Source organism: Hyla sarda, chromosome 4 (genome assembly GCF_029499605.1).
Source record: "Hyla sarda isolate aHylSar1 chromosome 4, aHylSar1.hap1, whole genome shotgun sequence".
In the NCBI taxonomy this organism is placed as follows: Eukaryota; Metazoa; Chordata; class Amphibia; order Anura; family Hylidae; genus Hyla; species Hyla sarda.
This window is the reverse complement of record NC_079192.1, coordinates 122,375,870-122,952,585: the sequence shown is the minus strand read 5'-3', so window position 1 is coordinate 122,952,585 and position 576,716 is coordinate 122,375,870. Positions and strand designations below refer to the sequence as shown.

The following is a 576,716-nucleotide window of genomic DNA, read 5'->3' as shown; positions in this document are numbered from 1 at the left end:
AAGCATCCCAGAGTTATTAATGCTTAAAGTGACAGTGGTCAGATGTGCAAAAAATGCCCGGGTCCTTAACCCCTTAAGGACCGGGGGTTTTTCCCGTTTTTGCACTTTCGTTTTTTGCTCCTTGCCTTTAAAAAATCATAACTCTTTCAATTTTGCCCCTAAAAATCCATATGATTGCTTATTTTTTGCGCCACCAATTCTACTTTGTAATGACGTCAGTCATTTTGCCCAAAAATCTACGGTGAAACGGAAAAAAAAATCATTATGCGACAAAAATTTTTAAAAAATCTGTCGTTTTGTAACTTTCGGGGGCTTCCGTTTCTACGTGGTAAATTTTTCGGTAAAAATGACACCTTATCTTTATTCTGTAGGTCCATATGATTAAAATGATACCCTACTTAGGCTGGGTTCACACTACGGTTTGTAATTACGGTTCCCGTATACGGCTGGGAGGAGGGGTGGGCGGGGCTTAATCGCGGCGCTCGCACTCAGCCGTATTCGGGAACCGTAGTTAATGTATGTCTATGAGCCGACTGGAATGAACCGCAGCCTCCGGTCGGCTGCTTTCTCGGCCGTATGCGGTTTCCCGACCGCAGGCAAAAACGTGGTCGACCACGTTTTTGCCTGCGGTCGGGAAACCGCATACGGCCGAAAAATTGGGCGGTATGAGGGCTCATCTTTTGCGCCGTGATCTGAAGTTTTTAACGGTACCATTTTTGCATTGATAGGACTTATTGATTCCTTTTTTCATGATATAAAATGTGACCAAAAGGGGGGGTGTCCTGCAGTGCATGGCGGCGGTCGCATAATCCCTGTGCTCCTCTCTCCTCTGGGCTTGCTAGCGGCTACATGGCGTCTGTACCTGCCTAATCTGCTCCTCAAGGACTGCCACCGGTTGGGGGACTACCTGTCAGCGGAACCATGACTCGTACAAGGGGCAACAGGAAGAAAAGCCCCATGAAACTTACGGCGTTAATCCCCGCTGCCGAGATCACACAAGATGGCGCGGCGGTCTTCCCGCCTCGGCAAGCTGGAGTGCCCTCTACAAGTGGATCAACATCACCGTCGGCGGGGAATGCCTCTCCGGCTTCGGCCTCCTCCAGGGCAAACAGCGATCATAATCTGGCTCCAGCATCCACGGCTCTGTCCGCTCCCGGCGGCTCTGCAACGCTGACCGGCTCACCTCAGGTACGACTCTCTCCTGTGCCTTCAGATAAGCAACTGCCAAGGGGTCTGCCTATGAGAGATACTGAGGGGGGTGCCCAAGCCCCACTCACAGAGCAAGTCATGAGAGGCTTACTATCAGAAATGAAACGCTCCATACAGGCTGACCTGAATACGGCGGTTACAAGTATACAGACTGAGCTTGCTAATGTAGGGCACCGTACCTCTCATATTGAGACTAAAATGGCAGAGCTCACGGCCTCGCATAATACAGTGGTGGATGTGACTAACTCCTTGGAGGATGAGGTGCTGGCCCTTAAACTAAAGCTCGCGGATGTAGAAGACCGCTCCCGCCGCAACAACCTTAGGGTTAGAGGAGTGCCGGAGTCTGTCAAAACGGATGACCTTCATGACTACCTAACCGACTTCTTCACCTTGCTTCTTCCTCAATCCACTGCTCTTGATTTGCTCATAGACAGGGTGCACAGACTGCCTAAGTCGAAGTCTCTCCCCAGCTCTGTGCCGCGTGATGTGATTCTCCGAATGCATTTTTATCACATTAAAGACCAACTTATGCAAGCTGCTCGTACTGCCTCGGACCTGCCTGAACGATTTGCTGCCCTGCAATTATACACGGATCTCTCGGCGGCCACTCTTGCCAGGCGACGGGAATTCAGTGCTGGTGCTAAAGTACTGCGGGAGCAGGGGATTCCCTACAAGTGGGGTTTTCCTGTCAAGATGATTGTCACTCATGAGGGCACTAAGAAAGTGGTGTCCACGCCAGCCGAGTTGGAGCGCTTATGCATTGAATGGAACTTACCTGCTACTTCACCGTCCCTGAAGGCCGCTGGAACTTCTTCCATCCCTGCAGTGGAGGAGGAATGGAGTGTGGTCACTAACCGCAAGCGAAAGAACCCTAAGTGATGTGATGGTGCTGTGATCTCTGGTTTTTCCCTAAGCTGTGTGGACTATTTGCTACAGGTTGCTGCGTCTGGAACTGGTACAATTTTCCTGGTCCTGTTTAGCCTTTTTCTGCCTTGTGCTAGGTACCTCCTAGACGGATTTCTTTTTGCAGGCCCAGCTGCGGACATTACGATTTCTCCTGTCCCCCATTGAGGCTTACCACATGGCCTTCATTGCTCTTTGTGTTCTTGTGGTTTCCCTGTTTTTGTTCTCCCCTTTTTTGTGTTTTACCCCTGTATGTTGGTCTGTCCTGTCTAGATCATTAAGGTACATGTCCTCAAGTCCTGACGATTGTTTTTGCACAAAAGTGACGAAGTTTCTAGTACTGATGTTTATTACTGTTAAGAAGTTATTAGCGGTGACTGTGAATTTTTCTATGTCTAGCAATGGTGCTTAACTTGGTCTCTATTAATGTTAGAGGATTGAACTCGCCATTCAAGCGCTCCCGTGTATGGCATGAAGCCAAGCGCTTGCATACCGATGTTCTCTCCTTGCAAGAAACTCATTTAAATGTAGAAGACGCCGGACGTCTTAAACATTCTAGGTACCCCCACATGTTTCACTCTCACGCCCACCACAAGAAGAGGGGGGTGGTCATTGCCATACGGGACTCGGTGGCTTTTTCTGTACAACATACTCAGATTGACACTGATGGCAGATACATAATTTTAATATGCACGCTCAATGGTGTGCTATACACGCTAGTGGCTCTGTATGCACCTAATCGCCGTCAGTGTAGGTTCCTTAAATCACTCCTACGTCAGGTGGAGAAAGTAGCAATGGGTCACACGGTATTGTTGGGTGACTTTAATATGTCTATGTGGCCGCAGGTTGACACTACAGCTGTACCCTCTAGGTCGGGCCCGACTAGCTTTTTTTCTATGATCTCTGCCTTTGGGTTGTATGATGCGTGGAGGGTGACCCATCCTACTGAGAAAGACTTTACATTTTATTCTACTGCACATAGGACCTACTCCCGCATAGACTACACCTTGGTGTCTAGATCTCTGCTCCCTTTAATAGCACAAACTAAGATCATGTCGTTGGAGTGGTCTGATCACTCCCCCATTAGTATCTCCATCAGGGAAGCGTACACACACCACCCAGCTTCGGTCTGGCGACTTAACCCCATGATCTTGCATAATCCTGAGTATGCTGAAGCCACAGCTGCAGTTGTCCCTGCCTTTTTCCAGATTAATGATGATAGATCTGTGGCCGACACTACCTTGTGGTGTGCCTTTAAGGCTACCATTAGGAGCCATTTCATTAGCCAGACGTCACATGAGCGAAAAGTGAGGGTGTCCAGGACTTTGCAACTGCAACAGAGGATAGCTGAGTTACATAGACATAACAAAGAATGCTTCTCACCTACTACTGCTGCCGACCTCACGCGGCTGCATGCTGAACTCCACGCCTTGTCTTTACACTCACACGAGTTGGCACTTAGAAGGCTTAAAATGACGTACTATTGGCAGGGAAATAAGACAAGCTCTACATTAGCCAAGCAGTTGAAGAAGAAGATGGCTAGGTCTAGAATAGCTTACCTGACTAACCCACAAGGTGTCAAGCTTACTGATCCGAAGGGAATGGCTGATTGCTTCGCGGGTTACTATAGCAACTTATACAACCTACGCCAGGACCCCTTGACACACCAACCATCTGCTGACACTATCTCTTCATTCCTTTCTTCTGTATCTCTGCCCACTTTGTCACCTGACCAGGCAGAAGAACTTAGTAGGCCTTTCTTGGAGGAGGAGGTGGTTTCTTGTATCCGCTCCCTCAAAAAAGGCAAGTCACCGGGACCAGATGGTCTCCTGAATGACTTCTATAAGAGGTTCGACACGCTGGTTGCCCCCTATCTAACCAGGGTCTTTAATAATATTAGTGACTCCGGTCAGCCCCCAAAAGAGATGTTAGAGGCCTTGATAGTCACCATCCCTAAGGAGGGTAAACCCCCTGATGACCCGAGTAGTTATAGGCCCATCTCGCTGCTTAACAGTGATATCAAGCTATACGCTATGGTGTTGGCATCCCGACTTAACGTCTATCTCCCTTCCCTTGTGAATAGAGATCAGGTAGGCTTTGTGCAGCGACGTCAGACCCTAGATGGCACAAGACGCCTTCTGAGCCTGATTACTAAGGCCCGCGCTGATCGGACGCCTTCTCTGCTCCTTTCCTTGGATGCGGAGAAGGCGTTCGATCGGGTTCATTGGGGATATCTGCGAGCGGTTCTCCTTAAATTTTGCATTCCTCCCGCATTTGGGCGAGCGATCATGGCCCTCTACACCTTACCTTCGGCGAGAGTGTTCTCGTCCGGTGCCCTCTCTGAGGGATTTTCCCTGACTAATGGGACTAGACAAGGGTGCCCCCTGTCCCCAATAATTTTTACCCTTGTTATGGAGCCGTTTGCACAACGGGTTAGAGAATCTCCCGTTATCACCGGCATTACAGTGGGCCCCACGGATCACCGAATCGGCCTCTTTGCCGATGACGTTATACTGTGCCTCTCCCGCCCTCAAATCTCCCTACCGGCTGTGATGGAGATACTTGAGAACTTCAGCCACGCTAGCTATTATAAACTGAATGCTTCTAAGTCCAATATCTTGGCACTTAACATACCTGTAGACTTGGAGAATAGACTGAAAACGCAGTTTCCCTTTAGGTGGGCTTCAGAGAAGATACTGTCACGATGCCGGCTGGCAGGTAGTGGATCCTCTGTGCCAGAGAGGGATTGGCGTGGACCGTGCTAGTGGACCGGTTCTAAGCCACTACTGGTTTTCACCAGAGCCCGCCGCAAAGCGGGATGGTCTTGCTGCGGCGGTAGTGACCAGGTCGTATCCACTAGCAACGGCTCACCTCTCTGGCTGCTGAAGATAGGCGCAGTACAAGGGAGTAGGCAAAAGCAAGGTCGGACGTAGCAGAAGGTCGGGGCAGGCAGCAAGGATCGTAGTCAGGGGCAACGGCAGAAGGTCTGGAAACACAGGCAAGGAACACACAAGGAACGCTTTCACTGGCACTAAGGCAACAAGATCCGGCAAGGGAGTGCAGGGGAAGTGAGGTGATATAGGGAAGTGCACAGGTGAACACACTAATTGGAACCACTGCGCCAATCAGCGGCGCAGTGGCCCTTTAAATCGCAGAGACCCGGCGCGCGCGCGCCCTAGGGAGCGGGGCCGCGCGCGCCGGGACAGAACAGACGGAGAGCGAGTCAGGTAGGGGAGCCGGGGTGCGCATCGCGAGCGGGCGCTACCCGCATCGCGAATCGCATCCCGGCTGGCAGCGGAATCGCAGCGCCCCGGGTCAAAGGACGTGACCGGAGCGCTGCCGCGGGGAGAGTGAAGCGAGCGCTCCGGGGAGGAGCGGGGACCCGGAGCGCTCGGCGTAACAGTACCCCCCCCCTTGGGTCTCCCCCTCTTCTTAGAGCCTGAGAACCTGAGGAGCAGACTTTTGTCCAGGATGTTGTCCTCAGGTTCCCAGGATCTCTCTTCAGGACCACAACCCTCCCAGTCCACTAAAAAAAAATTTTTCCCTCTGACCTTTTTGGCAGCTAAAATTTCTTTGACCGAGAAGATGTCCGAGGAGCCGGAAACAGGAGTGGGAGGAACAGATTTGGGAGAAAAACGGTTGAGGATGAGTGGTTTGAGAAGAGAGACGTGAAAGGCATTAGGGATACGAAGAGAGGGAGGAAGAAGAAGTTTATAAGAGACAGGATTAATTTGACACAAAATTTTGAAAGGACCAAGATAGCGTGGACCCAACTTGTAGCTAGGGACACGGAAGCGGACATATTTAGCGGAGAGCCATACCTTGTCTCCAGGGGAAAAAACGGGGGGAGCTCTTCTTTTCTTATCCGCGAACTTCTTCATGCGTGATGAAGCCTGTAAGAGAGAATTTTGGGTCTCTCTCCATATGATGGAAAGGTCACGAGAAATTTCATCCACAGCGGGCAGACCAGAGGGCAAGGGAGTAGGGAGGGGGGGAAGAGGGTGACGGCCGTACACCACGAAAAATGGGGATTTGGAGGAAGACTCAGAGACCCTGAAGTTATACGAGAATTCGGCCCATGGGAGGAGATCTGCCCAGTCATCCTGGCGGGAGGAAACAAAATGTCGCAAATAATCACCCAAGATCTGGTTAATCCTTTCTACTTGTCCATTGGACTGGGGATGATATGCAGAAGAAAAATTTAATTTAATCTTGAGTTGTTTACAGAGAGCCCTCCAGAATTTAGACACGAATTGGACGCCTCTATCCGAGACAATCTGCGTAGGCAACCCGTGAAGACGAAAAATGTGTACAAAAAATTGTTTAGCCAACTGAGGCGCAGAAGGAAGACCAGGAAGAGGGATGAAATGTGCCATTTTGGAGAATCGATCAACGACCACCCAAATAACAGTGTTGCCACGGGAAGGGGGTAAATCAGTAATAAAATCCATACCAATCAGAGACCAAGGCTGTTCGGGGACAGGCAGAGGATGAAGAAAACCAGCGGGCTTCTGGCGAGGAGTCTTATCCCGGGCACAGATAGTGCAGGCTCGCACAAAGTCCACAACATCCGTCTCCAGAGTCGGCCACCAATAGAAGCGGGAGATGAGTTGCACAGATTTCTTGATACCCGCATGACCTGCGAGATGGGAGGAGTGACCCCATTTGAGGATTCCGAGGCGTTGGCGAGGAGAAACAAAGGTCTTTCCTGGAGGAGTCTGCCTGATGGAGGCAGGAGAAGTGGAGATCAGGCAGTCAGGTGGAATGATGTGTTGCGGAGAGAGTTCAACTTCTGAGGCATCCGAGGAACGAGAGAGAGCATCGGCCCTAATGTTCTTATCGGCAGGACGAAAGTGAATCTCAAAATTAAATCGGGCAAAGAACAGAGACCACCGGGCCTGGCGAGGATTCAGCCGTTGGGCAGACTGGAGGTAGGAGAGGTTCTTGTGGTCGGTGTAGATAATAACAGGAGAACTTGATCCCTCCAGCAGATGCCTCCATTCCTCAAGTGCTAATTTAATGGCTAGAAGCTCTCGATCCCCGATGGAGTAGTTCCTCTCCGCTGGAGAGAAGGTCCTAGAGAAAAAACCACAAGTGACAGCATGCCCGGAAGAATTTTTTTGTAGAAGAACAGCTCCAGCTCCCACTGAGGAGGCATCAACCTCCAATAGGAAGGGTTTGGAAGGGTCAGGTCTGGAGAGGACGGGAGCCGAAGAAAAGGCAGACTTGAGTCGTTTAAAGGCGTCTTCTGCTTGAGGAGGCCAGGACTTGGGATCAGCATTTTTTTTGGTTAAAGCCACGATAGGAGCCACAATGGTAGAAAAATGTGGAATAAATTGCCTGTAATAATTGGCGAACCCCAAAAAGCGTTGGATAGCACGGAGTCCGGAGGGGCGTGGCCAATCTAAGACGGCAGAGAGTTTGTCTGGATCCATCTGTAGTCCCTGGCCAGAGACCAAATATCCTAGAAAAGGAAGAGATTGGCATTCAAACAGACATTTCTCAATTTTGGCATAGAGTTGGTTGTCACGAAGTCTCTGAAGAACCATACGGACATGCTGGCGGTGTTCTTCTAGATTGGCAGAAAAAATTAGGATATCGTCCAGATATACAACAACACAGGAGTATAACAGATCACGAAAAATTTCATTGACAAAGTCTTGGAAGACGGCAGGGGCGTTGCACAGTCCAAAGGGCATGACCAGATACTCAAAGTGTCCATCTCTGGTGTTAAATGCCGTTTTCCACTCGTCCCCCTCTCTGATGCGGATGAGGTTATAGGCGCCTCTTAAGTCCAATTTAGTGAAGATGTGGGCACCTTGGAGGCGATCAAAGAGTTCAGAGATGAGGGGTAAGGGGTAGCGGTTCTTAACCGTGATTTTATTAAGACCGCGGTAGTCAATGCAAGGACGTAGGGAGCCATCTTTTTTGGACACAAAGAAAAATCCGGCTCCGGCAGGAGAGGAGGATTTACGGATAAAGCCCTTTTTTAGATTCTCCTGGACGTATTCGGACATGGCAAGAGTCTCTGGGGCAGAGAGAGGATAAATTCTGCCCCGGGGTGGAGTAGTACCCGGGAGGAGGTCGATAGGGCAATCATAAGGCCTGTGAGGAGGTAGAGTCTCAGCTTGTTTTTTGCAGAAAACATCCGCGAAGTCCATATAGGCCTTAGGGAGACCGGTTACTGGAGGAACCACAGAGTTACGGCAAGGGTTACTGGGAACCGGTTTTAGACAGTTCTTGGAACAAGAGGACCCCCAACTCTTGATCTCCCCAGTGGACCAATCCAGGGTAGGGGAATGAAGTTGAAGCCAGGGAAGTCCAAGGAGAATTTCCGAGGTGCAATTGGGGAGGACCAAAAGTTCAATCCTCTCATGATGAGATCCGATGCTCATAAGAAGGGGCTCCGTGCGGAAACGTATGGTACAGTCCAATCTTTCATTATTTACACAATTGATGTAGAGGGGTCTGGCGAGACTGGTCACCGGGATGTTGAACTTGTTGACGAGAGAGGCCAAAATAAAATTTCCTGCAGATCCAGAGTCCAAGAAGGCCACTGTAGAGAAGGAGAAGGCAGAGGCAGACATCCGCACAGGCACAGTAAGACGTGGAGAAGCAGAGTAGACATCAAGGACTGTCTCACCTTTGTGCGGAGTCAGCGTACGTCTTTCCAGGCGGGGAGGACGGATAGGACAATCTCTCAGGAAGTGTTCGGTACTAGCACAGTACAGGCAGAGGTTCTCCATACGGCGTCGTGTCCTCTCTTGAGGTGTCAGGCGAGACCGGTCGACCTGCATAGCCTCCACGGCGGGAGGCACAGGAACAGATTGCAGGGGACCAGAGGAGAGAGGAGCCGAGGAGAAGAAACGCCTCGTGCGAACAGAGTCCATATCTTGGCGGAGTTCCTGACGCCTTTCGGAAAAACGCATATCAATGCGAGTGGCTAGGTGAATAAGTTCATGTAGATTAGCAGGAATTTCTCGTGCGGCCAGAACATCTTTAATGTTGCTGGATAGGCCTTTTTTGAAGGTCGCGCAGAGGGCCTCATTATTCCAGGACAATTCTGAAGCAAGAGTACGGAATTGTACGGCATACTCGCCAACGGAAGAATTACCCTGGACCAGGTTCAACAGGGCAGTCTCAGCAGAAGAGGCTCGGGCAGGTTCCTCAAAGACACTTCGGATTTCCGAGAAGAAGGAGTGTACAGAGGCAGTGACGGGGTCATTGCGGTCCCAGAGCGGTGTGGCCCATGACAGGGCTTTTCCGGACAAAAGGCTGACTACGAAAGCCACCTTAGACCTTTCAGTGGGAAACAGGTCCGACATCATCTCCAGATGCAGGGAACATTGGGAAAGAAAGCCACGGCAAAACTTAGAGTCCCCATCAAATTTATCCGGCAAGGATAAGCGTATCCCAGGAGCGGCCACTCGCTGCGGAGGAGGTGCAGGAGCTGGCGGAGGAGATGACTGCTGAAGCTGTGGTAGTAACTGTTGTAGCATAACGGTCAGTTGAGACAGCTGTTGGCCTTGTTGCGCTATCTGTTGTGACTGCTGGGCGACCACCGTGGTGAGGTCAGCGACAACTGGCAGAGGAACTTCAGCGGGATCCATGGCCGGATCTACTGTCACGATGCCGGCTGGCAGGTAGTGGATCCTCTGTGCCAGAGAGGGATTGGCGTGGACCGTGCTAGTGGACCGGTTCTAAGCCACTACTGGTTTTCACCAGAGCCCGCCGCAAAGCGGGATGGTCTTGCTGCGGCGGTAGTGACCAGGTCGTATCCACTAGCAACGGCTCACCTCTCTGGCTGCTGAAGATAGGCGCGGTACAAGGGAGTAGGCAAAAGCAAGGTCGGACGTAGCAGAAGGTCGGGGCAGGCAGCAAGGATCGTAGTCAGGGGCAACGGCAGAAGGTCTGGAAACACAGGCAAGGAACACACAAGGAACGCTTTCACTGGCACTAAGGCAACAAGATCCGGCAAGGGAGTGCAGGGGAAGTGAGGTGATATAGGGAAGTGCACAGGTGAACACACTAATTGGAACCACTGCGCCAATCAGCGGCGCAGTGGCCCTTTAAATCGCAGAGACCCGGCGCGCGCGCGCCCTAGGGAGCGGGGCCGCGCGCGCCGGGACAGAACAGACGGAGAGCGAGTCAGGTAGGGGAGCCGGGGTGCGCATCGCGAGCGGGCGCTACCCGCATCGCGAATCGCATCCCGGCTGGCAGCGGAATCGCAGCGCCCCGGGTCAAAGGACGTGACCGGAGCGCTGCCGCGGGGAGAGTGAAGCGAGCGCTCCGGGGAGGAGCGGGGACCCGGAGCGCTCGGCGTAACAGATACCTTACTTGGGCATATCATTAACCCCCCATCCCAGCAACCTAGTGGCAGTGAACTTTTCCACCTTGAAGGCACAAATTGGGAAAGATATGGAACAGTACGGTTCCCTCCCTATCTCATGGGCGGGGCGGATAGCCACGGCTAAAATGATGGTATTACCCAGAATCCTATACTTCTTTAGAAATTTGCCGGTGATAGTACCAGCTTTCTATATAGCACAACTCCAGAGGATGGTACTCCGCTTTATATGGTCAGGGAAGAGATCCAGGGTTAGAGCAGCCTTACTGTATCAGTCTGTGGAGAGGGGGGGTATGGGAGTCCCAAATATTAGGGCTTACTACCAGGCGGTTATATTAGATCAATTGAAGAAGTGGTGGTGGCAGGTGGAATCGCCACATTGGGTGGATATTGAAGCATCTCTTCTGTCCTCTCCTTCACTTTTCTATTTCCTATGGACTCTCCGCTTCAACCCTACCTCTTCGCCCTCTTCTCCATACACTACGATAGCAGCTGCAATCAGACAATGGAGCAAGTCTGCAATATGCAATAGATTACTCCCCCCTAGAATAAGCCTGGTTCCTGTGGAGGCAATCGGTCTGCACCTTCCAGACATTGACTTTCGACACTGGGTGACTAAAGGTATCAGATTCCTTTCTGACGTAGTTGATGGGGATGGCTTGCTTTCTTTCTCCACGATAGTTGCTAGATATGGGGTCCCTAATAAGGACTTTTTTCTATATCTTAGACTGAGACATTTTATGCACTCCCTACAGTGGCCGGTGGTTCCCCTTAAAACGACTTACGAATCCCATTTCCTGGATGGGGGGACGTTTCGGAAAGGCATTACTATCGGATATTCTGAGATAGTGAGATTAGATCGCCCGGAGCGTTACCCCTTTCAGGACAAATGGGAGCGGGACCTGAATATGACATTCTCCTCCGAACAGTGGGAGCTTGCATTTTCTTTACCTAAAAAACACTCTAGGTGTGCTTCTCACTTTGAGGCGTCCCGCAAGCTCCTGTATAGATGGTACTACACCCCAGCTAGATTGGCTAGAATGTTCCCATCGGTACAGCCATTGTGTTGGAGATGCAGGGCAGCGGAGGGGTCGCTGTTGCATATCTGGTGGTCATGCCCCGAAGTGCGACCGTTCTGGGAGCAAGTGAGGAGCCTGCTTGACTCCTTACTCATGGTTCCCTTCCCATGGGGTCCGGAGGTGGCCCTGTTAACTCTGGGTGTAGAATTGTTGCTTCCTACACACATTACGATCTTGTTCCAGGTTCTCACTGTGGCTCGAACAGCGATTGCTAGGTGCTGGAAGTCAACAGACATTCCTGCCCTCCCAGCCATTAAAGCAGAAATACGCAATAACCTCACCCTTGAGGGCCTCATAGCTAAACGGTTAGGACTTTCTAAACAACGTAGTGATGTGTGGTTTACTTGGATTGAACAGTTGTAATGCCTTACATTACGATTTTTGTATTGCTCTCCTGTAATCCTATGTTTTTTTTTGTACCTTATTATGTATATTTGCATGGCTGCATACACCTTGAAGACTTGACATTGGATGGACCGTATTACTTTCCCTGTTTTTTTATCTGTGTTCCTTGTTGGAAATAATAAAACCAAAATAAAGTTTAAAAAAAAAAAAAATGTGACCAAAAATTTGGACTTTGGAATTTTTTTGCGCGTACACCATTGACCGTGCGGTTTAATTAACGATATATTTTTATAATTCGGATATTTCCGCACGCGGTGATACCATATATGTTTATTTTTATTTACACTGTTTTTTTATGGGAAAAGGGGGGTGATTCAAACTTTTAATAGGGAAGGGGTTAAATGATCTTTATTCACTTTTTTTTCCCCACTTTTTTTTGCAGTGTTATAGCTCCCATAGGGACCTATAACACTGCACACACTGATCTTTCACATTGATCACTGGTTTCTCATAGGAAACCAGTGATCGATGATTCTGCCGCTTGACTGCTCATGCCTGGATCTCAGGCACTGAACAGTCATTCGGCGATCGGACAGCGAGGAGGCAGGTAGGGACCCTCCAGCTGTCCTGTAAAAAGGGGTTGTGCGCTGCCCTGACTTTTGGAGCTCCGCTCACAGCGTCTGGAAGTTCATTACTCCGGTCCTTAAGGGGTTAAACAAAGGCCTCACAATAACTATGTAAGGCAGCTACAGCTCACATGTATGCACCATTCGGGTTTCTGGTCTTGGTAACTTGCTGGTTGCAGCTCAACCACACTCACTTGATGCTACAATATTTTGTTCTGCAATGTATGATGCTGCCTTACTCACCATGCATCCCTTGTCCAGGGGATATCCAGGTACAGAAACACTGGCTAATTTCTTTTAAAAACAGCAGCACCTCAGTACTTAAGTTGTATGTGGTACTGCAGCTCAGTTCCATTGAGGTGATAGAAGTCAAGTTGTAATATCTCACACAACCTGAGGATAGGGGTGGTGCTGTTTTTGGAATAAATTAGCTTGGTGTTACTATCCCTGGATGGCCCCTGTTAAAACAGGCTAAAATGGCCCAAATCTACTGCTCAATGCAACTGTAGATTTAAGTTTCTAAATTTAAGACTAGGTTCACACCACGTTCCTGCCCCCATTAATCTTTTTCCGTCAGCATCCCATTGTACTCTGTTATTGGGAGGAGCGAACCCCATACACTTCTATGGCTGAACGGTGTCTTCTAGTAATTCTTTAAAGCACTGTTTCTCAAGCGTGGTCCTCAAGCATCCCCAACAGGTCATGTTTTCAGGATTCCCTTAGTCTTTCACAGGTAATATAATTATGGTCAGTGCATCAGGCATCACCACAGTTGTGTCACCTGTGAAAGACTAAGGAAATCCAGAAAACATGACCTGTTGGGGGTACATGAGGACCGCACTTGGGAAACACTGCTTTAGAGACTTATGCGTTATTTCAAAATCTTAAAGGGGTTATCCAGGAATAAAAAAATAGAACTAATTTCTTTCAAAAACAGCTCCACGTCTGTCCCTAGGATGGGTGTGGTATTACAACTTGGCTCCATTCACTTCAATGGAACTGAGCTGCAGAACCACACCCAACCTGGAGACAGACTGGGAACAATTTTTGAAAGAAGTTAGCTGTTTTTCTATTCCTGGATAACACCTTTAACAGCCCCCGTTTTTGAGTCTGCCTAAATTAGCGGATACATCCCGAACGGAGTCACTAGGCGACTGCATCCAGCCATAGAAGTGACTGGGGTCCGCTGCTCCCGATTAGGGATCTCCAATTTAAGGCAAGCTGTTGCAAAACTACAACTACCAGCATGCTGGGACAGCCAACAGCTCTCCTGCTGATCATGGGAGTTGTAGGTTTGTAACAGCTGCAGAGCCACAGGTTGAAGAACACTGTGGTTAGCTAGCCCCAAGTGTCATTGTTAATAGAAGAGTGTATCAGAGCCAGATACCATGGTGTACACCAGAGTTTTCCAAAAAGTATGTCTCTATCTGTTGCAAAACTACAACTCCCAGCATGCCAGGACAGCCTAAGGCTGTCCGGGCATGCTGGGATTTGTAGTTTTGCAACAGCTGGAAACGTACTTTTCGGAAAAAACTGGCGCACACCAAGATTCTGCTACCTGTGGCCTCAACAGAAGGAGAGCCACAGCTTGGAGACCATTGGTGTCAAATAATTCCATCTTTATTATGAAAATCCTCAATAAAAATACATCTAAAAGTCGCATAACAGGACAAAACAACAGCCTCAAGTCATGTGCATCACTGTAAAAGTCCCCCCGCCATACTAACTGGCTCCCCTGTATATACAGCTCTACCACGTAGTGTCCCTCTATATTTCCACCTTCAGGAGAGAACAAGAAATAAGGAAATCCAATCCCAAAAGCTCATGTGATGCACCGGTACCTAACCGGAAGTGGCTCCACATGGGGGACGGCATTCTGTGGTGCACCGTGGTCGGATGCTGGTTACCGGTGCAGGAACTGGGATCAAAGCCGTACTGTCAGGATGATAAAAGCGATTCTGGTGTTCAATAACCATGGGAAGCCCCGCTTCATGCGCTTCTACCAGCATTTTGTGAGTGGCCCCCAGGGGCAGTTCTCGGGGCCCCGCTCCCCGGCCGGACACTGCGCTCATGTCTTGTCTCCTGTCTCTTGTAGGCTGAGGAGATGCAGCAGCAGATAGTAAGGGAGACCTTCCACCTAGTGTCCAAGAGGGACGACAATGTCTGCAACTTCCTGGAGGGAGGAAGGTAAAAGGGGGAGGCACAGTGCTGGGGGGGCTGCCATGTTGTGCCCATCACATCCTATACACGAGCTGGCCATATGAATAGAGGAGATAAGCAGATTCTAGGCAATTGCCCCTGCTAATTCGGGGGTTGTTCCAAGATAAAAAGGGACCCCTCTATAGGGCAATGTTTTCTAAACATCGTGTCTCCAGCTGTTGCAAAACTACAACTCTCAGCATGCCTGGTCAGCCAAAGGCATGCTGAGAGTTGTAGTTTTTCAACAGCCAGAGACACACTTTTTTTTTTTTAAACATTGCTATAGGGCAGTGGTCTGAAACCTGCAGACCACCAGATGTTCCAAAACTACAACTCCCAGCATGCCCGGACAGCCATCGGCTGTCCGGGCATGCTGGGAGTTGTAGTTTTGAAACATCTGGATGTCCGCAGGTTGAAGACCACTGCTACAGGGCATGGCCAGATGACTGAAGGGGCTCTGACTACTGGACCCCCACTCATCACCAGAACAGTGTTCTGTCAATTGTTACTCTCAGGCACGCTTGACCACCATGTCTCACATTCTTTAATTCATTCATTCTCTCATTTATTCTTTAAAGCAGTGTTTCACAACCAGAGTGCCCTTACAACTCCTAACAGGAAGGGGTGTCATTACTCTGCTCTGTCTGCTTAAAGGAGAACTCCAGAATAGAAAAATTGTCCTCCATGCTGCCAGCAGTAAAAAAAATAGATACGTACCTTCCTTTGCTCCTCCGGTAACCCACTCCGGTCTCCACCGCAATCCTCTTCCTGGTTGGCGAGTCATACTGCGCTCAGCCAATCACCGGCCGCAGTGAAGTCCCGACTCGGCCGGCGATAGGCTGAGCGGCAGTGTGACGTTTTCGGCCCTGGCAGCAGGTGCCGGTGTAGTGAAGAATTGTGTGTCTTGATGCTTTCTCACACTGCCACTCAGCCTATCGCCGGCCGAGATGGGACTTCACTGCGGCCGGTGATTGGCTGAGCGCAGTATGACTCTCCGACCACCAGCAACCAGGAAGAGGATTGCGGGAGAACGAAGTGGGTTACCGGAGGCACCGGGGGAGCAAAGGAAGGTATGTATCTATTTATTTTTTTACTGCTGGCAGTATGGGGACAATTTTTCTATTCTGGAGTTCTCCTTTAAAGGAGATATGTAGTGCAATATAACTTAGGGGATAAGTTATAGATCGTGGGGGTCCGAGCGCTGGGGCCCCTCGGGATCTCCTGGACAGGGCCGTGGCAGTATGCTGGAAAGGGGGGCGTTCCGTCCCCGCGTGACGCAGTGGCCAAACCCCCCCCCCTCTACCCCATAGACATACATGGAGGGGGCGTGTCTGCTGGGGACGAAACTGCACTTCCTGCAGACTGCCGCGGCCCCATTCAGGAGATCCCAGGGGGCCCCAGCGCTCGGACCCCCCGTGATCTATAACTTATCCTCTATCCTTTTGGATAGAGGATGTTATGTTGCTCTTGAGTACTCCTTAAGGGTACGTTCCCACACGGCGTATTTTGCTGCGTATTTGGTGCTGTGTATTTTCCTACCCATTGACTTCAACAGAGAAAATAAAATACGCAGCAGCAAATACGCCGTGTGGGAATGTACCCTTAAGGGGAAAAGTGGTGGGGCATGATTACAGGCAGAGCAGGGGGACTACTTACAGGACCAGCAGGGGACACTTATACACTATATGGTGGAGACTTATCAAAACCTGTCCAGAGCAACCAATCAGATCGCTTCTTTCATTTTTAACAAGGCCTCTGCAAAATAAAAGTATCAATCTGATTGATTGCTATGGGCAACTGGGAAACTTTTCCTTTACACAGGTTTTGATAAATCTCCCCCTATACTTTTACCATCCCTGCACGCAGGAATGTCTCCCAGGGATGGTGAGGCAGAACATTTTACCATATATAACGCATTACATATGGTAAACTCTAACAGATTTCCTTTAACCCCTAGAGGACGCAGGGCGTACAGGTATGCCCTGAGCACCTGGTACTTAGCGCACCAGGTTTTAACTCTACATCCTGACTCCCGCTGTGGCTATGAAGCGAGTGCAGGAGCACTGTCAGCAGTCAGGGACCTGCCGGTAATGCATTCAGCGTTCGGTAATGCTGCAGTCCAATGGGCTGATCTGATCAAGATGGTGGCCGGAGGTCTCCTTACCTGCCTCCTGCCATCATACTAGAGAAGTAGACTGCAGATAACACTGATCAGTATCTGCAATCTAAAGACTGCAAAATATTGTCCCCTATGGGGACTAAAAAAGTATTAAAAGTTTTAATAAAAGTAAATAAGCCCCTCCTCCAACAACAAAAAAAAATTTCCCTATTTTTCAAAAAAATAAAATAACAATACATCAACATATTTGGTATCACCGCTATGCAAAATTGTCAGATCTATTAAAATATATTAATTATCCCGTATGATGAGCAGTTTAAACGTAAAAAAAAAAAATACCAAAGTCCCCAAAAAAAGTAGTACCCATGAATACTACAGATTACAGCGCAAAAAATGAACCCTCATACAGCCCCGTATACGGAAAAATAAAGTTATAGGGGGTCAGAATAGGGCGATTTTAAAAATACTAATTTTGTTTAAAAAGTTTTTTTTATTTTTTTTTTATTTTTTAAAGCTGTACAATAATAGAAAAGTGTGTTAAGATATGTATCATTTTAGAGGTATTCGAGGAAAAGGGGTAAAAAAAGGCAGAGATGGCGCTATATAGTGCAGTTAATCCTAGTTTTTGTGGCTGGATTATGTTCTCCCCCCCCCCCATAACAGATTTGCTCACCTGTAGGTGTTGTGCAAGCAGGCACAACACTGATGATCGCATATAGTAGGTTTCAGTGTTGGGAGGATGCTGGCCGTCGGTCCCGCTGTGCCAGCGATGAAGGTACAGGACAAAAAACAGCTGGTGCTGAAGAAACCTGGCGAGGTTTCCACAGTAATCAGGCAAAAAAGTCTGATGTCTGCTAAGAGGTGCACACCGGAGGATAGTGAAAAATTGTTGTCTTTGAGTCATAAAACAGGTAGTTCAGGTAGGACAATGCATTTTAAAAGGTACATCCTTCATCAGGTCCTTTACATAATGAACACCAACACCATATATATATATATATATATATATATATATATATATATATATTACAAACAAAGAATAAGCTGGCCAGCACTATTGACTCCAAACTATTATACGGACCTGGCTTACAGGTGCAGGCTGCTGGGCTAAATATACAGTAACAGGAGAATACAGCAGCACACTGCTAGCACAAAGATATAGATAAAGCATGAGTATATAGATACAACATGAGAAGCTATTGAGCTATGGTGCAGTAATGAAATTGTGAGATACTTAGCTTGCAATTTGGCGGCCAAATAGCTTGGACCGTCCCACCACGGTAAGGTGATCTCATTGGGACAGACCCTACACTATGAATATGCCTCTGTGTGAATAGATCAGAGAGGCATATTCATAGTGTAGGGTCTGTCCCAATGAGATCACCTTACCGTGGTGGGACGGTCCAAGCTATTTGGCCGCCAAATTGCAAGCTAAGTATCTCACTATTTCATTACTGCACCATAGCTGAATAGCTTCTCATGTTATATCTATATCTTTGTGCTAGCAGTGGGCTGCTGTATTCTCCTGTTGCTATATATATATATATATATATATATGTGTGTGTGTTATGAAAAGAAATTCAAGAATTGGCGGGAGTGTGGATAACGGGGTCAGGGGTGACGTTATCCCGCCCCCTCGTCCAGGGCACTGAATGTGAGCTGTTAGTAGTGTACACTTTCTTACTATAACACTGTTGGAATATGTCCATAGAATACAATAGGCTGGTTACAGCCTATGGGAGGAGCGAGGCTAAGTTGGAAAGATACACAGAGGGATGTGTGGCTGAGTTGTGTATGGGGGACTTATGAGCCAGATCGAGTCATAGATAGTTTTTGACCTGCTTTCGGACCATTAATGATGATGGATAGATGTGTGTTACTGGGTTAATAAGGGGACCAAATATGGTGATGTGGGTCCATAGAGATTGACATATATGTGTCAGTTGGCGTGGGAAAGTAAGCAAAACTGCTTATGAATGTAACTAGCAATGTGGGAAAGGTGTATTGCAAAGATTGGTCTGTAGATGGCAGCAGATGATAATGTAAGGTAATATGGGTTATTGTAGAAAACAGTACTGGCATTGCGGAGGACTAAGCTGAAAGGTAGAAACCATACATTTTGTTGAGCTGGATGGAAAAAAGCAGTACTAGATTGGTGGTTAGATAATGGAGGACAGTGATCTGCTGGATCAAGCAGCCATGGTACCAAGGAGGACAATAAACCAGTGGGGACAGGGGGTAATGATGTGGGAGGGTAGAGGCCAGTTTCTATGCATACCATGGAGGGTTTAGCAGCCTGTCAGTTCAGTATGACCTACCTGACTGGGCACACAGTCCTCCGCAATACCAGTACAGTGGTCCCTCAACATATGATATTAATTGGTTCCAGGAGAACCATCATATGTTGAAACCATCATATGTCGAGTACATATGTCTATGTAAAAATGGTAATTGGTTCTGGGGCCTTGGAACCATTGTATGTTGAATACATATCTCTATGGGAAACTGCTAATTGGTTCTGGGATGACCATTGTATGTGGAGCGTATGGGGAGTGTTTAACAAAACAGGGTGCTTCCAGCTGTTGCACAACTTCAACTCCCAGCATGCATGTACAGCCATTGACTGTCTGGGCATGCTGGGAGTTATAGTTTTGCAACAGCTGGAGGCACACTGATAGGGAAACATTGATGTATTGGGTGTATATGTATTGTATGTGATGTGTGACATTGCATACAGTACTGTACAGTTCTTTAAATACCTTCAGGGGGGACAGAATGTCCTCCATTACGATCCTGCCGACTACAGCTCTATAGGAAAGGAAGGGGAGGGCAGCCAGCAGCTCATTGGATGCCTGCAACAAGATGCTCCAGGCTATTGGCTATGGCTGCACTGGGGGCGGGGCTTACACGGAGCTCACAGTGGAAGCCTGTATGAGTTAGCAGGACAGCATGTGAGTAACAGGAGGCAGAACGGGGCACACGGGGCACATTAAACAACTATCTGTCTGTTGCTGAAGTTGTCAGCGCTGTCAAATAGCTGTTTGTACGATGGCCCCGACACACAGCAGCATCATATGTCGAGGCTGCCTTCAACATACGATGGGCTCTGAGAGGCCATCATATGTTGAAATGATCATATGTCGGGGCCCTCATAAGTCGGGGTTTTTTCTACAATAACCCATGAATTCTTATTACCTTACATTATTCTCTGCTGCCATCTACAGACCATTCTTTGCAATACACCTTGCCCACAATGCTAGTTCCATTCATAAGCAGTTTTGTTTACGTTTCCACACCATTTGACACAGATATGTCAATCTCTATTGACCCACATCACCATATTTTGTCACCTCGTTAACCCAGTAACACACATCTATCCATCATCATTAATGGTCCGTAAGACCGTGACTCGATCTGGCTCACAAGTCCCCCATACACAACTCAGCCACACATCCCTCGGTATAGCTTTCCAACTTAGCCTCGCTCCTCCCATAGGCTGTAACCAGCCTATTGTATTCTATGGATAGATTCCAACAGTGTTATAGTAAGAAAGTGTACACTACTAACAGCTCACATTCAGTGCCCTGGACGAGGGGGCGGGATAACGTCGCCCTGTCCCCACTATCCACACTCCTGCCAATTTTGGAATTTCTTTTGTGTGTGTGTGTGTGTGTGTGTGTGTGTATATATATATATATATATATATATATATATATATATATATATATATATATATTATGTATGTGGTGCTGGTGTACATTATGTAAAGGACCTGATGAAGAAGGATGTACCTTTCAAACGCGTTGTCCTACCTGAACTACCTGTTTTATAACTCAATAAAGACAGCAATTGTTCGCTATACTCAGGTGTGCGCCTCTTAGCTGACATCAGGATATAGGGAAAGAAAAGGAGGAGACAGAGATGGCGCTATATAGTGCCGATTATCCATGATTGTAGCGGAAAATAGGTGTAAAGGTAGGAGAACTGCTCACCTTTTGGAGGTTGCGCTGAATGCAGGCACAACACTGTCAAGCGTATTGAGCAGGTTCTTTAGGCTGGTACGTTGGGAGCAGCTGGCCGTCGGTCCCGTCGAGGATGGTGGACAATGTAGGGATACAGATGTGGAAGGTGGCCAAAATTCAAGTCTAATGGGATAATGTATTCATGTACCTATATATTAAACAATTGGTCACACCAAAAACAAGCCCTCATATGGGTCTCCAGCTGAAAAAGATAAAAGCATTATGGCTCTAAGAAGGTGAGGAGAAAAAAAATGAAAACACAAATGAAAATGGGCTGTGTCCATACAGGGTTAATGGTCAGGTCACACATGGCTTAACTGCAGCATTTACAGAGGGAAATTCATTCTTAACCATACGACAAAAAAAATAAATGCAGTATGTCAGATCCATTGCAGATCAATTGAACTTTTTCCCATCAAGTAGAAATCAGATTTTGCTGCTAATGTGCTGTGGACTCACAGTAAAATCCACAACTGTGGATTTGGCGCACTATTACTTTTTTCAAATCCTAGCACAGTCCTCTTTAATTCCACGCTGATTTGCCACTGCAGAATTGCTATTGAAATGCTGTGGAATTTTCCACTGCATAAATTCCACTATGTGTGGCCACACCCTAAATAATGCTCATTGTTGGTCAATGATTCACATTGCTTTCCTTATTTTCTTTGTATTTGCAGCTTAATTGGTGGATCTGACTATAAACTGATCTATCGCCATTATGCCACTCTGTACTTTGTATTCTGTGTGGATTCCTCCGAAAGTGAACTGGGAATTCTTGACCTTATCCAGGTAAATGTCACTCACAGGGTGGAAAAGCTGAGTAGGCTTTGCACACAATTTGTAATTCAGAGGATCTGGTTCTGACTTTAGGGTTCATTTTTCCTGTGCTTGGTTTAAGCATCATGCGTTGCTGTGACCATGCCCTGCCAGATCAGCAAGCTTGCACCTAGAGCCTGTTGCATCTCATTTCAGTGCCCATACCCTTCTAAAGTACATATATTAAATACCTGACTAGTCTGCCCAGTCCTTGCCTGTGTTCAGTTCATCTGCACTATCTCTTATTCTACTCCTAGTGTGTTCTTTTTTGTGTATTTTTGCCTCTGCTTGTTACACGTTTTATTCTCTTAGTGATTTGGTACCTCTGTCGCTATCTCTGTTTGGACCTGGCTTGTTAGACTACTCTCTATTAGTGTTGAGCGGCATAGGCCATATTCGAATTCGCGAATATTCGCGAATAAATGGACGAATATTCGTCATATATTCGCGAATATTCGCATATTCGTTATATTCTCGTTTTATTTTCGCATATGCGAAATTTCGCGTATGCGAAAATTAACATATGCGAATATTAGCATATACAGAATTAACATACGCGAACATTCGCATATACGAAAATTAGCATATGCTAATTTTTCGCATATGCGAATTTCCGCACGCCAGTCTCACACAGTAGTATTACAGCCTTCTTTACACCACACAAGCTGGAAGCAGAGAGGGATGATCACTGTGATGTGTACTGTGAAGAAAAAAAAAAAAAAAAAACGAATATTCGTAATTACGAATATATAGCGCTATATTCGCGAAATTCGCGAATATGCGATATTCGCGAATAATATTCGAATTGCGAATATTCGCGAGCAACACTACTCTCTATCTGTTTGTCTGTTTATTTCTGATATTTTGTACCTTTTTCTGTGACTGTTAACCGTTTGTGTCCTGACATGTTTCCCTGACTTTCGTACTATGTTGTTTGTTGTTTTGGATTTCGTTACTGAGAACAGGGACCGCCGTCCAGTTGAAGATATGTTGCTTAAGGCGGATACTCAAGTAGGCCGTGATACTGGCTGTGGGTGAGCTCAGCACTGCATATATCTCTGCCCTACGTGACAGCTTCTCTGTTATATTACAAGTGCTTCCAGGAAACCCTGTAGCAGCACAGAAACTCCCTACTTGTTTCTGTCATTTATTAGTGATGTCATCAAGGAAGAGCAAAGTACACTGGATAGCTAATACACTGTTTGTATATGACACTGTTCACATATAGGAATAATCTTAGGTAATATTTGAATCACAAACAAATTGAAACTAACATCTAGATTAGAACGGTGGTCGAAGATAGCAAAGTGTAACACCCCAAATGCCCCTGGTCAATACATACATGAGTGGTCTACAATCTAAGCCGCGGATACTGTGGGATTTGTGTGGTTGAATCCACATATGGTTCACAGTATATGATAGGTCCATCCTGAGGGGGAAAAAAAGAGGCCATAGAGTCATTCTAGTATCAACTGCCTCTATGTCCGGACTAGATACAAGTTGGAAGGTACAAACCTGCAGTGACCTGATGCTGTGAATGTGCAGCTGCTGGACACTGCATTATTTGAGTCCTGACATAAGTCTATGTGGTATGTTATTTTCTTTCTTATTATTTTGGTTGTGGGTTACTGGTGGATTTTAATTGCGATTTTTGCCATGTGTGATTATGGGCACCCCAAAATGCTGCGATTATCACCTCAGAACCATATTAAGGGGGATGGGACATGAAATGGAGGATTATATTAAAAGGGGTTGGACATGAAAAGGAGGTGATAGGACATGAATGAGGTAGGGGGATATTGGTCATGAAATGTACATATTTTTCCATTTGTTTGTTATGTCGCAAATCAAAATTGCAATATTTACTTCTATCTTCATATTTGCAACATGACATTTTCTCCAAATCGTGCAGCCCTAGTATATAGTCTTTTTATGTATAGCAAACCAACACACGTAGTCTAGGTTTCCACTTACATTTTTCTAGTGTTTTTATTTTTTTATTTTTATTTTTTTGACAAAACAAATGGCAGAAACATTTTTTGCTTATTTTTTTTCTGCCATTTTTACCTTTGTGTGGAGGTTACATTTTTTTGTGTTTGACAGTTTTTCCCGATCATCTTCCTTCAACTCTCCATTCCATTTGTACATAGCGGTAAGTTACACTGGAGATCAAAATTGGAGAACAATTTATGAACACTTGATTTTTTTCAGAAATAATATAATCTACATTGATCATCATTTGAAGGATTTTTTGTAAGGGGTACACCATGCCATTAGAACAACATTTTACAAAATAACCAAAGTATATCAACATAAAAATTATGATCATGATTAGAGAACAGCAATGAAAGATTGTAAGTAAATTTTCTGAAGGTAACAACAGTCACCAATCAGTAGGAAGTGGTAGGAAGTGTACAGGCCCTTGCTTTGAATGACTTCAGCACTGATGTTTCCCATCAGACCCAAATAAATTGAACTTGCTTTCATCACTAAAATGAACTCTGGACCACTTCTCATCTGTCCACACAACATGCTCCTCAGCAAAGGTGAGTCTAGCCTTTTGACTTTTTATGCTAATGAGAGGTTTGGTCACTGCAGAGTGGGCTTTCAGTCCAAATGCTCTTAAACATTGAGACACTGTATGACGAGACAGATCCTTACCCTGTTCAGTGCTGAACTGGCGAGCAATTCCAGCTGCAGGGTTAAAATGATTACCCATGGAGATTCTCTGCATTATCCTGTCCCCTCTTGCATTTGTCTTTTGAGGGCGACCAGCCTTCTCTGGGGGCTTGACTGAGTTTGTGATGTTGTAAAGATGAAATATTCTAGAAATCACAGACTTGGAACGACCAACTTCTCTTGCTATGGCTGATAGGGTCGGCCCTTTGGCCTTCATCTGGACAACCTGATCCCGGAGGGTTTCAGTCACTTTGGAATGGCACACCATTTTGGTAAAGTCAGCGAAAACTGTAAAGTTAGGCTGCCAGTTAAATAGGGTTTGTCAGATCATTAGAGGGGTACTCTGGTGGAATACTTTTTTTTTTTTTTTAAATCAACTGGTGCCAGAAAGTTAAACAGATATGTAAATTACTTCTATTAAAGGAGAACTCCAGACCATAAAAATTGTCCCCCATAGTGCCGGCAGTAAAAAAATAAAGATGTACATACCTTCCTCCGCTCCCCCGGGGCCTCCGGTAACAGTCTCCGGTCTCCGCCGCAATAAAATTTCTGGTTGCCAGTGGTCGGATGAATCAACCAATCACCAGCCGCAGCGCAGTCCGACTCGGCCGACAATAGGCTGAGCGGCAGTGTGACGTTCTCGGCCCTGGCCGCAGGTGCCGGTGTAGTGAAGAATTTTGTGTCCTGAAGCGTTTTCACACTGCCGCTCAGCCTATCGCCAGCCGAGTCGGACTGCGCTGCAGCTGGTGATTGGCTGATTCATCCGACCACTGGCAACCAGGAAGTGGATTGCGGCGGAGACCAGAGCCAGTTACCGGAGGCCCCGGGGGAGCGGAGGAAGGTATGTACATCTTTATTTTTTACTTCCGGCACTATGGGGGACAATTTTTATGGTCTGGAGCTCTCCTTTAAAAAATGTTTCTCCTTCTAGTACTTATTAGCAGCTGCATGCTACAGAGGAAATTCTTTTAGAATTTTTTTTTGTCTTGTACACAGTGCTCTCTGCTGACACCTGATGCGTGTATCAGGAACTGTCCAGTGCAGGAGAAAATCTCCATAGCAAAACATATGCTGCTCTGGACCGTTCCTGACAAGGACATCAGGTGTCAGCAGAGAGCACTGTGGACAAGAAAAAAAGAAATTCAAAAAGAAAATAATTTCCTCTTTAGCATACAGCTGCTAATAAGTACTGGAAGGACAAATATTAAGATTTTTAAATAGAAGTGATTTACAAATCTGTTGAACTTTTTGGCACCAGTTTATTTAAAAAAAATATATATATATTTCCACCGGAGTACACCTTTAGGGAAATTAGCACCAGTTGCCAAATTAACACCAATAACTTGCAGGTATCGGAAAGTGTTCTCTCATTTTGATCAGTGTTCTTTTTCAATTATCTTATTTACATTTTTATTCTGTGCTTTAGAATAAATACAATTTATGAAATAAGCTTAAATAAGCTGCTATTTAGGATATTTTCACATAGGACTATACTATGACCTTGACATTTAGGAAATCGTGTGTTGTTCTCTAATTTTGATCTCCAGTGTATTTTCATGTATTATGTCCTAGGGGTATTGTCTCTTCTTTTTAGAAACTTTTACATCATTGATGCTTTTCAGTAATAAAAAAAAAAAAGGCTAGGCTTATCGGGGTACTGGTGATCAGTGGGCATATGACCACTGAGAACCCAACTAGTTTATTTTGGATATATTAAATGGTAACTTAAAGCAAATATATGTATTATCCAGCTCACCACCACATCTGCTGTGTCACGGACACGTGTGGACCGCCCGTCTTAAAGGAATACTCCAGAATAGGAAAATTGTACTCCATACTGCCAGCAGTAAAAAAAATAAAGATGTACATACCTTCCTTCGCTCCCACGGTGCCTCCGGTAACCCGCTCCGGTCTCCGCCGCGATCCTCTTCCTGGTTGCTGGTGGTCGGCGAGTCATACTGCGCTCAGCCAATCACCGGCCGCAGCGAAGTCCCGATTTGGCAAGCGATAGGCTGAGCGGCAGTGTGACGTTTTCGGCCCCTGCAGCAGGTGCCGGGGAGGAAACCGTCACACTGCCGCTCAGCCTATCGCCGGACGAGTCGGGACTTTGATTATGGCGTTATATCTATGTCATTACACTGTGAGTGTTAAATTCTAAACATATATCTAATTGAATATCGAAATAGAAATATTTACCTCCATAATCGTAATCCCGCATTTTGCCCAAATAATGCAACTCTAGTGTCTTTTTAATAATTCAGCTGTGAAGATAGTTTCAGAACTTCTTTTGCTATTGTGTGTCATGCCCAATAGATGGCGAAAGATCTATTAAAACCTATCTGCTGAAATGTATCACAGAAATGTGGCATACCAAATATAAATGTTAGAGAAACTTGGTGGAGGATTTTTGGCTTTTTGTCTCTGTCTTTTTTGTGGCAGTGGTAAGAGGCTTTCACTGCAATGTTTTCTCACCTCCTATAGAATTGTATAAAGCTCTTCAACTTCTCCATCTTCCATGTGTGTGCTGGTGGTGAGAGATGAAGGACTACAGGGTCCCACTTTCTAGAGTGCACCCCCCTAACATCTCAAATTCCATGGATGGGTGATATAGGTCAATGCTTGAAAGAGTCCTTTAAGAGAACTGATAATTGAAACAGCTGTCAAGCCCCCTCCCATAGGCTTTCATTGAGGGGGCGGAGCCGTGGCGTCACTATGCTCCGTCCCCGTGATTGCCAGTAATCAGACCCGGAGCGAGCACGCTCCGGGGGCTGATTCTAACAGGGTGCTGCGTGAAAGATCACGGGGGTCCCCAGCTGCAGGACCCCCACGATCAGGCATCTTATCTCCCTATCCTTAGGATAGGGGATAAGATGTATTAGCACCAGAGTACCCCTTTAACTTAATATTTGGTTGCACAGCCTTTGGAAAGAATAACTGAAATCAGTCGCTTCCTTTAACCATCAATAAGCTTCTTACACCTCTCAGCCGGAATGTTGGACCACTCTTCCTTTGCAAACTGCTCCAGGTCTCTTATTGGAAGGGCGCCTTTTCCCAACAGCAATTTTAAGATCTATCCACATGTGTTCAATGGGATTTAGATCTGGACTCATTGCTGGCCACTTCAGAACTCTCCAGCGCTTTGTTGCCATCCATTTCTTGGTGTTTTTTGACGTATGTTTGGGGTTATTGTCCTGCTGGAAGATCTCGGACGCAAACCCAGCTTTCTGACACTGGGCTGTACAGTGTGACCCAAAATCTGTTGAACCTCCACCATATTTTACTGTAGGTACTGTGTTCTTTTCTTTGTAGGCCTCATTCCGTTTTCGGTAAACAGTAGAATTATGTGCTTTACCAAAAAGCTCTATCTTGGTCTCATCTGTCCACAAGACGTTTTCCCACAATGATTTTGGCTTACTCAAGTTCATTTTGGCAAAATGTAGTCTTGCTTTTTTATGTCTCTTGTGTCAGCAGTGGGGTCCTCCGGGGTCTCCTGCTATAGCATTTCATTTAAATGTCGAAGGATGGTTCGCGCTGACCCTGATGCTCCCTGAGCTTCAGGACAGCTTGAATATCTTTGGAAATTTTTTTGGGCTGCTTATCCACCATCCGGACTATCCTGCGTTGACACCTTTCATCAATTTTTCTCTTCCGTCCACGCCCAGGGAGATTAGCTACAGTGCCATGGGTTGCAAACTTCTTGATAATGTTGCGCACTGTGGACAAAGGCAAATTTGTCGCCGCAGCACAAACCCCTGGCGATAAACTCTACACAACACTACACTAACACATAATAAAGAGTAAAACACTACATATACACCCCCCCCCCCCTTACACTGTCCCCCCCCCCCCCCCCAATAAAAATGTAAAACATATCGTACGCCACGGTTTCCAAAACGGTGCCTCCAGCTTTTGCAAAACAACAACTCCCAGCATTTCCGGACAGCCACTGACTGTCCAAGCATGCTGGGAATTTAGCAACAACTGGAGGCACCCTGTTTGTGAATCACTGGCGTAAAATCCCCCTATGTCCACCCCTATGCAAACCCTATGAAGCCCTCAAATGCGCATGGCGCTCTCTCACTTCAGAGCCCTGTTGTATTTCAAGGAAACAGTTTAGGGCCACATATGGAGTATTTCCATACTCGGGAGAAATTGCACTACAAATTTGGGGGGCGTTTTATCCTTTTACCCAGTTATGAATAGGAAAAGTTGGAGTCTATACCAGCCTGTTGGTATAATTTTTATTTTTTACACTAACATGCTGGTGTTGCCCCATACTTTTTATTTTCACAAGCAGTAAAAGCAAAAAAAAGGCCGCCAAAATTTGTAACGCAATTTCTCCTGAGTACGATAATACCCCATATGCGGGTGCACAACAAGGCTCAGGAGTGAGAGCGCACTATGTACATTTGAGATACAGTATATTAATAAAAAGAAGGCGGCGCGCTCTAATCCCAAAATATATGAAATGAGGTCTGTGTTACTCACCCGGTGTGAGTGGGGGTCACACTGAGTGTGTACTCCCCGACAAACACCCTGGGTCCTCTTCAAACGTAAAATTTATCTCCCAGTCTCTGACACAAGGACATCCCTTTCAGGAGTGCGCAGGGTATTCCGGAAGACCGTTAGGGAATCCGTAGTGAAAATAAAAACAGATATATCTGTTTCTATGTACATTTGAGGTCTAAATAGGTGATTTGCACAGGGGTGGCTGATTTTACAGCGGTTCTGACATAAACGCAAAAAAAAAAAAAATACCCACATGTGACCCCATTTTGGAAACTACACCCCTCACAGAATGTAATAAGGGGTACAGTGAGCATTTACGCCCCACAGGTGTCTGACAGATTTTTGGAACCGTGATCTGTGAAAATTAAAAATAAAATTTTCTATTTGCACAGCCCACTGTTCCAAAGATCTGTCAAATGCCAGTGGGGTGTAAATGCTAACTGCACCCCTTATTAAATTCTGTGAGGGGTGTAGTTTCCAAAATAGGGTCACATGTGGGGGGGTCCCCTGTTCTGGCACCACGGGGGGCTTTGTAAATGCTCATGGCCCCTGACTACCATTCCAAACGAATTCTCTTTCCAAAAGCTCAATGGCGCTCCTCCTCTTCTGAGCATTGTAGTTCGCCCGTAGTGCACTTCAGGCCAACTTATGGGGTACCTCCATACTCAGAAGAGATGGGGTTACAAATTTTGGGGGTATTTTCTGCTATTAACCCTTGCAAAAATTTGAAATTTGGGGGGAAACCGTGAAATTTTTATTTTTTTATTTTACATATGCAAAAGTCGTGAAACACCTGTGGGGTATTAAGGCTCACCTAATTCCTTGTTGCGTTCCTCAAGGGGTCTAGTTTCCAAAATGGTATGCCATGTGTTTTTTTTTTTTTTTTTTTTTGCTGTTCTGGCACCATTGGGGCTTCCTAAATGCAACATGCCCCACAAAAACCATTTCTGAAAAACATACTCTCCAAAATCCCCTTGTCGCTCCTTCGCTTCTGAGCCCTCTACTGCGCCCGGCGAACAATTTACATAGACATATGAGGTATGTGCTTACTCGAGAGAAATTGGGTTACACATACAAGTATACATTTTCTCCTTTTACCTCTTGTAAAAATTCTAAAATTGGATTTACAAGAACATGCGAGTGTAAAAAATGAAGATTGTGAATTTTCTCCTTCACTTTGCTGCTATTCCTGTGAAACACCTAAAGGGTTAGAACACTTACTGAATGTCATTTTGAATACTTTGGGGGGGGGGGGGGGGGGTTCAGTTTTTATAATGGGGTCATTTGTGGGGTATTTCTAATCTGAAGACCCTTCAAATCCACTTCAAATCTGAACTGGTCCCTGAAAAATAGTGAGTTTGAAAATTTTGTGAAAAATTGGAAAATTGCTGATGAACTTTGAAGCCCTCTGGTGTCTTCCAAAAGTAAAAACTTGTCAATTTTATGATTCAAACATAAAGTAAACATATTGGAAATGTGAATAAAAAAGTTTTCACCAAGAAAGGATGCAAGTTACCACAAAATGTTACCACTATGTTAAAGTAGAATATGTCACGAAAAAACAATCTCGGAATCAGAATGATAACTAAAAGCATTCCAGAGTTATTAATGTTTAAAGTAACAGTGGTCCAATGTGCAAAAAACGCTCTGGTCCTAAGGTGTAAAATGGCCTGGTCCTTAAGGGGTTAAAGGAACATCACATGCTTGAAACAATCTTATTTTTCCCCAATTTTGAAAGGGTGCCAATAATTTTGTCCAGACCATTTTTGGAGTTTGGTGTGACATTATGTCCAATTAGCTTTTCTTCCTCCCTTTTTTGGTTTTGTTCCAATACACACAAAGGCAATAAACATGTGTATAGCAAAACATGTGTAACTGCAATCCTTTTCTGTGAGAAATACTTCATTTTCTAGAAAAATTTCAGGGGTGGCAACATTTATGGCCATGACTGTAAAACAACAAATGGGACATGTTTTCCGCTTCTCCCTGCTGTGTCCCTGTATCAGCACTCTGGACCTCCGCTGCCATCTTCTTCCTGGATCCCATGGTCAGCGCGTCACATTGCAAGCTCAGCTAATTGCCGGCCGCAGAGATGTCCTGCCTTGGCCTGCGATAGACTGAGCAGCAGTGTAATGCATTGAGACCACGCAACTAATGCAGGGGCGCAATGTATCACATCTGGCAGGTGAGTCCCATTTGTTGTTTTATGTTCTGGCAGACCGGGCATAATGGCCTCAAAAACTTCTCCTTTTATTCTAGGAAGTATTCATTATTTCTTAGAAGATATTGAAAGATTGTTTTACATTGGCATTTTACATTGGCATCTTCAACATATCGTAGGTTCTACTACTTTAGACAACAAGAATAGCACAGGATGCTGCATTACGCATGCTGTAAAACAGAATACTTGGTTAATATGAATCACTGGGGATATTTTATGTATAACAGATGTGGCACCAGATGCTATTGTAGGTTTATTGATGTCTAGTAGAGGCCCTTAAACACCTTCAAATTAGTTTCATGCATAGTCACTTGAGGCAGGAGGACGGTACTGGTGGCTTATGACGATAATATAAGTGAAGAAATGCTGTACGAACTCTGGTCATCTTGCAGCATTACCAGTTGAAGGTTACATATACAGACACATACAAAGGACACACTAAACGTTTTAGCAAATAAAGTTTTACTTTACGGTTTAAGGGTTTTTCTAGGCAAATAAACTACTTTTCCCATAATCCTCACTGTGCACTAAAAAGTGAAGAGTAAATACATTAGCATATTTATGAGAGTGAGAGGCAGAGCAGGGAATATTAAGGAGGCAGGAGAGTATTGTGAGTCGGCTCCCTGCCTCCCATTTTGCATAGCAGCGCAATAGCAAGATGAGTTTAAAGCAACTTAACTCTGGCAATACTGGACCTATTGTAAGGGACCACTCATTTGAATGCTGTTCACCTGCACTATAAACCAGTTTATTATCAGTTTCCCTTTAAAATGCCTTTTAAAATTACCAAGAGGAGTATTTTTACTCTGCTAAAAAATTTGTTTATTGCAACTTATAAAAAAAATTTCCACTACTGAGATCAAATCAAAATATTTATGAAAAAAATCAGATGGATGAAACACCACAATAGGCTTCAGGCAGGAAGCTGAACACCATGCATTGCGTTCAGCTTTCTCTTCTGATAAGTGCTGGGTGGGGAGAAAGAGAACGTTATGGCAGACTTCTCTCCATGACAGACCAACTCCATATGCACATAGAATTCAGCTTCTCCGACTAATCTGTACTGATCAGACAAATAAGGGCCTGGTAATAAGAAAGAGAACTGTGCAGTTAAAAACAGCCGCACAGCTTTATCAATGATCTGCAGAAGCTCTTTACTTGTGACCACTAAGGAAGCAGGCAGTCACCTTACTGTGGGCTAAAAGATGTGGGAATGTTTTTGTTTTTTATAGTTGAAGCTTTTTGATAAATTACTCATTTTGAGCTTATCGCCCCCATTTCCAAGTCCTTAAGGACTCAGGGCATACAGGCACGCCCTTCATTCCTCCGGTCCCCTCTGCTCGCCGGGCGGGGACCGGACCGGGATGCCTGCTGAGATCCTTCAGCAGGCATCCCAGCATATCGCCCAGAGGGGTCCTGAGGTCACCCCCCATATTGGCGATCGCCGCAAATCGCTTGTCAATTCAGACCGGCGATCTGCAGTGATTCCGGGTCATACGAGTCTCCGGTGACCCAGAAAATAAGGGGGATCGGGGCTGTCCAAGACACCCCCGATCCCCCTGAAGGGATAGGAGGGAGGTGGCAGGGGTACCACCCCTCCTATCCCTGCTTTTGGTCGGTCAGAAGTGACCGACTAATAGAAGATTGGGTGGCAGGGGGGTTAAAGTTCGGTTCCCCAGCTCTGCCCACCCATGGTAGTCAGGGCAGAGTGGGGGAACCTGGATGTGACAGGCGGTCACTTACCGGCAGCGGCATGCAGCGATGATGTGCGGCTCCCTGGTGCAGACTACGGAAGCCAGTGAGTTGTCGCCTAGCAACATCTGGAGGGCTACAGTTTGGAGACCACTATACAGTGGTCTCTAAACTGTAGCCCTCCAGATTTTGCAAAACTACAACTCCCAGTATTCCCAGACAGCTGTTTGGGCATGCTAGGATTTGTTGTTTTGCAACATCTGGAGGGCTACAGTTTGGGGATCACTGTGCAGTGGTTTCTAAACTGTGGCCCTCTAAATCTTGAAAAACTAAAACTCCCAGCATGCACGAACAGCAAATGGCTGTCTCGCCATGCTGGGAGTTGTAGTTGCGTACCTCCAGCTGTTGCATAACTACATATTCCAGCATGCCCTTCGGCGATCAGTACATGCTGGGAGTTGTAGTTTTGCAACAGCTGGAGGCACACTGGTTGGAAAATACTGAGTTAGGTAACAGAACCTAACTGCAGGTTTTCCAACCAGTGTGCCTCTAGCTGTTGCAAAAGTACAACTGCCAGCATGCACGTTCTGTCAGTGCATGCTGGGAGTTGTAGTTTTGAAACAGTTGGAGGTTTGCCCCACCATGTGAAGGTACAGGGTACATTCACACGGGCAGGTTTACAGTTTGAGCTGTGCCAAATTTTCCGCGGCAGCGCAAACTCCTAGCGGGAAACTCGCCATAAACCCCCGCCTGTATGAATGTACCCTAAAAACACTACACTACACTAACACAAAATAAAGGGTAAAACCCTACATAAACACCCTCTAACCCCCACTGACTGTCCAGGCATGCTGGGAGTTTAGCAACAGCTGGAGGCACCCTGTTTGGGAATCACTGGCATAGAATACCCCTATGAAATCCCTAATTAAGTCCAGAAATGCACATGGCGCTCTCTCACTTGGGAGCCCTGTCGTATTTCAAGGAAACAGTTTAGTGCCACATATGGGGTATTTCCGTACTCGGGAGCAATTGCGTTACACATTTTTGGGGGGATTTTTCTCCTTTTACCCCTTATGAAAAGGGAAAGTTGGCGTCTACAAATTTTTTACACTAACATGCTGGTGTTGCCCCATACTTTTTATTTTCACAAGAGGTAAAAGGGGAAAAAAAGACCTCCAATAAATACTCAGGAGTGAGAGCACATTATGTACATTTGAGGCCTAAATTGGTGATTTACACAGGGGTAGCTGATTTTACAGCGGTTCTGACATAATCGCAAAAAAAAAAAATACCCACATGTGACCCCATTTTGGAAAAACATTTTTTTTACTAAAGTGCTGGTGTTACCCTAAATTTTTCATTTTCACAAGGGAAAATAGGGGAAAAAAAGCCCCCCCCCCCAAATTTGTAACCCCATTTCTTCTGAGTAAGAACATATCCCATATGTGGATGCAAAGTGCTCTGCGGGTGCGCTACAATGCTCAGAAGAGAGTGAGCGCCCTCCACATGTGACCCCATTTTGGAAACAACACCCCGCAAGTAACGTAATAAAGGGTACAGTGAGCATTTACACCCCACAGGTGTCGGACCACTGTTCCAAAAATCTGTCGGTGAAAATGAACATTTTTTCATTTGCTCAGCCCACTGTTCCAAAGATCTGTCAAGTGCCAGTGGGGTGTAAATGCTCACTGCACCCCTTTATTAAATTCTGTGAGGGGTGTAGTTTCCAAAATGGGGTCACATGTGGGGGGGTCCACTGTTCTGGCACCATGGGGGGCTTTGTAAACGCATATGGCCCCTGACTTCCATTCCAAACAAATTCTCTCTCCAAAATCTCAGTGGAGCTTCTTCGCCAGCAGAGCACTTTACATCCACACAGAAAGAAATGGGGTTACAAATTTTGTCTGTCATTTTCTCCTACTACCCCTTGTAAAAATGTAAAATTTGGGGAAAAAACTGCATTTTAGTGAGAAAAAAAAAATATTTTCATTTACACATCCAACTTTAACGAAAAGTCGCCAAACACCTATGGGGTGTTAACCCCTTAAGGACCCGGGGTTTTCTGTTTTAGCATTTTTGTTTTTTTCTTCTTTTTAAAAAGTCATAACCCTTACAATTCTGCACCTAAAAATCCGTATGATGGATTATTTTTGCACCACCAATTCTACTTTGTAATGATGTCAGTCATTTTACCCACAAATCTACAGCAAAACGGGAAAAAAAATCATTGTGAGACAAAATTGGAAAAAAAACACGCAATTTTGTAACTTTTGGGGGCTTCCATTTCTACATAGTACATGTTTTGGTAAAAATTACACCTTCTCTTTCTTCTGTAGGTCTATACGGTTAAAATGAGACCCTACTTATATAGGTTTGATTTTGTCGCACTTCTGGGAAAAATCATAACTACATGCAGGAAAATGTATATGTTTAAAATTGTCATCTTCTGACCCCTATAACTTTTTTAATTTTCCGCGTATGGGGCGATATGAGGGCTCATTTTTTGCGCCGTCATATGAAGTTTTCTAGCGGTACCATTAATATGACTTATTGATCACTTTTTATTCATTTTTTCATGATATATAAAAAGTTACCAAAAATACAGTTTTTTTGCGCATACGCCATTGACTCTGCGGTTCAATTAACAATATATTTTTATAATTCGGACATTTCCGCACGCGGCGATACAACATATGTTTGTTTTTATTTACACATTTTTTTTTTTTAATGGGAAAAGGGGCTGATTCAAACTATTAGGGAAGGGATTAAATGATCTTTATTCCCTTTTTTTTTTCCCACTTTTTTTTATTTTTTGCAGTGTTATAGCTCCTATAGGGACCTATAACACTGCACACACTGAACTTTTACATTGATCAATGGTTGCTCATAGGAAACCATTGATCAATGATTCTGCCACTTGACTGCTCATGCCTGGATCTCGGGCACTGAGCAGTCATTCGGCAATCAGACACAAGGAGGCAAGGTAAGGGACCCTCCTGCTGTCTCACAGCTGTTCGGGATGCCGGGATTTCGCCGCGGACATCCCAAACAGCCCCCTGAGCTAACCGGCAATTATTTTCTTTCACTTTAGATGCGGCATTCAACTTTGAACGCCGCTTCTAAAGGTTTAATAGCGCACGGCACCGCGATCAGTGCCGAACGCTATTAGCCACGGGTCCCGGCCCCGCGTTATAGAACGGGAGGGAATCGTGACGTACCGGTACGTCATGGGTCCTTAAGGGGTTAAGGCTCACTGTACCCCTTGTTACGTTCCTTGGGAGGTGTAGTTTCCAAAATAGGGTGCCATGTTGTGTTTTTTTTTTTTTTTTTTTTTTTTTTTTTGCTGTTCTGGCACACTAGGAGCTTCCTAAATGAGACATGCCCCCAAAAACCATTTCAGAAAAACTCACTCTTCAATATCCCATTGTCACTCCTTCCCTTCTGAGCCCTCTAGTGCACCCACAGAGCACTTAACATCCACATATTAGGTATTTCCTTACTCGAGAAATGGAGTTACAAATTTTAGGGAGATTTCTCTCCTTTTACCCATTGTAAAAAAATCAAAAACTGGGTCTACAAGAACATGCGAGTGTAAAAAATTAAGATTTAGAATTTTCTCCTTCAGTATGCTGCTTCCTGTGAAACACCTAAAGGGTTAACACACTTACTGAATGTCATTTTGAATACTTCGAGGCATGCAGTTTTTATAATGGGGTCATTTATGGGATATTTCTAATATGGAGGCCCTTCAAATGCACTTCAAAACTGAACTGGTCCCTGAAAAATTCAGATTTTGTGAAAAATTTGAAAATTGCTGCTGAACTTTGAAATCCTCTTATGTCTTCCAAAAGTAAAAACATGTACTTTTCATGATGCAAATATAAATCAGACATAATGGGGGAGATTTTTCAAAGGATTTAGACCGGTTTTTCTTGTCTAAATTTGTCGCACAGAAAGTCGCAGTCTAAATATGTGCGACTTTTCTGCGACTTTTGCTCTAGAGGATTTTTAGAACATGATGCATTCTAGTCTATTTTAGACTGAAATGCATTGAAGAATGCATTGGTGCTGAATTTATCAAAAGCGACTTTTCAGCGACAAGTCGCATAGGCTGAAAGTACGACGAAATGTCAGACCATGTTGGAGCAGGTTTAAATATAGACTAAAGCATAGATCATGCAGTCTGTGCACAGAATTTATCAAGAGCTGTGCGCCATTTGATAAATTAGGCACACAATAGACCAGACTAACCCTCTGTAGTTTGGTCTATATTGATGCGGGACATAGACAACTTTGATAAATATCCCCCATTGTATATGTGAATCAATATATAATTTATTTGGGATGTCCATTTTCCTTATAAGCAGAGAGTTTCAAAGTAAAACAATCATAAAATTTAGGCATTTTTTTTTACCAAGAAAAGTATAAACGAAAATTTACCACTAACATAAAGTAGGATATGTCACGAAAAAACTATCTTGGAATCAGAACCAGAGTTATTAATGCATAAAGTGACTGGTCAGAATTGCAAAAAAGGGCTCAGTCCTAAAAGTGAAAAAGGGCTTAAGGACCATTTGGACCTTAAAAAAATCTCGATCGCAGACCAGAGCAGAAGACACGTGGAAGGCCGCGGAGGCAGGTGAGGGGACCTCCGGCTGCCATGCTGGACGATCGGATCGCCACGGCAGCGCTGCGGGCGATCCTATCATCCATTCATAGTACAGCCATGCTGCAGATGCCATGATCTGTATTGATCACGGCATCTGAGGGGTTAATGGTGGACATCCGCGGATATCCACCATTACGGGCGGGTCCCTGGCTGCTTTCAGCAGCTGGGACCTGCCGTGCATGACGCGATCATCGCTCCGATGCTTGCGGTTATGCACAGGACGTAAATGTACGTCCTGGTGCGTTAAGTATCTGCTCACCAGGACGTACATTTATGTGCTGCATCGTTAAAGGGGTTATCCAGGAATTTTTTATATATATATATATATATATCAACTGGCTCCAGAAAGTTAAACAGATTTGGAAATTACTTCTATTAAAAAATCTTAATCCTTTCAGTATTTATGAGCTCCTGAAGTTGAGTTGTTCTTTTCTGTCTAAGTGCTCTCTGATGACACGTGTCTCGGGAACTGTCCAGAGTAGAAGCAAATCCCCATAGCAAATCTCTTCTACTCTGTGCAGTTCCCGAGACAAGCAGAGATGTCGGCAGAGAGCACTGTTGACAGACAGAAAAGAACAACTCAACTTCAGCAGCTTACAATTATTGGAAGGATCACGTTTTCTTAATAGAAGTAATTTACAAATCTGTTTAACTTTCTGGAGCCAGTTGATTCCTGGAATACCCCTTTAAGGGGTTAATGTTCTATTAGGTTCATGATGAGACACATTTTAAAATAAATGGGGAAAAATAATCACTAAGTTCTGTCTGATGAGCTGCCAGAGCAGTAGTTTATAGTAGCAGGAAAGTGCTCCATTCATAGACGATAAACTGCTCCATTCACACCCTTCTCATAATAGTATTGATAGTAGTATTGATTTTTCCCTTTGAACCGCTTCCATTAACATACTGCATACAGAGTATGCTCCACAGGGCAGGTAGTTGGCGGCTGACTTCATTCTGAGCTAAATTTCCCATCAATATGTTTGTTGATTATTAGCCCATGTAAATAGAAAATAAATTTACAACAAATGATAAAATTATCATTAATCTTAATACATCATGATTAATCTTAATCAATCATGTTATATTCATTAATAGTGACCTTTACAGGAGGCATTGCTGGCTAGAATATGGCTTTTGTGCGAGCCATTGCTAGACTAAAATGATGTTCCATGTCAAGGGTAGAAGTGATTCTTTCTGACGATTATTTAGGGTAATTCTGAAAGAAATGGCCTTAATATCCTTCAGATTGTCACTATTTTAAATGTTTGTCCTGTGTAAAAAAAAGTCTTATAGAATATCTCTCATTTGCCGCAGACAGTAGAATCCGAGCACAAATTTCTGTCAACTCTTGTTTAAATGAGAGAAATCCTTTAAAACTTCAAACCGTATTACACAGTGTAAAGGGAAAATGCCTATATTGGGTACTATACACACTACAGGTAGCCCTAGGCATACAAAATTATCAAAAAATATATACTGCTTTTACACCACTTGTGAACAACAGAATAACCTACAAAAATGTTGCAATAGACCACAAAATTAAAAGGATATATAATTATTTTTATAAAAAAATATGAAAACACATTTCAGTGTATAAAAGCATAGAAAGGACGTACATCAGCAATTCGTAGAAGCACCAGGGGGACTTCCCATTCCATAATAGAGCACATTAATTGACAGTATCGGCTTAAATGCAGGAAGTCTTTCACAGCACAAAAGATAGTATTTAAGGGGTACTCCGCCCCTAGACATCTTATCCCCTATCCAAAGGACAGGGGATAGGATTTCTGATCACGGGGGTCCCGCCGATGGGAACCCCGCGATCTCTCCATGCCTGATGACAGGCGATACAGGGGCCAGAGTATTGTGACATCATGGCCCCGCCCCTCGTGTTGTCACGCCCCACCCCCTCAATACAGGTCTATGGGAGTAGGCATGAAGGCCCCCTCCCATAGACTTGCATTGAGGGGGCGGGGCATGACATCACGATACTCCGGCCCCTGTATAGCCAGTCATCAGGCACAGAGCGAAGTTCGCTCCGTGCAGCAGATGACACAGGGGTGCTACAGGAGAGATTGCTGGGGTTCCCAGCGGTGGGACCCCCACAATCAGACATCTTATCCCCTATCCTTTGGATAGTGGATAAGATGTCTAGGGGTGGAGTACCTCTTTAAGTATATATAGCAAGGCTATTGCTCAAGTGCCAAATGCAAAATGAGGTAAAGTGCAAGTGCAGACCAAAACAAAAGGGGGCAAAGAAAAGTGCAATAACAATGGAATCTAAGTGCTGGAAATTCATGAGAACCCGAACCCCAACACACATTTTTTCCCAGAGTGCTGATGCTTGTCCTATATTTTTTACATTGGAATGTGTTATATATATTTTTTTTTTATAAATTCTATATTATTTTCATTCTGTGGTCTGCTGCAATGTTTTTTGTAGGTTTTACAATGCCAGAATTTAGGCTTCAATACCGATACTTAATGAAGTATCCCGATTTTTTTATTTTTTTTTGTACTAACACAATAGTTTGTCAAAAATATAAATATAGAAATATAATGGTAATGCAAAGCTGTTGCTGTTGCTTTTTTTTATTTATTTATTTTTTGCAGTGGAGGGATTTATAAGCTCTGTATACTCCCCAGACTCCACCTGTATACCTCCCTTTTATATACCCCAGTCCACCTCTGTACAGCGTTAGCCACATTCCCTCTGAAATCTAGACAATCTCTCTTCAGTCCTCCCGGCCAGTCCCATGTTTCCGCCCTAGTTTCTTGCCTCCAGATAGGGCTTAGCTTCCTCCTCAAAGTCTAAGCCCAAGTCTAGTTTCTGGACAACTTTATCAGGTTATAAGATGTTGGTTCTGGCTGTGCCACTCTATGTGAAATCTTCCCTGTTTTGGGTCCTCTAATGGGCAGTATCATTCATGTGGCCCATCTGCACAAATTATTGTACCTTATAAAGGCTCTGTACACGATTGGAAAACTTCTGTGATGTTATCGTGCGCCTGTGTAAAAGGGCCCTAAGATTCATAGCTCTTGGGGGCAGTTGCACACTTCCATATGAACTTATACTGTTACTTTAGCACCCGGCAAATTTCCCAATCTTCACCTTCCAGTTTGTGAGTGGATGCAGTATGTTGAGGCTATATATTTTATGGCCCTTCAATTATTACCACAGTCTTTAGTTCATATGAATTTAGATATACTTATACCATTTGCCCTTTTATTTTCTTTATTTATAGTGGAAGGTGATAACATTGGTCAGCTTAACTGTCCATGTTCTTATGTAATAAACAGCTTAATATTTGGTAACATTATATCTTACACTCTACCCTTATATTATATATTTTCTTCAGATTACGGATTAGTGAAAAAATAAAAAAGGAGGAGAAAAACCTATACTTAATTTCATTGTATAGGGAAGAGAAGGGGCCCCATAGCCAAGAATAAAATGGGCCTCTCATTATGGAGTCTGGTTTGGCCACCCAAGACAGAAGGACCACCCACCCCTTGTATGCAGACAGTGCAGATTCACTGAAGAGGGGAGTCTATGGGTATTAAAGGTCGGCCACTATGGCATATGCATCATTGGACAAGGCACAAAATGACACTTTCCATTTACCGTATGTATTTTTATTTTTAAGACGTATGTCTAGGGAATGTCTCTATAGAAAGCCATTTTGCTTTCCATAGTACATAGACCTAACATTAGCCATCTTATCTCCATCCTTGGTGACTGGGCAGGCTCTTCCAGCTGTGAGGTAAGAGCTGTGCTTTTCCAGGGATATTTCATTGAAATATTGAGGACACGTTTACTTGAAGGATTTTTTGAGGAATCTAAGTCAAACCTGGCACCTGAATACATGCAATAGTTTATACATTGTGGATGTATAAATTTATATGCAGAAATGTCACATGTCACTACATCCTTTGATATTCCAAATGTTTGACTATTCCTATTAGTCAGGGGAGGGGGATATCAATTTGCGATCCTTTTCTCTTTGTCTGCTGTGTGTAGGCTCTCTCTGGTCTGATACTAGCACGGTGCTCTTCCCCATTGCTCATCATCCTTCCTACAGCAGAAGAATAAAGAAAATGAAGCTGTTCTCCTTGTCTTCCGGTTAATGTAGACTGATAAGACTGAGGAAGTTCCTTAAAGGTTAGGAAGATATAAATTATAATTGACTTTTCTTCCACCAGGGATGAAAATAATAGATAACTCTCTAATCTCCAGTTTGGCACCATTGTCACTTTGCCCCCTATACAGCCCTCTAGATTGTGATATAACTACAGTAGAGATGCTTATTGCCCATCCATAAAACAATAACATTTGCCCTGCTGACATTCACTGAATTGCTTTAATGTCTTTGACTTTTGTTAAAGCTGCTTCAAGTAAAAATTATTTAAAATAAAAAAATAATTCTATAGATTTGTGTTAGGCTAAATACTCGTTAGCGTTTTGCTCTGTTCTGGTCGATGTCATTTTAGCTTTTTTTTTTTGTGCCAGACAGACCCTGAGCACAACAAACACTGCCATGTCCCATTGACTTTAAATGGGGTCCATTATAGTCTTTGGTGGACTGTCTTCAGCTCGCCCAGGCAAAGTCAGGAAAAGCTGCCAGCATCTGAAGCAGATATAGATAGATAAACAGTAGCATGAAAGACCTAGATATATTTATCTTAAAATAGCATACAGTGCTATTTTAGTCTAGTAGAATGCTGAATCCATGCATGATTCCACCTGCACAAATTTTTTTTTTCTATAAATAACATTAAAATGTAGTGCAGCTCACGTGTTAGGCGGGGTTCACACTACGATTTCACTCTACAGCTGTCTGATCCGGATTTCACTCTAAAGCTGCCGTATCAAATTCATTTCAATGAGCCAACCAGAGTCAAACGGTCACTCCGGTCGGCTCATTTTTGTCCTGTATCCGGTTTTCTGACCGGACCTAAAACCGTGGTATACTCATTGTAATGGATTAGATACAGGCTGGGATATTGGAGCACGCAGTTTTTGCTGCCCCCCCCCAGCTGGATCCAGCAGCCATAGAGTGAAATCCTATTGTGATCCAAGCCTTATACACAGCTGAAAAGTGCCAAATACCCAAAGCACAAAGAAGTCAAGAGTGAAGTAGGACCAGAGGGTACAGTTCTTAAATGGGTACTCTCATTAAACATTACTTTTAAAACAATATAGATTATGCATAAATAACAATCTTTGTAATATACAGTATTTTATTTAAAAAAAAATGTACCTTTCACACTTTTTTTTTTACATTTGTAATCCTGGCCACTAGGTGCCACCCTACATGGTCCAGGAAGCATATTCCCTCCCCCCCCCCCCCCCCCTCACGCAGGGCACGTTCGGACCACTGCTGGCCGGGCAGCGTGGTCCAGCATGGTCCGAAAAGCATGTCCTCGGCTCGCTCTCAGCCTGTATATGAAACAGGCAGAGAGCGAGCACAGTTCTCGTGTCTGCGCGGCGCGCCTAATTTACATATCTTCGCCCCTGCGCCTCCCCCTTCTACTCATTGCATCTCGAGCTGCAGTATAGATTGTGAGAGAGAGAGGGGACGGAGAGAGGAGAAATCTGCACCACACCCCCATGGGAGGAAGAATCACATTTGGGTAAGTATAATCTCTCATACATATATATATATATATAATTATAATATAGAGATGCAAATCATCTGCATCACTGGACTAATACGTCTACTCAAATTTACTATGGGTGAAGAGGAGAGACAGCACCGGTCCAATCAGCATGTGCAGGTGATCATCCGGGAATGCCAACCCGGAAAGGCATACAGAAATTCGGGGTGGATACAGCACCAAATAGCTGAGGACTCAGGCTGGTAGATGGAACAAGACTTTATTTGCCATCCATGTGCAACGTTTCGGCAATAAACTGCCTTTTTCAAGCATCATGCTTGAAAAAGGCAGTTTATTGCCGAAACGTTGCACATGGATGGCAAATAAAGTCTTGTTCCATCTACCAGCCTGAGTCCTCAGCTATTTGGTGCTGTATCCACCCCGAATTTCTGTACTCAAATTTACTATATATATATATATATATATATATATATATATATATATATATATATATATATATATATATAATATATATTAGTAAATTTGAGTAGCCGTATTAGTCCAGTGATGCAGATGCAAATCATAAAATGTTGCAGTATCTTGTAATACCTTTTTTATTGGACTAACAGCATTTTGTAGAGACAAGCTTTCGGGATTCCTCCCTTTATCAGGTCCAAAGCTTAGATTTCCTTTGGACTTGATAAAGGGAGGAATCCCGAAAGCTTGTCTCTACAAAATGCTGTTAGTCCAACAAAAAAGGTTATTACAAGATACTCCAACATTTTATGATTTGCATATATTATGTGTAGCTATCTATCTCTATATCTATCTATCTCTATCTCTCTATATCTATTTATCTATCTATCTAATATCTATCTATATCTATCTATCTCATATCTATCTATCTATCTATATATCTCTCTCTCTCTCATATCTATATCTATCTATCTCATATATATCTATCTCTCTCTCTCTCTCTCTCTCTCTCTCTCTCTCTCTCTATCTCAATCTCATATCTATCTATCTCATATCTATCTATCTATCTATCTCATATCTATCTATCTAAAAAGAAAATATTTGCAGCACACTTTTTTCACCATAACCTTACTTTGAGTGCTGCAAATATTTCATTTTTGTATTTCAAGGGTCCTGGACCAAGACTGTTCTGTTTGCTGGCACCTACTCCTATGCATTTCTGGTAGTGCTGTTTCTCAACTTTGGATATCTATCTATCTATCTACCTATCTACATATATTGAGCCAGCAATGTATGTACGCTCATTTTCATGTAATGAGCCAGCATACTATGCACGCTCAATATCAGGTATTGAAACAGCATGATATGCACGCTCAAGTTCATGTATTGAGCTTGCATAGCATGCTGGCTCAATATATGATAAGCGTGCATAGCATGCTGGCTCAATACATGTAATGAGCCAGCTTGGCATGCACGCTCATTATCAGGTATTGAGCCAGCATGCAATGCATGCTCATTTTCACATATGGAGCCAGCATGGTATGCACTCTCATTAACATTAATTAAGCAACCATGCTGGCTCAATACATGAAAATGAGCGTGCATACCATTCTGGCTCAATAGCTGATAATGAGCATGCATAGCATGCTGACTCAATACATGTAATGAGCCAGCATGCTGTGCACTCTCAATATCATGTATTGAGCCAGCATGCTATGCACACTCAATATCATGTATTGAGCCAGCATGCTATGCACGCCCAATATCATGTATTGAGCCAGCATGCTATGCACGCTCAATATCATGTATTGAGCCAGCATGCTATGCACGCTCATTATGAGGAATTGAGCCAGCATGCTATGCACGTTTATTTTCATGTATTGAGCGTGATTAGCAGGCTGGGTCATTGCATGATATTGAGCATGCATAGCATGCTGGCTCAATACATGTAATGAGCCAACGTAGTATGCACGCACAATAGCAGGTTTTGAGCCAGCATGGTATGCATGCTCAATTTCATGTATTGAGCGTGCATAGCATGCTGGCTCAATACATGAAAATGAGTGTGCATACCATGCTGGCTCAATAGTTGATATTGAGCGTGCAGAGCATTGCTGGCTCAATAGCTGATGTAATGAGCCAGCATGGTATGCGCGCTCATTATCAGGAATTGAGCAAGCATGGTATGCACATTTATTTTCATGTATTGAGCGTGCATAGCATGCTGGCTCAATACATGATATTGAGCGTGCATAGCCTGCTGGCTCAATACATGTAATGAGCCAACATTGTATGCGCGCTCAATATCAGGTATTGAGCCAGCATGGTATGCACGCTCATTTTCATGTAATTAGCAAGTATGGTATGCACGCTCTTTTTCATGTATTGAGCGTGCATAGCATGCCAGTTCAATACATGAATATGAGCGTGCATACCATGCTGGCTCAATACCTAATAATTAGCATGCATACTATGCTGGCTCATTACATGATATTGAGCGTGCATAGCATGCTTGCTCAATAGCGGATATTGAGCATGCATAGCATGCTGGCTCAATACATGGTATTGAGTGTGCATAGCATGCTGGCTCATTACATGTAATGAGCCAGCATGCTATGCACGCTCAATATCATGTATTGAGCCAGCATGCTATGCACACTCAAGATCAGCTATTGAGCCAGCATATTATGCATGTATTCAGCCAGCATGCTATGCACACTCAATATCAGGTATTGAGCCAGCATGGTATGCACGCTCAATTTCATGTAATGAGCCAGCATGGTATGCACGCTCATTATCAGAAATTGAGCAAGCATGGTATGCACATTTATTTTCATGTATTGAGCGTGCATAGCATGCTGGCCCAATACATAATATTGAGCGTGCATAGCATGCTGGCTCATTACATGTATTGAGCCAGCGTGCTATGCATGCTCAATATCTGGTATTGAGCCAGCATGGTATGCACGCCCATTTTCATGTAATGAGCCAACATGGTATGCACGCTCAATTTCAGGTATTGAGCCAGGATGGTATGCACGCTCATTTTCATGTATTGAACCAGCATGCTATGCAAGCTCAATATCATGTATTGGGCCAGCATGCTATGCACGCTCAATACATGAAAATAAATGTGCATACCATGCTTGCTCAATTTACATGATATTGAGCGTGCATAGCATGCTGGCTCAATACATGTAATGAGCCAGCATGGTATACATGCTCATTAACAGGTTATAATTATTATGCATATTTTTGGATGAAACAAATTCACTGTTATCATCACCGTCTATACTGTAAGGCTGCAGTTTTACCTTCTACATAAGCTTACTAGGTAAAACTGCAGCAATACAGTATAGATAATGATGAAAATAGAAAATTTATTCCATCCAAACTATAAATGTATACAGTATTATGTTTTTATTTTCTTCATGCAGGGCACGGCAACTCTGTACTCCGACATTCCTCCACTATGTATGGCACGTGCAAGGAGGAGGAGACACAGAAGCTGCCGTCCATGCCTTGTACTTAGCCTGTATGCGCGCTCCCGAGAGTGAGAGCAGCATACAGGAAGAAGGGCGGAAGCCAGCCCTGTGAAGCCTCACATGACGTCTAGCCTGCCGGGCCACGCCCACGTCCTCCCTCACTGAACCACCAATGAATGTGCAGGCTGATAAGCCTGGAAAAGAGGTACAAAGGGGGGGGGGGGGGGGGGGTTTGAACAAAATAAAAGCCAGGATTAGTGTCAAGGTTAGTCAGGGACTTATGCTGGAGGGTTTTAGGGACAGATTAGTTTATGATAGCTACTCTTTAAAGCTTAACTAAGGTGGGGCAGGTACAGAATGGCATAATGATGTTTGTAAAAATATGTATTTTTATTAGTAAAATATAAATAAAAATATATAGATAGTCTCTGCCACAGGGCCCTTGTGTACGCGAAATGCGGCAAAAATATATAAAAGTAAATAAAACAAGTAATAAAATAATGTATTAAAGCGCAACTGTCATGAAATCTGGGTGCAATAACCTGCACACAGCCTTTGTACTGTGTGCAGGTGGTGGGTATAGCAATGTTTTTACCTAATATTTGCAGGCTTTCATGACCCCAAAAAATGCTTTTGATCAAAGCCACTGATGGTCGGATAGGCATGGCGTGAGGTACACGCGCATGCGCCCTTCAGCTAATCTAATGTGCCGCAGCGTGTCATCCAGCTAGCACTGAGGAGGAAGACGGTGGCGGGAGCGAGCGCTTGCTGGATGACACACAGCGGTGTTCATGTTAGATTAGCTGAAGGGCACATGCGCTGGGACCTGTGTCAATCACAGAGCGGTCCCAGCGCTGACATACAGGGGGTGGGTGTGGCGGCGTTGGGGCATCGCGTACCTCACGCCACATCTATCCGACAGTCAGTGGCTTTGATCAAAAGCATTTTTTGGGGTCATGAAAGCCTGCAAATATTAGGTAAAAACATTGCTATACCCACCACCTGCACACAGTACAAAGGCTATGTGCAGGTTCTTGCACCCAGATTTCATGACAGTTGCTCTTCAAGTATATTAAAACTCCAATATAAATTTGTATAAACTTACATCCGTATCTAAAACGTATAGGTACACAATTAATGAATTTAAGTGTACACGCACAGTCCAGTTGAGTGTGCGTATAGCGTGTTGTAGATATGTTGTGGATACCTTAGTTCTGTAAATAAGACAGCTCTTTGTCAATATCACTAATCTGGTGGGCTGGAAAAGGTGGATACAGTCCTAGGAGACTCTTTTCTAGGACTGTATCCACCTTTTCCAACCCACCGGAGCACCTGAAAGCTGAACTAATTTATGCAGGATAAGACATAAACTGCCGAGCCGAGAAGTTCGTGACGATTTGAATTTACTGTAAATTCGCTCATCTCTACTTGTGAACCAAACAGAACTTTGGAAATATTGATATTCCTATAGAAAAGGAGTAATTCTATAGAAGGCAAGGTTTGTTGTAGTAAAGTCTCTGATGTAGTTCAGTGCCTGTAAGCACAAAATAGGTGCTCTTGTACCGCTCACCCTTTATGTAGTTATGATGCTCCTGATGTGCTCAGCTCAAGCGGCACTCGTGGTCGCTGCCGGATAGCAGGCCATCCGGATGTGCAAGCCGGGAGGTAATGCAAGAGCCAAAGAAGGATAATCACTACAAGCAGAGCAGATGGTTGACCATTGCAGGAGGCTGGTGCATCGGCCACTGCGTAGTAGCAGTGTGTAGAGAAAAGTTTTTACTGCAAATTGCTAGTTAATGGGATATTCTGGTGGGGAAATTTTTTTTTTTTCGAATCAACTGGTGCCAGAAAACGATACAGATTTGTAAATTACTTTTATTAAAAAATGTTAGGCCTTTCAGTACTTATCAGCTGTTGTGTACGAGGTGTCAGCAGAGAGCACTGTGGTCAGACTGGAAAAAACTACACAACTTGCTCTGGAGCATACAGCAGCTGATAAGTACTGGAAGGATTAAGATTTTTAAATAGAAGTAATTTACAAATCTGTATAACTTTCTAACAACAGTTAATTAAAAAAAAAAAAGTCTCCAAGTGGGGTACCCCTTTCTAACCCCTTAAGGACTCAGCGTTTTTCAGTTTTTGCATTTTCGTTTTTTTCTTCCTTACCTTTTTAAAAATCATAACCCTTTAAATGTTCCACCTAATAATCCACATTGTGGCTTATTTTTTGCGCCAACAATTCTACTTTGCAGTGACATTAGTCATTTTTCCTAAAAATCTACGGCGAAACGGAAAAAAAAATCGTTGTGCTACAAGATTGAAGAAAACCGCTATTTTGTAACTTTTGGGGGTTTCCGTTTATACTCATTTATCGGTAAAAATGACATCTTATTATTCTGTAGGTCCATACAGTTAAAATGATCCCCTACTTATATAGGTCCTCTGGGACTTGCACCTATCACATGAATGAGGATCTGGAATGAGAAACATTACACACTTTACATAACACCCATAAAGTTAACACTGCGTGCTAGCAGTGCTCCGCTGTTTATGTAACTTCTTTCAATCTCTCCTGGAGTTGTGTAAAATGTATTCCAATGATCTCTGGCCTTTGAAAACAGGCTGGATTGGGTAGGTGGCCCTTTGTTCGTGGGTCTTTGACATTTCAGCCGGGTAGTACAGGACACTCCTACTATATAGAATACTTAAGAATACTTTCTTTCCTGCACCATATGTTTATTTTGGTAAGTATAGGGTCATCATATGGTGAATATGAAGTTTTAGGACTAATGCACATGATGGCAGCATATGGAGCTTATATGACTCCTTCAGTCTTCACGGGCCAGCATCAACATAGGCACAGGAGGAGCCCACCGCTGACATAGGTGGGGGTGTTGTTGAGCTAAATTGCTGTACTGGTAGAAGGTTCCTAGAAGGAAGTTGTTACGCCCCTCCCATAGACATGAATGGAGGGAGCATGGCGTGAGATCATGACCACGGCCTCCCTAACCGAGCATTCTGAACATAATGTTCAGAACCGCAGGTGTCTGCACAGCGATCGTGGGGGTCCCAGCCATATGGATAGGATGTCTAGCAACGGAGTACCCCTTTAACGAGTGCCTTATATGAAAATATCTGTTCCTGCAAGTGATGGGATCTTTATTCTAGAATCTGTGTTCAGAAGGATGGAGAGAGTATTGAGCTGGGAGAGAAGTTTTATAATTACATTAATGTTTTAAGACTAAATTCACACATGGTGAAAAGTAAAATTTTACATGCAGATTTGCATAGGTAAAATCTACAGTGGATTACAGTGACAGGTAGGAGGAAGAGAGTTTTTATGGAATTGTGTAACTTTTGGAAATACTGAGTCATTGGCAAACACACATTGTTCATATCAAGGGCTACAAGTGTTTTGTTAAGTAACCCAGTCAAACACTATACCGTGACCAAGCTCATAGTAATAATTGATTATATAGAAAGTCAATGTTAATATTCAACTATGACCTCGTGACCAAGACATGTAGTATAAAGAAGATAACGCTATTAACACGGAAACTCTCATGTTTATCTACTAGCAGTTAATAACTATCTCCAGAAAGATAATAATTGTGCCCCAAGTATTGATAAAGTCCACATCAGACAATTTCTAAACCTTGGCGTGATTCTATAATAGGTGTAGTCTTAGTAATGTGAGCAGTATTGACATTTGGGATAGTGAATAAAGCTCTTCATGTTTTCTTTAGTTTTCAAGTAGCCAGCTAAGTAAGGGAGTGACATCGGGACCCACCCTGTGGATTGTGAATACCAGTGACAGCACATTGATGGGCACACATTACCAGACGGTGGCATGTTTTAAAGTCTGTGATCTGATTTACTATAGAGACACTCCACCCTAAATCCTTGAGAACTAAACTTTGTAAATGTATCACATTACATTTGGACAGATTTTGTGTTTGAGCGGTTATTGATCCTCAAATGGTCAACAACTTAATTGACACATATCCCTATCAACTTTCTGGAGCTGACTGCTCAGTACTGTGGTTACTATTTCCCATTGTAGATTATTAGTGCCTGATATCAAGGCTACATTTTTTGGATTCCAATTTACTTTGGCAAGATCGGTTCCTTAGGCTGGAGCAATGCTAGCTAAATGATGCAGTGTATTCAAGCTCCCTATAGGGATATTGCAACCAGCAATTTTATTTTTGCATATTCACCTCATATCTTTAAAAGGAAAATGCTACACTAGGGCTTTGTAATAGAGATCGTAAATACCTCGTAGACTATCAATACCAACGTCAAATATACTACTAGATACAGGTATGTGGAATTCCTATTGCCCGACGCCCAGAACATGCAGTTCCGGGGCGCCGGGCAGGTACATTTTTCAAGTCCCTTGGCCCTGCTTCGGGCAAGCAGGGCCAGATTTGAAAGCCCCCAACAAGCACGGCGGCGCTCAGAGGGGTGTATGGAGTGGGCTCCGGACGCGTGCCACCTCCATACTATGCAGCCCCCAGCTGTTTTCTGTAGCTGGGGGCTGCCATTAATAGCCAGAATGCGGCGATCGCCATGGCTGGCTACCCTTTAGATCGCCACTGTCAAAGCTGACAACAGCGTCTAAAGGGACATGTAAATGCTCCCTGGTGGGGTGGATTGTGGGGGGGATCCACTGTAGGGGGGGGGCAATCCACTAGAGGTAGCCTGAGGGCTTACCTCTGCTTCCCTGGCGTCCGTGGCTCTGAGATTGATAGAGCCTGGCTGGACTTGCAGAGCACACAGATCAATGGAGTTCAATAGAATTGAAGGAGTAGGTCAACCACGGTTTTGACTACTGTTTAAAAACCGTACTGCAACTGCATACGTCTTTTTAACATGGACGTCAATGGGAAACGCACATGTATACGGTTCCATACGGGAAAATGTATACGGTTTTTACTTTGCACATGCGCATTTGCATCCTAAAGTTCCCACCCAAGACCCCTTCTATAAAAAATGGACATTTTGAAACACGTATGGATTTTTTTTTTCTATAAAAACGGACAGAACTGTATGCACTTTTAAAAACAGTATACTGTTTAAAAACGCATATGGTTTACTTTTTTTTCCATACTGTTACATCTGTTTTTTTGCCATACGGTTTTCTTTAGAAAAACGGATTGAAAACAGTATGACAAGAACTGAAACTTCGCGCTCCCGTATGCCTTTCTATGCGTTCCTTTATGTAATTAATTTCAATGAGCCGGCCGGAGTGAAACGCTCGGTTCAATCTGCTCATTTTTGCGCCGTATGCGCTTTTACAAACGGACCTAAAACCGTGGTTGACCACAGTTTTAGGTCCGGGGAAAAAGCGCATACAGCGCAAAAATTAGCCGACCGGACCGAACGTTTCACTCCGGCCGGCTCATTGAAATGAATTCCATACAGGGGCGCATAGAAAGCCATACGGGAGCGCGAGGTTTCAGCTCCCCCCTGCCGTATGTGCTCCCGTATGAGGGAAAACGTGATGTGAACCCAGCCTAACATAGCATGAACATTGTTTTATTTTTGTTGAAGGATTGTTTGCTTCAGGATCAATTCCAATGAGTGCAAATTTGCCCAAGTTACCTCTCTCTTCCTGACCCAAAAGTAGTGTGACAGATACAAGACTGACATATTGTGAAAATGTTTCCAGCTAAGGCATTGTGCATGGTAGAATTTTATATCACCAAGTTACATGATACCCTCTGTCAGTAGCAAAAAACCCTCTTGAAGAGAACCCATTCCTTCTAACCAGTACTTATAGGCCTTCCTTATTGAAGTTTAAAGGAGTACTCCGCTGCTCAGCATTTGGAACAAACTGTTCCGAACACTGGAGTCGGTGCCGGGAGCTTGTGATGTCATAGCCCCGCCCCCTCAATGCAAGTCTATGGGAGGGGGCGTGACGACTGTCACGCCCCCTCCCATAGACTTGCATTGAGGGGGCAGGGCGTGACGTCATGAGGGGCGGGGTTATGACATCACAAGCTCCCGGCTCCAGCGTTCGGAACAGTTTGTTCCAAATGCGGAGCAGCGGAGTACCCCATTAATGCCAATGTGTTTTGTTGTGTGAAGAAAACCTTTCAGGCGTTGCTATTAATCTATGTGTTCTGTACTTGCAGGTTTTTGTGGAAACCTTGGATAAATGCTTTGAAAATGTATGTGAGCTTGACCTGATCTTTAATGTGGATAAGGTGAGTTACGAGGGAACATTATAAAACGGTAAAATAATGCATGTAAATCTAACAAAACGTTATACATAAAGCGTACCTTTTACTTTTCATGAGAGGAGTGTTCTGATCTTATAAAGTGATGGCATATGTCTATGATGTCTGGGACTCCTGTTTATCCTTAGAAGAAGGGGTTTATACAGCTTTCATATGGTGATATTCTACATTCACAGAACATCTGGTTCTCCTTCAAGCAGTAAAGTATTATGTACATCCTGAAAACACACTTTTTTTTAGGGTATGTCACCATGTGCATATTTTAATGCGAATTTTGCTGCAGATTTTCTACAGCATATTTTGTTACCCATTGAAGTCAATGAGCATGTAAAATCTGTACATGTGAACGTACCTGAAAATAAAAATGTTTGCCTTGTTGCTCAACACATAAATATTGCGCTGTCATAGTGATAGCACACATGCCATTTGTGATCCATCCTTACAGACCTCTGGGATCTGTCCATAACATAGCAATAAAGTAATCTAAGTCAAATTAGGTGTTGTATTCAGTAATAATTACAGATGAAATACCAGGTATAAGACGAGTATTACTGTAGGTTTCGATTCTTTATGGTTCAGTGTAATTCCATTATCTCTTGAGATAAAAAGAAATGCTGACATTTGTTAAATTTTTAACTGTTCCTGAAAAAAAGAAAACTTGCATAATACAGTATATTGCTCCGTAGCCTGTAGAATAAACTTTTATGGTCTATAACAGCCTGTATTATTGCCTTAATGAAGTTAATGTGTTTTAGTGTTACATTTATTGGATTAAAGGGGTTATCCAGGAAAAACTTTTTTATATATATATCAACTGGCTCCAGAAAGTTAAACAGATTTGTAAATTACTTCTATTAAAAAATCTTAATCCTTTCAGTACTTATGAGCTGCTGAAGTTGAGTGGTTCTTTTCTAAGTGCTCTCTGACTACACCTGTCTCGGGAATTCTCCAGAGTAAAATCAAATCCCCATAGCAAACCTCTTCTATTCTGTGCAGTTCCCGAGACAAGCAGAGATGTCAGCAGAGAGAGACTAGGTCCTATAGGCAATAAGCTAGTATGAAGTTATCCTAAGGCTGTACTTACACATTGTCATTTTGTTGAGGTACTGTTGCAGTTTTGCTGCAGTTTTCTGAGTTTTCCCTTTAAAGAACCTATTACTATTGGGTTCCTACTAAACTGGGGACCCCGCCTTTTATAGAGGAAATGCTTTTAATGAGTTACAAAATTCTGTTTATCTAGGGGGAACCTAAGGTCACATTCACACATGGCTGGATACAGTACAGTGCAAGAATTTTAGTAAAACACTACTGATATTTAGAATATGTTGTGGAAATGTATGTTAGCAGCCTGTACTAACTGTTGTAGTTTTCATCTATTTGTTGTATTGGCTTGTGGACAGAGCAGTGTGTGAGAACTGACCCTGGTGGCAGAAGATACTGTGTTCTGTGAGGATGATCCACCCCTGTTCATCATTGATCACAAGAATGTGAAATCTACAGATTTTGATCTCTAATTTCATAGTTTTGGATGTGGATTACAGTGCAGACAGTCAATGTTGACATACCATGTAAAAGTCTCAAAATATCTATATATATATAAAAAGAGAGGGCCTGACTCACTGACTCATCAACGTCCAGCCTAAACCCTTGGACCTAGAAAGCTGAATTTTTTCACAGGTGTTGTTTTTAAGACGTAGACGAGGAATAAGAGGATTTTTTGAAACTCAACCCTTAAGGGGGTGAAAAAGGGGTTGAAAGTTTGTATGGAAGTCTGTCATTTTTGAAGCTAGAAGCATTAAACTTTTTTTTTTTTTTAGCCTAACAATTAGAGATAAAGAAACACGTGTTTTAACGTTTTCAAAAATTCCACCCCTGAAGGGGTGAAACGGGGGTTCAAAGTTTGTATGAATTAAGATTAGGTTGATTTTTTAATTTGAAAATTTGCACCATTACTCTTAGATAAAACAACATCTGTCTGTATCTGTATTTACATAATAATAATCCTCAGAAAAATCAATCAAAACACGAAAAAATTTGCACGCGTTGCATCCGGACAGTACATAAGCAGCGCGAGAAGGCGAGCCACCTCATTATAAATGAGACATGCATGCACTGCACCCGGACAGTATATAAGCAGCTGGAGAAGGCGGGTTCCCCCTTTTTGTTTCTTTATTCTGACTATAATTTACCTTTTTAGTTTGGTATTTATCACAATGAACGTAGAATTGTTGAAAATAGATGGGACTATGGTGCCCCACAACATTATTCCTGTAATTGGAGATGGAGCCTGTTTGTTTCAGGCCATTTCTTGTATATTGTATGACACACAAGTGATGGCCAGGGAGGTTTGCGAGCAAATCGTTAGCCATGTAGTAGCTAACTGGGAAAAGTTTTCTATTATGTCCCACGAAAGTAACGGAGACAATTACTTTAGTGCCGCAGAGTACTTCAGTGACATGTCACGCTCTTTTACTTATGGTAGTTTATGTGAGCTGGAAGCTGCTGGACAACTTTTTTCATACATCTTTGAAGTTTACCACAGTCTGCTGTGTCCAAGAATCAAAAAAATAATGCTGTGATGAGCAGAAAAGCAGTGGCTAGGTACCAACAAGCTCACCCTGAAGTACATAGGAAGTCGCAGTCTCGATATGAGCAAAATAATCCTGGAATACGAGCAGAAAGGAAGGGACGTTCCTGGAAAACCAAAGCTCTCTGGTATGGCATATGACATTAATATAGAGTATGAAAGCGACAGCATGGTGTTCTTGGGTGCCACGGTGGTGTAATGCTCTCAAGTGGAAGGAGGAGGCACCCGGCATGTGCTGTAGCGCTGGTAAGGTGCAGCTTCCACCCTATGAACAGTTACCGGAGCCTCTCTACAGTTTGATTATGGATTTACATCCAGAATATGACCACTTTATGAACAGTATTCGTAAATACAATAGTTGTTTTCAAATGACATCTTTCAGAGCTAAACAAATCAAGGACGGTTTTATGCCAACTTTTAAAGTTCATGGTCAGGTATACCACTTGGTTGGGAGTTTGCTGCCAGCACCTCAACAGGAACCACAATTATTACAAATATATTTTGTTGGCGAGGACGATAGAGAAGTACAATTCAGGTGCAGTAACTTATGTAAAAACCTGGCTTAGTCAGGCAACTACAGGCAATGCTACATATGTGCAATTCTTATATAAAAGACTTTGAAAGTCGCCCTAGACAAAGTGCCTGAGACTTCTGACACAAAGTAGACATCAATGCAGAGAAGAAGCCACAAGAAGGCCACAGAGGGCGTTTCAATCCTCTGACATCAAACTAAGTGGCCTTAGAAATAGTTGGCCAACAATTCGAGAAATGTGACATTGTCCTTGAGAGCCACAATAGCATATTGCAGCGCATTAGCAAGATCCACCGTTCGTACGATGCCCTAAAGTATCCGCTTTTATTTAGTCGTGGGGAAGAGGGATACTCCATTTCGTTACCTCAACGTGATCCCGAGACCAAAACAATACTCACAAAGACAGTTTCCGTAGCGAGTTTTATTCTTTTCATATCATGATTAGACATGGCGAAGATAATCACCTGGTGTATTTCCGTTCTCTGTTTAGTCAGTTCTTGGTTGATATGTACGCCAAAATAAAATTGGAAAGGTTGGCCTACATCAGGAACAACCAGGCGCTACTAAGAGCTGACAGCTACATACACTTAAGGGATGCTATAGGGAGACAAGATGTTGATGGTGAGCAGCTGGTTTAAAAGGTGGTGCTTCCATCTTTTATGCATGAGCGTACTCAAGACGCTATGACGTAAGGGCGTCAATATGTCCGCCCTGACCTCTTTATCACATTTATGTGTAATCCCCGTTGGCAAGACATTACAAATGTACTTTCACCTGGCCAAAAGCCACACAATCAACATGACATCATAGCCAGGGTATTCTACCTAAAGGTGAAAAAGATGATGGCTCTTATAAATAAAGGCTGTCTGTTTGAGGAAATGCGTTGCTTTATATAATCAGTGGAGTGTCAAAAACAAGGTCTTCCTCACGTTCACATCTTGTTATGGTTAGAGCAACGTATTACCCCAGACAAAATCCACAATGTAATCTGTGCAGAAATACCTAACCCTGAGCAAGGCCCTTGTGGTAGCTTAAACTACAAATCTCCCTGTATGAAAGATAAAAGCTGCAGTAAGAAATATCCACAACCACTTTTTAAGGACACCCAAACAGGATACGATGGATAACTGCAATATAGGAGAAGATCACCTGATGACGGGGGTCACACAATAAAAATTAAAGGGGTATTCCAGGCAAAACCTTTTTTTTTATATATATATATATCAACTGGCTCCGGAAAGTTAAACAGATTTGTAAATTACTTCTATTAAAAAATCTTAATCCTTCCAATAGTTATTAGCTTCTGAAGTTTTCTGTCTAACTGCTCAATGATGATGTCACGTCCCGGGAGCTGTGCATGATGGGAGAATATCCCCATAGGAACTGCACAGCTCCCGGGATGTGAGTCATCAGAGAGCAGTTAGACAGAAAACAACTCAACTTCAGAAGCTAATAACTATTGGAAGGATTAAGATTTTTTAATAGAAGTAATTTGCAAATCTGTTTAACTTTCCAGAGCCAGTTGATATATAAAAAAAAGTTTTGGCCTGGAATACCCCTTTAAGGATATTGAGCTGGGGAGTGCCTTACAGTCCTATTCTGTTACGTACTTTCAATGCTCATATCTATGTAGAGTACTGCAACTTTGTTAAATCTATTAAATATATTTGCAAGTACGTAAATAAGAGTAGTGATCAAGCAGCGTTTGCTCTGGAGAATGAGAAAGATGAGGTGAACATCTATGAAACTGGCCGATATATAAGAAGTTCTGAAGCAGTTTGGAGGATCTTAAGCTTTCCTATACATGAAAGATTCCCTCCTATCATATATCTCGCTGTTCATCTTGAAAACGGTCAACGTGTTTACTTTACCTCCACTAACCTGTCCGACAAAGTGAACAATCCACCTCAGACAACACTGCTAGCTTTTTTGTTTAAATCTGTAAAACGGATAATTTTGCAAAAAACGCTGCTGTACTCTGAAGTCCCTTCTTACTTTGTATTTAATAACAGAAAGTTTCTAGGAGGAAAAGGGGGAAAGTCATAGAGGGTTGGCCCAGAGTAAAAAAAGAGCATGCTCTGGGTAGAGTCTACACGATTCATCCCAACAATACTGAGTGCTACCACTTGCATTTGCTGCTCCATGAGCTTAGAGGGCCTACATCCTTTGAGGACTTGAAGACTGTGAATGGTGTCCTCCATCCAACATTTCAGTCTGCGTGTAAGGCCCTAGGATTGCTGGAAGATGACAAACATTGGGATACAACTTTAGAGGAAGCTGCATTGTGTGAGGCTCCTTTCAAGTTCCGAGAGCTGTTGATAATACTGTTCGTTTTTTTGCCAGCTCTCTGATCCTTTAAGTCTTTGGGAGAAATACAAAGACAGTCTCTTAGAGGACATCAAACGACAACTGGAGAGAGAGTTGCAAGGTGGTGCGCAGCTGCTTATAGACCAGATCTACAATAGATGCTTGATACTAATCAAAGATGCAGTGTTAGCTCAAGCGGGACAAGATTTGACACAATATGGGTTACCTCAACCAAAAAGATCTGTGACAAATTTGTATAATCGCAAATATCTGAGGGAGACCAATTATGTTTCTTGCACCCTGTCTGAGGTAGTGTCGAATAATGAAAAGCGACATATAAGTGAACATCTTTACGTTTACCAGCAGATCCTTGGCAGTATCGAGGAAGGAATTGGGCAAATATTTTTCTTGAAATGCTCCTGGCAGGCATCGGTAAGACTTTTCCTTATTAATTTGCTGTTTGCTAAAGTAAGGAGTAACCGTGGCATTGCCCTAGTTGTCGCATCGACAGGGATAGTAGCAACACTGTTGGATGGAGGGAAAACCGCTCACGCTGCCTTCAAGCTACCGCTAAATCTCACCCATGCTGAAATGCCACTTTGTAACATATCAAAGCAGAGTAATGCGGGCCAAGTACATTTTACGCGATCGTAAACTTATAGTTTGGGAAGAAAGCACAATGACACATAAAGGTGGTTTCGAAGCACTTAACAGAACTTTAAAGGGCATCAGAGGAAATGATGACATGATGGGGGGGCGTAACCATATTATTAGCTGGAGACTTCAGTCAGACTCTGCTGGTAGTGCCGAGAGGATCTCAAGCTGACGAAGTTGAGGCTTGCATTAAAGCATCAAATCTTTGGCCCTTATTAAAAAAAAACTGTACCTTAACAAAAACATGGGGGTGCATTTGAACGGCGATGTTTGTGCTGGGCAATCTGATCTTCTCCTTTTAAAATAGGAAATTGAGAATATCCGGAATCAGAAGGCAAGATTGCGATCCCGTCGGACCTTGCTACAGTTGTGTCAGCTGCTGACAATCTCATAGACCGAATATATACCTGGATGTCCAAAATCTACACAGTAAATCGATGGAGTGGCTGTGCGAACGTGCGGTTTTGACACTTAAAAAATATCAGGCTTCTCTGAACAATGACACTTTGTTGAAGTCGTTCGAAGGTGCAGAATACCAGTACAAGTCTGTGGACACTGTAGTCGATACTGATGATGCTGTATACTATCCTGTGGAGTTTCTACATTCTCTAAACCCACTTGGTATGCCGTCCCACACACTTATCCTCAAAGTGGGTGCTCCAGTAATGCTCCTGCGAAATCTCAATCCGCCCAAGTTGTGCAATGGGACCAGGTTACGTGTGAAAGCCTTACATAAAAACGTGGAAGAGGCCACTATATTTACTGGCTGTACTCGAGGTGAATCTGTGTTTATACTATGAATACCACTTATACCGTTGGATTATCCATTCGAGTTCAAAAGGCTGCAGGTTCCTCTTAAGGTCTGTTTTGCAATGATGATTAATAAGTCATAGGGTCAATCACTGAAAACTGCAGGAATTAATCTTAGGGACTGCTTCTTGCATGGCCAGTTTTATATGGCCTGCTCAAGAGTTAGTTCACCTAACAGCCTGGTCATATTAGCACCTGAGGGCACAACCTCGAATGTAGTATACAAAGAGGTACTATAAATATTTTGGCTGCATAAGTATTCTGAAATGTTGGATGACTTCAAGAATCAGAGAACTAACAAAAAACTAACATTGTGGTAAATAATTCTTGCAGCTAGAAAGGAGAATCGTGCAATGCAGGTTCCTCTAAAGGATGTCGATCTTCAATTCCACAGCAGATGTAATGTTTGTTAGAATTCGGGTTGTTTGGATGCCCGTAGACTTTACCCGGTGTGGCCTCATTACTATAGGATAGTAAAAAGTAGATCTATGTTACCCCAAATTTAACGCGAGCGAAGCCGCAGGCAAAGGCTTGTGTGTGTGTGTGTGTGTGTGTGTGTGTGTATATATATATATATATATATATATATATATATATATATATATATATATATAATATATATAAATTATTATTATTTTTTTGTAATGTGGATTGAGGTGCAGATTTTCAGCCATGTGAACATACCCTACTAAATAAAAAACATTTATCAGTTTTATGATTGTTATTACAATCTTTATCCTAATGCTGTTGTGTGTATTGATTCAGTTCCATTGCCAGAGGATTAGATCGGAAGCATTGTTCTTTCCTCTGACTTGGACTTTACAGCCTGCGACAAAGCCTATGTACATGATTCTCCCTATGCACCACTTCTTCTTTCATTAGGCTTTGGCACTTGAATACAATGGCTAAATATGACTGTGGATATTTTTGATGCTCCTGTCAGAAAGAGATTACTGATGTTTGTGCAGGGCCATGTATTACATTATTATAGCCACTTATATGCAGTAATTGACATGAAACAGGAAAGATACAGTGTTTGCATTTCCAATACATTGGTTAACTGGCTAAATGCCATGCTTAGAAAACCATGCAATGTTTTTAGCATAAAAGTAGCAAAGCTCAATCAGCTCATCCCCAATGCCTGTTGCCGAGCACGGAGCAGAGTGGACTCTACTGAATAATGAATTGCAACAAGGAAGGAAGAATCCAGCTCAGTCCCTGATCAGCGGTGAAGGTAGACTTTATTAGAACACAGCTACATGGAACACAGGTACAAGTAGCGGGATGTGACTTGTTTCGGCCAGGTGTTGGCCTTACTCATACATAGTGTGTATGATTAAGGCCAGCACCTGGCCAAAACGCATCACATCCCCTACCTTTACCTGTGTTCAAATAAAGTCTACCTTCATCGCTGATCTGGGACTGAGCTGGATTCTTCCTTCCTTGTTGCAAGGTTTTTTTTTAGCGCAAATCTGTTCTGTTAGATAAAAGGGAAAAAAGGTAGGGACCCTCCCCAATAAGTAGAGCATACAAAGCATGCAACACTTCCTTACACTAGACAGTTCAATTGAAAATGATAACTGACACTTCTAGGCTAATACAACATAAAAATTTTTTATTGAAAAAGAAATAGTAGACAATAATATAAAAAAGTGGACAATAATTTGGTATAAAAAATACATTTTGGCCTTTTTGGACTAAAGGAATGATGAAAGTATGCACATATTTTAACCCCGTGGGGACGGAGCCCATTATAACCCTAAGGACGGGAGCATTTTTTACACATCTGACCACTTATGCATTAATAACTCTGGGATGCTTTTACTTATAAATTTGATTTCGAGAGAGTTTTTTAGTAACATATTCTACTTTATGTTAGTGGTAAATTTACGTTGATACTTCTGGTTTACTATTAGAGTGTATTGCCGGGGCTTTTTAGTGACGCTCCCTTATGATGTCATCAGCATCATGTGAGTTGTCACATGAACTGCCCCATTTTCATTCAGTAATTACGCTCCTGCTATCTGTTTACAAGAGAGTCACGTGATCACGTATGCGTCACATGATCTACTAAAGTAAACAGACGATTACAGTTATAGTAAAGGGAGTGATATTCAACCATAATAAGGATAACCTTGCAGGGTAGGATTACTTAGGTATCAATGCATGGCTGGATGGCATCGATGATATTCGCGGTAGCAGCAGACCATAACAGACCTGCGGTAATGGATATATAGAGTAACAATAGTGATCAGCTTAAAGGGATAACTAGATTGTGTGGCTCGAGTATGAATGCCACAATTTGGTGTATATAGCACATATATTCTATAGCAGACCTATGACACCTATATTATATAGCAGACCTATTGATATCCATAGTAAGTTACCTCTTTCCCTAATTGCTGCAATATATATCAGACCAATTTTTTAATATTACTTATGCTACTATTATAAGAGGGGAGGGGGATTTATCGGCCCTGTCACACTCATGATCGCTTCATCAGTTTAGATATTGACACCTCATAGTTGCATTAGTGAGGAGAAAGATTAAAAGAAGAATTAAATTAAAGCCGGAGACAGTGGTGCCCCCTAAATCTTACTCCCCAATCCTCTTACCCTGACTTTTAAAGGACCCACCTCCTTATCAGGGTGGCCTCAACCACAATAACATTCCCCGGAAAAAATGATATCTAATGAAAATCTTTTTTCTAACAAAATTTTTAGTAATTTTTAAAACAGGGATCAATTTATGTGTGCGGGCAGGGCACTAAAAATGTAGCCGACAATAAAAATGTAGTGTGTGTGTGTGTGTGTGTTTTTCACTTTCCCCCCCCCCCACATTTTTTTAGGTAGTACTACTACTCCCAGCATGGAACACACTTTTCCATGTTGGGAGTAGTAGTTCCTGTACTAATTGACAGATCGCCCTGGGTCCGTTGCGATCCTATGATCCCCTGCACTGACGTGTATGTGTGTGTGTGTGTGTGTGTATATATATATATATATATATCTATTTGTATTTCCCGCAGAGAGCTGTGGTTGGCCAGATGGTTCCAGCCAATCACAGCTCTCTGTGGGAAATATAAATATGTAATATATATATGTATATATAATACGTCAGTGCAGGGGACCATAGTAGAGCGGCCGGCCACATCTATACATTATACAGGAGCATCGCAGTGGGTGTCAGGAGTGACATCCGCTGTGATCTTTCCTTAACTGCAGGTACTACTACTCCCAACATGGAGCACACTCTGCTCAATGCTGGGAGCTGTAGTATCTGCATTAATAGATCGCAACAGGTGTCAGAAGTTAAACTCGCTGCGATCTGTCTATTAATGCAGGTACTACAGCTCCCAGCATGGAGCAGAGTGTGCTCCATGTTGGGAGTAGTAGTACCTGCAGTTAAGAACATATCACAGCAGGTATCTCTCCTGACACCCGATGCGATTGTCCTATCTATTGCAGAGATGTGGAGCGGCTCTATACAGCGCTCGCATGTCTGCACATCACTCGCTCATATCTCCAGCTGAGAGCTGTGATTGGCTGCAACCATCCGTCCAATCCCCACTCTGTGCGCAAAATATGAATGAGTGATGTTCTATTCACATCACTGGCCGGAGTACAGAGCAGAGATGAGAGTGCTGTATAGAGCAGTTCCGCATCTCTGCAATTTTATGGATGATCGCATCGGGTGTCAAGACTAACACCCGGGCGATATGTCTATTAGTACAGGTACTACTACTCCCATCATGGAACAGTCTGGTCCATGCTGGGAGTAGTAGTACTACCTAAAAAATGTAAAAAATAGAGAGGGAAAAAGTGAACCACACAGACTTTATTAAAAAGTTATAAAAATGTCGTTATATAGAATACATTTTCGTAAAATAATTTATTTTCCATCACTGCATGTTTTTTTTTTTTTTTGTTTTTTTGGTACCCAACAAATTTTGGGTACCAAAAAAAAAAATCCAAAGGGGCCAGAAATGCAATTTCCACTCAAATGCAAAAAATGCCAGAATTTCCTTTCTGCCTGATGACAGTTCTCTCTGCTGACACCTCTGTCCATGTCAGTTACTGTCCAGAGCAGGATAGGTTTGCTATGGGGATTTGCTTCTACTCTGGACAGTTCCTAAAATGGACAGAGGTGTCAGCAGAGAGCACTGTGGTCAGACAGAAAGGAAATTCAAAAAGGGAAGAACTTTCTGTGCAACATATAGCAGCTAATAAGTACTGGAAAGGTTAAGATTTTTTAATTGAAGTAATTTACAAATCTGTTTAACTTTCTGGCAACAGTTGATTGGAAAAAAAAATGTTTTCCAGTAGAGTACCCCTTTAAGGGGACTCAGCCCCTTATGCATTTTTGGTTGTGCGTAAAATGTTGCTACCTGGGTTTTTTTTTGGTAGCAAGATGCTGAATTTGTCTCTATCTATTAATCTTTTGTCAAGGGCATCTACCAAAATACTCTCAAGTTCAGCCAAGTGCTGCTCAGTTGGATCAGATGAAAGAATAGTACAACCTTCTCTATCTTTTAAGAGGTCGACACATTTCTCTATATTGGTTAGAGGATAGAATCACTATTTTGGTGGGACTTGCCGGATCTATATAGTTGTCTCAGACTCTCCCCCTAATGTCACATGTTGAGGCAGAGCGGGATCAGGCATATTGAATTTCAGCTGTCCAATTGTTTTGTTTAGGGGAGATAAGGCGCTGCCAGAGGAGTCTGACTTATTCACAGTGGGGCATGTTCTCCACCCGGTTTGCTTTTACTACAGTTTGTAATGTTGTAGTGTAAGCGCCATACATTGGTTGACCGATCCTCAAACTTGTAGAAATGCCATGTGTTTTACATATTTATTGGTTTTATTCTCCAATGAAGTGTGTTCATATGGATTTGATTTAGATTTTATCTGGAGATTATCTCAGGTAAGATCTACAGCAAGTTACCTTGAATATGGAGATTTTACAAATTTGCTGACGAGTCAACCACCATATGGTGCTAATACCACAATGGGTTCATCCCACACGTCAGGTTTGTCTAATGTGCTTTAGTTGCATCATTCCATTCTGAAAATGTGTTGTATACCTCAACTAGTCTCAGCCCTTATTGTATTGGTAACACATTTTCTAATTCTTTTATAGCATTAATTATTTATTTTATTTGTGTGTTGATTTGGGGACAATTGTATATAATAAATATATAGATTTGTTTAGCATTTGTGTGTGTCTATTACTATGGAGAAAAAAAATCTGTTTTTCATTTACAGATATTATTTGTATCTTAAGATAAGTTACTATCAATCTCCACAAAGTTATATGATTATGTTTTTAGAATTTAGATGATATGCTGACCTGTTGTTACCTGTTGTCTTATGATTAGACAATGTTTATGTGCCTGTTTATATATAGATATATCTTGTCCTATTGATTGACAGTGATAGTTGCTGATCTGTAGAATAACATCAAAAGGTAAACAATAACTAATAATGATAATGAAAATAGGTATTGGGCTATGTTCACACATAAAAGTCCATCATGGGCCAGGTATACACTGGCATACCAAGAGACTTGTACAGCAGTGTACCCAAGCCAGGCCCATTGAGTTCATTGGACTGCACTTAATTTACTAGTGACTGATCAGACCATTTCTGCATGTACACGATTATTTTACAGATGTTACTTTTTTTTTTTTAGCTTAAAAAATAAGTTCTAATAAAACTGTCTAATAAAATGTATAATAAAAGAACTATGCTATTTGTCTCATTTGTGGAAAATATATCATATACCATTTCATTATAGAAATAGTAAAAGTACAATGTGAGCCAGTAGCCGTGATTATTCTCTGCTCTGCCTGCAGGTACATTACATACTGCATGAAATGGTCATGGGTGGGATGGTTCTGGAGACAAATATGAATGAAGTTGTAGCCCAAGTAGAAGCTCAGAACAAACTGGAGAAATCTGAGGTGAGTAATCTAAATTTAACTTTTGGTATGTCCTAGAGACAGGTCAAAGGTTACATGTTGGTTTATAATATAGCCTATGGGTAAGAGTGGCACTGAGAAAGAGATACCAAGAAAAGTCCATGACATACACATTACCTCCAGGTGAACATAACATGCTGTCTTTATCCGGACTTTATGACTGCCTGTTATCATAATGGACTTTACAGATAAAGCTGCTTCCTTTTTTGATCCTGCGTCATCACAATCTGTACTCATGTAATCTTTATGAATGCCTTTATTTAATAAAGGGTTATTTCTACAGAACATTTTAATGCAGTGTCCAGCACTAATTTATTACCTAAATTTGCATTTAAACAATCACTTCTTCAATTTTGAACAGATTTATTATATCATTATTTTTGTATATTAGGTTAGGGTCACACGCTGCATATTTGCATAGCAAAGTCTATGGGAGTAATAATGAACACCCATAGATTTTGCTAGCACTTAAATACGCAGTGTCAGATATGCAGCGTATACACTACATGGGAGCCTACCCTTAGGGGAGACTACCAGCAGGTAAGCACACACTTACCTGCTGATATTGGCTAATAGGGCACTGTACGATAATTAACGTGTGTCCTGTGCGCAGTTCATTTATCAAAAGCTGTTTTGTAAATATTCAAATGAGGGGGGTTCAGTGCCTGAGGGTGTTACGCTGCATATTTAGAAATCAGCATTAAATAGTGTACAGGACACATACATGAAAGGTAACATGTTAATCCCCGGACCTTGCCTTATCAGCCTGTATTGACAAGTTGGCATGCTTTAACCCATCAAAGGGGTATTCCAGGCAAAAACTTTTTTTATATATATCAACTGGCTCTGGAAAGTTAAACAAATTTGTAAATTACTTCTATTAAAAAATCTTAATCCTTCCAATAGTTATTAGCTTCTGAAGTTGAGTTGTTGTTTTCTGTCTAACTGCTTTCTGATGACTCACGTCCTGGGAGCTGTCCAGCTCCTATGGGGATATTTTCCCATCATGCACAGCTCCCGTGACATCATCATTGAGCAGTTAGACAGAAAACTTCAGAAGCTAATAACTATTGGAAGGATTAAGATTTTTTAATAGAAGTCATTTACAAATCAGTTTAACTTTCCGGAGCCAGTTGATATATAAAAAAAAGTTTTTGCCTGGAATATCCCTTTAATGATTTTTGAGTTTTGCTCTTTAATTTTTTTTTTCCTTCTCTCCTTTTAGCAGCCATGACATCTTTATTTTTGTAATCGACAGAGGGCTTTTTCTATAGTTTCCATGTAAATAAATAAATACATAAAATTGCTATTATCTGACTCCTATAACTTTTTTTTTTATCTATAAGGGGCAATTTTTTTAGCACCATGATGTGCCGTTTTTAGCTGTACCATTTTAGCATTGCTCAAGCTTTTTGATCACTTTTTATTCCATTTTTTGTGTGATGTGAGCAAACAACCCAGTTCTGGCATTTGGTTTTTAAGTTTACACCATAACATTATATATTGTTTGTTCTGACATTTCCACACGTGGTGATTCCAAATGTGTGCATGTTTGTTTTTTATTCGAAAAATAGAAAAACAAAATTTTTTTTGGGGGGGGGGGGATGGTTGTTAATTTTGTATTATGGGAAGATTATTATTTTTTTAGATTTGTAAAAGTTTTTTTTGTTTTTTTTTTACTATTTTTGTATACTTTTTAAGTCTTTATAAGAAGTCTTTTGATTGCTTATTCAATTAAATGCATTTTCTTGGATTTCTGGAGAGAAATGTTATACTGCATGAAATCAAAGGAGTTTTCATGTAGTGCATAGACAACAAGAGGCCTCCAGGGGAACTGATACTTTATAGCAAATCTCTGCATTGACTTGTAGAGGAAGGTGCCAACAGGAGATCTCCTTTCCCATGACAACAGACATGGACAATAGATTTTCACACTATAGAACTCCCCTCAAATGTTGTCAGGTTCTGTATCTGGATAATTTCTGTTTATAAATAATTCCGAAAATTCCAGAAAATATAAATGGTCTCAATACAGCATAGTGATGGCGAGGTTAGTGATGGCTGTTGTCTTACAGCTTAAGGATTCTGGTTCAGATCAGAATAAAAACAACATCTGCATAGGGTTTGTATGTTCTCCAGTGTTTGCCTGGGATTTCTCAATTACTCTGAATTCCTTCCACGCTCAAGAAAAAAACATTTTGATAAGTTATTTGGCTTTCCTATTAAATTGATCCTATTGTATAAAAAGTCTATTACTTAGACGTGGTCTAAGATGGCAGGAGGTGCTCAACACCAAATGCGGATGTGCCTTTATGCTGGGGGGCAGATCCTGCACTTGTGGTCCGTTGCTATGGGCGATCCCCAGCATAAAAATGCATACAATGGAGGATGCCTGCAAACGACCACAAGTACCACAATGGCATCCCTCACCAGGTGTGGATGCGAAACATATAGAATAATACAACAACACTACAGGAATATAGGTGCACTACTGTGGTGGATGTAAACAGTGACATTGACTAATCCTCAAAACTGATGTAAAATTGAGACAATAACCAGTATATCCTTATATGAAGGACATACCTGAGCCCACACACCAACGCCAAGGTTTCTACCTGTGTATGATAAACAAAACCAGGGGCCAATGGGCAATTACAGCAGCATTAGGTCGACTCGCATGCTGCTTCCAGGTAACCTCCAATGTGACTTGGGCACACATACAATGGGAGGAGGGAGGCAGACTACAAGCCCCACCCAAGTTGGCTGATATGTTGCTGGCCTCACTGGTGTACCTTAATGCTACCTAAAATATGGATGTGCATTTATGCTGGGGGGCAGATCCTGCACTTGTAGTCCGTTGCTATGGGCGATCCCCAGCATACAAGTGCATACAATGGAGGATGCCTGCAAACGACCACAAGTACCACAATGGCATTCCTCACCAGATGAATAGGTCTTGGATGTGAAACATATAGAATAATACAACAACACTACAGGAATATAGGTGCACTACTGTGATCCTATTGTATGTAAGATAAGGGATTTAGATATTAAGCCCATTGGGGACCAAGGCTTATGAGAGTGAGGATAGCACCAATATTTTCTGGAAAGCTGCATAGAGATCTATCTAAGCAACCAGGTACATGCAGCAAATAAATACAGTACACAGTGTATGCTAAGATGACAGTGAAGGTATAGGACTCTAAATGGTTCATCTCTCATAAACCTTATAGGAATCCACTCTCTTTTCTTTCTTTTTATGTCAATTTCTATCAGAAAAAGTAATAACTTGAAAGGAACAAATACTTCAGATTTTTGGAAATATTCCATTATTTCCTATTTGGGACCTGTTCCTTTTTAAAGAAAAATAGCACAAATAGAAAAGAGCAAAATGAGAGCCCTGGAGGGATAATTAATATGTCACTGGCACACTGTAACAGAAGCTCAATGTTCACTCCCCAGATTGGAGGGGGAGGAGGTTATACTGTAACACCTATCCTCAATGACCAGAAAAGCCTTATGCTACACCAAGGATGTCCAGTAAATCAATGTATTCTCATGACAAATCCAGTAAAGGTGCAAATATTTATTGGTAATAAGATGTAAAACACATAAGTCAGTGATATAAATAATAGGACTCAAAGCATTTTGGTGGTCCTTATCCAACTCAAGGGAATCTTGTTAAAAAATTGGAAAGAAGTGAATTAATGTTTTAAGTGGTATTGTACATGTTATATTATATTTGGCATATTACACTGACTGTTGTACCACCAGGAATAGGGATACTTGTCCTTCAGGTAAAAGTTCTGGAAGCTGGTATCTTTCATTGGACTGTGAATTGCACTGTGAAAAACAGTCATAGCAAGAGTGTTTCCAGTAGGAGCTGCTAGGGCCTGTTATTCTAGCCAGTTTTTCTGCCTTAATTCTGTGCAGTATTTTGGCTTATATAAGTTTTGAGCTGGCATTACGTACTGTATCTTATACTTAAAGGGGTACTCAGCTGCTCAGCGTTTGGAATAAACTGTTCCTAACACTGGAGCTGGCGCCGGGAGCTCGTGATGTCATTGCCCCGCCCCCTCATGCCATCACGTCCCACCCCCTCAATGCAAATCTATGGGAGGGGGCGTAACGGCTGTCACACCCCCTCCCATAGACTTGCATTGAGGTGTGGGGTGTGACATCATGAGTGGGGCGGGGCTATGACATCACAAGCTCCCAACTCCAGCATTCGGAACAGTTTGTTCCAAACGCTGAGCGGCGGATTACCCCTTTAAGCATGTATTTTCGTGCTAGAAAAAGCTGCAGAATATTATTTTTTTTTTTTGCAGGGGAGGGGATAGGAGAGTAATACATGTCTCTTTTTTTATTACATTACTTTGCAGTACAATAGACTTTCTGTATTATTTTCAATAACATGCTGATTATTATTTTTAACTTGGATTAAGTTAGAAAAACCAAGGAGTTTTGAGTTCCTGTGCCTGTTCCAGTTTGTTTTATGACTCTTTTATTTAATTTTTTTCTTGCCTTACCATTCTGCCAGTTACAAAATTATGTGCAGAGCCTGGCAGGAAAGACTATAGAGCATGTTGCTGAATTATAGAATCTTATTAAATCATAAGAATAGATTCCCTTTGTTACTGTTATATTAGCGTGTTATTGTTGAGAGCCACACATGTTAGAAAGAAATTGTTTCCACATTGTCTTCTGGTGGCTAAATCTTGATAAGTATTGTTAAAATGTTTTGTTATTTTATTTATTAACTAGCTGAGTACCCGGCATTGCCCGTTTTTTCCTTCCTAATCCTTGTTGGGGAGGAAAATAAACAAAGGAGGAAGCTTTTGACTTCATATCCAGTCCTCATATATTGTTGTCATATCCCGACCTCCTGTCCCGACCTCCTGTCCCGACCTCCAATCTCAAGCTCCTATCTCTACCTCCTTTCCCGTCCTCCTTTCCCGTCCTCCTTTCCCGTCCTCCTTTCCCGTCCTCCTTTCCCGTCCTCCTTTCCCGTCCTCCTATCCCGTCCTCCTATCCCGTCCTCCTATCCCGTCCTCCTATCCCGTCCTCCTATCCCGACCTCCTATCCCGACCTCCTTTCCCGACCTCCTTTCCCGTCCTCATATCTCGATCTCCTATCCTGACCTCCTATCCTGGCCTCCTCCTATCCCGACCTCCTATCCCGACCCGTAATATGAGTACCAGGTTTTGAAATATCTCCATCCGTACGGAAGTTATATGGGAACACACATTTCCCCATTGATTTGCATGGGACTTTAAACAAAAACCCAGACCCTCACAAATTGGGGTAGTTAAGGGTTAAATTAACTATCCTATATTTCAAGTGGACATATAAGTAACGTGACCAAGTATTATTGAAATATCTCCAGCCGTTTGGAAGTTATGCAGTAACATATATTTCCCATTGACTTGTATGGGACTTTAAACATAAACCCCGCCCCTGGCAAATGTGGGTGAGTAAGGGTTAAATCACCTATCCTATGTTTGTTGTTGACATATAAGTAACATGTGTGCCAAGTTTCATGTTAATATCTTTAGCCGTTTGGACGTTTTTGTGGAACATACGCACATACATACACACACGCACATTGAGTTTTATATGTATAGATTAATTTTCTGTGATAAACAACAGTGACCATTTATTATACAAATATGATTCATTAAATGACCCAATAAACTGTTATTTCTAAGCAGATATTTTTGCTGTATTTAAGCGATCTTACCAACTTTCTTTCAATTTTTTTCTTTTTTTGCATGTATCTTCTGACACAGACTGGATTCTCAGCAGCTCCAGCCCGAGCAGTGTCTGCAGTGAAAAGTATGAACTTACCGGAACTGCCACGAAACATAAATATTGGTGACATCAATATCAAGGTTCCAAACCTCTCTCACCTGGTATAAAAGAGGCAGAGATTGTCTGGTTCTAATTGTAATTGTTCCTCCCTTCATCTCACGACTCTGGACTGTTCCATTATTATTTAAATACAAGTTGTTATAGACGTATTATAGAATTGTGACATTTACTGGAAAACAACAAATATATCAAAAATATATCAGTAGACTGTTTTGTGCTTAATGTAAGAATTCATTGAACTCCACAGCAATAAGAAATTATGGATGTAGAAAGTGTTACTGGCAGCTTTCTATAGAAGATATATATAATAGCACATTTATTTGAAATTTTGTGTTTTGCCAGTTTATACAGGTGACAGCACCCCCTACATTTTGGGCCTGAGAACCATTTTCAGCCTCACTTATGGAGTAATCTCTTAGTTATAAAACTATCAACATGGATTTACCTGCATAGTTGATGGGACTGCAAGACAAAGTTCTCTCTTCAGAACCAGAATAAGGGTTTTATTCACATCTGTGCCACAGAAGGTTCACACATTTAGTCCAAGAAAACGAGTCCTGCATGTAGCAAATATTGACCAGTCACAGACGTCTCCGTAGAACCTGATGAAAACCATTATAAGTTACTGGGATCTGACAGACATCTCTTACCCTTCATGTGATGTATACAGAACAGCTTTGTGGCTTCCAGTGTAATCGAATGCCACAACAAGGATCTATACAGAGCTTATACAGTATAATGTACATCATAATGTATCGCCATCTACTACTGCCACATTGCTCTTCATAGGAAATAAATCAAAAGGAAATGTAACATTGTTTTTTTAATTTAAGCATTTTTATAGGTGTATGTAATGTTTTATATATTGATATATAAAACACCAAATATTTGTTAGGTCAAGAAATATTCCTATATAGCCAACAGTGAAATAATTCTGTTTTCCATCCCGTGGATGTTTTTTTTAATTTGTTTTTTTTGTTTCCTAATAACTTATCTAAGGGAATTTTTAGGGAATTATCTAGTTGTTAAAAGAAAATTATAATTATTAAATGTGTCTTATTCAGTTAATTTGTTGATTCCATTAACTACCTTTGCCTGAAAATTAAATTCCATTAAATATAATCTTGAATTAAAATAAGCTGTTGAGTTTTTCATAATCTTTTCAGTATTGGGAAACCATGTTATATGGACATTCATTGCAAGGAAAGCATTTACATTCAACCAGGATACTCTGGGGCATTTATTACAACTCCACATGAGTTAAATGGGTTTTCTGGTATCTGCATATTGATGGTCTTACCTTAACCTCTTAAGGACGCAGGGCGTATGGATACGCCCTGCATTCCGAGTCCTTAAGGACGCAGGGCGTATCCATATGCCCGTGGGAATTCCGGTCCCCACCGCTAGCCGGTTCGGGACCGGAGCCGGATGCCTGCTGAAATCATTCAGCAGGCATCCCGGCATATCGCCCAGGGGGGTCATTATGCCCCCCCATGTCGGCGATCGCCGCAGATCGCTGGACAATTCAGTCCAGTGATCTGCGGCGATTCCGGGTCAATCGGGTCTCCAGTGACCCGGAATTACTGGCTGTTCGGGGCCGTCTCTGACGGCCCCGAACAGCCAGAGCCTGCAGGGGTGAGGTGGCACTGGTGCCACCTCACGATCGCCCTGATTCGTCGGCCGGATTACCGGCCGACCAATCAGGGCGCCTGCTGCGGGTGTCACTCCCGCACCCGCTCCGCCCCTCTTCCGGAGGGCATGAGCGGGTGCGGGAAGACGACCCCGGGTGCTGGGGACCCCGATCCCCGGCTTCCATGTTGGGATCGGGGCCCCAGGAGCGACGGCGGCGGCGAGGGACAGTCCTGCGATGGAGCAGCAGCAGGAGGTGAGTTACAGCCTCCTGCTGTTGCTTAGCAACAGCTCCCAGCATGCAAAAAGGGCATGCTGGGAGCTGTAGTTATGCAACAGCAGGAGGCAGACCACCACAACTCCCAGCATTCCCTTATGGGCATGCTGGGACTTATGGTTTTGCAACAGCTGGAGGCACATTTTTTCTATGGAAAAGTGTACCTTCAGCTGTTGTATAACTACAACTCCCAGCTTGCACAAACAGCTAAAGTGCATGCTGGGAGTTGTAGTGGTGCATCTGCTGGTTGCATAACTACAACTCCCAGCATGCCCGTTGGCTGTCGGTGACTGCTTAGAGTTGTAGTTTTGCAACAGCTGAAGGCACACTGGTTGTGAAACCCATTTTTTTTTTTACCTAACTCAGTGTTTCACGACCGGTGTGCCTCCAGCTGTTGCAAACTACAACTCCCAGCAGTCACCTTACACCATGCACCGTACATGCTGGGAGTTGTAGTTTTGCAACAGCTGGAGGCACACTGGTTTTGAAACACTGAGTAAGGTCACAAACTCAGTGATACATAACCAGTGTGCCTACAGCTGTTGCAAAACTAAAACTCTCAGCATGTACAGTCTGTCAGCGCATGCTGGGAGTTGTGGTTTTGCAACAGCTGGATGTCCCCCCCAATGTGAATGTACAGGGTACACTCACATGGGCGGAGGCTTACAGTAAGTATCGGGCTGCAAGTTTGAGCTGCAGCAAATTTTCTGCAACAGCTCAAACTGCCAGCGAGAAACTACTGTGAACCCCCGCCCGTGCAACTGTACCCTAAAAACACTACACTACACTACCACAAAAAATAAAATAAAAAGTAAAAAACACTACATATACACATACCCCTACACAGCCCCCCTCCCCAATAAAAATGAAAAACGTCTGGTACGCCACGGTTTCCAAAACGGAGCCTCCAGCTGTTGCAAAACAACAACTCCCAGTATTGTCGGACAGCCGTTGACTGTCCAGGCATGCTGGGAGTTTTACAACAGCTGGAGGCACCCTGTTTGGGAATCACTGGCGTAGAATTCCCTTATGTCCACCCCTATGCAATCCCTAATTTAGGCCTCAAATGCGCATGGCACTCTCACTTTGGAGCCCTGTCGTATTTCACATTCAAAAGAAATTTTATTAACAAAGAAATAACAGGTGTACATGAAATCATAGCAACTACTTTGGAGCCCATTGGTCTAAGGAGACCAAAAGTACAGAGGGCGTAGAGTTCAACTGGTACACGTTAACAGTAAAATATAAGTGCATCAAACAAGAAACAGAACATATGAAGCATATACTGCATAAGGTGCAGTTAGATTCAGCTTGCAGTACTATAAAAAGGAGAGAGAGAGTATAGACGAGAATGACTCGCTAGATACACAAGATGTAAATAGCAGACGTGCAATGAAGCGAAAAAACGAGAGGAAGGGGAGATAAGACAGCACACTCACAGACACACAGATACACAGGGGGAGAGAGGTTGGGGAAGAGGGACGTAGAAAATATACGGAAATAGACCACAGAAAAGAAAAAGGACAAGATTCCCTCCAGGCAGAGACCGCAAACCAAACCACCCAGGGGAGAGTGCGAGCTCACGGAGTACTGAACAAGGGCTCACGGCAGAGGTGGATGGCATATAGGTAAAGACACAGAGGAGCGAGGGAGGAATCAGGCCCACTCTACAACATTGAACTATATCGGCCAGAGGAGCAGAATTCGCCCCATGGAAGCCAGATGGCATCCACTCTTGAAACATCTTTTGGGAGGACAGCCAACAACTCCTCCATACGACGTGTCTGTGCCACCTCCGCCATCCATTCATCTATGGCAGGAGGGTCAGGGGATTTCCACTTTCGAGGGATGACTGATTTGGCAGCCTGCAGGAGATGTCTCGCTAAGGAACGTTTGAACTTCGCTTGCGCCATGGGAAACATGAAGAGAAGCACGGCTTCCGGGGTACAAGGTACCTTTATGCCCGTAACCTCCCCAACGACCCGGAGTACAGTGTCCCAAAACCCTTGCAGCCGTGGACACGCCCACCAAATGTGAGTCATCGTACCCTCAGCAGTACCACATCTCCAACATGCACTGGGCACAGACGGGTACCAGCGATGTAACATCGACGGCACTCGGTACCATCTGGACAAGACTTTGTAGCAGGTTTCTTGGGATTTAGAGGCAATGACCGCCTTGTGAGTTAGATAAAAGCATTTCGCCCATTCTTCCTCAGAAAACGATTTGCCTAATTCAGATTCCCAAGCACGACAATAGGCCGGAAGGGAACGAGATCTGGGTGATATCAGTAGATCATACATTAAAGAGATGGCATGCCGAGGGTAAGAGGAGGCAAGACAGAGTCGCTCAAAGGGCGACAGTGGGCGGTGTACCCTAGCCTGACATGGGAGCGAAGAAAAGAAATGTCGCAATTGAAGATAAGCGAACGGGGCACGCCTAGATGGGGGCCTATCAGCGAGCAATTCCTCCAGGGTTTTAAGTCTACCATCTTTCACTATGTGCAATAACCTAAGAGGATGTGTCAACGTGGCCCCAAAGAAGTCACCTCCCGAGGGGTCACCGGGCGGGAAGGATGGGTTACTTGATATCGGGAGGAGAGGGCCCAATCTGTCTATTAGACTCTCCTCGCCACCCGTCGCATACAGGGAAGCTAGAGTGTGGCGAGTGGTAAAGGAGGAGGGGAACGTGTCTTGTCGGGAGGGGGACCATGTCCACGGCAATGTAGCCAAGGCTCTCGGAGAGAGATCCTGGGCCAGGCGAACCCACAATTTAGTTTCCAGGTTGTGCGACCATTCGAGGACACGAGCATGCACACACGCCAAGTAGTATAGGCGGCAGTCCGGCAGTCCAGTCCCTCCTGACAGCTTAGGTCTGGAGAGAAGGTTGCGATTCAGACGTGGGCGTGTCGAGGACCAGACGAACAAGCCAAAACATTTACACCCCGAACGCCAAAAAGAAGAAGGGATATGGATAGGTAGGGTCTGTAGGAGATACAGCAGACGAGGCATAAGTACCATTTTTAAGATGTTCATTCAACCAAACCAAGAAAACTCCCTCCTATTCCATGTTGACAAGTCTGAATGGAAACGGGCCAGCAGTGGGGAAAAGTTCCCAGGTACAAAATCCCACTAGACGGCCAAGTGAAAGGAAATGCAGAACGAAGGGAGGCCTCCACATGCCCTGGTAATGAAACATTCAGAGCCTCCGATTTAGAGAAATTTATTTTAAAGTTTGACCATAAGCCAAACTCAGTAAGCCTGTGCATAAGGTTAGGCAGGGACACTATGGGGTCCGTCAAGTAGACCAGGAGGTCATCGGCAAACGCCGAGCACTTGTACTCATGACCACCTACCATGACACCATGGATGTTGGGGTCTGACCGGACGGAGGCCAAGAGATGCTCCATCACCAGAACATAGAGGAGCGGGGATAGGGGGCACCCCTGTCGAGTGCCGTTTTTAATCTGGAAGGGAGAGGACATTACGCCATTAATTTTAATTCGGGCCGCGGGGGAGCGGTAGAGGGCCATAATTTTTGACGTGAAAACGGGGCCCAAGCCAATGTGCCGTAGGGTCTGTGCCAGGGAGGACCAGGAGATTCGATCAAATGCCTTTTCGGCGTCTAGAGAAAGAATCATTAAAGGTAGTTTGGAAGACTTGGCATAGTGAATAATATCCAGAGTCTTGATGGTATTGTCCCTGGCTTCCCTCCCCGGCACAAACCCCACCTGGTCCAAGTGGATTAATCTGGGAAGAATAGAATTTAAGCGAATGGCCAACAATTTAGAGTAAATCTTGAGGTCTACATTCAAGAGGGAAATGGGCCGGTAGCTGCCGCAGACCTGAGGGTCCTTACCGGGCTTCGGGAGTACCACAATGTGGGCGAGAGTGGAAGAGTCAGGTATGGGCAATGAAGGGGAGACTGAGTTAAAGGGCTGGAGCATGAGAGGAGACAAGCTAGCAAAAAGGGTCTTATAAAATTTAGACGTGAAGCCGTCCGGGCCAGGGCTCTTCCCGCCCGGGAGGTCCCGAACAACACGGTCCAGTTCTTCCGGAGAGAAAGGAGCCTCAAGCCCCTCTACAACTTCCAAGGGCAGGGAGGGAAATGGAGGGGCAGGAGTGGGCGGAGAGGTGGTTGGAGAGGGAAGATTATAGAGATCAGTAAAAAAGGACCTAAAGGTGGAGGCAATGTCGTCAGTGACGTGAGTTACACGGCCAGAAGAGGTGCGAATGCAAGGGATATGTGATTGGGCTATTTTGGAGCGCAATGCCCTAGCCAACATGCGGCCACTTTTGTTCCCATATTCATAAAACTTACTGCGACCCATCTGAAGCCAACGTCCCCATGACTCTTCCAAAAGCCGTTTCACCTCAAGCCTAGCAAGCTGCAGGTCCCGGAGCACTGTCTGGGAAAGTGAGCGCTTGTGCAGAACTTCAAGGGAAGAAACTGCGGCCAAGGCGGTACGTAGCGCCTGAGCCTTGCTCCGCTTGAGGCGAGACCCATGTTTGATGAGGACCCCTCGGAGGACACACTTAAGAGCCTCCCACTGAATAAATGGATTGGTAGTGTCTCCCTCGTGATCTGTCACAAAACCGGCAACTGTCGCCGAAATATCGGCCAAGCAAGGCGGGTCTAGCAATAAGGATTCATTCAATCTCCACGACCAGGCCGACCGAGTCAGGAATGGAAGATGGAGAGAGCAATAGACAGGAGCATGGTCGGACCATAAAATGTTGCCAATTGAGGAAGAGACCACCCAGGGAAGGGCAGCATGTTGGAATAGCACACAATCCAATCGACAGTAAGTTCCGTGCGGGGAAGAGAAGAAACTATAATCTTTGTCCGCGGGATGCTGCAATCGCCATATGTCGCCTAACTGCAGCAGAGCCAAGGCCCGTTTCACGCGTTTGATAGCCGTATAGGACAAGCTAGATCGACCCGTGGAATTATCCAGAGTAGGGTCGAGAGTCAAGTTCAAGTCCCCGCACAGAACCACCGTCCCCCGAATCAAGGGCAACGCAACATCTATCAAGTTAATCAAAAATTCCACTTGGCCCTGGTTTGGAGCGTATGCATTGATGATAGTAAAGGGTCTACCGTTAAGCGATAAAGACAAGATAACATACCTTGCATGCGCGTCAAGTGTAACATCCAGGACCTGATGGGCCAGGGACCTATGTATAGCTACGGCAACCCCCTTAGCACGCGCCTCTGGGTTGTTGGCACAGAACCAGAGTGGGTAATGTCTATTATTGGTAAGCGCCGGCGCATGGCCTGTCTTAAAGTGAGTTTCTTGAAAGCAAGCAATTTGTATCTTACGATTATGGAGATGGTGTAGAATCTGGGTCCTCTTCGCCGGCGTGTTGAGCCCCTTCACGTTGAACGATGCTACATTAAGAGTCGCCATGAGGGGAGGGGTATCACACTCCGTGAGCCACAGACACCGTAAACAGATCAGGCAGCGGTCTCCGAGGAAGGAAAGAAGACAAGTAGAGGAGAGAACACCAACAAGTCAGGACAGACAAAAGCAACACTCACCAGAGAAGAGAAAGGGATAGCAACAGAGAAACTGCTGCAGCACCAACTAAAGAAGAAGTGGTAAGTAACCAAGGAGGATCACAATCCGAGAGGAACCCCCGGAGAGATCCCCAACCTACGTGGGGAAAAGTGGGTAGCGAAGAAGCAAGAGGGAGAGCCCGAGCCCAGCACCCCCAGAGGAAAGCTCAACAGAGAAGGGAAGTACAAAGGCGACACCAGCATACATGAAGAGAGCAGGTTATAGAGGAAACAAGGAAGCACGGAGAAAATGAAGGGACAAACCAGGACCTAAGAGTGAGGGAGTGAGATGCTAAACAAAATTGAAAAGGTGACAGTCCATTCCCATATCGATCTGCAAATACAAGAGAGAGAAAAGACAGTCAAGGCAATCAAAACAAATACATAGCAATAATCAAGCTAATCAGCCATCAGGGGCCCGGTCAACTCCAGGAGATGCGGGAACTGAGTCCCCTCGGGTGACCCATCTCTGGCGGTGGCGGCCCCGGGCAGGGGCACCCGAACGGGCCTGTTTGGGGGACTGTTGAGGGGACCGTGGCAACTGTCTCTTGGGTGCCGAGGTTGTCAGAGTAAGCCAGTCCGGGAGAGAAAGAGGGGGAATGTCCAGATCTTTCAGGAATCCGGGTAGGTCGTCTGGTGAACGTAGAGTGTGCATCCTGCCCTCCTTACGAACCAAAAGGGCGAAGGGAAACCCCCAACGGTAGGGGAGGTCTTTACTTCTGAGGATGTCAAGAAGGGGCCTCAGGGCTGCACGTTGGGCCAAGGTATGGCGAGAGAGGTCAGGAAACAATTGGATCTCAACGTCTTTGTACAAGATGCGTCGCCGTGATCTGGCAAAGCGAAGAATGTCCTCCTTGATGGCGTAGAAGTGCACTCTACAGATGACATCCCTGGGGCGGTTATCGTCAGGGCTTGGTGGACGTAGGGCTCTGTGGGCCCTATCCAATTCAATATGAGCATCCAGTGGCCTATCCAGTAAATCATTGAATATCGCCAAAAGAGCCAGGTACAGTTCATCAGGGCCCACCTTTTCAGGCAAACCACGAATTCTAATATTGTTGCGCCTATTACGATTTTCGACGTCATCCAGATGTTGTTGAAGCACAAACAACTGCTCACTATGTCTCTGAACCGTATCTTGGAGAGTTTTAACAGCAGTGGCGGTAGAGTCCTGAACAGTCTCAATCTGAAGCTGAGTAATGGGTAATGAATGAATTGGGGCATGGTAAAGGATATGGCAGAACAATATACATTTATGGTTCTATAAGCTTTACCTGAATCAATGGAATGAGAAAGAAAGAAAATTCAAAACTTGAATCGGGAGAAATTGGGAAATTGGGCTTCAAATTTTGGGGGGTATTTTCTGCTATTACCCTTTTTAAAAATGTAAAACTTAAGGGAAACCAAGCATTTTTTTTTTACATATGCAAAAGTCATGAATCACCTGTGGGGTATTAAGGTTCACATTACCCCTTGTTACGTTCCCCAAGGGGTCTAGTTTCCAAAATGGTATGCCATGTGTTTTTTTTTGCTGTTCTGGCACCATAGGGGCTTCCTAAAGGTGACATGCCCCCCAAAAACCATTTGACGCTCCTTCCCTTCTGAGCCCTCTACTGCGCCCGCCGAACAATTAACATAGACATATGAGGTATGTGCTTACTCGAGAGAAATTGGGTTTCAAATACAAGTAAAAATTTTCTCCTTTTTACCCCTTGCAAAAATTCAAAAATTGGGTCTACAAGAACATGCGAGTGTATAAAATGAAGATTGTGAATTTTCTCCTTCACTTTGCTGCTATTCCTGTGAAACCCCTAAAGGGTTAAAACGCTTACTGAATGTCATTTTGAAAACTTTGGGGGGTGCATTTTTTATAATGGGGTCATTTATGGGGTATTTCTAATATGAAGACCCTTCAAATCCACTTCAAACCTGAACTGGTCCCTGAAAAAAGCGAGTTTCAAAATTTTGTGAAAAATTGGAAAATTGCTGCGGAACTTTGAAGCCCTCTGGTGTCTTCCAAAAGTAAAAACATGGCAATTTTATGGTGCAAACATAAAGTAGTCATATTGTATATGTGAATAAAAAAAATATATTTTGAATATCCATTTTCCTTACAAGCAGAGAGCTTCAAAGTTAGAAAAATGCAAAATTTTCAAATTTTTCATCAAATTTTGGGATTTTTCACCAAGAAAGGCTGCAAGTTACCAAAAAATTTTACCACTAAGTTAAAGTAGAATATGTCACGAAGAAACAATCTCGGAATCAGAATGATAACTAAAAGCATTCCAGAGTTATTAATGTTTAAAGTGACAGTGGTCAGATTTGCAAAAAATGGCCGAGTCCTTAAGGTGAAAAAGGGCTCAGTTCTTAAGGGGTTAAAGGTGTATTCCAGGCCAAAACTTTTTTTTATATATCAACTGGCTCCGGAAAGTTAAACAGATTTGTAAATTACTTTGATTAAAAAATCTTCATCCTTGCAATAGTTATTAGCTTCTGAAGTTGAGTTGTTTTTTTCTGTCTAACTGCTTTCTGATGACTCACGTCCCGGGAGCTGTGCAGTTCCTATGGGGATATTCTCCCAGCATGCACAGCTCCCGGGACGTGACATCATCATTGAGCAGTTAGACAGAAAACTTCAGAAGCTAATAACTATTGAAAGGATTAGAAAAATGAAACTTGTTGAACCATAATATCTGTAAGGGTGCTCATATATGTTCAGGTTTTTAATGTAAATATCTTTTAGAATGGATACTACTGTGTTTTTATGGTTTTTATTTTTTGTTTTTTTAATCCACTCCTAGTTATACCTTCAGTGATTGTATCCAAAACAAGCCAAAACTTGTATAAGCAGCCTTTATGAGTAGAACTAATACCACAGCTTAATAAAGCTCCAGACATTAACATAAACTAGTTAAACACCCTAGGTGCGTGCTCAAACTGTCTATCAGGAAAGTCTTAACCTATCACTTTTATAAATGCCTTTAGAAATAAATATAGATCAGAAGCCAATATAGGCCCTGTAATATACTCGAATTGTCTGTGTTTCTTGTTTTTCCTATTGAGGGACATATATGCTATTCTTGGTTAGATGGGCTGTCCTGGCTGTCAAGTGGGAGGTACAAAGGTAGTTTAAAGGGGTACTCCACCAAAATATGGGGCTCCTGCAGCTGGGGACCCCCCGATTTCCCTGCTGCACCCGGCATTTATTTAGAGCGCCTGGTGCAGTGCTGGAGGCTTGTGATGTCACTGTCACTCCCCCCTCCTGACGTCATGGCCACACCCCTGAATGCAAGTCTTTTGGAGGCGGCGTGACAACATAGACTTGCATTGAGGGGGTGTGGCCATGACCGTGACGATACAAGCCTCTGCCCTGCATTGCCAGTAATCCGGCACAGAGCGAAGTTCGCTGCGTGCACCGGATGTCTGAGGTGCCGCAGCCGAGATCGTGGGGGTCCCCAGCGGCGGGGTACCCCTTTAAGGGCCCTTGTCAGTGAAATGATATCATAATTTCACTTTTATGCTAGGGATGCAAGTTGACTTTGGCCACAACGCTGATCGCATGAGCTTGAATCATTCTGCATCACAGCTTATAAAATCGAATGGGGTCTCATACTGACCCGTAGATGCTACTATGACCCGACAATCATCAGAAATCCATCCAGGATGGTTGGGGCCGTTCATGGGTTTCAACATAATTGGAGATTTTCCTATTTTTAATGAAAGACAATATAGATTTTATTAAAGACAGGAGGCAAGCATTATGCTTAAATGTTTCTTTACTTCTTCAAGCAGCAAACAAACGGTTAATAATTAGTTGCTAAGAAAAATATGTTACTTAGGTTAGGTCAGTAGCCAATCAGTGAATAGTCCAGTAACATAAAGACTCAGTCCAATAACTTCCTCTTTCTTTGTTGTAGAAGTAGATGTGTAGTTGATGTAACTTTTGCTTGAATAAAACAAAGTATCAAACTGGAACTTCTGAAGAATGTAGAAAACCATTCTTAAAACTTGAAACTTGTGAAGATTAAGAGATGAAATGATCCACTGAAGAGAAGATCATACTGAAAAATAATAAAATAATGTAAATAGAATGGGTAGGGTAGAAAAAGGGTGGGATAATGCTCGCCTCCTGTCTTTAATAATAACTATATTTTCCGTCATTAAAAATAGAAAAATCTCCAATTTTATTACAAGACGAGATGGCTCACATTATGCTTGTTTAAAGCTAATTAATAATACAATAGTATATAATAATTTAGAATAAAACAATAGAAATGTGATTCCGGTTTTAAATAAAAAGTTTTAAATGTGGATTCTGAAGACCAATTGGAAGCTTTCAGAATGTCTGTTAGAGAACCTCCTGACTAACTTTAGTAGACATTGCACTTCTGGTGGAATGAGCCCCAAAAAGGGAAATGTCTATGCCAGCTAAAGACGTGGTTTGTCTAATCCATCTAGCTAAAGTGGGTGAAGAGACTGGTAAGGGAGGTTTACAGAAAGAGATAATTAATTCAGAAGTAAAGTTTTTAAGCAACAAACAACACATAGGTTTTCTTGTTGGGGAAAATTTGGATAAAAGACAGAATGTAGATTAGTTTTGGTACGTCTGTAAATATGAAATGTAACACCTTGTGGAGAAATATGTCTATGAGATATGTCTAATGCACGGAAATCAGAAATCCCTTTGAAAGAAATGAGACACAACAACATAGTGAGTTTGAAAGATAATAGTTTCATGGGAAAAGAATCATTGTCTCCCCATGAAACTATTAAATCCAAAACTAAAGATACATCCAGAGTGGAATTATATTTAGGTAACGGGGGTCTTCTAAATTTTATACCTTTCAATAATTTGCATATCAGAGGATGTTTACCCATGGGTAATGAATGAATTGGGGCATGGTAAAGGATATGGCAGAACAATATACATTTATGGTTCTATAAGCTTTACCTGAATCAATGGAATGAGAAAGAAAGAAAATTCAAAACTTGATTTAAAGGTGCATGTACAGGATCCAATGCCCATTGTATGCACCAATTAGACCAAATTTTCCAGGCTGATCCGTAAGCAGATCTGGTACCTGGAGCCCACACATCTGAGAGGATGTCTCTAGTTGAATGAGAAACATCGAGGTCAGAGTCTGATCCCCCGAAAAGAACCAAGCAACCAGACACAGGAGACCTGATACAACAAGAGGATTAGGATTCCCGGATCTGTCTAGAAGAATGGAGTGGTGAGTTGGTAGAATGTGTGGGAAATCTATTAACATCCCTAGAATCTGAGGGAACCAAGTTTGGGTCGGCCATAATTGGTGTTATCAAAATCAAAGTGGATTTCTGGGTTCTGGTCAGTAAGAGTGTTCTCGGGATTAGAGTAAATGGTGGAAAGGCGTATAGATTTCCTGACGGCCGAAATTAAATTATGGCTTCTATACCTAAGGATTCTGGATCCGGACACCAACAGTAAAATTAAGGAATCTGCCGATTCAGACTGGATGCAAATAGATCTAGATGTATGGTACCCCATAGATAATTGAGTTGTTGAAAGATCAGAGGATCTAATTTCCAATTGCTGTTGTCGATTAGGAAAAGAGAATTCCAATCTGCTATGGGGTTGGATATACCTGGCAGATATTCTGCTTTCAGGGAAATGTCTTTGTCCAGACAAAAATGCCAACATTCTTTTGTGATGTTGGCCAATAATTTTGATCTGGTGCCTCCTAAACGATTGATGTATTGTACTGCGGAAATATTGTCCAAACACAGTAGGTCACAACAATGAGACATTTCTTTGATGAAACATTTGAGGGCAAAGAAACCTGCCAGAACTTCCAAGTAATTATGTGGAGAAGAGATTCTCGTTCTGACCATTTCCCTCCGGTGGAAAAGGAGCCGCAACGGCCTCCCCAGCCTAGAAGACTGGCATCTGATTCTATAATCAGATCTGGAATAGAATTGAAAATAGCTTTCCCATTCCAGCATTGTATGTGTTGATGCCACCATACAAGTTCCTCTTTGGTATCTGAATTGTGTGAAATCTCATCTGAATAACCCAGTCCCTCTCTTAAATGTTGTGCTTTGAGACGTTGAAGGCCCGGTAATGCAGAGGAGCAGGAAAAAAGGCTTGTATGGAAGAGGAAAGGAGACCAACAATGCGAGCTATGGCTCGAAGGGAAACAAATTGTTTGTTCAGAATTTATCTGATTTCTCTTCGTATTATCTTCAATTTTTTGGTAGGAAGACTCAAAGTGGTTAACCCCTTCATGACCCAGCCCATTTTCACCTTCATGACCTGGGCATTTTTTGAAAATCTGACCACTGTCACTTTAAACATTAATAACTTTGGAATGCTTTTACTTATCATTCTGATTCCGAGATTGTTTTTTCGTGACATATTCTACTTTATGTTATCGGTAAAATTTCACTGATATTTGTATCCTTTCTTGGTAAAAAATCTAAAAATTTCATGAAAATTTTGAAAATTTTGCATTTTTCTAACTTTGAAAGTCTCTGCTTGAAAGGAAAATGGATATTCCAAATAAATTACATATTGATTCACATATACAATATGTCTGCTTTGTGTTTGCATTAAAAAATAGACAAGTTTTTACTTTTGGAAGACACCAGAGGGCTTCAAAGTTCCGCAGCAATTTTCCAATTTTTCTCAAGATTTTCAAAATCGTAATTTTTCAGGGCCCAGTTCAGGTTGGAAGTGGATTTTAAGGATCTTCATATTAGAAATACCCCATAAATGACCCCATTATAAAAACTGCACCCCCCAAAGTATTCAAAATGACATTCAGTAAGTGTTTTAACTCTTTAGGTGTTTCACAGGAATAGCAGCAAAGTGAAGGAGAAAATTCGAAATCTTCATTTTTTACACTCGCATTTTCTTGTAGACCCAATTTTTGAATTTTTACAAGGGGTAAAAGGAGAGAAATCACCCTAAAATTGGTAACCCAATTTCTCTTGAGTAAGGAAATACCTCATATGCGTATGTAAAGTGTTCGGCGGGCGCAGTAGAGGGCTCAGAAGGGAAGGAGCGACAATGGGATTTTGGAGAGTGAGTTTTTCTGAAAGGGTTTTTGAGGGGCATGTCCCATTTAGGAAGCCCCTATGGTGCCAGAACAGTGGACCCCCCCCACATGTGACCCCATTTTGGAAACTATACCCCTCATGAAATTTAATAAGGGGTGCAGTGAGCATTTACACCCCACTGGCGTTTGACAGATATTTGAAACAGTGGACTGTGCAAATCAAAAATTTTATTTTTCATTTTCACAGACCACTGTTCCAAAAATCTGTCATACACCAGTGGGGTGTAAATGCTCACTGCACCCCTTATTACATTCCGTGAGGGGTATAGTTTCCAAAATGGGGTCACATGTGGATATTTATTGTTTTGCGTTTGTCAGAACTGCTGTAACATTCAGCCACCCCTGTGCAAATCGCCTCAAATGTACATGGTGCACTCTCCCTTCTGGGCCTTGTTGTGCGCCCCCAGAGCACTTTGCGCCCACATATGGGGTATCTCCGTACTCAGGAGAAATTGCGTTACAAATTTAGAGGGTCTTTTTTCCCTTTTACCTCTTGTGAAAATGAAAAGTATAGGGCAACACCAGCATGTCAGTGTAAAAAATTTATTTTTTTACACTAACATGCTGGTGTAGACCCCAACTTCACCTTTTCATAAGGGGTTAAAGAAGAAAAAGCCCCCCAAAATTTGTAAGGCAATTTCTCCCGAGTACGGCGATACCCCATATGTGTCCCAAAACTGTTGCCCTGAAATACGACAGGGCTCCAAAGTGAGAGAGCGCCATGCGCATTTGAGGCCTGAATTAGGGATTTGCATAGGGGTGGACATAGGGGTATTCTACGCCAGTGATTCCCAAACAGGGTGCCTCCAGCTGTTGCAAAACTCCCAGCATGCCTGGACAGTCAATGGCTGTCCGGCAATACTGGGAGTTATTATTTTGCAACAGCTGGAGGCTCCGTTTTGGAAACAGTAGTGTACCAGACGTTTTTCATTTTTTGGGGGGAGGGGGGCTGTGTAGGGGTATGTGTATATGTAGTGTTTTTTACTTTTTATTTTAGGTTAGTGTCAGTGTAGTGTAGTGTTTTTAGGGTACAGTCACATGGGCAGAGGTTCACAGCAAGTTTGCCGCTGGAAGTTTGAGCTGCAGCGCAAAATTTGCGCCATCTCAAACTTGCAGCACTCACTGTAAACCTCCGCCCATGTGAGTGTACCCTGTACATTCACATTGGGGGGAGGGGGCAAACATCCAGCTGTTGCAAACTCCGAGCATGCCCTTTGGCTGTCCGTGCATGCTGGGAATTGTAGTTTTGCAACAGCTGGAGGAACACTGGTTTGGAAACACTAAGTTAAGTAATAAACTTTCAAGTGTTTTGCAACCAAACTTAGTGTTTCCAAACCAGTGTGCCTCCAGCTGTTGCAAAACTACAACTCCCAGCATGCATGGTCTGTCAGTGCATGCTGGGAGTTATAGTTTTGCAACAATTGCAACAGCTGGAGGCACTGAGGTAGGAAACGGACAATGTTTCCCAACTAGTGTACCTCCAGTTGTTGCAAAACTACAACTCCCAGCATGCCCAGACTGCCCAGGCATGCTGGAAGTTGTAGTTCGGCAATATCTGAAGGATCAGATGTTGCCGAACTACAACTTCCAGCATGCTTGGGCAGTCTGGGCATGCTGGGAGTTGTAGTTTTGCAACATCTGGAGGTCCCCAGTTTGGAGACCACTGTATAATGGTCTCCAATCTGTGCTTTTCCAGATGTTAGAGAACTACAACTCCCAGCATGCCTGGACAGACTGAGCATGCTGAGATTTGTAGTTTTGCAACATCTGGAAGAGCACAGATTGGAGACCATTATACAGTGGTCTCCAAACTGTGGACCTCCAGATGTTGCAAAACTACAACTCCCAGCATGCCCAGAAAGCCAAAGGCTGTCTGGGCATGCTGGGAGTTGCAGTTTTGAAACTCCCAGAGGCAGCAGTGAGATCGCTTTACGGCGATCTCACTGCTGCCAATGAAGATGCCGCACTGCTGCCGGAAACTCACCTCCGGGACGCAGCGCAGCCGGGACCGCACGGAGGACGCCGGGACCGCTCGGGACACCGCTCCGACGGGTAAGTGACGCCGGGGGACGGGTCAGGGACACTTAGCAGAGCGGTGTGTGTCCCGATCCCCATGATCGGGACTCACACACCGCGCTGCTAAGTATTCTGATAGCGAAACACTGCTATCAGCTAGTCAGATTTGACCAGCTGATAGCAGCGATCGCTGGGGGGGGGGGGGGGGTGGGGGACGAAACCCCCCGTGGTCACAGGGTAAGATGGCTGGCTATCAGTGATAGCCACCATCTTTCCGGGCGCTGCGGGATGCCGCGAGTAGCGGCAGTAATGTCCATGACGTACCTGTATGTCATGGGTCGGGAACACCTTGCCACCCATGACGTACAGGTATGTCATAGGTCGGGAAGGGGTTAAACTAGTGTTGATTAAAAACCCTAGAAATTCAATTTCTTTTGATGGGATAAGAATAGATTTTTCTGAATTTATTTTGAAACCTAAATTTGAAAGGAGTGTTAAAGTCCAATGGGAATGAAGATGAATTAGCTGTACTGATTCGGCCATAATTAAAATGTTGTCTAGATGTATGATTAGACTAACTCCTCGGGCTCTTAGTAGAGCCGCTACTGGCTTCAATAGTTTTGTGAAGCACCATGGAGCTTAGGATAGATCGAAAGGGAGACTGGTAAACTACCATTTCTGACCTTCCCATAGAAATTGGAGGTATGGCTGTGAGTTCTGATGCATAGGCACTGTGAGATAGGTGTCTTTCAAATCTATTTTGATCAGCCAATCATCCTGTGACAAAAGGTCTCTTAAGAGATGGATGCCTTCCATCTTAAAATGATGATATAGGACATAATTGTTAAGGATTCTCAAATTTATTACAGGTTTGTGACCTCCATCTTTCTTTTTGACCAGGAAAAGGTTGCTTAAGAAACCTGGAGTGTCTATAGGTATCTGAATAATTGTAACTTTGGAAAATAGTTCCTTGATTTCTTGGTGAATAAGATCTCGGTCTACTTTGGAAAATTGTATTGGATGTGGTTTTTGAATGTGAACAGGAGGGGATATAAATTCTATTTGATAACCCATCACTGTGTTAAGAATCCACGCATGTGGACTAAACGTGAAAAAAAAAATTGCTATTCTCCCTCCTATGTGAATGTGAGAAAAATGTGGAAGTAGTGCACTTACCTGTAGTGGGTCTGGATCTGGTATATCCTCTATGACTTGTAGCCCTCCAAGGGCATCGCCTAGATGGAAAGAAGGTGGTGGTGTGGTAGGAAGGTGTGGGTACAGAGAATGTATCTGTACAGGGCATAGTGGGACCTCTGTAAGGGATTCTCACTTGGCGTTGATGGCTGGGAAACCGGCCCTTTAGTTTCCCAGCCCGACCAAAAATACAACCCTGGAAGACTCTTTTAAGAGATGTCTGGGCTTTATCTAGAGAGGAGAAGAGCTCTATGTACTTATTTAATTCTTTTATATAGGATTGGCCAAACAATTGGTTATTAGGAGAGGCAGTGGATTCAGAATTTGCAAGATGAACCTCTTCCTCTCCATACATAGGGCTGCATTGGCATTTCCGAAAAGACATAGGGCCCTCTGAGCCCAACCTTGGAGGGTATGCAAATCAGTTGGGTTTCCTGATGAGGAAGCTTCCTCTGTCAAGTCAAGAATCTTGGTCAAGGGACCAAGAAGGTCAAGAAATTTGTCCTGAATGGACCTAAAGGAGCTGTCAACTCCCTTTTTTGGGTTCTTACCAGATTTTGTAAGATAACGAACTAGGGTTGGGTCTAGGTCAGGAGTGGTAGATCATTTTTGGGGAAGGGTAGGTCTGGGACATTCAGATTTTAGTTTGCTACGGGCAGCCCTTTCTAAAGGTTTTTTCACCCAGTTGCAAATATATTGGGAAACTTTAGGATGAGGAATCCACTCACCCGACCGTGGGTGCTTAATATGGCCTGGGTCGAAATATGGGTTCCCAGCGCTATCAAGTAAAAGGGGTTCAGTAGAATCATCCCCGAAAAATTCTATGACATCCTCAGAAATGTCATCATATTTGGAATCTTTGTCTGATACAGAATATACCATGTTATCTTCCAAAGAAGAATGTATAGGAGAAGAAGGGAAAGAAATTGCCTTTCTTTTAGAAGAGGCTGTATTTGCCCGCTTAGTTTTTACTTCCTCAGGGGCTGAGGGTATACGATGTAAATAAGATACATCTAGATATCTGCTTTCTGGTAAAGCTGTAGATAAAACCTGATCCTTATGATGTTTATGTATTTTATGTTGCTTAGCAACAGAAGGATCGGTAGATAAATGGCGTTTCTTATGAGAAACCTTACCTTTTTTAAACCCACCTGCCATTTTTGAGGTGGAATCTTTAGCCGACCAGAAGACGTCTGACCACGTAGAAGGGTCTTTTTGGGGTAAAATATGATTATTAGAGTGATTTATTGCTGAAGTAACATTTGGAGATAACTTCATGAATATTGGACATAGCAGAACGGACAGCCGATTGCACCGACTTGTTGACCGATTGGTCAACCATGGATTTTAAGACATCTTCTACTACAAAATCAAAATTCTGTTTGTTTGATCCTTTTGCAGATTCTTCATTAGCCATGACTGACAATATATAATAAAGGTATAGGAAATAAATATATATAATATTTCTATATAAATAATTAAAGTAAAATGTAAATAAAATCCAGTAAATATAAAGTATATTTAAATAATAATGAAATGACTTAATAAATAATAAATTATGTAAAAAAATATATTTGTATATAGTTAATATATAAATAAATAAATATTAGTTGTTAATATTAATTAAATAAAAAATAATGAATAAATAAATAATGAAGATAAAGAATAATTTCATGCAAAACAAATCATGTGATATAATTAATGGTATATAAATACATAAATTGATGTTATAATAAGGATACTGAAGGTAGCAATATGTTGTGACAGGAACACAATAGAAGCTGACAAGCGCTGTTGCGGTCTGGAGCAGACAGGAGAGCAGCGGGAGTTGGCTGACAGGGTTTATTGCAGTCTATGACTGATAGGAGGAACAGTGGGGAAACAGCTGACGATGTGTCCGTTAAGCCGACGTAACTGAGGAGAGACCGTGGGGCTGTATGGAGAGGCACTGAGCAGTGATTACTATGTCTGACAGGAGCTGACGGGAACCGACAGATAGCAATGAGTTCAGTGAAGCGGAGGACCGCGAATGAGGTGAAAATTAAAACACGGGAATCACAGCTGGTCACCAGCTGCACTTGAGACCTCAGTGACACAGCAAGAGCTGCGTATGAGGAATACCATTGTGGGAAAAATCAATGTAAAGGAATAGGGGGAATATAAGGGGAACTAAGATGTAAATTTTAAGATAAATGGAATAATATATAAGTATTAATGAAATAGGAGAATGTATATAGTTAAAATTAACAATATATTAACCTGTTGTTTGCTTCTGAAGTAGTGAAGAAAGATTTAACCATAATGTGAGCCTCCTCGTCTTGTAATAAAATCATTTTTACTTGCATTAGCTGCAATACAGCATGACACAGGCACTGAGATTATAATGAAAATGTCTACAAATTTCTAAAGTGAATGAATGAGAACATTCTTGCCATGACACAGCGTTGAGGTGTTGGCAGCATGAGAAGACCATATCGTGTCTGAATGGCACAGCCTGGAGTTGGCAGCAGCATGAGTAGACACTAGGGCTTCACAATCCCTAAGATTAAAAGATGAATTTTGAAATTGAAATTGAAGATTTATGGTAGCTAGTGCTACCATAAAAAATGTTTAGGCCCAGGCCCAGCAGCATCAGTAAATAATATATTGGCTGAATGACACAGCCTGGAGGTGGCTGAAGCATGAGGAGACCATATAGTGTCTGAATGGCACAGGCTGGAGTTGGCAGAAGCATGAAGAGACCATTGAAATTTAAAGGGGTTATCCACCATAAAGTAATTTTAGTATGTACCTGGTAGACAGTAATGGACATGCTTAGGAAGGATCTGCGCTTGTCTTGGGGCTAAATGGCTATGTCATAAGATTACCATAACACTGTGGCTAGCTTTTTGTGAACTTGTATTTCCTGTTTGACTTATGTTTTTTTGACTACAAATCCCACAATGCCATTTTCCTCCCTCCCACACATCAGCCACCCCACCCATTGAAACAAAAGACCTGTGGTTTTCAATCAGGGTGCCTACAGCTGTTGCATTAGTTGCAGATTGATCCCTCCACCTATTGAAGCAGACAGGCTCCCTGTCATCAGCTCACTAGTGAGTCAGGTCCCGGCCGCATTGCAAGCTGGGAAAAATCTGAGACAACAGTCATTTTGTATGCTGGTAAAAATAAATAGTGGGTTGAAAATCACAGAAGAATTGTGAGAAAACCGTCACACACAGGTTCAGACACTATATTATGAACTACACTAACTTTACAGCCTCTGTAGCATAGTCAAATAAAAAAAATTCCTGGAATACCCCTTTAAGATTTTGAAATAGAAATTTAAGATTTTGAAATAGAAATTGAGAATTTTGAAATTGAAATGTAAACTCCCAAGTTTTAGTGTCCCAGGCCCTGGCGTGTGGGTACAATGGACCAAACTTAACAAGGAGTCACATGGCAGCACAATGACAGAGCCTGGAGATGGCATCAGTATGAGGAGACCATATAGTGGCTGAATGACAAGGCCTGGAGTTTGTGGCAGCATGGGCAGACCATATAGTGTCTGAATGGCACAGCCTGGATTTGGCTGAAGCATGAGGAGACCATATAGTGTCTGAATGGCACAGCCTGGAAGTGGCTAAAGCATGAGGAGACCATATAGTGGCTGAATGGCATAGCCTGGAGTTGGCTGAAGCATGAGAAGAGACCATATAATGGCTGAATGAGACAGCCTGGAGGTGACAGCAGCATCAGGAGTCCTGAAAGTGACCCAGTGACAGAGTGGTGTGGTGGGTGACAATACCAGTACCTGGTGACGAAGGTGTGTGAAAAAGGTCTGATGCAGAGGAATGTTTGTAACTGGGGAGCAGCACCTTAAATCTGTTTGGCACTATCCATATTTGTGAAGTGTTGGGGTGGCACCATGGTCAATCTACTCTCATGCATCAGGCATTGGTGGTTGGGAATCATGGCTGATCCATGCCTGATTCATCTTCACAAAGGTCAGTTTCTCAACATTTTTCATGGACAGACGAGTTCTCTTTGGGGTGACTATGGCCCCCGCCGCACTAAACACCTGCTCTGATGGCACACTACTGGCCGGGCATGACAGCTTTTCCAGGGCAAACTCTGCTTGTTGCGGCCACAAATCAAGTTTGGCTGCCCAGAAGTCCAGCGGATCTTCAAGGTGTGTTGGCATGGGCATGTCAAGGTATGCCACCACCTGCTGGTTCAGGTCCTGCTCCAGGTGTACCTGCTGCTGATGAGTTGCTTCACTATGCGGGTGAAGAAAGCTACTCATCAGCAACTGTAGACTGATGGAGCTGGTACTGCTCCTGCCACCCCACCCCTCCCCAGCAGTCATTGCAGTAGAAGGTGAGCAAAGGGGGCCCCCCGATTCAGACCTGCGAGAGGATGGACGATGGCGACAATAGGCATTAGCCAACTGACTACATAGGATGCCTCTGTAGTAGTTCACTTTGTCCTCCCTCTCAGTGAGTGTAAAAAGGCCTCTATTTTATGGCGGTAGTGAGGGTCCAATAAGGTGGAGATCCAGAAGTCATTCCGTTGCCGAATGGGGACAGTTCGGCTGTCACTAGGCAAGCAAGTGAGCATGCATCATGCCATTTGTGCAAGTGACTCGGAGGGACTCCCTGCCTTTATCTCCACTGCATACTGCCACAGTGTGTCTGGGGCCTCTGTCTCGCCTTCCTCATAACCCTCTCGCTCCTCTGGCTGCTCCTGGTGCTCCTCTCCTGTCAGATTACAAGAAAAAACGCCCATTTGGCGAAATCTAAACTGTGCTCCATTGTGCCCCTCTCCCTCCTCCTCAGGTTCAGCCCCACAGGGCTCATGTGGCCGTGAGATGTAGGCGCCACGTCTCCAGTGCCCTGACCAGCCACCGTTTCCAACACAAGTTGTAAGAAATAAAGCAGTGGAATGACGTCGTTCATTCCGTAATCCTGGCGACTTACTAATAATGTGGCGTCCTTAAAGGGCCTGAGCAAATGGCAGGTGTCACGTATGAGCTGCCTCTGGTTCACATTGAAGTTACACAGGGGAGCACCCCCACCCGCTTGGATCATCAAGAAATCGGTGATGTCGGTCCAACATATGGAGGGTGGAATTCCAACATGAGGCAATGTCACAAATCAGACTATGTTGGGGGATACCGTTCTGACACTGCACCTCAAGGAGGGTGTGCTTTGCGGTGTACGAGTGGCTGAAGTGCATGCAAAGTTTCCTTCCCATTGTTAGGATGTCTTGCAAATGGGGGGAACACTTCAGGAACTGCTTCACAACCAGACTGAACATGTGTGCCATGGAGGGCGCATGGCTCAGCCTTCCCAATTGCAGTGTATGCAAGATGTTCTTCCCGTTGTCAGTCACCATGGTTCCCATTTCTGGTTTTGTGGAGTAAACCATGCTCCGATTTCTTTATGAATGACTTTTAGCAGTTCCTCCCCTGTGTGACTCCATTCGCCAAGACAAACCATGTGAAGAACAGCGTGACACCGCCGTGCCCTGAACACATGGTATACTGAAGGGCCACTGAGACTTGTCTGGGCAGTGGAGGATGAGGACACGATGGAGGATGAGGAGGAGGAGTCGCACACTGTCACAGGACTAACGGCTTGAGAGCGTAAAGGAGGAAGTGGCGGGACCTGTCCAAGTTGGTGTTGTGGCTGTGCAGGAACAACATTCACCCAGTGAGCCCTAAAGGACATGTATTGTCCCTGACCATAGTTACAGCTCCAGACGTCAGCATTGCCATGCACTTTGGTACACGCCAACAGGCTCAAGGACTGGCCCACCTTCTCTTCCATAAAATTGTGCAGGGCTGGTACTGCCTTCTTCGCAAAGAAATTATGGCTTGGCACTCTCCACCTCGGCTTGGCACAAGCAATCAGTTCTCTGAAAGGTACAGAGCCCACCACTTGAAAAGGGAGGGACTGCAGCACCAGCTACTTGTGAAGAAGCATGTGAACCTCCTCCGAATGCTTGATGAAAAACTGCCACACCTCCGAGTAGCTTATTTTACCACCAACAGTCCGCACTAATTGACTGCTACTGCCGCCGTCTCCAGGAACCCCTGTTCCACTACCTCCTGGGAAGCTAGGCTGCCGCAAAGCAGGTGGTCTCCCCCAGGCTTGTTTGGCTCCAGAATTTCCACTTCTGCCACCATGCTGACTGCCAACCATGCTACCACCTTGCTGGCTCAGCTGCTGTCTCACGGCCAACCTTCAACTCTCTTCTCCTGATGATGATGAAGCCCCTTCTGCACCCGGCTCCCAATTGCGAACGGCTTCATCATCATCATCAACAAGTGTCTACACATCATTGATGTCCTCCTCAGGTTCCTCAACAGTGTCTGCTTCAGGACCCTGAATCCTGGCAAAACTGCCTCACATGTCACTCTCCTCATCACTACTTGCCCGCCTAGTGGGGGAAGCGGCAGATATCTACTCCACTTCTTGGCTGGGCAGTATCTGCTGACTGTCCTCTATTAGATTGTCCTCACTGAATAGAGGAGCTGAACCCACAGCATAAGATACTTCTTTAGGGGAGGGAACAGCATAAGACAGAAGCAATGGGAGCACAGAAGCAATGGGAGGACAGGGACTGCTCCCGGCCATGCCAACTGAGGGTTGTGTCTGAGGAACCCACCGACTGTTGACTGGGGGTGTCAGATGTCACTTGTGATAAAGTGGATGACCATGTTAACAAATCGATGATGGCAGATGGGTTGCTGGTCGAGATGCAACCGCTAGCTGATACTGGAAGATCAGACCTCTCACTGCGACTCCTGCTCGCCCCTAATCTGCTGTGACCTCTGCCCAATGAATTTAGGCCTCTGCCACTCCTCTGTGCACATCCTGGCACTTCTCTGCCTGACATACTTAGTGCGTATATGAGGGAAGTACAATACGCTTCACTACGCTTAAAACAGTTACATGTCTAGAACAGCAGCAGGTGTGTACTTTTGACTGTCCTTTCACAGGCCCTTGAAAGATTAACAGGTACAAAATGGTACACTACTTAGATGTAGGTATGTAGTATGCACTGATGAGGGAAGTAAAATGATCTACAGTACGCTTAAAAAGTATCTGAATACAACACCAGCCAGTGATTACTTTTGGCTGTACTTCCACAGTATCTAGGCCCTTGACAGATTAACAGGTACAAAATTGTACACTACTTAGATGTACGTACATGGTATGCAATTATGAGGGTAGAAAAATGGGGTACAGTACGCTTACAAAAACCTATTTTAGTAAAACACCAGCCAGTGATTACTTTTGCCTGGACTTTCAGAGTATCTAGGCCCTTGACAGATTAAGAGGTACAAAATAGTACACTACTTAGATGTACGTATGTGGTATGATCTTATGAGGGCAGAAAAATGCGGTACAGTACGCTTACAAACTCCGTATTTTTGTAAAACACCAGCTGGTGATTACTTTTGCCTGGACTTTCATAGTATCTAGGCCCTTGACAGATTGACAGGTACAAAATAGTACACTACTTAGATGTACACATGTGGTATACACTTATGAGGGCAGAAAAATGTGGTATAGTATGCTTAAAAAAATCGTATTTTAGTAAAACAGCAGCCAGTGATTACTTTTGCCTGGACTTTCGCAGTATCTAGGCCCTTGACAGATTAACAGGTTTAAAATAATACTCTGCTTAGATGTAGGTATGTGGTATGCACTTTTGAGGGCAGAAAAATGCGCTACAGTACGCTTAATAAACGTATTGGAGTAAAACACTAGCCGGTGATTACTTTTGGCTGTCCTTTCACAGGATATAGGCCCTTGACAGATTAACAGGTACAAAATAGTACACTACTTAGATGTATGTATGTGGTATGCACTTATGAGGGCAGAAAAATGTGGTACAGTACGCTTAACAAAGCGTATTTTAGTAAAACACCAGCGGGTGATTACTTTTGCCTGGACTTTCACAGTATCTAGGCCCTTGACAGATTAACAGGCACAAAATAGTACAATACTTAGATGTATGTATGTGGTATGCAGTTATGCACTTATGAGGGTAGATAAATGCAGTACAGTACGCTTAAAAAAAAACAACTTATTTTTGCACAACACCAGCAGTACACAACAGTGCTGCAGCACAAAAAAGCTGTGTATTAAACACAAAATTGCACTGTGTCAAAGACTATTAGGAATGGACTGCTGGGTATTATACCATCTACAGACTAGTATAATTAGCAGATGATTTGTTGTGGAAGAAAGACACTGAATTGCACGGAAATTTTTTTCCTGCCTCCTCTGCTAAAGTTTATGAAGTTGAGGCAGGTTGTTTAAATGTATGAGGCAACAAACAGCTATCTGCCCCTCTCTGTAATACTATACCGAAGAAAGTGACTGGGAGGTTAATGGCTGCAGTAAAAATCCTTTTCAGTGAAAAAAAAAACACTGCTCTCTGTCCACCAGAACGCTGATGTGACTAGGATGTCAAACGCTGCTGGAATGATCTTTTCTGTGCAACACACACAGCGATGTCCGTCCTATCTCTATGCAGTGTAATGAATGATATGACGAGCCGCAAAATGACTGCCGAATACATAGGGCTGTGACATCACAGGGGTGACTGGCTCCTGATAGGCTGTATCCTTCATGTGATTCAGGGTCATCCCGCCTACTTCCCTTCCTGCCTTGCCTTCCCGCATTCCCAGCATTCCTTGCCCCATATACTGACATTTGGATCTGCCATTTTAGATGCCCGGGAGCCTGGAACGCAGTAAATGGAGTTTAATGAAGCGATTTGCGCGAAATTCGCATTAGTTGCAAATCGAATATTTCATGAAATTCGGGTTCATCAGCTTCGATTCGCTCATCTCTACTTGTAAGTGCTATACAGCCAGCAAGATAGATGCTCCGTAAGGAAGGCCTTATAGGTAGTTGCTGTTGACCCTCAGAGCTTTAATCTTGCAGAAAAGGGTTGTGTGGTGGTGGTACAGATTGCTGATAATTCTTTGTATGAACTACCACCTACCAGTGTCTTAAAGGGGTACTCTGGTGGATAGGTTTGCTATGGAGATATTCTCTTGCTCTGGACAGTTCCTGACATGGACAGAGGTGTCAGCAGAGAGCACTGTAGTCAGACAGAAAATAATTTCAGAAAGAAATACAACTTCCTCTGGACCATACAGCAGCTGATAAGTACTGGAAGGATAACAATTTTTAAATAGAAGTTATTTACAAATCTGTTTAACTTTCTGGCACCAGGTGATTAAAAACATTTTTTTTTTACCGGAATACCCCTTTAAATATACAACCTAGTGTGGAAAGGGGTTTAAAGGCCAGTTACCAACACTATCCCAAAATCTTTTTTTAAGTGGTATTTACTTTTTGAGAAATGGATAAACCCCACCAACCTGAATATACAAGAAGTTAGTGTGGGTGATCCTGAGTAAAACTCTGTATCTCTTACCCCACTTGGTTAGGCCATTCCCAAAATACAGCACAATCTTGCAATATGCAAATTACCTCTTAGCTGCACTGGAGGCGTGTTTGAAGACTATTGCACCTCTGACGCTGTATCTGGGTCCTGTTTGCACTACTCTGCTTATCATCTCATCAAGAGATGAATATAAATGAGCTGTATGGCATGAACGGAACCCAGACACAGCGTCAGAGGTGCAGGTATTCTTCAAATCTGCCTCCATTGCAGTTAAGAGTTAATTTGCATATTGCAAATATTGCGCTACATCTCAGGAATGGATGAATGGATTGGGGGTAAGGAATGTATAGTTTTACCCTGGATCACCCAAACCTATAATCTGTATATCAGGTTAGTGGGGTTGATCCATCTGTCAGTTTCCCTTTAAGCATTTACAGCATATCCTCAGTGCCAGCCACACACAACCCTTTCTATTTACTTCACTAGACAGATGGCCTTGCCTGTGCATGCTCCTCTCCATTGAATTCTACACACATACTAAGTAAGCAGTGCTAACCAGACTAATCCTCCCAATAAGTGAGGGTCTCAGAAGTGGAACATGCACCACTTAGGCAATTATGGTATAACTTATGGATGTACACAACACTTCACATTCTTATACAGTGGTGTAACATTTTAACTTGACCCTGAATGACCCCCAAAGGTTTTAGGAATGGAACTGCTGATGGATGTAATTTTTCCATGTTTAAATAGTATAGGCATTGAAATCAACAGAAAAATGTTTCCTCTATGCAAGAGAGCAGTTTCTTAGTTTCTTAGTCATTTCCTTGAGGTTAGCTTAGCTTAGTTAGAAAAAATGTAAACTCAGGATACGGGTCAGATTTATAAAAATTGTGGCGGTGGGGCATAGCGTGCCTCGCTTCACGCCTATCCGACTGTGTTTGGCTGTGATCAAAAGCATTTTTTGAGGTGAAGAAATCCTGCAAAAATAAGGTAAAAACAAAGCTATACACTAAATCTGCACACAGTACAAAGGCTGTGTGTAGGTTATAGCACCCAGAATTCATGACAGTTGCGCTTTAAAGCATACCTGTCAGAATCCCCCCCCCCCCCCAAAAAAAAGAATTAATTTGTTACTCAGTACCTCATCTTGACCCTCTACATATAATTTTTATGCCTCTATCACCTATATTTACCCCTTTTCATTAGCTTACAGTTTAGAAATACCCTCAGGGAAAGGGGTTGTATCCCTCCTTGTGGTGGTGAGAGGTGATTGGTCTGTCTGCTCATGCAGCCTTGTCTATGAGTCATCTACTGCTGCAGAACAAGTAAGTGTCCCAGTAGGTATGGGGACCCCTAGTGGTGGGATTTTCAGGGGCCGCTTTATTGACTATTCAGAATTCAGAACAACCATATTGCAAAAGGTCATTAATTTTTATCAGTAACAACGTATAGAAGTTTTGGGATCTGACAGTATCCATTTAACGCACATTAACACCTTTTTGTTTCTTTTTCTTTTTTTCTGGATCTGTACTTCCAATACATCAGCTCTTTGAGAGCCTTTTTCTATAACTGCTTTTTGCTTCATTGGTGGAGCCTCTCGGCCATGTTCTGTCCCAAGCTTCCATCTCAAAATTGTTTGTGATCATCACAGTTATTGCGTAGTTTATAAGGTTAAAAAAAAAAAAACAGAAGAGTTCATTGAGTTCAACCTAAAACCCTACTGTATTGATCCAAAGGAACACCAAAAAAAACCCAGGTGGCTGATGCCGATTGCCCATGGCCGAGGAACAATTCCTTCCCGACTTTAATATGGTTATGTCTGGAGAAAAGACAGAATCATATTTTACTGAAGGAAGCATTCAGGAGGACATCAGTTGGTCACATTACACAGCATGTGTTACACAAGTCATGTTTTAGGCTTTATCTGTAATATATTATCTATATTTCTCAGAAGAGCAATTAGTAGATATACAAGTTGATCCTATTTCAAGCATGCATAGTCAGTGGCACTAGATAAATTACACACCAACATGCATTTCACTGTATGCCTGCTTACTTAAAGGAGTAGTCCAGTGGTGACTCAGTGGTGAGCAACTTATCCCCTATCCTAAGGATAGGGGATAAGTTGCAGATCGCGGGGGTCCGACCGCTGGGGCCCCCTGCGATCTCCTGTACGGAGCCCCGACAGCCCGCGGGAAGGGGGCGTGTCGACCTCCGCACGAGGCGGCGGCCGACACGCCCCATCAATACAACTCTATGGCAGAGCCGAAGCGCTGCCTTCGGCAATCTCCGGCTCTGCCATTGAGATGTATTGAGGATGGCGTGTCGGCCGCCGCTTCGTGCGGGGGTCGACACCCGCTATCTGGGCCGAGAGCCGGGGCCCCGTACAGAGAGATCGCAGGGGGCACCAGCGGTCGGACCCCCCGCGATCTCAAACTTATCCCCTATCCTTAGGATAGGGGATACGTTTTTCACCACTGGACTACCCCTTTAACCAGACTACACATAGGATTTGTACCATCTTTGTGTCAGGCTACATAATTTAAAATCCAAGCATGTAGGTATCCTTGTTTCCAACATTCTGTTTCTCAGGGGCATTGCTAGGTCTCCAAATGACCGGGGGCTAGATCCCATAGCACAATAACGTGTACAAATTCAGGTAGTCTGTACATGCTGAGATCTCACAGATAGTTTTAAACAAATGTTCTTACTTTCTAACTAAAAAGATCTACCATCATAGTGTTGATCAAAATTAAGACCAATAATGCTAATATTACCAGTGCAAAAAAAAAAAAATGTCATTACCTCCAAACAAAATTAAAAAAGGTGCTTGGTGCACACTGTTAGTTTTGTGTGTTAACGGTAAGGGACAAATACCATGACCAACAGTACCATTACCACTTACTAATACCGCTATATTGTTACTGAATAAAATTCATTATACAGAAGACCAATATTTCCACGTACAATCACCATTTAGAGGTAGACACCAACTCTACACAGGATCTGTATACCATATAAGTGATTATATACAGGACCATATAGAGGTATATACCAGCTGTACACAGGATCTGTATAACACATAAGTTATTATACACAGGACCATATAACGGTAGATATCAGCTGTGCACAGGATCTGTGCACCATATAAGTGATTATTTAACCTGTTAAGGATGCAGGGCATACAGGAACGCCCCCATTCTCGAGTTCTTAAGGACTTAGGGCGTACGTGCTGGTCCTGTTACCAGCATTTAAAGCGTTCTCACGAGCAGAGAGCATTTTAAATCCGGTGGGTCCCGACTGCTATCAGCAGCCAGGACCCAGGGTTAATGCCTGCATCACTGAACGGGCAGATGCCCGGCATTAACCCTTTAGACACCGCGATCAAAGTTGATCGTGGTGTCTAAAATGAAACTGAAAGTATCCCGGCAGCTCAACAGAGCTGATCGGGACTATCATGACGAAATCGCAATGTCCTGATCAGCTGAGCGGACAGCTGGAGGGTCCTTACCTCCCTTCTTGCTGTCCGATTGGTACTTTATTGCAGGCTGGAGCAGCAAAGCACCGATAGCACTGATCAATGCTATGATATGGCTTAGCATTGATCAGCATATGCATCCAGAATATTTATTAATAAAGTTATGTAATAAAAAATAAAAATAATCATATGTGGTACCGCCGCATGCGTAAAGGTCTGAACTATTAAAATATAAGGTTAGCTAAACCGCTAAAAATTGTGAATTTTTGGTCACTTCATATACCATAAAAATATTAATAAAAAGCGAACAAACAGTCCCTTCAAAACAAATATGGTACCAATAAAAACTACAAACCACAGTGCAAAAAATAAGCCCTGACACATCCCTGTATGCAGGAAAATAAAAAAGTAATAGGGGTCAGAAGAGGACAATTTTAAAAATACAAATTTTGGTGCATGTAGTTATAATTTTTAAGTAGTACATTTTTTTTAATAAAACCTACATAAATTGGGTACCCTTTTAACCGTATGGACCTACAGAATAAAGATAAGGTGTCTTTTTTTTACCGAAAAGAGCACTGCGTAGAAACGGAAGTCCTTAAAATTTGCTAAATGGCGTGCTTTTAAAAAATTTCACCCCACAAATACGTTTTTTTTTGTTTTGCCGCAGATTATGTTGTAAAATAAGTGATGTCATTACAAAGTACAATTGGTGATGCAAAAAACAAGCAAACAATCCCTTATATGGGTCAGTTGGTGCAAAATTGAATGCGTTATGATTTTTAGAAGAGGGGGAGGAAAAAACTAAAGTGCAAAAATGAAATTTGGCTAAGTCCTTAAGGTGAAAATGTCCTTAGGGGATAAAGGACAATATAGAGGTAGATACCAGCTGTACACATAATCTGTACACCATATTACTGATTATATACTGGGACATACAGAGCAGGGGTACTTAAATATTTTAAGTAAGGGTCCGCTTATCCAGATCTGCCATCCGGTGAATGCCCAAGCTGCATGCTAAGGCCTGGTTGACCTAGCAGCCACAGTGCCATGTAAGAAATGGGCCCTGCCTGTTATACCACATTATTATTACCCCAATAATATGTTATAGGGTAAAACGAGTGACATGTGGAGGATGTAAATCTACTATTCCCTGTATGACCTGAAAACTGCCACACACAGTACCTCTGAATATAATTCATATATTTATATTCATATATTACATTTACGGTGTGATTGGTGCTCCAATGATACATTCTGGCTAAGCCAGGCTGCATGAGTGAATCAGCGATCCAGCAGCTGGAGGCAGGTAAAGGGTCCAATGAGCCTACTCAGCTAGCCAGGATGTATTATTTAATACTTTAGATGCTGTGATCAGCATTGATCCTGGCGTCTAAAGTGTTAATGACTCTCCCCATCATTAGCGGTGAATGTCCGGATACGACTCTCACTGATATCTCCTGCACTCGTTCAAAGTAACTTACGGCTCCAGGACATACATTTATGCCCTGTTGTGTTAAGTTAAATTTTCACCCGGTCCTTAACAGGTTAAAGGGGTTGTCCAGGATCAGAAAAACAGAGCTCAAAAAACCAAAGCACTGCACCGGTCCTCAGGTTGTGTGTGTGGTATTACAGCTCAGTCTAAACAAGGGTAAAGATTTACTGTAAAGAGTGCACACCACAGAATCAATATTCATATAAGTAACATGTTTTATTTTATTAAATATCATATAAAGACGAAAAAAAGACAGAAAGAGCTAAAATCAGTTAAAAGGCTCTAAATTGAGCAACCTCTACAACATGGGAGAGGGGCCATGAACCCCCTTCTCGCCAAAGTCCCGTCCCTCTATAATGCAATACAATGGCTCAGGCAGTGGTGCTAACTAATAGGATAATACACATACAGCATAAAACTATGTCACCGAATAAATAATCCTAACATCAAATGAAAAAGGAATACACGATGTACAAAGAAAAGATATATAAATGCATATCACCAGTGCACAGCAACCACAGAACAAAGGAGCCAAAAAGATGGAAAGCGGGACGGGACCCCTAAAGCCCCACGCGTTCCGTCACCGTTTGTGACTTCCTCAGGGGTGTTGTAGTCCACCTGCCCTTGGGGTCTTTTATATCAGCATAATATGTTGGATAATACCTGTCAGGTGAGGCCATCGAGGGTCAGTCACGCTGTGTGTAGTGGAGCCGGCGTGAACTTCCGCCTCCGCCACCCACTTCCGCTATGCGTGCGTCACAAGTGCAGACCATGTGACCACCAAGTGGTCACATGATCTCCTCTCCTTGATATTTGCTGTCATGCGCAGTAGTGCCGTATCCGGGAATAAGTGCGTCCCACGTGACCAGAAGGTCACGTGGGGCGTCATGTGATCACATGTTGTTAAAGACTTTGTTGTGCCTTAGCGCATGCGCACCCCTTATGTCAGGACACCAGGTGAGTACATAACAATGTGTATTGACAAAAAGAGCTCATTAATAAAGCGGTACTGTACATGCAAATTGATGGTAAATAAATTAGACCGTAATATAATAGACATTATATATAAAAAAAAAAAAAAAAAAAAAAAATATATAAAAAATATATAAAAATATATATGTAAATAATTAGGAATAAATAGTATATATATATATGTGGATGATATGTGAAAAATGTGACGCACGCATAGCGGAAGTGGGTGGCGGAGGCGGAAGTTCACGCCGGCTCCACTACACACAGCGTGACTGACCCTCGATGGCCTCACCTGACAGGTATTATCCAACATATTATGCTGATATAAAAGACCCCAAGGGCAGGTGGACTACACCACCCCTGAGGAAGTCACAAACGGTGACGGAACGCGTGGGGCTTTAGGGGTCCCGTCCCGCTTTCCATCTTTTTGGCTCCTTTGTTCTGTGGTTGCTGTGCACTGGTGATATGCATTTATATATCTTTTCTTTGTACATCGTGTATTCCTTTTTCATTTGATGTTAGGATTATTTATTCGGTGACATAGTTTTATGCTGTATGTGTATTATCCTATTAGTTAGCACCACTGCCTGAGCCATTGTATTGCATTATAGAGGGACGGGACTTTGGCGAGAAGGGGGTTCATGGCCCCTCTCCCATGTTGTAGAGGTTGCTCAATTTAGAGCCTTTTAACTGATTTTAGCTCTTTCTGTCTTTTTTTCATCTTTATATGATATTTAATAAAATAAAACATGTTACTTATATGAATATTGATTCTGTGGTGTGCACTCTTTACAGTAAATCTTTACCCTTGTTTAGAAAGTTCTTTGCTTACTGAGTAGTAGCACCCACTGTATGATTTGGTGAGCCCCCCTACTTTTGTACTAACTATTACAGCTCAGTTCCTCTGAAGTGAATGGAGCAAATTTGTAAAATCACGCACAAGCTGAGGAGAGGTGGAATGCCAGGTTTAGATGCCATGCTGGATCTGAGTGTAGATAGGAAGACTGTTGTAGTCTATGCTGTCTTGTCTTCCACAGTAATTGGCATTTTAAATACTCACTGCAGGCTGCAATCTTAGTAACATAGTAACTAGTGTTGAGTGGCATAGGCCATATTCGAATTTGCGATATTTTGCAAATACAGTGATCCCCCGACTTATGATGGCCCCGACATATGATCATTTCAACATATGATGGCCTCTCGGAGCCCATCGTATGTTGAAGGCAGCTTCGACATATGATGCTGCTGTGTGTCCGGTCCATCATACAAACAGCTATCTGACAGCGCTGACAACTTCAGCAAATGACAGATAGTTGTTTAATGTGCCCCGTGTGCCCCGTTCTGCCTCCTGTTACTCACATGCTGTCCTGCTAACTCACGCAGGCTTCCACTGTGAGCTCCGTGTAAGCCCCGCCCCCCCCCCCCCAGTGCAGCCATAGCTAATAGCCTGCAGCATCATGCTGCAGGCATCCAATGAGCTGCTCCCCTTCCTTTCCTATAGAGCTGTAGTCGGCAGGATCGTAATGGAGGACATCCTGTCCCCCCCTGAAGGTATTTAAAGAACTGTACAGTACTGTATGCGATGTCACACATCACATACAATACATAGACACACAATACACCCCATACATCAATGTTTCCCTATCAGTGTACCTCCAGCTGTTGCAAAACTATAACTCCCAGCATGCCCAGACAGTCAATGGCTGTACATGCATGCTGGGAGTTGTAGTTGTGCAACAGCTGGCGGCACCCTGGTTTGTTAAACACTCCCCATACACTCCACATACAATGGTCATCCCAGAACCAATTGGCAGTTTGCCATAGAGATATGTATTCAACATACAATGGTTCCGAGGCCCCAGAACCAATTACTATTTTTACATAGACATATGTACTCGACATATGATGGTTTCAACATATGATGGTTCTCCTGGAACCAATTAATATCATATGTTGAGGGACCACTGTATATGGACGAATATTCTTCATATATTAGCAAAATTTGCATATTTGTAATATTCGCGTTGTTTTCGCATATGCGAAAAATTCGCATATGTGAAAAATTTATGAATAAGTATACCAATGTTACTTGATAGAAGCAGCAGAAGGGAGGGATCAATATTCGCGAATATTCGCATATGCGAATATTCGCCGGACGGTCTCACACAGTAGTATTAGAGCCTTCTTTACACCACACAAGCTGGAAGCAGAGAGGGATGATCACTGTGATGTGTACTGTGAAAAAAAAAAGCGAATATTCGTAACTTCGAATATATAGTGCTATATTCGTGAATATTCGCAAATTCGCTAATATGCGATATTCGCAAATTAAATTTGAATTGCGAATATTCGCGAGCAACACTAATAGTAATTTCTTTCATAAGGTTGAAAAAAGACCAGAGTCCATCAAGTTCAACCTATAACCCTAATGAGTCCCTACTGAGTTGATCCAGAGGAAGGCAAAAAACCCTCATACTCGAAGTAAAAATTCCTTCCCGACTCCAAATATGGCAATCAGAATAAATCCCTGGATCAACCTTCTGTCCATATAGATCTAGAATCCATAGCCTGCAATGTTATTATTCTCCAAAAATGCATCCAGACCCCTTTTTAAGCGTTAACCATGACCAGGCCTATAATTTCCGGGGTCACCTTTTGACCCTTTTTAAATATTGGCACCACATTTGCTATGCTCCAGTCCTGGGGAACAGTCCCTGTTACTATAGAGTCCCTGAATATTAAAAATAGGGGTCTGTCTATTACATTACTTAATTCCTTTTGAACACAGGGGTGAATGCCATCTGGACCTGGCGATTTGTCTATTTTGATTTTTTTGTAGGCAGCACTGTACTTCTTCCTGGGTTAGACAGGTGACCTGTACTGGGTAGTTTACCTTATCGCGCTGTATTTCACCTGGCATTTCATTTTCCTTGGTGAATACAGTGAAGAAGAATTTGTTTAACATATTTGCTTTTTTCTGATCCCCGTTTATAATTTCTTCCTCATCATTTTTTAAAGGACCTACACTTAAATTTTTAACCATTTTGCTATTTATATAGTTAAAAAAACATTTTGGGGTTCGTTTTACTCTCTTTGACAATGAGATCTTGGTGCTTTTGTTCCTCGATTCCCAGCTGGGGTCTTTCTATGAGTGGAGTCGGAGGTGGTATTTGTTTGGCGTCCACCTAAGTGTAAAGTATACATACTAAGCTGAATCCGTACGTAAAGAGGAAGGCTGTTGTAATCCTCATCACAGTGTGTGGTCCTGTGTGGTGGCAGCATCAGATACTTTGAGCTGGACATGTCTGGTTTATTTTGAGTGATAAATCTCCCCCAATAAGCTTAAAGAGGTACGCCCCCCCTAGACATCTTATCCCCTATCCAAAGGATAGGGGATAAGATGTTAGATCGCAGGGGTCCTGCTGCTGGGGTTCCCCGGGATCTCGGCTGCAGGACCCCACTGTCATTACTGCACAGAGCAAACTCACTCTGTGCATATTGATGAGCGATACAGGGCTAGAGCATCGTGATGTCACAGCCCCGCCCCTCATGACATCACGGCCACCACGCCCCCTCCCATAGACTTGCATTAAGGGGGCGGGTCATGACATCACGAGGGGCAGAGCAGTGATATCACGATGCTCTGGCCCCTTTATCGCCCATCATTATGCACATGAGTGAGTTTGCTCGGTGCAGTAATGACAACTGGGTGCTGCAGCCGAGATCCCGGGGGTCCCCAGCAGAAAGTCTACGTCCCACCCCTGGGCGTGGAAGCCAGGACTCCGTGCCGAATCCAAGGTGGAACCTAAGCGCTGGCCCCTTGTTGCCCAGGGGGGCGGCTGAAGAGGGTGCACTGCTGACGTGTTTCCGTCCGGCAGCCATCTTGCCGGAGTGCACTATAAGAAGCAGCGCACAGCCGTACCTCTTCAGACCACCGGAAGTGAGTGAATGAAGCAGCATGGCGGAGCCAGAGAAGTTGCGGTGGCCGCCGCGGAAATTTTCCAAGCACTATCGGATTGCCTTCAGAAGCTGTTGCTGGATGAGTGTGTGGTAGCCCTTGGGGGGTGTAGTGTAGTTGGGGTGTTGCTTAAGAATATAAGGGGTTAATTTAACCCCTGTCACTCGTGACGCCAGGGTGAGGGTTAGTACGCTGAGGTAAATCTCCGGCCTATCGCCACCCTTCCCAGGAACGATAGGTGCGTGCTTAAATGAATGAAGGTCCACAATGGAGATGAACTTGAACTTGTATAAACTTTACTGAAGTACTTGCGGTACATCCAATTAACAGCAACAGTCTTAGTAATACAGTCTCTATATAGCACGGCAGTGATTGACAGATGCTGAGGACCATTGACTTATCCAAAGAGTTATTAGATTTAGGATTTTTGCAGAGATCCGTCCGGATTTAGGGGAATATTTAGGTCCGGTGATCTTGCTGAGGTAATAGGAATTGAAGTAACTCACAGTTTTGAGAGATGACCGTTGCCGCAAGGCTTAGGCCTGGTTACTGCTGATGACAGCGGCGCAGATGCGTCCTCATCAGCAGCCCACGAGGAAAAAAGAGAGGCTAGTCATGGCCGCCGCTCCCTTATATGGGCAGGGCCGTTTTGGATTGGTCCGTGTCAGCTGTCACTCACCGTTACAAGGCATGGTGGGTGAACACGTCACAGGGACCTCCAAAGGTCCTTAAGCAAAACCATAGAGTTTCTACCTGATCACGTGACCCGCAGGTCCTGCTACGCTCCGTACAGGTAAATAACTAAATATATACAGTTTCTATACCTATAGCTATACAAATATAAAATAGAACCACTATATATCTACTGAATAAGTGAGAGGTGACAAGGGGAAGACTAGACAAGAGGGACCCCGACATCCTAGGGACTCTGGCTATGGGGACCTCTATACAGGTAACGTATAGGATACTGTACCGGGACACCACAAGTGGTGTCTCCAAGTCCCGCTCCACGAGGACGACAGCAGCTGGCCGGTAACCCCAGTCGGAGGAACCCCGGCATCGTCCAGAAGCCCATCGCCGGTGAGGCTGTCTCCACATCACCAGACCTGGGGATCCTGGGCTGAGATCGCTATGGAAGAATCTGAAGTGAGTACCCTGCCGGAAGCCACTTTTTCTACTCCTTCTACCCCTTCCAGCCCAGTGTCTGCACCCCAGGTCCCACCCCAGGCGAAGTCACCCACGCTGCCCCGGTGGATATTTGGCAATGAGCCCCAAATAGTCTGCTACATGCATCAATACCTCCTGCCCCTGCCGGGAAAGGAGCACCCCCCAATCCCTGCGGCCTTGTCTGAAAAGGCTGAGCGAGAGGCCCGAATAACTGCTATACTGGATGAAATGAGGGAGCAGCGGAGGTGAGAGTATGGTCCAAGAGACCTTCACTATGAGGTGCGACAAGCCCAGTAAGGAGATACTAAGCACGTGGAGCACCTGTATATCAGGATTTTAGAGCACCCCAGGGAAGGAGAGCCACCCCTAGTTCGGCAAAGAGCCACAGTGATTAAATTTGACAGAGTCAGGGGGTTTGGCACGTTGATGGACTGCCACCATGGTGGCACTATCTTGGTCAATAGAAGAACAGTGAAGAGAGACTCTCCCAATCCACCTACACTCCTTAGAGAGCGGTGAGATAGTGGAATACACACCGGTCAAAAGTGCTCGAGGAGAATGGGCGGCAGCTGTGAGCTGACCTAAGGACCCCACACAGTTCCCCTTCGTGTACTTCCCCTCAGAAGACTGGAATGCAGATTCTTTCAGCCTGCTGTCCCCTAAAGTGAAGGGTGAAGCTCAAGAGGAGCATTTCCTGCCTGAGATGCCAGTCACAGCTCCAAAGTACGTATCTGAGCCAAAGAAGAAGTCTGCTGCTGATGTACCCCAGCCTACTCCTGGCATGGAGGAGGTTTGGCTGCCCCAACTAAAGTGCCTCAGCCTACTCCTGCTGAGGAGGAGGTTTGGCAATCCATCAGGCACCAACAGTTTGTCCCCCAGTGGCGCAAGCTGTTGCTGTTCAAATGGTGGTTACAATAAGCCCCACCTTCTCCCATTCCAGTCTAAGCAAGGTGTTGTGGAACACCACTGTAAATCCAATGGAGGGGGTGCAATCCAGAGGACCCCGCTTCATGTCCCAGCCCAGGAAGACTGGAGACATCCAAGGTGGGTTAGTGTCAGACCAATAGTGGTAGTTTTGTTTGTTAACTTCACCGTTCACTGAACAAAATCTTCTGCAGAGAGCACTGTGGACAACACAAAAAAGAAATTCAAAAAATAAAGATTTCCTCTGTAGCATACAGCTGCTAAAAAGTACTGAAAGGATTAAGATTTTTTAATAGCAGTAATTTACAAATCTGTTTAACTTTCTGGAACCAGTTCATTAAAAAAAAAGTTTTCTACCAGAGTACCCCTTTAAGTTCTGAATCAGGGGTGGAACAGAAGTTAAAGGTGTTATGCAAGAAAAAACTTTTTTATATATATCAACTGGCTCCAGAAAGTTAAACAGATTTGTAAATTGCTTCTATAAAAATCTTCATCCGTTCAGTACTTATGAGCTTCTGATGTTGAGTTGTTCTTTTCTGTCTAAGTGCTCTCTGAACGCCCAGTTTAGAAGAAAATCCCCATAGCAAACCTCTTCTACTCTGTGCAGTTCCCGAGACAAGCAGAGATATCAGCAGAGAGCACTGTTGCCAGACAGAAAACAACAACTCAACTTCAGCAGCTGATAATTATTGAAAGGACTAATATTTTTTAATAGAAGTAATTGAAGTAATAGAAATCTGTTAAACTTTCTGGAGCCAGTTGATATAAATTTTCCTGGAATACCCCTTTAAGTTATGTTAAGTTCAGAGCTTCCAAGTCATTTATTTTAAATTCATTTTTACTGAAATTTCCTTGTAAAAATGAGGGTGCGTGTTACACACCAGTGCATGTTATACGCCAATGAATATGGAACATTTACAGTGAAGAATTCTACTGTATGTCAGAAATTTATGTTGGCTATGAGTTGCTATGTTGAAATTGCTAAATCTGTGTCATTCAAATGCATGGATATGTGGGACCTATAAAAATGATGTTTTGAGCAAGAGGAAGCAAGGGAAAACAATGTGGGCTGAGTGTATACTTACTGTGTGGGCATTCGAGTTATATTGAGGTATTAGTCACATGTCCATTTCCTGTACAAGAACATTGGTTATGAGGAAATATTTGCTGTGTGGGATTACTGAAAAACCATCCAAATGCAGCACTTTGGCTAGTAGAAGTCTTTTAAATGGCAGGAGGACACATTTTGCTGTTTAGAGGTAGAAAACAGGGCCAGAGCTAAGCTAGACTTTAATTGCAATATAATTCCCAGACTCCAGACTTAGCGTTCACACAATGTAAAATTAGCATGTATTTTAATTTACACACTGATTATCCCAGAGAATACAGCCATGCATAGTAAAAATGCATCCATATATTGTCTGGGAAAACTGGAGCTAACATTTTACATTGCGTGAACCCAACACCAGACACAAGGGGTGTAAATGTAATGCCACTGTTCAAATTTGTAGTTTCATGTATATATTATAGCTTTGAGCTGCAATGTTTTTCAGGTTTTATAGCTGACATCTCTCAGCACATTTCTTAATTGTTGTTCATTGTGTTAGTCTGTCACAGGGCTGCTACTCCCACTTTTTCCAATTTCTACTAAAAATGAGTCAGAAAAGATTAAAGGGGTATTCCAGGCCACAACTTTTTTTTATATATCAACTGGCTCCGGAAAGTTAAACAGATTTGTAAATTACTTCTATTAAAAAATCTTAATCCTTCCAATAGTTATTAGCTTCTGAAGTTGAGTTGTTGTTTTCTGTCTAACTGCTCTCTGATGACTTATGTCCCGGGAGCTGTGCAGTTCCTATGGGGATATTCTCCCATCATTCACAGCTCTCGGCACGTGACATCATCATTGAGCAGTTAGACAGAAAACTTCAGAAGCTAATAACTATTGGAAGGATTAAGATTTTTTAATAGAAGTAATTTACAAATCTGTTTAACTTTCAGGAGCCAGTTGATACATATAAAAAAAGGTTTTGCCTGGAATACCCCTTTAAAGTGTACCTAACATTCAGGTAAACTTCGGACATGTCGGGAGTTGTGATCGGTGGGGGTCTTGATGCTGAGACTTCCACCGATTGCTAGAATGCATCCCATAATTTATCTGCCATGCTCTGCTCATGAAAGCACAGCAAGCAGACTATGGATTCAATTAAAGTCTATGAGACTTTGTACAAAACTGTAGACTACTCTCTTTTATAAGCAAACTGCAGCAGAAAAACCAAGAGACACAGCACTCAGCCAAGTGCTTTTGTCCTAGCAGTCAGTGGGTGACTCAGCACCTGGACCTCCACCGATCACAACTTTTGACATGTAGCTTCTACAGAGAATAATTCTTTCCAGTTGGACCACAGTGCTCTCTGCTGACACCTCTGTCTATGTCAGGAACTGTCCAGAACATGAGCAAATCCCCATAGCAAACCTATCCTGCTCTGGACAGTTCCTGACAGGGAGAAAAGTGGCAGCAGAGAGCACTGTGGTCAGACTGAAAGAATTACACAAATTCCTCTATAGTAACAGCAGCTAATAAGTACTGGAAGGATTACGATTTTTAAAGTTACTTAAAAACCTGTTTAACTTTCTGCCCCCAGTTGATTTAAAAACGTTTTTTCCCCACTGGAGTACCCCTTTAAACAAAGTTTTTATATGCAGAAAAATGGCAATAGTACGTTGATCTCCACCATTGTATATAGCTGTAGTTTTTATACAATAGTTTGATGTTTAAAAACTTCACTACGTTACAGAAGCCCATTAGTGGTGTATCTGTTGGCAAACTTGTATGTAAGATTGCTGTCTTATTGTTATCAGAGGCTACATTTGGGTAATGTACGTCTTGGTAAGACGTTGACTGCTAAATCTGCCTCTACGCCAAACTCAAAAACATTTTGCCCAGTTTACTGATTCTGAAAGGATAAACATCATTGGACTCCCGGACGAAGGTTAGCGTGCCGAAAGCGTGTTGGAGTGGCGCCATCTCTCTGCTGTATACTCTCTTGTCGCACTTTAGTGGTACTGTATAATTTACACTATGCACTGATATGAATTGTACTTTATTATGCTTAGTGGCATTTTATGCATGTGGCACTTCATTCTACTTTGCACTGATGCTTATCTATGCTACTGCAACATCCGCGCGCCAGCCAGACACGCTGGCCGTGAGCGCTTTGTCATGTCCCCGCTGCCGGCGGGGCTGGGATTAGCATTGCGGGATGCGCCCGCATGCGAATCATAGCCCGTCACTCACCTCCCTGTCCTCGCAGCCCCAGTGCGCGTGCCCCCACCTCCTATGGCGTGCGTGAGCCAGAGCTCTAACTCTTAAAGGGCCAGTGCTCATTTAGTCAAGTATCTACACCTGCACTCTGGTTCTTAAATATCAGCTCATCCCTTGATTCCCTGCCGGATCTTTGGTTGTCTATTGCCATAGTGAAAGTTCTGTGTCTCTGTTACTGTGTACCTGTTCCTTGCTACCTTCCTACCCTGCACCTGTGTTCCTGCCCTGACCTACTGCCATCTTGTCACATCCTGCCAGTGTTCTACTGTGCCACGCCACCTCTCAGCTACCTGTGTGGACGAGTCGTGCCAGAGGATCCACCACCTGCCATGACCATAACAGTTACATATCCTGCCATTTGCTGCCCCTTAAGGACTGTTATGTATGTATGTAATTGTTACCCACATACCATCATCCACTTTCCAAGCAGCTGTGCTGGTGATGTCGCTGTTTCTTTCTTTTTTAAGTGTAATATTTTAACGCATACCAATAAAATCATATATTGTTATAGTGATTTCAGTGACTCCATAAGTCTTCTTTTTTTGGTTTGTTTGGTTGTGGGAGTTCACATAGTACTATGCCGATACATATGGGGGTTAATAACATTACTGGTACTCTATTACGCATCTGCTTTACTTTATAATATACCCCTGGGGTGAGTGTTTTGTATTTTGGGTTAAAATGATGTGCTATAGCATAGCATTGAGCAGTGTTATGTACACTCCACTTGTGCAGCATGCCATGACTTTCTGCACTAATGGAACACCGATTGGACGGTAAGGAGGCAGGTAAGGCACCTCCCACCATCCTCTCAACTGATCTGGACCCCACATTTAAATGCTAAAGGGTTAATTCCGGCCATCCGCCTGATATGCGATATTCAGCAGCTGTAGGTCATGTCTGCTCATAGCAGCTGGGCGCGCTTCAAACTGTAGGACGTAGATATACATCATGTGTCCTTAAGGGGTTAAAGAGACAGGTAACATTTAAGGGCTGACCCTGTAATGCAGACATTTTGCATACACTATATTTTAAAGAAAAGAAGTTTGATGCATTTCTTATTATGGGGAGTTATTTGGGGAGAATAGAAATTTTTATGCCAGTGATGCCAACTGTGTAGAATGGAGCCAGAAAGGCTTTTTCTAGGTTAGTGACAGGGCAGGATCCCTGCTTGGTGAGTCTGTTATCTCACACGTATGGATGTACAAGTTAACCTCATATGTTATAATAATATGTATATATATATATATATATATATATATATATATATATATATATTTATTTTTTTTTTTACTAATTGTTTCTACTGTTTTGCTATGATTTAATGGATTTATTTCCCTGGGAGCCAAGACAAACAAATGTTGTAATACCTTTCTTATAATAAATTATATTAAACTCATGAAGCTATTGTTTTTAATGGAGTCATTTTGCCTTGGGAAAAGTACTCAAACTTTGTAAAAGTATATCAAGTGCAGGTACGTCATCATTTTTGTGAGAGAATCAACAATATCAACAATTGCACTTAATTTCCAGAACTCGTCAGCTTGACTGTTCTGCCAATGTGTGTTCTTGTTTGTGCCTGAAGAAATTGACCAGGGAATGGGATTCTTTCTACTTCCTAGTCAGGGGTACCTAGTGAGTCTTAAACACCATGGGGGAGATTTATCAAAACCTGTGCAGAGGAAAAGTTGCCCAGTTGTCCATAGCAACCAATCAGATCGCTTCTTTCATTTTTAACAAGGCCTCTGCAAAATGAAAGAAGCGATCTGATTGGTTGCTATGGGCAACTGGGCAACTTTTCCTCTGGACAGGTTTTGATAAATCTCCCCCCATAACTTTAAAGAGGTTTGCCATGAATGATAAAGATGGGTGCCTGGCCATCTCCAGTCTGTTTATGGTCAGTGGAGATGGTTGGATGCAGAAAACAGACAAGATGGCTGTGTTACACAATTTGCATAAATTCCATTGACTTTTGTGAGAGGTGTGCAAATGGTGTAGCACCAGGAGCTATGTTATTGATGTAACTCTAGAAGTTACATAAACAGCTGAGCTCACAGGACTACTCCATTTGCACACCTCCCCTTAAAGGGGTACTCCACCCCTAGACATCTTATCCCCTATTCAAAGGATAGGGGATAAGATGTCTGATCGCGGGGGTCCCGCCGCTGGGGACCCCCGCAATATAGCACGCAGCACCCACCTGTTACTGCTCCGGAAGCACTGGAGGGTCTGGCTCCCGACCACGGGGACGGAAGATCGTGGCATCATGACTCCGCCCCGTGTGATGTCACGCCCCACCCCGCCCCCTCAATGCAAATCTATGGGAGGGGGCGTGACGCTGTCACGCCCCCTCCCATAGACTTGCATTGAGGGGGCGTGACGTGACATCACCCAGGGGCGGAGTTGTGATGTCATGATCTTCCGTCCCCGTGGTCGGGAGCCAGACCCTCCAGCTCTTCCAGAGCAGTAACAGGTGGGTGCTGCGTGCTATATTGCAGGGGTCCCCAACGGCGGGACCCCCGCGATCAGACATCTTATCCCCTATCCTTTGGATAGGGGATAAGATGTCTAGGGGTGGAGTACCCCTTTAATGTCAAATGGAGTTAGGAAAATTGTGTAACACAGCCATCTTTATCAACCATGGCAAATCCCTTTAATTAAGTTAAAACCTAAAGCTATGAACTATAATAAAACAGGATTCCTCTATTATACTATCTTTATAGACATCCAGGGTAAATTGTTTTGTATTTTATGCCATTTATGACCATGTAACTGTCAATGCTGCAGTTAGCCATACACATTAGATATCATTATAGTTGCCCCTTGTTAATTTGTATGCAGCTTCTTACTGTCATTAAAAACAAATTCTAACATTTCTCTGCATTCTGTGCAGAGAAATGGAAGAATCTCTTGGCCGGCTGAGAAGCGGAGCTCAATGCTGCCCACTTTCCCAGATTTTAATTCACAATCTCAGCGGGTTTCAATAGTGAGACCAGGTGCGATCATGTCAAAAGTAGTTTTTAATGACAGTGGCACTTCAAGCTAGCCATATACTTTTTATATATTGCTTTTTGTATATGTTGAATGCAGTTTCTGACCTTCATTATTATTAACGATAACACTACTATTATTATTCTGTAACTGTCAAGTCTTAAGCTAGCTATTAGGGATCGACCGATATCGTTTTTTTAGGGCCGATACAGATAATCGGTGGAGGTTAGGGCCGATAGCCGATAACTTATACCGATGTTCCGGTATAAGTTATCGGCTATTTATCCCCCCGCGACACCGCTGCAGATCATTGATTTAAAGCGGGTGCCATAGGCCGCCGCCGCCACCACCCGCTTCTCTCCCCCTACCTGTCAGGGTGGTCCGGGCCATCCTTCCTTCCTGTAGTGCCCGGCAGCATTCCGGGTGGAGGGTGAACCGGTACGGGCTGTCCTTCTTCTCCGGGGGTTCTCTTCTCCACTCCGGGCAGGCTCTGGCCTAGTAACGCAGCATAGACGCCGCTGCGCAGTGACGCCCGTGCGCAGCGACCCACCTGACGTCACGGCGTAGCGGCGTCTATGCAGCGTACTAGGCCGGAGCCTGCCCAGAGTGGAGAAGATGACCCCCGGAGAAGGACAGCCCGGACCGGTTTACCCTCCACCCGGAATGCCGCCGGACACTACAGGAAGGATGGATGGCCCGGACCACCCCCATTACGGGTAAGTTTAATTTTTTTTTGTTGACTCGGAGGGTGGGGGAGGGGCCAGATCGGTATAGCGGTATGGGCAAAAATCCATATCGGTATACCGCCCAGCACTACAGTGGGGGGTGCGACGCGGTGCAGTGGGTCGGGGGGGCGGTCGCGGTGCGGTGGGGGCGGTGAGGGGGGCGGGGCATTATCGGCAAGGTAATTGCCGATACGATAATGCCCAAAATCGTGATTATCGGCCGATAATATCAGCCATACCGATAATCGGTCAATCCCTACTAGCTATATACACGTGTTGATAGATATGTGTTGTCTAAATTCCATTTTAGATGGGGCTTGCCGAACTATTTTTACAGTATACAGGCGGAAATCACCAGCTGGTTTAGAGGTTGGCTGTACAGTTTGGCCATAACTCCACAGTATCATATCACACATCTAGCTGTTTGGTTATTTCACTTATTGTGCATTGACTGTGTTGAAATATTGGTTATTGTTTGTCATTGTTTCACATTATGATATTGATCTGTAGTAACCTTATCATTGTGATATATGTAGACAGCTGTCATTGCTACTTTCTCTATCTGGGTTCCATTTGTTTGAGCTGGACATGTAGCAATATCTGTGGCATTTAAAACTTGGTGAGATATATATGATGACACCTATGGAAGGAAGAATATATCTCTACCATTCTAGTATTCTAGTACATTACATGTAGCTGTTTAAAGAGGAATTCCTTTTTCCGCAAATAAATGTCAATGTACAAAGGAAGGTATCATCATTTTCAAATATACATATATTTATATTGCAAAGCAATTATTCTTAGTTTCAAAGATCTCTGCTTGCTGTAACACTATAGAACTATCTTTGTGTATGTCCAGTGAAAAAACATCTGTTCTGGTCATGTGATAGAGCAGTGGTCTCCAACCTGCGGACCTCCAGATGTTGCAAAACTACAACTCCAGGCATGCCCGGACAGCCGTTGGCTGTCCGGGCATGCTGGGAGTTGTAGTTTTGCAACATCTGGAGGTTCGCAGGTTGAAGACCACTGGTCTATAGTTTATAGAAAATTGTCTGACTACATACTTGCTACTATAAGCTTCTTTATAGGATTTGAAAAATACCAGAAATATTTGAAGTGTTAACAACACTGACAAAATGGTGTCTGGAGAAGTCCGAAAGGCATCTAATTTCCCCTAAGGTTATGTTCACACATGCGTATTTTGCTGCAGATTTTCTGCATCTGATTTTGATGGGTAGGAAAATCAGTTGCAGAAAATCTGCAGAAAAATATGCACGTGTGAATGTACCAATATGTTTGGCGATATGTCTCTCCTGTTAGATATTCTGTCCGGTCATGCTGGGAGTTGTAATTTTGCAACATCTGGAGGTCCCCAGGTTGGAGACCACTGTTGATAGAGGACTAATTACAGTTGTAGTTGTAGCTGTGTATTCTAACAAGCTGTGCCACTGTGTCTATCACATGACCAGGGCAAATTATAATACAGTGGTCCCTCAACATACGATGGTAATTCGTTCCAAACGACCCATCGTTTGCCGAATCCATCGTATGTTGAGGGATTCGTGCAATGTAAAGTATAGGAAGCTGTACTCATCTGTCCCCGCCGCTCCCGATGGTGTCCCCGCCGCTCCCGATGGTGACCCCGGGCCTCCGCTGTGCTCTCCGCTGTCTTCTCCGGTCCTCTGCTGTCTTCTCCGGTCCTCTTCTGTCTTCTCCGGTCCTCTGCTGTCTTCCGCAAGGCCTTACTGGGCCTGCGTAGCGACGTCATTACGCCGCTGCGTACGCCTTTCCAATTGGATGATGTGCGCAGCAGCGTATTGACGTCATCGGAGAGGGCCGAGAAGACACCGGAAGACAAGTGCTGGACCCGGAGGGCACCCCGGAGCATCGTGGAGGGGTAAGTAATACTTACCGCACCACACGGGGAACATTAAGCTGCTATCCGGCAGCAGCTTAAGCATTTGGCGCTGCCGGATAGCACTTAATGCGATGGCCCCGACATAACAAAGCATCGTATGTCGCTTTCATCATATGTCGGGGCCATCGTAGGTCGGGGGGTCACTGTACAAGTTATTTCAGCCCTGACTGGATCAGAAATACAGGTGCTGGATCATTGGATACCCTGAATTATTAAAACACAGGCTAGGGGTGCTGGGGATATGGGGGGAGATTTATCCAAATCCAGAGGAAAAGTTTCTGAGTTGCCCAGAGCAACCAATCAGATCGCTTCTTTCATTTTTGAAACGACCTCTGTAAAATGAAAGAAGCGATCTAATTGGTTGCTATGGGCAACTCAGAAACTTTTCCTCTGGACAGGTTTTGATTAATCTCCCCCAAGGTGTTTTTTTTATTACTTTTTCCGTGGCCTCTCAACAAGCCTTAAAAAAACACATATTTAAAAAAAACATATTTCAAATGTTACAAAACAAAAAATGCCAACAGATATGCTATTAAAAACACTTGAAATAAATGCTGAAAAAATTGTGTGTGAATAAGCTCTTAGGATGGAATCATACATGCAATTCTTTAAGTCAAATATAGGAGTGAATCCAAGAAGAATGAAAAATATAAAGAAAAGACTGATTGGGCAGAATTTTTCAATGCTGTATGGTTAACTTCAGACGTGAAAATTCTCTTTATTGCTCAAAGATTTCTGACTTTTGCCATCAATATGTTACCCACAAGTGCTCCACACTCTTTTAAGTATATATTAGCATAAATGCAAGATCTATGAAACTTTTTATACATGAAAAAGTGCACATTTTTGTGCAAAAATACTTAGAAGCTAACATATCCGTAAGCGATTTAAAACAATCACTGTACACATCAGTTCAGGTTCAAATATAATATACCATTTGTGCCTCTTAAATTATTTGCATGTATGCAAGTCATACACAGCCCTTATCTGTTATAAGAACAGCACATATGGAATTATCAACTGTTCTTGTTGTTGTGTCTCCTTAAAGTGTCCCTGTCATTTCAAGAACATTTGCCATGTCACAGATTCATGTCACAAATTCTGATCAATCAGGGTCTTAGTGCTGATCAGTAAAACAAGCTGGAGAGTGCATGTTGGTGCACTTCACTTCCCAGATCTCCATCCTGTGGCCCCATTATAAATGTATAATTCCATAGGGCTGTCCAGTGAAGGTGGATATATATTGCTCCAAGCTACCACACACTACCACAAAAGTAATGTTTAAAGCCCAAGACATAAGAAAGTTATAGCAAGTAAAGGAAAAGATCCTTCAGATCTCTAAGGAAATATTTACAGATGGCAGATTTGTTGCAGAAATTTTTGCAACAAATGACATGACATTATGGTATAATATTGATTATTATTATTACTATTATTTGATTTATAAAATTGAAAATAATTTCTGTTTAAACAACATAGGTCTCTTGTAAATGCTGTTCCAGCTTAAAGGGGTATTCCAGGAATTTTTTTTTATTTGGCTATGCTACAGGGGCTGTGAAGTTTGTGTAGTTCATAATATAGTGTCTGTACCTGTGTGTGACGGTTTTCTCACAATTCTTCTGTGATTTTCATATTTATTTTTAACAGCATACAAAATGACTGTTGTCTCAGATTTTTGCCAGGTTGCAATGCAGCCGAGACCTGACTCACTAGTCAGCTGATGACAGGGAGCCTGGCTGCTTCAATGGGTGGAGGGATCGCTTGGTGGGAGAGAGATCAACTGCAACTAATGCAACAGCTGTAGGCACCCTGATTGAAAACCACAGGTCTTTTCAATGGATGCAGCTCATTTATGTTTCAATGGGTGGGGTGGCTGATGTGTGGGAGGGAGGAAAATGGAATTATGGGATTTGTAGGCAAAAAAGAAAACTGTTATAACGGTTCACAAAAAGCTAGCCACAGTATTAGGGTAATCTCACAACATAGCCATTTAGCCCCAAGACAAGCACAGATAATTTCTAAGCATGTTCATTACTGCCTGCCAGGTACGTACTAAAATTAGAGATGAGCGAACTTTTCAATAATTCGGTTTGGCCGAATTTTTTCGGAAAGTTTTTTTCGGGTCGAATAAAATTGCGGCGAAACTATCTTAAAAACGTCTATTTCTGGCCTATAGAGAGCCCCAATAGGGGTGTAGAACACTTTGCCTTACTGTAACACGCATAGGGAGTGTGCTAGGTTAGTGAAATCATACTGTTATTCACTTTGGCATGCAGATTACAGGCATTCCATTAGAAAAATCGCTGCAGAGCAGAGTATCTATGGGGCAGCAGGGAGACCATAAGGTGTCAAAATCGAAGAGGATAAAGAGATATTTTATGTCATATTTAATGTAATTTGATGTGAAAATTTAATTTTAACATTACCCATTCTGGTGAGCATCGAGCTGGCGGTCCTCTGCCAGTCAAGATACCACCTGTTCCAACCCCTGCCTCTCCGTGCCCCCTGATTATGAAAGTGCTAATTTTTCATTTAATCAGTTATGGTTCATTGCTATTGCTCCAACATGTTTCATTGGATTCTTGTGATAATTCCACAGGTCTTATGATGTCGAAGGCCAAAGGGCCTCAGTCTTGAAAAAATTACAACCCCTAAGATTAAAAGATGAATGTTGAAATCTCTATTGAATATGTATGTTAGCTAGTGCTACCATCAAAAAATTTTTTGGGCCCAGCCCTAGCAGCAACAGTAAGCCAAGCAGTTCCTGAAACACACAGATTGGAGCAGGAAGCAGCATGAGTACACAAGAGGGGTTCACAACCTCTAAAATTAAAAAGTGAATGTTGAAATCTCTATTGAAGATGCATGTTAGGTAGTTTTACCATCCAAAAATTTAAGGTCCAAGCCTAGAAGCATCAGTAAGCCAAGTAGTTCCTGAAAGATACAGTCAGGAAAAGGCATCAGCAGTACCCAAGAGGGTTTCATAACCCCTTACATTGAAAGATCAATGTAAAAATTTCTATTAAAGGACAACTGTAGTGCAAGACTTTTATATATTCCTGTGCCCGGGCCTCAAAAATAAACAAAATATACTTTAACATACCTTCCTACGTTCCCCCATCGGTCCGGTACAGGCCTCATGGTCCAGCGGGGCTAACCTCATTCAACTTCCTGGGGACGGGGACGAGGCAGAGCCGTCGGCGTATCACCGGCAGCAGCGATGTCCCTACCCGGCAGGTGATAGGCTGAGCCCACTGTCCTGTAAGAAGCCGGACAGAGCTCCTTACATGACAGTGGGCTCAGCCTATCACCGGCCGGGGCGAGACTTCGCTGCGGCCGGTAATACGCCGATAGCTCTGCGGCATCCCCGTCCCCAGGGGGAACATAGGAAGGTGAGATAACGTTTATTTTGTTTATTTTTGAGGCCCGGGCACAGAAATATATAAAAGTCTTGCACTACAGTTGTCCTTTAAGCATGTATTTAACTAGTGCTAAACATCCAAAAATGTAAGGCCCAAGCCCAGAAGCATCAATAAGACAAGTAATGAATTACTTAAAGCCTACTGGAACTGAGGAACTTCAAAATGGTAAATCTACCACCTGGGATAGTCAGTCAATTCCAACAGCTGGTGGTCAGTATCCACAGTTCCCTGTTTCTGCTAGTCCTTGGAAATATTCCTTTTATTACTGGTCTGGTATCAACATGGCAATAATGCTGGGAGAATAACTCAAGGATAGCCACATGTTTCCTACAATACAAAGTCAATATATGGAGACCATATAGTGGCTGAATGACACAGCCTTGAGTTGGCTGAAGTATGAGGAGGCCATATAGTGTCTGAATGGCACAGCCTGGAGTTGGCGGCAGATGAGGAGACAATAGGGCATCACAATCTCTCAGAATAAAAGATGAATTTGGAAATTTCCATTGAAGATGTATGGTACCTAGTGCTACCATAAACATATATATAGGTAATGTCCTAGGCCCAGCAGCATCACTTAACCATGTAGTTGCTTAATGACACAGACAGGAGCAGTCAGCAGCAGGAGTGCACAAGAGGGTTTCATAACCCCTAAGATTTAAAGATCAATGTTGAAATCTCAATTAGGCATGTATGTAAGCTAGTGCTAACGTCCAAAAATGTAAGGCCCAAGCCCAGCAGCATCACTAAGCCAAGTACTTCCTGAAACACACAGCCTGGAGAAGGCATCAGCATGAGTTTACAAGAGGGCTTCACAACCCCTAACATTATGTTAATGTTGAAATCTGTATAGAAGATGTATGTTAGCTAGTGCTAACATCAAAAACATTTAGGCACAGGCCCAGCAGCATCAGTAAGCCAAGTAGTTTCTGAACACACAGCCTGGATCAGGCAGCAGGATGTTTACATAAGAGGGCTTCACAACCCCTAACATTAAAAGATCAATGTTGAAATCTTTATTGAGCATGTATGTTTGCTAGCATAAAAAATTGTAGGTAATATCCAAAACAGTCCCAGCAGCATCAGAAAGCAATATATTGGCTGAATGACTAAGCCTGGAGGTGGGGAAAGCATAAGGAGCCCATATAGTGTCTGAATGGCAGAGCCTGGAGGTGGCATCAGGAGTCCTGAAAGTGACCCTAATGCAAGGAATTTCTGGAACTGGGGACCAGCACCTTATTTATGTTTTGCAGTATCCATGGCAGCACAATGAGAGAGCTTGGAGGTGATAGCGTCAGCACGAGGAGACCATAGAGCAGCACAATTATAGAGCCTGGAGGTGGCAGCATCAGCATGAGGAGACCGTATGGCGGCACAATGACAGTGCCTGGAGGTGGTAGCATCAGCATGAGGAGACCATATGGTGGCACAATGACAGAGTGTGGAGGTGGTAGCATTAGCATGAGGAGACCATAGAGCAGCAGAATGAGAGAGCCTGGAGGTGGCAGCATCAGCATGAGGAGATCATATTGCAGCACAATGACAAAGCCTGGAGGTGGTAACAATAGCATGAGGAGACCATAGAGCAGCACAATGACAGAGCCTGGAGGTGGCAGCAGCAGCATGAGGGCCATGCCAACTGAGGGTTGAGTGTGAGGAACCCACCGACTGTTGACTGGGGGTGTCGGATGTCACTTGAGATGAAGTGGCTGACCAAGTGAACCGATCAATCATGGCTGCTGGGTTGCAGGTCGCGACACCACTGCTAGCTGACACTGGGAGCTCAGACCTTTTCCTGCGACTCTGGCTGGCACACACCCCTACTCTGCTGCGACCTCTGCCTGCGCCTGATGAATTTTGGCCTCTGCCACTCCTCTGTGCACGTCTTGGCAATACTCTTCCTGACATAATTATTGTGTAAATGAGGGGAGTACAATACTCTTCACTACACTGAAAACAGTATTTGTCTAGAACAGGAGCAGATGTGTACTATTGGCTGTCCTTTCACAGTATCTAGGCCCTTGACAGATTAACAAGTACAAAATAGTACACTACTTAGATGTAGGTATGCGGTATGCACTGATGAGGGCAAAAAAATTTGCTACAATACACCCAAAAAATCTGTATTTTTTTTAAACGCCAGCTAGTGAGTAATTTTGCTTGGACTTTAACAGTATGTAGGCCCTTGACAGATTAACAGGTACAAAATGGTACACTACTTAGATGTACGTATGTGGTATGCACTGATGAGGGCAGAAAAATGTGCTACAATATGCCTAAAAACTCAGTATTTTTTTCAAAACACCAGCCAGTAAGTAATTTTGCTTGGACTTTCACAGTATGTAGGCCCTTGACAGATTAACAGGTACTAAATGGTTCACTACTTAGATGTAGGTATGTGGTATGCACGTATGAGGGCAAAAAAATGCGCTACAGTACACTTGGAAAACGTATTTTTGTAAAACACCAGCCGGTGATTACTTTTGCTTGGACATTCACAGTATGTAGGCCCTTGACAGATTAACAGGTACCAAATGGTACACTACTTAGATGTGAGTATGCGGTATGTACTAATGAGGGTAGAAAAATCCGCTACAATACGCCAAAAAACTCTGTATTTTTGTAAAACACCAGCCGGTGAGTGCTATTGCTTGGACTTTCACAGTATGTAGGCCGTTGACAGATTAACAGGTACAAAATAGTAGACTGCTTTGATGTAGGTATGTGGTATATATGCACGTATGAAGGCAGAAAAATGCACTACAGTCTGCTGAAAAAACATATTTTTGAACAGCAGCAGGACACAACAATGCAGCACACCACAAAAAAAGAAGAAAATTGTGTATTAAACCCAAAATTGAACTCTGTCACAGAGTATTAAGAATGGTGTTTACTGCTGCTGGTTATTATACCGTCTACAGACTAGTATAAGCAGCAGATGATTTCTTGTGGTAAAAATACACAGAATTGCGCTGAAAAATCACTCATGCCTCCTGTTCATGAAGTTGAGGCAGCTTGTTGATATGGGTGAGGCAACAAAAAGCTATCTGCCCCTCTCTGATGAAATGCTGAATAAAGTGACTGGGAGGTTAATGACTAGAGTCAAAATCCTTCTCAGTGAGAACAAGCAAAGCACTGCACTGCTCTTTGTCCTAGCAGTGACTAGCAGTTGGAAGTGCAACGCTGCACTATGATCAATTCAGCGTGTCTGTGTAACACCTATCTCTGCAGTGTATGGCATGAAATGAGCAGCCCCAAAATGGCTGCCGATTATATAGGGCTGTGACATCACAGGGGTCAATGAATGCTGATAGGCTGCATCCTGCATGTGATTCAGGGTCATCCCGCCTACCTCCCTTCCCGTCTTGCCTTCCCAGCATCCCCTGCCCCATGTACTGGATCCGCCATTTTAGGTGTCCTGGAGCCTGGATTGCTGTTATATGGAGTTTAATGAAGCGATTCACGCGATAGAGTCGCAGTGATATTCGCATTCGTTGTGAATCGAATAAATCATGAAATTCTTAACGAATTTGGGTTCATCTGCTTCGATTCGCTATCTCTAACTAAAATCACCTTATGGTGGATAACTCCTTTAATAATACATATAACACATGCATTTGGTGTTCTAAATAAATCTTTAGGGTGAAAGATTTATAATTCTTTATTCCTCAGAAGCCAAGATTGTATTTCTTTTGGACTGTACTAACTAGCTTATCATTATGACTTATGGTTGTTCCTGTGTTCTCCTTACCTCAGGCTAAGAGGGAATTCATGCATAAATCATGACAGGAAAATAGTTATTGTTTTAGAACTAGATGATACCTTAAGATTAGTTCACTCTGCACTGCAGTGCATTTGATTACATCCAATGTTTGTATCATATATATGTGTATATATATATATATATATATATATATATATATATATAAACATAGAAACATAGAATGTGTCGGCAGATAAGAACCATTTGGTCCATCTAATTTTCCCAATAGTCTGAATCCTATGAATCTTATATGAAGGATAGCCTTATGCATATCCCATGCATGCCTAAACTCCTTCACTGTATTTGCAGCGACCACTTCTGCAGGAAGGCTATACAATGCATCCAGCTCTCTCTCAGTAAAGTCATACTTCCTGATATTACTTTTAAACCTTTACCCCTCTCAATTAAAACTATGTCATCTTGTGGTAGTTTTTCTTCTTTTAAATATGCTCTCCTCCTTTACCGTGTTGATTCCCTTTATGTATTTAAAAGTCTCTATCATATCCCCTCTGTCTCTTCTTTCTTCTATACATGTTAAGGTCCTTTAACCTTTCCTGGTAAGTTTTATCCTGTAGTCCATGTACTAGTTTAGTAGCTCTTCTCTGAACTTTCTCTAGAGTATCTATATCCTTTTGGAGATACGGCCTCCAGTACTGCGCACAATATTCCAAGTGAGGTCTCACCAGTGTTCTGTACAGCGACATGAGCACTTCTCTCTTTCTACTGCTTATACCTCTCCCTATACATCCAAGCATTCTGCTAGCGTTTCCTGCTGCTCTATTACATTATTTTCCTACCTTTAAGTCTTCTGAATTTATTACTCCTCAATCCCTTTCCTCAGATACTGAGGTCATGACTGTGTAAAATATTCTATATTCTGCCTGAGGGTTTTTACGCTCGAGGGTTTTAGAGGAATCAAGCAACTATAGGCTAGTAAGTCTGACATCAATAGTGGGAAAATTAATGGAAACCATACTAAAGGATAGGATTGTGGAACATCCAAAATCCCATGGATTGCAAGATGAAAAACAACATGGGTTTACAGGGAGATCATGTCAAACAAATCTTATAGATTTGTTTGACTGGGTGACTAAAATAATAGATGGCGGAGGGGCAGTAGACATCACATATCTAGATTTTAGTAAGGATTTTGACACTGTCCCACATAGAAGACTTATCAATAAACTACAGTCATTGAGCTTGGACTCCAATATTGTTGAGTGGATTAGGCAGTGGCTGAGTGACAGACAACAGAGGGTTGTAGTCAATGGAGTAGATTCAGAGCAAGGTCTTGTTACCAGTGGGGTACCTCAGGGATCTGTACTGGGACCAATATTGTTTAACCCCTTAAGGACCGGAGGTTTTTCCGTTTTTGCATTTTCGTTTTTTTCTCCTTGCCTTTAAAAAATCATAACTCTTTCAAATTTACACCTAAAAATCCATATGATGGCTTATTTTTTGCGCCACCAATTCTACTTTGTAATGACGTCAGTCATTTTGCCCAAAAATCTATGGTGAAGCGGGAAAAAAAATCATTGTGCGACAAAATTGAAAAAAAAAACGCTGTTTTGTAACTTTTGGGGGCTTCCGTTTCTACGTAGTACATTTTTCGGTACAAAAGACACCTGATATGTATTCTGTAGGTCCATACGATTAAAATGATACCCTACTTATATAGGTTTGATTTTGTCGGACTTCTGGAAAAAATCATAACTACATGCAGGAAAATTAATACGTTTAAAATTGTCATCTTCTGACCCCTATAACTTTTTCATTTTTTAACGGTACCATTTTTGCATTGATAGGACTTATTGATCACTTTTTATTAATTTTTAAATGATATAAAAAGTGACCAAAAATGCACTATTTTGGACTTTGGAATTTTTTTGCGCGCACGCCATTGACCGACCGGTTTAATTAATGATATATTTTTATAATTCGGACATTTCCGCACGCGGTGATACCACATATGTTTATTTTTATTTACACTGTGTTTTTTTTTTTATTGGAAAAGGGGGGTGATTCAAACTTTTAATAGGGGAGGAGTTAAATGATCTTTATTCACTTTTTTTTTTCACTTTTTTTTTGCAGTGTTATAGGTCCCATAGGGACCTATAACACTGCACACACTGATCTTCTATGTTGATCACTGGTTTCTCATAAGAAACCAGTGATCAACGATTCTGCCGCATGACTGCTCATGCCTGGATCTCAGGCACTGAGCAGTCATTCGGCGATCGGACAGCGAGGAGGCAGGTAGGGGCCCTCCCGCTGTCCTGTCAGCTGTTCGGGATGCCGCGATTAGCCGCGGCTATCCCCAACAGCCCGACTGAGCTAGTCGGGAACTTTCACTTTCACTTTTAGCCGCGCGGCTCAGCTCTGAGCGCGCGGCTAAAGGGTTAATAGCGCGCGGCGCCGTGATCGGCGCTGCGCGCTATTAGAGGCGGGTCCCGGCTTCACTATGACGCCGGGTCCGCCATGATATGACGCGGGGTTACTGTGTAACCCCGCGTTATATCAGAAGAGCAGGACCAAGGACGTACCGGTACGTCCTTGGTCCTTAAGGGGTTAATATCTTCATTAGTGATATTGCAAAAGGTCTCGATGGTAAGGTTTGTCTTTTTGCTCATGACACAAAGATATGTAACAGGGTCGATGTACCTGGAGGGATACGCCAAATGGAAAAGGATTTAGTCAAACTAGAAGAAATGAAATGATATATATATATATATATATATATATATATATATATATATATATATACATGTGTGTGTGTGTGTGTGTTTGTGTGTAAAAACATTATTACCCCTTAGCTTCTAAGCCAGCCAGTTGGCCAAATTTAATTAAAGTGCATCTGTCATATAAATTCTGTTACGCCGAGCGCTCCGGGTCCCCGCTCCTCCCCGGAGCGCTCGCAACATCCTCGCTACGGCAGCGCCCCGGTCAGATCCACTGACCGGGTGCGCTGCGATACCGCCTCCAGCCGGGATGCGATTCGCGATGCGGGTGGCGCCCGCTCGCGATGCGCACCCCGGCTTCCGTACCTGACTCGCTCTCCCTCGGTCCTGTCCCGGGTCTCTGCAATTTAAAGGGCCGCTGCGCCACTGATTGGCGCAGTGGTTCCAATTAGTGTCTTCACCTGTGCACTCCCTATGTATACCTCACTTCCCCTGCACTCCCTCGCCGGATCTTGTTGCCCTTGTGCCTAGTGAAAGCGTTCCCTTGTGTGTTCCTAGCCTGTGTTCCAGACCTCCTGCCGTTGCCCCTGACTACGATCCTTGCTGCCTGCCCCGACCTTCTGCTACGTCCGACCTTGCTTTTGTCTACTCCCTTGTACCGCGCCTATCTTCAGCAGTCAGAGAGGTTGAGCCGTTGCTAGTGGATACGACCTGGTTACTACCGCCGCAGCAAGACCATCCCGCTTTGCGGCGGGCTCTGGTGAACACCAGTAGTAGCTTAGAACCGGTCCACTAGCACGGTCCACGCCAATCCCTCTCTGGCACAGAGGATCCACCTCCTGCCAGCCGGCATCGTGACAGTAGATCCGGCCCAAGAGAGGACACGACGCCGCATGGAGAATCTCTGCCTGTACTGTGCCGGTACCGAACACTTCCTGAAGGATTGTCCTATCCGTCCTCCCCGCCTGGAAAGACGCACGCTGACTCCGCACAAAGGTGAGACAGTCCTTGATGTCAACTCTGCTTCTCCACGTCTTACTGTGCCTGTGCGGATATCTGCATCTACCTTCTCCTTCTCTACTATGGCCTTCTTGGATTCCGGATCTGCAGGAAACTTTATTTTGGCCTCTCTCATCAACAGGTTCAACATCCCGAGAACCAGTCTCGCCAGACCCCTCTACATCAATTGTGTTAACAATGAAAGATTGGACTGTACCATACGTTACCGCACGGAGCCCCTTCTAATGTGCATCGGACCTCATCATGAAAAAATTGAGTTCTTGGTCCTCCCCAATTGCACTTCCGAAATTCTCCTTGGACTACCGTGACTTCAACGCCATTCCCCAACCCTGGATTGGTCCACAGGGGAGATCAAGAGCTGGGGTACCTCTTGTTTCAAGGACTGCCTTAAACCGGTTCCCAGTACTCCCTGCCGTGACCCTGTGGTTCCCCCTGTAACCGGTCTCCCTAAGGCCTATATGGACTATGCTGACGTATTTTGCAAGAAACAAGCTGAGACTCTACCTCCTCACAGGCCTTATGACTGTCCTATTGACCTCCTCCCGGGCACTACTCCACCCCGGGGAAGAATTTATCCTCTGTCCGCCCCAGAGACTCTTGCTATGTCCGAGTACATCCAGGAAAATTTAAAAAAGGGGTTTATCCGCAAATCCTCCTCTCCTGCCGGAGCTGGATTTTTCTTTGTATCCAAAAAAGATGGCTCCCTACGTCCTTGCATTGACTACCGCGGACTTAATAAAATCACGGTAAAGAACCGCTACCCTCTACCTCTTATCTCGGAACTCTTTGATCGCCTCCAAGGTGCCCACATCTTTACCAAACTGGACTTAGGAGGTGCTTACAATCTCATCCGCATCAGGGAGGGGGACGAATGGAAAACGGCATTTAACACTAGAGATGGACACTTTGAGTATCTGGTCATGCCCTTTGGCCTGTGCAACGCCCCTGCCGTCTTCCAAGACTTTGTTAATGAAATTTTTCGTGATGTCTTATATTCCTGTGTTGTTGTGTATCTGGACGATATTCTAATTTTTTCTGCCAACCTAGAAGAACACCGCCAGCATGTCCGCATGGTTCTTCAGAGACTTCGAGACAATCAACTTTATGCCAAAATGGAGAAATGTCTGTTTGAATGTCAATCTCTTCCTTTCCTAGGATACTTGGTCTCTGGCCAGGGACTACAAATGGACCCAGACAAACTCTCTGCCATCTTAGATTGGCCACGCCCCTCCGGACTCCGTGCCATCCAACGTTTTTTGTGGTTCGCCAATTATTACAGACAATTTATTCCACATTTTTCTACCATTGTGGCTCCTATCGTGGCTTTAACCAAGAAGAATGCCAATCCTAAGTCATGGCCTCCTCAAGCGGAAGACGCCTTTAAACGGCTCAAGTCTGCCTTTTCTTCTGCTCCCGTGCTCTCCAGACCTGACCCATCTAAACCCTTCCTATTGGAGGTTGATGCCTCCTCAGTAGGAGCGGGAGCGGTTCTTCTACAAAAAAATTCTTCTGGGCATGCTGTTACTTGTGGTTTCTTTTCTAGGACCTTCTCTCCGGCGGAGAGGAACTACTCCATCGGGGATCGAGAGCTACTGGCCATTAAATTAGCACTTGAGGAATGGAGGCATCTGCTGGAGGGATCAAAATTTCCGGTTATTATTTACACCGATCACAAGAATCTCTCCTATCTCCAGTCTGCCCAACGGCTGAACCCTCGCCAGGCCAGGTGGTCTCTGTTCTTTGCCCGGTTTAATTTTGAAATTCACTTTCGCCCTGCCGATAAGAACATTAGGGCCGATGCTCTCTCTCATTCCTCGGATGCCTCGGAAGTAGAGCTCTCTCCGCAACACATCATTCCTCCTGACTGCCTGATCTCCACTTCTCCAGCCTCCATCAGGCAAACTCCTCCAGGGAAGACCTTCGTCTCTCCACGCCAACGCCTCGGAATCCTCAAATGGGGTCACTCCTCCCATCTCGCAGGCCATGCGGGCATCAAGAAATCCTTGCAACTCATCTCTCGTTTCTATTGGTGGCCGACTCTGGAAACGGATGTTGTTGATTTTGTGCGGGCCTGCACTGTCTGTGCCCGGGATAAAACTCCTCGCCAGAAGCCTGCTGGTCTTCTTCATCCTCTGCCTGTCCCCGAACAGCCTTGGTCTCTGATTGGTATGGACTTTATTACTGACTTACCCCCATCCCATGGCAACACTGTTGTTTGGGTGGTCGTTGATCGATTTTCCAAGATGGCACATTTTATTCCTCTTCCTGGTCTTCCTTCAGCGCCTCAGTTGACAAAACAATTTTTTGTACACATTTTTCGTCTTCACGGGTTGCCCACGCAGATCGTCTCGGATAGAGGCGTCCAATTCGTGTCAAAATTCTGGAGGGCTCTCTGTAAACAACTCAAGATTAAATTAAACTTTTCTTCTGCTTATCATCCTCAATCCAATGGGCAAGTAGAAAGAATTAACCAGGTCCTGGGTGATTATTTACGGCATTTTGTTTCCTCCCGCCAGGATGACTGGGCAGATCTTCTTCCATGGGCCGAATTCTCGTACAACTTCAGAGTCTCTGAATCTTCTTCCAAATCCCCATTTTTCGTGGTGTGCGGCCGTCACCCTCTTCCCCCCCTCCCTACTCCCTTGCCCTCTGGTTTGTCCGCTGTGGATGAAATAACTCGTGATCTTTCCACCATATGGAAAGAGACCCAAAATTCTCTCTTACAGGCTTCATCACGCATGAAGAAGTTTGCTGATAAGAAAAGAAGAGCTCCCCCCATTTTTTCTCCCGGAGACAAGGTATGGCTCTCCGCTAAATATGTCCGCTTCCGTGTTCCCAGCTACAAATTGGGACCACGCTATCTTGGTCCTTTCAAAATCTTGTGCCAAATTAATCCTGTCTCTTACAAACTTCTTCTTCCTCCTTCTCTTCGTATTCCTAATGCCTTTCATGTCTCTCTTCTTAAACCACTCATCATCAACCGCTTCTCTCCCAAACTCATTTCTCCTACTCCTGTCTCCGGTTCTTCAGACATCTTCACCGTAAAGGAGATACTGGCCTCCAAAAAGGTCAGAGGAAAAACTTTTTTTTTAGTGGACTGGGAGGGCTGTGGTCCTGAAGAGAGATCCTGGGAACCTGAGGACAAAATCCTAGATAAAAGTCTGGTCCTCAGGTTCTCAGGCTCTAAGAAGAGGGGGAGACCCAAGGGGGGGGGTACTGTTACGCCGAGCGCTCCGGGTCCCCGCTCCTCCCCGGAGCGCTCGCAACATCCCCGCTACGGCAGCGCCCCGGTCAGATCCACTGACCGGGTGCGCTGCGATACCGCCTCCAGCCGGGATGCGATTCGCGATGCGGGTGGCGCCCGCTCGCGATGCGCACCCCGGCTTCCGTACCTGACTCGCTCTCCCTCGGTCCTGTCCCGGCGCGCGCGGCCCCGCTCCCTAGGGCGCGCGCGCGCCGGGTCTCTGCGATTTAAAGGGCCGCTGCGCCACTGATTGGCGCAGTGGTTCCAATTAGTGTCTTCACCTGTGCACTCCCTATGTATACCTCACTTCCCCTGCACTCCCTCGCCGGATCTTGTTGCCCTTGTGCCTAGTGAAAGCGTTCCCTTGTGTGTTCCTAGCCTGTGTTCCAGACCTCCTGCCGTTGCCCCTGACTACGATCCTTGCTGCCTGCCCCGACCTTCTGCTACGTCCGACCTTGCTTTTGTCTACTCCCTTGTACCGCGCCTATCTTCAGCAGTCAGAGAGGTTGAGCCGTTGCTAGTGGATACGACCTGGTTACTACCGCCGCAGCAAGACCATCCCGCTTTGCGGCGGGCTCTGGTGAACACCAGTAGTAGCTTAGAACCGGTCCACTAGCACGGTCCACGCCAATCCCTCTCTGGCACAGAGGATCCACCTCCTGCCAGCCGGCAACGTGACAAATTCATCAAATCAAACCACCCTAATAGTGTTCCCATGCCAAACATACCTTTTTTAACCAATCCGGTTGTTTTATTCTAAATAAAAATATTTATATATAGCTTATTCTCACAGTGTCAGAAAGGCACAGCAAGGGGCAATATCACATCATTTTCATTGACACACAAGACTCGTCAGACACACTGCACATGCATTTTTTGATCTGTCACTAGAGGCAGGGAGTGGACTCTCTTCCTCTAGGGATTGTGATACATGCACAATGTGTCTGACAGGCTGCCAGACTCAGTGCACATGCGCTGACAAAACAAACAGTGTTGCCATCAGCAAGTGAGCACTGTATGTCAATCAAAACAGCCTGACATAGTGCAGAGAGGCATTTTGGCCCCAGGGGCACAGCGGACCCCTGGCAACACCTCTCTAACACTGTGAGTGCATGGAATAAAGGTATTTTTTGAGAATAATGTTTCTGTCTCTGTCTGGTTCCTGGATCCTAAAATTTTTTGTTTCAAATTAGTACATTATGGGGTAGCCATCTTACCTGAGATGTTTTTACCAGCATAAGGGATATGCTTTGGAGCAAGTGTCATGGACATAGGAACATTAGACTGGAGAGGACCCTAGTGACTTCTATAGCAGAGTTTTCTAGGCATGCTCTGTGATCTGTGCTGAGGTCATTGTGCAGGCATGGGAGGAGGAGAACTGTGGCCATCATCTATTGCGCATGGCCTGATCCCATTTATACTTATGTGTGACCTTCCATTGTAATCCTGTGACAAGATTACATCCTGTAATCCGTGACAATAAAGAGGTCACTGCTGGTTGTGTCACCCTTGGAATTAAAAATTCAAACATTTATGATAGCTTGAGATGAGTCTTTTACAGACAAATTTGAATGAATGTGGTCTTATTAGGGTTAAATTATTAAAATCTACCTAAATAGATTCTATTTTAGTCTTAGGCTTGGTTTCCACTGAGGTTTTTTTTCTGTCATTTTTTTTTTGAAAAACTGCCACTGCAGTTTTTGAGTCAAAGGCAGAGGTTTATTCAAAAGAAGGACGTATACTTATCCCCCACCTCCACAGGATTGGGGATAAGTAGCTGATTGTGGAGTATTTAGCAGCTAATGGAATAAGATTAAAAAAAAAGAAGTAATTTACAATTCTGTTAAAATGGGTACTCCGCTGCTCAGCGTATGGAATAAACTGTTCCAAACGCTGGAGCCGGCACCGGGAGCTCGTGACTTCATAGCCCCCCCCCCCATCATGATGTCACGTGAGACTTGCATTGAGGGGGCGGGGTGTGATGTTATGAGGGGCGGGGCCATGACGTCACAAGCTCCTGGCGCTGGCTCCAGCATTCGGAACAGTTTGTTCAAAACGCTGAGCGGCAGAGTACCCCTTTAACTTTTTGGCACCAGTTGATTTTAAAAATATTTTTGCCACCAGAGTACCCCATCAATGTCTTTTGAGGCACAGTAGAAGAGAAAGGTATATGCTTTATTACTACTATGTCTCTATGGAATTTGAAGGGGTTTTCCAGCACATTGGTAGCCCATCAATATTCAGTTAGCTATGACCCAATTTCTGCCACCCACGTTAGATGATTGAAGGGTCTGGGATGCTTAAGTGAACAGTGCAGCCTCTTTATTCCCAGATACAGCTCTATACATGTTGTAGTGACTGTGTCTTGTACTACACATGGCTTAGTCACATTTCTAGCATTTTCACTCAGGTGGATGATGGGAGTTTCAGGAGTTGGACCCGTACCAATTTAATATTTGTGGCCTTACCTAAGGATAGACCATCCCTAAGAAAGACCTCATGGCTATTAGAACTGCCTTGGAAATCTGGAATTCTTTAACAGTGCAATGCTACTTCTAGAACTTTGACTCCTAATTTAGAAAATTATTCACAGTGTAATCCAATTATTGATTTACAGAATTTGGCAACGTTTTACTTAACTAGGGAACTACAGGGCACATGAATAAAGCTGGTTTCTCACAACCCATGGATAACTATAATCATAAATTCACTTTATTACCCAAAGATAAAGCAAATGATTACTATAAAAAAAGGTACACTATGTTTCAAGCTATATTTAAAAATTCAGCTTTTTTGCAAGTATGGGGGCTGTCAGGTGTCATCAATCTTCTTCATCTCCTGTATAAATATATACTGTACATTGTTTAATATAGTATATGTGAAATAAGTCCTATGATCTTGGAATAAGAGCTTCACATTTCAAATTAATAATATGTATTAAAAGATCTCAATAATTTTTATTATATATTATAAGATTATTAATTAATTTAATGAAAAAAACACCCTTACTCTCGGGCTCCTTTATAGCTCCAAGAACACAACATACAGCATCAGGATGTAGTGTACAGTGGTGCATACAACACCCAGTGCTGCGGGAGGGTCCGACCACTGGGGCCCTCAGCGATCTCCTGTACGGGGCCCAGGCTCGCTGGCCAGATAGCGGGTGTTGACCACCGCACGAAGCGGTGGCTGACACGCCCCCTGAATGCATCGCTATGCCAGAGCCGGAGATTGCCGAAGGCTCTGCCATAGAGTTGTATTGAGGGGATGTGTCAGCCACCGCTTCATGCGGGCTGCTAGGGCCCCGTACAGGAAATTGTGGGGGGGGCCCTAGCGGTCGGAAGCCCCATAATCTGAAACTTATCCCCTATCCTTAGGATAGGGGATAAGTTTTTCAGCACTGGATATCTCTTTTAAAGCAGCAAAGGAGCTGCCAGGTGAGGCTCGGCTTGTCCAGCAAGAGATCAGGTGTATTGTCTGGTTAGCCTCTCAGCTAGCGTGAGCCTCTTCTTGTGTCTAGTTTAAATATAGACACAGTCATTCACTTTGTCTCTGTGGCTGTGCAAGTTCAAGATAAGATTTGTGTCAGCATAGCAGCAAGTCTGTCTTTTCCCTCCCTTAGCCGCCCTCATGAACTCACTTCTTACCATGTCAGCCTGCAGCTTTCTGATGAAAGTGTTCTCTTCACCCAAACTTACAACATTAATAGGATTCTATAATACTACCTTTGAAAGATACCATTCAAAAGTACAACTGTTCCTGCAAAAAAACAAGCCCCCATAGGGCTCTCATAGGGCTCTGTTGACAGGAAAAAAACACTTTTAGAAGAAGGAAAAAACTATAAAGTCAATGCAACATTTAATTGGCACTGTCCGATGCAAATACTTTTTATATGTTGTTACTGATGAAAATTAACAACCTTTTCTAATATGGTTGTTAATTTTTTTTTGAATGTTTAATAAAGAAAACTGCTCCTGAAAATCCCACTACTAGAGGGCACTACAACTTCTGAGATACTAACCAGTCCTGCAGCAGCATAAGCTTGTCCATGAGTCATGGACAAGAGATGACTCATGAACAAGACTGCATGAGCAGACACACCAATCCCCTCCCACCACCACAAGGGAGGGACAAGCCCCCTTCCCCATAGAGAATTTCTAACACTATGAGCTGATGAAAATACATATTTTTATAATAAATATAGGTGATAGAGGCATACAAATTAGATGTACATGGTCAGGATTAAGTTCTGAGTAACAAATTATTAATTTTTTGTGGGATGTGACAGGTACTTTTTAAGGGGTTAACCGCTTACCACACCTTGACATTACAGTACCATAAGGGCCTTAGATAGTAAGCACACAGTAACATACTATTACGTCATGGTAATCAACTATGGTAAGAGTATGTGATACTGTACATGAGACCTTAAAGTTATACAGTAAGGTAATATTTTCAAGTACAATGATAGGAAGAATGTTTGGCACTGGAGCCTTGAAGCCTGGTGCTGTGCGAGACACACAGAATCAATATAGGAAAAATCTCCTGGCACACGACAGATACTTTCAATGTGCTTTATTCAGCTTAACAGTTAAGCTAAATAAAGCACATTGAACATACCTGCCGTGTGCCGGAAGTTTTTTCCTATATTTTCAAGTACAGTGACCATTGGGTGGGATTTCAAAATCAATTCCACTAGTGGACCTTGGCACCCCAGTCTGGCACTGCATTCCACTTTACCACAGGCCACCTATTTATTCTTCATGTGTTATGGCACTGCCTATTTTAGCCTTTGGGGAGCTGTGTGAGACCAAGACCCACAGTGAGTGGAAGAACAGAATAAAAGCACAGGAAATGCTTCGGTGGCCTTAATATCTTAAAATGTATTTATGTACAGCTTATAGATGGGTCCCCATACTAAAAAAAATACCTCTCTCTTGGGGTTAGACCGACAAAATGAACTCAGGGAAGATTAAACCCAACTATACTGTGCTTTTATAAAATACTGCCCTGGTCAAACGGGAAAAAGAGGACAGCCAAAATGGAGGCAATAAAGACTCCAAATGTGCAGGTGCCATTATCTTAATGTTATACACTTAACCTATGAGAATAGAACATCCTGATGCAATCTTTTCCCCAAGTAAGTGGTGCACATGCACCAGGCTGTCCACATTATGCAAAAAATTTGATTAATCAGACCAGGTATATTGTTTCATTGCTGCATAGTCCAATTCTGATGCTGACATGACCATTTTAGGAGCTTTTGGTTGGGTGATGGACAGGGGTTATCATGTGCTTCTGGTTTAACCACTGTATACAAGGAACACCCTTTAGGATAGGTTCACATGTGCTGTATTTCTCTGCTTATTTGCTGCTGCATAGTTTCCTACCTGAGAATAGAGTTGGTATGTAGCTTGACAATGAGAATAGAAACAAACGAGAACTAGTGAAAAATTAGGTTGTGTACCCTATACAACCTAAAAGAACTAGTATGCAAGAGATAGACACTACCCTCTAGTATGTTCCCTATCTTAGTGTGTAGTGGATAGAATGTACAAGATGTTTAGAGGAAGTATCCAGTCAGTCTGGTAGTGTTGTTAAAATGTTGCAAAATAAGATACATTCATTGTAAAAAGTACAGAAATTGTTTCTTTAGGGCTCGTTCACATTGCCATCGGACTCGACTATTTGGAGTTCAGTCAGAAATATGAATAAAATAGCTGTGTATTATGCTACCCATTGACTTCAATAGTTAGGAAAGTACGCAGCAAGTACACAGCAAAATATGGCACGTGTAACCCTACCCTTAAAACTTCTGAGATGCTTTTATTCAGTTGTATAACCTTCACAACTTACCTTAGTCATAGTCACTCAGATTATTACATTTATCCATTTTATCCAGTTTCCAACACGGATTGTTCATCTGCTGCCTACTATTTCCCACCCCTTGACATATGTCGTTATGACATGGTGATGAATGACAGTAATACTTGTTTGTGCTATAAGAATTTATGAATATGAAGGTTTTAGAGGGGCATTAAGTTTGTGGGACACTTCATAAAAGGAAATGAAAACCCTAATAAATAAATAGAAAATTTACATACCACCTCTCATAGATAGTGGAGTCACTAAGCCACAATCTGATTGGCACTGGCTAAGGTCTGAAATCTCTCTGGTATTCAACCTTTAACCTTTATATGATAGCGGTCCCTTAGATAGTCTTGGATTGATGGTGATGTCTAGCAACAAAAAGTTGGTCACAGTCCAATGAGAGAAAACCAAAGATGTAATCAAAAGCTAGGAGAGGTCAGTAATCTTGAGAGGGTGACAATAAAAATGTGTGATGGATGAGATAACAGGGTCAAGATAAGATCCAAATTAACACAAAAGGAAAGGTAAAATGGAGCACAGTTGGTCATAAAATGGAGGCTCTTAGAGCACTTTTTGATCAAAATGTGTCCCCCATCCACCACGCGGAGGTGGCCTTATTTCGGATGGGACCCTAACACTCATTTCACTCACCTCTGCTGGGCATATGGCCTCTGACTGGGTGACATGTGCGCTAAGAGCCTCCATTTTTTGACCAAGAGTGCTGCTGCAACCTTCTTTTTTTGGATACTCTGTATTTTCCGCAGCAGCGTGCACCCATGTACTAGGTAGGTAGTTGTGCTGGCTATGTTTCTTTTTGTTTTTGCTGTACAATTTAGGAGGAGTGGCACCCTCTCTAGCCGTGCACCCCTCCCCTTTTTCACAGGAGGTTTTTAAATTTATAGTGGATCCAGCAGAGTGTTAGGGTCCCATCCGAAATGAGGCCACCTCCACGTGGTGGATGGGGGGACACGTTTTGATCAAAAAGTGCTCTAAGAGCCTCCATTTTTTTACCAAGAGTGCTGCTTCAACCTTCTTTTTTTGTATACTCTGTATTTGCCACAGCAGCGTGCACCCGTGTACTAGGTAGTTGTGCTGGCTATGTTTATTTTAGTTTTTGCTATATATCTCAGTTACCAGGCAGTGAGGGAGAGATCTGTATATAGCAAGTTTGACAAGGAACAGACCTACAAAGGAACCCACAAGTGTCTAAATAATATGGTATGGAGTGAATAGGGGATATAATAGAAACTTTTAAATACATAAAGAAAATCAACACTGTAAAAGAGTATATTAAAAAAAAAAAAAAAAAAAAATACCACAAGAGGACATAGTTTTTATTAGAGGAGCAAAGGTTTCTGCAGTAATATCAGGAAGTATTACTTTACTGAGAGAGTAGTGGATGCATGGAATAGCCTTCCTGCAGAAGTGGTCACTGCAAATACATTGAAGAGTTTACAGGGGTACTCCGCCCCTAGACATCTTATCCTCTAGCCAAAGGATAGGGGATTAGATGTCTGCTCAAGGGGGGGTCCCGCCACTGGGGACTCCCACGATCTAGGTTGCGGCACCCCAGACATCCGGTGCACAGAGCTTTGCTCCATGCCGGATAACTGGCGATGCGGAACGGAGGCTTGTGACGTCACAGTAATGCCTCCTCAATGCAAGGCCTTCACACCCCCTCCCATAGACTTGCTTTGAGGAGGTGTGGTTGTGACATCATGAGCGGGGTGCGGCCATGACATCATGTGCCTCCAAATGCTCTAAACAAACACCGGGTGCAGTACAGGGATTGCGGGGATCCCCAGCAGGGTCCCCCCATGATCAGACATCTTATCCCCTATCCTAGGGGATAAGATGTCTAGGGGCGGAGTACCCTTTTAAGCATGCATGGGATAGGAATAAAGCTATACTTCAAATAAGATAGGGATAGGGACTATTCATAGTATTCAGAAATATTGGGCAGACTAGAAGGGTTGAATGGTTCTTATCTGCCGACACATTCTATGTTTCTATGTTGTTTTCATATTTTTGTGTTTAAGAACTATACCGGATAGTGGGTATTCTTAGATTTGATATTATTGTGCTTTTTTTCTGATTATTGTCAAAAATCATCATTTAAAGGGGTTTCCAAGAAAAATAAAATTAAATATACTTAGCTGTATTCTACTTTCTGAATCCTGAAGCACCGTTTTGACCCTCCCTGCTGCTTCTGTGTGTTTCTACTGGATGACACACTCTCCCTGCTCTACTGATGATGCTTAGAATACACTGCAGACTACCGCAGAGGCCAGTCATTGTCTGCAGTGTGTGTGGAACGTCTTCAGGAAGATTAGTGAGTATAGTGTATTCTGTTATTTTATAACGATAATGGGCTATGTCTCTATCTCAGAAAACCCCTTTAAATCCAGAGTGTTCAAAGGGAAAAAAAAAATCCATGCTGAAATGCTGTTCCAGCAATTCAAATCTTCAAGTGACCCTTACAGCATTCTTTACCTAAAGTTTCAAAAACAGCACATGAGAAATAAAACATAGTAGTGAAGTGTTTTATCGCAGAAAGTACTTTGCACGTTGGAATATATTGTACAGCTTCCTGTTTTAACCTTTATCTTTTTTTACTAGTGGTGTCTTTGCACCGACTTCTTTCCACTTTGCCCTATTGTCCCTTTCTTGTGCTCATCTTATCCTTTTTGCCACTTACGTATTATATGACAGACAACCTTGTGACATTTTAAAGCTCGGCCAATAGATCATTTCAGCTGTGTATTATTATGCTGTTTCACACACACTGCTTATCATAAAATTACTTTTGTCTTATGTAAAGGTGGTGATGATCATAGTTCAGTGAATTGTCTCATCTTGGTAACCTCTTTCATATTTCAAAAGTAGTTTTTTTTGTTTTAATGTATTGTTTTAATAGAGAAATATGAATACCAATGTGTTATGAGGATAATACATTCCTCAACATTGAAATCACAACACCATGAATAGGCCTTCAATATGAATGAATGGCCTTAATGTGCTTCCATGGCCTACAGCATCTTTGAACTTGTCTCCCATTGAGAACTTTTCTCAGCCAACCATTAATAACCTCATCATTAACTTGTCTACCTATCCTGTTATTTCCATAATACCACTTGTGGTTGGGGGTACAAGAGCGTGTTCAACATAAACCTAACCCCTGACTGACCAAGACCCCACTATCTAATAATACTAAAATAGTCGTTTGAGGTCTGCCATAACCGCGAGACGAGGGCACGCCTATAGAGGGCATACCCTATTTAAGAATGTTGTGAAAAAGGGAGGGTTGGGTGGGTATGCAAAACGCACCATACGCCCCGAGGTAAGGGCAGGTGGGCATTATAAACCTCTCGCCCCTCCCACAAATACAGCCCCTTCCGGGCTTAATAATTGTGGTTGTGGCTGCAAGACCATGCGCAACCTAAACCTAAACCCTGACTGACCAAGACCCCACTATCTAATTATAATAACATATCTGTTTGAGGTGTGCCGTAACCACAAAATGAGGACACGCCAATAGAGGGCAAAAAAAGACAAATTCGGATATAATTGATTTTTCATTTAACAACAAGTTACAAAGCCAAGAAGGCTTTAAATACTTCGGACATTTCAAGCTGAAGATTGAGGATATAGCGGGCACAGCAGAATGATCTCCATCTGCCCAATTTCTTTATGACATGAGTAGGGATGTTGTGCCTTGATGCCGCAGACGCAGCTCCTATGTGAAAGGAATGTCCCGAAATGGGGGCTGGATTCAAACCTAATGAAGTAACCAGAGTTTGTACATGTTTAATGAATTGTGCCGTGGTCAGAGCAGCTGAGGAAAAAGGCAGTAGACGAAAATTTGCAGACAAATGATTAGTAACTAGACATAGGGAATCTAACACCTTAACCAGGCACCATTTGTTGTTGGATCTGAAATATTTGACCCCTATTTCTGGCAAGTTTTAGTAGCATGCAACGTAAGGACATAGTGATCACCCTTAAATACCAGCTGACTTTTTTAACACATGGAGAACGGACAAAAGAAGCAGCAAACTCTCCCGGACGCAGAAAACCATAGAAACTAAGAAACATTGCGACGTTAATGATAAGGATGGGTAAATAACTGAAAATATTCGCATCTAACAGATCTGACATACCCCTAAAAAGGTCCCCAAAGACTGGAAGCCTAAGAAGATTTGTAGTACTGGACGTTTTCTGAATTGCCTTAATGGGATGCACAGAAAACAGAGACGGACGCTCCGGGTGTTCTAACGAGAGAAAGTGTTGAATGCTGGCTAAATAGAGTTTGATAGTGCTGTAGGAAAGCTTGAGACTATAATGGCAAAAACTAACAAGACATAGTAAAAGAGAAATGTGCTCCGCAGAAGAGTGAGAATGAGACGCACAGAATTTGTTAAAAGGTTTCACAGCATCTTTCCACAATATTCTCACCATGCTAGGCATCTTAAAACACACACAAATGTCTAGCATGCCTGCCGGCTAGGTACTATTAGTTATTTGTTGCTAAACACGTCTGCACAAGCAAATCCTTACGACACACAGGCGGTGGTTACATTTCAGGCCGAACATATCTACTCAAGGAGAAGGGTGCGCTGCATAGTTAGTGTTTGACACATTTTACAACAATTGGGTCATGACGCATAGATGATTGGGTTTCCTGTCATGTCTGCCTCGGCGGCAGGGGATGCACAATGATTGTCACAAAGCAATGACACGCTGAAATAGGTGGTCGTTTCCTGTTATGCCTGCCACGTCTGCAGGGGGAGGCACCATGCAGGGCATTGTCACTGACACGCATTCAGAGCAATGACATTATGACACGCAGGTTGTTGTTGCTGACACGTCTTCAGAGCAATAACATTATTATACATAGGTGGTCATTTTTCCTGTTATGCCTGCCATGTCTGCAGGGGGAGGCACCACGCTTGTTATTGTTACTGACACGTCTTCAGAGCAATAACATCACGACACATGGGTGGTTGTTTATCTGTTATGCCTGCCATGTCTGCAAGGAGAGGCACCACGCAGGTTATTGTTACTGACACATCTTCAGAGCAATAACTTTACGACACTAGGTGGTTGTTTATCCGTTATGCCTGTCTTGTCTGCAGGGGGAGGCACCACGCAGGTTATTGTTACTGACACGGCTTCAGAGCAATAACATTACGACACATAGGTGGTTGTTTACCCGTTATGCCTGCCACGACTGCAGGGGGAGGCACCACGTAGGATGTTTTTACTGACATGTCTTCAGAGCAATAACTTTACGACACTAGGTGGTAGTTTATCCCTTATGCCTGCCATGTCTGCAGGGGGAGGCACCACGCAAGTTGTTGTTAATGATACGGCTTTAGAGCAATAACATTACGACACATAGGTGGTTGTTTACCCGTAATGCCTGCCATGTCTGCAGGGGGAGGCACCACACAGGTTATTGTTACTGACACACTTTCAGAGTAATAACACTTCGACTCATAGGTGGTTGTTTACCCATTATGCCTGCCACGTCTGCAGGGGGAGGCACCACACAAGTTATTGTTACTGACACGCTTTCAGAGCAATAGCACTTCCACTCATAGGTGGTTGTTTACCCATTATGCCTGCCACGTCTGCAGGGGGAAGCACCACACAGGTTATTGTTACTGACACGCTTTCAGAGCAATAACACTTCGACTCATAGGTGGTGGTTTACCCATTATGCCTGCCACATCTGCAGGGGAGGCACCACACAAGTTATTGTTACTGAATTATAGGCACATTGGTGCGCAAGACCAGTTCAGCCTAAGGGCACAATGGCTCATGCATGGGGCTGTAGTGTCGGCAGGTACGTTGGGAATGCAAGACTTTTCACGTCTATAGACATGATGGTAATGAAGGGATGGGTCACTCACAGTGGGACGCCACTCCCTAAATCAGTTGGGAGTCGGGAACTGGCCTGTTGGGATATGGCTCAGTCTTCAGGTAAGGTGTTTCGGATGTTGTTTGATCTACAGGCAACATGGCACAACAGGGCTGTTACCGCCAAAGGTCCATCGGGTAGTGGTGGTTGTGTCTCATCTTGCTAACAGTTCTTTTTTGCCCCTTAATACTAGAGACTTGGTGAGCTTCATTAGGCCTGGCAGGTTTACATATATTATGCCCCTGCCTCCTACTAGTGGGGTGTTCGTGTCATTTTCCGGACCCCTCCCAACCCTCCCCTTTTTTATTCATTCATCCATTACAGGGTATGTCCACTAAAGGCATGCCCTCCGTCGCGGTTATTGGGAACAAATCTGAGCGCTTTGCTAAGTTTAAATGTCCTATATAACAGGTAGGTATGTACCGTTGTAATAACGAACACGAGTGTGAAGCCCCTAACTCAAATGTGACTAACTCTTAGCCTCTAAAAATGCAGCATGAACCACCAAGCTAACAACAGCCCACTAAACCGCTAACCCTGGTTACTAACATGGTTTATTAGTGGAAGTGGTCTATTCTGCTAGAATGGTGCACTGAACCAAACAAAAACTAACCAGCAAGAAATTGCCGCACATGTCCGCTGTCACTTCTTGCTGGGATGAATTCCTGGAACTGTTTAAGGAGGGAATACACAGTACCAGTACCCCCAAGTATAATGTGTATAAATTAGAGACGTGAATAATTAGGTGATCTGTGACACTGGCGTGCAACAAGTGCAACTCGGGCGTAGTTGAGAACCTGGGATGCTCTCCCCCAAATTGCTCTGAACGCATCCAAGCAGGCATACCAATCCCCCTTTTCTTATTTTTTTTTCTCAATGATGCATAAATAGATTATAATAATGCTGTTGCCTCATAGCCAGGAACTCATAATGATTTCTGGGTATCACTGTACCTACTGCTGAAACCTCTGCGCCGAGCGGATATACATATAGTGCTGCATAGTAAGGGGTCAGCGGATATATATATATATATATATATACATACACACATATATATATAAAACGCTGCAGTGAGCGAGATCAGCAAATGTATACAGAGCTGGGGCCATCGGATATATATACATACACAGCGCCGCAGTGTACGGGATCAGTGTGCATGTATACCTGTACAGCACGGCAGAGTGCAGGGTCAGTGACTATACATACACATACAATCAGGTCCATAAATATTGGGACATCGACACAATTCTAACATTTTTGGCTCTATACACCACCACAATGGATTTGAAATGAACCGAACAAGATGTGCTTTACCTGCAGATTATCAGCTTCAATTTGAGGGTATTTACATCTAAATCAGGTGAACAGTGTAGAAATTACAACAGTTTGCACATGTGCCTCCCGCTTGTTAAGGGACCAAAAGTAATGGGACAGAATAATAATCATAAATCAAACTTTCAATTTGTAATACTTGGTTGCAAATCCTTTGCAGTCAATTACAGTCTGGAACGCATAGACATCAGCAGACATTGCTGGGTTTCATCCCTGGTGATGCTCTGCCAGGCCTCTACTGCAACTGTGTTCAGTTCCTGCTTGTTCTTGGGACATTTTCCCTCCATTTTTGTCTTCAGCAAGTGAAATGCATGCTCAATCGGATTCAGGTGAGGTGGCTGACTTGGCCATTGCATAACATTCCACTTATTTCCCTTAAAAAACTCTTTGGTTGCTTTTGCAGTATGCTTTGGGTCATTGTCCATCTGCACTCTGAAGCGCCGTCCAATGAGTTCTGAAGCATTTTGCTGAATATGAGCAGATAATATTACCCGAAACACTTCAGAATTCATCCTGCTGCTTTTGTCAGCAGTCACATCATCAATAAATACAAGAGAAGCAGTTCTATTGGCAGCCATACATGCCCACTGTGCCATGACACTACAACGCAATAATTTACTGCGTGCGGTTTTCTGTCCCACTACAGGAAGTCCTATGTCAGGACTGCAGTGGGGCTGTGACTTGAACTAGTGCAACCACCTGAAGCCGTCCAGCATCGAGCCTGCCGCCGACCAAGCCCCTGCCGGGCGCCGTTAACCAAGTGCCGGTGATTAACTCAAACACTTACCCCGTGCCTGTACTATTCTCCTGCTGCTGTCGGCAGCCTCTGACCCCAGCCGCCAGCAGTCCCGCCCCGACGTGCGGGACACGTGACCTGCCAGCGTGCTAGCCCGAGACCAACGAGGGGAGCGCACACATAACAACCATGAAAACTCTGGGTGCCGGGGTCTGACTGTGTCCCGTTTCCGAACCCTCCAGTTACACTTACCCCGGGCTTCTGCTTGCCAAACTGGAACTACAACATGAGTCAGTACCACTCCACTAGACATATTCACTCACTGCAACGGGACACTGCAAAACGTGCCATACGCCCTGAGGTAAAGGCGGGCGAGCGGGCGTTATAAACCTCCTGCCCTTCTCACAAATACAGCGCCTTCCGGTCTTAATATTTGTCCTTCTTGGTATTGCAATTGTAATGTTGAGGAGTGTGTAATGAATGTTCAAAGTTATTGTAAGAAGTGCTAGTCATATTCCAATTTTTGGAGAGTGAAATGCATTTTGAGGTAAAAGGATAAGAACATGCATTGAAGCCAATTTTCTAATTGCATCAGTGACCTCCTCCATGTGAATCTCAGAGTCCTTTAGAGTTTATTATATGGAGTTTAGAGTTAGGAAATTGAGATTAGCAAATAGTGATTTAAAATGGGATTAGGAAATATTCAGTGGTTTGACATTTAAAGAAGATGTTTACTTAATATTTAAACAGTTTTAGTGGGGTTGGATATAGAAGGGCCATCAGGATTTCTCAGCTTTGTAGAAAAAAAGTAAGTGACTGTCTATTGTCTATTTCTTAATTGTTTAGCTAATTGGGGACTTGGCTAGTTACTATGAGAATAAAAGTGTAGCTTAGTCCAGCAGAGGTGCTTCTCTACATTTGTGGCAAGCAAAAGGTTCAACTTTTAGGGCGTCAACTTTTGACTTGAGTTGGAGAATGGGGCAAGAGATCTATTCTCGTTTAATGTCCCAGTACAGAACATAGTCCTGTACTACACTTAGGCCCTTTCAGGTTGAGTCCCTCAGTGACCTGGTGGCTCTCCTGTAGTGTCTCCCCTGCTGTCAGTACAATGTTATTTATTGTAATAGGTATATAGTCAATATGCTAATGTATAGACAGTATAAAGGACCTTTGGAGAACTAATGTAATTGTCTAAAGGACCTGTGAGATGTCACATGTTATGTTTATGTTACCCAGAGAGTTACCAGCTTAACACATGAACCGCAGCTTGACCTATGGGCTTTTGGCTCATCCCCCCTTTATAAGTGGGCGGCCATCAAGATTCTCGCTCTTTCTACTGGGGTACAGTCAAGACCAGATGTCTCAGTGCTAGTGTCCAGCTACCTGGAAGGCCACAAATCTACTGTCACTTCCAGTAAGTCAAGTCTATGTCTGCTGGTGCTACCTACAGTCCAGTCAAGCCTAAAGTCAATGATCTAAAGTCTATTACAAGTATAATTGGTCTCAGCAAGCTGCAAGGTCCTTGTGTGTTCCTGGCCACCTCTCTGGGATTCTGGCGTAGCTGTAGAGACTATAACAACTGTCTGACCTCAGCCATTGGGATAGCAGAGATATCAATTGGGTGGTTCCCGATACCCAAAAACCACTCTGGCTTCACAAACATTAGGGGTTAATATGACCTTGCCCCTGGGGTTAATACCATCTGCCCCATCCACCTACTGAGTGCCCTGTTTACCTCTTGACAAAGCTGCGGATGCAGTGAAACATGTTGAGGGGGGGCTGAAGTGTAGTGTTTTAACCATAGTGACACATCTCTCCAGCGATAGCCACATAGCAACTGCAGTGCATGAGGCTTAATACTGTGTGGCCAGCAAGGCACGCTGAATATCTTGATCAGACTGGGGGTTTGATGTGCACTAATATTTAAATTCACAATTGATGTGCCATTGACAATAAAGCACTTTTTAATGGTATATGGGAAAAAGGGTTTTTTGCTGGATCACTAAGGTGATCTATAGGTGAACCCATCCACCTACAGCGCTACATCCTCACACTCGGATCTCTTGAGTTGGGATTTTAGGAATTTTATGACCAATTTTTTAGAGGGATTCTGATGTGAGCCTAATCAGCTTACTTTTAAGGGTACTCTTAGCAGATACACATTTTGACTGGGGAGGACAATTTACAATAAATTCAAAGAATGAATTCAACATGTTTTAAATGGACTCTTATAGGGATGTCCCAATACCGATACCAGTATCGGTATCGGGCCGATACCAGGTATTTGCATGGTATCGGGGACTCGTCTAATGTCCCCGATACCAAATCCAATACCTAATCCGATCACTGCCGCTGCCCCGTTCTGCCGTCTTCATCATTGCGTCTTATGGAGGAGCATATGACACACATGTCACTCCACTGCGCCCAGCGTAACACTACAGAGGAAGCAGAGTGACATGTATGTCACATGCTCCTCCATAAGACGCCATGATACGGACGGCAGAAAGGGTCAGCGGCAGTGATGAGTACAGGGCTGCAGAGCGGCAACACCGGACAGGTGCAAGTGAGAAACTACAAGGGGGGCCCTGCTATCTACAAGGGGAGTCCTGCTGGCTACAAGGGGAGGCCTGCTATCTACAAGGGGTGGGGGTGTCTGCTGGCTACAAGGGGGAGGCCTGCTATCTACAAGGGGAGTCCTGCTATCTACAAGGGGGGGGGGGGTCCTGCTACCTACAAGGGGGGTCCTGCTATCTACAAGGGGGGGGGGTCCTGCTATCTACAAGGAGGGTCCTGCTGGCTACAAGGGGGTCCTGCTATCTAGAAGGGGGAGGCCTGCTATCTACAAGGGGAGTCCTGCTATCTACAAGGGGGGGTCTGCTGGCTACAATGGGGGGGGGGGGGGCTGCGGTCTACAGGGGGGCTGCTACTAATGTCAGCACCTATTTATACTCCCTACTATTAAAGGCAATCTTACAGCAGATTCACTTGCACTAACTTGAATTTATAAGTGGATAGTGCAGGTGACCCGGTTTCTATCACTGCTCACCATGTGATCATCAGCACAATCGCACCGGAGACATTGGTTTCGCCGCCAATGCAAATTCCCTATTTTGCCCAATGGAGAAGAGAGAAATCATGGCTCATACTAAAGCAGCTGCCTCCATTGCACACAACAAGGAACCCACATATCATACGGTAAGCAGCGCCAGAAACCGCATCACCCTGGTGTCAGATTCCCTTTAAAATAAAAGTACTCGTACTTGGTATCGGAGAGAACTAGAATTAAAGTATCGGTACTCGTACTCGGTCTTAAAAAATGGTATCGGGACATCCCTAGACTCTTAAATGGTTTGTGAGACATCAGAGAGACAATGGGGGTATTTATGAAGCATTTTACCTTGTTTTGGGGGGTAAATTTGATGCAATATTTTGGCGCAGTGTGTTATTTGTGACTTTTCCTTGCACTTTTCATTTACCTGTGTTTTGGATTGTTGCTGTGATAGACGTGTTTTTGGTAGATTTTTTGCAGTAGTCAGGGATTAATGAAACTGTGACTTTAAAAAAAAAAGTTGAATACTTTGGCGCAACCCACCAAAAAGGGCTCTAATCACCCCAAATAAAAAAGAGCTTACAAACTAACTGTAGACAGCATTATTAAAAAGTCACGCAAAAAGTCGCAGAGAAAACACCATACAAAGTGGAGTGTTGATATAAGAAGTGTGATAAGCACCAGATTTATCACATGCGCTGCACCATGTGATAAATTCGGTGCAGGTACACAATTTCCACTACATGAGTTAAAGGCTCATGCCGACAGTACAGAAAAACGTATCCCCTATCCGCAGGATAGGGGATAAGTTTTAGATAAGTTTTAGATCCCGAGCGATGTTGCCCCCCGCGATCGTCTGTACAGAGCCTCGGCTCTCCCACAGAGTGGCGCGTCACGACCCCCTCCCGAAGTGGGGGTCACCACACCCCCTCGATATATCTCTATGGGAGAGCCGTTCTGCAATCTTCGGCTCTCCCATGGAGATATAAGGAGGGGGCGTTACGACCCCTGCTTCAGGCAGGGGTCGTGACGTGCTACTCTGTGGGAGAGCCGGTACTCTGTATAGACGATCGCGCTGGGCCACAGCACTCAGACTTCCCGTGATCTAAAACTTTTTCCCTATCCCGCGGATAAGGGATACGTTTTTCTGTACTGTCGGGCATGAGACTTGTCTCTTTAACTCATGTAGTGGAAACTGTGTACCTGTATCAAATTCATCACATGGTGTAGCGCATGTGATAAATCTGGTTCTAATCACATTTCTTACATCAGTACTGTATCCTGTGGATATGGGATACGTTTTTCTGTACTGTTGGGCATGACACTTCTTCTTTGATGGAGTAAAAAGATGTTCACCTACTCCATTTTTCATAAATACTCCCCAATGTTGAGAAGCCATATGGGATTGGTAGAGGTTGGAATGGAAGCCATCCTTTCAAGTAGAGAAAAAAAAATAAAGAAAAAAATAAATGAGGAGAAAAGGGAAACGGTGGTCACTCTCTTACCCCGACAGTAAGCAACTTTTGGAAAAACAGGAACAAATCAAAGACTGGTCAGCCTGAAGCCGAGTTATGAAGCCAGGGCTACAAGACCTTCTGGAAATCCTCCTCTTTATGGATAAGCATACTATGGAGAAAGTCCTTGATCATTATCCAGTTAATTTCAGCCCTTACTAAGTCCAGGGGGAATCACTGCTTTCTTACAAGAGGTTGCAATACCAACTTTAGCTGCTGAAAACAGAAAGGAGGCAAATTTCTGAGTACATTTAGTAGTATCTGGAATACGTTCATTCACTAAGGCATAAGTGGGAGACAAAGGCACATTAACCAGTGTAATAGAGAGCAAAATACGAAAGATCCGTCTTTAGGGCAAGTCCACCAGATATAGAATGGAGATCTATCAAAACCTGTTGAGAGGAAAAGTTGACCTGTTACCCACAGCAACCAATCAGATTGCTTCTTTCATTTTTGAGAGGCCCTTTTAAAAATGAAAGAAGTAATCTGATTGGTTGCTATAGGCAACTGGTCAACTTTTCCTCTGCACTGGTTTTGATCAATCTCCCCTAAAGGTGAGTAACTGGGAACCATTTTCGCTATGCATTCAGGAACCACTTACCACTGCAAAAACACTTTATAATTGGCCTCCACTAATGCTGCACTGATAAATACTTTAGTCCTCCTTTCTGCCATATCCTTCCACTACAGGATGTAAAATGTCTAGGAGATGGATGTAAAATGTCTTTGAAAAATGTAGACATAGTTACATCAGGGGTACTAGCCTTGAGAGAACCCAAGAAATGGGAAATTTGATTGTAGTGAAAGGTTTCAGATACTGGCATATGGTGAACTGTTCAAAAGTTATTATTTTCTAATCCCGAACCTATAAAGAAGTCACTGATCCGATACAGGCCTTTATCAAGCCACCATTGGAAAGCCTAAGAATGAAGGCCCGCATGAAAGGCAAGATAGGAGAACAAATTAGCAGCAGGTGTAAGAGAACAAGTCAAATGATAAACACTATTCAACCTGTTCCACAAAACCAAATTAGAGGAGAGGGCATAGAATGATCTATCTTTTTTTGTGAGATCCAAAGCAACAAGTCAGTAGGTATGGAAGGGCACACAGCTTGTTTGCCAACCACTGTGGAGAGGAGAGCTTGCAGAGAAAATGAACCAATGGCACCAGATCGGCAGCATAGTAATATTTGGTGAGGTAAAGAAGACTTAACCCCCATAAATTTTATGACCATACAAAACATTTTTGGTAACACGGCAACATCAAGTACACGGTATAAACCCCAAGGCATCTTTCTGTATTTGCTTAAAAAAGAGGAAGGGATATTCTCTGCAACAGAGCAAAAATAATATAAAGTTTTTTGAAAAAGATGAAATACAACCTAGCCATAATAAGTTCAAAGAAGACCAGGTCTTCAAATCCTCTTTCAAACACGTCCAGAGAGAACTGTTATAAGATGAAATAAAAAAGTGTCTTCTCTCCAGCGCAAGTTCTGTCTAATCAGATAAGCCATACGAACGGGGACAAAAAGATTAAGTGCTTCTAACTTGTCATAATTCTGACAGTCCAGGCACCCTGGAGAAATCCTTCAACACTTGATATACATTAAAACATGCATATAGAAAAGAGGAATGTCCAGCGGCAGTAAGATTCCATAATAACGCCTTTATTGGATCATAATTAAAAACAGGTTCACACACCTAGGACAGACAAGACAGAAAATACCTGCTCATAAGTGGAGTGAGCATTTCTGTTCCTGAGGGGGGGGGGGGGGGGGGGGAGACTCTTTGGGATATGTGTTCTGCTCAATGAGTGGGGGGTGAGTGTGGGACAGAGCAGTGGAAAAACGTGTATACCCTAACATGTCACTGTGGTCAGAGGCGGCTTTACCATTAAGTGTTAGGTGGCCGCCTAAGGCTTCGCACTTGCAAGTGCCTCGTGGCCGTCTAATTTTCCCCATTTCCGGTCTGATAGAGTAACTTGTTCCAGAACATGCTCCTTTACTTTAGCGCTGCTTCTCTCCCCAGGCTTGTGTTTATTGCTGGGCAGGGCATCTAATGCAGGCCATGCATGATGAGACGACCGATTGCGCTGTCATTAGAACCCCTTCGTCGCAATATACACAAGCCTGGGAGGGGAAGCAGTGGCGGCTTCGTAGAGTACACCGAGCACTGCACCATAGAATTCAACAGAGGCACCAGACTACAGGCAAGAGGGCACAGCAGGACAGAAAGAAGGGTGCAGAATCACTGTGGGGAAAGAAAAGGGGTCTAACAGGGGGGGGGGAGGTGATAGAAGAGATTAAGCTAAATTAATGGGATAGGAGGATATGTAAGGGGGAGATGAGGACAGGTTTTTAAGAGGGACAGGAGGGGAAGAGGGCTTTTTATTAAGGGTACAGCAGAGGTGGAGAGCTCCATATGGGGGGGGGGGGGGTACAGCAGTGGATGAGGGCTCTATATAAGGGTGGAAAGTAGGAGAGGATTGGAAGGGAAGGTGGCATTTATAAGGGGAGGGCAGAAGGGAAGGGAAGGATGTTGTCTTTAAGGGAGGGCAGAAGAGGAGAAAGGCGTTTATAATGGGGTACAGGAGAGTTGTTGTGGGGGTGCAGAGAGGGCAGCTTTTAGAAGATGATCAGGAGGAGGGGTCCATTCAAATGGGAGAGCAGGGAGTCTCTGTGAAGTGAGTGACTGGATATTTATAGGGCTTACAGGTGAGGAGCCAAAGGACAGGGGAAGGTTCTACAGAGGAGAGTCAGGGATAAAATGCATGGCAGTAGAGCCTTAGAGGGTGCCCCAGTCTGTCACTAAGAAGTTCCTTGAGGCCTTGTTTCTGCTGCTTCACTTCTACACCTCACATCACATGTCCTTTTTAGGATGTCCCCATTTGCACCACTGGGTTTATTGCTATTTGGGCTTTTATCTATCTGCATTGCTCTTCCTTCCCAGTGGCCACATCAACTGTACAAATGGGTACAACTGTACTGATGTGTGGAAAAAGTATGAATATTCATTGGTTCTTGGAAGATTTTAGACATCAAAAACAAACTCCTCGCTAATTCCCAGGGCAGATTAACTCTACAGCGGCAGTAAATACAAGTGCGCATATCATGAGCCTAATAAATTGGAAGGACTCTTAGGATAATTTTACAGGTAATCCAAGTAAGTAGAGCAATTATCCTGCTGTTTAGTGAAAGACATTCTGACAATAAAACCAGTGTTTAAACATTCTTGTTACAGGAGTCCACAATCTAATAGCTGGAAATTCCCCTCATGAGCCCAATGAGATTACAAGGAGCTGTGATTATATTGTTTGTACAGTGGTTTAACCTACTGCGAATCTAGTGTATTTGACTGTCGTTTTCATAAGAAAATGAGATCAATGTAGATATTCTATGGAATATTACCTTAACCCCTTATCAATAGTTTATATATACACTTCAAGATGTAAATCATTGAGCGTGAAGTGAACTTCAAAGAGCAAAGGCTGATACATATACAACGGAGGCGGCCAACTGTGCCATATAGGTGCTATACAGTTGACATAAAATACAGTATGTGCTCCTGATGCTTATCAATCACTTTTCCTCCTCTGTAACTACCTAATCGGAATTGTAATTCATTGTAGTGCACAATATCTTGTATTTCAAATAGAATACATTTCTCCAGTATTATCCATATTGGAATTTGACAAAGGGGTTCTGTACCCACAAATGCGTGGTTCTTAAAAACAATATGTGTTTCAAATTTTCAAAGTTACTGAAGCTGTGTTTGCTGTCTAGTGGTAATTTTTTCTAGTGGTAAGGTTTTCTAAGGGGTTCATGCAACATGATGCTCTTTCTATGCACCATAAGAGACAACTGGTAATCCTCATTTGTTCTATACCTACCCTTTCCACTCACTAAACTTAATACAATAAAGTTGCATCTAAACAAGAAGTGTTCTTAATCTATTTATGTCATTTTGTAATTGGAGATGTTTTGCACTGTGGATGCTTTTCTTTCTCTCCACATGCCTTTTATTCTTGTATTCTTACTTTATATGAGTGGTAGTGATCTACCACTCACATCCAGTTATCATGACTCTCCTCCTCCTTTTCCCAGCATGTTGCAATCTGATATTGAGGTCTTCTTTCCAGATTGTTTATAGGGGTACATCTTATCCACTATCCAAAGAATTGGCGATAAGATGTCTGAACATGGGGGTCCGTCTGCTGGGACAACTCCACAATCTCCAGGCTGGCACTGGGCCATTCTGAACACGGAGGGTTGGAGCTTCCGTGTGCGTGATGTCACCCTCTGTTCATGTCTATAGGAAGGAGCGTGATGGCTAGTAAATAGCTGTCACGCCTCCTCCCATAGACATGAATGGAGGGGGGCATGACTGCTGTGGTCGCCTGTCATTCAGCGCCGATTGGAGTGGCAACATGCACCGGATGACTAAGGTGCCACGCCGGAGATCACAGGGTGTGCCAGCGGCCGGACCTCCCTGAATAAGACATCTTATCCCCTATCCTTTTGATAGGGGTGGAGTACTTCTGATCCCCTATCCTTTTGTTAAGGGGTGGAGTACTTCTTTAACCACTTAGGGACCCAGGGCATACAGGTATGCCCTGATGCCCTGGTAATTAAGGACCCAGGGCGTACCTGTACGCCCGTGGGAATTTTGGTCCCCGCTGCACGCCAGGCGGGGACCGAACCGGGATGACTGCTGATATCTATCAGCAGGCACCCTGTGCAACCCCCCCCCCCCCCCCCCATGTCGGTGATCACCACAAATCGCCAGTCAATTCAGACTGGCGATTTGTGTCGATTCCGGGTCAATCGGGTCTCTGGTGACCCGGAAAAAAAGGGTGAATGGGGCTGTCCGAGACAGCCCCATTCACCCTTACCCAGCAGGAGTGAGGTGGCAGGGGTGCCACCTCACGATCACGTGGTTGATTCCTTCGGAACGACCGACCAATCACTGCCCTGCCGGACGGTGATCAGGGCGGTGATCAAGGTCGGCGAGGGTCTCCAACCTCCCCCTGGTCCAGCAAGGGTCCCCTCAGAAGCCCTCAGAGGTGCCGGTGGCAGGAGCGGTGGCAGCAGCAGCGGCGGTCCCGGCAGCAGGATACAGCTGGAGGTTTGCCCCCCCCCCCCCCATGTGAATGTACAGGTTACATTCACACGGGCAGGGGTTTACAGCGAGTTTTCTGCGGCAAGTTTGAGATGTAGCAAATTTTCCGCCGCAGCTCAAACTCCCAGCGAGCAACTCACTGTAAACCCCCGCCCATGTGAATGTACCCTAAAAACACTACACTACGCTACACAAAATAAAAAGTAAAACACTACATATATAGTGATGTCGCGAACATAAAGTTTTCAGTTCGCGAACGGCGAACGCGAACTTCCGCAAATGTTCACGAACCGCCATTGACTTCAACGGGCAGGCGAATTTTAAAACCCACAGGGACTCTTTCTGGCCACAATAGTGATTTAAAAGTTGTTTCAAGGGGACTAATACCTGGACAGTGGTGTGCTGGAGGGGGATCCATGGCAAAACTCCCATGGAAAATTACATATTTGATGCAGAGTCTGGCTTTAATCCATAAAGGGCATGAATCACCTAACATTCCTAAATTCTTTGGAATAACGTGCTTTAGTCCCCTTTAGGCATCACATAGTTAGATCCCCCCTTTAGGCAGCACATAGATTTCCCCATATTAGGCAGCACATAGTTAGAGCCCCCTTTAGGCAGCACATAGTTAGATCCCCCCTATAGGCAGTACATAGATTCCCCCATGTTAGGCAGCACATAGTAAGAGCCCCCCTTTAGGCAGCACATAGTGGGATTTGAACACAAGGACCCAGCGCTGCAAGGCAGCAGTGCTAACCTCTGAGCCACCATGCTACCCTTAGCATACATCTAATCTACACGGTTGCTAAAATGGACAGAGATGTCAGCAGAGAGTACCAGAAAAATTAGGCATGTACACATGGCTCAAAAAGTTGGTATAGTAGCAGCGGGCAGAAAAATTGCAGCAGCATAAAAAGTGCAGCACCAGAGGCCAGAAAAATTAGGCATGTACACATGGCTGAAAAATAAGAACAAGTCCAGAAGACTCTATAATGCAGGACGGAGAAACACACAAAGAAATTCTTTTCTAAATAAAAATTTTCATCAAATAAAGAAACAGAGTTCTTCCCTCTCTGTATTTTACTTTTGAAAATGTAAGTAAAAAAATCACACGCAACAAGCGTTCCTTTGTGTAATGGTTAGTACTCTTGAAAATTCAAGTTAAAATTATCATTATCACCCTGGGATGCCTGTTTTGGTTGGTCTTCCTCCTCCTCTTCAAAGCCACATTCCTCCTCTGACTCCTCTTCCAGCGTTGCCGCAGGTCCAGTAAGCGATGCTGATAAGGCTGTTTCTGGTGGTGATGGTGATCGCAACTCTTCCTCTTCACGCTCATCTACTGCCTGATCCAGCACTCTTCGCAGGGCATGCTCAAGGAGGAAAACAAATGGTATGATGTCGCTGATGGTGCCTTCGGTGCGACTGACTAGGTTTGTCACCTCCTCAAAAGGACGCATGAGCCTACAGGCATTGCGCATGAGCGTCCAGTAACGTGGCAAAAAAATTCCCAGCTCTGCAGATGATGTCCTAGCAACCAGGTCATACAAATATTCGTTAATGGCTTTTTCTTGTTGGAGCAGGCGGTCGAACATTAGGAGTGTTGAATTCCAACGTGTTGGGCTGTCGTAAATCAAGCGCCTCACTGGCATGATGCACAGAGCTGTCAGCAGAGAGTACCAGAAAAATTAGGCATGTACACATGGCTGAAAAATTTGGTATTGTTGCAGCCGCTTCTGTAGCAGCAGCCAGAAAAATTTCTGTTTGTTTCCCAGCCAGAAAGTGCCCTAAAACATTGCAGCTTGAACCATAGTTGGTGGCGGTTAAGTCATGCAAGTCATCCTTGGTCGCCACCTTACCCAGACGAAACATGATTGGTCGGATTCTTCAAAAATGAGTTGCCGCCGATGCCTCTTGGAATTCTCAAAAGAGGAAATACACGTCTCATCCCTGATTGGTCGCTGCCCGGACCTGCCCAGCAGCGATTGGTCGAATTCTTCAAAAAAGATTTGCTGCCGATGCCTCTAGAAATCCCCCAAAGAGGAATTATACCTTTTTAACCTGATTGGTCGCCACCCGGACCTGCCCAGCAGCGATTGGCTGAAAGATTTGAAAGACATCCTGCCACCACCAGGGGCAAAGACTTGCAACCTGAACTCATACGTCCCCTCTCTGATTGGCTCACTCGACATCCCGAACAGCCAATCAGAGTTAAGCCTACCATCCCCATATTTGGATGACATCCCCTCACCGACTTTTTCCTATGACCGCGTAACTGTACACAGCCATGTACAGTTCCTGATTGGTCACCCCCATACCATCCAGCAGCGAGCGACCAATCAGCTTCAAGAGGCCTGTCTTCATTCAAAATCCACCGCGGCAACCCTGCACAGCGTCACCAGGTTTACCCAATGTGCAGTGTAGGTGATATACCTGCCCTGACCATGCTTTGCAGATCAGGAATCAGTGGTCAGATGGACCCTTGCCCCAACACTGTGTGCCAGACATGCCATTACTTCCTGTTGCACAATCGAGTACCGGTTGGGGATTGCCTTTTGTGCAAAGAAATTTTGGCCGGATACCTTCCACTGTGGTGTCCCAATAGCTAAAAAACAATGTTTTGCTATTTAAAAAAATTTTTTTTTAATTTAAATATTTATTTTTTTAAATACATTTTTTAAAAGCTGGCGGGCTATGAGTTCAGACAAGCCAGCTGTCAGACGCCGGGCTAGGGGGTGACCTTGTGACATTGGCATCTTACGCTCAAACATGTCCTTGACAGACGTAGACGTAGAGTAGACGCTGTAGGCCTGACACACACGCTTGCAGACAACTAACCGCTATTCAATCTATTACAGTCCCAAAAAATTTTTGGGGTTAAATTTACACAACTGTCACGCCACATATGATTTGCACTAGTGTGACAATGAGCCCAGCAGGCCCAAAAACTCCTTGAGCACATGTGACAGACGTGACAGAGTCTGGAGACGCTGTGGAGAACATTCTGCCTGCAACATCCTCCAGAATGACTGGTTTGGCGGTGGGTCAGTAATGGTGTGGTGTGGCATTTCTTTGGGGGCCGCACAACCCTCCATGTGCTTGCCAGAGGTAGCCTGACTGCCATTAGGTACCAAGATGAGATAATCAGACACCTTGTGAGACCTTATGCTGATGCGGTTGACCCTGGGTTCCTCCTAATGCAAGGCAATGCTAGACCTCATGTGGCTGGAGTGTGTCAGCAGTTCCTGCAAGAAGAACGCATTGATGCTATGGACTGGCCCGCCCGTTCCCCAGACCCAAATCCGGTTGAGCACATCTGGGACATCATGTCTTGCTCCATCCACCAACGCCATGTTGCAACAAAGACTGTCCAGGAGTTGACAGATGCTTTAGTCCAGGTCTGGGAGGACATCCCTCAGGAGACCATCTGCCACCTCATCAGGAGCATGCCCAGGTGTTGTAGGGAGGTCATACGGGCACGTGGAGGCCACTCACACTACTGAGCCTCATTTTGACTTGTTTTAAGGACATTACTTCAAAGTTGAATCAGCCTGTAGTGTGGTTTTCCACTTTGATTTTGAGTGTGACTCCATATCCAGACCTCCTTGGGTTGATAAATTTGATTTCCATTGATAGTTTTTGTGTGATTTTGTTGTCAGCACATTCAACTATGTGAAGACCAAAGTATTTCATACGATTAGTTCATTCATTCACATCTAGGATGTGTTATCTTAGTGTTCCCTTTATTTTTTTGAGCAGTGTATGTAAACTATCTTTTCAATGTATGTTGGTTTGGTAGTCCATTAAATGTTAGTGTCTTTTAGTGGTTCTTCTAATTCTTCCGGGCTTAGGTTGCGTTCACACGGCCGTCTAGACCTGTCCTGTTCTTCTCCCCCTCAAAAATAAAAACGGACTTAAAAAAAAACCGGACAATAACAAATGCAAATGGATGTTATCCGTTTGTGTCATTTGGATCTGTTATTGTTAAGTGAATAAACAAAAAAACATTTTTTTTGTTCTGAGCATGCTCAGAAGTAAAAACGGATCAAAAAACAGATTGAAAAAACGGATGCAAATGGATAACATTAAAGGCTCATCTGTTTTCCCTAGACTTCAATGTTAAATTTACTGTATCCGTTTTTTCTTCCGTTTTTTGATCGGAGAGAAAAAACTGCATGCATCGTCGTTTCTCCTGTAAAAAAAAAAAAAAAAAAAGGAAATGAGCGTGAGCGCAGACAGGTGCAAACGGATGTGAAAGGATTGTGAAAAAATCCCATTGACATCAATGGGATTATTATACAACCGTTTGTAATCCTTTTACAAGCAGCAACAATGGAACCTAAACGTGGTTAAAAAAAATGGGGACAGACGGGCGTGTGAAAGTACCCTCAACATGGCAGGGAGCCTCTCAGTTTCTTCACAGTTTCATATGACCTTTCACTAGATTTTTCTCTACCACATACAAACGTAGCATCTACTCCTCAGGGTCTGATGTGTAAGATTTTTTTTTCATAATATGCATGGTTTTAAATGCCCAAATGTAAAAAAGCTTTCCGAGATTATGTGAAATTATACCCCAATGTAATTTGTTTATAGGAATCCCATTTTCTGCCCTCTTCCTTTCCAAAATTCTTACATCCCTAATACTCTATAGTGTATGCTGCTTCCTTTCGCACTAAACACGGGGGATGGTGGACTGGTTGGGGGGGGGAGTGATTTGCTTGGGCATTGTTGTTTTGCTTCCCAACTCTTTTCCTATGCAAGTTACTCATTTAGGGCCCTAAAGGTTCTTATATTGTCTTTTTAGGTTTTGTATGATATGTCTGTTTGTCTTGTGAATACATATGTTCCTACTGATGATCCCATTACTCTAACACAGTGTTTTCCAACCAAGGTGCTTCCAGCTGTTGCAAAACTACAACTACAACTGTCCAGGCATGCTGGGAGTTGTAATTTTGCAACAGCTGGAGAAACCCTGGTTGGGAAACACTACTCTAATGTGTGTTCTCTCATTAACCGTCTGACCTATTCCATGCCTTTTGGGTGTGTTACTTTAAAGGGGTTATCCACCATAAGGTGATTTTAGTACGTACCTGCCAGACAGTAATGGACATGCTTAGGAAGGATCTGCGCTTGTCTTGGGTCTAAATGGCTATGTTGTGGGATTACCATAACACTGTGGCTAGCTGTTTGTGAACTGGTATTTCCTGTTTGACTTTTCTTTTTTTGACTACAAATCCCACAATTCCATCTTCCTCCCTCCCACACATCAGCCACCCCACTCATTGAAACATAAATGAGCTGCATCCATTCAAATCAGTTTGGTTATCAATCAGGGTGCCTACAGCTGTTGCAGATTTATCCCTCTCCCACCAAGCGATCCCTCAACCCATTGAAGCAGACAGGCTCCCTGTCATCAGCTGACTAGTGAGTCATGTCTCGGCGGCAATACAACCTGGGGAAAATCTGAGACAACAGTAATTTTGTATGCTGATAAAAATAAATATTGGAGTGAAAATCACATAAGAATTGGGATAAAACCGTCACACACAGGTACAGACACTATATTATGAACTACACTAACTTTACAACCCCTGTAGCATAGTCAAATAAAAAAAAATCCTGAAATACCCCTTTTTTGGTTAATGGTAAGCTTAAAGGGGTATTCCAGGAAAAAAAACTTTTTTTTATTTATCAACTGGCTCCAGAAAGTTAAACAGATTTGTAAATTACTACATCTTAATCCTTTCAGTACTTATGAGCTGCTGAAGTTAAGGTTGTTCTTTTCTGTCTAAGTGCATCTCTGATGACACGTGTCTCGGGAACCGCCCAGTTTAGAAGAGGTTTGCTATGGGAATTTGCTTCTAAACTGGGCGGTTCCCGAGACACGTGTCATCAGAGAGCACTTAGACAGAAAAGAACAACCTTAACTTCAGAAGCTCATAAGTACTGAAAGGATTAAGATTTTTTAATAGAAGTAATTTACAAATCTCAATAAAAAAAAGAACAATTTCCCCCACCTCAAGGTTAATGTTTGTTATAATATTACAATAAAGACCGTGCTTCAATTATTCTAATAATTTATTAAAATTATAATATATCATAATAAATTCTGCTCTCACAGGGCCCTTGTGGGAGAAGAAAAATAATGTTTGAAACTACAACTACTAAAAAATACAATATGATCAATATGCCACTTAATTGCTATATTAGTTGCTGGATATACTGCAGGGTAATATTCATTAATGGACACCAAGATTTTTGTTAGGTGAAACAGTCGTTTATACTGTAGCAGTACAGCAGTATTATATTGTCTCTGGTCAGATCCTTCAATGTAAACTGTAGCAGATGTTATAATAAATAGTAATCTTTTACCAGTTTCTGTGGTGCTCCGTTATAGTCGGCAATCGCTCACTGAGCTGTAGATATACTTGCAGAAAATAAGTGCTGGCATGCACAAGTGGCGGCTGGTCCTGATAAAAGTTCTTTAAGCAATGAGTGGCATAGATATATAACAACTAGACGCATTTCAGGGTACTGAGTAATATCTGACCCTTTCTTCAGTAGTCATGACTACTGAAGAAAGGGTCGGATATTACTAAGTACACCTGAAACGCGTCTAGTTGTTATCTATCTATGCCACTCATTGCTTAAAGAACTTTTATCGCTATAATTCAGGACAGTCACACTCTGGACAGCATCTCCAGCTCTGAAACGAGCAATCCATCTCCAGGACTTACTTGCATCTAAGTCTGGATTCAACCAGTCCTAGCTCCCATAGTCCGCATGAATTCTGACGTCAGACGCTGAGAATACGAAGCTATGCATCCGTCTCCTCAACTCCATCGGGCGGTATCACCCGGGTCCTGCGCCGTCAGGACCAGCCGCCACTTGTGCACGCCAGCACTTATTTTCTGCAAGTATATCTACAGCTCAGTGAGCGATCGCCGACTATAACGGAGCACCACAGAAACTGGTAAAAGATTACTATTTATTATAACATCTGCTACAGTTTACATTGAAGGATCTGACCAGAGACAATATAATACTGCTGTACTGCTACAGTATAAACGACTGTTTCACCTAACAAAAATCTTGGTGTCCATTAAGGAATATTACCCTGCAGTATATCCAGCAACTAATATAGCAATTAAGTGGCATATTGATCATATTGTATTTTATTTATGTTTTAAACATTATTTTTCTTCTCCCACAAGGGCCCTGTGAGAGTGGAATTTATTATGATATATTATAATTTTAATAAATTATTAGAATAATTGAAGCACGGTCTTTATTGTAATATTATAACAAACACTAACCTTGAGGTGGGGGAAATTGTTCTCCTTTTTTTATTGATATTTCCTAACTCACCACGGTATAGGTGTGTACCCCATTTCACCTCGGTAAGTGTATAATTGTGAGCTGCACCAAATTTTTCCCTCTTCTTTAATTTACAAATCTGTTTAACTTTCTGGAGCCAGTTGATATATATATAAAAAAAAGTTTTTTTCTCGATAACCCCTTTAACCATTCTTTTACAGCTTCTTTTACAGCAAAATCTATTATTTGTATCATTCGTAATTTATACTTTTAGTAATACCTGTGGGTTCTGTGAATAAGGTTGTTAGAATAGTATTTTAATCAAATTCAGATTAGGGCTATTTACAGTGATTTGATTATGTTTCATGTAGAAATTAGCAGTATGTAAAAGACATATACTTGCAATTTTGTTTTTGGTTTCATAACAGGAGGTTAAAGTGTCTAAAGTGGGGGATTCATGAAGATATTTAGAAAGCTTTTTAAACGGCTTTTTTCCCTATGTTTGTCGCACAAAATGTCGCACAATGGGTTCGTGCAACTTTTTGTGCGACAATTGCTTTAGAAAAGTTTCCATGATTTTTACCCATTTAGAGCACTTAGTGCAGTGGTCACTGATTGACTAAGTGTGACTTTTTGTTGATTGTCACAAAATTGTTGCTAAATTGTTGCACAATCCCAGAAATCCCAGAAATAGTTTCTCAGGTGGATTCAGTCCTGCCCTACATTGTCGGTGCCACCTTTGAGTCAGGGTATATGCAACTTTTCACACAAAAATCGCACGTCTGCACAAAATCTGCGATTTATTTAGAAGTTGCATCAGGTAAATTTATCAAAGTTCGTGCACCGTTTCATAAATTTGGCGCAAGTCCGCAACTATCTCTGCAACCTTTGTGCTCTAAAACAGTTTAGAATTCACATCACTCTTTGTAAATGCCACCTAAGTGTTCAGACCCTTACCAATTGTAAGAACTAGCTAGTTTAAGCTGTTGGTGGTATTTTTGGACCCCCCCCCAGTGGGGGATATTTATCAAAGTTGTCCCGCATCAATATAGACCAGACTACAGAAGGTTAGGCCGGTCTATTGTGCACCTAATTTATCAAAAGTCGCACGGCTCTTGATAAATTCTGTGCACAGACTTCGGGATCTATGCTTTAGACTGTATTTAAACCTGCTCCAACATGGTCTGACATTTCAGCGTACTTTCAGCCGATGCGACTTGTCGCTGAAAAGTCGCTTTTGATAAATTCAGCACCAATGCATTTTTCCATCTAAAATAGACTAGAATGCATCATGCTCTAAAATTCCTCTAGAGCAAAAGTCACAAAAAGTCGCACATATTTAGACTGCGACTTTCTGTGCGACAATTTTAGACAGGAAAAAACAGTCTAAATCCTTTGATAAATCTCCCCCATGAAGACCAATCATTCTAATATCACCACTGATTCTGATCCTTACCGGGTGAGGTTGGTTCATAAAGAGTCAATTAATTTCTGTTTTGTTTCTCTTGCTTCTAATCTCAAGAATGGAAGTAAGTTAAAACAGACTATAGAACATCAATTAGCTTAATAATATTTAGCACAAAAGCAAACTCCTTCTCGATATCTTTCTAAAGCTATAAAGGACACTGCATTGCGTTTGTCTAGGCACACAGAAAAATTCACTGGACTAAAGCGATCTAAGTTAGTGAATGAAGCGGATCACCTGCTAGCTAGGATGATGAAAGCTCACCAATCCATGAACCATGTCCAAAGTATTCAAATCCACCTGATCACAGAACTTTGCATCCTTCCCGAATATACTTGATTTTTCTTGACTTTTATTCCCATTTATATTCATGCTCCTAGACATGACTGCTGTCTCTCTGATTTTCTATGTTCTATCCATCTCTCGGCACTTATTTAAGATGCTAGGGAATCCCTTAATGCCCCATTATCTTCAAAAATATTAAACCCTGTCATGGGCTTTTAAATTGATGAGACAATTGGCCAATATTATAAAAATGTGCCCCTCTTTTAGTGGCTCACCTCACTACCTCATTCAACCATGTGTTGTTCTATTCCCATATCGTCCTGAATATTTAGGCACTCGTCTCACTGTACTCTCTAAGCCTCATATAGATCCTGCCCACCCTGCCCACTACAAGACTATAGAAACCTCTCTTTTGGCTATTTTACTTAGCCAACATCCAGAAAGCCTTGAATGTTATATACTTTTCAAATGCCTTCTCTACTTGTTCATCCATCCTAATATACCTGGTATTCATATTTCATTCTTCTGAATACAAAATCTGATTATTTGCTTATGATTTATTGTTAACGTTGACAAATCCTCTTAAGTCTTTGCATAACTTGTTTATTATTCCGTTGAACTTTAAATTTCTGTTAAGTGTGAGAATAAATAATTCCAAGTCTAAGGATTTTTTCCTGTTTCCACCCAGTAACGTATTGATCTCAAGTTTGGTTTTTAAAAGCCTACTTTTCTCTTTCCCTATTTAGATGTTACTCTTACTAATAATCTCTCATTTCATCTTTCCTCAAATATCCCTATATTCTATAAGTAAACCAGGGCTGATCTGTGCTCCTGGGATCTTGTTATTTTCACAAACTATGTCTCTAGACACTTTTCAACATATCATCAAAATAAAACAGACCTGTTAAAAATAACTCCAATAACATGAATGCCAAAATCCCTGAGGAGGTATAGAAAGCTAGCCGAAGGGAAATTATTTGAATTTTTCAACTGGTTACAGAGTAGATACAGAGTTTTTTCCATTCCCCCCTCCCACAAAAGAAGGGTTAACAAAAATTAACCATTAATAAGTTTGAACCTCAAAAGGGTGGCATTAATTAGTACATCTTGTCCTGCAAAAAACAAGCTCACGTATAGCTTTGTCGATTCAAAAATAAAGAGGATACGGCACTTGAAAGGTGATGATGGAAAAACAAAAAACATAGCTTGGACATTAAATAGGGAACTCCGAGGGAAAACAAATGTTGTCAAATCAACGGATGCCAGAAAATTATACAGATGAGTAAATGATTTCCATTAAAAATCTTAAGCCTTCCTGCTTTATGCTCCAGAGGAAGTTTTGTAGTTCTTTCCAGCCTGACCACAGTGCTCTCTGCTGACACCTCTGTCTGTGTCAGGAACTGTCCAGGGCAGGAGAGGTTTGCTATGGAGATTTGTTCCTGCTTTGGACAGAGCTGTCAGTAAAGAGCACTGTGGTCATACTGGAAAGAACTACATAACTTCCACTGTAGCATAGAGCAGCTTTCTACATTTTTTTTTTTTAAATAGAAGTAATTTATAAATCTGTCTAACTTTCTGGCACCAGTTTATTTGAAAACATTTGTTTTCCACTTGTTTTCCACCGAAATACCCCTTTATGGCCCAGAACACATGCTGGGGAAATGGGTTAATACATTAGCCTCTATAAACCATATGAGTTAGTGCTACAAGATTGTAATGGTTCACAGTGGGCCATATGTTTAAATACAGTTTTATGCACATGCATAGCTTTGTGTCTTTTTTAGATTAAAAATACAGTATGTTCTGTAGATCAGAAAAATCTGATTTGTATACAACTTGCATGAACTGCATGAATAAAATAGAAATCTTTATCCTGAAATAGAATACAAATACACATGTGAAGAGAATAATTAGATAGAAAATGCTGAAGCCAGTAATTAGAGAATTGCTAACTCTGGGAACAGATAAATATAGGCTTAAGATAAACATCCTGGATTTTAGTGAAAGAACAAAGAAAAACATATAATAATATACAGTATTTTGCTAAAATAGAAATGTGCACCTATAAACAGAAGCACCAATTTCCCCTGAGGTACGGGATGAATATATTGATCTATGGTCCTATTGAAAGCAGACTAAGTTGTGAAACAGGACACACAACTCTTGACATGAGCTTCCTTATCTGCCTGATGTGCCTCTTTGACATCATGGGGTCAATAAACTATTGCTATCATACTCGCTCATTACTTCCGCTCACTATCACCTCCAGGACTTTCCCTGAGCTGTATATTGCCTACAAATAACCTGACCTGGTCAAAGATAACATCACATTGATGTCCTTAGCTTGATATCTTTACTCTGCAGTTGATACCATTATAGCCTGGATGGGTGATGGGCATATAGGTGGGCTTTGTAACTATCTTTGTAACTATAATGTGTCACTATGTGTAATAAGTTAATTTTCGATGATGGTCAAAGAATTACGACATATACAAAATAATATAATAAAAGGTTTGAATGGGGTACAGTGATCCCTCAACTTAAAATGGCCTCAACATACAATAGTTTCCACATACAATGGTCTTTGCACAGCGTTTTTGCACAGAAATTAATTCTTACTGCAGTGATTAACCTCTCAGTCACTGTGAACAGCATTGGATTACAGAGAGGGGCAGAGAGCTGTGTGTTGCCTCAGCTGCAGAAAGGTTTTCAGAGGAGGGAGAAATAATTTTTTAGGGCAAATATGTGTCTTTGTTCCACAACAACTGGTCTGCTGGTTATACTAGTCTGTAGATGGTATAATCTATACCCAGCAGTCCATTCCTAATAGTATATGAGAGAGAGTGTTTTTGCAATTTTGGGTTAAGTACACAGTGATTCTGTCTGCAGCATTGTTGTGTACTGCTGGTGTTGTGGGCAAAAACATAAGTGCATACCACATACCTACATCTAAGTAGTGTACTATTTTGTACCTGTTAATATGTCAAGGGCCTGCATACTGTGAAAGGACAGCCAAAAGTAATCACCGGCTGGTGTTTTAATAAATAATTTTTGAAGCGTACAGTAGCACATTTTTCTGCCCTCATAAGTGCAAACCACATACGTACATCTAAGTAGTGTACTCTTTTGTACCTGTTAATCTGTCAAGGGCCTAGACACTGTGAAAGTCCAGGGAAAAGGAATCACTGTGTGGTGTTTTACTAAAAACAGTTTTTTTAAGCTTACTGTATGGCATTTTTCTGCCCTCATAAGTGCATACCACATACATACATCTAAGTAGTGTACTATTTTGTACCTGTTAATCTGTCAAGGGCCTAGATACTGTGAAAGTCCAGGCAAAAGTAATCACCAGCTGGTGTTTTACTAAAATGTGTATTTTTAAGCGTACTGTAGCAGATTGTTCTGCCCTCATAAGTGCATACCACATACTTACATCTAAGTAGTGTGCTATTTTGTGTTATGTTATTCGCTCCGGCCACACACGTTGGCCGTGAGCGCATGATCCCCTTACCTTCTGCTAACGACGGGGCTGGGACTCGCATCGCGGGACGCGCCCGCATGCGAGCCCCAGTCCGTCACTCTCCGGGTGTTTCTCATGCCTCTTTGCTCCAGCATCCGTGTTCCCGACCCACAGGGCGCGTGCACGCCGGAGCTTTAAGATTTAAAGGGTCAGTACGCATATTAGTGTAATCCACCTGTGGCTCATTTATAAATTCCTTCACCCTCCTCAGTTCCCTGCTGGATCTTTGTTGCCTTGTGCCTTTGAGAAAGCGTTCCTCTGTATTGCCTTGCCATGTATCAGATCTCTTGCTCTTGTGACTTAGCCTTGCTCCTCTGCCGCCTGGCTACTGAACTCCTGCTTCGCTTTGACTACGCTTCTGTGCTGCCGGCCCTGACCTTCTGCTATCCAGACTACGAGTTGCCTTATCCCTCCTGTGCCTCGCATCTCCTCAGCCGCCTGTGTGGTCGAGCCGTGCCAGGGGTAGCGACCTGTGTGCCGCCTGCAGCAGCAAGTCCATCCCGCTTTGCGGCGGGCTTTGGTGCAGTGGCACCTTAGACTCCGCTCCCTGGTACGGTCCGATTCATCTGCCACACAGGTCCAGCGGATCCACATCCACCGGGGTTCCTGTCTTCAGAAACGTGAGTGTTACAGTAAGATCCGGCCATTATTTTTTGTAGCTGTTAGTCTGCAAAGGGCCTAGATACTGTGAAAGTCCAGGCAAAAGTAATCACCAGCTGGTGTTTAACTAAAATGCGTATTTTTTAAGCGTACTGTAGCAGATCTTTCTGCCCTCCTAAGTGCATACGACAGACTTACATCTAAGTAGTGTACTATTTTGTACCTGTTAATCTGTCAAGGGCCTACATACTGTGAAAGGCCAGGGAAAAGTAATCACCGGCTGGTGTTTTACAAAAATGTGTGTTTTTAAGCGTACTGTAGCACATTTTTCTGCCCTCGTAATTGCATACCACATACGTACATCTAAGTAGTGTTCTATTTTGTACCTGTTAATCTGAAAAAGGCCTACATACTTTTCTAATATTGTATACTTTGTATTTTTTTGTGTTGATTAATAAAGATGTCTTTTTGATACTACTTGATTGTGGTCATTGGTGGGGGATAGCAAGTGTAGGTGTATATATATATCTACATACTGTGAAAGTCCAGGCACAAGTACTCAATGGCTGGTGTTGTACTCAGATACTTTTTTAAGTGTACTGTAGTGCATACCACATACCTACATCTAAGTAGTATACTATTTTGTACCTGTTAATCTGTCAAGGGCCTATATACTGTGAAAGGACAGCCAATAGTACACACCTGCTGCTGTTCTAGACAAATACAGTTTTAAGTGTAGTGAAGCGTATTGTACTTCCCTCATATACGCAATAACTATGTCAGGCAGAGTAATGCCAGGACGTGCACAGTGGAGTGGCCGAGGCCTAAATTCATCAGGCGCAGGCAGAGGTCGCAGCAGAGTAGGGGCGTGTGGCAGGTGGAGTCGCGGCGAGAGGTCGGAGCTCCCGGTGTCAGCTAGCAGTCGTGTCTCAATCAGCAACCCAGCAGCCATGATTGATTGGCTCACTCAATCATCCACTTCATCCCAAATGACATCCGACACCCCCAGTCAACAGTCAGACTCAACTCTCAGTTGGCATGGCCCTCATGCTGCTGCTGCCACCTCAAGGCTCTGTCATTGTGCCACCATATGGTCTCCTCATGCTGATGCTGCACCTCCAGGCTCTCTCATTGTGCTGCTCTATGGTCTCCTCATGCTAATTCTACCACCTCCACGCTCTGTCATTGTGCCACCATATGGTCTCCTCATGCTGTTGCTGCCACCTCCAAGCACTATAATTGTGCGGCTCTATGGTGTCCTCATGCTGATGCTGCCACCTCCAAGTTCTATAATTGTGCCACCATATGGTCTCCTCATGCTGATGCTACCACCTCCAGGCTCTCTAATTGTGCTGCTCTATGGTCTCCTCGTGCTGATGCTATCACCTCCAAGCTCTCTCATTGTGCTGCCATGGATACTGCAAAACATAATTAAGGTGCTGGTCCCTAGTTTCAGAAATTCCTCTGCATTTGGATCACTTTCAGGACTCCTGATGCTGCTGCGGTCACCTCCAGGCTGTCTCATTCAGCCACTATATGGTATCCTCATGCTTCAGCCAACTCCAGGCTGTTCCATTCAGCCACTATATGGTCTCTTTATGCTGCCACAAACTTCAAGCTGTGTCATTCAGCCACTATATGGTCTCCTCATGCTTCAGTCAACTCCAGGCTGCACCATTCAGCCAATATATGGTCTCCCCATGCCGCCACAAACTCCAGGTAGTCATTCAGCCATTATATGGTCTCCTTATGCTGATGGCACCTCCAGGCTCTGTCATTGTGCTGCCATGTGACATGTGACTCCTTGTTATATTTGGTCCTTTGTACACACACGCCGGGCCTGGGACACTAAAACTTGGGAGTTAAAATGTAAATTTCAAAATCTTAAATTTACATTTAAAAATCTTAAATTTCAATGGTCTCCTCATGCTTCAGCCACTTCCAGGCTGTGCCATTCTGCCACTATATAGTCTCCACATGCTTCAGCTCCCTCTAGGCTGTGCCATTCAGCCACTATAGGGTTTCTCATGATTCAGCCACCTCCAGGCTGTGTCATTCAGCCAATATATGGTTTCCCGATGCTAGCTACCATAAATCTTCAATTTAAATTTCAAAATTAATCTTTTAATCTTAGGGATTGTGAAGCCCTAGTGTCTACTCATGCTGCTGCCAGCTCCAGGCTGTGTCATTCAGCAACTATATGGTCTCCTCATGCTGCCAACACCTCCATGCTGTGTCATTTAGCCCCTATATGGTCTCCTCATGCTTCAGCCTCATGCATACTGTGTCATTCAGCCACTATATGTTTCCTCATGCTGCAGCCTCATCCAAGCTGTGTCATTCAGCCACTATATGGTCTCCTCATGCTGCCAACACCTCCATGCTGTGTCATTCAGCCACTATATGGTCTCCTCATGCGGCCAACACCTCCATGCTGTGTCATTCAGCCACTATATCAGAGATAGGTCCCTTTTGGTAGTGCTGTGCCCCCCCAAAATTTTTAAGTCACTTGATGTGCAGGAAATATGGGTGTGGCTTTATTATGGGTGTGGCTTACTGTGGGTGGGGTTTGTGGGGATGTGGCTTGTCACAGGCTGGTTTTTTTTCTGAATGTTTCCGATATATTGTCCCTGCTGTGAGGAACTTACAGTGAGGACAATACAAAGAGATGGGATTGCTCACAACAGCAAAAAGTATTTATTTTGCATGGATAAGCATTTTAATTCAGACCCCAGAATCAGACCCCAACATAAAACAAACGCCAGAATCAGATCCCAGTATCACTGCCCTATATAATACAGACCCCCAAATCAAACCCCACCAAAATACAGACCCCAGAATCAGACCCCAGTATCACTGCCCCGCATAATACAGACCCCAGTATAACCGCCCTGCATAATACAGATCCCAGTATCATCAACCCGCATAATACAGACCCCAGAATCAGACCCCAGTATCACCGCCCTGCATAATACAGACCCCAGTATCACCGCCCTGCATAATACAGACCTTAGAATCAGACCCCACCATAATACAGACTCCAGAATCAGACCCCACCATAATACAGACCCAAGAATCACCAACCACCATAATACAGATCCCAGAATCAGTCCCCACGATAATACAGACCCCAGAATCAGTCCCCACCATAATACAGACCTCAGAATCAGACTTCACCATAATACAAAATCCAGAATCAGACTCCACCCTAATACAGACCTCAGAATCAGACTTCACCATAATACAGACCCCAGAATATGACCCTAGTATCACCGCCCCGCATAACCCCAGAATCAGACCCCAGAATCACTGCCATGCATAATCTGTAGATGACTGTTATTGAGATCTGTAGATGATACACTGTTATAGGGGGATCTGTGGATGACACACTTATGGGGGAATCTCTGGATGATGCATTTATGGGGGATCTTAAGATGATACACCTTTGTGGGATATGCAAATCACACACTGTTATGGGGGTTCCTTAGATAACACACTTATAGGGGATATGTGAATGACACACTTATGGGGGAGCTGTGAATGATACCCTTATGGGGGAGCTGTGAATGACATACTTATGGGGGAGCTGTGAATGACACACTTATGGGGGAGCTGTGAATGAACACTGTTATGGGGATCTGTGAATGAACACTGTTATGGGGAGCTGTGAATGACACACTTATGGGGGAGCTGTGAATGACATACTTATGGGGGAGCTGTGAATGACACACTTATGGGGGAGCTGTGAATGAACACTGTTATGGGGAGCTGTGAATGACACACTTATGGGGAATCTGTGAATGACACACTTATGGGGGAGCTGTGAATGACACACTTATGGGGGAGCTGTGAATGACACACTTAAGGGAGAGCTGTGAATAACATACTTATGGGGAGCTGTGAATGACACACTTATGGGAGAGCTGGGAATGACACACTTATGGGGGAGCTGTGAATGATATCCTTATGGGGGAGCTTTGAATGAACTCTGTTATGGAGAGCTGTGAATGACACACTATGGGGGAACTGTGAATGACATACTTATGGGGTAGCTGTGAATGACACACTTATGGGGGAGCTGTGAATGAACACTGTTATGGGGATCTGTGAATGAACACTGTTATGGGGAGCTGTGAATTACACACTTATGGGGGAGCTGTGAGTGACACACTTATGGGGGAGCTGTGAATGACACACTTATGGGGGAGCTGTGAATGAAACACTTATGGGGGAGCTGTGATTGACACACTTATGGGGGATCTGTGAATGACACACTGTTATGGGGACGTATGAATGACACACTTATGGGGGAGCTGTGAATTACACACTCATGGTGGAGCTGTGAATGAACACTGTTATGGGGGAGCTGTGAATGAACACTGTTATGGGGGAATCTCTAGATAACACAGTTATGGGGATCTATAGACTGACAGAGACAAGGTCCTGTCTCTGGGGCAGGAAAGCTGCTGTCAGAGCTAGGAGCTGAGCTAAGTGTATTCCACAGAAACATACAGACGACTTACTGGTCTGTAGCAGTAACTCCTGACCTCCTTCAGACACCTCACTGTGGCCGGTACAGAGCTCAGAGCGATCCCCCTCTCCGCCCTCCATGCTGCTGACAGACAGAGGAGCACGGCAGCTGAAAGGTGACAGGGGAGGAAAAGAGAGAAAACTCTCTCTCTCTTGAGTTGTTCTCAACGCAGCACAGCAATAATCGGGCAGGGAGAGGGATACATCTTCCATCCCTGGCCGGATAATTTAGAAGCCGCTTAAAGTGACAGTGTCCCGGGACTACCTGCAGGTCAGCACTCGCTTGCGTGCCTCACAAATTCACCCTGTGTGCCATGAGTGGCACGCGTTCCAGGGGTTGCTGACCCCTTCACTATATGGTCTCCTCATACTGATGCCACCTCCAGGCACTGTCATTGTGCTGCTGTGCGGCAGTGATTCTAATAGCGATGCCTCTAATCTGCATGTTATTCTGAATAACAGTATTATTTCACTACCCCAGCACACTCCATATGCGTGTTAGAACAAAGCAAAGTGTTCTATACCCCTATTGAGGCTCTCTGTAGGCAAGAAATAGCTATTTTTAATGTAGATTCGCCGCAAATAAATTGGACCCGAAACAAATTTTTCGGAAAATTCTGCGAATCGGCCGAATCAAATTTTTCAAAAGTTCGCTCATCTCTAGTCTCAACATACAATGGTTTCAACATACGATGGTCATCCTGGAACCAATTAATATTGTAACTTGAGAGACCACTGTATTCTCAGTTCAACAATCAGTTGTGGTCTTCTAATCCACAGTCAGGCAAAACTTGCGGCGGTAGTAAAGATGCAAAATATGACTATATGACATCTGTGTGAAACCAGCCTTAGGTAGCACTGTAATACATCACTTTGTATTGTTTTTGCTTTAAGTACATAGCAATGAAATAAAATAAAAGAAACATTAGTTGGCAGACCTTCCACTTCTAAAACACATATACTTATACATAGACATACAGTAATATATTAAGTTAATACTAAAGCTCAATCATCAGAGCTATTATTTAAAGCCACAGTAACCACAGCTATGTAAGTAAATGCTAAGTGCTCTTGAGCGTTTGGTAAACAGTTAGGACATATTTACAAAGAAGTCTGCATCACACTTGTATCAGATCCAAAGACAAGGCAAACGTTGTGACATATCTTTTGTTCATTCCATTAAAGTTGTTGGTAAGGCTGCTTTCACACTATAAAATTCATCCGTTAAAAGCTTTAAAAAAGGGTGTTAAACCTCTGTTACAAAATCTCATTAAAGTCTATGGGATTTTTTGATTATCCATTATGACCCATTATAGTCCGTCATGACTAATGGACGCTAGTTGTGACTGAAGAATTAACGGCACATGCACAAATTTTTCTTCCGTCACAAAAAACGGATAAATTAAAGGCCGTTATTTTTAACATTGAAGTCTATGGCCAACGGATGAGCCTTTATGTCATCCATTTGCACCTGGTTTATAATATCAGTTATTACTTCTGAGCATGCTCAGAAGAGGTGACATCAGCAGACTCCTGCAGTGCTGAGGGACTACTACTACTCCCATCATCAAACAGACTTCTTTCCATGATGGGAGCAGTAGTTCCCTGTCTGCGGGAGTCTGCACACAGCTGGGGAGCCTACATTAGTGTTTGTACTACTACCCCCACATGGAACAGAGTCTGTTCCATGATGGGGGTTGTAGTACAGGTGCTGAGGGATTGATCACATCGGGTTGCACTTCTGAGACCCAATGCGATCATAAGTTACTAAGCAGGGGAGCGGGCGGCATGGCCCGCAACCCTGCGATGTATCGTGCGTTTTAACTTTCACTTTTAAATCCCCCGTGCGGAGCCCTGAATGGCCGGTACTGAAGAGCCATTCAGGGCTCTCCGCAGGGTTTTTAAAATGAACATTGTGAGTGGCAGTGGGGGCCATATGTCTATTAAAAGCGCTGTGGGGGGCAAGATATATAGCGCTGCAGGGGGGGCAGACATATAGCCTATATAGCTAGCCCCCTAGCGCATTTATAATATGCCCCCTGCAGAGTATTAACAAAGATATGACCCCCGCCGGCGCATTTATATATATACCCCCTGCAGCGCATTAATAAACATATGACCCCCGCCAGCGCATTTCTATATATATATACATATATATATATATATATATATATATATATATATACCCCCGCTGGCGCATTTGTCATATGTCACCGCAGCGCTATGAATGAAAAGTATTTCTATCAGGAGTGCACAGTGCCAGCAGCCAGCCGGCCCTATATATATATATATATCATGCGCTGGCGGGGGTCATATCTTTATTAATGCACTGCGGGGGGCATATTATAAATGCGCTGGGGGGCTAGATATATAGGCTATAGTCTGCCCCCTCCGCAGCGCTATATATCTTGCTCCCCCACAGTGCTTTTAATATACATATGGCCCCCACTGCCACTCACAATGTTCATTTTTAAAACCCTGTGGGGAGCCCTGAATGGCCAGTACTGAGGAGCCAATCAGGGCTCCCCACGGGGGATTCAAAAGTGAAAGTTAAAACACACGATACATCGCAGGGTTGCGGACCATACTACCCGCTCCCCTGCTTAATAACTTCTGATCGCATTGGGTCTCAGAAGTGAAACCCGGTGCGATCAATCCCTCAGCCCCTGTACTACAAACCCCATCATGGAACAGACTCAGTTCCATGATGGGGGTAGTAGTACAAACACTAATGAAGCCTCCCCAGCTGTCTGCAGACCCCCGCAGCCTGGGAATTACTACTCCCATCATGGAAACAAGTCTGTTCCATGATGGGAGTAGTATTAGTCCTGGCTGTGGGAGTCTGTAGGCAGAGGTGTTTAAAATGGCCATACATGAGGGATGTTATAACAGGTCTTAAAGGGGTACTCCGGTGGAAAACATTTTTTTAAAATGAACTGGTGCCAGAAAGTTAAACAGATTTGTAAATAACTTCTATTAAAAAATCTTAATCCTTTCAGTACTTTTTAGCAGCAATTTGCTACAGAAGAAAATCTTTCTTTTTTTTTTATTTCTTTTTTGTCTTGTCCACAGTGTTCTCTGCTGACACCTGATGTCTGTATCAGGAACTGTCCAGAGCAGGAGAAAATCCCCATAGCAAACCTATGCTGCTCTGGACAGTTCCTGAAACGATGGTGTCAGCAGAGAGCACCGTGGACAAGACAAAAAAGAAATTCAAAAAGTAAAGAATTTCCTCTGTAGCATACAGCTGTTATAAAGTACTAAAAGGATTAAGATTTTTTAACCCCTTAACGACCAAGGACGAATATTTACGTCCTTGGCCGGCTCCCACCATATAACGCGGGGTCGAGCGGTGACCCCGTGTCATATCGGGTCGGTCCCGGCATGTAACTGAAGCCGAGACCCGGGGCTCATAGCGCGCGGCAGCGATCGCGGTGCCGTGCGCTACTAACCCTTTAGACACTGCGTTCAAAGTTGAACGCTGAGTCTAAAAACGAAAGTGAAAGCTTCCCGGCTGCTCAGTGGGGCTGATCAGGACCCCCGCAGTGAAAATGCGGTGTCCCGATCAGCTGGGACACGAGTAGAGGTCCTCTTACCTTCCTCCAGCGTGTCCCTTCGGCGATTGATTGCTCCAAGCCTGAGATGCAGACTTGAGCAATCGACCGCCGATAACACTGATCAATGCAAAGCTATGGATTTGCAGTGAACAGTGTATAAGATCAGTGTGTGCAGTGGTATAGCCCCTATGGGAGCTAAAACACTGTAAAAAAAAGTGTAAAAAAAAGTTAATCAATGTCATTTAACCCTTTCCCTAATAAAAGTCCAAATCACCCCCTTTTTCCCATAAAAAAAAAACATGTAAATAAAAATAAATATAAACATATGTGGTATCGCCGCGTGCCTAAATGTCTGAACTATAAAAATATATCATTAATTTAACTGCACAGTCAATGGCGTATGCGCAAAAAAATTCCAAAGTCCAAAATAACGTATTTTTGGTCACTTTTTAAATCACAAAAAAATGAATAAAAAGCGATCAAAAAGTCTGGTCAATACAAAAATAGTACCGCTAAAAACTTCAGATGACGGCGCAAATAATGAGCCCTCATACTGCCCCATACGCCGTAAAATAAAAAAGTTATAGGGGTCAGAAGATGACAATTTTAAACGTATACATTTTTCTGCATGTAGTTATGATTTTTTACAGAAGTACGACAAAATCAAACCTATATAATCAAGGTATCATTTTAATCATATGGACCTACAGAATAAAGATAAGGTGTAATTTTTACTGAAAAATTTACTACATAGAAACAGAAGCCTCCAAAATTTCCAAAATGGCGTTTTTTCTTCAATTTCGTCGCAAAATGATTTTTTTTCCATTTAGGCGTAGATTTTTGGGTAAAATGACTGATGTCACTGCAAAGTAGAATTGGTGGCACAAAAAATAAGCCATAATATGGATTTTTAGGTGCAAAATTGAAAGGGTTATGATTTTTAAAAGGTGAGGAGGAAAAAAGTGCAAAAACGGAAAAACCCGTGGTGCTTAAGGGGTTAATAGAAGTCATTTACAAATCTGTTTAACTTTCTGGCAACAGTTCATTTAAAAAAAAAAGTTTTCCATTGGAGTATCCCTTTAACGGATGAATATTTATTCAGCTGTTAGCACCCGTTATTTCATCCAGAAAACACACAGAAAACGGACGTTTAGTAACGGATGAATGCTCATAGTGTGAAAGGAGCCTAAGGATAATTTTAAAGACATTAGAAAAAAATATTAAAATTCCTGCCATGAGTGTTTGTTCAGAATGAGGCACCAAACACAGGATAGTATAAAGGTTTCTATTTATGCTAATCCACACAATCCTATGGGAGATACAAAAACAGTTGTGTGTTGATCAAAATATAAGACAGAATTACAAGAATTCCATATTTTTTGTTTAGTTTCTCTCTCTTTTTTTTTGGTGTGGGAACCAGTCATCAAATAAATCATTTAGTTGTGTTTAGATGTACGGTATGTACTCCAATATGTGTATCCTCAGCAGATATATTAATGCATATCCTAACAAGGACATCCTTTTTATCACTTAGCTCTGTTTTATATTACAAGGTTTCAGTTAACACAATTCATCCTTTATTCATGTGTCTCCAGAAATCTCACGTTGAAACATCACGTTCCAATATGTATATAAACAAATGCAACATGTCAGATACATTTTATGCTGAGTTGGAAGAAAGGTTATTACACAATAAACATCATATGGTTTAGTCCAGGCAGGGCTGCCATCAGAGGAGCCCCTTACACAGCTTGGAGGAGTTCCAAATGCTAATCATTTTAACTCTATATGATGCAATAGATACTCAAGCAGACATTTAAGGGAAGCAACTTGCAGGGTCAAGGCTTAAGGGTCAGCCCTTACCCTGAACACAAACAGTATGCTCCCCAATCCTCCACTTGATGCCTAACCCCTTAAAGGGGTACTCCGCCCCTAGACATCTGCCTCTGGGAACTCCCGCGTTCTCTCTTGCAGCACCTTGTGTCATCTGCTGCATGGAGCAAACTTCGCTCCTTGCCTGATAACGGGTGATACAGGGGCCGGAGTTTTGTGACGTCACGACCGGGCCCCTCAATACATGTCTATGGGAGTGGTCATGATGGTCGCCACTCCTCCTCCCATAGACTTGTATTTGGAGGTGGGCCATGACGCCATGCTCCCTCCTTATTTCTCTTTGGGAGAGCCAAAGATATCCGAACGGCTCTCCCATAGAGACCCCCTGCAATCTAAAACTAAGTTTTTCTGTACTTCTCGGCATGGGACTTCTATAAGGATGTGGCCTAGTTTGGTATGATGGAGCGATTTCGATCATTTTTTTTTCTCCACATGTCAAGAGCTGTAACTTATCCTTCCCAATGTCTGTCGCTGTGAAGGCTTGTTTTTTGCAGGGCAGGTTGTATTTTTAATGGTACTATTTTGGGGAACATATACTGTATTGGATAACTTGTTTTAGTTTTTTTAGGGGGAAGCGGTGAACAATGAACTAATTCTGTGACTGTTTTTTGAACTTTACAATTACAGCATTAATCATATGATAGGAATGACATGATAACTTTTTACTGCAGTGCATTCCTATTATAGTGATACCTAATTTATATAGGTTTTTACATTTTCCTATTAGTTTTAATTTACATTGCTACCACTTTAAGGTGCATACATCTTTTTGAACACTCTTGATTCATTTTTTTTTCAAGGCAGGATGGCGAAAACCCAGCAATTCTGCAATTGTTTGTTAGAATTCTCTTTATGGCTTTAACCGTGCAGGATAAATAACCTATTCAATACAGATGCAGCAAGTATGGTTTGATTTCTTTTTTGCCATAAAACAGGACTATGCTGCTAATGGGATGGCAACACAGCAGACAAAAAGTACACATTATCTATTGTGGTTACAATTCTACTTGAGATTCTTAGTATTGAATAAAGAATTGCTTTTGCTTCAAAATAACCCAAAAAGAGTCCCTGCAGTGCTTAAAGAAGTTATCCAGGAAAAACCTTTTTTTATATATATCACCTGGCTCCAGAAAGTTAAACAGATTTGTAAATTACTTCTATTAAAACATCTTAATCCTTTCGGTACTTATGAGCTGCTGAAGTTGAGCTGTTAATTTCTGTCTAAGTCCTCTCTGTTGACACGTGTCTCGGGAACCGCCCAGTTTAGAAGCAAATCCCCATAGAAAACCTCTTCTACTCTGTGCAATTCCAAAGACAAGCAGAGATGTCAGCAGAGAGCACTGTTGCCAGACAGAAAACAACAACTCAACTTCAGCAGCTGATAATTATTGAAAAGATTAAGTTTTTATTAATAGAAGTAATTTACAAATCTGTTTCACTTTCTGGAGCCAGTTGATATAAAAAAAATTTTTTCCTGGAATACCCCTTTAAAGCCAATAAATGATGAAGAGCTTATTTGTTACTTACTGTATAATTAAGTGGCCCTCCTCTTCAACACACCACTATTGCCATTTTCTGCTGTATCCTGATCCTCTGGTTTCAGACTAGGCACCTACATCATCTTAAAATTTTTCTGCCTGTCTTTGTTATCTTACTTTGGCTTGTTGTATCCTGTGCCATTGCTTCCTGCTATTCTAGGTTTCCCTTTTCTGCAGTAATGGCATTATGTACATCCACATGATATCCCCAACCAATCACTGATCTTAGAAGTCATATGCTGTACATACAAGCATCATTTCCAGCCCGGTACTTGGATTGCCTGCATTAAAGGGGTTCTCCGGTGTTTAAACAAAGGATAGGGGATAAGATGCCTGATCGCAGGAGTCCTGCCGCTGGGGATGCCCGGGATCATGCACGCGGCACCCCGTTTGTAATCAGTCCCCAGAGCGTGTTCGCTCCGGGACTGATTACCGGCAACTACAGGGCGGGCGGCATGTGACGTCACACCTGCGCCGGCGTGTGACGTCTCGCTCCGCCCCGCAATGCAAACCTACGGGAGGGGGCGTGATAGCTATCATGCCCCCTCCCGTAGGCTTGCATTGAGGGGTGGAGCGTGATGTCACACGACGGCGCAAGCGTGATGTCACATCCCGCCCGCCCTGTAGTCGCCGGTAATCAGTCCCGGAGCGAACACGCTCCGGGGACTGATTACAAACGGGGTGCCGCGTGCATGATCCCGGGTGTCCCCAGCGGCGGGACTCCCGCGATCAGGCATCTTATCCCCTATCCTTTGGATAGGCGATAAGATGTTTAAGCACTGGAGAACCCCTTTAAATGGATTGTGACTTTAAAATTCCAAATTTTCTGATATGTGACGTTACACTATTATTATTTGTTTTTTAATGTTTTTCAACCACATGCCCTGTAGAGTTGATGAAGTTGTACCGCTTGTGATATGCAGCTATTACCCTTTTTATTTTGTTAGCACAAGAAAAGGCAGACTGTGGTTTTGTTAGAATGTGACTGTTAACGCATTCTCTACCTCCCTGCAATATGCAAAAAGACACTGGGACTTGTTATCTGGCAACCTTGTCCTTATAGAACATTCCTAACTAAAAATGAGTGCACATTCCAAGATGTTTAGACTGTTTAGTATCAATTCTAAAACATAGTATTCTGTTAGTAATAAAATACATTGTCTAGCCAAAAGTTCATTAGTTTGCAAAAACTTACTTCTTAACCCATTTATTAGGAGAGCAGCAGTTTATGTGTATGTGGTGGCCCAGCATAGCTGTTCCTGCTGCTACCCAGTAGAATTGTTTGGTGAGTATATAGAGGATTTGCTGGATGTATAAGGTGTATCTATAGTATTGTATGGTACGCCCTGGCTCCATAGTACTTAAGGACTCATGGCGTACCGGGGAATTTCAGTCCCCGCCATGCATGCCAATGCCTGGGGGGGTCCTGGGATCTCAATTCAGATTGGCGATTTGCGGTGATTCTGGGCTTATCGGGTCTTTGGTACCCGTTCGCCCGGAAAATAGGGATGATCCGAGCTGTCAGAGACAGCACCGACCATCCTGAAGGATAGGAGCGAGGTGGCAGGGGTGCCACCCCCTCCTATCTCCTGCGATTGGCCGGTCAGGACTGACCGGCTAATCGTAGGGCAGATGCGGGGGGTGACAGTTCATTTCCCCTGCTCTGCCCTCCCCTGGTAGTCCGGGCAGAGCAGGGGAAGATGGCGCCGAGGGCTGCGGGGGCCAGCATGGCCGGGGGGACCGGTGGCAATTACCTGATCACCAGAGCAGGAAGCGGGGGGCCGGCGCAGGCAAGTGGATGCAGCGGCGGCGGTGTCAAATGCAGTAGTGAAGATTGCCGTAAAGTGATCTTCACTGCTGCTTCTAGGTGTTTCAAATCTACAACTCCAAGCATGCCCAGACAGCCTTTGGCAACATTTTTTTGCATAGTTTTGCAACATTTGGAGGGCCACAGTGGTCTCCAAACTGTGCCCTTCTAGATGTTGCAAAACTATAACTCTCAGCATGCCCAGACAGTCCAGGCATGCTGGGAGTTGTAGTTCTGTAACATGTTGCCCTTCAGATGTTTCAGAACTACAACTCCTAGCATGCCTGCACAGTCTCAGCATGCTGGGAGCTGTGGTTTTGCAACATCTGGAGGGCTACAGTTTGGAGACTACTATACAGTGGTGTCCAAACTGTAGCCCTCCAGATGTTGCAAAACTACAATTCAAACCATGCTGAGACTGTCCAAGCATGTTGGGAGTTGTAATTCGGCAACATCTGGCCCTTCAGATGTTGCTGAACTACAACTCCCAGCATGCCTGGGCAGTCTGGGCATGCTTGGAGTTTAAGTTGTGCAACATCTGGAGGGCTACAGTTTGGACACCACTATAAAATGGTTTCCAAACTTTTCTCCTCCAGTTGTTGCAGAATTACAACTCCCAACATGCCCCTTTGCTGTCTGGGCCTGCTGGGAGTTGTAGTTTTGCAACAACTGGAGGCAGACCTGTTGGGAAACATTGTCTGTTACCTAACTCAGTGTTTTGCAACCAGTGTGCCTCCAGCTGTTGCAAACTACAACTCCCATCATGGACTGACAGACCGTACATGCTGGGAGCTGTAGTTTTGCAACAGCTGGAGGCACACTGGTTGCGAAACACTAAGTTAAGTAACAACTTAAGTAACAACTGTTTTGCAACCAGTGTGCCTCCAGCTGTTGCATAACTACAACCATCAGCATGCACGGACAGCCAAAGGGCATGCTGGAAGTTGTAGTCTTGCAAAAGCTGGAGGTTTGCCGCCCCCCCCCCCCCCCCCCATGTGAATGTACAGGGTACGTTCACACAGGTGGGGGATTACAGTGAGTTTCTTGCTGCAAGTTTGAGATGCAGCAAATTTTCCGCTGCAGCTCAAACTCCCAGCGGGAAACTCACTGTAAACCCCCGCCCGTGTGAATGTACCCTAAAAACACTACTCTACACTACACTACACTACACTACACTACTCTACACCAACACAAAATAAAAAGTAAAACACTACATATACACATACAAAAATGAAAAACTTATGCTACAGCACTGTTTCCAAAACGGAGCCTCCAGCTGTTGCAAAACAACAACTCCCAGTATTGCCGGACAGCCATTGACTGTCCAGGCATGCTGGGAGTTTTGAAACAGCTGGAGGCACCCTGTTTGGTAAACACTGCCGTAGGGTAATTATGGTATCAGAGGCAAGTCTAATTCTTGCATTCGGGTCCGTCCCTATGCAAATACCTAATTTAGGCCTCAAATGCGCATGGCTCTCTGACTTTGGAGCCCTGTCGTATTTCGGGGCCCCATATGGGATATTCCGTACTAGGGAGAAATTTCCTTACAAATTTTTGGGGTCTTTTTCTCCTTTCAACCCCCAAAATTTGTAAAGTTGGGGTCTACTACAGGATGTTATTGTAATTTTTATTTTTATTTTTACACTAACATGCTGAAAAAAAGACCCCCAAAATTTGTAACGCAATTTCTTCTGAGTACGGACATACCCCATATGTGGATGTAAAATGCTCTGCAGGCACACAACAAGGCTCAGGAGTGAGAGCGCCGTGTACATTTGAGGTGATTTGCACAGGGGTGGCTGATTGCTACAGCGGTTCTGACATAAACGCAAATAACAAACACCCGCATGTGACCACATTTTGGAAACTACACCCCTCACGGAATGTAACAAGGAGTATAGTGAGCCTTAACACCCCACGAATCTTCGTTAAAGTTGGACGTGAAAATGATAAAATTTTTTTCACTAAAAGTATATAAATACCTCATATGTGGATGTAAAGTACTCTGCGGCACACTACAGGACTCAGAAAAGAAGGGGTGCCATTGGGCTTTTAGAGAGAGAATGTGTCTGGAATTGAAGGCCATGTGCGTTTACAAAGCCCCCATAGTGCCAGAACAGTGGAACCCCCCCCCACCACATGTGACCCCATTTTGGAAACTGCACCACTCACAGAATGTAATAAGGGGTGCAGTGGGCATTTACACCCCACAAGTGTCTGACAGATTTTTTGAACAGTGGTCCATGAAAATGAAAAATTTTATTTTTCATTTGCACAGCCCACTGTTCCAAAGATCTGTCAAACGCCATTGGGGTGTAAATGCCCACTGCACCCCTTATTACATTCCGTGAGTGGTGCAGTTTCCAAAATGGGGTCACATGTGGGGGGTCCACTGTTCTGGCAGCATGGGGGCTTTGTAAAAGCCCACTGGTGCTCCTTCTCTTCTGAGCATTGTACATCACCCACAGAGCACTTTACATCCACATATGGGGTATTTCCATACTCAGAATAAATGGGGTTAAAGATTTTAGGAGGATTTTTCTCCTATTACCCCTTGTGAAAATGAAAAATTTGGGGTAACACCAGCATTTTAGTGAAATTTTTTTTTTCAATTTATACATTCGACTTTAACGAAAAGTCGTTGAACACCTGTGTTACGCCGAGCGCTCCGGGTCCCCGCTCCTCCCCGGAGCGCTCGCTACACTCTCGTTACTGCAGCGCCCCGGTCAGATCCACTGACCGGGTGCGCTGCGATACCGCCTCCAGCCGGGATGCGATTCGCGATGCGGGTGGCGCCCGCTCGCGATGCGCACCCCGGCTCCCGTACCTGACTCGCTCTCCGTCGGTCCTGTCCCGGCGCGCGCGGCCCCGCTCCCTAGGGCGTGCGCGCGCCGGGTCTCTGCGATTTAAAGGGCCACTGCGCCGCTGATTGGCGCAGTGGTTCTAATTAGTGTGTTCACCTGTGCACTCCATATATATACCTCACTTCCCCTGCACTCCCTCGCCGGATCTTGTTGCCCTTGTGCCTAGTGAAAGCGTTCCCTTGTGTGTTCCTAGCCTGTGTTCCAGACCTCCTGCCGTTGCCCCTGACTACGATCCTTGCTGCCTGCCCCGACCTTCTGCTACGTCCGACCTTGCTTCTGTCTACTCCCTTGTACCGCGCCTATCTTCAGCAGTCAGAGAGGTTGAGCCGTTGCTAGTGGATACGACCTGGTCACTACCGCCGCAGCAAGACCATCCCGCTTTGCGGCGGGCTCTGGTGAATACCAGTAGTGACTTAGAACCGATCCACTAGCACGGTCCACGCCAATCCCTCTCTGGCACAGAGGATCCACCTCCTGCCAGCCGGCATCGTGACAGTAGATCCGGCCATGGATCCCGCTGAAGTACCTCTGCCAGTTGTCGCTGACCTCACCACGGTGGTCGCCCAGCAGTCACAACAGATAGCGCAACAAGGCCACCAGCTGTCTCAACTGACCGTGATGCTACAGCAGCTACTACCACAGCTTCAGCAATCATCTCCTCCGCCAGCTCCTGCACCTCCTCCGCAGCGAGTGGCCGCTTCAGGCCTACGACTATCCTTGCCGGACAAATTTGATGGGGACTCTAAGTTTTGCCGTGGCTTTCTTTCACAATGTTCCCTGCACTTGGAGATGATGTCGGACCAGTTTCCTACTGAAAGGTCTAAGGTGGCTTTCGTAGTCAGCCTTCTGTCTGGAAAAGCTCTGTCATGGGCCACACCGCTCTGGGACCGCAATGACCCCGTCACTGCCTCTGTACACTCCTTCTTCTCGGAAATTCGTAGTGTCTTTGAGGAACCTGCCCGAGCCTCCTCTGCTGAGACTGCCCTGCTGAACCTGGTCCAGGGTAATTCTTCCGTTGGCGAGTACGCCATACAATTCCGTACTCTTGCTTCTGAACTATCCTGGAATAATGAGGCCCTCTGCGCGACCTTCAAAAAAGGCCTATCCAGCAACATTAAAGATGTTCTGGCCGCACGAGAAATTCCTGCTAATCTACATGAACTCATTCATCTTGCCACTCGCATTGACATGCGTTTTTCCGAAAGGCGTCAGGAGCTCCGCCAGGATATGGACTTTGTTCGCACGAGGCGTTTTTTCTCCCCGGCTCCTCTCTCCTCTGGTCCTCTGCAATCCGTTCCTGTGCCTCCCGCCGTGGAGGCTATGCAAGTTGACCGGTCTCGCCTGACACCTCAAGAGAGGACACGACGCCGCATGGAGAATCTCTGCCTGTACTGTGCCGGTACCGAACACTTCCTGAAGGATTGTCCTATCCGTCCTCCCTGCCTGGAAAGACGCACGCTGACTCCGCACAAAGGTGAGACAGTTCTTGATGTCTACTCTGCTTCTCCACGCCTTACTGTGCCTGTGCGGATATCTGCATCTACCTTCTCCTTCTCTACTATGGCCTTCTTGGATTCCGGATCTGCAGGAAACTTTATTTTGGCCTCTCTCATCAACAGGTTCAACATCCCGGCAACCAGTCTCGCCAGGCCCCTCTACATCAATTGTGTTAACAATGAAAGATTGGACTGTACCATACGTTACCGCACGGAGCCCCTTCTAATGTGCATCGGACCTCATCAAGAAAAAATTGAGTTCTTGGTCCTCCCCAATTGCACTTCCGAAATTCTCCTTGGACTACCGTGGCTCCAACGCCATTCCCCTACCCTGGATTGGTCCACGGGGGAGATCAAGAGCTGGGGTATCTCTTGTTTCAAGGACTGCCTTAAACCGGTTCCCAGTACTCCCTGCCGTGACCCTGTGGTTCCCCCTGTAACCGGTCTCCCTAAGGCCTATATGGACTTTGCTGATGTGTTTTGCAAAAAACAAGCTGAGACTCTACCTCCTCACAGGCCTTATGACTGTCCTATTGACCTCCTCCCGGGCACTACTCCACCCCGGGGCAGAATTTATCCTCTGTCCGCCCCAGAGACTCTTGCTATGTCTGAGTACATCCAGGAAAATTTAAAAAAGGGGTTTATCCGCAAATCCTCCTCTCCTGCCGGAGCTGGATTTTTCTTTGTGTCCAAAAAAGATGGCTCCCTACGTCCTTGCATTGACTACCGCGGTCTTAATAAAATCACGGTAAAGAACCGCTACCCTCTACCTCTTATCTCTGAACTCTTTGATCGCCTCCAAGGTGCCCACATCTTTACCAAACTGGACTTAAGAGGTGCTTATAATCTCATCCGCATCAGGGAGGGGGATGAATGGAAAACGGCATTTAACACTAGAGATGGACACTTTGAGTATCTGGTCATGCCCTTTGGCCTGTGCAACGCCCCTGCCGTCTTCCAAGACTTTGTTAATGAAATTTTTCGTGATCTCTTATATTCCTGTGTTGTTGTGTATCTGGACGATATTCTGATTTTTTCTGCCAACCTAGAAGAACACCGCCAGCATGTCCGCATGGTTCTTCAGAGACTTCGTGACAATCAACTTTATGCCAAAATGGAGAAATGTCTGTTTGAATGTCAATCTCTTCCTTTCCTAGGATACTTGGTCTCTGGCCAGGGACTACAAATGGATCCAGACAAATTCTCCAGCCTCCATCAGGCAAACTCCTCCAGGGAAGACCTTCGTCTCTCCACGCCAACGCCTCGGAATCCTCAAATGGGGTCACTCCTCCCATCTCGCAGGCCATGCGGGCATCAAGAAATCCGTGCAACTCATCTCTCGTTTCTATTGGTGGCCGACTCTGGAGACGGATGTTGTTGATTTTGTGCGGGCCTGCACTGTCTGTGCCCGGGACAAGACTCCTCGCCAGAAGCCTGCTGGTCTCCTTCACCCTCTGCCTGTCCCCGAACAGCCTTGGTCTCTGATTGGTATGGACTTTATTACAGACTTACCCCCATCCCGTGGCAACACTGTTGTTTGGGTGGTCGTTGATCGATTTTCCAAGATGGCACATTTTATTCCTCTTCCTGGTCTTCCTTCAGCGCCTCAGTTGGCAAAACAATTTTTTGTACACATTTTTCGTCTTCACGGGTTGCCCACGCAGATCGTCTCGGATAGAGGCGTCCAATTCGTGTCAAAATTCTGGAGGGCTCTCTGTAAACAACTCAAGATTAAATTAAACTTTTCTTCTGCTTATCATCCTCAATCCAATGGGCAAGTAGAAAGAATTAACAAGGTCCTGGGTGATTATTTACGGCATTTTGTTTCCTCCCGCCAGGATGACTGGGCAGATCTTCTACCATGGGCCGAATTCTCGTATAACTTCAGAGTCTCTGAATCTTCTTCCAAATCCCCATTTTTCGTGGTGTACGGCCGTCACCCTCTTCCCCCCCTCCCTACTCCCTTGCCCTCTGGTTTGCCCGCTGTGGATGAAATAACTCGTGATCTTTCCACCATATGGAAAGAGACCCAAAATTCTCTCTTACAGGCTTCATCACGCATGAAGAAGTTTGCTGATAAGAAAAGAAGAGCTCCCCCCATTTTTGCTCCCGGAGACAAGGTATGGCTCTCCGCTAAATATGTCCGCTTCCGTGTTCCCAGCTACAAATTGGGACCACGCTATCTTGGTTCTTTCAAAGTTTTGTGCCAGATTAATCCTGTCTCTTACAAACTTCTTCTTCCTCCTTCTCTTCGTATTCCTAATGCCTTTCATGTCTCTCTTCTTAAACCACTCATGCTCAACCGTTTCTCTCCTAAACTTATTTCTCCCACTCCTGTCTCCGGTTCTTCGGACATCTTTCCTGTAAAGGAGATACTGGCCTCCAAAAAGGTCAGAGGGAAAACCTTTTTTCTGGTTGACTGGGAGGGCTGTGGTCCTGAAGAGAGATCCTGGGAACCTGAGGACAATATCCTAGATAAAAGTCTGGTCCTCAGGTTCTCAGGCTCAAAGAAGAGGGGGAGACCCAAGGGGGGGGGGTACTGTTACGCCGAGCGCTCCGGGTCCCCGCTCCTCCCCGAAGCGCTCGCTACACTCTCGTTACTGCAGCGCCCCGGTCAGATCTACTGACCGGGTGCGCTGCGATACCGCCTCCAGCCGGGATGCAATTCGCGATGCGGGTGGCGCCCGCTCGCGATGTGCACCCCGGCTCCCGTACCTGACTCGCTCTCCGTCGGTCCTGTCCCGGCGCGCGCGGCCCCGCTCCCTAGGGCGCGCGCGCGCCGGGTCTCTGCGATTTAAAGGGCCACTGCGCCGCTGATTGGCGCAGTGGTTCTAATTAGTGTGTTCACCTGTGCACTCCATATATATACCTCACTTCCCCTGCACTCCCTCGCCGGATCTTGTTGCCCTTGTGCCTAGTGAAAGCGTTCCCTTGTGTGTTCCTAGCCTGTGTTCCAGACCTCCTGCCGTTGCCCCTGACTACGATCCTTGCTGCCTGCCCCGACCTTCTGCTACGTCCGACCTTGCTTCTGTCTACTCCCTTGTACCGCGCCTATCTTCAGCAGTCAGAGAGGTTGAGCCGTTGCTAGTGGATACGACCTGGTCACTACCGCCGCAGCAAGACCATCCCGCTTTGCGGCGGGCTCTGGTGAATACCAGTAGTGACTTAGAACCGATCCACTAGCACGGTCCACGCCAATCCCTCTCTGGCACAGAGGATCCACCTCCTGCCAGCCGGCATCGTGACAACCTGTGAGGTGTTATGGCTCACTGTACCCCTTGTTATGTTCCTTGAGGGGTGTAGTTTCCAAAATAGTATGCCATGTGTTTTTTTTTTTTTGTTTTTGCTGGTCTGGCACCATAGGAATCCGAAATGTGACATGCCCCGCAAAAACCATTTCAGAAAAACTCACTCTTCAAAATCCCACTGTAGCTCCTTCCCTTCAGAGCCCTCTAGTGCACCCACAGAGCACTTTATGTTCACATATGAGGTATTTCCTTACTCGAGAGAAATTGGGTTACAAATTTTATGGAGATTTCTCTCCATTTACCCGTTGTAAAAATTAAAAAACTGGGTCTACAAGAACATGTGAGTGTAAAAAATGAAGATTTTGAATTTTCTCCTTCAATTTGCTGCTATTCCTGTGAAACACCTAAAGGGTTAACACATTTACTGAATGTCATTTTGAATACTTTGAGGGGTGCAGTTTTTATAATGGGGTAATTTATGGGATATTTCTAATATGAAGGCCCTTCAAATCCACTTCAAAACTGAACTGGTCCCTGAAAAATTCCGATTTTAAACTTTTGTGAAAAATTGGAACTTTGAAACCCTCTGATGTCTTCCAAAAGAAAAAGATGACAACTTTATGATGCCAACATAAAGTATACATATTGTATATGTGAATCAATACATAATGTATTTGGGATGTCAATTTTCCTTATAAGCAGAGAGTTTTAAAATAAAAACAAATGCAACATTTTCAAATTTTTTATCAAATTTTTGAATTTTTCCCCAAGAAATGATGCAAGTATCGACAAAAATTTACCACTAACATAAGGTAGAATAGGTCATGAAAAAACAATCTCGGATTCAGAATGAAAGGTAAACGCACCCCAGAGTTATTAATGCTTAAAGTGACAGTGGTCAGATGTGCAAAAATGCCCTGGTCCTTAACCCCTTAAGGACTCAGTCCATTTTGGCCTTAAGGACTCAGACAATTAAATTTTTACGTTTTCATTTTTTCCTCCTCGCCTTCTAAAAATCATAACTCTTTTATGTTTTCATCCACAGACTAGTATGAGGGCTTGTTTTTTGCACGACCAGTTGTCCTTTGTAATGACATAACTCATTATATCATAAAATGTATGGCGCAACCAAAAAACACTATTTTTGTGGGGAAATTAAAAAGAAAAACGCAATTTTGCTAATTTTGGAAGGTTTCGTTTTCACGCCGTACAATTTATGGTAAAAATGATGTGTGTTCTTTATTCTGAGGGTCAATATGATTAAAATTATACCCATTATTACATACTTTTATATTATTGTTGTGCTTAAAAAAAATCACAAACTTTTTAACCAAATTAGTACGTTTATAATCCCTTTATTTTGATGGCCTATAACTTTTTTATTTTTCCGTATAAGCGGCGGTATGAGGGCTAATTTTTTGCGCCATGATCTGTACTTTTTTTGATACCACATTTGCATATAAAAAACTTTTAATAAATTTTTTATATATATTTTTTTTAATAAAATGTATTAAAAAAGTAGCAATTTTTGACTTTTTATTTTTACGTTCACGCCGTTCACCGTACGGGATCATTAACATTTTATTTTAATAGTTCGGACATTTACGCACGCGGCGATACCAAATATGTCTATAAAATTTATTTTTTACGCTTTTTGGGGGTAAAATAGGAAAAAACGGACGTTTTACTTTTTTATTGGGGGAGGGGATTTTTCACTTTTTTTTACTTTTACATTTTTTTACTTTTTTTTTTTTACACTTGAATAGTCCCCATAGGGGACTATTCATAGCAATACCATGATTGCTAATACTGATCTGTTCTATGTATAGGACATAGAACAGATCAGTGTTATCGGCTATCTTCTGTTCTGGTCTGCTCGATCACAGACCAGAGCAGGAGACGCCTTTCCTAAAAGGATTTTTTAGGACTTTGATATTGATAGCCTATCCTTAAGGGTGTCAAGAGTCTGACCCCCATGACCTAATATTCATAGGCTGTCCTTAGAATAACTTATCAATATCAGATCCTGGGGTGCAGACTTTTCTCCATATAATACTAATACTCTTCTCTGCAATATGTTCTCTGAGACATTTCACTCATGAATCCTTACTCCAGGCCTGCATATCCATCCTATTTGTGGTGTGGACTATCTTTTTTGAGGATTTTTGCCTTTTACATAAAGAAGAGCTATGCACACATGGCAGCACAGCTTCATACATATGGCATGTTATGTTTTATTCAAGATCTAAACTGTGTCCATTCACAGTTATATATAAGACTCCACAGAAATAAAGCTTTTGTTGTATAGCCTTGGACACAAGTAGATGAGACCTAACAAAATGACCAAGAGGGAAAAAAATCTGAATTTTTTGTTCAGTACAAAAGACACAAAAAACTCTGTAAGGGTGCTTTCACACTACGATTGTAGTGTACGGTTGCTGGATCCGGTTGGGAGGGGCGAAAACCGTCCGCTCCCATATCCCAGCCGATCCAGCCCGAACCCCATTCATTTCAATGAGCCGACCGGAGTCGAACGCTGACTCCGGTTGTCTCATTTTTGCCCCGTATACGGTTTTCTAACCGGACCTAAAACTGCGGTATACCACGGTTCTAGGTCCGGTCAGAAAACCGTATTCGGGGAAAAATGAGACAACCGGAGTCAGCGTTTGACTCCGGCCAGCTCATTGAAATGAATGGGGTTCTGGCTGGATCCGGCTGGGATACGGGAGCGGACAGTTTTGCCCCTCCCAACCGGATCCAGCAGCCGTACACTATAATCGTAGTGTGAAAGCACCCTTATTAGAAACATGGTTTTCTGTTTTCTATCATTATACTATGAAAGCATTTCCTGAAAAAGCATAATTTATAGGGATGTAAGAATAAGGAATGTTTGGTTTATATCTTTATTATAGAGTAGGATAAATAAACAACTGGTAAATGGTTTTATGCTGTCCTGTTACTGGCAGAATATAAAAAAGCCACTACAGCTGCTTCATACTCCAGGAGTAATGCGATATTTCAGATGTAATGGCTTTTGACAAATTAGGTTATTTTATCTTGGAGTACACTTGTCAGTACAGATGACAATTTTTGGGTCACATGGGCTAAAATGAGAAGCAGGAATAGGAAACATTGCCTGAATATTAGTAATCCACGCACAGCTACCCGGCACTGCCTGTGAAACATCCATTCATGAGCGTCTGCCGCACTGATGTACCGTTCTGAATAAAATCCACACAAGCATCAAACCGTGAGTGCCCAGTGTATTTTCTTTCTCTTGGCGGAGATTTTGTTGGAATTGTCTGAATATTAAAAAGTAGGAAAAAAAATACACACGTATAGAGCTTTGTAACATTATGGAGAATAACCCAATAAATATTTTATGTTGGACATGTGGCTATTGTGTGTGTGGACTGGAGCTGCCAACAAACTCTGAGTCATAATCACCCTTGCTTATCTATGCATCCAAATGTGGACATAATGGACATTTCCCCAGTAAATACATTTTAGCTAGACATGCACCCCTACCCTTCAATTCCCTGGTTGAACTTGATGGACGTATGTCTTTTTTTAAACCGTACTAACTATGTAACTATGCAGATGCCAACTGCCGCTGAAACACAGTACAGTGATCCCTCAACTTACAATGGCCTCAACATACAATAGTTTCAACATACAATGGTCTTTTCTGGACCATTGCAACTTGAAACAAGACTCAACATACAATGTACAGAAAGTCCAGATCTGTGAAATATGTCAATGGCTGGAAGAACTGACCAATCAGAATGGGCATTCACTGGTAAAACACCTGTATTACTGAAGTGCAGGCACTGACTTGCCGTCTGGTAGAGCCTCCTACAGTGCAGGGTGGTACTACATATTCTGTACTACTCTTTACCTGTGCCAGGGTTAGCTGCTCCTTTGGTAAGGGCGGCTCCATTTTACTTTTATTTAGGACATTGCGTGTACTGTACAGGACCCTGAAGAAGCTCCTGTCCTCTACATAGACAGAGATTTACAGCTCCCAGCAGCTCTTTTATACTTTTATATGAAAGGACTTGCTTTATCTGTATTATTTATCTACTTATTTTTCTTTAATCCTCACTTTTTCATATTTTTTAATGACATTTTGGCGGCTTCAGGACCAGTTACGAGGTTTCCATAGAGTTATGGTCTCAACATACAATAGCTTCACAGCACACATAGAGTATATGAGCGGCACCACTATATATAATGTGAGTGACACTAAAAAGGAATGGGAAAAAGGATACACATGTGGGTATACAGGTAAAGCTAGTCCAACAGCGGTGCTAGGATGTAAAGTGTGATAGCAATCAAAAGTACGCAATAGTAGAGAAAATAGCAATCCTGCACTCCCCGCAGTGGTACGAGTCAGCTGGCTCCTCTCATGGGACCTCCATCAGGCAGACACACTCAGCGTGGGGCGCTCAGAGGCAACTGCCGGCGGTTTCACGAACAAAGGTAATGCGCTTCTTCTGGCCTCGTTGATACAATGGTTTCAACGTACAATGGTTGTCCTGGAACCAATTAATATTGTAACTTGAGAGACCACTGTATAAGTATCTTAAACCATGAATATTGACAGCAATATAAATATGTAAATGAGGTCCTTTGGTACATTGAGGGCGTTACCTAACCCCTTTGTGTACTTGTACTCTTGCCCATCTGGTGCCGAAACAATGACCTATTTTATAAATATACATAACTCGCCACCACCACTCCATGCTGAGATCCCACATGAGCACTATGATATCTTTAGCTTGGCTGCTCTTCTGAAGCCGATATACTCACTTCTTCTGTAATGTGTTGTAAGGAGCGGCATGTGCACAGGCACGTTCTGAGCCGGCCGAGCTGGAGATCTTCCGGCTCTGCTGACACCACTGTCCATGTCAGGAATTGTCCGGAATAGGAGCAAATTCCCATTGCAAACCTATTCTGCTCTGGACAGTTCCTGACATGGATAGAGGTGTCAGCAGAGAGCACTGTGGTCAGGCAGAAAATACATTAAAAGAGAAAAGAACTTCCTCCGGAGCACACAACAGCTGATAAGTACTGGAAGGATCAAGATATTTAAATAGAAGTAATTTACAATTCTGTTTAACTTCCTGGTACCAGTTGATTTAAAAAAAAAAAAGTTATGTAACTTCTAGAGTTATGTAAACAGTATAGCTCCCATTGTTATGCCATTTGTGCAACTCCCATTAATGTCAATGGTATTATACATATTGCGTAACACAGCCTAGTTGGCTGCTTTCAGAGTGCCATTATCTCAACCAGCGACAAAAAGGCTAGAGATGGCCATGCAGGCATTACCTTAATTTGTACGCAAATCACTTAGTGGTGCCTCTTTTTTGCCCTCACTCAGTAATTGTGCCCCTTTTAAAGTTACTCATCGAAATAGTGGCCTGATAAATAATAAAACATATATTCACCTAGCCCCATTCCCATGATGAGTGGAGATGCTCTACCACTTTAGGCCTGCAGCTTGGAAGATGCTGCAACGATATTTCGTGACAGGTGCTGGCGGGCGCTATGACATCACCACATTGTACCAACCTACACACTGTTCCTATTCCATTATCTTACAGGCTTTAGACCTAACTGCCTGTAGTATATTAGAGCACATGGTGGAGGGGGGGGGGGGGGGGGGGGGGCTATCAATTTGTGATGACCTGAGAGGCAAACACAATAGGGGGGAGATTTATCAAAACTTATGTAGAGGAAGAGTAGTGCAGTTGCTCATACCAACCAATCAGATTTCTTCTTTCATTTAAAAAAAAAAAAAAAAGTCCTCTGAGAAATGAAAGAAGCGATCTGATTGGTTGCTATGGGCAACTGGACAACTTTTCCTCTGCACAGGTTTTGATAGATCTCCCCCAATATCCATAGAACATCAATGCCAGATAACTTTTATATGTAAGAGACCACGAGAAGTATAAATGTGATTCAGAATTCAGCTGGGGATTGTTTGGCTCTTCACAAATTTTAGTAAGTTTTGGAAACAGTATAACATTGCATCCAAATCCAAATAATAATAGCTCTGTAACTTTTTGGAAATCACTATTTTCTTTTCTTAAATGAAACCTTAAATCAGGAATACAATTTTATCATTACAGATGCCTATGGCTTAATTTTAATGCAAAAAATGATTTACTCAAAACATTCTACCCAAGGGTTAACTAAGGTGTTAAGTAAAAGGAATAATTAATTTTCAATGAGGTATTATTGTGCATGCTTTCCCATTAGACATCACAGGGCCTCTTACTTGGCAAGGGTTTCTGGTACTTGACCCAAAAGTGTTCTCTCAGTTCTGGAGTGGGAATACATCCACTACTCTCTTGTGGAGTTCATAGAGAACATCTGCAGTAAACAAAATAAATTAACAGCCAGAGAACATAAGAAATGTCATTATAAAAAGAATGTTATATGTTTCCCTTTAGAAATATTGCTTCACCAATATTTTAGTACAGTAATACCCATCTCCAGGACAAAAAAATATATAAGTAGATGATAGAGCATTGTTTCCCAACCTTTTTCAGCTTTGGTAAATCGAATGGAAGACAAACATGGCTAAAAGGCAGCATTGCACAATACCCATATATCTGTTGGCTATGTAGTTTATGTCACGATGCCGGCTGGCAGGTAGTGGATCCTCTGTGCCAGAGAGGGATAGGCGAGGACCGCGCTAGTGGACCGGTTCTAAGTCACTACTGGTTTTCACCAGAGCCCGCCGCAAAGCGGGATGGTCTTGCTGCGGCGGTAGTGACCAGGTCGTATCCACTAGCAACGGGTCACCTCTCTGACTGCTGATGATAGGCGAGGTACAAGGGAGTAGACAGAAGCAAGGTCGGACGTAGCAGAAGGTCGGGGGCAGGCGGCAAGGTTCGTAGTCAGGGTGGATAGCAGAAGTTCTGGTACACAGGCTTTAGACACACAATACGCTTTCACTAGGCACAAGGGCAACAAGATCCGGCAAGGGAGTGCATGGGAGGAGGTTAGATATAGTCAGGGACCAGGTGGAAGCCAATTAAGCTAATTGGGCCAGGCACCAATCATTGGTGCACTGGCCCTTTAAGTCTCAGGGAGCTGGCGCGCGCGCGCCCTAGAGAGCGGAGCCGCGCGCGCCAGCACATGACAGCAGGGGACGGGAACGGGTAAGTGACCTGGGATGCGATTCGCGAGCGGGCGCGTCCCGCTGTGCGAATCGCATCCCCAACGGCCATGACAGTGCAGCGCTCCCGGTCAGCGGGACTGACCGGGGAGCTGCAGGGAGAAAGACGCCGTGAGCGCTCCGGGGAGGAGCGGGGACCCGGAGCGCTAGGCGTAACAGTACCCCCCCCCTTAGGTCTCCCCTTTTTTTTGTCCGGTGACTGCCTCCCCTGGGATGAGGACACCGGGAAGGAATGGATGGTTTCCTCAATGGCAGGCAGTACAGCAGGAGTAGGAATGGGGAGGGAGGGCAGAGGGTGAAGCTTGGCACGGGGCAGGGCGACACAAGGACGGGAGCCATGAGGGGACACAGAGGCTTGCCTGAAGGGACTGGGAGGGGGGGGAGAGGCATTTTCTGTGGCAGGCAGAGTCCCTAACGACCTTAGGGGGACCGGATACAGGAGGAACCACAGGGTCACGGCAGGGAGTACTGGGAACTGGTTTAAGGCAGTCCTTGGAACAAGAGGGACCCCAACTCTTGATCTCCCCAGTGGACCAGTCCAGGGTTGGGGAATGGTGTAGAAGCCAGGGTAGTCCAAGGAGAATTTCGGAAGTGCAATTGGGAAGGACCAAAAATTCAATTTTCTCGTGATGAGGTCCGATGCACATTAGGAGGGGCTCCGTGCGGTAACGCACGGTGCAATCCAACCTGGCTCCGTTGACCGCGGAAATGTGGAGTGGCTTGACAAGACGGGTCATCGGAATGCGGAATTTATTCACCAAGGACTCCCGAATAAAATTCCCAGAAGCACCAGAGTCCAGGCAGGCCACGGCTGAGAGGGAAGAGCTGGCTGAAGTAGAAATCCGTACAGGCACCGTGAGACGTGGAGAAGCCGACTTAGCATCCAGAGACGCCACACCCACGAGAGCTGGGTGCGAGCGTGCGTTTCCCAGACGTGGAGGACGGATAGGGCAATCCACCAAAAAATGTTCGGTACTGGCACAGTACAGACAAAGATTCTCTTCCTTACGGCGATTCCTCTCTTCCAGGGTCAGGCGAGACCGATCCACTTGCATGGCTTCCTCGGCGGGAGGCCTAGGCGCAGATTGCAGTGGAGACTGTGGGAGAGGTGTCCAGAGATCTAAGTCTTTTTCCTGGCGGAGCTCTTGATGTCTCTCAGAAAAACGCATGTCAATGCGCGTGGCTAGATGAATGAGTTCATGCAGGTTAGCAGGAGTTTCTCGTGCGGCCAGAACATCTTTAATGTTGCTGGATAGGCCTTTTTTAAAGGTCGCGCAGAGGGCCTCATTATTCCAGGAAAGTTCAGAAGCAAGAGTACGGAATTGTATGGCGTACTCGCCAACGGAAGAATTACCCTGGACCAGGTTCAGCAGGGCAGTCTCAGCAGAAGAGGCTCGGGCAGGTTCCTCAAAGACACTTCGAATTTCCGAGAAGAAGGAGTGTACAGAGGCAGTGACGGGGTCATTGCGGTCCCAGAGCGGTGTGGCCCATGACAGAGCTTTTCCAGACAGAAGGCTGACTACGAAAGCCACCTTAGACCTTTCAGTAGGAAACTGGTCCGACATCATCTCCAAGTGCAGAGAACATTGCGAAAGAAAGCCACGGCAAAACTTAGAGTCCCCATTAAATTTGTCCGGCAAGGACAGGCGGAGGCTAGGAGTGGCCACTCGCTGCGGAAGGGGTGCAGGAGCTGGCGGAGGAGATGATTGCTGCTGAAGTTGCGACTGAAGTTGCTGCACAATGGTGAATACTTCCGACAGCTGGTGGGTTAGATGGGCGATCTGTCGGGATTGCTGGGCGACCACCGTGGTGATATCAGAGATATAAGGCAGAGGGACGTCAGCGGGATCCATGGCCGGATCTACTGTCACGATGCCGGCTGGCAGGTAGTGGATCCTCTGTGCCAGAGAGGGATAGGCGAGGACCGCGCTAGTGGACCGGTTCTAAGTCACTACTGGTTTTCACCAGAGCCCGCCGCAAAGCGGGATGGTCTTGCTGCGGCGGTAGTGACCAGGTCATATCCACTAGCAACGGGTCACCTCTCTGACTGCTGATGATAGGCGAGGTACAAGGGAGTAGACAGAAGCAAGGTCGGACGTAGCAGAAGGTCGGGGGCAGGCGGCAAGGTTCGTAGTCAGGGTGGATAGCAGAAGTTCTGGTACACAGGCTTTAGACACACAATACGCTTTCACTAGGCACAAGGGCAACAAGATCCGGCAAGGGAGTGCATGGGAGGAGGTTAGATATAGTCAGGGACCAGGTGGAAGCCAATTAAGCTAATTGGGCCAGGCACCAATCATTGGTGCACTGGCCCTTTAAGTCTCAGGGAGCTGGCGCGCGTGCGCCCTAGAGAGCGGAGCCGCGCGCGCCAGCACATGACAGCAGGGGACGGGAACGGGTAAGTGACCTGGGATGCGATTCGCGAGCGGGCGCGTCCCGCTGTGCGAATCGCATCCCCAACGGCCATGACAGTGCAGCGCTCCCGGTCAGCGGGACTGACCGGGGAGCTGCAGGGAGAAAGACGCCGTGAGCGCTCCGGGGAGGAGCGGGGACCCGGAGCGCTAGGCGTAACAGTTTACAGTGCTGATATATGCAGCAACTCACAGATGACATTTTATCTGAAAGAAGTCATTCACTTTACCTTTTCTTCCCCATCTGGCCTGAGGCATCATGATGATTTCTTCCAGCCACAACTCTTCATGCAGAACACAAGCATTATTCCCCTCTTTTCCCCACAAATGCCTCCAGCCTCCACAAATGCCTCCAGCCTCTTCCAAATGACACCAGACCCCCCGAATGCCTCTAGCCTCCCATAAATGCCTCCAGCCTCTCCCCACAAATGCCTAAAGACCCCAAAAATGCCACCAGCATCCACAATTGCTATCAGACCCCCCACAAATGCCTCTAGCATTGCTCCCAAATGTCTCCAGACCCCACAAATGCATCCAGCCATCACAATTGCCACCAGATCCCCACTTATGCCTCAAGCCTAACCCCCTTCTTCCTTTCAAAATGCTTTCAGCCTTCCCCAAATACCTCCAGACCCCCATAGATGCCTCCAGCCCCCCAACTGCTAGCGGACCTCCTTAATGCTTCAAGTGCAATTAACCTTTTACCTAAAATGCCTTCATCCCTCCAATTGTCTCCAGATCCCCCAAATTCTTCCAGCCTTCTCCCACAAATGCCTCCAGCCCCAAAAAATGCCAGACCCAGACCCAAAAAATGCCTCCAGGTTCCTACTCCCACAAAATGCCTCCAGCCTTCCAATTGCCACCAGAGCATCCCACCAAATGATTCTAGCCTCCCACAAATGCCTCCATCCTCTCCCCAGAAATGCCTCTTGCCACCAGACCAACACAAATGCTTCCAGCCTAACCCTCTCTTTCCGCTCAAATGCCTCCACAGTACCACCCAAATGCCTCCAACCTCCCAACTGCCACCAAACTACCCCAGATGCCTCCAGACTCCTCCCTTCTTCACCAGACAGCTTCCACACAGAAAGGATCGGTCTGTACTCCATTTGCTTAGCAGTGCCAGTGGATCAGTAAGGTGAGTACTGCTTTTTTACATTTCTAAAACCCAGTTTGACCCCGCTTTTTAAAACTTTATTCTGCCTGACTAGAACATCAGCAAAACTGGCCACATACATTAGGTGAAAGTCTGCTGAACTTGCCAATTTCAGTGTGATCTGCTTACTAGTTTACATGTATAGGCAGATATCAGGGTAAAGAAGGCATTTAAAGGGGTACTCCGGTGGAAAACTTTTTTTTTTTTTTAATCAACTGGTGCCAGAAAGTTAAACAGATTTGTAAATGACTTCTATTAAAAATCCTTATCCTTCTAGTGCTTATCTGCTGAATACTACAGAGAAAATTATTTTCTTTTTGGAACACAGTGCTCTCTGCTGAATAACGAGCACAGTGCTCTCTGCTGACATCTCTGTCAATTTTAGGATCTGTCTAGAGCAGCATATGTTTGCTATGGGGATTTTCTCCTACTCTGGACAGTTCTTAAAATGGACAGAGATGTCAGCAGAGAGCACCGTGGTCGTGATGTCAGCAGAGAGCTCTGTGTTCAAAAAGAAATGAATTTCCTCTGTAGTATTCAGCAGCTAATAAGTCCTGTAAGGATTAAGATTTTTTTAATAGAAGTAATTTACAAATCTGTTTAACTTTCTGGCACCAGTTGATTTTAAAAAAGAATAGTTTTTCACCGCATAGTTTTTGTACACTACTATACAAAAAAAAACAAAAAAACATGCATGCAGAGCTCAGCCGAGTGTGCATGTTTTCAGAAGAAAAGCTGTAACCAGAATAAACATTTGATCAACTGCCGATGTACATGTCTCTTATTTGGTAGGCTTATGTCCTCATTATAGGCTGTATAAAGTTGGCCATATACCTTACAAAGCTATCACACCCAATCTCCCTACAAATATGTATGCTCAGCTCAAAAGCATACGTGTTTTTCAATGGAGAGAGGGGAGTAACTGACAGACTCACATGACCACAGTGCTCTCTGCTGACCTCTGCTGTCCATTTTAGGAACTGTCCAGAGCAAGAGAAAATCCCCGTAGCAAACATATGCTGCACTGGACAGTTCCTAAAATGGACAGCAGAGGTCAGCAGAGAGCACTGTGGTCATGACATCAGAGGAAATGCATTTCTTTTTTGGATTTCTCTTTAGGGTATGTTCACACTGAGGAATTGGAGAGGAATTTCCATGTGTAATTCTGCTCACTTTTTCCTCTCCAAATCATTCAGCAGTGAAATCCCCATAGAGTTGTACAGAATTTCTGCCCCTCAGTTCACACTGAGGAATTTCCTCAAGCAGAATTCTGACGAGGAAGTCTGTTCCGCTTGAAGAAAGAACATGTTCTTTCTTTCAAGCGGAATCAGTGTCGTTCTCCCATAGAGATCAATAAAAAAATTTATGAGTACAAATACTTGATACTCCTCCTCCGCATGAAACCTGCATTTCCGCGCGGAATTCCGCGTGAATTCCACGCAAATTCCGCGCAAATACGCTGTTAGTTCTGAGCGGAAAAAAAACTGTGTTTTGGGGCGGAAATCTTCAGCGGGATTTCCGCCCCAATTCCTCAGTGTGAACATACCCTTAGTATACAGCAACTAAAAAGTACTGGAAGGATTAAAAATGTTTAATAGACGTGATTTACAAATCTGTTTAACTTTCTGGCCCAAGTTGATTAAAAAAAAAAAGTTTTCCACGGGAGTACCCCTTTAAGAAGCCACCATACCCATTAGATAGTAGGGCGGTCCTACCAAAATCAGCAGGTTCAGACAACATGCCGTGTTTCTCCGAAAAAAAGACGGGGTCTTATATTAATTTTAGTCACAAAAAACACACTAGGGCTTATTTCAGGGTAGGGCTTATTTATTTACGGTATGTACCGTAACAACATACATTGCCCCCCAACGTCCCTTCCCACGGTTTATCAGCCCAGCGCTGCACCCCAAAACGGGGGACTAATTGCACCGTATGTCACCCGCGAGCGCTGCTTCTCTCCCCCCTCCCGCCAATTAATTATTAGCCGCTGCGCTGTACTTTGTATTCCTGTGCCCAGGCTGCAAATATAAAAAAACAAACTTTAACTTACCTTCGTCCTCCATTCCCCCGTTGCTAAGGAACCGGCCTCATGGTCCCTCCACTGTTCTTGCTGCTTCCTGGGGAGGGGAACGTCACAGAGCCTTCAGCCTATCACCGGACGCAGGGATATCCCGCCTCTGCCGATGATAGGCTGAGCCCACTGTCATGTAAGAAGCCGGCCGACTCCTTACATGACAATGCGCTCAGCCTATCATCGGCCGAGGCAGGACATTGCTGCGGCCGGTGATAGGCTGAAGGCTCTGTGACGTCCCAACACCAGGAAGCAGCAAGAGCAGCGGAGAACAGTGAGGCCGGTTCCTTAGCAACGGGGGAACGAAGGGCGAAGGTAAGTTAAAGTTTGTTTTTTAATATTTGCAGCCTGGGCATTGCTTAGGTCTTATTTTCAGGGTAGGGCTTATATTGCAGCCCACCCCAATAATTCAGCTAGGGCTTATTTTCGGGGTAGGGCGTATTTTCGGGGAAACAGGGTATATCTAATGCAGTGGTCTCAAACTATGGCCCTCCAGATGTTGCAAAACTTCAACTCCCAGCATGCCCGGACAGCCAACGGCTGTCCGGGCATGCTGGGAGTTGAAGTTTTGCAACATCTGGAGGGCCATAGTTTGAGACCACTGATCTAATGTGTATAGCCAGGTTAATATACAGCAAACTGGGTATTTCGTACAAAGGATACAGGAGTGTAACAAGCGCATAGAACTTCTCAATTACCTTTATGTGCTCTAAGTAAACATTAAAAGAGGGGTTTATTAAAATGTTTATTTTGCCTTTTGGCCTGGCCTATGGACTATTATTCATAGAATTACTCACCAGGGAATAAGGGAACAACTGTGAAATAGCAGACTATGAAGCCTCCACAGGCATCTATTACTTCAGACAATCACCATTTTGTTCTGCAGTTTAAACTTTAAAAGGCAGAGCGAATCTAAAAGACGCCGAGCTTCAGGCAACAATTGTCTTTGTTTGATGGCCAGAGGAGTCAGAAACTGGCTCATATAGAGTTACATTTCATGGCTAATTCCTCTAGTTTGCTTCATTCTGAATTGCAACATTTGAAGCTATGCAAACTGCTATGATAATGGTTACCAGTCCACGCATGCTAGACACAAGGTCGATGGCAGCTTATAGATGACAAATTAGCACCAATTGATCTTTAAAAGGTGAAATACTTGTTGTTTGATCATTTCATCCCTGGTTTAGCTTTTTCGTTTTTTTTTTACGGTAACAGTAAATTACAGTAGCATTCATACAATTCTTGGCCATGACAACCAGCCTATTTTTCCCCCAAAATTAATAAATCAATATATTATCAGTAAACACACTATTATAATGTATTTTTGGATATTCGGTTTTCAAGATTCCCTTATCGGGAAGTAATCATAACCTATAATATTAATATTATTAATAATAATAATATTGTAAGTATTGTAAGTAGTTTGGTAAAGACAATTGAAATGTGCTTTTGCGATCCAATAAAACCTGGATAAGTTATAATGTAGACATTTATTGGATGTACAGTAAACTTATAGCAATTTAAGATAAAGAGTTAAGTTACTTGTAAGTACTTACACTTTATTGTGTAAACTAGTGATTCCCAAAGTGGGCAATATTACCCTTTGGGTGGTTCTGGAACTTTTGACGGGGAAAGTAGTTGTAGTACGCTGCTCAAAAAATAAAAATAAAGGGAACACTTAAACAACACAATGTAACTCCAAGTCAATCAAACTTCTGTGATATCACACTGTCCACTCAGGAAGCAACACTGATTGGCAATCAATTTCACATGCTATTGTGCAAATGGAACAGACAACAGGTGGAAATTATAGGCAATTAGCAAGACACCCCCAATAAAGGAGTGGTTCTGCAGGTGGTAACCACAGACCACTTCTTAGTTCCCATGCTTCCTGGCTGATGTTTTGGTCACTTTTGAATGCTGGTGGTGCTTTCACTCTAGTGGTAGCATGAGATAGAGTCTACAACCCACACAAGTGGCTCAGGTAGTGCAGGTCATCCAGGATGGCAAATCAGTGTGAGCAGTGGCAAGAAGGTTTGCTGTTAGCGTAGTGTCCAGAGCATGGAGGCGCTACCAGAAGACAGGCCAGTACATCAGGAGATGTGGAGGAGGCTGTAGGAGGGCAACAACTCAGCAGCAGGACTGCTACCTCCGCCTTTGTGCAAGGAGGAGCAGGAGAAGCACTGCCAGAGCCCTGCAAAATGACCTCCAGCAGGCCACAAATGTGTCCACTCAAATTGTCAGAAACAGACTCCATGATTGTGGTATTAGGGCCCAGCATCCACAGGTGGGGGTTTTGCTTACAGCCTAACACCATGCAGGACGTTTGGCATTTGCCAGAGAACACCAAGATTGGCAAATTCGCCACTGGTGCCCTGTGCTCTTCACAGATGAAAGCAGGTTCACACTGAGCACATGTGACAGACGTGACAGAGTCTGGAGACAACGTGGAGAGCGTTCTGCTCATGACCGGTTTGGCGGTGGGTCAGTAATGGTGTGGTGTGGCATTTCTTTGGGGGGCTGCACAGCCCTCCATGTGCTTGCCAGAAGTAGCCTGACTGCCATTAGGTACAGAGATGAGATCCTCAGATCCCTAGTGAGACCATATACTGGTGCGGTTGGCCCTGGGTTTCTCCTAATGCAAGACAATGCTAGACCTCATGTGGCTGGAGTGTGTCAGCAGTTCCTGAAAGAGGAAGGCATTGATGCTATGGATTGGCCCGCCCGTTCCCCAGACCTGAATCTGATTGAGCACATTTGGGACATCATGTCTCGCTCCATCCACCAACGCCACATTGCACCACAGATTGTCCAGGAGTTGGCAGATGCTTTAGTCCAGGTCTGGGAGGACATCCCTCAGGAGACCATCCGCCACCTCATCAGGAGCATGCCCAGGCATTGTAGGGAGATCATACGGGCATGTGGAGGCCACACACACTAATGAACCTCATTTTGACTTGTTTTAAGGGCATTACATCAAAGTTGGATCAGCCTGTAGTATGGTTTTGAGTTTGCGTAGCATTACGAGTATGTGGGTGCAACAGAGCTGTGTACGTGCATGCAGCAGTGCTTTGTGTACAATGTTTGCTGCAGTGCTCTGTATGTTTGTGTATACATAAAATAACTCAAATGTATTACTGCAGCTTCCAGTCTGTTTGCTTTAAGTTGTTATCCAGGAATAAAAAATAAATAAAATAAAGGCTTAGTTCTTCCACAAACAGCATCACATCTGTCACAAGGTTGTGTGTGGTATTACAACTTGGAAAAATGGTAGAGAGGCTCTTAGCACCCAGGCAACCTGAAGACTCGAGCTCCACAAATAGCACCTATACCCACGGTGCCAAAAAAAGTACAAAATATATGAAGATATTGGGGCTCAGAGTCATGAAAATTGGATATACTTAGATTTATTGATTTAGATAATAGTATAAATATACTTATGTCTTTTGACTCACAGGGCCCTTGTGGGTCAGCAGAAACACAATAATAGATATTTAATAAATGGTTAATACATTAAATATGGCAACATTTTTTTATTTAAAATCTTATTAAAATAAAGTAAAAAATAATTAAATGAAAATCAATACTTAAAAAGTTGTAATCAATTGGAAAAGTGTCCACACGTTCTATGGAATAAAAGCAGATAAATAATGAAAGGGAGTGTCTTGATAATGGCAATATTATGCTCAGATCACATTTGCTTTAAATCCAGATATTTTCAATCCAAGTATAGTAAACTGTCTGTAAATGTTCTCTCTTATAGGATGCAGCGATTAATTCAATTGTAGCCATGCAGAGATATATGTAACAATTTGTATCCTTAGGGTGCGTTCACACGCTCTTTGTTTTTGCGAGTTTTCCGCTGCGTATTTGAAAGGGTGCAGGCTCTACTCGGCTATCCGCAGCAGATTTTCCACGGAGGAATTTACGCTGCGGAAAATCCGCCGCAAGCCTCATTGCGTCAGTAGGGACTGCGGCGGATTTTCCGCAGCGTAAATTCTGTCACGGACAATCTGCTATGGACAGCCGAGAAGAGCCCGCCACTTTCAAATACGCAGCGGAAAACCCGCAAAAACAAAGAGCGTGTGAACGCACCCTTAGGGTAAAGTTATAATCCTGGCTTTTTGCGCTGAGCGCTGCTAGAGACACAGCAGTCTCATGAATGTGCAGCGGCAATGTTCAACTTAGTTGCTAATGGTGATAGCACTTGTTGTATAATAATAGCAGAGTTTATACCTTAATGTGTGCTGAGCTGGTCGCCGGACGGGTCCCGGCTTCCTGTGCGGAGGGTGCTCTGCTGGAGACACGGCTGTCTCACAGATATGCAGCGGAGATAGTAAATAGTGGAAGCGCATCTCACATAAGAAAATTGAATGGTTGGTACCTCTTAAGAGTTGTCCTGGTCGTCGATTGCGTCCTAGCTCCCTGGGCAGAGGGTGCACTGTTAGAGACTCAGCCGTCTCAACTTATACAGCAGCAGTATTGGGCTCGATCTGGGGGTACTGCAACGGTTCTCCTGCAAGTAAGAGTGGAAAGCCAGCGGCGTCCTCGTGGTATGGATGGCATGTACTGTCCTATGTTTAATTGACAGGTGCCCATGGATCTTGTAAATCGCTGTATCCTTGTGAAGCTTGGTGTGTGACACTTTGGATAAGTAGTAGTTAAGGCTGGACACGTTTCAGGTCTCCCATAGGACCTTTCTTCAGCAGCTAAACATGTATGTTTAAATTAATTATTTTTGCCATATTTTATGTATTAACTGTTTATTAAATATCTATCATTGTGTTTCTGCTGACCCACAAGGGCCCTGTGAGTCAAAAGTATGTTTATACTATTATCTAAATCAATAAATCTAAGTATATCCAATATTTGTGACTCTGAGCCCCAATATCTTTATATATTTGGTATTATAACTTGACTTTATTCCCTGTACAACTTGAGGATATGTGTGGTGCTGCTTTTGTAAGAAATCAGCATTGTTTTTATAATCCAGAAAAACAATTTTAAAGGGGTAGATTTCCATGGGCACTGGAGGAAAGAGATAGAAAATGGCCCCTGTACAAGAACAATGTGTGGGTCCACTCCTGTTATCTTAGATCTCTCGCCTCTATCTTTGATCTCTAGTTAATTGTTCATTAGTTCGCCAAAGTCACTGGTGGATCACAATTCTCAACTGTGAGCCATGAAAATCATTCATTTATATATTGTGATACAAGTTGTAGGGGCATATCTTGAGGACAGCTTACAGAGCCACATATGAGGACAGGTTACAGAGCCACATGTGAGGACAGCTTACAGAGCCACATGTGAGGACAGCTTACAGAGCCACATATGAGGACAGGTTACAGAGCCACATATGAGGACAGCTTACAGAGCCAAATACGAGGACGGCTTATAGAGCCACATATGAGGACAGCTTACAGAGCCAAATACGAGGACGGCTTATAGAGCCACATGTGACAACAGCTTACAGAGCCACATGTGAGGACAGCTTACAGAGCCACATGTGAGGACAGCTTACAGAGCCACATATGAGGACAGCTTACAGAGCCACATATGAGGACAGCTTACAGAGCCACATATGAGGACAGCTTACAGAGCCACATATGAGGACAGGTTACAGAGCCACATATGAGGACGGCTTACAGAGCCACATATGAGGACAGCTTACAGAGCCACATATGAGGACAGCTTACAGAGCCACATATGAGGACAGCTCACAGAGCCACATATGAGGACAGCTTACAGGGCCACATATGAGGACAGCTTACAGGGCTACATATGAGGACAGCTTACAGGGCCACATATGAGGACAGCTTACAGGGCTACATATGAGGACAGCTTACAGGGCCACATATGAGGACAGCTTACAGAGCCACATATCAGGACAGCTTACAGAGTCACAGATAAGAACAACTTACGGAGCCACATATGAGAACAATTTACAAAGCCACATATGAGGACAGTTTACAGAGCCACATATGAGGACAGCTTACAAAGCCACATATGAGGACAGCTTACAGGGCCACATATGAGGACAGTTTACAGGGCCACATATGAGGACAGCTTACAGAGCCACATATGAGGACAGCTTACAGAGCCACATATGAGGACAGCTTACAGAGCCACATATGATGACAGTTTACAGAGCCACATATGAGGACAGCTTACAAAGCCACATATGAGGACAGTTTACAGAGCCACATATGAGGATAGCATACAAATACAAAGCCACATATGAGGACAGCTTACAAAGCCACATATGAGGATATCTTACAGAGCCACATGTGACAACAGCTTACAGGGTCACATATGAGGACAGCTTACAGGGTCACATATGAGGACAGCTTACAGGGTCACATATGAGGACAGCTTACAGGGTCACATATGAGGACGGCTTACAATGCCACATATGAGGACAGCTTACAAAGCCACATATGAGGACAGCTTACAGAGCCACATATGAGGACAGCTTACAGAGCCACATATGAGGACAGCTTACAGGGCCACATATGAGGACAGCTTACAGAGCCACATATGAGGACAGCTTACAGGGCCACATATGAGGACAGCTTACAGGGCCACATATGAGGACAGCTTACAGAGCCACATATGAGGACAGCTTACAGGGCCACATATGAGGACAGCTTACAGAGCCACATATGAGGACAGCTTACAGAGCCACATTTGAGGACAGCTCACAGAGCCACATGTGAGGACAGCTTACAGAGCCACATATGAGGACAGCTTACAGAGCCACATATGAGAACAATTTACAAAGCCACATATGAGGACAGCTTACAGGGCTAAATATGAGGACAGCTTACAGGGCCACATATGAGTACAGCTTACAGGGCCACATATGAGGACAGCTTACAAAGCCACATATGAGGACAGCTTACAGGGCTACATATGAGGACAGCTTACAGGGCCACATATGAGGACAGCTTACAGGGCCACATATGAGGACAGCTTACAAAGCCACATATGAGGACAGCTTACAGGGCCAAATATGAGGACAGCTTACAAAGCCACATATGAGGACAGCTTACAGGGCCACATATAAGAACAGTTCACAAAGCCACATATGAGGACAGCTTACAGAACCCCATATGAGGACAGCTTACAGAACCACATATGAGGACAGCTTACAGAGCCACATGTGAGGACAGCTTACAGGGCCACATATGAGGACAGCTTACAGAGCCACATATGAGGACAGCTTACAGAACCACATATGAGGACAGCTTACAGAGCCACATATGATGACAGTTTACAGAGCCACATGTGACAACAGCTTACAAAGCCACATATGAGGACAGTTTACAGAGCCACATATGAGGACAGCTTACAAAGCCACATATGAGGACAGCTTACAGGGCCACATATGAGGACAGCTTACAGGGCCACATATGAGGGCAGCTTACAGAGCCACATATGAGGGCAGCTTACAGAGCCACATGTGAGGACGGCTTACAGGGCCACATATGAGGACAGTTTACAGGGCCACATATGAGGACAGCTTACAAAGCCACATATGAGGACAGCTTACAAAGCCACATATGAGGACAGATTACAGAGCCACATATGAGGATAGCTTACAAATACAAAGCCACATATGAATACAGCTTACAAACCCACATATGAGGATATCTTACAGAGCCACATGTGACAACAGCTTACAGGGTCACATATGAGGACAGCTTACAGGGTCACATATGAGGACAGCTTACAAAGCCACATATGAGGACAGCTTACAGGGCCAAATATGAGGACAGCTTACAAAGCCACATATGAGGACAGCTTACAGGGCCACATATGAGAACAGTTTATAAAGCCACATATGAGGACAGCTTACAGAACCACATATGAGGACAGCTTACAGAACCACATATGAGGACAGCTTACAGAGCCACATGTGAGGACAGCTTACAGGGCCACATATGAGGACAGCTTACAGGGCCACATATGAGGACAGCTTACAGAGCCACATATGAGGACAGCTTACAGAACCACATATGAGGACAGCTTACAGAACCACATATGAGGACAGCTTACAGAGCCACATATGATGACAGTTTACAGAGCCACATGTGACAACAGCTTACAAAGCCACATATGAGGACAGTTTACAGAGCCACATATGAGGATAGCTTACAAATACAAAGCCACATATGAGGACAGCTTACAAAGCCGCATATGAGGACAGATTACAGAGCCACATATGAGGATAGCTTACAAATACAAAGCCACATATGAGTACAGCTTACAAAGCCACATATGAGGATATCTTACAGAGCCACATGTGACAACAGCTTACAGGGTCACATATGAGGACAGCTTACAAAGCCACATATGAGGACAGCTTACAAAGCCACATATGAGAACAGTTTACAGGGCCACATATGAGAACAGTTTACAGGGCCACATATGAGGACAGCTTACAGGGCCACATATGAGGACAGCTTACAAAGCCACATATGAGGACAGCTTACAGGGCCACATATGAGAACAGTTTACAAAGCCACATATGATTACAGCTTACAGAGCCACATGAGGACAGTTTAGAGAGCCACATATGAGGGCAGCTTCCAGAACCACATATGAGGACAGCTTCCAGAGCCACATATGAGGACAGCTTCCAGAGCCACATATGAGGACAGCTTACAGGGCCACATATGAGGACCGTTTACAGAGCCACATGTGAGGAAAGTTTACAGGGCCACATGTGAGGACAGCTTACAGAGCCACATATGAGGACAGATTACAGGGCCACATGTGAGGACATCTTACAGAGCCACACGTGAGGACAGCTCACAGAGCCACATGTGAGGACAGCTTACAGAGCCACATGTGAGGACAGCTTACAGGGCCACATGTGAGGACAGCTTACAGAGCCACATGTGAGGACAGGTTACAGAGCCACATATGAGGACAGATTACAGGGCCACATGTGAGGACATCTTACAGAGCCACATGTGAGGACAGCTTACAGAGCCACATGTGAGGACAGCGTACAGGGCCACATGTGAGGACAGCTTACAGAGCCACATGTGAGGACAGCTTACAGGGCCACATGTGAGGACAGTTTACAGAGCCACATATGAGGAAAGCTTACAGAGCCACATATGAGGAAATTTTACAGTCACATGTGAGGACTGCTCACAGGGCCACATATGAGGACAGCTTACAGAGCCACATGTGAGGACAGTTTACAGGGCCACATGTGAGGACAGCTTACAGAGCCATATGAGGACAGCTTACAGAGCCACATATGAGGACAGCATACAGAGCCACATATGAGGACAGTTTACAGAGCCACATATGAGGACAGGTTACAGAGCCACATAAGAGGACAGCTTACAAATCCACATATGAGGGCAGCTTACAAAGCCACATATGAGGACAGCTTATAAAGCCACATATGAGGACAGCTTACAGAGCCACATTTGAGCACAGCTTACAGAGCCACAGATAAGGACATCTTACAGAGCCACATATAGGAACATCTTACAGAGCCACATATAAGAACATCTTACAGAGCCACATATGAGGACAGCTTAAAGAGCCACATATGAGGACAGCTTAAAGAGCCACATATGAGGACAGCTTACAAAGCCACATATGAGGACATCTTACAAAGCCACATATGAGGACAGCTTACAAAGCCACATATGAGAACAATTTACAGAGCCACATGTGAGGACAGCTTACAGAGCCACATGTAAGGACAGCTTACAGAGCCATATGTGGATTACAGAGCCACATATGAGGACAGTTTACAGAGCCACATATGAGGACAGTTTACAGAGCCACGCATGAGGACAGTTTAAGGAGCCACATGTGAGGACAGTTTATAGGGCCATGTGTGGATTGCAGAGCCACATATGGGGACAGCTTACTGAGCCACATATGAGGACATCTTACAGAGCCACATATGAGGACAGTTTAAAGAGCCACATGTGAGGACAGTTTACAGCGCCACCTGTTAGGACAGCTTACAGAGCCAAATATGAGGACAGCTTACAGAGCCACATATGAGGATGTGGTGTCCCGGTACCCTATTGTATATGTTACCTGTATAGAGGTCCCCATAGTCAGAGTCCCCAGGATATCGGGGTCCCTCTTTTGTAGTTTTCCCCTTGTCACCTCTCACTTAGTCAATGACTATATAGTAGTTCTATTTAATATTAATATAAGTATTAGGATATAAATGTATATATTTAGTTATCTACCTGTTCGGAGCGTAGCAGGACCTGCACCGATGACGTCCTTCCTGCCGGCCGCCATTTTGGGGAAGCCCACTATAAAAGAGACCTGAGGAAAGAATTCACTACCAGGAGAATACTAAAGAAATGGAAGCTTTATTCATCCACAAATGGGACCATCCCCGAGAAGGGGAGGAGCCTCTAGAACGACAAAGAGCAACCGTGGCCAAGTTCGACAAGGTCAGAGGTTATGGGACACTCCTAGATTGCCACACAGGGCAAACCATCCTCGTAAACCGGCGAGCAGTACAGAGGCCATATCTTCATAAAAAGTTCTACTCCTTGGAGGTGGGTGAAATTGTGGAGTACACCCCTGTCCAGAGCCTGCGTGGAGAATGGGCTGCAGCGGTCCAGAGCCTGCGTGGAGAATGGGCTGCAGCGGTCACAAGACCAACAGCCCCAACACAACTTCCCTTCAAATACTTTCCGTCTACAGATTGGGAATCGGATCCCTTCAACCTGAGGCCAAAATGGTCTGCTCCTGATGCCTCCACCAACGTACTCCAGGAGGAGGAGCCTCTACAGCATCAATCATCTTCTGTGTACAGTAAAGTGACAAGTCCTGCTCAAGATCAAGAAAGTAAGCCTAAATTGCGGGCACCAAAGACCGTACCTAGGCCCTCTCGGAGCAATGAGAGTTTGCCTCCTGCATGGGTACCAACCTATGTACCAAGGCCCTCTTCTGATATGGAGAGTTTGCCTGCTTCCAGGGTACCGACGAAAGTGTTTTGCCCACTCCTGATTTGGCGATAGTGCTAAAACCCTATGCACCAACTGTGATCCCGGCCAGTAAGCCTCTGGTCACCTTAAATCCTACTGTTGCCCATTCTGCTCTCACCAATGTGGTGTGGGAGAGTTACATTAACTCCTCGTCTGCTCCAGATGTTGGCAGATATAGAGGATCTACAAGAGGCACAAGAAGATTCAGAAGAAATATCTTTTGAAGGACTATAAAGTAATGTTTATTGCTTTTCTATGCTAACCACTTTTGTTTTACTGTAACAAAGTTCAAGACATGTGCCTAGCAGGACTGTGCTAAGATTGTTCCAGTTTCAAGTTCATCAACGTAACCATCAAGCTTTGTGCCTGACCATCAGGTCAAGAGACTCCTAGCCAGTAGGAGATTCGTAAGTTTTATGCCCGGCTGATTGGGGTAAAGCCGTGTATCCCATAGACTCCTAGTGTAGGTGGACTGCAGATCCTTACTAGTGTTGAGCGGCATAGGCTATATTCGAATTCGCAATATTTCACGAATATATGGACGAATATTCGTCATATATTCGCTAAAGTCGCATATTCGTAATATTCGCGTAAAATGTTCGCACGTGCGAAATTTCGCACATGCGAAAATTTGCATGTGCAAAAATTAGCATAAAGGAAAATTTGCATGTGTGAAAATTAGCATATGCGAAAATTTACCTAAGCGACAATTAGCATGTGCAAATTTTCACATATGCGAAAATTTGTACGCCAGTCTCACACAGTAGTATTAGAGCCTTCTTTACACCACACAAGCTGGAAGCAGAGAGGGATGATCACTGTGATGTGTACTGTGAAAAAAAAAAATTTAATATTCGTAATTACGAATATATAGTGCTATATTCGCGAATATTCTCAAATTCGCGAATATGCGATATTCGCGAATAAAATTCACATTGCGAATATTCGCGAGCAACACTAATCCTTACATGTCCGTTCTATGTACATAACCCTATATTTATTGGACTCTCTGCTAAATATTGCACTTATCAGGTGTATGCACCTGAACCTTGTTGGAGTGTTAATAAATGTGTAGGCTTGTATAATAAAATTGTAAATGGTTCCTGTACACAGGAAAATAGCTTTGTGTCTGTGTACATAAGAAGTACCGTAAGTAAAGGTTGTACACGGAAAATTGTCCGCTATATGCACGTGTACACCAAAAGCAAAAATACCAATAACTCTTGTACACATGTACATATAAAGGTATAGAAATGTTAAAAGGTGTTTTAGAAGTTACTTAATGGGTGACTCTCTTGGCTCCTCCGAGAGTGACATTGTTTCTAGTCGCCAATCGCTAGCACCTGTCTCAACAAAAATAACAGGGTAATTTACCCTTAAGATAGCAAGACTAACTAGTAAGCAGTACTTGCACACATAGTACTTAAACTACTCACTTAAATGTACTACCTCAGTCTACTTCAGTACATACACAAAAAAAAAATATATATATATCTCACATTCAAGAAACACTTAGGAATTGTAGCCTATTGATACCCAATTCCTGCCACTGTTAGGTACACTCATATTTCTTTTCTCTTTATTACGTGTGTGAGATGCTCTACCTGGCCAGTAGGTGCTCTTGCGAGTTTGGAATTAAACACGTATTTCTAAAGGTAGCCTAGTTAGGTTATACTGTCGTGTTCTAGGGGTAAGTAGCGTGTAGCCGATAGACCCTAGTAGCCGTCTTTATTGGTAGATAGCCTCGGGCAAGCCAATATACCCTTCTGTGTACTAACAGGTGACTCATCGTGGCAAAAAGAAAAATGTGGTGAGATTTCAAAATGTTTAGACAGCTTGAGACTAAAGGTTGTAGAGAGCTGTACTAATGTCTAGTTAGCCTCAGAAATGTTCTAGAGAGCTATATGTAAATGGTTAAGGAGCTAGAAACTAAAGCTTAGATAGCTTCCTCAATGTCTAGATAGCTTCAATATTGCCTAGTGAAGATACTAGTAAGAGTATCCAGAGAATGTGATTGTGTGTAATGTTTACTTAGGTTTTATCAGGATGTATAGAAAAAAATTTAAAGGTATAATCCTGTTCTAGTCCTAGTTCCTTCTTATTTTAAGTAAGGGGGGTTTGTGGTGTCCCGATACCGTATTGTATACGTTACCTGTATAGAGGTCCCCATAGTCAGAGTCCATAGGACGTCGGGGTCCCTCTTTTGTAGTTTTCCCCTTGTCACCTCTCACTTAGTCAATGACTATATAGTAGTTCTATATAAGTATAAGAATATATATGTATATATTTAGTTATCTACCTGTTCGGAGCGTAGCAGGACCTGCGGGTCACGTGATCAGGTTGAAACTCTATGGTTTTGCTACAGGACCTTTGAAGGACATATGAGGACAACTTACAAAGCCACATATGAGGACAGCTTATAAAGCCACATGTGAGGACAGCTTACAGAGCCACATATGAGGACAGCTTACAGAGCCACAAGTGAGGACAGCTTATATGAGGACAGCTTATAAAGCCACATATGAGGACAGTTCACAGAGCCACATTTGAGTACAGCTTACAGAGAGCCACAGATAAGGACATCCTACAAAGCCACAGATAAGGACATCTTACAGACTCACATATAAGGACATCTTACAAAGCCACACATGAGGACATTTTACAGAGCCACATATGAGGACAGCTTATAAAGCCACATATGATGACAGCTTACAGGGCCACATATGAGGACAGCTTATAGAGCCACATAAGAGGACAGCTTACAGAGCCACATATGAGGACAGCTTACAGAGCCACATATGAGGAAAGCTTATAAAGCCACATATGATGACAGTTTACAAAGCCACATATGAGGACAGCTTACAGAGCAAAATATGAGGACATCTTACAGAGCCACATGTGAGGACGGCTTACAGAGCCACATATTAGGACAGCTTACAGAGCAAAATATGAGGACATCTTACAGAGCCACATATGTTGACAGTTTACAGAGCCACATATGAGGACAGCTTACAGAGCTACATATGAGGAAAGCTTATAAAGCCACATATGAGGACAGCTTACAGAGCCACATGTGAGGGCAGCTTACAGGGCCATATATTAGGACAGCTTACAGGGCCACATATTAGGACAGCTTACAGGGCCACATATGAGGACAGCTTACAGAGCCACATATGAGGACAGCTTACAGAGCCACATATGATGACAGCTTACAGAGCCACATATGAGGACAGCTTACAGAGCCACATATGAGGACAGCTTACAGAGCCACATATGAGGACAGCTTACAGGGACACATATGAGGACAGTTTACAGAGCCACATATGAGGACAGCTTACAGGGCCATATATGAGGACAGCTTACAGAGCCACATATGAGGACAGCTTACAGAGCCACATATGAGGACATCTTACAGAGCCACATGTGAGGACGGCTTACAGGGCCACATATTAGGACAGCTTACAGGGCCACATATGAGGACAGCTTACAGGGCCACATATGAGGACAGCTTACAGGGCCACATATGAGGACAGCTTACAAAGCCACATATGAGGACAGCTTACAAAGCCACATATGAGGACAGCTTACAGGGCCACATATGAGGACAGCTTACAGAGCCACATATGAGGACATCTTACAGAGCCACATGTGAGGACGGCTTACAGGGCCACATATGAGGACAGCTTACAGGGCCACATATGAGGACAGCTTACAGGGCCACATATGAGGGCAGCTTACAGAGCTACATATGAGGACAGCTTACAGAGCCACATATGAGGACAGCTTACAGAGAGACATATGAGGACAGCTTACAGGGCCACATATGAGGACAGTTTACAGGGCCACATATGAGGACAGCTTACAGGGCCACATATGAGGGCAGCTTACAGAGCCACATATGAGGACAGCTTACAGGGCCACATATGAGGACAGTTTACAGGGCCACATATGAGGACAGCTTACAAAACCACATATGAGGACAGGCTACAGAGCCACATATGAGGACAGCTTACAGGGCCACATATGAGGGCAGCTTACAGGGCCACATATGAGGACAGCTTACAGGGCCACATATGAGGACAGCTTACAGGGCCACATATGAGGGCAGCTTACAGAGCCACATATGAGGACAGCTTACAGAGCCACATGTGAGGACGGCTTACAGGGCCACATATGAGGACAGTTTACAGGGCCACATATGAGGACAGCTTACAAAGCCACATATGAGGACAGCTTACAGGGCCACATGTGAGGACGGCTTACAGGGCCACATATGAGGACAGTTTACAGGGCCACATATGAGGACAGCTTACAAAGCCACATATGAGGACAGCTTACAGGGCCACATATGAGGACAGCTTACAAAGCCACATATGAGGACATCTTACAGAGCCACATGTGAGGACGGCTTACAGGGCCACATATGAGGACAGCTTACAGGGCCACATATGAGGACAGCTTACAGGGCCACATATGAGGGCAGCTTACAGAGCCACATATGAGGACAGCTTACAGTGCCACATATGAGGACAGTTTACAGGGCCACATATGAGGACAGCTTACAAAACCACATATGAGGACAGCTTACAAAACCACATATGAGGACAGGCTACAGAGCCACATATGAGGACAGCTTACAGGGCCACATATGAGGGCAGCTTACAGGGCCACATATGAGGACAGCTTACAGGGCCACATATGAGGGCAGCTTACAGGACCACATATGAGGACAGCTTACAGGGCCACATATGAGGACAGGCTACAGAGCCACATATGAGGACAGATTACAGGGCTACATATGAGGACAGTTTACAGAGCCACATATGAGGACGGCTTACAGGGCCACATATGAGGACGGCTTACAGGGCCACATATGAGGACAGTTTACAGAGCCACATGTGAGGACAGCTTACAGGGCCACATATGAGGACAGGCTACAGAGCCACATATGAGGACAGCTTACAGGGCTACATATGAGGACAGTTTACAGAGCCACATATGAGGACGGCTTACAGGGCCACATATGAGGACAGTTTACAGAGCCACATATGAGGGCAGCTTACAGGGCCACATATGAGGACAGTTTACAGGGCGTGTATTCGTACTGTATGTATACTTCTCTCATGCACTGTGTTACTCATCCAATAAGTATATTTTGTTCCTATTAAATTTGCTTACAGGGGAGTACTGATACAGGGATAATGTCAAGTTACTCATATGGTTAGGAATCTCTCTGTTGTAATTTATTGGGTCATATGAGGTACACAACTGTTCTCCTCATGATGCAATATTGCTAATTCGTACATGCTGTAGAATTGTGTAACACTGTGCGTCCATGTAAATACACCATGTATTATGTAGCTATTGTATGTTCAAGCATTTCAGATATAGCCACATGTAGCAATTCAATTTTTATACAAACTCATTTGGCAGAACTACAGTTTTTGTTCATATATACCCTTACGATGAAGAAGAAACTCTTAAAGGACAACTGCAGCGCTAGCAAATTAGGGCCCAAATTTAATAATAACACAAGTTATATAAGTTTCTAAACGGGATCCATTACCTGGCTGGTCCCGTTTCTCCGCTATGCCGCCACCAGAAGTCATCTTCTGGTCCCCTACCGTCGACCTATTATTCTCTATGGAGCCGCCATCTTGGTCGACGCTACGTCACAAATGCCCATAATGCACCGGGGGATTGCTTCACTCCCCCTGCAAAGTTTTCCGAAGCTAGAGCGGGAAGGAGCGGGGAGGAGCGAGGGCAGAGGCCGAGATCACACGCCTGCAGGACATAAGCCACGCCCCTTGGGTTCGGAAATCTCACTTCACCCCTCTTACATTACACAAGAAGCAGGGGGGGAGCAGGGACGTATACAGCTCTGTACACAGCTCCATACACAGCTCCATCCCCCGCACACAGCTCAGTACACAGCTCCATCCCCCGTCCATAGCTCCATACCCTCCCCCTGCTCTGTTTCCCCAGGACCTCATCTACCAGGGGGAGGCTGCAAGTTTGCACGGGGAAAACACAGAGCGGGGGAGGGGAGAGAGGACGTCCGTGCACAGCTCCTTCACCTCCATAATGATGTGTGAGGAGGAGGACAGACTGCACTGCACGGGGCTGAGGATTTCTGTGTGTGAAGGAGACACAGACTGCAGGGGAAAAAATATCATTCTGGGGATGATTTCTATGAGGGGGGGGGGGACTCCTGAATGACACATGCTGGGAGTTGTAGTCCCTTTTGTGTGTGTATGCCAGTGTATCCCAACCAGGGCTGAGTTATATTAGTGTGCTGTGTATAACTCTGCACAGGCTGTATATATATATATATATATATATATATATATATGTATATATCTTAGTGTGTTGTGCATAACGCTGTATATATATATATATATATATATATATATATATATATATACATATACATACATATACACAGCGTTATACACAGCACACTAATATATATATATATATATATATATATATATATATATATACAAAAAAAGAGGATTGCAGCAGCACACATTGGTCAAAAAAATTGAGGCTCTTAGCGCACTTTTTGATCAAAACGTGTCCCCCATCCACCACGGGGAGGTGGCCTCATTTAGGATGGGAACCTAGCACAAATTCTGAGCCTAACACTCAACTATCCACTCACCTCTGCTGGGCATATAGCCTCTGACTGGGTGACATGCTGGATCCAGTGGATAGTTGAGTGTTAGGCTCAGAATTTGTGCTAGGTTCCCATCCTAAATGAGGCCACCTCCCCGTGGTGGATGGGGGACACGTTTTGATCAAAAAGTGCGCTAAGAGCCTCAATTTTTTTGACCAATGTGTGCTGCTGCAATCCTCTTTTCTTGTATACTCTGATGCCATGGCAGTGTGCACCCGTGTATTAGGCTGTTGTGCCGGCTATCTTTCTTTTTTCTTTTATATATATATATATATATATATATATATATATATATATATATACAGCCTGTGCAGAGTTATACACAGCACACTAATATAACTCAGCCCTGGTTGGGATACACTGGCATACACACACAAAAGGGACTACAACTCCCAGCATGTGTCATTCAGGAGTCTTCAGTCTGTGGTATAACACCAGCATGCTGCCTCTGTAGTCTCATGGGGATTGTTGTTCACCAACACCTCTATTGTATCTCAGTAGTCTCCTGGGAGTTGTAGTTCACCAACACCTATATTGTATCTCAGTAGTCTCCTGGGAGTTGTAGTTCACAACACCTCTATTGTATCTCAGTAGTCTCCTGGGAGTTGTAGTTCACCAACACCTCTATTGTATCTTAGTAGTCTCCTGGGAGTTGTAGTTCACCGACACCTATATTGTATCTTAGTAGTCTCCTGGGAGTTGTAGTTCACCAACACCTATATTGTATCTCAGTAGTCTCCTGGGAGTTGTAGTTCACCAACACCTCTATTGTATCTTAGTAGTCTCCTGGGAGTTGTAGTTCACCAACACCTCTATTGTATCTCAGTAGTCTCCTGGGAGTTGTAGTTCACCAACACCTCTATTGTATCTTAGTAGTCTCCTGGGAGTTGTAGTTCACCAACACCTATATTGTATCTTAGTAGTCTCCTGGGAGTTGTAGTTCACCAACACCTATATTGTATCTTAGTAGTCTCCTGGGAGTTGTAGTTCACCAACACCTATATTGTATCTCAGTAGTCTCCTGGGAGTTGTAGTTCACCAACACCTATATTGTATCTCAGTAGTCTCCTGGGAGTTGTAGTGTACCACTTGGTAATTATGAAATGCACTTTGTTCTGATTTCATGTTGTTTATTTGTTGTACTGTTTGCAACATAGCAGCACCTTAATTATTCATACTTTTGTAATGCACTTTATTATCATTTATGTATTGTTATACTAATACAATACAGCCGAGTGAGCGCCCACCTCCATATTTTCAGTGTCCTGTCTGTGTCTCCTTTTATGTCTTCCATACTTGGTGAACCATGGTGTTCATTTGCAATATGTATGTTTTATGAATTTTTTTCTCAATAAAACTTTATTAATTGCTTATCTTTACACGCTGCGTCTCTATTGTATCTTAGTAGTCTCCTGGGAGTTGTAATTCACCAACACCTATATTGTATCTTAGTAGTCTCCTGGGAGTTGTAGTTCACCAAAACCTATATTGTATATCAGTAGTCTCCTGGGAGTTGTAGTTCACCAACACCTCTATTGTATCTTAGTAGTCTCCTGGGAGTTGTAGTTCACCAACACCTCTATTGTATCTTAGTAGTCTCCTGGGAGTTGTAGTTCACCAAAACCTATATTGTATCTCAGTAGTCTCCGGGGAGTTGTAGTTCACCAACACCTCTATTGTATCTCAGTAGCCTCCTGGGAGTTGTAGTTCACCAACACCTCTATTGTATCTGAGTAGTCTCCTGGGAGTTGTAGTTCACCAACACCTATATTGTATCTTAGTAGTCTCCTGGGGGTTGTAGTTCATACACCAGTGTTTCCCAACCAGGGTGCCTCCAGATGCTGCAAAACTACTACTCCCAGCATTCCCTGGTTGGGAAACACTGGCATACACACACATATAACAGGGACTACAACTCCAAGAATGTGTCATTCAGGAGATCCCCCCCCCCCCCCTCACACATAGAAATCATCCCCAGTATGATATTTATTCCCCTGCAGTCTGTGTCTCCTTCACACACAGAAATCCTCAGCCCCGTGCAGTGCAGTCTGTCCTCCTCCTCACACAGAAATCCTCAGCCCCGTGCAGTGCAGTCTGTCCTCCTCCTCACACATCATTATGGAGGTGAAGGAGCTGTGCACGGACGTCCTCTCTCCCCTCGTGCAAACTTGCAGCCTCCCCGTGGTAGATGAGGTCCTGGGGAGACAGAGCAGGGGGAGGGGATGGAGCTATATACGGGGGATGGAGCTGTGTACCGAGCTGTGTGCGGGGGATGGAGCTGTGTGTGGGGGATGGAGCTGTGTACAGAGCTGTATACGTCCCCGCTCTCCCCCTGCTTCTTGTGTAATGTAAGAGCGGGGGTGTGAAGTGAGATTTCCGAACCCAGGAGGCGTGGCTTAATTATGTCCTGCAGACGTGCGAACTCAGCCTCTGCCCTCGCTCCTCCCCGCTCTAGAGTCGGAAAATTTCGGAGAGCGAAGGGGAGGAGGGAGAGCAGCAGCTAACAGGAAGCTGGCGCAGGGAGTCATGGGAAATGTAGTCTTTATGACATGGCTGCTTACTGCTACAGGTGGCAAATACAAGAGAATGGCTGGGCCAAATTTGACAAATGAGGTATCGTTGGAAAGGTCTTTGAAAGATCTATCAGATGAGGTAAACATTTTTTTTTTATGTATGAGCGCTGCAGATGTCCTTAAACTTGTTTTGAGGATATCTGAATGACTTTCTAATTTTCCAAGCACAAACAATAATATATTTGATTGTTTTATTTGGCCATGTAATGTATTTTGCATGGCTGTCATTGTACAAACAAGAATGCATTCCCTAACATTGTTACTCAAAGTGCTGATGAGAACAATGACTGTATCTTTTTACTGCTGCTATTGCTAAATATCTATCCTAATTTAATTTTCAAGAAACCCATGTTTTACTGCTCATAAAACAGAGGCCATATAATTCTGTGGTCCTTTTCTCACATATCCCTTAATCTTAGAGAAAAAAAAATGCGTCATGTCCTAATGTTGTCATAAGTGCTCAGTAAAGCACCATATAGCATCACATGAAGTAACTATGGATCTATCAAACAGCCTGGAGCTTGTATCAAATGGGACAGCAGGTTATGGAGGCCCTGCATTTTTTTTTTTGGGTGCATATTTATTGATGCATATTTCAGATATGGGAGAGTAAATGTCACTTATTCCACGTGATGAAATACGCAATCAATTTAGTAAAAAAAATGTCAGGAATCGGTATTTCTGCTGCATAAATTTCCTGCATATATCATGTAAACATAACCTAAGTGTCATGAACAGGGGGAACAAGGAGAATTGAGCCTTAAGCTGTCCCTAAAAACACTCTCCCTGCCTATCCATTCTAAACGATGGATCAACAACTTGGAGCCGGTCCCTTCCATGCGCTAATGTGCATGGGCGCCGAAATCAACAAAACAAACTGAACTGTACAAAGTTGGGGAACAAGTCAGGAACATAGTGGGAATACAATAACCAAGAAACAGATATATAAATACAAACAAGGCAGGACCCATTAGCATACTAATGGGTCAGGAAATCAAGAGCACTGTTTACACTGGACTCAGAACAAGGAACACACTGGACACCCCACTCCAAGCATGGAAGGACATCAATACCAATGCCAAATAGGCGAGCTAGCGGGCACTCTCCATTGAGTGATCAGGATACTAGCCTAGGGGGAAACAAAAATCTTAATTACAAGCAAACTGGTATAGGCACGAGACTAACTCACTGCTAGGTAGACAGATAGCACAAGGCTCAGGGATTCTATCCTAGGAGATCCAGGATCAAATAACGTCAAAACAGAACTGACAAATGCTCAGTGTGAATACAAACTAAGAAGTGGGTCCAAAAACACAGGGAAAAAAATGTAATCTTTCCATTATAGCTGTTCCCTGTATCAGTTCCACTCCTGGTTTTAAATAGAAATAGTGACCACAATATGCTCCAAAATTAGGACTAAATACTGGTCAAAATACTAATAGTTGTTTGACTTAAAGGGGTTCTCTGTGCTTAGACATCTTATCCCCTATCCAAAGCTATCACGCCCCCTCCCGTAGGCTTGCATTGAGGGGCGAAGCGTGACGTCACACGGGGTGGAGGCGTGACGTCACACACCACCTGCCCTGTGGTCGCCGGTAATCAGACCCGGAGCGAACACGCTCCGGGACTGATTACAAACTGGGTGCCGCGTGCAAGATCCCAGGGGTCCCCAGCGGCGGGACTCCCACGATCAGGGGATAAGATGTCTAAGCACCGGAGAACCCCTTTAAATATCCATGGAAAATCTCAGAGCTGGAAAGTTCGGGCAACTTAAAGTGCATCTGTCACATAAAATACACAGTGGACCTGTTTCGTCCCGTGCATGCGCATGCATGAAATAAGCGGAGAGAGGTTGACCCTGGGCCCTGCCTCTCCAACTATCCTAAACGGTTCATAAAAGCACTTTTTATAGATATTAAGTCCCCTAAATGATCAACAACAACAATAATATGTACCCTTAGCTTCAATTCATTCATTGCAATTAGAAATATTGTTACTTTTCTGTGCTGTGGTACACTGATCCAATCAATTCTGAGATAAGAAAAACTATGTTTAACAAGGTGACCTCACAAATTGACACATAGACCAAGCTGTAAAATGTGGAACATGCTTTTCTCATTTCTTCACTTTGCAAATACTCTCTAGGATGGAGATTCCTTCACAAGTCAATAATATTTACCTATGCAGAAATATATAAGGAAATTAAATATTATATCTTTTGTTTTTGAATTGAGCATATCTGACCTCCTCTGCCTTTCTAGTGGACCCGTCAGATCCAACAAAAAAAAAAACATATTTTTTTATATATCACTCAGTACCTAATCCTGACCATGTACATCTAATTTTTGTGTCTAGAACCTTTATTTATTTTTTTATTGCACTTTTAATTTAGTTCACTAGTCTGAATTCCTCTCAAAGGGAGGGGGCATGGCCTCACTGTGCAGGTCTCCGCCCCCTCCCTCAGTATGCTGTCTGCTCACATCTTCCCTAGCATTAGCAAAACTACAACTCCCAGCTTGTCCTCACTGACAGTAGCGGGACACAAGCTGACAGTGGGAGGATTTTTCCTCCAGCTATGAGCCCTGCACTCACAGCTGTCAATCAAGGAAGTGTGTCCATGACATAGGTGATGATGCATGGACACAGCAGGACTAGTATGTGTCCAAGCAGGCAGGGGGGCAGTTCTTTGACTGGCTTTTTCAGTATGAAATACTGAAAATTTTCTAATGAAAGCAATTGCAAAATTTGCATGCTTTACAACATATCAAAAGTTTTTGTATCTGACAGTGCCCATTTAAGATGACTACCCAACAACCGATTTTACAAAAGCTTATTAAGGGTACGTTCAGACGAGCGGATTTTCGCAGCGGATTTAGCTGCGGATCGGCCGCTGAAGGACCTCCTATATGCTGGTTTTACATGTGCATGCTCGGTGCGGCAATACGCCGCTACGAGCAGACACACTGAGATGCGCCAGTCGCCGCGCGCATGCGCAGTATACTCGAACATCACGGCAGCTCATTGAGCAGGTGGAGCAGCCGATGTATGCGAGTACCCCTTAAGGATCAAGCCCATTTTCACCTTAAGGACCAGAGCATTTTTTGAAAATCTGACCACTGTCACTTTAAGCATTAATAACTCTGGGATGCTTTACTTGTCATTCTGATTCTAAGAATGTTTTTTCGTGACATATTCTACTTTATGTTAGTGGTAAATTTGTGTAAATACTTTCTTGGTGAAAAATTTCAAAATTTGATGAAAAATTTCAAAATTTAGCATTTTTTTCTAACTTTGAAGCTCTCTGCTTATAAGGAAAATGGACATCCCAAATAAATCATATATTGATTCACACATACAATATGTCTACTTTATGTTGGCATCATAAAGTTGACATGTTTTTACTTTTGGAAGACATCAGAGGGCTTCAAAGTTCAGCAGCAATTTTCCAATTTTTCACAAAATTTTCAAAATCGGAATTTTTCAGGGACCAGTTGAGTTTTGAAGTGGATTTGAGGGGCCTTCATATTAGAAATATCCCATAAATGACCCCATTATAGAAGCTGCACCCCTCAAAGTATTCAAAATGACATTCAGAATGTGTGTTTATCCTTTAGGTGTTTCACAGGTATAGCAGCAAGGTGAAGGAGAAAATTCAAAATCTCAATTTTTTACACTAGCATGTTCTTGTAGAGCCAGTTTTTGAAATTTTACAAGGGGTAAAAGAAGAAAAAGCCCCCATAATATGTAACCCAATTTCTCTTGAGTAAGGAAATACCTAATATGTGACCGTAAAGTGCTCTGTGGGTGCACTAGAGGACTCAGAAGCGAAGGAGCGACAATAGGATTTTGGAGAGTGAATTTTGCTGAAATAGTTTTTTTTGGGGGGGAGAGCATGTCGCATTTAGAAAGCCCCCATGGTGCCAGAACAGAAAAAAAAACACATGGCATACTTTTTTTGGAATCTACACCCCTCATGGCACATAACAAGGTGTACAGTGAGCCTTAAGACCCCACAGGTGTTTGATGAATTTTCGGTAAATTCGGATGTTTAAATGATTTTTTTTTTTCACAGAAATGCTGTTTTTCCCCAAATTTACCAAAGGTAATAGGAGAAAATGCCCCCCCAAAAGTTGCAACCCCATTTCTTCTGTGTATGGAAATACCCCATGTGTGGATGTAAAGTGCTCTGCGGGCGAACTACAATGCTCGGAAGAGAATGAGTGCCATTGGGCTTTTGGAGAGAAAATTTGTCTGGAATGGAAGTCGGGGGCCAAGTGCGTTTACAAAGCCCCCATGCTATCAGAACAATGGACCCCCCCCCCACATATGACCCTATTTCAGAAACTACACCCCTCCTGGAATGTAATAAGGGGTACAGTGAGCATTTGTACCCCACTGGCGTTTGACAGACTTTTGGAACAGTGGGCTGTGCAAATGAAAAATTTTATTTTTTTATTTTCATGGACCACTGTCCAAAAAATCTGTCAGACACCTGTGGGGCGTAAATGATCACTTCACCCCTTATTACATTCTGTGAGGGTGCATTTTCCAAAATGGGGTCACATGGGGCGGGTCCACTGTTCTGGCACCATGGGGCTTTGTAAACGCACATGCGGCACGTCAAGGCTCACTATACCCCACTGTTATGTTCCGTGAGGGATGTAGTTTCTAAAATGCTGTTGTTTTTTTTACGTTTATGTCAGAACTGCAGTAATGATCACCCACCCCTGTGCAAAGGGCAGTTAACAAAGGCTACAGAGCCGAAATGCGTGCTGTGTCCAACATATGCTGTATTACAATAACTGATCAGTAAATTTATTGAAAAACACTACGAGTGCCGGGACCTCTTCATTTCTTCTATATCTCTCTATCCACGAGCACCGGACATTTTCTGCAGTGCCGACCAACCACTATACTTTAGACCCCTGTGCAAATCACCTCAAATGTACATGGCGCTCTCACTCCTGAGCCTTGTTGTGCGCCCGTAGAGTATTTTACGTCCATATATGGGTATTTCTGTACTCAGGAGAAATTGCGTTGCAAATTTTGGGGGTCTTTTTTTTCCTTTTACCTCTTGAAAAGTATGGGGCAACACCAGCATGTTAGTGTAAAAAAAACACATTTTTTTTACAATAACATGCTGGAGTAGACCCCAACTTTACCATTTCATAAAGGGTAAAAGGAAAAAAGCCCAAAAGTACAAAAGTACAAAAATACCGCATATGTGGCATAACCTGTTGCCTTGAAATACGACAGGGCTCCGAAGTGAGAGAGTGCCATGCGCATTTGAGGCCTAAATTAGGGATTTGTATAGGGATGGACCCGGATGCAAGAATTACAGTCTAAGGGGGTCAGATCAGGAGACCTTGGGGGCCATTCAACTGCGAAATTGCTACATGATGATGTGTTTCCCTCTTTATGCACTGAAGCTGGAACGTTCCCAGAGTTTTTCCAGCAAGATGGTGCACCACCACATTATGGGTGTCAGGTCCGAGCATTCCTAGATGATCAGTTTCCTGGAAAGTGGATTGGTTGTCGTGGGCCAGTTGAATGGCCCCCAAGGTCTCCCTATCTGACCCCCTTAGACTTTTATCTTTGGGGTCATTTGAAGGCAATTGTCTATGCTGTGAAGATACGAGATGTGCAGCACCTGAAACTACGGATACTGCAAGCCTGTGCTAGCATTTCTCCTGCGGTGTTGCTATCAGTGTGTGAAGAGTGGGAGAAGAGGGTTGCATTGACAATCCAACACAATGGGCAGCACATTGAACACATTTTATAAGTGGTCAGAAACTTGTAAATAACTCATGAAAGAATAAAGTTACATTAAAATCAAGCACATCATTGTTTTTCTTGTGAAATTCCCAATAAGTTTGATGCGTCACATGACCCACTTCCTATTGAAAAAACAAAAGTTGGATTCAAAATGGGCGACTTCATAATGGCCACAATGGTCACCACCCATCTTGAAAAGTTTCCCCCCTCACATATACTAATGTGCCACAAACAGTAAGTTAATATCACCAACCGTTCCCATTTTATTAAGGTGTATCCATATAAATGGCCCACCCAGTACAACCCCCAGCATGCAAAAACTACCAAAGGTCATGCTGGGAGTTGTAGCTGTGCCTTCTGCTGTTGCATAACAACAACTCCCAGCATGCCTTTTGCTGCTGCGCTCTGTAGATCCGCCTACTGCCGCTGCCATCTCCGCTCCGGGGGCCCCGATTCCGCTGCCGATGCCAGGGATCGGCATAGCAGGTGCCGTTAGGGACACCCCCACAGCAGGAGTCCTGATTCATCGGCCTGTAACGGATGACGAATCAGGATGATCATGAGGTGGCACCAGTGCCACCTCACTCCTGCTGCTAAAGAGTGATAGGTGCTGTCTCGGACGGCATCTATCACCCTTTTTTTCCGGGTCACCCGATTGACCTGAAATTGCCGATCTGAATTGATGGCATGGGGGGTCTCAGGACGTGGTGGGGACCGGAAATTCCCACGGGCATACAGGTACGCCCTGTGTCCTTAACTATCACGACGTCAGGGCGTACCTGTACACCTTATGTCCTTAAGGGCTTAATGCAATAGACCAGTGTTTTCTGACCAGAGTGCCTCCAGCTTTTGCAAACTACAATTCACTGCAGAATGATCTCCTTCCCACCCAGCGGCCACTCCACCCATTGAAGCAAAGACAGGCTCCCTCTGTACACCTGACTAGTGATGTAATGATTCAGTCACACTGCAACCTGGGAAAACCTGAGATGACAGTCATTTTGTATGCTGTTAAAAATAAACCTTGGGGGGGCGTGGCTAGACATGGCAGAGTGAAGACGTGTTTGCTAGAGCTCCGGTCCTGCACCAGCCATTTGTGAGGACTATACCCTGCATTTATGGGAGGACACACCAAAAAACCTAGGAGGAAATCCCGTTCACGTCCCCCTTCTCCTGTGCAGACTTTGGTGCCCTACCTGACCCGTTCGCAGCCCCGCAGGAGCACCTCCTTGCCTCCAGGCACTATTGCCGCATGTGCTTCGGTGGCGGCTGTGACACCTCCGACCGCAGTCTCCGCAATCATCGCGCCGCAGCTGCCGGCAGTGCCATCCCTGCTCTCACCTCCTGTGAACCCGGCGGCCTGCGATCCTGGGGCTGTTCGGGGAACCGCTGCGCCTGGACAGCCTGCACCGCTGGAGACAGCCGCTGACAGCCCCTCTAAAGATGGTGGCGCCACGCTGCGAACAAGTGAGTGCCCACCTGCATTGGCCCGCTCCCCTGCCAGGGCACAAGAGCAGCATCCCGGACCGACGGCTGGAGGTATGCCTCCCCTCCCCACACATGCCTGTGTCCTGCCTGGACCTGCCAGCCCTCAGGGTCCGACCTCATCCGCTCCTCAGGCCTTCCCTCCACGTGGCCCTGCGGGCGGTGTGGGGCCCCCATCCTCTGGCCACGCACGTGCTCCCCACCTCCACAGTAAGTCTCAGGGGGCAACCTCTACAGTAGCCCAAGGGAGGGAGCTTGCCCCTGGGGATTGGCCCAATGTCCACTGTGGCCCTCATCCTCTGCTGCAGGCCTTTTACAATATGCCGGTCCCTGCACCCCTGATGGATACAGTACCTGCTGCCTCACCCTCATGGGCCTCTGGTTCACCCTGCCCTATTGGTGCCCTCGCCCTCTACTGCACCCCATGCACCCCTAGGAGACTACGGGCCCCCCATACCTCCATCCCAGGGGCCCCCTCCTAGCCTGGCAGGAACCCCAGCTGTGTTTAGGGCTCCTTTCCCCACAGCTGCTGCACCACCTTTGTCCCAAGCTGTATGGGGGACCCCTGTGCACCCGGGACACTCTCCATTCTCATCAATGGACCGTCCGGTTACTTTAGCTGACCTCCAAGATCTGGTTGCCTCACTCCCTACTAAGACTGACCTCTCATCCTTAGCTAAACAGATAGTTGCAGAGTGCAAGGAGGAATTTACTCAACTGCGCCAAGATGTCTCTGCCTTAACTACTAGAGTACAAGAGGTGAAGATCCCCGGGGCTCCAGTTCACGTGTAAAAAAGGTGTGTTCGAGCGCTCACTCCTGTAGAATAGCTTGGCTGGGATCGTGGCAGTAAGAAGTAGCCGGACACGGTTAAAGATATAATAACCGGATTTTATTTGTATAGATCACAGATAACGCGTTTCGAGGGGTGGGACCCCCTCTTCATCAGATCAATGATGTGGCAGATGTGGGAGGCCACTAATTTATGCAAAAAAAGCCCGCGAAATTTAACAGCAATTACCGGGTACAGATTAAAATACAAATATGCATCTGTGCAATACAATTTCCACAGTGTTGAAGATGTCTCAAATCCAAAGCAAAACATAAATTTAAATTAAAATTTAACACATATTACAATTAACATGAATGGTGCTTGGATGGCAGATCAAATAAGGTATTACTGCTATTAGCCTGGCCTTCCGTTCAGGGAGCTGAGCAAGTAGAAAAATCAAAGCGCCGCTCTCCATGTTGCGGCGTCATCTCAAAGATAGAGGCACAACTGGACCCTGGTCTTCCCCTGTATGGGAGACCCCTCATCCAGGTGCTCGGGAGGAAATGTCCCAAATTACCAAAAAGAGAGCGGCGCTTTGATTTTTCTACTTGCTCAGCTCCCTGAACGGAAGGCCAGGCTAATAGCAGTAATACCTTATTTGATCTGCCATCCAAGCACCATTCATGTTAATTGTAATATGTGTTAAATTTAAATTTAAATTTATGTTTTGCTTTGGATTTGAGACATCTTCAACACTGTGGAAATTGTATTGCACAGATGCATATTTGTATTTTAATCTGTACCCGGTAATTGCTGTTAAATTTCGCGGGCTTTTTTTGCATAAATTAGTGGCCTCCCACATCTGCCACATCATTGATCTGATGAAGAGGGGGTCCCACCCCTCGAAACGCGTTATCTGTGATCTATACAAATAAAATCCGGTTATTATATCTTTAACCGTGTCCGGCTACTTCTTACTGCCACGATCCCAGCCAAGCTATTCTACAGGAGTGAGCGCTCGAACACACCTTTTGTACACGTGAACCGGAGCCCCGGGGATCTTCACCTCTTGCATTCTCCAGACGTCCAGGAATCCCAGGACGCCACGGTGTGAGCTGCACCCCCTGATTTCACTATTCCCTTTGCAACGGGATACAAGCGCGATATGGTGTTGTGCCCACTGCACAACACCAGAAGGTGAGCAAGTTTTTTTCACCTCTTTGTCTTTGTTATATCTGAAAACTTTTACGGCACATTGTTGCGCTTCCCTTTTGTGTTTCCAATTTTTTCTGCATATCGAGCATCTTCTCAAAACCGCACCTGCAAGTCAAGTGTCGGGGAGCCCTCTACCTTTTCGAAGTTTGGGCTGGAAACACTAACTAGCAGCACATTGCACTCATGGAATACTTTACTAGACGCCACACAGACCGTGGCAGACTTATTGCGGAATATACGGAACAGGTCACACCTCAGGCTATTGACTGTGACCATGATTCTCTGGCATCTGAGGATAAAATGATAATGACTGAAATGTTTAATAATCTTGAAAATGTATTATTAGACGAATTAAGGCATAGTGTTGACATTGATTTTTTGAATATTTACTTACATGAATGCCTTGCGCCGAGGGGGCTCCGCTTGACCTTTGACCCCACTTTCAAAGATGATGTAATGTATAAAAATGAATGGGAATGTCTATTAACCAAATGTTCTGAAATGCTTATTAATCACATAAAAACTAAGAGGTCAAAATTGCAAACAAATGCTATGATCAAAATACAAGATCTAATAACAGGTCTGGAGCAATTTTCATCACATACAGAATATAGGGCACTCAATAATAAAATCTCTTCACGCATCTCCAAAGCCCAACAAGAAATAATAGCCAAAAAAGCACAGAAACTCATAAGGGATCGAATGGACAAATCCAGGAATAGATACCGGAATTGGCACAGAAGTAAAACCCCACAAGAAGAAGAAGAAGAGGTTCCAACATCACCATCACCTGTTCTCACGGAACACAGGAACACGCTTAGGACCATCACCCCAACTCCCAGGAGGATTAATAAACCTTACCACAACTACAACAGAACAACATGGAGACCCCAAATCCATTCCAACCGCACCACTACGGGGACAGACCATCAACAAAAGAAACACCCTGGGGCTAACACTAAAAGAACATCTACCTGGCGGAATTCCGCTTATACCACCAGGAACCCATCAACTAACACCCCCAAAGGTCACCACACCCCCAACAAAAATGACAAGAATAAGAAAACATACCAGAACAATACCAACATCCCTAATAAGCCGAACACCATAACCCATATCAACAATAGGATTACTCCTCCATCTATCACCCCACCAAAAACCACTGTTCTCCCTACTGAGCCAAAGAAGGGAACACAAGATTTGGAAACTCCGAAGATCTCACACAATCAAGTCGAGGAACATATGAAGGACATCAGGCATTCTATCAGACGCTTGAAAGATAAACTGAAAGAAGATATGGTATATAACATTGAGGAGATCACACCAATTTTACAACTGTCTCCGTCACCGCTAAAAGAGAATTCCATGAATCTCTCTATACTGACAGTTCATGATACCAGTCCACCCCACCTACCTTCAGGACCTACACCAGTTCTGGTAGATAATTCCACAGCAGGTGAAGACGCCCTGGTCCCTTTCCTAAAGACAGTAAGGGATTCCCTTCACACTTTTACCATCACAGCTGAGATCCATCAATCCTCTCATAAAAGCAATCCTCTATCCTCCCAACCCTGTGGAGATTATCATGAGAGGAATCCGGTTCCCCAAAAACAACCAACTGAACCCGATCTTATAAATCTCTCTGAAAAAAACGATCAAATAAATACTTACCCTCTTCCAGTGGCCACCGCTGCACATCCGGATGGGATCCCAGCCAACCAATCAGGTTCCTCTTTTTTAGAGGTAGGTCCCAACCGGACCGGGTCAATAAGGGACTACTTTCAACCTCGAAAACCAACAAAAAGAAAACTAGAAGAGGAAATAGAGGAGGAGCCCGCAACGCACAGTGGAAAAACACCAAAAAGAAAACACGAATAAAGAATTCTATGGAATCAAAATCTTCTAAAGAATCTATGATAAAAAATTTTAATCTATCGGACCATTTATTAAACCAAGGGGAACTATCCCTTTTACAAAAAGGCTTATCCTATTGCCCTAAATCACACCCCAACAAATTTGACCTATTCTTGGACCTTCATAGGTTCACAAGACGTCTCACATTGCAACGTCACTTTGCCCTGCCGAATGTCAGCTCCAAATACCATCCACAGGAGGAAACGGTGATACCCGGAGTGCACCCGGAGGTGAAAGCCAAATCGAAATTTTACCCCGTGGAAAGCCAAGGTCACCTTCTCAAGACATTTCATGATTTGGTAGCCGAGGACCTCAAAAGTCTTCCTGACACCTGTAAGATCACAACAAAAGAGGGCCACCTCACAAACAGTGAGCGAGCCGCCCTAAAATCTTTGAAGGACAACCAAGATATCGTGATTCGCCCCGCAGATAAAGGCGGCGGAATTGTAATACAGAATTACACGGAATATGATCAAGAAGCATGGAAGATTTTAGGAGATACCCTATACTATGAACAGATTAATGGTAACCCTCTCCCTGCACTAAAACAGAAAGTTTCCTCCATATTGGAAGATGGCGTCAAGCAGGGTGTTATCACCAAAAAGGAAAAAAACTTTCTATGGATCTCCAACCCCAAAATGCCCTTTTACTACCATCTACCAAAGGTGCACAAGGACCAAGAGCACCCACCGGGAAGACCCATTATTTCTGGGATAGACAGCATCACGAGCAACTTATCACAGTATTTGGATTTAATACTCCAACCTTATGTCCAGAATCTGCAGAGCTACCTCAAAAATTCAGACCAACTAATTACTATACTAAAAGATCTGGCATGGGAGGAAAACATGATGTTTGTAACCATGGATGTGTCTGCTCTATATTCAAATATCAGACACGATCTGGGACTAAAGAGCACAGCTTGCTACCTAAGAAGCGACACAAAAATACCTGAGAATCAGGCGGACTTCCTGATTACATGCCTTGAACTAATCCTAAAAAACAACTTTTTCACCTATAACGGGGTGACATTTCAACAAACCAGAGGGACGGCTATGGGGACCAGAGTCGCCCCCTCGTATGCTAACCTCTTCATGGGGCAATTCGAAGAAGAGTTCCTCCATAAGAACAAACTTTTTTTGGAACATACAGTCGTATATAAACGTTATATAGACGACCTGTTCTTTCTTTGGAGGGGTACAGCCGAACAAATCCATACACTGATCCATGAAATAAACAGCAACGATTGGGGCATTACCCCAACACCAAACATTTCCGATAAAGAAATCGAATTTCTTGATCTACAAATTACTCACGAAAATAGCCAAATCATCACCTCCACGTTCTTCAAAACTGTTGACTCGAATAGTTATGTACCTTTTTTGAGTGGACACTACTCTAAATGGAAACAGAATATACCCTATGGCCAATTCCGCCGAGTTCGGAAAAATTGTACCAACACCAGTACCTACATTGATCAATCCAAAATTCTGAAGAACAGATTTTCTGTGAAAGGATACCCTAAAACTCTGGTAGAGAATGCTTTTTTAAAAGCGCTTGCACTCACCCAGGAATCATGTCTACCCTCCTCACCGCTGCCATCAGCCACTATAGCTTCAGGGTCATCACCCTCAGTCCAAGAGGCCTCGTGTGATCAAGAGGAGACAAACCAAAAAGAAAAATTCAAAAGACACACGAAACAACAACACAACTGGGGTAAAAAGAACAGCAGTTTTGTGACAACGTACTCCACGGGCCATTACAACATAAGGAAAATCCTACAAAAACATTGGAGTCTCCTCAAGAATGATCCCTACCTAAAAGAAATTTTACCTACCCAACCCCTACTAACATTTAGAAGAGCTCCTTCCCTCAGGAATATGCTGGCTCCAAGCCGTTTGAAAAGACAGAGGCCAGCTAAACGCATCACCGCTGAGACCACTCTCAAAAAAGGTGTGTTCAAATGCGGCAAGAAGAGATGTCTCTGCTGCAACATCATAGCGGACCGGAACACTGATTTTAGAAGCCATCATACAGGGGAAACCTTTGAGCTACCATTCCATCTGACATGCCAATCCCAGTTCGTCATCTACCTTATCAACTGTTGCTGTGGGAAACAGTACGTGGGTCGAACCACTCAGAAATTACACCAAAGACTCAACCAGCACAGATGCAATATAAAAAAGGGATTTATGTTTCAAGGTTTGTCACGACACGTCACGACCAAACACAATGGGGCCACAGGAATTTCATCCATCCTGCCCATTGACTACATTCCAGCACATGTTACCAATCGCCTGGAAGCTCTGGGAAAGAAAGAGATGTATTGGATTTACAGACTGGAATCGCTCCAACCCCATGGGCTGAATGAGGCTACAGAGCTCATTCACTGAATGTGTCATCCTGCCCTCTTACCAATAAAGATGACCCCCACCAGCCCAGCAATCAACCAAAGAAGAATACATGGGAGGATGTGTGTACAACTGCGCATGTGTATATATATATATATATATATATATATATATATATATATATATATAAATGTATGTATCAATGACATCAATATACACTACGGCACTACTGCATAGAATATGCTCCATTGCAATGCCGATGCCTGTGTTTGTTAAATCGGTCCAGCGCAGGATATGCGCTTCTACTATGAACTTTTTGGTAATTTGGGACATTTCCTCCCGAGCACCTGGATGAGGGGTCTCCCATACAGGGGAAGACCAGGGTCCAGTTGTGCCTCTATCTTTGAGATGACGCCACAACATGGAGAGCGGCGCTTTGATTTTTCTACTTGCTCAGCTCCCTGAACGGAAGGCCAGGCTAATAGCAGTAATACCTTATTTGATCTGCCATCCAAGCACCATTCATGTTAATTGTAATATGTGTTAAATTTTAATTTAAATTTATGTTTTGCTTTGGATTTGAGACATCTTCAACACTGTGGAAATTGTATTGCACAGATGCATATTTGTATTTTAATCTGTACCCGGTAATTGCTGTTAAATTTCGCGGGCTTTTTTTGCATAAATTAGTGGCCTCCCACATCTGCCACATCATTGATCTGATGAAGAGGGGGTCCCACCCCTCGAAACGCGTTATCTGTGATCTATACAAATAAAATCCGGTTATTATATCTTTAACCGTGTCCGGCTACTTCTTACTGCCACGATCCCAGCCAAGCTATTCTACAGGAGTGAGCGCTCGAACACACCTTTTTTACACGTGAACCGGAGCCCCGGGGATCTTCACCTCTTGCATTCTCCAGACGTCCAGGAATCCCAGGACGCCACGGTGTGAGCTGCACCCCCTGATTTCACTATTCCCTTTGCAACGGGATACAAGCGCGATATGGTGTTGTGCCCACTGCACAACACCAGAAGGTGAGCAAGTTTTTTTCACCTCTTTGTCTTTGTTATATCTGAAAACTTTTACGGCACATTGTTGCGCTTCCCTTTTGTGTTTCCAATTTTTTCTGCATATCGAGCATCTTAACTACTAGAGTGGAAGCCGTCGAGGTGGCACATGCATCTTCCTCTTCTTCAGTCCAAGCCTTACAAGAGGCGGTGAAGCAGCACAGTGATCAGATCTTTATCTTACAGCAGCATATTGATGACGTTGAAAATCGCAATAGGCGCAACAATATTGTCCTCCGGGGGCTCCCGGAGGCGGTAGGCTCGAATGAACTGTATCCTGCTTTACTGTCTGTTTTCAATGATCTGCTGGACCGTCCCCCAGATGTTCATATTGAGCTGGACCGTGCACACAGGGCCTTGCGTCCCCCTAGTCCAGATGACCAGCACCCCAGGGATGTGATTTGTAGGGTACATTATTACGCCCTAAAGGAGGATATCCTTCGTGCTGCCACAGCCCGCAGGCGTATTTACTACAAAGACGTTCAGGTACAATTGTTCCCGGACTTGTCCAGACACACTTTAGCTCAAAAAGCGGCGCTCAAACCCATCTTGCAAGCTTTGAGGGAAAGAGACATTCCCTATCGCTGGGGATTTCCATTTGCCCTATCGGTCTGGAGGAATGGCAAGACCTTCACCCTGCGCTCTCCTCCTGATGTTCCTGCTTTCCTAAGTGACTTGGACTTGCCTGATATTGCCCTCTCGGACTGGCCTCAGCTGTCCTCTGGAGCCCCGAAACGCCCAGTCCCGAGATCCCCCCAGCAGTCCTCTAAACTACCCTGTCTAATGTGCCTCATAGGGGTGGCCACTGACAGCGGCTGGTCACTCACTGGGAATCGGTCCCCTCTGGCCCCCAGAGTGGACGCCCCCCCCTCGCTTGAAGTGGCTGCATGCTTTGTTTATTATGATGTTGTGCCTCTCTTTCTCTTAGACTAATTGGACTGCTGCTGTTCCCCTTACACTTGTTTTGCATAGTTTGTTACTGACATTTTTCCTGTGAACCTGCCTCGATTCCTTTTCCTCCCCCACTCCCCCTCCTCCTCTTCCCCCTCCCCCTCTTCCCCCCCTCCCCCTCCTCTCCCCCTCTACCCCCCCTCCTTCCTCATTTCCCCCATTCCCCCTCTTTACCCCCCCCCTCGTCCCCCCCTTTCCCCCCTCTTCCTCTTCCCCCCCTTCCCCCTCTTTCCTCCTCTTCCCCCCCCTCCCCCCCTTTCCTCCTCTTTACCCCCCCTTCCCCCCCTCCATTCCTCTCCCCTGTCCCCCCTGTGTCCTTAGAAGGTATTCATCATAGGGGTGCGCTACCAGTGCCCTTCCAATGGTGGGCACTATACTCTTCTGTTTCCTCCCTCCCCTCACACGCTTTCTTCATGTTCTCGTCCTCATCCTTTTCCTGCCCATCTTCACCTCAGTTGCTGGACCGGTCTCCTGACCTATCCTCGTGCCTTCCACCTTCCCCCAATAGGTTGGAGTCCTGCCCGATGGTGGTTCGGTGTTTGGTTCTCCGAACAGCCTTTGCTGAGTTATATAGTTGGTGCTGCAGTGGTACTTCCCTTACTACTGCTACCGCCTTCCTGTTCTTCCCTTCCTCTTTTTCTTTTTCCTTGTGTACGCTTTGCCTTTTTTTTAAATAGTTTTCTCTTCTCTCCCTTTTGTTTCGATAGCAGGCCAAGGCAGACCCGCTGCGTGTCCTTCCTCCACCAATGGCAGACCTCAACATCGCCTCTTTTAACGTTAAAGGGCTCAACATCCCAGCGAAGCGATCTCAGATCCTGTACCATCTCCATAAGCGTAAGACTCACATTGCATGTTTACAGGAAACCCACTTTGAAACTGGTCACGCCCCGACTCCCACTAACAAACATTTCCCGGTTTGGTTCTGTGCGAATAACGTAGAATCCAGGTCAAAGGGGGTGGCGATAGCGTTACATAAATCCTTGACACACCAGGTGACCAATGTCATCATAGACATTCAGGCTAGGTATATTATCTTGTCCCTGCTCATCGGGGGTAGAGCCCTCACTCTCATTAATGTGTATGCCCCTAACCAAGGTCAATGTGACTTCCTGGTCCGCTTCATTGACCGGCTATTGCCAGTAGTGCAGGGGACTGTGGTGTTGTGCGGAGATCTTAATCTGACCCTGGACCCGACCCTGGATAATTCCTCAGGTCGCTCCAGCATTTCTTATGCGGCCATCAAGCGGGTCAAACGTTCCTTGGCCCAACTCCTGCTCTGTGACTCGTGGCGCGTACAACATCCCTCTGATAGGGACTACAGCTTTTATTCTCCTTCCGCATGACTCCTACAGTCGCCTGGACTATATTTTGGTTCAGCACGAGGCCCTTCCCTGGCTGTTTGGGTCAGATATTGGCAGCATGATCTGGTCGAATCATGCCCCGGTTTTCTGCTCCCTCCGTCTATCCTCCTTGACTAGATCGGCATGGTCCTGGAGGTTGAACGAATCGCTCCTTCTCGATACTGTATGCGTGGCAGACCTGACCAGATGTGTTTCCGACTTTGCTTCAGATCATGCCTCTGACCTCACACCTCCCTTCACCCAATGGAAAGCTCTAAAATGCGTCCTCCGGGGCATCCTAATTAGACATGGCTCGCGTTTGAAACGCGAAAAGGCCCATGCCCTTAAGGTGGCCTTGGCGAAAGTTTCCTCACTGGAACTGGCGCACAAACGATCGCTCTCCCATTCTATCTTACAGGATTTGCAACTGGCCCGCCTGGAAGTGAAGCGCCTCTTAGAGGCCTCATGGGGCCGTTGGCTTCAAATGGGATGGAGTAGATTTTACGAATATGGGAATAAGAGTTGTCGGATGCTCACCAGGGCCCTGAGGTCTCGTTTGTTGCAAATACACATTCCATCTATTAGATCCCCCTCTGGTACGATGGTGCACACCACAGAGGAAATTAGGTCAGTTTTTCATTCTTTCTTCTCTGATCTGTACCATCTGCCTTCGCCCACACCCCTGTCTCCCTCAAACACCCCCCCTCACCCTTCCCGGCCCCTTCCCGCGATGAGCAAGAGGCGCTGGATGCCCCCTTCTCCTCTGAGGAAATAGCCTCGGTAATTCGTGGCCTCCCGGGCGGTAAAAGTCCGGACCCGGACGGCTTTTCTGCTAAGTTCTATAAAGCCATGCTGGAACCCATCTTATAATTTTTGCTGAAGGCCTTCAACTCCGTTTCCCCTGATTGCCAGCTGCCCCCTGTTTCCACCCTGGCCCACGTCATCGTCCTACCTAAACCCGCTAAAGATCCCCGCTCCTGCGGCAGCTATCGGCCCATATCCCTACTGAACATCGATTTAAAAATCTACTCCAAATTGTTGGCCAATAGATTAAATCTGATTCTCCCCTCTATGGTTCACCCCGACCAGGTTGGGTTTGTGCCTTGTAGGGAAGCCAGGGACAACACGAGCAAGACTTTAGATATCATTCACAACACTCAATCCCGGAAATCACCTCTTATGATCCTTTCCCTTGATGCTGAAAAGGCTTTTGATCGGATCTCCTGGTCCTTCCTGGCACAAACCCTACGGAATGTTGGCCTTGGTCCTACATTTATTGGGGAAGTTATGGCGCTTTATTGTAACCCCACAGCGCAACTAAAAATTTATGGCTCTCTATTGGACCCCTTCCCCATACATAATGACACTCGGCAGGGCTGCCCCCTATCCCTTCTCCTGTACGCTCTGGTGATGGAGCACTTGTTGGCCAGTATAAGAGCGGACCCTAACATCCATGGGGTGACCATCGGGACTCACACTTATAAATACTCGGCTTTTGCCGATGACCTCTTGGTCTATATCTCAGATCCCTTGACGTCTCTCCCGAATCTCATGGCCTGCCTTTCTGAGTTTGGCTGCTGGTCGAACTTCAAAATTAATTACTCCAAATCGGAAGCTTTGAACGTCTTATTACCAGGGCGTACAGTGTCCATGCTCCAGTCCTCCTTCCCCTTTCATTGGCCCCCTGGGTAGTATTTCTTATTTAGGGGCTGTGGTCCCGTCGGACCTCTCCAGACTATTTACCCTCAACTTTTCCTCGTTGCTGGCCCGTTTCCGTACGGACCTCACGACGTGGAAAAGCAAGGATTTTTCATGGTTTGGCCGCATAAATATCCTTAAAATGACCCTGATGCCTCGCTTATTATATTTACTCCAAACAATTCCTTTGTATATCCCTTCCTCTTATTGGAAGCAAATTCAGGCATGCTTTGGTTGTTTTGTGTGGGCCTGTGCCTGCCCCAGATTTAATAGGCTCATCCTGACACGTCCTAAATTACAAGGAGGGGTAGGTCTCCCGGCCTGCCGGGCATACTATTTGGCCTGTGTCCATGCCCGAGTATTGGATTATTTTCACAATGTATCCTCTAAATTGTGGGTCCGTCTGGCGCAGGACATATGTCCCCTCTCCCTCTCTACCCTGCCATGGACTCTGTCCCAACCGTCTCAATTCCCCTCCCATTTGTCATTTTCGACTCGCCACACCCTGGCTAGCCTGGCCTGCCCGGGGCCTTCTGTGGCCCTCGTAGATCGTAAGGGCCCTCTGCTCCCTATCACGGATAACCCTGAGTTTCCCCCGGGTTCCTCTTCCAATAGTTTTTTCCGGGCTTCCCTTTTGGAACCCCTTCGTTTCCATCACGTATTGACCGGAGTGGGTATCAAAGCCCTGGAAACCCTCCTGTGCGATTGTCCTTCCACTAGGCGGGCACCCTTTGCCTATCTGCAACTGTATCATTTCTACTCTCAACATCCTGACCGTTTATCATTACACCGCACATTGACTCCCTTCGAACAACTGTGCATGGCCCCGTCGCCCCACCGACACACCATATCCTCCATTTATGGCCTGTTGTTGTCTCCCAGGTCGGACTCCCTCTCGGCATTCTGTCGAGCCTGGGAGACCGAGTTGGATAAACCCTTCATCCCTGAACAATGGGCCAGATGTTTATTTCTGACCCATAAGGTCAAGAAACCAGCTTTAAAATCTTGTCCCGCTGGTACCGAGTACCTGCGATCCTACATCGTTGGTACCCCTCTGTATCGGATTCTTGCTGGCGGTGTGGTGGTGGCGGGGGGACAATGGTGCACATGTGGTGCACATGTGGTGGGGTTGTATGTCCCTTACCGTTCGCACCTGGTCTCCCTCATCCTCTTTCCTTCACTCCCCACTATATTCTTCTTTGGTTCTATCTCGGGTTCTTTACCCGTGCCTTGATCATTCCCTTGTCTTGGCTCTCATTTTTGTTTCACATAATTATGTTTTATACTTGCTTATACACAATGTTAAGCACTGCTTTGGTTGTGCCCTCCAGATGTTAGATTCAGAGCTGAGACTGACAGTTTTTTTTTCTCTTCCATATGTCTGTCATTTGATGTCTGCTGTTTTTTTTCCCTTTTTGGAATGCTCCTCTCATATGAGCCATATGTTAACTACTTGCCCGGCTATACCGGCCCACATGGCCGTTGCCTCTTTTGATCGATTGTATGCTACCCTGTTTTCTTCTGCTGTTTCAATAAAATCATTGTTGAATTAAAAAAATTAAAAAATTAAAAATAAACCTTGGGGCCAAAATCACAGAAGAATTGCGAGACCACTATGAAACATAGATACAGACACTATATTATGAACTACACTAACCTTAAAGCCCCTGTAGCATTGTCCAATAATAAATAAAAATAAATCCCGGAATACCCTTTTAAACACATCTAGTAAGTGACCTTTCACTGCATGCTTCTGCAGGAAGTGATCTTTCATTGGACCTTTTTGAGGAAACCTTTTGCTTGCAGACTTTTTGTAGCATTACTTTTCAATCTTAATGATAAAACTTCAGCTAAAATCCTTAAGAATTGTATTGAGCTGCAGGATACATCTAGAATACCTCTAGAATACAGCTGTAGTTCGAAAGTTAAAATATGAGTAACAAAAAGTCTCCATGTAGCCCCAGCCTGAGTATGACGGACCCAGGTCACAGAAGTTCACAACTATTAAATACCATAGTGCAGGAGGAACAAACTACAGAAACTGAACATCAAACTGCTTGTAATGGAGCTGGATGTGGATCCTCTAATCTGTGTGGCTGATGACTCGGACCGTATCGGGGAACGGAGTCTAAGGTGCCGCTGGTCTTCACCAGAGCCTGCCGCAAGGCAGGACAAGGTACAGAAGCATGAGGCAGTAGCATAGTCAAATGTAGCAAATGGTCAAGGCAGGCGGCAAAGGTGCGAAGTCTAATAACGTAGCGGAAGGTCTGGATACACGGGTAAGGCTAACAGGTTATAAGGGTCACTTAATCTCAGGCTAGGGGCACTGAAGATCCGGCAGGGAAGTGTGGGAGGTGCAGGGACTTATATTGTAGTGTCAGGTGCAACAACTTATTATGGGTGTACTGGCCCTTTAACCCCTTAAGGACTCAGGGTTTTTTTGTTTTTGCACTTTCGTTTTTTCCTCCTTACCTTTTAAAAATCATAACCCTTTAAATTTTCCACCTAAAAATCCATATTATGGCTTATTTTTTGCGTCACCAATTCTACTTTGCAGTGACATCAGTCATTTTACCCAAAAAATCACGACGAAACGGGAAAAAAAATCATTGTGCGACAAAATCAAAGAAAAAATGTAAATTAAATACGGTTAAATTGATACCCTACTTATATAGGTTTGATTTTGTCGTACTTCTGGAAAAAATCATAACTACATGCAGGAAAATGTATACGTTTAAAAATGTCCTCTTCTGACCCCTATAACTTTTTTATTTTTCCATATACAGGACGGTATGAGGGCTAATTTTTTGTGCCATGATCTGAAGTTTTTATCGGTTCGATTTGTTTTGATCGGACATTTTGATCACTTTTTATTCATTTTTTAATGGTATAAAAAGTGACCAAAATACGCTTTTTTGGACTTTGGAATTTTTTTGCGCGTACGCCATTGACTGTGCGGTTTAATTAACAATATATTTTTATAGTTCGGACATTTACGCACGCGGCGATACCACATCGTTTATTTTTATTTTTATTTACACTGTTTTATTTTTTTTTTATGGGAAAAGGGGGGTGATTCAAGCTTTTATTAGTTAAGGGGTTAAATAACCTTTATTAACACTTTTTTTTTACTTTTTTTTTTTCAGTGTTATAGGTCCCATAGGAGTAGTGGGGAATAAATTGCCGATAGTAATTGGCAAAGCCGAGGAAGTGCTGAATTGCTTTCAAGCCCAAAGGTTGAGGCCAGTCCAGTACTGCAGACAGCTTGTTGGGATCCATTTGAAGACCTTGATTGTTAATAATATACCCCAGAAATGCAAGGCTGTTTTTTTCAAAAGTACATTTCTCTAGTTTAGCGAAGAGATGATTTTCACGGAGACGCTGTAACACTTGGCGGAGGTGAGAGCGATGAGACTGGATATTGGGCGAGTAGATGAGCATGTCATCCAAATAAACAACAACATAGGAGTATAGGAGGTTACGAAAAATATCATTGACAAACTCCTGGAAGACTGCTGGAGCATTGCAGAGTCCGAATGGCATCACTAGATACTCTAAATTACCATCACGAGTATTAATGCGGTCTTCCATTCGTCCCCTTCTTGTATACGAATCAAATTATAGGCCCCACGAAGATCCAATTTAGAGAAGATTTTGGCACCTCGCAGACGATCAAGCAACTCTGAGATTAAAGGAAGTGGGTAGTGGTTCTTTACTGTAATTTTATTCAGACCTCAGTAGTCGATACAAGGTCGCAAAGACCCGTCTTTTTTTTTCCCCACAAACAAGAAACTGGTTCAGGCAGGGGAAGAGGACTTCCTGATAAATCCCTTCTGAAGGTTCTCCTGGATGTAATTAGACATTGCCAGAGTTTCTGGAACAGACAAAGGGTAGATTCTGCCCCTGGGAGGTGTGGTGCCGGGTAGCTAGTCAATTGGACAATCCTCGGGATGATGCGGTGGTAACACTTCGGCTTGTTTTTCACTGAAGACATCAGCATAGTCCTGAAGAAAGGAATGCAAACCGGGCAGTGGATGAGATGATGGTTCCAATTTTGAGATACGTATGTGAATACAGTGGTTGTTGCAATGCAGACCCCAGCAAAGAACTTTTCCAGTTTTCCAATCCAGCTGCAGAGCATGGAGTTGCAGCCCCACGGTAGGCCAAGCAAGAGAGGAGAAGTACAATGAGGGAGAACATAGAAGGACAAGTTCTCCCTATGCGAGACTCCGACCTGCATAGACAATGGTTCTGTGCGATAAAGCACAGTACAGTCCAGTCTTTCACCATTGACCGTAGAGATGTACAGAGGCTTTAACAGGAGGGACACTGGCAGACGATGCCTATGTACTAGGGAAGCATCAATTAAATTTCCTGCGGAGCCAGAGTCCAAAAAGGCAAGAACGGAGATGATCTCTTTGAAGGGTAGGAAAAGCTGGTCCGTCATATTTAAGCATTGAGAGGTGATATGCACACCTAGGGAGGCCTCTCCCACAAACCCTAGGTGCGAGCATTTCCCTGTGACTAAGGACAATCTTTTAGGAAATAATCCGCACTGGTGCAGTATAGGCATAGATTCTCAGTTCATCGGCGAGTCCTTTCCTGCAGGGTCAGGCGAGACCGATCCACCTGCATAGCCTCCACTGCGGGAAGCAAGGGAGGAGGTTGCGGTGGTTGCTGGAAGACAGGTGCCAAACGAGGAAAGCGCCGAGGTCGTGCAGACTCCCTTTCTTTGCGAAGTTCCTCACGTCGCTCTGAGAAACGGATATCAACTGTAAAAGCTCATTCATATTAGATGGCAATTACCGGGCAGCGAGGACATCCTTGATTTGACTTGAGAATACTGTCTTGAAGGTGGCGCAAAGAACTTAATCATTCCATGCTAACTCCGATGCCAGGGTATGAAACCAAATGGCATACTCGCCCACAGAGGAGTTGCCCTGAGTAAGACTCAGCAATGCCGTCTCAGCAGACTAAGCTCGAGCAGGTTCTTTGAAGACACCCCGAAATTCCATCAGCAACGCCTGGAGATTGGTAGTGAGAGCATCACTGCAATCCTAAAGCGGAGTTGCCCAGGCCAAAGCCCTTCCAGTTAAAAGACTGAGGATGAAGGCCACCTTTGCTTATTCTGTAGAGTTCAATGTGCATGGAGCACTGAGTCACGAAATCACGACAGAACTTGGGATCCCCCTCATATTTCTCGGGAAGAGACAGGCGGAGTCTTGATCCGGAAACGACTGCAGGAGTGGGAAGTGCCACCGGAGCAGGAGAAGGCTGTGGTTGTGGCAGTTGTTGCTGAGCAGTTAGCAACTGCTGCATCATGGTGGATAACTGGCTCAACTGCTGTACCTGCTGGGCCAACTGCTGTGACTGGAGCGCCACGATGGAAGGGAGATCCGGACTATCAGACAGATGAACCCCAGCGGGATCCATGGCCGGATCTTGCTGTAACAGAGCTGGATGTGGATCCTCTAACCCAGGGGTCTGCAACCTTTTAGACAAAAAGAGTCACTTGGACCCGTTTCCGAAGAAAAAAACAAACTGGGAGCCGCAAAACCATTGCAACATTTAAAACAAATATAACACTGCATATACTGTTTCTTACCTTAATGCTATATATACAGGATCGTGCAGTCAGCTGTCAATCTGAAGAAAAAAAGGACTTTCACTTAACACTGTTTAGGCCCAGGCCTGGGGTGGGCTTTTTTATTTAGGCCCAGGCCTGGGTGGCCTTTTTTTTTTAGGCCCAGGCCAGGGGTGGGCTTTTTAATTTAGGCCCAGGCCTGGGGTGGGCTTTTTTAGTTAGCCCCAGGCCTGGGGTGGGCTTTATAGTAAGGCCCAGGCCTGGGGTGGGCTTTTTGAGTTAGGCCCAGGCCTGGGGTGGGCTTTTTGAGTTAGGCCCAGGCCTGGGGTGGGCTTTTTGAGTTAGGCCCAGGCCTGGGGTGGGCTTTTGAGTTAGGCCCAGGCCTGGGGTGGGCTTTTTTAGTTAGGCCCAGGCCTGGGGTGGGCTTTTTTTAGTTAGGCCCTAACTAAAAAAGCCTAACTGTTAGGCCCAGGCCTGGGGTGGGCTTTTGAGTTAGGCCCAGGCGTGGGGTGGGCTTTTTTAGTTAGGCCCAGGCCTGGGGTGGGCTTTTTTTAGTTAGGCCCTAACTAAAAAAGCCTAACTGTTAGGCCCAGGCCTGGGGTGGGCTTTTTTAGTTAGGCCCAGGCCTGGGGTGGGCTTTTTTTTAGGCCCAGGCCTGGGGTGGGCTTTTTTTTAGGCCCAGGCCTGGGGTGGGCTTTTTTTTAGGCCCAGGTCTGGGGTGGGCTGGGGAGAGGGGGGTTAATCCTGCCGCGGGGTGAGGGGTTAACCAACCGTTAACGCTGCCGCTGCCATGAGATGAGCCTGGTGAGGGGTTAAGTTACCCCTCACCAGATGGCAGCAGTAGGCCTCTCACCCCGCGGCAGCGATAATGCTGCTGCTGCCATGGGGTGAGGGGTTAAGTTACCCCTCACCCCATGGCAGCGGTAGCGTCAACCCCTCACCCCGCGGCAGCATTAACGCTGCCGCGGGGTGAGATGTTAAGCAAGTGAGTAATGGTACTCACCAGCTCTTCGCGAGGCGTCTTCCTCTCCTGGCGGCGCTCCTCGACTGAGCGCGCAGGCCGGCGACGTCACTGTCATGTGACGTTACATTGTCACATGACAGTGAGGATCCCCGGAAGAAGAGACTTCGCTCCGATGGCACCAGGGCAGGTGAGTAAGAGTAAAGGTAAGGGTGACCGGGACCGGGACAGACTCGTGGAGCCGCAGCAAAGGCTTAAAAGAGCCGCATGCAGCTCCGGAGCCGCGGGTTGCCGACCCCTGCTCTAACCTGTGTGGCTGGTGAATAGGACCATATTGGGGAGCGGAGTCTAAGGTGCTGCTGGTCTTCACCAGAGCCCGCCGCAAGGCAGGATGGGCTTGCTGCGACAGGCGACACACCAGGTTGCTACCCCCGACACGGCTCGTCAACACAGGTAGCTGGGCAAGGCGAGGTACAGAAGGATAAAGCAGTAGCGTAGTCAAACGTAGAAGATGGTCAAGGCAGGCGGCAAAGGTGTGAAGTCTAATAACGTAGCGGAAGGTCTGGATACACAGGTAAGGCTAACAGGCTATAAGGGTTGCTTAATCTCAGGCTAGGGGCACTGAAGATCTGTCAGGGAAGTGTGGGAGGTCCAGGGACTTATAATGCAGTGTCAGGTGCAACAACTAATTATGGGCATACTGGCCCTTTAACTTTCAGAGCTGAACACAGAGGATGAGGCGGCAGCGGAGCAAGGTGAGTGACGGACTGGGACTCGCGTCCCACGATGCGATTCCCAGCCCCACCGGCAGGGGATTCAGGGACCATGCGCTCACGGCCGATACTCGCGGCCGGAGCGCAGTGTGTGACACTGCTGCATTAACTTCAATGGGATAATTGTTTCCTTCCTATTGCTCTTTGTGTACTATATCTCTCCTATGATAAAATACCACCAATATTACTAATACATGATATATTTACTTTTATTTACATAGTATGGGACTGGAATATGAATACATGTAAACTATACAAACAAATTATAACCAAGCATCAACTCGTCTAATATTAAACAAAAGGAAAGTAAGATGTATGTGCTACTAGGGTGAGTTTTTTATTTTTATTTTTTATAAATCCCACAACACATGTATTATTTTACCATTTATTTAAGGAGTTGTTAGGACTTACTGCTCACACTTTTTTGCTAAATTTAATAAAAATATTAAACCAGCAATCCATTATTGTATGTGCATCACATGTTCTTGTGTTATCCTCCCATTTAAATAGTAATCCACACTATTGGACATTCATGATGTGGAGCACACAAGAGGTTAACTGTGAATATGTGCTGTTCAGGCAGTAGGTCAGGTTACTTGCATTTATGTTGAGAGAAATTCTGCCTACCCTGTTTCTAATTTTGAGAGAGTAAGCGAGAGGAAGAAGTGGAACTTATTTGGTGTAATAGAAGAGTCATCCTCACACTTTGTTGAGTGTGTGTTGGAGTTTATGTGGGAGGACGATTGCATTGCAGAAGTTTGGACAATCACAAAAGTCACCCTGGTCCCATGAGCAGAACTTTTTACAGACAGAAGAGAACTTTCCTGGACATAGCCCCTTCTGATGGGACACAGCAAGAATCCTCTATGTTTGTAAATCTCCGAAACAAATTGACAAAGGTGAGTGAGAACTTTTGTCGTCTTATGTTTCCAGCTCTGCAAAATACAATCGAGGATTCTTTTCAGGCACAGGAGTCACAGGTCATTTGGATTTTATCTCTTCATTCCCACAGTCTGTGACTCCATGAGGGACGGTGTATATTGTGTTAATGATCTTTAAACGCTTTAGCAAGCGCAGCCTCAACCTGAGAAGTTCACATGAATTACAATGAAAAAGTAAAATATTGCTATACTCTCAAATCTTTATATCTAGAAAACTCTCTCTCTAATATACAGTATATAATGTTACATTTCATCATTTTTGTTACAATTTATATTTTTTATTATGTACAAAGCAGCAACATGTTCCGCAGTTTTGAATACCAATGGCTCTTATTGTTCGTATGCCAAGTGCCCTCTACTGAAATAAACTACTTCAATGTACCCCAGGACTATGGCCATACCATTACAGCTCACAAGGATGGTATCCCCAGTTGACTTACAGGCCTCAATAGAAAATATGTGTCACGATTCGGCTTCCAGGTAGTGGATCCTCTGTGTCAGCGAGGGATTGGCGTGGACCGTGCTAGTGGACCGGTTCTAAGAGGCTACTGGTTTTCACCAGAGCCCGCCGCAAAGCGGGATGGTCTTGCTGCGGCAGTAGCAACCAGGTCGTATCCACTAGCAACGGCTCTACCTCGCTGACTGCTGAGAAGGCGTGGGACAGAAGGACTAGGCAGAGGCAAGGTCAGACGTAGCAGAAGGTCGGGGGCAGGCGGCAAGGTTCGTAGTCAGGATGGGTAGCAGAAGTTCAGGTACACAGGCTTTGGACACACTAAACGCTTTCACTGGCACAAGGCAACAAGATCCGGCAAGGGAGTGCATGGGAGGAGGTCAGATAAAGGCAGGGAGCAGATGGGAGCCAATTAAGCTAATTGGGCCAGGCACCAATCATTGGTGCGCTGGCCCTTTAAGTCGCAGAGAGCTGGCGCGCGCGCGCCCTAGAGAGCGGAGCCGCGCGCGCCAGCAGATGACAGCAGGGGACCGGGACGGGTAAGTGACCTGGGATGCGATTCGCGAGCGGGCGCGTCCCGCTGTGCGAATCGCATCCCCGACGGCCATGACAGTGCAGCGCTCCCGGTCAGCGGGACTGACCGGGGCGCTGCGGGGAGAGAGACGCCGTGAGCGCTCCGGGGAGGAGCGGGGACCCGGAGCGCTAGGCGTAACAGTACCCCCCCCCTTAGGTCTCCCCTTTTCTTTGACCGGCAACTGCCTCCCCTGGGATGAGGACACCGGGAAAGAATGGAGGGTTTCCTCAACGGCAGGCAGTACAGCAGGAGTGGGAATGGGGAGGGAGGGCAGAGGGCGAAGCCTGGCACGGGGCAGTGTGACACCAGGACGGGGGCCATGAGGAGGCACAGAGGTTTGCCTGACGGGACTGGGAGGGGGGGAGAGGCACTTCCTATGGCAGGCAGAGTCCCAGTTCTTTATCTCCCCGGTGGTCCAATCAAGGGTGGGGGAATGAAGCCGGAGCCATGGCAGACCGAGGAGGACCTCAGAGGTACAACTGGGGAGAATGAAGAACTCAATCCTTTCGTGGTGGGGTCCGATAGACATCAGGAGGGGTTCTGTGCGGTAACGCACGGTGCAGTCCAATCTGGCTCCGTTGACCGCGGAAATGTAGAGCGGTTTGGCGAGACGGGTCACCGGGATGCTGAATTTATTAACAAAGGACTCCAAAATAAAATTCCCGGAGGCACCAGAGTCCAAGCAGGCCAAGGCTGAGAGGGAGGAGTTGGCTGTAGGAGAAATCCGCACGGGCACCGTGAGACGTGGAGAAGAAGATTTAGAACCAAGAGACGCCACACCCACGTGAGCTGGGTGCGTGCGTGCGTTTCCCAGGCGTGGAGGACGGATAGGGCAATCCACCAAGAAATGCTCGGTACTGGCACAGTACAGACAGAGATTTTCTTCTCTACGGCGATTCCTCTCTTCCTGGGTCAGGCGAGACCGATCCACTTGCATGGCCTCCTCGGCGGGAGGCCCAGGCATAGACTGCAAAGGATGCTGTGGGAGAGGTGCCCAGAGATCTAAGTCTTTTTCCTGGCGGAGCTCTTGGTGTCGCTCAGAAAAACGCATGTCAATGCGGGTAGCCAAATGGATGAGTTCTTGGAGGTTGGCAGGAATCTCTCGTGCGGCCAGCACATCCTTGATGCGACTGGATAGGCCTTTTTTAAAGGTCGCGCAGAGAGCCTCATTATTCCAGGATAGTTCAGATGCAAAAGTACGGAATTGTATGGCGTACTCGCCAACGGAAGAATTACCCTGGACCAGGTTCAGCAGGGCAGTCTCAGCAGAAGAGGCTCGGGCAGGTTCCTCAAAGACACTTCGGACTTCAGCAAAGAAGGACTGGACTGTGGCTGTGGCAGGATCATTGCGGTCCCAGAGCGGTGTGGCCCAAGACAAGGCCTTTCCTGAAAGAAGGCTCACTACGAACGCCACCTTAGACCGTTCTGTAGGAAACAAGTCTGACAACATTTCCATATGCAGGGAACACTGAGACAAAAATCCACGGCAGAGTCTGGAGTCCCCATCAAATTTGTCCGGCAGGGACAAGCGGAGGTTAGGAGCGGCCACTCGCTGCGGAGGAGGTGCAGGAGCTGGCGGAGGAGATGGTTGCTGCTGTAGCAGAGGCAGAATTTGCTGTAACATGGCGGTCAACTGCGACAGCTGCTGTCCTTGTTGGGCAATCTGCTGCGATTGCTGAGCGACCACCGTGGGAAGATCAGCGAGACTTGGCAGCGGCACCTCAGCGGGATCCATGGCCGGATCTACTGTCACGATTCGGCTTCCAGGTAGTGGATCCTCTGTGTCAGCGAGGGATTGGCGTGGACCGTGCTAGTGGACCGGTTCTAAGAGGCTACTGGTTTTCACCAGAGCCCGCCGCAAAGCGGGATGGTCTTGCTGCGGCAGTAGCAACCAGGTCGTATCCACTAGCAACGGCTCTACCTCGCTGACTGCTGAGAAGGCGTGGGACAGAAGGACTAGGCAGAGGCAAGGTCAGACGTAGCAGAAGGTCGGGGGCAGGCGGCAAGGTTCGTAGTCAGGATGGGTAGCAGAAGTTCAGGTACACAGGCTTTGGACACACTAAACGCTTTCACTGGCACAAGGCAACAAGATCCGGCAAGGGAGTGCATGGGAGGAGGTCAGATAAAGGCAGGGAGCAGATGGGAGCCAATTAAGCTAATTGGGCCAGGCACCAATCATTGGTGCGCTGGCCCTTTAAGTCGCAGAGAGCTGGCGCGCGCGCGCCCTAGAGAGCGGAGCCGCGCGCGCCAGCAGATGACAGCAGGGGACCGGGACGGGTAAGTGACCTGGGATGCGATTCGCGAGCGGGCGCGTCCCGCTGTGCGAATCGCATCCCCGACGGCCATGACAGTGCAGCGCTCCCGGTCAGCGGGACTGACCGGGGCGCTGCGGGGAGAGAGACGCCGTGAGCGCTCCGGGGAGGAGCGGGGACCCGGAGCGCTAGGCGTAACAATATGAAGTTGTATGGACACAATGGAAGTGTAGATGTATCATTGTATACGTAGGACAGTTAAAGCGATATTGGGTATTACACAGCTTTCCCAACATAACTTTTAACTACTTATCCTGGAAATATTTTAGCAGGATATATCCAATGATAGCAATAGAGAGCAATGGCATTGTAATGTGAGTTTTACATGTTTATCCCTTCACTGAATGCTACATTTTTTTCTTAGAACAGTTCTCTACAATATTTAATAAGGTGCCAGCAAAATATAGTCTGATAGATCCTAGAAATGACTGGTTCCATAATGATGTTTAAGAAGAGGCTGATACCCCACATCAGATATTTGTGTGACACATGATTCTGTGTGGAATAATGAAACACAGAATACATTCAGTCTTTGTATCTCAGAAAATCACATGATATCAGTATATCAAGATACAATCTCACAAGACAGATACAATAGTCTGAACCCGCTTTGGAGAAATGATGTCTTGATTGTGATCAGTTGCTTGACCTATGTTAATCTACAATCTACATTCTAGACCAGTGATTCTCAACCAGTGTTGTAGTCAACAGAGGGTGTAGTGAATGGAGTATATTCTGAGCAAGGTCTTGATACCAGTGGGGTACCTCAGGGATCTATGCTTGGACCCATTTTATTCAATATCTCTATTAATGATATTACAGAAGGTCTCAATGGTATTTAGGATTTAGGTAAACTAGAAGAATGGTCAGAACTCTGGTAACTAAAATTTGATGTGGATAAGTGCAAGATAATGCACCTGGGGCATAAAAACCAAGAGCAGAGTATAGACTATGTGATACTGTCCTAAAGAAAGGGATTTAGGGGTCATTATGTCAGAAGACTTAAAGGTAGGCAGACAATGTAATAGAGCAGCGGGAAATGCTAGCAGAATGCTTGGATGTATAGGGAGAGGTATATGTAGTAGAAAGAGAGAAGTGCTCATGCCGCTGTACAGAACACTGGTGAGTATTTAGCACAGTTCTGGAGACCATGGGGGAGATTTATCAAAACCTGTCCAGAGGAAAAGTTGCTGAGTTGCCCATAGCAACCAATCAGATTGCTTCTTCTTTTTTCAGAGGCCTTTTCAAAAATGAAAGAAGCGATCTGATTGGTTGCTATGGGCCGCTCAGCAACTTTTGCTCCGGGCAGGTTTTGATAAATCTTCCCCCATATCTCCAGAAAGATATAGATACCTTGGGGAGAGTTCAGAGAAGAGCTACTAAACTAGTACATGGATTGGAGGATAAAACTTACCAGGAAAGGTTAAAGGACCTTAACATGTATAGCTTGGAAGAAAGAAGAGACAGAGGGGATATGATAGAGACTTTTAAATACATAAAGGGAATCAACGCTATAAAGTAGGAGAGCATATTTAAAAGAAGAAAAACTACCACAAGAGGACATCATTTTAAATTAGAGGGGCAAAGGTGTAAAAGTAATATCAGGAAGTATTACTTTACTGAGAGAGTAGTGGATGTATATTATAACATAATCCTGTAATCCACATCTGATTGTTTTAAAGGGGTACTGCGGTGAAAACCTTTTTTCTTTTAAGTCAACTGGTGGCAGAAAGTTAAACATATTTGTAAATTACTTCTATTAAAAAATCTTAATCCTTCCTGTACTTATTAGCTGCTGAATACTACAGAGGAAATTATTTTCTTTTTGGAATGCTCTCTGATGACATCATGAGCACAGTTCTCTCTGCTGACGTCATTATAATAATAATAACACATTATTTATTGTTGTCCTTAGTGGGATTTGAACCCAAGTCTCCAGCACTGCAAGGCAGCAGTGCAAACCACTAAGCCACCATGCTGCCCTTAGCATACATCTACTCTGCACGGTTGCTAAAATGGACAGAGATGTCAGCAGAGAGCACTGTGCTCGTGATGTCATCAGTGTTCCAAAAAGAAAGGAATTCCCTCTGTAGCATTTAGCAACTAATAAGTACTGGAAGGATTAAGATGTTTTAATAGAAGTAATTTACAAATATGTTTAACTTTCTGCCACCAGTTGATTTAAAAGAAAAAAGGTTTTCACCGGAGTACCCCTTTAATGGGATTCTGCGCCACATCTTATACAGGCTTGAAAATCCATGTTGCTGAAAAAAGAAATGCCATTATACCTGGAAGTTACATTCGCCCAATAGGGCTTATCTGTTGCCAAGTCTGCAGAATACAAGTGGCAATTCAACAGCAGGAATCCTATAGTTTACCTAGGATTTCTGCTGCAGATTTGGCATCTGAGCATACCCTTAGGGGGGACCAAGCACTAATTTTTATCCTTTATCACTGTATTCACACCTATTAAGTCTCTAACATTATTGTATATTGTAAAGTTTTTACACACATATATTTGAATATAGCAATTGGTCTATGGGTAAAAACGGTACTCCAGTGGAAAACACTTTTTTTTTTTTTTTTTTATTAACTGGTGCCAGAAAGTTAAACATATTTGTAAATTATTTATATTTAAAAATCTTAATCCTTCCAGTACTCAGCGGCTTCTGTATGCTCCACAGGAAGTTATATTTTTTTCTGGAGTTTTTTGTTTGTTTTTTTGCGGTCTGACCACAGTGCTCTCTGCTGACACCTCTGTCCATGTCAGAAACTGTCCAGAGCAGGAGAGGTTTGCTATGGAGATTTGCTCGTTCTCTGGAAAGTTCCTAAAATGGACAGCGGTGGTCAGACAGATAAGAAAATCAAAAGGAAAAGACCTTCCTCTGTAGTATACAGCAGCTGATAAGTACTTGAAGGATTAAGATTTTTTAATAGAAGTAATTTACAAATCTTTATAGCTTTCTGGCACCAGTTGATTTTGAAAACAAAAAAAAAATAAATACTATTTCCACCGGAGTACCCCTTTAAATGTTATACATAGAGTGTCCAATGCAAACTTGTATATTGCATACATTACATAATAGTAATAAAACATAGAAAAAGAATATTGACAGATGTCAATAGCATAAAAGACATTTCTGTCTGGAGAATATGATGTCACTGGTATCACACGATTCACCTTCAACGTGTTCTACACGAGCAAAGTATAGTTCAGTGAAGATAAAACACACCTGGATATGACAATGTTTTCCCACAAGCCATAAATCATAATCTCTCTTCTCTGGCCTCTATGGCCTTGTACGTTTAGAAAGACAGAAAAACTCATCAGCAACATTACAGATACAATAAAAATGTGTTACTCCAAATAGATTTCTAAACTTTCTGTATATAAGGTTAAACAATGTGCACAGATTTGTTGCAGACATTTCTGCAAGTGAAAATCAGTTCCATACATATTTTTGGGTCATTTTCACTGCCTGTGCATGGATTGTACAAACCCAATACAGATGTATAGAAGACTCAATGAACATCCTGCAACAAATCTGCCTGACAAAGGACAACATGGGTGCCAACTAGCCAGTGTTTTACTTATTATAATCTATCCAAAAACAAAAAGGCTAAGTTAACATGGCAGAGAAAACAAAAACAAATATGTGGAGCAAAAAGAAAACAAAACAGACAATATAGTGTCCCTGTTACAATTGCAGACTTCTATTTATTTATTTTTTGTTCGTGGATAAAACAGGCAAACAAACAATAAGGGGGTTGTACACACTGGTACCTGGTTCCTGGTCCTATAAGAGAAAAGGAACTTTATAAAGACACTAGTTGAGTACCCAGCGCTGCCCGGTTTTCCCAACCTTATCCTAGTGGGGGAGGAAAAGCAACAAAGGAGTAAGCTTTTGTCCTCATATCCCCTCCCTAAATCCTGACCCCATATCCCCTCCTCATATTCCGACCTCATATCCTGTCCTCATATTTTATTCTCATATCTCGATCCCATATCCCGTACCCATATCCCGTCCTCATATACCGTCCCTATATACTGTCCTCATATCCCGACCTCATATCCTGACCTCATATCCCGTATCCATATCCCGATCTCATATCCCGTCCTCATATCCCTACCTCATATCCCGACCTCATATCCCATCCTCATATCCCGACCTCATATCCCATCCTCATATGCCGACCTCATATCCCAACCTCATATCCCGACCTCAAATCCCATCCTTATATCCCGACCTCATATTCCAATCTCATATCCCGACCTCAAATCCCATCCTCATATCCCGACCTCATATCCCATCCTCATATCCCATCCTCATATGCCGCCCCCATAGCTAATCCTCATTTCTAATCCTCATATCCCGTCCTCAGGTGGGGCTGCAATGTGGTAAAGATATTGTAAGGTGAAAATAAAAGGGTGTGGCTTAAAATGTGGGCGTGTCTTTGTGAGATGGGACATGGCATGCAGGGAGGGTGTGGCTTAATAGCCGGACTGATGCATTCACCAGGAGAAGCAGAGGGGACCTTGTGGAGTAAGGCACCAGAAGTCCTACATACTTGCATGGGACTTGAAACAAAAACCCCATCCTTCACATATGGGGGCAGGTTAGGGTTTAATTTAACTATTATATATTTTTATTTGACACATAAGTAACATGTTACCAAGTATTATAGAAATATACATGTAAAGAGTGATGATGGCACTCACCATAGAATGAAGGAACGGTAATACTTTATTCATGACAACTGGCAGACCACAGCATGGTGAAGAGGGACGCTGTGAGCGTGATAGCTATTTTGTGCGCTAGGCGCCCTTCTTCAGACCACTCCAGTAACATGTGTGCCAAGTTTCATGTTAATATCTTTAGCAGTTTGGAAGTGATGCTGAAACATACACACATACACACACACACACATTGAGCTTTATATATATACAGTAGATTATATGATGGAGAAAATGTATCAACATACATAACATGGATGCATTTAGAAGTTCGCAAAATGGTGTCAAATTTAAGAAAATTGTGCGCAAATGGCATGATAAGTTTGGTATAATTCACTAAGCATGCTGGACAAATTTCTCTTACAGTACATCTCATGGCTTGCATACAGACAGTATATATCAATATTGGTATAAAAAAAAATTGCACATGTCTGTAATAACTTTTTAAGTGGAGAAATGTGAGATATAATTCTTCTTTATGTTCTTTAGTAAATCTCCCCCACTATTAAGTTAAAAGAAAACAACTTTCAAAGATGAACAATCACATAATAGAATCACATAACAAATACAATCACATAACAAAATAAATACCAGGCCTAGGTAGATGATTATTGACCCCAAATTTCAATTGTAAATGTGATGTCCCAATACAGGATATGTTCCTACAGTCCTGTCAGGTTGAGTCCCTGTGTGTTCTCAGGGCTCTCCTGCAGTGTTCCCCCATAATGTGAATAGGTTGTATACAGTATTAAGTGCAAAGGACCTTTGAAGTGGGTTTTTGGTGCGCCAAAAGTTTTTGCTAAATTCTTACATTTATGCCAACTAATATTTACATTTATGCCAACCAGATTTATCAAGCAGCCTCATATACTATGATAAATCTGGTTCATTTGAAGTCTATTTGTCAGTTAAAGTTTGCACCAGGAATTAGACAGTTTTAGGAAATCTGGGCCACTGTATTTAACATCATTGAACTCTTTTTTAAAGACTGGTTTAGTGCTAATCATTTCTTCTTAAAGGGTTTTTTAAAGATAAGATGTTTGATCATGGGGGTCTGGCCGCTGGGATCCCCTGCAATCTTAGGGCCCAGCGCTGCTCAGAACACGGAAGCTTTGAGCCAGTAGTACCCTTTGCAGGGTTGCCCATTATCAGAGCTGCCTGAATACAGAGATCAGAGTATAAATTTCTTAGGGTTAATACCTTTGATCTATCCTGTGGTCCTGCTGAAACTATACTCTTAGCAGCCAGGTAGTACACTTCAACTCCTGAAAAAACCCAGACAGGCCTGGACTCCCACGATCTTCATCTACTTTTTCTGTCTTATCTGTAAAATTAATTTGTCCAAGCATTATGCATTGTTGTCTCCTGAGAGACTGCCAAGTTCATCTACCTTTCTTTTTCTTGGTTCCTTTTATTCTGTGTTAGCTTACTGTTATAATAAATTTGTTGTTGTTGTTGTATGTGTATATATATATATATATATATATATACAGTATATATATGTATATATATATACACACACACACACACACACACACAAACACACACACACACATATATATAATATATATATATATATATATATATACAGTTACTTTTACTTTAACAAAAAAAACTAAAAACCTATGTTTTTGTATGTTTAACCAAAGTGATGACAAGGTGATTTTAGTGCTCTCACTGCTGTTTTGAGTCCAAAAAATCCTCTCCATTGTGCACAGCTATTTCTTATTCTTTCCATTGTAGGGTAGGGCCACATCTGGGTTGTTTGCAGTACCCACTCCCAAATGTATTTCCCTTTCTTCTCAGGCATATAGCAGGACAACACCTACTTCTCTTTCATATGCCATGACATTGTGCTGATAAAAGGGCACTAAACAGAACAAACTGGCACTGTTCTGGGAGATGATTTACAGTACACTACTATAGATTGCATATGTGGGGTGAATGGCGTTAATGATACACTGGGTTTTTAAAGGAGCCATATGAGTAGAAAGAAAAGAAACAGCTGGAGCACAGCAAAGAAAGGGTTACACTAAGTGCTGAACTACTGATGTTGATGGTGATGATAAGGATGATGAAAAGTTTGCATACTAAAGGGATAGGGAGGGGTTTAAATTACATTTAGAAGGTAGCACTATGTACATACAGTAGAAGTATACTAGCATGTACACAGGTCCCAGCTGCCCAGAATGTTATGGCTAATGAGAAATAAGAAGCTTTAATTTATCTTTCATTCACAGAATGGCTCCTCTGCAGAAGGCAGACCAGCTCACCGATTGCAGGTTTGCTCTCTCTCCAACATATAGGGCTGGCTAAGCCCCACCTCCACTTCCTGTATTCTGTCTTGCTGTCTCTGTTACTAGAGACATACTGGGCCTAACAAGAGGCAGTAGAGAATAGACCACAGGGAAGTTAAAACAAATCACATAGGGAGGAATTTATTAACCTCATATGCCAGTGTATTGCATTGAAAAGTTAGGACATATTTGCTAATTTTTGTCTTTTTTATGCCAGCCACGCCAATAAAAAGCTTGTGGGGCTTAGTATAAAGGGGAAAAGAAGAGTGGACTGAGTGTTCACTGGATTTACTACAAATGATGCCAAGGAGCCAAGATGCAGCACACAGCCGCTGCAGAACGATATTCATTATAAGGCATGCTTCTCTAAATAAATCTAGAATGCCGGTTTAGTAATATTCCCCTATATTGGCCAAGACTTTAGTTTTTTTTTATCAGGGGTAAGGAGACATTTTGGTAACTTACATATAGGCTATCACATCGAAAAAAGTGGTTTTAGGCTTGCTGAAGCAACCGCTGGGGGATATTAGAATCTTACTGCAGTAAATACTTTTTAACTTTTAAGTTCAATCTTTAAGTATGCAGTAAGCTACTCCTAGTGATGGTTACAAGCAGTCATTTTATTCATAATATAAATTATGGTCAGCACTAAATTGTGGGCCCATTAAAAAAAATAAAAGAAGAAGAAAAAAATAAATAAACAGCTAATGGTGTTTAAGAATGCAATTATTTCAAGGCACACAACTACATTTAGCGTTAATATTTTTCAGCTCTTAATAATTTTATTGTAATGACAATGAAGTATTAAAGTGTTATTGTATGTAATTTATTAAGGCTTTCTACAGGCGATCTCAACACATCTGTTGTTAGACAAACTGTAGCTGTTACAGAACTACAAGTCGCAGTCAGAATAGATCAACAACAGATGGAAAGCTGCAGGTTGCCTAATTCTTCAGCAGTCAACTAAATAAAATAATGTATTACCCTACCCCAATCTCTGAGCTGCAGTGCATGTGTCTTACTATGGAATCTCTGTCCTGCTGTGCATGGCAAGGTCAACAGCTTAAATGTGTTTTATGTTTTCTAGTGCTGCCTCTCTCATATAGACTGTCAAATAGTGTACAGTTAGAACCTTGTTCACATAGAACAGTATTGAATAAATTTACAAAAATCTGCGGTGCGGTGGTCGGCCACGCCCCTTGTGACATCACGGCTGCACCCCCTCAAAGCAAGTCTATAGGAGTGGGCGTGATGGCTGGCATGCCCCTCCCATAGACTTGCATTGAGGGAGTGTGGCCGGGATGTCACAAGGGGCGTGGCCAACCCCCGCAGCGCGAAAACAGCGTTTGGAACATTTACTTCCAAACGCTGGCCAGTGGAATATCCCTTTAAGGGATTGTACTACCAACATCCCTTATCCTCTATCCACAGAAAAATATTAGACACAGTCCTGACCTCAGTATCTGAGGAAAGGGATTTAGGAGTAATTATTTCAGAAGACTTAAAGGTAGGAAGACAAGGTAATAGTTGTCAGCACATTCAACTATGTAAAGACAAAAGTATTTAATACAATGAGTTCATTCATTCAGATCTAGGATGTGTTATCTTAGTGTTCACTTTATTTTATTTAACAACAAAAACAGTCTTAGATGCAGTTAAAAGAAAAACGTCACAAAAGTCCCCCTGTATTCCTTAGGTGTTTGTTCACACCTGAGACCATGCCATGCGGCATTAAGCAAGTCTTTTCCATGTCTCCAGGCAGGCTGCTCACCAGCTTCCAAACTCTCAGGGAAGAACTCCACTCTCAGCTCTCTCTGGCAGTGTGAGCTGCAACTAGCAAATCCCTCTCAGCTGGTGAAGCAAGCTGCCTTTAAGGCCAACAAAAGGTGGCCTGGATTGTGGGGAATGGCCCCCACCCAGCACTTAACCATTCCCAGTAAGAGCCGTCCCGGATTGGCCTTCCAGCTATACTATAGCAACAGTGTCAGACTGCATCGCAGCACAGACACTGGATAAATACTGGCTCTTACTTCACCAAAGCCAGGAGCCTTGGTTACACATAACGCCCATCAACCACGATGCCTTTCACCTTCTCACAATATATATATATATATATATATATATATATGTATTATATAGATGTAACTTTAGGGATGCAATAGGAGGGGTGGGCCATGGCAGACTGTGTAGAATTCCCCTCCACTTACTTTATGGCCAATGATGAGACACGTCTCCTTTGTGTCATCCAGGAGGAATCCCCAGAGGCAAGAGAAGCCTAGTATTCTTTTGAAATTGAACCTGTTGTTTCTTTTCTTTCAAGGCTACCCCTGTTTTTTATACTTTTTACTGTAGAGATATGGATACTCACTAGGCAGATAGATCTTGACTGTGGACAAGATTAGGAATATTGTGGCCTATTTGTTTGAGGTATGCCCTGACTTTAGCTACTAAAGCTCTCTGTTGGACATGTGACCAATTCTGCTTTTCCTCTGTACACATAATACATTTTGAAAAGGCAATGTATGACAATTTAGAAAACTTTTACCCCTTAAACGCTGTAAAAAAAAACTCAGTGTATGCATGTTTTACCAAAGAAATGCAAGACTATGCATTTACAATGTAAGAACACAGTGACATAAGCCTTCAGCACTTTATACAGTACACATATATTACTGTCCAGCAAACTTTATAACACTACAGCAAAGTTTGGCAAAGCAGCTGGTACAGCTGTCCTGAACAACCACAAGAGAGCTTGGAAGTATGCAGAATAGACACAATCTGATGCATCATCTCTGCATCACCAAAACAATATAACCCCTAGCCACCTATGTTAGCCCCATCTGCTTATGTGTCTCCAAAAAAAATTAAAGGGGTACTCCGGTGGGAAAAAATTTCAAATCAACCGCTGGTAGAAAGTTAAACAGATTTGTAAATTACTTCTATTAAAAAAATCTTAATCCTTCCAGTAGTTATCAGCTGGTGTATGCTCCAGAGGAAGTTGATTTCTTTGTTGTTGTTCTTTTCTGTCTGACCACAATGCTCTCTACTGACACCTCTGTCCATGTCAGGAACCGACCAGAGTAGGAGCAAATCCCTATAGCAAACCTCTCCTGCTCTGGACAGTTCCTGACATGGACAGAGTTGTCAGCAGAGAGCACTGTGGTCAGACAGAAAAGAACAACAACAAAGAACTCAACTTCCTCTGGAACATACAGCAGCTGATAAGTCCTGGAAGCATTAAGATTTTTTAAATAAAAGTAATTTACAAATCTGTTTAACTTTCTGGAACAAGTTGACTTGGAAAAAAATGTTTTTTCACCAGAGTAACCCTTTAAAGTTGAGGGAAGGAGATACCTGTACATGTAAAACTAGAAATGGATCTATTATATGTTATCCACCATATGCATTACTATTCATAGGAGAATAAGAGAATTAAAGGGGTATTCCCAACTAGCAATGATATTCCCTATCCACAGGATAGAAGATAACAAGCTGATCAGTTGGAGTCAAACTGCTGGGACCCCCACTGATCACAAGAACAAAGGAAAACTGCCCCCTAATGAATGGTGCATAATAGACATGTGCAGCCAGCTCTCCATTCATTTTCTCTGGTGCTCCTGTACATTGCCAAGCATTGAAATCTGCTCCGGATAAGGTGGACTCCTGAAGAGGATTCACTGTATTCTTGTGTTAATCTTTGATAAAGAAATATTTGACTCAAATGCTGGAAATTTGAGGCCTGGGCTTATAATATACAATTGTCTCACTTCTTTCTGTAATCTTGGGTTCCTCTGTACATAACTTTGCGGCTCCTTCTCCATCAATGTCATATATGAAGTTTTAAAAAAGAGAGACAAAAAATAAATAAAAATAAACCCTTCTTAACAGTTACCTTGTTTCCCTGCTGTCACTTGGGGTGAACACTGTGTACTGTTATTGCAGCTGTATTATATCTTGTATTCCCATGTGTAGTATTCAGAGATTTGGCCTAAGACAAGTTTGTCGATTTCACAAATAATTAAACTGTTATAGTGGCCTGCTACATAAGTATACATATGTATTTCTGTAAGGGGCCCATATCAGTGTTTATTTGCTGGGCTTCTTCTCCTCATGATTTAACTCCATAATGTCATATAGGTATTTGAAGTATTATTGACCAAACAATGTGTTCATAAAAGTAAAAAATAAATTCTGCTCACCTGGGGAACGTGCATGGCAGTGCTAAATTGATGGAAAAAAAATAATAATGGAAAAAGCCAGGACTTGTAATAAAACATCCACATTTATTAATAATCCATGGGCCCATGTTAGTGAAAAAATTTTTAATCGATTATTAATACATTTGGGAAACAAATGTATTGCAAGTCCTGGATTTTTTCCATTGTTTTTTTCCCTCCATAAACTATGTATTGTATGTACATAGATAGGTTGACTTTTTTACTATTTCGTTTTTCTTCAATTTTCCTCAAAAGACATGACCACCACCCCAGGTTTAAGGAAAGCAGAAATGGTTCAAGGGGAGCACAGGCTCTCCAATTCCCCTCTATTTTAGATATAGTAAAGCACATAAATAAAGGCTTCAGACAAGTTTTTTTTTTATACAGACTCCAAATCAAGTCCTCCCTAAAACAGACCCCAGATCCCTCTTCCTTATTACCGACCCCAGACCAGACATACCCTAAATACGGACTGCAGACTAGACCCCAGATAAGACTGTTCCTACGTATACACTTTCCCATAATTCAGAGACCAGGCTAGACTTTGTCTCATAAATGTATATTTTTTTCAGGACTCAAAAACATAGTATATTATACTTTTGAGTTCCACAAAAAGTAAACTGCCCCAAAAAAATAAAGGGAACACTAAGATAACACATCCTAGATCTGAATGAATGAACTAATCGTATGAAATACTTTCATCTTTACATAGTTGAATGTGCTGACAACAAAATCACACAAAAATTATCAATGGAAATCAAATTTATCAACCCATGGAGGTCTGGATATGGAGTCACACTCCAAATCAAAGTGGAAAACCACACTACAGGCTGATCCAACTGTGATGTAATGTCCTTAAAACAAGTCAAAATGAGGCTCAGTAGTGTGTGTGGCCTCCACGTGCCCATATGACCTCCCTGCAACACCTGGGCATGCTCCTGATGAGGTGGCGGATGGTCTCCTGAAGGATGACCATTTAAGTGGACACATGCACATTTGTGGCCTGCTGGAGGTCATTTTTCAGGGCTCTGGCAGTGCTCCTCCTTGCACAAAGGCGGAGGTAGTGGTCCTGCTACTGGGTTGTTGCCCTCCTATGGCCTCCTCCACGTCTCCTGATGTACTGGCCTGTCTCCTGGTAGCGCCTCCATGCTCTGGACACTACGCTGACAGACACAGCAAACCTTCTTGCCACAGCTCGCATTGATGTGCCATCCTGGATGAGCTGCACTACCTGATCCACTTGTGTGGGTTGCAGACTCAGTCTCATGCTACCACTAGAGTGAAAGCACAACCAGCATTCAAAAGTAACCAAAACATCTGCCAGGAAGCATAGGGACTGGGAAGTGGTCCGTGGTCACCATCTGCAAAACCACTCCTTTATTGGGGTGTCTTGTTAATTGCATATAGTTTCTACCTTGTCTGTTCCATTTGTACAACAGCTGTGAAATTGATTGTCAATCAGTGTTTCTTCCTGAGTGGACGGTGTGATTTCACAGAAGTGTGATTGACTTGGAGTTACATTGTGTTGTTTAAGTGTTCCCTTTATTTTTTTGAGCAGTGTATATATTCTGTTGTCTGATGTATTGGGCATTGTATTGGGCAGTATCCCAATGTATACAGTAGTTAAGCACTTTAAATGGACACTCTCATTAAAACTAGTTTTTGCTATTGCACTCCTTATGGTAAACAAAAAATCTTTCTAATGTACTTTGCTTAAAAAAAAATTAAAATCAGGAAAAAAAATCAGGAAATGCAGTCTGGAGTGCTGAGGGGTGCGTGTGCAGCCCTAGCCAATCATAGCTCATCTCACACCCTGAACTGCTATGGGCTGTGTGTAGCAGAGTGAGGGAGGAAGTTCTCCCCTTTATGGCTTCAGATGATGCTACAGCCTACTGGGTAATGCCCCTTCCCAGTCTGTGAATTTGACTGAGACTGAGCAGAAAATACACAGCAATATCCAGGTAGAAAACTAAAAAATAATAAAAATAAAGGCAGAGGGTGATTTATCATGATGGGGGCAGTGAACTGGGAGGATTATAAAATTTTACAAGATCATGAGAGGTACTCTTCAAGGCTAAAGAAGTATGTTCTGTAGTAGACAAATGTTTTTCTGGTAAAACTACGTCATTGAGAAAATAAGATAATAAGCCATTGCACATTTATTGCTATGCCCTTGAAAGACAATTAAATTATTGTACATTTTTATGTAAGTCATGTAGAGATGCTTGCCAATATTTCGATTGCAAAATAAAGATACTCCCTGAGCTGTCAAAAGTGAATTCATATAAAGCCAAATTTCAGTGGCTAAAATGGAAACACCCACTTTTTATTTACACAGACTAGGCATACCTAGGCATAACATTAAACCGGTGACAGGTGAAATAAGTCACATTATTTTATGACAACGGCATCTAAGGGGTGGAAAGCAAGAAAAAAATAGGGCTGCATGAGAATATGTTAGTTTAATAAAGGACACATTTTAATGTCTAGGCAGGTTTTTTGGATTTCTCTCAGTAAGTCATGTGGGGTATTTCTGCTATGAAGTTGTTAGTATTTACCAAAAGCGGACAAAGAAGGACAAGTGGTGGATCGGCGACAGGTTCATGGGCACCCAAGGCTCATTGATGCTCATCAGCCTGTCTGGATTAACTTATCTTGAAAGATCAATGCTGGCTATGATTGAAGAGTATATGAGTTGGTCGGCACTTCCGTTGGGGGTGGTGCTAATGGTGGATCAGGTCCAGAAAGAGTGTAAATAAAGTTTCAGCACTCACCAAGTATAGTCAGGAACAAGAAGCTTTATTGCATATCCTTCAAGAAGGATCGCACAAGGAGCTTCAGGAAGGATATGCAATAAAGCTCCTTGTTCCTGAATATACTTGGTGAGTTCTGGGACTTTATTTACACTATGGTTGAAGAGTGTCAGAGCCCACTGTGTATCACAACGTGTATAGGGCTGTGTAGTCATAAAGTAAACAAGCAGGCGAGTTTTAACATTATGGCCGAACAGTGTGTGTGTTGTTATTATCTATCTATCCACACCAAAAATAATTCTGCAGCGCTCCAGGATAAGTGAAACTTGAGTGAGGTTTATTGGCCTGACATCATAGCAACGTTTCAGCTGCCCACTTGCAACCTTTTTCAAGCTTAACATCAAGTGATACTGACAAAGTATTTATACAAGTGGTGTACATTAATTCACTTCATTAACTTAATAAGTACAGAGTGCAAAACATATCATAATAAAGTACATAAATCCCAAGATCTACTCATCCTAGACCTGTCTACAGTGCAGATACCAGAACAAGAACATCCTGGTATTTGCACTGTATACAGGTCTAGGATGAGTAGTTCTTGGGATTTATGCACTTTATTATGATATGTTTTGCACTCTGGACTTATTAAGTTAATGAAGTGGATTAATGTACACCACTTGTATAAATACTTTGTCAGTATCACTTGATGTTAAAGGGGTATTCCAGGCAAAAACTTTTTTTTATATATCAACTGGCTCCGGAAAGTTAAACAGATTTGTAAATTACTTCTATTAAAAAATCTTAATCCTTCCAATAGTTATTAGCTTCTGAAGATGAGTTGTTTTTTCTGTCTAACTGCTCTCTGATGACTCACGTCCCGGGAGCTGTGCAGTTCCTATGGGGATATTCTCCCATCATGCACAGCTCCCGGGACGTGACATCCTCATAGAGCAGTTAGACAGAAAACTTCAGAACCTAATAACTATTGGAAGGATTAAGATTTTTTTAATAGAAGTAATTTACAAATCTGTTTGATTTTCTGGAGCCAGTTGATATATATAAAAAAGTTTTTGCCTGGAATACCCCTTTAAGCTTGAAAAAGGCTGCAAGTGGGCAGCTGAAATGTTGCTATGATGTCAGGCCAATAAACCTCACTCAAGTTTAATTTATCCTGGAGTGCTGCAGAATTATTTTTGGTGTGGATATCTCGTTGTGACCCGTGACCTGGGACATTTATCTGCCGGCACGCATTGTTACTATATCCGTGTGGTTGTGCTGCTCTGCTTTACTAATTTATCTCTCTATCTATCTATCTATCTATCTATCTACCTACCTATCTCATATCTATCTACAGTCATGGCCGTAAATGTTGGCACCCCTGAAATTTTTCAAGAAAATGAAGTATTTCTCACAGAAAAGGATTGCAGTAGCGCATGTTTATTCCCTTTGTGTGTATTGGAACTTTACCAAAAAAAAAGGGAGGAAAAAAAGCAAATTGGACATAATGGGGGAGATTTATCAAAACCTGTGCAGAGGAAAAGTTGTCCAGTTGCCCATAGCAACCAATCAGCTTGCTTCTTTCATTTTTCAGAGGCCTTCATGAAAATAAAAGAAGCAAGCTGATTGGTTGTTATGGGCAACTGGGCAAGTTTTCCTATGCACAGGTTTTGATAAATCTCCCCCAAATGTCACCAAACTCCAAAAATGGTCTGGACAAAATTATTGGCACCCTTTCAAAATTGTGAAAAATTAGATTGTTTCAAGCATGTGATGCTCCTTTAAACTCACATGGGGCAAGTAACATGTCTGGGCAATATAAAAACTACACCTGAAAGCAGATAAAAAGGAGATAAGTTCACTTAGTCTTTGCATTGCGTGTCTGTGTCTCCAACACTAAGCATGGGCAACAGAAAGAGGAGAAGAGAATTGTCTGAGGACTTGAGAACCAAAATTGTGGAAAAGTATCAACAATCTGAAGATTACAAGTCCATCTCCCGAGATCTAGATTTGCCTTTGTCCACAATGCGCAACATTATCAAGAAGTTTGCAACCCATGGCACTGAAGCTAATCTCCCTGGGCATGGACAGAAGAGAAAAATTTATGAAAGGTGTAAACGCAGGATAGTCCGGATGGTGGATAAGCAACCCCAAACAAGTTCCAAAGATATTCAAGCTGTCCTGCAGGCTTAGGGAGCATCAGTGTCAGCGTGAACTATCCGTCGACATTTAAATGAAATGAAACGCTATGGCCGGAGACCCAGGAGGACCCCACTGCTGACATATAGACATAAAAATGCAAGACTATATTTTGCCAAAATGAACTTGAGTAAGCCAAAATCCTTCTGGGAAAACGTCATGTGGACAGATGAGACCAAGATAGAGCTTTTTGGTAAAGAACATCATTCTACCGTTTACCGAAAACGGAATGAGGCCTACAAAGAAAAGAACACAGTACCTACAGTGAAATATGGTGGAGGTTCAATGATGTTTTGGGGTTGTTTTGCTGCCTCTGGCACTGGGTGCCTTGAATGTGTACAAGGCATCATGAAATCTGAGGGTTACCAACGGATTTTGGGTCGCACTGTACAGCCCAGTGTCAGAAAGCTGAGTTTGCGTCCGAGATCTTGGGTCTTCCAGCAGGACAATGACCCAAAATATATGTCAAATAGCACTCAGAAATGGATGGCAACAAAGCGCTGGAGAGTTCTGACGTGGCCAGCAATGAGTCCAGATCTAAATCCCATTGAACACCTGTGGAGAGATCTTAAAATTGCTGTTAGGAAAAGGCGCCTTCCAATAAGAGAGACCTGGAGCAGTTTGAAAAGGAAGAGTGGTCCAACATTCTGGCTGAGAGGTATAAGAAGCTTATAGATAGTTATAGGAAGCGACTGATTTCAGTTATTTTTTCCAAAGGGTGTGCAACCAAGTATTAAGTTAAGGTTGCCAATAATTTTGTCCAGCCCATTTTTGGAGTTTGGTGTGACATTATGTTAAATTTACTTTTTCCCCTCCCTTTTTGGTTTATGGGAATGGGATATTCTCATCATGGATGTGCAGCCAACAAATCTGAGTGATGCTACCATGTCCATATAGACCGAAATCTCAGACAACTGTCCAAAACCAAGTAGAAAAAATTAAAGGGGTATTCCCGGCAAAAACATTTTATCACCTATCCAAAGGATAAGGGGATAAGATGTCTGATCGCGGGGGGCCGCCGCTGGGACCCCCGCGATCTCCCTGCAGCACCCGCATTCTATGCGGGAGTGGCATCTCCAGTTTTGAAAACCTCCGGGTTTCCGAGACTGGGGATGTGACGGAATGCCATGCCCCCTCCATTCATGTCTATGCCCCCCACGATCAGACATCTTATCCCCTATCCTTTGGATACGGGATAAAATGTTTTTGCCCGGAATACCCCTTTAAGGTAGTTCTGGAGGCAAAAGGGAGTCCAACCTAGTACTAGAAAGTAAGTACCCCTTATAAAGTGGTTAGTTAATATGTGTGGTCGCCCAATACAGAAGTGACCATTTTGTACAATCTATGATCCATTTCAGGTGGGCTCAGTCCTAGTCCCCTGGCCCCACACTCCTAAGGATTCGGGTTATGTGATTGTTCCTACAAATGGTTAATGTATTTTATCTAGATGTATATGCCTTTAAGTCCTGTTGTTGTGTTACCAAGGAAGATGCCAGTGACCAGGTGACTTGGAGGTGACCTATAGGATTCAAAAGTCCTCCTATATGAACTAAGGGAGGAATTAGCTAGCTCTCTTGAGATCCAGTCTTTGCTGAGTACAGAACAGTCAAGACCTGAGAGTGTCTGGTGTCCTGAAGAGACCCAAAGCCTAACCACGCAGTCACGCTTTCACCAACAAAGTTCCCCACAGGTGAATGTCAAAGCCTGGTAAGCTACCATAGCGGTGAAGTCTAGTCAGTCTTATTCAAGTCAGTCAAATCTGCTAAAGTCAGCATGGGTCTGCATAACCCAGTCCAAGTCCACTTCAAGTCCCATCGAGCCCGCAAGTCTCCTAAGTAACTGGTCATCTCCTTGGGCCTAACTGAGCTGTGAAGACTATTCCATCTGTCTGCCTCAGTAAAGCTGCCGTTGTTCTGTAACTTGGAATTGAAGTCATTTTTTTCCCTGTGCCTAGCCCAGGATCCAGTGGCCATACCTCGGCTCATGCAGAGGTTAACCATGCCTTGGCATCAGGAATACAAGGGGTTAATGGCATCTGACCCTAGGGTAATAACATCTGCCCTTCATCACACCCTCACCATATATATATATATATATATATATATATATAGTAACAATTCAATATTGTGACATTTTTTAACAGTAAAAGTGTTACGCCGAGCGCTCCGGGTCCCTGCTCCTCCCCGGAGCACTCATGGCGTCTCTCTCCCTGCAGCGCCCCGGTCAGTCCCGCTGACCGGGAGCGCTGCACTGACATGGCCGTCGGGGATGCGATTCGCACAGCGGGACGCGCCCGCTCTCGAATCGCATCCCAAGTCACTTACCCATCCCGGTCCCCTGCTGTCATGTGTTGGCGCGCGCGGCTCCGCTCTCTAGGGCGCGCGCGCGCCAGCTCTCTGACACTTAAAGGGCCAGTGCACCAATGATTGGTGCCTGGCCCAATTAGCTTAATTGGCTTCCACCTGCTCCCTGGCTATATCTGCTCACTGCCCCTGCACTCCCTTGCCGGATCTTGTTGCCTTGTGCCAGTGAAAGCGTCTAGTGTTGTCCAAGCCTGTGTTACCTGAACTCTTGCTATCCATCTTGACTACGAACCTTGCCGCCTGCCCTGACCTTCTGCTACGTCTGACCTTGCCTCTGCCTAGTCCTTCTGTCCCACGCCTTCTCAGCAGTCAGCGAGGTTGAGCCGTTGCTAGTGGATACGACCTGGTTGCTACTGCCGCAGCAAGACCATCCCGCTTTGCGGCGGGCTCTGGTGTACACCAGTAGCCTCTTAGAACCGGTCCACCAGCACGGTCCACGCCAATCCCTCGCTGACACAGTGGATCCACAACCTGTAAGCCGAATGGTGACAGTAGATCCGGCCATGGATCCCGCTGAGGTGCCGCTGCCAAGTCTCGCTGACCTTACCACGGTGGTCGCTCAGCAATCCCAGCAGATTGCCCAACAAGGACAGCAGCTGTCGCAGTTGACCGCCACGTTACAGCAACTTCTGCCTCTGCTACAGCAGCAACCATCTCCTCCGCCAGCTCCTGCACCTCCTCCGCAGCGAGTGGCCGCTCCTAGCCTCCGCTTGTCCCCGCCGGACAAATTTGATGGGGACTCTAGACTCTGCCGTGGATTTCTGTCTCAATGTTCCCTGCATATGGAGATGTTGTCGGACTTGTTTCCTACAGAACGGTCTAAGGTGGCGTTCGTAGTGAGCCTTCTTTCAGGAAAGGCCTTGTCTTGGGCCACACCGCTCTGGGACCGCAATGATCCTGCCACAGCCACAGTCCAGTCCTTCTTCGCTGAAGTCCGTAGTGTCTTCGAGGAACCAGCCCGAGCTTCTTCTGCCGAGACTGCCCTGCTGAACCTGGTCCAGGGTAATTCTTCAGTGGGCGAGTACGCCATCCAATTTCGTACTCTTGCTTCCGAATTATCATGGAATAACGAGGCTCTCTGCGCGACCTTTAAAAAAGGCCTATCCAGTAGCATCAAGGATGTGCTGGCCGCACGAGAGATTCCTGCCAACCTGCAAGAACTTATCCATTTGGCCACCCGCATTGACATGCGTTTTTCTGAGAGACATCAGGAGCTCCGCCAGGAAAAAGACTTAGATCTCTGGGCACCTCTCCCACAGCATCCTTTGCAGTCTACACCTGGGCCTCCCGCCGAGGAGGCCATGCAAGTGGATCGGTCTCGCCTGACCCAGGAAGAGAGGAATCGCCGTAGGGAAGAAAATCTTTGTCTGTACTGTGCCAGTACCGAGCATTTCTTGGTGGATTGCCCTATTCGCCCTCCACGTCTGGGAAACGCACGCACGCACCCAGCTCACGTGGGTGTGGCGTCCCTTGGTTCAAAGTCTGCTTCTCCACGTCTCACGGTGCCCGTGCGGATTTCTCCTTCAGCCAACTCCTCCCTCTCAGCCGTGGCCTGCTTGGACTCTGGTGCCTCTGGGAATTTCATTTTGGAGTCTTTGGTGAATAAATTCTGCATCCCGGTGACCCGTCTCGTCAAGCCGCTCTACATTTCCGCGGTCAACGGAGTAAGATTGGATTGCACCGTGCGTTACCGCACAGAACCCCTCTTGATGTGTATTGGACCCCATCACGAAGTGATTGAGTTCTTCGTCCTTCCCAACTGTACCTCTGAGGTCCTCCTCGGTCTGCCATGGCTCCGGCTTCATTCTCCCACCCTTGACTGGACCACCGGGGAGATCAAGAACTGGGACTCTGCTTGCCATAGGAAGTGCCTCTCCCCCCTCCCAGTCCCGTCAGGCAAGCCTCAGTGCCTCCTCATGGCCCCCGTCCTGGTGACACACTGCCCCGTGCCAGGCTTCGCCCTCTGCCCTCCCTCCCCATTCCCACTCCTGCTGTACTGTCTGCCTTTGAGGAAACCCTCCATTCACTCCCGGTGTCCTCGCCCCAGGTAAAGCAGTTGTCGGACAAAAAAAGGGGGAGACCTAAGGGGGGGGGTACTGTTACGCCGAGCGCTCCGGGTCCCTGCTCCTCCCCGGAGCGCTCACGGCGTCTCTCTCCCTGCAGCGCCCCGGTCAGTCCCACTGACCGGGAGCGCTGCACTGACATGGCCGTCGGGGATGCGATTCGCACAGCGGGACGCGCCCGCTCGCGAATCGCATCCCAAGTCACTTACCCGTCCCGGTCCCCTGCTGTCATGTGCTGGCGCGCGCGGCTCCGCTCTCTAGGGCGCGCGCGCGCCAGCTCTCTGAGACTTAAAGGGCCAGTGCACCAATGATTGGTGCCTGGCCCAATTAGCTTAATTGGCTTCCACCTGCTCCCTGGCTATATCTGCTCACTGCCCCTGCACTCCCTTGCCGGATCTTGTTGCCTTGTGCCAGTGAAAGCGTCTAGTGTTGTCCAAGCCTGTGTTACCTGAACTCTTGCTATCCATCTTGACTACGAACCTTGCCGCCTGCCCCGACCTTCTGCTACGTCTGACCTTGCCTCTGCCTAGTCCTTCTGTCCCACGCCTTCTCAGCAATCAGCGAGGTTAAGCCATTGCTAGTGGATACGACCTGGTTGCTACTGCCGCAGCAAGACCATCCCGCTTTGCGGCGGGCTCTGGTGAACTCCAGTAGCCTCTTAGAACCGGTCCACCAGCACGGTCCACGCCAATCCCTCGCTGACACAGTGGATCCACAACCTGTAAGCCGAATCGTGACAAAAACTATATGCCAAAAGACAATGATAATTATGATGCAAATATTCATATACTTAGATCTCCATTTCATTAAAAGTGGGTGTAGCAAACATTGAATCAGTACAGCTGCCAGGAGAATCTCATACTATCAAAAGTTCAAGAAATGAATAAGGTAAGGAGTCTGGGATTGAACACACATTGCTTTATACTTGTCACTGTCCTACAAATGTGATATTGGAATAATATAGAAGCAAAATATAGTAAAAGCCTGTAAGTAAGTAGCATAAGTAGCAAGATGTTATTAATAGAAAATATTCCGGTATTATGTCCATTCTAAGAAGAACTGATGATGACAAATAGTATAATTCAGTATCAGGACAACTGGTTAATGTCTTTATGTCTTAGTTAATGGGAAAAATATTTTTAGCACAATTATTGAAAATGATTAATGCATCCAGTCCTTATGGGGAAACAGTCCTTAAGCTATGTGTCTTTAAGGCTTGATTTACACAGTGAAACAACCTTATTAAGCTGACTCAGCTGTGTGTAAATATACCCTAATATTGTTGCCTGCTGCAGATATCTGTAAAAAAAATATTCCTTATAAAATTCCCTACCTAGACCAATGTGCAGAATGATAATGAAACCATATAGGAAAGTGTAACTAAAAGTGAGGAGTTTGTGCCATAAAAATGGTATACATGCTGTGAAATAAATTTGTTATAGGTTTTAAACACTTTTCCATCACACCTGACATTTATGAGGCATGGCCATTGGAAAAGGGGCATGGCTTAAAATGCAACACCAAATTTATGAAAAATTTGAATATTTGGGGATAAAAGTAGGTTCCAACATGGCATGGTTTATAGATTTTAATCTGAAGGCTTTGGTTAAAACAATAAAACAGAAAGTAGAGATATATTTAAAGTTACTTATGTTAATAGCAAAGTGACATTAATAAAAATGATAATACTCCCTAATACTTTATCTACTTTATGCTACTCCTGTAGATATACCAGATAGGTTGTTTAGTGGGTTAGAGGCGGTTTTAGGGACTTTTAGGGTCTCGCTAATGTAGTCCAAAAAGAAAGGGAAGGAGGCTTGGGGTTACCTAAATTTAAGTATTATTATATGGCAGCAAAGTTGAAAAAATTACAGAAATGAGGGGAATGTCCGATATAACAGTATATGTTTCTTAAGGACAATAGGGGTTTCGAGGACATATTTGAATTATTAGAGGGGGTATAGATTGACTGGCCGTACCGATGTAGGTAAGCTTTCCTATTGGAAGCTTTATGGGAAAATTTGTCAAGAGGAGAAAAGATTGTGCTTTATTAAAGGAAGGCTTTCATGCACGCCATTGTGGCATAACGATAGATTAATGGAATTCATTAAGGGGTTAGATATACATTTTTGGGAAAAGAAAGGAATTAAATGGGTTCATCAAATTTTTTGTCAAGGGGAAATATTGCCCTTTATAGACTTTTAACAAGCACTGGGAAAATAGTTAAAAAACTCTTTTTGGTTGTGAAGGCGATAATAATGAGGACCTGGTTTTTGGAAACCAGAGTTAGATCATTGGAAACATTTTGTAAATAAGGGGGGGGGGGGGGGGGGTATGAAGAAATTAGAGCTAAATCCTCCAAAAATGCTAGTAAAAAAAAGTTCCAATTGCTTCGGAGGCATTGGTGATGTGATGGATTTTTTTTTCTTCCCCCGACGCCTGGGGAGGGGGGGGATGTGATTATTTGGATATGGCCAAAGAAGAAAAACAAAATGAATATATGTATATGTTTTTAGGGTGCCTATATTGAGGTGCTGTATCAGTTGGGATCATCGAATGGAGTATTGTATTAAACAGCCTGAGCCACTTTAATAAATCTGGTGCATGCTTAGACTGTTGGGTCAAAGACTTTTCACTAAGAATTAGACAGTTTTAGCAAAACTGCCCTACTCTGCATAGATTGAATGAAGACCTTCTTTGGTAGACACAAGGCATGCCAGTCTAAAACTTTTCACATAGAACAAAACTTTTTTGCAGCTAACAACAAGCAGTGTGAAATAGATTTTGGGTCTGTTACCCTATAAGTTATATTGTTTTAACAATGCAAAACCATTCCTCTTCATCATATTTCTATTTTCTTGTATTTTTTCTTGATCATTTTTTGAAATGTTTAGACATCTTCATGTTTTTGATCACAGTGTGCAATTCATTATTTTATTATAATATATTATAATAGTCATTTAGGACTGCTTTGTTAGCTCTGAATCAAGAAGAACATATAAAATATAAAACATCATAAAACACAACACCTAAAATGTTTAGAACATAACTATAAAAAAAAAAAAAAAAAGCCAAAATAGGGCAAAGATTGGCAACCGGGCAGTTACAACTGCTTAGGTCCCAATGGGGAGAACCTTGAGTTCACTGCCCCCTTGACAGTCTATGGTCTATGGAAGTGTTTGCCAACCAGTGTATCTCCGGCTGTTGCAAAACTACAACTCTCAGCAGGCCTGGCCAGCCTTTTCCATAAGTGTAAAATGAAAGTTATAAGCACTGATCGACTTCCTATATCCTTGGCTTCCTTAAATGGGCACTGTCAGATATAAAAACTTTTGATATGTTGTAAAGCATGTATAACCAATAGGTTTTGCAATTGCTTTTATTGGAAAATTTTCAGTATTTCATGCTGAAAAAGCCAGTCAAACAATTGCCCCCCCTGCCTGCATCATGGACACACTTCCTTGATTGTCAGCTGTGAGCGCAGGGCTCACAGCTGGAGGAAAAATCCTCCCATTGTAAGCTTGTGTCCCGCTACCGTCAGTGTAGTTTTGCTAATGCAAGGGGAGATGTGAGCAGAAAGCATAATGAGGGAGGGGGCGGAGACCTGCACAGTGTGGCCACGCCCCCTCCATTTGACAGGAATTCAGACTAGTGAGCTAAATTAAAAGTGTAATAAATAAATAAAAAATAAAGGTTCTAGACACAAAAATTAGATCTACATGGTCAGGATTAGGCATTGAGTGTTATATTAAAACAAAAAAAATTATGTTGGATCTGACAGGTACAGTTTAAATCGATGGAGTAGCACCTCCACATGGATGATGGCACAGGTTCACAGAGTATAATGTTCCCATGCTATTCTCAGAGCACAAAACCACAATCTTAAGAAAATGTAACTAAAGCTGCTCAATTAAATAATTATATTCATAGCTGGAAAGTTTAATTTAACTCCAGTACATCACTCTCCATGGCATACTGACAGGAGTTTAGTAGCAGCCCTACAACACTTGGCAAACTAACCCCGTCACAGGTAGTAGGCCCCTTTTGGTATTGTAATGTCCCAGTACAGGACATGGTCCTGCACTACACTTAGGCCCTGTCAGGTTGAGTCCCTCAGTGACCTGGGGGCTCCCCTGCAGTGTCTCCCCTGCTGTATATAGACTGTCATTTGTTGTTATAGGATTATAGTCAGTACATCAATGTATAGTTGGTCTAAAGGACCTGTGAGAGGTCCGAAGGACCTGTGGAGTGTCACATATTATGTTATGTTGTCACATGATGTTACCCAGAGAGCACCAGCTTAACCTATGACCCGCAGCTTGACCAATGGCCCTTAGTCCAGCCCCCCACTATATAAAGCGGCGGCCATTAAAGTTTCTCTCAGATCAGATTCCATCTGCTACTGAGCACAGCAAACACCAGAGATCTCAGTGCTAGTGAACAGCATCTTGAAGGCCGCAAAGCTACAGTAATTCCAGTAAGTCAAAAGTCTATGTCTGCTGTCACTGCGAATAGTCAAGTCCAGCCTATAGTCAAGCCTGAAGTCAAATCTCTAAAGTCTATTACAAGTCTAATTGGTCCCAGCAAGTTGCGAGGTCCTTCTTGGTTCCTGGCCACCTCTCTGGAAATCTGGCCTAGCTGTGAAGATAATTCCATCTGTCTTAACTCAGTAAAGCCTCTGTTAAACCATAACTGGTTGTGGACTCTCCTTTCCTTAACTAGCCATTGGAATAGCGGAGATACCATTCGTGTAGTTCCGGTACCAAAAACCACTCTGGCGTCACGAACACTAGGGGTTAATAACATCTTGCCCCAGGGGTTAATACCATCAGGCCCCACCACCTTCACCACTACACCCGTGGCCCCACCATACACCGGTGGTCCAACACAGTATCTATTAAAGGCTCTAAGTTAAGACTCTCCTTGTCCTCCACACAAAGCACTGTCACAATCTTCTTACCCTTTCTGGATCCTCCAACCTTGCTGTTTTGGAGGATCCAGGAAGACCCTGCTGAGAACTGTATGTAGAAGATTCATATGACTGGACAATACAGGCTCAGTTATAATGTTGCAACCAGTCAAATATCCAGTTTATACTATGCAAGCCCACGACAAGATGTCTGAGCACACAATGACATCCCTCTACACAACAATGGGCCATGTGAAGAGCACAAGGCTCAGCATGCATGAGGAGTGAAGTAGCAAAGCAAAGGAGTTAAATATAAAAAAGCGTATGACAATACACAAAAGCAATCTCAGAGAGAAAAAAAAAACATCTTTTTCCAAGCATGACCAACTTTCAGATGCCCTCGAAAAAACAATATATTCTGGGAATTATGGAAACACATGGGCAAAAATTGTAAGAACATCAGTCTCCGCGACCAAAACAGCAACATCTGGCACCAATATTTTGAAGACTTCTACAAAGATATCCTAAAGAAGCATAAAGCCCAGAGCAAAAACAAATAAGGACAAAATTAAAAGCCATGGAGGAAACATGATTACATTAATAATAAATGTATAACATGTGAAAAAGCAAGTGATGTGCTATTTTCTTTCTAACTAGCACTCTCTAGTTGGTTAATAAGCATTCAGAACCTTCTGGCAGGGGAGTAGTAGATAATCAGAACCTAGTACATAGTGCTATCTTTGGGGAGGAGAGGTGCTGTAGGGTGATGATGGCTGGTTTCTTCATATGGCCCCCCTGGAGCTCTTATTGCATGTAAGGTAATGTCCTTATGTGTGCATGTGTGTATACTGTATATGTATTTGTGTATGTGTATATGTGTGTGTGTGTATTTGTGCACATTTGTGTATCTATGTAATGTGCCTATTTGTGTTAGGCAGGGTTCACAGCTGCGTCGGGCTCCACTTGGGGCCTCTGTCAAAGATTCCGTTCAGGAAGGGTGAACAGAACTAATCATCCACAGCTTTATCACAGCATTGATCAGTGTTATCTGTGCTCCATTGCTTCAAGCTTCCATGGCTTCCTGCAGCATTGGAGCGCCGATCCAATGGCAAGGAGGCAGGTAAGTGCTCTCCAGCCATCCTGTCAGCTGATCAGGACCCCAATCAGCTTAAAGGGGTACTCCAGTGGAAACATATATTTTTTTCATATCAACTGGTGCCAGAAAGTTAAACATATTTGTAAATTACTTCTATTAAATCTTAATCCTTCCAGTACTTATCAGCTGCTGTATACTACAGAGGAAGTTGAGTTTTTCTTTTCTGTCTGACCACAGTGCTCTCTGCTGACACCTCAGTCCATGTCAGCAACCTTCCAGAGTAGGAGCAAATCCCCAAAGCAAACCTCTCCTGCTCTGGACAGTTCCTGACATGAAAAGAGGTGTCAGCAGAGCACTGTGGTCAGGCAGAAAAGAAGTTCAAAAAGAAAATAACCTCCTCTGGAGCATACAGCAGCTGATAAGTACTGGAAGGATTAATGTTTTTAAATAGAAGTAATTTACAAATCTGTTTAACTTTCTGGCACCAGGTGATTTGAAAAAAAAAAAAAAAATGTTTTCCACCGGAGTACCCCTTTAACCCCTTAACGACGCAGGACGTATATTTACGTCCTGCGCCGGCTCCCGCGGCTAATACCACACATCGCCGATCGCGGCGATGTGCGGTATTAATCCTTTAGAAGCGGTGGTCAAAGCTGACCGCCGCTTCTAAAGTGAAACTGAAAGTGACCCGGCTGTTCAGTCGGGCTGTTCGGGACCTCCGCGGTGAAATCACGGCATCCCGAACAGCTGACCGGACACCGGGAGGGCCCTTACCTGCCTCCTCGGTGTCCGATCGACGAATGACTGCTCCGTGCCTGAGATCCAGGCAGGAGCAGTCAAGCGCCGATAATGCTGATCACAGGCGTGTTAATACACGCCAGTGATCAGAATAGGAGATCAGTGTGTGCAGTGTTATAGGTCCCTATGGGACCTATAACACTGCAAAAACAATGTAAAAAAAAAGTGTTAAAAAAGGTCATTTAACCCCTTCCCTAATAAAAGTTTGAATCACCCCCCTTTTCCCGTAAAAAAATAAAACAGTGTAAAAAAAAAATATATATATATATGTGGTATCGCCGCGTGCGTAAATGTCCGAACTATAAAAATATATAATTAATTAAACCGCACGATCAATGGCATACGTGCAAAAAAATTCCAAAGTCCAAAAAAACGTATTTTGGTCACTTTTTATACCATTAAAAAAATGAATAAAAAGTGATCAAAAAGTCCGATCAAAACAAAAATCATACCGATAAAAACTTCAGATCACGGCGCAAAAAATGAGTGCTCATACCGCCCTGTACGTGGAAAAATAAAAAAGTTATAGGGGTCAGAAGATGACATTTTTAAGCGTATAAATTTTCCTGCATGTAGTTATGATTTTTTCCAGAAGTGCGACAAAATCAAACCTATATAAGTAGAGTATCATTTTAACCGTATGGACCTACAGAATAATGATAAGGTGTAATTTTTACCGAAATATGCACTGCGTAGAAACGGAAGCCCCCAAAAGTTACAAAATGGCGTTTTTTTTTCGATTTTGTCGCACAATGATTTTTTTTTCCATTTTGCCGTACATTTTTGGGTAAAATGACTAATGTCACTGCAAAGTAGAATTGGCGACGCAAAAAATAAGCCATAATATAGATTTTTAGGTGGAAAATTGAAAGGGTTATGATTTTTAAAAGGTAAGGAGGAAAAAACGAAAGTGCAAAAACGGATAAACCCTGAGTCCTTAAGGGGTTAACCAGTTAAGGACCCAGGGAGTACCTGTACACTTGTGGGAATTTGGGTCCCCACCGCGCGCCGGGCGGGGACCGGACCGGGGTGACTGCTGATATCGATCAGCAGGCACCCCGTGCAAATGCCCAGGAGTGTCATCAGACCCCCCCCATGTCGGCGATTGAATTCACACCGGCGATTTGCGGCAATTCGGGGTCATACGGGTCTCCGGTGACCCGGAAAATAAGAGGGATCGGGGTTGTCCAAGTCACCCACGATCCCCCTGAAGGGATAGGAGTGAGGTGGCAGGAGTGCCACCCCTCCTATCCCTGCTATAGGTTGTTCACAAGCGACGACCAATAGCAGATTGGGGGCGGGGGGGTTAACTTTCGGCTTCCCTGTTCTGCCCACCCACAGTTGGCCGGGCAGAATGGGGAAACCGATGAGGACCGGCGCCGAAGGCCACTTACCCATCAGGGGCGGAAGCGTGCGGCGATCAGCGGTGGTGATCGGCAGCAGAAGAGGACGGTGATGCGACTCCCTGGATCCTACGGAAGCCGGTGAGTTGCCTAGCAACATCTGGAGGGCTACTGTTTGAGATCACCTTATCAGAAGAAATGGGATTACAAATTTTCGGGGTCATTTTCTCCTATTATCCCTTGTAAAAATGTAAAATTTTGGGGGAAAAACTGCATTTTTGTGAAAAATTTTTTTTTCATATACACATCCAAATTTAACAAAAAGTCATCAAACACCTGTGAGGTGCTAAGGCTCACTGTACCCCTTGTTACATTCCTTGAGGGGTGTAGTTTCCAAAATAGTATGCCATGTGTTTTTTATTTGTTGTTTTGGCACCATAGGGGCTTCCTAAATGCGACATGCCCCCAAAAACCATTTCAGCTAAATTTGCTTTCCAAAGGCCAAATGTGACTCCTTCTCTTCTGAGCATTGTAGTGCACCAGCAGAGCACTTGATGTCGACAGATGGGGTATTTCCATACTCAGAAGAGATGGGGTTACACATTTTGGGGGGAATTTTCTCCTATTACCACTTGTAAAAATGTAAAATTTGGGGGAAAACTAGCATTTTTGTGAAAAAAATAATAATTTACACATCCAACTTTAACGAAAAGTTGTGGGGTGTTAAGGCTCATTGTACCCCTTGTTACATTCCTTGAGGGATTTAATTTCCAAAATAGTATGCCATGTGTTTTTTTTTTTTTTTTTTTTTTTTTTTGCTGTTCTGGCACCATAGGGGCTTCTTAAATGTGACATGCCCCCCAAAAACCATTTCAGAAAAACTCACTCTCCAAAATCCCACTGTCGCTCCTTTCCTTCTAAGCCCTCTAGTGCACCCACAGAGCACTTGACATACACATATGAGGTATTTCCTTACTTGAGAGAAATTGGGTTACAATTTTTAGGAAGATTTCTCTCCTTTTACCCCTTTTAAAAATTCAAAAACTGGGTCTACAAGAACATGCCAGTGTAAAAAATGAAGATTTTGAATTTTCTCCTTCAATTTCCTGCTATTCCTGTGAAACACCAAAAGGGTTAACAAATACTTTGAGGGGTGCAGTTTTTATAATGAGGTCATTTATGGGGTATTTCTAATAAGAAGGCCCTTCAAATCCACTTCAAAACTGAACTGGTCCCTGAAAATTTTACATTTTGAAATTGCTGCTATACTTTGAAGCCCTCCGATGTCTTCCAAAAGTAAAAACATGTCAACTTTATGATGCTATCATAAAGTAGACATATTGTATATGTGAATCAATATATAATTTATTTGGAATGTCTATTTTCCTTATAAGCAGAGAGCTTCAAAGTAAAAAAAAAAAATGTAATTTAAATTTTTTCATCAAATTTTGGAATTTTTCACCGAGAAATGATGCAAGTATCAACAACATTTTACCACTAACATAAAGTAGAATATGTCACAAAAAAACACTCTCGGAATCAGAATGAAAAGTAAAAGCATCCCAGAGTTATTAAAGGGGTATTCCAGGCAAAAACTTTTTTTTATATATCAACTGGCTCCGGAAAGTTAAACAGATTTGTTAATTACTTCTATTAAAAAATCTTAATCCTTCCAATAGTTATTAGCTTCTGAAGTTTTCTGTCTAACTGCTCAATGATGATGTCATGTCCCGGGAGCTGTGCATGATGGGAGAATATCCCCATAGGAGCTGGACAGCTCCCGGGACGTGAGTCATCAGAAAGCAGTTAGACAGAAAATAGCAACTCAACTTCAGAAGCTAATAACTATTGGAAGGATTAAGATTTTTTAATAGAAGTAATTTACAAATCTGTTTAACTTTCCGGAGCCAGTTGATATATAAAAAAGTTTTGGCCTGGAATACCCCTTTAATGCTTAAAGTGACAGTGGTCAGATGTGCAAAAAAATGGCCGGGTCCTACAGTGAAAATTGTCTGGGTCCTTAAGGGGTTAAGTACAATGTTCTTCCCCAACTTCAGTACATCAATAAACTGACAATGGCTCACTCTAGTATTTTCCTCAGTACAGGCCTCACCTTTCATAATGTTGAGGTGAAATTTTCAACATCATGTTGTATGCTGATTGCCTTCTACCACTCTCACCAGTGAGAGTAGGCCTCAAAGATAACCTGCTAATTCTCGTGAAAAACATAATGAGCCATACATTTTTCCATTGCGCTAACCAACAACCTACTTAGCAACCAACAGTAACCAATGAGACCTTTTAGATCTCCTTGGATTCTGCTGCTCAGTACAATTTACAGAAGTTCCGTAGTGTAACATCCGATGCAGAATTGGATTCCCCCAGAAGAATAAGCATGTTTAGTCTTCTGGCCCAACCTGTTGGAGAAGCCCTGGCACCGTGCTGTAGTGAATGTCCAATGCATATTGTCCAATGCAAATTGCTGTAAGCTGAATTCACCTAAAATTTGTATATCTGTCTTGTTGAGGACCCTTGGCCCTTTCTAGCCTGGTTGCAGTCACCAGTGGTGGTTGGTAAATATTCACTTGGGCTGTTTTATACAGTTCACATAACTCTCATAGAGGTTAATGGAAGCTTCATAGCAGCATAGCATTACAAACTACGTTATTTTGGCTTCCCAACCAACTTCAGTGATCACAACCAGGCTGGAAGGGGTCTGAGGGCCCTCAAACCTAGGAAAGGTGTTCATCCCAGAAGTAGATATGTCACAAAAGTTCCAGATGTGAATAACCCATTAACTTTAAGTTACATTTCAGAGCAAACAACTGAACATGTGACCGTATATCTTATAAACTGCTGAGCACTCTTTTCTAAGAGAGTTGTAAAGAGATCCTCCCACGTCTGTTTATAAAGATTTAAGCAGATGTGTTTTTATCTCATCTTCAAAGGAGTCACGAATGCAAAGCTCTGACATGGCACTGATATTAAATAGTTTTATATACATGTAGTACATGGTTTCTACCCCAATGCTTTCAATAATCATCCCCTTAATGAAATCCAGCACTCTCCTGGCACCGGTAGCAGTAAAGGAAATGCAATCCAGTTGGCATAGTTACATATAGCAAATCATTATAGTGCACAGGCTGCCTATTGTGTAATTGTTCCCATGTCTATTGTATCCTGGATGACCTGATTCTAAATATGTGTTTATATATATGGATCTGGTTTTCATTTTGCGCTGCCATTGCGTGTTCTGGTCTGATGAGTTGCCTGTGTTTGTGCTCAGCATTACATTCTCACCTGAAGATTATGAAGCTGGAAAACAACAATGATTTTTAAGACATACTAATACACTTTTACATGTTATACTTTAATGAAGGCATACTAGTACTCTAGCAACCAAATGTGAGCTACTTAGCAGGTGTAGAGAGACCTAAAGGGCTTTGCTTCCAATACAGTCAAGGCCGTAAATGTTGGCACCCCTGAAATTTTTCAAGAAAATGAAGTATTTATCACAGAGATGGATTGCAGTAACACATGTTTTGCTATACACGTTTATTCCCTTTATGTGTATTGGAACTAAACCAAAAAAGGTAGGAAAAAAAGCAAATTGGACATAATGTCACACCAAACTCCAAAAATGGTCTGGACAAAATTATTGGCACCCTTAACTTAATATTTGGTTGCAAACCCTTTGGAAAAAATAACTGAAATCAGTCGCTTCCTATAACCATCAATAAACTTCTTACACCTCTCAGCCGGAATGTTGGACCACTCTTCCTTTGCAAACTTCTCCAGGTCTCTCTTATTGGAAGGCGCCTTTTAACCAATAGAAATTTTAAGATCTCTCCACAGGTGTTCAATGGGATTTAGATCTGGACTCATTGCTGGCCACTTCAGAACTCTCCAGCACTTTGTTGCCATCCATTTCTGGGGGCTTTTTGAGGTATGTTTGGGGTCATTGTCCTGCTGGAAGACCCACGATCTCGGACGCAAACCCAGCTTTCTGACACTGGGCTGTACAGTGCGACCCAAAATCCGTTGGTTATTCTCAGATTTCATGATACCTTGCACACATTCAAGGCACCCAGTGCCAGAGGCAGCAAAACAACCCCAAAATATCATTGAACCTCCACCATAGTTCACAGTAGGTACCGTGTTCTTTTCTTTGTAGGCCTCATTCCGTTTTTGGTAAACAGTAGAATGATGTGCTTCACCAAAAAGCTTTATCTTGGTCTCATCTGTCCACAAGACATTTTCCCAGAAGGATTTTGGCTTGCTCAAGTTCATTTTGGCAAAATGTAGTCTTGCTTTTTTATGTCTCTGTGTCAGCAGTGGGGTCCTCCTGGGTCTCGTGCCATAGCATTTCATTTCATTTAAATGTCGACAAATAGTTTGCACTGACACTGATCCTCCCTAAGCCTGCAGGACAGCTTGAATATCTTTGGAACTTGTTTACCCAGAGAGATTAGCTACAGTGCCATGGGTTGCAAACTACTTGATAATGGACAAAGGCAAATTTAGATCTCTGGAGATGGACTTGTAACCTTGAGATTGTTGATATTTCTCCACAATTTTGGTTCTCAAGTCCTCAGACAGTTCTTTTCTCCACTTTCTATTGCCCCTACTTAGTGTGGCACACAGAGACACTCAATGCACAGACTAAGTGAACTTCTCTTCTTTTTATCTGCTTTCAGGTGGGATTTTTATATTGCCCACAGCTGTTACTTGCCCCAGGTGAGTTTAAAGGAGCATCACATACTTGAAACAATCTTATTTATCCACAAAAAATAAGGGTGCCAATAATTTTGTCCAGCCCATTTTTTGGAGTTTGGTGTGACATTATGTCCAATTTTGCTTTTTTTCTCCCTTTTTTGGTTTAGTTCCAATACACACAAAGGGAATAAACATGTGTATAGAAAAACATGTGTTACTGCAATTCTTTTCTGTGAGAAATACTTCATTTTCTTGAAAGATTTCAAGGGTGCCAACATTTATCGCCATGACTGTATATGACCGGTATTGAATTTATATAAAAGTCAAGCTTATGCCTTTATGTAGTTACATTAGAAAGAAGGGTTTCAAGAAAGTCATACTGACTTACCTTTCATAAAACAATGTACAGTGGTTCCATAGAACAGGATGTCATACAAAGTTTTAGGGTGGGGGTGCTTTTACACCCAGTGCTAGCGGCCTTGGCTAGCATTTAAAATTGATAATCTGATAACTGCTTTAAACAGTGGAATGTCTAGGTGAAGCCCTAAATTGTCGGTGAATTGCAAGAGTTAGCCATGGCCACTAGCATTTGGGATTCATTAGTAATTGCATGCCGCAATTGGACTTGCCACAGTAAGTCCAGGTCCACCTGCAATTGTCAAATTCCCAAGCGCCCACTATTGTTGTGTGTAAGTGCACCATTCTAAGGGGCTGATTTAGCAATTAATGATCACAAATACAGACATCTTATTTTCTATTAACCCTTTCAGGCTTCACCAGCATAACTATATAATGACTTTTTTTCAAGACAGTTATTATTGAGACACCAATTGATACATGTTAAGTATTGTTTACTTTTTAATAATGTATTTAATAGGAATAATTTAAATTATATTTCTGCGATGACACTTCTTGGCTTACAGAAAAGCTGTTTGGGTAATAAGTTTGGCCACAAAGTAAACAAGGGGTTAATTTTTGTTTTCGACATTATGTGCACAGGTTGCAGTAGAGCAATCCATAGTACCAGTGGAGCATCTGGGTGTTTTAAAAAGCAGTTTAACAAAACTAGGTTTTTTGGCTTTTTTTTATTATTATTATTGCTGGGTGCAGTATGATATTAAATTTGTTTATGTTTCCATCCCCTAAACCTCTATAATATGAAAATTGTTCTGGAAGTGTAATTTCAAAGAAATGTGTACTAGCACCATATTTATCAAAGGCCATGCAAAAATGTAATACATTTGGCACACATACACATACATACCACTACAGTCTCTTATTGTAAAAGAGCCCTGCCATCCCATTTAATAATCTAGATAGCTGCTTTTGAACCCTCTCCAATATCTTTAAAAAGGTGCAGCCTAAAACTAAACCCTGTAATTGAGATGCAGTCTCATTTCTTGGGATCAAAATTATTTATCGCTAATCTTATTTGCTTTTGCAGCTGCTGCTTGACACTGAGTATTGCTGCTCTGGTTTAACCCCAGTACCCACGTTTTTAAGGGGTACTTCACTGCCCCAGTGTTCAGAACATTTAGTTCCGAAAGCTGGGTGAGGGCTGTGGGGCTGTGACATCACGGCCATGCCCCCTTGTGACCTCATGCCATGCCCCCTCAATGCAAGTCTATGGGAGGGGGCATACGCCCCCTCCCATAGACTTGCATTTAGAGGGCGTGGTTGTGACGTCACGACCCTGCAGACCATTTTTTGTTGCAAATTCTTAAACCTGGCAAGTAACATGAATAATTTTTGTTTCAAATTACACATATTAAAAAACAAAAAGGTTTGGGGTGTTAACTTGTGTTAGGTTCGACCCCAAAGGTCGAGTCGTCTTCTGTCGGTGGATTCCCAATTAATGCGCTGAAGGCTTGTAAGGGATTGCAGTCACCCTACCCTCCCCCAGTGCCTCCTTGCCACTCAAATCAAGACACAGACGCAACAGTTGTGACTAAGCCGAGGGCAGTAACAAGACTGGCTCTTTACTTAAAATAAGCTTTCTTATACACGTATATAGAGCATGCGCAGTAAACTTTAAATTGTATGAAAGACAGCAAACCGTAAATCATTTGCATAGTCAGCAGAAAGTTGGATATACAAATACATAGCTAAGCTGAAATATAACAAGCCATTGTTTCAAGGACACATCTGTGGAAGAAAAGATAAAAGTTCTGCATCCCGCGTCCTGTAGCCTTGAATATAAAACACCAATTGTCTCAAGTCCAAATATTCAGGGGTTATGTAGCAAAACAAGAATGATAGAAAGACAAAATGGAGTCTCCTCTACCCAATTCTATCAACTTGGCCTCTATATCTCAATATGACCAATCATTTGTGGTATGGAAAAACAAGTCTGACCCGTGGAGGCCCCATTTTGCCACTGACAAGATCTGCTGCTTAGTGCCACATACAGTGGGGATCGAAAGTTTGGGCACCCAAGGTAAAAATTTGTATTAATGTGCATAAAGAAGCCAAGGAAAGATGGAAACATCTCCAAAAGGCATCAAATTACAGATTAGACATTCTTATAATATGTCAACAAAAGTTAGATTTTATTTCCATCATTTACACTTTCAAAATAACAGAAAACAAAAAAATTATGCAAAAGTTTGGGCACCCTGCAGAATTTATAGCATGCACTGCCCCCTTTGCAAAGCTGAGACCTGCCAGTGTCATGGAATGTTCTCAATCATCATCTGGGAAGACCAGGTGATGTCAATCTCAAAGGTTTTAAATGCCCAGACTCATCTGACCTTGCCCCAAACAATCAGCACCATAAGTTCTTCTAAGCAGTTGTCTAGAAATCTGAAACTGAAAATAGTTGACAATCACAAAGCTGACGAAGGCTATAAGAAGATAGAAAAACATTTTCAGATGTCAATATCCTCTGTTCGGAATGTAATTAAGAAATGGCAGTCATCAGGAATAGTGGAAGTTAAAGCAAGATCTGGAAGACCAAGAAAAATATCAGACAGGATTGTGAGAAAAACAATTCAAAATCCATGCTTGATCTGGTAGACACTGGAGTTGTGGTACACTATTCCACTATAAAGAGATACTTGTACAAATATGGTTTTCATGGAAGAGTCATCAGAAGAAAACCTCTTCTACAACCTCACCACAAAAATCAGCATTTGAACTTTGAAAATGAACATATAGACAAGCCTGATGCATTTGGAAACAAGTTCTGTGGACCGATGAGGTTAAAATTGAACTTTTTGGCCAGAATGAGCAAAGGTACGTTTGGAGAAGAAGGGGAACAGAATTTAATGAAAAGAACTTCTGTCCAACTGTTAAGCATGGAGGTGGATCAATCATGCTTTGAGGTTGTATTGCAGCCAGTGGCACAGGGAACATCTCACGAGTAGAAGCAAAAATGGATTCAATAACATTTCAGCAAATTTTGGATGCTAACGTGATACCATCTGTGAAAAAGCTGAAGTTAAAGAGAGGATGGCTTCTACAAATGGATAATGATCCTAAACACACCTCGAAATCCACCGGGGATTACATAAAGAGGCGTAAACTGAAGGTTTTGCCATGGCCTTCACAATCTCCTGACCTCAACATGATTGAAAATCTATGGATAGACCTTAAAAGAGCAGTGCGTGACAGACAGCCCAGAAATCTCAAAGAACTGGAAGACTCCTGTAAGGAAGAATGGGCAAAGATACTTCAAACAAGAATTGAAAGACTCTTGGCTGGCTACAAAAAGCGTTTACAAGCTGTGATACTTGCCAAAGGGGGAAGTACAAGATACTAACTCTGCAGGGTGCCCAAACTTTTGTAGATGCCATTTTTTTGTTTTATGCTATTTTGAAAGTGTAAATGATGGAAATAAAATCTAACTTTCGTTGACATATTATAAGAATGTCTAATCTGTAATTTGATGCCTCTTGGAGATTTTTCCATCTTTCCTTGGCTTATTTATGCACATTAATACAAATTTTTAACTTGGGTGCCCAAACTTTTGATCCCCACTGTACAGCAGGACTTAGTTTTGTGAAGTCCATGCCTCGATATGTCCAAATTGTATTGTAAAGAAAGATCTACACAATATTAAGAAATTATTTTAATGCTGTGGCTCCACATTTCAAAGCTGGATTGTACAGTCAGTCAGTTTCATATTTCAAAGGTTAGAAAAGTAAATAGGGAGCTTGCGTAAGAATATTATCTTATATAACAGTAGATGAGCAGATGATGTTTCTTACTTGTAAATATGAATAATCTGACATTTCTCTCCTTTGCCAAATTGCAGAGTAATTATTTGCATTCTGGAATATCACGATGTGTCTTAGTTGGTTATCATCATTACCCAAGGGATTAGTGAGGTTGAAATAATAAGATTATCTGTACAACAGTATTTCCTTGTTCCTTTTATGGCTTCATCAAAGCATCACTAGTTTTATATTGCATAACCTTTATTCTGAACCATACCAACAAATAAAAAAAAAAAGAGTATTGAGCTACATCAGAGATGCTCCACTGGAAATAACCTGTACAAATGGAGGGAACACCATCATACCCTATAGGCATTTCCCTTCATTTCTTTTGGGTTGTGTAAGGAAAAAAACATCTACTGGTGACAGTGATCAAAAGAGAATAATAGATATTGCGGGAACTGCTTCTACCTAAGAAACAATTTACTAAAGTTTGACATTCATTGCCTAAGTATAAAGCCTGATGGGCTGTGTTTGTGCGAGGGGCGGAAGTAATTATCGCTCCCTGCACTTCCAGGTGGGGCTCATTGGGAACAGGTGGGGGCGTGTGTATATAACTCTCCCCTCTCCTACAGGGGCGGAGCACGTGTCGTTTGTGGAATCTCTGCTTCCTGTGACAGTCTGGTGTTTGAATCTCCCACAAAAATCTTCAGAGCTGCTGATCATGAGTCTGGGGGGTGCAGGCGCGGCATCCTGGCAGCTCCGCTGGCTGTCTTATCTGGGGATGCTGTCTCACTCTGATTATAAGGTAATATTGGGCAGGTATGGTTCTGGCTGGCTCTGCGCGCAGCGGTAGTGGGGGCCAGGAGCGGCAAGCAGGTGAGTTAAATCGTTGCTGGGGGTGGTGCGGCCTCAGCATTTCGCGCAGCCCGCTAGCTGCCTCATGGCGACATGTGGACTGCCCGCCACCCGCACAGCTACAATTGTCTATGCCCTTGGGACAGGTTGCGGCAGCTGCCCAGTCCTCGTTATGCGGTCCTGTCAGCTTGTCTACTATCGTTAATCTAAAGTATAGTGTAATGCTCTGCGGAGGGTTGTTTCAATATAAAGTTTGCTGTATACAGTGTGGTGCAATGCTCTGCAAAGAGTTGTTTCAATATAACTTTTGCTGTGTGGTGCGGTGCTCTGCGGGGTATACGGTGCCCTTGCAGTATACGGTACAGTGTAATGCTCTGCAAAGGGTCTCGTTACAATATAGTATACATGATATACAGTTATGGTGCAATAATATGCAGATGGTCTCGTTACAATATAGTATACATGATATATAGTTAAGGTGCAATGCTCTGCAGATGGTCTCATTACAATATAGTATTCATGATATACAGCTATGGTGCTATGCTCTGCAGATGGTCTTGTTACAATATAATATATACTATATACAGTATAGTGCTATACTCTGCAGATGGTCTCATTATAAACAAACTTTATACAGTTAGTGCAATGCTCTGCAGATGGGATGGTTTCAATACAACATATTATATAGGGCATAGTGCAATGCTCTGCAGAGGGTCGTTACAGTTAGCATGTCCAGTGTGGTGCAGTGCTCTGCGAAGGGTCTCGTTGCAACACAGGGTGGCATTTACTGTTTGGTGTGGTGCAATACTCTGCAGAGGATCACGTTGCAGGGTAGCATATGCAGTGTGTGGTGATACAGTGCTCTGTAGACTGTCTTGTTTCAATATAGTATATAGTAGGGTGCAATGCTCTGTAGAGATATAACATAGGCTACATCCAAATAAATCATAGTATACACAGTGTTATTTGCACGATCATGGTATCCATACGGTTCATACGCTTGGTTTATTATGGGCATACACGCATTACTGGTGCAAGGTGCACACGAGTAGAGCATCTTCACGGTTTGATAACTCCATGAGTTTCTTATTGTCCGTACTCTCATGGTTAATTAATATGCTTATGGCACACTGCTCGTACGCGCTTAGTATGTATACAGTTTCATGTGCTAATATCATTATATACGGTACATATACTCACTGACGATACATTCACAGCATTTATACTGGGCAAACTCGTTTATGCTGTTCACCTCATGGTTATTCTCTCACTCACTGGTGTTTTACACGGTCCACAAACTTGGCATTAATGCTGTTCACATATTCTTGGCATGTTCACGGTCTTACGTTCTTTCTACCATGTTACGTTCATGGCAATCAAACACCTCGTAATTATCACTGGTTCATACGCTCAAAGTATCATTCGGTTCATATGTTAATGGTATTTCATACTGGTTACGGCAGTATACTGCCTATAGCAATTATACGGTTCATACACTCATGGCAGTTATAGTGGTCACACTCTCACGGTTCTTAAGTTGTTCACATGTTCACCGCAGGGTTCATACGGTTCATACGCTCATGGCGGTTGTATTGGTTGATTGGTCATGGTTTTGTTGTTCACGCGTTCACCGCATTCATACACGCAGGTTTCATACGCTCATGGCAGTTACATCGGTCACACGGTTATGGTTTAGTTGTTCACACGTTCATCGCATTCATACACGCAGGTTTTATACGCTCATGGCAGTTATATTGGTTACACGGTCATTGTTTTGTTGTCCACACGTTCATCGCATTCATACACGCAGGTTTTATACGCTCATGGCAGTTATATTGGTTACACGGTTATGGTTTTGTTGTCCACACGTTCGTCGCATTCATACACGCAGGGTTCATACACTCATGGCAGTTATATTGGTTACACGGTCATTGTTTTGTTGTTCACACGTTCACCGCATTCATACGCTCATGGCAGTTATATTGGTTACACGGTCATGGTTTTGTTGTTCACATGTTCACCGCATTCATACACGCAGGTTTCCTATGGTTCTCACACATAGTGTCATGCTGTTTCGTGCAGTTGTGGCCACGCGCTCATAGCATGTTCACAGCATTATACTGCTCATAGTACTCATACCTCATAGCGTCATACCACATATTAATTTGTAGCACATATGCTCGACGCTTATACTGCACATGTACTTGTAGTGTTTATACTGCACATACACATGGCCTACATCAGGCACATACGCTCTTAGCATTGATATCGCAAGTATACTCATAGCAGTATACTGCTCATAGTATCATACCACTATACGCTCATAGCATTTATACCACATACACGCTCGTTGTATTCATACCACAGACATGTTCACGTCATGTATATTGCACATATAATTGTAGCAGTACACTACACGGACATTCGTAGCATTCATTCTGTACATACGATGGTAGTAATTATTATGCTGACACGTTGTAGTACTTATTCTGCGTACATGTAGCATTCATTTTGTTATGTTATCTGCACTAACATCCATAGTGTTTACTGTACATGGGTAATGGTATTTATTCTGCATGTTCATCCATAGCGTCTACACTACACACATGCTCCCGTAGCTTTTACTGTACGTATGTTTATAGCATTCATTCTGTGTATTCGTGCATAGTCTTTTATACGGAAAGTTCACTCAGGTTTGTCAGGATGTAGCCATATTGCCTGACTTCTCTTCAGGTTAAGGGGTCAATGTCGGTTGCTACTGACTCGTTCAGAGCAATCGCATTGTTGTTTATTGTCATGTCCTGCAAGTTCTCAGGTCAGATACAACCTCCTCTGTTGTATTTCACGACTAAGTTATCAGTTAGTTATAGAACACATATTCAACTATCCGGCACAGGTACTCGTTCAAGGGTGGTCATCATTTTAGTGGCACTAATCGGCTTTTCAATGCCCGGTCACGTGACTCGTTCCTTCAGGGGTTGAATCGCGGTTGTTACTGACTCACATTCAGAGCAACCAATTTCAGGAATAGTCACAATGTTAACCTGTTGCCTGACTCCTCTTCAGGTTAGGGGTAATGTCGGTTGCTACTGACTCGTATTCAGAGCAATTTTGTCGTTAGTGTATTTGTTATGACCTGACACGTTTTCAGGTCAGATACAACCTCGTCTGTTGTATTTCTCGATGACATTATAATTTCGTTATAGTACACAGATTCAACTCTCTGGCATAGTTGCACGTTACGCTCATAGTCTGGTTACGTTCATAGCTTTATTTTGTTGTACTGCACATGGGTAATAGTTTTTCTGCATTTCCATCCTTAGAGTCTACACTACACATATGCTCCCGTAGCTTTACTGTACTCATGCTCATAGCTTTCATACTGCATATTCGTGCATAATGTTTATACGGAAAGGTTATACAGCTTTGTTAGGATGTTGCCCTATTTGCCTGACTCCTTCAGATTAAGGAGTTAATGTCGGTTGCTACCGACAAATTTTCAGAGCAATTACATTGTGGTTCATTGTCACGACCTGAGACGTTCTCAGGACAGATACAGCCTCCTCCGTGGTATTTCATGACCACGTTATCAGTTACTTATAGTAGACATATTCAACTATCCGGCATAGTTGCACGTTGTCTATCTTTTTAGATATGTTTACACTTTATTTTCTAGGCATGTATGAGGTACTCATAATGATGTTAGAGCATAAATTCATAACGTTCCTTACGTTTTCACGGTACTTACGCTCCCAGCTTGTGTATGATACATGCACCAGTACACAGCATTTGTTGCATACTACCATAGTTGTATGCGGGTAGGTTATGTGCATTCGTTCCTAGTGTTGAATAGCAGTTGCACCTCTGGCTGTACATATATTTACAAGACACGATTACAGTATTCATATGGTGCTTACATTCATTGCAGATATATCGAGCACATATTCTTAAACCTCCTACGTCTGCAGGGGGGGATGCACCACATAGGTTATTGTTAGACATGTCTCAGAGCAATAACATATTGAGTAGCGACTTGTAGTTGGGTATACTGTTAGCAGGTTATGCCGCACATACGGTTAACATGTTTCATGTGGTGCACACAGGGGAGGTAGATCCTTTGCTTAGGGTATTGGACACAATTGGTCATTTTTGTTACTGACACGCCTTCAGAACAACACTCCAGCTTCATACAGGTATCTTGTCATGAATACTCATGATGTTACCCTGTTGCCTGACTCCTCTTCAGGTTAAAAGGGGTAATGCCAGTTGCTACTGACTCGTTTTCAGAGCAATTTTGTCGTGTGTTATATTTGTTATGACCTGACACGTTTTCAGGTCAGATACAACCTCGTCTGTTGTATTTCTCGATGACATTATAATTTCGTTATAGTACACAGATTCAACTATCCGGCATAATTGCACGTTCTCTTTTAAGGAGGGCCAGCATTTAGTTGCAGATATATTCTGCATTTAATACACAGTTTCATGACTCATTTCTTTAGGATCGGGGATTGAATCATGGTTGCTGCTGTCTCATTTCAGAGCAATTGATTTGACATGGTTATGTAGGTAATCTGACACGTTTCAGATAGTATACAATCTCAATATGGCATTTCACACTTACGTATTTGAGAAAAAAAAAAAAAAGTGGTTTACAAAGACCCGTGACGTTTACAGGCACAATGATTTCACAAAGACCTGTCATGTCTACAGGCTCGATGGTTCCGCGGGGACCTGTGACGGGTTCAGGCACGACGGTGTCACAAAGACCTGTCAGGTCTACAGACATGATGGTTCATCTAAACACTGGTCACGTCTACAGATACGTTGCTCTCGCAGGGAGCTGTCATCTGCAATGGGTCATCACTTCCAAGTCCAGTTGGGTCAGTACAGTGGCTAGTTAGGTATGTCTGTTACAGTCTCAATCAGGTAAGGTGCCTTCGTGAACCTTGTCATGCGACATGACCCACACGATCTATCAGGTAGATAGGTATTTCTTGTCATTTACCTGTCAGTTTAGTTTTTGCCTCTTAAATAGCAGGGGATTGGTGCTTGTCAGACCTGCCATGAAGTTAGCCTTTCCGTGTCCATTTGAAGTAATGTCACAAGTAGGGATGGTGATAGGTATAGTTCAGTTAGTATTTGGCAGGGAAGGTTATTCTCAGGTTGATTCTTTACAGATGGACGTTACTACCACGGTTTCAAAGGTATGGTTACCACCTCTAGTAGTCACTAGTTGGTCAGGGCTACTCTTTCAGCACATTAGGTATAGTCTACTTCGGGTATGTGAAGATTGATGCTGGATGTAGGATGTTTTATTTCAGGAATTGTATTCATCCTAGCATGGTTGCTTTTTGCCCTCTATAGGCGTGCCCTCATTGCGCGGTTATGGCACAACTCAGACCGCTATGCTAGGGTAAGATCTTGTATAGGTATGTAGGCAATCTTTCCTGTCACTAGTACACGTATGGAGCCCCGATCACAAGTATAAAGCCTGATGGGCTGTGTTTGTGCGAGGGGCGGAAGTAATTATCGCTCCCTGCACTTCCAGGTGGGGCTCATTGGGAACAGGTGGGGGCGTGTGTATATAACTCTCCCCTCTCCTACAGGGGCGGAGCACGTGTCGTTTGTGGAACCCTCCCAACCCTCCCTTATCTTATTCCTTCACTATAGTGCATGCCCTCTATAGGCGTGCCCTCATTGCGCGGTTATGGCACAACTCAGACCGCTATGCTAGGGTAAGATCTTGTATAGGTATGTAGGCAATCTTTCCTGTCACTAGTACACGTATGGAGCCCCGATCACAAATGCATTGAACAGGTCCAGCAGCTATACCCCTTGGGATGGCGTTTTGTTTTCTGTCAAGTCTGGTAAACCAGATTAAATTGGATATATGTTATTCAGTTGCTAAACAGGCTTCTCCCATAGTAAAAGAATAAGGAAGATTAAAAGAAGTCTGTTAGTCACAGCCTTTTTTTCTACAGCATTGACATTTTTGTTTGAAAGGGGTACTCCGCCCCTAGACATCTAATCTGATCATGGCGGTCCCGCCGCTGGGGAACCCGCGATCTCGGCTGCGGCATCCCAGACATCCGGTGCACGGAGCGAACTTTGCTCCGTTCCGTATGACTGGCGATGCAGAGCGGAGCATTTACCTTTTTGTTTTAACCCCTTAAGGACCGGGGTTTTTTCCGTTTTTGCATTTTCGTTTTTTGCTCCTTGCCTTTAAAAAATCATAACTCTTTAAATTTTGCACCTAAAAATCCATATGATTGCTTATTTTTTGCACCACCAATTCTACTTTGTAATGACGTCAGTCATTGTGCCCAAAAATCTACGGTGAAACGGGAAAAAAAATCATTGTGAGACAAAATTGAAAAAAAAAACGCCATTTTGTAACTTTTGGGGGCTTCCGTTTCTACGTAGTACATTTTTCGGTAAATATGACACCTTACCTTTATTCTGTAGGTCCATATGATTAAAATGATACCCTACTTATACAGGTTTGAATTTGTCGCACTTCTGGAAAAAATCATAACTTCATGCAGAAAAATTTATACGTTTAAAATTGTCATCTTCTGACCCCTATAACTTTTTTATTTTTCCGTGTATGGGGCGGTATGAGGGCTCATTTTTTGCGCCGTGATCTGAAGTTTTTAACGGTATCATTTTTGCATTGATAGGACTTATTGATCGCTTTTTATTCATTTTTTCATGATATAAAAAGTGACCAAAAATGCACTATTTTGGACTTTGGAATTTTTTTGCGCGCACGCCATTGACCGTGCGGTTTAATTAACGATATATTTTTATAATTCGGACATTTCCGCACGCGGCGATACCATTTATGTTTATTTTTATTTTTATTTACACTGTGTTTTTTCTTTTATGGGAAAAGGGGGGTGATTCAAACTTTTAATAGGGAAGGGGTTAAATGATGTTTATTCACTTTTTTTTTGCACTTTTTTTTTGCAGTGTTATAGGTCCCATAGGGACCTATAACACTGCACACACTGATCTTTTACATTGATTACTGGTTTCTCATAAGAAACCAGTGATCGATGATTCTGCCGCATGACTGCTCATGCCTGGATCTCAGGCACTGAGCAGTCATTCGGCGATCGGACAGCGAGGAGGCAGGTAGGGGCCCTCCCGCTGTCCTGTCAGCTGTTCGGGATGCCGCGATTTCACCGCGGCTATCCCGAACAGCCCACTGAGCTAGCCGGCATGCTTTCGGTTTCACTTTAGACGCGGCGTTCAACTTTGAACGCCGCGTCTAAAGGGTTAATAGCGCGCGGCACAGCTATCAATGCCGCGCGCTATTAGCCACGGGTCCCGGCCGTTGTTAGAGGCCGGGCCCGAACCGCTATGACGCGGGGCCACGCCGTGGCCCCGCGTTATAGATCGGGAGTGGACACATGACGTTCCAGTACGTCATGTGTCCTTAAGGGGTTAAAGGGGTACTCCCCCCGTAGACAACTTATCTGATCTGACTTGCTGCACCCGGAGTTCGTTTAGAGTGTCGGGTGCAGCGTCGGAGGCTCGTGAGGGGGCTTGCATTGAGGGGGCGTGGCTGTGATGCCACTAGGGGGTGGGACAGTGATGTCACGAGCGTCCGCCCCGCATCGCCATTCATCCGGCACGGAGCAAAGTTCTCCCCATGCACATGATGTCTGGGGTGCCATAGTCAAGATCGCGGGGGGTCCTCAGCTGTGGGACCTCCACGATCAGACATCTTATCCCCTATCCTTCGGGCAGGGGCATCCCCTATCTAGGGGCAGAGTACCCCTTTAAATATATGAAAATGTTACAATATATTATTATTATTCACTGCTCAAAAAAATAAAGGGAACACTAAGATAACACATCCTAGATCTGAATAAATGAACTTATCTTATGAAATACTTTCGTCTTTACATAATTGAATGTACTAACAACAAAACACAAAAATTATCAATGGAAATCAAATTTATCAACCCATGGAGGTCTGGATATGGAGTCACACTCAAAATCAAAGTGGAAAACCACACTACAGGCTGATCCAACTTTGATGTAATGTCCTTAAAACAAGTCAAAATAAGGCTCAGTAGTGTGTGTGGCTTCCATGTGCCCATATGACCTCCCTACAATGCCTGGGCATGCCCCTGATGAGGTGGCGGATAGTCTCTTGAGGTATGTCCTCCCAGACCTGGACTCCTGGACATCCACCAACTCCTAGACAGTCTGTGGTGCAACGTGGCATTGGTGGATGGAGCGAGACATGATGTCCCAGATGTGCTCAATCGGATTCAGGTCTGGGAAAGTCCATAGCATCAATGCCTTCCTCTTGCAGGAACTGCTGACACACTCCAGCCACATGAGGTCTAGCATTGTCTTGCATTAGGAAGAACCCAGGGCCAACCGCACCAGCATATGGTCTCACAAGAAGTCTGAGGATCTCATCTTGGTACCTAATGGCAGGCTACCTCTGGCAAGCACATGGAGGGCTGTGTACCCCCCCCCCCAAAGAAATGCCACCCCCCACCATTATTGACCCACCTCCAAACCGGTCATGTTGGAGGATGTTGCAAGCAGCAGAATGTTATCCACGGCATCTCCAGACTCTGTCACATCTGTCAGATGTGCTCAGTGTGAACCTGCTTTCATCTGTGAAGAACACAGGGTACCAGTGGCGAATTTGCCAATCTTGGTGTCCTCTGGCAAATGCCAAACCTCCTGTACGGAGTTGACTGTAAGCACAACCCCCACCTGTGGATGTCGGGCCTTTATACCACCCTCATGGAGTCTGTTTCTAACCGTTTGAGTGGACACATGCACATTTGTGGCCTGCTGGAGGTCATTTTGAGGGCTCTGGCAGTTCTCCTCCTGCTCCTCTTTGCACAAAGGCGGAGGTAGCGGTCCTGCTGCTGGGTTGTTGCCCTCCTATGGCCTCCTCCATGTCTCCTGATGTACTGGCCTGTATCTTGGTAGCGCCTCCATGATCTGGACACTACGCTGACAGACACAGCAAACCTTCTTGCCACAGCTCGCATTGATGTGCCATCCTGGATGAGCTACACTACCTGAGCCACTTGTTTGGGTTGTAGACTCCGTCTCATGCTACCACTAGAGTGAAAGCACCGCCAGCATTCTAAAGTGACCAAAACATCAGCCAGGAACTGAGCATAGGAACTGAGAAGTGGTCTGTGGTCACCACCTGCAGAACCACTCCTTTATTGGGGGTGTCTTTCTAATTGCCTATAATTTCCACTTGTTGTCTGTTCTATTTGCACAACAGCATGTGAAATTGATTGTCAATCAGTGTTGCTTCCTGAGTGGACAGTGTGATTTCATAGACGTGTGATTGACTTGGAGTTACATTGTGCTGTTTAAGTTTTCTCTTTATTTTTTGAGCAGTGTATAGTTAGTTGGCCAGGCTCCAGCATTTGCAACAAAAATGATGCCCAATTTGGCTTGCTCAGTGCAACATAACGAATGCCTATGCCTTGGATAAGGCAGTAATATTCAATTGTGGGGGTCTGACATCATGAATCCCCAACAATCAGAATGTAGGGGCTATATGCCAATCATTGTTCACACAGGCACAGCCCTAAACATGTGGTATTGACTGTGTTTAATACTGTGATGTGGCTCATTCCCATTTACATTAATGCTACTGATAGTTGGGGACCCCAAGAGTAAATCCCCATCGATCAAGGGAAGGCCCCCTTTAATTACTTTGGCCACCCTATTCTGCACCTGGTTTTGGACCCATACCAATGTCTTTATATAAAGGGTACCTATTCATTTTACAGAATTCTGACAAGTGATAGTGTGTGCAGAGGACATGAGCACCCAGCACCCTTAGTTTTTGGTAGGTTCACTTTGAAAAGCTGAGCATGGGGAGTACAGATTCATAGATAATTTTAGAGGCTTTCTATAGGTCCGTACACCACTCGTTTTACTAACTAAGCAAATGGACACAATGGTACCACTTGGTGTAAAAAAAACTTGCAAGGTTTCGTGCATTGATGCTTATGTGCAAAAAAATTGCATCCAGTTGGCCAAGATGTCTCTTAAAAAAAATAAAAAGCTTCACGGCAAAGGCGTTGCGGTCGCATTACGTTATAGACTATAATGTAGCTGGCATAAATTATTGTGGAAATCTATGTCATCTAGGTCACAGTGTGCGGTCCTCCTAATAAAGCCAGAGCAGCATATATTAATGCGGGCAGTGGCACATTTGTCTATCAGATTCCTTGCATACCCCTTCTTAAAGGGGTATTCCAGCCAAAGACATCTTATCCCACATCCAAAGACTGGAGCAGCAGTTCCGCATAAAATGTGGGTGCTCATGGAGATCACGGGGGGTCCCAGCGGCGGGCCCCCCCACGATCAGACATCCTCCAAAGGATAAGGGATAACATGTCTTTGGACGGAATACCCCTTAAAGACCTATACATTCTGTGTACATGAGAGTATATCTTTGCATTGTATTTAGCTTAATGTTGTGCACACACTGGCACTTCTGTATTAATATAAAATTTCCAGTTGGCTTTAGTCCCTATCAAACTATAAGATTTCAAAGTAAAACAACACAAAGCACATTTGATGGATTGAGATGTGCCCTGTGCTCTAAACTATATTAAATTACTATATTCAATCTTCTTTTTCTAATAATCCCTGTGCCTCTACCTTAAAGGAGTACTCTGATTTTAAAATTTATACCCCCCAAATGTTCCCCATGGCTGTACCTCTCTGCGCATGTACTTATTTCTGAAATCGGTGCTGCCATTCTCCCGGTGCGGGGCCCCGTATTTTCTGCCACTTTCTGGTCATGGTGGTGTGGAGGATGACGTAAAAATCGTCATCCCCCATGCTGCATTGCTACAATTTCCGATCCCTCCGTGCCTCCTTCCTCCTCAACCCCTCCCCTCCTTCCTGCTCTCCCCTCCCTAATAACTTTAATGAAAACGCCCCTCCCCGCTGTCGCCCATGCCCCTAAACACTCCCCTATCATCTTTGTCTCCCTCCCCCTCCATTCCCCCCCCACCAATGAAAGGGAGCTCCACCGCTGCACTCGGCTCCCAGTGGAGATATAGCTATGCGGGCACTCGCTGCTCTCATAGCTACATCTCCCGTGGTGCCTTAGAAGTTTGTAATGGATTACTTTACTGTATTCAAGTAGCGCATGCGCTCTGAATTGAGGCTACACTACAAAAGTTACTAAGTAGTTTGTAGAATATCCCTGATTGGTAAACCAGAGTAACTATCAGGGATATCAATGGCCTACAGTAATCATATGTCCGATTCCGGGGAGATGGTATGTGCACATGCGCGGCCCGATCGCGCTGATAGGCGCAGGGTATTCTGACGCGTTTGCACAGGCCAGCCAATGACGGCTGTGCAAACGAAGACCAGATGAATATGCAAAGGATGGGAGTGACCGGATCGTGGCTGGCTGAGAGTGGGGAGGACTATGAGAGCGGTAACGTTTCGTTACAGGATGGCTGCAGTCGGCTGAACGAAATTCATAATTCTGGCAGACAGGCTGTACTTCCGGATATCAGAAAAGTCGGGGATGCGTGCAAGTGAGACTACAGAGGTAATTGACTTTCTTATATAACTTCTTGCTAGCTGTGCAATGCCCTAATATAACTTTGCTCCAGAGTACTCCTTTAAGCATTAGGCCTCGCCTGCAGCATTTAGGAATAAGTTACTCAATAAGTTTTTGAATCAAGGGAGATTACCTGAAATAGATGCATGAAATTACAAAACAAGTCAGTTTTCTTACAGAAACAGCGCCCTCTCTTGTTTGTGGCATGTGTCTGAATTTGCAGCTAACTTTCAATTGAATGCAACTGAACTGCAGTATTGGGCACAACCCTTAGATGAGAGTGACACTGTTTATGGAAGACTGCACACAATGTTTTGCTAATCTTAATACAACCACTTTGCTTAATTGTGACATGAGATAATGTCCATCCTAAATAATTTACTTTTATACTATTATTATTATTACTATTACAACTACTATTTTAAAGGACATCTGTAGTGCAATATAAAGAAACATGGACGGGACGTGTCTGCCGTGGCTTTCTGTTGGGGAGGACACTGCACTTCCTGTAGACTGCTGCGGCCCTGTCCCATAAATTATATTGCACTACAGATGTCCTTTAATAACAATAATATTACTGTTAGTAGCACTAGTTTTGAATCTCATGAACAGATGTTATGAGTGTTTTTTTTTATTAGATACTATGAATACCTAAGGGGGCTACTATTACTACCTAAAATGGGCTACTATTTAATTCCTAAAGAAGAATACTATTACTACCTAAAGGGCATAAGTTAGTTTTGGCTGGACAAGTTAGTGGATAAGTTAAAGTTCATGACAATCTGACAATCATGACAATAACCTAAAAACTCACATATCTCAGAAACGGAAGGACGTATCAAGAAACTATAAAAAGATGTGTGATCTGGGCACATAGGGCTCTTTATTGATTAAGTAGTTTTTGGGAATCCTCTTTAAATCACATTTCCTTCCCCTTAAGTAATAATAATTTGGGATATTTCTGCTGATACCTTTGTTACCCTTGTTGTGCACCTTTAAACTTAATAGGGATTGTTTTATGAGTTAATTTCGTTTTTGTGGCACTTTTCATTTTATTTATATAAAGTAGGCTAGGTATTATTGTGTACTACTTTATGTTTACTGGACATGATTTATCTTCACATTTAATCTTCATAATTCATAATGAGACCACTGGTACAGATTTTACATTGGTGGCAAGGAACTCCAAACCTTGTCTCTCGACTGTTACATAGTTACCTTGCACGCCATACTTTATTGAACTCATTTAGTATCTTATAAAAATTTATCTGACAGTGGAGAATTAAAAGAAATGTAATATACATTTTTAAAAATGTATACATGCTCCCATGCATTGAGATGTAGCGCAGGCAGAAATGTTTAGTGTGGCCTGCATATTACCACTTTCCCTTGCTGCTTTCATTAAAAATATTTTTTTTGCATATGAGACAGCAGGTAAAATAAATAAGATTTGTAATTTACTCCCTGTAAAAAAAACAACATATTTTTATGACACTTTCATGGCCTTATAAATCTGGCTACAGACTTTGGTCTCCTGGCTGGAGACCAAACTCAGGAAGTGCAGTCTGGCTATAGCACTCTCTCTCCCTTTTTCATACACAGGCAGAGAGCAAGTGCTACTCACAGCATATGGCCTGACTGCACTTCCTGAGTTTGGTCTCCTGCCATTCCAGAAGGAGACCAAAGTCTGTGCTTTTGAGCAGACAGAATGTGGTCTGGACCAGAAAGGAGACCCCTAGTGGCCAGATTTATATTTATATTTTTTTTTATTTTACCTACTGTCTCATATGTAAAAAATAATTTCAATGACAGAGCCCATTTAAATATACATTTCTCTATCCATGCTTGTTGGGAGGGAACAGCCTGGTATAATGTAACAACTGTGCTGTGTAGGTCTCATACTGTAACTCATCCCTCTCATCTTCCTATGTTTTCATTGAAATACTAATTGGAAAGCTGTAGCTCCATCCCCCTACTCTCCCCTCCCCCCCCCTTCCTTTCTTTAATTTACTATATAAATTCTGTTTATTTTCCGTTATAGTCCTTTTCTTCATATCATTTTCTTTTGTACTGACAGTCAAGTATGGTTGTGGTGGAACACAGGATGTAATTAATGTTCACTTAATATTTATAGAGTTTTGGCCAACATATATATCATGGAAAGAAATATAAGCATTATGAATGTCATTAGAGCAAGAGAAGTGGACATGGGTGGTTCTGTGTTACATTCTGTGTAGTCAACAAATACAGAATATATTTCTTTTAAAGGGGTATTCCAGCCATTGACGTCATGTCTCCAACCCCGGAAAAAGAGGCATGCCTGGTGCAGCACAGAGATCACAGGGGGTTGTTGGCGATAAGATGTCTATGGCCAGAATACCCCTTTAAGATTTATATTTTTTATATATAGTCCTTCATGGCAGGGGTGTGAGTGGTACGGCAGTTTAGTAATTAATAGGAGCGAGATCCATTGTGAATCTCCAGCAGAATAGGCATGTAATACATGTGTTTTTGCTGTGTAATTGTGACAGATCTGCATGAAAAAATTCCTACAAATGTGGAATTCTGAGTGCCTAGGGAAGTATGAGCTGCAAATACGGCCCTATCTATACTTCCAATGGAAGACTTCATGAGACACACAATCATATACATTGTCCACAGGCTTCCATGTTAAAAATTTACATATATGTTTTGTTGCATATGATATCAGTGGCAGATTCAGAGTCTAGTCTCTTGTGTCTATATATCCTTTACCCCTTTTGGCATCCTGCAGGACACCGATATAACTTTTATTATAAGTCTCCTCATCCACATGATTTTCCATCACTGGACCTATAGAATAAAATACATGAAACAATTAGAATAATGAATAAACAAAAGTATGTTAAGATGGAAGTTGGCTGGTATATCTCAGACTGGCAAAGGACAGACTCATGCACACAAACCTAGCTTCGAGTTGTACAGAATTGGCTCATAATAACCTACAAGCCAATTATGTACAGTACAAAAAAAACTATATAATAAGTTATATCAGTCATAAGTAGGATTAGAGCTAAAAGAGAGTCTGTGACTTTATTTAGACAATAACAGAAGTATATTATCCACCGATTTTACATATCAAACCTTCAAAAGTGCTACATTAAACATTAAGAGGTTTTTTTTTTTTAAAGCAAAAACAATATTCTACGAAATGACCATATTTTGAAACAAATGACAAACTCTCTTTTGCTAAGGTACATGTGGTGCACTCTACTACATCTATAGACACACATGCATTACTATGTGCATAATGCAAATTATGTCCCATCGCTAAATGACTGAGGGGCATACTTATTTTTGTCTTGCCTTTGTTTGGGGAAGGGTTGTTGTCACATCTGTAATTTCATCACCTTTTAGAACCCATTGAGTGTGCAGTAATATCTAACATATTGGTAAGCTCTTATTGGACATTATTTCCTACCTTAGGGTGGGAAGCACCGCTCTATTTTACATTGTAAGGAACCATTGAATTCTTGCAACTATGTAGAATACTTTAAATATGCTTAAAGAAATGTTACCCTGCAGATGTGTAATATGAGCAAAACAGTGAATAAAAAGAATATAATTGGCTGAAGTATGTTATCTTTTCCCATAGGTGTACTGTACACATCAGCTACGTATTAACAGACTGGTTTGTCAAAGTGAAGGACACGGGCTGGAGATTGGGATAGACAGTTCATCTGACCGACTTGCAACCTTTGCCCCAACTAGTTACAAATTAACTGAAGTGAAGTGTGAACTCCTACCCCTGGAGTGTGAGGAGGTATATAAAGGACAGCATCTCTTTTCTCTAGTTCTCTAGTTCTTACACAATGGGCAAAGGCTTCTATGTGAGCAAGCTTGTGGCCTTTGTGGCCATCTTCTTTGCCATAGCGGCAGTGGCTACAATAATTGCTCTAGCAGTTGTTTATGCGAATGAGAAGTCCAGCAATGATAAGGCAGAAAATGGAGGAACCACATCAACGACCACGACGACCACCACCGCCTCCTCTTCATCTAGAACCACATCATCAGTAAATCCTGCAACTACAGCTCCTGCATCCAAAGAACCATGGGATAACTATCGGCTTCCAAACCAACTTACACCACAACACTATGATGTTGACCTCAGGCCCATTTTAACAAAAAATAATGAGGGGCTCTATATCTTTCATGGGGAAAGCAAGGCTTATTTCACATGTAATGTAGCTACAGACACTGTTATTATCCACAGCAAAAAACTCAACTATACTGTAGATCCAGTGCTGACTGATGCAGACAACAATAATATCCCCATCATGCATTTTTTTAAGGTAGAGAAGACTGACTATTTAGTATTGCATCTCAATGCTAACTTGTTACCTTTAAAAAAATATATTCTTCACACAATATATACGGGAGAACTGGCTGATGATCTGGCAGGATTTTACCGCAGTGAATATGTAGAAGATGGTGTGACCAAGTAAGTAATAATATTGTTATTACAATAATAATAATAATTATTATTATTATTATCATACAAGTAACATTAATTATGTTTTGCCTATCTATCTATCTATCTATCTGTCTACTTTTTCATTTCATTTACCAGTACAAGATTATTGCTGCTTTTAACTTGCATTATAGGAGTCTCCCTAAAAATGACCAAAACTTCAGATTATGGAAAAGATTTCTTTAATATTTTTGATGTTCGTTTTAGCTCTCTAATTGGCCATATTTTTGTATGCTGTGTGAATTTAGCCTAAGAGTAGATGGTTAAATGTTCATTTCAACAAGCTGGAACAACAACATTTTCTTATTTTACATTGATACTTCTGCTGCTCCCATATCAACATTTTTATATTTACTGACTTTTTATTCTGAACAGAAATGCTTTTAATACTCATTTAGTTATGTTTATTATTGAATTCTGTATTCTCTCATTAAAATATCTGTTTGGCAACAGGATCATAGCCACTACTCAAATGCAGGCTCCTGATGCAAGGAAGGCATTCCCCTGCTTTGATGAACCGGCATTGAAAGCTACTTTCAACATCACCCTAAGACACAAGCCGAATTATGTGGCACTGTCAAACATGAATGTTTTAAGTAAGTATTTAATTTTATAAGAATATATAGAAAACTGTGCTACTGTCTTTTCTTTGGAAGGACCCCAGGTGCTACAAAATATAGTGTACTCACCTTGCCCTGGACCCTGGTACTCTATGCCTCTTCCTACTTCTGGTGACATGCTGACCCTGCAGGAGATGTCAGCTCAATCACTGGCTCGGGTGGTCACCACTGTGGCCAGTTATTGGCTATGCAGACAGTTCCTGCAGGGTCAGAAAGCCATCGGAAGCAGAGAGCATCGGAGACCGGAAGCTGCCAGAACAACAGGCAGGCAAATATGCTTTATTTTTAAATTTCATCCCAGGACAACCACTTTAAGATTTAAGCTGGAAAGCTTTATAAGCATATAAGCAAAGTTAGGGATGACAGAATACAGAAGCATACAATATATACAGCAAATGTGTTTATAATATTTGCATAGTAAACTATAATGGGCATACCATTATTTGGCAAATCATTTTTGTAAAGAGAAGAAGGAAGAATGTGGGAGTTTAGCAACACATATGTAATAATCTTAGTAGTTGAATGAACAGCATAGGATAATCTCTGTATCCTACAGGAGAAGGAAAGTGGGGGAAGAGAGGAAAGTATGGGGACAGTGATGAGAGGTCAGGGTAAAATGGTCACCAAACTGTCATAATAACAAAAACCCACCCATGAATATAGGATGTGTAGGATGTTTTACATGAAGAAAGAGCAGTGATTGATATCTGTGTTGGAGCAGAGTTAGTCTATGTTCACAGGATGGAGTGCCATTGATTTCAATGGGATTCTGCTGCACTGTTCACGGAAACATCTGGCATGGAAATTCAAATTCCGGTGTTCGCAGAAAGAATAGACTTGTCTATTCTTTCTGCGGACTCTGCAAGGAAATGCATTGCCGTCTATGAGAAGGTGCATTTCTGAGCATTCCTAGAACCAGCATGTTCTTCCGGTGTCAGGGGAAGGTCCGCCAAGTGATTTTCCATGCGGGCATCCCCCCATGTAAACATAGCCTTACACCACCTTCCTGTTCAGGATGACGGGCAGCAGTGATGAGGATGCACAAACCTGAGCATGCTTGGTTGCTAATACAACTTGACAGCATGTTGGGGACAGCATAAGCAGCTTGCCGTTCCACAGACAGTTATTGGTGCTACAGCTTCCGTCCATGCCACCAAAATCTTCCCAGGCTGGCAGAGAACAAAGCACAATCCAAGTTTATCTATTCACATCATTGCTGACTTTCAGCCTGAAAAGGAAGTAGGGCTAATACCGCACCCATGAAGATCTAGAATAGCCCTCACCAATCCCATCCTAATGTTCACTTAACATTCTTGAACACTTTTCTGACAACGGAACTTGAGAAAAGCACTAGAGAAAAAGAGAGAAAGGTAGAAAGAGACAGACTGAGAGAGGGAGAAAACATGTTCACAATGACACATTGTACTGGGTTCTTTTAATACTATTTTACAAAAATGCTCTTTTTCCAGGCGTGAGTACTGAACAGTGGGGAAGTGAAGCCTGGAACATCACAGTATTTGAAAAATCCCCAAAGATGTCCACCTATCTAGTGGCTTTTATAGTTTCTGAGTTTGCATCTGTTGGTGATGAAAGGGTGAGTATCTATCTATTTATCTATCTATCTATCTGTGAGGTTTATCAAGACCTGTGCTGTGGAAAAAAGTGGAGCAGTTGGATCTGATTGGTTGCTATGGGCAACTGGTCAACTTTTCCCCTGCACAAGATTTAATAACACCCCCCCCCCCCCTCCCCTATCTATCTAAAGAAAAGCTCTTCATTTGCACAGTAATTTGCAATACATTTACAAAAAGTGTTGTTGAGCATATTTGCTAATGAAGTTGTCCAGAGAAAATGAACGTATCCCCTTTCTAGAGATTAGGTATCTGATTTGGGAGGTCTACCTACTGGGCCCCCCGTAACCTCCATAGCGGGGCCCCAGGGAGTGCTGTCTACTGCACACATTGAAGTTACTTCTATGGGGGCACCAAAGATTCCCAAGTAGTGTCAAGCTGCTTCTGTGACCTCTAAAGAAATACATAGATACCCCGGAACAGCACTCCAGCGTGTGTGTTGTCTACAGCATGCGCTCTCTCAGAAAGCTAGAGCCCTATTCTGAAGATCGTGGGAGGTCTCAGTGGTTACCCCACCCCCACCCCAATTAGACACTTATGCCCAAGCCTGTGGATATGAAATATGAAATATGGCAATATTCACTGGGCCTCCCCTTTAATGCTTTGCTTGACAATTCCATTATAGTTACATGATGAATGTGTATGAAGCCTGTATGATAATACATGGAGCCTAGACTTCTCCTTTAATAGGGCCTTAGTACAGCCTACTTTAGACCCTTTAAAATGTCATGCATTAAAACTCCAATAAAAGCAGCTAGTGCAGAATACCTCAGTACATTTAGAATCCAATAGAGTACATCACCAATTTCATTTCAATTTGTTTAAATTAAAAAAAACATTAAAGAGCCTCTGTACTGGTAAGTTCAGACAGGTGGTTTTGCAGTGAGTTTACAGCTGTGAGTATAAGCAGCGGAATCTCTGCAGCAAAAAAATCCACAGCAGATGTGGAAAATCCGCTGCCGTTCAAACTCGTAGCGGGAAACTAGCTGTACACCTGCCCAGGAGAACTTGCTCCATAGTAGATTGATGCATATGGAGGAAGAGGGTTGATATAGCTCTTGTTCATGAACCCTTAGGGTTCACACGAAATGTGCGCAATGTCCGCATGAAAAACAGGTGCAGACATTCCACACATTTGACCAAACGGCTTGCGCTAGGACCACACGGAAATGCACCGTTTCATGGACAGCAATGCATTTCCTTGTGGACTCTGCAGAAACAATCGACTTGACTATTTTTTCATTAATCTGAATTTCCACGTCAGATGTTTCTGCTGCTGAAATTCTGCCTTTTGAACAGTGCCGCAGAATCCCATTGAAATCAATGGTACTCTGCAGCAGTAGAATGTCCGTGCGGAATACCGCTCAAGTTTTGCCCTTGTGAACATACCTTGAGGCTATGTTCACATGATGGAATTTCAACAGCAGTTGAATCATGTGAACATAGCCTCAAGGTATGTTCACAAGGGCAAAACTTGAGCGGTATTCCGCACGGACATTCTACTGCTGCAGAGTCACATTGATTTCAATGCGAATGCGCTGTTCACATAGCAGAATTTCCACGCTAAATATATTTGGGGTAGAAATTTAAATTCCAGTGTCCACAGATAGAGATTAGACTGTCTATTCTTTCTGCGGACTCTGCACAGAAATGCATTGCCATTTATGAGACAGCGCATTTGCGAGCAGTCCTAGCGGCAGCATGTTCTGCCGGTGATCTGCTGTCAGGGGATTGTCTGCACAGAGATTTTACATGTGAACATTCCCTTGTGTGAACATAGCCTTAGAGTTTATCTGCTCTTTACATGTCCTACTATAGAATGTTGTTAAATCGCCTGTTTTCAAGGACAACCAATAGAGTTTTGATATTGTGTATATAAATGACAAAAACCCACACAAAATAACTGAAAAGTAGATACAAATGTTTACCTGACAGAAACATAGATTTTATTGTTGTTATTTTTTTTTTCTTACAAAGATATTATCTGACTAGGTTTGTTTTTACCAGCTTTGGTAAAATTGTGGCCTATCAATTATAAATGCATTGTGCTGTAATCGGGTTTAAACAAACTATTAACAAAAAAGTTATAATACAAAAAAAAAACACAGTAATTTCTCTACTTTTACAATTCTGTTATTTTTTTCTAAGCACATAGAGGGACATTTATCAATGTTTGCTTATGTGTTCCTTTTTTTTAGTAATTTTTTCCTTACTTTTTTTTGCTTATGTGTGACTTATTTATCAACTGCTTTCAGCCTGTTGATAATTTTCTTTCACGTAAGCAATTTTTCCTTTTTTACTTTGGTAGTAGCTTTTTCTGCTACATGTTTGAGCTGGAGTAAATGTAGTAAATTTTTAACCCTGTTTTTTGCGCAGTTGATACTGTCGCAGTTAATAAATACCTGACTATCCGTAGTCCATTTTAAAATTATTACTACGTAGTTAATTTTTGGAAAACTTGCTTTTCCGCTTTCCAGTCAAAATGTTGCTCGAAAAATCGCGTAGTCGCAGTTGTGACAATTTTGCGACAATTATAGTACAGAAAACCTGACTAAACCCGTTGATAAATGTCAATAATTATGATTTGTGAAATAAACCCAGCATTTTTGTATTGGTTTTAATAATGAATCTGTCGGGAATTGAAAAAAAAACCTGTGGACAATCCCACTTTATAGGTCAAAAATGCAATTGGGGTTATATGGGTTCCTCCCTGTCCAATTTTTGCACACGCAACATAGTGTGATGTAAAAAACGAACACCAAACTGTCAGGTTGGGAATAGTAAATCTGGATTTAATCTGTGCATTAAATCCGTTAAACGCCTCAATATACACAGATCAGCCATAACATAAAACCACTGACAGGTGTAGTAAATTACATTGATTACCTAATGACACTTTTTATTGGGTGGCGGCAAATGAACTGACATATCCACAATTTGTTGTGTTGGAAGCAGGAAAAATGGCCAAATTTAAGGATGTGATCAACATGAAAAGGCTAAATTTGGATGGCTAGACAATGAGATAGAAACATAGAATGTATCGGCAGATGAGAACCATTTGGCCCATCTAATCTGCCCAATAATCTGAATCTTATCAATAGTCCCTGGCCCTATCTTATATGAGCGATAGCCTTATGCTTATCCCATGCATGTTTAAACTCCTTGACTGTATTTGCAGCGACCACTTCTGCAGGAAGGCTATTCCATGCATCCACTACTCTCTCAGTAAAGTAATACTTCCTGATATTACTTTTAAACCTTTGCCCCTCTAATTTAAAACAATGTCCTCTTGTGGTAGTTTTTCTTCTTTTAAATATGCTCTCCTCCTTTACCGTGTTGATTCCCTTTATGTATTTAAAAGTCTCTATCATATCCCCTCTGTCTCTTCTTTCTTCCAAGCTATACATGTTAAGGTCCTTTAACCTTTCCTGGTAAGTTTTATCCTCCAATCCATGTACTAGTTTAGTAGCTCTTCTCTGGACTCTCTCTAGAGTATCTATATCCTTCTGGAGATACGGCCTCCAGTACTGCGCACAATACTCCAAGTGAGGCCTCACCAGTGTTCTGTACACAGGGCTGGCCTTAGGTGTTCAGGCGCCCTGTGCAAGCTAACCTTGCACAATATTATTTTAAGGATAAGTTATAGATCGCGGGTGGTCCGAGCATTGGTTTACTGCTGGGACCTCCATCGATCATCTCGGTTGAAGGGGTTCTCCAGCTGTTGGAAAGCTAAAACTCTTATCATGTCTGGAGAGCCTCAGGCAATGGGAGTTGTAGTTTTGTAACAGCTGGAGAGACACAGATTGGACACAGCTTTACCCATCATCTCTGCAGAACTTACAAGTGACTACAGCTCTGATGGGACAGTCAGGAGAATACACAATGATGTCAGTGACCTGAGTGACGTCTTCTGACTTGAGTGATATCTTCTCTGTTATCTTTTCTTCTTCATCTGGTCCAGAGACCAAGTTTTCCTCCAGCTCCATCTTCTCTGCAGAGTCTGACATCCAGACATCATTGGCTCCTCACTGTCAGCAGATCCTCATCCTCTGCATGAAGACAGTAATCATTATAACCTTGACAGAAAGTGTCCCCTAAATATAATACTGCCCCACACTGTACCCTGAATATAATACTGCTGTACACTGTACCCACTAAAAATAATCCTGCCACACACTGTACACTGAATATAATGCTGCCCCACACTGTATCCACTGAACATAATCCTGCCACACACTGTAGCCTGAATATAATACTGCTATACACTGTATCCACTGAATATAATCCTGCCACACACTGTACCCTGAATATAATACTTCTATACACTGTACCCACTAAATATAATACTGCCCACACTGTACCCTGAATATAATATTGCTATACACTGTACCCACTGAATATAATACTGCTATACACTGTACCCACTGAATATAATACTGCTATACACTGTACCCACTGAATATAATACTGCCACACACTGTACCCGGAATATAATGCTGCAACACACTGTACCCACTAAATATAATCCTGCCACACACTGTACCCACTAAATATAATCCTGCCACACACTGTACCCTGAATATAATACTGCCACACACTGTACCATGAATAGAATACTGCCATACACTGTACCCTGAATATAATACTGCCATACACTGTACCATGAATAGAATACTGCCTTACACTGTACCTTGAATATAATCCTGCCACACACTGTACCCACTAAATATAATCCTGCCACACACTGTACCCTGAATATAATACTGCCACACACTGTACCCTCTGAATATAATACTGCCACACACTGTACCCTGAATATAATTCTGACATACATGCATACACATCATATATACATATACACCCCCTCTTATTTTCTGTGTCCTCATCACCCACAAATCCCCCGCCAAACCTCTCCTCATCAATTCTATAACCCCCCTCTCCTCATCACCCCCATAACCCCCCCCTGCACCTTTCATTACCCCCCTGCACCTCTCGTCACCCCATTACCCTCCCTGCACCTCTCATCACCCCCATAACCCCCCTGCACCTCTCATCATCCCCATCACCCCTCCCTGCACCTCTCAACATCCCCATCACCCCCCCTGCACCTCCCATCATCCCCATCACCCCTCCCTTCACCTCTCATCATCCCCATCACCCCTCCCTTCACCTCTCATCATCCCCATCACCCCTCCCTGCACCTCTCATCCTCCCCATCACCCCTCCCTGTACCTCTCATCATCCCCATCACCCCTCCTTTCACCTCTCATCATCCCCATCACCCTTCCCTTCACCTCTCATCATCCCCATCATCCCTCTCTGCACCTCTCATCAGACCCATCACCCCTCCCTGCACCTCTCATCATCCCCATCACCCCTCCCTGCACCTCTCATCGCCCCCATAACACCCCCTGCACCTCTCATCATCCCCATCACCCCCCTGCACCTCTCATCATCCCCATAACACCCCCTGCACCTCTCATCGCCCCCGTAACACCCCCCGGCACCTCTCATCATTCCCATCACCCCCCCTTCACCTCTCATCATCCCCATCACCCCCTGCACCTCTCATCATCCCCATAACCACCCCCCCTCTTATCACCTCGACAACAGCCCGCAAGTTCACTTACCCTGACGGAAATCGGTGCAGTGAGGCTGCATCTACCCCAGTCACTGCACGGGTCCGGAAATCTCACCTCACACCATGGAGGACGCAGCTCTGCATTACACAGGCAGACACAGCAAGGGGAGAGCGAGGACGTACACAGCCTCTCCCCGAGGACGTACACAGCCCCTCCCCCCCTGCTGTGTCTCCACAGGACATCATCTACCACGGGAGCTTTCAGGTTTGCACGGGGAAAGGAAAACACAGAGCAGGGGGAGGGGACGTAAGTGCACAGCTCCTTCACATCCCCCTGCTCTGTCTTGGGAGGACGTAAGTTTGCACGGTCACAATAAGCCACAGCAGGGGAGAGAGAACATACATGCACAGCTCCTCATCTCCCTAATGACTGCTATGTGTAATGGACCGGCCCTGCAATGATTCCTAAGGGTCCAGCGTCCTAGAAATAGGTAAAGAAAAAAAAGAAGAGATGTGTCACCCGCCAGGCGCCCCTGTTGCTATGGCGCCCTGTCGCACACCCCAAAGGCCGGCCCTGTCTGTACAGCAGCATGAGCACTTCTCTCTTTCTACTGCTTATACCTCCTATATGCAAAAGCGAAGGTGAGGTGTTCCTAATATGCTTTGTTAGTACTTGCAAAAGTGGTTCAAGAAAGGTCAACTAGTGAGCTAGCAACAGGGTTGTGGATGCCCAAAACTCATTGGTGCAAGAGTGAGGTAAAGCCTAATAGGGGACATTTATCAAAACCTGTCCAAAGGAAAAGTTGCTGAGTTGCCCATATCAACCAATCAGATTTCTTCTTTCATTAAAAAAAAAAAAGACCTCTACAAAATGAAAGAAACGATCTGATTGGATGCTATGGGCATCTGGGCAACTTTTCCTCTGCACAGGTTTTGATAAAGCTCCCCCTAGGTCTGGTCCAATGAAACAGATGCCCAATGCTATATGTAGAGGCCTGGCAGAAGAGCCCTTATTGTATATGGTATGTCACTTTAGTAGTTTTTTCATTGGGGTAGTCTCTGCAAAAATGAAAATGTTCTGTGCACTAAGCTTTATGTAATGTAAAATGTTGAAAAACAATCTTATAAACTTTTATGCCAATTAACTTAAATAGAAAGGGTATACCATGTACTAGTTTCTCGTTGAACCTGTTGTCCTCTCCTCCTTGCATTTCTATACACATTAACTTCTATAGAAAAGGTATCATGTAGCAATTTTATAAGGACTGGTCTGCGCAGAATTAAACTCCATTATATTGCACTGCATAGATGGGAAAAAAACAACTTGTGTATACATTAATGGTTTTTATCAACTTTGAGTTCTTGTCTAAAACAAATAATTTCTAATGTATCACTGGGGAATTATTCTTCAATAAGAACACCCCTTTCCCCATGAGACTTCTCACTATCAGGGTGTATTGATAAAGATGCCCTTGGAGAGAAATATTAAGCTATATATATGAAGTTAAGGAACATCCAATAAGGCAGTGATGAAAAAATAATATATAACTTTTATTCTGATTCTTTTTCTAAAATACGAGAGTTAAAAAGTCCATAGCTAGCAGTATAGTTGGTCAACACAGGACCGTGCTCATGAGATGGGTATGGGGTAACAGGTGAATACCTATATCTAAATAGTCCTACCTCATCCTAGGACTATCCCTCACTACATTTAGTGTGGGTGGGGGTGGGGTTTGGTGATTTCCACTCGCAGGTGGTAAGCTAATTAATCTCTCATACTCCTGTCCAACGCGTTTCTCCCACTTGTTTTCAGGGTTCATCAGGGAACCGAGGAGGGAATAATAGGCTACCAGTATATAATCATATCACACAAGGGTACATAGAAATAGGTATATATGGACTAAATTCAGATCAGTAGTTAGTCAAGATCAGTAGATGGTCAAATACAGACCAGATAAACACTAGATAGAAGAGATGGATATGTCAGTCAGTCACTGGCAAGTTGGAACCACAGTTGATGTCCAGATTGGTAAGTTTACAGTCCGAAATAGTCATTCAGAGTGATGTGTACACCGTCAAAGAGTCCAGAGTCAATCTAATAACCGCAACCCACCATGTCATAACTTTAAATTCAGTAAAACCTATAAATTATCTATATATATAACACCACAGCCATATAGGGTATGTGTTATCACATCCATGTAGATTCCAATATTGGCGATGGCACAGAGTGATTATTACTTCCACACAGGTATATAGTAACACTCGGGTTCTATACATATATAGATGAACTGTGAAGACATAATTAGACAAAAAGATGTGTTTGTATAAGGAATATTATGATAAGATGATATAGACAAAAATAAATAAATCAATAGATAAATTCATACCTTGGTTTTAAATAACCATGTATGAAAGCTTGGGTGGTTGATTCTCCTATGTGGACTGGCGGTGTTTATTGTACTCTGGACCATGTGATCTAAAACAAGCATCATATTCCATTTACATTATGCATTGTTGCTAGTTGTCATTTATAGCTCACTTCTTATTTATTATTACTCACCCCAGCAAATGATGATAATGCCCTGGTAGATCTACTGACAGATTGCCATCTAAGGTCTAATTAGACCTTCCACTTTGGGGCCTGAAGTGAAAGATACAATACAGTGCAATGAGAAAAGATATGTGCCCCAAATTGGACGCATATAGTTTCCAACAATAACGGAGCCCTCCCTTGGTCTGAAGGCACTTACCCTGTCCTTGGCCTCTAGATGCTTGGACATCACTGGATGGAAGTGATGTGCCATGATCCCGGCACTCTCACTGTTTTATACCAGTGAGCCGGAAGTATGTCATAGGAGGCGCGGCTATGTGCCTTCGTTGTACTTATTAGGTGAAACGCATCCGTCCCCGGAAGTTGCTGGGTATGGAACGCAGCCCTTACAACTTCTACTGCCAGATGCATTAAAGCAGTTCCGGTTAGTGGAACGCACATGCGCTCCAGAAGATAAATTCCGGCCTCCTTTATAGTGTGATGTTCCGGTTGGTGGAACGCAAATGCATCTCACCACCGGATCACTCCGATGGTTAAGTTGGTGGAACACATATGCGTTTCACCGCTAGGTACATGGGGCAAAATGCATAGTTTGGGGGGCCAGTAAATGGAAAAATTGCTAGGTGTTTTGCTACAAACCTAGACAGTTTAGTATCTTTACAGATATTGAATACCAGTGACTGAAGGACAATTGATAATGGATGCATGAAGATATTAAAGTGTATATATATTTTATATAGTATTGCACATAGTATCATGGCCAAATAATGTTCCTGCGAAGAAGGGGAGTATCTATAACATAGAATTTTCCCAATGGTTAGTGGTATAGATTAAATCAAAGACAGAAAAGGGGGCACAAATTAGAGGGAGTCATTTAGACCCCGTAATGTAGATTAATCAAGGTAAAGGTGAAATACCTTGAATAGAAGGCAAAAAATTAGAGAATGAGAGAAAGTCATTTAGACTTTCGTGGTGATAGGGTACCAAATACAGTTCCTACAACAATAGGTAATAATCATCGTGAAAACATGTATGACCTCAAATTTCAAGCCATTGAAGCATTGATGAAAGATCCAAGAGGGGGCGATCAAGACAGGATACTGATGCAGAAGGAAACCAAGTGGATCTACCGTCTTGGCACCCTATCACCACGTGGTCTAAATGACTCCCTCTCATTTGTGCCTTTCATTTAAGGTATTTTATTTAAGGTATTTCACTTTCACTTGGATTAATCTATACCACTAATCATTGGGAACATTCTATGTTATAGATATTACCTATTGTTGTAGGAACTGTATTTGGTACCCTATCACCACGAAAGTCTAAATGACTTTCTCTCACTCTCTCATTTTTTGCCTTCTATTCAAGGTATTTCACCTTTACCTTGATTAATCTACATTACGGGGTCTAAATGACTCCCTCTAATTTGTGCCCCCTTTTCTGTCTTTGATTTAATCTATACCACTAACCATTGGGAAAATTCTATGTTATAGATACTCCCCTTCTTCGCAGGAACATTATTTGGCCATGATACTATGTGCAATACTATATAAAATATATATACACTTTAATATCTTCATGCATCCATTATCAATTGTCCTTCAGTCACTGGTATTCAATATCTGTAAAGATACTAAACTGTCTAGGTTTGTAGCAAAACACCTAGCAATTTTTCCATTTACTGGCCCCCCAAACTATGCATTTTGCCCCATGTACCTAGCGGTGAAACGCATATGCGTTCCACCAACTTAACCATCGGAGTGATCCGGTGGTGAGACGCATTTGCGTTCCACCAACCGGAACATCACACTATAAAGGAGGCCGGAATTTATCTTCTGGAGCGCATGTGCGTTCCACTAACCGGAACTGCTTTAATGCATCTGGCAGTAGAAGTTGTAAGGGCTGCGTTCCATACCCAGCAACTTCCGGGGACGGATGCGTTTCACCTAATAAGTACAACGAAGGCACATAGCCGCGCCTCCTATGACATACTTCCGGCTCACTGGTATAAAACAGTGAGAGTGCCGGGATCATGGCACATCACTTCCATCCAGTGATGTCCAAGCATCTAGAGGCCAAGGACAGGGTAAGTGCCTTCAGACCAAGGGAGGGCTCCGTTATTGTTGGAAACTATATGCGTCCAATTTGGGGCACATATCTTTTCTCATTGCACTGTATTGTATCTTTCACTTCAGGCCCCAAAGTGGAAGGTCTAATTAGACCTTAGATGGCAATCTGTCAGTAGATCTACCAGGGCATTATCATCATTTGCTGGGGTGAGTAATAATAAATAAGAAGTGAGCTATAAATGACAACTAGCAACAATGCATAATGTAAATGGAATATGATGCTTGTTTTAGATCACATGGTCCAGAGTACAATAAACACCGCCAGTCCACATAGGAGAATCAACCACCCAAGCTTTCATACATGGTTATTTAAAACCAAGGTATGAATTTATCTATTGATTTATTTATTTTTGTCTATATCATCTTATCATAATATTCCTTATACAAACACATCTTTTTGTCTAATTATGTCTTCACAGTTCATCTATATATGTATAGAACCCGAGTGTTACTATATACCTGTGTGGAAGTAATAATCACTCTGTGCCATCGCCAATATTGGAATCTACATGGATGTGATAACACATACCCTATATGGCTGTGGTGTTATATATATATAGATAATTTATAGGTTTTACTGAATTTAAAGTTATGACATGGTGGGTTGCGGTTATTAGATTGACTCTGGACTCTTTGACGGTGTACACATCACTCTGAATGACTATTTCGGACTGTAAACTTACCAATCTGGACATCAACTGTGGTTCCAACTTGCCAGTGACTGACTGACATATCCATCTCTTCTATCTAGTGTTTATCTGGTCTGTATTTGACCATCTACTGATCTTGACTAACTACTGATCTGAATTTAGTCCATATATACCTATTTCTATGTACCCTTGTGTGATATGATTATATACTGGTAGCCTATTATTCCCTCCTCGGTTCCCTGATGAACCCTTAAAACAAGTGGGAGAAACGCGTTGGACAGGAGTATGAGAGATTAATTAGCTTACCACCTGCGAGTGGAAATCACCAAACCCCACCCCCACCCACACTAAATGTAGTGAGGGATAGTCCTAGGATGAGGTAGGACTATTTAGATATAGGTATTCACCTGTTACCCCATACCCATCTCATGAGCACGGTCCTGTGTTGACCAACTATACTGCTAGCTATGGACTTTTTAACTCTCGTATTTTAGAAAAAGAATCAGAATAAAAGTTATATATTATTTTTTCATCACTGCCTTATTGGATGTTCCTTAACTTCATATATATAAAACAAATAATGAATAATTTCTATTGACTGAACATAAAACCAATGCTGGATGACAAGTAGCGGCAAACTGTTTCTGTGATCTTCAGAAAAATACATATTAGCAGTGATGATCAGGAAATATATATTTTTTATATTAATCTTATAACAACATACAGGTTAAAATCTGGGGTCGTAAAAAAGCAATTGTGGATGAGAAGCAAGGAGACTATGCACTGAATGTCACTAGACAAATTCTGGAATTCTTTGAGGAATATTATGGCGCACCTTACCCACTTCCAAAATCAGGTATGTAAATATATTGCATTTATGTTCAGTGTAAAATAGGAATTCAAATGTAAAACTTTGAGGAGAAATATAAAAACAGGCACTACTGTTAAAAGAAGTCTCTTTATTGTGATACTCAAGGACCCACATGAACAAAGACTAATTTCCTGTAGAGGTTCTTGGGTACAATTGTTGCTTGGTCCCAGTTTGCAGCCAAGTTGAAGACACTCATCTTTGCTTGGCAGACAGAAGAATGTAGTGCAGGAGGGGGGTCCACTTGTTGCAGACCTTTTCCAATGAAGTAAAATCTGTATTAAAACCCACATGTTTGTGCAAATTTCTAGCTCCGCTCACCACCTTATGGGAAATCCGCACCACCTGTGCGCTGATGTGCCGGTCCCGCCTTCGGCCAGGTACTAATATGCGAAAAAGATGTATTGTCCAGCACTCGGGATGCGGTAAAAGAAGTTTTGCTTTATTCAAGGATCATCAGACAATAGTCACAGACAGAGAGAAAGCGTCTGACGCGTTTCGCACTTGCGTGCTTATTCGTAGTCTACGATTAAGCACGCAAGTGCGAAACGCGTCAGACACTTTCTCTCTGTCTGTGACTATTGTCTGATGATCCTTGAATAAAGCAAAACTTCTTTTACTGCATTCCGAGTGCTGGACGATACATCTTTTTCGTATATTAAAACCCACATGTGTTATATGCAAATTAAAAAATCCACAACAAATCTGCAACAGAATTGACAATTTCGTGCCCATTTTTTCCATCACATGTCAAAATTATATTTCTTAGTTTTACTTGTAATACGAGCCAACATTAGTTAAAATAAGAAGAGTATGATGCTGAAGGGGAATAGCTATTATTTTTGCATATGATTTTATGCTGAGTATTTCTTCATAATGAAAGAGTACACTGTACATCTATTCCAAGTCTAAAGCTGTGTGTTGACATGTATAATAAAATGAGTGCTTTAATATCTCTTCCCTAGACCAGGTAGCTCTCCCGGACTTCAGTGCAGGAGCCATGGAGAACTGGGGACTTGTCACTTACAGAGAGACTGCACTCCTATATGACCCTTTTGAATCTTCCATTGGCAACAAGGAGAGGGTACTCACAGTAATAGCCCATGAGCTGGCACATCAGGTTGGTTATTTTTTTCTATGTCGTACTACATGTTAAAGGGGTACTCCACTGGAAAAATGTTTTTTTAAATCAACTGGTGCCAGAAAGTTAAACATATTTGTAAATTACTCCTATTAAAAAATCTTAATCCTTCCAGTACCTATCAGCTGCAGTTAAGAGCCACAGGAAGTCCTTTTCTTTTTGAATTTCCGTTCTGCCTGACCACAGTGCTCTCTGCTGACACCTCTTTCCATTTTATTAAATGTCCACAGCAGGAGAGGTTTTCTATGGGGATTTGCTCCTACTCTGAACAGTTCCTAAAATGGACAGAGGTGTCAGCACAGAGAACTGTGGTCAGGCAGAAAGGAGATTCAAAAACAAAAGCACTTCCTGTGGATCATACAGCAGCTGATACTGAACGGATACTAAAAGGATTAAGATTTTTTAATAGAAGTAATTTACAAATCTGTTTCACTTTCTGGCACCAGTTGATTTAAAAAAAAAATGTTTTTCAGGGGAATAGCCCTTTAAAGGGGTATTCCGGGTTTATACATCTTATCCCCTATCCAAAGGATAGGGGATACGATGAATGATCGAAGGGGTCCCGCCGCTGGGCGGCGGGACCCCTGCGATCATACATCTTATCCCCTATCCAAAGCATAGGGGATAAGATGTATAGACCCGGAATACCCCTTTAAGGCATTTATTACATTAATGATCTTGCCAAAGGAAAACCAGCATGCGTATAAACTAGCTGGAAAACAAACTGCTCTGATAATAACATGCTCATGTAACATGGTATTTCGGGTCTGTCTGATGATTTTACTTGGGATAATCTACATGACATTATGAGATATGAAATAAGAAGAGTGAATGTATCAAACGACTATGATGAACTAACAGTAAAGTTTAAAATGAGTGTACGGCAAATGGTTTACTTAATACCCCTTGCTTGCAACAGCTCTCATTTTTACCTCTTTTGCAGTGGTTCGGGAATCTTGTAACAATTCGATGGTGGAATGATCTTTGGCTGAACGAAGGTTTTGCCTCCTATGTGGAATACTTGGGAGCAGACAAAGCAGAAGACACTTGGAACATAGTAGGTTACTTAAGATTTTCATGTAAAATAACATCTTTCATATGCATTATGACTGTTCTATGCCAACGTGCAAAGCCTAATACAGTATTCATATCATAAAATATATTTATATATAGGGAGACAGCAATGTCTAGCTATTGTGCAATTAAAGTTCCTGGTGCAGTTTTTTTTTTTTTACATGGCTGAGTTTGCTATGGACAGGTTGGTGGATCCCATTTGTGTAGTCCTGCAACCTGTATAGATATACACAATGGGGTATCTACAACAAAGGCCTGTACAATCGCCTCCAATAGAACCCCACGGACAATTGAATACAATGGTTTACTGTTTTAGAAATATACAGTTGTGACAAAACTATGGTACTAATAAATTTTTCCGATAATTACAGAAAGACTTGGCTGTGCTGTACGATATACACAGAGTGATGGCTGTTGATGCATTAGCCTCTTCTCATCCGCTCACTTCAAAGGAAGAGGAAGTGAACACTCCATCAGAAATAAGTTCACTTTTTGATTCCATCTCCTATAGTAAGGTAAATTGTTTAACATACTTGAGTAAACACATACACACACTTGTCACATTCTTGCCCCTTTAACATGGTTGGACTGAAGACTCCATACAGTCTTAAAGGGGTTTTCCGGGAAAAAAATGTTTTTATATATATCAACTGGCTCCAGAAAAGTTAAACAGATTTGTAAATTACTTCAATTAAAATAGTTTAATCCTTTCAGTACTTATGAGCTGCTGAAGTTGAGTGGTTCCTTTCTGTCTAAGTGCTATCTGATGACACGTGTCTCGGCAGCTGTCCAGAGTAGAAGCAAATTCCTATAGCAAACCTATTCAGCTCTGCGCAGATCCCGAGACAAGCAGAGATGTCAGCAGAGAGCACTGTTGTCAGACAGAAAAGAACAACTCAACTTCAGCAGCTGATGATTATTGGATCGATTGAGAATTTTTAATAGAAGTAATTTACAAATCTTAGACCAGTAGAAACAAATGTGCATTGGAGCACTCACCTCAGACGCCAGGTGTGTGGTGCAGAAAAAACGCCTTTATTTTCGTTTTCAACGAAAATAAAGGCGTTTTTTCTGCACCACATACCTGGCGTCTGAGGTGAGTGCTCCAATGCACATTCGTTTCTACTGGTCTATGATTGAACTCTGTCTACATTGTGAAGCACACCTAACGCAGTAGTGAATTGTGGCACGGCTGGAGTGTCATCTGCTTGCAAGCAGGTGATTGATTGCATATGGGAGTTATAATCGGATGGTGCCAGGTTAACCTTTTTCTATGTGATAATTTACAAATCTGTTAAGCGCTGTGGAATCTGTAGGCGCTATATAAATAAATAAATAAATAAATAAACTTTCTGGAACCAGTTGATATAACAAAAACTTTTTTTCAGGAATACCCCTTTAAGGTGTTGCTGTTAAAAATATCTAAGTTATAAGAATTTCCCTACTCTCTAAACCTAGCATTAGCCAATAGTTGGTAACAGTAATTGTTATTCCTAATGCAGGTCAAATGTCAAGTTACTAGACAGCAATGGCCCACCATAGAGCTTGCACAAATTTGTTTAAGAAGCTTTTGATATAGATTTTATTATGCATATAAGAAAAATCTTAAATACAGTTTAAAATGAAATACAAGCATAACCCCTTAAAGGGGTACTCCCGTGGAAACCTTTTTTTTTTTAAATCAACTGGTGCCAGAAAGTTAAACAGATTTGTAAATTACTTCTATTAAAAAAATCTTAATCCTTAATCCGTAGTTTTTAGGGGTTGTATACTACAGAGGAAATGCTTTTCTTTTTTTATTTCTCTTCTGTCACGACCACAGTGCTGTTTGCTGACCTCTGCTGTCCATTTTAAGAACTGTCCAGAGCAGGAGAAAATCCCCAAAGTATACATATGCTGCACTGGACAGTTCCTAAAATGTACAGCAGAGGTCAGCAGAGAGCTGCAGTGAGAAGAGGCATATGAAGGGGGCGGGGATCTTCAAATTTTGCGCTGCGTCTCCGCTCTCGTCTCCCTCTCTATGTCTCCAGCATGAGACACTGCAACGCGAGTGCTGCAGTGAGAAAAGGCATATGAAGGGCGGCGGGGAGATTCAAATTTCGCATGCTGCGGGCGAACGAGTGCTGTGCTCGCTCTCTGCCTGTTTCATATGCAAGCAGAGAGCGAGCTGTGAACGTGCATTTTGGACCACGCTGCCCGGCCAGCAGTGGTCCGAACGTGCTCAAGGGGGGGGGGGGGGGGGGTGTTTGGGATGAATGCTTCCTGAGCCATATAGGGTGACATCTAGTGACCAGGTTTTATAATGTGAAAAAAGCAATAAAAACAAGATTTTTATTATTATTAACATATATTAGAAACATTTTTGCATATTCTTTTTCATAAAAAAAGATGTACTTTAATGAGAGTACCCATTGCCAGGGCTGATTTTGTTTGTCATTCTGTATTCATCAAGTAAACAGTATTTTGCAGAAAAAAAACAACATAAAGCAAAATGAACAGGAAATGACTTTATCTGTGATACTGAGTTTTTCATTGCACTTGCAGGGTGCATCAGTTATTCGGATGTTGTCTTCATTCCTCACTGAAGAACTCTTTGTAAAGGGCCTGCAAGTAAGTACCATCTGTTTATCAGACCATTTAGCTTTGGGCTTACAAGCTGTTATCTGCAGTATGCAAGCAACCAAGGGTGTACATTCCGTAATAGTAGTCATAGAGGCCACTTTAGGGCCCACCATCTCATAGGTAAACTCTATTCTCTCTTCTATTCTGTTCTATTGTTTCATTTTATTTAATTTTATTTTATTTTTTTGTCATCAATGACATTTTTCTGATAGTAAGTACCACCAGTTAGTGTCCATTTCTTTAGATTTGTTGTTTGTGAATGGGAAAATAGCTAAATTGATGGAATAAGTGGAATTTGAAGTAGATTTTACCCTATGTCTTGCAAATATGAAGGAAATCGAAAGTAATTAGGGAATGCTGGGGATTTATTTTTTGCAACAAAAATCACAGAAATCTATGGGCTTATAATGTACCTCTGTATAGTTCTTATATGGATCTACATGGTTCTATATTCTATATGGATCTACAAGGTTCAATATATGTCTGTGTATGTAGTTTTGCCATATTCATAAGACCTTATTATTCTTAGGTGAGTGTTAACTCTTTATTCTTTTTATTTTCCTAGGCCTACCTTAAAGAATTTGAATATGAAAATACAGTGTACAATAATCTGTGGGATTCCTTACAAGAAGTAAGTTTAGAATAGTGATACATTTTCTTTGATAAACAGAGAACTGTTCAACTATCTTTTATAACCGAATCAACGTCAATGCAAATTTCTGAATGGTTTGTAGCCATGTTGGATGAAAATAATTCCTTCTGTCCCATCTACTAAACACTACTAAGCACATTATTAGTTTTAAGATTAGTGTATTAGACAGGTTTTTAAACTTTAACTTTATTAATAACATATTTTTTACATTGTTTCATGGCTCATACGTCTCTAGTGTTATTTGCCCATAGGCTTCACTATACAATTTTAAAAAGTGCATATTACAGACATATTAAATAGAAAAGCACCACCAATCTAATGAAAAACATTTGAAATGAAAGTTTTTTTGCAAGCATGAAAAAAAGTGTGTGTGACATATAAGGCTGGATTCACAAACAATAGGGGGCATAGTCAAAAGAAAACTGTCATTTTTTTGTGATGTTTTTGGGGGGTGGGACGCAAAACACTAAAGTTAAATTCTTAATAGCTTTCAAATTAAAACAATTAGATTTTTCCACTATGCGCTTGTTTTTTTAATTTTTTTTAAATTTTTATAGGGGGCATATATTTCATGTGCATTTTGGCAAGATTTCTATACCATTTTATATAATAGGGTAAAAAATATTGAACATGTGTATTCTTCTGTCATTTAAGAGATTACGAAACCATGTAGCCCTAACCCCAGCACCGACAATGACAAACATACATATGGAACAGAAATGTTAGTAGTTCCGTTTTAATAAAGTCTTCTTCCTTTTCTGTTCTAGGCCTATGACAATGAAACCAATAGAGTTTACCTTCCGGACTCGATTGAAAGGATCATGAACACATGGGTCTTGCAGATGGGTTTCCCAGTGGTGACAATAAATACAGCAGATGGCTCTCTAAGACAGAAACATTTTCTTTTAGACCCCAACTCAACAGTCACTCGGCCATCAGAATTTAAGTGAGTACATTGTGTAAACCAAATGGTTCCCTGCACAGAATGTACTGATGGATATGATGATATGATGGCCTTATCATCCAATCGATCTGGAGCTGTTGGATAAAGTGGCTACAACAAAAAGAGTCTCATGTTCTTAAATAATGGAGAACTTTTTCTGTTCAACAAATTGCTTTAATTTATTAACCACCGTGGCACAACACATTTCGTGGTTATAAAACACAGATTTAAAACAGCATGCTTGATAGTTGCAGAATAACCTATTGACACAGCATACCTGATGATTGCAGAAATATTGCAGAACAAATTTGAGAACACAAATAATTTTAAGGTGTGGATCAGGCCAGGGAATTTCTGAGGGTAATTGTGCCTAGAAACTCCACTTAGAAAATCTAGGGAAATGCTCCAACAGATCCACTAAGGTAAAGTTGTATTCAAAGAGACTGTCACTTTTCACATGTCTCTAGACTAGAGACTACTCCCTGCCAACTCTTTCAGAGTGACTAGGATGTCAAGGCCTCTTTCTAGGCCTAAGGGCTGCCATTTTCTCAGTATCCACTGGTTTCAGAGCAGCCAGTCTTCCTCTATCTACTGCCTTTCTCTTAGCTGGCACCACCCTAATCCACCGCTGGGGACCCCCGGGATCTCGGCTGCAGCACCCCGCTGTCATTACTGTACAGAGCAAACTCGCTCTGTGCGTAATGACGGGCCATGCAGGGACATCACGGCCCGCCCCTTCAATACAAGTCTATGGGAGGGGGTGTGGCAGCCATCACGCCCCCTCCCATAGACTTGCATTATGGGGGCGGCTGTGACGTCATGAGGGGACAGAGCTGTGACGTCACGATACTCCGGCCCCTGTATCGCCCGTCATTACGCACAGAGCGAGTTTGCTCTGTGCAGTAATGACAGTGGGGTGCTGCAGCCAAGATCCCGAGGTCCCAAGCGGTGGGACCCCCGCGATCAGACATCTTATCCTCTATCCTTTGGATAGGGGATAAGATGTCTAGAGGCGGAGTACCCCTTTAAGCATGCCCTATAAAACATGTTTTAAGTAAGAAGTTACACATACCCCAATCTGATTCATATTCTGTGCATGCTGCTTATGTTTGTGCTATATAAATAAAGATTATTATAATTCTTTACAAGGCAATTTAGAAGAATGATAACATGAATTTAGTTGCTATGAATGACTTAATAGATTCAGTGGGGAAATGTAATTAGATTATTTAAATAGGTAGGCCAGGCATTTTAGACAAGGCAGCCCATTTCTTTTAGTGCATGTCCGACTCCTGGGACCCCCACTGATCACTTATGTTCATGTGGCCCTCCACCTGTTGCACAGGTGCAATTCCCATCATGCCTGGAGATTGGGGTACAGTTTCACTCATTATCACTACAGAAATTATAAGTGACTACAGCTTTAATGGGACACAGTCAGGAGAATACACAATGATGTCATTGACTCTGTGACATCTTCTCTGTAATCTTTATCTTCAGCTTGTCCAGACATCAGTACTTCTTCCAGCTACATCTTCCCTCCGCAGAATTTGATGCCTGGACATGACTGGCTCCTCACTTGATATTTCTTTGTTATATCCTCCTCCAGACCCCCATTACTCTCAAACCCCTAAGTCCTCCTCCTTCAGACCCCTATGCCCCCAAGAACCCTCTATACTCCTTCTCCAGATCCCTCTACCCCCATACTCCTCTGTCCCCCCAGATCCCTCTGTCCTCCTCTTCCTCCAGACTCCTCTGTCCCCTCCAGACCCCTCTGCTCCCCCTTCCAGGCCTCTCTGTCCCCTCTTCAAGACCGCTATGTCCCCTCCTCCGTCCAAGCACCCCCCCAACCCAAGATCCCTATGCCTACAGTGCACAGGCAGCATGATGGGCTGCAGACAGTTAATAGCAGCAGCATCTATGCATAGTTCTTCTGCTTTTGCTTGGAAAAGCTCCAGCTTCTGCTAAAGTGTAGTAGTGGCTGTATGGCTATCCTCTGAGTCTTCTGGCTAGCTCCGCACCTCTCTGGCTGACGTGAGGGCTGTGCTTAAAGGGGTATTCCGGTGAAAAACTATTTTTTTCTTATCAACTGGATCCAGAAAGTTAAACAGATTTGTAAATTACTTCTATTAAAACAATCTTAATTTTACCAGTACTTATCAGTTGCTGAATGCTCCAGAGGAAGTTGAGTTGTACTTTTCTGTCTGACCAAGTGCTCTCTGCTGACACCTCTGTCTGTCTCAGGAACTGTCCAGAGTAGGAGCAAATGACCATAGCAAAGCTATCCTGCTCTGGACAGTTCCTGAGACAGACAAAGATGTCAGCTGAGAGCACTGTGGTCAGACAGAAAAGAAAAACTCAACTCAGCAGCTGATAAATACTGATAGGATTAAGTTTTTTTTTAATAGAAGTAATTTGTAAATCTGTTTAACTTTCTGGAGCCAGTTGATATGAAATAAATTGTTTTTCACTGGAGAACCCCTTTAAGGAGACATTTACAGCCTTCCTTGGGCACGGCGCAGCTCTTAAAAGGGTGCTGGGTGTTCATAGCAGGCAGACTTCCCAGCCCACCCAGAAAATGCCTGGTGTGCCCAATGGCCAATCTTGCCCTCAATGTGGGCATTTATCCAATACACTTGGGTAAAATAAGACAGATGTATTTGTTAATAAATAATGAATTATTAATTTTAATCAGTTTGCTGCATATCTGTGGTAAATGGGCTAAAAAATTCAGACTACTGTCCCAGATTTATCAATCTTTCTGAGGACATAATCTGTCTATTTTGCCCATAGCAACCAATCACAGCTCAGCTTTCATTTTACCAGAGAAATTGGTTGCTATGGGCAAATCAATCTTGTTTTTCTTGATTGATAAATGTGGGTCATTGGGTTTCTCTTTTTAGTACCTGTTATGTTTAACTTCATTTTTTCCTCTATTTCAGCTATACATGGCATGTTCCTATTTCATTTCTCACCAGCACAAACAAAGTAGGAAACATCTGGCTAACTAAAGAAAGCGGTATGACCATATTGTGTATATTGTGAATATACTAGATATTCTTTGTACGTTATATGTTTTTCAGTACTGCACTGGGGCATAGTAGTGTACCTTGCATTGATAATATATTATGTGTTCCCATATAAATTCTTATCTCCTGGAGGCACACTGTGTATCTTTTGGCATACAGTATGTTACACAACTTCCCATAGTTTTATAGGCTAGCACCACTGTTTCTTCTAAAACTGGTGGAGATTCACAGGTTGTGCAAACATTTTGGACTTCACTTTTAAACTATAAACAGATAGATGAGAAAAACTTACAGCTCCTACCTACGACTTTATGCAGGAGCTACTAACTTTGGGAAAGGCTTTCCTAATTATACACGACAGGAAGAAAAACCCATCTTTGGTACTAAATACAGTGACCCCCCCGACCTACAATGGCCCCGACATACGATCATTTCAACATACAATGTTCAACATACAATGCTTTTGTATGTCGGGGCCATCGCATAAACGGCTATCCGGCAGCGCAGACTGCTTCAGCTTCCACCAGATAGCTGTTTACGGTGCCCCATGTGGTCCGCTGACGATCACTTACCTGTCCTCGGGGCTCTGGCATGTCCTTTTCGGGATCCCCTGCATCGTCGGCGCTCTCCATTGTCGTCATCACGTCGCTACGCACGCCACTCCTATTGGATGACGGGACGGCGTGCGCAGCGACGTGATGGCTGCAACGGAGAGCGAGGATGCTGGGGAAGCAGAGGCCTTGCCGGAGCGGCGGGGACACCCCGGAGACGCGGCAACAGCGATGGAGGGCGACATCCAGGGCATCGGTGACGAGCGGTGACGGTCCGGAGCGGCGGGGACAGGTACAACTTCCTATACCAGTGGTCTTCAACCTGCGGTCCTCCAGATGTTGCAAAACTACAACTCCCAAAATGCCCAGACAGCCGTTGGCTGTCCGGGCATGCTTGGTGTTGTAGTTTTGCAACATCTGGAGGTCCGAAGGTTGTAGACCACTGTCCTATACTTTACATTGCACGGATCCCTCAACATACACTGGGTTTCAACAAACGATGGTCCATTTGGAACGGATTACCATCATATGTTGAGGGACCACTGTATATGGCCTCTACATACAATGTAAAATACCTCACAAACATTCTGTGAAATAGTATACAAACACAAAAATTGCAGCGGCACATTTTATAAAAAAATTTTTTATATATATATATATATATATATATATATATATTTTTTTTTTTTAAAGGCTCTCAGCGCTGAGAGCCTTCAAAAAAATATATAAAAAAATAATAATAATAATTTGTGTCTGTATACTTTGCATTTGCCACAGCAGCATGCACTCGTATATCATGTAGTTGTGCTGGCTATTTGTGTTTTTTGTGAAATAGGTTTTCTGGGGGCAAGTTTCTACAAATGTGCAGCAGAATAGTCATTTCTGAGGGGATTTGTGTGCATGCTTGTGCAAATTGGGGCATGGCTTAAAGGGGTACTCCGCACCTGGGCATCTTATCCCCTATCCTTTGGAGTGGTGTACCCCTTTAAAATGTTTTAAATGGGAATTCAGATGCTGGGAGGTTGCACAGAGCCTTAGTCAACTGGTTCCTGCATTTCAGACACAAATAACTCGCTTCAAGTAACTGGAAATGAATGGCTGCTGGCAAACATCGATGTGACTGGATACTACAGGGTTAATTATGATGACGGAAACTGGAACAGATTGCTTCAGCAGCTGAACGATAACCCTATAGTGAGTACTGGATAATGGTATACATGGGGATCACACACATAACATACTGTTCTTCAATGAGGCTAGAACAATTAGAAAGGTTTATTTCTTTTAGTGGGTAAACAGAATAACCAGTACTGTAGACCAGATTTATACTGAGGGATCCGATAATGATAACATTTTAGATGTTAGTGCACAAGAAACCAGTGTTAAAGTCTTCTGTGGATTTTTAAGGCTCGAAATATATATTGACCTATTCAACCAATATCATAGCATTTTTGGTTTAAGTTTTGTTGTGTTTGCTACAGATTAGAAGATTACGACTAAAGTTTCAAAAATTCTAGCAAAGAAATGCAACAAAAAACCCTCACAAACTGCAGCAAAAAACACTGGTACATGTAAACACAAGTTTAATGAATTGATGAGTAGATACATATGATAGGGTTCTTTTAAAACTAATAGAGCTAGTATAGAAAGGCTGAATTTCAGCATCAAGGTCAGCACAGAGTATTGTTCACAAGACACCGGGCATCAAGCCTTCATAGCAATAATCATACCCACCCACTTGGTGCAAGAGCCAGAGATAAAGGGGGATATTTATCAAAGGATTTAGACTGGTTTTTCCTGTCTAAATTTGTCGCACAGAAAGTCGCAGTCTAAATATGTTTTAAATATGATTTTTAGAACATGATGAATTCTAGTCTATTTTAGACGGAAATGCATTGGAAAATGCATTGGTGCTGAATTGATCAAAAGCGACTTTTCAGCGACAAGTCGCATCGGCTGAAAGTACGCCGAAATGTCAGACCATGCTGGAGCAGGTTTAAATACAGTCTAAAACCATAGATCCTGAAGTCCGTGCACAGAATTTATCAAGAGCCGTGCGCCTTTTGATAAATTAGGCGCACAATAGACCAGACTAACCCTCTATAGTTGGTCTATATTGATGCGGGACATAGACAGCTTTGATAAATATCCCCCAAAGACTGATAATTTATATTTGTTTTTTGTTTGTTATTTTATAATATATTAATGGTTATTTACAATTAGAGAAAAATGAGAAATGGTACTCAATTCTTCATTTCCCCTCCCCTACCTATTTTTCTGCAGGTCATTCCTGTTATAAACCGGGCTCAGATCGTTGATGATGCATTTAATTTAGCCAGGTGAGCATAAACCTTTCACAGTATGGACAATTGTTTTGTATAATGTATACCTCACTCAGTTATGAATATTAACAATCAATCTAGTGATTTATGACTAGTACATCTCATTCCTAGTTTCCTTCAGACACAGAAAGTTTAGCTCACAAAGCTCTCCACAGTGCTGCACCTCCCTACATCTCCTCTCTCATCTCTGTCTACCATCCAACATGTTCTCTCTAATACTAAAATCTTCTATATTCCGAACCTCTCACTCCAGGATCCAAGACTTTGCTTGTGCTGCACCGGTTCTCTGGAATGCCATACCTCGATCCCTCAGACTCAACCACAACATCCACAGTTTTAAACGTGCCCTTAGGGTGCGTTCACACGGGGTGCTGCCCTCTTTGTGCCTGCTAATAGCGGCAATCCGCCGCTACAGCAGACACACTGCGATGTGCGAGTCGCAGTGTATCCGCACATCCCGGCCGCTCCCCCGGCTCCCTAAGCTACACAGAGAGCGGCCGCGATGTGTGCGTGTACACTGCAGGGTAACTCGCACATCGCAGTGTGTCTGCTGGTAGCGGCGGATTGCCGCTATTAGCAGGCACAAACACAAACAGGACAGCACTTTAGGGGCCTTTGTCAGCGGATCCGCAGCTGCGGATCCGCTGACAAATACGCCCGTGTTAACGCACCCTAAAGACACATCTCTTCAAGCAGGCCTATAACATTCCCTAATTGACTTCCACTTCTACCACTTTGCCCCTTTTGAGACCCCTGGTCTTCATATTTGACAGTCTCCCCCCTACTCTCTATGCATTTAGACATTTGGAGATTAGCTAGTGACTGGTTCACCCTCCTGTATGTAACCTTTTTTATTTATAAAATATGGCTGGACCACTGTATCAATAAAAGCACTTTATGCCTTCTGTCTCAACCCCATTCCTCGTAGTCTATAAGCTCTCGTGAGCAGGGCCTTCACTCCTGTTTGAATAGTTAATGTGTCATATTGTTATGTCTGATACTTGTCTTTATTTGTACCCCAAAATTGTAAAGTGCTGCAGAATCTGTTGGCGCTATATAAAATTATTATTATTATTATTAGCAAGCGGTCATGTGGTGCCAGAACAACTGGGCTCCTACCGACCAATACACGGAAATGGAGGAAACCTTTCTTGCAGGAACATCTTCAGCAATGTATTGCCAATGACAGACACCATTTATCTGATGTGATTTTTTAAACTCATAAAAATAAAACTGTTTCTTTTTTATTTTCTTTCTTTCAATCTCAGAAATATATAAATATATTAATTTATCTTTCTAGATAGCTTCATTCCTTTTTTATACCCCTTTAATATACGGAAGATCTTCATTCCCCACCATGTATATCCATCTACCGCAGTGTAAGGAAAGACTTTGATTTTGTTTTTTCATGTTTATTTTAGAGCTCAGATAATAGACAATACAAGAGCGCTTGAAACAACTAAATTTCTCTCCAAGGATGTGGAGTACATGCCATGGCAGGCGGCCATCAGCAGTCTAAGTTACTTTACACAGATGTTTGATCGCTCAGATGTGTATGGGCCGATGAAGGTAAAATACCTTTCTTGTTAACACATAGAAATGTGAACCCAATTGCCTTCATTACTTTTACAGCAAAAATCTAATTTAGTCTAAGATCACACAGAACACAGTTTTTTTTTTCCGCCACAGTAGTGCATAACACTTTTAGCAGCCTAAATTCTGCAAGCACACAACACACCTTGAAGTTTCCAGAAGTTGAAAAAAGATCACTTAAAAATCCGGTGCATACAGAAACAGGAACGGACGGACAAAGGTGCGGGGATGGCTCCACGGGCAACTGTGCCGTTTCGCGCAGCAAGCTCTTCGACTGGCCCGGTGGGCCAGTCGAAGCACTTGCTGCGCGAAACGGCACTGTTGCCCATGGAGCCATCCCCGCACCTTTGTCCGTCCGTTCCTGTTTCTGTATGCACCGGATTTTTTTAATTTGAATAAAGAAGAAGTTTTATATGCTAATGGTGAGTGCCCTGCGTTTCTTTTCTACATTGTAATTTATGGATATACTATTGTCAGGTGCAGTGAGAACCACCTGGCAGTTGAGCAGTCGGGCTTCATTAAGCAACCACTCCTAGGGCAGAGCAAGTTACCAGCAGTGCCCAGTGTATTCTTACATGCAGTTATTACTGTATATGGTTGGTGACATGGCTATATCTATACGAGGTGCTGTGGCTTTCATATTATTTGAACCCTGTCATGAGATGAGGCTCCAGAAGTTTACTGTATATTGCACTATACAACAAAAAAGTGATACTGATCAAGGTCTTTTAACTTATGCAACTTTATCAACAGGCGTACATGAAGCAGCAGGTTACACCTCTGTTTGAGTATTTTAAAAACAAGACAAATAATTGGACTGTCAGACCTACAACTTTAACAGAACAGTAAGTACAATTACTAGGAAACCTGACTAAATATGTACCCATGGGGAAGAGGAACAGATTAGTTGTCCATAGAAACCAATCAGATTTCTTCTTTTATTTTTAATGAGGCTTCTGAAAAATAAAAGAAGTGATCTGATTGGTTGCTATGGGCAATTGCACCACTTTTCCTCTGCACAAGTTTTGACAGATCTCTCCCATAGTTTTTACAATTGCTTCCTAAATGTAGCAGAGAACAATTTTATAGATGGTGCTTTGGTACATAAATTCTCCATTAGCCTTTTCTAAATTAATGTGCACCATCAAAGCAACAGAACAGTAACGTAGAAAAAAGGGTAAAATAGGGCAGAAAATGGTTATATTATTTTGATTTGTTATTTAAAAAGTAAAATGTTATTACAAGTCCTTTAACATGAATATTCGGATTCTTATTAGGACTGATTAACAAATATTTATACCCTGGTTAAACCCGATGAAACCTATTATAAGTCAGTGGGGTCTGACAGGCACCAATCGTATCTATTGTTGTACAATGGATGTGGCACTGCTTTGTGGTTTCTGCAATAAAAAGTTAATAATACAGAAGTGACAGAGTATAAAGATACTTCTGAGATTGAGAGTTGTAGATGCTCTATCGGAAGGACAAATAATTCTGGCATCTGGGTGTCACACTATAGTGGTCAGGCTAGATTGGAGAACAGAGTCGGTATTTCTCCCAGAAAAAGCACCATTTTTGGGTCTTGTATTATAACCCATTCATATATACTTTTTTCAAGTATACCCAAACACAGCAAGTATAACAAGGAAACACAAGTATGTATTATATAAAGATAACCCTACCAAAAAAGCCCCTGATCGTAATAATGACTAGATGTGATCTCCTACAAGGGATAAATAGAAAAACAAAAGTATAAAATGCTGTACAGTATATATATATATATATATATATATATATATATATATATATATATAATATATATATTATACCCCTTTAGGACTGGTGTGTGAAATGTCGGTCATAGTGTGTCAGGGATAAGGTAACTTAATAGGGTCGAGTTGAGACCCACAAGTGGCTGCAATGTGTTGACACATTGCAGTCGCTGACTCTTTTGAATCACAGTGCAACCCCATTAACCTACTTAAGGTGCAACGCAAATCCACAAATTGTGACACATCGATTTGTGGTTGTGTAACTAAAATTGCTATGTAGCCCCAGCCTTAAAGGGGTACTCCGCTGCTTAGCGTTTGGAATAAACTGTTCCGAACACTGGAGCCGGTGTCGGGAGCTTGTGACATCAGAGCCCCCACCCCCTCATGACTTCACGCCCCACCCCCTCAATGCAAGTCTATGGGAGGGGCGTGATGGCCCCTCCCATAGACTTGCATTGAGGGAGCGGGTAGTGACATCATGAGGGTGGGTCTATGACGCCCCGAGCTCCTGACGCCAGCCCCAGCATTCAGAAAAGTTTGTTCCAAATGCTGAGCAGCGGAGTACCCCTTTAAAGGATTGCGGTCCTTACTTCTGGACGGTAATGAGGGTAATATTTGGTTTTGCACTTCTATAGTAATTGCAATATGTTTAAGCGACCTTCTCTTTTGTATTTTTTTATCTATAGATACAATGAAATAAATGCAGTCAGTTTGGCTTGTACTTATGGAATCCCAGAATGTGGACAAATGGCCATTGACCTTTTTAATGATTGGAGAACTACAAAGCTCAATAAGTAAGTATAGACTACAACAGGGGTACTTTTATTCTGGGAAAAAAACCTGGTTATTAGAAATACAGTTAAACATTGCAGATTCTGCATAGTGCACTTCCGTGATATTTGAATTGTGTTGTTTCACGCCTATCGGTGATAAAATAATTTTCTGTAAAGGCAGAGGGTAATTCTGAATGCCCAGTGCTGATACAACTTAAAGTGTACCTCTGGTTTTTTTAGACCAAAAATAAGTATTAAAACATATTTTTCCTCACTGTGAGATGAATCAGATGAATCCCATATTGGCCCTCATTTACTATTCTAAATCCGACTTGCTTTGTCAGGTTTTTTTGGCGCATCTTTGTCTGCGACATGTTGCAGACATCGTGCACCAGTCTGCGACACGATGCGACATTTTTTCCCAACGGACCCGATGTGGATTCTCCCAAACCCGAAAAAGGGGCGTAACCCGACATTTCTGAGCTTTCCCACGTATTTATAAAGGTTTCCAACCTGAATATGTTGAATTGCTGTGGATTTTTTCCCGACAACTCAGAGGAGTTGGAAACCAAAACCTACAAAACCCACGTGCGACAAACAGGATGCGACATAATAATAAATACCAGGGGAAAAAAGCAGTCGGGTAAGAAAGCAAGATAGACTTACAACCCGATTTTCTAAGTAAATGAGGGCCATTGTGTACTTGCCTTGAATAGTTGCAATATGCCCTGAAAACAATGGAGGGGGTGGTGGGAGCCCATAGCAGTCCTCATAATGTTGGGGACTGGTGTCTGTATCTGTCTTGTCTCATAGTGTTGGGGACTGGTGGCACCCCAATATGTTCTACAATAATACTGGAAGCAGCAGAAGAAGTCCTCAGAGTAGAGGCATAGTTCACACTTAGGGACTACTGTATGCAGTACCAGGAGCCAAGCAGCAGGATCGGGGACATCAGGCATAGGCATTCCCTGATGCTGCAGATGAACCAATCTGTAGCTTGTGAGGGTATGAGCAGCTACTAAACAAGTAAGAAGCTCAGATATATAGGTACGCAGGAGAAAACAGCGAGACACAATACTGTGCATTTCAAGTAATTGAAGTATATTGCAAAGTTACTTATATTCATGCATTCTAGAGATACACTGTAAATAGTACAAGACTATGAATTGTGTTATGATTTGTTTTCAGTAATGTTATAGGGTATTCAGTGATTTTTGCATCAGGCACCAGCAGAACAGCATTTATTTTTACATAATAGTAATGTGACAGGCACCCATATAGATTGTATATGCACAGAATTTCCTTGCTGAATTTCCACAGTGGATCTGCGCTGTTCACAATGATTGGCGATTATGTCTGTGGCTGTGTGCCGCAAGCATAAGCACTGCCCCATTGATTTATGAACTACTGTGGTAGATATCGACGGATTCAGCCCAAAGTTTGAACATGTCCAATCTTCCGGCTGAATCGAATTCTGAATCAGAGGTTGCACTATGGAACTTCTGACATGTGAACTATGCAGCAGAATCCCATTGTGGAATTTTTGTAGTGTAAATAGGGCCACAGTCTGGCTTACTGAGACCTACAGTCTAATTTATGCACCGTATTTTTCGCCCTATAGGACGCACCAGCGTATAAGACGCACCCAATTTATAGGTGCAAAATCTAAAAAAATTAAGATTTTGAACCCAATAGTGGTCTTCAACCTGCGGACCTCCAGATGTTGCAAAACTACAACTCCCAGCATGCCCGGACAGCCAACGGCTGTCCGGGCATGCTGGGAGTTGTAGTTTTGCAACATCTGGAGGTCCGCAGATTGAAGATCACTGCATAGGAGGTAATACTCACGTGTCCCCACCTCTCCGGACCCGTCACCGCTGCCCTGGATGTCGCTCCATCGCTGTCGCCGTGTCCCCGTCGCTCCGGAACGTCTCTGCTGCCGGCCGGGTATCATCGCTCTCCGTCGCCGCCATCACGTTGTTACGCACGCCGACGCACGTACACGACGACGTGATGACGAGGAAACAGCCCAACTGAACAGCTGGGTTAGTATCACTTTCCCTTCAGACGCGGCGGTCAGCTTTGATCGCCGCATCTGAAGGGTTAATACAGGGCATCACCGCAATCGGTGATGTCCTGTATTAGCCGCGGGTCCCGGCCGTTGATGGCCGCAGGGACCGCCACTATAGGGGTGTATTCGCCGTATAAGACGCACTGACTTTTTCCCCCCAAAAGAAAAAGTGCGTCTTATATGGCGAAAAATACGGTACATAATATACAACCTTCAACTCTACCGCACTACTTTTAGTGATATAGTAAATTGTCTTTTAAAACTGAAAAAATATATAGATATTTTTTGTCATTTTAAACAGAATTCATGCAAATTTGAGGTCCACCATTTACTGCAATGCCATAGCTCAAGGGGGAGAAGAAGAGTGGAATTTTGCATGGGAACAGCTCAATGCCACCACCAATGCACAAGAGGCTGACAAACTCCGGGCTGCTCTGGCATGTAGTAAGGAACCCTGGATTTTAAACAGGTAAAACAGGAAAATCTGAAAAATCTAGTGTTAACTTTTTTTTTTTTCACCTTTTTCTTTTTTGACATTCTTAAATGGTGGATTATGTTCATGGGTTTCTAACAGCTATTGCCTCTTTTGCTACTAGCCAATGGCCTTCAAATGTCCGCTATTGCTACACAAAATACAAAGTGGGTGATTAATTAAAACACGAGAGTCTTAAAACGAGGCATAGATGTACATGTATATGTAGTAGAAGGTAATTTCTGCAAAATGCTGTTGATATATTTCAGATGATTTGGAATTTGCCAGTAACATATGCAGATCTACAGTACAATGTCAAAAATGAGTATTAGCATAATAAACACACAATATACTGTATACTTTCGCACACATTAGTGTAAATAAAAATAACTGATTTGTGCTCATAAATTCATGTTTTTAATTCACAGACTCTTGGAATATGCCTTGACTTCAAACGGGATCCGCAAACAAGATGCCCAGTCTACAATTACCAATGTTGCTAATAATGTGGTAGGCCAGAGCCTAGCCTGGGACTTCGTTAGAGCCAATTGGGTAAAACTTCTTAATGAGTAAGTGAAAAAATAAATAAATCACAATTTCTAGACTAATCTGTTTTACTTTGTCTTTGCATATTCATTATTCGCCAAATTAACAGTGGCGCATGAAAGGCCTATAAGAATCTACACGTCTTTATGATGCTCTCCTTGAGGAGAAACATTACCCCGTTTCTTTAGAGCATATTTTGTGAAGCAAACATTAACATAAAACTGTGTTACCTTGAAAAATCTATGTGAGATTATATACTTTTGAAACTGTAATGAATTTACACTTACCACAATAAGGCTAGGTTTCTACTTTTTTTTTTTTTTTTTTACACCTGAAAAAAGGCTAGAAAAACTGCCAGTGATTTTTCCTGCATCTTTTTGTAGTGTTTTTAACTTTGTGTGGAAATTGCATTTTTGGACCATTTGGCAGTTTCCCTGCAGGCGTTTCTTTTTAGAATTTTGTTGGGTACCGAAAAAATAAATAAATGATGCAGTAGGGATCTAAAAAAATTGTAGGGAATTTTTTTTTAGAATTTTTTTTTACTAAAGGGAACCAATCATCAGATTTTACCTTATATAATGCTTTATATAGGGTAAAGCATTATATAGGGTAAAATCTTTATACTCACCATCTCTGGGGGACATTCCTGCCCCCAGGGATGGTGAAGATATGAAGTTATAAACTAGTCCCTGCCGGCCCTGCAAGTAGTCCCCTGGGTGGGGAGCTCCTCTTACCTACTCCCGTTACTTCGGCCGGCAGCGATGCCCCCTCGGCTTGATTGACAGGCCGCTTCATTGCTCTGCTCCATCTGTAGTAGAGCGATGACGCGGCCCGTCAATCAAGCCGAGGGAGCGTCGCTGCCGGCCGAAGTAACAGACTAGGTAAGAGGAGCTCCCCGCCCAGGGAACTACTTACAGGGCTGGTGGGGACTAGTTTATAACTTCATATATTCACCATCCCTGGGTACAGGAGCATCCCCCAGGGATGGTGAGGATAAAAATTTGCCAAGCATTATATAGGGTAAAATCTGATGATTGTTTCCCTTTAACTTTCAATCAGGGACCAATTAATGTGAGGGGGCAGGGACATAAAAATTTTGCCAACAATATTAAAATTGTATAAAGAGGCCATGTAGTTGTAAAAATTATATATATATTTTTTATTAATTTTGTGAAACGTTTTATTAATAATGTATTTTGATTATGTGTTTTATAAAGTGTGTGTGATTTTTACTACTTTTAAATGTTATTCTCTTTATTTTAGACATTATTTAGATACTACTACTCTCAGCATGGAACAGACTGTTTCCTGCTGGGAGCTGTAGTACCTGCACTAAGGACAGATCTTCCCGGGTGTCACTCCTGACACCTGTTGCAATCGTCCTTTATATTGCTGAGATGCGAAGCAGCTCTCTGCAGTGCTCCACATCTCAGCTATGAACTCTGGGCTGGCCAGTGATGTATATAGAAACTCACATCACTGATTCATATTTGCCACTTAGAGCGGTGATTGGCCGGATGGTGCCAGCCAATCACCGCTCTGAGCAACATATATGCGTCAGTGATGTGAATTTCTATTCACATCACTGGCCAGCCGTATAGAGCTGAGATGTGGAGGGCAGCAGAGAGCCGCTCCGCATCTCAGAAATATAAAGAAGGATTGAAACAGGTGTCAAGAGTGACAACCACTGCCATCTGTCTATTACTGCAGGTACTACTGCTCCAAACATAGAGCACATTCTGCTCCCTGCTGGAAGCTGTAGTACCTGCACTAATAGACAGATCCTGAAACCCGTTTCGATCGTCCTTTACAATTGGGAGTCAGGAGTGACACCCGTTGTGATCTGTCTATTAGTGCAAGTACTACAGCTCCCAGCATGGAGCAGAGTGTGATCCATGTTGGGAATAGTAGTAGTACATAAATAATGTCTAAAATAAATAGAATAAAGTTTAAAAGTAGTAAAAATCACACACACACTTTATAAAAACATAATTAAAATACATTATTAATAAAAAAGTTTCACAAAATTTATTAAAAATATATATTATTTTTACAAAGACATGGGCCCTTTATCCATTTTTAATATTGCTGGCTACATTCCCTGCCCACTCACATAAATTGTCACTTATTGAAAATTAATAAAAATTTTGTTATAAAACATACATATTTTTCGTTCCCTAGATTTTTTTCCATCCCTACTGTTCTTTTTGTAATGGTAATTGACTAGCAATCTGAAAAAGGGATGGAGTTAACTTTTATTTAAAACATTTAAAGTAAAAAAAAGAATAAAAAACACCCGCAAAAACGCCAGTGTTAAAACCCACATGCCTTGTTTTTGCCGTTTTTTTTACTCCCATAGTCTTCTACAGGAGAAAAACACCAAGATTTTCCAGAAAAAACGCTAAAGTCAACAAGAGGTCATTTTTGAAGAACTGCCAGGGAGCCCAAAATAGCTGAAAAAACGCCAAAAGAATAAAAAAAAAAAAAAACGCCAAAATGCCAAGTAGATATGGCATTTTGCAGTTCCCTATTGACTTGCAGCTAACATCTCGCCGTGTAGGAGAATCTGCATTTTTATTGGCGTTTTTGCTAAAATAAAAACAACAAAAAAACAAGTGAAAACCTAGCCTAACTGAGAATCTGGATACACTCATGGGTAAACCCTTCAAATTCTCTGGACCATCACACATGACAGACTTAAAAGTCTTATTACTGAAAAATTAATTTTCATGTGTGCCTTGACATTTATTAGATTTCTGACATGTCATAGTGACATGTCAGAAGTATTGATAGATGGGGGTCTGGATTGCGAGACCTTCACAGATTGCTTAAAGTGTTACATGAGGTACAGAGGTGCAGACTCCATGTTACGCCGAGCGCTCCGGGTCCCCGTTCCTCCCCGGAGCGCTCGCCTCATCCTCGTTGCTGCAGCGCCCCGGTCAGATCCACTGACCGGGTGCGCTGCGGTCCCGCCTCCAGCCGGGATGCGATTCGCGATGCGGGTGGCGCCCGCTCGCGATGCGCACCCCGGTCCCCGTACCTGACTCGCTCTCCGTCGGTCCTGTCCAGGCGCACGCGGCCCCGCTCCCTAGGGCGCGCGCGCGCCGGGTCTCTGCGATTTAAAGGGCCAGTGCACCTATGATGGTGCCTGGCCCAATCTTCCAATTAGCTTAATTAGTTTCCACCTGTGCACTTCCCTATATCACCTCACTTCCCCTGCACTCCCTTGCCGGATCTTGTTGCACTTGTGCCTAGTGAAAGCGTTCCCTTGTTTGTTCCTAGCCCGTGTTCCTGACCTCCTGCCGTTGCCCCTGACTACGATCCTTGCCGCCTGCCCCCGACCTTCTGCTACGTCCGACCTTGCTTCTGCCTACTCCCTTGTACCTCGCCTATCTTCAGCAGTCAGAGAGGTGAGCCGTTGCTAGTGGATACGACCTGGTCACTACCGCCGCAGCAAGACCATCCCGCTTTGCGGCGGGCTCTGGTGAAAACCTGTAGTGGCTTAGAACCGATCCACTAGCACGGTCCACGCCAATCCCTCTCTGGCACAGAGGATCCACTACCTGCCAGCCGGCATCGTGACAGTAGATCCGGCCATGGATCCCGCTGAAGTTCCTCTGCCAGTTGTCACCGACCTCCCTACACTGGTCGCCCAGCAAGCCCTAAAGATCGCCCAACGAAATCAACAGCTGGCATACTTGACCTCCGTGACACTGCATCTTCAGTCACAGATACAGCAAATTCAGTCACAGCTACAGCTGCAACAACCATCTCCTCCGCCGGCTCCTGCAACTCCTCCGCAGCAACCGGCCGCTCCTAACCCCTGCTTGTCCCTGCCGGACAAATTTGATGGGGTCCGCAATGATCCTGCCACAGCCACAGTCCAGTCCTACTTCGCTGAGGTCCGTGGTGTCTTCGAGGAGCCTGCCCGAGCCTCTTCTGCCAAGACTGCCCTGCTGAACCTGGTCCAGGGTGTTTCTTCCGTTGGCGAGTACGCCATTCAGTTCCGTGCTCTTGCTTCCGAGTTGTCCTGGAATAGTGAGATTCTCTGCGCGACCTTTAAAAAAGGCCTATCCAGCAACATTAAAGATGTTCTGGCCGCACGAGAAACTCCTGCTAACCTGCATGAACTCATTCATCTTGCCACTCGCATTGACATGCGTTCTTCCGGATGGCGTCTGGAGCTCCGCCTGGATATGGACTTTGTTCGCACGAGGCGTTTTTTCTCCCCGGCTCCTCTCTCCTCTGGTCCTCTGCAATCCGTTCCTGTGCTTCCCGCCACGGAGGCTATGCAAGTTGACCGGTCTCGCTTGACACCTCAAGAGAGGACACGACGCCGCATGGAGAATCTTTGCCTGTACTATGCCGGTACCGAACACTTCCTGAAGGATTGTCCTATCCGTCCTCCCCGCCTGGAAAGACGTACGCTGACTCCGCACAAAGGTGACACAGTTCTTGATGTCAACTCTGCTTCTCCACGCCTTACTGTGCCTGTGCGGATGTCTGCCTCTGCCTTCTCCTTCTCTACTATGGTCTTCTTGGATTCCGGATCTGCAGGAAAATTTTTTTTGGCCTCTCTTATCAACAGGTTCTACGTCCCTGTGACCAGTCTCGCCAGACCCCTCTACATCTATTGTATTAACAATGAAAGATTGGACTGTCTCATGCGTTTCCACACAGAACCCCTCCTAATGTGCATCGGACCTCATCACGGAAAAATTGACTTTTTTTTCCTCAGGTTCTTTGGCCCCAAGAAGAGGGGGAGACCCAAGGGGGGGGGGTACTGTTACGCCGAGCGCTCCGGGTCCCCGTTCCTCCCCGGAGCGCTCGCCTCATCCTCGTTGCTGCAGCGCCCCGGTCAGATCCACTGACCGGGTGCGCTGCGGTCCCGCCTCCAGCCGGGATGCGATTCGCGATGCGGGTGGCGCCCGCTCGCGATGCGCACCCCGGTCCCCGTACCTGACTCGCTCTCCGTCGGTCCTGTCCCGGCGCGCGCGGCCCCGCTCCCTAGGGCGCGCGCGCGCCGGGTCTCTGCGATTTAAAGGGCCAGTGCACCTATGATGGTGCCTGGCCCAATCTTCCAATTAGCTTAATTAGTTTCCACCTGTGCACTTCCCTATATCACCTCACTTCCCCTGCACTCCCTTGCCGGATCTTGTTGCACTTGTGCCTAGTGAAAGCGTTCCCTTGTTTGTTCCTAGCCCGTGTTCCTGACCTCCTGCCGTTGCCCCTGACTACGATCCTTGCCGCCTGCCCCCGACCTTCTGCTACGTCCGACCTTGCTTCTGCCTACTCCCTTGTACCTCGCCTATCTTCAGCAGTCAGAGAGGTGAGCCGTTGCTAGTGGATACGACCTGGTCACTACCGCCGCAGCAAGACCATCCCGCTTTGCGGCGGGCTCTGGTGAAAACCTGTAGTGGCTTAGAACCGATCCACTAGCACGGTCCACGCCAATCCCTCTCTGGCACAGAGGATCCACTACCTGCCAGCCGGCATCGTGACACTCCATCAGTTAGGGCATAGGGAGATGTAACAGACCATATCTTTGTACCCTTTGCCTGCAGCTTATAAACTCATATCGGAGGGTCCAGCCGAACAGTCAGCTGAGTAGCAGAAACTTGCCTCCACTCCGCCTTGACCTGCTCCCAGCATGAAGCCCTATATGTTAATCAGGATAGGGAGGAGGTGTGTTGCTGCTACTCGAATACAAAGGAATGGTCTGTTACATGTCCCTATGCCCTAACTAATGGTGCCTGAATCTCCGTACCTCGTAAGGAGGTGACAGTTGCACTTTAAACAAAGGGGCAGAAACTGAGCAATGTTTCTCTTCCTTTCTGCCCCACCCTCCTCAGAAAGTCTCATTGAGCTTTCAGTGAATCCGTACACCAATTGCTCTGCTTTCCAAGAAAAGCCAATAAGAAACATGGGGCAAAGCATTCAGCCATGCACTCTTGCCCCTCTTGGTGGGTATCTTGCACCTGGCCTGTGCTGATGAAAACGTATGACACGTCAAAAGTTTTAGAAAAGTTTATGCAAACATTGTCTAAATATTGTCTAAAAATGTAAAACAGAACTACAAATTCTCAGTCATTGTTTAGTTATTTATATATTATTGTATTTATTTTTGTCTTCTCAACAGTTTTGGAGCTGGAATGTCCTTTGGTAATCTGATTTCTGGAATCAGTAGAAGATTCAACTTAGACTTTGATCTACAGCAAGTAAGTAAAATTATTTTACCGGCTTATTGAGTGGTTTTACATCAAGACTAAATAGGAAAACTGTCAGTAAACCCCCCCACTAACCAGAGGTACTGGGGGGACGCTGATCAATATGCTGTCTACCATGCCCAGATCCGCCTGTTTCTTCATTCTTCTGGATATGCAAATGAGCTGCTAACTGGCACGGGCAGGGTTACAAGGCACCTTCTGGCATTCTGACATCAGTGCCGCTCGTCCGGAGCGCCGCCTGGCTTATGAATATTCATCCCCTGCCTCCAAATGTTTCTCCCCTCCCCGCTCTATGCTGGACTCCACTGAGGAGGGAGGGGATGAATATTCATAAGTCAGGCGGCGCTGCGGAAGATTGGCACTGATGCCAGAGTGCCAGAAGGAGCCTTGTAACTCTGCCCATGCCAGTTAGCAGCTCATTTGCATATCCAGAAGAATAAAGATTATGGGCGAACGGCACAGCGGAGACGGGCATGGTAGGCAGCATATTGATCAGCGTCCCCCGCACTACCCTACTTAGTGCAGGGGGAGTTTACTGACAGTTTTCCTTTATACGGGCTACTTTATTTCGTAACAACAATGAACAACGGTAGTATAAAAAAATATTTAGTTTTATGCTTATAGGATAGATAAACAGAAAAGTACAGAACAAACAAAATGTATACATTTATTACAGTTGTAGGGCCACCATTTGTAGTCCCATAGGTTACCAGCGTGCAGTCAAGAGTTTTAAAGTTGAAACAAAGAGAAAAAAACAACAAGGGTATTAAAATGTATCAGTCAAGGATGGATACAAGAACTTATCTTTAATTTGTTAAATAAATGTCAAGGATATGAGACAACTATTAGTCTGCCTGGACCAAGCCATCCTCCAAGTATGACCATGCAAGTAGGAAAGAAGGCCTACGGTGTGTTCCATGCTTTGTCCTGACAGGATCCCATTATGGTTCTTGGCACTAAATATTTAAATCCTGTAAACAGATATATTAAACCTGAAAAAATATAAGACTGAAGGTGTATAATATTGAAAAAAAAAGACAGCTATAGTATGACATATAACATATTAGCATGTTAGAAACTCTAAAAATCTAGTGAAAATGTTTATTTTATCCAGTAAATAAATGTGTAAGTATGTATTAAGGCCATGACAAACATATTAAGCTAAAAATTGCTACCTACTTCTGCTTATTGCTTATTATCTTATTATTATTCTCCAAACAACTACCTATTTGGGAAAACCACCCCCTTATCCAGACTAAACACATTTTTTATGCAATTTTAGGGATTTTTCTGTATTTCTACACCAGGCTCTGGAAGACTTTTGGTAGTAACTGTGTAGGTAGAGGACACATTCAATGCTTGCATATCCAGCTAAAATTTAGAGGAAAACCCATACTGCAGTCTGCATAACATTTATTTTCCATTCTCAAAGCATGTTCCCTTTCTCAAATATAAAATGTAAATTATAAATGAATAGTTTATTCCTCTCTACTTCATTCCCATCATAAAGTACAACTTCCGAGATTAGGGGAGTACTCTATCACAATCATTGCATGCAGTTGAAACCGTGCCCCCATGCAATGGCCAATGGCGGCATAATGTTGCCACAACAGCAGCAACAATGTGCTCCTAATGACCATCACATGCATGCAATGATTGTTCCCACCATGGAGTACCAGGATTAAGGGGTACTCCGCTGCTCAGCATTTGGAAAAAACTGTTCCGAATGCTGGAGCCGGTGTCGGGAGTTTGTGATGTCATAGCCCCCCCCCTCATGATGTCACACCCCGCCCCCTCAATGCAAGTCTATGGGAGGGGGCGTGAGGGCTGTCACGCCCCCTCCTATAGACTTGCATTGAGGGAGCAGGGTGTGACGTAATGAGGGGCAGGGTTATGACGTCATGAGCTCCCGGCACCGGCTCCAGAATTTGGAACAGTTTGTTCCAAACGCTGAGCAGTGGAGTATCCCTTTAACTGGTTTTTAAAATATGAGTTTGCAAATCTCATGTACAATGCAAGTAATAGGTCAGCATTACGAAACCAATACCACTTTTAACCCATGTACATAACAATAAATTGTAAAGTTATGGAACAGGCATAGGATAGATTTAAAGGGCTTAGATATTATCTTTGACAAACAAATTGGTCTATACCGCCATACAGTGGGTGGTTTTTGGCTTCCGCTGTATCAACTTAAGTACATAGTTTAAAAATGTTGAATCTGAAGAACTTGTTCCTTTTTTTTTTTCAATATACTGAAACTATTCTCAGATGACAATTAACATTGCTGTTTTTTCCCCATCAGCTCAATGAATTTAAGAGGATTAACACTGATAACAATGTTGGCTTTGGCACTGGAGCTCGTGCTTTGGAACAGGCTATAGAGAAGACACAAGCTAATATCATCTGGGTGAATCAGAACAAAGCTGCTATAAAGGCATGGTTTGAGAGTGCAGTTATACCTTAAAGGACATAAACACCCCGGCACACTTGAGAAGTTTACAGACCACATGTGCCTTCTTCAGGATTTGCTTGTGCGTCTTCATATTGTATAAAACAACAGAGAAAAAAGTGATACTGCGGAGATCTGATTTATGTCAGATATGATTACTTCTGCTAGATTGCTCTTCATCAGTTTTCTATGAATTTCTTTTTTGAAGTGACCGAGAAACCGATATTTGCCAAAATGTATTACCATTTACATACATCTATGACTTGAGCTTAGGTTCCAAAGACTTTTCTGTATAGACAATGAGGAGCTTCCATTTATTGCTCAGGGTCTACAAGTGCAGGCCATGGATTGGTCTGCTCTCAACAACAAAAAAAGAAAGAAAAAGTTAATTCTTCTTAGACATAGGGGATTATTTACTAAGAGTGGAGTGTAGTTTTCTTTGTGGATTTTGATTTCCGACAAGTATTTTCCCAAGGTATTAACTAAGGTTTCCCTACATTTTGCACTTTTCCCTACATTTTGCTTTTTTTTTTTACAACTGTTCTGATCTGTCGGGTTTTCCTCAGCTCAAATCCACCACATTTTCTGTGGAAACCTTAGTAAATATGATGGGATATTTCAAAACTGTCGGGGACACGCCCCTTTTGTCTGGACCGCACCCACGTTCTCCCATGGCCATGCCCCCTTTTCGGGTTTTTGTTGTAAAATGGAGGGTTTTGTTTTTTTTGGTCGCAAAATGTGTCACATGGAACGTGCAACACAATTTGGGCGCAAAACCCGAGAAAAAAGAGTCGGGAAAAAATAATCCCCATAGTCTCCTTCTTGTGTATTGTATGTGTTTACCCCATGTACCCAAAGAACCTTAGAGGCCACGTACACCAAAAGAAAATTTTAGGCAAGAGCCTACAGAGATGTATATTTCCCGATGAGCAAAGACGACCTTCCTTTATTTATACTTTATAATCTTGGTGTAAATATGAGTTAGATTTTTGACACTAAATCGATACACAGCACTGTGAAAAAAACAACTTCTTCTGTTTTGTTGTTTTTCCTTCCAGAATGTAAAAATAAAAGCTGATTTAACAAATATGTGCCTGGAATTTGGCTTCTTTACGCTGAATGTCACATTAATCTGATATGTTCACCAAAACATAAACAAATCCAATTTTGATGCTCTGTCTGCACATGGCCTTGTGAAGAAGCCTATTTGAAGGGGTTATCTAGCGGGCTTTTTTTTAATTTATTTTTTTAAAGAAAATTGGGCATATAAAATTGTATAAACCTGTACTCACCTCCAGCGCTCCTGTGGTGCCTCTGGTGTCCTGCTCCGGTCTCCAGCTTTGATCCTCTTCCTGTCAGAAACCATGACGCTTGGGCCCGGAGTGACATCTGGTGGTAGGTAAAGGTTTTTTGTTTTTGTATACTGTTAAGTGGGCATTCTTTAAAGATGCAAAGCTCCAAATTTGCCAAAATATAAATGTCCAAATATAATTCTTCAAAAAGTCAATTTCCATGAATGAATACCTGATACTGTTGAATCCTTACTCGATTCATGGGTCAGGTGAAGCAGTATGGCACACACTCAGGGACATCACTGACTAAATGCCGCAATCAATAGCCTTTTTAAAAGAGTATTTTAATGTGGGTTTAACATAACTACGCATTTCAGAGCATTGATAGTAAACACGGACTAGCCATCTAAGGCTAATTTATGTTTATTTCCTGGGTTGAATCGAAGATATACTATTTCTACATTTAAAAGAGTTGTGTGAATGCAGAATAGCCATCTAAGGCCATCCCAAGTAATTTTTTCCTGACAGCTATTGTAGCGTTAAAGGTTTACACAGTTTTCCAACACACTTTGAGGAGTATACTGCACAACATGCATACAAACTTTAACATTGTGGATTTAAGTGCTGCCAGGTCTCTGCTTCCCTGCATGAATTTGACTGTATATCTTATTCAAGTGGTGAATAAGATTGTTACACCGATTGCTCCGGGTCCCTGCTCCTCCCCGGAGCGCTCGCGGCATTCTTCTCTGTGCAGCGCCCCGGTCAGACCCTCTGACCGGGAGCGCTGCACTGGTATCACCGGCGGGGATGCGATCCGCGTAGCGGGACGCGCCCGCCCGCGGATCGCATCCCAATCTCCTCACCTGCCCCGTCCTCTTGCTGTTCTGTCCCGGCGCTCGCGGCCCCGCTCTCTAGGGCGCGCGCGCATGTCGGCTATCTGAAATTGTAAGGGCAAGTGCACCATTAATTGGTGCCTGGCCCAATCAGTACGTACACCTGCTCTATGTGTATAAAAACCCACTTCCCCTTCCTGTCCTTGCCGGATCTTGTTGCCTTGTGCCCTGTGAAAGCGTTTAGTGTGTTCCCAAGCCTGTGTACCCAGACCTTCTGCTGTTGCCCCTGACTACGACTCTTGCTGCCTTCCCGGACCTTCTGCTATGTCCGACCTTGCTCTTGCCTTGTCCCTGTGTACCGCGCCTGTCTCAGCTGTCAGCTGGGGTTGAGTCTCTATTGGGTGGAACGACCTGGGGGTTACCTGCCGTTGCAAGTCCATGCCGCTTTGCGGCGGGCTCTGGTGAAAACCAGTAACCCCTTAGGCTCCGTTCCCCTGGTACGGCCCACGCCATCACCCCACTGACACAGAGGATCCACCACCAGTGTCCTCGCTGCATACCAGTCCGGATCCTAACAAAGATATTTTATCTTATTCAAGTAGTGATTAATATTGGAACTTAAAGGGGTACTCCTTTAGTTTTCTTTTTTTTCTGTGGTGTATTTGGTGTTGTTTTGTAGTTTTTTAGTTTTATTTACCTAAGTCTCGGTTTGATTGTGCCTCTTTTTTCATCTGTTGTCTTTGCATCCGGTGTGTTTTTTTTTTCTTACCTTCTTCCTGTTCCGTGTTTCCCTAAAACTACATTTCCCATCATGTATTTGCGGCTGCATGCGTCATTTAGTGGGCGTTTTTTTTTCCCGTCCCCCTTTCTTTTTGAATCTGCCCTTGTTTCGCCCTCCTAATTTACTTATTACACCCATTGTTTGTCTCTTTTTCCTTTTTGTTACGCCCCTTTGATTCATTGGTTATTTTCTGTCTGTTGACTCGTCATGTGTCTTTGGTTTGGTCATGTGATTATATCATGTGAGCGCTGCATAGTGTTTTCTTTTGCTTCCTGGTTGTTGGGCGCTCAAGTCTTCTTATTAAGAAGATTACCCGTATAAACAAAAAGAACCTTGCAAATATGCCAAGCTGCCTCTGACCCAACAGATACACACTGAATAAACACAACAAACATGACAATGCTTTATAGAGAAAACTTGTTTTATTTGAGGAAAAAAAAACGATAACAGGTGCAAACAATAATCATAACTCACCCTATGTCCAATTAGATAGCAAAAAAAAGACAAATTCCAAGCCCACCAACACACTAGCCAAACTAAAAACACTAATCAGTGAACATCTGGAGAAATGTCAGCGCAAGCCGGCATAGTTTACTAAAGGCGCATGCGCATAGTTTACAGACAGTGTTGCTAGGGACGCTGAATTACAATGCGGAACTATGTCAGAGGAAGTCCCAAACATACCCAGCGGTGTAACAAAGTGCAAGCGCATAACACGCTGGCTAATTGGAAGATCGTGAGCACAAAAAAAAAGGAGGAACATAACATGAATACAATTAGACTAATGAACAGAGGGGTGGAAACAAGAACGCCCTACCGAGGCTGAACACGTCAGAGCCATCTGGGAAATCCTGAAGTCACGAGCAAGACATGGCTGACGAATGGGAAGTAAGGCGTGGTCGAGATACCCAGGACAGACCTGAAACTACAAGACTTCCGCCCGCAATAAAAAGTAAGGAAAAAATAGCAAAGGATAAGATGATTAAAAAAAAAACATACATACACATAATAAACACATTCCAAAGGCAAAAAAAGACAAGCATGGGAGTACCACTTTAAGAGGGGAAGTTGTACTGTATATGAACTGTCTGAGGACTTGAGAACCAAAATTGTGGAAAAATATCATCAATCGCAAGGTTACAAGTCCATCTCCAGAGATCTAGATTTGCCTTTGTCCGAAGTTTCCAACCCATGGCACTGTAGCTAATCTCCATGGGCATGGACGGAAGAGAAAAATTGATGAAAGGTGTCAACGCAGGATAATCCGGATGGTGACTAAGCAGCCCCAAACAAGTTCCAAAGATATTCAAGCTGTCCTGCAGGCTCAGGGAGCATTAGTGTCAGCGCAAACTATCCGTCAACATTTAAATGAAATGAAACACTATGGAGGAGACCCAGGAGGACCCCACTTCTGACACAGACATAAAAAAGCAAGACTACATTTTGCCAAAATGAACTTGAGTAAGTCAAAATCCTTCTGGGAAAAAGTATTGTGGACAGATGAGACCAAGATAAAGCTTTTTGGTAAAGCATATAATTCTACTGTTTACCGAAAACGGAATGAGGCTTACAAAGAAAAGAACACAGTAACTACAGTGAAATATGGTGCAGGTTCAATGATGTTTTGGGGTTGTCTTGCTGTCTCTGGCACAGGGTGCCTTGAATGTCTACCAACGGATTTTGGGTCACACTGTACAGCCCAGTGTCAGAAAGCTGGGTTTGCTTCCGAGATCTTGGGTCTTCCAGCAGGACAATGACCCCAAACATACATCAAAAAGCACCAAGAAATGGATGGCAACAAAACGCTGGAGAGTTCTGAAGTGGCCAGCAATGAATCCAGATCTAAATCCCATTGAACACATGTGGAGAGATTTTAAAATTGCTGTTGGGAAAAGGTGCCCTTCCAAAAAGAGAGACCTGGAGCAATTTGCAAAGCAAGAGTGGTCCAACATTCCAACTGAGAGGTGTAAGAAGCTTATTGATGGTTATAGGAAGTGACTGATTTCAGTTATTTGTTCCAAAGGGTGTGCAACCAAATATTAAGTTAAGGGTGCCAATAATTTTGCCCAGCCCATTTTTGGAGTTTGGTGTGACATTATGTCCAATTTGCTTTATTTCCTCCCTTTTTGGTTTAGTTCCAATACACACGAAGGGAATAAACATGTGTATAGCAAAACATGTGTAACTGCAATCCTTTTCTGTGAGAAATACTTCATTTTCTTAAAATATTTCAGGAGTTCCAATATTTACGGCCTTGACTGTAGGTTTTGTTTTATTTTACAACTTTTTTACAACTTTTTGTAGGAAAATAAGTATGCTTCAGATTTTCCTCTTCTGGCCCCTATAACTCTTGTATTTTTCCATATATTGGGATGTATGTAGACGAGACTTTTTGATTGCTTTTTATAATTTTTTTTATATATTAAGTGACCAAAACTCAGCAATTCTGGCTGAGCAGCAGTTATGCTGATTATTGTGCAGTTTTATTAACATTATATAGTTTAGACATTTCAGAATGTGGTGATACCAAATGTACAGCATATTTTTGTTTACAGTATTTTATTTGAAAAATTGGGAAAAGGGGATGAGTTCAACTTCTTTTAAAGGAAGGGTGATTACTTTTTATCAACTTTTTTTCCACAATTGTTTTGTTCTAATAGGGAACTAACACATGTAATCTTTCGATTGCATATGCTAAATAATGCTGTACTTTTAGCATAGCACTGATCAGTGTTAACATTTAGAAAATCTGCTTTAAAAGTGCGCCATTTTTGCTGCAATTTCAATTTTAATCAATTGTAATGTGGTAATGCAACCTTGTTGGCAACCTGTGGACACAGGAGGAGGGGAAGTGGTCCCACTGGGCTGCTACTATACACATCAAACTGCCCCTCAGGTTACTGTATTGTTCCAGGTAAAACTGCAAGTGACAGAAGGAGAGAAGCAGGACACAGTTCCAAAGCCCTACTTACCCTCACATGAAGTGGCCCACACTGCAGTGTTCCTAGGAGACCTGCCAGCTCTCAGCCTCGTTCCTCTTCCTGTGCAGCAGGCAGAGCCATATGTCAGGGAAACTTTATTCAAGTGCTGCTGCCTGTGTCTTCAAATGATGCGCAGAGCAGGAGTGCCTAGGGATATTTACAAAAAAAAATAAAAAATTATCTGGGAGGGAGTCCATCACTCCTGGTGGTGTCGCCCTGCTCGAGCTATCTAAGGTAAACTTACATGAATTTTCATGGAATATATAGTATTTCTACCTGGGTTTAACATAACATAACATAGCATTTAAAAGCAGTGAACACAGACTGGCAATCTAATGCTAATTTACGTATATTTCCTGGGTTTAATCAAACATGTAGTATTACTAACTTGGTAGTACATGGATTGCAAGATAAAATGTATGAGAAAAGGCTAACGGACCTAAACACATATAGCTTGGAAGAAAGCAGAGACAGAAGGGAAATGAAGAAAATCAACACGGTAAAGAAGGAGCATATATTTAGTTCATAGTTTTAGAAAAGAGGAGTAAAGATTTATACAGTAATATCAGGAAGTATTACTTTACTGAGAGAGTAGTGAATGCATGGAATAGCCTTCCTGCAGAAGTGGTCGCTGCAAATACAGTGAAGAAATTTAAGCATGCATAAGGCATAAGGCATAGGCATAAAGCTATCCTTCATAAACAATAGGTCCAGGGACTATCCATTGTATTCAGAAAAGTGGACAGACTAGATGGAACAAATGGTTCTTCCGACACATTCTATAATTTTTTTTAATATGCCCAAGCTGCCAAAATTAAATTAATAAACTTTGACTTACCTTTCCAAGCTACCCAAGTGGCACTGGAATTTCTGTCCTGTCATCCAGTACACACACTTTCTTAATTATCAATTGACCTACATATATCCATCTTAATTAAATAGTAACCACTACTCCGGATTTGAACCCACACCAGGATCTCCCACCCACATTACAGCCAGGACCCTGCTGTATAGCTTTGATACTATTGGATTGAACAGGCCGAAAGGCACAGTATTATAGTTCCAGCTCACAAACTGCAACACGCTAGCAGGACCTTATAGCAGACAATGGCGGCTGACTTCACTCACAGCCCCCAATGGCCTCCAGTTCCGACAAAATTCAACATTTGAAAATGTATTATGTGTGTGTGTGTGTGTATATATATATATATATATATATATATATATATATATATAATGCTTCACTTGTAAACTGTAACCAAGACATTAGGAGGGACTTTTCCACTGGAAGGAAAGGAAATCCTTGCTGGGATTTCCCCTATTCACATCTGTATTCCTGCTGTCATCCAGTACGATCTTCTTTCTGTTTTTAATGCTTGACATGTTATACTGTGGCTCCGGGACGTCCGGCTCAGCTGGTGAAAGGCTTGGTGGCTGTGTGATGTATTGGGCAGAAAGACAGCCTATCGCTGGCGAATAGCTAAGCTGCAGTATGATGTGTTGGCCCCAAAAACAGGAAGGAGACTGCACCAGAGTATGGGAGAGCGATACCAGAGGCACAGGTGGCGCAATGAAAGGTAAGTCAAAGTTCATTATTTTAAGTGTGGCAGCCCGGGCACAATGGGAAAATAAAACATTTAGCCGGATAACCCCTTTAATTGCAGAGTGTAGTTTGCACATTGGAATATTTTTACTGATTTTGGTTTAATCTTTATCTCTTGTTATTTTTACTCCAGTATCTCTTTTTGTCCTATTATACTACTAAATTTCCCGAACAATGGTGCCTGTGTTCTGTTAGCATCCCATTATGATAAACTAAATATAATATAATTTGGCATGAAGACAAAAAATGAACAAAAGCCGCACACTATTATGATGGCACAAACATGATGTGGACACAGTCCATGAACCAAACGCTTCTCAAATTAAATTTCTTAAACCAAACCAAGTGTTTCATGGTTAGTAAGAGTAAGACATGTACTGCCTGCCAGATCACTCTCAGCCCAGGTCTGGTGTTGAAATAACGGGTGTATTCTGGCTCAGATTGTTGTAATAGCGCTCTATCACTTGTAAGACCTCTGTGCCTGGACTGAATAAGCAGATATAACCACTGCGAACAATTCTTATCAGATAGCTGAACTCACCAATACTGTTTTCATCCACAAACTGGTTTATTCTGTATATCAAACAACAGGAATGCAGCAGAATGAAAGGATTTCAGTATTATGCAGTCAAAAGATGATGCTTTCCTTAGCTTAGCATGCAGAATACATGAGTCCCTGTGACATGTGGCAGATGGAGGCAGCCATGACACAGGAAGTGATGCACTAAGCAGGGGTGTGGTTACATAGAAAGGAAATGAGTCATAGCTTTCAGGAGAGAGAAACATGAGCATTATCAAAAAAGGCCACAAGGTGGCAGCAAATAATTAACCATAGAAAAATCCATAGGAAATGGATCAAAGAATGTAAATTCCATCTACAATAATGAGAATATTAACTGTGTAACAGCACACTCCCCGTCTAGCATTGTAAATGTCACTATTTTATACCATAACGGTAGTTATACATTCACAAATAAACAACAGTGCAATTTGCTTGATGTCTTGAGCACCTGGAAGACATAAGAAGAACATGCAAATAATGCAACAAGACTTAAGGTTATAACAGTAAAGTTCAAGACTCTTTCTTCTTGAAGTCAAAGGTAGGAACCAACAGTATACGCAAGCAAGTTCATTCTCCAAAAGGCAAGAGCAAAATAAGTTCTGTGATAGGTCTGATGAAAGTTTTTACAGTCCCTTGTCTTACAACTTTCACCTCCACCTTGTGTACTTTACCGTCATCACTAGGAACGCACTTTACCATTAGTGTTGAGCGGCATAGGCCATATTCGAATTCGCGAATATTCGCGAATATATGGACGAATATTCGTCATATATTCGCGAATATTCGCATATTCTCGTTTTATTTTCGCATATGCGAACATTCGCGTGTGCGAAAATTAACATATGTGAAAATTAGTATATTCAAAATTAACATTCGCGAAAATGCGCATATGCGAAACTTAGTGTATGCTAATTTTCGCATATGCGAATATTTGCACGCCAGTCTCACACAGTAGTATTACAGCCTTCTTTACACCACACAAGCTGGAAGCAGAGAGGGATGATCACTGTGATGTGTACTGTGAAGAAAAAAAAAAAAAAAAAACGAATATTCGTAATTACGAATATATAGCGCTATATTCGCGAAATTCGCGAATTCGCGAATATGCGATATTCGCGAATAATATTCGAATTGCGAATATTCGCGAGCAACACTATTTACCATAAGTTCCATAGGCCACTCGATTATTTCGGCTTGTTGATCCTTGAGCAGAACGAGATCTCCAATTGTTATGTTAGGGTTCAGGCTTTGCCATTTCCTGTGTCCTTGCAAAGTAGAGAGATACTCCATCTTCCAACGATTTCAGAAGCAGTTGGTAAGTTGTTGTACTCGCTTCCACTGGTCATAGCACAGATTTCCTGATTTAAACTTTCCAGGTGGAACAGGAATGGACCCAAGCTTCTGGGTAAGCAGAGTAGCTGGGGTAAGGATAGATGGGTTCTCTGGATCTGTAGAGACTGGAAGAAGTGGTCTGGAATTAAGTCTTGTGGAATTCAAGTCCATAAGTATAGAGTCCACTATTTTACTTGTGATGCCTATCGTTCTCTCCCATGAGCCACCCATATAGGAAGAATGAAGAGGATTGAATATCCATGTACAGCCTTTTTCAGCTAAGAGGTCTTAGATTGGCCTAAAGTTGAGCTGTAACTCTCGAGAGGCTCCAACGAAATTAGTACCGCAGTCAATCTTAGTGTCTTAACTGGTCCTCTGATGGCAAGAAATCGTCTTAAAGCATTGATGAAGCTTGAAGCATCAATAGATGCTATTACTTCAATGTGTACTGCTCGCACACTCATGCAAGTGAACAGCACTGCCCGTCGTATGCTATTGGCTTTGCCACCTCGAGTCCTGCGGACTGTTACCATCCATGGTACAAAGACATCCAACCAACATGAGTGAAGGGTGGGTCAGTACTTAACCTATCAGCTGGCAGATCTGGCATTTGCTGTTGCTGATGTTTAACTCTTAGTTTATGGCAGTGAACACAGCTGTGCAGTGTAGCTGTAATTTATCTTTTTACTCCTATAATCCTATGGCCTGCAGCTCTTATGGCACCCACTGGGAAGTGTCTACTTTGGTGCTTAACCCCTTCGTGGTAGAGCAGAGTGGTAATATTATGGCGAGCAGGTATAATGAGAGGATTCTGTTCCTTCTCTCCCAACTTGGCCTTGTGTAAACGTTAGACTTGTACTCAAGAAATATTTTCATTTTGTTTCTTTTTTTCGTTTTGGATAAAATTTTCGGTTCGGTAATATTTTCAGTTTTGATTTTTCGGATACATTCGGTATTCGGGTGTTCGGTTTGATTTTTCGGATACATTCAGTATTCAGGTTTTTATTTTCTTTTGGATACATTTGGTATTCGGGTACATTCGGGTAAATCTTTTTTAAGCAGTGGACCATTATCGGGAGCGTGTGTGTGCAGGAAAAGAGGGCATACGCAGAGATCGGAACATTGGAAGACAGGTAAGATAATAAAATTTTATGTGATTTATTATTAATACATAATGTAATTGTTACGCCGAGCGCTCCGGGTCCCCTCTCCTCCCCGCAGCGCTCACAGCGTTCTCCTGTTCGCAGCGCCCCGGTCAGACCCGCTGACCAGGAGCGCTGCGATAATGTCCCTAGCCGGGATGCGATTCGCGATGCGGGATGCGCCCGCTCGCGGTGCGCATCCCGGCCCGCTTACCAGACTCGTTCCCCGTCTGTGCTGTCCCAGCGCGCGCGGCCCCGCTCCCTAGGGCGCGCGCGCCGTCTCTCTGCCATTTAAAGGGTCAGTGCGCCACTGATTGGCGCCTGGTTTTAATTAGTGTGTTCACCTGTGCACTTCCCTATATTACCTCACTTCCCCTTCACTTCCTTGCCGGATCTTGTTGCCATTGTGCCAGTGAAAGCGTACCTTGTGTATCCCAAGCCAGTGTTCCAGACCTCTTGTCGTTGCCCCTGACTATGATCCTTGCTGCCTGCCCTGACCTTCTGCTACGTCCGACCTTGCTCTTGCCTAATCCCTTGTACCGCGCCTATCTCAGCAGTCAGAGAGGTTGAGCTGTTGTCGGTGGATACGACCTGGTTGCTACCGCCGCTGCAAGACCATCCCGCTTTGCGGCGGGCTCTGGTGAATACCAGTAGCAACTTAGAACCGGTCCGCCGGCACGGTCCACGCCAATCCCTCTCTGACACAGAGGATCCACCTCCAGCCTGCCGAATCCTGACAGTAGATCCGGCCATGGATCCCGCTGAGGTCCCGCTGCCAGTTGTCGCTGACCTTACCACGGTGGTCGCCCAGCAGTCGCAACAAGGCCATCAGCTGTCTCAACTGACTGTTATGCTACAGCAGCTTCTACCACAGCTTCAGCAACCATCTCCTCCGCCAGCTCCTGCACCTCCTCCGCAACGAGTGGCCGCATCCAGCCTCCGTTTATCGTTGCCGGACAAGTTTGATGGGGACACTAGACTTTGCCGTGGTTTTCTCTCGCAATGTTCCCTGCATTTGGAGATGATGTCGCACCAATTTCCAACTGAACGGTCAAAGGTGGCTTTCGTGGTTAGTCTCCTGTCTGGGAAGGCCCTGTCATGGGCCACACCGCTCTAGGACCGCAATGATCCTGTCACTGCCTCCGTACACTCTTTCTTCGCGGAGATTCGAAGTGTCTTCGAGGAACCAGCCCGAGCTTCTTCTGCCGAGACTGCCCTGCTGAACCTGGTCCAGGGTAATTCTTCAGTAGGCGAGTACGCCATCCAATTTCGTACTCTCGTCTCCGAATTATCTTGGAATAACGAGGCCCTCTGCGCGAGCTTCAAAAAAGGCCTATCCAGTAACATTAAAGATGTGCTGGCCGCACGAGAAATCCCTGCCAACCTGCATGAACTTATTAATTTGGCCATCCGCATTGACATGCGTTTTTCCGAAAGACGCCAGGAGCTCCGCCAGGATATGGACTTTGTTCGCACTAGGTGGTTTCTCTCCCCGGCTCCTCTCTTCTCTGGTCCGCTGCAATCTGCTCCTGTGCCTTCCGCTGTGGAGACTATGCAAGTAGACCGGTCTCGCCTGACACCACAAGAGAGGACACGCCGCCGCAATGAGAACCTATGCCTGTACTGTGCCAGTACCGAACACTTCTTAAAGGATTGTCCTATCCGTCCTCCATGTCAGGAAAGACGCACTCCGATTCCGCACAAAGGTAAGACAGCTCTAGGTGTGAACTCTGCTTCTCCACGTCTTACTGTGCCTGTGCGGATTTCTTCTTCTAACTCCTTCTCAGCTGTGGCCTTCTTGGATTCTGGATCTGCAGGAAATTTTATTTTGGCCTCTTTCGTTAACAGGTTCAACATCCCAGACCGTCTCGCCAGACCTCTCTACATCGCCTCAGTTAATGGTGAAAGATTGGACTGTACTGTGCGTTACCGCACAGAACCCCTGTTAATGTGCATTGGACCTCATCACGAAAAAAATTGAGTTTCTGGTCCTCTCTAACTGCACTTCTGAAATTCTTCTCGGACTGCCTTGGCTTCAACGCCATTCCCCTACCCTTGACTGGACCACTGGGGAAATCAAGAACTGGGGTACTTCTTGCTACAAAAAATGCCTTACGTCTACTCCCAGTCCTGCCAGTCAAAACCCTATGGCTCCTCCGATACCAGGTCTCCCCAAGGCCTATCTGGACTATGCCGATGTTTTTTTGCAAAAAACAAGCAGAGACTTTGCCTCCTCACAGGCCTTATGACTGTCCTATTGATCTCCTTCCTGGTACTACTCCACCCCGGGGCAGAATCTATCCTCTGTCAGCTCCTGAAATACAAGCCATGACGGAGTACATCCAAGAAAATGTAAAAAGGGATTTATCCGCAAGTCTTCCTCCCCTGCCGGAGCAGGGTTCTTCTTTGTCTCCAAAAAAGAAGGTTCCTTACGACCATGCATTGATTACCGCGGTCTTAATAAAATCACTATAAAAAACCGCTATCCCCTGCCTCTTATCTCGGAACTCTTTGACTGCCTACGTGGCGCCAACATCTTCACCAAATTGGATTTAAGAGGTGCATATAATCTCATCCGCATCAGGGAAGGGGACGAGTGGAAGACCGTATTTAACACCAGAGACGGACACTTTGAATATCTGGTTATGCCCTTTGGGCTCTGCAACGCCCCTGCTGTCTTCCAGGACTTTGTAAATGACATTTTTCGTGATTTATTATATACCTGTGTTGTGGTCTACTTGGACGACATTTTGATTTTCTCTTCTAACCTCGAAGAACACCGCCGTCATGTCCGCCTGGTTCTTCAGAGACTCCGTGACAATCAATTATATGCCAAGATGGAGAAATGTCTCTTTGAATGCCAATCTCTTCCCTTCCTAGGATATTTAGTCTCTGGCCAGGGACTTCAAATGAACCCAGACAAACTGTCAGCCGTGTTAGATTGGCCACGCCCCTCCGGACTCCGAGCTATCCAACGTTTCTTGGGGTTTGCCAATTACTACCGACAATTTATTCCACATTTTTCCACCATTGTGGCCCCAATTGTGGCCTTAACCAAGAAAAACGCCAACCCTAAGTCCTGGCCTCCTCAAGCGGACGAGGCGTTTAACCGTCTCAAAACTGCCTTTTCTTCTGCTCCCGTACTCTCCAGACCTGACCCATCTGAACCCTTCTCACTGGAGGTAGATGCCTCCTCGGTGGGAGCCGGAGCTGTACTCCTACAAAAAAACTGTTCTGGACATAACGTTACTTGTGGTTTCTTTTCTAGGACCTTCTCTCCGGCGGTGACCGAGAACTGCTGGCCATGAAACTAGCCCTCGAGGAAGGGAGGCACCTGCTGGAGGGGTCCAAATACCCAGTTATTATATACACTGATCACAAGAATCTCTCTTATCTTCAGTCTGCCCAACGGCTGAACCCCCGCCAGGCTAGGTGGTCGTTGTTTTTTGCCCGTTTTAACTTTGAGATTCATTTTCGCCCTGCTGACAAGAACATCAGGGCTGACGCCCTCTCTCGTTCCTCGGATGCCTCTGAAATGGAAGCCTCCCTGCAACACATTATTCCTCCTGAGTGTCTGATCTCCGCTTCCCCAGCTTCCATCAGACAAACTCCTCCTGGAAAGACCTTCGTCCCTCCACGCCAGCGCCTCAGGATCCTTAGGTGGGGACACTCCTCACACCTCGCCGGCCATGCTGGCGTCAAAAAGTCCATCCAGCTCATCTCTCGATTTTATTGGTGGCCTACCCTGGAAGCAGATGTTGCTGATTTTGTTCGGGCTTGTACAGTCTGTGCCCGGGACAAGACTCCTCGTCAGAAGCCTGCCGGTCTCCTTCATCCTCTGCCTGTTCCTGAGCTACCATGGTTTCAGATTGCTATGGACTTTATAACAGACCTGCCTTTATCCCATGGCAACACAGTCATTTGGGTGGTCGTTGATCGTTTCCCCAAGATGGCACATTTTATGCCACTTCCAGGTCTTCCTTCAGCGCCACAGTTGGCAAAACAATTTTTTGTGCACATTTTTCGCCTTCACGGGCTTCCCACGCATATCGTCTCGGATAGAGGCGTTCAATTTGTGTCGAAATTCTGGAGGGCCCTCTGTAATCAGCTTAAAATCAAATAAAATTTCTCGTCTTCCTATCATCCCCAATCCAATGGGCAAATGGAGAGAGTTAACCAGGTTCTTGGTGACTTTTTGCAACATTTTGTTTCCTCCCGCCAGGATGATTGGGCCGATCTTCTACCCTGGGCCGAATTCTCATACAATTTCAAAGTCTCTGAGTCCTCCGCTAAATCCCCGTTCTTTGTGGTGTACGGCCGTCACCCTCTTCCCCCCCTCCCCACTCCCACGCCTTCTGGTTTGCCCGCTGTTGATGAGGTTACCCGGGACTTCTCCACCATCTGGAAAGAGACTCAAAAATCCCTCATACAGGCCTCATCCTGGATGAAGAAGCATGCCGACAAAAAAAGAAGAACTCCTCCTGTCTTTGTTCCTGGAGACAAAGTGTGGCTCTCCGCCAAGTATATCTGCTTCCGTGTCCCCAGTTATAAACTGGGACCACGTTATCTTGGACCCTTTAAAATCAAGTGTCAAATCAATCCTGTCTCCTACAAACTCCTTCTTCCCCCTTCTCTCCGTATTCCCAATGCTTTTCCTATCTCTCTCCTTAAACCGCTTATCCCTAACCGCTTCTCTCCCAAGGTTGTTGCTCCTACTCCTGTCTCCGAGTCCTCAGATGTCTTCTCGGTTAAAGAAATTCTCGCGTCTAAGACGGTCAGAGGTAAAAAAAAATTTCTTGTAGATTGGGAGAATTGCGGTCCTGAGGAGAGGTCATGGGAACCCGAGGATAACATTCTCGACAAGGACCTTATTCACAAATTTTCAGGTTCAAAAAAGAGGGGGAGACCCAAGGGGGGGGGGGTACTGTTACGCCAAGCGCTCCGGGTCCCCACTCCTCCCCGGAGCGCTCTCAGCGTTCTCCTGTTCGCAGCGCCCCGGTCAGACCCGCTGACCGGGAGCGCTGCGATAATGTCCCTAGCCGGGATGCGATTCGGTCGCGGTGCGCATCCCGGCCCGCTTGCCAGACTCGTTCCCCAACTGTGCTGTCCCGGCGCACGCGGCCCCGCTCCCTAGGGCGCACGCGCCGGCTCTCTGCCATTTAAAGGGCCAGTGCGCCACTGATTGGCGCCTGGTTTTAATTAGTGTGTTCACCTGTGTACTTCCCTATATTACCTCACTTCCCCTTCACTTCCTTGCCGGATCTTGTTGCCATTGTGCCAGTGAAAGCGTTCCTTGTGTATCCCAAGCCAGTGTTCCAGACCTCTTGCCGTTGCCCCTGACTACGATCCTTGCTGCCTGCCCTGACCTTCTGCTACGTCCGACCTTGCTCTTGCCTAATCCCTTGTACTGCGCCTATCTCAGCAGTCAGAGAGGTTGAGCCATTGCCGGTGGATACGACCTGGTTGCTACCGCCGCTGCAAGACCATCCCGCTTTGCGGCGGGCTCTGGTGAATACCAGTAGCAACTTAGAACCGGTCCGCCGGCACAGTCCACGCCAATCCCTCTCTGACACAGAGGATCCACCTCCAGCCTGCCGAATCCTGACAGTAATGTTGAATGAATGAGTAAATGAATGAATGAATGAATGGTGTATGAATGATTGATGTGTTTGATCGATGTGTTTGATTGTCGGGTGATTTATGTATAACATGTCATGCCACTTGCGCTAACACACTGTTTCTGTTACTGTTACCAGGGTTCCTCCAGCTGTTGCAAAAGTACAACACCCACCCAGCATGCCCTGACAGCCAAAGGCTGGGAGTTGCAGTTTTGCAACATCTGGAGGCACACTTTGGCAAACATGCGCAAAGCTTTTTAATTCATTTTCAAATTCTGCTCGCTTTTTTCAGAAATGGGTTAGTAGGTCAATGACATGCATAGTAATTGCCGTGGGAACATTTTTCATTCATAAAACCGCAGACTTAATTGGATAATTGCTGTGTAGAACGTTGGGACCCCAAACGTTCTAAAAGGCAATTATCCAATTGAGTCTGCGGTTTCATGAATAAAAAATGTTCCCACGGCAATTACTATGCATTTCATTGACCTATACTAACCCAGTTCAGAAAAGAGCGAGAGATATTTAAAAATGAAAGTAGTTAGAACATAGCACATGTTTGCCAACTACCCAGGGTGTCTCCAGCTGTTGCAAAACTGCAACTCCCAGCATGCCCAGACAGCCTTTGGCTGTCAAGGCATGCTGGGTGGGTGTTGTAGTTTTGCAACAGCTGGAGGCACCCTGGTAACAGTAACAGAAAAAGTGTGTAGCGCAACAGTGTTAGCGCAAGCACCAATAAAAAAATTTGAATGAATTCTTTATTTTCGTTTACGGATAACGAGTGCATTTGTTATTTACCGCATGCATTCGGTTAATAACAAATGCATTCGTTATTTTGCTATTCGTATTATTGTGGCTATTCGGGAATGTTCAAAATATGTTTTCGTGCATTCAGATCGGTCCGAATGCCCGAAAACGGTAACATTCGGTAAGTTAGACATTCGTACCAAAACGAATTGCACAAGTCTAGTAAATGTCTACCAACTCTTAACAGGCCATCATTGCCAATGAATGGGTTAAGTTTAGCAATTAAACTGTTTTTTGTAATGTCCCTCTTACGTCACGAATACATTTAATGTCTGAGCCAAAGACTTCCTGATGTACAATGTGTATTATGACCATTTCCCCTTCAGCAATGGCCTTTGCAGAAAGAAGCTTTTGACACATGTGCCAACCTTGACATTGAACATCGGTGGGCTTCGTGTGAAAGCAGCGTGCAATGTGGACTAACCTTGCAATGGTGTGTACAAGCCTTATCCACTTAGAAAATCGTTCAAAGCGCTGACAGTCCAAGACGAGCCTTTGTTTAGTTCGCATGATGAGGGTTTTAACATCCGGACGAATCTCTGGATCTTTGTCAGGTTCTAGAATACTGAAGTCATCAGCTGTGGTTTCTTCTGGCTGATCCAGCAGGAATTCAGGACCTGTTATCCAAGTAGAACTAGCAAACGCACTTGCAGACACTGGCTTGGTGGCATGATCTGCAGGATTTATTTCAGATGGGACATAATGCCATTGCTCAGGTTTAGATGTTTTCCTGATTCTTTCAACACGGTTGCTGACATACACATAGAAACGTTTAGTCTGGTTGCATATGTAGCCCAGAACAACTTTGCTGTCTGTGTGAAAATCTGCCATTTCTACAGCTAGAACAGTACCACAGAGTTCAAGCCTATGGATTGTGTGCTCTGGCTTAGGTGCTAACTTAGCTTTCCCAAACAGAAACCCTATGTGGGTTTGATTAGAAGAGTCTCTTACGTTGAGGTAGGCAACAGCTGCTATGGCCTCAGTAGATGCACCTGAGAAGATGTAAAGCTCTTTTCCTTGACTTGTAGCAAGGCAAGCTGAAGTATAGCAGCGTGGCATACAGATTCCATCTAAGGCTCGTAGGCCGGCATTTATCATTGTAGGTGTAAGTGAAGCATTTTTCTACACCTTTTTTTTGTGTGCTGGTAATGTGTAGGAGCACCGAATTTATTAAATGGTCACAGAGCATTTAATAAATGTTGTGCAGGTAAACATTTTCTGACATTTTTCTCTTCACATACACCAAAAAGCTAAGCTAAGTCTGCGCTGGTGTAGTTTTAGAGATTTTTCATTGGCTTTGCGCCTTTTTTGCGTCTTTTCACGAAAAGGCGCAGTTCATTAAACTCTTCCATATCATGTGTATTGCTAAAATAAGTGGATTGCAACTCAAAATCAGCAGAAATGTGTAAACCAAAAGGCGCACAAAAGGTGCAAAAAAACCCTGCTTGCACCTTTTTTGCACCTTTTCTAGGTGTAAAGACAATGATAAATGTCGGCCGTAGAGATTGTTTCCAGGGCTCCCACTTGGAAAGCTTGTCTGTTGGCAGTGGAGTGTCCCAATCTTTAATATTCTTTGAGAACTGTCTAAGCAAGGATTTGCCTTGTATGGTGATGGGAGCCCCGAATACCATTGGATTGTATTCTCTCTCAACGAAGTGTCGAGGGTCCACGCTATACTCCTTTTCTCCAACAAGGGCAGTCCTTCATAAACCATATGTTGCAACAACAGGTGAGGGACTATTCCCAAAGACATGCACTTTCATGCGGTATTCCATGATCTCATTGTCCATGTTGTTGTTACGGTGCCACAGAAACCTTAGGAAGTTCCTATGGTCTTTGCGTACAATGAAGCAATGAAACCTTTGCTCAATGTCAGTTATTGCAATTGGCACTCTTCTAAACCTCATAAGTACACCTACAAGGTGTTGGTTAGATTTGAGCCCTTGAGTAGAACATCGTTCAGGGATACCCCTTGATGCTTTGCAAATACTACCCTGATTTGTTTAGGCTTGCGTGGGTGATACACTCCGAAGAAAGGCAGGTACCAGCATTCATTGTGTCTTTCAAGTGGTGGTGCTGGTTCAGCATGATTATTGTCAAAAATCCTTTTCATAAAGGTGATGAAGTGATCCTTCATTTCAGGCCTGTTCTTTAGTGTTCGTTGAAGTGAATAGAATCTGGATAGAGCCTGTTCATGATTGGTTGTGAGTTTGGCCCTTGTAGCATAAGGAGGTAATGGCTCGACCCAGCTGTTAGACTCATCCTGGAAGAATTTTTTCTGTAATTCATTATTTTGTTGAACTCTCTGTCTTCAACTGACAAGGCTATTTTGTTGTCATCACTTGTAGTACTAAGAAAAACCTCCAAACCCCAGTCACCAAGGTGACGGGGTAAAAAACCCCTATTGAAAATTCCCTCCCTAACTATATATATATAAAACTTCACTTTTATTGTACTAATATTAAAAAAGTCCCCTGTAGTGAATAAAATTAGCAGGCTATTCCCTCAACTAGTGTTGCTTCTCCTGTCCGGAGTTCACAGTAATATGTAGTTGACAGTGGCTGCAGACCACTGTCTATTGGGGAAAATACTGCAATTAAAATGTAATCAATCTGTCTCCCCTACATGTTTCGTGGTATGACCCACGTCCTCAGGGGTTAAGAGACAAATGGCCACTTGTAGTTCTAAACACTGCAGCACCTAGGTTGTCATAACAAAGGACAGGAGTAGCATGCTGTACTTGGATGATGTCAAGAGGCTTCTCCTTTGCTTCATAATGGTGAGGGCATCGTTTGAAGTGGGGGGCATGTCCATTCCCCAATATGTAAGTTTTGAAGCAGTGGATCTCAAATGACGTACGCTTCCTCCCCAAGGATACAATGCTCTCTATTACCCAGTCTAGGTCAAGTCTTTGTTCATAAGGGGTGTCGTCGGGTCCATCACACTGGTCACATACTTTATGTACTCTGAGAATGGCTCTTCCTAGTAGGACCAAAAATTCAGCACTCGTGTCCATTGCAGGGATCTCATCATCAAGTGCCTTAAGTGAGGATGGTGATATCCGGCTTTTGGAGTGGGAATTATTTCCCTTTCATCTGGTATCTGGCCACATTCAACAAATGTTGGTAGGGGTACGTCCTCTCCCCGCCCTTCATGTGAGAGACCATGAACCCATCGACCCTTCTACCAAAGGTCTCTACACGACCAGAACAGGTTCTGAGAGTATACGGTGTGGTGCGACCCTCTATGCCAAAGATCTCAAAGAATTTAGGCTTCACCAGGGATCTGTTGCTCTGTTCATCTATTATGGCATACATCCTAGTAGCTTTCTCACGATGGTCCTTTGGGTATATCTTGACTAGGCATACCTTGGCGCAGCATTTGTGATCCAAGCCCTCTCCACAGACTTCTGAGCATGAAGAGAGAACATTATTTTTGGCTGGAGTATGACCTTGTTGCTCCCCGCTATGATTAGAGACAGGGGAGGAGGTAGGTGGCTGCTGTAGTTTGTCTGGAAGTGGAGTAGGATGCATAGCTGTAAAATGTTTGTCGCTACTGCATTTTGTGCACTTGATGACGACTTTACAGTCTTTAGCAAGATGGCTGTAAGTTGCACAGCACTTGAAACATATTCCAAATTTCTGGAGAATCTCCTGGCACTCTTGTAAAGTCTTTGCCCTAAGCCCATGACATTTCTTAAGAGGGTGAGGCTTCTTATGAATAGGACACTGGCGATTAGGGTCTTTATCTTTGTCATCCACAATGCCCTGATCACTAGTTGAGGTAGTGGAGGGTGAGCTGTCTGTCCTCTTGACAGATATAGCTCTATTAAGAGCTAGAGGAAGTGCGCGAGCCGCACGAAACAACTTGTTCCGTCTAGCCCCGTCCTCCACCGTCACTCCCCCGCCTGAGACCTGTATCCCATCTGAGAGACTGCAATAAATCTACCTGCTTGGTGAGTGCCGCCTATCTGTCTTTCTTGCTTCGTTTGATAGCTCTATTAGAGTCTCTACGTTTAGGTGCTGTGTTATCATACCTTTTCCTATCCATGTTACAAAAAAATACAACATTTTTTTTCTCTTTGTTACCCCCCCCCCCCCCACCCTACATTTCTCAGGTCTGGTTCCAGTGCCCTGCCCGACCCTCACCATCCACATACTCTTTGTGCCAATTCCAATAATACCTCTCCTTCCTCCCCCCCCCCCCCACCTCCCATCCCTAAATAGCCCACCATATAACTAGAACAAAACAAAATAAGACAGTTATATTAGCTCCTCCCCTTTTCCCCCAACTCCAGCTTGCAGTCCAGGCCCTACCACATCACTTGTTTTTTCCTCTCATTTATTCTTTCACTCTCTCCCTCCTGTTTTTTACTATATATACATCAGCTTTCATATTTCCATCTTCCTCTTTTTTTATATTTATAAATTTCCTCCCCTTGCCAGCAAGGAGCGCTGCGCCTTCACGCCTCCCTGACTATCTATGCTCCGCTGCTGATGCATTTATTACGCACCCTCCAGGATCAGCAATTTCGAGGAGTAATTTGACAACTATTGTACCGTTTCTTTCTTTTTCTTTATAGGGAAGACTACTCATCTTTTATTCATTCACTTTATTCATTCACTTCACCAATGGAAGGGCCCTTGATCACTCCATTTTCATTCCACCATGGGAGAAAGGGGAGCAGGAGAGAAAAGCAAGAGAAAAAGACAACAAAGGAGTAGAAATGTGTGAAAAAAGGAAAAAGAGAAGAAGAAAAAAAAAGTTATACTCCCTCCCCATCTTATGATTGCTTCTGGCTTCGGTCGGACAGAACACCTCCCCTTACAAATATATAATCATCCGCCACCGCCCCCCCCCCCCCCCCTTTATCCCACCCCATGGCCGAAGGGAGAAGAAAAAAAAAACACTTTATAACTTTATCTAAGACTTTCCACCAAACACAATCTCTCTCTCTCCGTCATACCTTTAATCCACCTATCCCAAATTGCATGGAATTTAGACAAGCATCCCACCTTAGCTGCCCAACAAAACTCAAAATTCATCATCTTGCATACTGTAACATTAAATTCATCAATGTTTGTTACTTCTTTAGACATCCATTTTCTTGCCACCAATAGTCTTGTTACAAATTGCACTTTTCCTCTTAAAATCTTATCCATCCTTCTTCCTTCCATTCTTTCTCCCCCTAATAACCAAGATATCAATTTATCTCCCTCCTCCATCTCTAACCTTCCCTCTGTCATCCTTATCGCCTTCAACCAAAATTCCTTAAAGGGGTATTCCAGGCAAAAACTTTTTTTTATATATCAACTGGCTCCGGAAAGTTAAACAGATTTGTAAATTACTTCTATTAAAAATCTTAATCCTTCCAATAGTTATTAGCTTCTGAAATTTTCTGTCTACCTGCTCAATGATGATGTCACGTCACGGGAGCTGTGCATGATTGGAGAATATCCCTTGCATGGTGAGAGAATATCCCCATAGGAGCTGGACAGCTCCCGGAACGTGAGTAATCAGAAAGCAGTTAGAAAGAAAACAGCAACTCAACTTCAGAAGCTAATAACTATTGAAAGGATTAAGATTTTTTAATAGAAGTAATTTACAAATCTGTTTAACTTTCCGGAGCCAGTTGAAGTTTTTGCCTGGAATACCCCTTTAAGCACAGGACACTCATAGAACATATGGAAGAATCCCGTTCCTTCACTCTCACATCTTGAGCACTTATATTTTTTGAGTTTATCCATTTTTCCCAAAAGCTGTGGCATATAATATAACGTGTGTGTTTTAAAAACTTGTGTAATCCTATGTGAACTATTTTTAATAATGTTCAGGTTCTCTTCCCAGATCACCCTCCATTGCTTTTCTGTTACTTGTCTTATATCCTTTTCCCATTCCTTTATACCAAAGTGCCTTTCTCCCTTATTTTTGACATCCATCATTATTTTATACATCTTCGAGATAATTTTTTTTTGTCCGTGACTTCCCTTAAAACCTTTATTATCAGGCAGTCATAAAGTCTCAATTCCTCTTTCTTATCAATTTTTTTTAACTGCCTCCCTTAGCTGTGCATGCCTAATAGTGACATCTTATTATTAGGAATTTTATTTTGTGCACTCAGATCCACAAATGATCTGAGTTTCTCTCCTTTAAAAAATTGTGCTACACATTTCAAATTATATTTACCCCAAAATCCCCATTCCTGCCCCTCTAATTCTTTGAATCTCATGTTATTAAATAATCTCGTGCACTCAAGTGAACCTTTCACCTTCATTACTTTTTTCATTTGTTCCCATACTTTACCCACGATCTCCACTATAGGCTCCTTTCCATCCAACTCTAATTCTAGGAATTCTTCCATATCTTCACACACCTCCTTTTTTTCCTTTACCATGTTAGCAAAGGAATCTGTTTCTTTACGTAATCCATTTCTTTACGTACCTCAACTGTGCTGCTATATAATATAAAGTCTGGAACAGCTAGTCCTCCATTTTTCCCTCCTCTACTTAAATAACTTAATTTCATTCTTGTTTTTTTCCCTTTCCAAACTAGTTCTCTTTCCATAGCTTCAATTTCTTTAAAGATTCGTTCTCCTAACCATACCAGGCTATTGGTCAGCACAAACAAGATCTGGGGTTGGATTATCATCCAATCCTGTCCGCCATACTGAGTGGTAAACCTATCCAGATTTTTATTTTTGCTTTTATCTTTCTCAAAATGAGCCAAACATTTAATTCCGGATATTTTAAAACTTGCCTTCCCACGTTTATACCTAAATACTTAAATGTTTCTCCATCTCTTATTATCTTGAGTCTCAAATTTTTTTAATCTAATGGCATTAATACAGTTTTATTCCAGTTTATACTCAATCCCAATTTATTCCCAAATTCCTCTATTTCCTCTATAATCCCCTCTATCGCCTGTTGTGTATTCAGAATACAAAGCAGAATATCATGTGCAAAAAGTGATATTCTGTCCTCTGTCCCCCGACACCCGAACCTCTCTATAAATTTCATATTTCTGATCCTTATTGCCAGTGGTTCAATATATAGGGCAAAGATATGGGGGGGACAGAGAACAGCCTTGTCTGGCTCCTCTAGTCAACTGAAATCCTTCCGATTGAACACCATTTATCAGAACTGCTGCCCTGAGAGAATCATACAAGATTCCAATCCATTTCATAAATTCTTCACCAAACCCATATCCCCTCATTACAGCCCAGAGGTAGGACCACTCCACCCTGTCAAAGGCCTTAATAGTGTCCAGCGACAGGATGGAGCAGTCCCCCCCATGTCCCCCCCCCATCACCTGCAAATTTCCAAGCAATCTTCTCACATTATCCGCCATAGTTCTTTCACTCATAAATCCACATTGATCTTTTGAAATTACCTCACTGCTAAGGTCTTTGCTAATATCTTCGTATCGATATTTAGCAGCGAGATCGACCTATACGCGTCCGGCTCACATTCATTTTTTCCATTTTTTGAGGGGGGCAGTATTCCTCTCTTTAAGATATCTTTAAATAATTTCATTTATCTAGGAACAAGAACACTTGCATACTTTTTGAATAACTGGAATGGTATCCCATCCTTGCCTGGGGCCTTTGATCTGGGTGCTTCTTTTACCACCTTCCATACTTCTCTTTCTGTGATGTCACTTTCTGGCATCTCAACAGCTTCCTTTTTTAATTTTGGTAACTCACATTCCTCCACATATTTTCATATGTCTTCTTGCTCTGCTTTTATTTGTGAGGTATATAACTCTTTATAAAATTCTAGAAAAACTTTTGTAATTTCTTCCTGCTCTCTTACTATCCGTCCCCTTTTATCTTGGACGGCTGCTATTGATGTTTTTCCCTTTCCTTCTTCTATAAACTTAGCCAGACACCTTCCTGGCTTTCTTCCTTCTAAATATCTCTTCTGCTTTGACTGGAACAATATTTTCTTTGCTCTCACTATTAGTAGTTCTTTATACCTCCCTACTACCTCTTCCCATTCTTTTCTATCTTTTTCCAACCCTGTTACTACAAAGCGCTGTTCTGCTTCTTCTACTTTCTTCCTCATCTCTTCTTTCTCTATCTTTGATTTTTTTCTTCATCCTTACAATTCTCTTCTTACAAATATCTTGCAATACCGCCTTAAAAGCATCCCAAACCATCCCCTCCGAAGCTGTTCCATCATTAATCTCAAAGTATGCTTTTATTTTATCCCCTACCTCACTGTCTTCTCCCCATATTTCTATCCAAAATGGATCTGTTCTCATGTTTGTCTGGCGTATTTTTCTATTTACCATTTGGAGCATTAATGGAGAGTGATCGGATATACTCCGAGATTCATATTTTATACTCTCTATCCATGGCGTGATCTCCTTATCCCCAAGTATCATATCTATATGGGATAATGTTTCCATAGATTTACTATAACATGAATATACTCTCGATTCTGGGTTTCTCTCTCCAGTAATCCACCCATCCTAATTCCTCCATTATTCTTTTCAATCCTGTTATTCCACCAAATTTTGTCTCCCAATCCTTAATCTATCTTTCCTTTCATCCATTACTGCATTAATATCTCCCATCTCCATAATTGGGATACCTCCTTTATCATTGGCAAACCGACATAGTTCCTTACATACTCCTAATGTATAGGGGGTGGCACATAGATGAAAGCAAACAGTAACACACTTACCCCTCTAGAATAACAGGTATGTATTGAGTGGAATTGTTTTGCGACCCACTTCCTCTGCAAAATCTGTATTTTATCTTTTGTCAAGTTTGTCTCTAATAGACAAATAATACCTGGTAGATGTTTATCAATTACTTTGTAGACTGCCGTGCGTCTCACCCCATCTGCCAGCCCCCTTACATTCCAGACCAATACCCTCATTAGAATATTTGGAGAGAGAAGAGAAGAGATGATGATGAGGATGAAGCAGGGAAGTTGGGTTCACTTAAGCTGAAGCTGGGGTCATTTCTCATCCAAGCTTGATCACTAATGAACCTGCAAAAGTATAAGAATGGAGGAAAGAATACATTATAGTCTCTTTTGTACTTTGAGCCCTGTTGTGCCCGTTTCTCTTGTAGGCCGCATGGCAGCTTAGACACCACTGGGTTGACACTATGAGCAGCGTCCATGAAGCTTAGTCCAGGTAGACGTGGATCTGTCTTTGCCAACTCTAGCTCCATGAGGAGGTCACCTAGATCTTGCAGCTTGAGATAGTCTTTGTTTGCTAATTTGGGGAAGTTTTGCAGTCTCTTGAATAGAGCGCTTTCTATGGTTCCAGAGCTACCATAGGTTTGCTCAAATATTGCCCATGCAGCAGCAAGACCTGCATCTCGGTGGCCAATGTGTGCTCTCCTCAGTCTTTTAACACAATCTGCAGATTCTTGTCCCAGCCACTTTTTGAGCAAATCAAGTTCTTCCTTAGTAGTAAGGTTGAGATCAGCAATAGCAGCCTTGAAGGTTGATCTCCAGGCCCTGTAGCTGTCTGCACAATTGTCAAACCTTGAGAGGCTAGTGTTAACCCCTTAAGGACGAGCGCCGTAAATGTACGGTGCTGCTAAGAAGTACTTAGCGCACAGCACCGTACATTTACGGCGCATCTTTCCTGGATCACCGCGTCTCCGGATGCGGTGATCGGACGGGATGACTGCTGATATCTATCAGCAGCCATCCCGGCATATCGCCAAGGGGGGTCCTGAGACCCCCGCATGTCGGCGATCGCGGCAAATCGCCGATCAATTCAGACCAGTGATTTGCCGCTATTCTGGGTCAATCGGGTCTCTGGTGACCTGGAAAAAAAGGGTGAATCGGGCTGTCCGAGACAGCCCCATTCACCCTTACCCAGCAGTATAGAGGTGGCACGGGTGCCGCCTCACGATCACGTGATTGATCGGTTGGAACGACCGACCAATCACGGACCTGCTGGGCGGTGATCGGGATGGCGATCAGAGCGGAGATCGGTGCCGGCGGGGGTCTCCTACCTTGCCCTGGTCCGGTGGGGGTCCCCTCAGGATCGGTGGCAGCGACAGGAACAGCAGGATTGGCGGCGGTCCTGGCGGCAGGATACAACAGGAGGTGAGGCCTGTTCACCTCCTACTGTTGCTTAGCATCAACTCGCAGCATGCAAAGCCAAAGGGCATGCTGGGAGTTGTAGTTTTGCAACAGCTGGAGTTCCAACTACAACTCCCAGCATGCCCTTTGGTAGTCTGTGCATGCTGGGGGTTGTAGTTATGCAACAGCTGGAGGCACATTTTTTCTATGAAAAGTGTGCATTCAGCAGTTGCATAACTACAACTCCCAGCATGCACAGACTACCAAAGGGCATGCTGGGAGTTATAGCAGTGTGGCTCCAGCTGTTGCAAAAATACAACTCTCAGCATACCCTTCGACAGTCAATGCATGCTGATTGTTGCAGTATTTCAACAGCTGAAGACACATTGGTTGTGAAACCGAGTTTGTTACCTAACTCAGTGTTTCGCAACCAGTGTGCCACCAGGTGTTGCAAAAACACAACTCCCAGCATGCACTGAGAGACTGTACATGCTGGGAGTTGTAGTTTTGCAACAGCTGGAGGCACACTGGTTGCGAAACACTGAGTTAAGTAACAAACGCTCAGTGTTTCGCAAACCAATGTGCCTCCAGCTGTTGCATAACTACAACTCCTAGCATGTATGGTCTGTCAGTGCATGCTGGGAGTTGTAGTTCTGCAACAGCTGGAGGTTTGCCCCCCCCCCCCCCCCAAGTGAATATACAGGGTACATTCACACGGGTGGGTTTACAGCAAGTTTTCTGCTGCAAGTTTGAGATGCGGAAAATTTTTCAGCCGCAGCTCAAACTCACTGTAAACCCAACCGTGTGAATGTATCTAAAAACACTACGCTACACTACACAAAATGCGCATGGCGCTCTCTCACTTTGGAGCCCTGTCGTATTTCAAGGAAACAGTTTAGGGCCACATATGGGGTATTTCCGTACTCGGGAGAAATTGCATTACAAATTTTGGGGGGCTTTTTCTCCTTTTACCCCTTATGAAAAGGTAAAGTTGGGGTTAACACCAGCATGTTAGTGTAGAAATTTTTTTTTTTACACTAACATGCTGGTGTTGCCCCATACTTTTAATTTTCACAAGCAATAAAGGGGAAAAAAAGACCCCCAAAATTTGTAATGCAATTTTTCCTGAATACAGAAATACCCCATATGTGAGTGTAAAATGTTCTGCGGACTCACAACAAGGCTCAGTATGTACATTTGAGGTCTAAATTGGTGATTTGCACAGGGGTGGCTGATGTTACAGCGGTTCTGACATAAACGCAAAACAATAGATACCCAGATGTGACCACATTTTGGAAACTACACCCCTCATGGAATGTAGCAAGGGGTATAGCCTTAACTCCCCACAGGTGTTTGACAAATTTTCGTTAAAGTTGGATGGGAAAATGAAAAAATATTTTTTTTTTACTAAAATGCTGGTGTTACCCTACATTTTCCATTTTCACAAGGGAGAATAGGAAAAAATCCCCCCAAAATTTGTAGCCCCATTTCTTCTGAGTAAGAACATACCCCATATGTGGATGTAAAGTGCTCTGCTGGCGAACTACAATGCTCAGAAGAGAAGGAGCACCATTGGGATTTTGGAGAGAGAATGTGTCCGAAATTGATGGCCATGTGTGTTTACAAAGCCCCCATAGTGCCAGAACAGTGGACCCCCCCCCCCACATGTGACCCCATTTTGGAAACTACACCCCTCACATAATGTAATGAGGGGTACAGTGAGCATTTACATCCCACAGGTGTCTGACAGATTTTTGGAACAGTGGTCCGTGAAAATGAAAAAATGTATTTTTCATTTGCCAGCCCACTGTTCCAAAGATCTGTCAAATGCCAGTGGGGTGTAAATGTTCCCTGCACCCCTTATTCAATTCTGTAAGGGGTTTAGTTTCCAAAATGGGGTCACATGTGGGGGGGGTCCACTGTTCTGGCACCACGGGGGGCTTTGTAAACGCACATGGCCCCCGACTTCTATTCCAACCAAATTCTCTCACCAAACGTTCAATGGCACTCCTTCTCTTCTGAGCATTGTTTTTCACCCGCAGAGAACTTTACATCCATATATGGGGTATTTCCGTACTCAGAAGAAATGGGGTTACATATTTTGGGAGGCTTTTTCTCCAATTACCCCTTGTGAAAATGAAAAATTTGGGGTAACATCAGCATTTTAGTGAAAATTTTTCATTTTCCTGTCCAACTTTAGTGGAAATTTGTCAAACACCTGTGGGGTGTTTAGGCTCATTGTACCCCTTGTTACGTTCCTTCAGGGGTGTAGTTTCCAAAATAGTATGCCATGTGTTTGTTGCTGTTCTGGCACCATATGGACTTCCTAAATGCGACATGCCCCCCAAAAACCATTTCAGCAAAATTTGCTTTCCAAAAGCCAAATGTAACTTCTTCTCTTCTGAGCATTGTAGTGCACCAGCAGTGCACTTGACATCCACACATGGGGTATTTCCATGCTCAGAAGAGATGGGGTTACAAATTTTGGGTGGCATTTTCTCCTATAACCCCTTGCAAAAATGTAAAATTTGGGGGAAAACCAGCATTTTAGTGAAAAAAAAAATTCATTTACACATCCGACTTTAATGAAAAGTCGTCAAACACCTGTGGGGTGTTAAGGCTCACTGGACCCCTTGTTATGTTACGTGAGGGGTGTAGTTTCCAAAATAGTATGCCATGTTGTTTTTCATGTTTTTTTTTTTTTTTTTTTTGCTGTTCTGGCACCATAGGGGCTTCCTAAATGTGACATGCCCCCCAAAAACCATTTCAGAAAAACGTACTCTCCAAAATCCCATTGTCGCTCCTTCCCTTCTGAGCCTTGTAGTGGACCCACAGAGCACTTGACATCCACCTATGAGGTATTTCCTTAATCGAGAGAAATTGGGTTACACATTTTGGGGGGCTTTTTCTCCTTTTACCCATTGTAAAATTTCAAAAACTGGGTCTACAAGAACATGAGAGTGTAAAAAAATGAAGATTTTGAATTTTCTCCTAAAGGGTTAACACACTTTCTGAATGTCATTTTGAATACTTTGTGGGATGCAGTTTTTATAATGGGGTCATTTATGGGGTATTTCTAATATGAAGACCCCCTCAAATCCACTTTAAAACTGAACTGGTCCCTGAAAAATTCTGATTTTGAAAGTTTTGTGAAAAATTGGAAAATTACTGCTGAACTTTGAAGCCCTCTGATGTCTTCCAAAAGTAAAAACTCGTCAATTTTATGATGCAAATATAAAGTAGACATATTGTATATGTGAATCAATATATGATTTATTTGGAATATCAATTTTCCTTATAAGCAGAGAGCTTCAAAGTTAGAAAAATGCAAAGTTTTAAAAATTTTCATGACATTTGGGGATTTTTCACCAAGAAAGGATGCAAGAAACAATGAAAATTTACTACTGTGTTAAAGGGGTACTCCGCCCCTAGACATCTTATCCCCTATCCAAAGGATAGGGGATAAGATGTCAGTACGCCATGGTCCCGCTGCTGGGGAGCCCCGGGAGCCCCGCTGCGGCACTGCGCTATCATTACAGCACAGAGCGAACTTGCTCTGTGCGTAATGACGGGCGATACAGGGGACGGAGCCACGTGACATCATGACTCTGCCCCTCATGACATCACGGCCTGTCCCCTTAATGCAAGTCTATGGCAGGGGGCGTGGCGGTCCCATAGACTTGTATTGAAAGGGGCGGGCCGTCATGAGGGGCGGGCCGTGACGTCCCCTGTATTGCGCATCATTACGTGCAGAGCGAACTCGCTCTGTGCTGTAATGATAGCGCAGTGCCGCAGCGGGGATCCCGGGGATCCCCAGCAGCGGGACTGCGGCGTACTGACATCTTATCCCCTATCCTTTGGATAGGGGATAAGATGTCTAGGGGCGGAGTACCCCTTTAAAGTAGAATATGTCACGAAAAAACTATCTCAGAATCAGAATAATCGGTAAAAGCATCCCAGAGTTATCAATGCATAAAATGATAGCGGTCAGAATTGCAAAAGAGGGCTGCATCCTTAAGGTGAAAAAGGGCTCAGTCCTTAAAGGGTAGCTACCACCATCCTATTTTTTTTTTAAGCCCGTAACCAACCCCCCCCCCCCCCCCCCCCCCCCGGCTACGGCACTAGCCCGTTCCCTCCTCCCCCCCCCCTCCCGGGGAGCCAATGTGCTCGCTCCCACCTGTCTGATTGACAGGCAGGGAGCGAGTGCAGCCTTACTAAAAAAGGACTGATTGCCACTCCAAAATCAGTCCTTTTTCAGTAGCTGGTTTTTAAATGTAAATTAAACCTTTTTAATGAAAAAATAATAATAAAAGTATATTAGAGATATGTTGTAGTACATAAGTACTACAACATATCAAAAAATAAAGTTGGTGACAGTGCCCATTTAAGGGGTTAATGAGCTCACGGCGTACCATACATCTGGCAAAGTCATTTAGATCTGATTTCTCACTCTTTGGTGCCAAAGTAACTCATGGAACCCCCTTGGATGTGAAAGCTCTCTGGTGATATAGGGTGAGGTTTATCAGGGTAAAATGATGTAACATGAGCGTTTAATTTGTGAATTAGTGCACAATGGCCACTAGGTGGCAATGGTATGTTAAAATTACAATACTGGCCCTCATTTACTAAGAGTGTTTCTTCATTTACTCCATGTATTTTTCTCCCTGATTTACTAATGTGTTGCATGGGGGGGAAAAATTGAGTCCCACGGGTTGGAAATTGTGTCGCATGGTACATTGTATATATGCCCCCCGCACAGCGCAATCATATGCCCCCAGCAGCGCATGTTATATATGTTCCCCGCACAGAGCTATCATATACCCATTGCAGCGCATGTTCTATATGCCCCCTGCACAGCGCATGTTATATATGCCCCCCACACAGCGCATGTTATAAATGTCCCCCGCACAGCGCATGTGATAAATGTCCCCCGCACAGCGCATGTTATATATGCCCCCCGCACAGCGCATGTTATATATGTCCCCCGCACAGCGCATGTTATATATGTCCCCCGCAGAGCGCATGTTATAAATGTCCCCCGCACAGCGCATGTTATATATGCCCCCCGCACAGCGCATGTTATATATGCCCCCCGCACAGCGCATGTTATATATGTCCCCCGAACAGCGCATGTTCTATATGTCCCCAGCACAGCGCATGTTATATATGTCCCCCGCACAGCACATGTTATATATGTCCCCCGCACAGCGCATGTTCTATATGTCCCCCGCACAGTGCATGTTATATATATCCCCCGCACAGCACATGTTATATATGTCCCCCGCACAGCGCATGTTATAAATGTCCCCCACACAGTGCATGTTATATATATCCCCCGCACAGCGCAAGTTATAAATGTCTCCCGCACAGCGCATGTTATATATGCCCCCCGCACAGCGCATGTTATATATGCCCCCCGCACAGCGCATGTTATATATGTCCCCCGCACAGCGCATGTTATAAATGTCCCCCGCACAGCGCATGTTATATATACCCCCCGCACAGCGCATGTTACATACGCACAGCGCAATCATAAGCTCCCGGTAGCGCTATCTTTGACAAGCATTTTATTAGCAGAGCATCTCTCCGGGAAGCCACTGACCGATGCTCAGCTAATGCTCTTCTTGTAAGTGATAGCGCTTCAGAGGCATATGTATATAGAAGCAAAATGGGGACCAGACATATAAGCGTTATTTGGTCCCCACTTCGCTTCTATACTCAGTCCTCCTGAGTACAAACACCACAGCTGCCCCATCGCCTCCCCCATCTGCGGTGTTATAATTACCTGTTCCCAAGGTCCGCGTTAACGCTATATATCTGGTCCCCACTTCGCTTCTATACACATATGCCCCTGAAGCGCTATCACTGACAAGCGGAGCATTAGCAGAGCATCGGTCAGCGGCTTCCCGGAGAGATGCTCTGCTAATAAAATGCTTATCAATGATAGAGCTACCGGGAGCTTATGATTGAGCTGTGCGGGGCATATGTAACATGCGCTGCTGGGGGCATATGATAGCGCTGTGCGGGGGACATATATAACATGCGCTGTGCGGGGGACATATATAACATGCGCTGTGCTGGGGACATATATAACATGCACTGTGCAGGGGACATATATAACATGCACTGCTGGGGGCATATGATTGCGCTGTGCGGGGGGCATACGTATATATATATAGATATATATATATATATATGCGCTGCGGTGGGTATATGCGGCGGGGTACAAGATATATAGGAGCTGTGGGGACACATACAAAACCCCCAGCATTTCTATATAGCTTTCCGCACCGCAGTTCTTCTATTTGAGAACCCCGCAGGGATCCCTGAATGGCTCCTCAGAACTGGCCATTCAGGGATCCCGGCGGGGAATTTGAAAATGAAAGCAAAATACATCGTATATCGCTGGGGAGCGGACCATGCCGCCCGCTCCCCTGCTTAATAACTTTTGATCGGATCGGGTCTCAGAAGTGAGATCCGATGCGATCAACCCCTTTGCCCCTGTACTACTACCCCCAACATGGAATAGACCCTGTTCCACGATGGGGGTAGGATTTAGTCAGTTTCAAGTCATTTCCCGACAGCTCAGAGCTGTCGGGTTTTGGTGAAGAAAAATTCACAGGTTTTCCTGTGAGTTTTTCATCATACTCCGAGTGTTTTTTCTTTTTTGTCGGGAACACGCCCCTTTTTGTGATAACCACGCCCATTTTGACAGGTTTAAAAAAACACTCGGAGTGATGATATATTTTGTCGGGTTGTGCGACCAAATTTGTGTCACATGGGCTATACGACACAAATTTGGTCGCACAACCCGACAAAAAGAGTCAGGTTGACATAAGTAAATGAGGGCTACTGTGTACATTCACGTTCCAATTGAATACATTTCTTATGTCCGTGAATCTGGACTTTATAGAATGGACTGTTGGATATACCGTATTTTTTGCACTATAAGACGCACCTGACCAGGGCCGGCCTTAGGTGTGCGAGCTGTGCGGCCGCAGAGGGCGCCATAGTAACAGGGGCGCCGGGTGGCTGACACAGCTCACAGTGTAACAGGCCGGCCGAAGATGGGGAGAAACCATAGGCGTGCGCCTGGGCACACCCTAATCAAGCCCGGGGGGGTGGGATCCGCGGCCGCCACTAAGCAGCCCGCAGGGGCCCCCGTTACATTCTGAACATCCCTGTGTCCAGAAAGATCTCTGCGGCGGCCCCCCACGTTAACTTTAAAAACGCAGGGGCCACCGGGAGATAGAGCACGCAAGGACGTCACTGATGTCACGTGCGGGCGCCCATAGTAACAGCAGAGCGGAGTGGAGCAGCGAGGATGAGGACGGGACCATATGACGCACCCAGGTTTTAGAGGAAGAGAACAAGAAAAAAAATATTCTGAAAAACGGGGTACTAAAATATTTAGGACTCCCCTTGTGGCCAGCAGGACCCCCTTGTTGCCAGCATGACCCCCCCCCCCCCCCTTGTGGCCAGCAGGACCCCCCTTGTGGCCAGCATGACCCCCTTGTGGCCAGCAGGAGCCCCCTTGTAAACAGCAGGACCCCCCTTGTGGTCAGCAGGACCCCCCCTGGTGGCCAGCAGGACACCACTTGTAGTTGCTTACTTATCACCACTCCGCAGCCCTGTACTTATCACTACCGCTGCCCTGTTCTGCAGTCCGCATAATGGAGTCTATGGAGGAGCATGTGACACACATGTCACTCTGCTTCCTCCGTAGCATTACGCTGGCTGTAGGGGAGGAGGTGGAGTGACGTGTGTGTCACATGCTCCTCCATAAGACTCCATTATGCGGACAGGAGAACGGGACAGTGGCAGTAAAGGGGATGGCAGAACGGGGCAATGGCAACGGCGTGAATCAGAGAACGGGGCAGCGGAGCACTTTGCCGTACAGACCCAGGAGCAGGTAAGCTTACCTCTTCAGCAGCCTCCTCTCTGCAGCCTTCCCTGCACTTCGGCCCTGCACATCGGCACACACATTCGCTCCATAAGACGCACAAGACATTTCCTTCCCACTTTTGGGGGAGAAAAAGTGTGTCTTATGGAGCGAAAAATACGATATGTTTGACTGTCAGCTGACTAGTATCTCCAGCAAGCCATAAGTTTTTTCGGAACTAATGTCACAGTGTTGAGCTAAAATGTGATATCTTCTCTCCTTCCTAACGTTTCGCCATTAGATGGCTTTTTCAAAGGGCACAAGGCTGTCAGCTGACAGTACAAACATATATCCAACAGCCCATTCTATGAAGTCCAGATTCACTGACATAAGAAATGTATTCAATTGGAACGTGAATGTACACAGTGTTGTAACATACCACTGCCACCTAGTGACCATTGTGCACTAATTTACAAATTTTACTTAAAGGGGTATTCCAGGCAAAAACTTTTTTTTATATATCAACTGGCTCCGGAAAGTTAAACAGATTTGTAAATTACTTCTATAAAAAAAATCTTAATCCTTCCAATAGTTATTAGCTTCTGAAGTTTTCTGTCTAACTGCTCAATGATGATGTCACTTCCCGGGAGCTGTGCATGATGGGAAAATATCCCCATAGGAGCTGCACAGCTCCTGGGACGTGAGTCCTCGGAAAGCAGTTAGACAGAAAACAGCAACTCAACTTCAGAAGCTAATAACTATTGGAAGGATTAAGATTTTTTAATAGAAGTAATTTACAAATCTGTTTAAATTTCCGGAGCCAGTTGATATATATATATATAAAAAAAATTTGGGCCTGGAATACCCCTTTAACCCCTTAAGGACCAGGCCATTTTATACCTTAAGGACCGGAGCGTTTTTTGCAATTCTGACCACTGTCACTTTAAACATTAATAACTCTGGAATGCTTTTAGTTATCATTCTGATTCCGAGATTGTTTTTTCGTGACATATTCTACTTTAACTTAGTGGTAAAATTTTATGGTAACTTGCATCCTTTCTTGGTGAAAAATCCCAAAATTTGATGAAAAAAATGAAAATTTTGCATTTTTCTAACTTTGAAGCTCTCTGCTTGTAAGGAAAATGGATATTCAAAATATATTTTTTTTGGGTTCACATATACAATATGTCTACTTTATGTTTGCATCATAAAATTTATGAGTTTTTACTTTTGGAAGACACCATAGGGCTTCAAAGTTCAGTAGCAATTTTGAAATTTTTCACAACATTTTCAAACTCACTATTTTTCAGGGACCAGTTCAGTTTTGAAGTGGATTTGAAGGCTCTTCATATTAGAAATACCCCATAAAAGACCCCATTATAAAAACTACACCCCCTAAAGTATTCAAAAAAACATTCAGTAAGTGTATTAACCCTTTAGGTGTTTCACAGGAATAGCAGCAAAGTGAAGGAGAAAATTCAAAATCTTCATTTTTTACACTCGCATGTTCTTGTAGACCCAATTTTTGAATTTTTGCAAGGGATAAAAAGGAGAAAATTTTTACTTGTATTTGAAACCCAATTTCTCTTGAGTAAGCACATACCTCATATGTCTATGTTAATTGTTCAGCGGGCGCAGTAGAGGGCTCAGAAGGGAAGGAGCGTCAAATGGTTTTTGGGGGGCATATCACCTTTAGGAAGCCCCTATGGTGCCAGAACAGCAAAAAAAAACACATGGCATACCATTTTGGAAACTAGACCCCTCAGGGAACGTAACAAGGGGTAAAGTGAACCTTAATACCCTACAGGTGATTCACGACTTTTGCATATGTAAAAAAAAAAAAATTTTTTTTTACCTAAAATGCTTGTTTTCCCAAAATGTTTACATTTTTAAAAAGGGTAATAGCGGAAAATACCCCCCAAAATTTGAAGCCCAATTTCTCCCGATTCAGAAAACACCCCATATGGGGGTGAAAAGTGCTCTGCTGGCGCACTACAGGTCTCAGAAGAGAAGGAGTAACATTTGGCTTTTTGAAAGCAAATTTTGCTCTGGGGGCATGCCGCATATAGGAAGCCCCTATGATGCCAGAACAGCAAAAAAAAACACATGGCATACCATTTTGGAAACTAGACCCCTCGGGGAACGTAACAAGGGGTAATGTGAACCTTAATACCCTACAGGTGTTTCACGACTTTTGCATATGTAAAAAAATATATATTTTTTTTACCTAAAATGCTTGGTTTCCCAAAATTTTTACAATTTTAAAAAGGGTAATAGCAGAAAATACCCCCCAAAATTTGAAGCCCAATTTCTCCCGATTCAGAAAACACCCCATATGGGTGTGAAAAGTGCTCTGCTGGCGCACTACAGGTCTCAGAAGAGAAGGAGTCACATTTGGCTTTTTGAAAGCGAATTTTGCTCTGGGGGCATGCCGCATTTAGGAAGCCCCTATGGTGCCAGGACAGCAAAAAAAAAACACATGGCATACCATTTTGGATACTAGACCCCTCGGGGAACGTAACAAGGGGTAATTTGAACCTTAATACCCTACAGGTGTTTCACGACTTTTGCATATGTAAAAAAATATATATTTTTTTTAACTAAAATGCTTGTTTTCCCAAAAATGTTACATTTTTTAAAAGGGTAATAGCAGAAAATACCCCCCAAAATTTCTCCTGAGTACGGCGATACCCCATATGTGTCCCTAAACTGTTGCCTTGAAATACGACAGGGCTCCAAAGTGAGAGCGCCATGCGCATTTGAGGCCTAAATTAGGGACTTGCATAGGGGTGGACATAGGGGTATTCTACGCCAGTGATTCCCAAACAGGGTGCCTCCAGCTGTTGTAAAACTCCCAGCATGCCTGGACAGTCAACGGCTATCTGGCAATACTGGGAGTAGTTGTTTTGCAACAGCTGGAGGCTCCGTTTTGGAAACAGTGGCGTACCAGACGTTTTTCATTTTTATTGGGGAGGGGGGTTGTATAGGGGTATGTGTATATGTAGTGTTTTTTACTTTTTATTTTATTTTGTGTTAGTGTAGTGTTTTTAGGGTACAGTCGCACGGGTGGGGGTTCACAGTAGTTTCTCGCTGGCAGTTTGAGCTACGGCAGAAAATTTGCCGCAGCTCAAACTTGCAGCCGGATACTTACTGTAATCCTCCGCCCATGTGAGTGTACCCTGTACATTCACATTGGGGGGGGGGGGGGGGGAAATCCAGCTGCTGCAAACTACAACTCCCAGCATGTACGGTCTATCAGTGCATGCTGGGAGTTGTAGTTTTGCAACAGCTGGAGGCACACTGGTTGTGAAACACCGAGTTTGGTAACAAACTCAGTGTTTTGCAACCAGTGTGCCTTCAGCTGTTGCAAAAGCTTCAACCCCCAGCATGTACGGACAGCGGAAGGGCATGCTGGGTGTTGTAGTTATGCAACAGCTGGAGGCATACTACTTTGGCTGGGGATGCTGGGGATTGTAGTTATGCAACAGCTGGAGACACACTGGTTTGCTACTTAACTCAGTGTGCCTTCAGCTGTTGCAAAACTACAACTCTCAGCAGTCACCGACAGCCAACGGGCATGCTGGGAGTTGTAGTTATGCAACCACCAGATGCACCACTACAACTCCCAGCATGCACTTTAGCTGATTGTGCAAGCTGGGAGTTGTAGTTACACAACAGCTGAAGGTACACTTTTCCATAGAAAGAATGTGCCTCCAGCTGTTGCAAAACTACAAGTCCCAGCATGCCCATAAGGGCATGCTGGGAGTTGTGGTGGTCTGCCTCCTGCTGTTGCATAACTACAGCTCCCAGCATGCCCTTTTTGCATGCTGGGAGCTGTTGCTAAGCAACAGCAGGAGGCTGTCACTCACCTCCAACGATCCTCGCCGCACAGGTCAGTCCCTCGTCGTCTCCGCCGCCGCCGCTGCTCCTGGGGCCCCGATCCCAACAGGGGCGCCGGGGATCGGGGTCCCCAGCACCCGGGGTGCACGTCCCGCACCCGCTCACGTCCTCCGGAAGGTTGCGGGAGTGACACCCGCAGCAGGCGCCCTGATTGGTCGGCCGGTAATCTGGCCGACGAATCAGGGCGATCGTGAGGTGGCACCAGTGCCACCTCACCCCTGCAGGCTCTGGCTGTTCACTGGAGACCCGATTGACCCGGAATCCGCCGCAGATCGCTGGACTGAATTGTCCAGCGATCTGCGGCCATCGCCGACATGGGGGGTCATAATGACCCCCCTGGGCGATATGCCCCGATGCCTGCTGAACGATTTCAGCAGGCATCGGGGACCGGCTCCGCTCCAGATGGTTGCGGGGGGCCGGTAAAACACATGACGTTCTCATACGTCATGTGTCCTTAAGGACTCGGAAATGGAGACGTATGAGAACGTCATGTGTCCTTAAGGGGTTAAAGAAATAAAGGTTAAGTTTTATTCATTGGGGGTCTTTAATCAGGGTTATCCCTGAGGGGAGTAATTCCTCGAGGAGTTTAGTGTCTTATTATTGAGTTGCAGCTTGTCACCGGAAGTCACGTTGTTGGCAGGAGTTGATGTGGTTTTCTGCATAGAAGTACTTGTGTTGCAGACTTGAAAATGCTCAGGCAGATGGTGTTGAGAGGTCTCCGTGTTAACAGTCAGAACAGTGTTGTTAGTAGGAGGTACAGGAGATGACTCTGTATCTTTGTAAATGTTATGCTTTAGTACATATTCACTGGTGCATTCAACTGGATCTTCCAGTTCTGCTGGGATAAGACAGTCCGAATTAGTGCTTTGTCCCATTGCTTGTTCAAGGACTTTCAGCCTTGCCAAGGAAGCTGCTTCTTCCCCTTCCATTTGCAGGATCATTATTTGGGAATCTGCTTCTGCTTGTTGAGCTACCATCTCAGCATGGCGAGCTGCCTTGCGTGCTTCTACCTCTGCTTGCTTTCTGGCAAAAGAGCTTTGCGCCTTTTTTGCTTTGGCATCAGCGCGGGCCTCTATTAGCTTGCCGCTTAATGTTGAATTTCTGGAGCAAGAGGATCTAGAAGAAAGTGCAGTGCGCTTGGTTAAGGTGGATCTGTGAGATCTGTTTTCCAGGAGTGGAGAAATGCAGAGTTCTGCCTTAAGCTTAGCATTTTGCACTGCAAGATCCCTTTGTTGGTTCAGTGCATTGGTCCACTATATTAGAGTCCTGCAAGAAAGCTGAGTATTTTACAGACAACCGCTGGTAGCGTTCATACGCAGCACATAGGCGATTTATAGAGTCTCTTAATTCAGCCGGTTGATCATTAAAGTTTGACAAAACTGACATGCAGTGTGAGGTTCTGTCCCAGAGGTCTGACAGATTACTGGGGAACTCATTTCTAGTGGTTTCATAGTTTTCCCTTAGTTTCTGTGTGGTTTTTATTGTACGTTTGGGTCTTACACTCTGTTCGGTAATATCTGAAGAATCTGTTCCCTGTACGACTGCCAGTTTGATGGCATGCTGTATCAGTGTTCGGCCATAAAAGAGTGTTCAGAGCCTTGTCTAGACATAGTTTACTGTTTTGCGAAAAATAGTACTGTCTCTTTAAGAAGACGAACAGCAGCTTAGACAGGTGAGGTAACACAGTTCAATGTAGAGAAATAGTTTTCAACATTCACGTGAAGTGCAGTAAGCTTGTGCGACCATGTGCTTCACAAGATGGCGGATGGCACTGAGCTTGATTGTAGATTAGGCACACACAAAAATATATATACACAGCAGGCGGTAGGAATTCTATGCATCTTTTCACTATTCTGACTCAGATTGTTGTAATAGCGCTCTATCCCTCGTAAGACCTCTGTGCCTGGCATAAATAAGCAGATATAACCACTGCGGACAATCCTTATCAGATAGCTGAACTCACCAATACTGTTTTCATCCACAAACTGGTTTATTCTGTACATCAAACAACAGGAATACAGCAGAATGAAAGGATTTCAGTATTATGCAGTCAAAAGATGATGCTTTCCTTAGCTTAGCATGCAGAATACAAGAGTCCCTGTGACATGTGGCAGATGCAGGCAGCCATGACACAGGAAGTGATGCACTAAGCAGGGGTGTGGTTATATACAAAGGAAATGAGTCATAGCTTTCAGGAGAGAGAAACATGAGCATTACCAAAAAAGGCCACAAGGAAATAATTAACATAGAAAAATCCATAGGAAATGGATCAAAGTATAAAATATGTAAATTCCTTCCATAATAATGAGAATATTAACTGTGTAACAGCACAGGGTGGCAGGAAATACATTGGTTGCTTGCTTGAATTTTTAGTAATTGTACATGTGCTACTTTGTACATATACAGTAATGACACTGTAATATTTTTTTTAACCTTCCATTCTAGCACTTAAATGGGCACTATCAGATTCAAAAACTTTTGATATGTTGTAAAGCATGCAAAACCAATACATTTTTCAATTGCTTTCATTAGAAAATTTTCAGTATTTCATACTGAAAAAGCCAGTCACACAACTGCCCCCCCCCCCTGCCTGCTTGGACACATACTAGTCCTGCTGTGTCCATGGATCATCACCTATGTCATGGACACACTTCCTTGATTGACAGTTGTGTCCCGCTACTGTCAGACAGGACAAGCTGGGAGTTGTAGTTTTGCTAATGCTAGGGGAGATGTGAGCAGACAGCATACTGAGGGAGGGGGCAGAGACCTGTACAGTGAGGCCACGCCTCCTCCCTTTTAGAGGATCTCAGACTAGTGAGCTAAATTAAAAGTGTAATAAAAAATAAAAATAAAGGTGCTAGACACATAAAAATTAGATGTACATGGTCAGGATTAGGTACTGAGTGATATATTAAAAAATAATTATTTTTTTTGTTGGATCTGACGGTTACGCTTTAAGTGTCTGTGTAACGCTGAGCACTCCGGGTCCCACACCCATCCTGGAGCGCTCACGGCTTGTCTCCTCCTGCCGCGCCCCTGTCTGTCCGTCTGACCAGGAGCGCTGCTACAGTGCTGTCGGCGGGGATGCGATCCGCGTGGCGGCACAAGTTATCCCGCGGGTCGCATCCCGTTCTACTTACCTCCCTCTGCCTGCTGTGTCCTCCCGGCGCGCACGGCCCCGCTCTCTAGGGTGCGCGCGCGCCGGCTATCTTAAAGGGGTAGTCCAGTGGTGAAAAACGTATCCCCTATCCTAAGGATAGGGGATAAGTTTGAGATCGCGGGGGGTCTGACCGCTGGGGCCCCCCGCGATCTCTCTGTACGGGGCCCCGGCTCTCCGCCGAGATAGCGGGTGTCGACCCCCGCACGAGGCGGCGGTCGACACACCCCCTCAATACATCTCAATGGCAGAGCCGGAGATTGCCGAAGGCAGCGCTTCGGCTCTGCCATAGAGTTGTATTGAGGGGGCGTGTCGGCCGCCGCTTCGTGCGGAGGTCGACACGCCCCCTTCCCTCGGGCTGTCGGGGCTCCGTACAGGAGATCGCGGGGGGCCCCAGGGTTCGGACCCCCCGCGATCTGCAACTTATCCCCTATCCTTAAGATAGGGGATAAGTTGTAAACCACTGAGTCACCACTGGACTACTCCTTTAAATTTAAAGGGCCAGTGTACCATTAATTGGTACCTGGCCCAATCACTGTAAAACGCTATAAAACCCCACCTTCCCTTCCTGTCCTTGCCGGATCTTGTTGCCTAGTGCCTTGTGAAAGCGTTTCTTGAGTGTCCATTGCCTTTGTACCCAGAACCTTTGCTGTTGCCCCTGACTACGAACCTTGCCACCTGCCCTGACCTTCTGCTACGTCTGACCTTGCCTTTGCCTTGTCCTTCTGTTCCACGCCATCTCAGCTGCCAGAGAGGTTGAGTCGCTATCAGGTGGAACGACCTGGGGGTTACCGCCGCAACAAGCCACTTTGTGGCGTGTCTGGTGAATACCAGTAACCCCTTAGACTCTGTTCCCCTGGTATGGCCCACGCCATCACCTCTCTGGCACAGAGGATCCATCTACAGTGTCCTCACCATCCACCAGCCCGGATCCTGACAGTAGATCCGGCCATGGATTCCGCTGAGGTGCAGCTACCAAGCCTTGAAGACCTCACCACCGTTGTGGCTCAACAGTCTCAACAGGTAGCCCAACAAGGACATCAGTTGACCACACTGACTGCAATGGTTCAGCAACTTCTGCCTCTACTGCAGCAGCCATCTACTGCAGCAGCCAGTTCCTGCACCTCCTCAACTGCAAGCTGCCGCTTCCAGTACCAGAGTCCGTCTTTCACTTCCTGACGGGGACTCTAAGTTGTGCCGTGGTTTCCTGACCCAGTGTTCTCTGCACTTGAAGCTGTTGGCTGACCAATTTCCAACTGAACGGTCAAAGGTGGCATTTGTGGTCAGCTTACTTTCTGGAAAGGCCTTGTCTTGGGCCACTCCACTTTTGGACCGCACCGATCCAGTCACCACTTCCGTCCAGACCTTCTTATCAGAAGTACGCTGTGTCTTTGAGGAACCAGCCCAGGTTTCTTCAGCCGAGACGGCTTTGTTGAATCTTGTCCAAGGAAACTCTACAGTTGGCGATTACGCCATTCAGTTTCGGACTCTTGCCTCAGAATTAGCATGGAATAATGAGGCTCTCTGCGCGACCTTCAAGAAAGGTTTATCCAGCCACATCAAAGATGTTCTGGCCGCATGAGAGATACCCTCAACCCTGTCAGAACTAATCCATTTGGCCACTCGCAATGATATGCGACAGAAGCTACACCAAGAAAAGGATCTTGTTCACACCAGGCAGTTTCCCCGCTTAGCACCTCTCCTCCAGCATCCACTGCAACCTGTTACTGTGCCTTCTGCCGAGGAGGCTATGCAAGTGGATCGGTCTCGCCTGACCCAACTTGAGAGGACTCGCCGTAGGAATGAGAACCTTTGCCTGTACTGTGCGAGCTCCGAGCATTTCCTAAAGGACTGTCCTCTTCGTCCTCCGCGTCTGGGAAGAAGCAAGCACCGAGTAAACGTAGGAGAGGCGTTACTGGGTATGGATTCATTCTCTCCATGCCTGACGATTCCTCTACGGATTTCTTTGCCTGCTAAAACTGCCTTTTCTGCTGTGGCCTTTCTGGAGTCTGGTTCAACAGGAAATTTCATTGAGGCCTCATTAGTCAACAGATTCAACATCCCTGTGACCCGTCTCGTCAAGCTCTTCTTCATTTCCTCCGTGAGTGGACAGAATCTGGACTGTACCGTGCGCTATCGCACAGAACCCTTTTGCATGAACGTTGGTGTCCTCCATCATGAGGACATTGATTTTTTTGTGCTTCATAACTGTACCTCAGTAGTTCTACTTGGCTTGCCTTGGCTCCAGCGCCACTCACCTATCCTCGACTGGTATTCTGGGGACATTAAGAGTTGGGGTCCTACCTGTCACAAGCGATGCCCTAAGACTTTACCCACCAGTCAAGTACCCATCGCTTTGCCCCTGCCAGTACTTTTCTGATGTTTTTTTGTAAAAAGCAAGCAGAGGTCTTACCACCACACAGACCCTTTGACTGCCCTATTGACTTGCTTCCTGGTACTTCTCTGCCCCGTGGCAGGATTTATCCACTCTCTGCTCCAGAGACCCAAGCCATGTCCGAGTATGTTCAAGAAAATCTAAAAAAAGGATTTATCAGAAAATCTTCTTCTCCTACTGGAGCAGGGTTCTTCTTCTTTGCTAAGAAAGATGGATCCCTACGTTCATGCATTGATTACCGCGGTTTAAATAAAATTACAGTAAAGAACCGTTATCCACTCCCCCTTATCTCTGAACTGTTTGACCGTCTGCAGGGAGCAAAAATTTTTACCAAACTTGAGCTAAGAGGGGCTTATAATCTTATCCGTATACGTGAAGGAGACAAGTGGAAGACTGCATTCAACACCCATGACGGACATTTTGAGTATCTTGTCATGCCTTTCAGCCTTTGCAACGCCCCTGCAGTTTTCCAGGACTTTGTCAATGAAATTTTTCTTGACATGCTGTATACCTGTGTAGTAGTCTATCTGGATGACATTCTTATTTTTTCTTCCAACTCTGAGGAACATCGCCTCCATGTCCGTCAGGTGTTACAGCGCTTACGCAAAAATCAACTTTATGCTAAGATTGAAAAATGTCTCTTTGAACGCAGCAGTCTACCTTTCCTGGGATACATTGTGTCCAGTCAAGGTCTTCAAATGGACCATGACAAGCTTTCTGCGGTTCTGGATTGGCCACGGCCCTCTGGACTGCGAGCTATCCAACGATTCCTCGGGTTCGCTAACTACTATCGTCAATTTATTCCACAGTTCTCCACCATCGTTGCACCTATTGTAGCATTGACCAAGAAAGACGCGAACCCGAGGTCCTGGCCATCAATGGCGGAGGAGGCCTTTAACCATCTCAATGATTCAAATGAAGAAAGGGTCCCGGCACTCAATTGCTTGTGAAATCTCAGTAATTTATTTCTGCAACATGCATAGCATACAGGCAGGTACGCGTTACGGCTCAATAGCCTTTGTCAACCATGTGCAGGTAACTGTTGAGATACACCTTGTTACGCCGAGCGCTCCGGGTCCCCGCTCCTCCGGAGCGCTCACAGCTTTCTCTTATTCACAGGGCCCCGGTCAGACCTGCCGACCGGGTGCGCTGCGATATTGCTCCCAGCCGGGATGCGATTCGCGATGCAGGACGCGCCCGCTCGTGATGCGCATCTCGATTCCCTTACCAGACCCGTTCCCCATCTGTGCTGTCCCGGCACGCGCGGCCCCGCTCCTTAGGGTGCGCGCGCGCCGGGTCTTTGCGATTTAAAGGGCCGATGCGCCACTGATTGGCGCAGCAGGTTTTAATCAGTAACTTCACCTGTGCACTCCCTACTTATACCTCACTTCCCCTGCACTCCCTCGCCGGATCTTGTTGCCATTGTGCCAGTGAAAGCGTTTCCTTGTGTGTTCCTAGCCTGTGTTCCAGACCTCCTGCCGTTGCCCCTGACTACGATCCTTGCTGCCTGCCCTGACCTTCTGCTACGTCCGACCTTGCTCTTGTCTACTCCCTTGTACCGCGCTTATCTCAGCAGTCAGAGAGGTTGAGCCGTTGCCGGTGGATACGACCTGGTTGCTACCGCCGCTGCAAGACCATCCCGCTTTGCGGCGGGCTCTGGTGAATACCAGTAGCAACTTAGAACCGGTCCACCGACACGGTCCACGCCAATCCCTCTCTTGCACAGAGGATCCACCTCCAGCTAGCCGAATCGTGACACACCTTATATAATTGCATCCGGTTCCCAGTAACCACGTCATCACTAATTACTATTGTCATTCAAAACACATAGTATAGATTTAAACATAACACATGTAAATGAAAAAATAACTGAAAAGTTTCTCATAGCGGAGATTCATTGTAGAATGTGGACTCATTTTCCGCTCTGTAAAAAAATCAGAAAAATAGACACATTAACTCATACAATGCCAGTCACTATACCTCTATCATTATAGTAGCTGTGAGAGCTCATAGTCACGGTTCATACCGCGCGATTCCAGAGTCCCTAAACGGTGTATCCAAAAGGCTTCCTTCTGGATGAGCAATTTTTTTATATCGCCCCCTCTTCGTGGTTGCGCAACTTCATCAATAACCTGATATTGTAACTGTGATATGGAGTGGTTTTTACTTTTAAAATGTGCAGGAATGGGAAGAAGGAGGTCTTGACATCTAATACTTGATTTATGGTGATTGATGCGGTCTCCCACACGCTGGGTAGTCTCCTCAACGTATAGGAGACCGCAAGGACATTTTATTATATATACAACATTGCGAGACTGACATGTGTAAAACTTGGTGATAAAGAATTTTTTAACCATCTCAAGGCTGCCTTCGCTTCTGCACCTGTTCTGTCCAGGCCTGATCCCTCGAAGCCTTTTATTCTCGAAGTAGATGCTTCTTCTGTCAGTGCCGGTGCCGTTTTAACTCAAAAAAACGCTACTGGAAAAAATCGCACTTGCGTTTTTTTTTCCAAGACTTTCTCTCCTGCAGAGAAAAATTATTCGATTGGAGATCGATTGGAGACGTGGAGACATCTTTTGGAGGGGTCCCTGCATCCCATCATCATTTACATGGATCATAAAAATTTATCGTATTTCCAGACTGCCCAGTGATTAAATCCTCGCCAAGCTAGATGGACACTGTTTTTTGCCTGCTTCAATTTTGAAATTAATTTTCGTCCAGCCGACAAGAACGTCAGAGCTGACGCGTTCCACCGATTTCTCCGAATCTGAAGCCCCTCCACAGCACATCATACCTCCTGAGTGTCTCATCTCCTCCGCTCCAACCCCTCTTGTGCAAGTTCTTCCAGGGAAGACCTTTGTACCTCCACGCCTTCGCCTCAAAATTCTTAAATGGGGTCACTCTTCTCATTTGGCCGGACATGCTGGTGTCAAGACGTCTGTGCAGTAGATTTCCAGACACTATTGGTGGTCTTCCTTGGAGAAGGATGTGACTGATTTCATTCGGGCTTGTACTACCTGTGCCCGTGACAAGACTCCACGCCAGAAGTAAGCAGGTCTCCTCCTTCCTTTACCTGTACCTGAACAGCCATGGTCCCATATTGCTATGGACTTCATCGCCGATCTGCCACCATCCCCCAACAATACAGTCATCTGGGTGGTCGTTGATCGTTTTTCTAAAATGGCTCATTTTGTCCCTCTGCCGGGTCTTCCTTCTGCGCCACAATTGGTGAAACAATTTTTTCTTCATATTTTTCGCCTCCACGGGCTTCCCACGCACATCGTCTCAGACAGAGGCGTCCAATTTGTTTCTAAATTTTGAAGGGCACTCTGCAGTCAATTAAAAATCAAACTAAATTTTTCTTCTGCTTACCACCCTCAATTCAACGGTCAAGTGGAGAGAGTGAATCAGATACTTGGTGACTACCTGCGACATTTTGTCTCCTTTCGCCAAGATGATTGGGTCGACATTCTGCCCTGGGCTGAATTTTCGTACAATTTTAAAAACACTGAGTCTTCTTCCAAATCTCCATTTTTTGTGGTGTACGGACGTCACCCGCTTCCCCCCTCCCCATCCCCACTTCCTCTGGGGTTCCGGCCGTGGATGAATTGACTCAAGATTTTTCTTCCATCTGGCCTGAGACTCAAAAGTCGCTTCTACGGGCCTCCTCTTGTATGAAGAGACATGCTGACAAAAAGAGAAGGGTGAAAAAAGGGGAGGCAGTCCTGCTAGGCTAGGTCAGAGTAAAAGATATAAGGTAAAAAATTTGAAGAAAGAGAGAGAGAAAAAAGAAAACGTGTCTAAAATAGCATAAAATGATAAAATGTATTTGGAAAAATGATGTGAGGTCTGCGGCAGGGCCCTTGTTGCAGACTGGTCACTAGATAAAATGGTTACAATGGTATAAATGCAAAAAATATAAAATATGCACAGTGGTATTGCACTTCAACAATTGGACAATGAGACAATGAAAGTGGGGCAATGGGACAGTGCAAACAGTATCTGTTTAGTTATACTTTAAAGTCATATTATAGGAGCCAGGATTAATCCAGATGAAAGTACATAGGATAAAGTTGATAATCCAATAAGGCAAATTTTCGGTAGCTCTGGAGCCTCCCAGATTGGGGCCCACTATAAACGTTTTTAGGTGCAGAGATACAGGCGATGCCCCCTCTACCCCGACGGCTCGGGGACTGAATGCAAGAGGGCAATCGCTATACAGTTCAGGCACTTAGTGCCTCTTACCGGCTACAGTGTGCACAGTCAGGTGAGTGCAGCTGTGCTTGCGATCCGGATACACGTCCCTCTGTCCCGGCGGCACGGGAGAAATGTAGGAGGGGTGATATGATCCTGTGCTGGGGGTCGGAGATGATGGCTGGGAAGCAGCGTGTGGCAGCGCTGTGAAGCCTAGCGGTCGTAGCAGCGTATGGCAATGCTGGAGGTATCCTCTCTACCCCGACGGCACGGGGAGCAGGTGAGAGAGTAGGTGAGGACCAGCAATGCGGTAACGATTGTCTCAGATGATGTGCAGGGTTGTCTTAACACCAGACGGGTTTGGCGGAACTGCGTCCCCTTTTTCAATGGTGGAGGTTCGGGAAGACTGTATGAGTCATGGCTGAAAATTTCAGTCTTTTATAACCCATTTTGTGGGCGTCATCCTTGTGTAATACAAAGGCTGGATGAGGGTTTTGGAAGGGAAGTGTCAGAGTTTACAGTTACCTTAAATAAAAATCCCTTCCCTAACTGTAAACTCTGACACTTCTATTCCAAAACCCGCATCCAGCCTTTGTATTACACAAGGATGACGCCCACAAAATGGGTTATAAAAGACTGAAATTTTCAGCCATGACCCATACAGTCTTCCTGAACCTTCACCATTGAAAAAGGGGACGCAGTTCCCCGAAACGCGTCTGGTGTTAAAACAACCCTGCACATCATCTGAGACAATCGTTACCGCATTGCTGGTCCTCACCTACTCTCTCACCTGCTCCCCGTGCCGTCGGGGTAGAGGGGATACCTCCAGCATTGCCATACGCTGCTACGACCGCTAGGCTTCACAGCGCTGCCACACGCTGCTTCCCAGCCATCATCTCCGACCCCCAGCACAGGATCATATCACCCCTCCTACATTTCTCCCGTGCCGCCGGGACAGAGGGACGTGTATCCGGATCGCAAGCACAGCTGCACTCACCTGACTGTGCACACTGTAGCCGGTAAGAGGCACTAAGTGCCTGAACTGTATAATGATTGCCCTCTTGCATTCAGTCCCCGGGCCGTCGGGGTAGAGGGGGCATCGCCTGTATCTCTGCACCTAAAAACATTTATAGTGGGCCCCAATCTGGGAGGCTCCAGAGCTACCGAAAATTTGCCTTATTGGATAATCAACTTTTTTGCTATGTACTTTCATCTGGATTAATCCTGGCTCCTATAATATGACTTTACAGTATAACTAAACAGATACTGTTTGCACTGTCCCATTGCCCAACTTTCATTGTCTCATTGTCCAATTGTTGAAGTGCAATACCACTGTGCATATTTAATATTTTTAGCATTTTATACCATTGTAACCATTTTATCTAGTGACCAGTCTGCGACAAGGGCCCTGCCACAGACCTCACATCATTTTTCCAAATAAATGTTATCATTTTATGCTATTTTAGACACGTTTTCTTTTTTCTCTCTCTCTCTTTCTTCTAATTTTTGACCTTATATCTTTTACTCTGACCTAGCCTAGCAGGACTGCCTCCCCTTTTTACACTATTAGTACTCCAACGCAGTATCCTCGGTATAGGTTTTCTCTTTTTACGTTGAGCTCCCACATTTTTTTTTTTATATAAAAAGAGAAGGGTTCCTCCTGTATTTTCCCCTGGTGACAAGGTATGGCTTTCTGCTAAGTACATTTGATTCCGTGTACCCAGTTACAAGTTGGGTCCCCGATTTTTAGGCCCTTTCAAAATCAAAAAACAAATTAACCCTGTCTCTTACCAACTGCATCTTCCCCCCTCTCTCCGCATTCCTAACTCTTTCCATGTTTCTCTACTCAAGCCTGTTGTTTTTAACCGTTATTCTCCCAAGGTTGTGGTACCTACCCCTGTCTCCGGTTCCTCCGACATCTTTGCTGTAAAAGAAATTCTGGCATCCAAAACCGTCAGAGGTAAAAAAAAATCTTTTTGGTCAATTGGGAGAATTGTGGTCCTGAGGAGAAGTCCTGGGAGCCTTAGGCCAATATTCTTGATAAAGAGCTCATCCGTAAGTTCCTAGGATCCAAAAAGAGGGGGAGACCAAAGGGGGGGTACTGTAACGCCGAGCGCTCCGGGTCCCGCATCCATTCCGGAGCGCTCACGGTGTGTGTCCTCCTGCAGCGCCCGGTCTGTCCCTCTGACCGGGAGCGCTGCTACAGTGCTGCCAGCGGGGATGCGATCCGCGTGGCGGCACAAGTCCGCCCGCGGGCCGCATCCCGTTCTACTTACCTCCCTCTGCCTGCTGTGTCCTCCCGGCGCGCGCGGCCCCGCTCTCTAGGGCGCGCGCGCGTCGGCTCTCTTAAATTTAAAGGGCCAGTACACCATTAATTGGTGCCTGGCCCAATCACTGTAAAACGCTATAAAAACCCACTTTCCCTTCCTGTCCTTGCCGGATCTTGTTGCCTAGTGCCTTGTGAAAGCGTTTCTTGAGTGTCCATTGCCTTTGTACCCAGGACCTTTGCTGTTGCCCCTGACTACAAACCTTGCCGCCTGCCCTGACCTTCCATTACGTCTGACCTTGCCTTTGCCTTGTCCTTCTGTTCCACGCCATCTCAGCTGCCAGAGAGGTTGATTCGCTACCGGGTGGAACGACCTGGGGGTTACCGCCGCAGCAAGTCCATCCCGCTTTGCGGCGGGCTCTGGTGAATACCAGTAACCCCTTAGACTCTGTTCCCCTGGTACGGCCCACGCCATCACCTCTCTGGCACAGAGGATCCACCTACAGTGTCCTCACCATCCGCTAGCCCGGATCCTGACAGTCTGAATTATAGTTTTCTACATTTTAGATATGTTCAGATCCAACATAAAGCACCACAACATTCTTTGAGGTCCAGCACAAATTAAAGCACAAATTAAAAGCTATTAAGGCATATAGGCATCATATAGAGGGGTCCTCTACTTGGGACCCCTTTCTGTAAGCCAGAAGGATAAGACAATGGCCCTGATTTACTAATAGTATCGGATTTTTATTAGTGTGCACTGTTATTTCAGAGATGCCTGATTCCATTCTAGTTACAGATCGGGAAAGTTTACAGGTCGGGAAAGTTCTAATAAGCTTTTCCTTGATGGGAATTTCCAGCCATATATTCACATGATTTTTTGTCAATCCATAGGTTGGATTGTGGGAACATGTCTCTTTTACCGTACCCCCATGCCATTTTTTTTTGGACAGTCATGCCACTTTTTCGTTTGCAGGTGAGTTTTGGCACAGTGTGCACAACCAAACAAGAGCAGGGTTCACAATAGTAAATTTAGGGACAATTTGTACATTTTGGTAAGTTTCACATAACGGTAACATGAATAGCCAAGCAGCTTTGTCTTTCCTGCGAATAATTCTTCAGATAAAACCTTGTCATGGCAAAATGACCTGTATCTCATTCTTCAATACACGGTAGACAAGCTTATGCTGTTGTGGAAAAATTACCCGTATTTTGAGTAAGATCACTATAATCATAAAGGGGGACATTTATCAAGGGATTTATCAAGGCATTTAACGATGATAAATGTCCCCGATAGAGATTTCCTGGGGGGTTGGCATGTGTGGTTGTAGTCACCAGGTCTCCACCCCACCAACCAGGTTTTTCCTAATGTTTCTATACCTTAATAGGACATACTGTATGCAAAGGGGTTGTCAAGATGACATAATCCCTTTAACTATAATTGTCTATACACAAGGCTTTGACTATTTTATGATAAACAAAGTGAAAAAATTTCTCAGCTTTAAAATGTCACATGGTTGTCAGTCATATAATGAGTAAGTGGTAAAACAGATAAGGTAACTGCAGGAAGGGGACAATAGGGCAGAGAGAAAATACTGTAAGCTATAATAAAGGTATTGCTAATAAAAAGTGATAAAGATTAAAATAGAAATCTGTATTTAATATTCTAATGTGCAAAGTACTTATTGAATAATACAGCAGTGGAACACAGAGGGCTGCCAGGACATTGGTGGCACTATGCATCAAAAACACATTTGCAGCATGAACGCCACTTAACGCAACTGTATCTGGAGCCTTGGATCTAGTTGAAAACTATAGCAGAGCAGACCTGCCCTGCCACTTAGTCTTGTAAGCCAGAGCCTGCTTCATGCCTGTGGCCTACAAGAGAGTGCTTGAGAGTGCAATAATATATGGAAACACAGAGAGGACTAATACTGTGTGGGGGCAAAAAGTGGAAACATTATGTGGTGTCCCAGTAAATATTGCTTCATGTGGCATTTACTGGGCCCTGCTGCTCAGGTGATGCTGTAATATTCATTTTAATCTTTGTCTGTTATTTTATATTGTGTTGCACTGTACCTTTAAGTAATGTACAGGATATTTGTAGGAGGCATGAATGCAGAGTACTCATGTGGCTCTGATTGCCCAATGGGAGGCCCCCCTAGCTGGGGCATATGTAGTGTAGGAGGAGCTATTCTGTTTTAGTTTCAGTTTACTTGAGACTAGTGCTGAGCTCAGTTTGAGCTGCTGTGTGGAGAAGAGACAGCAGGAGTGTGAGGTGATTTTGTTAGGGTTGATTATTATGATTCTGATCACTGATCAATATATTGAATATAGATGCTAATCAAGTGCTGCAGAAAAACATTAATATTCTTATCAGCTATATCAGTTTAGCTACTTGCTTGAAACTAAAATGAGACCTGCTCTCTGGATAAAAACCTGAGAAGCAAGAAGGAAATTTTGCAGTATCCAAAAAGGAGAAGTTGGAAAAGAACATCTAACTGAAAAATATGAAAACGGGGCAAATGATGGATACATCTGGAATTTTCTGTTAGAATAGGGAAATTGCATCAGAACGGCATATGATTAATATGGAGTAATTGCTTAAAATAAAAAGCTTACGCATTATACAGAGGCACATACTTAAGTAATCAATAAAAATATAAAAAGTTGATATAAACAGGGGTGGTAAAAATCTAATTATTGATAGAATATTTTAGTTCTCAGCCTCCTGGCACCCTGTCCCCACTGTCAATTGATGATTGTAGGTAAGGATGGGTAAGGGAGGGTAGGGTAAGGGTGTAATTTTGTACCGATGTGAAGGGATATCCTTTTGTATTGCTGTATTTTGTGATAAATAAATAAAAATATATATATACATAAAACACTATGATTTTGATGTGATAACCAACCTCCCCTTTTTAACAACTGTATAAACCAATGTATTTCCGTATAATAAACAGAACTCCTTGGGAGAACTCCCTAGCCAGTGTGAGCAAAACCTCTGCAGAGAAGGAGATTTATACCAACTCTTTGTCTGGTGTTCATTCCTGGTGTCGACATTCAGCATACACTAATATGGACAGCGGCAGTCACTCACATTCAAGGTCAAACTAGAAGCCACTCCTTAACACTTGGCGACCACGAATAGACGCAGGACCCACACTCGAGGGGAGAGCCAGGTCCAGTGGACCGACGACAGGTCGCCCGGGGCAACCCAGGACTGCCCAAAACAAGGAGCCTGATCAGCTCCACAGGAATACGGTAAGTCTGCTGATTTATTTATGAATCTGTAGCTTATCTGTGCCCTTTGGGCAGTTTTTGTGGGAGCCTGTGGGATGGCTTTGTCGACCCTCTAGGACAAACCAGTAGAGACAGGTGGTCTCCCCACTGTGTGATCTCATTTACACAGAAGGAGTTTTAGTCGCAGGTGACTGACTGCCTGCTGCTTAAATCTAAGTCCAGAAGTTTTTCCAAATTGGGAGTTTTGAGAGATTCAGTAAATAATGTTCTTGATTGTCATTCTATTTTGATATTTGAGTCTGAAGACTGATTCTGAAAATGTTTTGATGTTCTTTTGGCTTTGATTCTGATTTTGGTCTTTGATTTTTATTTTTTTTGGTCTACTCAGTGGATACGGTCAAGGGAGTTAAAGGTGTCATAAATTTTTGTGTTTGTACCTCTGGTAAATTTTGTGTTTGTACCCCTGGTAACTTTTGTGCTGCACTGCTGGTGCCTTTGGTACCAGTAAGTATCTTTTCTGATGCACTGCTGGTAATTTTGTGAGGCACTGCTGGTATCTTTTGGGCTAGACCAGTAAGTATCGTTTGTGCTGTACCAGTAAGTATCTTATGTGCCGTACCAGAGAATATCTTTTGTGCCGCACTGCTGGTAACTTTTGTGCCCTACTGTAAAGTTTATTTTGTGCTGTACCAGTAAGTATCTTTTATGCCGTACCAGCAGGTAACTTTTGTGCTGTATCAGTAGCTAAATTTTGTTTATATCTATATGCACCCTTTTTGTTTGGTGCTGGGAGCCAATTTTTGTTTCGGCCGATCCTCTGAGAGATCTTGTTAATAGGGTAATTACACGATCCTCACTCCTCCTGAGACTTTAAAGCTTTAAAAAATTGTTCAATTCTTAAACTGGTTAACTTTTAAACTGTTAAACTTTGGTAGACATGAACGGTTGCAATCATTATTTAAAAGATAGACTTAGTTGAAAAGGCAGAACTGCATTTAAATTTGTCAGTTAATTGAGCCATAATGTTTTAGGGATATCTCCTAAGAAAAGGAGGGGTTGGGAGGGGTTTGTAGTTTGTAGATAGCAGAGCAGTTCAGAGCTGCAGTTTAGAATGACCTCACTAGTAGAGTTGTTGAAAGGAAAGCGGAAGGGGGGCCCCCAGAAGCTGGAGAAACTGAAAAATCTCGTGTGTGTAAAGGGATGAATAGAAGGTATAATGGGAGTTGTAGTACCCTCCAAAAGTTCAAAACTGTGTCTTTGTTGTAAACTAAGTTGTTGAGTAGGATTTATTGCCGTATTATCTCATAACAAATGTTCCTTAGTGGTTTTGGATATAGTAGTTTGAGTAGACAAATAACGGTATTCATTGTGTTGTTGAGAATGTTGATAAGTTAGTCCAAAACGTTAATGATATATACAAGTGATAAGACAAGTAGAAGAGGAACAGATTTTGCTAGTGGCTTGAAAAGGAGGAGGTGTGGTTGAGAAACCAGACAAAAGAAAATGGAGACTGAAGGTTTTGATGGGAAAACATGTGGTGAGTGAAGAATGGACTATGGATATTAAGGCAGTTGAAAGTTTGGAATATACTGATGAGTGATGGACAAAAATATTCATATAAAGCAGTGTTATAGACAGTGTGATTCTTGAGAGCAATTATGATTTGATTTAGTTATATTGTAGTCATCTGAATGGGTATAGTTAAAGGGGTACTCCGGTGAAAACCTTTTTTCTTTTAAATCAACTGGTGGCAGAAAGTTAAACATATTTGTAAATTACTTCTATTAAAAAATATTAATCCTTCCAGTACTTATTAGCTGCTGAATGCTACAGAGGAAATTCCTTTCTTTTTGGAACACTGATGACATCACGAGCACAGTGCTCTCTGCTGACATTTCTGTCCATTTTAGCAACCATACATAGCAGATGTATGCTAAGGTCAGCATGGTGGCTCAGTGGTTAGCACTGCTGCCTTGCAGTGCTGGGGACTTGGGTTCAAATCCCACTAATTACAACAATAAATAAAGCGTTATTATTATTATAATAACATCAGCAGAGAGAACTGTGCTCGTGATTAGAGATGAGCGAACTTACAGTAAATTCGATTCGTCACAAACTTCTCGGCTCGGCAGTTGATGACTTTTCCTGCATAACTTAGTTCAGCTTTCAGGTGCTCCGATGGGCTGGAAAAGGTGGATACAGTCCTAGGAGACTCTTTCCTAGGACTGTATCCACCTTTTCCAGCCCACCGGAGCACCCAAAGGCTGAACTAATTTACGCAGGATAAGACATCAACTGCCGAGCCGAGAAGTTCGTGACAAATCAAATTTATTGTAAGTTCGCTCATCTCTACTCGTGATGTCATCAGAGAGCATTCCAAAAAGAAAAGAATTTCCTCTGTAGTATTCAGCAGCTAATAAGTACAGGAAGTACAGGTTTTCACAGGAGTACCCCTTTAAGTCAAAGTTGTTTTTGGCTAAAAATATAATAAAAATAACTAGGCAAAGTGTCCAGCGCGAATTTCAGAAAGCAGGATGTTTATTTCAATAAAAGCTAAAAAGACCAGGAGAACATGACAAGGTGACGCGTTTCGGTCCTAAGACTGGACAGCAGCATAAGTATTCAACATCATGTTTCAATATTGGTAATTTTCTCTTTTGTAATATTGTGGTTATATTTAGCCCCTTAAGGACCGGGGTTTTTTCCGTTTTTGCATTTTCGTTTTTTGCTCTTTGCCTTTAAAAAATCATAACTCTTTCAATTTTGCACCTAAAAATCCATATGATGGCTTATTTTTTGCGCCACCAATTCTACTTTGTAATGACGTCAGTCATTTTGCCCAAAAATCTACGGTGAAATGGGAAAAAAATAATTGTGCGACAAAATTGGAAAAAAAATGCCGTTTTGTAACTTTTGGGGGCTTCCGTTTCTACGTAGTAAATTTTTCGGTAAAAATGACACCTTATCTCTATTCTGTAGGTCCATATGATTAAAATTATACCCTACTTATATAGGTTTGATTTTGTCGTACTTCGGGAAAAAATCATAACTACATGCAGGAAAATTAATACGTTTAAAATTGTCATCTTCTGACCCCTATAACTTTTTTATTTTTCCGTGTATGGGGCGGTTTGAGGGCTTATTTTTTGCGCCGTGATCTGAAGTTTTTACCGGTACCATTTTTGCATTGATAGGACTTATTAATTTTTAAATTATATAAAAAGTGACCAAAAATGCACTATTTTGGACTTTGGAATTTTTTTGCGGGCACGCCATTGACTGAGCGGTTTAATTAATTATATATTTTTATAATTCGGACATTTCCGCACGCGGTGATACCATATATGTTTATTTTTATTTATATTTACACTGTTTTTTTTATGGGAAAAGGGGGGTGATTCAAACTTTTAATAGGGGAGGGGTTAAATGATATTCACTCACTTTTCTTTTTTAGGGACCTATAACACTGCACACACTGATCTTCATCATTGATCACTGGTTTCTCTTAGGAAACCAGTGATCGACGATTCTGCCGCATGACTGCTCATGCCTGGATCTCAGGCACTGAGCAGTCATTCAGCGATTGGACAGCGAGGAGGCAGGTAGGGGCCCTCCCGCTGTCCTGTAAGCTGTTCGGGATGCCGCGATTTCGCCGCGGCTATTCCGAACAGCCCACTGAGTTAACCGGCAGCTTTCACTTTCGGTTTTAGCTCTGAGCGCGCGGCTAAAGGGTTAATAGCGCGCGGCGCCGCGATCGGCGCTGCGCGCTATTAGCGGCGGGTCCCGGATTCACTATGACGCCGGGCCCGCCGTGATATGATGCGGGGTTACCGTGTAACCCCGCGTTATATCAGGGGAGCAGGACCAAGGACGTACCAGTACGTCCTAGGTCCCTAAGGGGTTAATAAAATTGATATTTTATATTTTCTAAGAATGTTACCCTGTTTCTTCACGTGAGGGTGACTGCCCTTTTATTCTCACCTTCTTTCTTTTTTCTTTTTTCTTTTCCTTTCCCTTCCCCTCCTTTTTTCCTTGTTCCTTTTCCTTGTCTTTTTTCTCTCTATTTTCTTTTCCAGGCTTTATATGTCCTCCCGCGTCACGAAAGAGGAGGTTGGCCCAATTCTGGCGCGGCCGGATTATTGGTCGTTGTCTGGTGGGCCACCTATATAAGGTTTGTACTCACTGTATGTTTGTGTATGACTAAGGTCCAGTCTTAGGACCGAAACGCGTCACCTTGTCATGTTCTCCTGGTCTTTGTAGCTTTTATTGGAATAAACATCCTGCTTTCTGACATTCGCGCTGGACACTTTGCCTTTGTTCTTTGTTTCCAGTCAGTGCTGCCCATGCCGGTCTGAGGGAGTGAGCTGGACTATAGACACTTTTGCTTGCAATAAAAATAACTAGGTAATGAAATTAACACTGATGTACAGAGATATATTTTGGTTTACTCATCGGCGCCTGCACTGTTCGAGAAGAGAGTTCGTGACCAGTATGTTCTGGAGATAGCTGTGTGGGATGAGGTAAGTTATTTTGTTATTTTTTTGTACCCTGGGGAGGAGAATATGCCTGGCTATCTAGATACCTCCCTAGCAATTTAGCTGCTTACCAACTTGGCTGTCTTCCTACCTACCTACCTGGTTATCTATCTACCTACCCTGTTTCCCTGAAAGTAGGACATCCTCCTAAAATAAGGCATACTTTACATTACCAGGATAAGCTGCCACACAATGTGTGTGGATGTATGAGAGAAAAATGATAAAAGACACTGTCTTTTTTTCGGGGAAACAGGGTAACTACTTGGCAACCTATCTACATACCTAACTACCACCCTGGCAACCAAACTACTTGGCTATCTTTATACCTAATTACTTGACTACCTACCTGGCTTTCTATTTACCTAGCTCCCTGGCTATCTAACTACCTAGCTACCTAACTACCTGGCTACCATTCTAGCAACCTACCTACCTGACAATCTACCTAACTACCTGGCTACCTACCTGGCTAGCAACCTAGTTATCTACCTAGATACCTACCTACCTGGCTACCTACCTATCTACCTGGGTATCTTTCTACCTAGATATCTAACTATCTGGCTATCTAAATGGCTAGCTTCTTAGCTGCATACCTACCTAGCTAGCAACCTTCCTACCTACCTAGCTAATAACCAACCTAGCTACCTACCTTGGTAGCTATCTAGCTAGCAACCTTCCTATCTAGCTTGCTACCTACCTAGCTTGCTAGCTTAAAACCTACCTTGCTAGCTAACATCCTACCTAGCAAGCCTGCTACCTACCAGGCTACTTATGCACTTCATAAGTCATAGTTTTTCACATGGACTTCAGTCCTAATCCAATTCAGGGCCAAATCTTTGTCATTACAGGATTCCACAATATTAGAGTCTGGAATTTCCCCCAATCATGTTCACCAGACCAGAATTTGCATACTTGGATTTGGTGAAGCCACGAGTACCTTACAAACTGTCAAATCTGGACAGGCATGGTCCTGACTCATTTCAATGGCCTGAGCTTAGTTAGCTAGTGACTACGTTCAGGTACTTTTCCAACCATATATAAGAATTTTGTCTCAGACTTAGAAGCGTGAATTGAAACACTTTTTAGGTCAAGCCAAAACTTGGATAAGTTCAGGATATGACTCGAATGTAGTCATTAGGTGATTATGCTTCAGCCATTGAAATGAATGGGGCCATATTAACAGATGTATGACATATCCATGTGTTGGAGGCACAAATTTAATAGGGGTTAAGTATGTTTTTAAAGCATTTATTAAAAGACCACCACTGTCAATCAGTGGCCTTAGTAGTCATACTACGTACTTCTGGCATCACTATCTGGAGCTATGATGCCAGGAGTATGGAGTGTAACCACCAGGGTCACTGACTGGCTGTGGCGGTCATGTGACATCCACCAGTTACGGTTTCTATTTGATTCATTGGGGGTCTTTAAAAAAAATGTAATCAATTAAAACATGGTTAACCACTTTTATCCCATGTGTATGGGCAGCTTAACAAAAAAAAGCCTGTATCTAATAACAGACTATGGTTGAAAAAAACAGCTGTATTAGACCCGACAAACATATCCTGATAATGATTGCCGATGCCGTAATGAGCCTTTACATGGCTCAACCACTGTGCAGGTAGGGCTGTATGAACGAACACTGGATGGTTTGTGGGGCCCTTTTCTTCCATCATTTGTTGGCCACACATCCCCAGCCAATAAGCAAGGATTTTTTTGCATGCTAAAACAATATGATCCGCCAACAAACGAGCAGACAATGTCCCTAATATACTGCCCATGTTTAGCTGATAATCGTCCTTTGTTATAGGGACCGAAAGAAAGACTGATTTCTTGCAACTATGAACAAGAATACCTAAGAATAATGTAAATCTGTTTAGTACAATTTAATACTGCAGATGTTAGATATGAATTTATATTTTACATAAAGTCTCTGGTTGAAACATGTTAAATTTCAGTGGAATTAAGTGAACGACAAATGCTTGAGAGCTAGATAGACAATAAATTGATGGATTTGCAACCTTTGCTCCAACTAGTTAAAGTTTTACAAATTAACTGTCAAGTGTGAACTCCTACCCCTGGATTGTGAGGAGGTATATAAAGGACGGTAACTCTGTTCTCTGTTCTAGTGGCCCTTTTTGGCACAATGGGCAAAGGCTTCTACATAAACAAGTTTGTCGCCTTTGTGGCCATCTTCTTTGCCATAGCGGCAGTGGCTACAATAATTGCTCTGGCAGTAGTTTATTCGAATGAGAAGTCCAACAATGATAAGGCAGAAAATGGAGGAACTGCATCATCTGTAAGTCCTGTGACTACATCTGCACCCAGTGAAATATGGGATAAATACCGACTTCCAGAACATCTAGTACCAGAACACTATGATATTGACCTCAGACCCATTTTAACCAAAAACGCTCAGGGGCTCTACATTTTTCATGGGGAAAGTAAAGCCTATTTCATTTGTCGGGTAGCTACACAACACATTGTTATCCATAGTAAACAGCTCATCTATATCAAAGACCCAGTGCTCATGGATGAAAATAACAATGTTATCGGCTCAGACAAATATTTTTTCGCAGAGAAGACCAATTATTTAATACTGCCTCTCAAAGAAAAACTCCAACCTCAGAAAAAATATATACTTCACACAGACTTTGAAGGAGAACTGGCTGATAATCTGGCAGGATTTTACCGCAGTGAATATGTGGAAGACAATGAAACCAAGTAAGTACTAATGTATAGTAATAACAGAAATAACAGCTGCTATGATGAAATGTTAAAACCTGCTTCACGGACTGTAGTAGAGGTTGCTATACAGTTTGCTGTAAGTTTGATGCTTGACAAGTTAATGTTTTCCTGGGACCTGCATTGCATGTCCACGAAGGCTATATTCACACGGGGGAATGGGCGCATGAAAAATATACGTGTGGACATTACCCTGACAGCGGAGCGCCGGCAGACCATTCTGCTGGCGCTAGGGCCGCTCAGAAATTAGCCGTCTCTTACTGTAGATGGCAATGCATTTCCATGCAGAGTTCGCAGAAAGATTAGATGTGTCTATTCTTTCTGCGGACACCGGAATTTGAATTTCCGCGCTAGAGGTTTTACATGCGGAGATTCTGCTATGTGAATAGCACAGCAGAATCCCATTGAAATCAATTGGACTCTGCCCCTGCAGAATCTCTGTATTGGAATTCCTCACCGAAATTCGATTGTGTGAACATATCCTAAATAGTGGACACGCTAGACACTTGGTGTAACCATAGCAGAGCTGTAGCTAGCTCTTTTTGATCCTGAGGGGAGAACAGAAAATTGTGAAACTCCCCCCCCAAGATTACAGTATGGTTTTATACAGCAATACGTCATATGTTACTGATCAGAGTCAAAACCTATGCAGAGGAAAAGTTGCCCAGTTGCCCATAGCAACCAATCTGCTTGCTTCTTTCATTTTTAACAAGGCCTCTGCAAAATGAAATAAGCAATCTGATTGGTTGCTATGGGCAACTGGGCAACTTTTCCTTTGCACAGATTTGGTTAAATCTTCCCCATTTTTTCCAGCCTCACTCAAATGCCCCCACAAGCACACACAATGCCTCCTACCTTACCTGTATTCTTCCAGCCTTCCCCACACACAATGCCTACAGCCTTACCCACACACAGAGGGGTGAACATCATGGGAAACAGGGATGTAGAGGGGTGAACATGGGTGACAGAAGGGCATGAATTGGTGACAGAAGGGTGTAGAATGGTGACAGAGGGGTTACTGGGTAACCGTGGGGTGTACAGGGGTGACAGAGGGGAGTAGAGGGGTGACAGAGGGGTGTACAGGATAACAGAGGAGTGTCCAGGGGTTACAGAAAGGTTACCAGGGGTCACAGAGAAGTGTAGAGGAGTGAAAGAAGGGTGGGGGTACACTACCTGAAGCTGAGTAGGCCTCTGTCAGCACCGCCCCCACCATCCACATCATTCTGCTGAGGGACCAGGGAGAATCCAGAGTCCAGAGCTGCTCCACAGGAGAGGGAGGATACACGAGGATTTGAGCTGCAGCATCACCCGTCCCTGCACTGCACACAGACTTCCTCCCGCCTGGCCTGCACGCCTGTAACTCACAGGTGCACAGGTCTGGGCAGGAAAATCAAAAAAATGTTGTGCCATATTTCCCACCAGAGTGCCCTGGCACTCCACTTGGGAATCAATGCCTCAGTGTAATGTGTGCTGGACTCCCTGTGCAAGCAGGTGCAGTAGCCAGGGCCAATGCAGCCCTGTGGCCGCTGCACCACCTTGCAACAGCACACCTGAGGTGATCACCTCACTCGCCTCATGGGAGCTACAACCCTGAACCATAGACCCTTTGTTGTGGTATTCTGTAGTGACAGCTGGTGGGCCCCCCAGAGACCTGCAGGGGCAAGTAAGTTGGAATAAACACATAGAAGAAATATACACACAGGTTGACTGGTTCTCAAGGTGTAAAATATGACTGTGTGTAAATGTGACTCAGTAGATGATGAATAAATATTAAAATGTGAAATGGTATTGAAATGTGCTGTGCCATAGACCTCCGATCTAGATGCACTCAATATAGATGTATGATAATGAGTAGAAGAGATCTATGTGTGGTTTAATTATGTATAGGTGGTAGGTGATAGGAAGAAGGAGAGCTAAGACAAAAAAGTGAAGTAAAAGGGAAAAGAAAAGACAAAAGAGTAGTAGATACAGTAATTGATAGGAGAGAGAGAGAGAAGGGAATAATAGATGTGAAGCTAGTACGTGGTAGGTAAGTGATCCCCAATTGTGCACTGAAAATAGGGTTAAATGATGCTCTTGTAGTGTTTAACAGTGAAAATATAATTTATCTATATATATAAAACTCAATGTGTGTGTGTGTATGTTCCAGCATCACGTCCAAACGGCTAAAGATATTAACATGAAACTTGGCACACATGTTACTTATATGTCAACAACAAACATAGGATAGGTGATTTAACCCTTACTCACCCCCATTTTCCAGGGTCGGGTTTATGTTTAAAGTCCCATACAAGTCTATGGGAAATATATGTTACTGCATAACTTCCAAACGGCAGGAGATATTTCGATAATACTTAGTCACATGTTACTTATATGTCAACTTAAAATATAGGATAGTTAATTTAACCCTTAACTACCCCCATTTGTGAGGATCAGGGATTTTGTTTAACCTGATAACGACAAGGACGAGTAAAGACGTCCTGTTTGGCGGCCGTTCCGGCACCAGGACGTCTATACTCGTCCTTGGTTCCCGTGGGTGCAGCACAGTGCACCCACTAGATCACAGCAGATACTCGGCTGTAACACACAGCCGGGACCCTGCCGCACTGCCGGGAGCTAAGTAAACGTTGCTCCGGGCAGTTTAACCCTTACAGCCGCGGTTGGAAGTGACCGCTGGCTGTAAGTGTTATGACAGAGGGAGGGAGCTCCCTCTGTCACCCCTGCAGCACCCCGCAGCGCGATCGCGGGGTGCTGTGTGTAATCCCCGACGTGCAGGGACCTGTCACACTGCCGGGACCGAAGAAAACTTCGGTCCCGGCAGTTTAACCCTTACAGCCGCGGTCGGAAGCGACCGCGAGCTGTAAGGAGTTTTGACAGAGGGAGGGGGCTCCCTCTGACTCTCCTGTAGCACCCCACAACAATCTCGGGGTGCTGCTGCTTACCTGGGCAGCCGGGGGTCTTTACAAGGACCCCCAGGTCTGCCCTGGTTATTGCCTGACAGGACGTGCCTGAGGCACATCCTGATATGCTGCCTGCAAGTGCAAAACTAGCAGGCAGCATATATCTGCAATGCTTTGGAATATTAAGTATTCCAAAGCATTCAAAAAAGTGAAAAAAAATATCAAATAAATAAAAGTGTAAAAACATTAAGTATAAAAAAAGTGTTAAAAAAAGTTGTAAAAAAAGTGTAAAAAAGTGTAAAAAATAGTAAAAGAAATAAAATAAAAATACATTTATTAACTATAATGAAAAATAAAAATGTATAATGTGTAGGATCACACAGCGCACATCCGCAGCATATTACGTGCTGCAGATGTCCGCCAACAGTCACAATAATGAGCTCCCTGCTGCGGCTTGGTAGCTTTGTGTGTCCACTCCGCCACCGGCAGTCATGAGCGGACACACTGAGCTACCAAGCCACAGCAGTGATGTCGCCCTTGTGACTGCTGGGGGGCATCCGCGGTGTTAAATATGCTGCGGATGCGCTCTATGTGACCCTACACTGCGTCCCGTTCACACTGCGTTTATGCAGTGTTGGAGGTATCCGTCAGCATCATGTCTAAAAAAGTGATGCTGACGTATACTGTAGCAGCTCCATACATTTCTGAATGAGACTGCTACAATATACATTGGATCCCTTTTTTGACATGACAATGGACACCTATACTGCAGAAACGCAGCATGAATGGGGACTATTCATATAATGATGCCCTGAAAGCCAAAGGAGGCTCCTCTCCTTCTGGGTCCTACCACGCGGCCAAGGAACCAAATATGGCCTAATTGGGGGTATTTCCAAACACAGGCCAAGCAGCTTAATAAAATATAGGGTGCATTTCTTGCAATATCAGAAGTGATGTACAAAAAATATGCCTTCCAAATGATGCATTTGTGAAAAATTGCAAATTTTGAATTTTTAACACTGACTTTGTAATAATTCCTGCCAAAAAACTATGGTGTTAAAATACTCACTGTACTCCCTAGCGAATACCTTGAGGAGTCTAGTTTTTAAAATGGGGTCATTTGGGGGGTGTTCCTATGTTCTACTACCTTCAAATTTCTGCAAACCTTGCATAGCACATAAAAAAGATGTACTTTTCAAATTTTCTAAATTTCAAGTTAAATTGTTAGGCTTCTAACTAATTTGAAATGTTAATTAAAAACAAAAAAATGATGTCAAAATAAAGTAGACATCTGAAAGTATAAGTTTCATAAACTATTTGGTCAGTATGTATAAATATATGCAACCTATTAGTGTTAAAATAGCAAAAAATCTAAATTTTTTCTAAAAACTTCATGATTTTTTGCATTGTAAAAAAAAACTACAAATGATATCGGCTAACTTTTACTATGTACATGAAGAACAACTTGTGACAAAAAAACAATGTCAGAATTATCGTGATTGGCAAAACGTTACCAGAGTTATTCTCTAATAAAGACAAATATCCCCGATTTGAAAAAACAGTCCTGGTCTTTCAGGGGCGTACAGGTTTATTTGTATTGGTCCTTAAGGGGTTAAAGTCCAATGCAAATCAATGGGAAATGTATGTTCTCACATAACTTCCGTACGGCTGGAGATATTTCGATAATACTTGGTCACATGTTACTTATATGTCAACTTAAAATATAGGATAGTTAATTTAATCCTTAACTATCCCCATTTGTGAGGGTCAGGGTTTTTGTTTAAAGTTCAATGCAAATCAATGGGAAATGTATGTTCTCACATAACTTCCGTACGGCTGGAGATATTTCAATATTTCAATCATCATGTAATGTACTGAACTGGCTTAATGTAGAGATGGTACAAGGTAAGTTAAGTGATATAAATGTAAGCAAATCCCCAGGACCGGATGGACTACACCCAAGAGTTCTTAGAGAGGTAAGTTCAGTAATATCTGTACCCCTGTTCATGATATTTAGAGATTCTCTGGTGTCTGGTATTGTGCCAAGGGACTGGCGCAAGGCGAATGTGGTGCCAATCTTCAAAAAGGGCTCTAGGTCTTCCCCAGGAAACTATAGACCGGTAAGTTTAACGTGCATTGTGGGTAAATTGTTTGAAGGACTTATAAGGGATTACATACAGGAATACATAGGGGATAATTGTATTATAAGTGATAGCCAGCATGGGTTTACTAAGGATAGAAGTTGTCAAACCAATCTAATTTGCTTTTATGAAGAGGTGAGTAGAAGCCTTGACAGAGGAATGGCTGTGGATATAGTGTTTCTGGATTTTGCTAAAGCATTTGATACTGTCCCTCATAGACGTCTGACAGGTAAGTTAAGGTCTTTGGGTTTGGAAATTTTAGTTTGTAACTGGATTGAACACTGGCTCATGGATCGTACCCAGAGAGTGGTGGTCAATGATTCGTACTCTGATTGGTCCCAGGTTATTAGTGGTGTACCCCAAGGTTCAGTACTGGGCCCGCTGTTGTTTAATTTATTTATCAATGATATAGAGGATGGTATTAACAGCTCTGTTTCTATCTTTGCAGATGACACCAAGCTTTGTAGCACAGTACAGTCTATAGAGGATGTGCATAAGTTACAAGATGACTTGGATAGACTAAGTGTCTGGGCATCCACTTGGCAAATGAGGTTCAATGTGGATAAATGTAAAGTTATGCATCTGGGTACTAATAACCTGCATGCATCGTATGTCTTAGGGGGGATTAAACTGGCAGAGTCACTGGTAGAGAAGGATCTGGGTGTACTTGTAGATCACAGACTACAGAATAGCATGCAATGTCAGGCTGCTGCTTCCAAAGCCGGCAGGATATTGTCATGTATCAAAAGAGGCATGGACTCAAGGGACAGGGACATAATACTCCCCCTTTATAAAGCATTGGTACGGCCTCACCTGGAATATGCTGTTCAGTTTTGGTCACCTGTCCATAAAAGGGACACTGCGGAGTTGGAAAGGGTGCAGAGACGCGCGACTAAACTAATATGGGGCATGGAACATCTTAGCTATGAGGAGCGATTAAAGGAGTTACAATTGTTTAGTCTTGAGAAGAGACGTTTAAGGGGGGATATGATAAACGTATATAAGTATATTAATGGCCCATACAAAAAATATGGAGAAAAACTGTTCCAGGTTAAACCCCCCCAAAGGACGAGGGGGCACTCCCTCCGTCTGGAGAAAAAAAAGTTTAGTCTCAAGGGGCGACACGCCTTCTTTACCGTGAGGACTGTGAATTTATGGAACGGTCTACCTCAGGAACTGGTCACAGCAGGAACAATTAACAGCTTTAAAACAGGATTAGATACATTCCTGGAACAAAATAAGATTAATGCTTATGAAGAAATATAAAATCTCATCCCTTCCCCAATATCGCGCCACACCCCTACCCCTTAATTCCCTGGTTGAACTTGATGGACATATGTCTTTTTTCGACCGTACTAACTATGTAACTAACTATGTAAATACCTGGTACACATTTTGCAGTTTGGGATATGAGGACGGGATAGGAGGTCGGGATAGGAGGTCGAGATAGAAGGTCAAGATAGGAGGACGGGATGGTCAGGATAGGAGGTCAGGATAGGAGGTCAAGTTAGGAGGTCGGGACAGGAGGACGGAATATGAGGACGGGATAGGAGGTGGAGATAACAAATATATGGGGATGGGATACGAAGTCAAAAGCTTCCTCCTTTGTTGATTTTCCTCCCCAACAAGGATTAGGAAGGAAAAACCAGGCAACGCCAGGTACTCAGCTAGTTTATAATAAAATAATATGCAAGTACAAAACAGGAGAGCACTGGGCCCCAGCGCTATGAATCTCCCACGTAAAAGTAGTCACATAAAATAAGATTACAGTCATGCAATCAATTAGAATAAATAAAATAGTTCTAATAATAAATATCACACATGACTATTGGTTACAGTTCCTGATGTTACAACAGCTAAAGCTGTGCGATACTATCGCTGTAGAAGAAAAACAGATATGATCCAAATAGTAGTGGAACGTACGCGCCGAATGCATGGACCTGTGAAGGAAAACTGAAAGTGACGGCACTGCAGCCGTTGCGAGGCAGTCCCGGATGTATTCCAAAAGGTAATAGAATGTATATGCTGAATGCCGGCTACACGAACTTGCGGGGCAAAAATGAAAATAACGACACTGCGGCTGTTGCGAGGCAGACCCGGGTGTGATTGGAGATAAAGATAGTTATAGGTACTGTATACCTCTCACCCGTATTCTTGTGCAGTCTTGTTGTTGTCCGTTCCAGCTGCAGTGGGAGTCTCCACTGTACTGTATCCCTGCCAAGGCAGCCAGCGTTAAATGAATCCTGATGTCCGTGAATGCTGGAAGGCGCATTCCTCGTGGAGGGGAGAGCACAATGATGATGACGTCTATGCAGTAGTAAATGCGGCTGCAGATCCATAGCCTGGTTGTAGTACTGCTTCATATAGTGACTGATGGCACAGTCAGTGGCTGTATAACAGAACAGATGCGTTTCGGACCCTCTAGGTCCTTCCTCAAGTAGTCTTACTGTAATAAAAGCAAAAGCTCGGCTTTATATACCCTCAAAGGTAAAGAAGAAAAAAGGAAAGAAAGGTGGGAGAATCCAGGAACGGGATCTGCTGAGTTCCAAGAGCAGAAGTGGATTGGGGATCAGAAAAGAAAAAGCAGAGTTTAATGAGATGAAAAGCAAAGTTAAAAAGGTGAAAAGATGAAGAAAAAGAAGAGTAAAAAGAAAGCAATGTGTATGTACATTAAAATAATAACAAAATATATAAATACTTAAATAAATAAAAAAAAGATATAAATGGATATAAATAGAGATTGATATATAAAAATGTTAATGATGAAAAAAATATTTATTCTATATTATGAGATGAAACCGAATATCTCAAGATCTGAATTTAGTCCAAAAGGTGCCACAGTTTGGAGATCGTATATCATCTTGCTCTCTTGTCTAGACATCCTATTAATATGGTTGTCTCCTCTCCAGTCATTTTTACCTTTCTTGATGCAAACGTTAGTCCTGATGGATCCTTATTATGTTTTTCCCGGAAATGTGCGGATAGTGAGTGATTTTGAAGCCTGTCTTGATATTGTAAATATGTTCATTAATCCTTTTCTTTAGGCTTCTTTTTGTGCGTCCTACATATTGCTTATCACAAGGACATGTGATAACATATATGACCGATGCACTATCGCAAGTGAGGAGATCCGTAATTTTGTATTCATAGCCGATTATGAAACAATCGTTTCTGTTTTTCTTGAAAAGTTTGTGGTTCTGCAGTTTGAACACTTCCCACATCTAAAGAAACCTTTGAGTACCAGGTCTTGGTGGTGGTTTGTGTTTTCTTCTAATGTAGGTTGTTTCATTGTTGGAGCTAATTTTAATCCCAGGTTAGGCGCTTTTGTGAATACTATTTTTGGTTTCTTTGTCAGGATTGAGATTAGGATCTTATCTTGTTGCAATAATGTCCAGTGACATTTTATAACGTTCTCAATTTGTCTATTTTGGTTGTTAAAGGGTAAAATGATTTTGAGACTGTTCTTCTATATTCGTTATTGTTTTTTGTTCAAAGTAATCTTTCTGTTCTTGTCTTCTTATTTGATCCAACGCCTTCATCAAGACTTTCTATGGGTTATCTTTTTGCCTGAGCTCTTCCGTCAGTTGTTTTGCTTCTTCCTCAAAATCTTCCTCATTGGTGCAATTCCTCTTCAAGCATCTATATTGACCTTGGGGTACATTAAGAAGCCACTGTGGGAGATGGCAACTGTTAAAAAGGATGTAAGAATTTCTGGCAGTTGGTTTCTTATATTTTTGTCATTTTAGTTTTCCGCTTTTGACTGTAATTAATAAATCTAAAAATTCTACCTGTTCAGTGCTGATTTGAAGAGTAAAAAGTAAGTTAAAAAGTATGTTAATATTTAGTGAATCTAAAAATGTATCTAATTGGGATCTCAAACCTCTCCAAACCATGAAAATGTCATCTATATACCCCCGCCACAGGACCAGATTTGCTCCTAATTAGGGAGTTACATAGAGCTGTTCCCAGTAACCCATAAACAGGTTAGCGTAACTAGGCACAAATCTGGTTCCCATGGCGGTGCCCACCTTCTGTCGATAAAAATTATGATTAAAAAATAAATAATTGTGGGATAAAATGAAGTCAAAAAGCCAATCTGAGTTGGAAAGAGTTCTCCAGCTTGTGTTAAAAAGTAAAAAAATGCCTCTATGCCTTGAACATTGTTGATACTAGTGTATAATGAGGTAACGTCCAAAGTACATATGATCTGTTGGGTCTCTTAAATAGGAAGGCATTTTTTTACATACGGCTGGAGAGAATGGTCCACATATTGTGATAAGATAGATGTAAATGATTGTATCCCCGATACAATTGGACATCCCGGTGGGTCTGTTGGGTGTTTATGTTCTCGGTTCCTAATATGAAATCAAATTCGGCTTTGTTCCGAATATTCTCTTTGCATAGGATTTCCAATTCTTTCGTATACTTCAAAGTCGTGTCTCCTGATAAAAGTTCATATGTGTTAGAGTCTGTCAATTGTCTGTTACATTCCATGACATAATTCTCTGTGTCCAAGATGACAATTGCTCCCCCCTTATCTGCCGGTCTTATGGTGATGTTATTATTCACTTGTAGTTCTTCTATTGCTAGTATTTCTTCCTTTTTTAGATTATTTGATTTTGGTTTTTTTCAGGGGTTTCAGGTCGCAGATGTCTTTTTTTACACAGTATCTGAAGGCATTTATTTTCCCCCCTACTTCTTGTGTTGGGTAGAAGGATGATTTCTTTTTCAGGTTAGTGTGGACATAATATTCAGCTGGGGGATCTTTTCTTTCTAGTGTTTTTTTCATAAAAAAATTCTTGAGACTTAGATTTCTGATGAACTTTTCTATTCCCACATATACGTCGAATTTACTCATTTCTCTGGTTGGGGCGTATTTGAGGCCTTTATTCAGTAGCTTTGTTGATTCAATGATAGCGTGGTTTGACTCAAGTTAATTATGGCAGAATCTAATCTAATTTTCCCTATCTTCTTCCTTTGGTTCAGAGTGTCCTCTATTTCTATGGTTTCTGTTTCTATGTCTAGTTCTCTTTTTCTGTTGTTTGTTCTTGGATTCAGATTGGGTAATTCTTGGTTCCTCCATGGTTGCATGTAGGCTATCATATTCGTTGTTCTCACTGGTTGATGGTGTACTTGAGCAACTGTGACTGTATCTGTCCTTCTTTTGGTGTTCTCTGCTATTTGATTGGAAGGTTCGCTCATCGGTGTGATTTTCTTCGTTTGTATATCTGAGTTGTTGTGCATGGTATCTTTGGGTCTGTGTTCTTGTGAATGGTTGTGTTTTCTGAGTGTGGTGTCTGTATTTCTAATATTCCTGATAGTACTTCTGTGCACGGTTCTGATACTACGGTCTGTAATCTAAAAAATTATTTGTCTGGAGTTGTCTGAAGGTTGGATATATCCTTCATATTTCTTGAGTAAGATGGAGGTTGTCTTTTCTGAGGGTAGTAGTTCGTATAATGGTTCGAAGCGTTACAATGGTTTTATGATTCTTTCCTGTCAATCACCTTCCCCGTGCAGCGCGCACAATCCTACATGAGGACGCTGCCTGGGACATCAATAGTGGATGCAGTTTGAAGCGCTGCAGTCCCCAACCTCCTTGCCCACAGCTGAGCCGCACTGCGACTTAGGAGAAGGCAGAGTCTCCAGCGGTGTGTCCGCATCGTATGCACAACAGCAAGAGATCCATTTTGTTCCAGTGCCATCGGTAACCTATACCGGGAGATCGCAACCACAGGACTGGAAGCCACCGGGGATCGCAGTATCTGTAGCCAGAGGGACCGGTGAGCATATATACACACTTAGTGTGTGTTGCATCTTTCATTGCCATTGCTGCCAGTACCGATCTTTGCATAACTCTAACTGTCATACCTGGTTATTATAAAGAATATAAACGGGCTGTTAGCGCAGCAGACCCAGCTATTTATCTACTAGTAGCTAGTACTCTAGCTAGTAATCTACTTGCTATATTACTGTTACACCATTGATCTGCATCATCAAAGACTTTTTCCCACTGTCAGCATAGCTGACTGTGTCAGTGAACTTTGAATTGCTTGCAGTAACTGATTTCCAGATTGGTGATTGCTCAATGAAACATTGTTTCAATAATTCTTACAGGAATCAATCTACACTAATACAATGTATCCTGTTTGAACTTTGAAGCTTATCTAGGGAGACAAGTACCTAGAGCTCATCGAAGCTTTTTTTTGATCTTGTTCATTTACATTTTATGACATATTTTTATTGCTCTCAATTAAGTAGTTTTACTATGTTTTAACATTTTTATCATTTTATTATTAATGCTAATATATTGTTCCTAGTCACTCAAAATGGCCCTGTGAGTTCCAAGGATTATAGCACATATTTGTATTGAATTAATTATTTAAATTTGATGGACGTTTTTCTTTTTTCAACTGTACTAACTATGTAACTAAATAAATTTGTGGACCTATATCTTTGACCTTGAGCCCCAATATTTTTTATGTTATAACATATAAACTTTAATGAGAAGACCCGACTATGGAGTGTACGAAAGAATTGGAAATCCTGTGCAAATCTGCACTACAAGAGAAGATTCTGAACAAAACCGAATTTGATTTCATATTAGGAACCGAGAAGAAAACACCAGTCTTTCCCAAAGTACATAAATACCCAACAGACCCACCGGGACGTCCAGTTGTATCAGGGATACAATCATTAACATCTAACTTAACACAATATATGGACCATTTTCTCCAGCTGTATGTAAAATGAATTCCTTCCTATTTAAGAGACATGACAGATACCATCAGTTTACTGGAAGACCTTGAGTATCAGGAAAACTGGATCCTAGGTACATTGGACGTTAGCTCATTATACACTAATATCAACACAAGCTGAAGAACTCTTTCCAACTCAGATTGGCTTTTTAACAGATAGTATGAACTTCATTTTATCCCACGATTATTTCTTTTTTAATTATCATTTTTATCGACAGAAGGTGGGCACCGCCATGGGAACCAGATTTGCGCCTAGTTACGCTAACCTATTTATGGGCTACTGGGAACAGTTCTACGTAACTCCTCAATTAGGCGCAAATCTGGTCCTGTAGGTCCTGTGGCGGGGGTATATAGATGATATTCTCATGGTTTGGAGAGGTTCAAGATCCCAATTGGATACATTTTTAGATTCCCTAAATATTAACAATATTAACCTACCTTTTACTCCTCAAATCAGCACTGAACAGGTAGAATTTTTAGATTTATTAATTACAACCAAAAGCGGAAAACTAAAATGCCAAACATATAAGAAACCAACTGCCAGAAATTCTTACATCCTTTTTAACAGTTGCCATCTCCCACAGTGGCTTCTTAATGTACCTCAAGGTCAATATAGATGCTTGAAGAGGAATTGCACCAATGAGGAGGATTTTGAGGAAGAAGCAAAACAAATGACAGAAAAGTTCAAGAAAAAAGATAACCCTGAGAAAGTCTTGATGAAGGCGTTGGATCAAATAAGAAGACAAGAACGGAAAGATTACTTTGAACAAAAATACAAAAAACAAATATAGAAGAACAGAGTCTAAAAATCTTTTTACCCTTTAACAACCAACATAGGCAAATTGAGAACATTATAAAACGTCATTTGGGCATTATTGAAACAAGATAAGATCCTAACCTCAATCCTTACCGAGAAACAAAAAGTAATATACACAAAAGTGCCTAACCTGGGATTAAAATTAGCTCCAACAATGAAACAACCTATATTAGAAGAAAACACAAACCCCACCAAGACCTGGTACTCAAAGGTTTCTTTAGATGTGGGAAGTGTTCAAACTGCAGAACCATGAACTTTTCAAGAAAAACGGAAGCGATCGTTTCAAAATCAGCTATGAATACAAAAAAAGGATTAATGAACATATTTACAATTTCAAGACAGGCTCCAAAACCACTCACTATCCGCACATTTCCGGGAAAAACATAATAAGGATCCATTAGGACTAACGTTTGAAGCTATCAAGAAAGATAAAAATGGGATGTCTAGACAAGAGAGCAAGATGATATACGTTCGATCTCCAAACCTTGGCAACGTTTGGACTAAATTCTAATCTTGAGATATTCGTTTCATCTCATAATATAGAATAAATATTTTTTTCATCATTAACATTTACATTTTTATATATCCATCTCTATTTATATCTATTTATATTTTTTTTATTTACGTATTTATATTTTTTTTTATTATTATTTTAACATTTTTACATACTGGTTTACAAATACAATGTACATACACATTGCTTTCTTTTCATTCTTCTTTTTTTCATCTTTTCACCTTTTTAACTTTGCTTTTCATTTCATTAAAGGGGTACTCCGGTGAAAATCTTTTTTCTTTTAAATCATCTGGTGGCAGAAAGTTAAACATATTTGTAAATTTCTTCTATTAAAAAATCTTAATTCTTCCTGTACTTATTAGCTGCTGAATGCTACAGAGGAAATTCTTTTCTTTTTGGAATGCTCTCTGATGACATCAAAACCACAGTTCTCTCTGCTGACGTTATTATTATAATAATAATAATGCTTTATTTATTGTTGTCCTTAGTGGGATTTGAACCCAAGTCCGCAGCACAGCAAGGCAGCAGTGCTAACCACTGAGCCACCATGCTGCCCTTAGCATACATCTGCTATGCAAGGTTGCTAAAATGGACAAAGATGTCAGCAGAGAGCACTGTGTTCGTGATGTCATCAGTGTTCCAAAAAGAAAGGAATTTCCTCTGTAGCATTCAGCAGCTAATAAGTACTGGAAGGATTAAGATTTTTTTAATAGAAGTAATTTACAAATATGTTTAACTTTCTGCCACCAGTTGATTTAAAAGAAAAAAGGTTTTCACCGGAATACCCCTTTAAACTCTGCTTTTTCTTTTCTGTTCCCCAATCCACTTCTGCTCTTGGAACTCAGCAGATTCCATTCCTGGATTTTCCCACCATTTTTTCCTTTTTTCTTCTTTACCTTTGAGAGTATATAATAAACTCGGCTTTTGCTCTTATCACAGTAAGACTACTGAGGAAGGACCTAGAGGGTCCAAAACGCATCTGTTCTGTTATACAGCCACTGACTGTGCCATCAGTCACTGTATGAAGCCCTACTACAACCAGGCAATGGATCTGCAGCCGCATTTACTACTGCATAGACGTCATCATCATTGTGCGCTCCCCTCCACGAGAAATGCGCCTTCCAGCATTCACGAACATCAGGATTAATTTACTGCTGGTTGCCTTGGCAGGTATACAGTACAGTGGAGACCCCCACTGCAGCTGGAACGGACAACAACAAGACTGCACAAGAATACGGGTGAGAGGTATACAGTACCTATAACTATCTTTATCTCCAATCTCAACCGGGACTGCCTTGCAAAGGCCGCAGTGTGGTAATTTTAATTTTTGCCCCGCAAGTCCGGGTAGCCGGCATTCGGCATATATATGCTATCACCTTTTGGAATACAACCGGGACTGCCTCGCAATGGCTGCAGTTCCATCACTCAGTTTTCCTTCGCAGGTCCGTGCATTCGGCACGGACATTCCACTACTATTTGGATCATATCTGTTTTTCTTCTACAGCGATAGTATCGCATGGCTTTAACTGTTGTAACATCAGGAACTGTAAACTATATATTACTATTGAACGACCACAGGTTACTTCATTGACCATTTGTTTGCTGCATTCATATAGTGACCCATAGAAATGTGTGATATTATTAGAACTATTTTATTTATTCTATTTGATTGCATTACTGTAATCTTATTTTATGTGACTACTTTTACCTTGGAGATTCATAGCGCTAGGGCCCAGCGCTCTCTCTGTTTTGTATTTGCATATTATTTTATTATAAATAAATTGTATTTTCACTGTTAAACGCTGCAAGAGCATCATTTAACCCTATTTTCAGTGCACAATTGGGGATCACTCACCTAGCACGTACTAGCTTCACATCTATTATTCCCTTCTCTCTCTCTTCTATCAATTACTATATCTACTACTCTTTTGTCCTTTCTTTTCCCTTCTACTACACTTTTTTGTCTCAGCTCTCCTTCTTCCTATCACCTACCACCTATACATAATTAAACCACACATAGATCTCTTCTACACATTATCATACATCTATTTTGAGTGGTGATTGCATCTAGATCGAAGGTCTATGGCACAGCACATTTCAATACCATTTCACATTTTAATATTTATTCATCATATTTACACATACAGTCATATTTTACACCTTGAGAACCAGTCACCCTGTTTGTATATTTCTTCTAGTTTTGCCTGGGTGTAGTGGAGATTGCACCCAGACTAGAGTTCTCGGTCGCACCACAGATAGAGTACATCTCAAACTTAATTTAAAAAAATTATGGAATAAACACATATCTAGGTATGGACAGTCTAAGGCGTGCTCTCGTAGTGATTGAGATTAGAGATGAGCAAATCGAATCTGACGAATCTGAATTCGTTACGAATGAAATATTTGATTCATAACGAATCCGAATATCGCTGCGATTCGTTGAAATGAATTGCTTCATTAAACTCCATTTAGTGCGGTCCAGGCTCCAGGGGACCTAAATGGCGGCTACACGTGTGACGACATGGGGCAAGGAACTCGGTGAAGGCTGGATCACCCTGAATCACATGCAGCATGCAGCCTATCAGCAGCCAGCCACCCCTGTGATGTCATAGCCCTATACAGTATATTCGCCAGCCATAGCTGCAGACAGCCATTGCCGGGATGTTTTCCTGAGAAAGCAGACCGTGTCTGTCTGTATGTTAGGCTGGGTTCACACCACGTTTTTGCAATGCAGTTCCTGTATACCTTTTCAATTTGAAAATTGTATGGATCCCGATTGAAAACCATATGCCAAAAGATCCATCAGGTTGTATCAATTTTGCATCCTGTACGGTTTTCTCAGTTTTTTTTCCTGTACCCAAAACCGTAGCCTACCATGGTTCTTGATCCAGGTGAAAAACCGTATTGAAAGTATAAATTTTTTTTAAACATGGAAGTCAATGGGAACCGTACAGAACCGTATGCGCGTATAGTTTCATCCGGTTTTCACCATCCGGTTTTATTTTTTTGCACAGTTTTTTTCTTGGAAGTTCCATCAAACAATTGAGACTTTATTCATAATTGAATGAAAAGTTAAAAATGTATATGTTTTTTTCTAAAAAAAAAAAATTGATGCAACCGGACATTATTAAAATGTGTAAACACATTTTGAAACAGTTTAGTCAGGTTTTGAGCAGTTCGTTTTTTTTAAATCAAAAACCTGATACGGGAACTGTATCGCAAAAACATGGTGTGAACCCAGCCTTACTGAGAAAAAATAGCTTTACAGTTGTGGTGTCCCGGTACCGTATCCTATCCGGTACCTGCGTGGGTGGGTCCCCTTAGCCAGAGTCCCTAGGACGTCGGGGTCCCCATTGTCTAGTTCACCCCTAGTCACCTCTCATCCAGATAGTTATTGCTCCAATAGCTTACTTGGGAAGCATGTAAATATTATGTAAATGCCCTATAAATAGTTAATTACCTGTCTATAGCGTAACAGGACCTGCGGGTCACGTGGTTAAGTAAACTCTATGGTATTTCTGCTTGAGGACCTTTGGAGGTCCTTGTGACGTAGTCAATCCCATCACTCATTGTAACAGTGAGTGACAGATGTTCGGACCAATCATATTAGCCCCGCCCCCGGCCCATATAAGGGAGCAGCAGCCATGTTCTCGCTCTCTTGTTCCTGTGCAAGCAAGCAAGAAGCATCTGCGCTGCTGAGATCAGTGAGTCTGACCCCTGCTGAGATCAGTAAACCTATAACCCCTTCTCAAGCTGCTTTTCACCACTCCATCCTCACCAATGTGGTGTGGCAAAGCTATGCCAATTCTAATCCTGCCCCTGATGTTGGCAGATATAGAGGAACCAAGAGAGGCACTACAAGAGTGAAGAAGAACATCTTCTAAAGAGACTCTAAAGTAATGTCATATTGTTTTCCTGTCTAACCATTTTGTTTTACAGCAACCAAGTTCAAGAATTGTGCCTAGCAGGACTGTGCTAAGATTGTTCCAGTTCAAAGTTCAGCAACGTAACCACTAAGCTTGTGCCTGACTATTAAGTCAAGAGACTCCTAGCCTATAGGAGATTAATTAAGGACTGTACGCGGCTGATTCGTGGTAAGGGCGTGTTTACCTTTCCCTTCCTATGAACTCCTAGTGTAGGTGGACTGCTGATCCTTACACGCCAATTTGTATATCTTCTTTGGACTCCTAGTGTAGGTGGACTGCTGATCCTTACACGTCTGCTTTATGTATATATCAGCAACTTCATAAGAACTCTTATGCTAAATGTTGCACTTATCGGGTGAATGCACCTGAAACATGTTGGAGTGTTGATAAATGTATAGTAAATATGTATATGGTTCTGTACACAGGAAGGTATCCTCGTGTTTGTGTACATAAGTAGTAAGTAAAGGTTGTACATAGGAAAATAGTCTAATGTCTATGTATATAAAAAGTAAGTTAGAGCTGTACACAGAAAACATCGACCTACTGCACGTGTACACTCAACACTAAAAACATAACTAATTCTTGTACAGATAAATGTATAAAATGCTAAAGGTGTTTAGTAGGTAACTCAACAGGGGACACCTCGGCTCCTCCGAGAGTAATATTGAAACTGTAGCTTAAAATACACTGCAGATCCATTAAGTGTGACCCTACCCTTATTCTTTTCCTTTCTTATTAATCCACTTCTGGCTTTGGCTCAAAAACTGCAGTGGCATTTCTTTTTTTTTCTTTTTTTTTCAAATTCAAAGTTTATTGAAAGAATATCAAAATTAACAATTAACTTCAACCGTATTTGACGAATCATAGAATCCAAAGTATATAAAGCAAAGATTCAAATTACAAATCAGAAATCGTAAATATAAGACAGTCTACGTCGTGGCTCGATGCTCCAATCTCGGTGGGGACTCATAGTAAAGGGTTGGATATAGAAGAGAAACCTATGGTATAAACTATAAGCATAGAGTTGATGCACTCTTTAGGCGTATCATTCGTTATCAGCAATAGGAGCAGTAGGTAGGTTCCTAGGTATGGGGAAGGTTTAAGAGACTTAGTAGCCAATGGAACATTCAATTGGAGTCCAAATCAGGCATACATGGGTACATTGAGCCAAGTGTAGGGAGCAAGATGACGATATGAGTATAGGGGAAGGGCAGGAAAGGGGAGAGAGAGGGGAAGAGTGTTAGAGTAGGAAGAGGAGAAAAATGGGGACAGGGAGAAGAAGAAAGGGAGTGAATGCAGTGGCATTTCTATAAAAGGCAAGAAAAAACCTATGCGGATGTGTGGTAGCCCTGGGGGTGTATGGTAGATGCGGTGTTGTGGTAGATGAGGGGTTAATGTTAACCCTATAGTTCGTGACGCCAGGCTGAGGGCTAGTATGCTGAGGTAACTCTCCGGCCTATCGCCGCCCTTCCCAGTAATGATAGGTGCATGTATAAAATGACTGAAGGTCCACAAGGTACTTGAACTTGAACTTGAACAAACTTTACTGAAAGGCTTGCGGCACATCCAATGCACAATAACAGTCTTAGGAATACAGTCTCTATATAGTGCAATGACTGACAGTTTTTGCGGACCTTGACTTTTAGATACAGTCTCTGAATTTTGGGTAATATTTGCAGATCCGTCCGGATTTAGGGGATAGATAAGGTCCGGTGATCATGCAGAGTGCTTAGGGATTGATACACTCTCAGTTTTTAATCGATCAGCCGTTGCCGCAAGGCTCGGGCCTAACTCACTGCGGGAGATAGCTGTACAGGTCCTTCCTCGTCAGGAGCGCAGGAGCAAAGAGGAAGAGCAATGGCCGCCGCTCCCTTATATGGGCAGGGCCGTTTTGGATTGGTCCCAGTAACTGTCACTCACCGTTACAATGAGTGATGGGATAGAATACGTCACAGGGACCTTCAAAGGTCCTTAAGCAAAAACCATAGAGTTTACCTGATCACGTGACCCGCAGGTCCTGCTACGCTGTATACAGGTAATTAACTATTTATAGACATTTATACAATTATATTTACATGAATCCTAAACAAACCATTAGCTTAATAACTATCTAGATGAGAGGTGACTAGGGGTGAACTAGACAATAAGGACCCCGACGTCCTAGGGACTCTGGCTAAGGGGACCCACATACGCAGGTACCAGATAGGATACGGTACCCGGACACCACAAACCCCCTTACTTAAGATAGGTCGACTTCGACGCATGTCCCCTTAGACAGAGGGACTAGGACTAGGACAGGATGATCTATAAATTTGCTATACATCCTAAGTAAACATTGAACACAGGCCACACCTGTCAGTGACAGGTAAAATACCCACCCCGTTTCACGTCACTGATCAGGTGTTACAAAGAGATCATGTGATTAAAACCATGATAAAAACATTAGCACAGGTAATGCAGGACAGTATAATAGTTGCAGAAATATATTAATTACAAAAACACTCCAAAATCAATCTTATCATTGAGGCCCAGGGGCCCCTGGGCCATGGTGCGGAGTATCCAGACCGCTTTGGCTTTAAGCAGATGTTTTTTTTCTATCCATACCTTCAAAAAACTTTAGGGATGCAGGATTTCCTCCGTGCGACCCATGCTAAAAAAGTCCTTACCTAATGGTAACCACAAATGTGGCAATTGCAAGTGGTGTTATCAGTTAGATGCCAGAGCCAATTATACTTTGGGAGGTGTAGATATTACAGTTAGGGACTTTATTTGCTGCCGCACCAGTTTTGTAGTTTACACAATGGTGTGTCAGTGTGGGCGGTTTTATGTGGGCAGCACCACTCGCCCTATGCACACACGGTTCCGAGAGCACTTATATTGAAATCACTGAAATCAATGAAGGGTTCCCCCCGTATGATTCAACATTTGCATGGGTCGCACGGAGGAAATCATGCATCCCTAAAGTTTTTTTGGTCTGGAAAAAATCCCAGTAACAGAAGGTATGGATAGAAAAAAGTATCTGCTTAAAGCCGTCTGGATACTCCGCACCATGGCCCAGGGGCCCCTGGGCCTCAATGATAAGATTGACTTTGGAGTTTTTTTGTAATTAATATATTTCTGCAACTATTATACTGTCCTGCATTACCTGTGCTAATGTTTTTATCATGGTTTTAATCACATGATCTCTTTGTAACACCTGATCAGTAACGTGACACAGGACGGGTATTTTACCTGTCCTGGCATCACTGACAGGTGTGATCTGAAGAAGCCTGCATGCGCAGGTGAAACGGCTGTTACCGTCACGCCTGCGGCGTCCTGTACTCCCTGCCCTCCACACGCTGTTTTTATGTCTCTTCACCGGTCCTGAATAAATAAGAAGGTTTTGTACCTGCTACTGAAGTGAATGCATAGTTTTTCTACCACTATTACATTGTCTATGCGATTTGTGCATTACTCGGTAGCACCACCGCCAGCACACCTGAGATCACTCCCAGTATCGCGGCCACTGCATAAAGCAGAACCGTATGGACTGACAGTGGGAGAGCTCTAAGGAAGTATCCTGCGGTTGTGCCGGACATTATTTGTTTCTCCTATTGCAAACATTGAACACATTTACATTCTCTGATACTCTCACTAGTATCTGGACTAGACAATAAGAAATCTCTCTAGACATTGGTGCTATCTAGACATAAATGCTATCTAGACATTAACAAAGCTATCTATCCTTTAGTTTATAGCTTCTTAATCATTTTATTAACTTATTATACATTTTAAGCTTACTAGACAATTAGGCAGCTATCTGACATGTAGTTGCTAGCTCCTAAGACATTTTATTAGCTCTCTACACATTCTTTGAGGCTTAACTGAACATTAGTATAACTCTCTATACATGAGACTATCTAGACATTAGTACAGCTCTATATACCTTTAGCGTCAAGCTGACTAGACAATTTTATTATCTCACACGTTTTATTTCTTTGCCAACAATAAGTTACCTGTAAGTACACATAAGGTTATACTGGCTAGCCGGAAGCTAGGTCACAAGAAGGGTGGCTGCTAGGGTCTATCGGCTACATGCTACTTACCCCTAGAGCACTTTCAAAACAACCTAACTAGGTTATTCTTAGAATTACATGTGTAATTCTGTATTAGCAAGAGCACTTTCTGGCCAGTTAGAACATCTCACACACGCAATGAAGGAGAAGAAGAAGTGTATCTAACAGTGGCAGGAATTGGGTATCAATATGCTACAATCCCTAAGTGTTTTCTTAAGTGAGATATTTACTTTGATGTATGTACTAGAGAAACCTGAGGTAGTACATTTAAGTGAGTAGTTTAGAGTCCTATGTGTGCAAGTACTATTTTAAGGGGAATCTTCCCTATTATTTTTGTTGAGACAGGTGCTAGCGATGGGCGACAGCAATAATACTACCCTCGGAGGAGCCGAGGTGTCCCCTGTTGAGTTACCTACTAAACACCTTTAACATTTTATACATTTGTATGTACAAGAATTATATATATTTTTAGTGTTGAGTGTACAAGTGCAGTACATTGATATTTTCTGTGTACAGCTCTGACTTACTTTTTATGTACATAGACATTAGACTATTTTTCTATGTACAACCTTTACTTACTATTTATGTACACAGACACAAGGATACCTTCCTGTGTACAGAACCATATACACATTTACTATACAGACTTATACAATTATCAACACTTCAACATGGTTCAGACGCATTCACCTGATAAGTGCAACATTTAGCATAAGAGTTCTTTTGAAGCTGCTGGTATATACATAAAGCAGACGTGTAAGGATCAGCAGTCCACCTACACTAAGAGTTCATGGAAGGGAAAGGTAAACACGGCCTGAACCACACCTCAGCCAGGTACAGTCCTTAATGAATCTCCTACAGGCTAGGAGTCTCTTGACTTAATAGTCAGGCACAAGCTCAGTGGTTACGTTGCTGAACTTTGAACTGGAACAAACTTAGCACAGTCCTGCTAGGCACAATTCTTGAACTTGGTTGCTGTAAGACAAAAAATGGTTAGACAGAAAAACAATAGGGCTTGAGTACCATCTCCAAATTAGGATGGACCCACAACTCTTTCGTGTGGTACCTCAGGAACAGGCGAACTCTCATGGCTCCAATAGGGCCTAGGTACATATGTTGGTACCCCAGGGTTAGACAAACTCTCATTGCTCCGAGAGGGCCTAGGTACTGACTTGAGTGGCCGCAACTTTGGCCTACTTTCTTCACCCTGTGCAGAACTTGACTCTCGACGGTATGAAGAAGATGAAGAACTTGACTCTTTGCTGTACATAGAAGATGATGAACTTGACTCTTTGCTGTACATAGAAGATGATGAACTTGACTCTTTGCTGTACATAGAAGATGATGAACTTGACTCTTTAGGCTCCTCCTCCTTGGGTACGCTGGTGGAGGCTTTAGGAGCAGACCTTTTCGGCCTCAAGTTGAAGGGATCAGACTCCCAATTCGTTGACGGGAAATATTTGAAAGGAAGCTGTGTTGGGGCTGTTGGTCTGGTGACTGCTGCAGCCCATTCTCCACGAAGGCTCTGGACGTGGGTGTACTCCACAACTTCACCCACCTCCAAGGTGTAGAACTTCTTATGGAGATATGGCCTTTGCACTGCTCGCCGGTTTACTTGGATGGTCTGCCCAGTGTGGCAGTCAAGGAGTGTCCCATAACCTCTGACCTTGTCGAACTTGGCCACAGTTGCTCTTCTTCTTTCTAATGGCTCCTCCCTTTTTCGGGGGTGATCCCATTTGCGTATGTACAATGCCTCCATTTCTTTGGTATTTTCTTGATACCGCACTTTTTCTTCATAAGGCAAATGCACGTGCTTGGAGGCATAGAGTTCTCTATGTCGGGTTTTTAGCTTTTCCATCAATTCGGCCAGCTCGGCTTATTGACGGGCCCTTTCTTTTTCAGCAGTTGGGATTGGTGGGAGTGGCTTCCCAGGTAATGGTTGAAGTACTCTGTGCATGTACTCGATCAGCTCCGGCTCATCTCCGAACACCCATTGCGGCACTTTTGGTGAGCACGGTCGTGCACTTAGCAAGCTTGATCGAGGTATGACCTCAGGGCTGGAGGAGGAAGAATAGGCTGTCTCTGGTGGGGTACTCACAGCAGACTCCTCCGACGGGATCTCGGCCCACGAGCCCCAGGTTCTGTGGTGAAGGGACAATCTCACCGGCGATGCACCTCCAGGTGTCCCTGCACTCTCCGCTGGAGGTGTCTCTGGCCAATCGTCGTCATCATCAGGCAGTGGGGGAAGATTGCAGGCCCCCTCTTTGTCTAATGACAACCGCTGCAGACGGTCAGCATGTTCTTGGAATTGTGGGGCTGCGACTGCCACAACTTTCCGCATTTCCGGCGCCATTTTGCCAACTTCACCACGTGGAACGCTGCTCTCCGCCATGTCTGTACTCTCCAGCTCTCTGTGCAGACTGAAGAGGTTGCTCTGCGTGGCATCTTTTATAGTGGGCTTCTCCAAAATGGCGCTGGGCAGGAAGGATGCTATCGGTGCTGCCCCGACTTCCGGTCCCTCCAGAAACGACTCCTGTATCTCTGAGTTCCCTTTCGGCTGCGACACAGCAACTTGGTGGCCACGCCCAGGGGCGGGGCATGGTGCAGCGCGGGCTTTCTTCGCGCGCTTTTCCGGCAGCAGTTCGGCTCCGCCTGTGCCGACCGTACCAGAGGATCGCAGCATGAACTCATTGCGCAGTTTACACATTTCAATTGTAGATGAATATTTGCCTCCCCCTTACTTTTTTCGTGGCCCCTTTGTATGGTGCACCACGAGCACCGCTCCCGTACACAGCAACAAAGTTTACAGCACATGAATAAAGTTCGCGGGGAGTACACTTTCACTAGTGGCAACTGTAGTAGGCACACACCCGAATCCTGTTCGTGCAACGCCAAAAAGCCCTGGGGGTGTATGGTAGTTGGGGTGTTGTGGTAGATGAGGGGTTAATGTTAACCCTATAGTTCGTGATGCCAGGCTGAGGGCTAGTATGCTGAGGTAATTCTCCGGCCTATCGCCACCCTTCCCAGTAACGATAGGTGCATGTATAAAATGACTGAAGGTCCACAAGGTACTTGAACTTGAACTTGAATACTGAAAGGCTTGCGGCACATCCAATGCACAATAACAGTTTCAGGAATACAGTCTCTATATAGTGCAATGACTGACAGTTGTTGCGGACCTTGATTTTTAGATACAGTCTCTGAATTTTGGGTAATATTTGCAGATCCGTCCGGATTTAGGGGATAGATAAGGTCCGGTGATCATGCAGAGTGCTTAGGGATTGATACACTCTCAGTTTTGAATTGATCAACCGTTGCCGCAAGGCTCGGGCCTAACTCACTGTGGGAGATAGCTGTACAGGTCCTTCCTCGTCAGGAGCGCAGGAGCAAAGAGGAAGAGCAATGGCCGCCGCTCCCTTATATGGGCAGGGGCAGGGCCGTTTTGGATTGGTCCCAATAACAGTCACTCACCGTTACAATGAGTGATGGGATAGAATACGTCACAGGGACCTTCAAAGGTCCTTAAGCAAAAACCATAGAGTTTACCTGATCACGTGACCCGCAGGTCCTGCTACGCTGTATACAGGTAATTAACTATTTATAGACATATATACAATTATATTTACATGAATCCTAAACAAACCATTAGCTTAATAACTATCTAGATGAGAGGTGACTAGGGGTGAACTAGACAATAAGGACCCCAACGTCCTAGGGACTCTGGCTAAGGGAACCCACATACGCAGGTACTGGATAGGATACGGTACCGGGACACCACAGATGCTTATTGCAGACTTCACACAAAAGTTTCTGTTCATTCTCTTGTCCACTACCTATGTAAAAGGCTATGTTCACCTGGCAGAATACCCATGTGGAATTCCGCATGAATCTTCTGCATGGACATTCTGCAGCAGTTTCAGTGGAATTCTGCTTCTCTGTTCACATGTCATTATTTCCCCTGCAGCAACATCTGCCATGGAAATCCTGATTCCGGCGTTGCAAAAACATGGGAACATATTCAATGTTTTTGTGGATTCTGCAAGGAAATGAATTGCCGTCTATGCAATGGTGCATTTCCAAGCGGCCCTAGCGCCAGCGTGTTCTACATGTTCTGCTGTCTGTGGCATGTCCACATGGAAATTTTCTGTGCAGACATTCCACCATGTGGACATGGCCTTAAGCTTAACATGCAATCTACCAAATGATTTTGGTGGAGCCAAATTAACTGTGGAGCTACAGGTGCAGTTCAGGGGAACGTTCACACAGAGCAGATGCTGTGGATTTTCCACCGGAACTGACACCTGAACAGACTGTTACATAGAAATGTCATATAGGCCAGGAAGGGAATGATAGATTGGCCCTAGTTTTATCTAGCATTTTGTTCCATAAAAGTCCAGGTCCAAAAACAATATTTATCTAACTATGCTTTCCTAAGGATATTCACCTTTTTTGCGTTTCTCATATCTTAACAAGATATAAACAACATAGCTGAGACAATTTTTTATGTATAATAATACCACATACCTCTAAAATATAGTTACACAGCTACCAAATAATACCACTAGACTGTATAAGAAACAAATATCATTGTCACCATACTAAACCCAGTGTACCCAAATTTCCAATAATACCACTGTACATAGGAAAAATAATATTACCAATACATAATTACTAAATGAAACCACTATAGTAATACTATATATACCATTATACTAAGCCCAATATTCCCCCATATAATGATATACTGGAGTATTGCACAGGTTCTGCAGACTGAATAAGTTATTATATGGTTAATATATACTGAATATAGTACAGTTACATGCAGTGACTACAGATGTCTTCTCTAACTGGAGTCTTAATTTTTCTTCTCTTCTCATGGAGCCCAGAATAGCATTACGGCATCTTCCAGCTTCCAACACGCCCCTTTCCCCATCTCCACACTAACTCGTTGAAGGGGTACTCTGGCCCTAAGACAACTTATCCCCTAACCCAGGGGTCGGCAACCCGCGGCTCCGGAGCCGCATGTGGCTCTTTTACACCTTTGCCGCGGCTCCGATGTGAGGTGAAAAAGGGAGGGGCAAGTTTTCCAAAGCTACATTGGGAAGGATCGAGGGCAGAGCCATGGGTTTGATTTTTTCACCGCACGTTTGCAGATAATTAAGCCACGCCCCCTCACGGAGGATGGAGAGCGCGAGAGCGCAGCTCTGCATAATACAAGGAGACAGTGGGAGAGTGGGGATGGACACAGCTCCTCCCCACCCCCAGCTCTGTACACACAGGACCTCATTTTTCACAGGGAGGTTTCATGTTTTCACGGGGGAAAAGCTCCTCCCCTCCCCCAGCTCTGTACACACAGGACCTAATTTTTCACGGGGAGGTTTCATGTTTGCACAGGGGAAACACAGAGCAGGAGGGGAGAGGGGACATACTGCACTGCAGGGGCTGGGGAGACATATTACACAGGCTGGGGATGTAAGGACTGCAGGGGAATAAATATTATGGGAATTATGGGGGGACAGGGACTGCTGAATGACACATGCTGGTGACTGGTGTATGAACTGCAACTCCCAGGAGATTACTGATATAATAGAGGTGTTGGTGAACTACAACTCCCAGGAGACTACTCAGATACAATAGAGGTGTTGGTGAACTAAAACACCCAGGAGACTACTAAGATACAATAGAGGTGTTGGTGAACTACAACTCCCAGTAGACTACAGAGGCAGCATGCTGGTGTTATACCACAGACTGAAGACTCCTGAATGACACATGCTGGGAGTTGTAGTCCCTTTTGTGTGTGTATGCCAGTGTATCCCAACCAGGGCATCAGAGCGGAGGGGGGTTTTGCGGCTCCCAGTTTTTTTTCTTTCTTCGGAAATGGGTCCAAGTGGCTCTTTTTGTCTTAAATGTTGCAGACCCCTGCCCTATCCAAAGCATAGGGGATAAGATGTCTGATCGCGCGGGTCCCGCCGCTGGGGACTCCCGCAATCTTGCATTTGGCACCCACTTCTTTGAGCGGCACGCCGCGCTGCCAGCTTACAAACTGCCAGGTGCCGACCACGGGGCCAGAGTATCGTAATGTCATGACTCCGCCCCCGTGTGACATCACCCCCTGCCCCCGCTATGCAAGTCTATGGGAGGGGGCATGACTTAAGGCCGGAGTACCCCTTTAATATTAGTGCCCGAAAAGGTAATCACCCATTGGTGCACACCTTCCACAGGAGCTACACCAGGTTTCCCAGAAACAAATATGAACATGATGGGGCTCGACAGAATTTTCAATAAACACATACTTTTTTACTCTGAAGAAAAATACTATTATATAGTTTTATTGGCTTAATTTTCTCAACAAAATTTCTGTTTGGTAACAGGATCATAGCCACTACACAAATGGCGGCCATTGAAGCAAGGAAGGCATTCCCCTGCTTTGATGAACCGGCATTGAAAGCTACTTTCAACATCACCCTAAGACACAAGCCGAATTATGTGGCACTGTCAAACATGAATGTTTTAGGTAAGTCATTTTGTCATTTTTTATGGACTCCAGATTGAGCACTTGCTTATCACCAATGGTATTAAAACTATTCAAACTGGGCATTTGTTTGCCAACAAAACTCTTAAAATTTCAGCTGTGACCACTGAACAGTGGGAGAATGAAGAATGGAATATCACTAAGTTTGAAAAGTCTCCAAAGATGTCTACATATCTGGTGGCCTTCGTAGTTTCACAGTTTAAACACGTTGGTGACAATGTGGTAAGTAAAATATCTATTGTAGATATAAAAGCAGTGTTCAACTCTGAACCCATGGGTGGTTTCACACATAGCGTTTTATATTAATAGTTTATGTTTTACTCCACTGCAGTTTTTTTTATCCAATGCCAGGAGTGGATTCAAAAGGAATTAACCCATTAAGGAGATAGTGTTTTTGCACTTTCGTTTTTCCTCCTTACCTTTTAAAAATCATAACCCTTACAATTTTGCACCTAAAAATCCATATGATGGCTTATTTTTTTGTGTCACTAATTCTTTGCAGTGACATCAGTCATTTTGCCTAAAAATCTACAGCGAATTGTAAATAAAAATCATTGTGCGATAAAATGGAAGAAAAAACGCAATTTTGTACATTTTGGGGGCTTCCATTTCTAAGCAGTAAATTTTTGGGTGAAAATTACACCTTATCATTATTCTGTAGGTCCATACGGTTAAAATGATACCCTACTTATATAGGTTTGATTTTGTCGTACTTCTGAAAAAAATCATAACTACATGCAGTAAAATTTATACGTTTAAAATTGTCCTCTTCTGACCCCTATAACTTTTTTATTTTTCCACGTACGGGGCGGTATGAGACAAATTTTTTGCGCTGTGATCTGAAATTTTTATCGGTACCATTTTTGTTTTGATCGGACTTTTTGATTGCTTTTTATTCTTTTTTTATGGTATAAAAAGTGACCGAAAGTACGCTATTTTGGAATTATTTTGCACGTACGCCATTGACCGTGCAGTTTAATTAACAATATATTTTTATGGTTCGGACATTTACGCACGTGGTGATACCATATATATATATATATATATATATATATATATATGTATATATATTAGAAGGCTGGATTGTGAGTCGCTCACCCTGTGCACGCCTACCTCACCACCTGTGCCGCAGACCATCCGGTACCGACCTCCGGCTGCTCACTTGTAAAGAAAAGAACAGGGTCCGGCACTAGGTTGGTTGCAGGTAAACACTTCTTATTTCTTTATTTGAAGATTCTGCAGTACAAGGTTGAAAGTCTGACGCGTTTCGCTAAAGAGCTTAATCGTAGACTCCTCTTTAGCGAAACGCGTCAGACTTTTCACCTTGTACTGCAGAATCTTCAAATAAAGAAATAAGAAGTTTTTACCTGCAACCAACCTAGTCCCGGACCCTGTTCTTTTCTTTATATATATATATATATATATATATATATATATATATAGATATTTTTATTATTATTATTTACTTACACAGGGGGCTGATTCAAACTTTTATTAGGGAAGGGGTGAAATCATCTTTATTAACTTTTTTTTTTTTTTTGCAATGTTATAGCCCCCATAGGGGACTATAACATGCAGTACATTGATTCAATACACTGATCCCTGCCATTGCATTGCAATGCATTGATCAGTGTTATTGGCGGTTGATTGCTCAAGCCTGGATTTCATGCTTGGAGCAATCAATCGCCGATTGGACAGCAGGAGGCAGGTTAGGCTGATAGCAGCCGGGACCGTGCCGGTATGATGCGAGCTCAGCTCCTGAGCTTGCTTCATAACCCTCCTGTGCCGCAGCGCGGTTTAGAAACATTTTTTCGTGGCAAGGGATTAAAGGGGTACTCCGGTGGAAAAACATATATTTTTTTTAATGAACAGCTGATTTAAAAAAAAAACAATAGTTTTCCACTGGAGTACCCCTTTAATAATACAAAAAAAGAATTCACTGCTAGTTCACACCGACTCTGTCGTCAGCTCAATAAGCGCACGATTCTGTGACCTCATTGAAAAATATATATCATATGTGATAAAGATATGAGTAATTGTTCCTGTATTTACTATATTTTAAAAAATTGTCAGGTTAAAATCTGGGGCCGTAAAAAAGCAATTGAGGATGAGAATCAAGGAGAGTATGCACTGAATATCACAAGGCCAATTCTGGAGTTTTTTGAGGAATATTATCAGGAGCCTTACCCTCTGCCAAAATCGGGTATGTATGTTCCATCGGTTTCAGTTTGTGGCTTCTAATACTACCGTATTTTTCGACCTATAGGACGCACCGGCGTATAAGACGCACCCAATTTTTAGGGGCAAAATCTAAAAAAATAAAGATTTTGAACCCAATAGTGGTCCGGGCATGCTGGGAGTTGTAGTTTTGCAACATCTGGAGGTCCCCAGATTGAAGACCACTGCATAGGAGGTAATACTCACGTGTCCCCTCCGCTCCGGACCCGTCACCGCTGCCCTGGATGTCGCTCCATCGCTGTCGCCGTTTCCCCGTTGCTCTGGAACGTCTTTGCTGTCGGACGGGTATCCTCGCTCTCCGTTGCCGCCATCACGTCGTTAAGCACGCCGACGCACGTACGCGACGACGTGATGACGAGGAAGGAGAGCGCCGGCATACAGGGGATCCCTGAATGGAGAAGACACCGAGGAGGCAGGTAAGGTCCCTCCCGTTGTCCTGTAAGCACTAACCCGGCTATTCAGTCAGGCTGTTCGGGACCGCCGCGATAGGGCTGTATTCGCCGTATAAGACGCACCGACTTTTTCCCCCCAGTTTTGGGGAAGAAAAAGTGCGTCTTATATGGCGAAAAATACGGTAATTTTAGTATAGTGCAAGTGCTAAAGCCTGAAGAGAATCATAGGCGCTAGATGTGACATGACCACAATGCTGATGATACCAGTTTTGCAGTCAAGTGACCGCTAGTCTCAAACAGCGGGCATGATATGGTCCCATAATGGGGATGTTACCAGCATCACGTTCATGTAATGTGACTGCATTAAACCAACTGCTAGGGTACAGAAGCAAGGACTTGGGCTTTATGCATGGGTACATAATTGGGATGTATGGCCTAAGCAAACAGACACAAGGTCTACCTGGTGAATCTGAATTCAAGGTTGCAATCCAGTTTACGGCGGTTACTTGGGGTACAAAGAATGTATGTCTTTAAAAAATAGTTGGCCCTCATATTTCCTAGCTATGTCTTAGTAGGGAGTGTACTGACTGCAAAGTGAGCTTTAAAGGGGTACTCCGGTGGAAAACTTTTTTTTTCTAATCAACTGGTGCCAGAAAGGTAAACAGATTTGTAAATTACTTCTATTAAAAAATCTTAATCCTTCCAGTACTTATTAGCTGCTGAATACTACAGAGGAAATTCTTTTCTTTTTGGAACACAGAGCTCTCTGCTGACATCATGACCACAGTGCTCTCTGCTGACATCTCTGTCCATTTTAAGAACTGTCCAGAGTACAGTTATAAATGTAAAATGATGCACCTGGATACAAAAAAAACGGCATGCAACATATGTCTTAGGGGGTTAAATTTGGACAGTCACTGGTAGAGAAGGATCTGGGTGTACTTGTAGATCACAGACTACAGAATAGCATGCAATGTCAGGCAGCTGCTTCTAAGGCCAGCAGGATGTTGTCATGTATAAAAAGAGGCATGGACTCGAGGGACAGGGACATAATACTCCCCCTTTATAAAGCATTGGTGCGGCCTCACCTGGAGTATGCTGTTCAGTTTTGGGCACCACCAGTTCAAAAAAGGGACATTATGGAGCTGGTAAGGGTGTAGAGTTGCACCACTAAACTAACAAGAGGTAAGCAACATTTTAGTTATGATGGAAAATTTAAAGAACTACATTTGTTTAGTCTTGAGAACAGTCTCTGACTATTCTTCGCTGAATTGCACACTGGAGGCGGGCCCGCCGGGTGAATTTGAATAATCATGGGTGCTGGTCACGTGAACGCTTGCTCCTACTGAACGCTCACTACCATTAATATTCAAATCAAGGTGGCGGCCCACCTCCTGTGCGCAATTCAGCGAAGAAAGTGGAACACCGCTCCAGGCTGCAGGTACATGTGTTAGTCAGAGACCCCGCATCCTTCTCCTGTTCACCCGCACTATAATCCAGTGTTTTGGGTTTAGTGTGGGTGATCGGGATGACCATTTTCCTTTAAAACAGGGTTAGAAGTATTCCTAGAACAAATTAATGATAATGCATATGCAGAAATATAGAAATCCCTTCCCCTTCATTCACAAGCCCCTTCCCTTCACCTCCTTTGCTGAACTTCATGTGCTAATTATGTAACTAATATTTTGCACATCTAAAGCTTTTATGTCCTGCTACCCCTTTCCTATATCTACCAGTAAGCCCATTTCATTCCATCACTCACTTTACTTGATTCTTCTGGGCATTCCTGTTATGTATCCAATTTACCGCTGCCCTTGTTGGGTCTTCTAGTGCTTCATGTCTCTCTCTTATGAGCGTTTACTCTTGGTTTCTTTAAGGGCTATCAAGCACTAATACCACATTTCTCAATCAGGAGTCCAGTTACTTCTGGCAACTTGTGGACTTTTCACCTATTATCCTGTGTGTTAATGATAAAGAACTTTTGATAACTGATCCATGCAAAGGTGTTTGCTATTTAAAGGGTTATTCCAGTGAAAACATTTTTTTTTCATATGAACTGACTTCAGAAAGTTAAACAAATTTGTAAATTACTTATATAAAAAAAATCGTAATCCTACCAGTACTTATCAGCTAATGAAGTTGAGTTGTACTTTTCTGTCTGGCAATTGTGTTCTCTGCTGACACTTTAGGAACTGTCAAGAGTAGAAGCAAATCAACAAACAAATTTCTCCTGCTCTGGACAGTTCCTAAGACAGACAAAGGTGTCAGCAGAGAGCACTGTTGTCATACAGAAAAGAACAACTCAACTTCAGCAGCCGATAAGTACTGTAAGGATTCAGATTTTTTAATAGAAGTCATTTACAAATCTGTCTAACTTTCTGGAGCCAGTTCATATGGAAAGAAAATTGTTTTTCACTGGAATACCCCTTTAATAAAATTGATCTAGCTATATTTACTGGCTATATCCTCCTGTCTGCTTCCTGCCTCGATTTTCTAGTTCAATTCCATACTAAAATCTTCTGCCTGAATATTGTTCTGCACCTTTATGTAGGGCTTAAAAGGGGTATTTCAAGGACCATTTTGTACATGTAATTCTCCTCAGGTTGGAGAAAAAAAGAAAGAAAAATGAATTTACCCTACCACCAAATCCCTTGCCACTGCCATTCTGATGGTGCTGGTCCCTGATAACAGTGCTTCCTCTTGTCGTTGAACATACTAGAAGTTCATGGCACTATTGTATATAGAATGCAGTAACCAATGTAAAGGCTTTTGTATTATTCCCACCAGTCAAATACAAGAAATAGTTGCATACGTGTTCCATCAAAAATGTTCTCAAATAAATTGTAACAATAAAGGGTATATATAGTACGTCTATTCCAAGCCTGATGTGCATTCTTCTTTCCCATAGACCAGGTAGGTCTTCCAGACTTCAGTTTTGGAGCCATGGAGAACTGGGGACTTGTAACATACAGAGAGACTGGACTCCTATTTGACACTAAGGAATCTTCCATTAGCAACAAGGAGAGGGTGCTTGAAGTAATATCCCACGAGCTTGCACATCAGGTAGGTTACCTTTTATAACTGGTGTTATGTGGTGTCATTTTACAATATAAAATGCTTCTATAAGCTTATACTTTTAATATATAGTTTATTTGCATGCTCCTCCTTTCTGAGTGAATCTCTTTTTGCCCAGAATTTTTGAAGTGTCCGGCTAAAGTAAATGGTTTGGGGACTCCACAAAATCTGTCTATGGCAGATGCCAACAAATAGACCAAATAGGGATACATCAGCTCCCCGCACCAGAAGCAGACTCATGTTTGGATGCTCTCTCCTGGAGAGCACGGAAAGATCAGAGCGGGCTGACTCCCGCACAATGGAGAACAAAAAGACGATGGACTTCCAGCTCCAGCATTTTTATCTTTATTTTTGTGTTGACATCCATGGAATTTTTATGATGACAGAAAAAGTTGTGTTTTAGACGTGTTGTTACCCATACCATTTGGAGGAGCTGGTAGTCCATCGTCTTTTTGTATGACAGATGTCACTTAGTGCTTCTGCTGGCTGCAGCAGTTTCTTGTCTCCTGTCCCAGTGGCTGTGGAGGCAGGTTCCTGCTCCGATACCTTGTCTCAGAAGCTGAGAAAAAGATGAGCAGCGGGGCACTGAAAATGCTTGGAATAGGAGCAGCAAGGGATTGGGTAGGAAATGCCCAACAAAATATTTTAAATATTACTACGCCAGAATATTCCTTATTGGCGGAGCATGTGTAAAAAAAAGCAAAGTGTTGGGAAAGTGGAAAATGTAGGGAAACCTTAGAAAATACAGTGGAAAATAAATTATAGTGAATTAAACCCCACAAAGAAACCTACACAACACTCTTAGGCTAAGTTTCTACTAGTTTTTTTGTCCTGCGTTTTTTGGGTAGAAAAAAACGCATTAAAAAATGCCTGAAAGAACGCCAGTGCAATGTCCTGCTTCTGGAGTTTTTTCTGGCGTTTTTTCATTTGTGTGGAAATTGCATTTTTGGTACCTTTTGGCGTTTTTTTTTTTTTGGTAGCCAAAATTTTTTGGTACCAAAAAAAATAAAATAAATGCAGTAGTGATGGAAAAAAATGCATTTAACAAAATCTAAATTTTTTATAACAAAATTTTAATTAATGTTTAATAAAGTGTGTGTGTTCCACTTTTTCCCCTCAATTTTTTTAATTTTTTAGGTAGTACTACTACTCCCAGCATGGAACACACTGTTCCATGCTGGGAGTAGCAGTACCTGTACTATAGACATATCGCCCCGCGTCTCAGTCCTGACACCTGATACGATCATCTGTTATATAGCAGAGATGCGGCTCTATACAGCGCTCGCATCTCTGCACTATACTCCGGCCAGTGATGTGAATAGAACATCATTCATGTTTCCCACCCAGAGCTGTGATTGGCCGGATGGTTGCAGCCAATCACAGTTCTGAGAGAAATATCAATGAGTGGCCGGCCGGAGTACAGAGCAGAGATGCGAGCGTTGTATACAGTTGCTCCATCTCTGCTATAGACAGGACGATCACAGCGGTTGTCAGTAGTGACGTCCACTGTGATGTGTCCTTTACTGCAAGTACTACTACTTCCAACATGTAGCACACTCTGCTCCATGCTGGGAGCTGTAGTACCTGCATTAATAGACAGATCGCAGCGAGTGTAACTTCTGACACCTGTTGCGATCTATTAATGCAGGTACTACATCTCCCAGCATTGAGCAGAGTATGCTCCATGTTGGGAGTAGTAAACGGTATTTCAGATATATTGGGGTAGATATATACATGAATAATCAAATGTAGGTACACAATTTGTATATCACCCAATGAGTATAAGGCTATATGACCTCCCAAATAGCATATGCAAATCCAAAAAAAGGAGTCATTTACAAGAAAAGTTTTTGACACATATAAATCTTTATTAAACACTATGAATTAAAAAATAGTAAGGATTCCACCCAGAGGGGGAAGAAAGAACAATAGGTGTCGCTCAGGTTGCCATAAAAACGTCTATACAGGAATTCATACTAACATCATGAATTGCTATAAGTACTGTTAGACTAAGTCCCAAGATAGAGAGTACACATAACATATACAATCAACAGTACAAAGCATAGGGCATGATACATTACCACAAGATAACAGGACAGGCACCGGAGCGACTCCCATGTTGGGAGTAGTAGTAACTGCAGTTAAGGAAAGATCACAGCGGGTATCACTCCTGACACCCACTGTGATCCTCCTGTATAATGTATAGATGCAGCGGCCGCTCTTCTATGGTCCCCTGCACTGATGTATATATACATATATTCATATATCCCACAGAGAGCTGTGATTGGCTGGAACCATCTGGCCAATCACAGCTCTCTGCGTGAAATATGAATACGTGTATATATACGGCAGTGCAGGGGACCATAGAAGAGCATCCGCCGCATCTATAGATTATACAGGAGGATCGCAATGGGCGATCTGTCAATTAGTACAGGTACTACTACTCCCACCATGGAACAGTGTGTTCCATGCTGGGAGTAATAGTACTACCTAAAAAATGTAAAAAAAATAAAAATAAAAAGTAAGAAAATAAAGTGAAAAACACACACACTACATTTTTATAGTTGTCGGCTACATTTTTAGGTCCCCGCCCGCCCACATAAATTGATCCCTGTTTAAAAATTAATAAAAATTTTGTAATAAAAAGATACATTTCATTAGATACAATTTTTTCCTTCACTACTGTATCTTTTTTTTTCTCTTTTTTTTTAATGGTACCCTACGAAATTTTATTAAAAAAGGTATCTCCATCACTTTTTTGGATTGCTAAAGGCCAAAAAAGAATAAAAACCGCCTGCAAAAACGCCAACGTTAAAACTCACATATCATTTTTCTTGGCGTTTTTTCACTCCCATAGACTTCCATGGGAAAAAAATGCCACGATTTTGACAAAAAAAACGCCAGTGGCTCAACATGCTGCGATTTTGGAAAACCGCCAAGGAGCGAAAAAATGCCAAAAAAGAGTATAAAAAATGGCAAAAGGATTAAAAAAAATGCCGAAGTGAAAAACGCCACGTGGAATAAGAATCTTGCGATTTCTCATTGATTTACAGCTAACATCTGGCCGCAGCGTTTTTTGGCCAAAAAAAAGCCATGCGGCAAAACTGGCGTTTTTTTTGGCGTTTTTCCCACAAAAAAAAAGTGGAATTCCAGCCTTAGGGCCAATGAGTTCACAGGAAAGTTTAAACATTTTTAAAGCCATACATCTAAAACATAAAATTAAAATATACAGCTGAGAAGCATTTCTGATTATAACATTGTATTATGGAATGACTGTGTAAAGGGAATCTGTCATCTCTAGATCATGCTCAGAGCTTAAAGGTAAGGCACTACAAGTTAGAAATACATTTACCCCCTTTCCACAGAATGTGGAATAAGGTCTGACCACTGGGACACCTAGCCATTACCAAAATAAAACTTGTTCCATTACATCCAAAAGTAGCAAATACTAGTAGCAAATATGGATTTTATACACATGAAGCAGGTGTTACACAACATAACTCCACTAATCAGTGAATGTCATAGATTTAAAATGAAAATAAATGTATGAAAAAAAATCACTCTTTTTTTTTAAAGAAAGTAAAAATAAAAATAAACACAATAAAATATAAGAACCCCCAAAAAGTTCTAAATCAACTGATTTGTAAATTACTCCTATTTAAAAATCTTAATCCTTCCAGTATTTATCAGCTGTTATATTATGCGCAGGAAGTTATTTTCTTTTTAAATTTCCTTTCTGTCTGACCACAGTGCTCTCTGCTGACACCTCTGTCCATTTTAGGAACTGTCCAGAGTAGAAGCAAATCCCCATAGCAAACCTCTCTTTCTCTGTACAGTTCCTGACATGGACAGAGGTGTCAGCAGATGTTACGCCTAGCGCTCCGGGTCCCCGCTCCTCCCCGGAGCGCTCACGGCGTCTTTCTCCCTGCAGCGCCCCGGTCAGTCCCGCTGACCGGGAGCGCTGCACTGTCTTGGCCGTTGGGGATGCGATTCGCACAGCGGGACGCGCCCGCTCGCGAGTCGCATCCCAGGTCACTTACCCATCCCGGTCCCCTGCTGTCATGTGCTGGCGCGCGCGGCTCCGCTCTCTAGGGCGCGCGCGCGCCAGCTCTCTGAGACTTAAAGGGCCAGTGCACCAATGATTGGTGCCTGGCCCAATTAGCTTAATTGGCTCCCACCTGCTCCCTGCCTTTATCTGACCTCCTCCCATGCACTCCCTTGCCGGATCTTGTTGCCTTGTGCCAGTGTAAGCGTTTAGTGTGTCCAAAGCCTGTGTACCTGAACTTCTGCTACCCATCCTGACTACGAACCTTGCCGCCTGCCCCCGACCTTCTGCTACGTCTGACCTTGCCTCTGCCTAGTCCTTCTGTCCCACGCCTTCTCAGCAGTCAGCGAGGTAGAGCCGTTGCTAGTGGATACGACCTGGTTGCTACTGCCGCAGCAAGACCATCCCGCTTTGCGGCGGGCTCTGGTGAATACCAGTAGCCTCTTAGAACCGGTCCACTAGCACGGTCCACGCCAATCCCTCGCTGACACAGAGGATCCACTACCTGGAAGCCGAATCGTGACAGTAGATCCGGCCATGGATCCCGCTGAGGTGCCGCTGCCAAGTCTCGCTGACCTTACCACGGTGGTCGCTCAGCAATCGCAGCAGATTGCCCAACAAGGACAGCAGCTGTCGCAGTTGACCGCCATGTTACAGCAACTTCTGCCTCTGCTACAGCAGCAACCATCTCCTCCGCCAGCTCCTGCACCTCCTCCGCAGCGAGTGGCCGCTCCTAACCTCCGCTTGTCCCTGCCGGACAAATTTGATGGGGACTCTAAACTCTGCCGTGGATTTGTGTCTCAGTGTTCCCTGCATATGGAGATGTTGTCGGACTTGTTTCCTTCAGAACGGTCTAAGGTGGCGTTCGTAGTAAGCCTTCTTTCAGGAAAGGCCTTGTCTTGGGCCACACCGCTCTGGGACCGCAATGATCCTGCCACAGCCACAGTCCAGGCCTTCTTCGCTGAACTCCGGAGTGTCTTCGAGGAGCCAGCCCGAGCTTCTTCTGCCGAGACTGCCCTGTTGAACCTGGTCCAGGGTAATTCTTCAGTGGGCGAGTACGCCATCCAATTTCGTACTCTTGCCTCCGAGTTATCATGGAATAACGAGGCTCTCTGCGCGACCTTTAAAAAAGGCCTATCCAGTCGCATCAAGGATGTGCTGGCCGCACGAGAGATTCCTGCCAATCTGCAAGAACTCATCCATCTAGCTACCCGCATTGACATGCGTTTTTCTGAGCGACACCAAGAGCTCCGCCAGGAAAAAGACTTAGATCTCTGGGCACCTCTCCCACAGTATCCGTTGCAATCTACGCCTGGGCCTCCCGCCGAGGAGGCCATGCAAGTGGATAAGTCTCGCCTGACCCAGGAAGAGAGGAATCGCCGTAGGGAAGAAAATCTCTGTCTTTACTGTGCCAGTACCGAGCATTTCTTGGTGGATTGCCCTATCCGTCCTGCACGCCTGGGAAACGCACGCACGCACCCAGCTCACGTGGGTGTGGCGTCTCTTGGTTCCAAGTCTGCTCCTCCACGTCTCACGGTGCCCGTGCGGATTTCTTCTTCAGCCAACTCCTCCCTCTCAGCCGTGGCCTGCTTGGACTCCGGTGCCTCTGGAAATTTTATTTTGGAGTCGTTTGTTAATAAATTCAGCATCCCGGTGACCCGTCTCGTCAAGCCGCTCTACATTTCCGCGGTCAACGGAGCCAGATTGGACTGCACCGTGCGTTACCGCACAGAGCCCCTCCTCATGTCTATTGGACCCCACCTTGAGAGGATTGAGTTCTTCATTCTCCCCAACTGTACCTCTGAGGTCCTCCTCGGTCTGCCTTGGCTCCAGCTTCATTCCCCCACCATTGATTGGACCACCGGGGAGATCAGGAACTGGGACTCTGCCTGCCACAGGAAGTGCCTCTCCCCCCCTCCCAGTCCCGTCAGGCAAGCCTCTGTGCCTTCCCATGGCCCCCGTCCTGGTGTCACACTGCCCCGTGCCAGGCCTCGCCCTCTGCCCTCCCTCCCCATTCCCACTCCTGCTGTACTGCCTGCCGTTGAGGAAACCCTCCATTCTTTCCCGGTGTCCTCATCCCAGGGGAGGCAGTTACCGGACAAAGAGAAGGGGAGACCTAAGGGGGGGGGGGGGGTACTGTTACGCCTAGCGCTCCGGGTCCCCGCTCCTCCCCGGAGCGCTCACGGCGTCTTTCTCCCTGCAGCGCCCCGGTCAGTCCCGCTGACCGGGAGCGCTGCACTGTCTTGGCCGTTGGGGATGCGATTCGCACAGCGGGACGCGCCCGCTCGCGAGTCGCATCCCAGGTCACTTACCCATCCCGGTCCCCTGCTGTCATGTGCTGGCGCGCGCGGCTCCGCTCTCTAGGGCGCGCGCGCGCCAGCTCTCTGAGACTTAAAGGGCCAGTGCACCAATGATTGGTGCCTGGCCCAATTAGCTTAATTGGCTCCCACCTGCTCCCTGCCTTTATCTGACCTCCTCCCATGCACTCCCTTGCCGGATCTTGTTGCCTTGTGCCAGTGTAAGCGTTTAGTGTGTCCAAAGCCTGTGTACCTGAACTTCTGCTACCCATCCTGACTACGAACCTTGCCGCCTGCCCCCGACCTTCTGCTACGTCTGACCTTGCCTCTGCCTAGTCCTTCTGTCCCACGCCTTCTCAGCAGTCAGCGAGGTAGAGCCGTTGCTAGTGGATACGACCTGGTTGCTACTGCCGCAGCAAGACCATCCCGCTTTGCGGCGGGCTCTGGTGAATACCAGTAGCCTCTTAGAACCGGTCCACTAGCACGGTCCACGCCAATCCCTCGCTGACACAGAGGATCCACTACCTGGAAGCCGAATCGTGACAGCAGAGAGCACCGTGGTCAGACAGAAAGGAAATTCAAAAAGAAAACAACTTTCTGTGGATCATGCAGCAGCTAATAACTACTGGAAGGATTAAGATTTTTTTTAATAGAAGTAATTTACAAATCTGTTTAACTTTCTGTCACCAGTTGATTTAAAAAAAAAAAAAAAGGTTTTCCAGTGGAGTACCCCTTTAATGGTGACAAGGGAAAAAAGTGTGTGGACATTAAAGGGGTATTCCAGGCCAAAACTTTTTTTTATATATCAACTGGCTCCGGAAAGTTAAATAGATTTATAAATTACTTCTATTAAAAAATCTTAATCCTTCCCATAGTTATTAGCTTCTGAAGTTGAGTTGCTGTTTTCTGTCTAACTGCTCTCTGATGACTCACGTCCCGGGAGCTGTGCAGTTCCTATGGGGATATTCTCCCATCATGCACAGCTCCCGGGATGTGACATCATCATTGAGCAGTTAGACAGAAAACTTCAGAAGCTAATAACTATTGGAAGGATTAAGATTTTGTAATAGAAGTAATTTACAAATCTGTTTAACTTTCCGGAGCCAGTTGATAGATATAAAAAAAGGTTTTGCCTGGAATACCCCTTTAAGGCCATAAAGGCATGTCAGGGGAAGGGGTTAGGTGTGCTTATCATTGTTTTTAAACTTAATAAGTGCCTTTTGTGTTATCGGCTAAAGAGGCAGACTAGTGTTAGTGAGTTGCAGCAGCACTCCTCCTCCCTTCCTTCTCACGCTGCTTTGATTGACTGACATAAAGGGTAGCTGAGCCCTCTGCAACAATCATGCAGGTGAGATGAGGGAAAGGGGAGATGTGCTGCGGCAGCTCAGCTCCATCAGTTTGTCTCTTCAGCTGATAATAAAAAAAGGCACTTTACAAACAGTGATCAGCAAAAGTGAAAGTATGGTCAGTTTTATCACCGCAGCAACTATTTTTGGGGATCTGTGGCTCTGTACCTAGTATGAAGCATACAGATTCCCTTTAAGTGCCAAAGTGGCTGTGCGGAGCCACAGCAAGCACACCTCCTCACTCTCCAAACCTTCCTGGAAGTGCTGGAAGATGTGCCCTATACATCAATTAATCATGTCATGTAGGAGAGGAGGAGGGAGGAGGCATGCATGTTGTGGCTCAGCACAGCCTTTTTGATAATTAAAGCGCACCTGTCATATCCTACAAAAAAATAAGAAAAATATATGTTACTCAGTACTTAATCTTGATCAAGTACCGTATATACTCGAGTATAAGCCGAGTTTTTCAGCACGATTTTTCGTGCTGAAAACACCCCCTCGGCTTATACTCGAGTGAACTCTCCGCCCTCAGTGGTCTTCAACCTGCGGACCTCCAGAGGTTTCAAAACTACAACTCCCAGCAAGCCCGGGCAGCCATCGGCTGTCCGGGCTTGCTGGGAGTTGTAGTTTTGAAACCTCTTGAGGTCCGCAGGTTGAAGACCACTGCGGCCTTCGACATCATCCAGCCCCCTCTCACGCCCTTTAGTTCTGTACTCACCTCCGCTCAGCGCTGGTCCGGTGCTGAAGGACTGTCCGGTGCTGCAGGACTGGTCCGGGGAGGCCTCTTCTCCGCGCTTCAGGCCCGGCCCCGGAATAGCCACGTTGCCTTGATGACGACACAGAGGTACGTTCATTACCAACGTCCCTCTGCGTCATATTCAAGGCAACGCCTCTATTCTGGGCCCGAAGCGCGGAGAAGAGGCCTCCCCGGTGAAGATGGCAGCCCGGAACCACTATCCCACCGGACGACCTCCCCACTGGACAGTCCTGCAGCACCGGACCAGTGCCGAGCGGAGGTGAGTACAGAACTAAAGGGGGTGAGAGGGGACTGGATGATGTCGAAGGCCGCAGTGGTCTTCAACCTGCGGACCTCCAGAGGTTTCAAAACTACAACTCCCAGCAGGTTGAAGACCACTGTATCAGATATTGACAAGCGGTGATGATGATGACATGTGGTGATGATGACAAGGGGATGATGAGGGGGGGGGGATTATGACAAGGGGATTATGAAGGGGGGGGTGTGGAATGATGACAGGGGGATGATGAAGGGGGGGTGGGATGATGACAAGAGGATGATGACAAGGGGATGATGAAGGGGGTGGGAATGATGACAAGGGGATGATGAAGGGGTGGTGGGGATGATGACAAGGGGATGATGAAGGGGGGGTGTGGGATGATGACAAGGGGATGATGACAAGTGGATGATGAAGGGGGGGTGGGGATGATGACAAGGGGATGATGAAGGGGGGGGGATGATGTCAAGGGGATGATGACAAGGGGATAATGAAGGGGGTTAGGTATGATGACAATGGGATGATGGCAAGGGGATGATGAAGGGGGGGTGGGATGATGACAAGGGGATGATGACAAGGGGATGATGACAAGGGGATGATGACAAGGGGATGATGACAGGCGGTGATGATGAAGGGGGGATGATGACAGGCGGTGATGATGAAGGGGGGAAGATGAAGGGGGGATGATGACAGGGTGATGATGACAGGGTGATGATGATGAGGGTGTTAATGACGGGGGTCTGGATGATGACAGGGGGGGATGATGTATTTCCCACCCTAGGCTTATACTTGAGTCAATAACTTTTCCTGGGATTTTGGGGTGAAATTAGGGGCCTCGGGTTATATTTGGGTCGGCTTATACTCGAGTATATACGGTAAGCATATTTTTTTATGTATCTAGTACCTAAATTTCTCTCACAAATACCCTATATATCTTGCTAAGTTAATTTACATCTTCCCTTATGGAGGGAGCTTGTCCTCACTGTGCATCACTCCCTCCCCGAATCTGCTGTGCTGTGCTAGATAACTTCATTTAATCACTGCAGTTTGCTCTGTAAACCTTTCCTCTCTGTTTTCATGTTGTACATGCTACACAGAGAGGATGATTATTGGAGAGTAAAATTTGTAAAATTACAAATAGATCTTCCTAAATTAGTGCAAAGGTTTAGTAATAAAAGTACAGAAGCTTTTTTTTATGCATACATTTTTTGTCTGTTCTATCTGACCATGTGTCATCCAGCTTTCTCAAACTCCTGAACATCAGAGCAGCTTTTCTAACACAGTTTCCCTTTAATAAAAATGCAATGTTTTTTTTTTCTGATCTATGTGTAAATTTGATATCACTACCTTTTGCATTGATAGGTTTCCGCATTAGGATGGTCTGCTTCATACATCAAGCTAACAATCTCATTGTATTTCTGCTGCAGTGGTTCGGGAATCTTGTAACAGTTCGATGGTGGAATGATCTGTGGTTAAATGAAGGTTTTGCCTCTTATGTGGAATACTTGGGAGCCAACTATGCAGAGCCCACCTGGAACATAGTATGTTTCTTAAAGCATACCTGCATGGTTTTGTTAGATTAACCCTTTAGAGTGGTGAAAAGATGATTTTAGTGTGTTCATTGCTATTATTGAGCCCATGAGAGTCCCCCTTATGGTACATTTCAGGGGGTTTGACTAGAGGTGGGCTGTTTCCCAGGTGTAATCTATTCTAAAGGGATATTCTATTGGTTGAATGTAATGCCATATTGCTAATATATGCCATGACATTATAATTTATGAGGATCCAACTTCATCATCTACCCTGCTCAGCAGTGGTCACTTACTGTGCAGACTACTGTAGCAAAGACCCACTCAGGCCAAGTAAACAGGCAGGGGCGATTTGTGATGGAGCTACAGGGGGGGGGGGGAGATTTATGAATTATTTTACCCCGTTTTCTTTTTTTGCTGTTCTTTAGCGCAGTGACCTTTTACAACAGACTTTGTCACTTTTCATTAAGAAGATTTTTCAAAAAGAACATACCAAGTCGTGATTTCAGTTGATATCATGCAGTGGTCAGGAATTTATGATGTGCAATTTTTCAGTTTGTCACATCTTTTGGCGCAACTAACTAAGAGGCAAATCTACACGAGTCCAGACATGGCTTACAAATTGGCTGTGTACAGCATTATTGAAAAGGCACACATTTTTTTTATGGGACAGGTAGCTGCTGGTAAAAGCAGCGCTCATCTGGTGATCTGAGGCATCGGCCATGGATCTTCGGAGCAAGCTCCTCTTTATGTTTCTGGTCCTAGAGGTGGCAAATGGTTTGGTCAGTGCCTTGGCGCACTCTAGGATTCTTTGGTTCGGCAGTGGGCCAGTCCAATGCTGACGGTCTGTCAAATGTTTACTTTTATTTATTTATTTATTTTTTTACAATTTTAAACTAAAACTTAGTATCCTTGCATAAATATTAATTTCCCAAAGGAAGGAGACGGATCATGCTTTAAATCAGAATGTTGTATATGTTCCATCATTGTCCCGTCTGCAATGACTGAGAAGATACTAGTGAAAAGGCTGGAAAGGTCAAAAGACAGCTCCCATTTTTTATTTGAGATTAGCATTGAAGATATTGTTTGTATTATTGAATAATATTTCTTTATTTAAAAACACAAAAGATAAAAAGGAATGAAATAAATTAATGAAATAAAGCAATTGAAGATGACAGGTTTACAGTAAAGTGTTGCTGCTGTGGCAATGAATGCCATCTTGTGCATGTTGATGTACTCACAAAATTGTTCTCTGACCATTACAGAAAGATCTGATAGTGCTTAACGACATCCAAAGAGTAATGGGTGTTGATGCTTTAACCTCTTCTCATCCACTTACAACAAAAGAAGAAGATGTGAACACTCCATCAGAAATCAGTGCATTCTTTGATTCCATTACATATAGTAAGGTAACCTGAGACAGAAATGTAATTTGTCTGAAAATCCATTTAGGGCACATTCATGCTCGCCTACTGCCCTTACGTTGGGTATGTTCTCTTTCGTTTTAGGGTGCAGCAGTCATTCGCATGTTGTCCTCATTTCTCACTGAAGAGCTTTTTGTAGAGGGACTTCGGGTAAGTACCACTTGCATATTGTGTAGGTTTCTTATTATTCATACCCTGCTAATGGCCTGCAGCAATGCTGCTCTACTGGAGCTTGGTTTGAAGTAAGCAAATCTATACTGTACCTTGCAGAAGTATTCACTGTTTTTCATGTTATAGCCTGGGGGTGTAGGGTATATGGGGTGTAGCTGTGCGGTAATTAAAGGGTGTCTGATTAACCCTTTCTATTCGTGAGGGCTCCTCTGCAATGCTTGTCCTACCGCCACCCTTCCCAAGAGCGATAGGGAGGTATGGAATAAATGAATGTCCACAACCAGAGAGTTTGCTGAAAACAGTCAGAACTTTTACTGAAGATTTTATGCAAGCTTCATAACCGGAACAGTCTCTATACATGCAAAGTCTCTTGGAGATTGACAGTGGTTTGGACCTTAAGCGTTTTAGAGTCCGTAGACTGATATGCGCTGTTCCGCTGGATTTAGGGGATTTAGTTTAGGTCCAGCAGTCACGCTAACTTTAGTGGGGATTTCGTTTAGGACTCACAGTTTGATTGAGGCTGAGGCCGGCTGGCTTCAGGCCTAGAGTGTCTTTGTAAGTTGCGCAGATCCATCCTGATAGTCCGGCATCCATGAGAGCAGGAACCCAAGAGAGTGATCATTGGCTACAGCTCCCTTATATGGGCAGGGGCTGAACTTATACTGATTGGTCCAATACTTCTGTTAATCATCTTTACAAAGGGTTATGGGTAATCATGTGACCCAAGGACCTCCAAAGGTCTTCCAACATACCATAGAGGAATTAACATAGTCACATGACCGAAGTTCCTGCGACGCTACAAAGGTAAGTATACTAATATGAATTATATTAAATATCCCCATTATTAAATATGTACACATAAACATTATAAAATTAGAGAAGGAGGTGGTGACTAGGGGCTGTCCCACCTGGGGAACTCTACCTGAACGTAGTAACTCTGACTTTGGGGACCACCATACAAGGTACGGTATGCAATACGGTACCGGGATACCACATTCATGTTTTGTTGCCTTCCAGCCTGGAATTAAAATAAAGTTTAATTTAGATTTTATGTAACAGCCCTGGCAGTAAATTGCAACAGAATATGTCATACATTTCTCATAGATGTAGTTACCATCTCTGGGACCTGCACCAATCCCAAGAATAAGAATCTCATCACCTCTGTCCTGCCTTGTGATGTGGTCACTTACCACTGCATTTAAGGGGGTACTCTGCCCCTAGACATCTTATCCTCTATCCATAGGATAGGGAATCAGATATCTGATCATGGGGGGTCCGGCCACTGGGACAACCGCGATCTCCGGCCCAGCATCCCAGCATTCTGAACATTTATGTTCAGAATGCCAACTGCGCTAGGCTTCGGGCAGTCGTGGTCGTCATCTGTGGTCACTCGTAATCTGGCACAGGGCTGAGTTTGCTCCGTGCAGCGGATTACTGGGTAGCCGGAACGGAGATCGAGGGAGGTCTGGCCACTGGGACATCTTATCAGACATCTTATTCCCTATTCTTTGGATAGAGGATAAGATGTCTAGAGGTGGAGTACCCCTTAAAGCAGAAAATGAATCCTGAGGGGGCCACGCATGTTTCTATTCACTTCTATGGAAGATAGAGTTGCTGAGCCCCTATTGGTGGGACCCACATTTATCAGGCATTTATGACATATCCTGTCAAGGATTACCCTTTTAAATCTTCCAAAAAACACACAGTGGCCCAGATTTAGTATTGCAATACACCAGAGTTCTTGCACAATTTGCACCAAAAATGAATTACATTACTTATCACATTTGTCAAGAGTTTTAGACACTGGTCGACTAAAAGGGAGTGGCCAAAGTTTTAAAGTGGGCATCGTCTACATGTGTCAACATTTTGGCGTGTTATTATAGTTTAGAGTAAGCAAACTAATAGTTAACAGATTTGATTGTCTTTAGCTACAAACAGCATGATACACTTTGATAAATCTGGTAAGTATTACACAGTTTTAATAAATTGCCCCCAGTGTCTTTCAGATATGCACATATTCATATCTTGCCATTGCCAATGCTGTGGATCTATGGCGAAATCCACAGCTGTACATTTTAAGTTCTTTATGTAAAATATTTGCAATCCACAACTAAGTGCACAGTATCTAATCCACAACAAATGCTGCTGCAAATAAGTTGCAGAAATGGCGCGAATTATCCACTGCAGAAAATCTGCAGCATTTCCATCCTGTGACAATATACCGGTAAAAAGTTAATGCAGATTTTGCATATGGTCATGCAAATAATCATTTTTTTCCCCCCTCTAGGCTTATTTTAATGAATTTGCATATGGAAACACAGTGTATACTGACCTGTGGAAACACTTACAAAAAGTAAGTTAAAATATTCAAACAATGTAGCACATTTAATATTGACACATTTACATACATACCAAACAATGGGTAATTTGTATTTCATACCCTGACCGCACATTCTGATGATAAACAGTAACTCCAATCTGGTCACATTGGATGAAATCTATTCCATCTTATTCCGTTTTCTTTTTGTTTAATGTTAATAAAATGGTTAACAAGGGCTTGTGAGGGAGTGCTTTTTTGAATAAAAGTTTTTAAACATGTTGTTTTTTTTATTTACTTTACTTTACAGGCTTAGTAGTGGAAACTATCTTATAGACAGAATCCATTACTAAGCCAGGGTTTAGCGTTATCACCAAAAACAGCTAGCACGAACTCCCAATTATTACCCTGGTACCCACCGCCCTGGGTACCCACCACCTAGGCGCTCCTGGGCCTAGGTGGTAACAGGCTGGCATTATTTAGGCTGGGGAGGGCCAGTATCAATGGTCCTCGTCCACCCTGGTAACATCAGGCTGTTGCTGCTTGGTTGGTATTTGGCTGAGAATGAAAATATGGGGAACCCTATGTGGTATTTTTTTCCCCATAAATAATTAAATAAAAGAAAATCGCATAGAGTTCCCTGTATTTATATCCTCAGCCATATACCAACTAAACAGCAACAGCCTGACGTTACCAGGGTGGGCAAGGACCATTGTTACTGGCCCTCCCCCGCCTAAATAACGCCAGCCTGTTACCACCTAGGCCCAGGAGTGCCACTTTTGACGCTCCGGGCCTGTTGGTACCGGCTCTTCCCGGCATCCCTGTGGCCGTGGGTACCAGGGTAATAATCAGGGGGTTAGTGCTAGTTGTTATTGGGGCTAACTCTAAGCCCTGGCTTAGTAATGGACTCCGTCTATAAGACAGCTTCCACTACTAAGCCTAAACTAAAGTAAATAAAATAAAAAAAACACATTTTAAAAACTTTTATTCCAAAAATCAATTTCCCACAAGCCCTCGTTACAAAATGTTGTTAAAATGAAATGCTGGTCATTGTAGTTCACCAAATCTGAAGTAGCCCACAGGATAGACGGATCTGAAATGAAAAGAAAAAAAAAAGAGTTAGGACATTTAGAGGGAAAAAAAAGTGGTAATAAACACACACACATTTTTTTTTGCTTATGTGTGCTAAGAAAATGGTATTCCAAAGTAATTTTATTGTTTTTTGCTTATGTGAGGAAAATTTATCAACCCCTGTGATAGTATGATTAATATGTCACACATAAGCAAAACCAAAGCAAAAAAAAAAAGCCTACAAGTACTCGCTTACCAAAGCAACAATGAAAAATGTCCCCCTATGTCTCTATCACCCATATTTCACAAAAAAAATTGCATATTCGGGCTGTTCAATGTCTTTTCAATTGTCTTAAAGGGAGGGTGTGTGTCCTTCTCTTTCCTGCACTGTGATGACTCCTCCCCCTCCCTCACTTTGCTTACTCACTGCTCTTGGGAGCCTGGCAGCCTTGTTCTGTAACTCTTTCCTCTCTGGTTTCATGCTGTACTCACCCACACAATGATTATTGGAGATTGCCTTTACTCTACCACCAAAGACAATATGGTGAGTGTATAATACTTATACACCTACATCTTCCTATGTCATTCATGTGTGTAATCCTTTATAATTGTAGTTTTGCAACAGCTGGAGACCCATGTTTGGTAAAACTCTGTGTTACAGCAGTGTTGCTGCAGGCTGTGTTCCTCCTGCAGCTTTTTCAATCAGCCATCTCGTGTCCATGACCCTTGGACACACTCATGCTGCTGTGGGACTCATAAGCGTCCCAGGAGGTATGGTGACCCCTAGTGGTGGGATTTTCAAAGGCAGTTTTCTTTAATAAAATGTGAAAACATTTTTAAAGAAGTATATTAGAAAAACTATTGTTTTACCAAGATGTACAAAATATGCAAAGTTTTTATATCTGACAGTGCCCATTTAAAATTCAAGTTAATACCATAATTCTGTTTACAATGTTGCAACCAGTTTTCTTAATCAGTGGCATTGCCTAATTTTCACTTTCTTCTTGAGTCTGGTGGTGCCATGCAGAAAAACACCCACCTGCATGTGATTGCCAATGGCTCCTTGTTCAGTCATGGACAAGCAATGCCGCAGTCAGACATGACATGTGGGCAAGGTTCCATCAGCTGCACTGTGGCACTGTAGATTCATTCTGGAAGGACAATGGTGCAGACTGACACATGCTGCCTCTACACTCCAAAAAAGGAGGATAGGTACCAGTCTTTTTTTAATTTCATGCCTTTGTTTGTATGTTAGGGTATGTTCACACTGAGAAATTGGGGAGGAATTTACTTGAGTAATTCTGCTCGCTTATTCCTCTCCAATTCAGTCAGCAGTGAAAAACCCAAGAGAGTTTAACTGTATTTCCGCTCCTCAGTTCACACTGAGGAATTTCCGCAAGCGAAATTCCGCCGCTGAATTCCGTTCCGCATGAAGAATGAAAATGTTCTTTCTTCATGCAGAATCCGCGTCTTTGTCCCATGGAAATCAATGAAATTTTACGGCCCGACACAGTTCCTCCTATATTCCGCATGGAATTCCACGCAAATTCCATGTGAAAAAATAAGAGAAATTCTGCAGCGGAATTTTTAAGTGAGAATTCCTCGCCAATTCCTAAAACTATGTTTACAGCTCAGTAGTGCTTGAATAGTGATATTCCATCCACATTTATTCACATTTCTTAAATGTGCCGATCCATATGATCTCAGGTCGGTCCTATATTGTAGTTATCACTGTGCAAGTTGATAACTATAGTATGTGTGGACAGTGAAGTCAGCAAAAAGTTTCTGAATAACAGCCTGAAATGTCAAAGAAATATAATATATCGCCAGTAATGTAGCTACCAAACCATAAACTAAATAGCAGCAACATTTACATCTAAAAATAAAAAAAAACAAGTATTTACTGCTGTGAAAAATGGTAGAATTTATTTTATTTCAAACACTTTATTTTATTTCAAACCCCTATAAACTTTCAATACAAAACAAGGGAACAATGGAGAACTTCCCCAATGTGTGAAATATAGTTGATTTAAACAGTTCAAAGAATAAACCGGATGCACTCACCCAGGAATTCTTGCCAGATTAAATATTTATTCAATAATCCATAAAACGGTGTAGCGGGTAGATGCAGAGGAGCAGCCTCGCAGCTGCGAGGCTGCTCCTCTGCGTCTACCCGCGTCTACCCGCTACACCGTTTTATGAATTATTGAATAAAGATTTCATCTGGCAAGAATTCCTGGGTGAGTGCATCTGCTTTATTCTTTGAACTGTTTGCTATTCTTTGCTTGGAGTGCACCCTCAGATCAGCCCAACTGGTTTTGTTTGCTGGACTGGCTAATCCAGGACGGGATCTATTGTGAATTGCAGTGCCGGATTCACTTTGTCTTGCCTAGCTGGTTGTATTTGATTTAATCCTTGTTTTTATTTTTGCTTTAGGCTATTGATGATAAACAATTTCAGCTTGAAAACAGAATTGAAGATATCATGAACACATGGGTCTTGCAGATGGGTTTTCCTGTGGTGACGATAGATACAACTCGTGGATTAGTAGAACAGAAACATTTTCTTTTAGATCCGGAAGCAACAGTCACTCGGCCATCAGATTATAAGTAAGATCATAGTCTAAGTACAATATTTCTTCTCAAGTGTCAGATATGCTGGATGTTATTTAGAGAACCTGTGGTCACTACCGAATTCAATTTTTTTTTGGCATGTATAGATAGCTGTGTATATCGATCAGCTCCTCCCTCCACACACACTCACACGTTCCTGAGTTATAGGGGTTTATAGTTCTTCTGATGGTTCATGGCGTTGGCCACCTTCTGTCACTATTAATAGTGAATATATCCTAATCATTGTAACATTGGTGAACAGGGCTGGCTTCTGGTTCAGGAATTCATCGGCGCTGACCGGGAGAAGGACATCAGACAGGTAGGATACCTTAACAGAGGATTTTATTGTGGATAATGCAATATCAGGAAGGCTGCAGATCCGGATTATTATCTACGCGATCACCATTGTTGTGTATGAACTACACAACTATGTCGGGTGAGCGGTGATTCTTCCCCCTACCCTCCCCCTACATTGTAGTGATTTTACTCCACAAGGAGTGCCTCCATCTTTTCTTTTTCCTCTACAATAATTGTAACATGGGACTTACTGATGGATATTCACTTTACTTCTGCCCAGTTGTGAGCAATGATGAGGCTCCGTCTTCCAGATCCTCTGTTGTCCTAACCGTGATAACAGCACTCTATATATATAGTCTATATCATGTCTGCCTATATAGGAGCCTGTGACCATATACCTCACTCTGCCCCCTCATAGTCGCACAACAAACAAGTGCAGGCATTGGAGGAAGCAGAGTGGTGTATATGGTCACAGGCTCCTATATAGGCAGGCATGCTATGGACTGGAGTGCTGACCCAACAGATGGACGGATGGAGGATCGGGGGGTTGGAGCCTCATTATTATTAACAATGGTGGAGAAGTAAAGTGAATATCCATCAGTACGTCCCATGTTACAATAATAAGGATGTTTTCCATTAAAAGTGACAGAATGTGGCAAACCCCTTGAGGGAAGTGTATGGAGGGTGGCATCCCCAGTAGCAGTATGTCCACACTGCCGGAAGCTCACAAATGCCTGCTGTGTGAACACAGCAAACACTGAACACACCCCAACCCCAAGACATTAAAATATTCACATCACTACCCATAATCACTATTATGGACATTTATCAACGGGTTTAGTCAGGTTTTCTTTACTATAATTGTGGCAAAATTGTCGCAACTGCGACTACGCGATTTTTCTTGCGACATTTTGACTGGAAAGCGAGAAAAGCATGTTTTCCAAAAATTAACTACGTAGTAATAATTTTAAAATGGACTATGGGTAGTCAGGTATTTATTAACTGCGACAGTCGCAACTGCACAAAAAAAAGTCGCAACAGGGTTAAAAATTTACTACATTTACTCCAGCTCAAAGATGGAGCAGAAAAAGCTACTACCAAAGTAAAAAAGGAAAAATTGCTTACGTGAAAGAAAATTATCAACAGGCTGAAAGCAGTTGATAAATAAGTCACACATAAGCAAAAAAAAGTAAGGAAAAAATTACTAAAAAAAAGAATACATAAGCAAACATTGATAAATGTCCCTCTATATTTCTATGCAATACAGTAATGTCCCTGTATTATTTATACACTAATTTACAAGGCACATTTCTTCCCTTTATATTCCCAACAATATTGTTTTCAATCTTTTCAGCTATACCTGGATTGTACCTATCACATATATCACCAGAACTAGTCTTCAAATGAATTTCTGGCTTAAACATCCTGCAGGTAAGAACTTCCCATTATAATTTTTTTCATATAGGAATATCTAAGCTTTGAATAAAAAATGGAAATACAGGATGGGGAAAAACATTAGATAATCCGTATATGGATAATCCGTATACAGAGTAAGGCTTTGTTCACACTATGGAATTTCCATGCAGAAAAAATGAACTTTTTTTTGGGCAGAATACCAAAGCAAATACTTGCGGTCCTAGCGCTGACTTATTCAGTCATATGACTGGGTTCAGGGTAAGATGATTCATTTGAAATCTTTGTAGTGTGAACCCAGCCTTACACAGCTAGTTTGAGCTGTATCCAGTATTGACATCTACACCGATTCTTAAGCTTAACAGGACAAACAGTCAAAAATAGGATCCTGGTGGATCTGTTTTTTTTACAATGCAAGCCTATGGCACCAGGATGCTGCAGGATAGGCATCCTGTTGCACCATCTTGTGTGCCTGTTGGCAAAATAATTTGCTTAAAATAAATACAAAGTGATTCAAATGGATCGGTAAAGAAATGGACAACTGCTCCAAAAAAGCTTCCTGCTGCTTCATCTGGAAAGAAAAAATATTACTTTCTATAAAAGATATATAAAAAAAAAAAAAAAAAAAAAACAGGACATTTTAACAGAATTCAAAAACAGAGAACCTGGGAATCTAGTCATAGGCTGGGTTCCCATAGGGGGAATCTATCATTGGGTTCGCACTAGTTTCATGGTGTAAAATAGTGGCAATTTTTTAAGCAAAATCTTTATGTGCAACTTTTATAAAAGGATAACATTTTGATGAAACATTTCTTCCATGTCAGACACACACAGCCCATTTGATTTGACTGGGCAAGGAAATAACTGGCTGCTTGCAAACATCAATATGACTGGATATTACAGGGTTAACTATGATGATGGAAACTGGGACAGATTGCTTGAACAACTGAACACTGACCTTTCAGTGAGTATTGGTTATTGTTTTGGCTAAACATATAGATAATGCTGTGTTGGGAAGTACTTACTGTAAGCAGATACCATGCTTCAGCATGTATTAGATACATTGATGTCATTGCGGTCCTATTTTTTTTAAAATAATGTAAGCCAATGGGAAATGGATTAGGCTGTATGGCATACCACAGCATCCGCTTTTAGCACCAGTTAAAGTATGTTTTTTCCTAAAACGAAAACATAAACATGGTGTGAACGTACCCTAACAAAAATAGAAGAAACAATGGTAAATAGTTCAAGACAACTTAGGTCTATTGACATTTGCCCTTTTACAAATGGAGCTTCCCTATATGGAAATGACACGTGACCCTTCAGTGCAATATAAAATCAAGGGATATATCACCGATACAAAAAAACCCTACAGCAACCTGCATGTAAAGGGTGCATATATAATATTACATACATATGAAAACAGAATGCACCACAACTAAGTATGGAAAAATCGATATATGTCTTTATTATGTTATACAAAAATAGTTAACAAACATAAAGATACATTTTAGACATAGACAGCACCAGATACATACAATGAATAGGTATGCTATATTACAGCAAAACGATCGTTGGGGTTGGTATAGGTATGGTTTGGCACCCCTATGTAATTGTTCTTTACTTTTGCTCAGGTCTTTCCTTGTATCATTCTATGAATGTATAAATGGTTACGCCTTGTACCTGATCTGGTTTCTTAACTTCTGGCTTCATTCCTATGGGTCGAGCCTTCTTACCTATTCATTGTATGTATCTGGTGCTGTCTATGTCTAAAATATATCTTTATGTTTTTTAACTATTTTTGTATAACTTAATAAAGAGATGTATCGATTTTTCCATACTTAATTGTGGTGCATTCTGTTTTAATGGGTGTGTAATAAAATAGAGTGAGCAAGTTTTCTGTGGATCAGTGTGAATATATGTTTGAATGCTAAAATCAGGGTCTGGGGGACTTAAAGGGGTACTCCGCCCCTAGACATCTTATCCCCTATCCAAAGGATAGGGGATAAGATGTCAGATTGCCGGGGTCCCGCTGCTGGGGACCCCAGGGATCGCCGCTGCGGCACCCCGCTATCATTACTGCACAGAGTGAGTTCGCTCTGCGCGTAATGACGGGCAATACAGGGGCTGGGGCATCGTTACGTCACGGCTCCGCCCCTCATGATGTCACAACCCGCCCCCCTCAATACAAGTCTATGGGAGGGGGTGTGGCAGTCACGAGGTGCGGAGCCATGACATCATGCTGCTCTGTCCCCTGTATCGCCCGTCATTACGCACAGAGCGAACTTGCTCTGCGCAGTAATGATAGCAGGGTGCCGCAGCGGCGATCCCCGGGGTCCACAGCAGCAGGACCCCGGCGATCTGACATCTTATCCCCTATCCTTTGGATAGGGGATAAGATGTCTAGGGGCAGAGTACCCCTTTAGCACAAGGCCAGCATTTCCAAATCTGGAAGATGAGGTTTTCTTGTACAAAGGTGGTAACAGTCTACCTAGGTTGGGGTTATCAAAAAGAAACCTATACTCCAAAAGGGGAAACCTATGTCCCAAAATGGTGCCATTGAGAACACCAACTGATCCTACAATTGGGAAAACTCAATTATTTATTGCATTGTTATTTGTTTTGTCAAAGAGTTTTATTAAAGTGTGTAAAAACAGAGACATTAACATATGAAAAACAAACAGATGCGGGACAATTAGAAATATTACCAAGAGTATACAATCTGGAGAGGTTACATATAAGTGTCTAGGTTCAGTCGCCTTAAAGGGGTACGCCGCTGCTCAGCGTTTGGAACAAACTGTTCCGAACACTGGAGCCTGCGCCGGGAACTCGTGACATCATAGCCCCACCCCCTCATGATGTCACACCCCGCCCCCTCAATGCAAGTCTATGGGAAGGGGCGTGGCGGCTGTCACGCCCCTCCCATAGACTTGCATTGAGGGGGCGGATCATGATGCCATGAGGGGGCGGGGCTATGACATCACGAGTTCCCGGCGCCGGCTCCAGTGTTTGGAACAGTTTGTTCCAAATGCTGAGCAGGGGAGTACCCCTTTAAGGAGATGGATAGAATACCTTAGACTGAATCATTTCTGCCAGCATAAAACTGTAAGGGGGACATTTATCAAAACCTGTCCAGAGGAAAAGTTGCTGAGTTGTCCATAGCAACCAATCAGATTGCTTCTTTCATTTTTGTAAAGGCCTCTAAAAAATGAAAGAAGCGATCTGATTGGTTGCTATGGGCAACTGAGCAACTTTTCCTCTGGACAGGTCTTGATAAATCCCCCTCAAAGTATTTATTGCAATTTAAAAAATAAATCCATGTTCCCATGGCCCCTCAGCTCAATGAAGATGAAAACCTTTGTAAACCTCTGTATTAGTACCCCAGGGGAGAATGAATGCTATCAATGATCTATGTAAACCATTTTTGTTCTGCAGGTTATTCCTGTTATAAACCGGGCTCAGATCATTGATGATGCATTTAATTTAGCCAGGTGAGCAAAAATGTTCAGAATATTCTAAACCCCTCAATATGACCTCACATATCCCGTGTCTCCTCTCAATTACTAATAGTAAAGTTTTGTAAAAAGCATAAAAAAAGATTAAAAAAAAGCATATATTGCATAGTGTAATTTTACACTTCACAAAAGACCAATTTGATGTATAATAGCATAAGCTTAGCTCTATAAGGGATCAAGTGTCTTCCTGAGAAGACCGCCAAACTGACTTAGGAGTCTTATGGGATATGCATGGCTCTCTGGGAAAAAAGTATGCAAAATAGCTCTCTACCATAAGGGAACAATAGGTGGCACTAGAAAGCAAGCTTTTTCATTCTAGAGGAGAGCTATTTTGTGTATACTTGGAGGTATGCGCTGAATATTCTTCTGCGGGAGATGAAAGAGAGACATATTTTATATATTTTATGTGTACTGCCACTTATTTTGCAAGTCTATTTTTATCATTTTTCATAAAAGTAGCATGTACTTTACAACTTTGTCAAGCTCTGTTCACAATAGAGTTCATTGTTTCCATCTTAACTGCATCCGTGACAGATTCTGTTTTTATAATAATCCCACAGATAATAGGCCCCTATTAAGCATGAACAAATTACTTTATTTTTCAAACAGTACCCCAGTGCCAAAATAGCCAAATGTCTAATACAGTATTCCAAATTGTTTAATAATTGGGAGTTCTTAAAACTGTTTTAAAATTGTTTATTGCATTTTAGAGCTGAGATAATAAAGACTACAAGAGCACTTGAAACAACTACATTTCTCTCCAAGGATGTGGAGTACATGCCATGGCAGGCGGCCATCAACAGTCTCAGTTACTTTACACAGATGTTTGACCGCACAGACGTGTATGGACCAATGAAGGTAAAATACCAGGACGTAATGTTTTTGTTATTAACTTATGATACTCATAGGTTTATAATAATAAACACAAGAATAAACACTCATGATAAACCCAAGAATGTAATGGTGGCCTTTGCACATTAGATGAATATTGGCCACACCTGTTAATTTCGGCAGGATTTGCCAACCATTATCCTGGAAGATGTCAAGAGAAAGAAGGATTGGGACTGATGGATTTCAATATGAACCCTTTTTTCTCATGGGAGTTGAGATGCCAGTGTTTATCAGAGACTTATTCTTTTCTCCCTATTGAGAATGCATGTTCACTGAGCTATCTGAGGTTTATTATCACCTCTAAAGCAATCCTGCAGGCTTATTTTATGTCGTTATCACTCTTTCATTCAGAGCTATACACATATTTGAAGAACATTTATTTATAATGGATTTGTTATTACAATAGTGCAAAACCATTTTCTCTATAGGTCTTTATTAAAAATGTTGATTTGTTTTGTTTTCACTGCCTCTGCAGATTGCGGTGTGAGCTCTATTTTCGCTCTATACTTGTACACAGCCATTATTTCCTACCCTTTCATGTGCTCTCCTCTGTATCTTTAGTATGTGAGAGCTGCCCCCCCCCCCCCTCCTCCCCATTATCTGAAACTGTGTGTAGCACCTCTTGCTGTTATTGGTAACATTTACAGACAGAAAAGAAAGTCTATAGGATTTATTGAATGTTTCTCTGAGCAGCAGCTAAATCGTAGGACATGTTTCATTAAGACTATTTAGAGGCAACTGTACACTATACTCATCTGTGGGTCAACAATGCCAGTCTTGTCCTCAAAGCCTCTGTTTACTGCCCTGGATGATGAGATCTTCCTTCTCTGCTAATTATATTTCTAACACACTGCGGCCAATCACTGGCCTCACTGGTCTCGCTGTCTATGGACGAACAGTATAAGATAATGCTCATAGAATGCTGTATTAACACTGTGATCCTGGCCATCACTAAATGTGTGGCATTTCTCAAACAGGCTTACATGAAGCAGCAGGTTATACCTCTTTATGAGTATTTTAAAAACAAGACAATTGATTGGACTGTTAGACCTGCAACTTTAACAGAACAGTAAGTACCACATTTATGGACACATAGTTTTGAAGCAGTTTTCCCATCATAGAAAGTATCAGCTACTTATCCCCTAGATAAAGCCTTTACAGTATTGTTGCCATTTTAATATTGAGCAATATGTGAGATAAATCTTATACAGTGGGGAAAAAAAGTATTTAGCCAGCCACCAATTGTGCAAGTTCTCCCACTTAAAAAGGATGAGAGAGGCCTGTAATTTGCATCATAGGTATACCTCAACTATGAGACATAATGAGAAAAAGAAATCCATAAAATCACATTGTCTGATTTTTAAAGAATTTATTTGCAAATTATAGTGGAAAAAAATTATTTGGTCACCTACAAAGAAGTAAGATTTCTGGCTCTCACAGACCTGTAACTTCTTCTTTAAGAGTCTCCTCTGTCCTCCACTCATTACCTGTATTAATTACACCTGTTTGAACTTGTTATCAGTATAAAAGACACCTGTCCACAACCTCAAACAGTCACACTCCAACCTCCACTATGGTCAAGACCAAAGAAATGTCGAAGGACACCAGAAACAAAATTGTAGACCTGCACCAGGCTGGGAAGACTGAATCTGCAATAGGCAAGCAGCTTGGTATGAAGAAATCCACTGTGGGAGCAATTATTAGAAAATGGAAGACATACAAGATTAATGATAATCTCCCTCGATCTGGGGCTCCACGCAAGATCTCACCCTGTGGTGTCAAAATGATCACAAGAACGGTGAGCAAAAATCCCAGAACTACATGGGGGGACCTAGTGAATGACCTGCAGAGAGCTGAGATCAAAGTAACAAAGGCTACCATCAGTAACACACTACGCCGCCAGGGACTCGAATCATGCAGTGCCAGACATTTCCCCCTGCTTAAGCCAGTACATGTCCGGGCCCATCTGAAGTTTGCTAGAGAGCATTTGTATGATTCAGAAAAGTATTGGGAAAATGTCATATGGTCAGATGAAACCAAAGTAGAACTTTTTGGTAAAAACTTAACTCGTCGTGTTTGGAGGAGAAAGAATGCCGAGTTGCATCCAAAGAACACCATACCTACTGGGAAGCATGGGGGTGGAAACATCATGCTATGGGGCAGTTTTCCTGCCAAGGGACATGGATGACTGATCAGTGTAAAGGAAAGAATGAATAAGGCCATGTATCATGAGATTTTGAGTGAAAATCTCCTTCCACCAGCAAGGGCATTGAAGATGAAATGTGGCTGGGTCTTTCAGCATGATAATGATCCCAAACATACCGTCTGAGCAACAAAGGAGTGGTTTTGTAATGTGGTGAAGTCATGTAACCAGGGAACGTGTCAGTGACCAGGTGACTTGTGGGTGACCTATGTGAGTCCTCCAAATTGCTCCCTTATAAACCAAGGGAGGAGCTAACCAGTTCAGTCTAAGCTGAGGAGCAGTACAGTAAAGACCTGAGATCGTCGTTGTGTCCTGAGGGAGACCTAGGCCTAACCACGCAGCCACGCTTCAATCATCAAGTGCCCCTTCAAGTGAACGTTAAAGCCTGGTAAGCAGCCACAGGGTTGAAGTCAAGTCAGTTATAGTCAAGTCAGTCAAGTCTGCTAAAGTCAGCGTGGGTCTGCATAATTCAGTCCAAGTCCACTACAAGTCCCAGAGAGCCCACAAGTCTCCTAATTCACTGGTCAACTGCTTGTGTCTAACTGAGCTGTAAAGACAATTTCATCTGTCTGCCTCAGTAAAGCTGCCATTTTCCGTAAATTTGCATCGGAATGATTATTTCTCCGCGCCTAGACCAGGAACCAGCGGCCATGCCTCGGGTGGTGTAGAGGATAACCACGCCTTGGCATCACAAACACAAGGGGTTTAATGCCATCTGCCCCTAGGGTAATATTATCAGCCCTTTCATCCCACCCTCACCCCAGTAAGAAGCATTTCAAGGTCCCATTTCAAGGTCCTGGGGTGGCCTAGCCAGTCTCCATATCTCAACCCCATAAAAAAAACCTTTGCAGGGAGTTGAAAGTCTGTGTTGCCCAGTGACAGCCCCAAAACATCACTGCTCTAAAGAAGATCTGCATGGAGGAATGGGCCAAAATACCAGCAACAGTGTGTGAAAAACTTGTGAAGACTTACAGAAAACATTTGACCCCTGTCATTGCCAACAAAGGGTATATAACAAAGTATTGAGATTAACTTTTATTATTGACCAAATACTTATTTTCCACCATAATTTGCAAATAAATTCTTTAAAAATCATGTGATTTTATGGATTATTTTTCTCATTATGTCTCTCATAGTTGAGGTATACCTATGATGAAAATTACAGGCCTCCCTCATCTTTTTAGGTGGGAGAACTTGCACAATTGGTGGCTGACTAAATACTTTTTTGCCCCACTATATATCCAAAATAACTTAATCATCAAATATGTCTTCATTTGGTGACAGAAAGGGAAGCCAAGTGGACCCTTTTCACATTGAATTGAATGGGGTCTGGCAGGTGTCTGGTATTTTATACGAGTTGAGTGGAGAAAAACAATAGGGCATGCAGTATTTTTTTCTCCACTTAACTCCCATCCTTTAAAAGGGTTAAGGGACAGAGCTCCATTGTGAACTTAGCCTAATAATATCCTCATTATTATCTCCAGAATTCATTCTAATTGTACATCCCCTGCTTACACTGACAGGAAGTATATTGTGCATTATTAAAATGTTCTTTCTATTAATTCTATTATTTTATCTACAGATACAGTGAAGTAAATGCAGTCAATATGGCTTGTAGCTATGGAATCTCAGAATGTGAACAACTGGCCACCAAACTTTTTAATGAGTGGAAAAATTCAAATATCAATGCGTATGTGTGCTCTACAAATCCTGGCCTTCATACTACTGAATCAAAACAGACATATTTTGCAGCTTTCATTTTCATTTATCTTTTGTTAGTTAATGTATTCTTCTCCTCCTGCACTAATCATTCACTCTCAATTCACTGCTAAAATGAGATGTCTCAAATTGTTAACTACCTGTTGTTAGGGGAGAGCAGGACAGAACAAATGTAGTGAGGGTAGGGCTTAGAGGGTTCATGCTGCATCTGAAAGGTAAATCAGGGCTTCCCTCTTATCTCTAAGCACCTTTAAATAGGCACTGCAATTTGAGCAAATTTTGCATCGATCAATAGTACAAGCGATTATTAGAAACTTTGTTACATGTTATTAGACTAAAATACTTATTTTTCCTATGATCAAATATTTTCCCTGTCCACCCTCATTCTGCTAATATTGTTCTCTGAAAATCAGCTCAGCTTTCTTCTGTCCGCTAAACATGCAGTACAAGTCTATGAAGGGGGGAGGAGGGAGCTCTGCTCATCAGCTCTTGGAGAACTGCAAATTAGAGATGAAGCCAACAGAGCAAAAATCTGCTGAAAAATACCATATAAAAGTTATACAATGGCTAGAAATAATTCTGCTTCTTATGTATACACACAAGGCAGCTTATCCGGTAAAGTCACAAAAATGATAGATACACATTCAAGTTCAGTTTCCAGTACCAACAAAAATACTCACTGTTACTTGGCCATTTCCCATAAGAGGGACCAGTCTATTGCTCTATTAAAGTTGTTCAGCCAAAATTTCTATGTAACCACTTAGTATGGACTTTCAAGCGCATAGTAAATCTTACCTATGAGTCGCTAAATTCATGACCCTTCATTACATGGTTAGTCCACAAAAACCTTTTAAGTGTCCACTGTTTTCCTTCCCTTTTCCTACCTCGTTTATGTCAGCTATTCTTATTTGCGCTAGCTTTATTGGGATGGTAAATTGAAATGCCTGCTAAAACTGTGACAAAGTGATGTTATTTTATGTTTCTATGTGAACAGCATCCATCCAAATCTAAGGTCCACCATCTACTGCACTGCAATAGCTCAAGGGGGAGTAGAAGAGTGGGATTTTGCATGGGAAATGTTCAGAAGCACCACTAATGCACAAGAGGCTGACAAACTCCGGTCAGGTCTGGCATGTAGTAAGGAACCCTGGATTCTGAATAGGTAAATAAGTTGAATAGATTTATTCAATCTATTTTTAAATGTATTTTTTTTATTGTTTTTCCTAGAAAAAGATGCCACACTATAGGGTCGGGTCACTGGCGGATCCGCAGTGTAAAATACGCTGCCCATCCGTTACGTGTGACTATACCTTTATCGAGTGTTCTCTAATGAGGGTCAGCACAGAAAGGCATGTGGGTTATTTTTTTTCCAAGTAGTCAAATTTAAAGGAATGAAATGCAGAAACTTGAGCATTTGCTGGGGAAGCCAGTGACATGAGTAATGACATAACAGGGTTCTCATTGCCTCTGGCCCTTTAGTGGGGCTGGAGACATACAAAGAAGATCCAATCTGCATCTTTTTTTCCATGCCTGGCTATACATATTACTGGTATCAGTGATATAATGGGCTATTACTATTAGATCATTGTTATCAGTGATCTGTATATGGGGACAGCAGGGAATGCATAGAAAATGTGTTACCTGCTCACTTGTGCCCCCATTGTAAGAAATGAAAATTAAATTAAGTAATACACATATATTAATAAATTTAAAAAAATGTAAAATAAAAAGGTCGCTTTTTTTTTTTTTTAAAGTGCCCATCCTAGAAAAAAAGTGAACACCTCACCAGCCTCACAAGCACCAATTTTACACCTTCTGTGTGATACAAGCACGTTCTGCATTGACTTACACTGCCGACCCCTGCTAAAATCCTACGCATTCGCTGTCATATCTAATTGCGATGCAGATGTGGGGAGTCATTAAAACACAGCCTCAATGGGTGGTGGAGCCTTGTTAAACTAATTGAGCCTGAGCCACAATTGAATGCAACAGAGCATGTGCAGGATTCTAGCAGGTAACTTACTGGTGTAAGCCAGGCCCTGCCTATATATGAATAGGAAGGTTGGGGGGATTCCGCATACCGAGGCATTTGGGGGCACAGCAGGCCCTAGGCCACACCTCCTTGACACTTTTACACACTATAAAATATACAGACAGATATTATATATAAAGGTATGGCAGGTATTATTTTCTTGTAATCTATGCAACAGTGCCAGCAGTTCACCGCCACCAGGTTCGCTTTAACACGATCTGTTTTTGTTAATTACTTTATACTTTTTCAATTACCAGACTGCTAGAGTTTTCCTTGGATCCCACGAAAATCCGAAGACAAGATACAATTACCACAATTACCAATGTTGCTAATAATGTGTTAGGCCAAAATCTTGTCTGGGACTTTGTCAGAGCCAACTGGGCCAAAATCTTCCAAAAGTAAGTGCCTGCTTTTTGAAGGGGGGTAGAGAAATCTGGTGACATATAGAAAATGTAAATTGATTCATTTTTCTTTGGTAGCTTTGGAGATTCTTCATCCTTTGGTAATCTTATTACTGGAATCTCTGGAAGATTCTCCTCAGAATTTGAATTAGACCAAGTAAGTTAAATTGTTTTAAGAAATTCATCAAAATGTGTCAGGAAAGAAGCAAATAAATTCTCTATATAGTTTTATCATACATAATGTCTGATCAGCTACTTAGACATTTTCAACCCAACCTATCTTTTTTTTGTTTTCTTTAGCTAGAGATTGCACTAATGTGTTGAAATCTAATATGTACTTTTGTAGTATATAACCTTTCCGTAAAAGCATATTTCTGAAAAGATGATTACATTTTTTTTATCACACTCTTTCACCAGCTTAAACAGTTTAAAGAGGACAATAAAGAAGTTGGTTTTGGCACAGCAACTCGTGCACTGGATCAAGTCATAGAAAAGACAGTGGCAAATGCCAAATGGGTCAATCAGAACAAAGCTGTTGTAAAGGAATGGTTTGAGGCTGCAGTAAGACCTTAAAGGACATATGAAAATCTTTACTTATAAATAACAAGTTTACAAACCACATCTGCTCCCTGTGAAAACATTTTGCAGTTCTTGGGTCTACACAGTGAAAAATAGAAAGTGAAACGGCAGACATATTGTATGTCTTGAGGTACTTCAACTAGATTGCTGTTCATTGGGATTTTATGACTTTCCTTTCTCAAGTAACTGAAACCCATATTTTCTATATATTTACTAAATTATATTACAGTAGTGGATGCATGGAATAGCCTTCCTGCAGAAGTGGTCGCTGCAAATACAGTGAAAGAATTTAAACATGCATGGGATAAGCATAAGGCTATCCTTCATATAAGATAGGGCCAGGGACTATTGATAGGATTCAGATTATTGGGCAGACTAGATGGGCCAAATGGTTCTTATCTGCCGACACATTCTATGTTTCTATGTTTCTATAATATATTTACTAAAATTTGTTCCCACCATGAGTAAGGACACAAAGTCTGAAACCTGTCGGTTATTTTGCTGTATTCCTCATGTGTTTTCATATGGATTTTGGATATCAATAAAGCAGGTGCATTCCTATATTTGCATGGTGCTGGACAACTTCCTTTCTTATGCTGTTTGTTCCATGCCAAGAACGCTGCTAGCAAGTCACTGATGGTCGTGAGCTGTTAACAATCATTGTTGGATTTTAAGGGGATGACAAGGAAGATGTTTTTTTTCCCACACATTGAGAGAAAAAACTACTTACCTCTCACTTTGCTCCCCTGCAGCTCCACTCTGTCTTCCAGCGCACCGGTCTCCTGCAGATAGACAACTGCTGAGTGACTTATGATATGTAAACAAAACATAGGATATTGCCAGCTCACCACCTCCGATCCGTGCCCGTCAGGGCACCTCCAACGTAGAACAAAGCAGCAATGATCCAGCACTTGAAATTACGAAAAAGCTTTATTGAAGATTACTGGACACAAGTAAAATCGACCATACCATCAGACGTGCTTCGAGCGCATGCGCTCGAAAAGCGTCTGATGGTATGGTCGATTTTACTTGTGTCCAATAATCTTCAATAAAGCTTTTTCGTAATTTCAAGTGCTGGATCATTGCTGCTTTGTTCTACTTCTGATATATGCCTCTGTGTATTGCATCCCACATAATGGATCTTTCAGGATGTACAAGTAATCAGATGCATACTGGGTATTATAATTTATATACTACTTAACTGGAAACATTTGGTAGACAACATAAGATGAAAATTATATGTTATTTGCATTATGCTACAGTAGGGGTACTGATAAGAATTGAGGCCTTACTTAGAAAAAGTTAAGCTATGGAGCTGTAACTGCCACACTATTCTATATATACCCCCAGGAAGTCAATGTTTGCAACATATGACCTGCAGCTTGTTACTCCACTGGCCAGCGTTCGGAACTAAATGTTCCGAACGCTGTTTCCGCTCTGCGGGGGTCAGCCACGCCCCTTGTGACATCATGGCCACGGCCCCTCAATGCAAGTCTATGGGAAACGGTTGTCACGCCCCTTCCCATAGACTTGCACTGAGGGGGCGTGGCCATGATTTTACGAGGGGGCGTGGCCAACCCTCGCAGAGCGGAAACAGCATTTGGAACATGACTTTAAGTCCCTGCAAATAAAGATTATTCCAACTGCTGGTTTAACCACACATTTGCAGCATTATTTGCCTCCAGAACATTCCCAAATTGTTGTCCCAAATTGTTTTTTTGAGAATGTTAAACAACTAAGGAGCCAGGTCAGGTGAATAGGGTGGATGGGGCATTACTTGAAAGCCTAAGGAGGTCAGTTTTCCCCTGTTGTGTGTGAAGAGGTGTTGTCCTCTTTTATTCGGTTGTAAAAACCTTTGGGATCTACTTTGCTGCCAGCTTTCTCATTTCCAATTCGTTGTGGATAATAGCACCAACTCTCTCTTGTGATATGAAGAAATACTTTTGGCTGATATTTGGCAGTCATGACATGGTTGGCTATCACATTTGCAGACACAGAGACAGAAGCAGGACTTTTACTGTGTTTTTACTTTCAACATCTTAATGGCTAGTTCGAAATTGACAAGCCTGCATTTGACTATTGCATATGATGGGTCACTGTCCCCCAAAGTTGAAGACATTTCATCATGGGTCCCCTTCTTATCTTTCCCTTGTAGAAACAGAAACTTGAATATTATCAGTAAATATAGCATCCATGCCCATATTTGTAAGAACCTGGATGATTTAGGGTGCGTTCCCACTTGGCGTATACGCAGCGTATTTCATGCTGCGCAAACTTTTCAGCAGCAGCAGGAAATACACTGCGTATTCCTTGCTCACTATACACACAGGGCTTTCCGGCGGCAGCCCTATGTGTGTGGTGAGTTTTGGAGGCAGAGCCGCGCATCACAGTCATGCCGGCACATGGCCCCGCCTCCAAAACTCACTACACACATAGGGCTGCCACCGGAATGCCCTGTGTGTACAGTGAGCAAGGAATATGCAGTGTATTTCTCGCTGCTGCCATAAATTTTTTGTGCAGCATGAAATACGCTGCGTATACACCAGGTGAGAACACATCCTAAGTCATGTAGGAGTCACCTTGACTTACTGACAAAAATACTGGGAGAGATTAATTGATCCATAGCGGGAGCCCTCACAAATTTAGAATCTGTTAAAATCACTAGAATATATTTGTGAATAATATTACAAATCTGTTGAAATACTGAAATTAGCACTATATGAAATGGAAAAAATAATGGGATTCTAACAATAATTGGATACAATGGATTTATCCTGACTGTTAACCAGCTGTTTCCTGGTTCTGGCTATGTTCTTTGCCTTGTTAATAGACCAACATGTGTACACCCCATTAAAGCTGTCTAGATTCTATATAACTTATTTTTAATTCAAAACTTTGTTCAATGGAACAATTCCTATGTGCTCCTATCATATCACTCAAGAGAGTGCAGGACTAGAGTCCTCTTCTCACTCCTCTCTTGTCTATCTAGTCTGAAAACAGTGAGAAAGGATTACAGAGCAGCCTACAGCAATTGGATGCAAAGACCCTACACAGCACAGCAGACTCAGGGAGGAAGTGAATACATGGTGAGTGAGGGTGGGCTCAGTGCTTGCCTTGGACATTCCCCTTTCTGAACAGAGGATGTCAGAATGAGTAAGCAGCAGAACAGAGGAATTTGTGAGACAAATACAGAAGCTAGACACATAAATAAAAGACATGTAAAGTATCTACATGACCTAAACAGTATTACGGTATATATAAGCATTATTGTTTACTGTAATAAGACAGGTACGCTTTAGGGTAGGACTTCTATGTAAGGGTTGTAAATTGGTGATTCCTCACTTTTAAAATTTCGCAGAGAGGTTGGTTGGATTGGAATTTGGTATAGATTACATCCAGATAGCAAAATATTTTAATTTTTTTATGCTACATTCAATTGTGTCTTGTGCATTAACCTAATTCTTTGCAATAACCTGTCATTTAGACTGGTCAAATTTTTTAAAAATATTTGGCTTTTTCAGCTCATTCATCCACAGTACCGATTAGTGGTGGAATTAAAGGTTGGGGGAAAAGTCTTCAGGTTTATCAAGACCCTTTAGGGCCAATCCTGACTGATTGGGGATTCTGTATAATGTTCATTATATCATGAATGAAATCTAAGTTTTCTTTAGGAAAGTAACAAGGGCTCAGAAGGAATCCAGACTGTAAAGTATTCTAATAATAATTTGTACTATTAATTTAAACATTAAAATTAAGTTTTTTTTGTTTTGTTTTTACGCTTTCCTTCCATATGACAAACAAAAAAAATTCAAAATGTATTAATATTAAAATGGCATAAAAATAAAGCCATATATATCACAGTAAAATGGTTAAAAAAATGTATTTGAATACTCGAACAAGAAAAAAAAATGTTTAAGCTTTTAAATGGGTAATTAAGTCCACAAATTGTTAAACAAGTATTAAAGTTTAATAATAGTAATAAAAACAAAACTTTTTATATTTCATAAAGTTTAGTTATTTGAGTTCCTTACTGAATTGCATCATGACGTGTGCCCCGGGGGTCTTCAGTATGTAAAACATTTTAACTTAATTAGACAATAACATTTCAGTAAATCTGTTCACTTTCCTATTTGCACTTGGGATATAATCCCTTATGTAAACTATAAAGTTCAGCTGCAGTTTATAAAGAGCTCATTTCTGCTCCTGAACCTCCTATCATTTCTGAACACACCCTCTAAGGACCTGGGTCTGGCATCCATCCCTAGAGCAGACTCCTTGACTTATGTCCAGAAATGGTGTGCACTTACAATCCTGCCAAGATAACAGGAAGAACTAAGGAAATAAAATGCCAATGAAATCTAATTGCACACAGTGCTTTAAATGAATTATCTATGAAACCATTAATACAGGTAACTATTAGTACAATGAACTCTAAGGATACTTTCACATGTGTATTTTGGTCAGTGTTTTACATAATTTGTCAGCCAAAACCAATAGTGCATCAAGAACATAGAAGATCTGCAACTTTTTACATTATACTTTTTCTTATTTTCCTTACCTGGTTCGGGCTCACAAATAAAGCAGCAAAATAATGACTATAAATAATATTGTGGGAAAGTGTCCTAACGCCTAAGTGTGGGTATACTATGTGTATAATGTCCATGTTTTATATAATGTAACTAGTATGCTATTGTTATCAAATATATAAGAAAACTAAATTCACATCACATTTTGGCATTTACAGTCATTGGGATCATTTCAAATGGCCCTCTGAACTTATACACAGACCTTTGTCTATGCTGCACTTATATCATTTCCAAAGTAATCTACAGGGAGGGCCATTTATATGGATCCACCTTAATAAAATGGGAATGGTATTAAATTCCTGTTTTTGGCACATTAGTATATGTGAGGGGGGAAACTTTTCAAGGTGGGGGGTGACCATGGCGGCCCTTTTGAAGTCGGCCATTTTGAATCGAACTTTTGTTTTTTCAATAGGAAGAGGGTCATGTGACACATCAAACTTAATGGGAATTTCGCATGAAACACAATGATGTGCTTGGTTTTAATGTAACTTTATTCTTTCAGGAGTTATTTACAAGTTTCTGACCACTTATAAAATGTGTTCAATGGGCTGGCCATTGTGTTCGATTGTCAATGCAACCCTCATCTCCCACTCTTCACACACTGATAGCAACACCACAGGAGAAATACTAGCACAGGCTTCCAGTATCTGTAGTTTTAGGTGCTGCAGAATGGGCAAAACAAAATTGGAACAGGACCCTCAGTTTACGCAGAAGATTTTGTTCAGTGATGAGACAAACATTTATGTGAATGGTGAAGTTCACAAACAAAACCACCGCTATTGGTCTGACACTAACCCACATTGGATAGATTTCTCCAAAACTGTTGGGACACAAAAATTGATGGTATGGTGTGGTATATGGGGTACAAAGATAGTGGGGCCATTCTTCATCAATGGAAACCTCAAGGCCACTGGATATGCAAAATTGCTACATGATGATGTGTTTTCCTCTTTATGCACTGAAGCTGGAACGTTCCCTGAGTTTTTCCAGCAAGATGGTGCACCACCACATTATGGGTGTCAGGTCCGAGCATTCCTAGAGGAACAGTTTCCTGGAAAGTGTATTGGTCGTTGTGGGCCAGTTGAATGGCCCCCAAGGTCTCCCAATCTGACCCCCTTAGACTTTTATCTTTGGGGTCATCTGAAGGCAATTGTCTATGCTGTGAAGATACGAGATGTGCAGCACCTAAAACTACAGATACTGGAAGCCTGTGCTACCATTTCTCCTGCGGTGTTGCTATCAGTGTGTGAAGAGTGGGAGAAGAGGGTTGCTTTGACAATCCAACACAATGGGCAGCACATTGAACACATTTTATAAGTCGTCAGAAACGTGTAAATAACTAATGAAAGAATAAAGTTACATTAAAACCAAGCACATCATTGTTTTTCTTGTGAAATTCCCAATAAGTTTGATGTGTCACATGACCCTATTCCTATTGAAAAAACAAAAGTTGGATTCAAAATGTCCAACTTCAAAATGGCCCCATGGTCACCACCAATCTTGAAAAGTTTCCCCCCCTCACATATACTAATGTGCCACAAAGAGGAAGTTAATGTCACCAACCATTCCCATTTTATTAAGGTGTATCCGTATAAATGGCCCACCCTGTATAATAATATCTGTTCCTGTACTGCCATGGTCATATGATTTGTCAAAGATCATATGTCAAAGAAACTGTGCCAAATGCGTCTGCGTTTACTACCTGTGTGTATGTCGCTGTAGAAGTTCTGAATAAAGTATCCCGTTTTATACCGTATTCTGGTGAGCTGGGACTATTTTTTCCTTGCATTGCGGAGTAAGGACCTGTTCACAATACATTTTTCGCATCCTGTTGAAAAGACCTGTTACCTTTTTTTCAACCTTGAAAGAGAAAAGAAAAAAATCTCTCAAACAGGATGGAACAAGATCCATATCCTGTTGCCATCAACCTTGATTTGACGAAAAAAAATAAAAACAAGATTCATCTGGATCCTGTTTTAACCCCCATATAGACAATGGACATACATGTTAGTCCTTGTACCCTGGTACTTAAAGGGGTACTCTGCTGCTCAGCGTTTGGAACAAACTGTTTCAAAGCTGGAGCCGGCGCTGGGAGCTTGTGATGTCATAGCCCCACCCCCCTCTTGATGTCATGCCCCGCCCCCTAAATGCAAGTCTATGGGAGGGGGCGAGACGGCTGTCATGCCCCCCTCCCGTAGACTTGCATTGAGGGTGCGGGCACGTGACATCATGAGGGGTGGGGCTATGAGGTCACAAGCTCCCGGCACCGGCTCCAGCGTTCGGAAAAAGTTTGTTCCACAACGCTGAGCAGCGGAGTACCCCTTTAAAGACATTTTTGTCTTGAGCGGCATTTTATCGTTTGTACTCGTTTTATAGATTGTGAATGACATGATCATTAGTGATCATAGCACATAGGAGGCTGAATGACAGCATTTGAGTCAGATCTCTACCCCTGCAACATATTTGCGGGAGGCTGATCGGTTCCCATGTCAGCTGGAGCTCCCCTTACCTGCTCTGTGCTGGCTCTTGTGCAATCTGCAGATAAAGTCTACCAAGGCACTGAACGTTGCTGTGTAATATGTAATTGCATAGCATTGTTTAATATGGTAAAATGAAGTACAACTGGTCACGCAAACAAGCTCTCATATGGATCGGTGGATGGAAAAAATAATAATAATAACCTGTCTGACTGTTCACCTCTGTAACCTGCTATATCGTAATAAAGAGAACCTTTTATTTGCATCACATACCCGGTGCCGCGGTGATCTTCTTTTCTGAGGATTTACCCATGCTGTTGTTGTTTTCCGCTGAGCACGGGATTGCTGGAATCAGCCTCTTAATTCATCCAGGACTGAATAGTAACGTGAGTAGTGCGGGTCACCGCTCCTTCTTCTTTTGTATATTTAATAATAATTTAAATTGACTGTGTCCTTAAGGCCAAAATGGGCTGTGTCCTTAAGAGGTTAATGGTAAATTTGCCCCCCAAAAAATAAATAAATATTAACAAGATGTAAAAAAAATTTTTGAATAGGACTTGATACACACTGCTCAAAAAACACTTAAACAACACAATGTAACTCCAAGTCAATCACACTTCTGTGAAATCACACTGTCCACTCAGGGAGCAACACTGATTGACAATCAATTTCACATGCTGTTGTGCAAATGGAACAGACAACAGGTGGAAATTATAGGCAATTAGCAAGAAACCCCCAATAAAGGAGTGGTTCTGCAGATGGTGACCACACACCCCTTCTCAGTTCCTATGCTTCCTGGCTGATGTTTTGGTCACTTTTGAATGCTGGTGGTGCTTTCACTCTAGTGGTAGCGTGAGACGGAGTCTACAACCCCCACAAGTGGCTCAGGTAGTGCAGCTCATCCAGGATGGCACATCAATGCAAGCTGTGGCAAGAACGTTTGCTGTGTCTGTCAGTGTAGTGTCCAAAGCATGGAGGCGCTACCAGGAGACAGGCCAGTACATCAGGAGATGTGGAGGAGGCCGTAGGAGGGCAACAACTCAGCATTAGGACCGCCACCGCTTTGTAAAGGAGGAGCACTGCCAGAGCCCTGCAAAATGACCTCCTGCAGGCCACAAATGTGCATGTGTCCACTCAAACGGTCAGAAACAGACTCCATGAGGGTGGAATGAGGGCCAAACATCCACAGGTGGGGGTTGTGCTTACAGCCCAACACTGTGCAGGATGTTTAGCATTTGCCAGAGAACACCAAGATTGGCAAATTCGTCACTGGCGGCCTGTGCTCTTCACAGATGAAAGAAGGTTCACACTGAGCACATGTGACAGAAGTTACACAAGAGTCTGGAGACACCGTGGAGAATGTTCTGCTGGACATCCCTCAGGAGACCATCTGCCACCTCATCAGGAGCATGCCCAGGCATTGTAGGGAGGTCATACGGGCACGTGGAGGCCACACTCACTACTGAGCCTCATTTTGACTTGTTTTAAAGACATTACATCAAAGTTGGATCAGCCTGTAATGTGGATTTCCACTTTGATTTTGAGTGTGACTCCATATCCAGACCTCCATGGGTTGATAAATATTTCATACGATTAGTTCATTCCCTTTCTTTTTTTGAGCAGTGTATTATATTATGCTCACATAGACATACTGATTTTAAAATATATGGCTCTTTCTCAGGGTGGGCTATTGAAGGGCTTGTATGGGGGGGGCATTTATTTCTGTGTATATATGCTTAGACAACCAACAAGTACTCTGCTTCTACCTGCTACCTCTGCTGCAGCCATTGCTTTAGCGCCCAGCACTTCCTGGTGTTCGACACAGCGCAAGGAAGTGGCCACTCTGCCAATCAGTTCTGCAACCAGTGGCCAAGCGGGCACTTCCTTTCGTTAAGACCAAAACCAGTAGGTGCTGAGCAGCAAGAGTAGGTTTAATTGTAATGGCTGTAGCAGAGGAGAAAGGAAAGTAAATAGGTTTCTTAGTGTTATTAGTGTGACCTGAGCATGTCTACAAAAAAATCCCCATACAACCCCTTCAATTTTAAATTGAACTAGATGTATTTTTCATGGTTACATAGTTGCATTGAGCAATGCTATATAATAGCTTTCAAAAATTTTTATTTAATTTTAAACAAGGAACAGTGTATGAACATACTTTTACGTCATAGACATATTATAGAGATTGTAAAGCAAACAATAATGAAAAGAACACAGAAATGCTGCTACATGTCATGGGTCTTGATAAAATGGACCGATCAGTACGTGTCCCAATATGTCCCATTCTCATTACGACAAGAACACTAATTGCTAGTAAGTGGAAAACAGACAATATTCCTTCCATCAACAACATTACGAAATCTGTGAGCAAAAAATATATTTATGAACAAACCAACTCATGGTGTAATGGTAAGGTGAGAAAATCAAGGAGCTGTGGAGGACGTGGCCGAAACATTTTCCAAAAACACCCATTTAGGAACCTGAAATGAAGAGGTCTAAGTATAAAACATTCCTTATAGATTAGCGCATTCATTTTGAATAAATAATTATCACTGTTGTACAACACATATGCGGATACATCGGAGGAGCGAGCGATGGAGCAAATCGATGGAACAAATGGTTTGGAGATTACAGCTGGGTGCAATGCTTGGAGTCTTTGGAGGTAATCAGTTACAAAAGTTTAGTCATCACAACAATGCTATGTAATAGCACCGCATTGTTTAGTCTTAGGAATCTATTGACTGCTAGAGCAATGAAGCCAATAGAAGAGCCATGGCTGCGACAAAAGACCAGATAAGGTTTGGGCTGCCCTGGTAGATCCCCTCTCCCTTGCAATCCAGACCACTACACCCCCAACAACAGTTTAAAATCAAAGTTAAACATTTTACAGTGATCTATTGAGTTAAAGGGGTACTGTGCTGCTCTGCGTTTGGAACAAACTGTTCCGAACGCTGTAGCCGGGAACTTCATGGCATCACGTGCCCTCATGGCATCACGCCCCGCCCCCTCAATGCAAGTCTATGGGATGGGGCATGACAGCCGTCACACCCCATCCCATAAACTTGCATTGAGGGAGCAGGATGTGATGTCTTGAGGGGGCGGAGCTATTACCTCACAAGCTCCCGGCGCCGGCTCCAGCGTTCGGAACAGTATGTTCCGAAACGCTGAGCAGTGGAGTACCCCTTTAATAGCTGGCAGTGGCACAAAAGTTTTTAATTTTACCAATGTTGTCTTCCAAGTGCCATCATTGTTATATTTTACCATTGACAAAGACATGAGGGCTTGTTATTTAAGAGTTGTTTTTTTAAATTACTCCATTGTAACATAGTAACATAGTTCATGAGGTTGAAAAGAGTCCATCAAGTTCAACCTATATCCTTAATGAGTCCCAACTGAGTTGAGTTGATCCAGAGGAAGGCAAAAAACCCTCATACTAAAATTCCTTCCCGTCTCCAAATATGGCATCAGAATAAATCCCTGGATCAACGTTCTGTCCCTATAAATCTAATATACATAACCAGCAATGTTATTACTCTCCAAGAATGCATCCAGACCCATTTTGAACTCTTTTACAGACTTAACCATGACCACCTCATCCGGGAGAGAATTCCACAGTCTCACTGCTCTTACAGTAAAGAACCCCCGTCTGTGCTGGTGTAGAAACCTTCTTTCCTCTAAACGTAGAGGATGCCCCCTTGTTATAGATACAGTCCTGGGTATAAATAGATCATGGGAGAAATCTCTGTACTGCCCCCTGATATATTTATACATAGTTATTAGATCTCCCCATAAGCCTTCTTTTTTCTAAACTAAATAACCCTAATTCTGATAATCTTTCTGGGTACTGTAGTCCTCCCATTCCCCGTATTACCCTGGTTGCCCGTCTTTGAACCCTCTCCAGCTCCACTATATCTTTCTTGTACACTGGTGCCCAGTACTGTACACAGTATTCTATGTGTGGTCTGACTAGTGATTGGTACAGCGGTAGAATTATTTCCTTGTCGTGGGCATCTATGCCCCTATTGATGCACCCCATGATTTTATTTACCTTGGCAGCAGCTGCCCGACACTGGTCACTACAGCTAAATTTACTATTAACCCCTTAAGGACTCAGCCCATTTTGGCCTTAAGGACAATTTAATTTTTATGTTTTCATTTTTTCCTCCTCGCCTTCTAAAAATCATAACTCTTTTATATTTTCATCCACAGACTAGTATGAGGGCTTGTTTTTTGCGAGACCAGTTGTCCTTTGTAATGACATCACTCATTATATCATAAAATGTATGGCGCAACCAAAAAACACTGTTTTTGTGGGGAAATTAAAACGAAAATCGCAATTTTGCTAATTTTGGAAGGTTTCGTTTTCACGCCGTACAATTTATGGTAAAAATGATGTGTGCTATTTATTCTGAGGGTCAATACAATTAAAATGATACCAATTATTACATACTTTTCTATTATTGTTGCGCTTAAAAAAAATCACAAACTTTTTAACCAAATTAGTACGTGTTACGCCGAGCGCTCCGGGTCCCCGCTCCTCCCCGGAGCGCTCGCAACATCCTCGCTACTGCAGCGCCCCGGTCAGATTCACTGACCGGGTGTGCTGCGATACCGCCTCCAGCCGGGATGCGATTCGCGATGCGGGTGGCGCCCGCTCGCGATGCGCACCCCGGCTCCCGTACCTGACTCGCTCTCCGTCGGTCCTGTCCCGGCGCGCGCGGCCCCGCTCCCTAGGGCGCGCGCGCGCCGGGTCTCTGCGATTTAAAGGGCCACTGCGCCACTGATTGGCGCAGTTGTTCTAATTAGTGTGTTCACCTGTGCACTCCCTATGTATACCTCACTTCCCCTGCACTCTCTCGCCGGATCTTGTTGCCATTGTGCCAGTGAAAGCGTTTCCTTGTGTGTTCCTAGCCTGTGTTCCAGACCTCCTGCCGTTGCCCCTGACTACGATCCTTGCTGCCTGCCCCGACCTTCTGCTACGTCCGACCTTGCTCTTGTCTACTCCCTTGTACCGCGCCTATCTTCAGCAGTCAGAGAGGTTGAGCCGTTGCTAGTGGATACGACCTGGTTGCTACCGCCGCTGCAAGACCATCCCGCTTTGCGGCGGGCTCTGGTGAATACCAGTAGTAACTTAGAACCATTCCACTAGCACGGTCCACGCCAATCCCTCTCTGGCACAGAGGATCCACCTCCTGCCAGCCGAATCGTGACAGTACGTTTATAATCCCTTTATTTTGATGACCTCTAACTTTTTTATTTTTCCGTATAAGCAGCGGTATGGGGGCTCATTTTTTGCGCCATGATCTGTACTTTTTTTTGATACCACATTTGCATATAAAAAACTTTTAATACATTTTTTATAATTTTTTTTTAATAAAATGTATAAAAAAAGTAGCAATTTTGGACTTTTTTTTTTATTTTTTCGTTCACGCCGTTCACCGTACGGGATCATTAACATTTTATTTTAATAGTTCGGACATTTACACACGCGGCGATACCAAATATGTCTATAAAATTTATTTTTTTACGCTTTTTGGGGGTAAAATAGGAAAAAACGGACGTTTTACTTTTTTATTGGGGGAGGGGATTTTTCCCTTTTTTTTTACTTTAACTTTTACTTTTTTTAACATTTTTTTTTTACACTTGAATAGTCCGCATATGGGACTATTCATAGCAATACCATGATTGCTAATACCGATCTGTTCTATGTATAGGACATAGAACAGATCAGTGTTATCGGCTATCTTCTGCTCTGGTCTGCTCGATCACAGACCAGAGCAGGAGACGCCGGGAGCCGGACGGAGGCAGGAGAGGGGACCTTCGTGCGGTGTTATGAATGAACGGATCCCCGCAGCAGCGCTGCGGGTGATCCGATCATTCATTCAAATCGCGCACTGCCGCAGATGCCGGGATCTGTATTGATCCCGGCACCTGAGGAGTTAATGGCGGACGCCCGCGAGATCGCGGACGTTGGCCATTGCCGGCGGGTCCCTGGCTGCGATCAGCAGCCGGGATCAGCCGCGCATGACACGGGCATCGCTCCGATGCCCGCGGTTATGCACAGGACGTAAATGTACGTCCTGGTGCGTTAAGTACCACCGCACCAGGATGTACATTTACGTCCTGCGTCCTTAAGGGGTTAACTAAGACTCCTAAGTCCTTTTCCATGTCAGTCGTCTCAAGCGTTCTCCCATTTAATACATAATCCCAGCCACGTGCATTATCTTACATTTATCAGTGTTGAACCTCATCTGCCACTTCCCAGCCCAAACCTCCAACCTATCCAGATCCATTTGTAACAGTGCACTATCCTCTATAGTGTTTACCGCTTTACCGAGTTTAGTATCATCTGCAAAGATTTCTACTTTACTATTCAACCCCTCTACAAGGTCATTAATAAATATATTAAATAGAACAGGACATTATAGCTGTAAGACCTGTTCTTTTGTAAGTGATTGTAAAGGCAGACTGCATTGGTAGCATCTTGGTTTTATACACATGTGGCAATGGGATGGAATGAAATAACTGAAATTACTGGTAAACTGAGGTGTGTCCTAATACTTTTGTCCATGTAGTGTTTATATTATACATAGACTACAGTATAATATTATATAGGTTTTTGAACATACAAATAGCTGCTATTATTTTCTGTAGGAGTTTCTACATCACCGGAAGAGAAATGATTCCGCACAATGCTACCACTGGAATGAACATTTCCACCTATAGAACAATTGAAGAATTCATTCTCCTTGGGTTGACCAGTCAGAAAGATATTCAGATAGTGTTATTTGTTGTATTTTTATCTTCATACGTCATATCACTAACTGGTAACATAGTCATTATGATTCTCAGTAGGATAAGTTGCCGGCTTCACACGCCTATGTATTTCTTCTTAAGAAATCTGTCATTTTTGGATATCTGGTACACCTCAAGTATTGTTCCAGAAATGCTTATTCATTTTCTGTCAGTGAGAAAAAGCATATCTTTTCACGGTTGTGTCGCTCAGATGTTTATTCATCTCTCTCTAGGAGGGACTGAGTGCTACCTCCTGTTATCAATGGCCTATGACCGGTATGTAGCTATATGTGCCCCATTACACTACACTAATATTATACATCCTGCATTGTGTATTAAGATGGCGACTGGTTCCTGGATTGGAGGCATAGTAAACTCAATTGTACACACAGTCTTTGCATTGCAATTGCCCTATTGTGGTCCCAATGTAATAAATCACTTTTTTTGTGAGATTCCTTCAGTTTTAGAGTTGGCATGTGCAGATACTTCTCTCAATAAGACTGTTATTTTCTTCTTTGCTATGTTGGTGGTGATGGGTCCATTTTTCCTTATCCTCATTACATATGGTTACATCATTTCCAGCATACTGAAGATAAGTACATCTCTAGGGCGGAGAAAGGCCTTCTCCACCTGTGCTTCCCACATTATTGTTGTATCCTTGTTTTATGGCACCATCATCTTCATGTACATGAGACCAGGATCAACCCATGTAGCCAACCAAGACAAAATGGCCACCTTGTTCTACAGTGTTATAACACCAATGCTGAATCCTTTGATATATACTTTGAGAAACAAGGATGTGATAGGAGCATTGGTGGACATCACAAGAAAATAGATTGTATCAGACAAAGGATATGGACATTAATACAATGTGTATCTTACTCAAGACTTTCCTGATACTTTGTTCACTAAATGCATTGTTTAGATCTGAGAAAGTACCTTGTCCACTGAAGGACAGTCTGCTGCCTTACCTGTCACTCTGATTCTACATATGTGTAAATATCAAGAAGAACATATTCCAATGAAATATTTATTTATTCACAATATATTAATAAAAGTGGTTCAAGACAATTACATCCACATCAGCTGTGATATGACAATTTCCTTGTTAATTTACATTAAAGGGGTACTCTGCCCCTAGACATCTTATCCCCATGCAAAGGGACCCCCGAGATCTCAGCAGCGGCACCCCAGACATCCGGTGCCAAACTTCGCTCCATGCTGGATGACTGGCGATGCGGGGCAGAGGCTCAGGATGTCAAATTCACACCCCGCTCATGACATCACAACCACGACCCCTCAATGCAAGTCTATGTGAGGGGGCGTGACGGGCATCACACCCCCTCCCATAGACTTGCATTGAGGGGGCGTGGCTGTGACATCATGATATGGGTCGTGGCCATGATGTCATGAGCCTCCGGTGCTGCACCTGTCTCTCTAAACAAATGACGGGTACCCCCGTGATCTCGGCTGCAGCACCCCAGACATCAGGAGCACGAAGCAAACGTGCCAGATGACTGGCGATGCAGGGCGGAGACTCGTGATGTCACAGCCACGCCCCCTCAATGCAAGTCTATGGGAGAGGGCATGACGGCTGGCTGTGACGTCATGATGTGGGGCGGGGCCGTAACTTCACGAGCCTCCGGCACTGCACCTGACGCTCTAAACGAACGCCGGGTGCAGCAAGGAGATCACGTGGGTTCCCAGAGGCGGGACCCCCGTGATCAGACATCTTATCCCCTAGGAAAAAGATGTCTAGGAGCGGAGTACCCCTTTTTGCAGCCAGCACTAATAGACGGCAATGTCTGCTGAGTAAATTCTGCCTAAAGAATGGACACTACCATTCTTTTGGTGGTGAATTTTCAGCCACAAAATATCCGCCACTAAAATTCTGTAGTGTGCACTGTGCAGCGGAATCCCATTGCCAGCTGCATGAGAATTTCCGAGTGAAATTCCACTCAGAAATTCCACAGTGTGAACCCAACCTCAATTCTGACTATTTGTCGACATTTCTGGATTAAGAACGTGAACATGCCCAATGGTCAGCCATTAAAATGTACCTTTCATTACAACAAACAATTGACTAATTTATCTTACCGCAAAATTTCCAGTATATTCACTCATGGGATAATGGCACCATTGGTGTACATTCAAAAGTAATTCATTAATGTTACATTTTAAGGCTGTGTTCATGCATTAGAATTTTCAAGTTGAATTCCATTTTGAAATTTTGCTCTGAAATTCTGGTGCAGCAGCCTCCTATTGCTGTCAATGGGATTCTGCTGCACAGTGCACACTGAAATTACACTGATCTTGCTCATTCTTTCAGCGGAATCCACGGTGTATAAGGGGACGACGCTGTCCTTGTGGTCCTAGCGCCGATTAATTCAGTCAGGGCAGGCTGCTATGGGAATCTACAGATGGAATTTTTTACAGCCAGCGATTCCGCAGTATGAACCCTGCCTAATAGATCCTGCCTAATAGAGTGCCCATTTAAAGGGGTTTTTGAAAACTTTTACATTAAGGGCTTATCCTCAGGACTGCCCAGCAATTATGATCAGCTGTTCAGCAGAGCCACAGCTTTGGCAAATAAACGATAAATTGTGATCATGGTTTACTGCAGCTTCGCTCCCATTAAATTCAATAGTAGCTGAGCTGCAGTAAGGGTGCTTTCACACCACGTTTTCCACCTGCGGCTGCTGGATCCGGCTGGGGGAGGGGAAAACCTTGCGCTCCTGTACCCCAGCCGGATCGGCGCAGAAATCCATTGACTTTAATTGAGCAGGTTTGGAACTTTAAACTTAATTCTGAGGCCTCCCACGCTGACTAGGGTACCAATAAACGCTACATAGCGAGGGTATGAACTAGCACTGTGTGGCCGTCAACTCTCAGGGCCCTCCTGGGCGGGGAACATTTGCAGAATTGCGTGTCCGCTTATTTGAAGATTTGCTTTAGGCGTCCCTTGAATCACCCTACACTTTTGCAGGTCTCTTCTCCACACTTCAGCTCACACTGAGCACTCCACACTAAAGGGAAACTAAACTTAGACTGACTAGCTCCTCTCCCCTACACTATATATGGCCTAGCTAGTGGGGCCACCCATTGGGCAATCAGAGTCACATGGGTACTCTGCATCATACCTACTTACAAATATCCTTTACATGTCTTAACCCCTTGAGGACTCAGCGTTTTTTCCGTTTTTGCATTTTCATTTTTTCCTCATCACCTTCTAAAAATCATAACGCTTTCAATTTTGCACATAAAAATCCATATTATGGCTTATTTTTTGCACCACCAATTCTACTTTGCAGTGACAGTCATTTTACCCAAAAATCCACGGCGAAACAGAAAAAAATTTCATTGTGCGACAAAATTGAAGAAAATATGTAATTTTGTAACTTTTGGGGGCTTCCGTTTCTACGCAGTGCATTTTTCGGTAAAAATAACAACTTATCTTTATTCTGTAGGTCCATACGGTTAAAATGATACCCTACTTATATAGGTTGGATATTGTAGTACTTCGGGGAAAAAATCATAACTACATGCAGGAAAATTTATATGTTAAAAATTCTCATCTTCTAACCCCTATAACTTTTTTATTTTCCGCATACGGGAAATGAGGACTCAATTTTTTGCGCCATGTTTTGACATTTTTATCGGTACCATTTTTGTATTGATCGGACTTTTTGATCGCTATTTATTCATTTTTTCATGATATAAAAAGTGACCAAAAATACACTATTTTGGACTTTGGAATTTTTTTGTGCACACGCCATTGACCGTGCGATTTAATTAACAATATATTTTGATAGTTCGGACATTTTCGCACGCGGCGATACCACATATGTTTATTTTTATTTACACTGTTTTTTTTTTTGTATGTGAAAAGGGGGGTGATTCAAACTTTTATTAGGGAAGGGGTTAAATGACCTTGGTAAAATTTTTTTAGCAGTGTTATAGCTCCCATAGGGACCTATAACACTGCACACACTGATCTCGTATGCTGATCCCTGCAAAGCTTTGTACGGATCAGTCAGATAGGGGCTCGATTGCTCAAGACTGTAGCTCAGGCTTGGAGCAATCAATCGACGATCGGACGCCGCGGAGACAGGTAAGGAGACCTCCGCCTGCGTCCCAGCTGATCGGGACATCGCGATTTTATCGCGATGTCCCGATCAGCCCGACTGAGCTGCCGGGAAGCGTCTACTTTCGTTTTCAGACGCGGCTGTCAACTTTGATTGCGGCATCTGAAGGGTTAACAGCGCGCAGCACAAAGATCAATGCCGCGCGCTGTTAGGCCAGGGTCTCGGCTATGATTAGCAGCCGGGACCGGCAAAACAATATAAATTAACAGACAAAGACCATAACAATTATTAAAGCATTACCTGAGCAGCAGTGCCTAGCTCAGGCACCTGAAGCAGTGTTTACCTGACAGGACGCACTCCGGTACTGCAACACCACAACTGTAGTTTGCCTGTACTTTCATTTATTTTCTTTGTTCTTTTGCATACTATCTTTGTCTGCCCTTATGCACACCCTATGTTCATTAAAATGGTATTCCATGATTTCTTTTTAAGTGACTGTGCTACAGGGGCTATACAGTTAGTGTAGTTCGTAATATAGTGTACAGTGTATAGTATAGTGTACCGGTGTTTGATGGTGGTCTAACAATTCTTCTGTGATTTTTGCCCCAATGTATATTTTTAACAGCAATCAAAATGACTGTCACCTCAGGTTTTCCCAGGTTGCAGTGCAGCCTGAGACATTACATCACTAGTCAGGTGTTCAGAGGGAGCCTGTCTTTGCTTCAATGGGTGGAGTGACTACTGGGTGGGAAGGAGAGCATTCTGCAGTGAATTGTCGTTTTGCAACAGCTGGAGGCACACTGGTTAGAAAACACTGGTCTATTGCATGGAAGGGAGCACAAGTGTGTTTCAATGGGTGGGGTGACTGATGTGTGGGAAGGAGAAAAGTGACCTTACACTTACAAACAAGGAATCATAGGACAAGGAAATAGCCATTTCACTAAATAATAGCCTCCGCCTTATGGCTGACTAAGAACATAGCCATTTAGCTTCAAGACAAGCGCAGATCCTTCCTAAGCATGTCATTAGTGTCTGGCAGGTACTTACTAAAATCACCTTATGGTGGAGAACCCCATTAATGCCTACTTTTACAGTCCTTGATGTTTGCCCAACATAGGACTTTGCGCAAAGGCATTAGAGCATATAAATAACATTGGAGGTATTGCATGAGAACTGACCATAGATAGGATGATTGTGCCTTTTGTTGAATAATATCTTACCCTTGATAATGGCCGAACAGTTTTGACAATTTAGACACTTTTTTAAAACCATTTTTACAAGGTTTTTTTTTTTTTTTTTTTTTTTTTTAAAGTATGCACTTTAATGGCATAAACGTTGTTGTATGCTAATCATGTTGGATAATGTCTTGAATACAAAGAAAAGATAAAACAAGGTCAGAAGAAATTTTATTTGCAAAGAAATATTGGTCCAAATGCATGTAAGCCACATAGTATAATAGCCCCACCTAGTGACCACTGAGGAAAGTGCAACTGCATGTTAACCACATTAGGATAGCAGCACCACCTAGTGACCAAATAATAAAGTGCCAAAACTTAATATAATATTATATCTCTATACAAAATATACAATCTAGAAATGATGATCCAGTGGGTGGGGGGGGGGGGGGCACATAAACCCTTTTATTCAAGTGTCATTTAAATTATATACATTTTTCTTTTTCTAGTCAGCTTTCCAGGAGAAGGGCAAGATAATATTCACACCCAAAATCTCATGCTTACTGTGCGGCTATTGAAGTGTTGCAATAATTAAAACTAGGTACTTGGATTGAGTAAAACATTAGACATATATTTGAGGGCTAAAGGAACAACACTAGGAAGGGCACAGAAGACACAATATTGTTACAGTATGTGGTGTTGTTCTAATTTTCTAATGAACCTTAAAGGGAAACTGGTAGCAGGTTTTAAGAATCTAACTTGTTGTTATAGGCTAATGCATATCTCCAAACCCTCACGGATCCAGTTGGACATTTACAATTTTGGAGTGGTGTCCTGCTGCCCCAGGATAGCCCCCACATGTCCCATTTATTACTGAGACATCCGGGCCAGTGCCAGGGGAGCAGAGAAAGAAGAGTCCTGCTGCTCACACACAGTAATAGTGCGTCCTTACTGTGGAAGCAGGAGAACTTGTCAGCCAGAGGAAGCATTGTACACAAGGTCCTAATAACTCACCAGCACCTCAGTCTCAGTCTGTATGAGACATGCTGGCTTTGCCCCCTGACCAGCTGGATCCATGTAGGTAGTTCAGCAAGGTAAAGGAAGACAAGAAGCTTGTATACAAAGCTATAGGCTTAGGGCCAATCGGGACTTAAAGGAAAAGTATCATGTTAGAAAACATATCCCCTATCCGAAGGATAGTGGATAAGTTTTAGATCGCAGGGGTCCGAGCGCACCGGCTCTATTTAACAGCGGCGCGTCACGCCCCCTCCATATAGCTCTATGGTACAGCCATTCGGCAAAAATTGGAACAGGAGCCTCAATTTACGCAGAAGATTTTGTTCAGAGATGAGGCAAACTTTTATGTGAATGGTGAAGTTAACAAACAAAACCCCCGCTATTGGTCTGACACTAACCCACATTGGATAGATCCCTCCAAGACTGTTGGAACACAAAAATTGATGGTATGGTGTGGTATATGGGGTACATAGATAGTGGGGCCATTCTTCATCAATGGAGACCTCAAGGCCACTGGATATGTAAAATTGCTACATGACGATGTGTTTCCCTCTTTATGCACTGAAGCTGGCACGTTCCCTGAGTTTTTCCAGCAAGATGGTGACCACCACATTATGGGTGCCAGGTCTGAGCATTCCTAGATGAACAGTTTACTGGACAGTGGATTGGTCGTCGTGGGCCAGTTGAATGGCCCCCAAGGTCTCCCAATCTGACCCCCTTAGACTTTTATCTTTGGGGTCATCTGAAGGCAATTGTCTATGCTGTGAAGATACGAGATGTGCAGCACCTGAAACTACAGATACTGGAAGCCTGTGCTAGCATTTCTCCTGCAGTGTTGCTACCAGTGTGTGAAGAGTGGGAGAAGAGGGTTGCATTGACAATCCAACACAATGGGCAGCACATTGAACACATTTTATAAGTGGTCAGAAACTTGTAAATAACTCATGAAAGAATAAAGTTACATTAAAACCAAGCACATCATTGTTTTTCTTGTGAAATTCCCAATAAGTTTGATGTGTCACATGACCCTCTTCCTATTGAAAAAACTAAATTTGGATTCAAAATGGCCAACTTCAAAATGGCTGCCATAGTCACCACCCATCTTGAAAAGTTTCCCCCCTCACATATACTAATGTGCCACAAACAGGAAGTTAATATCACCAACCATTCCCATTTTATTAAGGTGTATCCATATAAATGGCCCACCCTGTACAACTCCCAGCATGCTCCCATGCTGGGAGTTGTAGTTTTGCAATATCTGGAGGTCCACAGGTTGGAGACCACTATCCTAGAGGGAGAGGGGGGGGGGGCAGGGGTGGCATGACAGGCTAAAAAAAAGTGTCTGCTGGCTAAAACTATTATTACCAGCAGCATAAAGCTAAGGCTAGGTTCATACTACATTCTGGCACCAGTTGATTTAAAAAAAAAAGTTTTCCATGGGAGTACCCCTTTAATGTTTCCCACATGTGCAGACACTTATGGATGTGACAAAATAAACAGAAGATCAGCACATTCTAGGTAAGGAACTGAATTAGCAGAAGCTTGTAGAGATTATGTAGTACAAAATTTGTAATGTAGCTAATGTTTTTCTTACATGTGTGGACACCTGTGAATGTGAGGAGATTGTTGGTGAAGGGCCCTACAGGTAAATGAGTCGGCTTCAAAGCTTTCAGATATGCTGCCGTTCAACTTTTATCTTAAAGGGGTTATCCAGGAAAAAAACTTTATATATATATATCTCAACTGGCTCCAGAAAGTTAAACAGATTTGTAAATTACTTCTATTAAAAAATCTTAATCCTTTCAGTACTTATGAGCTGATGAAGTTGAGTTGTTCTTTTCTGTCTAAGTGCTCTCAGATGACACGTGTCTCGGGAACCACCCAGTTTAGAAGCAAATCCACATAGCAAACCTATTCTACTATTTTTAATAGAAGTAATTTACAAATCTGCTTAAGTTTCTGGAGCCAGTTGATATAAGAAAAAAAGTTTTTTCCTGGATAACCCCTTTAATTTTTCCTAGAGAAACCCATTGGAACAGAGCCCTGCAGGTAACCAACTGACTGTGGTAGCTGGGATCAATGCTGATGTTCACATTTTATTACCTACCTATTTTCCAGATGTGCGGATATTCCTGGACATGAAGAAATGAAGATAAGATTCCTTTGGAACAGAGCGCTTTAGGTAGGGTTTCTTATATGTGTGGACAATTGTGGACATGAGGAAATGGAGATGAGATCCTTTTGGAACATCACACTATAGGTTAGACATTCCAGGACTTGAAGAAATGGAGATGTGCTCCAGGTAAGCAGCTGAATTGTAGTAAGGGTGTGGGAGCGCCCGGTTTTGAAATTTCCCAGCCGGCTCCAGGAAAGGTGGTGGGAATGCACCCTGACTTGGATAGATGACATTTAAATTTATCTTGTTTCCCCTCTGTACTGAGACTATTGGGCATGAGGAAATGGATACAAGATCATTCTGATGTAGTACCCTTTAGGTAAGTATGTGTTCTGTAGAAGATTAGAGAAATGCTGTTTTTGAGGTGGTGGGGTGAGGAGCCCTTTGTTGCAGATCAGTGTAGGGATGCAACCGAATTGTAGTAGCTTAGATAAACAATTGTTATAATGCTCTTACATATCTTATGTTTCCCATATGTGCGAATAAATCTCCCCTAGATAAATAAAGCTACACACTAAATCATCTGAACAGAGTGCTCCTGGTTCTTTGTTTTATTGTCTACTGGAGAGTCTCTAACCAGTCTCTGTCAGTCTGCACCCCGACTCCCATTTTAGTGTGCTGTATATATCTCCCAGTGGTACAGCAGAAAGTGCAGTAGTGGTGCTAAAGTGAATGGACAGATGTACTCACCGTAGGGAAGGCAGGGAGTGGGGAGACATGCTGAGGAGATCTTCCAGCAGCAGAGGAGCAGGTCAGAAGGCGAAGCCAAAAGCTCCTGTCTCTGTGCACAGCTACCACTGCAGGCCGCAACCAGGGCTGTGACGTGCGGAGGGAACCATTATTAGGCATTACAGTAGAGAGGCCTGTAGAGAAGGCAGAGGAGGTTTGGGGGGAGGTGAGAGGTGTCAGGGAGAGGTGTGTAACTAGCCAATCATGGTTAGCTACTCAGGGAGGTTTACTACTATCATAGGACAAAAGCGGCCTGCAGGTATTGATTCAGCAGCCAGTGCCTCCCGGGCCACTAGGAATCATGTCGAAGGCCACATATAGCCCAAGGCTGAAGGTTTCCCACCCCTGCTTTAGAGGATGCCCTATTGTCAGTGTTAAAAGTCTTTAAAAAAAAAAAAAAAAAAAAATCAATAAAAAGATCTCTGTACTTTCCATTTATAAAACATATTGTATAATGCTACTATATAGAAGTAACCTTTAACGCTAAGTGGCTTGTAGGTTTTTGTAAAGGGACGGTGAAACTAAGTAAAGGCTTACAAAATACAGTAATCCTTACTGTTTATATGGCCAAATTCACCCTGAAGTTAGGGTCACACGCAGAAAATTCTCGGCATATTTGACGTTGCTAGGCAGCAGGAAATACCATGCATATGCACAATGAGCAGACACAAAGGCCTTTCCCCGCTGCAGCCCTGTGTGTGCAGTGAGGGTCAAAGGCATGTGTGTGCAGTGCGTGCATCGGCGTAACTCTAAGGCTCAGCCCACCTACGAACCTCATTGCATACACAGGGCTGGCGCGGGGAAAGCCCTGTGTGTCTGCTCCTAGCGCATACGCAGCGTATTTCTCGATGCCAGGAAGATTTCTCACAGCATCAATTACGATGCGTATGCGCTGTGTGTGACCCTACCCTGAAGAAGACTTTCATTCATTTTTTTTTAGAGTCTGCTATAATGCTACTGCAGGTTAAGTCTGCTATAATGCTACTGCAGGTTACACTTGGGTCAATTGACATAAAAAATTTTTAATAACATTTATGTTTTATTTTTGTTTTGATTGTAATTAGAATGCAAGGAGCTGCATACTATTGCAAGATATGGAAGTTCTACTGCAGCTTATGAAACCGGGTTGCTTTCGTTCATGTCTTTGCTTGGTGGTTTAGGTCTATCAAACATTGTGTTTAGGTCATCACTGGGGTTTCCAGTAACAATAATCCAATGATTTTCATTCTCTTCAACTTTGTGTCCGTTTAAGTATGTGTGTGCTGTGATTTCACATTCCTTGCCAAATAATGTCCTGCAAAAGAGATCATAAGAAATATCAGGTATGAGCACAAGGTACTGTCGTTGTGATTCAGATCTGTTGCAAGCAGTATATGCTGTCCTACTAGATATACAACAAATTGTTTTTAATATGACCAAATTAAGACTCTTTTCAAACTCTTTGCTACAACGTGTGGAATTTAGCTTTGGTGGCCTATTAATTTCTCTTGATCATCTCCAAGATGTTTCTACACCTTGATTGGAGTCCCCTTGGGGAGGACATGATCTGGGAAAGACACAGCCTTGTCTATATAAGGTTTCACAGCTGAGCGAGAACCAAGCAAAGATCTGGAGATCGGTAAACAAAAATGTCTGCTTCACTGAAAGTTCCCCAGTGGCCTTCATAATCATAAATGGAAGAAATTTGTAATAACCAAGAGTCTTCCTAGAGGTAAAGTAATAACCAAGAGTCTTCCTAGAGGTAAAGTAATAACCAAGAGTCTTCCTAGAGGTAAAGTAACCAGGGTAAAGAACCCAATGGTCACTCTGGTTGAGCTCCAAAGTCCCTGTGTACAGACAGAAGAAACTTCCTGAAGGTCAACTATCATTGCAGCACCCCACCAGTCTGTGCTTTATGGCAGAGTGGTTAGAAAGAAGCCACTGCTCAGTAAAGGACACATATAGGCTGACTGAAGATTGGGGGGAAAAAAGCATCTTAAGGACTCTCAGATTGTGGAAAACAAGATTATCTGGTCTGATGAAACCAAGATTTACCTTTTTAACCTCAATTCTAAGTGTCAAGTCTAAAGGAAACCGGGCACTGCTTATCACCTGCCCAATACCATCCCTACAGTGAAGCATGACGGTGTCAGCATCATGCTCTGGGGGTGTTTTACAGCGGCTGGGACCCGAAGACTAGTCAGGGTTGAGGGAAAAATGAATGAAGCAAAGTCTAGAGATATTCTTAATGAAAACCTGATCCAGAGTGCTCTGTACCTGTACCTCTGTTGCAGAGCTCCGGGGGAACGTAGGAAGGTAAGTGAAAGTTTGTTTTCTCTCCTTTAAGTGGCCCAGCCAGAGCCCTGACTTAAACCCAATAGAACATCCCTGAAGGGTGCTAAAAAATGGCTTCCATCTCTTCCATCTCTGATCTCCATCCAACCTGACAAGAGCTTGGGAGGATCTGCAGGGATGAATGGCAGAAAATCCCCAAATCCAGGTGTGCACAACTTGTGGCACAATACCCAAGAAGACTGGAGGCTGTAATCGCTGCCAAAAGTGCTTCAACTAAGTACTGAGTAAAGGGTCTGAATACTTATGTCACTGCAATATTTTAGTTTACAAAGTTAACAAAGATTTCTAACATTCTGTTTTCACATTCTCATTATGGTGTATGGAGTGGGAAATGATGGAGGGAAAACTAGCTTTCCTTTTATTTCAGCCTTTTATTTTATTTTTTTATTTTAGCCGCAACATAACTTAATGTAAAACAAATGGAAAGGGTCTGCAAACAAATGCAATGTTTTTATGATATCAGAGTGAATTAAGCAACAAAAGAATACTGGAGAAGATAACTAATCTGGATTCTGTGGCTTACCATAGTATATATTTCCGGAGCACAGCCAAGCACTGATTTGTTTTACTGTGAACAATAAGGACTTTAGTGTTCGCCTGAAATTAGAAAAAGAGATTTCTCAGTGACTTTCCAGCTTTCAATGGTTACCACATAAAACTAGTATTGGTGGGAAATTTCTAATGCTCTCTAAACTTGGACAGACAGAATACAAAAGTGCCAGATTTACTAATGGTAGATTTCACAATGCCGCTGTACCCAGTCCATAAACGGCTGTTAGGCTCTTTTTTTTTTCTTCGGGACGGGGCACAATTGTCAATAACGGGTCCTGATGGATCCCATTTACTATAATGGGGTCTGTCGGGTGCCGTTATTTTGTAGTGGGAGTAGTGGAAGGCACATGCAGTAATTTTTCTCCCGCTATTCTCCCCAGCTCCACTGACAGCTGTCACACTGCCGTGTCCTAAGGGCAGTGTAATAGAAGCCTTATCAATACCAAAAAACTCCATAGTCAACTCTGGGTTCGGGCCTAGAAGCCTTACCTAAATTCTGTTAAAGCGTACCTGTCATAGTGCAAAAAAAAAGAAAAAAAGTGATATGTTACTCAGGACCCAATCCTGATCATGTGCATATAATTTTCATGTGTGTCGGACCTATATATCCAGAGATATAAGCATTTATCTGCTGGTGAGTTACTTTTTCATTGTGCAGGCTGGAGGGGGCGTGTCATTCTGTCTCCCTCACAGGAGCAAGCCTGTGCAGTCAGCCAATCAGTACTCTCTACTCTGTAACCCTTTCCTCTCTGGTTTTATGCTGTGTCATGTGTCAGAGGAAGATACTTGTAGCTTGTCTGCAGTAATCAGAAGACATTATGGTGAATTCATAACAGGATAAAATGTATAACTATAAGAATAGATCTTTATAAAATTAGTGCAAGGATTTTTTAGATAAAAGTACAGCATTTTTATGAATACATGTTCTATCTGTTTTATCTTCTCCTAGTAAAGCTGGATGCTAATAAGCATAGCTGTCACTATGTGTGTCATTCATCTTTCACAGACTCCTGAATGTCTGATTAACTTCTTTCTCATTCAGGAGTCCGCGAAAGCTTTGACTATTTCAGCATGCTGGGAGTTGTAGTTTAGTAACAACTTAAGCTGCAATGTTTGTAAATAACTGTGTTAGAGCAGTGTTGCCTCCAGCTGTTGTAAAACTACAGCTCCCAGCATGTCCACACATCCCTTATCTGTAGTTTTGCATACACTCAATAGAAATCTCCTATACTGGATACCGGTATACTTTACGGCCAGTATCCAGTATGCTGTAAAATCTAGACTAGTCTGTCTGGCTAAAAGACAGGCGACCCCTAGTGGTGGCTATTTTGAGCTTGAATTTCAGGTGAAAATTTACATCTTAGTTTTTCTATATATATGCAAATGTGGCTGTAACTGGCACGGGCAGGGGGTTTTCAGGTGCCTGGTGGCAGTTTGACGTCAGCACTGCCCATCTGCAGCGCCACCCGCTTATGATTATTCATCCCCCCTCCCTCCACCTCTCCACCCCCCCCCCCCCCCCCCCGTCTTCACTGCGGGGGGGGGGGGGGGCGGAGAGCTGGAGGGAGGGGGATGAATAATCATAAGCGGGTGGCGCTGCAGATGGGCGGTGCTGACGTCAAACTGCCACCAGGCACCTGAAAACCCTGCCCGTGCCAGTTACAGTCATTTTTGCAAATATAGAAAAACTAAGATTGCGGGCTAACGGACGCACGGATCCTGGCAAGGTAGGGATCATATGAAACAGCGTCCCCCGCACTATCCATCAGTACCTGTTGTTAGTGCGGGAGTGAACATGTGACAGTTTTCCTTTAAAAAGGAAAACCTACTGATCTACAAAATAGACCTATGGCTGACTTCACACAAGTGCATTACGGCCACAGGTCAGGTCCTGACCACGTGTCTGATGACCCAAACTGGCACAGCTGTTATCCGCCTGTGTGATGCCAACCTATGAGTAGTAACTCATGAACCTCCTGTGCTTAGTTATGAGTGGCACAACTAAGGACAGACAATGTACGAAACACTTCACTCTGTGGTCATGTTTGATAATATTACGTGTACTACAACTTTCTTTTGAACTTCTAAAACTTGTTACTGGGGGATATGTCCACACAACAGATTTTTACATCATACATTTAAGTTGTAAAATCCACAACAGATAACGGAGGCATGCCCTTGCTTTTCTTCCATAGAAGTGTGTATGCCTTGGATTTAGTGATAATAAAGCTTTATATAGCTTTTTCTACCTTGAAGATATGGTGGCACTGCGGTTTTCTCTATTCATTTGATATTCTATAGATTTGGCTATAGCTTTGGATCAAGGGTCCACACAGTTTTCATGCTGATTTTGATAAGGAAAGAGTGTTGCTGAAGGGTGGCCACACACATTAAGGTGGCCATACACATCAGATAGAAATATATTGATAGCTGCTAAACATCAGATAAGCAGCTTGCGTGCCCGAGATAAACATTGTTGAATATCCCATTTGCCACAACAAGTGCTCAGGGAGAGTGATATATATATATATATTTTTTCTTTTTTTTGTGGGTGCCAAGAGCTCTTGAGATTGAGATGACTGACTCAGCTATGACTGACAGATCGTCCACTTGGGAGACCACTCTGGCTATAATTCAAAAAATAACTTTTGGATAAACCGTGGAACTTCTGAATTAGAGAACCAGCTGCAATTTTAACCAAAGTGTGCACCAGATTTTGCAGAATTTAGTGCAAATTTGATGCCGTGAAAATCTGTAAAAACTGCTGATTAAGTGCATATTTTAACTTCCCCGCTAAAGTCAATGGGGAACAAAATATTTATCTCGTGGACATGTGCCCCCACCGAACCCCACACATAACATGGCCTTAGGCTAGGACTACATATGTCCAGCATCTTTTTACCTCCGGCGCTGTAGAAAATGCGCCGAGGGGAACTGATGTTAGAACTGATCCCATTCATTTAAATGAGACAGTTCCCATTTATTCAGTGTCTCAGTATGGACATCAGAAGGTTGGACTCGCCAGATCAGATCTTGCTGCATTCCCCCGTTTGGCGTTCAGAAACAATAGGTGCCTGATGCTACACAGCTAATGACAAATGATGCATGTTGTCATCAGTTGTTGCATCTGTTGCGTTGATATGTAGGCAGGCACATATGCCGGACACTTGACATATGTAATCCTGGCCTAACCAGCAACTTCCTCAGCGGTTTCATTTGGCATACATGTTTTGTGGGTGGTCACGTTATCTTAGTAATTCTTTGTTTCTTTTTGCTGTTTTATAACTTCCATACACCTTAGTAGCCTCCCTTGATTATCTTGCAATGCTTTCAGGTTAAAGGGAAAACTTTTTTTTTTAAATCAGCTGGTGCCAGAAAGTTAAACAGATTTGGAAATTACTTCTATTTAAAAATCTTAATCCTTCCAGTACTTTTCAGCTGCGATATTCTCCACAGGCAGTTCTTTTCTTTTTGAATTTCCTTTCTGTCTGACCCCAGTGCTCTCTGCTGACACCTCTGTCCATATCGGGAACTGTCCAGAGCAGGCAGGGATGTGGAATTCCTATCGCCCGACGCCCGGGACATGCAGTTCCGGGCGCCGGGCAGGTGCATTTTTCCGGCCCTTAGCCTGGCTTTGGGCAAGCAGGGCCGGACCTGACAAGCGCTGCGGCACTCTGCCGTCTGTATGGAGCGGGCTCCCGACTCCTTCCCACTCCATACTCAGCAGCCCCCAGCTGTAAAAACTTGCATCCTCTGAAGGCAGTGCAGGGGGAGGGGAGATGAGAAGCTGTGGACGTCATCTCTCCCCTGTTCTGCCTTCTTTCTGCCATGCAGACCTGCGGGGGGAGATGAGGGGGCGTGGCTTCTTTCTCCCGTGCAGACCTGCATCCTCTGCCCTCTCTCCCCCCAGCTCTAGATTCGGAAATCTTCGGAGAGCTGAGGGGAGGAGCGGACTCGAGTCTGCACGGGGCGCAAGTTTCCACCTCACACCGCCGCTAATAGCCAGCATGCGGCGCTCAGCAGTCTGTATGGAGCAGGCTCCAGACTCGTGCCTGCTCCATACTCTGCAGCCCCCAGCTGTTTTCAGTAGCCGGGGGCCACCGCTTATAGCCAGTATGCAGCGATCGAAGCGGCTGGCTATTAACCCTTTAGATCGCAGCTGTCAAAGCTGACAGCGGCGTCTAAAGGGACATGTGTATGCTCCCTGGTGGGCTAGTGGGGTGGATCGTGGGGCTAGTGGGGCATATCCACTATAGAGGTAGCTGGAGGGCTTACTTCTGTTCCCTGCTGTCCCGTCGCTCTGTCATTAATAGATCCTGGCTGGACCAGGCTCTATCAATGGATCGGAGAGCTCACAGATCAATGAGTTCAATAGAACTCTATTCATCTGTATGAGGAATCTAATGATTCCTTCTAAAAGTCTAATAAAGTGTAAAAAAAAAATAAAGTTAATAAAAGTTTAAAAGACACACCTTAATCCCGTCCTTCCTTAATCCCTCCCCTTTTTCTATATACAACCATGCAAACATAATACAAATAAACATATTTAGTATCGCTGCGTGCGTAATTGTACGACCTATTAAAATATAACATTATGTATCCCGTACGGTAAATAAAAAAAATAAAAAAACAAACAACAGTATTGCAATTTTTATAATATCCCAGAAAAAAAAGTTAAAAAGCGATTAAAAAGTCAGATCAATACCAAAATGGTACCGATACAAAAAAACTGATTATGGCGCAAAAAATAAGCCCTCATACAGTCTGGTATGCGGGGGGGAAAAAAGCTACAGGGGTCAAAAAATGGCAATTAAAAAAATTGGAAAAAGTTCAGAATTTTTTTTCAATTAGTAAAACATGACAAACTATAGAAATCTGGTATTGCTGTAATCAGGCCAGCCTAAAGTATCAAAATAACATGTTATCTGACCACAAGGTAAATGGCGTAGAAAAGAAAACCACCAAATCTGCAAAATTATCTTTTACTATTTCAATTTCACTTCACCTAATGTATATATATATATATATATATATATATATATATATATATATATATATATTGGATCAGAGAATGTTATTGAAAAATTTAAAGGTATCATTATAGTAGGTATTTGTGGCTATTATAGGGCAAGGAGGAAAAAATGAGAGCGTGAAAATTGGCCCGGACAAGTGGATCGTCATGAGGGACAAGTAGATTTTGCTCCATTTTAGTCCCGTGGACAAGTTGTTTTTCATAAAATTTCAGCACCCCTGGCAGGAGAGGTTTGCTATGGGTGTTTGCTTCTACTCTGAACAGTTCCTAAAATGGACAGAGGTGTCAGCAGAGAGCGCTGTGGTCAGACAGAAAGGACATTCAAAAGGAAAAGAACTTCCTGTGGAGCATATAACAGCTGATAAGTACTGGAAAGATTAAGATTTTTTAATAGAAGTAATTTACAAATCTATTTATCTTTCTGGCACCAGTTGATTTAAAAAAAAAATTTCCACGGGAGTACCCCTTTAAGCCCCTGACACTTATACATCTAGCTAACATGAACACAAATTCCATTGTTCTGACACATCCAAATATAGAATGGCAGCAGATATATGAGGAATTCTATACATACCGGAACAGGTAGTCCTTCATGTTCTAGCCTAAGCTGTGGGTCCAGGTAAACCACCTGCCAGCTGGTCTCATATGAATGCTGGTCTGTTAAGCTGACCTCTTGCAGATGAGACTTTTTACTGCTCTTAAGAAAGGATTTACGGTCACTTGTCAGATGTAACTGGACAAAAAGGAACAAAGCAGAACATATATGTATTAAAAATGATGCATTGTGATAGGTGTGCTTATATTTTATAGTAGTAGACAATTATTGCCAGAAAAATCCAGCTTATTATTTATGATAATAAAATGACATGATGGCACTGGAATCCTGAATGGCACATTTGTCTGGCTATACCAGTGTTTCCCAACCAGTGTGCCTCCAGCTGTTGCAAAAATTACAACTCACAGTATGCCCGGACAGCCTTTAACTATCCGGGAATACGTTTTGCAACAGCTGAAGGCACACTTGTTGGGAAACACTAGGCTATACAATAATATGGAAAGTACTGGTTATCATGAAGATAATATGGAAAGTACAGGTTATGAAGAAGATGGGAACACAGATGACAACCTGTGGACACTGTAATAATGCTACATTGTTGTCACTCAAACACTTAGATTTACAGAGTAAATGTTCCTTAAGAATACAAAATGTTTCTCTCTTGATAGAGGTAAATAGAAGCACTTATTGCGTCTGTAGTGTGAGGATCTTTATTTCTTCATGTGCATAAAATAAAGCAGACCGGGTAGGACGCCACGGAACAGAGCTCATTTATCATGAATATTATATTAATATTATGAATATTACTCTAGCGGACATAAGAAGATATATGATAATCACTGGAAACACTTACATGGCCCATGAAATCCTCGGCTGTCCTCAAGGCAAAATTCTGTCCATAGCACAAAGGTTCTCCAGGTTCACTACCATCTACACTGTCACACAATAATAATTCACAGTCACTTTTTATGAAATGGTGATTGCTATACAGAAAAAAGTTCTATATAAACATGTCTACTTTAAGGCCGATTTCACACGGCAAAAAATGTGTGGAATATCCACCAGGAAAACACTGACAGACATTCCGCATATTTAAATGATCCAGTGGGCATTAGGACTGCTCAGAAATGCATTGCCATCTATGAGATGGTGCATTTCTGAGCAGAAAGAATAGACAAGTTTCTTTCTATGGACGCCAGAATCAAGATATTCCGCTATGTAGACAGTGCAGCAGAATCCCATTTAAATCAATGGGGCTCTGCTGCAGCGGAATGTCCGGGAAGAATTTTTTTACGCAACTCCACACAGACATTCTGCAGGTGAACATGACCTTAGGATACAGGCCCATGTAGCAGAAATCCACAGCATTCCCAAACCAAATCTATGCAGTGAATTTATTCAGGTGACAGCTGAAATTATATCTTTTTTTTTTTATATCAGCAATATGGTGATATTTATTCAGGAGTGGTTACTTTGGTACCTTTTAAATCAGTTTAAAGGGTACCTCTCATCAAAAAAAATTTTGATATATTATAGATTAATGTATGCAGAATAACTTTACAATTGCATGTTATTAAAAAATATGCTTCTTTCTATTTCATTTTCCACTTTGAAGAAATGACCACTAGGGGTCTCCCTACCAGTCCTGGCAGCAAGCATTTCAGACTCATACAGGAGTCCTAAACGCTACAAGCTGCCAGTCTGCTTTGTTCACAAAGGAGAACACATTTAGAGCTGCCAGCCTGCTTAGTTCACAGCCTGTTTGGCTGTGAACAAAGCAGGCTGGCATCTCTGAGTGTTTAGGACTCCAGCATGAGTAAGAAATGCTTGCTGACAGGACTGATCGGGAAAAATACAATAGAAAGAAGCATATTTTTCATTAACATGCTATTGGAAAGTTATTCAACATTCATTAATCTAAAATATATCAAAAGTTTATTTGATGAGAGATACCCTTTAATGTACGGTACAGACAAAAAGTTTGGATACACCTTCTCATTCAGAGTTTTCTTTATTTTCATGACTATGAAAATTGTAGCTTCACACTGAAGGCATCAAAACTATGAATTAACACATATGGAATTATATACATAACAAAAATGTGTGAAAATATGTCATATTCTAGGTTCTCGCCACCTTTTGATTTGATTACTGCTTTGCACACTCTTGGCATTCTCTTGATGAGATTCAAGAGGTAAACACCTAAAATGGTCTTCCAACAGTCTCGAAGGAGTTCCCTGAGATGCTTAGCACTTGTTGGCCCTTTTGCCTTCATTGGGTTCAGGTCTGGTGACTGTGGTGGCCAGGTCATCTGGCGCAGCACCCCATCACTCTCCTTCTTGGTCAAATAGCCCTTACACAGCCTGGAGTTGTGTTTGGGGTCATTGTCCTGTTGAAAAATAAATGATGGTCCAACTAAATGCAAACCGGATGGAATAGCATGCCGCTGCAAGATGCTGTGGTAGACATGCTGGTTCAGTATGCCTTCAATTTTGAATAAATCCCCAACAGTGTCACCAGGAAAGTACCCCCACACCATCACACCTCCTCCTCCACACCAGCACACCTGTGAAGTGAAAACCATTTCAGGTGACTACCTCTTGAATCTCATCAAGAGAATGCCAAGAGCGTGCAAAGCAGTAATCAAAGCAAAAGGTGGCTACTTTGAAGAACCTAGAATATGACATATTTTCAGTTGTTTAACACTTTTTTGCTATGTCTATAATTCCATATGAGTTAATATATAGTTTTGATGCCTTAAGTGTGAATCCACAATTTTCATAGTCATGAAAATGAAGAAAACTCTGAATGAGAAGGTCTGTCCAAGCTTTTGGTCTGTACTGTATGTGTATATTTATGTTTTTAGAGCGTATATATAATTTTTAGCAATTATTTTTATTATGCACACCTCTGGGGCACCGTGGTACACCAGTCTCAATATGACTAAATTTATTTGTTGTGCATATTATTTTAATAAATGTCTATAGATTGAATGACATATAATTCCTATCAATATTTCTATTCAGTATCTCTGTACTGTATAATCTTTAAAGGGGTACTCCGTCTTATCGCAGGGGTCCTGCTGGAACAAATTCCAGGAACAAATTGGGAACAAATTTGCCCAGTCTTAGGGTACAGAATTGTTTTTGCAGTTAAGCTCAGCTGTATAAAAGTCAAGTGAGCTGTACTTTTTTTTTGGTATTTTTAAACTTATTAGTCCCGTCTAAACATTGAATGATATAAGAAAACCTATGCCATCTATGAGCTTGTTTAATAATGCCTACCTTGTAATAATGAAGGCGTTTCTGCCACAGGGTTTCACATTGCTGCTGGCACTGACCCCGCATGGTGCTGTCAGGTGGCTCTTTGCATGAATTGCACTTTCTTCTGGATTTACAGACAGGGTGTAGTTACCGTCTACTGGAGATGGATTACTCAGCGACTGTTCATTGTTCTCTGGATTCAGTAACATAACCGAATCTCCAAAATGAAGATATCCATCCTTAGAAATGGAAAGCTCTGTCTGATTTATGAGAACAGAAATGTTATGTTTAAATTTAGAGGGGAGTATTCATAAAAAGTGGAGGTGGAGAACATCTTTTTACTCCATTAATTCACGTGGTGGAAACTGTGTACCTGCACCAAATTTAATTACCCTCGGTGAAAGATGCCAACCTTCACCAGAGGTAACAGAATCCATACCATTCAGTGGATTTTACCAAAGTGTAGTTTACCTAAAAAGGTTTGCACTTGTAGAGCCATGAAATAGTATGGAGTATGTGTCTCCATATTAGTATATTAAGTCACAAAATAGCATTCTAAACTACAGAACTACAGTTCATTATGAAGAAAGGCAAACAGCTGCACGCTCCACAGCTCCTACACCTGTGCACGGACTGGGCAGCAGCGTTTCACGCCCAAGTAGAAATCCAAGTAGAACAAACAAAATGTCCAGCAATCGGAGTAGGTGCAAATAGGAACTTCTTTATTGGCTCACATCAGGTACAGTACAACCTGATGCATTTTGAATGATGCTGGATTCTTAGTCATGGCATATAGAAAAAGTGCAATAAAACCCATATATATATATATATATATATATATATATATATATATATATATACATGGTTAAAAGGTCACATGTTCATTATGTCAATACACCACAATATCAGGATAGTCATAAAACATGGGGCAGATACAGACAAGGAGCATAAGGTCACAATGTAAGTATGTTAAATTAAGAACACACAATATAATACAATATAAAGACCATAACCAGAGTGCAGTTACTGCAATGGACTAGAACATGGCAGTATAATGTATATACATATACAAATGCATTGACCATTAGTAAGTAAGAATAAGGTTGTGTCTTAAATTCAAGCCTGCAGGTTGTCTGGTGCCTAAAACAAAGATCCAGAGTAAGACTCTCAGTTAAGTAGGTTGTGACTGAGATCACCACTTCTAACATTAGGATTAACTCTTTCTATAGCATTGATATGTAAGGTAGAAATGTCCCCATGATGAATTTCTCTGAAGTGTCTGGAGAGAGCCAAGATATTAAATTGATCATTTTTGGCATCCGCAATGTGATGTATTTACGTCACGAACATGTGACCTTTTAACCATGTATGTATATAGAGATATATATATATATATATATATATATATATATATATATATATATATATAGGTTTTATTACACTTTTTCTATATGCCATGACTAAGAATCCAGTGTCATTTGAAACGTGTTGGCGCTTTTATGGTTGTACTGTACCTGATCCAATAAAGAAGTTCCTGTTTGCACCTACTCCGATTGCTGGACATTTCGTTTGTTCTACAGTGCATTATGTGTGACAACATGGAATTTTGTGAGAGCCAGAAAATGTTATTCTGAGTCATTTAATGTCGGTATAACAAAACAGCCCTCTGTGATATATACAGGTGTGGTCAACTTACTGACATTAGGGCTGCAACTAACAATTATTGTCATAATCGATTAGCTGGATGATTAATTTGTTCAATTAATCAGATTTTAAAAACGGGATTAGGGGACCAGAAAAGAGTTAAAGGAGAACTACGGGATTGAAAAATGTATCCCCTATCCTAAGAATAGGGGATAAGTTTCAGATCGCGGAGGGTCCGACCGCTGGGGCCCCCCGCAATCTCCCGTATGGGGCTGCGGCTCTCTGGTTAGAGAGGGCGTGTTGACCACCGCACGAAGCAGCGGCCGACAGGCCCCCTCCATACACTGCTATGGGAGTGCCGGAAATTGCCGAAGGCAGCGCGTCGGCTCTCCCATAGCAGTAAATGGAGGGCGCGTGTCAGCCGCCGCCTCGTGCAGTGGTCGACAAGCACTCTCTATGCAGAGAGCCGTGGACCCGTACGGGAGATGGTGGGGGGCCCCAGCGGTCGGACCACCCGCGATCTGAAACTTGTCCCCTATCCTTAGGATAGGGGATAAAATTTTCAATCCCGTAGTTCTTCTTTAAAGGTTATCTGACAGGAGGGCTCCAGTACACAGCTGTGATTCTCTTCCTGAGCTTCAGCATGACGCTTGGACCCAGAGTGACGTCGGGGCCCAGTGTGTCATACCGCCGCTCAGTAAGTCATTAGCTGAGCCAGACATCACTGCGACCAGTTTTTGGCTAAGGGTACGTTCCCACACGGCGTATTTGCTGCGTATTTGCTGCTGCATATTTTATTTTCCCTGTTGAAGTCAATGGGTAGGAAAATACGCAGCACCAAATACGCAGCAAATACGCAGCAAAATACGCCGTGTGGGAATGCACCCTAAACAGTGTCAAGCTGCAGCTCAGGAAGAGGATCACAGCCAGGGACCAGAGCAGGACACCGGAGGCACCGTGGGAGCGATGGAGTGAGTAGAGGTTTACTTTTTTTTTTTATATACTTTAGAATGGGTATTGTTGTAAAAAAAAAAAAAAAAAGCTCCCAGAATCAAATAAGGGTTGTGGGTCAAATACATGGAAAACATGTACAATTTTCCATTATACATTTTCTTTTATTCTAATGTCCAATGTCACTGAAGCCTAAAAGATTCCAGAAAACAGATACACACAATGCAAACTTAACTCTTACCTTTTTTAAAACATTTTTCTTCAGATTGCTTGACTTTTGTACCAGTAGTTCTCCCTTTTCTTTTTTTTCTAAGAAATCTTTCAAGAGATCCTACATGGAAAATATAAATACACACAATAGGTAGAGGTTATTATTCGTCAGATTCGTTGGGTTTCTATAGTATAACATAAACTGCTACTAGTAGATTGTCTATTACAATCTGGTCCAACATTACTAGAGATGAGCGAACTTACAGTAAATTCCATTCGTCACAAACTTCTCGGCTCGGCGGTTGCTGACTTTTCCTGCATAAATTAGTTCAGCTTTCCGGTGCTCCGGTGGGCTGGAAAAGGTGGATACAGTTCTAGGAGACTCTTTCCTAGGACTGTATCCACCTTTTCCAGCCCACCGGAGCACTAGAAAGCTGAACTAATTTATGCAGGAAAAGTCAGCAACCGCCGAGCCAAGAAGTTCGTGACGAATCGAATTTACTGTAAGTTCGCTCATCTCTAAACATTACAGATCTAAAAGACTGAAGCTGCAGAGGGGATTTGTCCCCCAACACTCAACTATTGATATGGGATCCATCCATCCATATGAAGATGGTCACTATTGATGGACCAATATAACGTCTCTGGGATCAATGTTAGGACTAAGGCTAGGTTCAGACTACGGAATCTCCGGGCAGAAAATTTCCGCCCGGAGATTCCGAGTGCGGCCAATGCTGACTGAATTAGTCGGCGCTAGGACCGTGCGGACACTGCAGTCTCCAATAGACTTCAATGTGTTCCGCGCAGATTTCCGCCTGAAGAAAGAGCAACGCCATTCTTCAGGCGGAAATTTCCAAGGGGATTTTCCGTTCACAAATTCCGAAGTGTGAATTTGCGAACGGAAATCCATTCACTACACTATACATTTTAGCAAGCGGAATTTCCACCTGCAATTTCAAAGCGGAATTGCAGGCGGAAATTCCGTAGTCTGAACCTAGCCTAATTCTTTACACCTCCATACAACCACTGAGCTGTAAAGAACCACAATACAACAACTACACTCTATAAGAGTCTATGAGGCCTACATTACCTCTATTTGATTATTCTTTTATAAAAAGTAATGCCAATCAAAGTGTTCTCCCCTAACAACATTGGTTTTAAGAAAATATCTCTGAGAACTAGTGCTGCACAGGGCATCATACACAGCATCACCATGGAGCCCTGGCAATACACTAGGCCAGTGGTCTTCAACCTGCGGACCTCCAGATGTTGCAAAACTACAACTCCCAGCATGCCCGGACAGCCATCGGCTGTCCGGGAATGCTGGGAGTTGTAGTTTTGAAACATCTGGAGGTCCGCAGGTTGAAGACCACTGCACTAGGCTGTTGTCTCTGTAGGAACTGCTGAAAATGTCATGTAAAATGCATAATACTATAATAATACTAGAAGAGAGAGGGTGCTTCTGTAGTGTACAAAGCAAGAAACCCAATACCGCTCACCTTCTAAAGTTGTGTAAAGGAAGGCACAATACTCCAAAGTGCTTGTATGCTGTGTTGGCTCCCAAGTACCGGATATGAAGACAGCAACAAATAGGTAGTCAGGGTCTCTGATCCAGGAAAAGCTGGGTGATCCACAAAGATGACCATGCCACAGCTTGTATACCAAAAGATATACGGTGGACTATGCAATGAAATAATAATAATAAGACTAGATGCTTCTTCAGATGTAAAGTGCTTTTTAAAACAAACTAGCATAGTCTGAGGTATATCCTTTAGTATACACAATGCTGTATGGCCAGCGCTGTGGATTACCCAACTTTTCTAGGAACCGAGACTCTGGGGAGCATTTACACAGTTTTTTTGGTGTTAAAAAGTCTCCAATTTTTGGGCAACAGGTCTCAAGCCCAATCATTCTACAATCATTCTAGAAAAGAACCCGGATGTAGTGGGGTACCGTTAGTTTTTTGCAGTCGTCAGGGATTTATCAACTGCAACGTTTTTAAAATTGCGCATGCACTCGCCCTAGACTTAGACGCTTAGAAACTTGTCTATGTCTAAGCTACTAAGCTATCTATGAAGAATGTGAATCTCTTTGACAAATAAGGGGAAGGTACACTTGATGTGCAACCAGGCAAAAGAAGGGGGAGGGGGTAAAAAGAACTTGAATTACACAGACAGAAATATATCCCCCGTGTCTGGCTTTTTGTTACTACGTATGTTATGTATGTTCCGCACAGAATTTTATTTATATCATGTGCCAATGACTTAAAATTAATTAGAATAAAAAATATATAAATTACCACATACCGTGCAGCATATATATATATATATATATATATATATATATATACATACATTTTTTTTATTATTATTATTATTATTATTTCTTTTTTTAGGACGCCCTTGTAGGCTACAGTTACAGGACAACATTGGTTAGGGGTTAGGCCAAGTTTCTACTTGTTTTTTTGTCCTGCAGTTTCTAGTTTGAAAAAAACGCAAGAAAAAAATGCCTGAAAAAACGGCAGTGCAATTTCCTACATCTGGCGTTTTTTCTGGCGTTTTTTGATTTGTGCGGAAATTGCACCTTGGCAGTTTTTTTTTGGCACCCAAAATTTGTTGGGTACCAAAAAATAAATAAAATAAATAAAAAAAAGGATGCAGTAGTGATGGAAACATTTTTATTTAACAAAATGTATATATTTTATTTTAAAAAAATTACAGCAATACATTTTTAATTAAGTGTGTGTGTGTTTCACTTTTTTTCTCTATTCTTTAAATTTTTTAGGTAGTACTACTACTCCCGGTATGGAACACACTGTTCCATGATGGGAGTAGTAGTACCTGTTTTAACCCCTTAAGGACTCAGGGTTCTTCAGTTTTTGCACTTTCGTTTTTTCCTCCTTACCTTTTAAAAATCATAACCTTTTCAATTTTTCACCTAAAAATCCATATTATGGCTTATTTTTTGCGTCGCCAATTCTACTTTGCAGTGACAGTCATTTTACCCAAAAATGCACGGCGAAACGGAAAAAAAAATCATTGTGCGACAAAATCGAAGAAAAAACGCCATTTTGTAACTTTTGGGGGCTTCCATTTCTACGCAGTGCATATTTCGGTAAAAATTACACCTTATCTTTATTCTGTAGGTCCATACGGTTAAAATGAGACCCTACTTATATAGGTTTGATTTTGTCGCACTTCTGGAAAAAATCCTAACTACATGCAGGAAAATTTTGTAGTACCTGCAATAATAGACAGATCTCATCAGGTGTCAGTAGTTACACTTGCTGCAATCTGTCTATTAATGCAGGTACTACAGCTCCCAGCATCGAGCAGAGCGTGCTCCATGTTGGGAGTATTAGTACCTGCAGGTAAGAACTGATCACAGCGGGTATCACTACTGACACTCACTGCGATCGTCCTGTCTATAGCAGAGATAGAGCGGTTCTATACAGCGCTCGCATCTCTGCACTATACTCCGGCCACTCATATTTCCTGCTGAGAGCTGTGATTGGCTGCAACCATCCAGCCAATCACCACTCTGGGCGGAAAATATGAATTGTTAGAGTAGAGTGATGATCTATTCCCATCACTGGCCGGAGTACAGAGCAGAGATGTGAGCGCTGTATAGAGCCGCTCCGCATCTCTGCTATATTATGGGCGATCACATCGGGTGTCACGACTGAGACCCAGGGCGATATGTCTATTAGTACAAGTACTACTACTCCCATCATGGAACAGTCTGTTGCATGCTGGGAGTAGTAGTACTACCTAAAAAATAAAAAAACATTGGGAGAAAAAAGTGAAACACACACACTTGTGATTGTAATTAAAATTTAGTTATAAAAAAAAAGTATATTTCGTTAAATAATTTTTTTTCCATCACTACTGCATCCTTTTTTTTCTTTTTTTTTTTTTGGTTCCCAACAAATTTTGGGTACCCAAAAAAAAAAAACACCAAAAGGTGCCAAAAATGCAATTTCCACACAAATGAAAAAACGCCAGAAAAAAACGCCAGGCGCAGGAAATTGCACTGCCGTTTTCTCAGGCGTTTTTTCTAGCGTTATTTTCAAACCAAAAAGTGCAAGACAAAAAACGTAGTAGAAACTTAGCCTAACCAAGATGCCTCTAGCTGATGCAAAACTACAACTTCCAGCATGCCCGGACAGCCTTCGGCTGTCCGGGCATGTTGGGAGTTGTAGTTTTGCAACAACTGGAGGCATCTTGGTTGGGAAACACTGATCTAGCACATGAAATCCAGTAATGAGTTGATATGATCCTATATTCAGACTATTGTTGTATATACACCAGTGCAGCATCCAAAATATGGATAAGCAGCTATAAACAATTTTTTCCGCCCGCAGATTCACTCCTGTTCTCCAACTACTGTTATAAAACTACAACTCCCAGCATGCCCATACAGGATAAGACTGACAAAGCATGCTGGGAGTTGTAGTCTTGCTATCCCGCATCATCTCATACCTCGTCCAGATACACATCCTCATTCCAGTTCCCGACCCGCACAGAGGAGCTGAAGGTCCGGACGTTCATAATGATGGCAGTCCTGGCGCTAGTGTACTACGGCTGCTATGGAGACGGCAGTCTGTGTACAAGTTACTATGGAAACCCTGAGACCGACGTGAGTTTTTACAGAATTGCGTGATGACGTTTTTAGGACACGGCGCCACATTGTGGAAAGCGTGCAGCGAGGCATAATGCGGTGCTGGTGCCATCTAGCGGTAGCGAGGCATAATGCGGTGCTGGTGCCATCTAGCGGTAGCGAGGCATAATGCGGTGCTGATGTCATCTAGCGGTAGCGAGGCATAATGCGGTGCTGGTGCCATCTAGCGGTAGTAGTTGGTGGTGTTGGAACATATGGTGACATCTAGTTGTAGCAATAGGTATTGAGACAGTAGTGATAGTTCCTACCTAAAGGGCACTATTTAGCACAAGTATACTTTGTGTCTTTATTACATTTATTTTATAAAGAGTGTGAGATAGAGCTATGGTTAATCTAAGGGGCTATTCACATATATGTGTGTATTATAAGAACACGACATGCGCTACTTTTATCCATTTTGTATTGTTTTGATGTATCCATATTCTACCCATATGTCATAGTATTTAATCCATTTTTTTTAAAGGTAATTGAATGTCTTGTCTAGAAGAGCCGATCAGTATTTACTGTACAAAATATAAATGGAATACTGATACTGATAGCCCTCACTAGAGAGGGTTAAGGGGGCTATAGCCCTAGTTCTGGACTATTTGCTGATAAGGATCCAGGACACTTGCCCTGGATCCCCAAGTAAGTGAGCACTGCTTTCAGCTGTAGGTGCACACATGCATACAGGTGACCGCTACCTGTCAGTGTAACCATAGGCCTGCGGCTTACACTGACAGGTTACCTTGATCTCTGCCCCCACGCAGTGCAGGCATGATGATGTCACTCATCAGTGCCTCCACTTTGGAGAAAGATGGACGTGGCCCGGCTGTTCTGCTTGCTTATTACTGCATTGGACAGGTGAGTATGTGTTTTTGTATTTTTTTTTTAAGCTGGCACAAAGAAGGGTGAGGGAGGGCTGGGGCTACCTAACTATCTACCTACATACCTGACTATATACCTATCTACCTTATTCCCTATCTGGCTACCTACAAACCTGACTATCTACTTGGCTACCTAGCTGGCTACCTACATACCAGGCTACCTAACTAGCTACCCACATACCTGACTATCTACCTGTCTACCTAACTTCCTAGAGAGCTGTATACCTGGCTACCTAACTACCTAGGTAACTATCTACCTACCTGCCAATGTATTTACCTAATGTGTGCTCAAGTAGAAAACAGACATGGTGCACATCTACAATCTTGCACAATGATCCAGTTGCTTCTCAGCATAATTTCAAAAACTAACAGGTTGTTAGTATATACGTTTTGATCAAAAAGTACAAAGCCCACTCGCCACGTCAAGGCCACCTATTTAGAGTGGGTCCCTAACGTCCCTAGCATAAAATGGCGTAGCACTGGGCGGCGACCACCACCGCCGCGACACCAGTGCCCACAGGGGGAAAGACCCACTGGCAGAGCAGCCCCAACGCCACTCAAACCAGTCCATGGGTCGCACCTCCCCGCAGCCACGGCAGCAACGGACGCCGCACAGCACCACACCAGTGTGTATTTATTTTTATTTTTTTTATTTATTTATTTTTGAACATGTTGTCTGCACTCTTCTCCACCCCCTCAGCCCAACCCTATATAAGTAGTAGTTAGCTACACATGGGCCTTTTCTTTCCCGGCAGCCTCCCAGTCTGACTGGGAGAGCATGGTAAGTGTACTATAACATCCTTGTTCACACTGGTGTGGTGCTGTGCGGCGCCCGATGCTGCCGTGGCACCGTGTCTGCGGGGAGGTGCGACCCATGGACTGGTTTGAGTGGTGTTGGGGACGCTCTGCCAGTAGGTCGTTTCCCCTGTGGGCACTGGTGTCGCAGTGGTGGTGGTCGCCGCCCAGTGCTACGCCATTTTATGCTAGGGACGTTAGGGACCCACTCTAAATAGGTGGCCTTGACATGGCGAGTGGGCTTGTACCTTTTGATCAAAAGGTATATACTAACAACCTGTTAGTTTTTGATATTATGCTGAGAAGCAATTGGATCATTGTGCAAGATTGTAGATGTGCGCTATGTCTGTTTTCTACTTGAGTACACAACGTATTTACCTACTTGTGGGGGTATCGATCTACCTACCTATGTAAGTAATTATTTAACTATTGGGGGGGAGCTACCAAATAACGGTACTAATTACTGTGGGACATAGAATTAAAACTTAACCTTTAATAAAGTCACTAAATGCACCAACATAACAAACTAGACATTTATCCACATAAAAATACAAATCAGAACCTACCACTCTCACATATAGGAAAGCAGTGTCCGACATGCTATAGATACCTTTCACTCACGTTTTTTTATTCTGCTGCTCTGTTCACACGGCAGGATTTCTGCGGCAATTTCTGCAGCAGATATTCTGCTGTGTGAACAGAGCAGCAGAATAAAAAAACATTAAAATCAATGTTCATGTTCAATGCTTTTTTCGATTCTGCTTGGAAATGCATTGCCATCTATGAGACGGCGCATTTCTGAGAGATCCACTGTCTGTGGAATGTCTGCATGGAAATTTTCTGTGCGGAGATTACACCATGTGAACATACTACTGCAAACAGTGTAGAATTAGCCATAGACAGAAAGAATATGTTGTGTTCAGCGTAAGAAAAAGAAACCAAGTCTTGTCTTATTTAATCCTAGCACCAATTTTGAATCTTGGGTCTAAGGTATTAAAGGGGTTTTCTGGGACTTTATTTCATGTCCACAGAATAAATACCCACCACCCTATCAATTAGCTGTTCGGCACCATGCATTATAAAGTGAAAAGAGCCTTAAAGGAGTACTCCGTTAAAAACATCTTAACCCCTATCCGAAGGATAGGGAGATCGTGGGGGGGTCACACCACTGGACAGAGGTGTCAGCAGAGAGCACAGTGGTCAGACAGAAAAGAACTACACAACTTCCTCTGGAGCATACAGCAGCTGATATGTACTGGAAGCATTACGATTGTTAAATAGAACTAATTTACAAATCGGTTTAACTTTCTGGAGCCAATTGATGTGCAAATATTTGTTTTCCACTAGAGTACCCCTTTAATGGGAGCAGACCTGCAATTACCACTATTCAATGAATGTGCAGTTCATGGCCTATCCTTAAGTATGCCATCAATCAAAAAGCCACAGTCACGCCGACACATGGCCCCGCCTCCAAAACTCACTACACGCATAGGGCTGCCGCCGGAAAGCCCTGTGTGTATAGTGAGCAGGGAATACGCAGCGTATTTCCCACTGCTGCCGTAAATTTTGCACAGCGTGAAATATGCTGCGTATACACCAGGTGGGAACGCGCCCTAAAAGGGTTGTCCAGGATTGGGAAAAAAATGCTCCTTTTTTGCAAAAACAGAACCACTCCTGTCCACAGGTTGTGTCTGGTCTTACAGCTCAACTTCATTGAAGTGAATGGGATTGAGCTGCAGTACTATACACAACCCGTGTGCAGCAGTGGTGCTGTTTTTGCAAAAAAATTAAAGAAATAAAAGGGGCAGTGTTTTTAATCCTGGACAACCCATTTTTAGGCTAGATTTCCACACAGGTTTTTTCTGGCATTTTTTGGAATACTGCCACTGCAGTTTTTGAGATAAAGCCAGAAGTGGATTTAAAAGGAATAGGACATATAAAGGAAGGACTTACACTTCTCCTTCCTACTGGATCTATTTCTGACTTTGGCACAAAAACTGCAGTGGAGCTTTTCCACAAAAATGCCAGATAAAAACCTGTGTGGAAACCAAGTCTAAAGGTGAGCATACAAAGTTGTCCCTTCCAACCTCCACACCCATACACATGCAAAAGGAGTCAGGAAACAGTCAGCACCAGCTTAGTTAAAGGGGTACTCCACTGCCTCAGCATTAGTAACATTCTGAGTTGCACATAGACTTGCATTGAGGGGGCATGGTGTGACATCATGAGGGGGTGTGGCCGTGACATCACAAGCCCCGGCGCCCGCACTCACCGAACGTTGAGGCAGTGGAGTACCCCTTTAATTTGAAAACAAAAAGATCAGGCATTAAAGGAGATATATTATGCACAAAAATGAATCCCCTATCCACAGGCAAGGGGGGAAATTTTAGATTGCAGTGAGTTCGACCACTGGGGACCCCGCGATCTCCTGCACTGAGCTCGGCTCTCCCCAGAAAGAGCGTGTGAACCCCCGGACGAAGCAGCAGCCGACACCCCCCCCCTCCATATATCTCTACGGGAAAGGCGTTTGGCTATCTTTGGCTCTCCCATAGAGATATATGGAGGGGGCATGTCGGCCACTGCTTTGTGTGGGGGAGAGCCGGGGCCCCATACAGGAGATCGCTGGGGGCCTAAGTGATCTAAAACTTATCCCCTATCCTGTGGCTTGGGGATACGTTTTTGTTCATGATACTTCTCTAAAGTTTCACATCAGGAGGACCCCTATGAACATAACTATAAAATCATTCACCTTGAGTGGTGACTAGACAGACACTTTAAAAATGAAAGGTTTTTAATATTTATTTTTTTGAACACTGGTGGCTTTTCCTTAGGATAGACTCAATCGATTAGTGTTGGTCTGAATTCTAACTTGAAGATTAAAGGGGTACTCCAGTTTTTTTTTTTTTTTAATCAACTGGTGCCAGAAAGTTAAACAGATTTGTAAATTACTTCTATTAAAAAATCTTAATCCTTCCTGTACTTATAAGCTGCTGAATACTACAGAGGAAATTATTTTCTTTTTGGAACACAGAGCTCTCTGTTGACATCATGACCACAGTGCTCTCTGCTGACACCTCTGTCCATTTTAAGAAGTGTCAAGAGTAAGAGAAAATCCCCATAGAAAACATATGCTGCTCTGGACAGTTCCTAAAGTGGACAGAGATGTCAGCAGAGAGCACTGTGGTCATGATGTCAGCAGGGAGCTCTGTGTTCCAAAAAGAAAATAATTTCCTCCGTAGTATTCAGCAGCTAATAAGTACTGGAAGGATTAAGAGTTTTAAATAGAAGTAATTTACAAATCTGTTTAACTTTCTGGCACCAGTTGATTAAAAAAAAAAAGTTTTTCACCGGAGTACCCCTTTAAAGAAGGGGCTATGATGCTCCAGGGCTTCATTATCATTGTATACCCAGGCCCAGTGCTGTACTTACAGTTGTACAAAGAGCACAAGAAGAGATACAGAAATGGATGCACACCTGCTTATGCTAAAATATATGAATATATATTACATATATCAAATAATACAAGACAACTCAGAATGACATTTAAAAACACCTAAAAAGGCACCAAGGCCTCCACACACAGGGGGGGGGGGGGGGGGGGACGACCCACAAAAATGAGCCCCTCCCAGGACGCCCGCAAATTAAATAATTACACTATACCACCTAGCCTAATAAAATACAATGTATCTCAAGTATATAAGTGAATCCTGGTAGAAAAAACAGACATGGTGCACATCTACAATCTTGTATAATGATCTGATTGCTTCTCAGCATAATATCAAAGACTAACAGGTTGTTAGTATATACGTTTTGATCAAAAAGTACAAGCCCACTCGCCACGTCAAGGCCACCTATTTAGAGTGGGTCCCTAACATCCCTAGCATAAAATGGTGTAGCACCGGGCGGCGACCACCACCGCCGCGACACCAGTGCCCACAGGGGGAACGACCCACTGGCAGAGCGGCCCCAGTGCCACCCAAACCAGTCACCAGGCCGCACCCCCCCCCCCCGCAGACATGGCAGCAACGGACGCCGCACAGCACCACACCAGTGTAAACAAGGTGTAACAGCACATTTACCATGTGCTCCCAGTCAAACTGGGAGACTGCTAGAAAATGAAAGGGCCCATGTGTAGCTGTCTGCTACTTATATAGGGTTGGTCTGAGGGGGTGGGGAGGAGTGCAGGCCAAGTGGAACAAAAAAAAAAAAAAAAGGAGGGGATAGAATACACAATGTGAATCCTGGTAGAAAAAACAGACATGGCGCACATTCACAATTTTGTATTATGATCTTTCTCACAGGAGAAAGCAAGGCAGTGGAGTGATAGATGGAGGTAACCACCCGTTTGCTTTCTCCTGTGTTCTGCATATCCAGATACTGGGTGCAGGTTGTATTATCTATTTTTCAGGAGTAAGGCTATGTTTTATGATTACTTATATACTTGAGATACATTGTATTTTATTAGGCTAGGTGGTATAGTGTAATTATTTAATTTGCGTGTGTCCTGGGAGGGGCTCATTTTTGTGGTTCCCCCCCTGTGTGTGGAGGCCTTGGTGCCTTTTTAGGTGTTTTTAAATGTGATTCTGAGTTGTCTTGTATTATTTGATATATGTAATAAAGGTATTATATTTTAGAATAAGCAGGAGTTCATCCATTACTGTATCTCTTTTTTTGCTCTTTGTACAGTGTTTAGTATTGATACATGTGATAGCACCCTAGTGATGGTATATAAGCTGAGCCCACCTTCTTTGTGTATAGTACTTACAGTTGTGACTCGGCTCAAACCCATTCAGCAAGGTACCTACAGGGATGTAGAAATCCTATTGCCCGACGCCCAGGACATACAGTTCCTGGCACTGGGCAGGTAAATTTTTTATGCATTTAGCCCTGCTTCGGGCAAGCAGAACCGGACTGACACCCCCCTCTGATTTTATTACAGCGGCGCTCAGAGTGTACGGAGCGGGCTCCTGACTCCAGCCCGCATCATACCTGGCGGCCCCCAGCTGATTGCTTAGAATTTTTTTAGATGAGTAAAACATGAAGGAAACTAAACAACTTTGGTATTGCTGTAATCGGGCCGACCTAAAGTATTAAAATAACATGTTAGTTTGACCACAAGGTGAATGGCGTAAAAAAGAAAAAAAACTCCAAATTTGCTAAATTGCTTTTTTTTTTTTCAATTTCACCTTTTTTTGGGGGGTTTAGGAGCATACGTTATGGAAAAATGAAAGGAGTCATTACAAAGTACAATTGGTCCCACAAAAAACAAGCCCTCATATGGGTCTGTAAATGGAAAAATAAGAGTTATGGCTATTATAGAGCAAAGAGGAAAAAACTAAAGTGCAAAAAGTAAATAAATATACTAATAAAGACCTTATTTACATACTATTTTGGTTAAAATTATTTTGTGTACCAGGACAAGTGGATTGTCATGAGGGACAAGTAGATTGTGCTCCGTTTTTTTTTTTCTCCATACAACTGTACCTAGCAGACATTACAGAGAATGTATCCTTAGCTTTTCCACTCTCTTGCCTACAATCATTTTATTTTGCACTGTGAATAGGCCATATTCGAATTCGCGATATTTCGCGAATATATGGACAGATATTCGTCATATATTCGCTAAATTCGCATATTCGTAATATTCGCATTTTATTTTCGCATATGCGAAAATTTGCGTATGCAAAAATTAGCATATGCGGAAATTAGCATATACAAAAATTTGCATATGCGAAAATTCGCACGCCAGTCTCACACAGTAGTATTAGAGCCTTCTTTACACCACACAAGCTGGAAGCAGAGAGGGATGATCACTGTGATGTGTACTGTGAAGAAAGAAAAAAAAAAACAATATTCGTAATTACAAATATATAGTGCTATATTCGCGAATATTCGCAAATTCGAGAATATGTGATATTCGCGAATAAAATTGCGAATATTCGTAAGCAACACTAGTTGAGCGTAACAAGTCATTATAGTGTACCACTATGTACAGTATGAAAAATTATGATTTATTCCTTTATTTCCTTTCCTTCTAGATCAATGGTCAAAATCAGATACATCCACCACAAACACATATATCCAGCCTTTCACACACTAGTCAGATACTGTTCAAGTAAGTGTTTCCCAACCAGAGTGCCTCCAGCTGTGGCAAAACTACAACTCCCAGCATGCCCAGACAGCCGAAGGCTGTCTGGGCATGCTGGGATTTGTAGTTTTGCCACAGCCTAAGTCCCCCTTGTTGAGAAACACTGGCTCAAGGTTAAGAAGTGCATTGACCACAGACATTGGTGGCATATCACTACAACCAAATGGTGCCATGCCACTTCATCTACCCATGGTCCTTTTCTGTTTTTTCGAGCGAGTAGGACAGCAGGAAACCCATTTTCATTACGTAATTGATATATGAATATTGTCTGAATCTAGTAGTTGTACAACAATGGCTGGCTCTTGTATGGAGATGGGTGGAACTGCTGTGAACAGGACAATACACACATGAGATATATATATATATATATATATATATATATATATATATAATCAGAACAATAGGGCTGGAACCCCGCCACCTGCTTCTAATTTTAGAGCAGACTCCACATATCACTTCCTGAACACATCTGACTATGTCCTGACAATAAGTCATAGTTTTCCTTTAATAAGCGCAGCGGGAATGGGGTCTAGCTGTGGGCCACTGTGGGCTTTGTACTTTATATCCTTTGTACTTAGCGGTTTAGGCGGACACTAGGTAAACCTAAATTACCTTTATATGAAGCATCTGTCTTCTAAAGACTTATATGTGTCAGAAATACTCAGACTACCGCCCTGCTCCTAGATACAAGGGCTTAAAGGACTGACAAAAGTAAATAAATATACGCAAGAACGTGTGTAAATGCACATAGAGGTGCTGGATGTAGTAATGGGATCAGCAGGAAACATCTGTTAAGTACAGTCAGAGATATAAGATGAGCCCCTGATGGTCCTTTAATTTTAATCGGCATTCTATCACAAAAATCACTTAACTTTGCAGGCGTATAGATATGATACGTATGCATATGCCTTCCAGATGCGGCCATTCGCTTAGGTCTGTAAGTTTACACTTTATCTGGATGACTGCAGAATGCTTAACAAACTGCAGTTCCTTTTATGTTCAGCAAGGAAGGACTCCACCTATAATCACATTCATGTGTTGGTAAGCAGACCATGCAGCTGTATCTGTGAACACGGAGCTGGAGGCAGGCCAAGAGCGAGCAGATATTTGAGGAGTTTACCATTATTTAAGGAACAATAGAGGTAACTACACCCATCCTGAGTGTAAGGCTGCAGCTATGACAAAACCAGTGAACCGTTAGGTCCATTCAGTTTTTTTTTTTTTTTTTAAGCATTTCCTTTTAAAATGATTATGTAGATCAGTGTTACTCCAGCTGTTGCAAAACTATGTTTAGGGCCGCAACTACTTAGGGTCAAATAAAGCCAGTCACATATTAATAATTCCTTAAAGGGGTACTGCGCTGAAAACATCTTATTCCCTATCCAAAGGATAAGGGATCAGATGTCTAATCACAGGGCTCCCTCTGCTGCGGCACCCCTGTCATTCAGGGCGCGGAGCGAACTCTGCTCCGTGCCCTGCGACTGGCGAACACAGCCGCCACCCCCCCCCCCCATTCATGTTTATGGGAGGAGGTGTGACTGCTACGTACTAGCATTCATGCCCCCTCCCATAGACAAGACATTGCGAACGCGAAAGATCCAAGCTTTTGTGTTCCAGACGCCAACTCTGATGCTGCCAGGCCGGAGATCGTGGGGATCCCTTTGGATAGGGGATAAGAGGTTTTCCGTGGAGTACCCCTTTAATTTTTAAACGCAGGGCTTATATACATAGTATGGTAAAAGCAGAGTTAGGCTGGGTTCCCATTACGTTTTCCCCCATACGTATGCCTTTCTATGCGCTCCTGTATGTAATTCATTTCAATGAGCCGACCGCAGTGAAACGTTCTGTCCGGTCGGCTCATCTTTGCCCCGTATGCGCTTTTACAAGCGGACCTAAAACCGTGGTCGACCACGGTTTTAGATGTGGAGAAAAAGCGCATAGGGGGCGCATTCTTCACTTGTGGTACGTTCTGGAGATCAGTGGCAATTACTGAAATATACAGCATGCGGTTGGTGCATTGTTTTTACATCAATTTAGTGAATGGTTTTCTCCCATAGTCCTTCATTGTTTTCTTTATGCTAAAAAAAAATACATGTGTAAATGTGTGTAGCAGGTTTTGTTGTTTCTGCTTTTCTCTTTTGTTTTTTACTTTTTCACATTTCAGTAGAAATCCTTTAATCAAATTTTTTTTTGAAAAACACAAAACCAAAAACAGTGCAACATGCATTAAAACACAGTGGAGGAATTTACCAAGACGGTCTTATTGCATGGTGCTTGCTATTTTTGGAGTCGGCGTGTGACTGTCAAATTTCTGCTCCTCCATTCCATAGGCCCCCATAGCATAGAGGTTTACATTATGTGGGAGATTTATCAAAACCTGTCCAGAGGAAAAGTTGCCCAGTCGCCCATAGCAACCAATCAGATCGCTTCTTTCATTTTTAACAAGGCTTCAGTAAAATGAAAGAAGCGATCTGATTGGTTGCTATGGGACACTGGGCAACTTTTCCTTTGCACGGGTTTTGATAAATCTCCCCCTATGTGTTTTCTGATAAAGATGATTTACAGTAACGTAGTTCATGAGGTTAAAAAAGACACTTATATCCCTATTGTGTCCCCACTGTTTTAATCCAAAAGAATGTGGCTGATGCCAATTGCCCCATAGGAGGGGGGGGTGTAGAGGATTCCCCCTTGTTATAGATACAGTCCTGGTTGTAAATAGATCATGGGAGAGATCTCTGTACTGTCCCCTGATATATTTATACATAGTTATTAGGTCGCCCCTTAGTCATCTTTTTTCTAAATTAAATAACCCTAATTCTGATAATCTTTCTGGGTACTGTAGTCCTCCGATTCCCTTTATTACTCTGGTTGCCCGTCTTTGAACTATAACTTTCTTGTACACTGGTGCCCAGTACTGTACACAGTATTCTATGTGTGGTCTGACTAGTGATTTGTACAGCGGTAGAATTATTTCCTTGTCGTGGGCATCTATGCCCCTTTTAATGCACCCCATGATTTTATTTGCCTTGGCAGCAGCTGCCCGACACTGGTCACTACGGCTAGATTTACTGTTGACTAAAACTTCATTTAATACATATTCCCAGTCTTCATTTTTACTCCCTGTGTGCATAACCTCTAATTCATCAGTGTTGTACCTCATCTGCCACTTTCCAGCCCAAACCTTCACCCTATACAGCTCCATTTGCAACAGTGCACTGCCCTCCATTGTGTTATCTACTATACACAGTGCACTGTCTATATTATAATCTCCAAAGATTCCGGATTGACGATTCACAATTAGTGCCTCTATGGCACAGATACAAATTTTTCAAGCTGAAATCAGCAGCAATCGCATCTCTGCACGGACAGACACTCATGCTGTTCACGCCTATGGCTGGCATGGACCTGATCGTAGTCAGATAGTGGGTCATTTTCTGAGTGTATTTGACTTTTGACTCAAAATCTTTGCAGTCATTTTTCAGGAGAGAGGTCTAAAAAAAATGGATAAATGAAGTTGAACTTAAACCTGCCACACTAAATCTGGTAAGTTGTTGTGTTCTCAAAGAGTTGGTCTTTTGTAGAGGTTTCACTGTATGTGTTCACACCTCAATAGACTGCAACAGAGACGTAGCCAATGTGGACATTCATCCTGTCACTGTAACAAAGCTCAAGTCTCAGTTTTTATTACACAAGTTTATGTTTGCAGACAGACCTGCAGAGCAAGTGTGTGGATCTGAAAACTTCCTGCAGCACCGCATCTTACCGTCAGATCACTCCCATGGTTAAACAGTTTCCACCAACCCCACCACATAAGGGGATACATACCCTACTTCTGTGCCATAGACTGGCATTATTTTATTCTTTTGGTGGTTCTTCCCTTCTTGGACCTCTGTCTTTTCCGTATACGTGCTGACCAGCCATCATCTTGTACTAATATTGCAGGAGATTTACAAAATGCTCCAAGATTCTGAAACTCTACATAGAAAATAGCTGTAAAAAGACATAAATGGCTTGAAGAATGCTCAAAACTGAGCCATGCATCATTTTTAGGTGCATAAAAAAAATGGCGTAGATGAATGCCAACCAAACGCTGGCATAAGGATAGAAAAATGTTTAAAGAGGTACTCCGGTGGAAAACTTTTTTTTTTAAATCAACTGGTGCCAGAAAGTTAAACAGATTTGTAAATTACTTCTATTAAAAAAATCTTAATCCTTCCAGTACTTATTAGCTGCTGAATACTACAGAGGAAATTATTTTCTTGTTGGAACACAGAGCTCTCTGATGACATCATAACCACAGTGCTCTCTGCTGACACCTCTGTCCATTTTAAGAACTGTCCAGAGTAGGAGAAAATCCCCATAAAAAAACATATGCTGCTCTGGACAGTTCCTAAAATGGACAGAGATGTCAGCAGAGAGCACTGTGGTCATGATGTTAGCAGAAAGCTCTGTGTTCCAAAAAGAAAAGAATTTCCTCTGTAGTATTCAGCAGCTGATAAGTACTGGAAGGATTAAGATTTTTTAATAGAAGTAATTTACAAATCTGTTTAACATTCTGGCACTAGTTGAAAAAAAAAAAAGTTTTCCACTGGAGTACCCCTTTAATATGCCCGGGGAGCTGCAGCACATATAATATGCTATGTGTGCCATATTGATGTCTTCAGATACAGGAAGCCACTGATTTTGACTTTGCCTTCCCTCACATAAAGGTGCTGTTATATCTGTGTTATCACTAGTCGGCTTCACATCTGAACAGGGACGTGCACAGACATTTTGGGGGGGCAGGTGCTCAAGTTTAAAAAAAAAAAAAAAGGCACTTCTAAATAAATAAAAAAAGTTTATAAAAACCTTAAATATGTTAACACAACACAATTCCTGATGTAAGGGACCTCCGGCAGTCATGTCAACTGAATAGGACCCGCATCACCCCATAGAGGTCCCAATCAGTCAGGGCATTATAGGGCAGGTGCATTAAAGGGGTACTCCGGCGCTTAGACATCGTATCCCCTATCCAAAGACAGCTGTCACACCCCCTCCCATAGGCTTGCATTGAGAGGTGGAGCGTGACGTCACACGGGGGCGGAGGCGTGACATCACACGCCACCTGCCCCGTGGTCGCCGGTAATCAGACCCGGAGCAAACATGCTCCGGGGACTGATTTTAAATGGGGTGCTGCGTGCAAGATCATGGGGGTCCCCAGTGGCAGATCCTTTGGATAGGAGATAAGATGTCTAAGCGCCGGAGTACCCCTTTAAAGCCCCCTTTTGAGTCTGTGTGTGTACATCCCTGCATCTGGATTATAACTTCACTTTAAAATCTTCTACCGCAGTAGTCTTCAAACTGTGGACCTCCAGCTGTTGCAAAACTACAACTCCCAGCATGCCCGGACAGCCGTTGGCTGTCCGGGCATGCTGGGAGTTGTAGTTTTGCTACACCAGGAGGCACATAATAAAACCACTGTCCTAGAGTCTAAAAATAATAGGGAAAAAAACTTCACAATTGCCCATCATTTCATCTCATCGGGCTTATAACTTCTACAAATTGATAAAAAATTGAGGCAAAAAACTAAATAAACACAAATGTCCAAAATAAGAACAATAATGTATCACTGACAACTTGACTCCTGTGTAATTGTGTGGGGATACATATAGCAATTCCCTTCTCTGGTGTTCAGTAGAGGAATGCATGTAGCCGGTCCCTTTTGTCAGCCATTACCATGACATCATAGAGAGAGAATGCATGCACAGCCCTCAGTGTTTCCTGCTCCAGTTTCTCAGCTTCACGGCTATCATTCATATTTAAAGCTCTGGCTCATAAATAATACCATTCAATGAACCAGCGCCTTGAGAAAAGAGACGTCCCTGCCCTTTACTCTGTATACTGTGCTCTTAGCTGGGACAAGTAACACCAGGTTCAAGACCCTACACTAGAAGGGGTAATCCTTTAAGTTCCATTCAATGGTTTTAGTCATAAAATACACTGCTCAAAAAAATAAAGGGAACACTTAAACCACACAATGTAACTCCAAGTCAATCACACTTCTGTGATATCACACTGTCCACTCAGGAAGCAACACTGATTGACAATCAATTTCACATGGTGTTGGGCAAATGGAACAGACAACAGGTGGAAATTATAGGCAATTAGCAAGACACCCCCAATAAAGGAGTGGTTCTGCAGGTGGTGACCACAGACCACTTCTCAGTTCCTATGCTTCCTGGCTGATGTTTTGGTCACTTTTGAATGCTGGCGGTGCTTTCACTCTAGTGGTAGCATGAGACGGAGTCTACAACCCACACAAGTGGCTCAGGTAGTGCAGCTCATCCAGGAGGGCACATCAATGCGAGCTGTGGCAAGAAGGTTTGCTATGTCTGTCAGCGTAGTGTCCAGAGCATGGAGGTGCTACCAGGAGACAGGCCAGTACATCAGGAGATGTATGAGGGCAACAATCGAGCAGTAGGATTGCTACCTCCTCCTTTGTGCAAGGAGGAGCACTGCCAGAGCCCTGCAAAATGACCTCCAGCAGGCCACAGATGTGCATGTGTCCACTCAAACAGCCAGAAACAGACTCCATGAGGGTGGTATGAGGGCCTGACGTCCACAGGTGGGGGTTTTGCTTACAGCCCAACACCGTGCAGGACTTTGGCATTTGCCAGAGAACACCAAGATTGGCAAATTGACCATTGGCGCCCTGTGCTCTTCACAGATGAAAGAAGGTTCACATTGAGCACATGTGACAGACGTGACAGAGTCTGGAGACGCCGTGGAGAACATTCTGCTGCCTAAAACATCCTCCAGCATGACCGGTTTGGCGGTGGGTCAGTAATGGTGTGGGGTGGCATTTCTTTGGGGGCAGTACAGCCCTCCATGTGCTTGCCAGAGGTAGCCTGACTGCCATTAGGTATTGAGATGAGATCCTCAGACCCCTTGTGAAACCATATGCTGGACCTGGGTTCCTCCTAATGCAAGACAAAGCTAGACCTCATGTGGCTGGAGTGTGTCAGCAGTTCCTGCCAGAGGAAGGCATTGATGCTATGGACTGGCCCGCCCGTTCCCCAGACCTGAATCCGATTGAGCACATCTAGGACATTATGTCTCGCTCCATCCACCAACGCCACGTTGCACCACAGACTGTCCAGGAGTTGGCAGATGCTTTAGTCCAGGTCTGGGAGGACATCCCTCAGGAGACCATCCGCCACCTCATCAGGACCATGCCCAGGCATTGTAGGGAGGTCATACGGGCACGTGGAGGCCACTCACACTACTGAGCCTCATTTTGACTTGTTTTAAGGACATTACATCAAAGTTGGATCAGCCTGTAGTGAGGTTTTCCACTTTGATTTTGAGTGTGAATCCATATCCAGACCTCCATGGGTTGATAAATTTGATTTCCATTCAACTATGTAAAGACAAAAGTATTTCATACGATTAGTTCATTCATTCAGATCTAGGATGTGTTATCTTAGTTTTCCCTTTATATTTTTGAGCAGTGTATAAACAATTATTTCACTAATCTTTGATGTAAATTTAGCCAGAACTATTTTAGTACATTTATTTACACTGAATTCTGCTGCATAGCCAGAGATCATTCAGAATACCCTGTTTGCCCCCTGTCTATTGATAAAAGCACCAACAATGGACACGTGAGCATCAGTACTGGACCATGGGGCAATGGAAGGAGGTTGCCTGGTCAGATGAATTGTATTTTCTTTTACATGATGTGGATGGGTGGGTTCATGTGCATCACTTACCTGGGGAAGAGGTGGTATTAGAATGCACAAAGGAAAAAAGACATGCTGGCAGAGGAAGTGTAAGGCTCGGTTCACGTGGCGGAATTTCCGGAATTCAGTGTGAATATTCTGCTTGGAAATTCCTCTGCAGCAGAATCCTATTGATGTACATATTAATGCTGCAGAAATCCCAATTCTGGTGTGAACGGTTCGAGGTTTCTGCGGATTCTGCTCGGAAATTAATTGCAGTCTATGAAAACAGTGCATTTCTGAGAAGTCAGTGCCACTGAATCAAGCAAATGTGCGTAATGTCCGCCTGTATTTTCTGGGCAGACATTTCTCCCATTTTTGGTCTTATGAACATGGCCTCATACTCTGGACGATGCTTTCCTTGGAAATCTTGGGTCCTGGCATTCACATGCATGTTAATTTGAGGAGAGGATTAATATAAGATATGCTTCTAATCTGGACAGTTCCTGACACGGACAGAGGTGTCAGCAGAGAGCATTGATGTCAGACTAAAAAAAACTACACAACTTCCTCTGTAGTATACAGCAGCTAATAAGTACTGGAAGCCATTTATAAATCTGTTTAACTTTATGGCACCAGTTGATTTGAAAACATTTGTTTTCCACTTGTTTCCACCAGAGTCCCGCTTTAACATTATTGCAGACCAAGTAGACCTCTTAATGGCATTACTTTTCCTTATGACCTCTTTCAGCAGGATAATAATTGTTCATGAAAGGTTTGAGCAAGAGGACAAAGAGTTTGAGTTTGAAGAGTTGACATTAATTTCTAAGATCTCAATCTGATCGAGCATCTGTGGGATATGCTTGAAAAATAAGTCCAATCCATCCAATCCCCATGAAGGCCATAAAAGGATCTGCTGCTCATGTTTTGGTGCCACATACCACCAGACACCTTCAGGTAGTCTGCCCTGGCAGCATGAAAGAGCTTACAAAACATTAGGCAATTGGTTTTAATGTTATGGTTGATCGCTGTGTAATTTGCCATTCAGTATAGATTTAGGCTACAGATAATTGGAATCTGGGTGTGCCCACAGGGAATATATTCACATCCTCTGTCCTGGAAGGGAGTGGTGGGACAAAATACTTAACAGCTCCATGGAAAGATTCCACATTGTATTGTAGGAAGGAGAATGGGGTCCTTGCAAGCTTTAAAGTGTAAATCCCCAGAGCCTATGAATGTATTGTCAGCAGCTACTGTAAACTCGTACTGTCAGTAAAGAAGGTTTCTAAGGGTTAACACTTCATGTAATGGGATAAGAACCTTATCCCCAACAATTAGAATATTGTATTATCCTAAGGGTTATTGGATAATTCTATTACGCCTTGAAATCGTGATAAAACATCTACCAACACTGACACCATCCACGTGGAAAAGCTTTAGAACAAACCTGGAAACAAGTGCAATCATATATGAGGTGGATTTACTAATGCACTCAGGTCAATTCTATAAAAGCCTTATGTATAAAAGCTCACCAACACAAAGACACAAAATATAATTTGATGCATTGCCTGCTTACATGCACCCCATGCAAAACATTTATCTAAAGAGTGGGAAACAAATGCAGCTACAATCTGGCATGGTTTAGGGAAATAGGTATAAGCTACGTAGGGTTGCCACCTGGCCGGTACTTTACTGGCACAGATGGTATTTTGGCCACCCTACCGGTATTTTTATATTAAAGGGGTTCCCCACTGCCCTGACTTCCGGAGCTCTGCTCGCAGCGTCCGGAAGTTTATTATTCCGAACGCTGTGTGCCACCTTCCGTGTTCGAGACCGCCTCCTCGTGACGTCACGCCTACCCCCTCATGACGTGACAGGGTTCGCGCCCCCTTCCCATAGACTTTCGTTGAGGGGGCGGGCGTGACGTCATGAGGGGGCGGGCGTGACATGACGAGGGGGCGGGCGTGACGTCACGAGGGGGCGGCCTCGAACACGGAAGCCCGCACACAGCGTTCGGAGTAATAAACTTCCGGACGCTGCGAGCGGAGCTCCGGAAGGCAGGACAGTGGGGAACCCCTTTAAAAATACTGGAAATGCAATGGCTTAAATTTATCCAACCAATTCTCCAACTTCCAAAATGTTGCACCATAACCTATACCAGTGTTTTCCAACCAGGGGTGCTTCCAGCTGTTGCAAAACTACAACTCCCAGCATGCCCGTACAGCCAACGGCTGTACGGGCATGCTGGGAGTTGTAGTTTTGCAACAGCTGGAAGCACCGGGAAACACTGACCTATACTATATACTACTATATAGTCCAACATGCTGAGAGTTGTAGTTTTGCAACAGCTGGAAGCACCGGGAAACACTGACCTATACTATATAGTCCAACATGCTGAGAGTTGTAGTTTTGCAACAGCTGGAAGCACCAGGAAACACTGACCTATACTATATACTACTATATAGTCCAACATGCTGAGAGTTGTAGCTTTTTGGGGGCAGCTGCTGAGCCACAGGCTGTATCAGGGAATCCTGGGAGTTGTAGTTCGTAACTAACTACTAACAATTTGTTTAAAAAAAAGGATAAAAAAGTTACATAAAAAAAAAACTACAGATTGGGGCAAAAAAGAAATACAGGCCCGTATAAGCAGAAATAAAAAAAAGTTCTAGGGTTCAGAATAGGACAACATTTCCCCTGCATATGTGTATCCTGTGATGTCACACATATATAATTAATTATGCAAATTAGCATGGCCAGTATTTTTTTTTTGCCAGAAAGGTGGCAACCCTAATGCTACGCTGTCATTGCGAATCGTTTTTATGGTTTGCCAGTATTACTAGGTCTATCACTGCTGTGTATGATCAAAGGAGCTCTCTAATATTATTGTATTATTGAAAAGGAGGTTTCCAGTGCTTGTGGACAGACAACCCCAGTAGCTCAATCTTCCACAGAATATACTGTAGATCTCTTACTAGAATGTTCCCCATGAACAACCACATGGTCACACTTGCTTAAGTTCAAAAACAACTTTCCTAGAATTAAAACAGCTGATGTACCTCAAGTAACAGAATTTGTGGTCGCAACGTTTGAGTTTTACTGTACTTGTTTTATGGATGAAAGAAATGAATAGGTTTCTTTTACTTCACATTATCTTCACACTTGGGCTGAGCATAAAGGTTTTTTTCCTTAGAATAGGTCACAATATCAGATCATTGAAGGTCCATATCTGGGGATTCTCACTGATCAGCTGATTCAGAAGGCTATGGTGTTCACTCTTTACCAGGCACATCTCTATACTTTTGGCATTGCAGCCCAGAACCAGAAATGGAATTGAGCTGCAGATCTACAATAAAATGTGCTGATCTGTGTCTGGTAAACAATGAATAGGCAGGAGTAACATGACCCCTTCACCCGCTGGTGGTAGAGGTGCAGTTGATCGAAGTATAGGCCATACCCATTGAACGAAGTATAGGCCATCAATATTAAAGGGCCATTCCAAAGAATAGGACATAAGTGTCCAATGGCAGAGAATGGGCTGTTGACACCTCTTTTCAATTTTGAAAATGGAGACCAGGGTCTCCTATCAGAATGGAGCAGCAGGTTGCTCCATTCCAATTCCTGTTCTGTAGTTTGCAGGGGATCCTAGCAGCCCAACTCCTGTGATCAGACACCCTGTTCCAAATTATTATGCAAATTCTATTTAACCCCTTAAGGACCAGGGGGTTTTCAGTTTTTGCACTTTCGTTTTTTGCTCCTTGCCTTTAAAAAATCATAACTCTTTCAATTTTGCACCTAAAAATCCATATGATGGCTTATTTTTTGCGCCACCAATTCTACTTTGTAATGACATCAGTCATTTTGCCCAAAAATCTACGGTGAAACTGAAAAAAAAATCATTGTGCGACAAAATTGAAAATAAAAACGCAGTTTTGTAACTTTTGGGGGCTTCCGTTTCTACATAGTACATTTTCCGGTAAAAATGACACCTTATCTTTTTTCTGTAGGTCCATACGATTAAAATGATACCCTACTTATATAGCTTTGATTTTGTGGGACTTCTGGAAAAAATCATAACTACATGCAGGAAAATTAATACGTTTAAAATTGTCATCTTCTGACCCCTATAACTTTTTTATTTTTCCGTGTATGGGGCGGTATGAGGGCTCATTTTTTGCGCCGTGATCTGAAGTTTTTAACGGTACCATTTTTGCATTGATAGAACTTATTGATCGCTTTTTATTCATTTTTAAATGATATAAAAAGTGACCAAAAATGCACTATTTTGGACTTTGGAATTTTTTTGCGTGCACGCCATTGACCGAGCGGTTTAATTCATGATATATTTTTATAATTCGGACACTTCCGCACGCTGTGATACCATATATGTTTATTTTTATTTACACTGTTTTTTTTTTATTGGAAAAGGGGGGTGATTCAAACTTTTAATAGGGGAGGAGTTAAATGATCTTTATTCCCTTTTTTTTTTTCACTTTTTTTTTGCAGTGTTATAGGTCCCATAGGGACCTATAACACTGCACACACTGATCTTTATCATTGATCACTGGTTTCTCATAGGAAACCAGTGATCGACGATTCTGCCGCATGACTGCTCATGCCTGGATTTCAGGCACTGAGCAGTCATTCGGCGATCGGACAGCGAGGAGACAGGTAGGGGCCCTCCCGCTGTCCTGTAAGCTGTTCGGGATGCCGCGATTAGCCGCGGCTATCCCGAACAGCCCGACTGAGCTAGCCGGCAACTTTCACTTTCGCTTTTAGCCGCGCGGCTCAGCTCTGAGCGCGCGGCTAAAGGGTTAATAGCGCGCGGCGCCGCAATCGGCGCTGCGCGCTATTAGAGGCGGGTCCCGGCTTCACTATGACGCTGGGCCCGCCGTGATATGACACGGGGTTACTGTGTAACCCCGCGTTATATCAGGAGAGCAGGACCAAGGACGTACCGGTACGTCCTTTGTCCTTAAGGGGTTAAGCAGAGCACCATTTTCAAAAAAGGATCTCTCTTCTGCCGAAAATAGTGAAATAGTTAAATGCCTTGGAAGAGGTATGAAAACATTAGATATTTCACGAAAACTTAAGCGTGATCATGGCATTATTAAGAGATTTGTAGCGGATTCAGAGCACAGATGGGTTTGTGTAGATAAGAGCACATTGAGGAAGATTTTTGCCAGATCCATGCATCGGATCAATAGAGCAGCTGCTAAAATACAATTACATAGCAGCAAACAGATATTTGAAGCTGCTGGTGCCTCTCGAGTCCCACGGACATCAAGGTGTAGAGTCTTGCAACTGTGCATAAACCTTCTATCCGGCCACCACTAACTAATGCTTACACGCAGAAATGGCTGCATTGGGCAGAAAAATACATGAAAACTAATTTTCAAACAGTCCTGTTCACTGATGAGTGCTGTGCAACCCTGGATGGTCCAGATGGATGGAGTAGTGGATGGTTGGTGGACGGCCACCCTGTTCCAACAAGGCTGCAACGTCAGCAAGGCAATGGAGGAGTCATGTTGTGGACCGGAATCATGGGAAGAGAGCTGGTGGGCCCCTTTAGGGTCCCCAAAGGTGTAAAGATGACCTCTGCAAAGTATTTGGAGTTTCTGACTGACCACTTTCTTCCCTGGTACAGAAGGAAGAACTATGCTTTCCGTAATAATATCATCTTCATGCATGACAATGAACCATCTCATGCTGCAAAGAATACCTCTGCATCAATGGCTCCTATGGGGATAAAAGGAGAGAAAGTCATGGTGTGGCCTCCATCCTCCCCTGACCTCAATCCTATTGAGAACCTTTGGAGCATCCTCAAGTAAAAGATCTATGAGGGTGGAAGGTAGTTTACATCCAACAACAGCACTGGGAGGCTATTCTGACATCTTGCAAACAAATTCAAGCAGCAACTGCCCAAAAAACTTGCAAGTTCAATGGATGCAAGACTTGTGAAGCTGCTATCAAATAAGGCGTCCTATGTTAAAATGTAACGTGACCTGTTTAAAACTGTTTAAAATGTTTAAAACGTTTAACCCCTTAAGGACCAAGGACGTACCGGTACGTCCTTGGTCCTGCACTTCTGATATAACGCGGGGTTACACAGTAACCCCGCGTCATATCATGGCGGGCCCGGCGTCATAGTGAAGCCAGGACCCGCCTCTAATAGCGCGCAGCGCCGATCGCGGCGCCGCGCGCTATTAACCCTTTAGCCGCGCGCTCAGAGCTGAGCCGCGCGGCTAAAAGTGAAAGTTCCCGACTAGCTCAGTCGAGCTGTTCGGGATAGTCGCGGCTAATCGCGGCATCCCGAACAGCTGACAGGACAGCGGGAGGGCCCCTTCCTGCCTCCTCGCTGTCCGATCGCCGAATGACTGCTCAGTGCCTGAGATCCAGGCATGAGCAGTCATGCGGCAGAATCGTTGATCACTGGTTTCTTATGAGAAACCAGTGATCAACATAGAAGATCAGTGTGTGCAGTGTTATAGGTCCCTATGGGACCTATAACACTGCAAAAAAAAAGTGAAAAAAAAAGTGAATAAAGATCATTTAACTCCTCCCCTATTAAAAGTTTGAATCACCCCCCTTTTCCAATAAAAAAAAAAACAGTGTAAATAAAAATAAAAATAAACATATGTGGTATCACCGCGTGCGGAAATGTCCGAATTATAAAAATATATCATTAATTAAACCGCTCGGTCAATGGCATGCGCGCAAAAAAATTCCAAAGTCCAAAATAGTGCATTTTTGGTCACTTTTTATATCATTTAAAAATGAATAAATAAGTCCTATCAATGCAAAAATGGTACCGTTAAAAACTTCAGATCACGGCGCAAAAAATGAGCCCTCATACCGCCCCATACACGGAAAAATAAAAAAGTTATAGGGGTCAGAAGATGACAATTTTAAACGTATTAATTTTCCTGCATGTAGTTATGATTTTTTTCCAGAAGTCCGACAAAATCAAACCTATATAAGTAGGGTATCATTTTAATTGTATGGACCTACAGAATACATATCAGGTGTCATTTTTACTGAAAAATTTACTACGTTGAAACGGAAGCCCCCAAAAGTTACAAAACAGCGTTTTTTTCAATTTTGTCGCACAATGATTTTTTTTCTCGCTTCACCATAGATTTTTGGGCAAAATGACTGACGTCATTACAAAGTAGAATTGGTGGCGCAAAAAATAAGCCATCATATGGATTTTAAGGTGTAAATTTGAAAGAGTAATGATTTTTTAAAGGCAAGGAGCAAAAAACGAAAATGCAAAAACGGAAAAACCTCCGGTCCTTAAGGGGTTAAATGTTGTTAATTGAAATAGCTTTTGATTTCAGTAAATATGCTGCAAACACAACAAATGACAATTTTCATTTCTTTTCAACCTATAAAGTGTTTTGAAACTTACTGTGTGTAATAATTTGGAACAGTGCATTGTAAGTTTTTAATGTTTAAAAAAAATCCTGTTATCATTAGGAGGTTTGTTCAATAAAATTTGAATTGTACTCTGAATAGTTGATAACATGAGAATTATGCTGTTATTTACAACAATTATTTAGGTAAATGAGAAAATATAATTTGCATAATATTTTGGAACAGGGTGTATATCCTTTCCTGCCCTAAATGGTCAACTGGAATGGTTCGCTCTGCAGTCTCTCTGTGACTGCTATCAGCGGATCTGCAGCGTGAAATAAGCTGTGACCCTGCCCTTAGGGTGTATTCACATGGACAGTATTCTGCACATATCTGATGCACTTGATTTTCTGCTGCAGATTTCAATGTAAACTAAATGACTGAACACAGCTTCATATCTGCAACTTCAAATCCTGTGCATAAAAAAGGCGCAGGATACTGTACGTGTGAATACACCCTTAAAAGTCCTGGAAAAACCCTTTAATGCCACAATAAAAATATTTGTGTGTAATTAAAAATAAATCTTAATAATTATCTTAAATCTTAATTATTTTAAAGGGGTTGCCTTAACACAGATTTGGATATTTCTGGCAAATCCTAGCAATATATCACCAATTGGATAAGTAGAATTTATCACGTTAAGGTTCCACTGTTTTTGTAGTTTTAAATTTAGCTATTGCATGGGTGCAAAATTTAGACCCTTAGGGGGAGATTTATCATTGCTTTTAGAAAATGTTTTGGCGCAGTTCAGGTGCAAGTAGCATATTTAGAGACTTTTATGCGCCTTTTGATATAGACAGTTTTACTCTGTTTGCCTACCTGTAGAACTTTTTCTTTTTGATCATGCAGTGGTCACGTATTTATCATTTGCAAATTTTGTCAAAAGTCACTATTTTGTGTGCAAAGGTACTTTTTAGGCGCAAAGCTACACCACCTACCAGTAGGCGTGAGAATCACTTCTACCTTCCACAATTCAACCTTTAACCTCTTGTGAACAACAGCGTCCCACTCCCCTTCTATGACAATGCGCTCAGGGGTTGAGCGCTGGGTGGTCCTGACGGCTATTTGCCACCAGGATCCATCTCTAATGCCAGACATCCCCGATCACGGTGATGCCTGGCTTAAACCCCTTAGACACCTCAATCAAATTTGATTGTAGCGTCTAAAGTGCAAGTAAAAATGTCCCGGCAGTTCTGTGAAAGTAAGTAAAAACACCTAACCTGACAGATTCAGGACCCAGGAAAGTGTCTACTTCCCTCCCTCACAAGCGTCTAGAAAAAGTGTATGTGGTAGAGCTCTTCCCACCACAGCAGAGCTGCGCAAAATTCATCATCCTACTGCACCTTGTTTATAAATAAGATGCACGCTAGTTAAACCCACCACCCAAATAAATGTGGGAAAATAGCTCTATCGTAGACAGTCTTTGATAAATCTGGGCCTTAGTGTTTGAAAGTTATTAAATATGCTTGCCATATGCATTGTCAATAGGGTGCCAACAAATCCAAATAAATAAACACAGCTAAACTATGGCTAAACTATTATCAAACTGTGTGAGAGAAAAATGTAGAGATTTTCCCCCAGCAACCAATCACAGCTCAGCTAAATAGCTGTGGTAAAGTGAAACCTGAGCTGTGATTGGTTGTTGTGGGAAAATCACTACATTTTTCTCACACAGTTTGATAAATCTGGGCCTATGTCTCTATAAATGTATTTTTTATTTTTTTTACAGCTTTATAACTCATGTTATTTTCTTTTATTTCATATTTGTAATGCATGCAATTTTCTTTTATTCCATCTTTTTTCTTTGATTTTCTCTTTATAATGCATGTTATTTTCTTTTATTCCTTTTTTTTATTTTATCCAATTTAAGAAGAAAATCCCTATTTTCTTTCTGAATACCCACTCATGCCCAAATACCAGTTTAAGACAGGGCATTCTGCTTTATTTGTGGGCAAAGATGAAACAAGTTTAAGTTGCAGGGATGGGCAACATTTCCTACACTGACAGGAAATGGGTGAAGCCTTACTTAAAAATATTACTCAGATGCTCATACTTTGTAGGAAATGTCTTCTGATAGCCACAGCTATTGGTTTCCTGTTTTCAGTTCACTATTTTCCTTTGGCATTACCTAAAATGGACAGGAAGGGCAGAGGATGAAGAGGTCACAGACAGAATACCTCATGAAAATACAGAGAATAAATTGAACCGTCAATACATAATCTGGAATGCATAGCCAACAAGAAGAGGAAATAAGTAAATAGATTGTATTATGCTAAAGATTTCACCCAAAAAATGCTCACCATCTGGATCTGCAGGGATAGTGGACATAGTTATATGTATTCAGAACGCCCTTGACACCCAGATGGGCTTTACAAAATGGTGTCCTGTACACTAGAGCCAATTCTTCTTGATTTTTCTTTTTTGATTTTAAAAGTCAGCTCAATGTAATAATGTTTTTTTTTGAAAATGTGCGCATTAGTATGAACAAAATACTCCCAAAATGATGGATTCTCAGGCATAGCCGTTTGCACTGGGTCCCTACACTGTACAATCCATCTTTATGGCACCATATTACAGATGTATAGCCCCTATATACAGCATCTGATGGAACCTGGCACACTATTTTTCTGCATGATGTCATATCAATCTGTATGAAATCAGATTCAAAATAAAGGAACAGGATCATAGGCTTCTATGGGTATTACATTTCCATTTAAAGGGGTACTCTACCCCTAGACATCTTATCCCCTATCCAAAGGATAGGGGATAAGATGCCTGATCATGGGGGTAACCCCCCCCACGATCTCCCCGCTGCACCCGGCATTCGTATAGAGAGTCGGGTGCAGCACCGGAGGCTCGTGACATCACAGCCATGCCCCCTCAATGCAAGTCTATGGGAGCCGGCGCCACGAGCCTCTGCCTTACATCGCCAGTCATCCGGCACGGAGCGAAATTCGTTCCGTGCAGCGGATGTCTGAGGTGCCGCAGCCGAGATCGCGGGGGTCCCCAGCGATCAGACATCTTATCCCCTATCCTGTGGATAGGGGATAAGATGTCTAGGGGCGGAGTACCCCTTTCACCTGGAGGTAATACAGGGCTATATCCCCAGCAGTGTGCATGAGGTCTAAGGATAGATTGTTGGTGTACGTTCAGATAAAAAATGGCACACTGCTACCACACTGGGTTTTTGCAGCAGTGCATATATAACTAACATGCCCTATATCCAGTAATATGTTACAGTCAATTTGTGAAAATAGGCATTATGAAGAATCTCCAAAATGGGACGTCAAAGTATAAAATGCTTCAGATTTCACACATTTTCTACGCATTTTCTACAATGCCAAAAGGTTTACAGTTGGAATCATTTAAGCCAAGGGAGCAGGAATTGGGGAGACGAGATACCGAGGGGGCATGGCCTCAGCAAATGCCAATTTATGACCATTTACGCCTGCACGAAGTTGTAAACTAGCCCAGAAAATTTACGCCAGCTTCAAGTTAAATTTTTTCGCCTGGCACATACTATAAATCCAGCGCAGTGGGCACAGGCAGAGTTTTACTGAAGACCATTGAATAAAAACGACACGTAACCGTTTGTGATACTATTTTGTACCGTTCAACATATTACAGACTTGCACGCAAGTGCGTCTAAAGCTTTATGTAGACCCTATTTGGTTACAATGTGGTTTTCTTTAACAATAAACAAAGAATGCTGAGAATGCTCAAATCCCGGGAAATCTGATTTAAGCTGCTACTGAACACTAAGGCATGTGTGAAATAGGTCTATGTCCATGGATTATGGCAGTGTTTCCCAACCAGGGTGCCCCCAGCTGTTGCTAAACTACAACTCCCAGCATGCCCGGACAGCCGAAGGCTGTCCGGGCATGCTGGGAGTTGTAGTTTTGCAACAGCTGGAGGCACCCTGGTTGGGAAACACTGGTCTATGGTCTGAAGGAAAGGATGATCTGGATATTATGTGCACATGCTGGGTAACAGGTATATGTGAGGGTGCGATGTGAAGGTGTCACATTTACATAAACAGAAATATCATCCTGATAAGTCAATGGCAATATTGTATCTATGTGTACTTCCTGTATCATACACATCGCAACATTATGTCCTACACCTAGCAACAGTAACTCCAATGCTTCTCATATTTAGCAAAAATCATTACAATTATCTTCTATACAAGGTCTGACTGTAAAAAACATTATAAAGAAATTTTAAGTCGAATAGCTCCTAAAGGGGATACTCTAGAGAAAACATTTTCAAATTAAAGGGGTACTCTGGTGAAAAACTTTTGTAAATTACTTCTATTAAAAAATCTTAATCCTTCTAGTACTAAATAGCTGCTGAATACTTCAGAGGAAATTATTTTCTTTTTGGAACACATTGCTCTCTACTGTCATCACGAGCACAGCGCTCTCTGCTGACATCTCTGTCCATTTTAAGAACTGTCAAGAGTAGGAGGAAAATCCCCATAGCAAACATATGCTGCTCTGGACAGTTCCTAAAATGGACAGAGATGTCAGCAGTGAGCACTGTGCTCGTGATGTCAGCAGAGAGCACTGTGTTCCAAAAATAAGATAATTTTCTCTTTAGTATTCAGCAGCTAATAGGTACTGGAAGGATTAAGGTTTTTTTAATAGAAGTAATTTACAAATCTGTTTAACTTTCTAGCACCTGTTCATTTAAAAAAATATATATATATTTCCACCGGAGTACCCCTTTAACTGGTGCCTGACAGTTATACAAATTTGTAAAATACGTCTATTGCTTCTAGCTGCTGTATGCCTTAAAGGAAGTTGTGTAGTTCTTCTCAATCTGACACAGCTCTTCCTGCTGCCACTGTGGAAGGAACTGTTCAGAGCAGGAGAGGTTTGCCGGAGTTCGGAACAGTTCTTGACCCAGACAGATGTGGCAGCAGAGAGCACCATGTCTAAACAAAAGGAAGGGTCGGCACTCGTGTCCCGTAGTGGTGCATGCGGAAGGCAGTACACAGGTAGAAAAGAAATCCCGGCACTCACTTTGTATGTCAGTCTGAGTAAGGCTTTGGCCGAAACGTGTTTATTCTTGTTACTAGCACTGTATAAATAAACATGTAACACTTGGCAGAAAATTACAGTGAGTGCCGGGATTTCTTTTCTACCCAAGAGCACCATGTCTGACTGGAAAGATAACATGACTTCCTCTGGGGGGATACAGCAGCTGATAAGTACTGGAAGGCTTGTTTTGTTTAAATAAATAAATAAATAAATAAATAAACAAAATTAACTAATTAACTAAATACACCTCCATAAGGCTTTGTTCGTTCAGACTCCATTCTGCAAAGCTTGCAGCAGAATTTCTGTATTCTCAAAACAGAGAATTCTGCTGGAATTCAAAGTCCCGTTGACTTCAATGGGATTCCGCTGTGGAATTCCGCAAAATTAGTCAGATGTGGAATTTCCACAGCGGCATGAAGTCAATGGGCAGTACATTTTGGCTGAATTCTTCTGCAGAATTCTGCACAGAAATTTACCGTGTGAACATAGGCTGTGTTTTCACTTAGCAGTTTTTAAACCTGCCAAACCCAGAAGTGGATCCAGCAAGAAGTATGAATCTTTCCTTAAAGGAGAACTGTGGCGTAACATTTTCTATTTCCCCTGTGCCCGATGCTGGTCTTCTTTCTGGGCTTGGTGATTTGCGCTCAGGGTATTGCCGACCCCAGCGATGTCCCGCCTCAGCCGGCGATAGGCTGAGTGCATGTAAGGAGCCTGGGCCCTACCTTCTTCCTGCTGCCCGGGCTCCTTACATGACAGCCTAGATACACTGAGTGCAGTATGAGTCACCGAGCCCAGCAACAAGACCAGCACTATAGGACTGGGGGGTTGGGTGTGTAGGAAGGTGGGTTTAAATTTGTTTTAGTTTTTTGCAGCCTGGGCACAGGGGAAAAGGAAAATGTTACGCCACAGTTCTCCTTTAAAGAAAGACTTCGTACTACTTCCTGCTGGATCCACTTCTGGTTTTGGCAAAAAATCTGCAGGGGTAGTTTTCCAAAAAACTGCTAAGTGAAAACACAGCCTTAGACACAACTCTCAATAAGATCCTAGTACCTGCACTGCATCACTATTGCCATAATGGAGGAAAGAAGGAGGGCTCTGTGATCTGGGTTCCTGTATGTAATACAATATTGTCGGCTGCAAAACCCGACTAGACTCTTTATACGCATGTCTGTAAAAGCTCCAAACACAAGAACAGAGACGTGGGTCAAGACTTATCAAGAATCGTAGGGAAACTCAGTTTGTGTCTGGACAATTGGGGAAAATATATAAAATTTGTCTAAAAAGGGGGGGGGGGGGGAGATTAGTTGCCCAAAGTCACCAATCACAGTACAGATTTCATTATACAAGAGCAGAAAGAAAAAAAAAGTAGTGGTTGGTTGGTATGGGCAACGCTTATGGTTTCCCTTTTAGACAGTTTTTACTTACCCCCCCCCCCCCCCACGTTTCATGCTCAGATATGAAATGCATTAATAAGATTGTCGCTGTTTCTGTGTGTTTGTTTTTTGGGCATACAAAGAGTCTAGCAATCTGGGCAACATGTTTATCTGTCCCCAAGTTGCTTGTCGTGCCAATCCTTAATGGCACAGAGACTACACGGGATGTAGCTTTGCCTTTTTTTTTTATGAAGACATTTTAAAGGTTGATGTACTTTCATTTCCAATCATACTTATAAATTTCTTACTCAAAGTCCAGCCTGAAAGGGATCACTGTTTGACCTATGAGCCTTTCAATTTATGCTCCAAAACCACATTTAACAGTCATTTGCACATTTTGGTGGGCATTCAAGACATTTTTTTTTATATATCTAAAAGCCAACTTTCATCATGCTAACATAGGCATGATGGGCCAAATTCTTATCTGCCAACACATCCTATGTGTTTCTATGCAGATGGGATGTTAGGGAAATCCTGAATAGGATCTGACAAGTCCACATCAAATCCCCAGGCAGCCTGGAAATCCCCATTTCATACGAGTATTGTACTAGGTTGTGAAAGTAAAACCTAAACATCTCAACTATGGTTGTCCCAGCCTTAACCCCTGAAGTAGCCAGCTGCGGCAAATGGTCAGACCACAAGACATTATTCCAGGTCTTTAATCTGCTGGTCTTCAGCATACTGCAGGCTTTCTTGTGCATCCTCTTTATAAGAGGCTCCCTTTTGAGATCACAGCCATGCAGACCAATATGATGTAATGTGCAGTGTATGGACTGAGCACTGACTGCAATGCTGGCAGTACTCATATGTCTATTACCTAAAGACAACTTGATATAATGCTGAGCATGTGCACTCAACTTCTTTGGTCGACCATGACGAGGCCTGTTCTGAGTGAAACCTGTCGTGTGAATACGCTGTATGGCAGGGATGTGGAAATTGCATCACCCAACTGGCAGGTGAATTGTTCAGGCATTTAGCACTGAATTTGAGGAATTCACATATAACAGGGCAATCATTCTCGCCCCGTCACTAAACTGCTATAGACTGCAGCTGTATGCTGCAGCCTATAGTGAGCCATGCAGGATGTTAGTGTCCTGGCGTAGGCACGTGCAATGACGTCACTCATCACACGCACCTCTGAGGACTGAAGATGTAGTCCAAAAACAACCGCTGAGCCTGCCAGAGCACCCATGGGGGTGGAGGACAGGTAATAGCAGGGGATCAGAGAGAGGGGGGGGGGGGGGGGGGGGGGAGGGGAGGGGGTTTGTTGAATGAGTGAATTATGTGGCACGGGGGGGGGGGGAGCTGAAATAATGGCACAGGCAGCATCAGAGAGGAGGGTATATAATGGCACAGGGAGCATCAGAGAGGAGGGTATATAATGGCACAGGGAGCATCAGAGAGGAGGGTATATAATGGCACAGAGAGCATCAGAGAGGAGGGTATATAATGGCACAGGGAGCATCAGAGAGGAGGGTATATAATGGCACAGGGAGCATCAGGGAGGAGGGTATATAATGGCACAGGGAGCATCAGAGAGGAGGGTATATAATGGCACAGGAGAGGATCAAGGAGGAAAGTTGTGGCACAGGGTGTAATAAGGGGGGGGGGGGAATGAACTGGCGCAGGATGGTAGCAGCCAAATTTCTAATGCTGATACTGGAACTAAGTTGTGCAATTGGCAGTATAGCATGGAGTGTGTCACCAAACTAAGCATGTCTAAAAAGGCATCACCATGAAAAGTTTGCAAAGCTCTAATTTGGGGGTATAATTGTTTACATTGGAGCCCTACCTGATGGGGGTCATATCTACCTGGGGGCCTGTCTACCTGCTGGGGGAGCTCTACCTAATGGAGGTCATATCTATCTGGGGCTTGTCTACCTACTGGGGGAGCTCTACCTAATGGAGGTCATATCTATCTGGGGCTTGTCTACCTACTGGGGGAGCTCTACCTAATGGAGGTCATATCTATCTGGGGCTTGTCTACCTACTGGGGGAGCTCTACCTAATGGAGGTCATATCTATCTGGGGCTTGTCTACCTACTGGGGGAGCTCTACCTAATGGAGGTCATATCTATCTGGGGCTTGTCTACCTACTGGGGGAGCTCTACCTAATGGAGGTCATATCTATCTGGGGCTTGTCTACCTACTGGGGGAGCTCTACCTAATGGAGGTCATATCTATCTGGGGCTTGTCTACCTACTGGGGGAGCTTTACCTAATGGAGGTCATATCTATCTGGGGCTTGTCTACCTACTGGGGGAGCTTTACCTAATGGAGGTCATATCTATCTGGGGCTTGTCTACCTACTGGGGGAGCTTTACCTAATGGAGGTCATATCTATCTGGGGCTTGTCTACCTACTGGGGGAGCTTTACCTAATGGAGGTCATATCTATCTGGGGCTTGTCTACCTACTGGGGGAGCTTTACCTAATGGAGGTCATATCTATCTGGGGCTTGTCTACCTACTGGGGGAGCTTTACCTAATGGAGGTCATATCTATCTGGGGCTTGTCTACCTACTGGGGGAGCTTTACCTAATGGGGGTCATATCTATCTGGAGCTCTGTCATGGAGCTCTACCTTTCTACACACAGGGGGACATATAGCCGAAGGCTTGTTTTTTTTAAATAGCACAGATCCTTCCTAAGCATGTCCATTACTGTCTGGCAGGTGCATACTAAAATCACATTATGGTGGATAACATTGTTACACAGGCTGTGCACTCTCTATACATTGTAGCAGAGTGTTACTGCTTTAGTGTCATCACATGAAAAGATACATTCACAATTGTGAGGGGTGTACTCCCTTATCAGGGCCTCTGATGAATGTCAGCCAGATGCATCACAATGAATTCCCCTATCTGAGTGCAGCCCCTCAATGCTTTCATTTGAGAACTACACTAAGACTGCAGTACTAGTGCTTTACACCAAAGTCTCCTGAGGCTCTGTTGCAGAACTACAACTTCCATCATGCCCTGCCTGCCAAAGGCTGTATACAGCCCCCCTGAGGTTAAAATCCGTGCCTGTATGAGAAATGCTCTGCCCTCAGAGTTAGCTGCAGTATGTGAACTTGATAAGAACAGGATTTTACAATGAGTAAAGCAGGATGTGTGACAGCATTAATACAGAGCCGGGGGCACTATGTGTAATGCCTCATGATGCTCCTCGTGAATTCACCTAGAAGCATTGCTTCCAATTCTGTATCTGATTAAGTATTATACAATATTTTTCTATCTGTAATCGGGAAACATTCCTTATGAGACTGGCGGAACAGTAGGGAAATAATGAAATCTATGGGGGAGTTATCAAAACCTGTCCAGAGGAAAAGTTGCCCAGTTGCCCATAGCAACCAATCAGATTGCTTCTTTCATTTTTTGCAGAGACCTTGTTAAAAATGAAAGAAGCAATCTGATTGGTTGCTATGGGCAATTTTCCTCTGGACGGGTTTTGATAAATCTCCCCTCCCCCTAGATGTATTATATACTCAGAAGTGGTATGGAGCTGTAATACCTCATGTACACAAGGCTATTTTATGTGCTTAATGACTGAAGGATCCATTCAAAGTTTCAGAAACCTTTTAATGGGTGAAATAAATACTCCAAATACATGCAAGGTAAAAACTGACAAAAATGACAATCATTTTATTATAGTGTACATTCAGGAAACACGCTCACTGTAACCCACCCCCAACAGTAAGTCAGCACATGGGAAGAGGGGGGGGGGGAAGGTGGCTTTTACCTCTCTGAGCTCTTTACATTCTCCATTCACACTCCATTTGCAGGACTTAAAAAGGGAGCTACATCCAGCAGCTAGAAGCCATACAAAACTAAGTGAGGTAACCCTTTAATTCCTGCCGATCACACACAGCAACATCCCAGTGGGAAGCATGGAAGACACTGGCCCAGAAACCCGCACCCAGCACGGATTTTAAAGCCTTGATAATGCCACTTTTGTGCCAGGACTTGTAGTTTAGGGGCTTAGTGCTGAAAGGGAGAAAAGTAAAAAAAAAAAAAAAAAATCATAAAAGACAACTACACTTTCATATTGGCCAATAGACAGGAAAATAAATTCAGATCGTGGTGATCTAGCACTACAATAGCGCAGTCACAAGATGATGGGCACTGCCACAGCGCAGGCCCAGGATGGTGAACCCTGCCACAGCGCAGGCCCAGGATGGTGAACCCTGCCACAGCGCAGGCCCAGGATGGTGAACCCTGCCACAGCGCAGGCCCAGGATGGTGAACCCTGCCACAGCGCAGGCCCAGGATGGTGAACCCTGCCACAGCGCAGGCCCAGGATGGTGAACCCTGCCACAGCGCAGACCAGGATGGTGAACCCTGCCACAGCGCAGGCCCAGGATGGTGAACCCTGCCACAGCGCAGACCAGGATGGTGAACCCTGCCACAGCGCAGACCAGGATGGTGAACCCTGCCACAGCACAGGCCCAGGATGGTGAACCCTGCCACAGCGCAGACCAGGATGGTGAACCCTGCCACAGCGCAGGACCAGGATGGTGAACCCTGCCACAGCGCAGACCAGGATGGTGAACCCTGCCACAGCGCAGACCAGGATGGTGAACCCTGCCACAGCGCAGCCCAGGATGGTGAACCCTGTCACAGCGCAGGACCAAGGTGGGTCTCATTGCACAGTGAAAACAGCTTCTACAAAATACAAGAGACTGAAAGTGAAACTTTACATCTACCTCAATACAAGAGTAAAACTTGTGGTTCTGTTTTGTGTACTTATAGGGGTTCTAAACTGTACTGTTCCTATAACAGAGCACCAAATCTATTGGTACAAGTATGGGGGGGAGGGAAGGCATAAAACCAGATTTACATTCACCTTTCCACTAGTGCAAGACTAAAGTAGTACAGTAGCTGCTCTGTATTCCACAATAGACGTGCGCTGCCTTGTGAAATACAGAAGCCTGGTAACATTGCTGGCGCATCACATGCTCCATGGTGTTAGAGGGATAAGGATGCAATATAATGTTCCTTAATAGTCTTTAGGACTCCATCGAGGAAGGATGGCTTGTCAGTCACATATCTAAAAGTCAGAGGACAGAGTGCGATTTGCATACATGGGCACAGACTAGATCTGTTGCAAAACTACAACACCCAGGATGCCTTCGGCTGTCCAAGCATGCTGGAGGTTGTAGTTTTGTAACACCTGGAGGCACCCTGGTTGGGAAACACTGGTCTATATGTTTAACTAGAATGCAGTGAGTTATCCCCATTCATCTGTAGTTGTAAAGATAGGCTATTGAGAAATTTTGCATACAGTGTCCCAACCTATCGCTCTTCAGCTGTTACAAAACTACATCCACAATCTGAGTCTGATGGGAGCTGTAGTACTGCAACAGCTGGAGAACCACAGATTGGAAAGCACTGCAACTCTAAAGCTACTGAGAAACCAACTCCTAACAATCTAAGACTAGTGGTAGGAATTGTAGCAGCTTACATTACAACACTTTGTGCTCTGTTATACAACATTATATAGAAGAGAACCCCTTTAAAATGTATTCAAAAAAGAAATTTAAAAAGCATACCCCAAGGCTTCACATATTCACAGGCACTGAAATGTTATTACTTAAGGAGTCCATCTGACTGAAGATCAGAAAGCAATGCTGCTGACAATTTGCATTCCCAATACGATTTCAGTGGCTAGGGAACACGTGATCTTACATTTAACATTTTTATAGGTTAAGTGTCCAAATGAATAGAATATGCGGCACTGGAACCAATACATTTTAATGAAATATGCTAACATTTGTTCGCTTGTCCCAAAATATAATGTCGCTTGACCCTGGGAACAGAAGTCCTGTAATCTTAAGGCGCACCTCCGGTTATGGCTCCAGTGGCAGGACATCTGTTCATGTTTTGCAGCAACTTCTGAGCCAGACTATGACGATCAGGAAACTGATTTGACAAAAGTCCCATGCAAGTCTATGGACCTTCATGCAAATCTGTCTCCTAATCGAGATAGTCTCGGGCTCAGAAGTTACATCGAAATGTAAATAGATATCCTGCCACCAGAGCCATTGTCGGCGGTACTCTTTAATACAGGGTTCAATTAGGCTCAGTTTACACATTGCAATTCAAGAAATGATCAACAAGGACCAACTGTGTAAATGGGGAAACTGACATTGAGAAGTGTAGCAACAAACTCCTTTACTGTCCTGCTGTGCCCTGCATCAGACCACCTTGTCAGGCAACAGATCTTTAAAGCGTACCTCCGATGACGGTCCTGCGGCAGGATATGTTTAAAATTACCAGCAACTTCAGGGGCCGAGACTTGTCCAAAGATCAGGATACCGATTTTCCGGAAGTCCCATGCAAGTCTTTAAAACTTCCGGAAAATGAATCTCCCGATTGTCTTAGGGCAAGTCTCAAGATATCCTGCCGCCGGGGAGGGAAGCTTTAAACAAGAGTTTTCCAACCAGTGTGCCTCCAGCTGTTGCAAAACTACAAGTTTTGCAACAGCAGGAGGCACCCAGGTTGGGAAACACTGCTTCAAACAAACAATGGTCCCCTGGCAGGCCATGATCTACTATACACAGGCACATAGAGCTCACTCTTTGACAAGCTGCATACACTGATCTCTACATAACAGAGCAGATCATGGATGAATTGGGTGCAGACATCTGTAGGTGTGCCCCTTGTCTATAGAGTACGCTGTGTGCCTGCTATGATGTGTAAACCATATTCTGCTGGAGTTAAGCCAGGAGTCTCAAATTATCTGGGGACAACTGGAGGTAGAGGCTGGGCCGCATGCGCCCCCTCACATATAATGCCCCCATCATGCCCCCAGATATGACCCCCATCAGGTAGGGCTCCCCAGTAGGTACACAGGCCCCCAGATAGATATGACCCCATCACTGATTGGGGTAATATCTATCTGGAGCCTGTCTGCCTACTGGGGAGCCCTACCTGATGATCAGGTAGGGGTTCCCAATAGGTGTACAGGCCCCCAAATAGATATTACCCCCGGATCCTATTTAAACAATTCTGCCCCCTAAGAAGATAGGTTAGCCCCTGGTGATAAGCAGGTCCTCCCTTATTAGGCAAGTTAAGTTTCACAGCTACAGGATTTACATCTCCCTGCTGCAGCCTAAAACAAGCCTTCTTTGCGGGGATGCGCGCGTTAGGTGACGTCATCACATGTGCCATGCAGGACATCGGCGTCCCGGCATCCTGCGCTGCGATGACGTCACCAATCGCGTGCATCCCTCCAGGAAGGCTCGTTATAGGCTGCAGCAGGGAGATATAGGTACAGTAGCAGTGTGTGCCGATGTGTGTGAAGTCTTCCGGCATTTAGTGCTGCTTGCCCGAAGAGGGGCTAACTGCCTGAAGAAATCACCTACCTGGCGCCCAGGCTGCAAAATTTAGTTCCGCAGGCTCCAAATGCCCCGCGGGCCGGGAGTTTGAGAGCCCTGAGTTAAATGAACTTACAGTACTAAGTTTTGTCTAAGAAAAGTACTTCTGCTTTGCAAACGCTCCAAACCTCTGGAAAAATCTGGAATTTCCAGGGAATCGGAGAAGTTAAAGTGGAACTACTTTTTCTAAGCAAAACAAATCAAGCGATTCAGCAATTTGTACTGTAATGTCACTTATCTCTGGCACCAGCCGGAGGGATCTGACATGAGCAATGTGCAAACCAGCCTTCTACATATGAAGGCCTTACAACAGTACAGGTGGCACCAGTAAATTCACTCGACCTCCACCCACAACACATTCCACTTCCTGGGTGAAATGTCAATGTCACAACCTAGCACCTGGAGTCCGTATCAGCCTAAACATGGTTCTCCTACATGGCAGGCCTGTCTAGACAGGGAGACTTGGAGCTCCCACTGACTACTCTTTGGTAAAAGTGAAGGAAGGCCATCTTTAGGGCGATTTCACAGAATTGGAGTGTACTGGCGGAAGAGTTCTAGGAGACGTGCGCTCTCTCAGGGCCTGAGATAACAGGTTGCAGCCGTCCGACACGGCACAAGCAGAGCTCCGCAGCCTGTCCTTGTAGTCAGTCATCTTGCTGCTGCTGTCCGAGTGCTGGGTTATATCCCTGAGGCATTGGGTCAGGAGCACACAGGCAGACACCACACTCATGGCGCCTCCTAAGATGGCAGTCTGCACCGCTTTCCCCTCCGCATTCAGAAGGGCAGCCTTGCCCAGGAATTGAGGTTCTGTGGCAAAGCCCACCAAGGCGTGGACCGCCTGCACCAGGGGCCCACTGAAGAGGGCGCAGCGGTTCCTGGAGAGCTCACTCGGTGACGTCTTGACCTCCTTGATGCAGGCCAGTAAGGCGGTGGCGCTGGTGCTCATGCACTTCACCCCAAGCTTAAACTGTTCCTTGGCAAACTTATCCCTGGACTTCTCGCTGGCGGCCACACTGGCATCTGTTAGGGTCTTGAGGTTGGTGGACAAGTTCTGGGAGACTTCCAGCAGGAGTTGAGGCGTGAGGTCCTGTAGGGGCACTGTCCGGAGCATGGCGCAGTTCTGCTCTACCTCGTATCTGCACCGTGTCACCTTGTAGCGGTCCACCAAGCCTGGTAGTGCAGACTGGGCACCCGGCACCTCCACGGCAGCCAGGTAGGCAGCATGAGCGGACAGCTCGATGAGGGACACCACCAGGTCACCCATCTCCTGCAGGCTCTCCCCCACCTCGGTGAAGCGGCCCATGTTGAGCTGGCTCTGGACATCATGGGTCAGGATGGAGAGTCCTTTGGTCCGGGCTATGACCGTGTCCCGGCACTTCTCGAAGGCCTCCCCCAGCTGGGCACAGCTCTCGGTCCGGACAGGCCGGGGCTCGCTGGACAGCAGTAGTAGGTCCGCCACCAGCTGCATCTTGGCCTTGCACTGCTCGCAGATACTCAGTAGCTTCTTGCGGGGCTGAGAGCCGCCTTGGCCCGCTGCAGAGGGCAGAGAAGACCGGGCGGAACCGGAGCCGCCGCTAGCCATCCCGCCGGGAGCAGCGTCTCATACCTCGGCCAGTGGCAGCTGTACCCCGCGATCTCCTCCGCCGCATCATCCCATGGGTGGCTGGCGGGCACAGCCCGGAAGAGGTGCTGCTGGTCAGACCCGGGAACAGCTTTCTGCCTCCCGCATGTCGGTGCCCGGAGAAGCAGTAGAGGAGACCCGCCCAAAAGCTGCTCCCGGCCCGGATAAGGAACGTGGGACGGCGCCGCCCTGTGACGTTACCCGGAGGAGAGGAGCAGCGCCATCTACAGGCAGCACATAGTACTGTACAATACTGGACACCGGTACTCTCTGGTCTACCTTGTGGCTCTCCAGCTGATGCACATTACACCTCTGGCATGCTGGGAGCTGTAGTTCTGCAGTAGCTGGAGAGCCTCAAGTTGGAGAACACTGCTATAGAGCTTAGGTCTTCAAATGGTGGACCTCCAGCTGTTGTAAAACTACAACTCTTATTAGTATGCCCGAACAGCATGACAGGAATTGTAGTTTTGCAACAGCTGGAGGTCCTCCGTGTGAAGTCCTAAGCCAGTGCTGGTCCATGCTGCTATTTAAAAATAGAATCTTCCATGATATTTGGAACAGGGTAGATTTTTCATAATTCAACCCATTCTTCATAGATTTAGAGGTAGTCTTTAAAAAGAAAGCTACGTTCATGCATTTACAGGGTTGGATAGGGCCCCAAGCAGTGATACAATAAGGTATCCCTAACAAAGTACTCCCAAAACATGTACATGCATGGCTACCTCTCTGTCTGCATAGGATCAGAAACAAGCCCCCAGAGAGGGTGGAGGCCCCAAGGCACTGTCTGTTGTGTATAGTCTTCTTACCATAATGTCCTTCTTTTTACAAGGAAATCTCATGCACTTGTGATGCATCTGGAAAGTCTTAATCCCCTTTCACTCTTTTTACATTTTTTTTTATGTTCCGGCCTTGTTCTACAAATAAATAAAGGTATTGAAAGAGCTTTATTCGTCATTCAGTCGTCATTACAAATCATACAATAAATTACAATCGCACAAAGCATGACAGTACAATATACAGCACAGGTTCCCTAAGCTATACACCATACCACATGCTACACTAACACTCCGCTCCATCACTCAATATGGGGGAAACAAAGTCGAAAAACAACAACATATTACAGTCTGTGATCGGGGAGGGGCATGGGAACAATGGGGTAGGGGTGAGGGCAGATCACAGGGTCAAAATACTGGGCAAACGTATGGGGAGGTAGGGGAAGCAGAGGGGCGTTAGTCCTCTTCTTCATCGACATCCGGACAGTCCAAGATGGAATAGTCTCTAAGCCGGCTGTGGACCAGCCTGCGGCAGTCCTGGACGGACATGTCCTCCCTGTTGTAGATGAGGTGATTCCTGGCCAGCCATATAGCGTCCTTAAAACAGTTCATAAGGCGCCAGGCCTCCTGGATGGCCTCCACGTCGTGAACCCCAGGAAAAAACCCATAAAGCACCGAATGGTACTATAGGTAGTTCCTGGGTACCGAGTCTCTAAGTTCAGGTTCCAGGGCGTTCAATAGGCCCTGCGCAAAGGGGCACTGCCAAAAGACGGACATAGTTGTAGTTCTACAAATAAATAAAAATCTATTTCCCTACCCCACCAAACTAAGTAATCAGGGGAGAAGAGACCTGCTAAAAGAGATGACCAAGAACTAAGTGGTCACTCTTCCTTAGGATTACCACCTTTCTTGCCAAAAAATACCGGCCATGCTAATTTGGATAATTAATTATGTACACATGACATCACAGGATACACATATGTATGGGAAATTTTGTCCTTTTCTGAACCCTATAACTTTTTTATTTCTCCTTATATGGGCCTGCATGAGGGCTAATTTTTTCCACCTCGATCTGTAGTTTTTACCAGTACCATTTGTTTTTATGTGACTTTTTGATCGATTCCTTTTTTTTAGCAAATTCGGGAGTTGCAGTTAGTTACTAACTACAACTCCCAGCAGGCCCTGATACAGCCTATGGCTCAGCAGATGCCCCAAATTAAAAAAAAAACTACAACTCACAGCATGTTGGATTATAAAGTATAGCTTAGTGTTTCCCAACCAAGGGTGCTTCCAGCTGTTGCAAAACTACAACTCCCAGTATGTTGGACTATATAGTAGTATATAGTATAGGCCAGTGTTTCCCAACCAGGGGTGCTTCCAGCTGTTGCAAAACTACAACTCCCAGCATGCCTGGACAGCCGTTGGCTGTCCATGCATGATGGAAGTTGGAGTTTTGCAACAGCTGGAGGCGCTCTGGTTAGAAACAATCTCTGGTATAGGTTATGGTTATTTTTTAACATTGGACCCTATGTATGAAGGAAGCATCTGCCACACTTAAAGGTATATATTGCAGCAGCACAGATACAGTCGTGGCCGGAAATGTTGGCACCCCTGAAATTTTTCAAGAAACTTAAGTATTTCTCACACAAAAGGATTGCAGTAACACATATTTATTCCCTTTGTGTGTATTGGAACTAAACCAAAAAAGGGAGGAAAAAAGCAAATTGGACATAATGTCACACCAAACTCCAAAAATGGTCTGGACAAAAGTATTGGCACCCTTTCAAAATTGTGGAAAATAAGATTGTTTCAAGCATGTGATGCTCCTTTAAACTCACCTGGGGCAAGTGACAGGTATGGGTAATATAAAAATTACATCTGAAAGCAGATAAAAAGGAGAGAAGTTCACTTAGTCTTTGCGTTGTGTGTCTGTGTGTGCCACACTAAGCATGGGCAACAGAAAGAGGAGAAGAGAACTGTCTGAGGACTTGAGAACCAAAATTGTGGAAAATTATCAACAATCTCAAGGTTACAAGTCCCTCTCCAGAGATCTAGATTTGCCTTTGTCCACAATGCACAACATTATCAAGGAGTTTGCAACCCATGGCACTGTACCTAATCTCCCTGGGCTTGGACGGAAGAGAAAAATTGATGAAAGGTGTCAACGCAGTATAGTATGGATGCTGGATAAGCATCCCCAAACAAGTTCCAAAGATATTCAAGCTGTCCTGCAGGCTCAGGGAGCATCAGTGTCAGCGTGAACTATCCGTCAACATTTAAATGAAATGAAACGCTATGGCAGGAGACCCAGGAGGACCCCACTGCTGACACAGAGACATAAAAAAAACAAGACTACATTTTGCCAAAATTAACTTGAGTAAGCCAAAATCCTTCTGGGAAAACATCTTGTGGACAGATGAGACCAAGATAGAGCTTTTTGGTAAAGCACATCATTCTACTGTTTACCAAAAATGGAATGAGGCCTACAAAGAAAAGAACACAGTACCTACAGTGAAATATGGTGGAAGTTCAATGATGTTTTGGGGTTGCTTTGCTGCCTCTGGCACTGGGTGCCTTGAATGTGTACAAGGCATCATGAAATCTGAGGATCACCAATGGATTTTGGGTCGCACTGTACAGCCCAGTGTCAGAAAGCTGGGTTTGCTTCCAGCAGGACAATGACCCCAAACATACATCAAAAAACACCCAGAAATGGATGGCAACAAAGCGCTGGAGAGTTCTGAAGTGGCAGCAATGAGTCCAGATCTAAATCCCATTGAACCATTGTGGAGAGATCTTAAAATTGCTGTTGGGAAAAGGCGCCTTCCAATAAGAGAGACCTGGAGCAGTTTGCAATGGAGGAGTTGTCCAACCAGAGTGTCTCTTTAAAGATTAAAGTCATATTCCTGTTGTTTATTGTTATTATCTTTGGTTGCCTACGATTGTTTCAGGGTTAAATATTAAAATATTGGTGACCAGTGCTCATTTATATCTTTATGTTCCCCTGTTTTTTGTAATGGTGGAGGCTTGTCCCTGTTTGCGTGTGGTGTCTCCTAGCAAACACAGTCGCAAGCATACCTGTCCATCCCAGGCCTTCTCCCTGCTATTATTCCTTCTGCTTATGCTTCTGCTGCAGTCTCCAGACCTTCCCTTAGGCCGGCATCACCTGAGCATACTGTGGACTAATTTTTGTGTCTGTATTACTGCCAGGACTTGTGTCCATAATATCGATGAAAAAACATGCATGCAGGGCTCAAGTCCTGCAGGAACTAGTGGGAACTAATTTCCTGCACTTTTCCACAGCAGGAACACCATTGCTATTAGTAGGAATCCTGCAGGACTAGCCCTTTAGTGGAAATCTTGGGTGAGTACCCACACTTCCTTTCCCAGGACTTGACTCCTCCATGCATGCAATACACTCATGTGAAACAGAGTAAGGCTATGTTCACACAGCAGAATTTCTGTGTGGAATTTCGTGGAAAAATTCAGCTGGAAATTCCATGGAAATTAATTTCAGTGGGATTACGCAGTCCCATTCAAACAGCAGAATTTCTGCAGCGGGCATTCTGCTACGGAAATTCCGCTTTCTGCTAAAATATAAGAGTTTGGGCACCCCAGGTAAAAATTTGTATTAATGTGCATAAAGAAGCCAAGGAAAGATGGAAAAATCTCCAAAAGGCATCAAATTACAGATTAGACATTCTTATAATATGTGAACAAAAGTTAGATTTTATTTCCATCATTTACACTTTCAAAATAACAGAAAACAAAAAAAATGGCATCTGCAAAAGTTTGGCCACCCTGCAGAATTTATAGCATGCACTGCCCCCTTTGCAAAGCTGAGACCTGCCAGTGTCATTGATTGTTCTCAATCATCATGTGGGAAGACCAGGTGATGTCAATCTCAAAGGTTTAAAATGCCCAGACTCATCTGACCTTGCCTGAACAATCAGCACCATGGGTTCTTCTAAGCAGTTGTCTAGAAATCTGAACATAGTTGGTGCTCACAAAGCTGGAGAAGGCTATAAGAAGATAGCAAAATGTTTTCAGATGTCAATATCCTCTGTTCGAAATGGCTGTTATCAGGAACAGTGGAAGTTAAAGCAAGATCTGGAAGACCAAGAAAAATATCAGACAGAACAGCTTGCAGGATTGTGAAAAAAACTATTCAAAACCCATGTTTGACTGCACAATCCCTCCAGAAAGATCTGGCAGACACTGGAGTTGTGGTACACTATTCCACTATAAAGAGATACTTGTACAAATATGTTCTTCATGGAAGAGTCCTCAGAAAAAAACCTCGTCTACGTCCTCACCACAAAAATCAGCATTTGAACTTTGCAAATGAACATATAGACAAGCCTGATGGATTTTGGAAACAAGTTCTGTGGACTGATGAGGTTAATATTGAACTTTTTGGCCGGAATGAGCAAAGGTAAGTTTGGAGAAGAAGGGGAACGGAATTTAATGAAAAGAACCTCTGTCCAACTGTTAAGCATGGGGGTGAATCAATCATGCTTTGGAGTTGTATTGCAGCCAGTGGCACAGGGAACATTTCACGAGTAAAAGGAAAAATTGATTCAAAAAAATTTCAGCAAATTTTGGAAGCTAACTTGATGCCATCTGTGAAAAAGCTAAAGTTAAAGAGAGAATGGCTTCGACAAATTGTTAATGATCCTAAAAACACCTCGAAATCCACGGGGTATTACATCAAGAGGCGTAAACTGAAGGTTTTGCCATGGCCTTCACAATCTCCTGACCTCAACATAATTAAAAAAAATCTATGGATAGACCTTAAAAGAGCGGTGACAGACAGCCCAGAAATCTCAAAGAACTGGAAGACTTTTGTAAGGAAGAATGGGCAAAGATACCTCAAACAAGAATTGAAAGACTCTTGGCTGGCTATAAAAAGCTGTTTTGTTTTGTGCCCCTAACGTATAATGCCCCCTGTGCTGTGCCCCTCACATATAATGCTCCTGTCATGTGCCCATCACATATAATGCTCCCTGTCCTTCCCCCTCAGAGGGCATTATACGTGAGGGGCACATGACAGGAGCATTATATGTGAGGGGCACAGCAAAGGGGGCATTATATATGAGAGGCACATGACAGGGGCTCACCCCTGTCATGTGCTCTTAAAATATAATGACCACTGTGCTGTGCCCCTCATATTAAATGTCCACTTTTTTGTGCCCCCCAAGTTAAGTTTTTAAATTGCTCCCTATACAATATAGTGCCCCAAACAAACTGTAAAAAACAACAATTATATTGGACTCCTTTGTGCTCTCTCCTGTCTGAAAGGACTCATCTGTGCTCTCTCCTGTCTGATAGTACTCCTCTGTGCTCTCTCCTGTCTGATAGTACTCCTCTGTGCTCTCTCCTGTCTGCTAGCACTCCTCTGTGCTCTCTCCTGTCTGATAGCACTCCCCTGTGATCTCTTCTGTCTGATAGGACTCCTCTGTGCTCTCTCCTGTCTGATAGCCCTCCTCTGTGCTCTCTCCTGTCTGATAGCACTCCTCTGTGCTCTCTACTGTCTGATAGTACTCCTCTGTGCTCTCTCCTGTCTGATAGGACTCCTCTGTGCTCTCTCCTGTATTATAGCACTCCTCTGTGCTCTCTCCTGTCTGATAAGACTCCTCTGTTCTCTCTCCTGTCTGATAGTACTCCTCTGTGCTCTCTCCTGTCTGATCGTACTCCTCTGTGCTCTCTCCTGTCTGATAGCACTCCTCTGTGCTCTCTCCTGTCTGATAGCACTCCTCTGTGCTCTCTTCTGTCTGATAGGACTCCTCTGTGCTCTCTCCTGTCTGATAGCACTCCTCTGTGCTCTCTACTGTCTGATAGTACTCCTCTGTGCTCTCTCCTGTCTGATAGGACTCCTCTGTGCTCTCTCCTGTCTTATAGCACTCCTCTGTGCTCTCTCCTGTCTGATAAGACTCCTCTGTTCTCTCTCCTGTCTGATAGGACTCCTCTGTGCTCTCTCCTGTCTGATAGTACTCCTCTGTGCTCTCTCCTGTCTGATAGCACTCCTCTCTGCTCTCTCCTGTCTGATAGTACTCTTCTGTGCTCTCTCCTGTCTGATAGCACTCCTATGTGCTATCTTTTGTCTGATAGGACTCCTCTGTGCTCTCTCCTGTCTGATAGTACTACTCTGTGCTCTCTCCTGTCTGATACGACTCCTCTGTGCTCTCTCCTGTCTGATAACACTTCTCCGTGCTCTCTCCTGTCTGATAGGACTCCTCTGTGCTCTCCCCTGTCTGATAGCACTCATCTGTGCTTTCTCCTGTCTGATAGGACTCATCTGTGCTCTCTCCTGTCTGATAGTATTCCTCTGTGCTCTCTCCTGTCTGATAGGACTCCTATGTGCTATCTTTAGTCTGATAGTACTCCTCTGTGCTCTCTCCTGTCTGATAGTACTCCTCTATGCTCTCTCCTGTCTGATAGCACTCCTCTGTGATCTCTCCTGTCTGATAGTACTCCTCTGTGCCATCTTCTGTCTGATAGCACTCCTCTGTGCTCTCTCCTGTCTGATAGTACTCCTCTGTGCTCTCTCTTATCTGATAGCACTCCTCTGTGCTTTCTCCTGTCTGATAGCACTCCACTGTGCTCTCACCTGTCTGATAGGACTCCTCTGTGCTCTCTCCTGTCTGATAGGACTCCTCTGTTCTCTCTCCTGTCTGCTAGGACTCCTCTGTGCTCTCTCCTGTCTGATAGCACTCCACTGTGCTCTCACCTGTCTGATAGGACTCCTCTGTGCTCTCTCCTGTCTGTTAGCACTTCTCCGTGCTCTCTCCTGTCTGATAGGACTCCTCTGTGCTCTCCCCTGTCTGATAGCACTCATCTGTGCTCTCTCCTGTCTGATAGGACTCCTTTGTGCTCTCTCCTGTCTGATAGCACTCCTATGTGCTATCTTTTGTCTGATAGCACTCCTCTACACTCTCTCCTGTCTGATAGCACTCCTCTGTGCTCTCTCCTGTCTGATAGTACTCCTCTGTGCTCTCTCCTGTCTGATAGTACTCCTCTGTGCTCTCTTCTGTCTGATAGCACTCCTCTGTGCTCTCTTCTGTCTGATAGCACTCCTCTGTGCTCTCTCCTGTCTGATAGTACTCCTCTGTGCTCTCTCCTGTCTGATAGCACTCCTCTGTGCTCTCTCCTGTCTGATAGCACTCCTCTGTGCTGTCTCCTGTCTGATAGCACTCCTCTGTGCTGTCTCCTGTCTGATAGGACTCCACTGTGCTCTCTCCTGTCTGATGGGACTCCTCTGTGCTCTCCCCTGTCTGATAGTACTCCTCTGTTCTCTCTCCTGTCTGATAGGACTCCTCTGTTCTCTCTCCTGTCTGCTAGGACTCCTCTGTGCTCTCTCCTGTCTGATAGCACTCCACTGTGCTCTCACCTATCTGATAGGACTCCTCTGTGCTCTCTCCTGTCTGTTAGCACTTCTCTGTGCTCTCTCCTGTCTTATAGGACTCCTCTGTGCTATCCCCTGTCTGATAGCACTCATCTGTGCTCTCTCCTGTCTGATAGGACTCCTTTGTGCTCTCTCCTGTCTGATAGTACTCCTCTGTGCTCTCTCCTGTCTGATAGCACTCCTATGTGCTATCTTTTGTCTGATAGCACTCTTCTACGCTCTCTCCTGTCTGATAGCACTCCTCTGTGCTCTCTCCTGTCTGATAGTACTCCTCTGTGCTCTCTCCTGTCTGATAGTACTCCCCTGTGCTTTCTTCTGTCTGATAGCACTCCTCTGTGCTCTCTCCTGTCTGATAGTACTCCTCTGTGCTCTCTCCTGTCTGATAGCACTCCTCTGTGCTCTCTCCTGTCTGATAGCACTCCTCTGTGCTGTCTCCTGTCTGATAGCACTCCTCTGTGCTCTCTCCTGTCTGATAGGACTCCACTGTGCTCTCTCCTGTCTGATGGGACTCCTCTGTGCTCTCCCCTGTCTGATAGTACTCCTCTGTACTCTCTCCTGTCTCTTAGTACTCCTCTGTGCTCTCTCCTGTCCTATCACACAGAGGAGTGCTAGCCCACCCTCACTTACTGGACTTTGTCCATGCCTGTGCTTCTGCTTGGAAAAAGCCGTGATTTTATAAGCCATGGTGTCTATAAAAAGGAAAGAAATTTTTCTTATGAAATATATTAGAAAGGTTAATATTTTGCCAAGATGTACAACATATAAAAGGTTTTTGAAAGTGCCCAATTAAGGCTGGTAGGGCAGGTAGAAGCCTCTGGAGACCATCCTGATAACTTGTGACTTGGGCAGCATGAATGTAATGACAGGTTCCCTTTACACTATGATGCCTCCCCAGCAGCGCCCAGTATATATTTGGGCAGCTAGTTATTAATGAATGGAGTAGCAGACTGGTGACAACACCACATCTCTATGTTCTGTTTTCACACTGCGCATCAGTGTGTCCAACTGAGGTATACGCTGCAGGAACCCTCTACATATATCTCCAATGTATACGTATATCAGATGTCTCCACCATACATAGGCACCTATGTTAGGGTGGGTTCACACTACGTTTTCTCCCATACGGGAGCGCATGCGGCAGGGGGGAGCTAAAAGCTTGCGCTCCCGTATGTCACCGTATGCGCTCCCGTATGTCATTCATTTCAATGAGCCGACCGGAGTGAAACGTTCGGTCCGGTCGGCTCATTTTTGCGCCGTATGCGCTTTTACAACCGGACATAAAACCGTGGTTGACCACAGTTTTAGGTCCGGTTGTAAAAGCGCATACGGCGCAAAAATGAGCCGACCGGACCGAACGTTTCACTCCGGTCGGCTCATTGAAATGAATGACATACGGGAGCGCATACGGTGACATACGGGAGCGCAAGCTTTTAGCTCCCCCCTGCCGCATGCGCTCCCGTATGGGAGAAAATGTAGTGTGAACCCAGCCTTACATAGAAACATAGAATGTGTCGGCAGATAAGAACCATTTGGCCCATCTAGTCTGCCCAATAATCTGAATCCTATCAATAGTCCCTGGCCCTATCTTATATGAAGGATAGCTTTATGCTTATCCCATGCATGCTTATACTCCTTCACTGTATTTGCAGCGACCACTTCTGCAGGAAGGCTATTCCATGCATCCACTACTCTCTCAGTAAAGTAATACTTCCTGATATTACTGCATAAACCTTTGCCCCTCTAATTTAAAACTATGTCCTCTTGTGGTAGTTTTTCTTCTTTTAAATATGCTCTTCTCCTTTACCGTGTTGATTCTCTTTATGTAAAAGTTTCTATCCCCTCTGTCTCTTCTTTCTTCCAAGCTATACATGTTAAAAATGTCTGTGCAGTTCCTAATGTATACCACTTGAATGGGGCAACAATGTCACTATTCTGGGAGTCTGGATACATTTACCATGTATGCTGGAGATTTCATTGGGGCGGGCTAAGAACTAGAACTCCTATCATGCTAGATCCCATCAAGCTGTCGCAAAACTACAACTCCCAACATGCAAGGACAGCATTCTGGGAAAAAACAACTCCTAACATGCACAGAGCGCATGGTGGAAAACTACAACTCCTAACATGCATTGAGCACATGGTGGAAAACTACAACTCCTATCATGCTAGGTCTTATCAAACTTTTGCAGAACTCCCAGCCTTCAGCTGTCCTGGCATGCTGGAAGTTGTAGTTTTGCAACTGCTGGGGCACTCCGGTTGGGAAATTGCATTAATTATACAGTGGACTTTATACAGTGGAAACATGCACATGTATGCTGACTCTTAATGCTATATCAAAGGTCATACAAACTTAACTAAAAATGCCAAGAAATAGTGGGACAGTCACCCAAAGCTATTACTGCACGGGAGGAGGCATGTATAATGCAGAGGACACCCTTTACATACACATACATCACTATTATGGTCCTTGCCAGTAAATGCCCCTAACAAACATGGAGGTCACAGCCGCCAATCAGAAGAAAGAACAGACGGCGCTCAGCTATTGGCTCTTAGGTGCAGCCAATCAGCGACAGGAGAAGCCACATGTGGCCCCGCCTCCGTGTCCTGTGTAGTGAGGTGGTGTCTGTAATGCGCATGTCCGCAGTCAGTGGAGTGTCATGGCGGCGGTCAGAGTGCGGCTGTACTGTGTGTGTCTCTTGCTGGCTCTGAGCCTCACAGCGGCCGCGGAGGAGAAGAGGAGGAAGAAGAAAGATATTCGGGATTACAATGACGCTGACATGGCGAGGCTGCTGGAGCAGTGGGAGGTGAGAGTCCTGTCCCGTTGTGCTGCTACCGGGTATGAATGGGGAAGTCCTGTATCAACTAGTGTTTCCAAACGGTGTTCCTCCAGCTGTTGCGAAACTACAACACCCAGCATTGATAATATTAGAAAAGAAAATTTAAATAAGAGCTGCAAAATATTTGCACAGGAAGGTGGCGACAGGACACATGGCAATAAAAGTGCAGAAAAACATTATCATAAGCTACAAGACAATTTAAAGGGGTTATCCAGGATTAGAAAAGCAGAGCACCACACCTGTTCTCAGGTTATGTGAGGTATTGCAGCTCAGTTCCATTATAAGGGTAGGTTCACACATACAGGATCCTGCGCAGGATATGTAACTGTATTCAGTCATTTAGTTTACATTGAAATCTACAGCAGAAAATCCTGTGCATCAAATCTGCGCAGGATCCTGTACGTGTGAACGCACCCTTAGAGAAAGGAGCATAGTTATAATACCACACACAAACGGAGGACAGGTGTGCCACTGTTCTTAGAAGAAATTAGCTCTTCTTTTTATTAGTGGATAACCCCTTAATACATTTTGTGCTGTTGGAACTGTCGTAAAGGAGCCTTTTAACTCCTTAAGCCCATTTTGGCCTTAAAGGGGTACTCCAGCGCTAAACATCTTATACCCTATCCGATATAAGATGTCCCCCGCGATCTTCTGCATGGCACCCTGGTCATCCTTGCAGGGAAGGAACTCCACTCCATGCCGGTTGACTGGCCGTTACAGCTGCCACGCCCCCTCTGTTCATGTCTATGGGAGGAGGCGTGATAGCTACGTACTAGCCGACACACCCCGTCCCATAGACACGAATGCAGGGGGTGTGACGTCATGAACACGGAGGCTCAGAGCTTCCGTGTTCCCAATGCCGCTGCTGATGACCCGGAGATCGCGGGGGTCCCCAGACATCTTATGCCCTATCCTTCAGATGCGGGATAAGATGTTTAGTGCCGTAGTACCCCTTTAAGGACCAGGCCAATTTTTGCTTTTGCGCTTGCGTTTTTTTCCTCCTTCCCTTCTAAAAATCATAACTCTTTCATTTTCGTACCTACAGACCCGTATAAGGGCTTGTTTTTGTACTTTGTAATGACATCTCTTATTTTGTAACATAATCTACTGTGAAACAAAAAAAACTTTTTTGTGTGGTGAAATAAAATAAAAAACTAGAACTTTTGGGGTCTTCCGTTTCTACGCAGTGCACTTTTCAGTAAAAATGACACCTTAGCTTTATTCTGTAGGTCCATACACTCACAAGGATACCCAATTTCTATAGGTTTTATTTTACTAAAAATGATAATTACATGCACCAAAATCAGTATGTTTAAAATTGCCATCTTCTGACCCCTATAACTTTTTTATTTTTCCGCATACAGGGCTATATGAGGGCTAATTTTTTGCGCCATGGTCTGTAGTTTTTATCGGTCCCATTTGTAGTTTGTATCTGAAAGTCCCATTTAAAGCAGATCTGTCGGCTGAACACGCTGCCATAATTTAGGGGGGAGATTTATCAAAACCTATGGAGAGGCAAAGTTGCCCATAGCAACCAATCAGATCGCTTCTTTCATTCTTAACAAGGCCTGTGAAAAATGAAAGAAGCCATCTGATTGGTTGCTATGGGCAACTGGTCAACTTTTCCTCTCCACAGGTTTTGATAAATCTCCCCATAGGTGTGTATTCTTATTAGCCAAAGGGGCACAAAAATGTTGTGCTGTTTGGCAAAGGTGAACGTTAGAATAATACAGTGGTCCCTCAACATACGATGGTAATCCGTTCCAAATGAACCATCGTTTGTTGAAACCATCGTATGTTGAGGGATCCGTGCAATGTAAAGTATAGGACAGTGGTCTACAACCTGCGGACCTCCGGATGTTGCAAAACTACAACACCCAGCATGCTGGGAGTTGTAGTTTTGCAACATCTGGAGGTCCGCAGGTTGAAGACCACTGGTATTGGAGGTTATACTCATCTGTCGCCGCCACTCCGGACCATCGCCGCTTATCACCGCTGCCCTGGATGTCGCCCTCAATCGCTGTCGCCGTGTCCCCGGGGTGTCCCTGACGCTCCGGCAAGTCCTCTGCTTCCCCGGCATCCTCGCTCTCCTTCGCCGCCATCACGTCGCTACGCACGCCGCTCCTATTGGATGACGGGACGGCGTGCGCAGCGACGTGAGGACGACTTTGGAGAGTACCGACGATGCAGGGGATCCCGAAGAGGATGTGCCGGAGCCCTGAGGACAGGTAAGTGATCGTCAGCGGACCACACGGGGCACCGTAAACGGCTATCCGGTGGCAGCTGAAGCAGTCTGTGCTGCCGGATAGCCGTTTATGCGATGGCCCCAACATCCAAAAGCATCGTATGTTGATGCTGCCTTCAACATGCGACGGCCTCTGAGAGGCCATCGTATGATGAAATGATTGTATGTCGGGGCCATTGTAGGTCGGGGGGTCACTGTAGTTCTGAGTCTGCTGTATTTGTGAAGGGAAGGCCTGCCCGCTTCTCGCTGTGGTGACTGACAGACTGGTGTGTATACTGTATAGATCAGGTGTGTATTCCTAGAATATGTTTGAATTATTGCCTCATTCTCTCTTCCTCAGGAAGATGATGACATTGAAGAAGGAGACTTGCCTGAACACAAGAGAAAACCTGCCCCAGTGGACTTCTCAAAGCTTGACCCTTCGAAGCCAGAGAGCATTTTGCAGATGACCAAGAAGGGCAAGACTATAATGATCTTCGCCACTGTATCTGGAAACCCGACAGAGAAGGAAACGGAAGAGATCACAAGCTTGTGGCAGGGCAGCCTGTTCAATGCCAACTATGACATTCAGAGGTAATTTTAGGAGTTTATTGAGGCTCTTAGAATCTCTATACTGGGCTCCAGTGGTGACTAAAATAGTGGCAAGAGTATTTTCTGATTCCAGCTTGTGTTTCTCTGGTTCACTGCAGGTTTATTGTGGGAGCTAACAGAGTGATCTTCATGCTGCGTGATGGTGCCTACTCCTGGGAGGTGAAAGACTTCCTTGTCAATCAGGACAGGTGTGCAGATGTGACACTGGAAGGACAAGTTTACCCGGGCAAAGGAGGAGATGGTAGTACCAAAGGCAAAAACCTCAGCAAACCGGAGAAAAAGAAGAAAAGTGACAGCACGAAGTCCAAGTCCTCCTCAGAAACTAACAGAGCGTCTACTGCCAAGGAAGATTTATGACAGAGCTCTGATGTTCAGCAGTAAGGACAGCTATGCTTTTCTACAGTAACCGTGCAGGGACAACATCTGTGGAACAACGTGAACAGGTCTCATCTGGCTGGTTATTCCGAATCTTCATGTGCCCATATCTCCCCATAACTTACATTGTCTGGTTCTTGTACGTTATTCTCACTACAACAGGCTAGAAAATGTACCCAGTGTGTAGCCATCTGTATACACCATGCGCTACTCAGTTTTTATGACGGACTCAAATGGGGAGATGTAAAAATCAGTTGTGAATGCCAACCTGTTGGATAGCATCCAAAAATGCCTCCTAAATTTGTAATGACATTTGGTGAGCCAGAAGTAGATCCAAGAAACATAGGAAATATAAAGGAATTACTTCTACTTTTTTTTTTTTTTTCTTTTTTTTTTTTTTCTTTTTTTTTTTTCCCTGCACTTACTTCCTTTTGAAAAAAAAAAACTACTGCACAAAAAAAACTGCAGTGTAAACCTAGATTTTTGGGTAAAATGACTGACGTCATTACAAAGTAGAATTGGTGGTGCAAAAAATAAGCCATCATATGGATTTTTAGGTGCAAAATTAAGTTATGATTTTCTAAAGGTAATGAGGAAAAAATGAAAATGCAAAAAACGGAAAAACCCCGGGTTCTTAAGGGGTTAAAGGGGTACTCCGGTGGAAAACTTTAATTTTTTTTTTTTTTTTAATCAACTGGTGACAGAAAGTTAAACAGACTTGTAAATTACTTCTATTTAAAAATCTTAATCCTTCCAGTATTTATCAGCTGCTGTATAACACAGAGGAAGTTCATTTCTTTTTTTTGAATTTTTCTTTTGTGTCTGACCCCCGTGCTCTCTGCTGACACCTCTGTCTGTGTCAGGAACTGTCCAGAGCAGGAACAATTTTCCATAGCAAACCTCTCCTGCTCTGGACAGTTCCTGACACGGACAGAGGTGTCAGCAGAGAGCACTGTGTTCTGACAGAAAATAAATTCGAAAATAACTTCCTCTGAATTATACAGCCGCTAAGTACTGGAAGGAATTTTTTAATAGAAGGCATTTACAAATCTGTTTAACTTTCTGTCACCAGTTGATTTAAAACTTTTTTTTTATTTTTTTTTCAACGAGTACCTCTTTAAGGGCTCATTCACACCACCGGATTTACTTTCAAACTCGCGGCATGTTTCCAACTGCGAGTTTGAAAGGGGGTGGGCTGTCCAGAGCAGATTTTCGGCAGCAGATTTCCGCTGTTGAAAATCTGCTGCAGACACTATTACAGTGTTTCCCAACCAGGGTGCCTCCAGCTGTTACAAAACTACAACTCCCAGCATGCCCGGACAGCCAACGGCTGTCCGGGCATGCTGGAAGATGTAGTTTTGCAAAAGGTGGAGGCACCCTGGTTGGTAAACAATGCCCTACTGACTTTAATGCGGTCTGGGGTTGATTTTGCGGAGTGGAGATTCCGCTGCCGAATATTTGCCATGAAGAGCTCACCCCCTTTCAAACTTGCAGCGGGAAATAAGCTACTAATTTAAAAGTAAATCCGATTGTGTGAACGTTAAACTGTATGTCAGCACAGTCTGGATACCTTTAGACACGAATTAGACAGTTAATGGGTAGAGGAATCAATAGGTAACATCAGGACAATGTCTAATCTGCTAGTGACACAGCTGATCGCTCCCCGCACTACGAGTTACAGGCTAGGCAGGATGGTCCAGTTTAAGTGCTGCATTTTAAGTTTTTCGGAAATAGTCTGGTCTGATTTATTTGCGTGAAACTTTTATATTGTATTTTGAGTATTCTTTTAGTAATAATTCCTAATTTCAAAGTTGTAATGATGGCAACGGAAAGTCTTCCTCAGTATTATTGTACCTGATCTATTGTACAGCGTGTCCAGATATTTCCCATTTACAGACAATGGTTTTATATATATATATAGTGCCATTGAGCTACACTCAGAGTAATCCATCTTTTTATTTTCTTGGTACGAATTACTTTCACAAATGTGATAACTGTATTAATAACATAATATTTTCCATTTCTGTGTCACTGATCATTAGTTTTCTGTGTGTAATAGGCACAGCCAGCCTGATGTATATTATTCTTGCCAGTAGAAAAAAAATTGATACCTGAAGGACTTAATAGAAAGTCAAAGTGTACCCATCAGATCCTACAAATTTTTTTTATATGTCACTCAGTACCTAATCCTGACCATGTACATCTAATTTTTGTGTCTAGCACCTTTATTTTTTTATCACACTTTTAAAGGGGTACTCCGGTGAAAACCTTTTTTCTTTTAAATCAACTGGTGCCAGAAAGTTAAACATATATTTGTAAATTACTTCTATTAAAAAATCTTAATCCTTCCAGTACTTATTAGCCTCTGAATGCTACAGAGGAAATGCCTTTCTTTTTGGAACACTGATGACATCACGATCACAGTGCTCTCTGCTGACATCTCTGTCCATTTTAGCAACCATGCAGAGCAGATGTATGCTAAGGGCAGCATGGTGGCTCAGTGGTTGGCACTGCTGCCTTGCAGTGCTGGGGCCTTGGGTTCAAATCCCACTAAGGACAACAATAAATAAAGAGTTATTATTATTATAATGACGTCAGCAAAGAGCACTGTACTCGTGATGTCATCAGAAAGAATTCCAAAAAGAAAAGAATTTCCTCTGTAGTATTCAGCAGCTAATAAGTGCAGGAAGGATTAAGATTTTTTAATAGAAGTGACTTGCAAATCTGTTTAACTTTCTGGCACCAGTTGATTTAAAAGAAAAAAGGTTTTCACCAGAGTACCCCTTTAATTTAGCTCACTAGTCTGAATTCTTCTCAAAGGGAGGAGGCGCGACCTCACTGTGCAGGTCTCCGCCCCCTCCCTCAGTATGCTGTCTGCTCACATCTCCCCTAGCATTAGCAAAACTACAATTCACAGCTTGTCCTCACTGACAGTAGAGGGACACAAGCTGACAGTGGGAGGATTTTTCCTCCAGTTGTGAGCCCTGCACTCACAGCTGTCAATCAAGGAAGTGTGTCCATGACATAGGTGGTGATGCATGGACACAGCAGGACTAGTATGTGTCCAAGCAGGCAGGGGGGGCAGTTGTTTGACTGCCCTTAGGGCTGACAGCAAGCTTAGCCCATGCTGTATCAGGAACAAGTCTACACCGAGTTGTACAAGTTGTCCCTTACCATGGCTAGACTATCCCAGCCCATTACTCTAATGCAGCAACAATGCCCTCTTTCAGCTCGCCATCTGCTTCTCAGTGACATTTCTCCTAGCATTCCTGCTGCACTCCGGGTCATGTGTCTAATCCAGTGTTTCCCAACCAGGGTGCCTCCAGGTGTTGCAAAACTACAACTCCCAGAATGCCTGGACAGCCAAAGAAACTTTGCATGTGGATTTTCTCCATTGAAGCGGTACTCTTGTGGAAAGCTTTTATTTTTATTTATTTGTTTTAAATCAACTGGTGCCAGAAAGATAAACAGATTTGTAAATGACTTCTATTAAAAAATCTTTACCCTTCCAGTACTTATTAGCAGCTGTATGCTTTAGAGGAAATTCTCTTCTTTTTGAATTTCTTTTTTTGTGTTGTCCACAGTGCTCTTTGCTGACACCTAATGCCTGTACAGGAACTTTCCAGAGCAGGAGAAAATCTCCATAGCAAACCTATGCTGCTCTGGACCGTTCTTGACACGGACAGAGGTGTCAACAGAGAGCACTGTGGACAAGACTAAAAAGAAATTCAAAAAGTAAAGAATTTCCTCTGTAGCATACAGCTGCTAAAAAGTACTGGAAGGATTAAGGTTTTTTTAATAGACGTCATTAACAAATCGTCGTTAAAAGTTTTCCACCAGAGTACCCCTTTAAATACATTGGCCCGGATTTACAAAAAATGTTTATTTCTTACACGGTGTCAACTTCCTTTAGACAGTTTAAGAATGTGCCTCATGTATTACAATAGCTCAGGCTGTTTGGGAAATCGGACACATTCTTATACTGTCTAGTTTAGACCAACTATTAGCTTAAAGTAGATCTGTCAGCAAGAATTAAGGTATTAAAATAAAACCGTGGCTATACATAGTTACAGGGCCTATTGTCCATATTATGCTCCAGTCTCAAGAAATCATTGGATTTCCCTAATAAGTAAATTAGCCTTAAGTGCCCAGAGAGCATTCCCCATCACCTTAAAGGGGTACTCTGGTAGAAAACTTTTTTAAATTTTTTTTTAAATATAAACTGGTGCCAGAATGTTAAACAGATTTGTAAATTACTTCTATTAAAAAAAAATCTTAATCCTTCCAGTACTTATTAGCTGCTGAATACTACAGAGGAAATAATTTTCTTTTTGGAACACAGTGCTCTCTGCTGACATCACGAGCACAGTGCTGATTTTAGGAATTGTCCAGAGCAGCGTATATTTTCTATGGGGATTTTCTCCTACTCTGGACAGCTCTTAAAATGAACAGAGATGTCAGCAGAGAGCTCTGTGTTCCAAAAAGTAAAGCATTTCCTCTGTAGTATTCAGCAGCTAATAAGTACTGGAAGGATTAAGATTTTTTTAATAGAAGTAATTTACAAATCTGTTTAACGTTCTGGCACCAGTTGATTAAAAAAAAAAAAAAGTTTTCCACCGGAGTACCCATTTAAGAGCCCAGGCTCAGCTGGCCTATTGTATCTAAAACAGCAGCCGTGCCTAGCTGCAGTACTTTACCAGCAGGGCATCAACCCTGACACTTGAATTATACAGAAAAAAGT

At 43.4% G+C, this 576,716-nt stretch overlaps 7 protein-coding genes and 1 long non-coding RNA gene across 12 annotated transcripts; 5 read left to right on the top strand and 3 right to left on the bottom strand.

The window, feature by feature from the left end:
• Positions 1 to 14,202: 14,202 nt before the first annotated feature.
• On the top strand, positions 14,203 to 72,617 carry AP3S2 (adaptor related protein complex 3 subunit sigma 2). Its single transcript, XM_056572009.1, has 6 exons — positions 14,203 to 14,521; positions 14,605 to 14,696; positions 21,527 to 21,638; positions 52,638 to 52,709; positions 65,491 to 65,598; positions 71,407 to 72,617. Exons 1-6 carry the CDS (start codon positions 14,339 to 14,341, stop codon positions 71,533 to 71,535), a joined length of 696 nt encoding a protein of 231 aa, XP_056427984.1. The 5' UTR covers positions 14,203 to 14,338; the 3' UTR covers positions 71,536 to 72,617.
• Positions 72,618 to 250,929: 178,312 nt separating this feature from the next.
• ANPEP (alanyl aminopeptidase, membrane) lies at positions 250,930 to 352,134 on the top strand. 3 transcript variants are annotated; one of them, XM_056571975.1, is made up of 21 exons: positions 250,930 to 251,276; positions 308,390 to 309,235; positions 309,719 to 309,861; positions 311,355 to 311,479; positions 323,157 to 323,286; positions 324,264 to 324,418; positions 325,383 to 325,496; positions 325,885 to 326,028; positions 328,058 to 328,123; positions 328,701 to 328,766; positions 329,555 to 329,733; positions 332,673 to 332,749; positions 334,371 to 334,504; positions 335,594 to 335,649; positions 337,074 to 337,221; positions 337,999 to 338,090; positions 339,704 to 339,811; positions 342,163 to 342,330; positions 342,762 to 342,902; positions 349,019 to 349,097; positions 351,412 to 352,134. In XM_056571975.1, the coding sequence occupies exons 2-21, from the start codon at positions 308,607 to 308,609 to the stop codon at positions 351,571 to 351,573; spliced, it is 2,916 nt and encodes a 971-aa protein (XP_056427950.1). In that variant the 5' UTR covers positions 250,930 to 251,276; positions 308,390 to 308,606; the 3' UTR covers positions 351,574 to 352,134. The 3 variants fall into 3 exon arrangements, with proteins under 3 accessions (XP_056427950.1, XP_056427952.1, XP_056427951.1); XM_056571977.1 differs by lacking the exon at positions 250,930 to 251,276 and adding an exon at positions 259,250 to 259,272; XM_056571976.1 differs by lacking the exon at positions 250,930 to 251,276 and adding an exon at positions 288,142 to 288,165.
• Positions 349,574 to 414,335, bottom strand: LOC130368395 (uncharacterized). The gene is made up of 3 exons (XR_008892446.1): positions 414,049 to 414,335; positions 357,437 to 357,592; positions 349,574 to 350,098 (listed from the first exon to the last, which is right to left on the bottom strand). It is a non-coding gene; the product is annotated as an uncharacterized LOC130368395 (long non-coding RNA).
• LOC130368390 (aminopeptidase N-like) lies at positions 406,744 to 477,699 on the top strand. 2 transcript variants are annotated; one of them, XM_056571978.1, is made up of 22 exons: positions 406,744 to 406,809; positions 412,260 to 412,854; positions 440,358 to 440,500; positions 440,616 to 440,740; positions 442,592 to 442,721; positions 446,057 to 446,211; positions 456,352 to 456,465; positions 457,719 to 457,862; positions 457,962 to 458,027; positions 460,336 to 460,401; positions 463,873 to 464,045; positions 464,311 to 464,367; positions 465,700 to 465,776; positions 466,583 to 466,722; positions 469,194 to 469,249; positions 469,984 to 470,131; positions 471,142 to 471,233; positions 473,950 to 474,057; positions 475,081 to 475,248; positions 476,376 to 476,516; positions 476,598 to 476,676; positions 476,937 to 477,699. In XM_056571978.1, exons 2-22 carry the CDS (start codon positions 412,277 to 412,279, stop codon positions 477,090 to 477,092), a joined length of 2,916 nt encoding a protein of 971 aa, XP_056427953.1. In that variant the 5' UTR covers positions 406,744 to 406,809; positions 412,260 to 412,276; the 3' UTR covers positions 477,093 to 477,699. The 2 variants fall into 2 exon arrangements, with proteins under 2 accessions (XP_056427953.1, XP_056427954.1); XM_056571979.1 differs by lacking the exon at positions 464,311 to 464,367 and having other exon boundaries at positions 476,937 to 477,697.
• Positions 477,700 to 486,766: 9,067 nt separating this feature from the next.
• Positions 486,767 to 491,788, top strand: LOC130368392 (putative olfactory receptor 2B8). Its single transcript, XM_056571981.1, has 2 exons — positions 486,767 to 486,820; positions 490,813 to 491,788. The coding sequence occupies exon 2, from the start codon at positions 490,838 to 490,840 to the stop codon at positions 491,786 to 491,788; it is 951 nt and encodes a 316-aa protein (XP_056427956.1). The 5' UTR covers positions 486,767 to 486,820; positions 490,813 to 490,837.
• A 9,349-nt stretch (positions 491,789 to 501,137) lies between these two features.
• On the bottom strand, positions 501,138 to 519,411 carry CFAP161 (cilia and flagella associated protein 161). Of its 2 annotated transcripts, none has more exons than XM_056571984.1 (7): positions 519,159 to 519,411; positions 514,709 to 514,798; positions 511,894 to 512,111; positions 509,463 to 509,544; positions 508,628 to 508,786; positions 502,993 to 503,066; positions 501,138 to 501,429 (listed from the first exon to the last, which is right to left on the bottom strand). In XM_056571984.1, the coding sequence occupies exons 1-7, from the start codon at positions 519,225 to 519,227 to the stop codon at positions 501,249 to 501,251; spliced, it is 873 nt and encodes a 290-aa protein (XP_056427959.1). In that variant the 5' UTR covers positions 519,228 to 519,411; the 3' UTR covers positions 501,138 to 501,248. The 2 variants fall into 2 exon arrangements, with proteins under 2 accessions (XP_056427959.1, XP_056427957.1); XM_056571982.1 differs by having other exon boundaries at positions 511,894 to 512,132; positions 519,159 to 519,404.
• A 32,899-nt stretch (positions 519,412 to 552,310) lies between these two features.
• Positions 552,311 to 558,511, bottom strand: TLNRD1 (talin rod domain containing 1). Its single transcript, XM_056571980.1, has one exon. The coding sequence runs from the start codon at positions 557,708 to 557,710 to the stop codon at positions 556,640 to 556,642; it is 1,071 nt and encodes a 356-aa protein (XP_056427955.1). The 5' UTR covers positions 557,711 to 558,511; the 3' UTR covers positions 552,311 to 556,639.
• A 9,985-nt stretch (positions 558,512 to 568,496) lies between these two features.
• On the top strand, positions 568,497 to 574,013 carry MESD (mesoderm development LRP chaperone). Its single transcript, XM_056571985.1, has 3 exons — positions 568,497 to 568,731; positions 571,350 to 571,582; positions 571,699 to 574,013. Exons 1-3 carry the CDS (start codon positions 568,585 to 568,587, stop codon positions 571,955 to 571,957), a joined length of 639 nt encoding a protein of 212 aa, XP_056427960.1. The 5' UTR covers positions 568,497 to 568,584; the 3' UTR covers positions 571,958 to 574,013.
• Positions 574,014 to 576,716: the final 2,703 nt, after the last annotated feature.

Coding starts and splice junctions, on each gene's coding strand:
- AP3S2 (XM_056572009.1), top strand. CDS start 14,339: ATGCACCGGTACCTAACCGGAAGTGGCTCCACATGGGGGACGGCATTC. Junction 14,697..21,526: donor AACTTCCTGGAGGGAGGAAG/GTAAAAGGGGGA, acceptor TTGTATTTGCAG/CTTAATTGGTGGATCTGACT. Junction 52,710..65,490: donor TGATCTTTAATGTGGATAAG/GTGAGTTACGAG, acceptor CTCTGCCTGCAG/GTACATTACATACTGCATGA.
- ANPEP (XM_056571975.1), top strand. CDS start 308,607: ATGGGCAAAGGCTTCTATGTGAGCAAGCTTGTGGCCTTTGTGGCCATC. Junction 334,505..335,593: donor AGCTGAACGATAACCCTATA/GTGAGTACTGGA, acceptor ATTTTTCTGCAG/GTCATTCCTGTTATAAACCG. Junction 342,331..342,761: donor GAACCCTGGATTTTAAACAG/GTAAAACAGGAA, acceptor TTTAATTCACAG/ACTCTTGGAATATGCCTTGA.
- LOC130368390 (XM_056571978.1), top strand. CDS start 412,277: ATGGGCAAAGGCTTCTACATAAACAAGTTTGTCGCCTTTGTGGCCATC. Junction 440,501..440,615: donor GTCAAACATGAATGTTTTAG/GTAAGTCATTTT, acceptor TTAAAATTTCAG/CTGTGACCACTGAACAGTGG. Junction 446,212..456,351: donor CCCACGAGCTTGCACATCAG/GTAGGTTACCTT, acceptor TTTCTGCTGCAG/TGGTTCGGGAATCTTGTAAC.
- LOC130368392 (XM_056571981.1), top strand. CDS start 490,838: ATGATTCCGCACAATGCTACCACTGGAATGAACATTTCCACCTATAGA.
- CFAP161 (XM_056571982.1), bottom strand. CDS start 519,227: ATGAACGTCCGGACCTTCAGCTCCTCTGTGCGGGTCGGGAACTGGAAT. Junction 514,799..519,158: donor AGGATGTGTATCTGGACGAG/GTATGAGATGAT, acceptor TTTTCCATGTAG/GATCTCTTGAAAGATTTCTT. Junction 509,545..511,893: donor AACGCCTTCATTATTACAAG/GTAGGCATTATT, acceptor ATTGTGTGACAG/TGTAGATGGTAGTGAACCTG.
- TLNRD1 (XM_056571980.1), bottom strand. CDS start 557,710: ATGGCTAGCGGCGGCTCCGGTTCCGCCCGGTCTTCTCTGCCCTCTGCA.
- MESD (XM_056571985.1), top strand. CDS start 568,585: ATGGCGGCGGTCAGAGTGCGGCTGTACTGTGTGTGTCTCTTGCTGGCT. Junction 568,732..571,349: donor GGCTGCTGGAGCAGTGGGAG/GTGAGAGTCCTG, acceptor TCTCTTCCTCAG/GAAGATGATGACATTGAAGA. Junction 571,583..571,698: donor GCCAACTATGACATTCAGAG/GTAATTTTAGGA, acceptor GGTTCACTGCAG/GTTTATTGTGGGAGCTAACA.